The sequence below is a fragment of the Salminus brasiliensis genome, chromosome 17 (genome assembly GCF_030463535.1).
Source record: "Salminus brasiliensis chromosome 17, fSalBra1.hap2, whole genome shotgun sequence".
NCBI lineage: Eukaryota > Metazoa > Chordata > Actinopteri > Characiformes > Bryconidae > Salminus > Salminus brasiliensis.
In genome coordinates, this window is record NC_132894.1 from 15958283 (window position 1) to 16534998 (window position 576716).

The 576716-nt window shown below is 39.4% G+C and overlaps 3 protein-coding genes across 6 annotated transcripts; 1 reads left to right on the plus strand and 2 right to left on the minus strand.

Moving 5' to 3' along the window:
* The first annotated feature begins 37667 nt into the window (after positions 1-37667).
* Positions 37668-94827, plus strand: tbl1xr1a (TBL1X/Y related 1a). Of its 2 annotated transcripts, XM_072659831.1 has the most exons (17): positions 37668-37945; positions 60732-60797; positions 70228-70293; positions 84509-84611; positions 84876-85021; positions 85677-85896; positions 87074-87206; positions 87585-87726; positions 87824-87887; positions 87980-88077; positions 88579-88639; positions 90177-90298; positions 90404-90478; positions 92809-92936; positions 93090-93255; positions 94211-94312; positions 94454-94827. In XM_072659831.1, exons 4-17 carry the CDS (start codon positions 84554-84556, stop codon positions 94478-94480), a joined length of 1542 nt encoding a protein of 513 aa, XP_072515932.1. In that variant the 5' UTR covers positions 37668-37945; positions 60732-60797; positions 70228-70293; positions 84509-84553; the 3' UTR covers positions 94481-94827. The 2 variants fall into 2 exon arrangements, with proteins under 2 accessions (XP_072515932.1, XP_072515933.1); XM_072659832.1 differs by lacking the exon at positions 60732-60797.
* Positions 94828-97036: 2209 nt separating this feature from the next.
* On the minus strand, positions 97037-235550 carry LOC140537673 (uncharacterized). Of its 3 annotated transcripts, none has more exons than XM_072659829.1 (18): positions 235359-235550; positions 230322-230363; positions 229090-229163; positions 227397-227429; positions 227184-227286; positions 208217-208352; positions 197305-197370; positions 186320-186443; positions 153935-154034; positions 152035-152093; positions 151878-151942; positions 141901-142041; positions 133389-133431; positions 103941-104055; positions 101168-101270; positions 100887-100956; positions 100431-100534; positions 97037-99008 (listed from the first exon to the last, which is right to left on the minus strand). In XM_072659829.1, exons 1-18 carry the CDS (start codon positions 235492-235494, stop codon positions 98846-98848), a joined length of 1677 nt encoding a protein of 558 aa, XP_072515930.1. In that variant the 5' UTR covers positions 235495-235550; the 3' UTR covers positions 97037-98845. The 3 variants fall into 3 exon arrangements, with proteins under 3 accessions (XP_072515930.1, XP_072515929.1, XP_072515931.1); XM_072659828.1 differs by having other exon boundaries at positions 227397-227465; XM_072659830.1 differs by lacking the exon at positions 197305-197370 and having other exon boundaries at positions 227397-227465.
* Positions 235551-241690: 6140 nt separating this feature from the next.
* On the minus strand, positions 241691-483338 carry LOC140538535 (inactive N-acetylated-alpha-linked acidic dipeptidase-like protein 2). The gene is made up of 13 exons (XM_072661126.1): positions 482845-483338; positions 425831-426101; positions 419038-419157; positions 408669-408819; positions 369668-369811; positions 353225-353317; positions 351944-352149; positions 343916-344041; positions 322692-322835; positions 296133-296228; positions 262643-262736; positions 249415-249613; positions 241691-241880 (listed from the first exon to the last, which is right to left on the minus strand). The coding sequence occupies exons 1-13, from the start codon at positions 483336-483338 to the stop codon at positions 241691-241693; spliced, it is 2328 nt and encodes a 775-aa protein (XP_072517227.1).
* Between the last annotated feature and the right edge of the window lie 93378 nt (positions 483339-576716).

Genomic DNA, 576716 nt, shown 5'->3' on the forward strand with positions numbered 1-576716 from the left:
TCATATTCCCCGGTGGACCAACTTGTAACAGTTCCAGTCGTTTTGGAGCCTTTTCAGGTCCAAAAATAAATGTCTTTGAAGTCCAGTGTGTTCTGCCTCGCTGTGAATGTGCAGTTTGATCTTCCTTCTATGGTGTATGTTGCAGGCAGGGACAGTGGTGTGCTATCTATGCTGTGCATGTGCATCATTGCATACATCCTGCACACAGAACATTTAGAATCCATCATTCATTCACAATACCCCACCAAAATCAATGACACCGGATTGTTCAGCTCAATTGAAATGTTTGTCTAAGCTTAAATACACTGAGTGAGAATAGGCTCATACAGTGAATAAAGACAAATAGAAATGATTGATCAACCTGAAATCAGAATCAATTCTTTTTGCTTTGTTAGTTCATATTCCTGGTCGTATTAAGCATGATGAATTATTCTATCATGGCAGGAATCTATTTTTTCATACCATCATCAGTATGTCTGTATACAGTATTGCCAGGGGTGGTGTAGCATCAGTTATGCAAGAAGTGCAGATGGTCTTACGGTTATGTGTCTTCTGTACAATCCTAGTCTGAAGTATTTTAAAACCGAGAAACACTCACAGGGTCACAAACTAAGTGGTTAATTTGAAATTAATCGTTCAAATAAATGTTAAACCGTCAGTCTGACAACAGCTGCAAATGTTACACTGTTCTAAACCAAGAGGCTTGTTCTGAACCAGTTAGCCTTAGCTTAGATAGCAGGATAACATTCTGCTCTCCACAGAAGAAATTCCCCCTGGTGTTGGTTCTGTGGCTAGCTCAGTCGGCCTAGTGCAGCTGCTGATGACTAACTGCTGAAAACGTGGTTCTTGACGACTCATCTAAGCCTGGAAAGCTGGCTTATCTAGCAGGCTAAACACCACAACCCAGACCACGTTCCAGCTAACTGAGGCTCAAATCCTACACATTTAGAGGATAAAGCCTCTAAAATATCTCAACAAAGTCGAGTGAATGGTCTTAGCAGTATTTTCGACTGTTTTCAGACACGTTTAGTAGACTGGCTCATCCAGGTTTGCTTGCTCTGCCTTTTACCCTGCATACACACCGCAGTCGACAAAACTGCTCAGCGATCAGTGTCCAGGCAGTCAACGAACCACATGAAAAAAAAATGCCTACCAGTATAAACAAACAAAGCATATATAGGCTATTCCCTAAATGAGATGTCATAAACGCTCCTGTAGGTGTCCCAATACTGTGCTGTATGGGCACTGTCATGTCTGTTTATGGTGCCTATCAGCCTTCGTAATTATTGTATTCATAATTATTGCATTTACTGTCACACTTATGTTTGCACGTTGCACTTTATGTAGTCTTGTGTAGTGTTGTGTTGCTCGATGTTGCACCATGGTCCTGGAGGAACATAGTTTTGCTCCACTGTGTATTTGTACACAGATGATAGAGCAATTAAAGCCTTATGACTTGACATGCATTGCCTTGGAAAAGCGATAAAGCTGGTTCAGAGAAGACAAGAATAGAGCAGGAGGAATGCTCCAAAGTATCAGATCCAAACAGGCTGGCAGGGAGAAATGCTGACAGGATTAGTTTGTAGTATTTTAACTGTCATGATAATGTCACATATAAGATGAAAGCTTTGTCCAGTTTTGTTTTTTGTGCGTATTTTATCACAAGCAGCAGCTTCTCGTTATTGCAAATAAATTTGAAGAGAAAATGACAAAGATGAAAATGCCCAGATTTAGGAAAAAGCTGTCAGACAGGATGAGCATATTATGGTAAAAAAAAGAGAGAGAGAGAGAGAGAGAGAGAGAGACAAAGGATAGTGGGGACACATGTGTCCACCTTGGTTAGGATACTGTGGATGGAGGGCTTGAAGTAGGCCTAACTTGTAGGGCTGTGTATATGGGAGAGAGTAAAATACCTCTAAAACCATGCATACAGACTCTGACCGTGTATGACATTGACTTAGTTATTGATCGGAAACTCAATGCCTTTAGACCTTTCAGAATATTTGGTCCTCTTGGTTTCAAAGAGATGAAACAACAGATATTTTTTCTGTAACTGATTTGTGTGTTCACCTCCTGCTCTCTCTCTCTCTCTCTCTCTAGGAAGTAATTTGAACAATAGTTGTGAAGAAGCAGATACAAACATCAGCCATAACAGCAACACCACCTCCATGTTTCTACACTCACTGTCTATTCTATCAGCTCCACTGATCATATAAGAGCACTGTGTAGTTCTGCAAATATAGACTATAGGCCATCTGTTTCTCTGCATTCTTTATTAGCCTCATTTGTCAATGGTCAAGACCCCAGAAAACCAGCACAGGGCATGTACAATTTGGGTGGTGGTTCATTCTCAGCATTGCAGTGGCACTGGCATGATGGTGGCGTGTTAGTGTGTGTTGTGCTGGAATAAGTGGCTCAGATACAGCAGTGCTGCTGGAGTTTTTAAACACATCAGCTCCACTGCTGAACTGAGAACAGTCCACCAACCAGAAAGATCCAGCCAACAGTGTCCTGTGGGCAGCATCTAGTGACCAGCATCCTGTGAGCACTGATGAAGGACTAGAGGATGGCCAACACAAACTGTGAAGCAACAGATGAGATTACTGTCTTTGACTTTACATTTAAAAGGTGGACCAACTTGGACAGTGAGTGGACACTATGTTGAACACTCCAGCAGCACTGCTACTGAGTCAGTATCACTACAGTGCTGAGAATGACCACTGCCTAAATAATACCTGCTCTGTGGTGGTCCTGTGAGGTCCTGATCCTAGAATGAACAGGGTGAAAAGAGGATTACAAAGTATCCAGAGAAACATATGGACTACAGCCTGTAATTACAGAACTACACAGTGCTCCTATATGGTCAGTGGAGCTGATGTAATGGACAATGATTCTAGAAAAAATGTGGTAGCAGTAAGATAGGGCAAACATTTGTTTTGATGGTGGAATGATCTTTCAATTATTACAACAAATAATTGATCATAATGATTTTAAATCGCTCGATTACCAAATAACTGTTCTACCTATCCGTTCTTAAATGTATTGTGAGGTTGTTTTATATAACTGCGAACCAACAAAGGCATCTAAATGAACCAAATGCAGGATGTGATGTCACAAGATGATTGAGTTGAGCATAGGTGGGCCTCAGTCATAGCAGACCTTCTTCTGTCTGACGCTTTCCTTTAGCGGGGCTATGTCCCATCAACACACTTCTTAGTGTTTCAAAACTAGTCATCATTCAAAGTGCATTCTTTATTGTAGTTGCCTCATTAAAGTAAAGATGTATGGGAGTTAAGATGTAGTCACAGTAAAGTAAAATTGTACAGCTTTAATGTACGTTGTTCAATCCACTGTACACTGTTGTGTGGATCCCGCAGGACCTGCAGACACATTTTGGTTTGATGGCAAGTAAGTCAGTATAAACGCAAAGCGTAAAAATCTCTTTTTTACTTTGTCTGGCCCAAGGGAACCAAATTACTGTGTCTGATCCACACCCTAAGTTGATTAGTCCTCGCACCACCTACATGAAGGCGGGACTTGTTCGTGTTTAAAGCTGTAAAAATCAGTACACTGAATGTGAGAGGACAGTAGAACTAACTTAGAAATGTAGAACTAACCTTGAAATCCTGGCTGGACACCTTTTTTCAGATCCCAAAAAAAGGACAAGAAGGTGTATTGTCACCCTATGTTAAAAAAATCTAGCCTTTCTCCTGGGAATATGCTAGCTGTTGGCTTTTCTCTGCTTTCATGAAGTGCTATGTAGCATTTTCACATTAAAATAGCAGCTTCAAAATCCTTGTGATGTTCCACTGACTTGTAATAAGGAGAGTAGCATCTCTGATCATCTCTCAGCTTGTCCAGAAATGCATGTGTAAAGTGTATCCTTTAGTGGTGGCTCCAAGCGCGATTTACACTTCCAGCTTGCAGGGGGAGCCCAGAATTCTAGCAAAATACTGCAGTACGTCTTTAAAAAAAAAAAACAGTGTTTACAATGTAGCACATTTATATATAAATATATATATAAAAAGAATGACCTTTACTGTTGTTATGCTTGCACACTTGTACAGTACAACAAAATTCTCTTTGCAAATCTCAGCTTTGAAGGCCAGGGTCAGAGCGCATGGTCAGTCAATGCGCCTCTGGATAACAGAGGGTTAAGTGCCTTCCTCAAGGGCACACAACCCTGTGATCAATAACCCTGTGGAGTCATTCATCCACACAGATTTATTTATTAATAAATATGTTTACTACTTTGCATAGACTGAGCTGCACTTTGCATACTGCTGTCATTTTTAGATGGTCTTAAATTACAGTACACTGCATTTCCCCTTCATTTTATCTGCAAAATAGAATCGGATAAAAGTTATTTCTCTTCATACAATCTTATCTGTGATCTCACTAAAAGGCAAGCAAGTTGCAATGGGGAAAAAAAGGAGGTCGCCTCTTTTAATCTTGCATCAGGCCACAGGAAATTTGGCACATTTTACTTCGTTCCACCCATTCCTTTTGTCAGGCAGAAATGTCCAGAAACTATGTCGAAACACAACAAAAGTCTCTGAAGGAGGAAATCTCAACTCAGCCGTTAGCATCTGGTCCCTGTCCTGAGAATATGTTCAGACTGTGGGTTTATAAAAGAGTGTTCTGCCATTTCTAGCAATCACACATTGGGAACTAGTCACAAATATTCAGAGAGTATTTGCGTATATTCAAAAGCAACCTAGCATCTAGATTTTATTAGTTCCCTCAATTTCCTCCTGTTTATGAATCATAAAAAGGCATAATTCATTTATTTGACCATTTTCCAACCTCTGTTTATCTCTTAGACACAAAGAAGTGGGTTTGGTAACTGTGTTTTAATTCTGTACAACACTATACGTCCATGTGCCATCCAGTAATTGCATTCAGCTACTTTCAGTTGCCCCCACTGCTGACACAGATGTGCAAATGCACACACACACACGCAACTTGTCTAATGCTTGTGGAGAAGTATTGCCAATAGAATAGGACTCTCTGGAGCAGATAAGCATGAACCTATTGTCACTATGTCTAATGCCAGGTGTGGGTTTGAGAGGTGAGTTGTAGGATGGTGTTGGGGAGTTGGAAATTAGGTTGGTTGATGACCATCCAACATCCTGACCACACTAATACATTCTCTAGAATTTGATGAAGTAAAAAGCCTTCCAGTAGAGACAGTAGAGACAATTACTCAATTAAGCAGTAATTATGAGCAGGTGCCCCAATACTTTTATTCATATAGTGTATATAAATGTCCTCTGTTCTGATTGGCTGCACTGTAGCCCACAGCTACCTCACTCAAAAGCAGCCAGGGCTGAACCAGGGCTGCTACTGTTGGCTGAATAGACATATATATGGGGGGGGGGGTGTTATACCTAATTTAGTCATATCCAATCCCCCAAGTTTCCCTCTGTCACACAATGCTACCAGTTCTAAAATGGGTTGAGCAGTATTGCACTGCTCAACACCCTTGGAGGAGAATGGTAACCGCTAATTCTGCTACGTCAACTAACAGACGCCTGTGCTGGCATCACGCTGAGTGATGAAGGGAGAAGGAGGACCCTCCTACCCGTCCAGAGAGAGCTCAAGATCAATTATGCTGTCTGGGACTCCCGGCCTTGTATGGCTGTGGCATCACAAGAGATCCAATTTACAACCTTTTTCAGTCGCCCATATGTTCCCTTTAATCTGCGCCTGCATGTTTCTTCAGTGTGACGTTGTTCTGTAAATGTGACATCACCAGAAACATCCCCTGAACTACAAGTAAACAAAAAACCTCATTGACTGCTTCCCTCATCCATCCTTACAATCAACCAAAGAGACAAGAGACAAAAATCCCCTTGTGTGGACAGTGTAAGAATGTGAGGATGGCTTCATGCTGTACTGGAGTGTAATTAGGTGGAAATGCAGTGACCTCAGGGCGGAAAAAGAAGGCTACGACCATTGCAGACCCAATTTTCCTTCTCCCCAGGCTTCTGTTCCCTCTCCACTCAGCGGGAAGACATCTCGCCTGCCTAATCTCTCACTGCCCCAGAGTGCACTCAACATGTCTGCCAGTGTTTCTCGCCCTGCCTCCGATTCCCTCTCCACAGCGCTCTGCTTGACTGGGCTGCATATGATTGCTGTAGTCTAGTCTATAGAGGCCTAACAGAGCATTTTGTCACGCAGGGTGAACAGACACTTTCCAAAACATGGGCATTTCCTTGAAAAAGGATATTAAGAATTAAAGCGGGTTTAGATATGGGGGCTGAAAGTTGATGGCTTGTCTGGATGCTTGGAAATGTGGGTGATCAATTTATGATTTACATTTGTTAAAAAGGTTAGACCCTGGAATCCGTACTTTTTAAATAGATGGTAGTGGCTTGTCTTACCAGAACACGCTGGCCTGATGCTAGATCAAAGGAAATGAACTCTGGGCTCTGGAGTGGTACAGCCAATGACTGTAGAAAACCCATTTGGTAGACCGACCCTTTATAACAGACCTAGCATCTCAGAACGCCTTCAGTGAACTTGCAGTGCAGCCTAAAGGACCAGAAGGAGAGCAGATTTTTCCACTGAACACCCAGTTTGACCAGTAAGTGTTATCAATACTTTCAATAGTGTAGTTCATGGATCATCCATTTGGGGATGGGTGGAGCTACACATCGAACTGCAACCAGCTAGCAGAGCTGCTGTTCACCATTCATTTTTGAGAGAGCTGTCCATGCTTTTCTCTGTCTCTGGGTCTATCTTTGAGAGATGATATGTGGGATCCCAGCAATGCTGCAGCGATTAATGGCTGGGATTCCATGAGTCTTGCTTTTTTTTTTTGGAGTTGATCAGAATTGTCCTTCCTCTTTCTCGTCACTCAGCATGATGCTAGCCAGTGTAAGAAAGTTGGCAGTTAGTGTTCTCCACCAAGCAAACAGTGAACACACACATACACACCAGTGAAACACACACAGTGGACAGTGAGCACACATGCCCGGAGGGGTGGGCAGCTGGCTCTATCTTTGCAGCGGCACCTGGGAAGCAGAGAGAGTGAAGGGCCTTGCTCAAGGGCCCAACAGTAGCAGCTTGCCGAACCCGGGTATCAAACCCACAACCTGTCTGGCAACCACATGGAATAGCATAGCAACCACTTAGCAACACTATAGCAACCAACAAGCAACATCACATAGATCGTCTTGAACACCACAGCAACCACATAGCAACAGCTGATCAGCTGCCTGAAGGTAGAAACCACTTAGGCTGCACAAACATAATCTTTCCTTCAGGAAATGCACTTTTCTAGTTAAATGTAAGCACATCCCCCCAGAGCACGCAGAAAACACACTGCTTGGAGAATGGCTTCAGTGTTGTTTGCAAGGGTCGTATTGCATAAGTGAAATGATAAACAGTGCAGTCACACTTAACAGAAGAAGGTCCACTCGCTTCCCCCTATTTCCACTTTGGTAGGATAAATCCGTCGTGACCCTTAGATCTCGCCATCAGAGTTTCTACCTCTTCCCCCAAGAGAACACATTATGAGGTTATGTTCTTACCTTGGGCAGCAATAATATAGAGACATCACAGCGAGAGCGCAAAAAATATGGCTTTAATTATCTTGCATTAACCCTGCCTTAGTTCCCAGCTAATTGAATGCAGATGCCAAAATAGAATGCTGAAATGTGGGCTACACTAGACCCCCCAACACAAAGAATCACGCCTGATTTCCCTCTCATGTGTTCCCAGCACTGAAAACATGCCAGTAGTGTGCAGTAGTGAGCAAAACAACAAGGCCAAAACACCCAGGTTTCTCCTCAGTGTTCATTACTGACAACACCTACCTGATTTCTAGGTCTTCTCTTTTCTGGTGTTGTTTAGCGGTTTCTACAGCACCAGATGGTTGATATGGTGTTATTAAGTGGTTGTTGCTTTGTGGTTGCCAGGTGCTTATTAGATAGTTGCTATGGTGTCTGAGGCAGTTGCTACGTTGCCAGGTGGTTGCTTGTGGTACCCCATGTGGTTGGTTCTGTGTTACTAGTGTGTTTGTATCACTGTGTAATAATCCATCAGTAACAGCCAACCAACAGGAGATTGCAATGGTGGCGCTTAGTGGTTGCTAGGTGCTTGTTAGATTGTTAGTTGCTATGATATCTTAATTATCGTAGTTGCTCAAGTATTGCCAAGTGGTTGCTGTGGTACCCCATGTGGTTGGTTGGGTGTTACTAGTGTATGTGTGCATATAGACATAAGAAGGATGCATAAACTTTTGCGCCCCGGTAATATCTATTGGGACAAAATTATGGATCAAAAAGCTGTACACAAGGTTTAACTGCACCTTATCTGGAGTTGGAACATGGTCCTTCTAACTCCAAAAATCCAACAGATAATTATATCAATATAATTGTGCATAGCTTTGCCTTAAAAACAAGAAGTGAAAAAACAAGTGTGTGCATTGTGATGGGGATTAAATCCTTATATTTTTTCTGATTGTTTTCCTGTAAATCTCTCCATTATGGCAGACCATACCGTCTCTGGAAATAATTGCTTGTTTTACACCTTGAAATAAAGAGCAGCACGGAAAAGACTAGACAGGTTAGCTTGTGGCTAGCACTTAGTGAATCAAATTATGACTTATGTGAACCTTTACACCTATAACAATTACCATGTGGTATTGTGCACGTCTTTAAATCACCCCTAGGCTAGCAATTTGCTTTCATCCAGCTTTTGGTAGCTAGAACTTTGATAACCATTAGGGTTGGACTGTATCCACTTTATTCATCCCGTTAAACCGTCTCAAAATAATACCTGACCAAATGCAACGTTCAGTTTGCTCACAGGGTGTCGAAGTGAACACTGTGCTATTTTAAAACCGTCAATTCAACAAATGTTAAACCATCATTCTGACAATTCCAAATGTTAATCTGCTCTGAATCGATAAGCTAGCCTTAGTTGCAGCTGACTAACTGGTGAGCTTCCGACACAAGCGACTGGTGTTGGGAGTGACAGTAGGGTGAAATGAGACCGGTTCTGCTGTGTTTGGACTCGTAGCCAGCTATCTAGGCTTAGATAAGCTACCTACCAGGCTAAACACCCCAGCAAAGACAGGGTTTTAGATAACTCTGGCTCTAATGACACATTTAGAGGTTAAAGCTTCATTACTGAGATCACAAAGTCAAGTAAATGGTCTTAGGATTGTTTTTGACTGTTCTGCATTGAATAGACTGGCTTATTCAGGCTTCCTTGCCCTGTCTTTCTGTTCTTAGAGCATGACATCATCAATCAGTAAGCTCCCCAAGCACCCCCATGCTGTGGTCCTCGTGCACGTGGGGGGATTTGCTGGTTTGGCCGTGAACTAGATAGACATGTCGTAATTTCGAAATACCATCCCCATTTTGAGATCTTGTCAACATTTTTAAATGCAGCGGTGTATGGTACTGCCGTTACACCGCCCAGGTTAACATTACAATGGTCAGAAATACTTTAGCTGCAATTTGCAACTTGGTGTGATTCAGTGACATGAGGCGAAGTGACATAATGGCGGTGACAGGGCCCTCCAAAAAAAATCCAGGCCTGCAAAGTGAGGTACAGTATATTGTGTAATAATACAGTGCACTGTGCCTTGGTTGCGACACAGGGCTATCATCTTTACCTTACCCTCTGGGCTTTTCAAACATTAAAGGCACTTACAAAGCCTCCCCCTACCCCCAGCTAGGGTAATCAGATCACATCTCTCTGCTCCTCACCACTGCTTACAGACCCTTCATAAACACAGTCAGTCCATCTATCAGGATGGTGCAGACATGGCCTGAGGGTGCACTCTCCCAGCTCCAAGACTAGAGTATATTCTAGCCATGTAGAATATGAAGATACTGAGGAACACACATCCTCAGTGCTTGCATACATCAACTACTGCACTAACAACATGAACGTAAAGAAAAAAACACATTCTGGTCTTCTCCAACAAGAAGGTCTGGATGAACTTAGAGGTCTGGAAACTGCAGAGAACACGGCATGCAGCCTACAGGTCTGGTGATAAGGTAGCATACAGTGTCTCCAGGGCCAACTATTAAGCCTGAAAACAGCTAAAACAGCTCGCAGGCAGAAAACTGAAGACTACTTGGCCAGCAATAGGATTTTTGCAAGCACCCAGTCCCTTGTCAACACAGCTTTCTTCCACCACACAAGCTGAAGAGTCTGAGTTGGTAGAAAGAGTCTCGGGTTTCCAGTTCCTGGGTGTTCAGATTTTAGAGGATTCATCATGGACTGACATAACCACAGCACTAGCAGAAAAGACACTACAACAGCACTACTTTTTGAGGTCCCACAATAAAGTCAACCTCAGCACTGACCTGCTAGTGACCTTCTACCACTGCAGTATTCAAAGCATCCTGACTTACTGCAGCTTAACTAGGTACACTAACTGTACCACCATGGAGAGACCTGGCATGCAAGCATTGGGCAGCCACCTCAGCAGCCGGGGAACAATTGGGTCTGAATGTTGAGGCAAGAGAAAGCACCGTTCCTTTCCTTCCCACCAGCCCAAGAGTGACTGAACTAGTGACCTTTGACAGGGAGGTCAATTCCCTAACCTTTAGTGACCCAAAATGCCCCTGCCAACACCTCTTAATTCTCTTGCCCTCTGTACGACGCTACAGGGGCATTAGGGCCACACTGCCAGACTGAGGCAGAGCAATAATCCCTGAACACTGAAGATCCAGATATGTACCACCGTTCTGGACACCCACATACTACACCATTGTCCACCAGTCCACCAGAGATTCTTCGAGTCAAGCAGCCGAGAGTGATTTATACAGGCCTGGCTGATCTTTCCGTTTAGACCTATTAGCTATTTGTTGTGCATTTAGTGTTTAGTTTGACTATTTATTCATTTAAATCTAAGATTTATTTATATTTTATGAGAAATATCACCTATAAAAACATAAAATACATGCTGCTGTCTGTCTTAATGTTCCACAAATCCATATGGCAGTCCGACATTATCTGTCGATAATTAAAATAGTACGCAATCTTTTATAACAGGTAGCTATTACTACTTTTTAAATGCTTAAAAATATGTCCCCAGTTGGGAAAACAAACAATGGATGTTGATTATATCCTTAGTTTACTGACCGCAGCTGTAAGACTAGACTACTACCTTACACCCAAGAACTGTGCTCAAGTCTGCTCAACGGAGTGAACACATGCCCATATGAGACGCAGTACCTTTTTTACTTATTTTTATGTAAGTTATTTATTATTTATGTAGCTTGGCAGGTCACACTGTATCTCATTGTATTTGTAACTTGACAATGAGGCATTCGTATTCCTTTTACCTGGGGCCTTGCTGTTCGCAGTGGTCGGATACGCGCAACCGGAACGCACTCCTTCCTGCACGTTAAGACCCTGCGGAGTCTATCATGTCGAATGGAGGTGCTGGCTTGCTAGCACATACCTTTCCTATTAGTTTATGCCCGTATGACACATGAAACCTGGGGTATATTTTTGTCCTGTTGTGTATCCTACCTTGCAAAGCAGGGTAGCAGTCTCGTCCATCTATTATTCATGCCATGGCAGTGCATGGAACAAAAGGCACGTTGCTTTTGAGGTCACATCGTGTTGCACCGCAAGCAATGGCACGGGATGGGATATCAAGCACATTGACAGTATGTGGCAGGCAGCTGGCTGTCTGATTTGGCTTTGGTCAATCAAGGAGATACTCTCTCTAGCTATCCTAACTCCCCCCCTTTTTTTTTTTTTTTTTATCTGGCCTTTCATGCCTGACTAATTTGCTTTTGTCTATGGCTTTCACCGCTGCTTGCCACTGATAATTCTTGAGAGAAGCCACTGATATGTGAAAGACTGTCAGGACATATCGGATGCCCTCGCATAACAACCCAGCTAAAAAAGAAACTGCTCTGCTCGGCTCTGCTCTGCTCTGCATGCGCTCGTTTCTTTCACACTCTCAGAACAGAACTGTATAAATCAAGCGGAGCAAAGCACGCCGGGATCGTCCGGCTCTCTGCTTTAGATCAGCGCAAGTGTAGACAGGTGGGGGAACAATGATGACATGCCTACTAAATCTTATGTTTATCTGTTCTGAGTACTGCCGGTGACCGATGTTAGACATAGCGGAATAGGGAAGAGGAAGACACTGGAATGAGCAGGCGTGTGACGTCTAATATTTCTTCAGTGGTAGGCCCCAAACTCTCTGCTCTGGCCCTAACTGTTGATTCTGGACTGAAGTCATTTTTCCAACGGAGACAGGGAGGAAAAAGCAGAACTGACAAATCGCATTCTAATGTCTCTCGCTTTCTTGTATCTACAAGGCTCGTACACTTGTAATACACTAACTCAAGGAATTGCAGATTGCTTGTAATAAGCACCAGGCCCCACATACATGGTTTTCTATTTATCCAGAGGACAGAAAGCTAATAAACCAAATGTCAGACTGTACACAACGCTCAGGTGTGTTTGTTTATTGCTTATACAGTCTGGCATTGTAGCACGTTGGGTTCCACGCTGACACAATACATGTGTTTCTTTCTTTGCCGCAGTGTGGCATGTTCTTCAGCATTGATTACAGAACAGTCCTGCTCACTCTCCTACCCCTTCCTTCGTTCCTTCCTGTGCCTGTCTTTTGTCCACAGGCGGACAGAAATCCTTGCTTTGGAACTAAAAGCACTTGCATCACGATTTTCTTTTTTTTTTTTTTAACTGAGAGCCACATAGGAGCTTACACGCTCTCAGCTCAGGCTAAACTAGGTCAATGCAGAAGTGCCATCTGCAGAGACTTTAGTTCACAGATATATTGAGCCGTGGCTCATGAGTCTGCTGTTAAGAAGTAAAATGAAGGGCGGATGTTTGGTCTGAGAACTCTTATGTTATCATTATTGATAGGAGTGTATGAACCCGGGCATGCTCTACCCATTCCAACCTGAGCCGTCCTCATCTCCCACCCCCATAAAAGAATCAATCTTCTTCAGCGTGTTGTTATTAAGCATGTTGTTATGTTGTCATAATTACAACATAAATATGTAATTATTATCTTGTTAGTGTGAGATAATAGGTTGCAAAAAACGGCATATGTCGCAATTATGACATGGGACATCTTGTAATTATGAGAAAGTGGCTTGTAATTATGAGATACTGTGTCATTGTGTCGCTCCAGATAACTAGGTTAGGAATAAAGTAGCATCTAAGACGACTGGTTTTTACATCTATATGAACTCCTAAAAATACCATATATGCCCCTCGGTGACGCGAAGATTTCACTGTGATTTCACTTCATACAACAACACTGGAATGATTTTTCCATGTAGATCCGCCGTTTATTCCCGACAACGAACACAAAGCACACTTCTAAAATCTCTTCATCTTTATCTTTCAGAGAGAACAAGCATCTAATTATGCTACACACATACTCTAGAGATTTAACTCGGTATCACAATGGCGCTAAGTCAGATCGAGCATCAACCTCCTGTGTCTGAGGGGTGTGATGGTGTTGGCATCTTACCCTGAAATGCGGTGCTGCTGCATTTAGTTTCTTGAGCATGAGATTATAAACCTGCAAACACTGAGAATTCACTGTCCTATGGTTCTTTGGAACGAGCTCTTGTGAGCTAGCTGGCTTTGTCGGATGCAGTTTAAGTGCTATATTCCATATATTCATATGTTTCTCTGAAGGAGGTTCACCCGAGGATTTACTATACGCAGTGATTAAAATGTCCTCCGTTCATCAAGTCTGTCACTCAAACAGTTCAGCGCATTACACAGATTTACATCATTTACATCCCTGTAATGTCGCTAATTCTGAGACCAACCTCAAACGCTCTTCGCGTGTAATAAATATTATTTTGAACAAAAATCGCTTCCAATGGTACGTCCTGTTAACTCTGTGTGTTTGTTTGCCCACAGCAATACAGGGAACCGACCGGCTTTCTCCATGTGCTTTTAAGTAAACAGACTGAGATGTGGGGTGGGGGGAGCTGAAGTAAAGGGGTGTTGTGGCCCCACCAGGGTTTTCCCAGGCAACTAATACACAAGTGCTGATGCCATTGCCTGGAGCCTGGTGTTACAAAGATGGCTGCAGAGTAAACAGACTTGCGTACCGTCTGAAGGTACCGGCCAACTTCTTCGGGTTGAGTCAAAAAGGAGATCTAGCCAATTTGTTAGATCTTGCTATCACGTAGTAGTACGAAATCGATGTCATTATTCTGGCATATGTCATATTTCTGCAGTAATATGTCATAGTAAGTCATATGTTCTGGTGATAACAATAAATGTATAAATTACACAGGATTGGTGGTGAACTTCCCCTCTCAGTTATGGGATTAGTAATTTCTTCCTCCATACCCCCTCATCCAAAACTCTCCTACAACATTGGTTTTATTGTGAACTCACAAAGAAGAACTATGTTTATTGCAATATATTTTTTTATGCATACACGTTTGTCATTTCTGCCATGTCTCCAGTCTCAAATCTGCAGTCAAAAAGACCATATTCAAATTCATTCCAAACTCAAAAGAGGCAGAGTTCATCCGAGGTTCTTTCTCCAGCTTGGATATACAAATACTGAGAAAGTCAGATCATTCAGCCATGAAATTAATTACACCCCCATCCCCACCACCCCAGCGTGCACAGCACAATTGCGAGTAGATGTTGTAATCTGAAGACCTAATTTTAACCCCGCTGGCCTGTGGATAGTGTTGCAACAGACGTTGCGTGGTGTGTCCTGTCGGTCATTCTTACTTAATACAAAGTGTGATGTTAAAAACGTTCATTTCTTATGGAAACATAGACGTTTCTCATGCAGAATACATTTTCGAAGTGAGAACAAAACCTTGTATCTCCATTTAAACTACATTTGATGCAGTGGAGGCTCAGTGGTTAGAGTGCTGATTTGTCATTCGCAGGGTTGTGGGTTTGTTCAGTGGCAGGTCTAAGCCGCCACTGGCACTTGGACCCTTTTCCCCATTTCAGTTCTCCAGGGGTGTAACATGGCTGATGCTGCGGTCTTAGAAGTATTTTCTGCTTCGGCTTCTGACAATCCAAGAACTTCCAAACACATTCAATGATATTGAGGTATGGAGTCTGATATTGAGTCTGAGTCTGCAAGTTTTTTTGGCACATAGATCATGTCCAATTTTCTCCAAAATATCTTCTAACCGCTACTTAATCCCACATTTATTAATCTGTTATTAATCCTTATGCAAAGAAACTGTAACAGTTTGATTTAGCATATCTTGTGGAGTCCCTCTCGGTTCTAGTTTAGGGCCTATGACACTGATGTTAATTAAAGGGTGGTCTCTGGCTTTTTCCCAGCATCCAGGAGACTTCAGAAGATGTTGAACATCTTGTCTGGTGGTGTTCTGTAAGGCATGGAATGCAGATATTTTCAGTCCTTTCTTTACCTTTAGTTTTGTCTCTGGTAAGTGAATGGTGCTCACTGAGGTTCAGGATTGAGGATTGACGCTGTCAAGAAGATCTGAAAAACTCCACCGCTGCTTCAGCTGTAGGTTCCTACTTGCTGCAAGGTGAAGTGCTGTCCACTGAGATTGGAGGCATTTGATGGGATTTGATGGGAGTTAGATGCTTGAACGCACTTCAGAATTCATTCTGCTGCTGCTGCTGTTGCCAGTCATCTCCTCAATAAAGACTGCACCACCATGTTTTACATTTAGCTTCATCTCAGAAAGCTACAGGCTTGACTACAGTATGTACATCTTAGCAAACTGCAATCTGGCCTTTCTGTTTGTGAGGCTAACCGGTAGAGTGATTTGCATCTTGTGGCTGACCTTCTGACCTTCTGAGGTCATGTTGGTGGGTTCTTTTATGTATACTAATCTTTGACATATCTGCATCTACTGTTCTTCAAACAAGGGTTTTCTTATAGTAGTGAAATTACTGTTTAGGCAGACTGTGGTTTCCAATGGTCTACCAAGGCATTTTTGTCGCCACGTTCACTGGCCCCTTTCTTACTTCTTGGCATAACATCCCCAAACTGTTTATCTTTGACACTAATGTTTTTACATCTAGACCGACTCAACTCTAGACCTTTGGCTAGCCCTCATAGACATGAATTAACAATGCAATGACACATACCTGGCCAAGAAACAACTGAGCATCCAATTGTCTCCGGTCCTCTAAACTAAGAGCTATGGTTCCTACACAGTTCACCCAATGTAAAATCAATAAACCCCAGGTTAAAGCGAAGGTTTTTCAGTACTTTTTTAATTCCATGTCCAAATATATCTGTCACTGTCCATTTACTTACAGTTGCATTCTTGATTCCAGTCTGGATTGTTTAACTAGCACAATTAAGGTGAACAAATGGATTGGGTAAAACACCAGTGGTAAAGGTCCAGTCTTAAATTGTTTGCACTAGGCAGTTCACATCAGCTTGTGTGCATGCTCTCTCTCTCTATCTCTCTCTCTCCCCGCCCCCTCCCCCCCCCCCTCTCTCTCTCCAGAGGGAGTCTTACCTCATTACTGGCCTGCTTTGGCAGTCTGCCAGCAGCGCACTCCCTTTCAATCTTCCTCCTCCAACTCCATCCTGGTGGGCAGGGATGGAGACTGACCCTCTGCCCTTTTCTGGGCTGATGGGATCAGGGGAAATAAAAGGTGCCCCCACTCCCTCCCTCCCTCCCAGTACTTTCATTCATACACCAACTGTATCAGCAGCACTGCTACTTTCCCTTCTCACTCTTCTGTACCCTGCGTAGGATGCAGTTTTTACAGGTTCGTAGACGGTACGCTTTGTTTGCAAAGAAGGGCTTCATATATGTCCACGCTGATGTTGACATTCAGTGTGTTGCAACATAAGACCAAGCTCTGTAGGGTTTCCTTTATTTACGGTCCCTCCTCCGACTCGCTTCCTTTAGTGTGTGGTGTAGTGCTTTGACATGCAAAACCAAATTCCTTCTCACAGTCAACCACCCCTTGCTGTCAGCACTGCAAAAAAAAAAAAAAAAAAACTCTCAATGCAATAAGAAACAGTTGTGTAATGAGTCAGAGTCTTCTGTTGGTCATGTTTTTCCCATTGCCAGTTCAGTGGTAAAGTCGAGTCTGAAATATACTCATATACTTAAAAATAAAGGTGCTTCTAATGGGTCTTTGAGGGATGAGATTAGAACCAGACACTTCTATAAAGAACTATGTTTGTAATAGAGATGCATGAGTGTGAAGAATCATCTAATGGTTCTTCTAAAGCATATCGCAAAGAAACATAAATAAATATATTATTTTTAAGAGTGTAGTGAATATATTGGTATTGCAGCTTTCTAACACTGTAATATTTGTTATGGAGTGAATTTATATCCATTATGGGTCCACCTGTCAGCCCCTCGGTATCACGCCCTCCCCCGGGGCGATTCTGAGCTGCCGCCCACAGGCTCACAGAAGGACTTTTGTTGTGTTTCCGTTGAAGTTTGATTCAATGATTCGGTTCATTGTTCTGTTCATGTTCATGTGTTTGGTTCAGTTAATTTGTCGTCTCACATGTTCCTGGTTTTGTTGATTACGTCATGTCTTGTTTAGTTAATGTGCTTCACCTGAGACAGGGGGTACTTAAGGAGCTTGGCTACAGAGCTCCTCGCCGAGAATTGTAGGTTCAGTGCCTCAAGGTAGCCCGAGAAGCTCGTGACTCAGATTCTGGTTTGTTTAGGCCAGTTTGGTTCACAGTTTAGGTCCTCTAGTGGACCTTGCTTCTATCGTTGGGTTTTGTAAGGCGCTTTCCCTCGCTCCCTGGATATATCCGTGACTCTCGCTCCAGCTAGACGACCCTCTTCGACATCGCGTCTTCAGGTTTGGTCGGCGTAGTCGTTTATGGTTCAGCGGCTGGTTCCCCAGCTCTCTCCCCCCAGTTTGGTGTAGTCTCTGCAAGGTTCACGCGTGTCCTTAGTTTTCCCTGTAGACTACTTGCATTGGATCCATCTCTGCAAGTGTTTATTCTTCGGTGTCTGACCTAACCAGCTATGAGACCACCTTATTTTCCATGCCATCTTTAATAACTTTGTGTTAGAAATTAAGGTACATCCGCTGGTCTATTGAAGGATTAAAATACCAGCAATAATAAACACACAATTAGCAGCACATTATGCTCAATTAGAAGGTGTCACAATAATTGGAAGAACATGAGAATTCCACGTGAACAACAGTGTCATGAACACAAAACCAGAACATCCTTACCCAGCTCAGTTCTCAAGTACCAGGTGCTTGTGAGGTAGCTCTTAGGTTAGCTCTGAGGCCTCACAAGCACCCAGCGATTGTTTCATAATTAAATTTCCCTATTCACAAAATGGTAAGAGCAGACGTACAGGCATACCAGTGGGGGATATAAGCTATATGGTGTCCCACAACACTCCAATCGTTTTGTGTTGAGTTCGGAAGCTAGTTAGCTCTAAATAGCGCCAAATAATGTTAAATAGCCTGTTGATATGGTGGGTTGGCATAGTTAGCTACTTAATAATCAGTGTCCACAACAGTAGCCGACTTCAGACTGCATTCACTTTGAATATAGTATGACCATAAACCATTTGATACAAAATTAGCGGAAAGTGGGCGTGGCAAAATAAGGTGATAATGGATGAGTTTATATTTTCAATATTTAATATTGAAAGAAATTTTACAGTTTTTAACACGAAGATTAGCTTCTAACATTATACTTTTGCAAAACTAACACAAAGGTCCAGGCAAGTATGATACTGTGGTGTATGGCAAGATTCTGTAGGACCTTTTTTCTTTGCTTACATAACATTATGACCCATCAAAGCAATTAATTCTGCAAGACCTTTTTCAGCTATTTGTGCAACAGTAGCTCTTCTGTGGGATCAGAACAGGCGGGCTAGTCTTCGCTGCCCACAGGGCCCATGACCCTGCCACCAGTTCCTCGATTGTTCTTCCTTGGACCACTTTGGTAGGTAATAACCATTGCATACCAAGAACAGCTCACAAGACCTGCAACTTTGCAGACAATTTAAGCTTCACAATTTGGTTAAAGACAAAGTGGCTCTCATCCTTACTCTTGCCTGTGTTTCCTGCGCCCAACACATCAACACATCAACTCCTTGACCACAGGTGCTACTGTAACAAGACAATCAGTGTTACTTCACTGCATGTCCAAAAGTGCTTGACCGATGTACAGTATATATGTCACTGGGCACAGACTCCACCCCTGGGCACAGTTAATTAATTAACTGCTTTTCATAGTGAATGGCCATTCTTAACGAAATTCATCAGTTGAGAGTTCTGAGGCCGAGGACAATGCTGTTCTTCATTTAACAATAAATGGAAAGTTCAGGTTTTCTTTTATCTCTTAATATAATTTTTTTAGGTGGCAAGATCAGTGATGGAAACCTAAGCAAATAGTCTAATTCAGCCTGGTTGTGTTGTCATGCCAACCAAATGCCCAATGAAAGCACCAGAAATAGAACCATTGTCAGCCTCTCCTTTAGCGCCATTATTTGTCTTTCTAGGTATTTTCTCAGACTAGCAAACAACCATTCCCAACTGAATTATTCCAACTGAACATACTTGTCAGTTCCCTTGGAAACTGGATACTGATAAAAAGGTACAGTACTGTGTACAAGACAGTCCTCAGAGACTACCTTTCATTTATTTTCATATCCAGTCACTTAATGGCCATTAAGTGCTAATATCAAAAGCAGAAAACATCAATTGAACAGAAAATGCATCTCTATAAGCCTCACTAATAAGCCTCAGTCATGTTAAATGTGTCCGTATTTAGTGTGTCCACCTTGTACCTTTTGTTAGTTGTCAGTTCTTCTACAGAAATCGTCAGGGAGCTTTTCCCACACCTTCTCAGACCTGAACTGGAGCATTTTCTGCTTCAAACCATCCAAGTAATCCTAAGGTCTGGGATGGTGAAACTGTACTAAGACACTGGGGTAGTGAGACTAAACTAAACTATGATCTGGACATCAAGGCCACATACATATTTGCATATCACAGATAGCCAGTTCGAAAAATATCGGCCTCATTGTTTCTTTTAGGTCAAAACAGTGTAAATGCGTACAATTACGTCTTTCCCCCTCATGCATTTTTCATGATCCCTTTATGGTCAGCGTGACACTAATCTGTTTTTCTCTCTCTATAACCCAACACTATTCTTTAGCATGACACCTCCATCTCACACACCTTTGCGGTGGGCTTTGAAGAGCGATTAGCAATTTGATCAAAGAGGTGGGAAAAGGCCGCAACACTGCAGCAACTCTCATTGGCCTCATTGAAAAGATGGAAGGGGGGGGGGCTTTTCCCTTGCCAGCAAAGGAGCAAAGGATTAAATATACCCCTAAACAGGTGTTCCAGAGAGTCTGCTCTGGGGCCTCTTGATATATTAGTCTCTCCAGCTAAGGCTAGGCTAAAGGGATAAGAATCCTTTGCCTGCTGCTGGACTAAGAAAACAATCCTGAGGACTGGAATGTAGAGTCCCGCTGTGGCTAATTGATTGGAATTCTGTCGACCATGTGTGTGTCTACCTTGGGCTGGGAGAAATAAGCCATGTTAAATCACATTCATGTGCAGTGGCGGCTCTGGGCTTTGTAGTAAGCACAACACAAAGTACTGTATGCTGGCAGAGAGGGTGAGGGTCTTTCATGCCCATGGGATTTTTAAACGGTGTGGTTGGTTAAAAAAAAAAAAAAAAAAAAAAAACACAAGCAGAATCTGCTTTGCTCATTTTAAATAAAAAAATAATAATTTCAGATGAATTGTCAGAAACATCTAGCGGCACGGCTGAGAGATGCTGAACAGAACTTTTCGGGTCTAATTGCTTTTCCTATTCTTCTCTTTTCGAATCATCCCGAGAATCAGTCTGTACTTGCAATATTTATAACAAAGACCTTCGCTATTAGCTGCAGCTGTTGGTGAGAAACATTCATGAAAAAAAAACAGATGAAAGTCGTGGTATTTTAATTTTGACACAACTACCCGCCATGACAAAGCAATATGCATGCATGTTTATCAGTTGTGATATTTCAAAACACATTTTGAAAGCAACATTTCATATCTATAGTTAATTTAAAGCCCCTGTCCACTGATTTTTAATATATACAATTTTTGAATGCCTCAGATATGCCACAGAATAAGCATTTTCCAATGTTCTATTCAATATGCAGGGAGGCTATTATACACTGAGGTGTATTATTCAGTAACTACAGGGACTTCTGTATAGATCTGTGGGGCTATTCTTTGCTAATAGAAGTTTGTAATAACACTTTCGGCACCCGTCGGCGGTCCGTAGGCTTTTTAAGGGGTTAATGCAGTTCAATCACAGTTTAATGCTTTAAAGCATTGCTAGCTGCCGCCACTCAGAACTGCGAGGGTGTATCACAGAATGACTGACAGTGGCTTCAAAATGGCAATGTAAACAAGCAAGTGTTGCAAAAGACAAAAAATATATATATATAAAGTGCTGGCTAACTGTGCAGACAAGATCAGATGTGGTGGTGACACTTCATGACTCGTGATTCATGTGTTTGCTGGATCTGACTGATGTAAAATGTTTGCTGTGAGCTAGTTTTGCAGAATGAAGCTGACGTTCCACCTTAAAACAGCATAGCTGTTACATTCTGCCTCCTGCAAGTTCTGCACCATTTAAGGCGGAAGGGAAAATTCCAGTAGGAAGCTGGAGGGTAACTCCTGCCTCCTCAGTGCAGCCATGTTTATTTACATAAATCACCACCATCTGAATGGAAAGGAAGGAATGTCACACCGAGGTTATGAGACAAGCTGATTACATTGTCATAAGCATTGTTTTAGTGAATAATGAGGGAACTTCATCACAGGAGTGTATGTTGAGCATGCGGCCTAAACTAGCACTCGGAGCTGAAGCTAGCCCATTAAAATGAGTTTAAAATAGTATATGGGGCTTAAACAAGCAAATATGTGGCCTGTATGACCAGCAAACTTTGCCCAGATTAACACAGGTGTTGCTGTGTTTTACAGTAATGATGCGTGCTTGGAGAAGCAGGTTAGATGAACCATGGTCCTTTGGCCAATCTGATGTCAGATGGGCAAAATTTAGTCCCACCCAACTTAAATCCAACAGAAACCAACAAAAGTGTTTTGCCAGTTGATGGTAAATCCAGCACTAACAAAAAAGATAATAAATAAAAGGGACCATGAAAATGAGTAGACAGGCCTTTAAAGCTACATGGGACATCTAATCAGGTCTAATCTAAGGTCAGGTTGTTGAGATTGAGGAACATGGTATCAGAAAAGAGCTACTGAAGCATTTACATTTATGGCATTAAGCTGATGCTCTTATCCAGAGCAACTTACAAAGTTACTCGTATTACAGATGTGGGCCAATGTAGTGTTAGGAATCCTGCCCAAGGACTCTTATTAGTGTAGCGCAGCACAGTCACCCAGACTGGGAATCGAACCCTACATCTCCCACATGGTGTAATAGCTCACTGGCAGATAGTGGTGTTATCTGTTGCGCCACACCAACCACCCTAACCCTAACCTTACCTAACCCTAACCCTAACCCTAACCCTAACTCTAATCTACCCCTAACCCTAACCTAATCCTGAACCCACACTGAACCAATATCCTTAAAGCTCTGTAAATCCTGCTCAACAGCTCTACACAGAGCAGTTCAGACCCAGAAACTTTGGAATTGACTCTAATTCTGATTCCAAAATTAAGACATACAAAGTATGTTAATATAATGGGAGCACTAATTTCTTCTTTATTTGACTTTTTGACTTTGTGTTACAGTTAAGAATTGAAGAGGTCAGTCTTACCCACTAAAAAATGACCTTGGCCAGTAGAATGTGCTGGAGTCCATCATGTGTCCATTTAGCCCACACAGTGTGAGCTTCTGGTTAAAAAGGCTAATAAATGTGGTTGTAAAAATCATGGCTGGTGCATAACTAATGCTTAAAGTACTATCAGTAAGGACTGATGACATGATCAATGGTGTGGATGATAAAACAATTAAAAACAGATGAAGGCTACATGATCAGATTGATTGTATGACCTTTTGACCTCACAAAAGAAAAGATTAGCTTTAACTAACAGTGTCTAGCTAAATCGGACCCGAGTCTCCTCTGGTGCTTTATTGTGAGACATTTTTGAGACAACTTGCACATTATACTTTGTGTTTCACTTTGTTTTATATATTTCCTTGGTCAAATATTAACATGCTGCTTATTTTAAATACCTTTTTGACCAATGAACACAACTCAAACAGCAGTCTGAGTCTCACTGAACTGGAGCTGTGCTGTTGCTTCATGCTTGGAGCTGAAAGCTTAAACCAGTGTAATGATTACAGCTGAAGGTAAAACCCCAGCACACAGCATGAAGTATGTTTTTTAGCCAAGTTATATAAACCATAAAAGAAGCCTAATAAAAGTAGCCTTTTCTTGTCAAAAACTCCTGTTTTTGTCCTCTTTGAGCTCTCTACGTGGATTCCAATACGCTCAGCACGTGCACCAGGTCAGGGGAAGGTTTAAATACTTAGGAACTACTCTTTTTGGTTAGTAGTTGGTAATGAAGTCACAAACTTCTCTTGTTGTTGGTCAAGTAATGTCACATTGACTTCACTTGACCACGTTTTTTCACAACTGTAACCCGTCCAGTGTACATTACAAACAGCTTAATTAGTTTAATAGTAAAACTAGGTATGTTCTACAAAGGTCATTGAGGGACACCAGGGTCCATACATACACTATATGGACAAAAGTACTGGGACACCTACTAATTCCTTGTTTCTTCTGAAATCAAGGGAATTAAAAAAGAGCTTATCCTGCTTTTGTTGAAGTAACTGTCTTTACCATCCAAGGAAAGCTTTTTACTAGATTTTTGGAGAATTGCTGTGAGGAGTTGATTGCATTCGGCAACAAGAGCATTAATGAGGTCAGGATGTTGGATGATCACCACCCCACCTCATCCCCAACTCACCCCAAAAGCATTGGATGGAGCACCGTCATTCCAGGAAACACAATGCTGGGGACTGTATACCCCTCTAGTCTATGCCTGGCATTAGGTATGGTGCCAATAGGTTCATGTTTATCTGAATTCCTAAATTATAAATGCAGATCCAAAGGTTATTGTAAAAGCAGTTGTTCTGTATGGAACAATAACAGCTTATAGGAACATTTCCATGCCTAAATGGTTCTGGTTATAGGTGTCCATAGGTTCAATATGTTATATTATATATATTGGTTCTATATGAAACCAGCTTGTTAGCCACATTAGCCTCTGGGGTCCAGCACAACATTAAAGACCCAATCTTCAGACACACAGGGATAGATAATTGACTTAGTCATTGGGCACAGTGACCAGAGACCTCTGACTGCCAGAAGCCTAAAGGTAGTTAAAAAATAATTGGGACAGATGATTGTAAGTCTAAACACTGATTTTGTTTAGGTGCTGTGTGACGGCGCGTAGAGGACCTCAAGATGCTTGAGGCCAGGAGTTTAGCAAGACCATGTACTGTCTTTGCAGACACCAAGCAAGGCAAAACTGCTTGAGGAAGGCCCTTAACCCTTTCTGCTCCCCGTGTGTCGCACATGTGCTCACTGTCCACTATGTGTGTTTGCTCATTAGTGTGTATGTGTGTGTTTACTGCACAGATGGGTTAAAGGCGGAGGCCAAAGTCTCCACACTATTCTTTCCAACATAAACAGTGAATGTCTTTGTTTTCATCCCAGTATGCAGCCACAACTATACATCCAAATTTGCATCCAAATTTCCTACTACACACTAATACACTAAAGGTGCACGTATTTGTCACTGTACACTGTACAGCGAAATGTGTCCTCCGCATTTAACCCATCTGTGGTAGTGAGCACACACCCAGAGCGGTGGGCAGCCAACTCCAGCACCCAGGGAGCAGAGAGGGTAAAGGACCTTGCTCAAGGGCCCAACAGTGGCAGCTTGCCGAGCCCGGGAATCGAACCCACAAACCTGTTATCAATAGCCCGGCGCTCTAATCTGAATCTAAACTGATCTAAACTGCCCAAATGCAAATTGGGCAGGTTAGTACACACATTGCTTGGTTGCCAAATCCATCGAAAACATACTCCAAAAACAAGTAAGCATCACACCTTTATCTACACTACACACTTCATACTCAAACAACTAGCTAGTATTACTAATTATAACGCAACTAGGACACACCCCAGCACGCCATGTATTTGGTGATGTCATGTGCTAATGTGACCCTGGTACAGTGATAGCTGCTGTATATAGGTCTGAATATCATATGACATACTGTATATGTGACTGAAATGGATCCCTACCCCCTCATTATAGCATTGCACTATGAAGGGATGAATGCTTTAGGGAATAAATAGCAATAGAAGTGCATGAATCAATACAGACAGGTTGCTTAAATGAGGCTGAAGTTGACTTCTTATTCATTGTCTTCATCTTATGCTGCCTTCCATTTGAATTGGGATGTCGAAAAACATTTCAGTTCCAAGTAGGAAATTTCAACTGTGACGCCCCCGCGAGTCGGATTTTCTACTCTGAAAGTCTCGGAATGTCACCAACCCCAAATTTAACAGTAGTATTATACAGTTTCTTAGCACTTCTATCTATTTGTGTCTCATTAAACCAGTCATACACAAAGTACTGTCCAGCTTCAATCTGTGGATGTTTGGGTGCGCAAAAAACTAGCAATGCTAACCTGGGTCATAAAAAAGGGTGGGACAGATTTTGATATCGTCAGATTTAGATTCGTCATGAAACACTGGTAAAAGATTGTGAAACCAGTTGCAGAAACTGTTTTTTTTAATGTTTGGAAATAGTTTACAGTTATCGGAATGTTGAACTGGAACACAGTCAACTCAGGTGTGATGTCATTTCCAGCTTCCGACTTCCGACTTTCAAGGTAAATGGAACGCAGCATTAGTCATGGGCGTTTTGAAAAGAGGAAGAGAAAATGCTGCACATTTCATTTCTATGGCTGCAGTCATCTGCAATTACCAGTCAGTGTTTTTGCTGTATGATGAGCAGCATTGGGGTCTTTAATTGTACAGAGCTCCTGACAGTCTTAGAGTTACGTTTTCAGGAACAAGACAAAGAGATTTATGATGTTATGATCTATGGTATTCACTACAGCTTACAATCGGATTGTAGAAGATTCAGTGCCCTCAAACCTTTGTGGAATTCCATGTTACTCAATTGTGCCCTAAAACACACAGAGGCATCCACTCCGGTCATAGCCCTTGATTGGTATCACTCTATACAAACTGTATATGCTACTATAATAAACAGCTGTGTTTTGATGCATTCCAAACAAATGCAAGCATAACGAAACAAGCTGTAGTGTACTGCATTAACCAGTTACCAAAACTCAAAAAGGGGGCCCATCCTCATCTGGTCAAAACTACTAATGAATTATTGATGAAATTCACAAAACCAAAATCATAAGACTGTTCTGCTCAGGTGTGCTGATATAATCATGAGAATATAACTAATATAATCATAGTAGTGATGTAAAAAACTGGTGGTAATAGTAGAAATAAGAGTAGCAAATAGTTTGATAGTTAGAGTCCAAGTGAGCTTCAATGTAGTCGGTAATGGAGGATGTGCAACTTGGGTAGCTGGTCTAAAGCTGGTAGCAGGAGAGCCTGACTGTCAGTCTTCCATCGGTGTCAGGGCGGACAAGTGGGCAGTCATTAACTCGGGAAAAAGGTAAAGAGATGAAATTAGTTCTGTGTGGATTTGTGGAGTACAGAGAATGTGAACCAGAAGAGAGCCAGAAGGTAACACAGACATGTGAGCACCCTGAAACACTGGCATCCATCCATATAAGGTGTCTGGGTCATGTCTACCCTTCAACAGTGCAGCAGTATCCAGAGTGGCTTGCAATTAATTATAATCTAGGTTATGTTAATTGTCCAACACTACTGACCCATGGGCCCATTAGCATTAGCATGTCGACTAATTCATTTTATAGTAAACTGTATGTGTTTCATGACATTTATTGATGCTAAAACTTAAATATAGAAAAAATAACCTTTTATTAAAATGCATTGACCATGCTAATTGTGCTAATTCTATAGGTAGCAGGTTAGCCTGTTATTCAAATATATAACGTACATTAGCCATTTACTGAATTAAACATAGTGCCCTTTCAATCATTTCCTTTGCCCCTTATCCTTTAATCTACACACACTTTAATGTGAAATTCCTATTTTAAGAAGAAGAATCATCAAATACAACCACTTTACATCAGTGTGTATCCGGGGTTTATAAACAACACCCCTGATCTATCCTAAAAATGTTAATCACATACAAAATAGAGGAACAAAAATGTTAAGTTAAGCAGTGCCATAACCGTTAGGCCGAATGAGACTTTTGTTAACTTTGTAGCTATATAATTAACACTCGTCCAAACTGACGAGATTTTGGTGGAGCAGCAAACAAGGCTGGTCAGTCAAACCTGGATTAGCATTAACTTGTTAGAAGCTGCGGTGGGCTTGACTTGTGCTAAGCCAGTTAGACCATGTGGGATGAGTGTCTCTAATTTTCTTGCCTTTTCAAACATGGTTGCCAGGATCTGATGAACTTCGACCTGGGAATACAATTGCTTTTTGTTCTCTTAGATCTGCCACTGTGTGTACTCACTACTTCCCCTTGGCAATGAGCCTGACGACGTCTTTAGAATATACTCAGATGTGGTTGGTAAACTTAACCTTAGTGACCTTTTATCATCCAGTTCGCAACTCAAGCCATACAAGGGTATAGTATACAAAGCCACGAAGCCTTCAGCACAACATACCATGCTCGCTGGATTGTTCTTCTGACTGAATGCGACTGCGGCCGCCACCAAATTGATCTGTCTCTGCTAGGAACACATCAGATCTCTATTCTAACTAACGTGTGAGTTGAGGAGTTGGGGACCATGACCTCATTAAGGCTCTTGACTCTGAACGCAATCATACGCTAGCAGAAAGCCTTCTCTGGACACTGGAGCAGGACAACCCCCCCTTGACTTCAGAAAAAACAATGAATGAGCAGGTGTCCCAAAACTTTTGTCCATATAGCGTAGTAGTGCAGTTTCGTAAGAAAGTGTGCTTGTACACGCTGCATTCTACCTACTGCTTACAGTTCCTTTACAACTGGCTGCTCCGACACCCAGAGGCACCGGGCCTGCCGTGGGATTATGAGACCTGTCAAACTGATACCACATGTGACCATGTGAAGGTCAGGAACCAGGGGAGTCACACCAAACAATGCTCCACACACTGCTGCCACACAGAAATGCACGCTGCTGAACAACAGCTTTTAATTGCTGCCATTCGAACGTCGTTTTCCAGTGATATTTGCATCTCAAACTACGAGGCTCCATTTTATTAGGAGACAGTGGCTATGAAAGCAGCAGTGTAATATACAAACCAATGATGATGTCAGCTTGTTATTGACTTTCCAAGTCTGAATGACTGAGCAAAGGATAGGGGGTGGGGTGGAATCTATCTATTGCAGGGAATGACCAGCCAGGCAAAAATGAGTTTACAAGCCAGCGTGGGGGAGGGGTGGGATCCTGCAGTGTCTCATAGCTCCAGACATAAGCTCTAGCTGCAGCCCTTCCACAGTTTACGACGTTCGCTCTCCTTTTTCCCAGAGATCGCACAGCTAGAATGGCCAGGAGTGCCACTCGAGTGAGAAACACAGCCTAGGAACAATGTGTTCCTGTCTTAGCTGTGGAAGTACTTCAGTGCGCAGGTGGGGGGTGGGGGGGTGGTGGTATGAAAGCAGGAAGATGATGTGCGTAGTTTGAAGGGTGTTGTGGTTCAGTGGATAATGATGGGGAAAATGGGTTTGAAAAATTGCGAATTACGTGTATTCCTTCAACAGGAAATGCCTCTCTGTGTCTGCCAAAACCACACAGGCCCTGAGTCAGACGGTGGAAAAACAGCAGGGCTGGAAAGGATTTTCTGCTTCTGCCCTTCCCCCACCCACCGCACATGGTCCAACTGATAGTGCTCAGTGAAATCTGCAAAACATTACACCTCGCAGACGGAAGTTACAAGCGATGCGGACGTAGCGCTCACTGCAACACTGTCTAAAAATGGTGGCAGGGTTTCAGAATGCTATTTTTACATTCGAGAGTTAGGTTGCAGCCATTCTGAAGGACTCCATCCATCGGTGTCATTGTCTGAACGTATCCCAGCATTCCAGCAGACGGGGTGGCACGTCCGAGTCATTAAAAACTGGAACGACGTGTGAAAATGAAGGAATAACTGCCAACCGAACAGGTTCATTCAGTGATCGCGGTTCAGCAGACCCTTCATGGCTGTGATATACTTCACACCATGTTTACTTAATGCTATTATTAATTGTTTTTTAGTGTAATACTTTATCAGTAGATCAATTTTTCGTTGTTTTGCTAGTATTATAGGGTGTGTGTAATCACATAGACAAAGAACTACATGCCTAATGTTCGTTAAATGATTGGGGTTCAGCTAAATTTTGCTATTTAAAGCAACAGTATGTAGTATTTTTACCTTAAAATAACATCTGCAAAATTGTCGTAAATCAGTGTTGCTGCTGTTACTTCGGGCTTGGGGCGCTGTTAACTGCAGTACGTAACTCTGGAGAAGCGTGCAGGATATCGCTTGCAAGAACTGCGAAATGCGGCGTAACCCAAGTCATATTTGTTTAAATTGCAGTGATGTTACCGTACCACGTCAGGTCACATGCTTCTTTCACCTCCAGTCGAAACGATTCTGTGTTTCTTAGATCATCCAGAAAAACGTGTCCTTACGTTGTGGCTGCCCTACTGTAGGGGGAGCTCAGGAGCAAGAAATGCCAATTTGCCATAGTGTTGCTTTAATGGTATTAGTGATGTTTTTCCGTATTACAATACATGTATAGTTATTATTGTTGTAGTGCTCAGAGGTGTCACTTCCTACACCAGAGCAGTGTATGCTGCTAATAACTTCTTACATTTGATCCTACAGAGTTTCAAAGCAGATGTTTCTTTCCCAACATGCAAAACTAGTTGCACATATTAATTATCTGGTGGTTTTAATTTATTTTATCATTTTCATCACTTTATTTCTACCATCAGTGGTGGTAAAATGTGTCACATCCTTCAGATACACAGATAGACATATGAAGTGATCAGAAACAGAAATTAGTTTCACCATTGACAGACAAAAAGATCGAAGCAGTCCACATAATTAGAAGACAGATCATATGTAATAATTCAAAGTGCTTTGTTTAATAGTACATACATACTCTGAAGCATACAGCTCTATGCGAAAGTGCTATGCAGTAACAGTTACTCCAACAAAAGCAGGATAAACTCTTTTTTGAATACCCTTGACTTCAGAAGAAACAAATAATGAGCAGGTGTCCCAATACTTTTGTCCATATAGTGTATTTATTGAAAGGTGTTTGCTTACATTGGTAATTCCATTCACGGTAGACTTAGACTTTTGGAACCTACTGCATAATGTCTTCAATGGGCCGATAACATAAACATAAACAAACATTCATGCTGTAAAATTCAAACACAAACACTACACTATATGGCCAAAAGTATTGGGACACCTGCTCATTCTTTGTTTCTTCTGAAGTCCAGGATATGTAAAAAAAAAAAAAAAAAAAAAAAGAAAAGAAAAAAAGAATTGATCTTGCTTTTGTTGGAGTAACTGTCTCTACTGTCCAAGAAAGTCTTTCTTTTAGATTTTGGAGCATTGCTGTGAAGATTTGATTGCATTCAGTGACATAAGCATTCAGGATGAAAGTCAGAAGTTAGATGGTTACCACCTCACCTTACCCCCATATCCCCATAACTCATCCCAAAAGTGTTGGATGGGGCACCATTATTGCAAAGTGTAATTATAGTTCCACTGCTCCACATCTTAATGCTGTGAAGCTTTATACCCCTCTAGCCCACGTCTGGCATTAGGCATGGTGCCAACAGGTTTATCAGCTCCAGCACAAGTCCCATACTTCTCTACAGGGACTAGAAAAGCTGTGTTGTGGTCATTTTCCCAGTGCATAAGGATCTTGCACAGTGGTGTATGTATACAGCAGTGCAATATATAAGCTCATAAAGATACAGACCAGCAGCTTCAGGTAATGTTCACATCAACCATCAGAACTGGAAAAAAGCAATAGCCAGGGATAGCCAGGCTGGTTCGACCTAACAAGAAGGCTGCAGACGTTTCTGGTGAGCAGAAAAGAATCTCTTGCACAACACGTTGAACCTTGAGACGGATGGGCTACAACAGCAGAAGACCAAAATCTCAAATTTCACTTCTGTCAGCCAAGAACATAAAGCTGAGGCTGCAGTGGCCACAGGCTCACCAACGGTTCCAACGGCATGAATCAATACATGGACCTAACCTGCCTTGTATCAACAGGCTAGTGGAGGTGGTGTAATGGTGTGGTCGATGTTTTCTTGGCACAGTGTGGACCCATTAATACCAATTAGTCATTGCCTGAAAGTCACAGCCTAGAGTATTGTTGCTGACTATGTGCATCCCTTCATGACCTCAAATTACCTTATCTTCTAATGGCTACATCCAGCATGATAATGCACCATGTAACAAAGAAAAGTCATTTCCAGCTGATTTCATGAAAATAAGACAGTCGGTTCAGTGTTCTTCAGTGGCCTTCCCAGTAACTGGATCTGAACTCCAATGTGGTAGAACTGGAGATTTCTCCAGTCTTTTTGAAAGTGCTCCTGAAAAATATGCAATCAAGTCAAAATGGACCACAATCCCAAAGGAACATTTCCAATAGCTTATGGAATCCATGTCTTGAAGAACGAAAGCTGTTATATGGTATAAAGTTCCCTAACCAGTGACATGCAGCTCAGTGAGGGTATATGTACAGTACATGTCTATGTATATGTAGAAGCTGTGATTAGATTAGCACAGAAGGACAAAACACTTTGTGCTGCAGAAGTTTGCCGAAGCCGTATTCTCTCGGTGGTGCCCTAACCCCTGTGTTGTGTACTGATTTCGTCTCTGCTGCTAATTCCCTGCTGCTTCTTCAGACTAAAGCTCGCACTCTGCCCTGCGAGCCACCATTCACAGGCTTTGTTTTCGAAACCTCGCAGAGGAGTGTCTTTTGTGCCAATCGTCAAACAATTGCTCCTCATCCTGCCTGCCTCCTTTTCTCCTCTTTTGAATGTGGTATCTATCTGTGTCCCTGGCGTGAAATGCCAGATGGCTGTCTCGGCCTGAGTATTCAGGATTTCAGATGCAGCTTTGTGTCATTTCAGTCGCTCGGCTCTTAGTCATAGGAGATAGCGTGAATGACATTCTCAAACTAATTCATTTCAATTGTACACAAACGATTTATTCTCATATAAGACTTTGCTTACGTATTCAGTGATGTATAGTTATGTCTGTTTTATATGGAGGTAAATAAATAAATAAATAAATAAATAAAGAGCTCCGTACATGTCTAAATAAATGGAAATGTTGTTGATGTGAAAAGATGTTGGTGAATCACATTTCTTTTTCAATTCAAATCATTTATTGTCATGTTAAACAGCATTGTGCGAGCGTATTGGTATTTCTTGCTACATTGTACATAAGGCTGTTTAGCACAGACGTAAAGGTGAGTGGAAATCTGAGGTGCATAATAAAAAAAAACCTGTAGTTAAAATACAAAGTAAACACAATAAACTAAAACACACAATATATACACATTAATATAACGATGGAAGGATCTATAAGCTATGTATTGGTCATTTAGCAGATCCTATGAGCTGGTCAGATCACATGATCTATATTTTGCTAGTTGCTGTAGTGTTGTGCAAAGCCACCAGATGCTGCATTTCTTTAGTCAGCTGCTGGATGGCAATGCGGACCTCACTCATGGATGCAGAAACTCATTGAAGCCAGTGTAGAAATCCGCTTTGTCGATAGTGTGTTGTGTTTTGTTTTGTTTTTTTACTTAAACCTAAGTCGTTATAAATGGGGACCAGCTATTGGTTGAAATATGAATGGGAGTTCTTGTAATGCTCACCTTTCCTTTTCCCAACTTTCATCAAAATGTCAATGCCAATCAGCTTGCTGGGAACACTGCAAGCGAAGGAACTACCTTCTAACGTGAAGATCAGTGCAAGCACACAAGCCAGAACAGTCACATTTTTGTACAAACGATTTATGAGCTTTTTGTCAAATTTCATCAGTAATTTTAATTTAGTTTTTGAAACTGTAATCCAAACTGAAGTTTAAAATATATTGGTCTCTGCCCATTCATAGAGATAGACGTCTGGTCCCGTATGACTGGAAATACTCGTCCGATGACATTGCAAAGATGGCCACAGGGTGAACAAACTTGCAGAGTGAAAAGGACTTAGAATGTGTAAAACATGCCTACTGGAGAAAGCAGAGTAAAGACTTTTAACACCACTAACCGGATGCTCCTCTCACGAGTACATCACTCAGCCCAGTACAGTGAGTATCTGTAAGAGTGCAGTTCTGCACAGATCTTTATCGGCTCTCTCAGCTCGTTCGAAGTTCGACAGCATTTTAAACAAGGTTGATCTTAGGTTGAAGTACATGTTATTTTCAGATAGAATGCAGGGAACATTCCAAAAGCCCTGCATGGTGACGCATTACCAAGTAATGCCTGGAACAGTTCATGTTTGGCATTCAGATTTAGCCCACTCTCGACTAGTATCACAGAATTTATGAAGCTGGACATTTTTGAAGGTCTTATGTGCATTGCCAAAAGCAGTTTCCCTCAAGCTACTTCTCTGGGCTCTGGCAATCAGTCACAAAATTTACAGGGACTGGCAAATTCTTCCATGGAAATGTCCTTCGCTAACAAAATGTCAGTCTCCACAAAACAGAGCTTGACTGGTCTTTGTGTGCCAGAAAGGAGCTGATAGTAAAATGAATGTGTAGGCAAATCAGTAGTCAGCACCTCACAGACAGCTCGGTCAAGTCTGAAAAAGAAAAAAAAAAGTATAGAATATTGACTATTTGGCTAATTCAGTGATGGCCAGTTTCATAATGCACAAATTTAAATAAATACCTACATACCTACGTATGCCTTACTGAATGTGTGGGCTGCCATGCTAGCAACTCTTGGTTGGGTTAAAATTGCCCATGGAATAAATCTATTTGTACACCTGGCTCTAGGCAAAAATTCAGAAGTTTTTGAAACACCAGGGTGCCGGGAATCATCAGAGCTGTTTTTAGAGTCAAACATTTTCTTTCCTACCATAACAAACTGCATTTCTGAGCTCTTTTCCCGGGCTCTTTGCACAGTGTTTTCTGTCTATGACACTCTGGAGGTGTTGGTTGAGGGGAAGTGAAACATGATCTTATTGGTTAATGTTGAGAAATCATCAATCGTGAATTTAATGGTCGATTCCAATTCTTCTATTACTAGACTTTTTAGGGCCTGCTTTTGTTAGCATTTTTAAACATTATGCTCATGCTGTGTAGCACATTTCCTCTACTTTCTATTTGTCAAGGTCTCAATAGATTTGCTCTTTGAAGCAGCACTAAGGAAAATGTGTGTTTCTTGCACCTAGTCTCCCCTACAGTTGGGACATGGAAGTGTAATTCAGGCTTTGAACCACCACTAAAGAACAGGCTTTTCTGGATGAGCTGAGAGATACAGAACCGTCAGTGAAAGTGAAGGAAACGTCACACAGTTCATCACAGAGTACTATCCTGCCCGCTTCCCAAAGGTTACACAGCCTACTGCAGAAGGCATGGAGCATGCTGGGCATGGAGTAGCAGTGACAACAACACTTTTCTGGGGCAGAATGAGTCTTTTTTGAAATAATAAAAAAAAGACAAATAATTAGAGTTTTCGAGTTTTAATTTTGTGGGGGGTTCCTGGTAGTCAACACAGGGCTGACTACCTATAGCTTTACCAGACACTGGTAGCCATCAAAAAGGTTGGATATTTGACCACTCTTCCTGGAATAATTGGTTGGAAATTTGTTGGTTTCCTGGCACAGACCTGACTTTTTAAGAGCTTTTTGTCCACATATTTTGTATAAGGTTCAGATCTGAACTTCAGAAAGGCCCATTTGAGACCTGTTATGTTGTCAGCCTACTTTATCTATTTCACAACCGTCTTTACATTGGGTTTGGAATCATTGGCCAGTTGGAACACCCAATTGCGTCCAGGTTTCAAACATCTAGCTTCGTGGTTATGCTGAAGAACTGCAATGTACCAGTTTCCAAACAGCCCTGAAGCATGGTGCTACCACCACCACCAAGCTTGTCCATTGATTTCTTGGATGGCAGCCTCTTAGTCCATGGCAATGTAGAACTTGCTTGACTGCAGACCGTGACACTGGGGTTCTATCAAATTCCAGTGAATAGCAGAACTGTACCTTGGTTGTTCCTGGGTTGCTACTGGCAATCATAATTTCCTATCAGCTAAGTGTGACAGTTGAGGTCTTCTTTCAGACCTTGGCAAATTGGCTACACCTCCCAATAACTTGATGAACTGGTGATCTTGGAATGTGCAGTTGTTTAGAAATGGCTCCTTCATGCCTTGTTCAAAGCTACAATCATCCTTCTCAGTTCTGCACTGAGCTCGCTGGACATTCCCATTGTACCCATGTGCTGGTCAATCCAGTGAGTGCTGCCAAACAAACCCTTTTAAGCTACTGGCTGTAGTCAATCATGATCACTGACAGGAAATGGTCTTTTGCCAGGGCATGTTAAAAGACTTTTAGGAAATTTCAGCACCACTGAGCTAATAATTTAAGTGGGTGTATGTACATTTGAACCCTGTATATATCATTTTGTAATTTTAAACTTCTGGTTGTTGTTAGATTACAGGTGAGTAAGGTGGTCTAATAAGGAGATGAGTGCTGGGTACCCTCATTGTGAGACATTTGGACATCTTACCCCTCCAGCAACTTACGGGATTTCCCTGCATATTGATAGTGGCTTCCTGGCACCTGGAAATTACATACAAACATCCTGGAAATCTGAATTCTTTGTTTCAGGCTCACTCGTACCCTTTCTGGGTGCCCTTTTGAGTGTGGGACAGACATAGTCAGACATAGAGTGTGACACAGAGGACATTCTGATTGGTCTCTCTTTTTGTGCAATAGACCTATCATTGAAAAATATCACCATATTCTGTGGGCGGGATTTACAGTCGACCGCTCTCATTCATTGTGCATCGGTTCAGTTTAGCGTCCTGCAGCTCCGTAACAGAGTGTTCAAAATAGAAAATAACACATGACCCCTTCTTATAGGGTCACAATAATGACAGTGTTGCTGTCCTTTTTTACAACACTGACTTTTCTATTGCCCATGACGGTAAAAAAAAGCATAGCTGTTAGCATAGCGAATGTCTTTCGTGATGAGAAAAAGTTTACTTTAATTTTATTTACTTCAACTTATATTATTATACTTTATTTATTTCGTATATATTTTTTATTTTTATTATTATTTATTAATTTCTTTTTTGTTATCTTTATCTATTGGTGAATGGAGGGACAGCAAAGTAAGAATTTCATTGTACAGCGTAACTGTCTGTTTCTGCTGTGCATATGACAATAAAACTCTTGAATCTTGAATCTTGAATGAGCGTGGTGAACTCCTTGTAAACACAGTGAAGTGTGAAGAGCTACCGAGGGTGCACTGAGCTACCCAACGTGGTTTACAGGATAGACCAAATCACAAAAGTATGACATATGAAAGAATAATAAATATACAACTTATATATGTGTATACGGGTGTTAGTGTTTGTGTGGGCCATGGTTGGGTTGATGGGCGATGGTTTTATTTAGGGATGGGGATGTCTGGATATTGGTGTGCAAAGAATGCCTCTTAGCCAATCACATTGCAAGTTTGAACGTTTACTTTCATTTCTGTATAATTAGTAAAATTTCATGTGGGCAAGGGGGAAGCTACTATCTGTAGTCAATCATGATCACTGACGGAAGCAAAGGGTCTTTTTTTGGCCATGGCATGTTAAAAGCCTCTTAGCCAATCACATTGCAAGTTGGAACGTTTACATTCGTTTCTGTATAATTAGTCAAATTTCATGTGGGCAAGGGGGAAGCTACTATCTGTAGTCAATCATGATCACTGACGGAAGCAAAGGGTCTTATTTTGGCCATGGCATGTTAAAAGCCTCTTAGCCAATCACATTGCAAGTTGGAACGTTTACATTCGTTTCTGTATAATTAGTCAAATTTCATGTGGGCAAGGGGGAAGCTACTATCTGTAGTCAATCATGATCACTGACGGGAAGCAAAGGGTCTTTTTTTGGCCATGGCATGTAAAAGGACTCTTAGCCAATCACATTGCAAGTTGGAACGTTTACTTTCTTTTCTGTATAATGAGTAAAAAAATTTTTTTAACATTTTAAAATTAATATCAGAAAAAATATACAGGTCTCATTACCACAGAATATTAGTTTTTTAGTAATAAATAATTGTTAATAATTGTTCATAATAAGCTGATTCAGAGCAGACATTTTTAAATGAAACTAAACACACTGCAGTGTCCTCATTCAGGTTGTATGTTAACCCCTTACCTGTAAAAACCCCTTATTTAAAATGTTATACGCGACGTGCCTTATTTAGGTGATTAAGTTGAGAAATGTACGACAAACGGCAGCCGGTGTGTTTTGACGTCTGCGTTATGGCTTCGGTTTTCAACAAAGCTGCAGAACTCAACCGCCCAGGCCTCCCCCCATTTTCGCCTGGAAAGTCACCTCTCCAGTGTTTGAGTGTCTGAAGCCGTTGGCTGGTCCTGAACCGTTTGGCTTTCTCCACTAGCAAACAGCCCCACAATGTACTCATTCGCTCTTAAATATGTTTTTTAAGGGTTTTTAGTCCTATCTGCGCCGATGTAAACCGGACCGGACGGTCGTTTGGGAATTTAACTCGCTCTCCGACGCCTCAGAGCGGGCTTATAACGCTCTGCTGCGGCTCTGTTTTAAAAAATAGTCGAGGAGGAGGAAATTCCACACAGGCAGCACAGCACAGAAGGCTCCCCTTGTGTTGATCCGGATATTTAAAGTAAGTGTTTTTTTCTGCCGTTTCTTCGTTATATCGGGCACAGGACGTCGCCGGCATGTTTAAAAGACCGTCGAAGGGATTTATAACGATATACGACCATTTATTGTTTGACAAGGGTATTTCTTAGCTAGCTGATAGGACCGGGTGGGGGATGGGCAGAGAGAGAGAGCGCGAGCGAGAGAGAATGTGTGTGTGTGTGTGTGTGTGTACGTACACACACACACACACACACACACACACTGTGCGTGTTTTGTGAATGTGTGCGTGTGTATGTAAATGCAGGAATCTTGCTATGCTTATATAATACTGTTATTATGGTAGTGCTATATGTTGTGTACATGCATATATACACACACACACACACACATTAAACACATGCTTTCATATTTTCCTGTTATATTTTTTTTAATTGTAATTTGAACGTAAGTATTTATTTATTTAATTAAGCAATTAATTAATCAATCAATCAATTAATTAATGATGGATTGATTGATTGCCTGATTGCCTACTGTACCACATCAACCTCCTGGTTGCTCTGTATGTATCACCTCTAGCACCGGTAGCACATCATCAAGTACCTTCATATTGACCCCCACCCCCCCAAGCCCCCAAGCCCCCAAGCTAGAAGGGGCTGCCAGCTTGGTCATGGGACATAGTTAAGCTGATGGCCGAAATCATTTTTAAGAGTGGAGAACACACACACACACACACACACACACGCACACATGCACGTCCCGAGCTTCTATTCCCAATTCCAGACCATTTGTTGGGCAGTTCTTGTGCAAGGCCATGTTCACATGACAGCAGTGAAGCTGTGGAGTAACTCCAGCCTGTGGTGGGGGAGGGGAGCCCAACTCCCAGTCAGAGCTGCTCTCCCCAGACTGCCAGTGTCTTTACAGTGCAGCAGGTCTCAAACAAATCTGACCACCACTGTGAACTTTCGGGTGGGTTTCTGCCACTGTTTCTGCTGTAGGTTTCTCCTTTGGACCTCAAGGGCCAGGCTGTAGCTTTTGGCTTGGTGTGGGGGAGGGGAGCGCGTGTTATGTCAGTGGCCTAGATCTGCTCGGGTTCGAAACCTCCAGTGCTTGAAACGTGGTTTAAACGGTGAAGTCTCTCTGGATGCCGAGCGTGCCGTCCTTCCTCCGTATCGCGTGTTTGTCTGTCTGATCTCAGGAATAACCAACCGGAATGGTTTGCAAAAGCCTGATGTGAAGATAACTGCATTGACACCGTGTGAATCTCGATTTCCCCATTTTTCAGCAGCTAATGCTTTGTCTTAAGTCGCTGCCTGTCTCTGTTCTCTGGTAGAGTGGCACGGTTATGTAACTGGTGCTTGACGGTGGATTGATGCAAGATGTGGGGGATGGTACGGATGAAATCTAGAGCCAGGCTTCCCCTCCTTTACCTCCTCCAGCAGACAGACAGTGCTCCAGTGGACGGGAATTTATTTGGTTTTCCGTGTGGAATGTAAGGCTGGACGGGTTTGTTGTACAGTGTCGTGCTGGAGGGTTGACCCTGTTTCGCTCTAAGGCCTCAAGGTTGCGAGGCAGAGATAAGATGGCCAGATGGTCGCTCGGTTTCAGTAGTCTGTGCTTTTCTGAACTACACCAAGATTTTTTTTTATGCACAGGTCATCAGATAAAGTAGTTTAAGCTGACTTGCTGTTTCTAATTTATTGTGCAAATTGATCCATTGTCTCTAAACTAGGTTGCCGACTACTTGCTTGTAGTGAGGCTTTTTCAGTTGTGGGGACGAACTTTTTTGGCTCTTACATTTGAGGATGCTATCATTTGTTATTGTTTAGACGGGGGTTCCCAGAGTGCGACATGATGGCCCACGTGGATATCTGATTTGGCTTGCCAGAAAGTTACCCTTTTGTCACCACCCCCTCCCCATGAGAGATCAAGCATACTATTATTACTTTATATAATGTTTTTTTTTATTTCTGTACAGTATTGTAGATGTTTTAGGAAATACATAATTACAAATATATCTCTTTAATTGATGTGTGACACTTGAGAGTGCAAGTTTACCTGGGTGTGTAAAAAAAAAAAAAAAAAAAAACACAGTACTGAAATATACTCAACTGAGTCAGTCCACATGCGTCTTCCCCCTTTTAAAGTGATGCTTCTGTATCTTTAAGCTTGTCCAGAAATGTATGTGTATAGTGGCTCAAAAAGTGAATTAAGCTAACCGACTGTAGGAGGAGCCCAGAAACAAGAAACATCAATTTTTGTATAATGTAGCTTTCACTCGACTGTGATCTTGTCCATGTGAAGCTTTGTTTTAAAAATTTTGTACCAACTTTTTCTGGTACAGATTGAGTTAAATGTGTGTGAGACATTGGATTAAGGAGGCCTGCTTTTTGAACAAGATTAAGACGATCTTCAGAGCTTCAGCTGGGCTGTGTATTTAGGTCTATTTTGGCTGTTACGCACAATGTTGGCCCTAGATATCAGATATCTATACTGAGCTGGCATGCTCACGCCAGTGTTTTAGAGTTGATTTGCAATCTTATGTGGACATATATTTTCTAAAATGTTGCAAGAGCCAAAGACAAAAAGCTAAATATTCACAGGTGTGAGACATGTGGTCAGGCTATGCTAATCGCACTGTGGTGTTTGCATGATCATAGCTTATTTAGACTATCTGTCTGAGATGGACTAAGAATTAACCATTGACGTGCATGTAAACATGGTGGGTTTGCTGGTATTTCTGTGTGTTTACTGTGGTTTTAGTGTCAGCTATTCAGCATACTGAGCTACGTCCTCTAAGGCTGCGTTCACACAGCAGGTAAAAGTGGCTCAAATCTAAAATGTTTTACTCAATACGTGGCTCATATTTGCAAAAATGCATTAACACATATAAGACGATGTGAACGACCAAAGGATGCAGTTGTATTTTGGACACGTTTATGAATGTAGCCTAAGATCACGCAGCAGTTGTTCTGGTGTGCCGGGTGAGATTGGATTTATAGAGTTAACTCAATTTACAGTGTGTTTAGATGATGTCAAAGTATTTTGTAATATTGGCGCTTTTTATTTCGCATTATAAAAGTAACTATTTTTCGAACATTCGATGATCAGTGGCATTAAAGTTTGTCACAGCACTAGTATACTTTTGCCTTTTTTGGCCCTCGGCCCATCACCATCGTTGTACTTTGAACCTCCAAAGTTTGGGTACGTTTGCTTTTGGCACTTTGGCCAGGCTGACTAAGTTCAGAACTTAAAATATATATGCCTGTGCAGATGTGTCCGTTTCTGAAAAGCAATTCATGTAGCTCTTACATGCCGTTTCAGCCAGGGCACCTCACCTTGACTACGTTAACTTGGAGTGACTAAGTTTTTCCACCTACCCCACTGGCAGGCCTGTGTTCACTAGTGGCAACAAAGTCATCTGTAATGTTTCCTCTAACACCAGGGCATGTGTGAAGCTTTTCTGAGGGCTCTGCTTGTGACTAGCTCTTCCTTCAATGTCCTGATTTCTGTGGTGAATGTGTGATGTTGACAGGCCTTTGTCATGTCATGTACTTACAGTAAACTCTGAATCGGAATTCTGTCTTGAAAATGGGGAAGCTTTAATATGTAGATGTTGAAGGTGTACTAAATTAAACGGCCAAATAGTAGAACTGCCTGTGAATAATGCTTTCTCTGTTAATGAACTTGGGTTGAGTGTTGTTAAACGTATTGCATTTGGGAGGGTACTATCCCATTTTTGTTTTTCATAGAGCACGAGTCATGTTATAAGGCACTTAGATTTAGGGATATCCTTATCTTTTACCCTGGTTCTTTTAATATTCCTGAAATATGCTAATTACTACAATGATATGGCTTTCAGTTACATTAAAAATCTGACAGCGATTTAGCTGTTACATGGGATTTATGTGGCTAGTGTCTGGTTTTTGCATTTGTTGGAAGTTTAACTAAGTATTGGAATAGTCTCAGTTAATGTTACTAAAACCAACGCTTATTTTATCTACCTTAAAATATGGTAGAATTGTATGAAAATACATATACATGAGGTGTTTCTTGGTAGTAGTAGGGCGGTAGAAATATTGTATCATGATATTCAAAGACAATACACTATTTATTGTATACTAGTATACGCAAATTCTTAAGAACCGCTATTCAGATACTTAGATTTCAACTGTCCTTGTTAGCACTAGGTGCTGGCATCGGCTAAGCTGATGTCCAGGCCTGGCAAACCAATGCTCTGTTGTGCAGGGGTGATTTGTTAAAGACACAAATATGAGGGGGGTTTAAGTCAGCTGACACTAGCAAAGTAAGTGCTCGCAGCACAGTGAGCTCTACTCTACCCCAATTAGCACTAGGTGTTGGCACTAGCCGACTAACAGCTCCAGCCAACAAGGAGCAAGTTCCAATCTGACAAACTGATGGTTATCATTAAAGTGGCAGCTGCAGCCTGTAAGGTAAAGGTCACGTGACTAACAAATGGAAGACACAATGCTTACATGCAGTACTTCGTCAGTGAATTTGAATTTGCAAGTAAGGAACAGTCCGGTTTTGGATATGTTTCATTCGTTGTCAGACTAAAGCTAAATGGAAGGCAAGAGAGTTTCCGCAGGTAGTAATACCTGATCGTCGGATTCCTACTTGGACTAGGGTACTGCTCAGTCATGAACTTGGCCGACAGCTAGGAATTCTGATACATTTTTTACCATCTATAACAGTTTTGCCGTTGCATGTAGCGGTTAACCTTGCTTATTGGAACTAAAAGATGTCGCAAAGTGGTTGGCATGGTTGTTATGATGATGACACGTGACTAAGCTAGTACGCCAGTCCTGCTCCACTCAGTAATGCTTAAACAGACACGTTTTCGATCAAATTGTCAGTTAATGCAAACATTTAAATAAATAAATTAAAATGTATTACAGTTCTCTGCAAAAAGGATGTGTTTTTAAATAGGGTGTATACAGGTATACAGTATACTGGAACTCATTTTAGCCTAGATTTATGAACACTTGGGAATAAACCAAGTTTTCATTTCGATTGCCTAATCAGAACGGTGTGCATCACTGGATACTCCAAGCTGTACAGTATTTGGGTGTTACTACATATTGCACATATAGGCACCACTGTCTTGCTGTCCCTCAGCTCAGTGATGTTTATCATACTAGCTACAGTTCACACAGTACAGTTCACCCACCCCCCCCCAATGAAGGATCTTATAATGCAGTGTAGTCCAATACTACATTTAATCCCTGTCTGAGAATCTGACTCCGTGTATTTACTATTGGAGCTTTTTAATGATGCTCTCAACCTCTTGATGTAATTAGTGTTTAGACTGTAATTAGTCACGATCTTAATGTCATGCACAACCCAAAGCCAAAGTTGCCCATTGCTGTGGACTGCTTGCTGGCTCTCATGCTGTCAGTTGCATTTTTATTCAAGAATAGGTTGGCGCTAAAGTTAGCTATAGATATGACATTATAAGAGTGAATCACAACACCATCAGATCTACATCATTTTCCCTGACCCCATGTTGAGGATCTGAAATATTTTCTTTAGCTTTGCACTAAAGAAAAATGATAATTAGATTCACATTGCTTAATCTATTACTACAGTCATATTTGTATTCCCTTTATATTCGAAAATGAAGGCGTCCGTTTCAAATTATGTAGCCGTCAGTGCCCACATACTTGTAGGCATACTTCGTGTGGGTTGTTCAAGTTCAAAGTTTTATCGAAGCAGTCGGGACGGCAGCCTACTTTCCTGCACCGTGTTGGACCCGGCGAAGTAGGTTGTGTGCTGGTTGTATGCAAATCCAACTGTTATTTATATATAGATTGCGATTTGTGGTGTAAAGGTACACAAAACTCACTATTTGATACAAGTTTGGTACCAAAGAACTAGGCTAATTTGACAATTTGCAGGTTGGTTTGGCTGTATGTTGGTGAGGTTGCCAGTCTGCGGCAAAGCTGGCTTGCATGTATATTCAGTGGCGAATGGGAGGAAAATGTACATGGGACAAAACATTCTGGCTTTGGAGTTCTGTCTCCCACAGAACGTGATAGTGATTTTTCAAAAGTCCCATTCCTTTATGTCATCAAGAAATTCAGCTTGGACCCCGAATTCTTATATGGACATGGTGCCGACAATATACAGTGGCTGCATAACTTCATTGGCCTGTACCTGCAAAGCAGAACGACGCCCAAAATCTGTTGGGTGGTTGACTACATGTGAAGTGAGGAAGAAATGAGTATAAATGAGGACATTTGAACAGCTTTAAAACCTTGATCATAATGTATGCCTTGTCTCCTATATGTTGTAACGTTGCGGAAAGCTCATGATGGGATATTCAAAAACAAAAACCTCCAATAGCTGCAGCCTACCATTTAACTAATGTGCTTTGTCAGTCAACATCCGTATCAGCAGTTAATCAAACAGTGGTTAACTATTAACATGACAAGTTTGTAAGCCCTTTAATCATGTCTTTAGCCTGAGCCCGTCAGCAGCGAGGTTAATAGCACATTTGGGGAGAATGGTAAAGAAGCAGTGGTTGTAGAACTGCTGTGATATTGAAGGAGACAATTTTACTGCATGATGTATGTATCTATGAGTGTCAGAGATAGCTGAAAGTGAAAGTGAATGAGTTCTTATGTTACAATGGGAATTTCTGCCCAAACTGTCTAATCTGTGCTAGCTAGACCTAGTTCATGGGGCAGATAATGCACTTAGGCTATACTATTGAACCCCACATGAGGCCACAAATCACACAGTTCCCCAAATAAATCAGTATTTCTATTTTTATAGTATGATGTTGAACAAAGACAATTTAACTGTGAAATAATGTATTGTTTAGTCCCAGTAAATGATTATGTAGTCCTGTTTTCACTTGGGTTACTTTATTATCCCTCTAGGGTGCATTTATACTTGTAGTTCTATTTCTATTGTCTGGACTGAGGCATATTTCTGGTTTGTTAGTGTTAACACGCTCATATTAGACCTAGAACCAAAAGTCAGTTGGATACAACATGTGATTGTGTAGATTTTGATAACGTACAGGAGCTAAATGTGCGTGTAACTACCATAATATCCAAGAAATCATTACTCGGGGATCAGTCAGTCAACTGAGAGCAAGTCGAGCAATTGAGAAGGTAGTTGGTTTATTATGAAGCACACCAAAGCTTACAAAAATGAGCATAGGTTACATTTTAAGTAATAATGGCAATTAAATCTATTTTTATGTTCTAGCAGAGAAATCTGGCGCACTTGCTAAAAGAAAGTTTAAGTGACAACATGCGCTGTGGTTTACTGAAGCAAGCTGAAGTTGAGAGGCTGAGGCAGACGGGGTGGTAAGTTAGGCTAGCAATAAGGATCTAAAGGTCTAAAGTATGGAGGTGTTTTTATAGGAGTCCTTACAAACTCAAAAGCAAGCTCTGTATGCAAGAATTCGCTCTTTGTTAGGCAGCCATTCTCCAGTTATCTGGGCAGATTTACTGCAGGCAGTGAGTTTATTTGCAGGCTAATTCAGAATAGATATTCTGTATATCTCTGCTGGGCTCGTCATAACACGGGCAAGTTGGACCACACATCTACAGGCCCAGCTGATCTTTCGGTTTAGACCTATTAGCTATTCGTTGAGCAGGAAAAGAGACAGAAGGCAAACATTTGCTTTTTCGTCGTAATTAAAACGCTTGTAGAGGATGAGAAATGATTAGAGTTTAGATGTTTAGAGCGGGTGACGTCGCCAGTTTCTGCCAGGCCTACAATTTTTCTTGAAGTCTAAAAATGATTAAAATATTGGCTCATTTCTTTTGTTCATTTAGTTTGAGAAATGTATGTTTGCTGTCTGTCTTGATATTTCATATATTGGTAAGTCTGCAGTCTTTTATTGTATGCAGCGTCTCTTATGTAGCATCAGGTACAGCCCTACGTTTTGTACACGTTGTACTCTGACCTGAAACAGCTTGTAGATTTTTTTTTTTTGGTTAGGTCTCGTATAGTTCTACAGCAGTCTACCATGAGGTACAAAAAGGGCAGCCTACTAATTGTATTATACACTACATTAAGGACCGATTGCAGGCCAGGATTGATTCCAGGGTGGTAATGCAGATTTGTTTCCCAGTGTTTCTCACTTATATCTGTAAGTGAAGTTTCGTTCCACGCAACAGCTAGGAATTCTTAGCTGTAGACTTGTAGTCTTTGGTTCTTTGTAAAATTCTCATTTCTCTCTTCTGTTCCTTCACACCCAAACAAAAGCCCAGCAGGTTCCCTCCCCCACAGCAGTATTCACATACTTTTAGTGGTGTTGTGTGTAACCTAGAGGTCAAGTTCAGAGAGGAGAATTGTTGTAGTGCTGAGTGCATTGCCATTAGTAATAGGCTACCCCCCCCTTAAGGTAGTTGTTTGGGGTATAGGAAACACTTAAAAAAGACAGCCCCTTTCATTAGGAAACACTTAAAAAAGGCAGCAAAGTCCATAATTCAGTTAACATGTCATTTAATAGTATGGCCTTGGCATAACACATTTCATTATTGCCAACTTATTAGCCTGCCACCCATCACCACTAAGTGGGCTCATTACAGGAATATAGTTTACTGCAGCTTCCTGCTGAGTAGAAGGCCCAGATTTATACAGCAGAAAAGGACAGTGAATAATAATAATTAAAAAAAAAGTACAGTGACTAAGTGTTAACTAATGGAGGACCGAAAATCAAATGCTTCTGGTCTCTACAAGCTGTAGAGAAGCTCAAATTAAGATCGCTTCTCTGAAGTAGTCAAGCACATGGTGACAAGGTGTTGAAAGGTATTCAATTGTCAGGTGGGAATTTCCGAGCCACACTTTGCTGACATTTTAAGGTTTTGTCTAAAATGTAAGCTGCACACCAACTGGTATCAACTTGATGAAGGATATTGGTTTCAGGATTCAACTGTTGGGAAACGTTTGTATGGGTGTATTGGTATCGATGCTTCGATTTGAAGGTTGAATAAAACCGATATTTGAAGATTTGCGTTATTGCACTCTGTGAGACCGATGCTGGGCTATCACGCTTAATGTCTGCTTAACTAATTATCATTATTAACTTTTCAGATTTATAGTAATGCTAAGTGTCTGAATTTTCTTCTCTTTACATTTTTATTCTGTAACCCTGCAAATAAATGTTAGATTCCCGTATAATGCTGCTGATCACTATGTTGGAAAGTAGAGCTGATGAAGGACTGTTTAAAGTTTAAACAGCTTTTATCCCCTGTTCAAACAGGTTGCTTAGTTTTACAGAACATTAATAAGCCAAAAGGTTACAGTAGAGGTCGTTTTCTATGTTTTCCTGAAGTGAATTCTCAACCTTAAGGTTGGTGATGAGGCTAATAGTTCAGATAGACTGAGGAATTCTGTGCACTTGAATTTGGAAATGTACTGCGTGGTGTTGCCGAAGTTCTGTAGCAGATGCTTTCATGCAAACCAGATCAGCATCTGATCCGAGCCTCTTAATGGTGACTATCGGCCAATGCCGATTTCGATCAGGTCTTTGTTTCTGTAAATAATACAGCGTCACAATGTAGGTACGCTGTGCTAATCCACACTTGTAAACAGCAGTAAAATCACGATTTTTAGTACCGGCTTCTGTAATCAGACTCAATTCTAATCTGATCTACTTTGTTTGGAGCAACGTTTTAAACTGTTTTACACTCTATAGTGTTTAATATCTAATAGTAAAGTCTGACTGACCCACCTGACCATTTAGCTCCCAGTTCCTTTACAACTCTGCAGTCACATCACTTAGGCTGTGTGTGTGTGTGTGTGCGCATTAGCATTAGCCTCCTCCTCGGCTCTGAATGCACCGTTTAGAGCTGGTTTAGAACCCGAGAAAGGAGCGTGGTTCTCTCGCTGCTAGAACAGAGCATTTCTGGCATAGTATGGTTTCCTAACCAGATGGAATTCAGGAGTAGGAACGTTAGATCTTCCCAAATGGATCTAATGGGATAATATATCGTCGTTGCAGAACTACAACAAACTGGGTGGTTTTTGGCAGCATGGACAAAAACCAGCAGAAAATAGACCACCCAACACCCTCTTTACCTACTGCTCTCTCATTTACAGCGAGGCTCTGCTTTTTCCTCTTTCCCAAACTTTCCGTTCCACCTTAAATAATGCAGCAGCTACGCTCTGCTGTTGTCATAGACTCTTTGAAACTGCAGCACTATTTAAGGTGGAATGCAGAATTTGCCTAAGAAGCTGACTTTCAGTTTATATAAAGCTCTGTTTAGTTTTCCTCACCGAAATAAGGTCTCAGATGAACTCTGTCTGGGGTAGCTTTCCGAAAGATTAGACAGAGGACACCAGATGACACTCTGAAACAGCAAAGCTAAGGATCGGAAGTGGATCGGAAGTGGATCCCTTTTAGCATGGAAGTGGATCGTAAGCCGATACCCGTTCCGTTAAAAATGCTTGGATCGGCCACCGATCCCGAGTCACTGGATCAGATCGGGACATCCCTAATAACTGATTTTTGTTTTAAATTGTTGGGTGAACTGATCCTCCATTTAATCCCATGTTTATTGTACCCAACGGATGACCTTTTTTCTAAAATAAATAAATAAATAAATAAAAAATATAAAATAAATAAAATAATCAGCTGTTGCGCTGCACTGGTTAAATGCAGGAGCTGCAGGCGGATAAATTGCTGGTATATGGCATGGTCTGCTTTTAGGTTTCAGACATCAGCATGTCTGAAACACAAAGCATGTACGTCTCTTGTACACCCAGTAAAATGGGCTGTTGACCTATTAAAAGATGGCACGACTACGACAATGAAGACAAAGGTTGCACTTAATAATAAGGGAGACATGAGAGTACTGAACTTTCATAACAATGCACGAAATGTCAAGAATTCCAATATTCCATGCAAATTACAGTTTAATATAAATCCTTGTCTTAGGCAGTGATATGTTTTAAATTGAATTTCTGTTAATTAATAGAACATAAGCTGTTCTGTAGCTGTCAGAGCTTGACTGGTATTTAAGGCTACAGGCTGTGATTATTCTATGCATAATAAGAAAAAAATGTATTTAGCGCTGGCCGCTGATGGGCTCACATTAGATTAGATGACGAAGATGAAGTTATGATGTTAATAGCAGGGTGCTTGAGCGTTAAGGTTCAGTATGTATGTACAGTGTTATGTGTTTGTGAACCTTGATCTTCCTAGAGCTTCCGGTAGGTCATCTTGACCCTCGACTGAGATAACCATGCTCTTAAAGCAGTTTCATTAGGATCTGTGTTCCAGGGCTGTGCTTGCAGACGTATTTTCATATTCGAGGTTCAGCTAGAGTTCATAAACTGGTAACATTGTGACATTAAAGTAGGACTGAAGGGTCGGGCTGTGTATTGGCAAGAACCATACGATACGGATCATGGTAAAAGGGTTATGATTCAATATATTGCAATATATTGTGATTCGGTAAGCAAGAACAAATTTAATTGATTGAAAAACTTCATCTGCATTAAATCTGAATAAAAGAAAAGTTGGAATCTGAAGAATGCGTTCTAGTCGTCTGTGTTTAAACACTACTGAAAATGAATCACTGTCTGCCACCAATCTTTACATGTAAACCATTCATGACAAATCAGTACTGTGATACAGTGTTGCAAAACATATCAAAATACTTTGATATCAATATTTTCTTACACTCATACTGGAGGGATACTATTCTAGATAAATACCTGAATTTTGGATAAAGTACAGCAGATGCTAATAAGAACTTTATTTAATTAATTTATTATTTTTTTAGTAATTACTTCTGGCTAGCATCAGAGAAGTTATCCTAGTTACCAGTAACCACCAGAGCCAGTTGTGCTTTCTGTTGAAAGTGGGCAATATGACTATTTTATCATTGTTGTGATTACGTTTTATTTTGATAAACTATATGCTTTTCTTTCAATAGGCACAGTTGGAGGTGTTTAATGGGAAGTAGTATAGTAGCACATTTTTAATTAAGATTTTTAACCACAGTTTTGGTTTGGTTTCAGTACACGCCTACTCTCTCATATCTTAAGATGACCTGAGTGTATTTTCCGCCCCAAAAATTAGGTCGAACGTAGACCGGTGTTTCAAAGCAGGAGCCCACAGACTAGAGCTTCATGTGCGGGAAGTTAGACGCCACCTCACACTTTAAACTAAAATGAATAGATGAAAAAAAAAAACTAGAACCCAGGCCCGATAACCTTGATTCCTCAGCAGTAGCAGTGTATAGGATTCTTTGAAGAGGGGGTTGGTTGTTTTACTCACATATATAAGTATCCCTGTGCCTCCCCCTCCTGTTTCAGTAGGATATAATGGCAGTTTGAACGCAACACGATCCGCTGTCTGAACGTACCCTCAGTCACATCCTTAACAACGTGTGCTTGGCAACGCATCCATGGCAGTCTGCTCGTGTTTACATGCTCATGTTTTGGAGGAACGAAGTGTACTACAGTATTCCATAGTTTGGAAATCTTCCCACGATGTAATGGAGCCAAAACGCTGACCTCTTGAACGGCGAAAAGTACTCGCTACTTCTAGTGTTGTCTTGCTGAGAAGTGTCCTAAAGTCGACTTGGGCCAAAATGTCCACTAAACATGGCTGAGCAGAAGGTAGCTTTCATAGCTGATCCCCTGTCATCAGGCAGACACGCTCAGGGAGAGTTAGGAATTAATTTGTGATGAGAATCGGAGAATTGAGCTGAAGACCTCGAGCCACCTGACCTGGCCCTGGTGATGAGCTCAGACGACACCTGCATCAGTAATTTGTTGACATCCTGTGTTGCAGCTGCTTTTCCCGTAGAGGTTTTCCCTGGAACAGTGAGAAACCCTTTCTACTCCTCTGTATACACACACACACACACACACACATTCACATGCTCCTTCATTGTCTAAAAAGGAGTTGCCTGTCCTAGCACATCTGTGCATAAATAAACTTGAAAGATCTGTACTTTTCTTATGGACGCAATACTCTGTGCCACAGCGTCACCGTCTGATTAAAAACCTTGTATCTCCATTTTAGCTGGGTTTTTTTTTTTATCCCACTCCCCCTTCCCTTTTTTGACTTGATGTGTATCTGGCTGTCTGCTTCTGCCAATTTCATGATGAATGGACCAATGGCCACGCTGCAGAATTACTTGGGGGTGCTAGTCTCATCTGTTTTATCTGCACAGTCCCAGTCCAGTAACTGTGTGTCTGGGCTACCCAGCATGGTGGAAATAACCCAACAAAGTGACCCAATAGGCTCAACTCTGCAAACTGGTTCATATTTTCCACCTTAATGCTGTCACCGGAGTACTGAAATGTGATCATTTGAATGTAAACACTGTAATCTGTTTTTGACATTGGGCCTCTGTCCATGTGGCTTTCTGTAGTGACTGATGTGATGTGCTGTTCCCAACACTGCAGCTTTTGCACAGTAAATTTGCACACCACTGGTGAACTTCCGTGTTGTAGTAAATATTTGCTGGTGTAGTTTTCTAAGCACTGCAAAAAAAAAATCCCTCATGAAGATAAACGGTCTGAATTAAACTCCATAAAAAAAAGGCCGTTTGCAGATGGTTGGCCTGTAGCCGTAGCTGAGCCCAGTCTGTGTTTCCAGAGGTTCAGAGCAGAACAGAAAATGAGCAAGAACACTAAAAACAGATTTTAACTCCGTGCTCACCGCTGGACAACTGTAGTCATGAAAATAGGCACGTCTCTTGGCCTTGGAGAAGAAAAGGCAGCAGTCAGTGGTAAATTAGTGTTCGCAGTGACTAATTGTGCATCACTGTTTCGCACCGAGTGTTGCTTTGCAGGAGTAAGTGCACACAATGTGTTTTGAAGTGGCGCTTTCTCAATGATTTTAAATGATGTGGTGATGACTGATTTTGATCTCCATTTTTGGGCAAGTGTTGATTGAAGGAGTCTGTTAAAATGATGCTAAATTACTTATAGGGCCGTAATGTTGACAATTATAAAAAAAAACAAAAAAAACAACATTATTAAATTTGGATTTGAAAATGTTCGATAACGAAAACGTTAAAAGTTTAATGATCCGATATATATATATATATATACTTTATTTTTTTTGGGGGGGTGGGGGTGGGCTTAGTACACTTAGTCACAAGTACTGACATTCTAATCTGTTTTGTACTGGCAGGAAGTGATGAAGCATCGCTACGCCAACATATACTGTTCTCCTGCCGCTTTCGGCGGTGCACTTGCATTGTTGTCCACCATATTTATTTATATTTTTTCCATCTTGTGTCCTATGTAGTGTTCTACGCTCATGGACCGACCGGTTCTAAGTATGCATTGTTGACTTTTGAGTATACCCAACTTTGACCCTTTGATCTATACCACATACTACATTCTCAAAACCTAGTTAGGTTATAAATTGGTGCAGAAAGTTGTAACCAGGCTCTTGTTTTCTTGTTGTGTAAACCATTCTGTGAATAGACTGGTAAGTGAATGGGATCTATAGGCTGTGTCTCTGTGAGGGCATGAGAGCTCAGAAGATGAGAATTGCTGCTTCAGCGAGGTGTCTGTATTGAGCAGGCAGCGGAAGCTTTAAGGTATGGAGCTCTAGCCTCCTTACAACTTGCCTTATTTTTAGCCAGCACTGGAGGCGACTGTGCAGGCTTTCCGTAGTCTCAGCATGTTTTCCTAGCTTTGTGATGTTTTGGGATCATGAGGTTACATATAATGAAGGCATTATGGATGGTTTGCATGATTTTATTTTTTTTGTGCATTTTGCATTTTGTTTGGGCAGTGTAGATCTGACATACACTGATTTTGACTTTTGTCATGCTTGTGATGTTTGGTTCCGCATTACGCTCACCCATCTTCACACACAGGCAACCAACCATAGTACATGTTGTTTCATATGCTCAAATCTGAGCAGATAATCCGCATGAACATTTTATTGATGTAGTTTCATGTTTGTCATATTGGTTAGGAGCAAACTGTCACCTGATTGGAGTGTGTTCGTTTGAATGTGCTAACGATCTGAAAAATGCTGCGTTAAATAACCAAATGTCAATATTAGCAGTGCCGTCAGTAATGATAATAGCTAAAAACAGTAACTAAACAAAAATAGCGAACTTTGAAAACAGTTATGATTAATGTCTGTGGAAATCTGTGTACTAAAGTGATATATATATATATATATATATATTTATATATATATATATATATATTTATTTATATTAATTTATTTCATACTTATATTCACATACTTAATATAAGTGCACAGTGATAAACAAATACTGCTAGTGTGCTTATGCAGTATTCTACTGATACTGTAAAGAACTAATAACTAAATATGAATTCAATGCATTTCTTACCTTCAGCAGCAGAATCTCTCGTATACTGCAACAATGTGTTGTAGGACAATAATGCAGAAATCCAAAATATTATTCCTTAATTATGTTCTGCCTGTAAGGTCAGCCATTAGCCCATGAGATGCTGAATGCTTTCTTTTTATTGGCTCACCACCAAAATGCCTGCATACTTTATACACTTATATTCTATATATATTTTTTTAATTATTTATTTATTTAATAATTACCATAGTACAAGTTGTTTCATATGCTCAAATCTGAGCAGATAATCCGCATGAACATTTTATTGATGTAGTTTCATGTTTGTCATATTGGTTAGGAGCAAACTGTCACCTGATTGGAGTGTGTTCGTTTGAATGTGCTAACGATCTGAAAAATGCTGCGTTAAATAACCAAATGTCAATATTAGCAGTGCCGTCAGTAATGATAATAGCTAAAAACAGTAACTAAACAAAAATAGCGAACTTTGAAAACAGTTATGATTAATGTCTGTGGAAATCTGTGTACTAAAGTGATATATATATATATATATATATTTATATATATATATATATATATTTATTTATATTAATTTATTTCATACTTATATTCACATACTTAATATAAGTGCACAGTGATAAACAAATACTGCTAGTGTGCTTATGCAGTATTCTACTGATACTGTAAAGAACTAATAACTAAATATGAATTCAATGCATTTCTTACCTTCAGCAGCAGAATCTCTCGTATACTGCAACAATGTGTTGTAGGACAATAATGCAGAAATCCAAAATATTATTCCTTAATTATGTTCTGCCTGTAAGGTCAGCCATTAGCCCATGAGATGCTGAATGCTTTCTTTTTATTGGCTCACCACCAAAATGCCTGCATACTTTATACACTTATATTCTATATATATTTTTTAAATTATTTATTTATTTAATAATTACTCTTTGGGTGTAACTGGGACCTTGAGATCTCAATTTTGTTCCACCCCATGTACCACGTGACGCGAATGACGACAAAGTCTCCTTCAATCCTTGAAAACTAAATAAACTTGGGCATATAAATTGCAAATGACATAACATTGCAATAGTATAATTCTATATTTTTCACCGGAAGTTAAAAATCCCCTGCTTGTTTTGATGTCCTACAATGTCATGAATCAGATTTTCTTCCCAAGTGATCTGATGGGCTTTGATGAGGAAGGAACCAAGGAGTCAGTACTTAAAAGTTTCTTGTGGTCTACAAAAGCAGAAAATAAATAAATGAGTGTTTTCATGATCTGATCATGAGTCTGCTTTTTGGTATTTTATATTATTATTATTATTATTGTTGTTTTTCCATCTCTGTAACTGTTTTGTGATGTTTTCGTATGCCTAGAGGACCATTCCTGGACATACTTGGAATGTTCTGTTGTAATTGTTCTGGATGGCATGTGATCTTACGTGTACTTTTAATGTCCGGTCTAGTGATTGTAATGTTCGGCTTATAAAGGCATCAATAAAGTTTGCTGGGTCCAGCGAAGCCAGAGAATGAAATATTGCCCAACTGAAAGAGATTGTTTAGATGCTATATCTAAAAAAAAGTCTTAACTCTAAATGCAGTAGCCTTGAGCGCCCTCGAGGCAGCTTTGGTCAAAATATATTTTGTGCCTGCCTAACATTACAAACCGTAGTGAGTTAAACACAAACCACAGTTTGTCTTTAAAGGGTAGATATGCAGACCATGGTGCATTAGGAGTAAACGTATTGAGCATAATCTCTCTTTACAATCGCACACTATCATGTCCTGGAATTTTTATGTAGGCCGGCCACATTTCCTATTTTTCCTTCATGCATATCAGCATGGCTGCTCGCTCGGAGGATAAAACAATGGGATTCTGTGAGCAGATTCTGTAAACACGAATCTATTTCTGTCTCATCTCTTTCCAACTGCCAGCAGCTACCCTGAGCTAATCCAAATGGCCCAGTTTCTCAGTAAACAAAGTATTAATTACTGTGATGTGTGATTCAGGTTGTCCTGTTGAGATCGACTTGAGCCTGAAATTCCCCCCCCTGCACGTAATAATCAGGGATTACGAGTGTCTGCTTATAGATGGCGTCTAAACATAGACTTTGCGACTAAGGATTAGCTTTAGTAATGGAGACTAAAGTGTTCAGTGCAAAACCACAATGGATTGTAATTTTTTTCTTCTTTTTTTCTTTTTGGTAGTTTGACATTCCAAAGCTGGTTTTCTGAAACTCCAAAAATGCCTGACCCAAGGCGCTGGTGTGGTGGAGTGGAATGCGTTCTGTACTGTTAAAAGTTTAATGTTAATTGTTCCTTAGGCTTGTGCCTAAAGGGTGAGCGTATGTATTGCTCAGAGAGAAAAAGAGGGAGAGAAAATAAGTTTGCTTTATTTATTATGGGTGTAATTTTCATGCTTTAAAAGACATTTCAAAGGCATTGCGTCTCGTGCTTTAGCTTTATACATATTCAAAAATGCCAGCATGCTGTATGTTTATAAATGCATTTATGTACGTAGGACTTTCAATTAACATCTGCTCTGCAATCAGGACGGAGTTCATGAGACCAGCGGAGAGTAGCAGTACATGTACTCAGATATTGATATTATTTAATAATATGCAAGTAATGCTGTGAACTTCAGCATGGAAATGCTCTGCTAAATGTTAAAGGGTGCGCTTTTTTTTCTTTCACACACAAGCTGCATCTGTCTGCATTATTTAAAGAAACACATTCAAACACAACAGCATTCAAGTCATTGTAATTAGCAAGAATTAGCACCTCCATCACCACTACTTCGGGCTCGGCACATTGCTAACTCGGTAAAGCAAGCAGGAAAACGCTTGCGAGAACTGCATAATGTTACATAACCAGCCTCTAACATTACTCTTCCATGTCAGTCTACATACTTCTTTCACTTTCAGTGACTGTTCTGTATTTCTGTATTTCAGATTTTCCAGTAGTGCATGTCCTTTAGTGGTGGCTCAAAGTGTGAATTCTGACAGTGTGACTGCAGAGGGCGCACTGGAGAAACAAATACCAATTGTCGCCAAATGCTTCTTTAACACAAAGAAACAGCCTTAAATTGGCGGGAGCTCACAAATGGCAAAAAATTATAATAGTTTTTGCATTAACAAACTAACATGTTGGTATGTTGTACACCGGGGAGAAAACATCTTGTGTAGCAGTCATTTACACCTTAAGACTATTGAGATCCAGTCGTTTCCGTTCACATGAAGCCATTTCCTTCTTAAATCTGTCCCACTTGCCCATCCAGCACTAAACCAGCTGCACCAGTAACTACTTTTAATCCATTGAATCACTTTCAGGCTTTTACCAGAGGGCAGGGATGGATTGTACACTTAATACACACATGGTGTTTTTGCATTTTTAGCAGACGCTGTTATCCATATTGATTTAGAACATTAGGTAAGTGGCATGTGATGCCATGTAAACTAATAATTCTCCATCGCTCTCCCACTGCGAAGCAGAAGTAAAAGATCAAGTGGCTGAAACAGATGAGTAGCACTATCACGCTCACATGAGATGCTTCATAAAAATTATTCTGAACATCGTTTGTCTAAATTTGCATTATCACCCAAGCCTAGCGTGACGTTTCTCCAGCATAGGCCCCGATCAGCATGCAGTCCTCTTTGGTGCGCATCAGTTAAAAACAAGAAATGCATGTGAGTCCGCAAGAGCTCGAAAAGGTTGGAGAGAAAAATAGATCAGCTTGTTCCGAAGGTAGGTGCCAAATTACTAGTTTGGCAATATTTTCGGCTTCCAATGGAGCCGTAGTGGTTACGAGTGGTAACGTCAGGTGAGTATAGCATGGAGAGTCGCACAGTAGACGCCGATCAGCCATAACGATTAAAAAAAAATGCCTGCGCAGTATTGAGATACGCCAAAACTGCTACGCTGACATGCAAACTCACACACTGTTCGCCCAGTAGGTGCCATTTGAGCCAGGTGATCTCTATTCATTTTGGATGAGACTACATCAGACGCGACAATGCCACATGTAAGCTAGGCCGCATTAATACTTTAACACGAGTTTATAGTTTCTCCCTCTTTCCGGCTCGCTCAGAATTTTGTCGTTGGCTAGTTTATTATCTAGTATCTAAACCTCTGGGATATATGAAGACTATACCCCAGCAGAGGCATAGGGCATGGCCTGTATTTACAGCGGTGGTGTAAAAGTGAATTACACTTCCCAACTGTAAGGGGACACCTCAGGAGCACAAAATACCAATTCTTGCATATCAGAGTTTAATTGTCAAGTCAAGTGTCAAGTCAAGTGGGTTTTGTCATTTCAACTACATACAGAGTACACAGTGAAACAAAACAACGTTCCTCCAGGATCATGGTGCAACATAGACAGTGCATACAAGACACAAGTGCAACACAAACAAACAAACAGAGTAAAAAGTAACGCTGAGCACCCTGTATCTTTAGGTTTACTGTCTTTTCTATGTGTTTCTCAGCCCTGTTATCTACTCTGAATTTGAGTATTTGAGCAAAGAAAAGCCCCCCCCCCCAGATTCCCTTAACCTGCTCCTAACACTGTTTAACTGCAGTTATCTGTGGGAGGAGGGGGTGGGGGGTATGGATTCTGTTACCTGAGCAGACTTCACACATGCTTTATGTTGTAATGTTTTACTTGTGGTGATCAGTGTGCAATGTGAGTGTAAAGCATTTATTTATTTATTTATTTGTTTGTTTGTTTGTTTACCCTTCCTAACCTTCCCCTTTCCCTTACACCTTTGCTGCTGGTCTCCAATGACCCAATTAAACCTGCTCTCTTATTCCATTCAGCCCCTCACCAAGCTCTCCACAGAGCTGCTAAAAGGGTGCGAGTCAAGGTCCTGCAAAGGGCAGCTCGGTAGTGAAAGTGTCGAGGGTGTGAAAAGAATATGCCGTAATCATAGGCTAGCCCGAAACTAAAGCCGGCTAGCCCGGCAGTTAAATGTCCAATATGTTCTCTCTCTCTTACTTCAGTGATCAGGGCTAAAGAGCAGCTGAGCAGTACGTTTGGTCAGTGTGGCTGAAATTTCAGAAGGCGTGAGTCTATTGTATTACTGAAGCGTATGTAGTGTATAGGTTAGGGCTCAGATCAGACTTTTTTTTTTTTTTTTTTTTTTAATAAGTTTTAAAAGTTTTCGCGACAGGAAATTACTTCTGCATGAATATTATAACCACTTCCTTCCACGCACAGCTGGAATTGTAGCTCCAGACTGGTTTCGCGGATGACTGGGGAAATTGTCGTCAAATGAAGTCCCCCGTTCGCATGTGATCGTTCCGTCTGCCTGTCTACGGTGTAATCCAGTGTGGCTCGGAACATATCCTGCATGGCCAATTTAGAAGTCCACTTATGTGGTCATGTATAACAGTGTATGTTCTCCTTCTAATTCCTCTATATTGAAAAATAAATTGGGCCCTATTCAGCATGTACAGTTTGGATTGGGGGTGGCGGGGGTGGTGCAGAGAATGGAGGTTTATTGTATGTGCTGTGACCTCGAGCCATTTCCCAGCGCTAATGGTTTCTCAAAGGCGATGGTTTAGGAACCACATTTGGAAGTCGTTTTTTAAATCTGTGGCCTGTGCTGGGTGAGTTTAGTTCGAGGCACGTTATCGTTATCGAGCGTTATTCGTCCTTGTTCTTCTGTAACAATAGTGAAGCTTCTTCAGCAGAGCTTATTTGCATGGGATTTGCACTGTGAATCACTGACACTGCTGCTGAGAGTCTTTGTTCATTGTGTGGATGCGGGTACTGTACAGACAAATTATAGCCTTTTTTGCAGCCGTAAATAAACAAATTCGGAATGTTTTGCAGGAGTAATGAGTAATGGTGGTTTCTCAGTACTGTGACGAGCTGATAATACGAGACTTATCACAATACAGGGGTTACGATTTAGATATTTTAATATTGCAGTATTGTAAGTAAGACATTGTGGTGTTTTTAATCATGAAAGATGAGAATAACTGTCATGGTATCTCAAACTTTGCATTGGAGTGTAAAAATCTAATGGCTGAAACAGGCTGGATATTAAACTGTTTTGTGCTCTTTGTGCTCTTTGTGCTCTCAGATATACGGCCTTCTCCTTTAAACATGTGTGATTTGAGCCGCAGACAGCTGGAACACTGGCTGTGCTGTGATGTTTAGCCTGAAAGCCCCTCCCAACACCGGGCACTAGTTTTTATTTGCCAGTGATCGTATCAGTTAGTCAGCAGCAGCTACACTGAGCGGTCTGATAGCGGTCTGTATCAGTTCTATCTGACTAGCGTAGCGAGTGGGCTACAGATCCAAAACCACAGAAAAGACCCTTACCTTTAGTTTTCTGTCCATCCAGCTCCGGTCGCTCGATCGGAGTTATTCTCGTCTAAACGTTTGTCAGACAGAATCACGAGTGCTCTGTATTGAACAGAATGTTCTCATGTTAACTAAGCTAAGACTTACCAGCTTCACTCACCTGATTTAAAGTAGAAGTTTAACATTTGCAATTGTCAGATGGATCATTTCATATTTATTGAGCAATTTAATTTAAGATTGTGCAGAGTGTTCACTTGGTCTATGACCCTGTAGAACCATTTGCAGTACTTGAACAGCTTACGCTGCTTCTTGCCCTTGGTAATACTGTAGAGTGAGGTAATATTATCAGACAGTATGATGGTATATAAAGGTGGGAACCACCCCACCCTAATGCAAACTACTAATTTAAAATGGTTACTGTGTTTGAACATCGATACAGTATTGATAAACACAATGCGAGATGCATGTATATTTTTTACACCCCTACTCTGTACTATAGTTTTTTTTTTCGAGGCAACAAAAATGCACTAGGCAGTTTTATCTTAATGTAATATTCATTTTTGATATTTTTATTGTAATGTTTAAAAAGAATTTCTGGAATACTATATGGATATAATGATTACAGAAATTCGTATTTCATTCAGTACCATATACTGGTCTCTTAAATTAAAAATAAGGAGACCAAATAATTTTTGTTTGGAAATGCTTCTAATTGAAGTATATTAGAGCAGTATTTTACAAGAATACACTCTCCCCAAGTTAATATATGCTTAAGAGGAATGTTCTTTTCATTGCTGCTATTGAGGTAAAGGGGACGTGGCGGGATGGTCTAAGAGAACGTATAGTAAGCACAGGCCTCACTGTTGGCTTGTTTAGTATTTTTCATATATATATGTATGTATACGTGTGTGTGTGTGTGTGTGTGTGTGTATATATATATATAAGCCATACAGTTCGTATTGGCCATTCAGTGTGCTGTATTGTTACATTCCCAGTAATGTTAAATCAAGAGCAAAATGACTCCACATGGTCAAAGATTCGTTTTCAGGCCCAAATTTAATGCAGCACCAATATGTCTCCAATTTAAACCACGTCTAGGCTCGTATTACAACAGGATATGCTCCATAACGCGTCCCTTTCCAGAAGACTGTGTTTTAATGGGGATTTTTGTATGCTCTTATTATTTCCAGACTGAAGAGAGACTACCCAGCAGTGTAAGGTTAAAGACTGACATCCCAACACGACCTGATCACATGGTAAGCTGAGATAAGCCCTTAAATCATCCTCAGACAACATGGGCAAGTATTTGTTTTGGTCAGCATCAAGCACCCATCAGTCATGCATGGGCCCCTCCGGCCTGCAATAATCCTGGAGGAGCAATCGCAATGACATTTCCATGGATGGGTTATACAATCTAAAAATTATTTGCCGTGTGTTTGAATACTGAAATATTATTTCCTGCCCTGCTGTCAGTTCTTTCATCAGATATTGTTCCAAAGACTGTTGTCATAGTAACAGCGGGCGATAGCGAGGATCACAGCTCGTCTCGAGGCTAAGCACTGTTGGGCCACGCTCTGCTACAGTACATGATGGGAGACATCATCAATGTGCTGAAAGTGAAGCAGTAGGATTCAAGGGCCGCTTTATGGTTCGTCACAACGCTACTTGTTGTGTTCTGGGGTTGATCCTTTGAATCTGCACGGATACAACATTGATACTGTAGGCTTAATTACACTGAAGCCTCCTGCAACCACATATAAAGGGTCTTGGCTCAAGAGTGCATTTGCAAATTTGCACCTGTAGTCCCAGAGCACGCTGCGAGCACAGAGTTCATTTGTTTGCCAAGTCCACTCTGGGTGTTCTGACTCAAAAACTAGGTGGGATAAAGTTTTCTAGACTGGAAAGCCTCTTTAAATAATGGCTTGACCAGTTACTGGTAAGAAAGTTGATATCGTCATTTGAGTTTTGTTACCGCCATGAACCCATGTTGGAACTTTGGCTCAGCGCCAGTACTGTATATTGCTAATGCAGATATGTAAACATTCATAACATGATAATTGGGACTATCTGGATTATTCTGGATTAAAATGATATATATTGTGATTGCATAAATGTAAACACAGAACTATCTGCGCTGCCATTCAATCATCAATCATGACAACACCTGCAAATGTTCAGCTGCAGAATTAGGAGATGGAGGCTGCTTAGCATTAGTTTTAGGACAGAGAACTGCGATGCTTGTTCTGTTGCCCTCTCGCTAAGCCAGTTTTTACTTGGCTAGCTTGGCTGCAGATTCGCTGAGAAACCATTTGGGAAGACTCTGTGCTGCTGCTGTTGACTAGCCGTTGATCTACCGACACAAGGGTTGACGATAAAAACTTGGGTCTGAGAGAGGGAAGTCTAGTGACTAGCGTTGAGTGTATTTGAAAAAGCCGAAATGAGGCCGGTTCTGCCATGTTTGGACTTCTAGACAACTCTCTAAGCTTCGATAAGTTAGCCAGCAGGCTAAACAGCACTGCACAGACCATGTTACAGCTAAGTGAGACTTAACACACCCAGGATAAAGCCTCATCAGAGAGCACAAAGTCGAGCGAGTGGTTTTAGGAGTGTTTTCAGACACATTTAGTAAACTGGCTTATCCAGGTTTTCTTGCTCTCCCTTTAGCTAGTTTAAATAGACAAAAAATTTAAAGATTACCTCTAATCTTAGACACTACTTACCACAAGTCAATATGGAGACCATAGTACTCTCGGAAGAGGTGGGTCTTCAGTCTGCAGTCTTCAGTTTGAAGACGGTGAGCGACTCTGCCGTTCGGACGCCCAGGGGAAGTTCGCCAGGACAGAAAAAAGCCTGGACGCTTGTCTTCCGTAGATTTTAAGGGATGGCGGGTCGAGCAGAGGCGTACTTGAAGCTCGAAGGGCTCTTGAATTTTGAAATACTGTCAATCTTTTTAAATACTGCGGTGAACTGTATTACCATTATACCACCCAACTTGAATATAGATTGACTCCTGAAAAACCTTCAAACTGTGATGTAGAGTCACTTTGGACTTTGGTGGCTGACCCGGGAACCGTCATAGCTGGAATATAGAAACACTAATATATATATATATATATATATATATATATATATATATATATATATATATATATATATATATATTATTTATTTATTTAGTTTCAGCGTTTCAGAGGCATGTGGAGGAGTCAGTTTTGGCCACTGGGAAAGCCCACGATACAGAATAGTAGAAAACCAAAGCTAGTTTGCGCCAGCGTACTTTCACACACACGCTCCCAATGTATAATCACTTCTCAGATAATAGTAATTTGATGGTTGAAGAATGCAAAACAGGAATCTTCCTGCTTCTGTTGGGTGGTCACTCCCTGATGTGCATATGATTAGGCCTATCATGTGGCTGCTTTGTGTCTGAAGCAGCTTCTCTGTGAACAATGGAGCTGCGTGTTTGATCCATCCAGAGGAAGTCTAGCTGTCTGCAGCAGGTGTTCTGGCAGTTGTTAACGAACACCTCCTGCACCTTGATACTGGTGGGGGAGGGGAGCGCTACAGTATGCTCGGTCTCTCTCCACAGTGCAGTGAGGGAAAGACTAGACCTGCAAGAGCAAGGCTCTCATCCCCCTCACTGAACTGCCGTTTCTGAGCTCACAGTGGTGTGTGTAGGTGGAATGCTTAACTGCTCTTTGATAAGAAACGGTGACATCCGATTTCCTTTTTCTTGGTTTTGCTCTGAAGCTTTGTGTAAAGTTATTTATTTATTTATTTTTTTAGTGTATTCTAAACCCAATAGGTTGAGCAACAGATGATGTTGCTCTTTCCATATAGTCAGAAACCGTGTGAAGAGGGGTAGAGGGGTTTAAAAAAACAAATTATAATAATAAAAAAAAAAAATAAAAAAAAAAATAATATATATTTATATATATATATATATATATATATATATATATATATATATATATATATATATATATATATAACCACTCTACACATCAGTTTCTGACAACAGTAATTTTTTTAAATTTATTTATTTAAAAAAAAACAAAAAAAAAAACACCACTCTACATACCGGTTTCTGACGTGTGTGTACCGGTGTGTAGAGGGGTTTAACATTTTCTATATAGAATTTTATATATATATATATATATATATATATATATATATATATATATATATATATATATATATATATACAGTCATGCCCGAAAGTATTCATACCCCTGTCAAAGTTTGACTTAAATTTACTTTTATTTAACCAGAAGTTATATTTTTACCTTGAAACGACACAGGCATCTCCCAGGAGATAACACGATGATGTACAAGAGGCATCATTGTGGGAAAAAGTATTTCTCAGCTTTTATACACATTTGAACAAAAAGTGGCATGTCCAAAATTATTCATACCCTTTGAAAACTGTCACAGTATATGGGAAAATCCAAAGTTCTATACCATTCCAAATAGTCCAAGCTGTTTTAAAGCATCCTAATTACCCTGATTCATTGGGAACAGCTGTTTTAATCAACTCAACAGGAGAAAAACAGCAGCTCTCTGCAGTTGGTTTGTGGACTGTCATGGCTAAGACAAAGGAGCTCACTAAGGACCTGCGGCTGTGCATTGTGGCCGCTCACAAGTCAGGAAAGGGCTATAAAGCCATATCAAAATGTTTTCAAGTTCCAGTGGCTACAGTGCAAAGTATTATTAAAAAATACAAGAAGTTCCGCACTGTGGAAAATCTCAGAAGATGTGGTCGGAAGCCAAAAGTGACACCTGTGCTGGCCAGGAGAATAGTGAGAGAGGTGAAGAAAAATCCAAGGATCACCACCAAGGCCATCCTGGTGAATCTGGACTCTGCTGGTGGCGACATCTCAAGGCAGACAGTTCAACGGACACTGCACACTGCTGGGTTCCACGGACGCAGGCCAAGGAGGACACCACTTCTCCAGAAAAGGCACACAAAAGCCCGCTTGACCTTTGCAAATGCTCATCTGGACAAAGAAGAAGACTTCTGGTGTTCTGTTTTATGGTCAGATAAAACAAAAATTGAATTGTTTGGCCACAATGATGTGTGCACCATTTGGCGTAAAAAAGGAGAAGCCTTCAACCCTAAGAACACCATCCCCACTGTCAAACATGGTGGTGGGAACCTAATGTTTTGGGGGTGTTTTTCAGCCAATGGACCAGGGAACTTGATCGCAGTAAATGGCACCATGAAAAAAGAGCAATACATCAAGATTCTCAACAACAACATCAGGCAGTCTGCAGAGAAACTTGGCCTTGGGAACCGGTGGACATTTCAGCACGACAACGACCCAAAACACACAGCCAAAGTGGTGAAGAAATGGTTAGCAGACAAAAACTTTAATGTTTTGCAGTGGCCCAGCCAGAGTCCTGACTTGAATCCAATTGAGAATCTGTGGAGGGAGCTAAAGATCAGGGTGATGGCAAGGAGACCCTCGAACCTCAAAGAGTTGGAGCTCATCACTAAAGATGAATGGGCAAAAATACCAGTGGAGACATGCAAAAAGCTGGTCAGCAATTACAGGAAGCGTTTGATTGCTGTAATAGCCAATAAAGGCTTTTCTATTAATTATTGAGAAGGGTATGAATAATTTTGGACATGCCACTTTTTGTTCAAATGTGTATAAAAGCTGAGAAATATTTTTTCCCACAATGATGCCTCTTGTACATCATCGTGTTATCTCCTGGGAGATGCCTGTGTCGTTTCCAGGCAAAAATATAATTTCTGGTTAAATAAAAGTAAATTTAAGTCAAACTTTGACAGGGGTATGAATACTTTCGGGCATGACTATATATATATATATATATATATATATATATATATATATATATATATATATATATATATATATATATATATATATATATACACATATACACACATTTGTGATTAACATGGTAATATTTTACAAACATAAAAGAAGCTATAGGTTCATTGTTGGTCGTCTTACCAAGGAAAGTGTGAATTTTGAAGTAGACTGTCAGGTCTTGCTTAAAAAACTGTATGTAATATACTGTAAATGTTAAATTATAGCTGGGCAATATGACGGTATTATATTGTATCATGATGCACAATATGCTTTTCAAAGCACATCGAGGTTCTCGTCAATGCTCAAATGATCAACCGTGTAATTACACTGGTTTAATTGGATGTTGTGCAACGGATGTTAAATAAAAATCCCTGTACTCAGTATGGCAGAACATCTGGACCAATATCGCCATCTAGTAATTTTATTTTAGTTATTTTTTTATTTTTTTAAGAAAGCTGCTGTGTGAACCCAACAAATTGGGCGAATCAAAGAAAGTGAAGTTCAGCGACTAATGTTTGGGGTGCAGGAAGCTTAAATAAAACCTGTTCTGAGGGGTTGGATGTGAAGTTTGTCAGCTAATCCGATGTTGGCCTAGCTTGCCAGCTACACATCCAAGCAATTCCGTAGTACAGTATTGAATCTGATTCACTGCTTCACTTCTGTAGATGCTTGAAAACTTGAGGGCAGAGTCAGTTTACAGGTAGTAGAGAGGGAACCCAAAATTCAGGTTCCTGTAGTGTGTGTGCAGCTGTAGCCGGTTAAGCTTAGTGCGCTTAGTTTAGTTAGCAGGCACGCTATGTGCCACGCTCCAGAGTAGGTGTTTTTTTTTTTTTTTTTTTTTTTTTTTTTTTTTTTTTGCATAATTAAATGGTTTAGATGTAAGCACAGTCATTCAGAGTAATTTAATGTGAAATGGACTGTTCTAGAGAAACATACCAGTTCAGAATTGTCCACCATCTGAAGAATTTAATGCCTGTAAATTGCCTCATTCCTGAGTCATTGTTTTACAGTAATTTTGCAACAGGATTTATTGGCCTATAAAAATGCGTGGTGCAGAAATATTTAAAAAATGTTGGAATCTTGAGTACTTTGTCTTGAATTACTATTTTCTAATAAGTTTGTTTATTCGCTGAAGGAATGAATATGCTTATATGGCCTGCATTTCCTTTGCCTGAGTCGGAGAGGGCAAGCCCATTTACAGTCCAGAGTGCTCAGCGAAGAAGGGCTTTGAAGCACTTTTTGAATGAAGTCGATTCAGGTGGTTCAGGAGTGTGGCCCATGGCAATTCACATCCGCTTACTGCATACACAAGCAGCGCTGAGATTTTATCAGGGAAATGGGGAGCATTCTGGGACATCTATGAAGAGGGTGAAAACATTTGCTATTTAAAGAAAGAAAAAAAAGGATGGTAAATCTCTTTTCCTCACTTCCTCACACCAAAGAAAATCCTTCCTAAGAATCTCAGCTACTCATTAAATACTAACTGTGGAAAAAACAGGAAGGCAATGTATCCTACTTAGCAGGTGCAGCCTCACAAAGAGGCTTCAGAGACACAGGAGAGATGGTTTTGTGAGCTGCCCATATAAAGGAAGTGGCTTTTATCCCAGCATATCTGTCTTCAAGCTCCTCTGCTGTAGACAAGAGACTATTGAGATTAGCCAAAATCTTCTGTCTCGCTGCCATTTCAGTGCAGGTATTTCGCTCTCCCGAGCAAAGCAGTCCATTTGTTTTACAGTATGTATTCGGAGGCAGGGACTGTGGGGTATGTTGTGGTCTGGATAGGCAATCCCATGATTTAAGTGCAAGTAGACGTAGTTGGGAACGCTCTTTCCCGTCAATAGAAATGTAAGTCCTGGTGTACCAGCATTGGTGGCATACTGTTTTTATGTGGTAGTGACTTCAGCCAAAAATGTAGGGCTGTAGGCCAACGTTTTGAATGACAGCATTGGGTCCCTGACTAAGATGAAGTGGGTCTTGCAAACAAATAGCTAGTATCTGAAAAGGTATTCTGTCCCCTCCAACAGTTAGGAGTTTGCACGTACCTGTGCACGTCCCTTCTAAGAACCCAGTAGATATCCGGCATATGTTTGCTCTTCCTTCAGACTTGACTTTGTTCAGGCTTATATTCTAACAGGCCGGACAAGCACACGACTCTAAGCAAGTAGCATGACTAATATGACTCAAAATGTTTATCAAAATTGTGATAAAGGTCGTTATATGGATACAAGTGAGCGTATCGTAGAAATCGCCAGTGCTTACAGATCTCTGACCAATTGCTGTTTTAATTAGTGCTAGTGCTGTTTAATTTGATGAAATTCTGCAGATTTTGAATGTAAATCGCTGTAGTCAATATGGGAGAGTATTTGAATAGCAGTTTAAGAATCTGCTGCAACTGATGCATTTTGTCTGCATATTAAAATATAGGGGGTAATAAATGATCTTTAAATATCATGATTTAATCATTTTCTAATATCGCCCACCCCTAGTATCAGTCATCTGATATCGCCATGAGATAAGGGTGGGCGATATGGCGTACATGTATCATGATACTTCCTAACTTTATTTATTTATTTATTTATTATTATTTTTAAACAATGTGTCATGATCATTATTGATATCTGATCAATGCAGATGAACATTTCACACACTGCTAAATCCACAAATTCTACTACTACACTGGCTGGCATCACACGGAGTAGGAGGAGAAAGGGCCTTCCTACCCAACCAAAGAGAGCAGGGCCAGTTTTGCTGTTAGACTTCCACCCACAGATGGCTGTGGCATTAATGAGGATCAGACTTGTGATCTTCTGATGACTAGGCCGTTGTTCAGACTACTGTGCCACTCTGGAGCCTTACTTGTAAAACTTGTGTACTGGTCTTATTATAGCAACAATTTATGTAGCATTTTTATCTGAATTAGCAGCTTCAATATCATGCTGATGCTCCGCTGACTGTAATACGAAGGATAACGTCTCGGTTGTTGCTATTCTGGACTCGGTATACTGCTGACTGCACTATGTAGCTTTGGTGAAGCGGGAAGGACAACACCGCGTAACCTTTGTATTCTATTACAGAGTCCTGTAATTTTACCTTATTGCATCAGCCACATACTTTTTTCACTTTCAGTGACCGTTCTGTATCATTCAGCTTGTCCAGAAATTAAATCGACTTTTGACCTGCATGATGACTAGTGATTGCAATTACTAGCACCTTCATTTAGATACCCGTGAAGGAGTTTCTGTGCGCACACCTGCTGTGTCTTTGCAGAGCATGGTTATCTGGGACAATCAGGTCTTGACAGTTTTATTCATACATTCCTTTTAGCCTATGAAATACAGACATGCGGAGAGTGACCTACAAATAGACTTTGTATTGTCAAGGCTTATAAAAATGCTAAGTGATTACGCAAGTCACCCTTAACTGATTTCAGCACAGGAAGTGCTGCATCAGATAATTCCAGAATTTATGTAAAACATGAGGAAGAGGGTCGTTACGCTATCTGTGACGAGGGAGCTCTGGTATTCAAGCTTGCCAGCATATCGGCCACTCGACTAGTGAAGTCACGTGACCCGATACTTCAGTGCCAAGTTGATACCAAAATGCTGAAATCTAGACGCTGCTTGTATGTTGGTGTACTGAAGGTACTCGAACTACGTCTCAAAACGTCTACGTCTTTTTTAATATTATATCACACTTTACTACCCAAAGGCTCAATTTCACTGTTGCTGGAGGGAAGGGGGGGTGGGGTAAAATACTTGACTTTAGTTCATGTTGAAATACTTCTTGTAGTTCTTGAGATCCGAATCTTCTCTTCACAGTTAAAACAGAGACTTGGTCCAGTGTCTAGCTTTGCTACAAGGTGTTGTGATAAGAGCCTCCTGTCACACGTGTGCTGTTGGCTCTCAGAGACTTGTCTTCTGAGTTAGGCAGGCCAGTTTTCTATGGTTTTCAAGGGCCTTTTGGTGGTGTAGGAAACTGTACTTGCAGCACACAGCTTTATTTATCATTTCTCTAAAGGGAAACTCTACACTTTTAAAAGTTCTAATGGTCTGTCTGTGTTTGTGTTAATTGCCGTTTTCCAGTCATTACGATGGCAATTCAGTTGTGCAGCGTTGTCTGCTCTGAGTAAGCAATCAGTAACATTTTTCGAACATCTGAATTGTTTGCATTAATTATCTAAGCTTCATTTACTGCCATTGCTACAGAGCAGCTGTAAACCGATGCCTTCCAAAAAAAAAGAAACCTTTTGATTCATACAGGTTACATTTAGTTATTTTCACCCTACTAGCAGTTTACTGCTTACCTTCGTACCATTTGAGGTCACTGGACTTGAAATGTCAATAAAAGCTGGCAAATTGGGGATGTTCTAAGAGATTTGATATAGTGATATAATGGCTGTATGTTTTGTTGCTACTTGTAACCCAGCAAAATAAACCGGCTTGCACCTTTTGCCTTGTGGACTTGCCTAATAAGTGTTTTGTGGCGTTTTCCAGTAAACAGCTCGACTCGCTGTTTCTGCTACCCACCGAAAATAACCTAACCTGTGTAGTAAACGTTCCTAGAGGCGGTCTTCCGCTTAGATTATAGGTTTAACTTAAATGCAGTATATGAAATGCGGTCTGGTTTTGAAATAGCATATGTCTTCAAGTTTAGTCTGTCCTTGTGTTTCTCTTTACAAGGAAAACCAAAAAAAAGCAGCTGCGTTGAGTCCTGACCGAGCTAAAAGTGAGCTACTCAAGGGCCGCTGGCTTTCTGTCTGTATATGAAGCTCTGGAACTAAAAGTCTGCATTGCACAAATGTTCTGCAAAATTTTGCTAAATTCAACCTTTTCTGTTGTTATTGCAGGTGCTGAGACACTTGGACTGGACCCTTCTAAAACATTTGCATTGTGGAAAAAGAGTTGATACTGTGGTAAGTAGAAACGAGTGTTGTGCCTGTACTTCAAGGCCTTCCGTATTGATAATGGAGCACCCACTCTTTATTGTGTGACTCTGCGTTCGATTTTCTCGCCGGCAGCAGCAGCAATATATTTTGCATTTTGAAAAAGGATAAACGATGGCAGAGACTCTGTTTGAAGAACAGATCAATACTCCTGTAAGATTGTGTTTGGTGGTGTTTACTCCCTCCACTCTAGCCGATGGCACGTTGATCATTCCTCGCTGCCTCTGCAAAGGAAGGGGATTTTGTTGGAAGTTGTGTAAACAAACTGAAAAAACATCAGTGAAATGGAACTTGAACCTGATTTGGATTTATTTCATCTGATAACTGTAAAGTAAAGCTGTAAATGTTACTAGAAAATTACAGCGACGTTTGTTTCAGCTTCATTGGTTAGTAATGTTATGCAGAACAGGATGTAAAGGAAACTCTGTTTGAAGTTTAATCTCAACTAGTGATGTATTATCTGCTGAGACATATGTGCTTGTATAATGTTTTTCTGAATGAATGATACTTTGGTCCCTTTTTTTTTTTTTTTTTTTTTTTGCACTGTTTCATTTATTGTCACTAGTGAATGGCTTTCCAAACTCCCAATTGCAACTGGAGGTGGAGAGAGTTTAAGCCCCACTAATGCCATAGCTATCCATGGCTGCGAGTCAAAGTCTCTCTGGGTGGATCGAGTGACCCATCCAGCTTTTTTAGGTCCGATACGATACATAAACTTTGCATATCGGTCGATACCATTGCTGAATTAATAAACTTTATTCCTCACCATGTGGGAGAGAAATAAGGCATCAGGATTGACTTCAACATTACTTTATGTAATATAACAAATTAACACATAGACATAAATGTACTAAATTGCTGTTTGTCATTTATTTCCGTACATTCAGTGCAGTCTCACACCAACAAATTAAAGCGAAAGGATAGGTTCCATGGATCGGCTTAATTATCCGATACCCGATCCAGCTAATTTTGTTAATATTGGGACTGATACCTGATCCTAATATCGGATCGGTGCATCCCTACTGCCCTCTCCACCAATCGTTCAGTGTGATGCTAGCCAGTACAGACGTCCGTTTACTGACATAACAGAATTGGCGGTTAGTAGAAAAGTGTTCTCCTCCAAGCGTGTTAAGCTGTCCAGTTGCATTGTGTTGACACACAAACGGGTAGAAACGATGGAAGTATATGCTGGCTTTATCCTCTCAGCGCTGGTAACGTTGTGTGTGTGTGTGTGTGAGATGGGGATGACCTAGCTTGCGGGGGAAATGGGATGACTACACTGTTCAAGCGAATTATTTACATAGTGGATAAGAGTCCTTGGGAAGGAATTCTGTCAAATATGTCCATAGTTCTCTGATTTAAGGAAGGTTGGTTTATGTTTTATTTATTTTATTTATTTATTTATTTATTTATTTTTATTTTTCATAAGTTATTATTGATTTCAGTATCGGGTTGATGTTATTGGTGCAGCCCTAGTATTAATTCTGTGGACTCAAGTGCGTCTTTGTTTGTAGCTACCGCATGGAAAGCGCTTCAACTGTGCTACACAGCTCTGACAAGCACCGCTAGCAGGACAGCCAGGGAATAGATCCATGGTAACAGTGTTTGGCAGTCAGGAATATGAGGTCACCCGCGGATAACCTGTAACCGAGGCCTTCAGGCTGCACTTTGGTTATCTGTTCCCTCACATTATGCAAGCTGGCTTCCAGGCTCCATAGAATGCTTAATGTACATGGTTGATTTAAACACTGATTTCTGACTAATCATAACTGTTGTTGAAATGACCATCTATCCTAATATGCCTCTTCAGTTCCAAATGAAAAAGAACCTGACAGCCTTTATAAGCACAGACCCTGCGTAAGCCGACCTTGAATATGTTACTCATTAGTTATTTGTCTTATGTGTGAAGGCAGAATGTGGGTGGAGGGGATTCCTGAAATTGTTCACTTGGCTTGTCTGCAGATGAGGAATGATAAGAGCTGACTGCTGGAGATTGAAGCTAATTTGTCATTGATTATTCCCTCGCTACAGCTGTGAAGTGGTCGTCTTTCTTTGCCTGTCCAGTCAGCATTGGAGGGGGATGGGAAGGGGAGTGTGTGTGTGTGTGTGTGTGTGTGTGTGTGTGTGTGTGTGTGTGTGTGTGTGTGTTGTGTTTTTTTTTTTTTTGTTTGTTTGTTTTGTTTGTTTTTATTGTATTTTGGGGACAGATTATTGCAGCAGTTGATGTGATGAGGTCATAGGTTCGTTTGTGAATCGCTTGGCAACTTCAGATGGACATAATAATTTTACAATAAATATGTTTCCTTATTTCCTTTTTTTTTATCAAGTTATCAAATAAATAACTGTTAGGTAGTGCTTAAAATAAAGTCCTGGTAAAGGCTGAAGAAACGGCTTTGTAGATTTTAATAGGTAAAAGGGGAAGAAATTGGTGAAGCATTAGATTAACATTAAGTTTAATAATGTTAATTATTCATCTTTAATTTGGAATGGAAGCTGCTAGGCTAATGTTGCTAACAAATACTGGACTTATATGGTCACCGATCTTATCTCTGTAAATAGACGCCTAAAAAAAAGGCCTCAATTACTTAAGGCAATAAGTAAATAAAAAAATGTATTATCTTTTTAAGAAAATAAAATTTCTAATTTTTGAAGAAAGCATTGGTGACAGTCTGAGTCTAGTGTTTAGTTGCCATGTTAGCCTAGCATCTTTCCTTTGCAAACTAAAAAAAAACCCACATCTGATACCAAACATGTCTGATGATAGACTGCATCTGGGTAAGCAATAATTTTTAGCATTGTTTGGCTGAACTATCCCTTTAATAATGTTTTCAGGTGTAGTTAAAAAAATGCATTGAATCATTTCTTTTTTTTTCAAAAACTTGTAAGGTGAATCAAATCATTGTGAAGCCAGAGATTTACATCCCTAATACCAGAGAGAGGAAAGCTGTGGCATGATTTGCATTGAAAGCAGGAAAGTATCCGTGGTTCTGCGCTCATATTCCATTCTCTCCGCGTCCACACTCCTGATAAGCTGATTAGCAAAGTGAAGCGTCTGAGCGAATGGAGTATTATTATTATGATTGTTTTTGCACATCATCAATGATTCACATGTCGTTTCTATGCACTGCTCAGAAGTTTACACTTGATCTTTTGGGGCCTAACAGTGAATTAAGCCAGTCAGGATTTGGTTGGGGTTGCAGGGTTTCAGACTGTGAAGCATAATGTACGTCTTGGATCCTTTGCCATTGTGCTTTGTTTGACTTTGTTCTCCCTTTGTTGTTGGCCTTACTGCATTCATTCATTCCCCTCTTGTAAGAAACCTCTGGAGCTCTCCCATCCAAAAGTGAGGGTGAAAAGTGTTGTCCATCTTTCCATTCTGTCTCAAAGCAATTCAGCCATGTCAGACTTCTACAGAGAATAACCTCCCATTCTTCTGGCCTCCTGAGCGTTAGAGTGGTGATGTGACTGCCTTTCCCTTGATCCTTCTTCCACCCTACAGGAGGAAAAATACTCTGACAGCTGACAGAACAAGTGGCAATGACCCACTCTGACATATGATTTATTTATAAGTTGAAATAAATTGCAGCCACTCCGTATATCAAGGGACTTAAAATTCCAGTAGCTGATAATATTATTCTTAAAATGTTTATATTTCTGTTTAATATATTCCTGTGGTTTTAGTTAAAAAAGCTTTACAAACTGATACAACTATCAACAATTTATTGTGACTTTCTATTCTAAGTGTGCACTTTCATAAACTAGCCCTGGGCTGATATTATTGAATAGAGACATAATAATAATATATTAAGTGACCGTATTATGCAAATCATGCAGCTTTTTCCCATTTTATGTCATGATTTAAAAAAACAAACAAACATTTATTTAGTTAGCTTTTCAGCTTTTTATGTATCATTCTCTTTGTACAATTATTTTAACCTATGGCATGAAGACCACTTAGAAAGAGGCCATAGATTTTGGTGAAGAGCGCTGAGATTCATGCAAATAAAGTTTTTGTCTGTGCAAAATATTGTCATTATAAAATGTTATTGTGTTAATGTTATGTTCATTCTTATTGAATGCAATGTATTATATGAGTGAGCTCTCGGGAAAGACTCAAAGACTTTGGAACGTCGGAATATTGCTTATTCTAGTAAACTCTGTGAAGGATAACCATTTGTCTGCTATAAGCTTATTATGTATTATGTTATGAGCTCAAACTGGAAAAAACTCTTCAGGAACTGTTTGTGCTTCTGGTGTCTGTTAATTACCCTACTGGTGAAGGATATATTTTGCATATACTGGTGGTTTTGTGTTCAAATTTAGCAGTTCAACATTTGTTGCTGTCACACTGTTAAAGAGGAGGCCCATTGTGTACGTGTTCTCAGTGGGATAACTAGGTTTTCATACTGTTGGTCATATAAATAGCAAGTTTTCTGATTACAGTATTGCCGCGATTTGAACTTGCAGGATCGCCATATGTTTGACAGTAGCAACAAAACTGCAGGTGGTCAATCAGCTGGTATTAAATTGCACAACTGATGTATTCATTAGGATGCGTTTTAGAATTCCTCGTCCTGAATATTTTCGGCCTAATGCCTAGGTGCAAGTCAGTTAACAGTTGTTCTTTGTTAACGTTGTAGGAAGTGTCCCATCTACTATATGAGAAACCTTTCCAAGCAGTTTGAAATTCCTTGTGGTGCACCATCACAGTAGTGAGCCCATTCCCATATTATTATTCATTTCCCCCTGAAATTCACACTCTTAGCTCAGCTAGGCTTTCAGTGCAGGATTTGCCTTTATTACATAATTCCGTAGCACTTCGTAGTTCCAAAAAATTACAAATAAATAAATAAATAAATTCAAAGTTATCTGGCATAGACCTGTATTACACATGTGTACACAGATGAGGAGGCAGCTTAGTCTACACACACCAGTAGTAAGGTGCTAATGCTTTTCTAAGCTGTAAGGTAGCTACCTAGCTAGCCGATACGAGGCCAGTCCTTTGTTGCATCATTCTCGTAGAGTTCATAGAAAAATATATTCATGCATATTTCATCACAGTTTCCATTTACGATATGAAATAGCTTAGACCTTCTTTATGTGCTGGCCATGGAAATGTTTTGCCTATGTTTTATGTTCTGCTGAACGTTTCTGCGGTAGATTTCCACATGAGCACACATGGAGAGGGAGAGAGAGAGTATTGATGTGGTTCTACTTGCCATGTATTATAATACATAATGTGAATTTTAATGTAATGATAAATCATGGCTGTGGTGCTGCATCATCGGCTCAAATGCTAATAAAACTGATTAATAATTGGTTGGTTTTGTTATTTCTCAGGAAGGTTCTGCTGTGGTGGTTGTTGTTGTTGTGGTGGTGGAGCCAGTTTGTTTTCTGCTGTGGATCCCCTTATGTTGAACACTTGCTTATTTAGTTAACCGTAAAGTTTCATGTGTCACGTCTTGCATGCAAAACATCAGTTCACTGCAAAGCAGTAGGTCCTGCGTCTGCTTCCAAGGTGTGTGTCTGTATAAGCCTCTGCGCTGGTCGTCTGAATAATTTTTTTTATTTTTATATATAAAAGTTTCTGCACCCGTGATGAAATTATGTGCATTGTTTTTGGTGCTCAGTCAAAAAAACAGCACATCCTGTACAGAGTGCACTTGTTAATGTATATTTAAGTTACTGTTTAACGTGACTGGATCGTTTCAGAGAGCACAGTTCCGCTGCTCCAAAGCTCAATTCTTGGGGGCGGGGGCTCTAGTCCTCGCCTGGCATTAGGCACAATATGTTAATAATAACCAATAGGTTAATGTTTATCTGCACCAGAGAGTCCTAATCTTTTGGCAAAACTTCTCTACAGTAACTAGACATTTGCAGTAGTACCTAAATGCATTCATTAGAAGGGATGTCCTCAAACATTTGGACATATTTTGTTTCTACCGGTCTTTAAAGTCAGCAGAAAGATGCCATATTCAAGACCACAGATTTGAAGAATAGGTCTATCCATGATTTTGCATATGATGTTACATTACATACTAAATGTATGAAGAAATAAATATTTAATATTTTCATTTTTCTTTATTAATATATAATTACAATCCACATTTTATAAATGTATATGTCTGCTTCAGCCTTGGCTAATATATACCTGAAAAATATCTGACCTAAATTTCCATTCCCAGAATGGCACTTCAATGAGACTTTTGTTTTCCTGCAGAACCATTTTGGTAACACAGATTTGTGAGCATGAAGGGACCTTCTCTTGATGTAAAGGTTCTTCACATTCCCACATGTCTGTTACAAATGGTTATCACGGTCACTGCGTCGTCACGTCCGACTCTTAATAGAAGAGTTATCGAACTTCCGACTTTTTTTTGTTTGTTTTGTTTCGTTTTTTTTTTTCATCTTCCCTCACATACCTTAAATGGCACATGATGAGTGTAGTTTTACAGCTGGAGCTGAACTTTTTCAAACTGGATGGAGTGAATACTCTGGTAAGTGTGTTGGATTTGATGTATTGGTGCATTGAGGAAAGGCCAGGAGCCTCAACCATTGACTGCAACACGATCAGAAGCTGTTTAGCATTGACGTAAAGGTGTGAGAATGGGCTGTAGAATCCAAAAAGGTGGTTTTGTATGGAATCATTTAACAGTTGCTGTTTATTTACATCAGCCTAAATGTATAAAAGTCCATTTTTAAAATTTTTGAAAACTTGTTGTAGTTCATGTTCATATTTTGCTTAGTGTGTTGTTTTTTTTTTTATTTATTTTTTTTTTATGCTTTTGGAAAAACATTCTGCAGATTTGATGGCAATAAGCCGTGTGCTGAGAGGGCGCTTTAGGTACTTGACCTAAACAGAAAGGCGTCCTCATAACGTTACCCCCTTTGTTGGTTGGTTGGTTGGTTGGTTGGTTGGTTGGTTGGTTGTTTTGCTTTTTTTCTCAGTGAGCAGGGATTTAGAGTTCAGTGACTAGGAGCAGAAAAGGATTTGTAGATTCATGATAAAAGACACCCAAGCTAATGACCTGACACACCTAGAATGTACTTTTTAACAAGCCTTCCCCTAGGGGGACGAAGCTGCCTTCATTTTTGTCCGAGCTCTACGGAAAACGTTGACCTCCGCGAGGCCAGTAGGACACTTGAAGCGTAACACAAGCAGAGGGGGAGAAATCCATTTATGCCTCCGCCGTGTAATATTCCCTCCATGGTCAAATTGGCACTGATGGATCCAAAGCCCAAAGTAGGTCAGGCGAGGTGACACATTAATCTCTGCGGTCCTGTATTTTTTTTTTTTTTTTTTTGGAGGTGGGTGTTTTGCCCCCCCTTTGTTCCTCTTCGGTGAGTGGAGTGTGTTGCATCACAAGCAGTTTACCGCCATATCCTCCTTAATCCGTTGTGACAGTGTCTGCTAGCATGTGGCATGTAATAAGCACTGCTCATTGTTCTCCAGCTGGATTGATCAGGCCGTCTTGCCTTTGAACTCGGCCTAATTGTCAGACGCTGCGGGGGGATGTGGGCCATATGCCCACGTTGCCAAAGGAAACTGCTGGAGATTGCAGGTGACAATTGCTTGGAAAAGCAAGAAGTAGACACAGCTATTACACTTTTTTGCCACCTTTTCCTGCCTTGCGAAGTTTTTTTTTATTTTTATTTTTATTTCTCCCTTTAAACACCAGAGTCCATGCAATGGTCCACGCAAGAAGCGCCACAAATCGTCATAGTCTTGCGAAATATTTAGGTCGCTGGAGTACAAGGCTCTCAAATTGCGCAGCGAGTCCTTGAGATGCTTGTGTGGGCAAAGTTCATTGTTGTGAAGGGAGCTGTGTGAAAAGCTTTGCGTTTACAGACTGGCGTAAACTCGTATTACACAAAGGTGTGATCAGCCTCATAACCCGGCCAAGGGTTAATCTGTGTGTGTTTGTGTGTGTATTTTTTTTTTTTTTTTTTTTTTTTTTTTTTTGATGAAACTATTTGTACTGTCGATTGCAGTGATTTTGCTTTGCTTTAACTATGTGGCTTAATGTGTAATACAGCCATGCAATTTAATTTATGCTAATATGCCAATTAGTAATACAGTAAAATTAGCCAATCTAAACGTCAGTCCAGAATGTAACACTGCCTTGTGTTTTTAAAATGGCTATATATATAATTAGGTAAAAATTAGTTTTATAGTATGAATTAGGTGTAACGGTATGCATGTAATAATTTGCATTGTAATGTATTCCTAATGTAATGGTCCTAAAAATGTAGTGTTTTACCTTATTTTTGTTTTATTATTTTTACTTCAAATTTACTGTACTGGGCAGACTGTTATATTCTTTGGATTTATAATAAAAACAAAAAATCACCAAGTGTAAAACCTTGCGACATCACCCGCTTTGAAACAGTTTCTCATCTTCTACAGGCTTAGTAGGCAACTGTGTTTTTCATTGACTATAAATAAATCTCAGACGTAAACAATTAAATAATCAAAAGAAATTAAATGAAATCTGCCCAGATAATTGGAGAATGGCCGCCTACAGCAGCTTATCCGTTTCAAGTGGTTTGCCGTGTTCAGTGTTTTTGAATGATGAGTAAATTCTTTCACACAGAGCTTGCTTTTGGGATTGTTAGAATTCTCCTTCAAAATTGCCTCCATACTTCAGACCTTTTCTGTAAGATTGTTCTAGCTAGCTTAACTTACCACCACCTCGGCCTTAGCTTCAAACATTTTTTTTTTTTTTTATTGCTCTGGTCCAGTGGGGTGTCTCACACAACTCTCAGACAATTGGCTTTATGCTCGGCTGTTGGAGTTACTGTGGTTGTTAAACCCTTCCACAATTTTAATGATATCACTCAGTTGATGGTGGATTATCTAGGAGGAAAGAAATTTCACTAACTGACATGGTGTAAAGGTGGCATCCTATGCCAGTACAGCACTGGAATTTAGTGAGCTGTTTAGAATGACCCATTCTTTCACAAATGTTTGGAAATGCAGACCGTCTGCCTGCCTGGGGGCTTGATTGTATTCACTTGTGGCAATGGGACTGAATGAAACACCTGAATTTAATGATTCAGTGAAGACTTGTGTCCCAATACTATTGTCCTTGTAGTGTACCTTGGGGGGGGGCTATACAGTATTACCTCATATTGAACCATGATGTCCAAACCGTGGCGCAAACCTCGAGTTCTCGTACTGTTCGACCCCTATCATAAACACTGTGATTAGATTATGACTGATTTCATGTTTCCTTATTTTGTGTACAGTGTCTACTCACTCATTCCTCTCGCTTTGTACAAGCTGCTAAAGCCAGTTTACAACCAGAAACCGAGAACTTTTCTGCAATAGTTTTGCTTTCAACCAACTGAAAAATGTGGCACTATGTATTTTTGGTGCTTGAGGGAACAGCAGGACACAATGTGCATGCTCACATTTTGTGAAGTATGAAACTTTTCATATTTGCTTAGTAGTAGTTCCACATTGCACACATTTTTGGTGACTTTGCTGGCTTTTAAAAGCACAACTTTCTGCTACAGGCTGTGGAGACTGTCCTCTATGACAATGGAGCAGTGCAGAGATCCGAACTTTACGGTGCTTAGTGTAGCCGGTACCAGATATATTAAAATAATATAAAAATATGCTTGGATCCTGTAATGGTCTGTAACGCTTTTTAGTATTTGCAGTATTGATGAACGCTACCATTCTATTCCATAAAATAGTGCCGTCGCAGTGGAAGAAATGCACTTGCACTTGATCCTTTTGTAATAATTCTAGGCAGGGAATAATTCCAGGCGGTGTAAATGTTGCCTGTTAAGTGAAGGAAACCAACATGGAGAAGCTATTAGCCTTCATCACTGCTTCAGGCTGTGGATAATCTCAGTTTGTGGCACCTCCATGACTACAGCGCAGTGCAAAAAAAAAAAAAACCCTGATAATTCTGAAGAAAAATAGAAAGGGCTGTTTAATTAATAAGTGCTGTTGCAAAATGATCATAGCTCCAAAGCGTGTGTTGAAAATGGTTTCATTTGTAACTTACAGGCAGGGCAGGTAAGTGCTCCTTCTTTTTGCTTTAATAATTGCATGTTTTACAAGCTGAATAACACTAATAGGCAGAAATACATTTTACTACTGAAATACACCTTATTACTTTTTTCGGAGATGCTAACTCCATACGCGTGGCCGCTTTGTAGTTTTACAAGCTTAGCTGCTCATTGACGAAGCCGATGGGTTTATGAACTTTACTGAGGCAGACTTTAAATGTCATCTAACACCATGTTAAGTTTTTGGAAAAGAGAGTGATATTTCCGATGCACTTCCCCTGCCATAAACGTGGATCGGGTAACTAATTATTCTATTATTACCTCTATTATTCTTCTGTACTGTCCTGTACCTGTTTCTAAAACCTCCCCTTTAGGTCAAAATAATAGTCCTGCATATACCAGTGTTTCACCGTTACGCAAGCTGGCCTGTCTGATTATACAATGAAGATTAACTTGCACTCTGAGCTCCAAAAACAACTAGATGATGGCTGCTGTAGGACTGGGAATGCGTCACAATATTTGCGTTCCAAAGAGCAGTTTGTGACCTTTTTTTGTGAAGCAGTTCTTTTGAAATCTCTCTCGCCATGCAATGCAGACGAAAAGGTCTTTTTTTTTTTTTTTTTTGTGGCTAGTTTTGCGACCAACACAGAGAAGGGAATTTCCCCACCTATCATGTCCGTGCTGAAGCCTCTGAGTGGCAAATGCCTGGATTTCCCTGCTCTACTTAAGAGAGGCTAGGTGGTCCTGCAGCACGTGGGTAATTTATTGAAAGGGAGCACTCCTCCTGGCCGTTGATCCAACAGCTCGATAATATAGATGAGCACTCTGCACTGTTGCAGAGATTTAATTTGGCTACGCCATGAGATAAAACGCATTGATTTAAAAGTTGCTGTTCAGCTTGAGTTCTGTTGTCTGATTGGCTGCCGTAGTAGTATTGCTATCTGATTGGCTGCGTTTTGTTTTTGCATGCGAAATACGGAAATGGGAACAGCAACCATCCAAAACGCTGGTTATTCTCCCTGTAAAATCTACTTGATTAATTTTGTTTTTCCTTTAATTCTTGATTGTTTTTTTTTGTATTATAGATTTTTGTTTTTGCTAACTGTAAAACATACATAAACTACAGTAAAACATAAGATGTAGAATGCATTATTTTTTTAGGAATTTGCTTAATGCAGTGACTGCAAGAGCAGGCTGACGAAGGCTAAAAGCCAGCACACACCAGACACGCCATGGCACACAGCTCATAAAAACTAGATAAGGGTTCACACATGGGTGTTCAGCACAGTTCAGCACTCAGCTATTAGCACTCAAAGTATTTACCTGCATCATTAAAAGAGAGGAAACCCACATCAGTAGAATCTCACAAATGATGATGATGATATTGCACTGCATCTTTAAAGCAGCCCTATGGAAAAATTTCACGCTCCTGGGCTCCCCCTACAGTCGGGTCATGTAATTTGCGCTTTGAGCAACACTAAAAGACACATTTGTCTGGATAAGCTAAGACATAAAGAGCAGTCACTGAAAGTAAATGAATGACAGTGGCACTATTCTCCCGGTCAGTGGAGTTTTTTTTTTTTTTTTTTTTTTTTTTTTTTTTGGAGGTTGTTATTTTAAGGTGAAAATGCTACATAGTGTTGCTTTAATATTACTGGTTATTTACCTCAATCAGCTAGTAACCTATGTGTCTTTTACTGGTGAGAGGCCGCTCTGATCAGGGTTCCTATAAAGAATGGATGTATCCAGATGTAATGAGGACTAGTGTGCAAAATGTGCAAGTATGTTCAGAAAGCCTGTAATAACCAGTGTTACCACAGTACTTCTGTGTTTATATGTGGAAACTGTTTTTATGTCTGCAAAAAAGTTCAGTCCATGATGAAGGCGTAGAGCCCTAATCATTGAGCCAGCCACAGAAGCTTTCTTTTTTTCTGAATCGGTGCAACCTGATGTTTCAGAATTTTACGAGTTGATTAGGCTAATTATGCTTACAGGAGAAGGTGTTTTTCACAAACAGCTCAAGTTGAGGTTTCAGTCTGCTGCAGAGAAGGAAGGCGACAGAAAAGGGAGAGGTGTTTCATCGCCACAGCTGTTCCCTCCCAAAATAGCAGAAAACCTCACCACCCAAAAATGCCCATGATGTAGAAATGATCGCTTCTGTGTCTTTACTGGAATTCAAGAGAGAAGAAGAGAAAACGCTTTTGTTTGCAAACAAACCGCATCCTTCAGTGGTGGGTTGAGGACCTTTTTCCAGCGGTTTTCTTTATATGAATGAGTGAGCTGTAATTATGGTAATTAGGAGTGTATTGATTCACAGATTTATGACACATTAATACCAGTTTTGCTTCAGCTTTAGGGTAGGGCGGTATAACGGTAATACAGTATACTGCGGTATTTAAAAATGAGGATGTTATTTAAAAATGACTACATGTCTGATGGGTCAGATAAGCTTATTCCCCCATGTTCATTTAAAAGAGCCACAGGGTGGGGGCGCTGTGGGAGCTCACTGACTGGTGACGTCACACTCTGAAAACCTAGATTTGCCTTTCTGTTCCTCCCAATACCAGTCGCTCGACTTGGCTCTCAGACACAAGCTTTTCTTCTCATCTCTTGTGCCGGGAGCTCAGCAGCTAAACTGAGCTGTCTGATGCTTGGTGGAGCTGTAGCTGAGCTAGCTCAAAATTGAAGCACCTTGTGCTGTAACTCTGCCCATCCATAAAATAATTCAATGACAAATCAGTCCATTTTCCATCTCCAGTGTCTAATTCCAACAGGTACTTGTCCCTGTGCTAACCTTTCTGTTCAGTAAAGGTGCACGTATTTGTCACTATACCATGTACAGTGAAATGTGTCCTCCGCATTTGACCCATCTGTGGTAGTGAACATGAACACACACACACACACACAAATACACACACACACACTTGAGAACTAGGGGCAGTGAGCACACGCACACCCATAGCGGTGGGGAGCCAACTCCAGCGCCCTAGGAGCAGAGAGGGTAAAGGGCCTTGCTCAAGGGCTCAACAGTGGCAGTTTGCTGAGCCCGGGTATCGAACCCACCACTCGGTCATCGATAGCTCTAACTGCTGAGCCACCACTGTCCCTGTTAGATGGAGTAGCTGTGAGCTGTCGGGCAACTATGTAGTTAATCATACTGTTATTTATCATGTCTGTTGGTTGCATTAACAGACACTCTGTACAAGACCTTTACAGGTTTTTCGATAAGTCTGACATTGGCGTAAAATAGCCAATGTGATCGGAATTGGTTACTAGCCAACCAGCCGATGTTGGCATAGTTATACATGCTGGAGTCTGTAGTATTTGTCTCTCGTCCTTTTAGGCTAATCTCTAAACTCAATATAGGCGTTCTGACCATGTCGGTCTCCGTCGCCGGTCTCTACTGGACTGTCTTCGTTGGCAAATTTAACGTCACTGACAATTTTGGCTTCGTTTCAATAAAACAGAAGGTAATTGATCCACAGCGTTCATGTTTTCTACATTGTTTGATTAAAGCAGTTAATCTCTGTCAGATATCAGCATTTCAGCTAGCTTATACAGCTCCCAGTGTTCTGTACTTAAGTACAGGTGATATTTGCTTTTATGCAATATTTAGATGAACATAGGACCCTATTAACAATGGAAATAGAACTTTACTGCATCACGGGTCCGAATGTGATCCACTGCAGTGGGCTGGGTCAAAGGAATTCTGTAGTTTTATTAATCGACACCCTGGCAATGGACACCAGCTAAATGTGAGCGAGTTCAGCAGGAGAGCCAAACATTTTCAAGTAACTCTGTGTCAAAAATAAACTCCTAGCTGTGGTCATGAGTTTGCCTTCTGTGGCGATTTTGATGCAACAGCGCCACCAGTTTGTAATGGCGACTTGTGGACGTGCAGCTTGTTATTGTGCTATGCAAGAGGGAAAGGAGTGCACTATCCACTTTTACACCCTGGCAGCAGTGTACATGATCATGTCTCTGTTGGCAGGGGGAGCTGATAACCCAGTTTAACAGCACGGAAGGCTTTTTATACACCCTGCGATTCTGTGAATCCCCTGAGCAGAAGAGCCTCATCTGCATTCTTTACTTTGCTCAATGTCATTACTGTTATTGACTGCCATGCTGAGTGTGTGTCTCTCTCTCTTTCTCTCTTCGGCAGGCCTGTGTCCTGTGTGCTGACCTCATGGTGTAAGCAGGTGTAAAGATGAGCATAAGCAGTGATGAGGTCAACTTTCTGGTGTACAGATACCTACAGGAGTCAGGTAGGTTTACATCCTCACAAAAGGCTCACAGACAATTAGTTAAAGAGACAAAGCGCACCATCCAAACCACCCCCTTAATTATTAATCTGACCATTTCTGATTTTTGAGATCTTTGTGTAAATGAATCAGATTTGCATTATTAACAGCCCTCAGCATTGATCTGTAATCAGAAACACTCCATCAGGGCGTTGTCGCACTGCCACGAGAGTAAGGCTGTCCCTGTAAGAGCCTTACACTGATGTGTTTGTTGTCCCTCGCTGGCAGGGTTTTCCCATTCAGCCTTTACGTTTGGCATAGAGAGCCATATCAGCCAGTCCAACATCAACGGAGCCCTAGTGCCCCCTGCTGCCCTCATCTCCATCATCCAGAAGGGCCTGCAGTATGTGGAGGCAGAAGTCAGCATCAACGAGGTAAGACTGAACTCCGCATGTTCAGCAGAATAATTACTTGCTGTTGTGGTTATTACTTACTTGGGGACACATCAAATGTTGCCCAATTTCGAATGCAGTCTGCATAATCGGGAAATAAGAAGAAGGTGTTTGTGTGAGAAGCAATGAATGGTCTTCGCAGGACTAGCTATAGGACTGTTGCCTTCTTGGTCAAATATATATTATATTGTTTATTGTTATTATGAATTAATGAGTTAAATACATGATTAAATATATTTTAATACTAGTATTAAATGATCATTCTTTCATTCTTTATCTGCCAGATTTTCCTTCATACAATCAATCTAAACTGTAGTTAGCTCAAATATCAACATCACCATTTAATAAACTACAAACGCAAATACTTTAAGTGCCACTTGAACATATTGTCATGTGATCTGCTCTGTTGTAGAGGGTATAATGCACTTCATGCACTGTCTAGAAAATGTCAGTTTAATTTTTCAGCCAAATAAATGTAAAGAACCACTAGGTGTTGGCAGTGTTATGTCGGTTGCCATTATAAACAATATAATATTCATGTTATATTTTAATAAATAAGATGTTAGATGTGTGCCCAGGTGGTAATTGTCTCTTGTCTGAGGGTTACCAAAGGCTGACGTTTTGCTCTCGTCTGCAGGATGGCACTCTATTTGACGGCCGGCCGATTGAGTCTCTGTCACTGATCGACGCCGTGATGCCAGATGTGGTACAGACGCGGCAACAGGCATACAGAGACAAACTGGCCCAGCAGCAGGCCGCTGCAGCGCCCCCTGCCACCAGCGCCAACATGCAGGGCAATGCCAAAAATGGAGAGAACACCGCCAATGGAGAGGAGAATGGTGCACATGCCTTACCTAGTGAGCCTGACTCTAAACACTGTGTTCTTTTTTGTTTGTTTGTTTGTTTTCTGTTACTAGATTAACAGAGCTGAACTGAAATGAATGCATTTACTGTGCAGTTTATTACGCTGTGCTAATGTTGGTTAGGTCCTCCCTTTGCTCTCTCAATTCCTTTGAGATTCTAGTCAGTGCATCTCTTCCGTTCTACCACAACCCAAACGTGTTCCACTGAATTTAGGTCTGGTGACTGGGAAGGCAACTCCAAACTGTCCACCAGCCTGGTTGGGTCCATGGATTCATGCTGCCACCCTACCACCTGTGTGCCTGAACAAAAAATGGGATCCCTACGGTCTAGTTTTGATGAGGCTGTGCCCACTCCAGCCTCAGCTTTCTGTTCTTGGCTGACAGATATGGGACCTAATGTGGTCTTTCTCCCATCAGTGTTTGACATGTTGTGATCTAAGATGCTTTTCTGCTCACCACACTTGTACAGAGTGGGTATCGAAGTTATTAGCCTTCCTGTCAGCTCAAACCAGTCTGGCAATTCTGTTGACCCCTCTTTTCAGTCTTTACTTAGACTGTTATAAAAAAAATCTCAGGAGATCAGCATTTACAGAAAAACACAAAGCACCTTGTCTGACTCCCAACAATCATGTCACGCTCTAAAAATCAGTGAGATCACATTTTCCACCATTATGACTGTTGATGTGAACATTACCTGAAGCTGCTGGACTGCATATTTTTTATAAATGGCACGGCTGCCACACAGTTGGCTGATTAGATAATTGAGTGAATAGAGTGCTTGGTGAGTGTATAATCTTATTTGTGCTGTCACCTGAATGTTTATTTAACCTCAAGTATTAAATGTAATTATTTGGGTGTGTTATATCCTATAACACATTTATTTTTTTATTTATTTGCACAGTTATTTTTAAGTGATGGATGTAAGGGATCAAATCCCGGGCCTTTTGGCAAGTCCTGGGCTGTTAAGAGATTAAACGCAGTAAAATGCGCTCCAGGATGCTGTGTAAATAAATCTGGACCAAAAGGCATCTTATCTCTTTGAATAATGTGGTTGATTTAGTAAGTTGAACTATAGCATGTCTGGAGATCATTTAGCCTTGTGCGCGCATAGTGATGAATCTCCTTCCATGTATGTCTAATTGCCCCCCTGGGTGTGTTGTGCTCTGTGCAGATAACCATGCAGACATGATGGAGGTGGATGGGGATGTGGAGATCCCTCAGAATAAAGCCATGGTACTGCGGGGCCATGAGTCCGAGGTGTTCATCTGTGCTTGGAACCCTGTCAGTGACCTGCTCGCTTCTGGGTCAGTCTCACCAACTGCTCCCCTCACTCGTCCTTTATGTTCTGCCCTGCTCTAGTTCACGGTCACTGCCTAGCCAACTGTTCATGTACTGTTCAAACGCTCAGAATATAAATAAGAAGGGTAAAATTAAAAGTATAAAAAGGGTTTTTTCTTTTTTTTTTTGTCTGAAGATATTGAATATTCTGTACAACAATTTTATATTATAAATCTATTTATGATGCTGTAAGCCTTAAGTTTAAACTCCTAACATCCTGCTTATTGTTTGAAACCAGCAGCGTTGGATATTTGGATAGTTTTCTACATCTAGCCGCAAATCTTGAATGGTAGTCTATGTTGTAAATAGTGTGCTAACTTCGTTATCCTGTCCTCATGTTCTAGGTCTGGGGACTCCACTGCTCGTATATGGAACTTAAGTGAGAACAGTACCAGCAGCTCCACACAGCTTGTGCTCAGGCACTGTATACGAGAAGGCGGCCAGGACGTCCCCAGCAACAAAGACGTTACGTCATTAGACTGGAATGTAAGTCCTGCTCGCACCATGCAGCTGTTTTCTCCTTTTGTTCCTGTCTCTCTGGTGACTTGTGTCAGCTTGACACGTCTGTTATTTTATTTCACAGAGTGAGGGTACATTATTAGCCACAGGCTCTTATGATGGTTTTGCCAGAATATGGACTAAAGACGGTAAGTGCATTTTTATTCTGCTTCTCTGAAATACACACAGTTTGTGTTTGGTGTCTAGTTTTTCTTTGATACTCAGGTAATGTCTGTTGCAGGTAATCTTGCCAGTACCCTGGGTCAGCATAAAGGTCCTATATTTGCATTGAAATGGAACAAAAAAGGAAACTTCATCCTTAGTGCTGGTGTAGATAAGGTATGTATTGTTGTTTATTTGCTGAAATTATTCTGGAAGTGTAATAAGTAAGTAGTTTAGCGGATTAAGGCGCTGCGACTATGAGGATCCCGAGGATCACTGTATCGGATCCCGGGTCATGCTGCCTGCCATCAGCAGCCAGAGCCCGAGAGCACACAATTGGTCTTAATCTCTCCGGCTTGGTAGATGGCTCTCTTTCTCCCCACGTCACTTCAGTGTGATGCTGGCTGTATGCTAGTCGATGTATCAGAGCCTGTATGCTAGCCAATGTATCAGAGCTGGGTACGTGGTGACCCTGTATTGGCGGCAGTTAAAAAACAAAAAAGAGAGACGGTGGCTGGTTGCATACATGTGAGACATCTCTGAAGAGTTGAAGAGTACTAACAAGTGGATTAAGTAATAATCTACAACCGGGGAGGGAAAATTAGGGAAAAGTAAAAAAAAAAAGAAAGAAAAAAAGAAATTAGTTTGAAATGCATTGTATTTATATGTCTGTTACAGACAACAATTATTTGGGATGCTCATACAGGAGAGGCCAAGCAGCAGTTCCCCTTCCATTCAGGTACGTTTCTGTTTTCAGATCAGACACAGCTGGTCAAAAGAGGCAATGGAAAAACAATGGTATGAGCTGATATGGGAATTGTAAACCTGTACTGATAGTTCTGATAGCTTTTATGTACATCTGATGCAGTTATGAATGCTACATCCGCCTGGATTGCTGTTACAGAACAATTAGAGATTTGGAGAGGGTTACAAATAAAGTACAGTTAATGAGGCTTAGGTGATTTAGGCCTAGTGTCACCTAGTGTTGGGTGGTATTCACTTTTTTCCCCATAAGGTCTTAAAATATTATTATGTAATATTACTGGGGTGGGGGGCAGATGGTTTTACATTTACATAGCTTCTGCTCCACGTCATTGCTTTATTGTAAAACTGAAAAATGAACAAAGCTCACAGGGTAAAAACTAAGTGGATAAGCTTAATATCATATTTGTCATTTAATAAGCGTTAAATTCTCAGTCTGAGCTGCAAATACTGAGTATCAGACTGCCCACAGCAGCTACTCTGCTGACTAACTACCGAGCTACAGACACAGGTGTTGACGAGTGAAGTTGAATAACTGTTGAGTAACAGAACTGGACTCGTAGGCTTAGTGCTAGATAAGTTAGCCAGCAGGCAAACACCACAGCACAGACTGTATTCCAGCTAACTGAGGTTCAAATCACACACGCTTAGAGGATAAAGCAGCATACCTGAGAGCGCAGAGTCGAGGGAATGGTCTTAGGAGAGTTTTCGACTCTCTTTAGGCACGTTTGATGCTTGATCTTTCTTTCAAACAAACTCGTGCTATTAAGTCACAGCTACAGTGGGCTTGATTTTTTTTTTTCCTCCCCCACCTGTTTTCAGAGCATTACTTCACCAATCAGTGAACAACCACCGCGCCCCCACCCTGTGGCTCTATTAAGTGCACATGGGGGAAGGAGTTTAATTGGCCGTAGATGAACACAGTAGAGAAAGATATCTGACACTTCAGATGTTGTAGTTTTAAAATATCGTTCTTATCGTCAATCCTTTTTAAATATAAGATAAACACTTGTTTGTTTTTGCTGCTTCTGTATCGTAAACTAACATTTCTTAAGCGGAAAATGGCAGCAACTTAAGCCAGTCGCAGCAATAATGTTTCAGGGTACCACTGGGAAGCAATCATCCAGCCTTACTAAGATTTGGCAATTTATTTATTTATTTAAATTTTTTTTTTAATTATTTGGGTTTTCTTCAGACAGGCTATCTAACGTTAACCTAGGTGGCTAGCTACACTAGAAGCAGAATGGCTAAAGTGCAAAGGAAAAAGAAATTCCGCATAAAGAGATGCCATTCCTGCTCTCAGAACATGTGAACAGAATTGGATTAGCAAGAAAGCACAGTGCTGAAGTGATGATGCAGGGCTTAATGTTTTTATCTGGAGGTGACACAGATATACCTGACAGGAGAGAGCTGTCCTTGCGCTAAGGTAGCCTCGGGTGAATAAAGCCATGTGGAAAAACAAAAATTCACTAACTCCCTCTGCCCTCCTCTCTCTCTCCCTCTCTCTCTTTCAGCTCCTGCTCTGGATGTGGACTGGCAGAGCAACAACACCTTCGCCTCCTGCAGCACGGACATGTGCATTCATGTGTGCAAACTGGGCCAGGACAGACCCATCAAGACATTCCAAGGACACACAGTAAGCCCTGTCTGCCGGATGTATGCCTGCATGCTGCTCCCGCTGGCTGCGTTTTGCCAAATGGATGTGTGCTAAGCCTTGTGTTGTTTCCCCTCACTCCTCTAGAATGAAGTAAATGCAATCAAATGGGATCCGACTGGTAACCTGCTGGCATCCTGTTCTGATGACATGACGCTGAAGGTGAGGCCAAGTGTTGGCTCATAAAAAGTGCTGACTTGTACTGACTTGTGAACAGTTGCCAATAACTGATACGAATAAAGTATGTGCAAACAATACAGCTTGTCCCATAGATCACGGTTCACTGAAAGAGGTGGAGAGGCTAGTTGTAACAATTTATTCAGTGAGTCAAATGTTTTCCAATACATAAAAAATATAAATAATGTAAAGAGGCTGTGAAAAGGCTCCTAAGAAGGAGGTTAAAGTAATATGTGTGAATTCTGAGACACGTGTACGTAACTGGGTAATCAAAAAAGCTTATTACAGCAAAAGAAAAGTCTTCTGTATTCATTTCTGAGAAGTGTCTGTCTAAACATGGTCAGGAATCGCAGATGATGTTGCTATGAGGATATAAGCCGATGGCCGAAAGCATGTTTTTCTTGGACGCGTTACAGTATTACTGTTAGACTGTGCTCCACCCTCCCAATATTCCTACTGTACTGCCTGTTACAGAAAGAGCTTTCCTACCACAGTTCTGTACCCATAGTAAGAGATGGTTCTCCCTAAAAAGGCACATCTCCAAGATGGAATGTTAGAAACATGGGTTAAATGTGCAAGATGGTATCGATGATCTGCATAAATGACCAGTTATTTGGACGATAAATCAAATTTCAGCCCAGTTGTGGCAACACCAATGGAAGTACCTTTTTTCTTGTACATTTCAGTTTAGTTTCAGTTTTGAGTTGAGGTGAGTTTATGTATTTATTTATTTATTTGGAACATCACTAGGTATGTAACTGTCCAAACCACTGTGTGACCTGAAGTGTGAACGTTCTGTACATAGTTGGTCAAAGTTCAGTGCGAGTTTGGTACAGCATGCAGGAAGCAACGCAAACCTTGTTTCAAACAGGCCGCTGTGCAAGTTACTACTGTCGTATGTTCCCCTGTTGTGGGGTAGCAGGTGCAGCCTAAACGTCAGCATGTACGATATGGTTCCGCGCACACCACCTCCAACTGTCGAAGAACGGCGGCACACCCTCCTCATTTCATCCACCAGGGTTTTTAATGGCTTAAAAGAAGTTGGGAAAAGGACAGACTTTTGGTGCGGCACTTTGATCGTTTTCAGTCTTTTACTGCAAATAGAGCAGCAGTGAGAGACAGAGAATAGAAGAAATGAAAAACCAACGTTTGTGAGGGAGAGAATTTACGGCTGTATTCATTCACTGTGTAAATGCTTCATCCATAACTTACTGCAGCGTATATTCTGCGTCTGCGTGCACTGAAGTGTTGACCGTACCGCGGCAGATCGGCTTTGAATACATGTACTGTCACCCCCCATCACCATTTTTAACCAGTTTCATTGAGGGTATAATGATGAAAGCTGCTGTGAGAAGTAGGTCTTTGACAAGGGAGGATAAGCCACAAAACTGTTGGTTGAGATGAAGTGCGTTTTGGAGCAATACTTGTTCCCTGTACCTGTACTGACAGGAGCAAGAATGCATTAGAGCAACATACTCGCACAGCCTTATTGATGCCCTTGTCTTTATATGTATCTGTACAAACGCATCTTCTTACTCAAAGTACTGTTCATGTAGCACTTACCATCATGTCAGTGATGGATTATTCCTGTTTAGTATTACATTCAGCACTGCCCCAATTCTCTTTTTTACCAAACAGCTTTTTATGAAAACGGTTTTGTCAGGAACCATCTGTTGAAATGTTCTGTAGGAAAAGTAGCCCTTCTGTGGCATCTCTCCAAGTAGGCATTGTATCGACGTTCAAAAATTATAGCAAGTAACTTGCAAGTAAATCTGCAGTGCAATAAATGAATAAATGAATGCTTGGAAGACAAACTTTAATTTTAAGCAGTTGCTTGTGCCTTAACATGAGCTGGCTTCAGGAAGACTGAAGATTATTAGATCTGTTTCTCGACTGACATGATGGCACATTGTCCAAAAATACCTGATGCTTAACACAGACTCCTCATCCTGCACTGCATCCGATGCTTCTCTGCATTAGCTTCTCTGAAGAGGCAGATTTTTAACACATTTCCTTCAGCTCTTTTTTAAATAATTAAACACCTTCAGACGTATTCCTGTGTTTTGCCAGAGTGTTGCTGCCTCTTAATGCCACAAACACCTTCAACCCCACTTTAATTTTGGCCTCTGCAGTTTACCAATTATGTTTGTCAATTCTTCCAGTTACTCAAATGTCAAAGCTATGTAATAACTCTGCTATGAAGTGCAGGCATAAAGCAGGAGTGCCGAAAAACGACAACTTTGTGTAGGTGTACAAAGATTTTTTGCATTTGTATCTGAAGTGATCTTTTTTTGTGTGTTTGTGTGTTCTTTTAGATCTGGAGTATGAAGCAGGACACATGTGTTCATGACTTGCAAGCTCACAGCAAAGAAATATACACTATCAAATGGAGCCCAACCGGTCCTGGCACCAACAATCCCAATGCCAATCTTATGCTTGCCAGGTAGAGCTTACACTGCATATTGTTTATGTTGAGGATTGTTTTACACGCAAGCTGAATGAACACTGAATGATGATGATGATGATGATGATGATTACTGCGTCCTACTACCACTATTAATTTGTAATTAATTATTTATTTATTTTCGTTCTGTAGCGCATCCTTTGACTCCACTGTTCGGCTATGGGATGTAGACAGAGGCATCTGCATTCACACGTTAACCAAACATCAGGAGCCAGTGTACAGCGTGGCCTTCAGTCCTGATGGCCGCCATCTGGCCAGCGGCTCCTTTGACAAGTGTGTACACATCTGGAACACACAGGTAAGCACTTCTCTCATCAACCCTGCACAGCCAAAACGAGACAGGCTAGTCTATTTAGCAAACGTAATGAATCTAATCAAAAAAAAGGAGAAAATTCCAGCAAAGTGGCCTAATGCAAACTGTGTGAAGTGATTCTGAGGCTCTGTGACCACATCCGTCTCTCACTGGATGGATGTTTCAACAAATGAACGCAGTTGCCTGTTAGAAAGACATCATCTGTCATGATCTGTCATCATTCTTTTTTTGCGCACTGATGCGTGTGTTAGGAGTTTGGTGTACGGGATGTGCTAGAGCAGTTTAATAAGAACACTTTTAACATTAGAGGGTCTACTGTTTAATATATCTTACTGTGGGTGTGGTTAACAAGTGACCATAATGGCTAGCTTATACTTGGTTACAAATCCTAAGTCTAACAGTAAACATGCTATAATATATGTTAATGAGGCCAATCTGTTGATGTAGGTTGACCTTTCTCACTACAATTCTCCAATAACGGTCAGAGGTTTTGTTCAGATACCCAGCAGTGTACCAGCAACAAGCTGGTACAAGGTGGGCTCATTGCAATAGAACCAGTGGCCTATTATGCTTATTAATACTGGTTTAGATGTTGGTGGGTTGCTGCTGCTGTTATCTGTTCAGATGTGAATCCCATTTTTGCATTATCTCAATGGAGCATTTTAACCTCTAAATTGAGCATTGTGAAGGACATCTTTGACTGAATTGGATCACAGTTAACTCACTGGGTGGCCAAGTGCGTCAAGCTCATTGTTTAGGTGTTGTGTTTCTAAAGCTGGCTGTGATAATGAAGGTGTGAGAGCTGATGATATACTCAGAGAATGACGGAGGAGCAAAAGCAGACAATAGTCAATTCCAGAAATCATTCATTGCCTCTGTTGGATGTTGGAATTAGGGCTTGATGACAGGATTTACTTTTTTTTTTATTTTGTTTCCACAGACTGGTGCTTTAGTTCATAGCTACAGGGGAACAGGGGGCATTTTCGAGGTTTGCTGGAATGCAGCTGGTGACAAAGTGGGGGCAAGTGCATCGGATGGCTCTGTAAGTACTCACTTGTTTATTTATTTATTTATTTATTTTTTTAAAAGGCACGTTTCTAAGATGGAATGTAGACATGGGTTAAATGTGTGAGACGTCAATGATCTGCATAAATGACTTTTTTGTTTTGGTTTGTTTTTTTAGGTTTGTGTATTAGATCTGAGGAAATAACGCTGCTTGTTGGAAGCCATGGACCGACTATGAATGTGTACATAGCCAAAATGACTGTCCCTGCCCCATGTACTGCTACAATCCCTATTGTACCATGGCCAGCCACTACAGACAGAAAAACAAGCACCCTGACGCCCAGACCAAGCAGAGTGGAAGTGATTCCAACCAGAGACATAAAAGGGACTTTTGTAAGTAACACCAGTGGAGGAAAAAATAGAAAAGACGACGACGAAGAAGAAGAAGAGGAAGAAGAAAAAAAGGACTGGTATATTTACCAAATTTGGAAGATATTTTACTATTTGTTCTTCAAACCAATCTCATGAAATAAACAAGCGAAAAGATTTTAATCTTTGTTGTTAGTTCCATTTCAGTGTGCACACATATCTGCTTTTTCCTTTCGTTTTTCTTTCTCTCAACTTTGTGTTTCCACTTCTCTCTTTCTTTCTTTCTTTCTTTCTTTCTCTTTCTCGTGCCCTCAACACATTTTTTTAAAGGTCACAGCTGCATGAAATAATGACTCATCTTTCTCTCTTTTTTACACCGAATACAGTTATTTAAAGTCTTTTGGTACTCTACATTTTGTGGTTCAAGAAAGACAAAAAAAAAAAAAAAAAAAAAAAAAAATAGAAACGAGGGGTCTTGAAAGCGTTCAACTTTTCTTTGTTCTTCAGTTGTAGCTGCTTTGGTTAAACTGTTCAAGTCTGACTGCAGTCTTTTTAAGGTTTGGTTGTCGTTTTTTCGAAGAAGGCATAACAGTCTGCTGAAACTAAAATCCATACCTAAATGATAGGGCCGCACATTTTAAAGGGATGCACAGTGCATTGTTGCGTTTGGTTTTGTGCAGTATTGTTGCAGCAACACAATGTTAACTGTAGACAGTTGACTGCTGTAGCTACTACTTAGACGTTTACTGTATTGCATTAAGAGCAGGCTTACCTTTCCAAAAAATGTATTTCTTGTTTATTAAAAAAAAAAAAAAAAAAGGAAAAAAAAACATGCTGGACAGAACAATCGGAAGCTCACGCTGGGCAACTATCGGCCCATCCTTAGTTGAGTATCCAGAGGCGAAGGGAAGACTTGCTTTAAGTTTCACAATGTGTTTCTGTTCACTGGTTTCTTCAAACGATATGAAGTAAATTGCCTGTTTCTGTTTTTCTGCTGTTGTCCTCAGCGTTTTAGTGCAAATTCACACCGATCCCACTTAGGCTCGCATATTTACTTTCAAACAAGAAAATCTGACTTAATGCCTGCTTTTTAATCTGTATTCTTATCCACGTCTGTTCCTCAAAACATTGCTTGCTTAACAAGCGAACCAAGTCCTCCGTCGTCCTCCTCAAACATGATAGTCGCTTCACACACAAGATCTGCTTTGTTCAATTAGAGTTGTCTGAAGGCTCCCCCTGCTCATCTCAACATTTTAGCATGTCATTGGTAACAATTGACTTTACAAGGCAGTAGTAATCGCCTGCTCTTGCCTTCTTCTGTCTGCTGCATTTACATTTCGGAGGATGTTTTTCTGCGACACATCAATTACTTATTTCAATACTGAATTTTTCCATATGCCCTATATATATATATATATATACCCCCAAACAATGCTGGCAAAAGCCTAGCAGTTTGTATGGCATTCATTTAGAGGTATTTTCCAGCTACATGTGAAATGCAGCCAGCTCGTGAAAAGTAGCAGAAATAACTAAACGCATCGTCTCTCTTCAAAGGTAAACCTGAAGCTTAAGGCAAGTCTAAGTACTGGGTGGGAGATTTTAGTTCATGGGTACAATTTATTTTATATATTTTTTACATTTAATTTTGGATCAGTTTATGCAATGAAAACCCAACACAACGTTCAGCAGGCTCAACTTTGCTTCTTTTGCAGATTATAACTTTAATACAAAGATACTTCAATTCCCCATCGATTGGAAATCTACACTAACTACAAAGATCTTCAGTACGTCCGACTGACCGCAGAATTGGCAATTAAGGCATTTAAGAGCCTCAATCTACTCGTGCCCTCCTATATTGGCCCCAAGTGAAAACTGTCTCCGTTTTTAAAGCCTTCTGAATGAATGGTTTCATTTTAGACTATCGCTTGAGTATATAAACGTATGTTTTATACAGAGTGTAGTACTTAGAGACCTGTATCGTCTACTTTAAGTAGACTTTACCATCTGAACACTATTTATTACCGTCAGTTAGTTTTCTCTTTCTCCATAATCTGCTCTCCCAGTGTCTGCTTGCCCACCTTTTTTCATTTTGTCACTATCAAAATTCTCATATTATAGTGTGTTCCCATTTCCCCCACCTCTTGACTTTTTGTACTCTTTTAGTACTTTTGTAATTCATATTTCTTTGTAGCTATAAAAAATAATAATAATAAAAAAAGTGAAAAAATGGTTACCGGAAAACTTGGACCGTGTACAGTACTGAACCCAGTTGGAGTATACTGGGTTGGAAATGTTATCAGCAGTGCCCGCTCCCACCCTCTGTCCACCCCCCCCCTCTCCAAGTCAAACAGATCTTTTGGTTGCTAACCCAACCCCCCCATGCCCCCCCCCCTGCACCTTGCATTGCATTGATTTGTTGTCATTTAAATCAGTCCAAAATAAAACTATATTTTGATATTACCACAAGTGTTATCCTCGCCTCATTTGTGATGCTGAGCAAAATGGATAAATGGTATGAACTTTACACCGTGACATTTTAATAGAGCTATGAGTCAGGGTGGTGGTGTGTGTGTGTTTTTTTTTTTTTTTTTTTTTTTTTTAACATTCTGGTGTTTAATAAATGTTATAAATATTCCATAATTAGAAATTCAGTACAAAATGAAACTGCAGCCAAGCAAGGGTACATCAGAAGAATGATATGCAGCGATTCTGCTTAAGCTGTAGACGAGATCGCCACAAATTCACAATTATTTGATATTATTCATAAATAATCACTGATATCTTGAACAATATGTAACGATAGGTGTTATATTGAACACTTTTTCTGGTCATACCCCCTTTACATTGTTATGTATTGGCAATATCTAATTTTATCGAAACCTGAATCCCTCCTTGCAGTGCCTGTAGTGACATAATGCTAACTGCTATACAGTTCTAGAGTCTGTACTACATCCATTATGAAAAATTGGTCAGAAAAATTAACCAAATCTTCTTGATTATATAAATGTCATCATTTTAAAACATGCTATTGTATTTATGGCAACAAAAACTACTGTGCAAAAACATGCAATTTTCATATGCTGTGCTGCAGGTGGTGGGAGGGAAAGTAAGCATGCATGTAAGTACAATTCTAATTTTATAACTTGAATGTAGTGATGTAATAATTTCTTTATTCGTGATAGGTGTGTAAATCTCTGACCGACTGCAATATGGCTCATTCAATCATGTGGCATAAAATCTCAAAGTTCACTACAACTCAAACTGCGCTCTGTTCCCCAAAAGCATCTTCTCACACTAAATACTTTAAAGTCATTAAAGCAGCATTATGCAAGACCTGTCCTTTTGTGTCTCTGGGCTCCTCCTACAGTCAGGAAGTGTAATTCATCTTTATGCCGCTGTCGTAAATAAAAATCACGCTTTGAGCACCCTCTTGTGGACAGCAAGTGACAGTGAAAGAAGCATGTGGACTGACCAGGAAAGAGTCATGTTACAGGACTGTGAACAAATGTCATTGTACCCTCACCATCATTTTTGAAGCTGTTATTTTAAAGTAAAAATTCTACATAATGATGCTTTAAATGGTTGAAGAAACTCTATCAGATTAAATACCTAAGTACCAGTTTTGATGATCTTAATCTAGGATGCTTTTGGGACACTGAGCCCACATAAATACTGAGCCCACTGATAAATAAATGGAGTTAATTAATTATTTTTGCCAAAATATTGATTCATTAATTGTATTAATTTATTATTTTATATATATATATTTTTTACCATAGCTGCTAGTCTTCCCACATCTGAATAAATCCACTAACTAGCAATTGATGTTCATTTGCTAGCGTCTTACTGAATGATCTGCCAGCAAAGAATGACTGAAGCTTCCAGTCTCCTGACAATAATATTGACCATTATAATAATTGATTATAATCGATTCTAACATTCCAACATTAATGCAGGTGAATCCTCACCTCCCGATATATTTTATATACCCCTGATCTGGAATCCATATCCGATGCAGTGCAGTTCAGTTCAGTTCAGTTGGTTTGGCACGTGACTCTGGCTCAGCAGGTTTGGAAGAAACCATTCATCCCTGAGGACTCTCAGCAGCAGAGGCTGTAGAACATCTCCCACTACTTGACATGCAGTGCTGGGGTCTCTTTGGACTGAACTTCACCGTTCCCCTCAGTCCCCTCCGTGGCTCTCACAGCAGAGATGTGTTGGCGTGTGGGAAAAGAGACAGGCTCTTTGATATGTCCAGCAGGCTCTGGGTAATGTCATAAGCCACCGCGAAGAGGAAGTAGACTGGCAGCAGCCAGTGGAGCCTGAAGAGTCTCTCTCCCGCTGGCAGAGGCACTGTCAAACATCTGTAAGCGGAACAGAGCATGCATGTAGAAAAGAATGCATGGTAAGCAGGGGTGAAATGTAGAAGTCAGAGACTCGCCCTTGTGTATTTGACTCCAGTAAAAGCGGCCGTTTAAGTTCAAGTTCTTCCAACAAAAGAGAACATCTTTTAAAATAAATCTCCTAAAATATCAGATGTTTACTGAGTCCATCTGTTGTTACTGTATTTCAGTTTTTCCATACTTCCGAAGTTCAATCTTATACATTGGAGCATGTTTTGCTTCTCACCAGCCAAGTAATCTCAAACACATCCAATGATGTTGAGGTCTGGACCCAGGTGATCAGTTCATCGTTCTGAGGTCACCCCAGCCGTCACTTAATCTTCTCACAGAACAGAAATATGAGGCTTGAATGAACCCCCCCCCCCACACGCATTCAGTTCTTTTTCAAAATGGAGATTTCCCAACCCTCAGGTTTTCTAAATATTTAAGGAGATACATTAAGACACCACAAAGAAGGTTTCATTGCAAACTACTATGCAAGTCAGGCAATTAAGTCTAAATAGAGCATTATATAATATCAACCAGCACTGTTCCCAGTGGACCCCACACACACACCTAAACTCCTCACACATTCAGGAAATAAAGGTCCCTTAATGTTACAAAACAATGTGCAATATTTTTCCACCCCCCACCCCTCCCATGTGTCAATTTGCAATTATCTGTAAATAATCAAGAAAAAATAGTTTTTTTTTTCTCAGAGTTTTTAATTCTATTATTTATATTGTGTGTATATAGTGGTAATTGATCTACTTTTTGCATCTGAATGTCTTGCTGGGACTAATAAAGGATTATCTTATCTTATCTATCTGTAATAAAACTGTAGTTGCATTTATTCATATATCAAAATTGTTTTATGTAGTTTACTGTATAAGCAATTAGGAGGTATTTGAGCCATATTGAGAATTCAGCCTAAAAAACGATGCTGTATTGCAACGTCTGTGTTTTCATAAACTTCATAAAGCTTCAAAAAGGAGTTTTCAAAAACCTCCACCATGGACAGCGTTTTCGGCCAAAACTAAGACAAAAACCTCAGTTTTATAAAAACTATCTGGGGATGTGAGGACGGGGCCTCAGTGATGAAAGCTGTGCTTTTTTAAGGGCTTTTTATCTGACAGGGACAGTTTTGTGTAGCATACCATGTCATAAATAGTTAATTCAACTCCAGTTTAACATTTTACAACTCATTTTTAACTGCATATATCTCTGTATCTCCTGAAAAATTATTCCATTTGAGTTAAAGTCAGTTTGATCGGGAGCTGTAGTTGAAGAGTCTCTGATGTTTACACTTTATGACTTTTGGTACTTTTTGTTTGTTTTGACTTTGTTTATTTGCAATCTACCCCCACCCCCCCTTACTGAGAATGCTTAAACAAAGATACTCACTTATGTGGGTCTGATCTGGAGGCTCGCAGCATGAGAAATATGAAAAAGCCCACTTCGGTGTTTAAGGAGAAGGAAACAACCTTGTCAAGCATGATGACGAATCCCTGGGGGAAAGGAGAGTGGAATTACAGATAATGAAGCACATTCTCACAGAACTACGGCACTGCACGACTCTGGAGATCCTCTGGAACAGTCATGTGTTGGTAAATCTATTCTAGCGGTAGTTCCAGCGCTCGCTTGCTTTTCAAAGTTAAATGGAAGGTTGGCTGTGCTTGCTACATCATGCACGAGTTCCAGCTGAATTTGGAAACGGGCAGCAAAAGAGACAAACAGAGGAAGGAGAGACATTGCACCAATTTCCTTTAACACATATATTTATATGTAACTTCTCAGCAGTTCATCTGCAGCCATCATTAAAATGTCCACCGTCATCAAGCCTCACAAATTATCACTGACCTTTGGATCACACGCAGACACGAGGAAAATGATCCCGAACGCCAGGAAGGACACGAAGCCACTGGTGGCACTGATGAGAGAGAGAGGAAAACAGACAGATTATAGGATTACAAGAAAGGTGTTGATCAAAGTGGTTGTTTCAGAGCAGTAAAAACTGTTGGCAGTATAAAAGGTAAGCCATGTGCTGAGTGTGTGAGCTGTAACGATCAGAAAGGCTGGAGCAAATGGTCCGTGAAATGATCTCCTGCTGATTTGAATTCAGATTGCTGAAGAGAGTTTACCTTCTTGCAGAGCAGCTCTGGAAGGTTTGGGGTAATGTCCTCGCTTGAATTCTCACAAGCCACCCTGCATTGGTCCTCCAGTGCGCGTTCACAAGGCCATCGACTGCAAGCACACAATTCAATTAGAACTGTAATTGAAGAAATTTTGGCTTCGGCTACGGATGATGATGCAATGATTGGAAACGGTTTGGCAGTTTAAGTTTTGAAGGGTTCATTACTGAAGCTGCGGGACAGTTCAGCTGATTTTTTTTTTTTTTTTTTAATAAATCTAGTAATGATATTCATACCATCTCCTTTAAAAGAGAGATTACATTAGTAAAGGTAGCCTGGGGAAAAGACATTGAAGTTTTGTAGAGAAAAAAAAGGTAGACAGAGAGCTCAGCCATTTTTACTTATCCATTTGACATGCTGCCATTGCTAATTCGGTCAAACCAAACCTATTCCCACTGCCAAATACCCTGCTCTATCCCAGTAACCGTTAACAAGAAGGGGGACTGCCCTCACTCAGATGTTGATTAATTGATTAACACTGCCATATGCTATTCATTGTAATGTGCTACAAAGGCCATTCCAATCCATATCCTGGTGAGCCGTCCACTGTACATAATTCATGATGACATTCTCCGGCGAGAGCTCCGTTGGACTGGGCCCAGAAACAGACTGGAGCTTCTCTGACAAATGCAGCAGGCAGTCGGAGAGCCAGCGGCCGTTTGAGTCAGCAGTGGACCAAGGTGAACTCGGAATGTGAATCGCATGGAGGGTGACAGGGGTCCGCGGAATGGGACTGGGGATGATGCTACTGCCTGATAGGCTGCTCAGGGTAAAACCGGGCTAACAGGAGGCCATCTCTTGTTTACTTGGGGATTTGATGACAAGGGAGAGCTGTTTACCTTCCAGACGCTTTCTCTCAGGTAGATGCTGGACTATACGTTAAACTGCTACTCCTAATCAGCCTGATCTAACTAAGAGGTAGTAAACACGGCCTCCGTAGCTAATCCAACATAAAATAATCATTTCATAATGTAGGAGCATCATCGGTGTGTCCTGGGCAAAAACATGGGCACCTCACAGAGACCTCAGAACATCCCCCTTGGCAGAAATCCCAGTTTGCAAATGCTTTCTGTAGCAGCTAGAAGTACTTCAGTTCTTTTAGTTGGAACTTCTCCCACTTTTCTTTGGAGAAGGCCTCTAGCCCTGAGGTATTCTTGGGTCGCCTAAGAAATGCAGCTTGGTGTATCCACTATTTTTCTTTATTACTACTACGATTAGCGCACTGTGAAGCCATTCCAAAAGCTTCAATTTGTCTAGGTCCATTTTGGGCTCTGGTTTGGATCATTATCCATCTTCTTTGACTTTCACATCGAAGATTTGGTGGAACCCCATCTGCCCAGACATTTTGTAGCATACCTCAAACGTGCCTAAAGCCTAATGTCATGAGCTAGAGGGGTATAAAGAACTCTTGCTGTGGAACTGTGTTCTCTGGAATGATGGCGCTCCATCCAATACTTTTGGGATGAGTTGAAGATGGGGTGGGGTGGTGATCATCCAACATTCTGACCTCAGTAATGCTCTTGTTGCTGAATGCAATCAGATCCTCACAGCAATGCTCTAAAATTTTGTACAAATCTTTCCCAGTTACTCCAGCAAAAAAAAAGCAGGATAAACTTTTTAATATCCTTGATTTCGCAGGAAACAATGAATGAGCAGGTGTCCCAGTACTTTTGTCCATATAGTGGATGTATGTATATTTAGGAATTTGTAATGTCTACATATATTATATAAAAAAGGAACACCAGGCTTTTGGGAAATTGCAGGGGCTATGTTTACATTTTATTTATTGAAGGACCAAAGATATCCAACATGATATCCATCATCACTGTGTGAAAAAGTTATTGCCCTCTAAATTTGATCATGTTTTGCATGACCCCAACAGCACCTTTTGGCAATGTTGTGGAGGAAATTAAGCCAGCTGTTCTTTGAGGAACTGCTGTAGCTCAGATACACTGGACTGACTCTCCTCTGCTATACTGGACTTTGACTACATCACCTCAATGTATGTTTTCAGCAATTCAGATGTGGATTGGTTTGGTCACCCTGATCATGATTCAGCTTCAGTTTGTAGACAGGAAACAGACAGAATACTTAGGAACTCTGAAAATGGATGAGAACTGAATGGTTCCCTCACAGAAAACTGAGGCTAGAGATACCTGAAGTGCCACTGGACCTTCTTAGGGGACATTTATTGACCTCCTGGATGAGCTGGCATTTTGGAAGTCCAACGACTCCTGGGAAGACTGACCAATGTTCTCATGGATTCCTAATTTTATATAATGTCTTGCTCTGGTTCGATGACGTCCTAGAACCCTTCCCTGATTTATTTCAATGGCTCTTTTTTTCCAAAGCTCTTCTAGATTGTCTTTAAATCATGCTGCAGTCTGCTTGTTAAGAACTTCAATTGAGTTTGGATAATCTGTTGCTCAAGCCCATAAATAACCTGGAACCTTTCTTCCTTAAATAAATGAAATAATGAAATAGATTGTTTTTGTATAATGATCACCAAAACTATACACTGCAATGAGCTAAAAGTATTATCAGAACAGTGTGAGCCCTCCTGTGGCCTTGATGATCATATGTTCATAATGTCTTCTGATTGCCTGTGTATAAATATGAAAACTTAACACTCAAGACAGACTGACGAACAGAAATAGTTTAAAAAAAATCATGTATCCATGTTTCTTTTCACAAAAACATGGAAAATGCAGGACACACATACTTGTATGCTTCATTGCGGAGCCCATAACAAGGAAGGACACGGTTATACTGATGGTGATGAAAATCTGGATCAACTCCGCCACCCATGAGAAGCGGCTGTACCTTTGAGTGATAATCTGCGGAAACAGAAGCAACCGGGAATTTATTCACATCGTTTAAATCCCCAGAAAATCAGAAACAGAACGGTGCACACATTGCAGGCATACACAAGTTTTTGAAGCATTACATATACATCTGTGTATACCTTTCAGGTAACTGAGTTTATAACTACAGCGGAAATGCAATTTCTGCTGAATATGATTATGTTCTAATGAACTTTTAAATCTAAATAAATGAATATAAAACACAAAGCCTAAATAAACACACTTTGGCTTCGCTACGGGGCTACACTCTCTCCCCAGTGATATGAAAGAGCTCTGGTATGCCTCAGGAGTAGAGGTGTAATACCCTGCAGGTGCCACTAGAGGACAGTCAGCGCCTTCGTGAAGAAATCTGGCACTGAACAGTACTCTATGGGAAAGTGCACACACAAGTGTTTGCCTGTGCACTTTGCCATTTGCTCATAATGATCTGTTTACATGAAGGTGCACATGAGTGAAAACAAAAGGAGATCGGGGGAGGATCGTCATAAGCACCTCTGTGTACACTTTGGGAGTAAATATTGATTTCTGACTTGCGGATGAGTTAGACCAGTAACTATGAGCAACCTAGCTTGGCAAGAGTTGGGCCTCTGTCTACGGCGTAATTCCTGTTTTCTAGCATTGCTGCTTCTGACACAGGTCGGACGGACCAAACCGGGGTTACAGGACAATTCAGTATCATTAAAATTCAAAACTTATGCATAGACTAGTGCTGGGTGATTCATAGATCATCTTTACAGGCTTCTGGTAAACGTGATACTGAAGCAGATCACGGAAGTACACAGTGCTTTGGTTTGTGCTTCCGTTTGGCTCAGTGGTTAAAGCCCTGGGTAACTGATCACAGGGTTGTAGGTTTGATTCCCAGAATTGGAATATAAGCTGCCACTGGTGGACTCTTGAGTAAGGCACTTAAAACCCTCTCTGCTTCAGGGACGGGGCACCGTAGCAAGGCTGATCCTGCGCTCTGACCCTGGCTTCCTAAGCTGGGATATGTGATGTTGTGCTGCACAGGAATGACACACGCAAATTCAGCTACTTCTTCACTTCTACACTAAGGCCTCCATGCTGTTACTCTGTTTGGCCAATAATTAACATTAACAGCTGCTTTGTGACCCATTTTCCACACATCCAACAAAACATCTACTGCACTGTACCACCTCTTCTCAATCTATGAATCCTGTTGCACACCCTACAGGTATTTATAGCCCGATCATCCTTGTACAACGCCATACACAGGAGCCTAAAGTTACTACCACCTTAAACACTACAGACTACTAGTGATAAACTTTGGAACCAGTCCACAACACATGGCATCATTGACAACAACTAGTGCCATGTGTTGTATCAGGACATTGTCAGCTGTTTCTCAGAGATTGATATACTTCCAGAACTTTAAGGAGAACAGTATGAGGTTTTGTATGAATGCAATACAATTTTGCGTGTTTATCTGTATAAGATTACATTAGCAGTGTTACACACTTTGCATCATGGCTAAAATATCAACAGTACATGCACGCTTACATGCCATTACCTACCAAGATTTACAGAAAATTATAGCATTTTATGATTGCTTATTTCCAGGTTGTGTGGAGTCCCTGTAAACGCATGGTAATATTTGCCTGACAGTTAGTTTGTGAACTCAGTCACTGTAAATGAAGCAATGTGTTCACTTTGTAAGCTGAATGAAGCTGACAGGCAGGAATGTGATATGAGGGAATTGAAAGGTCCGTTTCACATGGCAGACATTCTAACTTTGCGTCCTCGCTCGGCAATAATCACGTAGCGTTGATCCAAAAAACAAAACCCAAAAAAGATAGCGAGGTAGCACACTTTTAAATGTATGTTATCTTATTATACAAAAACCCTTTCTAATGAATGCATTCAGCTACTTTAAAATACACCCATTGCTGACACACACAGCTTGTCTAGTCCCTGAAGAGAAGTACTATCAATAGAATAGGACTAAACATAAACCCATTGGCACCATGCCTAATGCCAGGTGAGGGCTAGAGAGGTATGAAGCCCACCCAGCATTGAGCTGTGGAGCAGTTGATTAAATGGTGTTCCTTGGAATGATGGTTGGTGCTCCAGCCAATACTTTTGGGCTGAGCTGGGGAGTTGGGGATGAGGTGGGGGTGGTGATGTTCTAGTAGAAGTCTAGTAGAAATCCAATGAATGAGCAGGTGTCCCAATACTTTTGAAAAATGAGATATTTATACGCAGTCAGAGTTCAAAGAAGAACATAAATACTATTGGCTCAAAACAAGACTAGTAAGAGTCTAAAAGCTCTCTTTCCAGCGTCCCCCGCTCTGTTATCCAAGAAATGGCTCACAATGGAAGAAACAAAGTGAAAGGGGGGAAAAAAGCACCTGAAGCCAGAGCCAGTCTATCTGATGTGGAGAATCAGATTAATATTAAAGGAGCCCCCTGCTCTTTCTTCACCTTGCCTTGGGTTGGGGGGAGAGAGAGAAGAGAAAGAGAGAGACTGAAACTCTCCTTGGGGTTACATGCGCTGGAAAGGTGAAGTCTTAAAGGCCACTGCTTACTCCAGGGACAGATCGTTTTGGCATTTTGGGCTAAAACAAAAATTGTGTCGCGACGACGGAGGAGCAGTGCTGATCTTTTAAAAACGCCCCAGGCTCTGGGCACAAGAAGTTCAACCATGAACCCCTACATCAGATGAGGAGGGTTAAATAAAAAAAATAATACAAAAAAACAGTTCTCATGAAAAACATTCCAACTGGAGTGGTCTCATGAAAGCCTGTCTCGATGCGTGTGCAATATGTGGTGTAAAAAGCGGGATCTTTGCATTGGGTTTCCGCCTGCGTGTGCAGCGTCTGTGATCTCCACAGGCCTGACAGTTCTGAGTCATATCTGACATTTCAATCTTTCATGGCTGTCTCAACCTGGCAAATCAACCCTTGGCTCTTTTCATATGCCCCCCCAACCATCCACCTGCCCTCCCCCACCTCTTTCTCTCTCTCTCTCTCTCTCTCCATATGTGTTTTTCACATTTCTGCAGCTAGATTGGTTTTACTGTTCCCGCCATTCTCCCAGTCTGTCGCTGCATTCTGCTTTGTAATTACTGGTCAGAGGTATAAAGTAAAGGATCCATAGCCAGTGGGCACATCTACACAGCACAGGAAAATGCTTTCACGTCATACAAAGACATCTTTGTCTTTTTGAAAGTTCACCATTAAACATTTGGCATCTCCTATAATAGGGCTGTAACTACCTATTAAATATAATTACGATCAAATATTCTTTTAAAACACATCTAGAAAAGATCCAAATAGTTTCCATGTGACCATTAAAAACCTTTACATTTGTATTTGATTATTTTTGCAGTGTTATTATGTTATTATAAAAATGTTATAACTATTATATATATATTATATTCAAATCCTCAAGTCATGCTACCTGCCACCAGCAGCCGGAGCCTGAGAGAGCACAATTAGTCTCTCTCTCTCTGGGTATGTAGATGGCTTTCTCTTTGGCTCTCTCTTGTTTTCTGGAAGCACATGGTTTCATAAAAACTGATCCATCCATCCTTCCATCCACCCACCCATTCACATCACCGACCCCCTCACACCCACCCACCCACCTACCTACCTACCTTCACATCAAACCTTCTACATAACATTGACATAACTATGCCATAAACGTGTCATGGCAGTAAGAGACCACTGCAGCGCCTCAGCACTGGGACATCTGCAGTGACCACCCATGACATAAACCACTGCTTTTACAACGTCTGCACACACCATTCCACAGGCACAGCAGAGGCGCGTTTCGAGGGGGCCACGCTGGTCCACAACAAAGAGGAATGGAATGGATCGGAGTGCCAAAAGTCCTCGGAGAGAAGACTGAACGGCTGACTGCCCCTAAATTAGATCACAAATTCTCTTGCTCACGGCACTGTCTCACTGCTGGCCCCCGAGGCAAAGGACTGTGCAGATTATTGTTTAATATCCTGCTTCTATTCAGCCCTGCACTGAACCCTCTTACACCCAGGAATTCAAGTCCATTTACAGCAGAATAAAAAGAGCCGTGTGCGAATCAAAACTTGAGATATCAAAACAAGTGACAGGAGAAAGAGAGCTGTAAGGCTGCTATTAGACTAATGTATTTCAAGGTCTAATCCCCATTCAGTTACACAGTTGGTAGGCATGAGCAAGCAAAACAATTTAGGCCAAAGTTGTAAAGGTTTCTTGTCGTATTACGTCCTTACACCTTTGATATCATCACAGCTTGATTTGTCACAGCCATGTTTGAAGGGCTGTGGTCATGTATTTTAAATGAATCTTACAAATTCTATGTATTTACTGAAATGGTCTTCATCTACACCTAAATAGTGTATAATAACAGGTCATTTATAATAAGCCACTGTTTGCAAGACTTCCTAGTTAACATTTAGTGCAGTATTTGGATGTAATGTGTAGTAAACATGGGTAGAAAGTAGCCTATCATTGCTATCAGTGTCTATCATTGCTATGTCCCAAATTATTATGGTGCCCTGAGATATGGGGGACTATGTACAGTGTTGCAATTTCAGCAATCAAAATAAAGTCTGGAATGTCTGGAATACGTCTTAAACTCCAGGACTAGAGGGGCAGGGAAAAATGTGTCGATGTCCCAACTATTACGGAGGCAAATGTATAACAAATCTCTTCCTGACTACTTCTTTACCAACAAGGTCATTTTTCAGTGAAGGGCAAGACTTCTTGTAAAGCAAACTGCCATGTTGAGTATATACAACCCATCCTATTCATATTTCTAAAGCGTTTGCTTCCCTTCTAATAAAAGTAGAGGCTTCACCTGTTCCATGGTACCTCAGGAACCTATGTTGACAAGGGAGAAGACAGTTCCGTAGTTAGGCTGTAATGGAATAGGCTGTAATGCTCAATGTGGAATAATAATCAGATCACACATTTTCCGTTTTGACATCATATGTTGTGCTATTCTCAAGAGAGAAAGAAGGATATTGGATGAAGCAAAAAGCCTTAGATAAGGGCTGCTTGTGCCAAAGGAGGATGTAGGCCCAGGTCATGCTGCTTGCCATCAGCAGCCGGAGTCAGAGAGAGCACAATTGGCCTTACATTCCTAGTGTGGTCAGCACAGGTGTCTGTTAGCTGCTGTATCAGAGCTAGGGAGCCGCACTGGCTACCTAGCGATGCTGCAATCTGTGGCACTTCGAAATGAGAGTCTGGCTCGTGTCGAAGGAGACATGTGCTAGTCTTTCCCTTCCTAGTCTTGGGGGCACTGCAAGTCATAAGGGGAGTTCACCCAAACAGGGATTAATCCCTGAATGAGCATAAGTTTAGGAAGGTAGTAAAAAGGGTTTGTTTTACAGTACTCATTGGACTGACCAACACAGTCTAATGGAAAATGCAGTGCAGTGCAGATCTGAGAGAGACGTTTGTAGACTTATACATCAGGAATGTCTTGAAGCCATTTCTAAACAACTGCTGATTTCAAGATCAAGAACTGTATGTAAGTACAACTTATTGGGAGGTGTGGCCATTTTGCCAAGGTCTGGAGGTAGACCCACAATATCACTCTCAGCTAAGACGAAATTGGTTCAGATGGTCAAGATCAACGTAAGAACCACCGAGTGTCATTGTTTGCAGTCAGGCACGTTTTACAGATAGAAGTCCCAGCACAGAAAGCAACACCTTCAAGCTTGACTTCAGTTGCAGCTGATTACATGGACAAAGAAAATTGCTCAGGAATTGTGGAATAATGGAATAATGACAACAGAGGGTTACCTCAGAATTCTTCAGCCTAACCTCAAACCACTAGCTAGCTGACTGAAATTGGATCCCAACCACATATCAAAGGTTGTTGAGAAATGGATAAAGCAGGCTTCTGGAAGCTTTTGGAATGGCCTTTCCAAAGTCCTGACCTCAGCCCTATCAAAAATATGTGGACTGTGCTAAAAAGTCAGGTCTGTGCCAGGATACAAAAAAATACACAGATTCTGAAAAGAATAGTGGTCACATATCCAACCAGACTTCTGCCAGAGTTGCCAGAATTCTGCCACAAGCTAGAAGAGAGAAAATGCTTTTTTGTCCTCACTATTGTGTCAACTCATGTCAGAATTCAATGTCATTTATTATGTCCTCATTTGAAATAGGTGACTTTAAGGTGACTTTAAGGCTAGTTTAATATTCTGCCAAAATAGAAATGTATACAGTAGATGAGATTTAATAATAGCCATCAGCTGTAGGATATAGTTATTTGGAGACCTTGCTTGAATCAAAAGAGCCCGCATTAGGCATGCAGCCATGTAGTTTTTGGAGTACTGCTAATATCCATATGCTAATAAGCCAAATGCAAGGAAATGTACTGAGACTTATGTAAATCAGACATGTCAAGATCCGCATTGTAAAAGAATTAAGTTACAGGCAATTTGTGCCTCTGTCTAAAGCGGGGAAACCTTTGAACCTCACACTCAGAATGAACGCAACACTTCCCAATCACACATCTGGGAAGTTTCCAAATAAATTAGCATTCCGAAGCCTCTCATCTCAGCTCTGGAGGGAAGGGTATTTATATCCATGTTGCTGCATTTTTTGAAAATGTAACTTTGAGGTACACTGTCTCAGACGAGCAATGTAAAATAGTGGGCAGCGTATAAATAGAAACACAAGTGCCAAGTACACTTCACTAGTGCTAAGAGATTAGAGGCTGGTAGCTTGTACAGGAGTGCATGTGACACCTATGCATTCTATTGAAGTTCTCCTGGCGCTAACTTTGTCGGGGAAGAAACTTTGAAAGTGAGATGTGTTTTCCTGCTTCCCCAAATACAACAAATGGGCTTTTCTATCTCTATAGCTGAAACTGAGGGGTTTCTGGAGGCAGAGCTTAAGCCAATATCTTTTTTTCATCCGCCTCCTTTTTCATTTTTCATCCTCTCCTGATGAAAGACTGCTAGGTCTTCTTTGACTGAAACCTCCTATTTGCTCAAAAGCGGTACATCAGACCCACTCCCTAAGTCTTCCTATCTCACTTTTGTCACTTTTGACACCAGTCAAACTGATGACGAGCAACTGCGGCTGCCCTCGACACGCTGCAAACTGTCTGAGGAATAATAAGAACGGAGAGCAGAAAAATGGAGGATTTAGGTAAAAAGCTGCACCTACTGAAGTTCCTCTACCTTTCTTGCAGTTTTTTTTTTGCCATCAGTGGGGGAAGTTCCTGTTTTTAGCTCTGTGATGTTCTAGCAGGGCAAAGCCCAGGAGGGTTAAGGTACAATATGTCAGGATCTCTGTGACAAATGGCAATATAGATGAAATTAAGAAGCTACTGCTATTTCTATCACATGGCCCATTTCTGCCGTGCAGCACAGGTCTCAGGGCTGCAGACAAGGATTCCACTGCTGACAAGTTCGAGTATCTTTAAACAAACACTAACTAGCTGGCTTTAATATGTTTTCTCCTTGACTAAAGAATACAATTATTTTCTCAAACTTAAGAAAAAAATCGACTATGTTGTAACAAAACAACAAAAACAAAAAACACACTCAACTGTAATATTTCCATATCCTGTAATTATTTCAAAAATAGTTTTAAATTATTCAAACCTAGCATGAAAATGTGAGCTGGTAGACCACCACAACTGTCCCTTTCAGATACAAAGCTCAACAAATTCAAGCTTTTATCTTTGAGAGATAAGAGAAAATCAAGCTCCACTCTTGATTCAGATCTGAAGAATCCACAGGTGTTTCTACTTCTCCCTCCACTGTGAAAGGATACTTAGCGCTGTGGATCTGAAAGGACGTGGAGATGATCATGAAGCCCTACTGAGTAAAGCAAACACACACACACACAAAAAAATATAATTCGCAAATGAAACAAAGAAGCAGCTTGTGTTCTCAGAACAATGCACTGAGCAGACCTCAACATCATTAAAAGTGTTTGGGATGACATGGATAGTAGACTGAACTTTGAAGGAAAAAGATTTCTCTAGAAAAAGTAAAAAGGAGTCTCCTGAAAACATTACAAACTGAAATAAAGGTATAGGGTGAACTCATGAAATACTGAAATATCTGATATTATATTCAGTTGTTAAAGTTTATGCTTAATTATCTATGAATTTCTACTTTTTCCCACCCTGGACGATGAAAAAAAAAAGAATAATTTGTACTATATACTAGTATAGTTGACTATATAGTATGGTATTAAACACATTCAAAAACTTCCATGAATGAAAAATCTGATTTTAATAGCTTGTATTAATAGCTTGAAAACAAAAATAGACCATCAGCAGACCTTGGCTGGGCAGAGGATGTTTGATTGATGTGACCCTGGGGTCAAAGCAAGATCATCATTATGTTAAACAAACAAGAGTGGCGTGAAAGCCAATAGCCTCCACACTGATGTAACGATCCACTCAGGAAGGGGCTCATATTTAAACAAATGTATACATTAGAAAGTTTAAGAGGTCATAAGCTCTACAACCGTGCTCTGCATAATGTTTTCACTGTTAATACAACCTCAGTCTTGTTTCATCATTAATTCATATTATCTTTTAATTGCTTAAAAAGTTTTTTTTTTTTATCTAACACTGCATTCTAAATGCTCCTGCACCTACATTATTAAAATGAGCACTTAGCACACTAGTACTAGTTATAGTAACAAGGCTAAAACGTTATTTCAGCACAAACACAGTATATGTAAAGAGGTGTTCTACCTTGTCATGGCCAAGTTTTGTGTTGCATGATTGTTTTTATTTAAGTAATTATAAGAATATTTATTATTTAACTAAATATGATTTAAAACCAATGAATACAAATTTTTCCACTGGGGCAGGGGAAGCCAGGGTCCCCAATAAACTGATGGGGAAAGGCTGTAAAAACAGAGGACTGACTGCAGATTCCCAGAAAGGGAAAAAATGGTAGCCTATGGAACACCTTTTAGAGTTGGTGCTAAAAGGTGTTCCATAGGCTACCATTTTTTCCCTTATTGGGAGTCTGGAATTAGTCCTTTGTTTTTTTCTTATTCAAACACAGAGCTCTAGGGGGCACTACTGAGGATCTTTTCTGCCATCAGTCAGATTTCATAACAGAGGCTTTAAAGCAGCATTACGCAAGAATATGCAACAGGCTGAGAACACTGCAAGAGAAAGAAGCATGTGGAGTAACACGGCAGGATTTTACACAGTGTTACACACTCTCTCATAAGTGATCTCTGGATGCTTCACCAGAATTGCAGTTAGCAGCAGGCCAAGCCTAGAGTAGCAACGTCAGAGAGGCTATTCTCCCTACTACACTTCTATGGTGCATGAACACTGATTCTGAAGCAGTTTTTTATGGTGAGCGGGGGCTATTTTGATGTGTTGAGCTATTAAACAGTTCCACACATTTATATACAATGTCATATCAATACGCATGTGCAAATTTTAATTTATAAGTAGCAAAAGTGAAAGAAGAAAATTATTACAATTTGTTGGTAATGTGAATACAGAGAGGTTAAGCACCAGTGCATTACATTTGTATTTGCTTAGAAAACTAATATAAGAATCAAAAATACATCAAAAATTGTAGGTATGTATGTATGTGATGTTTTCCAAGCCTTTCCTCATGGAGGACCAGTATTATTTGTAGTGATCCCATATTACCGCTCTGACTGTGGGGTGTCAGGCATGTAACTCAGTGCATGAAATACGAGAGGGAAATATATACAGACTCAACGTGGAAAAACAAAGGACGGCCTCTGTAGACATGCAAACCTGCTGATGTTTCTCCAGCAGCTGCCAAACAACAACAGAGTATCAGGATCAGCTCCTGAGAGTGAGGAGTGCTTTCCATGAAGAGGAACAGGAATAGCATTCCACATTACAGCATAATGCTAAACAGCAGCCTCATCCCCAAAGCCTGCAGCACTGCCTGAATAATTGATGCGGTACTGGGAATGTCAAGAGCCGGCAGAAACCTTTACATATGTAGTGATCAATGGCTCAGACTCCTGGCCCTGACATAAGCTTTTATCATGTTTACACTGACAGTCTCCATGTCTAATGTTATTTTATACGGCACTGCAGTATCATCTGTTTCACCGGGTGTTTTAAAGTTATGGAGCTGCTGCAAAGTGGGGTCTATTCTAGGCCATCTACTGGACCAAACAAATATTATGGGTATCCTGTTTACACCTGGCATTAACATGCATGTTGGGAGATCCAAACACAAGGGGCAGGCCAAAAGCATAAGCATAGTATATCCCCAACATTTTGAAGGCATCTCTTGTGAGCATTTATGATTGGATTTCCATCCATTACCACACAGATTTATAATGCCATCCTCTGGCTGCATTTGTTTTGAGACCAAAATGAGAGACAAAGCTCATGTTTCAGAACGGGCTATTTCAATCGTGTGGTCTGCTTGTGAACTTATAAGTGAACGGGAGAGGAGACACAAAGAAAGTGCTCTGATTGCTACTGGAGATTGTTATGGCTGTGCAGCAGAAGTGCATATTGGTGGGAAAAGGACATGCTTGGGACATCCACTGATAAACAGTAGCTCAGAAATTTTTGAATGTGATGTCACACATTTAATATACGCTGTGAGTGCTGTTAAAGCAGCAACAGAACTTCAGGAACCCAGTGTGTCATCAGCAGTCATCCATGGATTTTACGTAAACAGTAAGCCATCTTCAGCGGTTGTGATCCCTCTGGCTTAAGCTATAGGCATCAGAAAAAAGCCTGGGCGCTTATCTTCTATGGATCTTAAGGGATGGCGGGTCGAGCCGAGCTGTACTTGAACCTCTGAGGACTCTTGGTGCGTATCAGCTTTTGACCATTGCCATCAAGTACGAAGGGGCAGGTCCGTTCTGGGCTTTGTAGGCCAGCATCAGGGTTTTGAATCTAATGCGGAAAGCAGCTACAGGAAGCCAGTGAAGAGAACGCAGCAGTGGAGTGACATGGCTGAATTTAGAAACGTTGAAGACGACCCGTGCCGCTGCATTCTGGATAAGTTGCAGGGGCCTGATGGTGCGCAGAGGGAGACCAGCCAGAAAAGAGCTGCAGTAGTCAAGTCTTGAAGTGACGAGAGTCTGAACAAGCACCTGGGCGGCCTCTCTAGAGAGGAAGGGTTGAATTCTCCGGATGTTGTACAGAAGGAATCTGCAGGACTTCCGTAACTGCAGGAGTTACGTTTGCAACATGACTTGAGAACGATAACTGATCATCCATGACTAAACCAAGGCTTTCTGCTTCTGTAGATGGTAATGATGTAATGATGCAACACTTGCTAGCTAGCTATCTACTGAGACACTGGCATACTACTAGTGAGTTTTTAGGATTGTAATGGAGACTAAGATAATACAGTGGTCATTGTAATTTTTATATATCTTTACTAAAGGAGAAAATACTTTGTGGGTTACTTTGGTTCCTTGCTAGCCATCTTGTCGGTCATGACATTCTTAGTTTATTAGCTTCTTATAACACTTTGATTGGAGTGTAGCCTTGACACTTTGCCCAAAGCCCTTGATCACAAGGAGCATCAGGACACCCTACACCTAGACGTGAAATCCTATTGAAATTATTGGTATCTTACATTAGGCACAGACTTCAGGAAATGGACGTAGGAGTAGTAGACGGCCCAGTACTGAAGAATCTATGGAAATGAGGCATCTTGTTTGGCTGGTGCAACAGCCATCAGAATTGGTATTATTCATTAGGCAAGGTTGCTTCATTTGGAGAGCATACAATTTCCCAACATAACTGTTGTAAAGCAGCTTTAGAGAAATAAAGTAATAAGACAAGGGAGCAACAAAACAAAAAAAAACATTGCTGACATGGATGCTTCTCTGGTTACTGTAGCATTCATGATTACAAAGCATCCCTGAGGCGCATTTTAGCCCATTCACACAGGTACTTAGTGCTGGCCACATTGGATCACTCAAGAAATGCTAATGCAAGGTGAGAAAAGGGTCCAAGAGCCTGTTTACACCTGGCATTAACATGCGTTTTTGGTGATTGCATCACATTCGGATCTGACCACATAAAAAGCCAGCTGTAGGACACACAGGACACACACACAGGACACACTGTGATCAGATTACGATCAGACACCACATTTGGAGGTGTTCAGAGACGTATCTCGTCCACATGTAATACAAGTGTAAGCAGAATGGAATGGGATACTCGGATACAGGCTGAAATACATCTCACAAAAAAAATGTTAATTATTACTGTGGTTCTTGGCTTCTCTCATTTTTGCTGTGTGTGTGTGTCAGAGCTATTACAGGAATGTGAAAACCACCTGTTGTTCCACTGCACAGTAGAACCCCCACTATTCCTTTAAACTGTCGGTATCTCCCGAAGGCGGACCACCTTGACACAAAGCCGTTGTTTACAGGAAATTATGAGCGTGTTTAGTTTTATGCAGGAAAATAAAAACAGGGCTTATCTGGTCACACTTCCCTTTGACTGAGGTTGTACATGTTGGTTGGGACTTAAGACTGATATTTGCACATTTCACTGTTTATAATACTCCAAAGAAGTATGCTTTCAAATGCATTACTCTGCCAGTTTGTTTGAGTTTGGAATACACTTGTAAGCGTAAGCTGGAAGGGCGAAGGCCAGCGACCACATCTTTCAGCACTGCCGCTAACAATGTCATTGAAAACAAGAGGACGCTAACAAACACACATATAGGATAGCATGAGGGGAGACTGAGAGATTGGGAGACCTCCTAATCCAATATGACAATTACTCAGTTATGCCACTCTGGAGCCATGTTGCTATACACTTACCTCCAAACTGTCTGTAAATGTCCTGTGCAACACTGTAAAAATACACTGCAAACATAGATGTAGTGTATTTATTAGCTATGCAGATGTTCATAGACCTGAAGGAATGGTATGGAGTTGAGGAATAATATAGTGAGGCCTATGGGTTAGACTTGGGAAAGGAGATACAAGATCCATTCCCAGGCCTAATTTGATAAACTGTACATGAACTAAGTAAATATAGGCTATTGTGTAGACTGGACATACTTTCCAGTGTACGTGACAGGGATGTTAATGGGTCAAGCTGTGTCTGCACATAGACCATGTATATTAAACAATGGTGGGGGCTGATTTATATCCCTTATGGATAAGATGTGGACATCCTGCATATGGGAACAATACAACAACATATGACGTGTAGGAGGGTATAAAACGTGAGGTGTTCCTCTGTCTATGGAGAGAGAGCAGAGGGGCACCCTGAATTGGCGGGCTCTCTCCAAACTGTACTTTTGATTGGAATAAAATGTTTAATTGTTGCAACTGAAAGACGGTGGTCACGAATCTCCTTTCCAAGTCCAAGTACACCTCATAGATGCTACGAAAGGTTGAACGATGCCATAGAAGAACCACTTTTGGTCCCATAAAGAACCATGTTTGTAACAGAGATGCTCGTCTCCCTCACATATCTCTTTTGCAAAATTGTTCTTTATGGAACCGAAAGTGCTTCTTTTATGTAGCACCTCGATATATTTTATCATTTAGAATGTATGCATTATAGAAGCATGTGCTATAAAACTATCAGTTCCCATCACGAGTCATGAGGTACTTTCTGCCCTGCACATATTTTATCTGCTTCCAACACCCGTAATCCAGACAGTTAATTAAGACGAAGTTGGTGTGTTACAGCAGGAAAACATAAAAAAATGTCCAGGAGGTACTCCAGGACAAGGTTGGGAACCTGTGAGTGACAAATACCTCGGCTTGTTGTTGGCTGGCAGTGTATGACAGTATGCTGCACCGACAGGGGAGTTATGCTTCTTAAAAAACCTGTGCTAAATAATACTCGAGAAAATGACAGCTATACTTTTGAGCTATTCACAAGCAGTACACATCCATAGGCTGTATGTGAAAGGCCATGCCCCTATCAATACAGACACAACTGCAGAGTCTAATAGCTTTACAAACTGCACTATAATTGCCATATTAAGTTTATGAATAGTACGGTTTATTGTAAGAATGGTCTAACTGGTTTAGGAATGCTAAATTACTTAAGTTGATTCTGTTGACTTTGTTTTTTTTTAAGATTATTTAGATTATACCTACAACCAGGTAGAATAATTAAATAAATAAATGACAAGTGCTCTGATGGTTTGGACGTACAGGTACACGTATTTCCTAGAAACAATCTAATTTGTTTATGTCCTCGATTTTGCCGCATCAGCAAGTCCGTCAAGAAAATAAACACGAGAGTTAACAGCTCCCCATGTTCCAACATGGCCATTGTTCACTCATTATTCATGTCCTCTGCCTCTCTGTTTCAATCTCTGTAATGACGCACACAAGATTCCTGTCCTCCTTTAAGTTTTCTGCTACTGTAATGTATTCTCCACCACTGAGATCAGCTTTGGGGAATCTGATTGAGGCATGTATCTACATAATCTCTGTCCATACAGACTTTGCTTCAAGCAGACAAGCTGTGCAAATGACAAAGTCGTCTAAGTAACTCAGTCATGCTGCATGTAGCCGTGAACTGAAGGATTTCTATTAAAAGCTATTTTAATCAGATCAGATTTTGCCTACCTGCACGTCCCCAAAAGAAGAGTTGGGGGGCGGCCACCAGTCATTTATCCTTAAATAGCGTTTTGCACAAAGTCTATGACTGAACACGAGTCATTACTGTGCAGTCAGACTGAAGACATTGAGCATGCATCCACCAGAGACTCTACAGCTTCAGCAGTGATCAATGCAAAGCACATTTCTACTCTGGGTTCAAATGTGTTGGTCCATGTGCTGCATTTTAACCCTTTGCCCACAAGTTTCAGAGAGTGCACAGTTGTTGCCTTGGTTAATAAAGTGTGAAGTCTTTTCTTTAAACAAAAAAACAAAACAAAAAAAAACAAAACAAACAAACAAAACAAAAACAAACAAACAAAAAAAATATATACACACACATATACATATATATATTATATATATAAATAACATAAATATAATATAAATATAAATAATATATAAATAATAATAATATATAAGTAATATAAATAATAATACAGTGCTACCCTGCAAGTCTCTGAGGTATTATGCAGTATTTTGCATGCCTTCCATACATCCTACTTTCACTACTGCAGGGTTTTGATCTTTTTCTTTGGAAAGTGAACATGGCACACCTTTAAAGCCCAGGGAACCGCCAATAACCTTTGAAGGAGTTTTATTAAAGGAGGTCTTCTATTTTCCCTACAACATTATCATGATGTTGTGTGACCACTACTTCAATGCTGGATGGTTTAGTCCAGCTACAGAACGCTTAGGGAATAATGACAAACCTCTTAAAGCTCAGCTCATGGTAAGGATCCACATAACAAATGACACATTTTGCAAGGAACACTCCTTCAAAGTGGATCCAGCCCGTCCTTGACTGAACTGAGCTGAATAGTGCTGACTCACTGCAGGCCTGCTTCAAAAGGCTGGAGAAGCAAGGATACACATTTGAATAAGGAGGAACCAACATTCTCTCGCAGGAGCAAAGGACTTCAAAGTTATCTCGTCTTCACTTTCAAGTTTTTTAGATGAGGAGAAGGGTGGGGCACCCTGATTGCCAGCCAGGATGGAACATTTCCCATCTGAATGTGAATAAATAACATAAAAAAGACATTTGAACTTTGAATTTGAAGTCTTCATTACTGTGTATCAATAGACATTTTCAGTTTGGGGACTCACTATACAACGGAAATTCCTAAAATATTTACAAGGCCAATTGGAAACTAAGTTGAAAAACTGCAGTTTGGATTTAGGCCCAAATTCACATCAAATACCGCTACAAAAGTAACAGCAGAAGGAGAGAAGTACTTGATTTATAAAAAAAGATGCTAAAATAAATGGTCAAAGATCAGCTTTAGCAGCTATTCAGACAGGAAGCAAAACAGAGGGTAGTGTCATATATCAGAGTGATATATACACATATATCCAAGCCTAATGACAACAACTAAAGCTTGGGAGGGAGATCATGCCAGAAGGTCCTCCTCCTTCCAACCTAAGTTTTATGAAAATCCATCTCCATGTTCTATGTCTTGTGATGATGGTGATGCTTTTGCACCCCATCATCACCTCATCACCTCCTCATTCCTCAGTCCAACCTCTGTTGAAAAAGAGGTCTGGCCTTCTAGCTCACAGCAGGGGTCGCTCAGGACACAAGCTCTCAGAGAGCCTGCAAATGCCTATTAAATAGGCTGAGGAGTAGGAAAGTTCATGACCATCAAATTAGGAGACTTGAATACCTCGATAACTTGTGGGGGAGTGTTGGTTAAGGTGTGGAGAAAAAAAATAATAATTAAACCACCCACCAAATAAGAGTGTGGACAGCAGCGGCGAATGTGTGAGAAGCAATTAATTTCATTAAGAAAATAAAGCATTAAGAAAGAAAATGTGATAAAGTGGAGTGAGGAAGTCATCACAAAAATAACAGTTATCAGTGCATTATGAATGCTACATGAGCTAGCCGAGTTAAGTACAAATCTGAACTAGCCTCTTTCAGACTGTCCTGCCTTCGACCGACCACTTGTAGTAAATAAAACCCAAGCAATTAGAAAAACGTCTGATTGCTGGAGGTGGCACTGGCATGGGACCATGGTCTGACAAAGGCTAGATATCCCTGAAGCAATACATGTAGTGACAAAACACAGACCAGCTTACCTGCTGTAGTAAACAGTAACCCAGTGCTATTATAAAATATATGGAATCAATGCTGAAGGACAAAAAAGCTGTAAAAAATATAAAAAAATGAATTCCATAGTCAACCGCAAACTCTTCATACCGTGTTGCTATAAAGTTAGGCCTGTCTTCAATCTTCACTCTAATAATGATTTATTTTCTTCCTACAACAATGTTGAATTCGGAACATTTTCCTTGGGAAATAACTTTTCCAGCGCCGATCAATGCCCACTATTGATTTTTCCTTCTCTCTCCACAAAAGCAGCACCTTCCAAAATGTGCCCCTTTTCTTTTCTAGCTTAGTATTACTACAGCTTTCACCTTATCTGACTTTCTGAGTGCTCAAGTATTGTCATATTGATATCCAGTCTCACACCAGTGTCCCCTCATATTTCATCTCCAAGAGTGTCCATTCACATTTCCTCCTCTTGTCATCCAAACCCAATAATAAGCACACAGGTCAGGTCTCGCGAAGATCAATCCATTTCGTCTGACAACTCCACCTATCTCTCTCAGGACTCTGCCATTCGATGCTACCCCTGAATAATGAATGGGTCTCAGCTGTTTTAACTTGTGCTCAAATGGTTCTGACAGATATCGACCCAGAATAATACAGAGAGAGAATGCCTAATACAACTTGATTGGCAGGCCCAGGCTTTCTGTCGCTCTCAAGTTCTTCACTGCGTGCACGATGTTTCGAGATGGAGAGGAAAGAAACAAAAAAAGCAGCAATGTTGTGATATTTTATACATCATATATAACACATACATCTATGATTTTACTGATCCTGCAGTTCAACTATCACTTGCATTTTTTAAAAATATCTCTTGATTACTACAGCATGCCTTCGCAGTTGTACTTCTGCACATAGCTCACTGGATGCTGACGACTTCCAGTTCAAAGCTTAATTTATTTAATCCCACATTTTCCCCAGGTACGAGTACACAAATTGTACTGCTTTTGCAGCCCAATTACACTAAATCCATTAATTACAGGCCTGCAATGATCCAATACGTGTCTAGCAAAAACAGTGACTGCTTTGTTATTAAATTTAATTAATTTGATATTAAAAATATTTCTAGTTGTTCACTAAACAGATTGTTTTAATGAAATGTTCTTTAATGGAACTAACCCTAGGCGTTTAAGCAGTTCAACTGACTCGTAGTAGGGCAGTCTGATCACCTAGTGAAAATGGCGTTGTTATTGCCATGTAAATAGACTTATTGCTTCTTTCAGAGGAAGCGTATTCTCTACCGGCGAAGAAAGGACTGTAGGCGTCTCCTTACAGAGTGAGTGCCAACCCAACGCTACTACAACTAAGAAAAAACTACAAAAAATGTCAAATGTAATATAAATATCTTAATGTACTCCTAAACCTAGTCTTAACCTACATCTTAATCTACACCTCACTCTAGACCTACACCTACACTTAGTCTACCCCTGCACATAACCCCACTCTGCACCTTAACCTACACCTAAACTTGATCTACACCTACACTTAACCTAAAACTAATCTTTAACTAACCATAACCGATACATCTTAATCTACACCTAAACCTAACTTTAACCTATACACCTTAATCTACACATCCTTCTAGACCTACACCTAGCCTAAACTTAATCTACACCTACACCTACACTTAATCTATACCATAATCTATATATCATTATATACACCTACACCTAACCTTAATCTACATCTTAATCTACGTATAAACCTAATCCTTAACTAACCATACCGACACATCTTAGTCTACATGTAAACCTAACCTTAACCTATACACCTTAATTTACACCTCCTTCTAGACCTACGCCTAGTCTAAACTTAATCTACACCTACACCTAAACTCAATTTACACCTTAATCTATACATCATTATGTACACCTAAATCTAATCTTAATCTACATTGTAATCTACACCTAAACCTAACCTTAACCTATACACCTTAATCTACACCTCCTTCTAGACCTACACCTAACCTAAACTTAATCTACACCTACACCTAAACCTAACATATACATCTTAATCTATACATCATTATATACACCTACACCTAACCTTAATCTACACCTAAACCTAATCTTTAATGAACCATACCGACACATCTTAATCTACACCTAAACCTAACCTTAATCTACATCATAATCTACACCTAAACCTAACATATACACCTTAATCTACACCTAGACCTAATCTTTAGCTAACCATAATCTATACAATTTAAGATACACCTTAACTTAACCTTAACTTAACCTTAACCTACAAGAACAGCAGTGCAGTGAAAGTTTACATTCTGACCATGAGCCATGCAATTAAACACTTGCTGAGCTGCTGAATGTTTTCCTCTGAGCCCAAATAATTACAATTTTCTGCACAGTTTAAATCAAAAGTGATTCCAAGCAGTGCTAAAGCATCACAATGACATGCGCCGATCATTACCAATCATCTCGCTGGTTCTGGTTAAGCAGACACAGAGATGGATGATGGGGAAAGAGGAGAGCCAGTACAAAAAACAAACAAAAAAAAAGAAACAAGACACTTGGTTGTTACTAGAGGCTAATGCAATTTCCTATTAGTGTCCATTATGAAATTGGGAGGAGGGCAAATTAACTTCATTTTTTCTAAACTGAAGGAACATCCTCTTCATTGGATCTTCATTGCGGATAATAGCATGTCATTTCGAACAAGTGTATTCATCAGCGAACATGGTGGTCTGGGCGAGGACACCATGCAATTAGCAGCTGGTTTTACACTGCAGAGTCCATTACAAAACTAGTGAAATTTTCACATATCCAGTTGCAAATTGAATAAAGCATGATTTTTAATGCATCTTGCCAAAGGAGCTAGAACTAGTTAGCAAGCTGGTATTTTATTTTGTTGGTCAGATTTCATTCCAGACGGGCTGGCTAGGGCTGGAGAGGGATTGGAGAGAGTGTAAAAGCATCTCGTATGTTTTCTTTAAGCTTTTTGTGTTTCAAAGCAGTTTAAACATTTGTCTTTAAATTTTCTTTAATGACTTTCTGTAATGGCACTCTAAGAGCTGGACAAATACATGTTGTAGACTGCAACGCTAACCAATGAGGAAGACGTATGGTGTATCTAACTGCTGTACACACCTGAAAAAAACTGCTCTGTGTCCGTGATAACCATGAGCTGCTTTCTAGCACTACACTGACCTCCAAGCGACCATTAGAGGTGAGTAAGCATAGATAAAACTGCAAATGCCTTTATTTTTGGGCAAAATTTGGCAATTTTGATAATGCGAGCAATTAATGTACATAGATTTAGTTCCACATTAATACCGAAACACCAACCACCCTTGGTCAGACGTACAAACCCTCAAACACGCATTTGTTATTAGCCCTCTAGGTAACTTGTCAGCTAGGAAGATACATCATAACTTGTTTATTAGTAAGCATTTGCTTTTTCTGAACTACACTTCTATAGCTCTCACAGCATGGTTAAGAAAGGCCATAGCAGTCAAATGTAATGAGTCTGTATTAGAATTGCAAATTTCAACTGCTTTAAAGCTCATTTGGGTCTGTAAAATCAGATTAGATCTTATTTAGTCTGTGTAAAAAAGAAAACAGACCATTAATATAGCCCTTATAATATAGAATATATAATATAGCCACATAGCACATAATATATGTACCATAATTTAGCGCTAAATAAGATAGTAGTAGTAGAATGTAGTAAACTGTGCTAAACTGTAAAATTTGCTTTGCTTTGTTTTGTTCAAAGAATTTGAATTATTCTGTTTGCTACCTTTGTCAACCGGAGATGGGATAGAACAAATCTTTAGGAACTGAACACATTTAACACCACGAGTGAATAAAAGAAACTATCAATTTACAATCCGTGTGTGGAACAATTTTTAATCCTGAATTCAAAATAAAAAATGAAAAAAAAAAAAATAATGCATGCATACATACAACTGACATACCAAACAGCCCTCTCCCTGGCACCCTGTTTAATTTACCCACCCTCTTTTTGGTGGGTAAATTGCCTCAAAGGCTGGCGTTATGGAAAAAATGTAGAAATTCAACACATCACACTTAAAACAGTTAATCAGAGTAAACAGACTATGTATGTTAGCTGCCTGTTAAGTGCTCAAAGGTTTGTAGGGATGGTTCGGTATATAAACAACTTTATTGCAAGGCTTTGTCCTTGATGTCTTGATTGAAAGCAGTTGGGTGAAAGGATAGTGGTTCGTTATCACATTTTGATCAGTGGTTTAATGAAGTTGCTCTCAAAGTCGGGACACTTGCAACTGCTGTGGCTGCTACTTGCAACTGCTGAGTTTCAAGCATATTTGTTGCAGGAGGCCTTAGCATACGCAACACAAGTGAAATTTAGCTTCATGCAGGATTTAAGAAGCTGAAGTTGCATGAAGGTTTCACCAAGTAAAGCCAGCCTAAGAAATGTATCATTGCATACAGTTTCTTGAGGCAGTAGAGTGGTAAGGCTGCAAGACAAGGTACAAACTGCAGTACCAATCTCAAGGCGATCCACTTGATTGATATGCTATACATTAAGATAGGTTACTGCAGGTGGCGACAAGCAGTTGGCTGCTTCTCTCTTCCTTACCCCAGTTTCTTCAGAAAGGGGTGAGTTACAACTGTCAATCACGTCACGTCTCACTAGTGAGCACTGTCACTAAATCTCCAAGGATTCTGCAGGAGAGTGTATGAAGTATGCCCCCCCTCACTCTCACACACACACACAACTGTCTCTGTAGTGAATAATGTAGAGAGCTGGCATGAAAGAACAAGGGAGTGGAAGCAGGCTAATTACAAGCTCAAAACACAGCCGTGTAGCTCTGCGCTTACAATATCTCAGAGTGCCCCATCCCAGAGGAAGCCCTTCACTCTCTCTGTCAATCATCTGCCTATAATGCACCCCATTTCTGCCCTCCATGCTCTACAGCTCTCTGCGGACTGGGGAGAAACAGGTTTGGCCGAGGTGATATCGGGTGCTGCTGAGGGGATATGGGGTGTTGGAGAGGTTCGCACCCTGCTGACAGAATGAGGACGCCACACAGGGTCTCTTTAGGCACTTTACTGCAGCACATGAGCCTGTTCTATTAGCATTACCGCTCAGAGGAAAGCTGGTGGAGCAAGGCAATGGGATTTACACAGATGTGCTGAAGAGATCCTCTTGGCAACTTATGTATCTAATATCTAAAAATGTAATATTAGATGGAGAATGGCCTGATTTTTCCAGACTCATATACAGTGGCATGAAAAAGTGTCTAATCCTTGTCTGAATTTTCATATCTGTACTTGTGTGAGGGAGTGGGAGAGACATTTTATAGAATTCAATGTGTGGAAAGGTGTTTACCCCCTGACTCTCCAGGGTTAGTTACACCTTCCTTAGCTGCAATAACTGCAACCCTTTATATAGTTGTTCATTAGTGTCTCACAGTGCTGCAGAGGGATTCTGGCCCTGAACTGTTTTAGCTCAGAGACATCTGCAGGCCTTTGAGCATGAACTGCGCATGCTCACAACATATGATTTAGGCTGGAACATCAATGGAGTCATTATATTCTCTTGCCATCCAAGCCAAGAACTTTTTTGGAGACCTCTCTTTTTAATAACGTAGATGCTTAACATGTGAAGAGCTCAATTTCAAATTGAGTTACGATGTTACACATACAATGTAAAACACTCTTATACTGAGAGAAATGGTGAAAGTTATTTGGGAATTATGTTAGCAAGCCTTAACAGGAGTCAAAAAGCAAGTGTTAATATCAACTTGCCAATAAGCATAGTTGCCATGCTGCAAGCTCCCTTTAGCCTTGGTCATTTTTTGTTAATTGTGTCTTTCACTTTATTACACTGAATGTTGCTAGCACCCTCATTTACGACGGGAAACTGTACGAGGCGATTAACAAGCCGGAAACTGCACGTCCAAAGGCTGCGTTTATTGTTGGTGACTTTAACAAAGCAAATCTAAGGGAAGTATCTTGTGCAGCATGCTGTAAACACACACTTTGGACCACTGCTACACCACCTACCGGGAGGCGTACAAAGCCTGCCCCTGATCTTCGTACGGCAAATTGGATCACTCCGTAAAATCCGACTCCTGCCCACCTTTAGACAGAAGCTCAAACGGAAGCCGCACACCATCAGGGAGGTTCATTACTGGTCGGACCAATCAGACTCTATGCTCAAGAAATGTTTTGATGACATGGAATAGGAGATGTTTTGTGATCCATGGAATAACATTGATGAGACTCAGTCACAGATTCATCAGGAAATGCATAGAGGATGTTGTGCTCACAAAGACAGTTTTGTTGTTTTTGTTCCGTGCTTAACACCAGTGCTGTACTTCCAGAAGAGCTAAACTGCCTTTACAAGGTAAATCACTCCTTCTGAAGAGAGAGCCCCCTCCACTCACCCTCCGTCTTCATAGCTGATATGCTCAGACCCTTTAAGCGAGTCAACATCTGCAAATCTGCTGGCTCAGATGGCATACAGGGGTTTGGCAGAGGGCTTAAAGCATGTGCCGATCAGTTTGGCATATTTCTATCAGTATAAAGGGGAAGGGGGGCAGGACTAATGTTATGCATACATCCATATTCAAATGGCTGGACTTTTAATAAATCAATTTTCATTTTTAGAAGTCGTAAATATAGGGGTTTATTTTGTTGTGCCTGCAACAGATGATGTAAATGTTCTGTTTTAATTGTACAAATCTGCTTAGTACATGAATACAGCTTTTTATCAACATTTTAACATACAAATTAAGAAAAATAAAAAAAGTCAAACATTTGTTGCGTATGGATGTAAAAATGGTGCTAATGTTAAACAGAACAACACAAGGCACATATTAAGGAACTCCTTGTTTCTGTAATGAAAAATTTATTGCATGGAAACATCAAGATATAGTATGCCATTTTACGTATCACTATACCACTTTCTCTAATAATTGCGGATGATGGCAAATGAATTACTGCATGGAAGCAAAATTGCTTTTGTGTATAAAATATACTCTCATCAACTAATTTCACAAAATAATAATCATGAAATTGTAAAACATTTCAGACAGACTGAATTTTGTACAATTTAACCAGGAGCCATATGTGCAGAACTACCTCCTGCATGAACATATCTGTTTTTAAAAGATCCTAATCTCCCAATTACCCTTGAAGACTGCTGACCAAATCCTCAGATTATCCTCAGAATTTCAGCAGGCTAATGAATAATATTAAAAAATTTGCAACTCACACAAAACAGAAAACAGCAGGAGCAGTACCAATATCTAAGAACTGCAATGCAACGGCTGCTCAGCCAGTAGGTGAAGGTAGGACACGTTTGTAATCAGAAGCTGAAACAGAGGCTGTCCTCACCAGGGTTCCTCGTAACGCAGCGCAACTCTGCTTGCTGGAGCATGAAGGTTTGCACTTAGTGCACTGCAAGTGCCACAGGCACGGTCGAGGTGATGGAGTTACAAAACCTGCCGGAACATGGCATGGTGCTGGCAGCCCAGATGTGGTCGAGTAAAAAGGAACAATATTTACTAACTGGAGTGAGGAGCGCCCTGCAAAGCCGCTTCGCTCCTGAGGCTCAGCGCTACCATTAAGCGCAATACCCTGGTGTATCTGCCCTGCGTGAAATATTCAGCGCATTTTGGTTTCATTTATTCATTTCTAACCAGCACGCTGCACGCTCCGATGTGTGTTTTGAGTACAGTCGCCATTAGTGTCGCCATTCTTTAAATGGCAGAGGTCCGAGTGAATGACGGCTGCTTTGGTACTTAAGCAGCTGCTCTGTGAAAAAGCAGACATGTAGGATAACATCAAAGTTATGCTAATAAATGCGTTTAGGGGTGTGTGTGTGTGGGGGGGGTGGTAGAAGTGCCACAGTGCAAAGTGCAGCAAAGCATCGAGTTGCTGGCTGAGCCTCGCCGTTGCTATGGCGATGAACATTAGATCCACGCTGGCAGCCCGTTGAGAGAGAGAGAGAAAGTGGCAAGGGTAAATGCTGGGATCCTTGTATGCTAATAGCATGGAATGGACATATTAAGCCCCATTACAAGGTTGGGAAGGCTCAAGCAAGCCAACAGCAACACGCAGACGCAAGAGTGCGCTTGAAAATATTTGGTCATACATAATTCATGTGTGACTCATCCAAACCCCCAACTCACCCCCACCCCCCCACCCCCCCCTGCCTCTGAGCCGATTTCCTGAGCTCAGGCCACGGGCACGGGACAGAAAAAGAACGATTCTTCACACTTGAATTGCCATAGTGCTGCCAAACATTGTTCACATGAGAGGGGTTACTCCTAAAGGCTAAAGTGTTATCATTAGTCTGGCATATTACTGAAAAGCAAGTTGTTATAGCTTTTCTCCCCTCTTGTTCTTGCAATTTCAGCAATGCTGGGCTTTTTCCCCCACAGCATGTGAGAGAGTGTGTGTAAAATAGTAATAATAGAACAAATACAAGTAACATTCATAGTATGAATGAAACACTACTGTGTTTACAGTGTGTCCACAGCTGTCCTCATGGGAGTCTGGTATTATTTATAGTTATCATCCAACACCTGGTTTGGTAAATCAGTACTTAATGATGTTAAATCAGGTGAGCTGGTGATGGAAGATAACAAATCCATGTGCTGGCTGGGGGCGTCCAGGAGACATCTGGAACCAAGCTTTGTTCTTCACTGCCCAATGAAAAACATGCATCGCCAAAATAATGACTTTCAGAAGAGGGCAAACGTGTCCTTAACTTTGAATGGAAGTCAAAGTAAAATAAGAGTTTACTACATGAAATTAAATTCAATTAAATTACATTTAGAGCATTTCTATTGGTCTGATCATCCAAAATGATTTACACACTGGACAGAGCAGGGTCCAAACAATGGAGTAAACTAAAAACCTACAAACATAATGACTTTATTGTATGTACTGTATATGTTACAGATAGCGTAATAGCTTTGACAGGTATTGGGTGAGGAGGAGAAAAAAAATGTGAATACAGTAACAAATCTAAATCTGAAGTGCTTCAATAGTTCAACAATTTAAGGTAAGGGCTTCGTCATTTAAAAAAAAGAATTATCAGAGTCTTTCGATATTCAGAAGTTTTAATATCAGTACTCCTGTAGGTAAAATGTAGGGCTGCCCCCTGAAAGTGGACGAGTCAGAAAGTTGACGAATCATCAGAGACCCAGCAGTCTAGGAGTTTCTTTGTGTCAAGCAGTCGAGAATTGGGGACCATAAAAATATTCTTTATTCTGGCAGGGCTATCTGGCGCTCTTACTAAAAGAAAATCTATTTGACAACCTGCACTGGTGGTTCAATGAGGCAAGGTGAAGCTGAGAAGCTGACAAAGTTTCTTTAGGTCTAAATTATGGAGGCATTTTTGAAGGAGAATCCTAACAAACAATCCTAAAAGCAAGCTCTGTGTGCAAGAATTCACTCATCATTCAACAACACTGAACACAGCAAACCACTTGAAACTGTTAAGTTGCTGCAGGCAGCCATTCTCCAATTATCTGGGCAGATTTACTGCAGGCAGTGAGTTTATTTACAGGCTAATTCAGAATATATGTTCTGTATATCTCTGCTGGACTCGTCATAACACAAGACAGTAAGACCACACATCTGCCTTGTGATTCATACAACTATTTGCTATTTGTTGAGCAGAAAAGAAACATTTGCTTCTTGATCTTAAATATATATCAGAATCTAAATCACAAGTGTTCTGTGTGATTATTTATTCATTTACATCTCAGACTGATTTATATTTAATGAAAAATACAGTGGCCTAATAAGTCTGCAGGAGACAAGAAATTATTATTTAAAAGCGTGTGATGCTGCAAATGTCTGTTGGGCCTACCATTTTTCTCTTCATCTAAACATGAACTCAAACCCAAACTAAATGAACAAAAGAAATGAGTTAAGATTTGCATTAATAAAGAACTAGAAAAATTAGAAAAATAAATTAAATAAGCAATAAGATCTTACTTTAAAAGTAAAATGCATGCTGCTGTCTGTCTCAATATTCCACAAATCCATATGGCAGCCCAACATTATATAAAAATAGACTGAATGATCTTTCATCAGGGTACAGCCCTAGAAAAATGCTATTCTGCCATGTCTGGTTTATACCCTTTGATGATTTTCCTGTGCTACAGCATATACCCATAATGCATTTCACTCAGACTTTTTGTTTGCACAAAGTACTCTACAATGCCAAAGTGCAAAAAAAAAAAAATCAAGATGTTTTACTCAATGAAAATACAAATTAACCTCCCACCACCCCAGTGTTAATACAGGGCATTACCACCGTTGCTAGCAATTACATCAGTGAGTCATTTTCAGTGAAGCACATCTACCTAATAGACACTGACATTTTACTAAATTATATAGCAGAACATCATAAACATAGCAGAATAAAGCATAAAGATTTGCCCTTTGCTTGCAAATTACATGTACATTACACCTAACGTAAACAACTCTCTCCAAGTCACCTCATTTCTTAACTGGAATAAAAATCCCCTGTGTGCACTTCAGGTGTTTCACATGATTTCATAAACACACCTGTGTGTATTTATAAGGAGCTCACCCACCTTTCAATGGGGGAAACACCACACTATGAAGAGCTAGGAACAGTCCAAGAAGCCCCAAGACAACACTCTTTGAAATACCAGTGTAAAGATTAGCTGTGTAACATTGCATTGTGATAATTGTCATAATGCAAATATTCAACAATGTGCACTGTGGACAACAGATATTCTTTTAAGAATTCAAGCAAAAATACACAAGAAAGAGTGCCACAGCGTGAAATACTGAACTTACTGTACTTACTGTGAGACTGTCATATTCAAATGATCCATTGTACCTTAAATGGATTAGCAGATCATGCTCCCTCTGATTGGCTTATTTAAATCCGTATCTCAAACCACACAATGTATCTTACCTACCTACCTAGCTTGCAGCAAGTTTGATGGGTATTGCTCATTCGTAAACCCACAGTGTCTGTGCTTAGTGTACTTATGTGAGGTTTGGGACGTGTCAACTACCAGAAGCTTCCGATTAGTTGTAATTTTCATTAGTGATACGACTGTAACGAGTGGAATATTGTAAAGGCACAAACATCAAATACGATGACTAATATGTTTTCAAAATGAGTTATTATTATGAATAATTAATAATAATAATTGATAATTGCATAACTGGCACTCTCAAACGTCTCTCAGTCCATCACCTTACGGGGTCGGAACTAAGTGCGGTTCAATATATACGGTATGTAATGCAATTGCATTGTGTGAACACTAACATTTGCAAACAACCCATTCCTGCACATTTAGGTGCACATGTGCTACACTCCTCCCATCTGTAGTCTCATTAGTAGACTGTGCAGAGGCATGGATGCAGTCATCATTTTTCCTCATTAAATACTGTGATAACATTGAATCATGAACCCAGTTTCCCAGGAGTGTATCGCTACACCTACTCTACACAGAAAGGTGCATCATTGAGAAAATTAGTAGAACAGCAACTTTTCTGTTCCAACTAAATCTGCCCAAAACTGGCTGTCCTCCAAAACAGTGTCCAGAGTAGGAGTGCGCTTGCATGGGAGGTCATCATGTCATCACCTATGGCAACTATAAAGGAGTTACGATCCCCGGTGAGAGAGAAATGAGAGAAACTGAGACCAAAATAGCATTCCCACTCCAAATGTCAGGCAGAAGCTTGGAAAAACTAATTATTTGCATAATTCCTTTATGCACAGAAAACATAGCTACATATATTGCTTCATATACTCATTCTGCACAGTGTGACCAAAGCCAACCAAGCAACTTTGAACAAGCAAGTGAGTATACAGGAATATCCTTTAGACGTCATTCGCCTTTTAGTGTCACTCTATCTAAAACCCACTCTCAATAGTTTGAATTCCTGTCTGAATATGTGGTTGCTGAGGAACAGAACACTGAATGCTGACCCTGAGGCAGCACTGTGGATATGCTACACCGACAGTATTACTGCTGTTTCCTTTCATCACTATTGATGTGATTCGTTTAACCAGTGCAAGGGCCTTCACGTCCCAACATGTTTGAGAACACTGTTAAAGACTTTTTCTTAATGTCGTAAAGTCTTAAAGTAGAAGAAAAAACAGTAAATGAAAACCTGCAGCAATCCACAAGAGCACCGTGACTGGGAGACCCTCATCATCTTCCAATAGGAAGAATAGTCCAATAGTCCAGAAGCCCTCATTGAGGCAAAGCCACAGTGGTGTGGTTTAAAACGAAGAAAGTTCAAGTCATGGAGTCCTGGTTAAATAATAGGCCTTGCTGCTACCAATCTGTTCAATGACTTGATTATTGTTTGTACATAGAGTTTGGAACAACAAAACCCGGAGTAAACTACTATTCTCACTGATGACCATCTTTACAAGTGCCTAGATTACAGTTTTGGAAAAATACTAAAAAAAAAAAAAAAGTGCTTCTCTGCACACATTTGGATCCTAATCTAAAATTCACTAAAAGCACTAACAGACGGTATAGCAGCAGAATAACAACAACAGTCTCTTAATGTAATAGCATTCCACCTACGATAAACACAATAGTCACCTGTTGGAATGGAAGGGTGTGCAAGAATTACGCAAAAGAAGACAAAAACTGGTAAGAAAGTGACACTTACCTTTGTTAGAGGTATTGTTGCAATCTCGCCTGCCTTTTCAGAGCTGTGGGGGAGGGAAAAAACACACTTTTTTACCTGCACCAATAACAATTACATGTAGCAAACTAGATCATTTCAAATTTCCATACCGAAAAAGATTATACATATAAACCTATATATATATATATATATATATATATATATATATATATATATATATATATATATATAAGGAGAGATGGTCCTCTTTTCCACTCGTCACACTGACAAATACTCTTCTAAAATGATCTAAAGCCCAACGGCAAGGTCAAAAGGTTTGCGCATGTAGAACACTGAACAAATTTTCTACATGCTTCCCCTGAAAACTTTTCTAGGTTTGGTCCACAGGGTAAAATGTACCTCCGATCTTTCATACAGGCCTCCCTCAGGGAATCTGTGGACTGATTCCCCATTCCTTTTCCATTCAGCTGCGTTTTATAAAGTCACTGCTTTCGGCTCTTCAGCTTTATCTTTTTGTCTCTGCAGCCATAAGACTGTTGAGAAGACTTGTTCAGAGCTATTAATCTGCTTTCGGAGAGGGAACACCTACTGCAGAATTTGGGTACAGGCCAATTTAAAATCACTGGAGAGATTATATGTGGAGGACAAATTGGGAAAGCATTTGTCTAAATACATCATGAACTATAAAAGACAGACTGAATTTAACTTCTTTGGCAACCTCTGAAAATCATTTGGCAGAGAGTAGTGCATGAGGCAAGGTGCATGAGGCGCCTAAGAGAAGGACCCTCTTTATCATCGCTACGTTTCAGTCTGAACCAAAGGCCACACTTAAGCTGTCTATTACAGCACTTCATTCTATTATAGTGTCAAGATTGCAATGTTATAATCGCTGAGTATTCATTAGTATTTTAAACATGCTGTGAAATATTCAATGCGGCCCAAAAGAGGCCACATTGAAAATCAGGAAGTTTATCCACAAAAAATAATACAAATAAAAAAATAAACAACGGGATATTTAAGATTTTTATATAAGTAAAATTAAGCCGTATTCAAGAATCTGAACTAATTCGAAGTCACTATTCAGATAAAAGCTGACAGTAACAGTAACTACATTAGTCTTTCTCCAAAAAAAGTCTTTTATCTTTTAAAAGATAATCTTTCTAATCTAGAGCCTTTTCCCTCAGACTTGGGGAGTCCATACCAGATTGAATGCGAGCACTCATTAAAATAATAGACGGACATACCAAAAACGTTTCACCCTAATTGTTATGCTGACAACATAGTCGACTTTAAAACTCTAACTAACTGAACTAACTGTCCAATGTATCAATTCACGTCTTTAACTGCAATTGTTTGTGAAACTAACGGTTTCAAATTGAATACAAGAAAAAAAGATCTATATTTCCAACAATAAGAAATCTTGTTCATAAATAGATGAATCAGTCAAGGACTAGGGTTGATGCCAGCGCCTACAAGGAGAAGTATTGAGTAGTACTGCTATTTCAGCTGGACTGAAAGAGAAAGCATAAAGGGATTTTAAAAGGAAGTGTCAGGGCTCAACATTCCATCGAATATACACAGATCCATACACTGAGAGCATATCAAGTGGCAAAGTCAAAGCTGAAAGTAAAAAGCGTCTGAGAATAAACGCCCCGCGCCTGCCTTTAAATACGCCTCTGTCTAAGTACTAAAGCCAGTCCGCAGTCATGCTCAACTACCGTCTTCTCTTTAAAATATTTAACTAGGGGCTTTTGGAAGAGAGGCAGGTAATGCAGTGGAAATGACATTCTCCATGACTCCCTGTGACTCCGGCACAAATGAATTTCTCTTGGCTTTAATTATTTCTTTCTCTGAACGCCCCTGGAGCCTTCCTCTCCGTAGCCCGTGGATTGTGTGAAATGTTCCGCGTCTGACCTCCAATTTCCAAAATGTTCCACAGCTTTGCTAGGAAATTGGATGCCCCACATTTCCCATCAAGCCCCGGTGCCTTTCGTAGCTTCGTCCCTGGGTCTTTGTCAAGAAATTCGGTGGCGGCAGGCGAAGAACCATACGGTGCGCGGCACACATTTGAATGCGGCCATCAATGAGCCGCAGAAATAAAACAATAATTCTAATGATGGAGCTCAGCTTTTCTGGAGAACAGAGAGATAAGGCAGAGCTAAGCACCTCAGTTCTAGTCATTAAACAAAACTGCGCTCTTACTTACTGACTTACTGACTGGCTAGCATTGAGACCTGAGAGCGAGATCCTGCTGGTGTAGGCTCATGCCAGTTTCCTCCCTTTCAATGATGCACCCGAAGTGCCGTAAGTGCCAACAGCAGGGTGATCCAGGGGTGATCTAGGTCAATTTGAACAGATTAAATTATATTGTAAATAATATTGTTATTGCTTTTTGACCTCTATTATTTATATTGTGTATATATTGGTAATTGCATCTGAGTGTCTTGCTATCTCTTTTCTGCGTGACACTGAGAATTTCCTCACTGTGGGACTAATAAAGGACTATCTCATCTTATGCTTTTTCAAGCGCAACCCAGTTTGTGTTCCTGTCCACTAGTCCGCATTTACCCCACTGCTATAAAGACACCACAAACTCACATCTGACTTTCCACAGCCGCCAGAAGCTTAGAATATGAAATGATTATTTCACACCAACTGTCCGCAACATCGTCCTTAATCAGAAGACCCTGGTTAACATTGCCGGCTACACCCTGCTGATTGATTTAGAAGGTAATTTTCTATCAATTCATTTTTGAACTGATTAATTACGTGTAATTGAGTAATCATTACAGCTGCACAGAGCGCATTAATGACTGATCACAAGGAGCTCTTGGAAAGTCCAGCACGTATCGAATGGCTTCGCATAAGGCATTTGGTGCGTATCACCAGCTTGGGGAGACAATTTGGATTTGGATGTGGCTATGTAATCCCTCTAAATCCCTTAGTAAAGGTGAGTCAATCTCTCTAAACACAACTGCCCAGCGGGGCTGCTATTCCTCATTAGTGAGCTACAGGCAGGGTGCTGAGAGAGCGAGAGCGTGTGAGAGAGAGAGAGACGGAGAGACGGAGAGGCGGAGAGCGAGAGAGTTATCATCTGTCGTTGGGACACATGGTCACGGACTGAGGTAGGAGCGCACTGTCAAAACAAGTGGCAGACGAACACTCAACACCCAGCCCTACACAGCAAACAACGTCAACAAGCCCCATCAAACAATACCTTCTTACATCCTCAAACCGAATCCAGCCAATAGCTATCATACCTGCTTTAAATATCAATACCTGCTAGCAAATAATCAATACTGACTGACATGGAGAGCATGCTTCGAGCAGGTGGATAGAACATCCAGCGATATTAGAAGGGGATTATCTGACACTCATTTACCGTTGTCCTTAGGTGCAGTAATATCTTATTTAAACTGCAGGGGACACTGTTGCTCTGTGCAAAAGAATCCTGAACGGTCCAGCCTTCTCCCCCCTCCCCTCCTTCTCTCATAACCATGGACGACACCTGTCGCTATCAAGAAAACATGCACATATTCAAAAATCAGGATCGTGCAGGCAGACATCTAAATCAAACAACTGTCAAAATATTGACATGAGAATCTGTTTCATTTTGCATATAAAAGAAAAAAGAGTTTTTGTGGTTTGTATTAAAAAAAAAGCATCCAAGTGTCATTCAGGTTCGAGAGCTCGTTTTCAATTTTCTCATTTGAAGATGTGTTTTTTAAATTTGATTGATGCATCATTTGAAACAGACAGCATCTGAATATGATGGTTAATTATTCCCCTGACACGGCTTAACTCCCATACCCAATCTGAAAATAATCAGGGGGTGAATATAAAAATTACAAGACAGACTGGCTGAGTTATTTTTTGTCTTTTTTTTTTCCTCTTATTTTTTTTTGTGTTCTAATGCTTAAGTCGACTTACACGGGATTAATCAGGCCGATGTCAGAAAAGCCTTATATAAAAGATTGATATTACATCAAAGAGGGTAGAACTAGAGATATTCGGAGACAGTCAAATGCAATCATTTTATTCCACTCCGCTATTAATATTCATGTTACCCAACCAATCCTTTAGGACTACCCTGGATTTTTCAGGGGGGAAAAAAAATCTGATCTTAAAACAGTATTCATGTCTTGTCTTAGACTGCGGAAGCCTAAGGGAGGAGCTGGCATTCATAGACTGTTTCCCATTTTCACATGGGGTAGGGTTGATTTAAGGGTCTGGCTGTTTCAATGCAGATTGTTTGAGGATTCTGTGCTACAGCGATGACAGTGCTCCAGGAACAAGTGTGGCTCTGGACATACTGAATGGCAACTGCATGGCAATACACCATGTGAATGGGTCTAGCTTGCTAAAATAAACTCACAGTGAGAAACTTTTACATTTATTTACATTTACGTTTATGGCATTTATCAGACACTCTGATCCAGAGCGACTTACACGGTTACTTGTATTACAGAGGTAGGCCAATGCAGTGTTAGGAGTCTTGCCCAAGGATAACATGGGCTAAACCACATTGGATACAACAGTCACTATATGAGGTATTTTAGGGTGATAAACACTCCTATAGGTAACATACAACTTCAGCTAAATCCTCAAATTGAGCTAATTATCACTACATTTAGTGGAGGAATTTAAAAGCACTAATATTTTTATTATTATATAGTGATTGCATAAATATTCATCCCTAAAGTGACTGACCTAATTCAACAAAGGTCCAGGCAATTGGTGCTAATAGTCTCACAACCAGTGAAATGGAGATCACAGTGAATGCACCTTCAGGGTTACCGAACATCCCCTGAAGTTCAGTTGGGTCCGTCATTAAGAAATGGAAGGAACATGGCACATGTGTAAATCTGCTTAGAGCAGGCCGTCCTGACACTAACTGAGTGACCATGCAAGAAGGAGACTAGTGAGGGAGGTCAGTAAGACATCTATGACTACTCTGAAATAGTTCAACTGATGCTGCCACCACCATGCTTCATAGCGGGGATGATGTTTGTGATGATGTGCAGTGTTTGCCGTCCACCAAGCACAGCGTATAGTTTGATGAGATGATGAGAAGTCTCTTTAGATCAAAGAACCAATTTCCAATTGACCTCAAACTGTCCCACTTGAACTGCCTCTGGGTGAACTGCAGTCGAGACTACATTTTCTTTGCCACTCTCCGTTAAAGCTTTGACTAGTGAAGAACCAGGGCAACAGTTGTCTCTCCTATGTCAGCTGCACAAGCTTTTAGCCATAGGTGTCTTCAGAGTAGTCATAGGTGTCTTGGCGGCCTCCCTCATTAGTCTCCTTCTTGCCCGGCCACCCATGTGTGAGGATGGCCTGCTCAAGGCAGATTTCCACATGTGCCATATTTTTTTTTAATCCATCCCCTGACTTAAACTCTTCAATGACCATTTCTCAGAGCTGGATTGACCAGGAATACTGATGAACCAGTGACTGGACATTCCAAATGGAAGACCAGATCTCCATTTCACTAATTGTGAATAATAGTAATAGTACTACACCAACTAACTAGACCAGTCACATTTAAAGTAGGCGAAAAATGATGCAATCATTTTTATTAATTTTGTTTAAGGGTAAATTCTTGCATATTGACCATGTGAGGTTTGTTGCAAGACGAATGAGATTTGTTTCTTGAACCAGGCATATCCATACTGGTTGCCACAGTAACGACACGTGTGAGTACACTGAGAATGGAGAACTGGTCAACATTAATGAGCTTAGATGTTGATGTTTACTGTTACTTAATGACTATAATTAACTAACAACAATCACGCTTTATTTCCAAACACCACTTGTTCTCAACTACAACACAAACGGAATATGGCATGGACCCGGTTTATCAGTGGATAAAGTGAACTAACAGGCTAATGGGATCTTCCAATAATATTCACAGACAGAATTTAAGCTCACATCTTTATCACATCCTTTAATTACAAAAAAAACTTACAAAACAATTTATTTGGATCTGACTAGTTTGACTTACATGTCTAGAGTTTTGAAGCAGATTTGAAATCATATTCAAATTCATATTGAATTCAGTTAAAGAAAATTTAACCTTTCAACACAGCTCCCAATGCATCTGTACAATATCTATGAGGTATCAGTGCTGCAAAGGTAGAGGTGGCCAATATGACAATATTTTCTCATATTTTCATATATGTTCATAATATGCTTTTGAGGATATGGTCAGTGCTTAAAGACGTTTTTGGGACAATAGGTCCTGAATACTAGATTTTTTTTTTTCACTAGATTTTAACATTATTTCATTAAATCATTATAAGTACCACTGGAAACAAAAGAACATTCAGGGAGTATCGTGCTAGTGTCCCTTTCAATCATAGTTTGTGTACCAGTCTTTATGCTGCCAGCCAGTTATTCTGATTAAAATTATTTATAGCTGAAAGCATTTGAAATTTCAGGAAGTTAGTAGACATTAGTAAATAGTATTAGTTCTGAAACTGCTGAACCTCAAGTAAAATCAAGATAAATAAAATAAAATATCATGTAAAGCTTACAGAGCTGTTTCTGAATTAATATGGAGTCTGTTTAAAGATCCCCCCCCCCCACCACTAGTTTCATATTAGCATTACTAGCTTCAACATGCTTTGACAGATCACTCAACTGAGTTGACAATACCTTATGTTCACAAAGTGTGGACATCTTACAGAGTCAGTACTTTTTCAGTTCAGATTGTCTATGCTGTTTAGAACGGAGTACTGTGAGAAGCACTTCAAAAGCTTCAGTTTGTGTCTCTTCGTGGTGGTTTTGAGGTATGTTCTAAATAATTTCCCTGCTGTAGAAGCCGTGCATTTTCAGCTTCAGCCTTTTAACAGATGGTTTGACATTTGCATCCAGGATTTGCCATTTGTTTGTGGAAATCATTCTCCTTTTCACACATGCACTACTGCCAATGCCACTGGCAGCAACACAATCCCAAAACACTGTGACGGATTCACCACCACGCTTCACAGTTGGCAAGAGGTTCCATTTTCATAAAAATGTAGCTTCTTTTTTTACAGCACTTCTTGCTAATACTCAGCACAGCACTTGGTACCTGGTACTTTGTATTGTGTCACCCATTGGGGTAAACTGATACTACTATTTGCCAATACTATACAATGCCATTGATTGATATTTTAGAAGTAAAAACTGTAGAATGTGTCACTAACATTTCTAAATAAACAAAATGTACATTTTGAAAATCTGATTTCTGAATCTGAGACAAGCCTACTTTTGCCGTACTGCCATTGACTGCATAGAATCATCAATGGAATTTCAACAATAGGGGGTTTGGGACCAACATATATGCTCTTCATTCTGAAAATGTGCTGTGGTATAAAATGACCCCGCCTGGTAAAAGACTCAAGCCTTGTGCTCTGAGCCTTAAGATGTAGACCACAGATTTACTAGTTTTTAGATGTGAAGGGCCAAAGACCTCATCACGCCACAGTATAGATGTTGGCTGAGGTTGTCGGCCGGCTCAGTAGCGATGTTAATAGTATATCACAGTATGTCTTCGCACCACTTGCCTTTACAATAACAATATTTTTAAGCAAGGAGACCCAACTTCAGCTAACCTAAGATTATATCTCCTCCCGGCAGCAAAAAACTGAGTCGTCAGACTGTCAGTACAAGAAAATGTCTCTTTTAGGCAAAGAGGCAGTCCTTGTGCACGCAGTCAATCAGTCAGCCAGTTAGTACGCAAAACTGTCTTTTCAAAAACACTATTAACATTTCAAAATATTCAAAAACAGTCCATAGATGGAAACTATGCAGCAAACACAGCTATGTTTTAAGTAGTCTTTCAGTCCAGACTGAATTTCTGAATGAACACATTAACACATAAATATCTTAAAGGTCCAGTAATAGACAAAGCAAAGCTTAAAAAAAGGAACTATGGCAGTCATCGCAGGTGTCACGAGTGCACCCCAAGAAGAAAGAATAAATTACAGGATAAAACGTAGGCTGCGATTGCATATGTTTGAAAAATGTGACAAGGAATTTCATCAATACGCACAACCTTGACTGCTAGCAAATGTTAGAGCCAACACTGGCTCCAATAAACCTTTTCAAAGTCTGACAGTTTGGAGTTGCTCTTTATTGCACGTTGTTTTATTGAGCTATAACATTCACAACAGAAGGAAGGAACAAAAATAAGATTCCTCGGCTGCCTAACCTTTCGGATCCGATACCTAGAATAGTTACAAGCTCCATCATCTCCTCTTTCCTCAACTTTCGGTGGATGTTTCACTTATTTCCGCAGGAATCTACCGCATATTTCATCAACGGTTCTAGCGCTGTGTGCTGAGTGATTGAGAGAAAGGAAATGGAGCGAGTGGCCTATTTCAGACAGCATTAGGCACCTAATCAATGCCAACCATAGGCAAGACATGAAAGAGAAGCCATGACACATCCGGCCCACTTTATACTGAGGGAGACTGGGGAAGGTGTGTGCACACAATGTGCTCGCTGTCCGTGTGTATGTGCAGGGAGAGAGCGTGTGTACACTTACTTCTCCAGGGAGATGTTGGAGTAGATAAATGTGTGTGTCGGTAGAGTGGTCTCCATCCGGGCCGCGCTGGTATTTAAGGGCCTCTCCTCCAGGACGGACTCGACAGCCATCTGGGGAACAATCTCTAACACTGCCCAACACCTGTACGAGAGAGCGAGGGAGAGGGAGAAAGAGAATGAGAGAGAGAACAAGAGAGAGAGAGAGAGAGAGAGAGAGAGAGAGAGAGAGAGAGAGAGAGAGAGAACAAAAGACAAATTCTCTCGCTCTCTCTCGTGTTTCACAGGGGATCTGTAGCTCTCTCCAAGACTGGAGACTATTCCCTGTGAAGAGCGAAGAGATAATGAATAAAACAAATGAATAAACACTGTAAAGTTGTTCCAGAAACTCTGCTTAATGAACACGAGATGTGATTATTTCCCTTGTGTGGGGGTAAATATAGTACATGATTTATACAATAAGGCATTAAGAGCTTCTACACCTGCTTAATACCTCCTGATTAATCTCGGCTCTCAGAACAGTGCGTTTTCATAATGCTCAGTTTTCAGTTTTGTCTCTTTTCAGGTTCTAAACACTAAGTGTGAGGTCGGGACACTGCTTAAATTAGCAATCGGGTTCAAATTAATATGTACAGGACGACTGCCTTGGCGCCTTGGTAATATGCAGTAATTGGCGAAACATCTGGCGATTAGGAACTTTCACTTAATGCCAACAATCTACGGTCCTGCACAGTCCTTCCTCCCCCCCCCCCCTCCAACTACTATAAAGAGCAACCAATGCAATGCAAGTCAGGTACACGAACAAGTACATGGTGGAGAGAAATTATGTCCCTGCAGGACCATGGTGCAACATGCCTTGAATGTACAAACACAGAACTAGAACGGAGGTAGAAGAGTACAGTACTTCTGTAATACCGAAGAAATTTATCCTGGCAGTGTGCAAGTAGATGCAGGGTGGGAGAATCAACAGAGATGTGTGTCTGAGTGTTTGTGGGTGAGTGTAAGAGCAGTGAGAAGGGTAGGGATGGGCAGTATAAGGGTTATACTGGATACTGCGATATTTTATATGTTGATGGTAGCTCAAAATGGGGAGGTGTTTGTCTGATGTGTCAGATTTCTGTTCTGTCTGTCTGGTACATGGCCAAATAAGCCCATTCCCCCATGTGCATTTAAGAGAGCAACAGGGTGAGGGGCGCTGAGGGAGCTTACTGATTGGTGATGTTACAGGTGGTGTCAGGAAAGAAAAAAAGCAGTCTGAAGCAATGAAGCAATGAAGCAGTCTACTAAATGTGCCTGAAAACAGAGGACAACATTGCTAAGACCATTCAGTCGACTTTATGCTCTCAGATATGGCAATAAAATAATACTATATATATAATAATACAATATAAAAATAGTGATATTCAAGTATCCTCAGTCCTCAGACCCTTCTACCTAGCTGGTCCTCATTGTTGATGTAAAGTCAGAGACAGAAGCTCATCTGTGCTTCTCATCTTCTAGTCCTTTATCAGTGGTCACGGGACGCTACCCACAGGACACTTTTGGCTGGATAATTCTGGCTGGTGGACTATTCTCAGTCCAGCGGTGACACTGAGGTGTTTAAAAACTCCAGCAGCACTGCTGTGTCTGATCCACCTGGACCAGTACAACACAAACTACTAGCACAAATACTAACTAAAATACTAACACACCACCACCATGTCCGTGTCACTGCATTGCTGAGATTCACCCACTACCCAAATAATACCTGCTCTGTGGTGGTCCTGTGGGGTCCTGACCAAGATGTACATATGTATCAGAGACACACCTGCTCCTTGTATTCTATATGCTTTGGATTGCTGAGGCAACCAGCTATTGTATGCCTACACTCTCAGGATCAGGCATTTAACCAGCATAGAACACTATAGCTGATGACAGGGAGTTTTGTTTTATGCCTTTCCAGACACTGTCATCTTTTGGTTGTGAGAAACAAGTGTATGTGTGTGTGTGTGTGTGTGTGTGTGTGTGTTTTTCGGTGGGGTGGGGGGGGGGGTAAGGGGTATAAGAGTTGACTTTGGTTTGTGTTGTTATTATTCTTGGAGGACAGACGCGCTGTCAGTGCCGCCATGCTCCTGCGGCTTACATAATCACAGTCCAGTGGTCAAAGAGAAGTCATTATCATAGGACACAAGTGGCTCTGTTCGCAGCTCATGTGCAGAGCAGGAGCCGGTGCGGCAGACAGCTCCTCTTTAGCCCCGGTACCTGGGTGTTCCGTACAAAAGAGGATTATTCTCAGACCTGTTCCTCTCCCGCTATCTCAGGGTGAAAATTCCAGAGAAAGAAAGAAAGAAAATGGGTCAATGCCAGGCATCAGCATGCAGCTGCAGCATATTAATGACAAAGTCGGCCTGTGACGGATGAGATCGCCCCACAAGGGCTCTCTCTTTGTCTCTCTTTCTCTCTCTCCCTCTCTCTCCATCTTTGCTACTACTACTCTCACCATCACCTCTTTCTTGGTTACGTCCACTGTCTACTCTCTCTTGGTCTCAGCTACTTCCACTTCCTTCTCTCTCTCGTTTTCGACTACTTCCACTTCCCTCTCTCTCTGCCTCTCTCTAGGCTACTTCTGCTTCCTTCTATAATTCTCTCTTGGTTACTTCCACTTCCTTCTCTCTCTCTGTCTCGGCTATCTCTACTTCCTTTTTACTCGCTCTTGGCTACTTCCACTTCCACCTCTTTCTTGGTTACGTCCACTTCCTACTCTCTCTCGGTCTCAGCTACTTCCACTTCCTCTTCTTTCTTGGTCTTGGCTACTTCCGCTTCCTTCTCTCTCTCCCTCTCTCTAGTCTGCTTCTGCTTCCTTCTATCATTCTCTCTCTTGGCTACTTGCACTTCCTTCTTTCTCTCGGACTAAGCTACTTCCACTTCTATCTCTCTTCGCCTCGGTCTGAGCTACTTCCACTTCTATCTCTCTTCGCCTCGGCTACTTCCACTTCCTTTTCACTCGCCCTTGGCTACTTCCACTTCCTCCTTTCTCTTGGTCTCGGCTATTTCCAGTTCATTCTCGCTCCCTCTCTCTTGGCTACTTCCACTTCCATCTCCCTCTCTCTGTCTCTTTCTCTCTCTCTTGCTCTCTCTTGGCCACTTTAATTCCTTCTTGCTCTCTCTCTTATCCACTTCCTTCTCTCTCTACTATGTCTACTTCCATTTCCTTCTCTTTCTTTCTCCTCCTCTGCTGCTTCTATTTCAATTTCTCTCCACCTCCCTCTCTCTCAGTTTCTGCCTGCTTTTCGCCCTCTGCCAGTTTTCTTTCTGTCTTGGCTAATTCCACTTCCTTCTCCCACTTGGCTACTTCCGCTTCCTTCTCTTTCTCAGTCCTGGCTACTTCCACCTCCTCCTCTCTCTCGGTCTCGGCTACTTCCACCTCCTTCTTGCTCTCTCTCGGATACTTCCGCTTTGTTCTCTCTCTACTACGTCTACTTCCATTGCCTTCTCTCTCTTTCTCTACTACTTCTGCCTCCTTTTTCTTTTCTTTTCTTTTTGATTTTTCTTCTTGTACTTATCTCCCAATTTCCTTTCTCTCTGCTACTTCCATTTCCTTTTCTTTCTCTCTCTCGTCCTCTGCTACTTCTACTTTAATTTCTCTCCACCTCCCTCTCTCATTCTTATGCTCTCCATTTCTCTCTCAGTCGACGGCACCATCTCTCTCTCTCTCTCTCTCTCTCTCTCTCTCTTTCCCTCTCTCTCTCCTACTCTCCCGTAGCAGTATCCTCTCTCCTCACTTTTTTTCTATTTCAGTTTTCTCTGAACCTACACCTGCACTCTCACTCAGTCTGACTCTGGCAGGCTAAAGAAATAAATAAATAAGGCTTGGCGGTGTTGGAAGTGAGCTGAGAGAAGCATTGGGAGCAGTTCAGAAGGGACCTTGCTCTGACTGCAGAGAATCATGGCAGACAGTATAAGCCGGGGTAGCCAATGCGCTTTCGCAGGACTTCAATCCTACAGCCTTTATGGGACTAAACTGCCTGTGTGCAGAGTTCAAGGATGGGGTCGGGCCACGAATCAATAGCGCACAGCGGTCTGAAATAAACTCCTAAACAGGAGCTGGACCAGGAGGGATCAGTAAACTGGTGGAGGTATAACTGTTGGGGAAGATGGATGGATAGCACTTGTGTGCGACGGGAAGATGGGGCAAATGCAAACCAGATATCTGAACTTCAACAGAGTATTCCAAGGTGTGGAAACCTCTCATAATAAAAAAGCATTATATCCAGCAGCTGTCACGATGATAAATGGGAAAATAACCGGTTAAGCCTGCTGCTACAAATATTGCCTTTCTTTAATCAAGCATCTGGAATAAAGGAGCAATATGAATACGTTGGGAATATAATGACATTTTCCACACGTGTAGGAGTCAATTTAAATACCTTCCGGGCTACAGTGGGCCTCAGAACGTCCGTGAGCCATACTGAGATGAAGTGGCCGGGTGTATTCTTAGCAATGCATTGATTAGTAAATAGCCTGCAGACCAGGGTTCGCGGATTGTGGCTGTACTTGGCTTTAGAAAAGAAAGGCCTCTTTTTAACAGAGTAGCACAAAGAGTAGCACGGTGAAAGGGCTCCTGAGTCATGCAGAAGCACAAAGTGAGCTGGAAACAAAAGCAAGCTGGAGTAGGCAATAGAACGCCATGTTAGCCAGAGGAGAAAAATAATAATATACTGAAAGCAAAAGTGCTAGAGCTGAAAGGGTAAGAACGTATGAGGTAAACTCCTTCTGAAAGGCATGGTTTCAATGAAGCCCAGAAGAAACTGGTGCGGAGCTCAGTGGAGAAGCTGAGGTCTTCGACACGTGGTAATTGACCAGCTTTGTGACAGCTGAGGGACAGATAAGAGAAACAACGCCAGAATCTCTCAGCTGTCCTTCAGGTAGCATCAGAGTGCTAACGTTAACAGCGTAGCTGTACCCTGGGAGGCTATCCAAACAGCTTACCTCCACGAAAGTAGGAAAATGATTCCCAGCCCTGTGTATTCTAATGCGCGGTAATAGCCGAAGCAATGTCGTTCAGCCATCTTATTCTGCCATCATGCCTTCCAGTCTCTGGGTTTATGGCACTCCTCAAAGGATGATGTGTCACCGGTTGATGGCTTCGGGCTTGTTTAGAAGACTCCCTTGTTTGATAAACAGGGTTGCGTGACGAGTTCGTCCGCTCAGACTGCGGCGGAGGGTAGGGGTCTCATTCTGGTGACAAATATGGCATGGCGGGAGTCGCCTGCAATAGCTCATCAGCGGCAGTCAGCTCAGCCGGAGTCCTGCAGTGATCAATGTGCAGCCGGCGCTGGGCCGCACGGCCATTAATGATGCAGCCGCGGGGCCGGCTCCAGCGCTGCCACTTGCTCACTGATGACTCAATTACAGTCGGCGCAGGACAGCGTCCACCTAAAGCAAACCGAATCAAAACCACAGGGCATTAGCCACGTCGTTTGTCTGAGCGCTCCCCTCGCTTGGCGGATGACAAAGGAACGAGGACGCTAAATGACAAAACGGCGCCACAGAGAGAGCAGTCGGACGCGGGCTGACCCGAGTGGGAGACTGGAGCATGCATATGGCCAGACTGCTGACTGGACTGACGGATCTTCTACAAGACCACTGGCTTGTACTACGTTGTTACGTGTCTGATCTGACAGCAAGGAAAAGATCCAGCACCACTTGTTACCAAGAGAAACTGATGTAAGTGCTAGTAACTAATGGAAAGCAAAGGTCCTCTGAGTAGTCTGTAAAAGACAGGGGAAACAAGCACACGCAGACTTCCAAACCAGCACAGGCACTGGTGAGGCGGAAAATGAGGAGAGGCATCGTAATTAGTTTTTAAATTCAGGTGGGCTATTTTGGTGAGGGGGAAATAAGGAGGTCTAGGTCTGTGTTATGACAATGAATGTGCTACACAAAACCAATAATTCTGCACAAACAGTGGCAGGTAATGTCACCTTCAGTCGGGGCTGTAATTAGAGTGTGACCATGGCAAGGAGAGAGGTGGAAGGAGGGGGTGCACGGAGGGGGCGAGAGAGACATAGCAAGAGGGAGAAGAAGGAACGATATGAGCAAACTCAGAAACTGTTGGCAGCAGAGAGACAAAAAAGGAAGGTCCTCTCACTTTAACCTGTAATTTTAATACATTTGTTCAATTAAAACTGAGTTTATTGAGTTGTGTTTCAATTGAAAAAAAAGCATTTTTATTAAAAGACTAAAAGAAATTATTAAATTGGGTTGTTATTGTAATAAATTAGGTTATTTTAATCATTTATTAGCCAGAATTTCTTGAAACACCTGTTCTTTTTTGTAAGGAGAACAAGGACACTTGCTTCTGCTGGTTTATTTAGTTAGTCTGACTCTTTCAGCAAGTTTACATTCAGCAAGTTTAATTAGTTACATGAAGTGTGCTTTGTGGAAAAGGCCCTCTGGGTCTAGCCTAACATCGATTTTCAATTAAAACAGAAAACACTCATTTTAACAGTGATTAAACACACTGTTACAACTAATAGAGCCAACCCTGGATAATAGAACAACTCGAAAATATGTGCTATTGTCCAGATTCCACATAATCCACACACAGCGTACTACAGGAAAAGCACACAGTGTGTTAACCAGCCTAGCACGGTCTGTAAAAATGGATGCCATTTAAATCCATAAATGTGTTGAGTCACTACATGCTGAAATTTACCACAACCCCAAGACACAACAGATCCACCCACATGCATCACAGCGGGCAAGGTGTTTTTTTCCAGGAGTGAAAAAAAAAAGGACTTTTGGGGTCCCGGGTGGTCCAGCGGACTAAGGAGCTATCACTGTGATCAGAGCTTTGTATTCTGATCACTCTGCTAGCCATTGCCATCCCTAGCCATCTCTAGGGTGGGTAGATGGTGCTTCCCTCCAGGCGTGTTGGGTGCCTGGTGTCATCGCATCGGCGTCAGTTTGAAAAAGAGGTGTGGCTGGCTGTGCACGTGTGTTGGTCTCGCCCTCACTAGTGTCAGGGGTGTTGCGCGTGATGGATGGGGGAGGGAGAGAGTACGTACGGGTTGGGTAATTTGCGATCTAAATTGGGGAAAAAACGTATATATATATATATATATATATATATATATATATATATATATATATATTTTTTTTTTTTTTTTTTTTTTTTTTTTTTTTTTTTTTTTTTCATTTTTTTATGGACTTTTGCATGGGGCACATTAATGATTTTGTTTGCTACGAAAACACTTTTTTAGCCAGAAAGGCTGTGTTTACTATGCCTCAAAGACAAGAAAAAAAGCAAAAAATACGGCCCACTGTTCAAAATCAATTGAAGAAAGGCACGGCTTTGCAAAATTAACCCCTAGAAATATTACACAGTCATATCACAATATTATGTGCATTCCTGGTCTGGAATGAACTCAGCCCATCAGCTCCACTGGCCATACAGGAGCACTATGCACTGTGTAGTTCTGTAATTACAGACTATAGTCCATCTGTTTCTCTGCATACTTGATTAGCCTCCTTTCACCCTGTTCTTCATTGGTCAGGACCCCACAGGACTGACCACCACAGAGCAGATCTAATTTGGGTGGTACTGCAGTAACAATGACATGGTGGTGGGAGAGTGTTTAAACACTGTGTCCACTTAATTAGACCCTCCTACCTAATTGGTCCACCTTGTAGATATAGAAAAGTCAGAGATAGAAGCTCATCTGCTGTGGTACAGTTTGTGTTGGTCATCCTCTAGTCCTTCCTCAGTGATCACAGGACACTGTTGGCTGGATATTTTCTGGTGGGTGGACTGTTCTCAGTACAGCAGTGAAGCTGATCATTCTCTGTGGTGGTTCTGTGGGGTCCTGACCACTGAAGAACAGGGTGCAAGGAGGCTAATCTAGTAAGCAGAGAAACAGAAAGATGGACTAGAGTCTGTAATTACAGAACTACACAGTGCTCCTATATAGTCAGATGATGGAGCTGATAGAATGGGGTTGTCATAATATTCTGATATAACTGTGTGTATATGTAAGGCTGAATAACGACCATGATCTGCTGCACAACGGCCTCCGCAAACTGCGGCAGATATAGAGGCAGATGTTGTCAAATTGCCTCGTGATTTGAAGCATGTACAGAATCATTGGGGAGCATGAATAGGAAAAGGAAAAGGGCTATTCATTAGGGACATACGTTATGAGCAGAAAAAGTAACAGAACATTTAATAAACGCGGTTCCCACATTCCTGGACCAGATTTATTTGTTAATCCGTTCGTGGATATGCTTCAGTAGATTTCAAGTGAAAAAAAAAGCGTTTGGGTTCTCGTCCCACTGGAGGCAACACTACGTTTTGGGGTGATAATTACATTTCAAAATTATGAGTCAAAAAAAGGGAGAAATGAAAAAAAAATTGCCTAGCGAGCCGACGAGTCGGCCAAGTGCCCTTCGGAAGGGTGCCAATAAAGCAACTCTGAACACTGTGTACTTCCCAATGGTGATCAATCAAATGTGCATGGCTTGTTTTGGTTGTCTGCTGCTTATATAAGAAGAAAGTACAGCCCATTCTCTCTATAGTTTCACTCCATCAGGCATGCACATAAGGACATCCTGATACTGGTCCATTTAGTGGCACCCGCAACCAAACACTTACTGCTTTTATGTGTCAAATCAAATTCATTGTCAGCGTAAAAGCAGAGCACGGAGCACGGGACAAAGCCAAAATTATACTCCCATGCAAACCACATGAACAAAGTAATTTAGACGAACAACCCCACATTTTGCCCATTCTTCCCTCGGTATGAGCTCGAGTAAGCCAGGCTCACTGTATTTGTTTAGAGACAAACACTATGTTCATGTGATGCGCTGATTTATGGTGTGGGGGTGGCAGTGCTGAAAGCACATCTCCTGCTATTCTGATTAACTTCCTTCGTCGCTAAAAGACCAGATGCAACCTATTTGCGAGATGCAAATGAGCTAGGCTGAAAGCTGCCACCCGCTGAAAGAAGTGAAGGTGGCTGACAGCGGATATAAAACTTCATTGTTGCCCGGAGTTACAATATAGGCGTTTTAGAATGGCTGGCCAGAAATGATTGTGAGTAGAGTTCAATAAGGAAGAGGGAACGGCGCAGGGGTGGAGTTAAATCAAACGGCCGCGTTGGCCGAGGTGAGAGTAAATACGTTTGGATTACATGCGGCAGCAAATCAAATAATGCTCTCTGGCGGTAGTAACTCATGCTAGTGCGGCATAGCCTGCTGAATCAAATGCTCTAATAACCCCGGACCCAATTCATCAGGCCGGCCCTGATGAAATACACCAAAGCAAACGCTGGCTAATATTTCGGCATTAGCCACTTGTAAACAGTGCACTTGCTATATGAATAATACAAAAGGGGGGGCTTTAATTCCCTGGAACATGTACGAACGAAACCAGCTTGAGGCCATGTATTGATACGGCCCTGTCGGCAACAACTCATGTAATCCAGGGTGCTGATGAGGTGTCGGAACGCGTTCAGGGGCTGGGAGAAGAACACAACTGCGGACTAAAATAGCAGAAAATCACAGGAGTGGACAGAAGCCCCCCCAACAGAAGCACGCCCCTGATGGGAGATCTCATCACTTGGCCTACTCTCTTTTCGTTTCATTTGCTCCCCGATAATTGCTTTGGCTCTCTGAAGTAACAAAGTGCTGATTGCTAACTCAATAGCTTCTTTACAAATGATTAGACGGGATGGCAGTTTTTTGGAAAGGCTTTCTCAGGCCGCACTGGACTGAGTGAGAGGAAGAGAGTTTCTGTCTCGCCCTCTCGCCTCCAGTTTAAGCTTTTTTCTGGGTTGGACCAAAAGGGCACTGTGAATATGCTGGCATTTCTCAGACACTTCAGAGAGGCAAGAACTAACATCAAAGCCTTTGATAGCGCCTGAAACAACATGTACATTTAATCTCTTGCTCTTTTGGGACAGGTTCTGTCATGCATAAATACATTAAAGGAATCACGCTTACCATAATACATTCAGAACTGTACATGTAGCAAGGCCTCCCAGTACAACTCTTCTGAACCACATCACCTGTCAAAAAACATGGCAAAGTGGAATTGTTCATCCTGGAAAGCTTCACTTTGAAGTGTCATGCAGAGTTAGTATCATTTAACTGGAGTTACCTGGGTTCTGTTGTGGGAAATTTTGGAAAATAAGAACGGCATCACATTCACAATACCACCTAGACACACAGAGAATACAAAAATATCAGTTAAATAAAGTTTTTACGTATGAAAATGTCTGGGGAATCAGGTCTGAGCATTCTCCGAAGTTGCCCTTTAACACGACACGTGTGCAGCTGGAGATTTTCTGTGTTAGACGCACTACAGGAAAATGCTCTGTGTGGTTTAGGCAAGGGGCGAAGGCTGTGTAGCGCGGGAATGAGGCACGGCAGAATGCATGAAAGGACGCAAAACGTTGCTCTTTTCACACATGGGCTCACTCAGACATTACCTGGGCTTTGTACTAGGGGGCTGGCAGGAAGTGTAAAACTATTTGCTTATACTACATCATTCATTGTGAAAATAGTGCCTTAACACACACACACACACACACACACACACATATATATATATATATATATATATATATATATATATATATATATATATATATATATATATATCATTTTACTCATTACTTATGTCCCCGTGTATTTGGTAGCACATTATGATGACAAACCAGGGATGTACAAATCCTTTTTTAGGGGTTAATCATTCAATACACTCTGCCCAAAATTCAATTGGAGCAGGATTAAGAATGTAGGGCCTGACACGCATGGGCTGGATTGGGTTTGTTAAAGGGTTTGTGGACAGACTTTGATATTCAAACTGTATTAGATACCATTGCATGGCCAAACCATGTTTTTTTCATGTTTTAACACCCATGGTGTGTCATAATAATGTGCTACCAAATACTGTTTTTTATTCAGTATTAAACTAAACTGGTGAGCCGAAAGCAACGATTGTCTTAAACGCTCTGAGATCTGAAAATGCTGACTTTGGCAAAACTTTACTCGCAGCAAATGAAAATCATCAGTAAAAAAAATAAATGAAAAAAATGAAACAGGACCTAGGGATTACAATGGGTACATTACAGCAGATGGCACACAGTGAAAGGTAAGAGCCCTTGTAATTGCAGCTATTCCCAGGAGCCCACTGCAGGATTTTAGACAAATAAACAAAGCTGTGGACCCTTGGATGGCTGCTCCACTTTCCTTAGCGATTCTTTGGAATCTAAATCAGTTCGTAGCCACTAAAAAACATACAAAATCATAATATGGAAATCTTATCCTGTTTAATATCAGTGCGGCAGCCTGTTCCTCACCTCTTGTCAATCTGTTTGAAGGCAGGTCTGACACTCTGCTCTCAATGTAAACAAAGCCTGCTCCCTGACTCTTTAAAAGGAGAAATCCCATTACAATCTGCGAGGTTCCACAGGGGCGCATCCGCGGGCCCCTTCAAATAAGTCTCACAAACTAGCAGCTTTTCCTGCAAAGGTGTCACAGCGGCTCAGGCTGCAAATGAGAGCAGGGCGACGAGCGAGGCTCTGGCGAGCAGATTTTTGTTTGCTCTGTTGACAGGAGTCTCTAGTGACCACTGGGGGAAGGCTGCCTCAGGACCTCACCGCTCTGAGTGTGGCAGCCAATTAACGGGATTAGAAATGGAGAGAGAGAGAGAAAGAGAGAGAGACAGAGAGAGTGTTTCACGGCTCCTTGGCGCACGTCTACATTGTTACAGTGACAGGGTTACGGAGGCACCTCCATTAGCTATTCAGCACACAAGCAGCACTCATCCTAATTAACACTTACAGGAGTGTCTCTACTCCTCTGCCACACAATACCACACACACACACATACAGGACACACACAAGCAAAGGTGTGCCCTTACACACCTGGGGAAGAAAATGAAAACCTTATACAGACATATTCTCACCCGGTAACTTAATTCAGTCACATAATCCCTGCTCCAGTGCAGTAAATTAAAAAAAAGAAAAGAAAAAAAATGAGCAGTGTTTCTTACCAAGAGCTACAGTTCCCATGAGAAAAGGTTTCCCGATCTGGGTGAAGTCATTCGTGGTCTCCTGGTGAACCTCTGAACCCACGAAAAATGTCACCGCCACCTTGGGGCAAACAAATTATCACAGGCTCTGAGCCACAAGTCACAAAGCAAGAGCATCCAGTGTAATTCAGACCACCAATAGATTCTCATTTCAAATGACATTTGCAGGGATATACAAAAGTGCGGAGGGGGAGAAAGCGGGATGACGAATGCCTGGGTGGCCCTGTCCGAGGTTATGGGAAATGCCTCAGAGGAACATGACCAGAAAGTGTTTTAACACAAAATGATAGCTTTTATGTCATGACCACAGAGACAGAGAGATGGGGATGTGCTATAAAGCCTCGGCAAGACATGCAGACTGGAGAGAGTCTGAAGTCCTTGACCTGAATACACACGCATGCTGTAGCTCCCAGCTAGAACCAGACAGGCACACTGCATTAACTCTTTAATCTCTTTCAGATTCGCAGGCCCCAACTGGCAATGGTGGTTTGGTGCATGCATGCTGATGCTGTACATACTACCACAGGTCAGTGTGTAGTATCTGGAGGCGCATTAAGCTGATGACTGTATTTTTGTTAATGTTCTAAATAATAACCATAAGTACCAAATTGTATCTCTCCTCAGGTTGATACACAGAACTTACATCGAGAGAATATGGTGGTGTTGACACCGAAAAAAGCAGCACATCGCCTCCAGGCTTTACTAGTTATAGCAGTACCAGTTGATGCCCGAACCAGGACTCTCACAACCTCTGCTTTTCTGTGCCACTGTCCAGAGAAAAGGTGCTTAAACTCGGCGAGCTGAGAACCACACCGGCTAAAAGCAAATACTAGGCTTTTACCATCTCTTCTCTCAATCACCTAAAAAAACAAGCTGGACTTGGCCAGCTGACTACGAAAATGAAGAAGTCAAGGGAAGGAAAGCCAAACCCAGTGAAGCGAGTATGGCCATCTCTTCAGCTTGCTAAAAGAACATCACACTGAGAGGACAAAACACTATCTGGAGAGTGTTTCTGTTCAGTGTTGAAACTGTGCTATAATATGTGGCTTCTGTGAGCCCACTGTAGTACCGTAAACCAGCCAATTAAAGCAGAACGTATCATTGTTTTTCTCCATAAGCTCTCCGTAATGGGCAAATCAGCATTTTTTTAGTTAGTTCAGTTTTTAAAATCTCTGTATTTCTGTTCATGAAGTTCCTGATCTCTCGGATCGATGTACAATATGTCTCACAATGGTGAAGGTAACGAGTAATATAACCAAGGCCAAAACAAACAAACTAAAACATGGCCTATACTAGAAATTAACACCCAAATCACAAAGGAAGCACAGGAGGCAAACAAACGGAAGCTAAATCCGAACAATAACACCCATAGAAATGATACATACAAGGGAAACCAGCAAGCATGAATCATGGGCATAATGCATAAGCGGAGCAAGAGCACACAGGAACTGGTGCAATGCTGTACGAGGACTTTATAAAGTGAGCGTCCATATAAAAATGAGCTAAAGATAAGGGTAACGAGAAGCAGGCATGAACACTCTGGGGTTGCTGGGGTTGCATTGCCACAAGTGTGGTGTTGGTAAAAGTGGTGGGCTGGCTAAGTGGAACTCATTACAGCGTATGGAGAGATCTCCCTTTGCCTTCTAGTTCCAGATATGGTTACTAAGTAGTTTACCTTAATTGGCACAACTGGTTATCATGTCAACAAACAGTAAAAGCAGCCGCTAAATACAGCCACGATAATAAAGCAACAGTTTAATCACAGGCACCTGTGAAGCCCTGTGTCCAAGCATTAAAGTGAGAGACTATGAATAAAGATAATGTGAGAGAATGTGTACAAAACTGTGGAGTACAGAGGCCAATAAAAAGAAAACATACATATGTCCCATTCATTCTATAACTTCTGATCCACTAACAATAGTTCTTTCCTTCTGCCAGTTCTGTTTACTCGTGAACTGAAGCTGGCTACTGCATGACGAGCCGAATATAGGCATTAGAGGCAACAGCCATGGGTCTGGAGTAGGAGATACTAAAATATAGAGCACAGTCATCATGCGTCATCATGCATTAAAAGCCTTTACATGTAAGCACCTTTATGTCAGTGCCATCAGATATGCACAGAATACCAAAAGCATGTCTTCCCGCTGACAGGATGACACTGCATTAGCCATGTGTTTCAGGGAGAGGTGGGCTCCTTCTGTTGTGTTAACCCCAATTCTCACTTTATGGAAGCTGCTGGAACATATTAGAACCCAGAGGAGCACAGCGTTGAGGCTGCTCTTTATTTGGGGGGGAATGACAGCCCACCTGCGTGGCTGTGCTTGCCGTGTAGCGGTGTCAAAGCTGTGAGTGCGTTAATGGAATTTCTCAGTACCACGTGCCAGCAAGAGGGTGACCTCCAAGATGAATATCAGGCTCCTGTGAAACACCTGGCCTGCCGCTCACTGCTGGCGACACGTGCAGAGACAGGAAATTACTCCTATTGAAGCCCAAAACTCTTCAGTTCTCCTTCTCCCCTAAATCCTAGACGGCCTCCTGCATTAGCTGTAGACGGCAAATGATGCAATATATCACCTCTAGAATGTCTCGCAGGGTCTCAAAGGGTCTGTAATTACACATCTAGAAGTTATGCTCTATGGAAAATTAGAGAATGTAAATGTTAGTCCACATGCAGAAAGGTAGTCTAGGTGATTTATATGGTGCTGCAAAGGTATTTGAAATGGTTGCTAGGTGGCTGTTATGGTCTTGCTACAGAATCCCTGGTGGCTGTAATGGCATCACTGGTGGTTGCGGTGGTGTTGCTAAATGCTTGTTAGGTGGTTACTATAGCGTTGCTTTGGTATCACAGGAAGTTAATATGGTGTTGCAAAGTGGCTGCTTTGGTGTGGCCAAGTGGTTGCTAGGGTATGCCAGGCAGCTTATTTGGTGTTGTTACGGGGTTGCAAGGTGGTTGTTTTGGAGTAGCTAAGGGGTTGATATGGTTGCTAAATAAGTGTGGGATGGGGGTGCTTTAGTGTTGCAAGGTGGTTGCCTGAGTGGTACTGGTGTATTTCCATCATCATTTTGCACAACACTGATTCCTATGGCAAAAACAATCTGTTGCTAGTAACACTGCGCAACCATAATAAAGTGGAGGAAAACAATTTCAGCAGCTCGACGGTTCAGCTCACCTAAGGGTTACGTCATATGCTATATGTTCACACAGCACACAGTTTAGGAGCTCAATGTCTAAATGACTGTATTAAATAGTCTTGCTGGATACACTGTGTTTTTTGCTGAGCGAGTATGCATGCTCAACCCGAGACCAGTTTGTATAAGTAAGATTTTTTTACTTTTACAATCAGATGCAATATATGTTATAAGTTTCAACTTATAACCACTGTACAAAATGCTAAAGTATGGTAGTTACACAAGAAACACCAGATCAATATTGCATTGAGCATGTAGGACACCTGACCTATAGTTAATATGGTATAGTTATAATATGGTACATTATCGTACAGGTGTAGCTTACACTCTTAGTTTGAGAGAGAAAGTGATGACCTAATAGACGTACTCTTGTGTTTTTCTGTGGGACCTAGAGGTTTAATGAGATGTGTGCAAAGACAAACCTCCACCTACTAAATAAAAAAAATAATCAGTTATGTGCTTCGGACAAATGAATTTGGAGTCTTGCCCTGAAACAAACAAACAGAGGGGGCCCAATTGGTCCAGCGGACTAAAGCACTGTCATTATGATCAGAGGATCACTGGTTCGACCCCCCAGAGAGAGCACAATTTGCCCTGCTCTCCCCCGGGTGGGTAGATGGCACTCTCTCCCCATATCATTTGCTGCGATGCAGGTCGTCTCTGGCATTTGATGCAGACTGACGCCTCCAGGTGCGTTGGTTTGCTGTTGAGGTTGCATCAGCGGCGGTTCAAAAAATAAGGGGCTTCGTGTTGGTAACTGGCAATCAAATTGGCCAAATTGGGGAGGAAATGGGGAAAGAAAACTCTGTCTCTTTCCGATAGTAAATGCATGATGCAACTTTGACATTAACTACATTAAGTATGGCAGGAGCTACTTGTAGGCTGAATTTGCAAGAACAGCCTAAACTGATCATATTGGCAATTGTTTCAACTTTAGCTCATTTTTCAGACAGTGGAATAACTGATTTCTTATTGTTTTGAGATCTTTAAAAACACCTTCCCAGAATACTACATTTGCATCTTCAACCTTCTTTCTGAAGGTCTCAGAGAGCTCCTTGGATCCTGCCATGGTGTCCCGCCATCAATCAAGAGCAAACCAAACTAAATTTAAATACGGTTTAAATACGGCAATCTCCTCCAAAATCCTCTCTAACCACGATTAAATCATTGATTTTGTTCAGTGAACATGACTCATTGAACATATTTCTATATCGCTGGACCTTGAAGAAGCCTTTAGCCACGGTTCCCATCATTTTTTTGGTTCCTAGGTTTGTTGGACGTACTTGCTCTCTACACTGTGACAGTATTTCATCATAAACATACAACTAAACAGTTACTATTATTGTTTTGCTGATAAGAATGACAACAGTATATAATTCCATTACATACTTACACACCTTCCTTCACCAAGTTGTGACTGAACCCTCTCTAAATACTCTACTCTGAATGACTCCACTGACTGAATGAAGGTAAAGTTGCAATGATCAGATTCATCTGCTCTGAATTGAGATTGCGCCACAATGCGTGTTTCAAACAGTGCTCTTCCACATGCTCGATGCAATTACACATTTGGGTCTTTAAATCCCCAAATCCCCACAACTTACGAGCTATCGCTTTAAAACTAAGATGCTTTTCAGGAAACTGGGCCCTAATCGGAATCCGTGCGACTGAATATTTAGACACTGTAGAGACTACAGCAACTAACTTGAAAAATATTTCACACAATATCCTGCAGATTTCTGTCTCACAGAGTGGGTCGTACCGTGAAGATGGTACTTTAGGAGGGCAGAGATTCTCCACAAGTAAATATTTTGCTTTTAAAGCCCTGAAGAGAACGACCTGGATTACAGAGAAGAGGGCTTTCATTAGACGCACACAAGCCCCAGAGAACTGAGAAAGAGCCACGAGAAATAAGCAACAATAGTGGCAAAAGAAAAACCCACACCCCCACCCAAGAGTGGCTTTTCACTTCCTCTTAAAAGACTTGGGTGGATTGTGTAATAGAGGCAAAACGATGCCCAGTCTGTGATTAGTCTGCTGCCCACTCACCACAGTGACAAATCTGAACCGAGTGCTAAGAAATGAAGTGTAAAATGACACATTACCAAACAAAGAGAGTGTTCTTTCAAATCCCACAGCTCCACGCAGAGTGTCCATCTACACTATCTGCACTCCATCTTTCTGCCTCATGCCATCACTCTACCCTCACAATTCTCTTGCATGGGTGGGGTTGGGTTGGATGCAGCAATGCAAGTCGAGTTGTCGTCCTGCAGGGCTTAACCCCTGTTTGCTCATGTACCCATCTGCAGCTTCTGTACTTTCTTTCCTCTGGGGAGGAGAGGGAATGCAATTTCCTCAGCAATTTGCCATAGAGGGACGCACACACACAAACACACACACACACACACACACACACAAACACAGAGACACACACAATATGCACAAAAGTGATGCAGGCGGAAAAACAGCACACGCGCTTACCCATGCACATCTTTAGCACTTTCCAAGCAAAGCAAATCCCCTCTAAATGTACAGTGGGAGAAGACTGCGGATGCTTCTATCTCTGCGAATGCACACTGGGGCTGTGGGATGAAGTGAGTGAATCCATTACAATGGTGCTCGAGAAGGCCAAGCGGTACGAGCCGGGCGGAGTGGAGGCCGGCAGACTGATAGGAAGTCTGAGGAAGCTGACGTGCAGAGCAATAGAATCACTCATGGCCCTCACACCTCTGTCCTGCTCCATCCTGCTGCTAACTTGTTATGGAGGGCCACACTGTGATCCCCCTTATACTCCTTCGTACGGAAGTGAAAACATGACACAGGACTTTGTGCTGCTCTTAAGCCCAACAATAAAACACACTCTGACACTGGAGAAAAACACGAACGGGCTGTTTTTCATCTGCAGGCGGGAAACACTCGCGTTACTGCTGGTTGAGCAGGCTGTGGAGGGGATGGGGAATGGCGTTAAATGTATGGCATTAAAAGCTAATTAAAAGTCAATGAAATTCGAATTATAGATTATGATGATTATTATTATTGCTTTACTATTTAACAATAATTACCTAATTACAAAATAGAATCTGTTATCTACTCCAGATGATTACTATAATGCAGTTAATGTCATTTGAACACAATCCGTCGATTTTGAAAACCTAGTCTATTTAAAGTCATATGATTACACTAGAAGGAAATGCAGAATAAGAACTTGCTACGCTGTTGCTATGTGGTTGCTATGGTAGTCTAGGTGATTTATATGGTGTTGCAAAGATATTTGAAATGGTTGCTAGGTGGCTGTTATGGTCATGCTATGGAATCCCTGGTGGCTGTAATGGCAACCTGGTGGTTGCGGTGGTGTTGCTAAATGCTTGTTAGGTGGTTACTGTAGCGTTGCTTGGTATTACAGGCAGTTAATATGGTATTGCTGCTTTGGTGTGGCCAAGTGGTTGCTAGGGTATGCCAGGCAGCTTATTTGGTGTTGTTATGGGGTTGCAAGGTGGTTGTTTTGGAGTAGTTAAGGGGTTGATATGGTTGCTAAATAGGTGTGGGATAGGGGGGCTTTAGTGTTGCAAGGTGATTGCAATGGTATATCAGGTGGTTGCCTGAGTGGTACTAGTGTATTTCCATCATCATCAAAACGATTTCAGCAACTCGACGGTTCAGCTCACCTAAGGGTTACGTCATATGCTATATGTTCACACTGCACACAGTTTAGGAGCTCAATGTCTAAATGACTGTATTAAATTGTCTTGCTGGATACACTGTGTTTTTTGCTGAGCGAGTATGCATGCTCAACCCGAGACCAGTTTGTATAAGTAAGCTTTTTTTACTTTTACAATCAGAGTAATCATAAAACAAGTAAATGCAAGAATATTAGTGAAGATTGGAAAGTAGAAAGTAGAGTATGTGTAGAAAGGGCTTCAAGAAAACCCAAGTATTGATTATGTAACATAATGTTTATAGAAAAAAAAAATACAACAGTGTTATAAAGTTGTACACATGAGCTTGCTGGTAAGGAAAGAGATGGGTTTAGACCTTGAGTTGGTAAGGTGTTCCAGACTGAAGGTCCTCAAATAAAGAGAGCGCTGTGTGCGCTGTATCTATATGTAAAAATAAACAGCAGTTACATTTGTTCAGATGCTCAACCAACCCTGCTCGGCACTAGACATCCAAAAATCCCTTCTTATTGCTCCTACTAATTAGGGAATTTAGCTACTTTAAAGTGCACCCACTGCTGCGTTTAGTTGCAAGCACACAGCTTGTATTACCTCCATAGCATTAGGGATAAATGCTATGCTATCCCACTTCAGACTGGGACACTCTGACTGGGACACTCTGTAGCAGCCACAAATGAGTGTGAGGTCACCATCTACAATGCCAATTGTTGGCTAGAGAGGTAAAAAGCCTCCCAACATTGGGCTGTGGAGTAGTAGAGTAGCAGTCTCTGGAGTGATGGAGCTTATTTCAGTACCTTTGGGATCTAGAATTAATCACTGAACAACTGTACCTAACCTCACTAATGATCTTGTGGATAAATCACAGAAATGTTCCAACATCTATCGTGAAGCCTTCCCAGAAGAGTAGTGTGCGTTACTGTAGAAAAGGAGCAAAAGGCAAAAATTCCCTAATAATAATCTGTTGAATAAGCAGCTGTGTACAAACATTTGGACATTGTTCGAATGTTTCGCAGAAGACAGAACTTTAAACCCACCCAATCGATCTGCTTACAATCCAGCCATAACCATTGTGATTTAGAATCGTAAATATTAAACATGCTCAACTCAATGACCTGTAACCTTTTTCACATGTGAAAGTCTGTTAACCAATGACACTCAAGCTGGACAGAAAACCAAGCCAATGAGACGGCTGAGCTGAACTACCAGCAGATCTTAACAAAGCTCTGAAAAAGCAAAGCTGCAGCGCAGAGCACAATGGGGAACCTAACTGAACGAAGGGTAAAGCCTGAGAGTAGAGAGCAAAGCTGGATAGCAGAGCTGCGCGGAAAGCTGGAGAGCTGAATTTAATGGGGGGGGGGTTTAATGAGTTGACAGTGGCAGAAGCTAGAGAGTTGAATTCTAGCTGGAGGGTGAAGCTGGAGAGTCAAGCTGAATAGAGGGTGAAGCTGGAGAGTTGAGTTGAATGGAGGGAGAGGCCAGAGTGTTGAATTAAATAAAAGGTCAAGCTGGAACACAGAGCTGAAAGGAAGGCGAAGTTGGAGATCTGAATGGAGCGGAGGGGGGAAGCTAAAGAGTTGAGTTGATGGTGGGAGAGGCCAGAGAGTTGAATTTAAAGGAGGGTAAAACTGGAGAGCTGAGCTGAATGGAAGGCAAAGCTGGAGAGCTGAACTGAGTGAATGGGGGGAAAGCTGAAGAGTTGAGCTGACTATGGCAGAAGCGAGAGAGTTGAATTAAATGGAGGATGAAGCTGGAGAGCAGAGATGAATGGAAGGAGAAGCTGGAGAGCTGAATTGAACAAAGGGAGGAAGGCTAAAGAGTGGAGTTGATGGTGAGAGAAGCTATAGAGTTGAATTTAAAGGAGGGCAAAACTGGAGAGCTGAGCTGAATGGAAGGCAAAGCTGGAAAGCTGAATTGAGCGAATGGGGGGAAAGCTGAAGAGTTGAGCTGACTATGGCAGAAGCGAGAGAGTTGAATTAAATGGAGGATGAAGCTGGAGAGCTGAGCTGAATGAAAGGCAAAACTGGAGAGCTTAATTAAGCGAATGGGGGGAAGTGAAAGAGTGGAGTTGACTGTGGGAGAACCCAGAGAGTTTAATTAAATAGGGGGTGAAGCTGGAGAGCTGAGCTGAATGAAAGGCGAAGCTGGAGAGCTGAATTGAACGAAGGGGAAGAGGCTAGAGAGTTGAATAAAATGGAGGGTGAAGCTGGAGAGTTGAGCTAAATAGAGGGTGAAGCTGGAGAGTCCAGCTGAATAGGGCTAAAAAACCTGAATGAGGAGCGGAGCTGAACAGAGAGCTGAGCTGAAAGGAGAACTGACCTGAACAGAAAGCCGAGAGGATACTTGAGAATCCACATGCTTGAAACTTTATTAATAAAGCTGCACTGAAGGCGCTGATTGCTCGTTCCGTTATGGCAGAAGGACGTCAATTACACAAAGCGGTATTGAGTTTATTGCACACAAATCATACATCAGTACGAAAGTCATTATATGCCCATACAGTAACAGCAGAGCCTACACAGGTGAACTATTCGCACTGACGTAAAATGTGAGGCTTGGTGTGACGGAATGATGTCATGATTGAATAACCCTAATTTACCCAGCAAATATACTTGCAATGCAGAGTGTGAAGCCTCTGCGCAAATCTGAAGAACAGTATGCTAAATCTCAAGCCCAGACGGAGCTGCAATGCAAATGGCCTACATTTCAACTTTGAAGGGTGTAGCATTTAGCTTGTGTTGCAAAATGGGACACAAAGAACTCCAAATAAGAGGAAAGTGGTTTACGCCGCTATTCAGCAGAAACTTTTGTTCCTCCAACGCTTCATTCAGCTATTGAGGTTACAGAAAGCGAGCAGTCTCTGCTCATTCCAAGGCTGTAATATCACACACATCCTTAACATTCCAAGGCTGACATTCCAATACCAAGCATATGTGTAAGGGTGAGGAAGGAAGGGTTCTGCAGAAACCCTAAAAAGCTGTGGAAGGTAGAGGAAGGACATCCAAACCAGCAACCCTCCAGACAAACAATAGCTCCTGGTGCCCCACAGCTTACATGAACAGCAATACTTCAGCTCTACCATAATCTGGGTTCTGGTGTGGAGGCCTAACAAAATGAGGCCTTGTAGCACATGACCCTGCTGACAGGTACAATGAGAATGGGTCACTTTCCCCTCCTGACCTCTCCCGCTTCAATATGACCAATGGTCTGCAATTTCCAGTGCTCACAGAGACAGATGTACTAAGCCTTTTGTGCCAGGTTTCAGGTGCAAACAGCCCTAAAACACATGCGTGTTATGTAAGCAAACCTGGTGTATGAGCTGACTTATGAGGAGTTTGTGTGAAATGCTGCACAGGGGTGTATTTGTACTTTTCAGAATAAATAGGGAATATAAAAAGGGAATATTGTTGCCATTCTGCTGCAGTTCACTAAAAAAAAATTTTATATGCTTACTATTTAGACACGTGGCACAAGAACTGGAACAAAATCCTATTTTAGGGGTTCAGTCTTGTCTATACAAGTCTGTTCCCCACAAATAGGGTTGAAATCAAGCACTCACAATGTGACTGAAGTGTTGACTTTCAGCTCTAATTCAAGGGGGTCACAAAAACACTGCATTAACTGTTAAGAATTTCAAGCATTTTATATAGTCCCTCCATTTTCAGAGGCTCAAAAGTAGTTGGACAATCAAGTGAGAAGCTTTTCGTGCCAATTTGTTGGCCTGCTTCTTTGCTATTCCACGATGGCCTAAGTAGACAAGAGGTCAAGAGTTCAATATGTATTAGGTAGAAGTTCTGATAACTCTTAAAATCCGGTCCTGTAGTGAAGGAGGCCATCATTATGCTGAAAAAACTAAAGCAACTTATCAGAGACATATCAGGCGATGATCAAAGGATCGCTGGTTCGAATTCCGGTCATGCTGCTAGCCTTCGGCAGCCGAGGCCCCGAGAGAGCACAACTGGCCTTGCTCTCTCCAGGGTGGGTAGATGGCGCTCTCTCCCCACAGCTCTTTGCTGCGGTGCTGGCCGTCGCTGCCGTCTCCGAGGTGGTGTGCCGAAGCCGCGTATGCGACGCTTTCCTCCAGGCGTGCTGCTTGCCCGGTGATGTTGCATTGGCAGCGGTTCGAAAAAATGAGTGGCTTGACTGTGCATGTGTTGGTCCGCCCTCACTTTTGTTGGGGGCATTGTGTGTGATGGGGGGACAAAGTACGTATGGGTTTGGTAATAGGCATCTACCACAAAGAGATGCCTTCATAAATGTAAATACAGAGGTTTAACATTAAGATAAAGATAAACTACTGGTAGCGCTCAAGAACATAAAGGACAGATAAGACAGCTAGAATCGATCTAAAACATGGAACAAGACTCATTAACTGTACGATACAAATATGTTACGAATATGGAGAAGGAAAGGAAGGGTATATAATTATACCACACCATCTGTCAATGTCCGCTTGATGGAGGCACTTTGCATACCCTGGGCACCATAGCCTGGGCACCAATGGGAACTGGGTCACTGGTGTTTACTGATGATTACGGTTGACAGAAGTAGTAGGATGAATTTAAATATAGAATTTTATTTGTCATCTCATATTCAGTCGAATGCTGCAACATTGATTATATGGACCGCACTTCACTGTACAGATAGATAATGCCCTAAAACATACTGAGAAAGCAACTCAAGAGTTTCTTAAGGCGAAGAAATGGAGCGTTCTTAAATGGCCGAGCCAGTCACCTGACCTCAACCCAAATACTTTTATTACTGAAGACAAAACTGAAGGCAGAAAGACCCACAAACAAGCAGCAAGAAGGCTGCTGCAGTAAAAGCCTGACAAAGCATCTCAAGGGAGGAAACTCAGCATTTGATGATGTCTATGGGTTCCAGACTCAGGCAGTAATTGACTGCACATATATATATATATATATTATAAAATAGGGCAAGCAACTCCAGAATATTCTACCTAGTAGAATTAGACAGTATTACACAGTTCAGCATGTCCAGGCTTCCTATCCCTGGAAATACAGAAATAAAGGAAACACAGTAATGGATGATATTGATTTTAGATTACCTTGAGAATGCAGACAGTGTCATTTTGGGAATGGGACAGCAGCATCTGGAAGCCTGTAGTGGATGAATAAGGTTAAAGCACACTGCTGGTAACAAAGAGTGGAGTCGATATGCTGCCTAAACAGAAGCATTCTACCTCACTTTCCTCATGGCAGACGCAGATGGAATACAGCATTAGTGTGCATTACTCTTGTTTACGTCTGGAGTGCGTGTATTCTACTGGAACAGAGGCGGAGATACTATCGGAGAGAGGAAATGGCAGTTTGCCTGCAGTTCTCTGCTGGCGGACATCTAAGTTCAGCCACTGCTCAGGCGAACAGTAGCAGTGTTTAATTGCCGTGGCTCAAAGCGCTCAGCTCCGAGCTGACAGGGTGACATTTACACGCCTCGCAAGACGTCTTTGATTCCGTGTTTATGAAATGCATGATTAGATGAGATTTTGCTATCTATTGTGTGAAACACACACACATACTCACACACACTCACACCCAACAGCTCCCTCTGATTAGAGAAATATTGCCATCCAGCTGACTCTGGATCCAAGTCTCGGGATGTGTGTTAGGATGACTTACCAGTCAGCCTATGGATTATCATGATGAAATTACAACCCTATAGATCTCCACTGTGTTGTGGAGGTGGAGGAAATATATTTGAGATGCGGAAGCATACAATATATAATAAAATCCAAGGTCAAACCCCTTTAAAGTAACTGACCTAATTCAACAGAGGTCCAGGCAATAAGTGTTAGTAGTCTCACAGTCTCAAGGAATTGTCTGGAATTCCTCAGTATTTCTGGCTACAAATACATCATGAAGACAAATGGTTATTGAAGAGTATGGGTCATTGGATGGATACAAAAAACTCACTGAACAGTTAATTCAATCATTAAGAAATGGAAAGAATATGGCACATCTGTACTATATGAAGTTACTGTGCAAGCAGAAGACACCTATGACTACTCTGGAGGAGACACATTCACTGCACTCTCCATTTCAATCCTAGCACCAACTGCCTGGTCCTTTGGTGCTTTAATTACGGAGGCAAAACAGCTCCAACACCATCGTCAAGTTTGCCAACAACATAACAATGGTGAACAACAGGGAAGAACTGAAGCTCCCTGCAGAGTGGTGCACTGACAACAACCTCTCCCTCAATGTCAGCATTACCAAGGAGCTGGCTGTCGACTTTAGGAAGGGGAGCAGAATGCACACACCCCTGAGCACCCCTGAGGAGACGGCGATGGAGAGAGTGAGCAGCTTCAGGTTCCTCAGTGTCCACATATCTAAAAATCTCATCTGGTCGCTCAACACATCAAAAACATCGCCAGGAAGGGCCAGCAACGCCTACACTTCCCCACATAGCTGAGCAAAGTCAACCCGCCACAACAGCTTCTCAGGAGAGCATCCTGACCAGCTGCATCACTGTCTGATACTGCAGTGCCACTGCAGCTGAACACAAGGCCCTGCGGAGAGTGGTGAAAACTGCCCAGTACATCACTGCAGCTGCCTTCCCACCCATACAGGACCTCTACAACAAGAGATGTCGGATGAAAGCAATCAGCTTCTCCTCTGACTCCACTCAGCCACTCCCTGTTTCAACCTTTCATCTGGAAGAAAGAAGTATAGTAACATCAGAGTACATACTTATTGTCTATGCACCCTGCCTTGTTTTTAGACCTTGCACGATATATGATGATATAATTACATGATGTCCCACATATTCTGCGCCGGAGACCTAACAGTGTGTAGTATACCTCTTCCACTCACAGTCCAATTTGTACGTCCCTCCTACCTTTGAGTTCCACTATAGAGGTGTACAATCGCTGAACAGAAGCCATCTGTTATCATGAACTACATGTCAGCTACTCTCTCCTCAATTCATCATTGCTCAGTTCCTGACCAAAGGGATATTATTTGTGTGATGTCAGTGTCACCACTAGATTAAGAGTGCCAAGAGCTGAGAAAGTGACCACTGATGAAGTGCTACATGGTGGCTAACACAAAAGGGTTTTTGTTTTGTTGACCTCCTGTCCTATTACTGATTCCTGGAAATCTGCTTCATGATAACGGCAGCTGTAAAAAGCCCTATACAAATTATTAATAAAAAATTGATATGATACACACAAGCAATGACACATACTTTTACATACTGCCAAGCACACAACTTCTCTAACTTCTCCAAGTTTAAAATCGATCGTCCTCATATGATTTATCACTGCCCCTAGGACTGCTACTTACCTAAGCTCTTTCTAAGAATCCAGTCAAGGACTTTGATATTGTAAATGCAAATATCTCTGATATTGTGGAGGCAAAAGTTACTCATATGGGGCTTTTTTTTAGCTCCTCCTACTGGGAACGTCTCCAGCTGATTATCATGTACAACCAGGGATGAGCAAAATTATTGGAAAAATATTTGAAACTGAATTATTGAAAATTAATTTTGATTAAAATTAATCAAAATTAATTTTAAAATAAGAGGCCAAATACTCTAACTGCAAGTGTATCAAAACAAACTACTGTATTTTAAAATACTGAGATCAATTACAAAACTTTTTGATCTGTCCCTTCAACAGTACTCTGGAGTCTTTGCCTAACAAGGCATTGTAATACATCTGACAATATCAATATCATATAAAATATTCTGATCTGCCTGTTATCTCCCACATATCCATGTAATCACCCACATAAAAATAGATTTTCAAGTAACCAACAGTTTCTTGTTTAAAAAGTATTATGTCTTATACTAATTCTACCATGGCTTTATTTATGCTACAGACCTTGGTCATTATTTCACCCCCCCCCCTAGGGTAAGTATATTTACAGATCTGCATGAATTACTTAATTCTCTTTTCCCTTACAGGTACAACCCGTGGACCTCCTATCCATTCATTCCCTTTTGCCTCTCTCCGGACAGGTTATGAGGCAAGTCACAACACATACATTTACATTTACATTTAAGGCATTTAGCAGACACTCTTATCCAGAGTGCTTCGCTATTTACTCAAGAATAACCTCAGCTAGTGTGAAGACAGCGAGCGACTCTGCCGTTCGGACACCCAGGGGAAGTTTGATCCACCACTTTGGTGGACAGGACAGAAAAAAGCCTGGACGCTCGTCTTCCGTGGATATTATGGGATGTTGGGTCATGGTGGGTCTTGGTGCAGATCGGCTTTTGACCACTGCCATCATACACACATATTACATGCACACATATAATACCCATCATCTTCACTTAAGTTCTTTATTTTTGATACTTCGTGGGTCGTTTCCACCCCTATTAGATTTGTAATGGCATCTCAGTATAAAGGTAACCATGATTTAAGATGGGTGTAATACTACTGTTCAACACCGCACTGCACATTTTGCATAGTGTTTTAGTTTTCAAGTGTCATAAACTAGGCCCATTATGCAGTAGGCATATGTATACAGTACATAGCATCCCACCCAAGTGAATGGTTTGGGTGCTGCATACCTCCATCCTTCATATTTTATTAATAAAGCTCCACCAAAGGCGTCGATTGGCAAGTGCGGATGAGGGGTCCTGAGGGAGGCATGGTGTGGCAGACTGCTGAGAGCCCAGCGGAGAGCCTGGTCTCCAGACATTGATCTGTTTGGAGTAGGCAGCCTGTATCAGGGGATGACCCACAGCTGCTATACCAGCTTCAGAAGCTGGGGGAAGAAAAAAAAAAAGAAAAAAAAAAAAAGAAAATCGATGGCAGATAAGACGAAAGCATAACACAATGATCTACACTCTTCAGCTGCTTGCAAGTATATAACCAAGCTCAGGCCGAAAATACACACGCATGCCTGCTCAGAAAGGCACCATACTGTACATTCTGCGCTGGTTGCAATCAGCATTTACTGTGACGTCTGGTCCAAAAAAAGAAGAGTCTTAACAATGCTCCTGTTGAGCCTGAATACAGTAGCAAGGTTTATATAGAGCAAGTAACATGCACTGTATGCCACATTATGTGTTTTGCTAACACTGCATTTTTGGCGCACCACAATCTATCAAAGTGCCCACTGCAGTCCCACTGCAGGCTCCATGTTCCAGAAATACCTTTTATAATTCACTTCAATATTCCCATAAACATCTTTATTATTTAATGTTTATCTGCTTTATTGCTTTGGTCGTGGAAACTTAACCTATCTGAGTATGACAGATGGAGGAATTTGGTGCTATGAGCAGAGCCAGAGACCTTAATTCAAGCTTTTTGCAAGTAGATTTGCAAGCCTACAGTTATTTTGCCACTTCGCATTATTCATTATGGAGAATGACATTACACATCGGACAAATTACAGATGACCAAGTTAATTTAGAATTTGCCACTTGACAATTAGCCTTAGATAATGTCATTACGAGGGAAACAGCAGCAGCAACAAACAAACTCATGAGGGCGTCCATTTCCTGACAAGAGTGACGCAAGCAGGACATTAGAGAGAGCGATTTCTGCAAATCAAAACAGAATGGGCCCCAAATCTAATTAATAAACATGTTCTGTACCAAATCAGGATAATCCATCTGAAATGAAAGTCATGGAAGGCTCTCATCAGTCGGACACGACGCCTCAGCAGGACGCGCCGTCTGAAAGGCCAGGACAGAAACATGCCTGGCGATAGCCCCGATATGCCAGCCTATTTTCAGCCCTGCTTTTTCCGAGGCCCCTGTAAAGATTCAATTTACGGCCAAATTCACAAAGAGGTCAGAACTCAGAACAGAGTGCATTATTCATGGTCAGCCAACACCAGCGTCTGGTAATTGTTCATAAGCTCAGTGTCAGCAGCACAGTGACATTTCTGCAGTTTTTACAGCTGCGGCAGGTTTTGGGGATTCGGCCTACTTATTACATTACATATATAAAGGTTGACAGCGCATCATTTGACACAGGACGCTGTCCAATGCAGAAGATAGCAACAGACGATGAGAAATGAGGAACAGTACAGATTAAGTACAAATTGTGCTCGCCGGCTGCCTTAATAGAAAATAGTAAAAAGAAGAAAAAAAACCAAAACAATCTAGCATGTCTCCTTTGCTGGTGTACAGTTATGGACATTAGCCCATGCACCAGTATTTTGGGGAAATTGACCATTATCAATCTAGCAGTGCCACTGACATATGTAAAAAGTCTTGCAGCACTGCTGTGTCTGGTACGTTCATACCAGCAAAACGTACACACTGCCATTTCGGTGTCAGCGCTGTGTTCCAAAAGACCCACCACCTAAACATCACCTGTTCAACAGCGGAGCTGTGGTTAGAAACTGTCAAACTGACCAATGATGTTCAGATGGTGATGAATTGTACATAACAGAAGATGCACTATTGAGTGTTTAAACATCTACAAGGTGGACCTGTCATGGGGAGTATACTTCACAAAGTGGTCAGTGAGTCCGGATGCAACACTGCTGAACATTCTGGAATCAATGTTTTCCATAATATTAAATCAATTTAGCTTCAGAAAACCATATTAAATTACTGTAATATGGCATTCCTATGCAATTTGATAGACAAGCAGCTTGAAATAAAAATGAAGTACTTGGGGAAAAAAAGCTCAGACTAAGAGAATATGATATAAATAGGTACAATAATAGGTATAATAAACTTCCAGAAATCCAGAATGCCTCTATTTTGGAAGACATGAAGGGAGATCACTGAAAATACTGTTAATAGATATACACAGTATAATTAGCATTTAATTACCCAAAATAAAAAGCCTTGAAATACTGCATAAAATATGGAAAATGTTTTGCTGTCTAGTTTATAAGCTTAAAGTCCACATTTATATCCCATATATAATAACAAAATATGATCATATAACACTCAATTTTTAATTTCAACAACAAAAAAATCTGCTATGACTGTGAAAAACATTCTTTCTGATAAGGCACTGAGTGGTTCTGTGTAATTGATGGGGGTTCACACTATTTTTTGAATTTCTCAAACTTAAATTCTGCTTTTTTCTTTAAGATTCACATTTCTCTTCCCACAAAAAGAATGCTGATTCTGTCTCTGAAGATTTATTATGGTGGAAAAACAATAATAAAATACTCCAAGAAATCAAGAAAGGGTAAAATACACCAAGAAATATGTTGAGACTCGACAGCACCCACTAGTTCAGTACTTTTAGCATCGTCCAGGCTCCTTATCCTTGGAAATACAGTAATGGAGGAAACACTGTAAAGGAAGACATTGATTTTAGATTGCCTTGACAACACAGACCGTGTCATTCTGGGGCTGGCACAGTAGCATAGGTAAACCTCTAGCGGATGAATAAGGTTAATGCATACTGCTAGTTACAAAGAGCGGGGTCGATACACTGCCTAACCAGAAGCGTTTGTAATGGCATCTTGTTATGATGAGATGACAACCCTGTAGACCTCCACTATGTTGTTTAGATGGTGCAGAAGTGAGCCATGGCTGATAAAGAAATAAATAAAGGAAACAAAATCACTACCCTGATACACTGAGGGGAATACATTTGAGATCCTGAAGCATACAATGTACAATAACAGCCAAAACAACAAAAATATACCCTAAATAGAACTGTATAATTTTGATTAAGACGGGACATGGCATATTGAAACAATAACTTTCACTTCACTTCACGCAGACTGTATATACATGTTCACATTGCTCCACAGTTTGAAGAGTTCAAATCAAACCAATCTGACATGATTAATGTACACAGACTCCAGACTTTAATTTAAGGGTTTTTGCTTACATTTTGGTTTCACCACGTTAAAATTACAACACTTTTTTCCACAGTCCCACTCATTTCAGGGTACCATAATGTTTGGGACATAGCAATAATAGTTGCAGGCATGTTTAGTACTTTGTTGCATCTCTCTTGCATGCAGTGACTACCTGAAGACTAAAATTTACAGCCATCACCAACGTTCCACACAAGGTCAGACGTTTGCAGAGTTGAAATGAATGAGAGGCTTTAATTAGAGAGTCGTAATCCAAAAGTAAAGTCAAAAAACAGGCATGATCAGTTCCGAAAGGCACAAAATGGTAAATATATTTAAAATGGTAAATATATTATACCTAATGCCTGTTTGTTGTAGTCAAACTGACATTAGGTATAAATCCAGGGAATCAAAACTCAGGCAGAAAGACCAAAGGCCTAGGCAAAAGGCAATGTAGAAAATACAAAGGGTTAAGGTCATACACGAAATACATAAACAAGAAATAACGCTCAGTAAGTCGCCAAAAAGGGATGCAATATTTCACAAGTGTCTATGTCTAAAGCCCGGGCTTAAATACGAAACTAATCAGAGGTACAACAGGGGGTACAGATTAGTATTCAGGTGACTGAGAGTGTGGATGGCTGGTAGGAGTCATATGATCACTCATAGAGTCCCCCATGGAGTCATGACACTTCGTCCAAGCTTGCTACCATAAGTTTTCTCTTCAGCAAATAGAACGCACGCTCAACTGAATTTAAACTGGGTGACTGGCAAGAACTTCAGCAAGTAGAATTTAATTTTTAATAAAAAAATTTAAAAAAAACTCCCAACAATGAAACAACCCCGCTGGGTGCCTTATCAGAAAGAATGTTTCTTACAGGATTTTAGTTCATCTTCTAATCATAGCAGATCTTTTTTTTTATTATGTTTTTCCACTATTACTGTTTATATTATTACGTATGCCAAGAACTTTCCAGATTTTGGGGAGCTGCATCCTTCAGCAAGATATTGATTCCAAAGAGTGGAGTGGAGGCATTTACTTGAAATTAAGTAGATACCACATTCCAATACACCTCAGGTTTCACTGCGCTATCAAAGAAGGCTACCTGTGGCAGCCATACATGTCCAAGCCACTATGATGTGGTATGGTTTGATTTGTGGGTAGGTCCTTTATTTCTCTGTCTTGTCTGTCCACAAGGTTTTTTTTTTTTAATTAATCTGGGCGTTTTGTTTAAGTGGCCTACATCTTGTATGGTAGCCTCTGTATTTCTGTTAAAGAAGTCTTTGGATTGTCTGTGATCTGAGGAAAACTAAGGCAATCCTCAACTGAGGATTTTTCTGAAGATTAGTGAGGATTCTTCATCAGTGGAGCTCTGCCTTGGCCTACCAGTCATTTAGCTATTAATGAGTTGTGCCGATAAAAGTCAAATAAGCTACTCTGAGGCTGGGGGGGAGCTTGGAGACTAAATAAGGCATGCAGCAGCAGCCAAAATCCTTTTTTCCCCCGATGTGAAGCGAAAAGCACATGTAAATGTGAATCAGGACGCATCTAAAATTACCAGATGATCTGAGTTCAGTAAAAAACAGTAGGTAATTTTGTTTGTAATTTTCTCAGAGGATGACAGAGAAAACCACATGTAGGGTCAATTCGGACAGGAAAAAAACTCACACACTCACACACGCCCCTGTAAAAAAGAAAAAAAGAAAATTACCCCAGGACCCCATGCAAATTTAATTCCATCTGAATAGGATCAAACTGAATTTAAACCATGCAAGGACTTACAAACATCCCCATTTTTCCAATACTGAAGATCTGCTGTTTTCTTGGGTGGGGTTTGATAAGAATGTTGAATGTTGGGCTTTGTCCTAGAAGGTCTGGTCGGTGTGCTTTAGCCTTAATATGTCTTCCATTATTGTATTTCCAAGAACAGGGATGCCGTTAAGTATTTGACTTATAAGACATCTCTTTCTACATAGTGAAACTGAAATGTAATACCCTTAAATTTAAGTCTGAAACGTCTACTTTATCACGTCAGATTAGTTTGATCTGAATTTTTAAACTGGTGCATATCAAGAAAATATCTTTGGCACAAACATTATGGAGCGCACTGTATATACAGTATAAAGCGCATGTTTTTGATTTGCCCATCAACAATCACTCTCACTATTAGCAGAAACACCTGCCTTGTACTTCCACTCACCACTCATAGTCCAATCTGTGAGTTCCACCTACTTTTGAGTTCCACTATATATAGAGGTGTACAATCGCTGAACAGAACCCATCTGTTATCATGAACTACATGTCAGCTACTCGCACCCCTATTCATCATTGCTCAGTTTCTGACCACAGGGTCGACCGGATATTATTTGTGTGACGTCAGTGCCACTGCTAGACGGAGAGTGCCAATATCGGTTCTGCGGTCAGAAAGTGACCACTGATGAAGTGCTACAAGGCTTACACAAATTATCACAAATGGTGAACAGATGGCATAATAGTATCTTGTTTTTACACACAAGCAAGAAAGAGGGTTCCAATAATTGCATATAATTATCATCCATGCCTGCTGTTTACTAGTGCTTGAACTGTCCTTCTAATAATCCAGTCAAGGACTTCTAAATTCCTGATTTTGTAAATGCATAATGTTCATGTAGAAGCTTAATGGGATTAATCAGCTCCATCCACTGGAGAGTTCTTCAGGCAAAAGGAACATTCTCGTGCACAACCTTTTCCTAAAGTACAAGCCTACACTGCACTCCACAAGAGTTGTCTGTTAGTCTTGGTCTTGACAAGTTCTGCTCATCATTTCTACAGTGATATTTCACCCATACATCAAGATTTTTCAAGCTTTTTATACCTGCTACAGTAACGATAATTTCCACCCCTACTGGATTTGGAATTGCATCACCAAACTAACTATGTTGTATTTTACAATGCTACAGTGATACAATTTACAGTGGCTCTAGCTTGATAATTGATATTTGAAGGTTAGATGATTACATTCAAGTAATATATTCCTCACCAACCTGTGAAGTGAGAAAGCAGTAAAATGTATTTCTTCTATTGTACCATATTTGTCACATTTAAATGTTTCAGATCATCCAACCAATTTTGATATAGATAGAGACAACACAACAATAACTGGTTGTGCCAACTCTGGCAGTGACAACCGCAATCAATCTTTTGCAACAACTTTTCTTTTACATCGCTGTAGAGGGATTTTAAGGTTTTCAAACAGGAATTGCACATTTAAGGCCCTGCTACCGCATCTCAATGGGATTAAAGTTAGAACTTGACCTCTCCAAAACCTTCATTTTGTTTCTTTTGAGCCATTCAGAGACTTGCTTATGTGCTTCAGATCATTGTCCTGTTGCATAACCCAACTGCACAAGAGCTTTAGATCAGAAACAGACAGGCGAACATTTTCCTATAGTATTTTCTGATAGAGGGCAGAATTCATAGTTCTATTCATTATAACAAATTGCCCAGGTCCTGCAGAAGCAAAGCAGCCCCAGATATTTACACTACCAACACCATGTTGGACTGTTAGTATGCTGTTCTTATGGTAAGAATATTTTCTAGACGTTTTTAGACGTTTGTTTCCAGATGTTTGCCCATGCTCTTTTTTTACCCTATAGGATATGTCTTAGATGTGCTCTTGCCGTAATTTTGGTAAAGCACTTTGATCACAATCACTCCTTGAAAGGTCTGCCACCATTTGTGTCTAATGGTTCACATTGTGGTTTGCTTATTCACTTCTGTATTTGAATCTGTTTAATATGTGGCATCATGTGTTGCTTTCTTAGAAATTCTAGTCTTCTTCACATCGAAAGACAGGCTCCATCTAAGTGATGTTTAGATTTAATAGGTCTGGCAGTAATCATGCCTGGGTATGACCAGTTTTATTGAACACTTTTCCAATAATAGGTCCTCCTTGTGTAAAATTTTTAAAACGGCATCCTCTGATTATCAGCCAAATAGCCAGCAAATCAAGGAGGTCAATTTGAATTGTTAGGTTTTAAATAAACTAATCCTGACAGTTGTAAATGTAAAATGTGTAACAGCACGCTGAAATTCTAATTGCAATAGTGGAGGATGAGGTCATATAATATTTTTATTTGGGGGGGGGGGGGGGGGCGACTCTTAGAGCTGCTTACCACTGACACTGGTTTATAATGCAGCTTCTGAGCTTAAAAGCTTTCTGAGCTTTAAGCATGTATTTTTATATATTTCTAACACTAAGTATATATTTGTACCACAGGTTATGGTTATTTTGCCAAGTAAGCCTTAAGCATTCTGTTCACAAATGTGCCACATGTTTCAGTGGCAGCTTAGAATCAGCTGTATAATATAAAGTGAAGGGCAACACAATACGAGAGAACATAATCACGATGTCTCCATGTGTCTGGCAGTCTTTAAGACTTCTTAGTCATGTAATCATTAGAGAAGTGAAGGCATTAAAGCTCATAATCTTGCTGAGTGAGACACCCAGTCACCCAGCAGTGCACTGCCAAAAGATCTTAGCTTTGTTTCCTGTGCCCCTGACACCATCGTTGACACTAAGAACCAGTAACCTGAAAAAAATCTGAAGCATCCACTTACACACACAGCACACGTACACTCTCTCTCTCTCTCGCATTAATGCCTTTAGGGGTGGCTGAATAAAAATACTGCTATGCCTACATTTAATCATTTAATCTATACCTCAATAAATATTATTATAACACCTACAATTGAACCCAGTATTAACCTCAATTAAAGAACATTGTTGGCTTTTAGTTTTTGCAAATGATATTTGCATTTAAAAACACACCCACACACTCACTGTGTGTACCCCTTTCACTCCAGTTCTTTAAATGCATAATAATAATAATATTAATAATAATAATAATAACAACAACAACAACAATACTAATAATAATGCATAATCTCTATAGAAAAGCATTGAGAATAGTATGTCATGGTATGCTCTGAAGCAGACCTGTGAGCCTTAAGTCACCATGCCTTATACCAAATATCGGCTCAGGGGTTATAAAGCCTCCCGGCTTTGGGCAGTCGAGCAGTTGAACTGCATTCCCTAGAGGGATGGAGCTCAGTCGAATATTTTTTCTCATTTTGTCTCTCATAGTTGAGGTCTACCTATGATGTCAATTACAAGCCTCTCTCATCTTTTTAAGTTTTAAATTCAATTCAGTTCAATTTTAATTTTGCACAATTGGTGACTGACTAAATACTTTTTTTCCCCACTATATATATATATATATATATATATATATATATATATATATATACACACACACAGTGGGGAAAAAAGTATTTAGTCAGTCACCAATTGTGCAAGTTCTCCCACTTAAAAAGATGAGAGAGGCTTGTAATTGACATCATTGAACATCATTGGTTTGCAGAATATGTGCAACTAAATGCATCACAAGTGGCTCTCTGATGACAGGAATGCCAAAAGAATGTCAAGAGTAGCTACTTTAAAGAATGTAGCCACTCATTTTCTAGTTTTGGTTATGCATGATCTTCTATTATCATTGCTAGTCTTTCTCCTGACCATTTTAGCTCACCCTTCCATGAACTGGGTGCGCATTTCATCTAGTTGTCATGCTGGATGATTATTTCAGCATTTTACCTGCAGTTCCAAATTAGGAATTGGGATTTTTTTGGTTTAGTCAAAGTCTCCCAGTGACAAACACAAACATCTGGACCTGTGCACCCTATGGTTCTCATCCTTGAACGTAAGAATGTCTGTGCTATGCTGGGACATAAAGCATGAAGAGAGTGGACAGGTAGAAGTCCTAGCTTGGCATGATTGGGACATTATTAAGACAAAAGAACATTCAACCACGGCATGACTTTTTTTTTTGTTCATTTAGAAACTTAGTTGCAAAGATTCCATCCTTTCATTAGTTTTCTTAAATTCCAAACAAATAACAGTGTGTGTTGTGTGTATATTCCACATCTGAGAGCTACAAACACACACAAGCACACAGGGAAACAACCACAGTCATTGTGCTCCAAAGTCATTTGCATAAAGTGAAATATCTGCCTTGCCACTTGCATCCTCTTCTCAGCATTCCACACGTCAGCGGCAGACTGATTAAAGGCAACAGCAATTCCCACTCAGCCGGCACAAGCAGTCAAAGCAAAGTTAAGCCGAGCACCAGGTAAGCTTGCCCTACAAAACCAGAGGACATCTTTCTCCCCTCATGCGTCCACTGTAAAAATAAACAAAACGAAAAAAAAAGCTTATGCATATTTCAACACAATTTCAGCAGGCAAGCCGAAACCCACCACACCAACGAAATCAAAGCAGGGAGGACCGAACCGAACATCACCTAAGACTGCCCCATAAAGTAAAATATATAGGCCGATGCCGTCCTCGACACCATAGTGGTCCCATCGCAAAACTACACATCATTTTAATGACCGCCGTTAACTGGCCAGACATTGTCTTCAAAATGAAATATATCATGGTCACATTTGAAACAAGGGCCATATGCATTTTTAATGGATCTATATTTCAGATTATGATTCCCTCTCAGGAGTTAAAAGGAGGATCATCCAATCTTAACAATAAATCCCACACTGGCAGTAATTAGGGAGACAGCATCTGACATGCCTCCTCCCCGTTTTCCCTTCTTAATTACTGCCAGCCTGCCTTTTAAGTCATCTGCATATTCTGTTGCAGGCTTGGCAGACGCTCCCACAAACTGTTTCACATTACTGCTGACCCATACAGAACAGAAGCGAGAGGAAGCACCAGGCGGCGAATACAACATGTTAGCCACAGCTAATGTGTGCACGGCACGGAGAGGTGGACGCTGCGCGGTCCTCGGGTGTCGATATATGACATCAAATGGTCAGTGAGTAATGAGAAATCCAAATCATATCCCATAATTAACTAATCTGTATCCCTTCATTCTCTATAATCTCTCTATTATGTCTAATGTCCATTTTGTTTGGACCATGCCATCAGCATATGATTATGCTATGGGAGCAAAATGTATGACAGTAAGAAGCTAGAAGGTCCCAACCTCATTAAAGCAGCAATATGCGAGAATTGCCATTTCTTGCTCCTGGGCTCCCTCTACAGTCAGGAAGTGTAATTCTTGCTTTGAGTCGCTCCTAAATAACATGCTGTTCACATGCATTTCTGGACAAGATGAAAGAAGCAAGAGTAATATTACATCTGGTGGTGGTGAGGGGTGGAAACATTGTCACAGGACATGAGAGGTAGAACAGGACATTTGGAATAGGAGAAGAGCTCCAGGCATGTTCCTTCTTCCCAAACCTTAGTTATTTCATAACTCTATAACCTCTAAAAGTACATAGGGTTGTTTTTCGGAAAATCATTTTTCTTAATTACTTAGTAAACAACCTCCAACACCTATGGTAACACACTGTGACTATATGTTAAAACAGAGGGTGGCTGTATAAGGTAAGACACCTTCATATTGAGATTTATCTAATTTAGCTAACTATGCTACAAATGTTGAAATCAAGTCTTTTACAATAACCTAATGTTGCTCAGTCCTTTTAAATAAAAAAATTAATTATTAATCCCTTATGATGACTCACGATAAAGTTTAGGTCAGGGGACTGTGATGGCCATGGTAAAACCGTAGGCTTGCACCTCTTAATGTAGTCCATGGTGGATTTTGATGTGTGTTTAGGATGATTTTTTTGTGTGGAAAAAAGGTGCTGTTACATCTGATATTGGGTTAATTTGGTTGTTTTAGAGAATATATATTTTTCTTATGCTTGTTTGTTGCATTTTACAAATCCTCACTTCTACTTCTTTTATTAGAATCTGTGGACATTACTACTTTTTAGAATTGGTCATTATTATGCACCAAATGAATAATTGGGTTGATTGGCTGTTACTGAGGTCACATGTAAGGAAAGTCTAGTGTTGTGTATTTCACAGAAATGAGAAGGTTGCCAAAGTTCCAAACCAATTTCCTCAAGGCACATTTTATTGTGGTTCTTAGTCTTAATATTACATTACAGTTTACTTGGTTATGTGCCCTCTTGTCCTAGTAAAGTCAACACTCCCACCAGGTAAATTTTTAATTAGTGCTGTTCCAAGTTAGAAACTTGGACTAAATGTCTCAGTCTTCCATCTGCTAAACCTGTGACAGATTTGGACCTATACACTCTACATTTGTCACTCTACAGTTGGTGTTATGGGGACAATTAGAGGAGGAGTGGGCTAAAATGGATAGGCACTGTCTGGAAACTATCCTGAAAATACTGGTAAGTTTGGGCACCCCGGTCAAAAAAAAAAAAAAAAATCAAGCTTTTTTACTGGCCGTGCGAGGTTATTTTTAAATTTCATCTGTCCACAGAACTTGTTTCCGAAATGCATCAGGATTGTTTAGACGTTCCTTTGAGAAAGCAAGAAAGGCCTTCTTCTGATGACTCTTCCATGAAAGTCATGTGTCAATTGTCAATGTGTCAATGCACAGTAGAACTATTCACTTCCACTCCTGCTTTATTCTGCTTTGGGGCTGCTGCAATTAGTCACCGCAAATGATGATGACAACGCTGAAATTTAAGCTGATACATGGTTTTAACACAATTCTTTTTTATGACTATTTTTTAGGTCTCTAAAACAAGAATTAAGAAACGCTGTTCCTCATTACCACTATGTAACATAAGTTCAGTCGTGTCTAGCTCCAGTCCAGTGGGGCTGCAGCAGAGTCCCACTTGGTTGCGAAAGAGGTTGTTAAAAGTTCAAAGACCCATGACATTGAAAGTATTAGAGTTTTTGAAGGTATACCACAGCAGGATGTGGCACGGTGTATGCGCCATAGCATAGGACCGGCCGCATTGCCCAATGTCAATACCTTGTGCGCCACCGATCCTGCTGACCAAAGGAACAAAGGAATTTTGGGATTGTATAGATAACTGGGTGAAGATCTTCTGTTCTCCAGAGATCACATTATATTTGATATTAGCATTAAATTGTGTACATTCAATTTTTTTGGTGACCCACAACATTATTTTTTCAACAGACCCCAATAAAATCACCTACTGAGCATACACAGTCAAACATCATGGGGCTGGTTAGTTGCCAGTGTTTGTGCCCTTTGGGCTTGAAATGATATAAACCATATGTAATGACATATCTAATGACTTTGACTGTGTCATTACGCGTGTTTTTCTACCATTTTGTGAAGAGAAAACTCTGTTATGAAGTTCTGGTAAGGTAAACACGTCAGGTGCTTGTGAGGCATTAGTCTACGAAGCAAGAGCTTCATAATCAAGCCATTTCTCTGTGTAAGGATGTTCTGGTGTTGGTTTTTCAAAAAAAAACAGTAATAACAGACATATGGAGATTTGGGTAAATGTTTGGTTAAATGTTTGTTATAGACGCTCCTCTTCTTTGGAAGCTGCAGGGGATAGTTAGTGCCATATGGTGTCCCACAACAGTGACATTATAATACAGTTGTAATTTATATCAATGGTTCAGCTGTCGTACCGGAATGGAAGTTCTAACACCAATGTGGAAAAAGAAGTCCCCACCCCACCCTAATATGACTATGACTTCATTGCAAACAACCTATACCCCTAACAAGTCAATAAAGTTTGAGACTTTCATGAGAGTTACTTTCGCTATAAAATAGTACAAAACAATACATTCACTTGCTTAATACATCTTGTTTAAGATGTTGAAAGGAATAGTCCATTTTTAATGTTATGCCTTTTGGAGTTTGGTTCTTCGTCTATTCACTACTCACTAATATTATTTATTTTATTTATATTATTATTACTACTACTAACTAACTACATTGTCACAGAAATTTCAAACAGGGGTTGCCCAAACCTTTGAATTTTACTGCATGTCATGCTTTGTAACCCAATAACAAGCAAAAGTAAAACAAAGCATGTCAGGGTGCCTTTAATGCGCAGGAATGTTCCATTCCAAAATCACCATAATCCAGCAAATATCCTCCTGCCTGAGAGCCGCATTAAATTACAGCCACTTAAACTCCTCATTTGGCGCCAGTCATTTTATGGGTCAGCGTTGCGTTGTGGGTGTCAGAAAAATATGTCACCTGCTGTTAAATGGGGGAGCCAGTCACAGATAAGTTAACAGGGGGGCTGTGCCGGGGGATCCAGGTGGCGTGATTCACAGTGTTGCACGGGAGGGGTCGGCTGTGCTCCATAAAGTCCTGGCTCATAAATGATAACCGCCCAAATTATAGATAAGCATGGGTGCTCTGACTAGGGCTAATACATCATGGAGCGTGATTGATGAGCTCGATTTAGCCGGCTGATGAGACAAAGTTGAAAATTCCTGTCATCCCGCTTGGATGTCCGCTAGTGGGAGGACTGCTCTAGTGCTTAATGAGCAGCTTGCTGTGATCACAGTACAATTCTCAGTTGGACTAAGGGAGAGCTACGGAAGGTTTGTAGTAAAGGCATGATGTGGTAAGGTTATGCCAAGAATGAGCAAAATTGGTACTGCAAACTGTAATGGATACGGTTAGGAAAATATTAGGACACCCCATAAAACCCTGCACATCTGATGTTCATTTTAACAATAATGAGGGATGATGGTAATCAAAATTATATTGAAGAAATGTCTTAAAATCATTAGTAAAATTAATTAACCAAAATGCACTGTTGTCAGGTGTCAAGAGTCTGTAGTGCGATTGACTGCACAGATCCAGAGCTATCCTTTTACAGTCTGCCGAAAGCTGAAGAGAAGAAAAATAAATGGCAGCAACCCATTTATTAACCCAGGCACCAAAACGTGTAGGAGCTCACTGAGTGGTGAAGTCACCCTCTGAAAACAGGTGGGGAAAAAAACAAGCCCACTGTAGTTGCGAATTTAGTGACATGCTAAATTTAAATGAGAGGGAAAGCAAGCAAACTTGGATGAACCAGTCTACTAAATGTGTCTACGTAATTGCTCTCAGATATGAGGTTTTATCCTATAAACGGGTATGATTTGAGCCTCAGTACGTTCCTGGCACATTATGTTGGATTGCTGCTGAGTCCAAATGCCATTAAATTGCAGATAATCCCTTGGTTCATTTCAGGTTTGGCTGTTTTACCTAATAAATGCAGCCATATTGTTTCGCCACTCAGTCTGGCTTTATTGCTACTAGAAATTGCTAAAATTATAATCAGGTGCAGAAGATTAGAACGTGAGTGTAATCACCATGGCATAATCCAAAGAGGCCTTTAGAAAGAAGATTGTAGAGGTACAAAAGTCTGGAAAAGGATTAAAAAAGAGCTCAGAACACTCAGAACATCAGACTGCCTGGAAAATTATTTACAAGCGGAAAAACTGCCAAATTAACCATTCAGTTCTAGCAAATTCAGCCAAAGAACACACCGCATGCGTAAAGACGTCTCCAACAATCCTACAACGCCATCATGAGACCTACAGGTAGCTCCTGCCACAGCTGATGTCCAAGTATAGCATCTAGCATCAGAAATACTCTGCAAGTTTGATTTCTATGGTATCTGTAAAAAAAGAAAACACCTGCACTCACAAAAGGGGGTGTTCTATTTTTTGTCACATGACATATATATTTAATGAGTAGAATGGAGAACATCTGGTCATCTATCTTCATGAGAATTTTGGGGGCAATGTCTGATTTCACCTTGGGAAAACCCAGCGAAAATCATGGAAGCAGTAAATTAGGACAGGTCATCAGGACAGGAAGTTTAGAGATATTAACTAAGAGCTGACCTTTAACTTTCCCTAACAACTAGAACTAGGATGATTAGCTGGGCTAAAAAAGAAAAATAGACTGTGGTAGGCCTGGAATTTGACTTCCTCAGTGATTCACTGCAAAATAAAACATAACAAATAGTTACTTGGATGTCCCATCAGCTTCAGATGTCTGCACTCTGGTTAGCTCTGCCTCCAGGCTACTTCTCAAATAGCTCTGTACTTTCTATGTAGCACATTGTGAGATTTGTGAAATGTTGTCTTCTACACCAAAATAGTGCTCTGTGTGTCGAAGTCGTAGTGAGTCATGACTGATTCTCAGATCACAGATTTGTTAGATATGTGTGTTGTATGAGCGTAGAAAACCTATATTGCGCACTATGTAGAGCATAGGTACTAACAACACAGTTGGCAAACACTTCAAAGTGTAATAGTTAAAAGACAATAGATAGGACAAGGGCAATATGTCCATAAAAGGACAATATGTGCTCACGCTGAGCTGCTGTTCTGCCTTCCATAATAGACCACCATGCCAGGCTATGACCTCAAACTTAGACCTATTTGCTCCTTCTGTTACTGTACGTGCCTGCCTGTCCTTAGGTTGCCAGCTATTCAACACCAAATTCAAAACTGATTCATAAGGCAATTTTAAGCAAGTTTTTTATTCTCTTTTGTGCTGCGGTATCCTAATTTGTAACCCCACAGGAGAAAGAACCAGTGAAACATGTATATTTAAAACAGTGCAGTATTTCTGGTTGCCGTAGCAACCCTGCAGCCTCAAGTCCCTTCTATTTTCCAACCGTTTAATATAGTTTTACCATCACAATATAGTTTTCAGACAATATATGGCTTTTCTTACGCTTAACGCTAGGATTGTGCAGGCGTAAAGTTTTGAGGGGGGTCCCACTCCACCCAAGTTTATGTCAAGTCAAATTTATTTGTATAGCGCTTTTTTACAACTGTTGTTGTCACAAAGCAGCTTTACACAATCAGTAATTAGTAAAAGAGAGAAAAAAGAGCCAAGTAAGGACTTTTAACATCATCAACTCAGACACACATCACTCACCCCAGTAATGTGAGTACCAGAACTCAGCAGAACTAGCAAAAACAGCCAACACAACACACAAAGCAGTCGGTTCGTCTCTATATGACAGTGGTAATACATGACCACACATTTAAAGTGACATCACTCTCAGTGTCTCCTGGTGTCTGGTTTGTCTCCTTTTGTCCCCTTGTTTTGCCAATCCAAAAACAATTGAGTTTTGTGTGTGATCCAATACACTCTTACTGCTGACATAAGAATCTTAAACATTTATCTATCACCATCATCTCCTGTTACATTTGAATGAAACATTTTGACTTGAGACACCCAGGCGTATTGATCAGACTGACACTGTGTTCAGACTCGGGGTTAAAACAGAGATGTTAAGAGCGCACTCTTGGCACACGTTTCTTCATCTTGACAAATCACATGCCAGAAACCATTATTATTTCATAATTGCAGTTCATTATGTCTGTAGTGCCATATCCTTCCCTTCACTTCTGCCTATTAATTTTAGGCCTTCTTTACGGTTCCTACACAGAGTAATGAAACCCTTGCCTCTGTGAGAAAGAATTAACATGATTACGGTGCAGGGCTACAGCTTCAGCTCCAACAAAAACAAGTTTTCCATAAACCAGGTGACAGTGTTTAACTTTTGCCATCACGTCCAAACCCAATGACAATACACAATTAGCATGGTGAATACAACAAAAGGCACTATTTGACATGAATAGGTTTGATGTAAGAAGAAAGTGGTTGTTTGGAAATGATATGAAGCAGAAAGCCTCACTTTAAATGCAATAATAATTGAACCCAAGCATTCTTAGCACTTTTAATAGAACTTCTCGACCTTCTCTTGTGGCGGAAGTGACAAAATGACAGGCAGAAGACATAAGGGCAGGTTTGAAAGTGTCCTAAATGTGTCAGGAAAGCAAAACAGACAGTGTGAGAAAAAGAAAAAGAAATGGGGTCATCTAGAGTCATCAAGCGCTTACCGTAATAATCAACAGGATGCCTTTGAGAAGCGTCAGCAGCGACGTGATTGGCTGAATGATGACCTGGGCCAGAAGAATACCCAATGAGAGCGTCCACGTAAAGACAGGGATAATGTAGATGTGTCTGCAAAAAGATGAAAAAAGACAGACAGTTATGGGACTTCTCCAGTTCCATCTGCATCACAGTTTAAACTAACAGTAAATTACAAGAAAAAGCCACTGCGCCTCACTGTTAGTCACTGACAGCAGAAGCACGATACAATTTCTGTTCTTTACAGCACGCATCTACATAATTTCACACCAACATGCCTCGAACGAAGATGGGCAGGGTTTCTAGGATTTAGACTCGCTAAAACAGCAGGGGGCAGATCATATCTGATAAGAATGACATCTGATCAGCTGAGGGTAATGGAGTAAAATCAGGTCTGTGTAAGTACTTTCCTGCCTTTGGATGACTAGTCTATTCTGTCAGACTATATCTTGAACCCAAACACTGGCGGCAAAACATATTAAAAGCCGTTTTCATCTACTTTTGTTGTTTTCAGTGTAAATAAGTGGAAGTATCATTTACAAGCACAAGATATATATAATAAAATTGGCAATAAAACTTTGATACATTCACCAGCCTCTTCTTTTAGAGACTAGAACCATATGAATGTGTTCTTTTTTAGTGGCTTGTTTAAGTGTAATGACTTCCTGATGTGAGAAAACTATCAATTTCTGCCTCTCTGAAAGACACCAGCTTATTAGTCCTGTGATAGCAATACAAGATCTTTTGAACACAAAGTGTTATTATGGTTAAAATAACAAAAATATAATAGCAAAATAGCAGCTCTTGACTGAATTTTTTCAATCTGATCCCAGCAGTGACACTGACGTGTAAAAACCCTAGTATTGCCACTGTGCCTGATACACCCATACCAGCACCACACGTTAGGCTATGTTCACACAGCAGGTAAAATTGGTCCTTCGTCTTATCTGACAGATGTTTTATTTGTGAACGGCTACACACACACTGAATCTGATCATCTCAGTCTAAGCAGACAGATCTGAACACAGCTACAGGAAGACTTGACTGAAGTGTCCAAGTAAAAGTTAAACGTGGAAAGTTTAGAAGTTTACAGAAACCAAGAATGCGGTCAAATAAAGCACCCTTTTTACAGTGAGCTTGATTGCATTGTCAGTGATAAGTCCAGCTGTCAGCCACTGGAATTCCTTGATAGCTTCTGTAATGCTAGCAAAAATGAAACTAAAACTAAACTAAATGTGAAGTACACAATCAGCAGTTTTACAATCTGTTTAGGAGTATGAATTGATCTGATGAATTAAAAAGCGTGGAAACAGCCAAAAAAAAAACCCATCAGATTTGGTAAAACATCAGATTTGGGCCAGTTTATCTGCTGTGTAAACAGAGCCTTAGTGTCACTGTTGTTCTGAGTGTAGTATACCACTCAATACTACAATAATAGTGGGTCAACAGTGGTCTAATAGGCAAAAACTGACCAATGATGAATGGGATAAAGGGGGGCTGACAATTTTTTTTGACAATATTTGGGCTACAGGCTACAGTGTGGAACTCTACATACCTACATGGTGGAGCAGTTGGACTGGTGGCCAATGCGGTAGTGTTGTGTTTTGGCAATGACCTGGCAATATGATACATATCCCAATACAGGGGTTACGATTCTGTATATCATATCACAATACTGAAGTGTTCTAATATTTTCTAGCACCCCTACAATGAGGTGAGTGGAAATGACAAGGAACAGTAGGTGTGCGTATAATGAAAGTGGACGCTGTAGAGCGTAAATGCACAAAACATTCACAGAAACACATACATCAATTAAACGGCATCTAAAGTAAGGTAATGCAGGTAATTACAATCTAAAAAAGACACCAGCGTTAAGTGTGTGAAAGCAGAGGTTGAATTACATCGAGTCTAAAGGCAAAGCAAACTTATTTATGAAACCAATTCAATAAGTCAACCATATCCCACAGATAAATGGGTGATTTGGTAATGGATTCCGAGGACTGTAAATAATTTTCCAGTGATGAAATAACCTATCGATTTGTGCTCGCGGGGTTCACTTTCAATTCACTGCCCTTGTTCTCCTCCCTTGTCTTGACCTATTTCTGCACAGGCATCTCGCCCGCCTTCTGCTCTTAATGAACCATTCAAGCATTTAAGTCAGACGCAGCCAGCCAACGTGCAAACAGTATTCAGGTTAGGTATTTACTGGGGTGTAACAAAATAAATTACCTTTCCACAGTGATAAGTGCAATTACAATAAATAAATAAATAAATAAACAAACAAACAAACTCCACCGGGGAAAGAATGTGCGATACCCGGCTTGACATTGAACATCTACTGGAGTTCATTCCAGCCTGCAAATGTTCGCCAGAGGCTTTCATGCTCTCCAGTCATCAGCATCCATGCTAACAGTCCCATTTTCCTGCCATTCTGCTAGCCTCCTAAGGGTGCTTATGACTTCCGATTGAATTCCATCTAATTACGGTCGTGTAGAAGCATACAACTTCTTGTATGTTGTACAACCACTGCATGTGTACATATGACCAGGTTACCCGAAGGGAAAAATTCCCTCTGATCAGTATTGGCACTCACTTACCAACGCAAAGTGTACTGCAGCACTTGTCAGACAATTTGTCATCTAATAAACAAGCTGCGTTACAAGACACGGAACTAAACTGGAAGGAAAACACTTTATTTGCGAGGCATACAAGCTTGCAATTTTACCACTCTGCTGCATGTAAATGCACCGTATTTCACAAAGTATAAAAAGGAGCTGTTCTGGAATCTGATCACTGGCTAGTAACTGAACCTAGTAACTAGAAACCGGCACTTATCGGTATCTGCAATAGAGAGCACTGTTAACATGAAGCTTACTGACACCCTACTTTTTTTTTTAACATAAAACATTTTTGTTTGCATACTTTAGTAGTAAAAGGGAGTCATAAACAGCTATTACCATTAAACGGACATTTAATGGGACTTTTACATTGGCACTTTTTGCTTCTATGTGGGATGATTTCTTGATTCTAAACTAAAAGTAGAGTTTAAGCAGCTTGTTTAAAGGCCACACATTGAAGTTTAGTACCTTTTTTTACAAATAGAGACGCGTACTTCAATGTGAAATTGCTGCATAAGCACTTTTTGTTTCTAAACTGGCATGTGAACACCAATTAAAAAGCCATCTGGTCAAGCTTAGCAAGATTATGCTCCACTACTTGCATGTGTTAATTCACTGGGGCAATGTAAAACTTTTCAAATGTGCAGTTCCTCAACCAGTAAATGCTGTTCCTTCAAGCTTATTTCATCTGGTGTAAAAAAGTAAAACCTATATTAAGTAAAACACTATAAATATCAGGACTTATAGCCATACTCGAATACTCAAAATTCAGTATCGGTATGGAAAAAGTGGTATCGGTGCATCCCTACTAATAAGTGTTGCCATGTTTAACTCATGTCCGTTTCCAGCAGATAGAGTATTTTAAGATAGAGTATAATAGCAGGTCTTTGAAAAAGTATGTGATTATTCTGACAAACTATTATTTTAAGAAAATAAAATGCTTCGAAGCATGTTTAATTGTTATTGATTGGATGGAGCTGAAGTTGATTCTTGTGTCGAGTGAATTTGGAAATCGCATGATTTGGTGATTGTTTGAACACTGTGATTTTGACCTGCTGGCAAGTGCGAGCTCTTACAGCAAATGTATGCAGAGCATCAAAGCATAACTGACTTTTCAAAAGTACAAAAGTAACAAGTAGCTCTAGAAACACTAGGATTGTACACCCAGAAGAGTTTCAAGTGAGTGCTTGAACAGTGGTTTAGAGAAGAAAACTATTAGTATTTAGTCAAAGCTAGACTTCCGTCCGTTTGATCAGTGCAAAAAAAAGATATCTAAATTACTAAGGAGTTTAAATAAGGAGTAATTAAAGGCTTGAACAGTATTTAAAAGTGTCCTATAATGGAAAACTAGGACTAGTTAACACTTCTCTCAAAACCTTAAAACGCCTCATTGTGCATAACAAAAACAGAGCCATAAAACACCCAGCCCACTAGTGAAAGCACTGCCAGCCCTTGCCAAAGCTGGTGAAGTGGTAAACTGAATGTGGTGGTTTTGATACTTGTCAGCTTTCTGTGACAATCCTTACCACAATTGTGCATTAGTAACACCGGAGAGCATTCATATCACCTGCAGCTATATCACCACTAGAAGCATTTTGCTATGCGAAACAGACGTGGTGATCAGAGCTTTGCCTGTGTCACGTGTCCCCCTTAAACTCGGCGAGCCAGTAAGCTAAACCTGGGAAATGTGCAGGTGCTAGGTTAAAAGCTAACGCAAGCTCAGGAGAACACTGCATTCCCTGTGGCAGGCAAGCACACAATACTGCACCAATAAGACTCATTGGGCAGGACTCCTAATGCTGCCTGTGTGACACGATTAAAATGTAAGTCGCTCTGGATAAGAGCATGGTCCAAATGCCATAAATGTAAATGCAAAGTGCCATTTAGGGAAGCCCCGCCTGGAAAAATGCCACTTGGGAAAGCACAGCCCAGGGAAGCACCAGGTATGCAGGTATCAACGAAAAGCTAAACCAAGCCAACAGGGTTTAACATCTCTTAATTTTGCTCCGCCCTGAAAGCACAGCAACGTGCAAAAAATAAGTGCAATGTTTTTGGTACAGTAAAACTAAAAAGGCTAGCAAGCTATGTGGAAGCTGTGAAGGCCTATGCAGTGATGGAAACCAGGGCTCTATAAATAAAATTATTTATAAGCCCAACATAAAAGGAAAATCAGTATATTTAATTTATTCTCTGGAAATTGGGAGTTGTATGGGCTTGTATGGGCTAAATGCATCTGGGCATTTAATTCATTCAAATACTTACTATATGGCACCTTTAAATATATAGCTGTTTTTTTTTTACATTATTTAAAATAAGACAAATAAAAAAGAAACAAAAACAGGCATAAGATATTTGATGTTACTGATAAGACGGACAGGATGAACATTCACTGCTAGATCAAAACCCTCATGTGCTATTGACCTGAAGTACATGACAGCTCGGCCAAAAGTCTCTGAAACAGCTGCAATCAAAACCTCACATTTTATTAACAAAGACTTGCCTAGAGGACGCCCCACAGCTTCAACTGCAGCTACAAAAGAATTCTTCACAGAATATCCATAATTAAATTGTGCCTGAATGCATATATGATCATCTGACATCTCATATTCCAGCACACATTGATTCCACCCTTCTGACATTTTTAGATTTCGGCCTCAAAATGCTCCAGAGGACCAAATCTATTTTTACAGGCTTGCCTTTATGACCCGTGGTCCTCCGACTATCAGAAGGTGAAGATCAACTGGCCAATCAATACACCTCATGTAAATGTTCTCACATCCTTTTATAACTTCATTAGTGCGTTTGCTTAGGTGGATTTGGCAGTAATGACCCCCAGCAGGCCTGTAAAAATTGGCTTCTGATAGACTCTGGGATTCTGGGCAGCTGGAAAAAAGTAAAAAGAGGGGCTAGGAAAGGAACGGAGGGAGGAGAGGAAAACTAGAGACAAACACAGATGGAAGTGGTGACGGTGCACATTTGTTTACAGTCTCCCTATTTTCACATGCAGGAGTCAATCACTTTTTATGGTAAAACCCCCTCTCGCTGCTTGCTACAGCAAATGGAAACAGATAATACTAATAAAAATGCAGATCACAAGCCTTACCGTCCCTTTTACACAGCTTTTGCTGCCAGAATGTAGCCATGAAGCCAAGTTTTTGTTTCAAACAAAGAAACAATATTTACTTTAGAAGATCCGGTAGTAAACCCAGAAGATGCCGTAGTCCAGATGTCTGCTCTTGTGTAATTCTAATAGCCTCATGCACCATTTTTGAGAAAGGACATTTAAAAATGTCCACGTCTATATGCAGTCAACACTCACTATCTGGGACTTGACTTCACACAAGTGTTGTCTGTATTTACTACGATGTTCTGGAACAGTTTGGTGAGCCATCCAGGAGATGTTAAAGACCTCTTTAACTAAGTTTATAACACTTGTTGTACATTAAGTAGTGACTATTCATTTATCCCCCCAATTTAGTCATTTCTTATTCCCATCCATTACAAAATTCTACCAGTGGCAGAAGGGTGAAAACTCACACACAGCCAGTCACAAAACTTTTTTAAAACTGCTGCATTCTACCCACCCAAAGTCAGCAATGCTAATTACACTTCTTCAAACTCCCAGAACTGATGCTATCCTGATCATAAGGCTAGCATAGCATGGCTACGAGCGTATTCCTGGGTGATTTGAAAAGTGAAAGGCTTTTAAATTTCTAGATGGGAATGGTGTAGTAAAATGGACACATTTCTAGCTGGACACTTCAATGAAGACGGTACAGATTACATACAGTGGGGAAAAAAAGTATTTAGTCAGTCACCAATTGTGCAAGTTCTCCCACTTAAAAAGATGAGAGAGGCCTGTAATTGACATCATAGCCAAACAGTCACACTCCAAACTCCACTATGGTGAAGACCAAAGAGCTGTCGAAGGACTCTCCAAAAAAAAAAAAAAAACCCTCAAATAAATGATTTATGACATTTTGTTCAGTAAATGCAAAAACTAAAAAACATAAATACCCATCAACCCACATGACCAAACATTACATTGCTTCAAAGGTTATTTAGTAATTTAGTAATGTAGAACCATAACAACTCAAAGCAACATCTGAATATTTAAAAGGTTCTTTGCCTGGTTAAATGGTTCTCTGCTGTGATGGAAGCTGTGTAGATAAATTTGCAAGTGTAGAAGAAGTGTAGAGCTGTAACCAGATACTATATGGCTCAGGTGCCTCAGGTTTACCTGGCTCAGCGGTTAGAGCACCGGGCTATTGATAACAGGGTTGTGGGTTTGATTTCTGGGCTCGGCAAGCTGCCACTGTTGGGCCCTTGAGCAAGGCCCTTTACCCTTTCTGCTCCCTGGGCACTGCAGTTGGCTGCCCACCGCTCTGGGTGTGTGTGTACTCACTGCCCCTAGTTCACTAGTGTGTGAGTGTGTGTTCATGTTCACTACCACAGATGGGTCACATGTGGAGGATGTGCACCTTTACCTTTTTACATGTTGAAAACATAAAACTTCACTAATGTGAAGATCTAAATGTCAACCACAATATTAACATATTAAGAAAATCAATCCTCAATATATATTTAATACTATTGCATTACAAGCTACTAGTCCAAACTGTACCAGCCTACTGTAACTAATAGAGGGTTAAGTCTGAAAAACACTTCACTACATTGATATCATGGCATGGCAAGTGAAGGGAGAACATGTAAACACAATGCCGCCCACATCCCTTTAGACAAACATGAAGAAACAAATCCCTTAAACATCAGCAGGAAAAGAAATCAAGCAAAGGCTTTTGTCTAGTTGGTCCTATTGTCTTAAAAAGCCCTAATCACACAACACTGCCAGTCAAAGAACTATCCTCCTGAAAGCAGACTGACTAAATAGATCATTTCACTTGAAATAAAGCGCTTCACAATTCATACAAGACAGAAGTGCATGGTTGCTTTAGTATTATACCAGGCGAACCAATCTCCCCTTCTCTGTAATAGACTGTATTTTCTGGAAGCAGGCATGATCTCAAGTGGGTGTTTTTTTTTTTTTTTTTTTTGCAGGAAAAGATAAGAGCACTTTAATTAAACAGGAAAGCTGACAAGCCGCAACCTTTGAACTCGAGGGCAAAGAATGCGGCTATAATTTGTGTACTACGGTCACATCCATAAATCACCGGGCTGCTCCAAAAGCCTTCTCAGATCCCAACATTAATGCAGATACTTCTGGATAAGAAACACGTGCATGCCGAAACTCTGGGAAGCCGGGACTTCCACTGTCCCAAAAACAACGCTTGAAAACCGTGTGATCAGCTTAAGGAAAGATGCTGTGTAACATGCTGGATGGTTAAACGTGCAAAAAAATAAAAAATAAATAAAGGAGTGTAGAACAGGTTGCAATTAGAGCTATCCCATAATTGAATTAAGAGAGCGTATGCTGGTCTTGGAAAGGATTCCCGAGTCTGTTTATTCAATTTTCCTGTTTACGTTGTCGGATTCTGGGTTGCATACTGATGTGCATGTGGAATTTGTCTGATCATCCATCATGTCTAAGGAGTGTCTGACGCGTGGGTTCTGATAAAGTGCAGCCGCAACAAAACGCGCATAAGCTTTCATGCATTATTAATAGGATTCCCATCAGTGCTGGGAAAATGATTTTAGAGACACTTCCTTCTGACAGGAAAGTTTGACGAGGGGTGGGGGGAGCCTTAGTCTGACCCATGTCACTGCTGTCTATTCTTTCAAGTTTGGCAAAGCAAAACTATAGCCTTCGTTCAAAAGACTTTCTGAAAAAGCATTGTTTGCAGGGGGGTTTTGTTTTTCCCCGAGACATTATAGAGAAATATGACTGTGCTTTGAAGAGAAAACAGTTACAAGATCACATACCCTATGGGCACGATATAATGAGTGAATTAGCAGTTACCAAATATGCAATTGCATTTGTAACTGCTCTCCAAACCGCTATTCTTGATCTGTTCCTTGGCAGAGCACGCGAGCTCAGAGTTCAAACGCTCTTTTAGAGGATAAACAAAAGCAGCTGCGCATCTTTTTTTTCTTATAACGCCAAATTAAAGGAGCTGAAAAAAAATAATGTAGGCGCAAGTGCGGCCGCAAAACCCTTCCCAATAACTTTTCCTCTCTCACTTATGACATTTGACTTTATCTACCAAATTCGGCATGTATCACGTAGCTTCTTTTTTATCACTTAGAATCAAACAGGCTGTACTCTGCACTGTGCTTTTTAAAAATAGTTTGGCAAAGAGTCAAAATAACTTAAGAAAAACACATGCTGGTTTAGTATAAGAGCATGCATAGACCTCAGTTCAAGAATTAGGTGAAAACTGAAACTACATCAATCATCCTAACAGCTTAACAGCTTTGTAGTGCTGCTCAACTCTTTCGAAATGGCCCACGAATGGCTCGGTCTGATGCGCTGCCACTTTTGCTCGGGGGTCGCAAGTTCAAATCCCCAGCGATGCCGCTTTGTCATCAACAGCCAGAGTCTGAGAGAGCACAAATGGCCGTATTCTCTCCAGGTGGATAGATGGCGCTCTCTCCTCTCATCACTCAAAGCGGTGTCTAACGGCTATTAGCTGGTGCAGTTAAGCTGGGGACCCTGCGCTTTCCTTCAATCGTTTCGGGTGGAAAAGGTGAGGGCTGGCTTTGCATGCATCATATGAGACGTGCTAAGTCCTTATCTTTCAAGGGTCTTGAAAGATTCGTACCCTTCGGAAGGGTTTCAGTAACAAAAGTGTTAATTTGACTTTTCACTAAACTATTCCTTTAAGACCTACATGTTAGAGAGTACTACTCTGATTTGCTGGCTTTATTCAAATATTTCCATATATGGATTGCATGACCTGGGGAGTAAATGGTACATTTAGAAACTTTTGCAATGTTTACATACTACATCAATCTCTTAGCTCTCATCAAATATTTATTCCAAAAAAGTATATATACAGCATATGTCCTTTCTACAGTTGCAGGCACATGTGCAGCTGGATTGGACCTTTCACATCATTTTAAGATCAACTGTATGTAGTAAAACATGTTTATGGACAATTCAATAATGAAGTGTAAAACGGACACTGTACACACATATACCCTGTACAGCAGAGCTGTCAGGAGGAAGATCTCTTTATACTCCTCAATTTGCTATATGTTTGAGGGCTGCCACTAATTTTCTATTGATTCATCTGTTGACTATTTTGCTGATTAATGTAAACTATTCATTTCCCTTCAAAAAATTTTAATTGAGCATTTAAAATTTAGTTCAGATTTTTTTTTTCATATTATTAAAACAAAACAGGCCACACGTGCCCGTCTGTTTGTTCAAGTGTCCTTGTGCCCTATAGTGTGTCCGCAATAGGTATGAACCAGGCTTAACATGCCATTTATCATGTTGTATTACCACGGTCACAGATAGGTATTCTGAGAATGGGGTTCAGAGGTGGCAACGTCTCATTTCAGTGGAGTGTGTATGTGTGTGAAGATAACAGGACAATAATAGAGACTTAAATAACAGTATATATATATAAAGAAATACAATCTTTTTCTATATGTTGATAGAATACAAATTCAGGCCGTACGCTGAAACGGATAATACATTTACACATTTATTGCATTTAAATAAGAAGCATGTTGCATTTTACTGAATGTTAAAAAAAAAGGTGAAGTGCGCAGATTTTATTTTTGGGGGTTCACTCTGTGTTTTTAGGAGGGCTACTGGCTGCACTTTTCCATGGCTGACTATCTATAACCTGGATTTGTTGTAATAAACTGGACCTGTGAAATGAAAGTTTAGCCTGCTTTGTGCTTGCTGCCACACTTTTGTGCTCCATGTTTACACACAGTCACCTGCATGTGCACACACAAAAAAAAACTCATAATAATTAATATAATATATTATATAAATATGATATATATATATATATATATATTAAACTTTTGAGGCTGCTTATCCACATACAGAATGCACATTAGCTTTTGGAGAGATGATGGGCAGAAGATTTGATTTTCTTGTGGAGGTTAAAGAAACTGATAAATGTCTTGGCTTTTATTTCGTTGTGTATTTAAAGATGTATATAAAATTTGTTTTAAAAATGAGTCATAGTGTTCGTACCATATTCAGAATGCAAAATAAACACATCTACTTTTAAAATGTCATTCATTTTCCTTTTTTATTCAACTTTTTTCCCTTTTGTTTCCCGTTTTGCAGCCTCTGAGAACTCCCACTACTCCCACTATAATTATAATTATTACAGTATTACAGTACTATTATAGTATCATATTCTCAATGACTGTTCTCCTTTTGGCCCTTGAGACAAATTGGTATGGCTCACCTGGTATGAAGCAGTGCAGCATAGGCTTCACTCCCAGCCAGAACATAACTGATCCCGATAGACACACTGTGAAAGACAAAAGTACTTTATCAGCTCTCTCCATTTCACTAATTTCATTAATGCATTGACACACTCTGCATATTGTTTATCAGATGGGGATCTAAACGTTCCAAAGGAACTGAGCTTAATTCTTTAATACAATGCTTAACAATGAAAATAAGGAAAATTTTACAAAACTACCATCAAATCAATGGGTTGGTAGCAGGGGTGTAAAAAAATAATGATAAATTGAAGTACTGTGATATGTTTTGCAATACTGTATTGATTCTCTATTGCACAGTATAGTTTACATGCAAGGACTGGTGGCAGACAGTGGTTCACTTTGAGTTGTGTTTAAACCCAGACCACTAAATAGCAATGTTGTACTCTTCAGATCCCATTGTTTCAACTACCATTGAAAATGTGTCTTAATAGTGGTTAGTCCAATCAGACTTACTGAATCCACACAGGTTAAAAGTCCAGTAGTTTTGGAATATACCAGAAAGGTTTAAAGGATCATTAGCATTAAAATTAAAATGTTCCTTTACTCAGATACTAAAATTAAAAAGTATTTTTTTGCAATATAAAAAAATGTAAAAGACTTTCTTACAATACCACAATATATACTGAATTGTTACCCCCAGTATCGTGGTAATACCCAGCCCTAGTGGGTACGTCGGCCCTCGCTCATCTCGAGGCTCGCCAATGTGGGAGTCTGACTGGAGTCTAACTGGCAATTAGTGTTCTCCTCAAAGCACACTGAGCTGTTGTGTTAGTTGCCATTTGAGAAGATGCAGTGCCGGCTTCACATGACTTATTGGAGTCATTGTCTTTAATACGGCAATACCTTGCTAGTGGGTGGATCTGGAGATGACCTAATTAGGAAGAAATTTGGAACCACTAAGTCAGCAAGGTTGGAGACTACACAAGATTAATATCTCAAAAAACACTGATAAGTGCATTGCTAAACTCGCTGGAGAAGAGAGAAACGGAGGAAGCTTTATACATTTTCATCATGGCTACAGCTGCAAAGCCCTGGGCTCAGAGCAGGTAAGTCAGCTAGCTAAATCACACTCAGGACAGTATTGGAACATCTTTAGTGTGTTGTTGCACAGCAGTAGCAGGGAGGATCTGTCATGGTGGCACATCGATCGAAACGCTAAGCCTCCTGAACACAAAGAAGAGAAAATCAATCAGATATGTGTTAGTGAAACCTGTCTGAATGCTGATAACAGGCCCTATACCTGTGAGCAGAGCTGACCCATCTTGTGGAGGAAGAACCCAAATGTTGCCAGTAGTGTACTGGAGGTGTTTGAGCAAAAAGCTTCTGATGCCCTTAGCTCTTTTTTTTATTTATTTTTTTTTGGTATCCCTGGTTGCACTATCTACAGCAGCGTATTGCAGCGTGTTTACTGTTCCGAAAAACGTCAATAAAGGGCCGAACTGGACCACGCGCCATGCAAACAGCGACTCAAGGGCAAGCTCGCTTTTTAAAAGACCTCATTCTGCTGAAAATCTATGCACGGAATGAATCAATGCCAGCCAAAAAAAGTCTCGGAAAGGCTCAAAAGCATAACTTTGAACAAAGAACAAAGACAGACTGCAGTAGCTTATAGAGAAGGGATCTCACATTATGCAAATTCTGTGCTCTAAATAATGCCACCTTTAAAATTAGATCAGCTGATGAATGTGGTCTTTTGATTGGAATTCACTCGACTGGCCGGGGCACTGTTCTACACATGAAGAGGAGGAACCGTTGGTTAGGGCAGTGGTGACATTTCACACATAAATAAAGCCAGACTTCCTGGCGGTCTAGAGGGCATGGCGGGGATTAAAAACCTACTTAGCACTCAGATCCCACAAGGCTCTGCAGAAGGCAGCCCTGCTCTGTCTTTTTTGCTTTCATTAACCTTTTTTGGATTAAAACAAAAGACGAGGGTCCTGAGATGAAAACTCTGTCTTTAACCTGGTCAGGCCAACCAAAGCCGACATTTCACAAGCTCTTAAGCCATCTCTTCTTAAAATATGACGTGTGATCTCATTCACAGTTGAAAAAATATCTGTATATGCTTACAGATACAGCTGTCTTGTGAGTGTTGTGAAGTCAAACAGCATTCATATTTGATTGATCTATTATGAGGTGCAAGAAAACATTCATAAACTGAAGTATTTCCATTTGTTTTGCTAGAAGCTTTGCTGAAAATATTGCAATAAACTAAACAGTAACCCCTGTATCATGATACATACCATATCACCAGGTTCTTGCCAAAATACACAGCCCTACTATCTTTGCTGTGCTGCTTAATTTAACATCTTCAAGACATGAAACCTGGGCCAAACATGGGTAAGCCAAATTAGGACAAGACAACCATGTTCCCCATTTGTGTTGGACACAGATGGAATTTGGTCTCAGCCTTTAACCCATCCGTGCAGTGAACACATGCATAAACACTAGGGATCAAACACACACAGTGATCGTAAGCACACAAGCCCAGAGTGGTTGGCAGCCATCAATGCTGTGCCCGGGGAGCATAGAGGGTTGAGGGTCTTGCTTAAGGGCCCACCAGTGGCAGCTTGCAGAGCCTGGGTGTCAGACCCACAATCATACATAACCCGGTGCTCTAACTGCTGAGCTACCACTGGCCCTGAGGGAAGACCAGCTTAATTTGAACCAAATAGGGGGCCTGGTGCTGGTCCTTCACTCTCTCAGCACATCTGAAATACATGTTAAAGGGTTTGGATAAAAAGCATGCCAATGCGGGGTGTATTTAGGAGAGCAGAGTAGAAATCCAGCTAGCACACCATTTGAGCTGATTGGACATTATCTGGGATTGCCAAACCCTGCCTATATAAGATCTCACAATTGACCGTGCATGTCAGAGCAAATCATGGGGTCAAAGGAATTATCAGCAGACCTCAAAAAAGGATTGTGTCAAGGCATAGATCTGGAGAAGGGTACAGAATTGCTGCAGCTTTACAGGTCCCAAAGAACACAGTGGCCACCGCCATTCGTAAATTAAATACGCTTGGAACCACCAAGACCTGGTCGCCCAGCCAAACTGAGCGATGAGGTAAGCAGGAACCTGATGATCACTCTGACAGAGCTCCGGTGTCTCCTTGTGGAGATGGCAGAATCTATCAGCTATCCAGGCAGCACTCCACACATCACACCTTTATGGTAGAGCGACCAAACGGAAGCCACTCCTTAGTAAAAGGAACATGACAGCACGCTCTGAGTTTGCCAAAAGGCACCTAGAGGACCCTGAAACCATGAGAAACAACATCTGAATGGAAAATTGTAACTTTTTGGCCTGAATACCAAGTGTCACATCTGGAGAAAAAAACAGGCACCGCTCATCACCTGACTTATGCCATGCCTACAGTGAAGCATGGCAGTGGCAGCATCGTGATGTGGGGATGTTTTTCAGCAGCGGGACCAGGGCGACTAGTCCTGATAGAAGGAAAGATGAATGCAGATAAGTACACTTGAAGAAAGCCTGCTTCAGAGTGCTCTGGACCTCAGCCTGGGGCGAAGGTTTACCTTCCAACATGAAAACGACTCAAAGCATGCAGCCAAGACAACAAAGGAGTGGCTTCAGAGAAAGTCTGTGAATGTCCTTGAGTGGCCTAGCCAGAGCCCAGACCTGAATCCAATTTAACATCTGTGGAAGGAGCTGAAAAATGGCTCCCCATCCAACCTGATGAAGCTTGCTTATGGATATGCCAAGAGGAATGTGCAAGAATGTCTAAAAAACGAGTGTGCCAAGCTCGTAGCTTCTTTCCCAAGATGCCTTGAAGCTGTAATTGCTGCCAAAGGTGCATCAACTAAGTGTTAGGCTAAGGGTGTCTACAGATATGCAACCGATAAATAACTTAGTATTGTTTTAGTATAATTTTTGCAATTTTGGTGATTAAATGTTTGAAGCAAAAAATCTATTGTAGCATAAGTTTGTAATGTAATAGAACATGGATAAGGTGAAAATGGTGTGCAGATTTTCCAGTCTGACTGTAATAGTAGGGAAAGGCTTCGTTATTTCATCATCAATTAAGGTGGAGTTACAGATGCAGCAAAACTGAATTTTCAGTCTCTCTGGGTTCCAAAAAGGGTTGTAACAGTAAATGTATTTTTTTAGGCATGAAACGGTTGCTGTTAAAGAAATCACTTGTATTTAAAAATGCAACTACAAGCATGAAACGTAATTCAACAGTTTGTAGATATAAACATAAATAAATAAACAAACTGGCTTAATATTTAATCACTCTTTAAGAGCCAGGATCAAGACAAGCCATGATCAATTTAATATCAACCAATAAAGACGCTGTGTTTTTTTAATAAATGGGCTAATTAGGCTAGCTTAGTCCAATTATGATGTAGATGTATTTGGTATGAAAGAACAAGCCGGTGGGTGGGGTGTAGTTAGAGTAGTTATGAATTTAAATAAATTGTTATTTCTGGTATAAACTTAAACTAAACTAAGAATCGGACACTCTGTAGCATACCAAGAGCCCTTCAAGCTTCAATTTTGTAGTACAGCTCTCACACTCTCTCATACTGGTCACTGAAAGTTCCAACATGGCACCTCATGGCAAAGAACTCTCTGAGGATCTTAAAAGACGAATTGTTGCGCTACATGAAGATGGCCAAGGCTACAAGAAGATTGCCAACACCCTGAAACTGAGCTGCAGCACAGTGGCCAAGACCATCCAGCGTTTTAAAAGAGCAGGGTCCACATAGAACAGACCTCGTGTTGGTCATCCAAAGAAGCTAAGTGCATGTGCTCAGCGTCACATCCAAATGTTGTCTTTGAAAGATAGACACAGAAGTGCTGTCAGCATTGCTGCAAAGATTGAAGGGGTGGGGGGTCAGCCTGTCAGTGCTCAGACCGTCTGCCACACACTACATCAAATTGGTCTGCAAGGCTGTCACCCCAGAAGGAAGCCACAATCAGCTGGATCGGGTATCGGATAATTAGGTCGATTCATGGTACCAATCCATTCATTGAACTCGATTCCCGCACCGCCGGTATTCTAGGCTTCATAACTCAGGATCAGAGTAACCTACAAACACAATACACATATCATAGCAAACAGTAAGATTGCCCAGCATACTTGTTAATTGCCCAGCATACAGCATTAACAGAAAACAGCTCAAATCCACACACACATGGCCTTCAGCAGCCTACTCTGTTTACTGAACATCAATGCCGAGGAGGGGGGAGCTGTGCCAAGGTTCATTTTAGTGACAAATAAATAACAATTCAGTTCATTTTTATCTGTGTTATTCGTAGTTTGTTTTACAAAGTTAGTAAATTAATGTTTTAGACAATCCGACACCTTAAGTCCACATGGTGAGGTGTATGGTTATTTAATTCAACAATGGTATCGGATCGGTATCGGCCGTTACACATCGCTAACAGAAAACATCATTACACATCAGAACAGAAAGTCGGATCTGCGCATCCCTAGTTGCGAGGCAGAGAAACAAGCTGTAGAATCCTTGGCTGAGCAGTGCTACATTCTAGCCGCATATGCTAGTTAGCATATGTGAGATTTTGTTTTACTGCTTCTACTCATGCAGCCATCTGTTTTAGCTTATAATGACAAGAAGATTGCACATTCTCACTGGTGTGAGAGATTTTATGGACAAAGCAATCAGGTGAAGTGAAAAACATTGATAATCTTCATCTACAGTAGCAACTGTCAAGTGGTCAGTAACTACCAAAAGTGGCCCAAGGAAAGAACCTGTGGCTCAAGGGTGAACCTCTTGGCTTATTGATGCGATCCATGAAAGCCCCACCAAGCAACTTACAGAGGTCTTGTGGAGTCCATGCCTCAAATGGTCAGATCTGTGACCAATAGGTGACCTATTCAATATTATTGAATATTACGCAATATAAGGCCGGTAATGTTATGGCTAATCGATGTACATGAATGTGCATTTCTGATTTTGGACTTTGCTCTTATCTAGTAATGGATATAAAATTATTTCAACCAACTGTTCATTAACTGCCTATGAAGGAACTGCAAGCAACCGCCATTCATGTTACACAGCAGCAGCAGACAAAAATTAAAACGTCATTAAAAAAAAAGAATAACAGTAATAAAATGGGCATCCTCAATAATTCCTCCTCAATAGTTTTTTAATATGGTTATGGTTGAGATAATTCTACTCAATACTCTCATTGTACTTTTCAGCAAATTACCATATTTTCACCATCTTTCTCCAGAACAGGTCATGATATTACTAATACCCTCAGTGTACTGAACATTGGAGTAAAATAAATGACACTAGGCAGGTAAAATCAGGTATAATAGAACAGCACAAATTTTCGTTTCGTATCAAGGAAGTCGTATTATGATGTATATATGAGTTAATGTGACTTACATAACATCGCTCATCCTGCGATGTGACTAATGCACATGATGCTGAAATGATATATTGTGCAGTCCTACTTCAAACTGATCTATTTTATATTGCACATTGTTCAGACTAAACGTCAGTTAAATAAAGAAACACAAACAGGACTCAAAATGGGGAGATCCATTTGCAGGGCCGGCCCAAGCCTTTATGGGGCCCTTACTAAAACTAGAAAATTTGACCATATCAGTCCAGTTCTATCAGCACTTCATTGGCTCCCAGTTAAATTCCGTATCGAATACAAAATTCTTCTATTAACATATAAGGCCCTACATGGCCTCGTTCCTGAGTACCTACAGGATCTTATTGTATATTACGAACCATCAAGACTACTTAGATCTCAGGGTGCTGGCCTCTTACTTGTGCCCAACATTCAGAAAACCTCAGCAGGGGGAAGAGCCTTTTCTTATAAAGCCCCCCAACTCTGGAATAACCTTCCAGATAATGTTCAGGACTCAGACACAGTCTTAATCTTTACATCTAAGCTGAAAACTTATATGTTTAGTTTAGCTTCTGGTAATTAATGTTTCTTAGATAAAGATTGCAGGTCCAGGGGTTCGTGGACCCAGGGAATTGTAGTACACTGAGATGCTGGAGCTGTCATCTCGCTGCTTACACGCGATCACTCAGGTTTCTTGACGGTGGAGCAGATAGATGCTGGTGTTCTCAGGGTGCTCCCGTGTCCGTGTTACCTTCTGGCTCTCTCCTCTTAAATAGGCTGTTATAATCAGACCTGCCGGAGTCGTCAGACATACTCTGATGCTGATGCTCAACATTCTCCGCCCTCCATAAAATTCCTCTCAGAACTAACTTTCTCTTTCTCTTTTTACCTTCTCTGAGTAAATGGCCACCCAGTCCAACCTACTGGAAGATTGCTTGCTGAGGTCCCCTCTACCTGCGTCAAACCAGCTGCCACCTACCAGTCCGGCCAGCGGGACTGACTTGACTTGACTTGACTAAGCAGATTTTCATTTGGGGCCCCCCATATCACCACCTTAACACCAAATGCTTCATCATTCCATAGACTACACTGTGTGTGTAACGTACCCACTATCATTAATATTATATGTAATTAGCTTCATTCTGGCTATTGTTTTTTAAACCTTACAGATGTAGTAAACTCACCAATTAATGTTCTAATTAATTTTCAATTTTAAATACAGAATGTCAAGTCAGATTTATTTGTATAGTGCTTTTTACAACTGTTGTCGTCACAAAGCAGCTTTACATAATTAGTAATTAGTAAAAGACAAAAACAAAAAGAAGAAATAACGTAAGACATGAAGGATCAAAGACCCCCAGTGAGCAAGCCAACGGCAACAGTGGCAAGGAAAAACTTAGAGCTGGAGGAAGAAACCTTGGGAGGAATCAAGACTCACAAGGGGGACCCGACCCGACATTATGTGGTGTATATGTGTTCAGTAACATCAGCAGACAAGACACTGCATTTACAGTCAATAAGTTAACCAGTTTCATTTTTTCTTTTGTTTTTAAATATTACAAAATACAGTGCAAAAGTGTGAGGAAGGCACCAATAATCGTCAGGTCCCCTCACTCTAACCACGTCTGCATATTGCACAATTCCCTTTCTCCCTGGGCCAGAAAAACAAAACAAAACAAAATAAGGAAGCAGAAGGTCTAAGGTGGGAGCTGACTTTTTTCTTCATTTTCTTTTAATTTGCCTAGAGCGAGATACGCTGAAGCGTCTGGGCCTTTATCAATCACCCAAGTGGCTTATATCTGCATTTGCCCAACAGTGGCAGCAGCAAAGAGCAGAAACTGATTAACCTAGTATTGGTGTGCCAACTATGAAAATAAATGAATATACCATTACCATGTATTACCATTTTGTTTTATTATTCAATATCATTATTATTATATATTTTTTTATCATGATCTCTTTGCTTTTGGGCCCTAAATGGCTGTGTAATTCGAGTATGCCTTGGGCCGGCTCTGTCCATTTGCTAGCTTTAGAGAGAGACAGGAGAAAAAAAGACACCATGGTGTCTTACAATCCTGAAACCCCCCAGAACACATAGTAACAATCATAAACTCAAACACATAACTGGCCTGAAACTGCTCTTAAGTGGCAGCTTGACTGAGCCTATTGACTTTTGTTTCACAAGAATATGATTGCAGGCCGTTCAGGTGACTGAAAAAGGATACAGGGACTCATCTTCCGCATTGAAGCACTTCCTTTTGTCTTTTTTGCGCAGTAGCTTTGAAATCTAGGACTGCAGGAAATCGGTGGTCTGATCTAAAGTAAAACCTTAAAACTCAGCTGAGTGTACACTTCTGTGGCCAACATGAACATTATATTGTCACTTAAAACTATATATTGAGCCACGTAAAGCATAGTGCCTGAGAGGGTGTTGCTCATTAGAAGTGCACCACTGTGGGAAAGTCACTGAATAGTTCAAAAAGGTGTAAGATTAGCTGACATTAAATGACAGAATATGGCTTACATGTGCAGTCTAAATGCCTGTGGGGGGGACAGACCATTCAGAGCTCCTGTCTGACACATAAGAAGAAAAGGGTAATGTACTTTATGCAGCCGAAGACCTGTGTAAGTTTGAGATCTCTTCTTGATCTGGCCCTACATAAAGTCATAAAAATGTACAGCACCCAAGCTGTCCAGAAATAACAGAAAGACATGAGGTCTCGCACTTTTCTACTGCTTTCATAGTGCTTCTTGCCTGTGGTCATCTCCATCACTCATTTGGAATCTCATTATTCTGAGTAATTATAGTCAGCAAGTTGTTGATAGCATGTGTGGGACAAAAATGGCTAAAGCTCTAAAAGAATTGTAGTGGTATACACACATACATCCTGCTTATTATACAGCCACGGAAAACATTAAGAGACCACCATACATTCTCATCTTCTCTGGTTTTACTATGTATAAGCAATGTGTTCAGGAAAATTTACATTTGCGTTGTATTTTACAAACCATGGACAACATTTCCCCTACGTTCCCAGTAGAAATATTGCTGTTTAGGGCATTTATTTGCAGAATTGACAACAACTACTCAAATAATGCAAAGAAATTATTTTAATTATTATAATGTAAAGAAGTTATTATTAAAATTGAAACAATACAGGACTAATATTTGAACTTTTAGAAATCACTACGGTGAAATAACCTTGACTGCCAATCACAGCTTTCATATCTTGGCAGGCTCTCCACTAGTCTTTTACACTGCTGTTGGGTGACTTTACACCATTCATAGTCTGCAAATTCAGGTAACTCAGCCTTGTTTGATTGTTTGAAATGATTGTTTGAAATGCCTGAAATAAAATCCCTGTCATACATGTAGAGATCGTATTTCATATTCTTTTTTACTTCTGATCCTTATATTTTACACACTCTATCCTTTATTATCTTATTCCATTGTTTAATGTGACCAGACGGTAAGCAAAGCATGTTACTGCTAGTTGTACCATGTATGACTATGTATGTGACAAATCAACCACAGCCCTGTTTTGCTGTTTCTGCCGTTTTTCAGCGATAGAGAGAGGTGAGAGCTGAACTGATCTTGCGACTGGAATGGTGGACAGCTGTGTGTGTGTGTGTGTGTATGTGTGTGTGGGGGGCTAATGATGTCACTGCCACAACTTATCTTCCATTTAAGGAGAATTGAGCTGGGAGGGGCTGCTCGCTCCTCGCTCCGCTCACAGACTGTCAGTCCTAAGATCAGATAACACTGTGCCAAGGTTCAGCACAATTGTTTATTACTTTATATTAATAAATTAATAACAACTCAGCACATTTACGTATATTTGTACATTTGTTATATTTTGTTTTGCAATGTTAATAAAGTAAAGTCTATCCTGAGGCCTTACATGGTGAGGTATACAGTTTATTTATTTAACAACGGTTTCGGATCAGTATCAGGTATTGTATATAACATTATGGATATTCATCTGAATAGATTTTGAGGGAACCAACTAATTTTTTTAAGCCTTTCTAAGCTTTTTTGAAATAACATTCTGGATATTAATATCTGGATATTATCTGGATGTAACCAGCACTCTATAGTTCACCCCACTGTTCAAGGCCTCAACAGTGAAGTTTTATACATTCCATCTGTTATTATCTTATTTTATTGTTTTATGTGAGCAGACAGTAACTAAAGTATTGCACTGTGTTTGTACCACGTACATGACTTCCAATTAGTCCATATAGTAAGTGATTAGCATTACTGCCTATTCATTTCAGAGGGGTTCACTAAGGCCCTACCACTGAGTTGTGCAATTCAAAAGAGTAAGCACACTAAAAAAGTGGAATACTGAGGCATACAAGGCACCTTCTTTCTCTCTTCATGAAATTAGTTTATGTTACATCGCCATTAAATACCTTCCCTTGTGCAGAACCTTCAGTCCACTAAATGTGAGTGACTGTATTATAGTCCAGGTCATGGTACGTTACGCCAGGTGAATGAAAGTGTATCTTACAACTGAGAGAGCAGGACGAGATCGAAGGCCCAGCTGCAGCGTTTGCTCAGGAAGAGCGCGCCCAGCATATGCAGGTTGGGCTGAAGTTCCTCCTGCAGCTTCAGCACTGTGGCATCCTTCTGCAGCAGGCCTGCGTCTGAAAGCACAAGACAACAAGAGCAGCTTGAAATCATGTGGCTTGTCTTTCCTTTTTTCCCCCGGTCTCCTTCCGACAGCCGTTGGTGGTGACAGGTACATTTCAGACAATAAGCGTGCAAAATGGATGGGTCAGGGACCAAAACGTCTCAATCTGGCCTGCACGCACGCCACGGATGAGCAGGGCCATTCCTCAGTCTTGCGCATCACTCTTCATCCAGCGGCGCGGCCACGTCCTCGCATCTGTGCGACATTTTGTGCGGTAAATAATGAATTGGAGGAGAGATAAGCACAACGGATGGGAAGAACACGGCATGGGAAGATGAATATGGACAGTGATAAGAGAGGGAGTTCTATCAGGACAGTGGGAATAATTCATACTCCTGCACTCCCCAACACACTGCAGTGCAGCTGGCTTGAGAAGGCCCTGAGGTATTGAACCTTCAGTCTGGAAACTTTAAGCCCACTTGTGTTAACAGATGTACCTGTGCACAGCTGTGAATGTAGATACGCTACTGTTCAAAGGTTTGCAATATCACCTGTCAAATTAGCTAACCTTTTTTTTTTTTTTAATAATGATGGTAAAAGAGGTGCATATTGAGATATTGCAAACTATACACTATTTCAGTCTTTATAAGTTAGTATTATTTTGGAGTTATTTTGCATGGAACTAGGTTATTTTGGGCTGGAACTAGGGATGCACTGATCTAATATTAGGATCGGACATCGGTGCCGACGTTAACAAAATTAGCTGGATCGGGTATCGGTTAATTAGGCCGATCCACGGGACTGATCCATTCACTGAGCTCAACTCAAATGCTACATGTTGGATCTCTCGGCTTTTTAACTCTGGATCACAATGACCTACAGACATGATCCACATATCATAGCAAACAGCAAGATTTGCCCAATCTAACCAGCACAGTCAACTACAGCTCGATAAAACGAAAAATCCATTATTCCCTGTTCAAATCCCATGGCAGCCACCCAGTGCATGTGTGCAGCTCTGTGCATATGTCCTTCAGTCTCTGCCTCAGTGTAGTGGAGAGATCAGGAGAGATCAGCAGAGCTCGAGAAATGTCCAGGAATAAACAGATCTGTGTTCTTGCATAATATGCAATAAACTGCCTGTAATGACATACATTAGAATTTATGACACTCTATCTGCTCCATCTGCATCTGAGTTCAGCTTCCGAGCGGACGGAACTGGATGTTACCTTGTGAAGCAACAAAAAAGATTAGATTGTCTGATTACAAACAAACAAAAGATTTCCTTTCTTCCTTTCTGTAGATTTATTTGCCTTCCATCATCGTAGTATTTGGTGTCCTGAGTGAGAAACTGAGTTTGTGAAGTCGTATCTTCTAATTTTGCGGTGTAATCAAACGTCTCTTCTCAGCTTACTGCCTGGAGGAACCAGCTCGGTTTACCTCAGAGCAGCACAAGGAGACAAGGAGAGGTGTGGGGGACCTCTCACATGCAAGCACAGGCACACATGCAGGCAGACATGGAGTCCCAAAGGTGTCCGAAATCAACAAATATATATATAGACATCACTGCCACTGCTGTGGGTCTCTTTGCTATCACAGTGTCCAGGCTTTATTCTGTCCCTGGGTGACCGAACGGCAGAGTCGCTCGCTGTCTTCAAACACAAAATGAAGACCCACCTCTTCCGAGAGTACTTGGGCGAATAGTAGAGTACTATGGTCTCCTTATTGGCTTGTGTTTAGTAGTGTCTAAACTTAGAGGTATCTTTGAATTATTAGTCTATTTAAACTAGCTGAGGTTATTCTTGGATAAACAGCGAAGCACTTTTGTAAGTTGCTCTGGATAAGAGCGTCTGCTAAATGCTTTAAATGTAAATGTGCAAATTTTAAATAGTTGAGTAGTTTAAATAGTTTGTACTAGTAGTGCTAAGCCCTGATTAAAGATTTGCTATTTTTCAAAGCATTCTGGGTTTCATTTTGTTAGAAGTTGGTAGTGCAATGGCAGTGTACATGAACAAACGGACAGAAATGAAACAGCTGTATCAGCTGTAGATCACTGCATGTGACGCCTCTGCTGTGTAACCAGCACTCTACTATATAGTTCACCCATTCGTTTACTGCTCAAGGCCTAAACAGTAAACACTTCACCGGAAAGAGGAGGGGGGGGGGCTCATGTTATATGGGAAATATTGGGTAGATGGGCTGGATGAGGAGTGAAAAACAATTCTTAAATTGGCACTGAGAACCAAACTGATTGAAATCTACCTGGAAAATGACAAATGGTGTTTCTCAGAATAATAAATGCCGAGCGTTCCGTATTAGGCACACAATCACCTTTCCGTGAAGATCTCAGGAGAGGAAAAATAAATAAATAATGACGCAAAACAGAAGTTGAAAATAATTCGGTTGACACAAGCGCAATCAATATGTTTATATTTAGGCACGGAGAGATGGTGGCAGATTTTTTCACAAAAGCACTTTATCTGAAAAGCCTTCTAGCTTCATCTACCAAAGCGGAGATAAGGAGCGACGTACAGCAGGCCTGCAGCTTAATTCCTAATGGCACCCTAGTTTGTACCTTTCATTAAAATGACGAATAACTTTCCAAATCACTTGTGTCAGTCAGCCACCAGTCTCTGTAATGATACTTTGGCACAGCAATCAGACTGAATTTTTATATATATATATATATATATATATATATATATATATATATATATATTTCTTTTTTTTACATTAAGACTACTGTACCTCCAATGTAAGAATGACAGGGGAATAGGCGGTGCGAGGAAGAAGGCTACATCATTAATTTCTGAGACGGACCCATCTGCTCGAAAAAAAGGGACAGCCAAGTAATTACGACGACGGGCCACTCGATCTCAACACCTGTCGCAGGATTTCTATCTTTGAGGAGGCGAGACGCAGAGAGAGAGAGAGAGAGAGAGAGAGAGTGAAAGCGGCGAGGACGCGCACGATATAACGCCATGTGCTTCGTTAAGCAGCCTCACAGTGCTGAGGCAGAGGAGGCATAATGATAAGGCTCATCACGGTTTCTAACATGGTCAGAGGTCCGCCCCTCCATTAAAGAACAATTAGAATGGCAGCTGTCCAAGCCTCTCATGTTGGCGGAGGAGGAGCAATCACTTTGAGAGCCTTTCTGACGAACATCTGGACTTGAAGTCGTGGTATTGGTTAGTTATTATTAATCCATATTCAGTCAAACATCCATCCACCTGCAGATCCCTTCATCCTGCGAACCCAGCAGAACATATACTGTAATTTTAACACAGATTATTTGATTATATTCATTCCCATCTTTTTATTTGTGGCTCTTAAATTCAAGGTTTTCTTAATACATAATCAAATATTGCACACCAAAATTATTATTTTAAATAAAATAAGTATAATAAAGTAAAGTAAAGTAAAAGGTCTGGGGAGAAGAAGAAGAGCTTGCAGAAAGCACAGCAAAGCTTGCTGCCAGGTAGTGCCTCACTGAACATTTGTCACTTATGGGTAATTAAAGAAAGAGGTTAAACCAAAGTTTATGCAAACAGACGCCGACCATCACTCTGCTGCCAGAGCCTGGCTGGTAAAGCCTAAACTGCTAAATGAAGACAAACATGACTGGGCTCTTGGCTGTTTGAAAGTAATCCACATTATGAGAATGGTTCAACAACACACACTCACACTCACACAAAATAAATCAACATATGAACCTAATTGAATGATCCCCTATATCCCCATTCACTCTCACAGGAAGAGGAGATTCGGCATAGCTTTGCAATGACACAAGAATCTTGCATCCCCAATACGGAGAAACCCCTTCCAACTTCTAATGGAAGTCCACATGAAAAGATGATGTGATTTTACAGTGTGTCAAAATTTCACCATGAATGGCTCCAAAATGACTTGGATTCATCTCATTTTACACTGACTTTCACTGAAAGCAATGAAGCTTGTTTACGACTCTTGTAAAGTTACCATATTGCAGATATGAGGGAATAATAAGCAAACATAACCCCAATTTTGTGCTCTAAAGGCATTAAAAAAGGAACTATAAATAAGATGTTGATGGTTCTCACTGCCGAATTTTGAAAGCACATCTTAAACAAACGCAACCCAGGTATTTTCTAGGTATTTTGGTTTTGCACAAGCACCTTTTGAATGTTAATCTCTGCCAGTTGCCTCTTGCAGCAACCGCAGAGGGTGAAGGAGAGTGTGTGCTTCCTCTGAGACCCCCTCAGCCAATCAGTGCATGAAGAAAGGAACTAAACTGCATGTTTTGGGGTTAAAAAAGGGTTGTAACCCTAAATGTTACATATCCAGTACTTTCAGTTAGAATACAAACTGCACCATATTCTGTAGCAATTCTTTGTTCAATGTCTTTGGGTTTGTTTTTTCAATAGCAGTTAATGATGTCCAAGTAATGGTTAAATGCACTGAAGAGGAGAAGTGGCACAGAGGTAGGAGACCAAAAAACAAACAAACAAACAAATAAAACAGGGAAAGCTCGAGCAGAATGAGGGGAGAATGACAGGACTAAAAGAGGAGCAGAGGGGAAGAAGTGAAGACAGTGAGAATCCCTCAACACTGGCCTGGAACAGTCCAGACCTGACCTCTAGTTTTTACACCAGGATGTATAACTAAAGCCTCATCCCAAAACATGCAGAGGATTTTAAATGAATAAGAACAAAGAAGTGTGCTATAGCTACTATATGAACACGTAAACACAGTGGTGTGCAGCCTGGATCTCAAGAGGAATTCAAACTAGTGCTACATATGGGACTTATGTGCTGAAGATTTCAGGATTCGTACAATGTGTATTAAATATTCTTTTACTGAGGCACCCCAGACACACAGAAATCAAACGATTTGAGCAGAGAATGTTAGCAAGCTAATAACAAAACAACCAGTGTAATTTTATTACCTGAACCTACACCTTAACCTAAAACGTACTCTAAGCGTAACCCTGAACGTGAAATTCTTATTGTTAAGTACTTTTTTTTAGAAGCTCCATAACAGAGAAAAGCAGAAGGGGTAAACGACAGACTGCGCTCTATGTATTTAGCACAACAGCGCCACAAGTGGACGTAAAATATGAATGATTGTCGTTTTGCAAAGGGTACGAATTTGTATTTTTGTGTATTTTTATGTGTATTTATTATTAATTTATTCATTTCAGACCTATCATATATTTTTGCAAAGTAAAGGCATGTTTAAGTTAAGTTGACTGGCAAACATAAAGTATATTATGTAAAATTACTTTGTATGTGTTTACTTATGGCTAGTTCACTTGCACATGCAGTTCGCTGCAAATGTCATTTTTGGTAAATGTCATTTTTGGGAGTATCAAAAGTGTGATAAACACTTCAATTCAAGCATAAAGAGTTTTGAAGTGACGAGCAGATTTTATTTAAAACAGACATGACTGAGCTGTAACAATTTGCTAGCTAGCGTTGTGATCCTATGTTTGGTCTCGGTGTCAAAATCTGAATTATGGCACTGTGACAACCCTAGTTCCAAATGCAATGTTTTTAGAAATAACAGGATGTTTGTTTGTTTGTTTGTTTAATTATCCATCGTACACCCGTTACTGACATCCTACACAGTTGGACAGTAAGGTTAGATACTTATCCCTCTTGTCTAGCAATAACACTACTGTACTGGGAGATACCGGCAGTGGTGAGCTGTGCTCAAAGGGACAAGGCCGAGAGATGATAAAAGCAGAAACGGCATCAGTTGAAATCGGTGCTATGCCTCTAGCAGAGCGTTTAGAAAGCTTCATTGTGTGTTGTTTTTGTTTTGTTGTATCAGTTACAGGCGTGTAAGGCTAATATGTTCGGAGTGCCATTATAAGGAGATACTGGCACTCACAGAATGTCTCTCAGCCAATCACACTGCAATACTGAAAGTAACCTTGATCTAATAATCTGATTGACTAACCCATAAAACAACCCTTATAACTAAATTCTAGCTAAATTGTTTTAATCTAAATAGGAAGATATATTTTAATGACATCAAAACATGAATATAATTCAAAAGGGGCTGTTTTTATTCTAGCTTATTTTCCCAGAGACAGTAAGACCTGTTGTTTCCAGTAATTCACAGGCTACAGTCACATAAACATTTCTCCATGGTCAACATGTTGACAACCTAGCAGACAATGGAATGGTCCTCAGAGAGATGACATACAATACAGGAAGAAACTGACATTGCCACCATATTACAACAACAGCCAGCACATGAACAGACAACACAGTGAATATCCAGAAAACAGGGCATTAACAGCTCAGAGGTAACTCTATAGCACTTACTGTAAAACTGCAACATACAAAGTTAAAGATGTGTTATTTAATATTCTACCACAGCTCCAATTTCGCAGTTTAAGCCAGAAATGCCACGGGAAGTGTTAACCCAGTGTGGAGTGTGAAAGCTCAGAGCTGATAGCTATTGCCAGTACTGCAAGACCACAACTCTCATTAAAGTGCTCTCAGAAATGAGCCTATTGCATTGGAGCTAATCTAATATTTAGCTAACACAGGCTACTAATAGAACGTATGACTTCTGGACACCGTGGGTCATCAGCGTGACAGATGGCTCTCATATGATGTCACATAAAAATCTTGCAAACAAGACACAGCCCTTTTGCCCAGATGGAGCCCCACAATTAAAAAAAAAAAAAAAAAAAAAATGAACAATTGCTCCACCTTTTCCCAAAACAGGTGCAACACACACCGTGTAAAATGCATACAAAAAGTCATACCAAAAAGAACACGATCACTTTTGAGCACTTGTCACTTCTCGGCTTGGAAGCTGGATGACATTAAGCCTGAAGGGAGAATGTGAAGGGTGTCTAGATACTATGGAGAGACATGACAAATAATCATTGTTGATGCACCCTATGGGAAGACACACTGTCATTGCATCTGCAAAGTCATGTCAAGTCGTCGTCATTTCCAGTCTTTTGTTCGATTTTTTTTTTTGCTTATTTATTATTATGTCCTGTCATGAGAACGACCCCAAAAAGTTAGCGAATAAACTGTTCCTCTGCCTGGATGCAAAAGAAACAAACCAGAGCTAAAGCAGCACTGAATAACAGGACTATTATAAATAGAGATTTAATTAAAAGAAGAAAAGAGGGAAAAAAAAGCCTGCGTGTGCCACTGCAGTATGGTTCCACGGTTCCTACAGATCTAATTCATTTATTCAGTTAATAAGTACTGAATGTACTGGAGAAATGTTCTCTATGAGATGAGAATGAGAATGGTAGTAATTGCTCTCAGTGGCACACACGATGTGTACAAAACTTCAGAGTGCTTTGCTAATATCGTGCTGCATCTCCGTTCACCCTCTTAAAGGGGCCATATCCTACATTTCTCCTACAATTGTCCTTGTGGTCCACTTACGAATGTGTAAGTAGGTTTGTGTGGCTTTATATATGTATTTACACTCATAATTCACTTTTATTTCACCTTTGTCTATCCTCAACCTTTCCAGACATTCTTACAAGCAACATCATGTAGACATTTTACCTTAAAATAACAGGTTTAAAGTCATGCTGATGGAACACTGAATAGTAAGAGCTGGGCAATATTATATAATATGACAATACTTTATCGAAATTGTGATCAATTTTGTTATCGTGATGCACTGTATGCTTTTCTGAGGGTATCATGGACATCGCCAATGCAGTACAGAACATTGACTAATGTGTTATTACATATGTGATGCTATTTAAAACACCAGATGGGTCTACCTCAGCATGCACTCCTGAACTCCCTGTTTTACTCTTCATTTACTTTTCATAACATATCTATCTACTTTTAGTATGGTAACTTAGTTTGCACCTTACTTACCCAGCCATTATGCACATATTTGTATATTTTGTATTTATTGTCTGTCTATTTATTGTCCATGCACCCTGTCTCATGTTTTGTCTATTGTTCTTGTTTTATTGTTTATATCATGTCCTACCTAATCTGCTCCAGAGATTTAGCCTAACAGTGTCTCATTGTACTGTACAAACAACCCTATATTAGTATAATGACAATGTGTTTTATTGAACTGAATTGAATCTAAATCATTGCACTCAGTGGGGGTAGACTATTTGAATAGCAGTTTTTAAGAGACCCTAGTGCTACTTTTTGACTGCATGTCAAAATATTTACTACATTAACTGTGTGTCAGGCATTTTGACCATATCGCCCACCCCTAGTGAATAGCATATCTGTCATTGCCACTCTAGGCCCGGAACGCTGCTAACTGAACTATGTAACTTTGGTGGAGCATGAACGAGACCGCGACAACTGTGTAACAAGTCGTAGCCCAATTCATATGTATATAAGATCTTGTAAAATGACTGTCCCCTGTCAGTTGACATGGTGCTTCTCAACAATGGTGCTTTGTATTTATGGCGGTGGTGTAAAAGTGATTTATACTCTGTAACTGTAGAGGGAGCCAAGTAGCATAGAATACCAATTCTTGCATACCATAAATCTACTTTAAACTAAACAGGCTGTTTACTGTAGCTGGTTTAAAGCCTATGTTGCAGCTTAGAGATAGGGTGAGTCCTCTGTAGAACTCTTAGTCTTATGAGAACTCCTTCTTAGTAGCTTTTTTCTCATACAGGCAAAATATGTCCACATTTGACCCATTCGTGGTGGTGAGCACACATACACCCGGAGCGGTGGGCAGCCAACTGGGTAGCAGAGGGCGCTGGGCCTTGCTCAAGGGCCCAACAGTGGCAGCTTGCCGAGCCAGGGTATCAAACCCACAACCATGTTATCCATAGCCCGGAGCTCTAACCGCATAGCCACCACTGCCCACAGCCTTCTATAAGGTAGCGGCCAAGAAATGCGGCCTACCTCGACTGCAGCCTAGGCTTTGGAACATTGTTCAAAATGACCTCTATTCTGACTGGTGATGGATCCCTATTTACATTTTAGGGCACTAATATAAGTATGGGGGCCATTTTTCTCTCAGCGCCCAAATTGTAAAGTGGAATTCGAACATGCTTTTGAGGGCAGTGTGATCTCCCACAATGCACTACTAATTTACAGTTGAATGTGAAGCTGAATGTGAGCAACAGACTAAGCAACAGACAGTGGAACGAATGGAGCCGATGACATTTGCGCCAATAGGCAAGAGATAGCTATGAGCCACTGGACGGTGTGAATTTTCTGATATTTTTGTAAGTAGTTTGCTAATGGAAGGTTTATGTTTCTCTAAGCAACATGAAGGTCAAAGATTATTCCATGAACAGCACAATGCTTTACTAACTTCCATTTAGAATCCAGTTTATGTACTTAATGAACTAAGTAGTAACCCTAAGTAAGTAGTCCCTTTCTATATAGTGCAAAACTAACACAGGAGTTGGGATCTATTTCGGTCATAGCATAAATGGATCCTCATCCATTCATGTAACTTCAACTTGAAACAGTTCATAATTCAAAATGGGCAGCTTAATTTCCACACAGGGCCGGCATGGACTAGGGAGAGAAAGGCTCTGGAATGTTTACATGGCATGAGTCCTTTCGTTCATGTGATTCAACAAGCTTATTTGATCTCATCCCAAATGTGAAACTTGGACTGACATCTGGTGATTGCATTAAGCTGAATTCTCTGTTAATTAATCCTGGCACGGTGGCACGCCGCATTATCTTGCTGAAAACAGTTTCCTTCTGAAAATAACATTTGCAGATGGGCTCACTGCTGCCACGAAGGGATGCACCTGACTGACAGCGTTCAGATACTCTGTGACAATCAAATGAAGCTCCGCATTTATCAAAAGGCTGAGTGTGTGGCATGAAAAGACACCCCACATCATCACCCATCTGCAATTTTGACACGAGGCATGATGGATGCATAGAGTCATGTGCTTTTTTTCTATACACTCTTCCATGCTTCAGCATTTTTTTTTCCCACCTCTTTAGCATCTAAAGCCACCGTTTCCTCACTTTTTACTGAAAGAAGTGGAACTTGAGGATTTCACTGGCTACCAGATTCGATATATGTGTAGTTGTGCACTTTGGTAAGTCTTTCTGGACCAGCGCTGTACCAGGCTGTCAGTTCACTAACTGTGATCTGTCTCTTCATCTGAACAATCTGTGCCAGTCTCCTTTCACCTTTCAACCAATAAGCCTTTTCGGCCTTCAGTTGGCTGGTTTTTGGGTGGTCAAACATCCCAAATGTAATGTAATGCAGAGCTGCTTGATTTATTGGTGATTCTCTGACTTACGGTTGATGAATGGGAAAATGTAATTACTATTATTGGCCAGGCATTGTAATTAAAGGCACTCAAATGAAAACAAAAAATCTGAGGAATCTTCCTCTGATTCCTTGTCCAGGCAGGCGTATAATCGTCATTTAAACGTTTACAGTTATTGCTATGAGTCTATTGGCTGTGGAAAATCAATGAATAATCAATCTTTTTTAAAACTTTTAATTAATTAAGGGAAGTGCTTCTACATAGTGCCAAAAAACGTATTTTACTTCACATACTTTAACAATAGCGGAACCATTTTCCAGTGCTAAACGTGCAACGGTTTCTCTAACCATTAAATCATCCAAAGAACCATTTAAACATTCCATATATACTTATTGATTTGCCTACAGAACCTGGGTAGAATCGTTTTGAAGGGTGTAGGGTCTGACTGCTTTATTGGTTAACCGATGACACAGGCTGATCCTCCAGACTTAGTTTTGTCAGTTTCTGCACACCAATAATTATAATTCGAGTCAAGCTCTCAATGTCCTGGCGACAGGGGAGCCCAATATGAGGCACCCTCTGTTTAACTGAATCACAACATCACAGGATGACTTGGTAGATCTAAACACAAAACCAACCCCATCATGATACAAATTAACAAACACATGTAACCGAACCTTTAACATGAGAATAATTTTATAGTACACATTTTTGAGTAGGGAGAAATAAGTATTAAGGGCGTCACCAATTTTCTAAGTAAATATATTTCTGAAGGTGCTATTGACATGAAATTCTCACAAGATGTCAGTAACAACCTTGACCTGAGCAATGCATGCGACTACTTTCTCCATACATGAGGTGTATTGAAGCTGTCATCACCAACAAAGGCTTTTGTACGAAGTATTAAATAAATAATACATTTCAGTAAGCATATTCAATCCGTTTCCCTTTGTCATTTCTCATTATTACACATAACTGCATTTGTAGCCATCTATGGTTTGACTTCTTTTCATGTGTGGATTGGAGGGGTTGTTACCGACATCTGGTGAGAATTTCATGTCAATAAAAAAAAAAAGTGCTGTCAACTGCAACATGTTAACAGACAATTCATCTGCAATTGACGTTAAGATTGTTAGGTATACCACACATAATTCAAGGACGTGCTACAATAACAATGTTTTACATCAGTGGCTCACACTCATAACCCAACCTAAGGGGGCTAATATGTCTCATTCCAGGACTCACTGGTTGTGTTTGTCTAGCATGAACTCCTCTAAAGGGTTTTTAGTGTGTAGTACTTTTTAATAGTGTTATACTGTTTTTTTATTCAACAAGTGCAATAACATTGAATCAAACATGCACAGACCTGAACAGCTACATACTGTGGTGGCACAGAAAATAATGTCAATTATTTGCTCCGCATTTATTTCTAACATTCTTTACGAGCCCATTAATATTTCAGTAATATTTTGCTTAAATATGTTCTGATCTATTATATATCAGCTGTGTTTCCCAAAAGGCTCCTAGCACAATCATCAAATTTTAAATAGCAAAGCAAGCATCACATTAAACACCCTCTCTACCATTTAAATACTACTTAATGCTACAACACGTTTGGGAAACTGAGCCTGGGTTGCCAGCCAGCAGTGTTCTGATCACCACTATTTTTAGAATAACAACTGCTGAGAATAACAATTACTTTACTGGGAAATAACCAGTGACTAGATAGAGATGGGACTGTTACATGATTGCTAGCAGCAAGCGTGGCTTTTTTACACAGGCATGCACTGCAAGCACACTCAGGCACTGAATGTATTGTTATTCAATACACTTATTGCACTTTATTATTATTATTATGATTATTATTACTTATTGATGGCTTTTTATTATCATTATGGTTGCGAATTTCAAAGCCATATAATCTTATCCAATGTATATACTTCTTCCATTTTTGCAAATTCTTTCAAATTTGTATCCAATGAATGGGGTGCAAAGGTTTGTGCATCCTTCTAATGTCACGAGGATACAAATACACAAGTCACATCCTACCAACCACATAGGGTACCACCCTTGGCAATCACTCGGGCAATGGTTAGAGCCCCGGGCTACTGATGACAAAATTTTGGGTTTGGGATATCCAGGCTCTGCAAGCCAGAAATATCATATATTCCATTTATAATATCGCTTCCCAACACTATGGCAGCCACCTATGAAAACCTCAGCAACACAATAGCAAGTCTCCCAGATACCACTGCAACCACTTAAGAACACTTTAGCAACCACCTAGGATACCACATCAGTCACCTAGCAAAACCATAACAACTCGGATTCCATAGCAACCACTTTGCAACACTATAGCAACCACCATCATTCTCAATTCTAATCTGAAACACAATCCACTGAACTCAAAATATGATCCACTGACACCAGAAAAATAGAGAAATGCACTAAACTAACTTGCACACAGTGCTTTTGCAGACTTGTTGCCATTTTTTTGGTAGTAACATATGTGTGATGACAGCTTTTTAACACCAAAATAAAAATCCCTTTTCAGTACTGTTTTTATACACCCTCACAAACGTCCACTCACCATTCTGAAGTGTCACACAAGCAGCTACCTGCAGCACAAGAGGAGGAGAACAACAGGGAATATTATTTTCACCGAAAAGCATTCAAACATGAGCCCCCAAAGGTGAAAGGGACGCAGTTCTGCAGAGAGGATGAGCCATCTCTCCTGTTAAACATTTGTTCAGAAAACCAGATCATACATAGAAGCACAAAGATGCAGATCTTTTCAAATAGAACCGAACTCATATGCTGACAAACTTTAGGGTGTAAAGTCTGGTTTGTATGTATTTATACAGCTCCTAGGTTGGGTTTAATTTCTTAGACAGACTACGCTGAAGGTGAAAGAAAGCATGACTCTGGTTATGCAGCGTTATGCAGTTCTTGTGAACGCTGTCCTGTCTGCTTCACCAAAGTTACACTGTGCAGTTAGCAGGACGTTCCCAGCCACAATATACTGGTATTATACATGTTATTATCGGCTTGTAGAATTTTCTGCTCCTTAACATTGGTAATAGTTAAAAAAGCATAACCTAAACTTTTACCTTTTTACACTCACCGCACTTCATGAACCTTTGAATTTAAAATGAAAACCCATATCACTGCCTTCTGGTTAAAAAGCCCAGCAACCTTATAGTTCCTAAATCTCAAAACCCAGTTTCTGAAAGGTGCTTTAATAGTTCATTTACACACAATTCTTTTTCTCCTTCACATTCTCAAGTTTCTAAAAATTCGCAAACTTAATCTCCACTCATTCATCAAGCAGATTAAGCGCACAAAATCAATTCAAGGTGACAACTTTCACCTCGTGAAAATGGCAGTACATAAGGATGGAAAATGAAAATGCACAGAATATCTACAGGATATGTATGATATGACTAAGCCAGTGTGCTTTCAGGGTATGAAGCACAGTAATTCTCAGTGCAGTAATTAATTCTTTTTATCTCTGCAGGTTGTGATTACAAAACGAGCCACACATAGCATGTTCACGCTACCCACTTTCCACATTCCCTTCAAAAAACCGAAAGCCAGGCTGGCAGGTAATTGCTCTGCTTGCAACTAATGTCTCAGTAAATGGTGCGCTTTGCACCAAAAAATAAAATAATAATAATAAAAAAAAAGAATAAAAATTCTAATGCTGTTTGCACAGTCCTTCGGTGATGAATGAAGATCTGCTGTATATCATTTTCTGGAACCCGCACTCACTCTTACAATACTTAGCAGATAGCAGATGCACATTTGCCGCTCAGAGACATCCTTCTTTTTAATAGGCTTCTTATCAAACTCCAACAAGGCGACCCGTGCAGCCAGAGCGTGAACACCTAATTGAATCATAGAATATCGGGGCCATTGCAAAAGATATCTGATGACACTGTCAACCTGGCATATAAATTAAGCGGCGACTCCAACAACAGAAAACAGTGGTCTGCACACACTCGGCGGGCAGTAATAAAGCAAATCTCTGGCATTAAGGTTTTATTTAAAAGTGCATTAATGCAGATAGGTTATCAATTTCAAGGGTTTTACGAGCATAATAGGCTGGGCAGCATGAAAGGCACCTTGATTGTGTGGTGAAGGCGTAAAGCAGTGGAGAACAAGACGGGTTGATGAGGATTTAGAGGGATATATAGAGGGATATATCTGACATTGCAGACAGCATTCAAAGTCTATTCCCTCCCAGTACTGCAGCTTGCAGTGTTTTTGTCAGGGCTGCAGGTACACTCAGTGCCACCTCTTTCTGCGAATACCCGAGTAACACCGACACAGTCTTTAGGTCAGAAATTGTTTACGACACATTTTGTAAATCCATTGGGGTTTTTTTGTGTGTGAGTGTGTTAAATTAGTCGTAAACATATGTCTCGTTTCATATGGGTTCCAGACTACAAGTCTGGAGAGTGAAACAACAATCACAGAGGAGGAAAATAAAATAACGCATTCATGTTGACTCAGCCGTCCTGTTTTTGAATAAAGAGTCGCGCAAATTGCTCATTTGCTATAGTTACACTCACTAGGGAAAAAAATTGCTTATCCGTCCAAAATGATTTCCTTGATGGAATGCTGACTCTTTCACACTTGAAGTCATTCATTAAGCGTAGAGAAGAATATGCTAAGTGGCGCTCTGTTCTGAACGGCATTCTCCCGGTTAATTCAGTACGTGGCTTCAAACCGCATCCAACTGCTGATTTGCAAACTGCGCGGCACTAACAAATGAAGTGCCACGGCCATCATTTCGCCGAACTGTTCTGAAGCAAAGCCATAACAGAAATCCCATTTCCTTGAACAGAAAAGGCACTCTGAAGTTCACGCCGCAAAACAATATGCCGCATTTCAAAGTGACTGTAAGAAGTCTCTGGAAACTTTATGCAATATAATGATGAATTACAAGGGTGTTCTATTTGCGTGCATCCAGACTTGGCAAAGCACGGCGGTGTTAAGCTTTGACGACGCTGTTAACAGCTCATGCAAGTTGCTTTGACAGACTAGAAGCTTTATTTATGGAAACCTCACACCTTGTTACCGCTCAAAGTATTCAGCTGAATGCTAACGATGCATGGCGCCACGGAGTACCTACGATTCCCTGCGTGAGCACCACGTTCGGCTCTGCTCTGCTCTGCACGGACGCCGTGTCCACAGAGCTCGGAGTAGCTGGCGAGTTCTCCCCATGTGGACACACTGCGAGTTGATTTATGGCTGGCAAGCAGGCGCCCAGCACTTTGTATTCAATTAACATGTCAGCACATACAGTCATCCTTAAATATGGACTGCCGGCGAGAGAACTGAGGCGGCGAGCTATGAACCTGTCGAGGTGAATTATTCAGAAATGTGGACACGAGGCATTATTTCGCTGTGAATCAGAATTACGTTGCTGCTGCATTTTTTGCGCAACAACCCAAGGCCGGCTACTGTGCGCGCAAGCCGGGTCAAGAGACGGAAAAAGGGGCAATGTCAAATGTTAGTATGGCGGTAGCGTGAGGGGACAGGAAATGAAGCTGAAACCAACAGAAACGAGTCGTCGCTTTGATGTTCTAGACTCGTTATCTTCCGAGATACACCGAGATCGTCTGGTTGTTTCTAAACAGGCTTTTCCAAAGTCAGTCTGTCAAATTTGACAAACGCAGTTGTGTGTTTTTGTTACAACTGTTGCAAGCGCACTGATCAAAGACAGGGTTGCGCATACACGATCAAACGTTCACTCACCAGAAGTTTAGTCTGTCTTCCAACAATGCCAGACTTTACAAGCGCTCCGTTTAATCTTTCATGTAGTCCTTTTAAAAACGAGGGCATTCGCAGTTAACTCCGCAACCTGGCTTTGACCTTTTTTTAGCTTACAAATTGACTAAACAGGTGTTGAAGCTCCTAGGAGGTAGAACGTACGGGTAGTTCTGCCCAATCCCACTAATTATCATTTTCAGCCTCTCTGCTTCCTTAAGCTCTCCATAAATGATATCTTGCTGTCAAGCTGCACATCAGATGAGTTGGCAGGGCCTTGGAGAGGCTGTCCATTTGTCCAGTGATAGCTGGGATAGCTGTGATGACGTTCACAGACCCCTACCCCCACCATCCAGCCCTCCTTCTGACAGGGTAGCCCTTTCCCTCGGTATCATTCGTCTTCATTAGCTAACTACTCCCTCCGTGGCATGTCAAAAAGACTTAATGCCCCTCCTCCACGGGCCTCGTCCAAGCCCAGTTAGTGCCGTTGCTGGTAAATTTCAGTCGTGCCTCCTGTGCTCCTGTTATAATGCTCCCCTCGGACCTCTTAATGAAATAACAGTACAGTCGCCATCTGCTTCCCCTGTCAGACGTCAAGCTGCCTCGACCGCGACCTGCTACGCCCTCAGATGTTGGTGGAACTTTTCCCCATAACGCAAGACCCATTATGAGCTTTGTAGCCGTGGAGGATGGGGAGAGAAGCAGACAAAACACAAACGCAAATATGTTTTCCTTCAATTAGCGGCTGAGCCGTGTTTACCGCAGAGCCTGGGTCTGTAAACAGAGATGTTTAGCGAATATCTGCACACAGCGAAACATTACACTGACACCAAAGTCAAAGGATTAAGTTCCTTCATTAGGAACTTCAAGACTATCAAATGACCCGTAGATACCCTAACATTTACTTGCCCGATAATGTTATCTCAATACTTTTAATAGTTCAAAGCCTTCCACTGATACTCTGTTGACCGTAAGGTTTAGACACAAATCAAGCCTCTTCAAAGGAAGGCAGCAGATAATCTGGATCTGTGCTCAGCTAAAGCACCCTGCAACAATTAGGAAATTGCTATTAAATTCTGAAGTCGATTTTTATGGAAATGCATAAAAATGCCAGAGGGTCTATAATTGACAGCAAACATTTGCCTCGCTGCAGGCGCAGTCCAGCCACAATTAAGGCACGCAGTGTTGTGGACACCAAGCCCTGATGATCTGTTAATGTCCCAAGCTCAAGGACACAGATTTGGGTTGTGGTCACACTGGTGGCGGAGAGGCACTTCTAAGGATGCTAATGTAAGTTTCCATCAAAGACCACAACAGAAAAACATTATATTGACAAATGAATTGCTGTGAGGATTTGATTGCTTTCAGCGACAAGGTTCAGCATTCAGTGAGGTCAGGATGTTGGATGATCGCCTCTCCTTCTAATCCCCAACTCCCAAGTCATCCTAAAAGTATTGCTGAATGCAATCAAATCCTGACAGCAATGCTTCAAAGTCTAGTAGAAAGTCTTCCCTGGACAGTAGTGGCAGTTGCTCCAAAAAAGCTGGATAAACTCTTTTTTAATATAGAAAGATCAAAATAAAGGGTAAGAGGCAACTGCCTCTACTGTCCAGGTCCAAGACTAGATTCGACTAGATTTTCGACCTCATCCCCCCTCATCAACTCCCCAGCTCATCCAAAAAGTATTGGATTGGACTCAATGCCGGGGAGATTTAGACCCCTCTAGCCCACACCTGGTATTAGGCATGGTGCCAGTAAGCTGTGCGTGTGCATTTGCATATCTGCATCAGCAATAGGTGCACTGAATGCGTTCATTAGAAGAGGTGTCCACAAACATTTGGACATGTAGTGTATGTGTGCTTGTGTTTTCTGACTTGGCCTTATAGTATAATGCTTTATACTGTGTGCGATGCTCTTGGCATGTCTGTCTGACATCTCATCATGGATGGTAGCCCACCACCTGAAGCTAAATCACAACCAGACTGAGTTGCTGCACATCCTTAGAACTATAGGTCCTCGCCGCGATCCTGTCATCTCCTTCGAGTACTCCCTGGTCATTCTGTCCGCAGAAGCATGAAACCTTGGTGTAGTTGTTATTGCCCTCAGCTCATGCTGTCATCGGCCATGCAGGTGTCTCGGGAGGCCGTTCCAGGTGCACCTGCAGTGTTTTCTCAGCGCAAGCCTACTGCAAATATCTACTGGCTGGTCTTTCTAGAAGTGCCATCAGACTAATAACATTCAAAATGCAGACACATGACTGGTCTTTGCTCACGTCCATACTCACAGCTTTATGCTCTATGTAATAGACTTGATTTGGCTATATTGCATTTTCAATTACTCGTTCAAAATGTGTTGTATCTCCTTGTAATTGAGGATTCAGTTCATTACGGAAAAACAGCAACAGCAATTATTAGCAAAAGGTTGAACGGTACAGTTTACATGTACGTGAATAAAAAACAGCACATTACTACAAGTTATAAAGTATTAAGCAAAAAGAGACCCAATAAATGAAGCATAATGCTCATTTATCTGCAGTTTATGCATGTGAACTGGCTATGAACCATAAATGAACAAATGAGTAAATTACAAGCAGGATTTATGAGGTGCTTTGCACACATAAAGACCTCCTAGAGTGAGAATAAAATGATCCCTCCATGCCTCAATGAAAAAATGCGGTCGGTCTCATGTTACTCGGCATTTGCTGGCCTCATACTGGCTTCATATCGGAACTTCATATTGGTATACAGCGTTATTGCTCATGCCTACCTGAAATCATTTCTAAATTCATTGACACAGCAGTGAATGGTGAATGACAGAACAGTATTGTATGATTTAGTAGAACACCGCTGCATTTTCTCAGTGTACCTGCTTCCTCCACATCCTCTACTTCTTCTCCCTCCTCAGTGTCAGCTGCAGAGGGCTCCTCTAGGCTGACGTCCTGCATTAAGATTCGTTCCGTCTCCACGCTCTGCAATAGGCAATGCAGACTCTGTTCAACTACCATTATTATTTTAACTCCAGCTATTACTAATGTATCAAGAAGGCAGAGTTCAGCCGAATAGGTCAGCTTTATCGTACCGTTACTGATTCCATCTGCGCAACACGACATCGCTGCAGCAAATCCACAAACAGGTATATGAGGAGAGCCTGGAGAAAACAAACAAGTCCACTGCAAAAATGATATCTTAGCAATTGAACCCCACTTCAGATGCTTCTTACCACATGAAGTATTTTTTTTTAAGGCTGAACAGACGAACCACCAAGGTTTTATTAACTTACATAAACACATTTGTACTTTAAGTGATTGTATCTACTGAAAATGTCTTCTATTCTATTGGCAGATACTTTTGCATAACTCAAGCAGATAATAGCAGATAATTGTCAGCTTTTGTCAAGAAATATCAAGCAAAAGCATCTGTCAGTGACTTCCAGACATTCAGTTGATAAAATTACTTAGGAAAAAAATACATTATTAATAAGTTTAATAACCTCATATGTAGAAATGAGAAATATTTAGAGTTGATATATTAGATTTAAGAGGATTTCACTTGATAAGATATTACGTTGCCCCAAGGATTCAGTTACCAGCACATGCAATTTAGAGAATTATGCTGTGCTCCATATTCCTTGGAAGTTGGTTGCCAGAGTTGGGAACGAGTTGGCTGTGTTCCAGTTAAACATTCTGATAACTGAACGCCATTTCCAAACCATTCCAAAAAACAGTTAGCTAAGACCTGAGTTTACCACAAGTGGTTTGACAATTATTTTATTATCAGTGATTTTTGCTGAATCTATCCATAATATGTCCCACTTTTTATGTCCCAGGTTAGCACTGTTAGCAATACCATTTGATAACAATGCATTACGCAGTATTTTACACTTCCAAACACCATGGAAACAAGTCCACAGACAAAGGAGGACAGTACTGTGTGTACAACTGATTTAATGAGACACAAATATATACAAGTGCTATAAAATGGTATAACACTAATGCTTTTACTACGGCCAATGTTAGGTGCAGCCATCTTGGATTTTAAACTCAGGTGTTGGTGACGCTCTCCCAACTTTTCAAGCAGGAAATCTGACTTATTGGGGCAAACCAGTTGAAATTTCCTATTTAGACCAACATCAAAAAACAGTTCAAATGGAATACAGCGTTACTTTTTATGCTGAACGACATTTTTAACTGTCCAAATAAAACAAATGTTGACTTAATAGTGCTGAACTGTTAGTAAGGATACAAAATATGTATAAAAAAAAAAAAGAAAGAAAGAAACAAAAAGAAAAATCCGGAAATCCAATAATGTGCTGTCTTTAGTTTCTAATCAAACATTTCCACTTGTTTAGGGACTGATGAAGAATGGATTAAAATGGATTCACCTAAGGCACTTTGGATCCTTATAATTATTTATTTGGGATTACAGGATACATGTGCAAATCTTCACTGTTAATAAAGACATGAACTATTGAGTCAAGAGTGATGTCAAAAACCAGTAGAAAAAACATGGGGATCAAAAACCAGCAAAACACACAGATATATATTGCATAGAAACTAGTTAAAATAGACCGGTGTGTGTTGGAGAAGAGCTTTTAAAGGCAGGTTGATTGTCCCACAGTGTGATCAGGTGTGCTGGGTGGGCATGATGAAAAGCCCACTCCAGTGAGCCTGATCACTGGGCATGAGCTAAATGCTGGCTGGAGGTGTAGATGGGGGCATGATCCTGGCAATCTGAGCTGAGTTAAATCAATAATACTTAATTATTGCTCTTACCTGCATAAAGAAGCCAGTAAGAAAGGAGACCAAGAAGGGTACCAGTCCTGCATGAGCAATCGTGACTGGAAGTCCTGTGAACATCACATCCTGAGTGTCACTTTAGAACTCTCTGCCCTAATCTCAGACCTTACCAGAAAACGTACACAGCGATGATGTACAACTGTGTGACTTGGCAAGGGAAGATCTAAGCATTAAGTCACTTCATAGTGCCAATTTCTCGTTTATGGTGAGAGGAACATATTAGAAGTAGCACTTCAACCGGGACAGAGGGAAGAATGAGAAATGCCTTTTTAGGAACTATTAAATCTTATTGAGAACAGAATAGTTAAATTCACTGCACCATGTAATTGCACTCTCTTATAAATATATATATCTGCTACTGCACAGCTCATAAAACTCGGAATATATCATTAGCAAAAGAGAACACCGTCTTAGTGAAAAGCTCACAGAGACATTTTGTTTAACTTTCTGTCTAATGATAATGTCTGCACACGTAGATTTTATTCTGCCACTACAAGCATTAGGACGGCATATGAATTTCCATTTACGTCAAGTGGTTGATTAAGAAAGCCTAATCATCAGCAATACCTAATCGGCCCAAGTGTATTTTTTTTTTTTTCAATTATTGGTTCCCTTTCAAGGGGTTCACGCCAGTTGCGTCTCCTGATATGATTTGATTTATCATTTAGAGACAGTCTTCTGGAGATGTATGGCCACCGCTGTTAATAAAAACACCTATTCTTTTTTTTTTTTTTTTTTTTTTTTTTTTATAGACTAGAAACTAGAAACTAGAAATTGCGCATTTAAGTTTCCTGAAAAGATTTTTTTCACTTATTTTCACTTAAAGTCAACAACATGGGTCATCTGACCGGTGCCCAAACATTTGCATAAATGTCACAATACAAAATTTAGGTAAGGTTACGCAAATAACAAATAATGAGGTGCTATGCTGCCACAGCAGGGGATCATTTGTACACTAAACCTGATGTGGATTGTTGATTAGGGAAGGGTCAGGCTTTCTCATTTGGCCACTCAACACATGCAGTCACATGCAGTTAGCATGTGAAATGGACCAGCCTTATTTACAAGACTTACTATACCGGTATGTTACCAAACCAAAAAGTTGTATTCTCAGTGACATCAACTCAACCATAAGTACCGTATGTGTAGCTGCTTTAACCACTTTAATGAGGCGGATATGATCATGCTTGTGCTCGATTCCAACTTGCCTAAAATTCCTGTTCCCAGAATTGTTGCAATTGTTAGAAAGTCTGTGGAGAGAGAAAAGAAGGTTCACGTTAATGATGGGTGATAGAAGATTACAACACTTTCATTATCCTTAAAACACAACACAGAATATAAGGATGACTTTTTGAGATATGAGGATATATGAGGATAAATTCACCAGCAAAAATGTGGGCTATATTTAATCAATTAAATGCTAAATGTTTAGGAAAACAATGAGTGGAATGATTTTTGCTAAATTCAATCGTAAAATAATAATAAAAACACAATAATGTTCATTAATTGGCTGACATTTCATCTGCAGTTTATCCAGTGACTTAGCTGGGTGTTTACAGAATTTCTCTAATTTCTCATTTTATGACAAGTCAGTCAATTAGTCATTCAGTGTTTTTAAAGAAATACTGGGTATTAAGATGCAATTTATGACAATGCCAATAACACGTCACCATATTTCCCACCTCTAATACACACACAGCACACTCAAAATTATCACCTCACTGTTCATCACAGCGCTGCCTGGCGCTGCATTCCAATGAAACAAGATGTCAGTAACACTACATATCGACCTACATAAAACCTTCTTAACACAAACTTTTTACATCCGTAACAAGAATTGCTTGATGTGCTAGTACACACCACCAACCAAGACAGTGTCGTTTTATGTGCTGCTGTTGTACAGTGTGAAATCCACACCTGAACAGCATCTGTGGCTCTGAGAGAGCACGAGCGAGAGAGCAAAAGTGCATGTATTCATTTTTCTTCACTTTTTTGTGAACATTGCTCACAATTTATGAAAATTAAGCAGCAAAAACAAGCCATTTTTGTTGTCAGGTCACAAAAAAAAAAAACATTTCCAAATATTCATGTATTGATAGTAGAGCAGGTTAGCCCCTTTCATTTACATTGAAGTCGTAAGGATGCCAAAGTGAACCAAAATACAGGACAGCCAATCTTTTCATTGTCATTCACTTCTGTTGTTTGCTCTTTCACACACATTATTTAGTGTGTATTGTTTGTCTGTAAATAGTAGGTACAATCAAGTGTTGGGCAATATGGTAAAAATATTGCATTACGATATTTAAAGACATTTTCACCATACACAATATTTAGCACAATACCCATGATTGCTGACAAAATGCATCTGTAGCGACAAATTCTTAAAAACTGCTGTTCAAATACTGTCCCGTACTGAACATAGTAATTATTTTGTTATTATGTTCTAAATGTGCTGCAGTTCATCCAGTTAAAAGTGACCAGCTGACCAGTGTTTTTTAAGCACTGATTACATCCTCAATATTGTGTACTGTGTATCACAATAACAAAACTCATCACAATACGATGAAATACCATCATATCGCCCACCTCTAGTACAATCTGCCTCATTTATGAAGCATCTCAGAGGAAAAGTATTGATCTAAGATCACCTGTCATCAGCTGTTTCATTGAATATAGTGAACCTTAACTGATCCCAGATCAGCATTCTTTCTCAGAGACATTTGATAAATATGGGCCATTGTCTGCATATCATCGCTGTCGGACAAAAGCCTATAACCTAATATAAATCTGGCAGTCCCTTATTTATTTATTATTAATTTTCTCTCTTTACTGCTTATTGTTCATATACAGTTTACACTGTACATATGGTTCACTGTCTGTAACTTATATGTACACTGTATACTGCTATAGAACTAGGGAAACACTAATGGCCAGAACTAAATTCCCAGTATGTGTGTGTGTGTCAACATACATGATTTTCATTTCCCAGTCTTAAAGACACAGTAACAAATACAGATGTGTTATTCTCAGGCATAAGAAAGGGCCATGTACAAAATAAATGACAACTGTTTTCAGCCCATAACCCCAGACAAACCTCTTAGGTGGACCAGAAATTGTGAGATGTGGTGCTTTTTTACACAATATGCAAGCCTATAGGAGTAGTATATGAAAGGAGAAATGCTTGTTTTGAAAGCCACACAGCCTTAAGACTACGATTTTTTCTCACCAAACACTGTCTCCTCTGACCTAATTACAAAAATGATGCAGCCCTGCTTTGATGCATATTAATAAGATGTTGCTGATTAGCTGCTGAATGAAAAAAGAGAGCAGCACTCACGAAGGAAAGGAGAAAAGCGAGAACTGGAAATTGACTTTGCTGACACCACAGATAGCATCTGATTTTCCAATTACATTGTAAATGTTTTCGAAGGGATTAATTACAGATGTGCGAGAATGTGAAAGCCGGTGAGAAATCAGCATGTTTTTCCTCCTTGATTTGTCCGAAAAACTGGAGAGAAAAAAAGGCTTCAGATAAAAAGTAAACAGCAGTGAAGAATTTACTGATTTCACTAAAATTTCAGAATTATTTAGCAGAATTATTCATTTTATGAGAAATGTTTTTTTTTTTTTAAGAAGGAATATACCTGAAGTACAGTATTATGCATCACACTGGCGGTATGGTCAGATGTTGAGATTCCATAGCAACTGCGCTACAAAGTAATGTAACTTGGGGTCTGTCTGCTATTTTCTTCAGATCCTTAATAAACAGAATTGATTAACTGACAAAATGCAGTAAATACAGAATATATATATATATATATATATATATATATAGAGAGAGAGAGAGAGAGAGAGAGAGATTGTGTAGCTTACCCTAAAGAAGCCTGTCCTTTGGGAACTCTAAATTACACTCACAGTCAAGATGATTGATGACAATGTGAGCGGAAGCAAAGTAACCATAATGGAGCTTTAATGACACTCATATCAGTTGCTCTGGCAATCTGCCCACTCTAGTGACATCTTTACATAGTTATTTAATTAAGATGCCACCCAACTTTTGCGGAAAAATGCAGTTCCCCCACAAAGCGTTTCCGAATACAGCTCATTAATGGGTGATGGCTTGGCATTCGCGGTATGTGCTCGTGTGATAAGATGGATGAATGAAGCCTTGTGACTCGAGACTTGTGTTATTGGGGTGCTGAATTGATTTCTGAGTATTAAGGATAATGGATATTGACAGCGCAGTGAAAGCTGGACAGAACACTGCACGAATGAGTAGTGAGTTGGTGCAGGCTGAAATGTAGGCCAGAAGCGGAGAAAAGGATAGAGGGTGCAGGTCGGCGTAAGATATGATTGGAACAAACGGCCAAACACCACCGAAAATCAGTAGCTCTGTTCAAATCTTGCTGACTGAAACCCCACTGAAACATGATTTAGATGATGATGACTCAAATCGGAAGGATGCAGTCAAGTAGATGGTGTTGGAAGAACTAATAGAGAAAAAAATTATGTTTTTTTTCTGTGAGGGTAGATCTTTAACCTTTGCTTAGCTTGCTCAGCTACAGATCCACTGAGTGCCAGAGCACATTACAGTACAGCTGCTATTCGGACTACAGCCTGGTACACACTGCAGGATTTTGAATATCGGAGCATATCTCACACAACGCCAAGGGTTTTCACTCGTTGCCATTTTTGCAAATGGGCTATATTTGTATCATTCGTAGTGTGCTCCAGGCTTTGAGATTTGTGCCACACACTTTGCCATGTAGTGGACAGACACAAAAATCAATGCTGAAATGCACTGTATTTCATTGTTAAATATCATAAAACTAATATTGGACTGATACATTTTCTGAATGAAATATTATAATACAGAAAAAAATACATGTTCTATCTCTAAAAGAGGTAATCAACACAATATCTGATTGTAGTGATTGATTGATTTGTGTGTAATTACAAAATTCCACACTGCCTAATTCAGTAAGGTTACCACCCATTTCTGCGGCATCTGTTAGTAAAGTATAAACTGTCTATAATATTAATATTTTAACATAAGGCTTTTTGACCTCTCATAATGACGAGCATGAGTCAGGCCAAAGGGATGTATTTATTTGCTATTAGTTTTATCAGCTATTTCTTTTATTTGAGGTGAAATAATGCAAAAAAAAAAAAAAACATTATACAGTGCTTAGATTAAACAGTGCTTGGAGTCCTTAGTTCAGAATGGCCTTGGTCAACTGCTTGGTCCCCTGATGAAAAATCCAGCCTGGCCAGGTCAATCTGCTGAAGCTGGTCTACCAGCATGAACAAGCATGACAAAAATCAAATGCAACATACATTCTGCTGGTCAGTGTACATGTAAGAGCTGGTTAACCAGCAAGCTTACCAGCATAGGGTATGTTTTCGCCTGTATGACGAGCTTTTCAACTACCCTGACCATTAAAACACAGCTTAGACCATCCAAAAGCAGCTACCAGCAAAAGCTGGTCTTGAGCTGGATTTTTCAGCAGGGTGGTTAAGCCTGATTTTTTAACTTATTTCATTGTTGTTGTTTTTTTGTTTTTAATAAAATCAATGTTTGATTATGTTTATGCAATTCCAATTTGAGATAAATCACTAAAAATGGAAAAATCCACATTAGGAAAATAACAATATGCAAGTTTTAGGTTACTGAAAACTGTGGAAATTGCATTTCTATTTGTAAACACTAATTTAAAAATAAATAATGAACATAAATACAATAAAATGAAGGCATTCATTTCTTGTTTGCAGTAAAGTCACTTCAGCCACTGTATGGATTTATATAATTTCCACCAGCAGCTCAATTGATCTGATTTAATGCAGGACTGTAAATACTGGGCTTCCTCTAGGAAAGCTTTATTAAAGGTTTAAGCTAAAATCCAATGCCTCGTTTGTACTGATGCATGTGATGTGCAGTGTTAGGGCTTGCAGTCGAGTTAAATAGCTAGCTAGGTTTCCACAGTCATTTCGTAGACCTCTGCACACACAGCACTGTCTACACCACCCAGGCAGCACGGAGGAGGGATGGTGGGGCTGAGGATGACGAAATGTCTCTCTTCCTCCTCTATCCATAACAAAGCTACCTGGTTCGACAGCTCGGTTCGGTTCGGTTCGGTTCTCGGGAAGGTGATCATTTGCCGGTGTGTCTCTGTGGGGTGAAGCGTGTACACTGGGCTCAACACCGTATTAGCAGAAGCACAGAGAGCGCCGCCTCCCATACTCACAGCACTGCAGATAAATAAACCTCAGAGTCCAGGGTCTGTCCTGGTTTTTCCGTGCCAGTTTGAAAGACACAGAAGCTGCACTGCTCTCTGTGATGGAACGACTGTCGCAGACCTCCTCCGCAGCAGTCGCCATCATAGTGCTTGTTTTTTTTTAAAGGTCCCCCTGTATGTGTTTCTCCTTCACCTGCGCTTCGAGCATCACTGACAGAAGAGCGCGGCGCCGCGCATGCGCGAGACACGTCACCAGGAGCGAGCGTTGCTATGAAACGGCGTTGTTCTTGAGGGTGGATAGATAAATAAATTAATAAATAAATAAACAAATAAAAATCTTACAGCTAAAGAATAAAAAGTAAAAATGCAAATTCAGATTTAAATAAAGGTATGGGAAGTAAACATGAAATATTTCTCATACATTAACCAAATACTGTGATTATTATTATTAATATTATTATTATTATTATTATTATTATTATTATTATTGTTTTTGTTGTTGTTGTTGCAATTATTATTATTATTATTTCAAAGTGGAATAAAGCATTAAACTTACTAACTTAGTATTAATCTACGCGTTAAAGTCTAGCTTCTTTTTAAAGCTTTTTTCCCAGGAGTGTCTTCAAACCTCAGTTTTTCCATTTTTCAAAACTAATTTGTTCCATTTTCTGAGCGCGTTAAACGCTGCTCTAATACAGCGAATCATAAAGGGTGAACTTTTAATCCCGATTTTAATGAAGCTGCCCAAGTGAACAGTGTCGACGTCGAAATCTTTACTGGTTCCCATTAAAGTTTTGATGTCCTCCCTTGTGCATTATTAAGAAAAGCAAGGGACCTTTTCAGGCATTAAAGCTGAGGATTAAAGGCGTACAGTGTTGTCAGATGGAATAAAAAAAAATAATCCTCTCGTGAATTATCCAGCATCAACAAGTCATTATTATGCGAGCAAGATCAATTATGCCATTAAGCAATAGATTAAGACGATGGAAAGTTTCCTTACAAGGATCCACAGTGGTTCAGTAGGTCATAAATAAGGAAAATATCATTAGTCATTAATCCTTCATTAGTTAAACTTATAGGATGAACCGGACATTGCAACAAAAACAGAACATACATTTTTCTTTTGGCATTATCAGTATTTATTGCTTCAGAATCAGTTCAGAGTAGTAAGGGTAGAAAAATAAGACATGCTGAATTGTGTCCCAAGGAAATTAAAAAAGCCCACTCATGTGTTATTCTGCTTTTTTTATGAGCCAACACCACCAGAAAAGAATGAAGCTTCCTATTTGACCCTGCCTGGCTTAAAAAGTGTCCTCTCTGTTTATTATCTAAAATTCACTGAGGTGCAACACTGAGACCACCAAGTTGACAGCAAGCACACTAAAAAGAATGATTGTGGGACTGGCACTCAAACTGGATGCATTAAGTATTTGACAGCTCCTGTAGCCCTACAGAAACCGCTGTTTCGGTGCACTTGCTGGTTCAACAACATTTGCTCACATATCATGGGATTACATTATCAAAACAGTGCAAGGAACTTTGTGTATCAATCCATTTTGTGTGGAAATAGGCCATTACTATTGCTGTATCAACAGCATGCAAAGCGATTGATTTCGAGCACTTTTACAGTTTAAACAATGTCAAATTAAAAATGGGGTTTCAATTATGCCATAACAGAACTTTACATAAATACTGTACAGTTTAATAAAGATAAAAGGATCTGAATGACTCTAAAACAACATTGACAACGCTCAGTTCAATAACCGGCTAACAGGAACACATTTTGCTTTCATTATTTGCATTCAAATGTATTTACATGAAAGGTTGGGGGAGGTGGGGTGGCAAAGGCAACAGAACAAGCTGTCAGTTCAGTCCACATTAGTGCAAGTTGATGATAGTTTATTACATACAGCAGTTAGAAGGGTTTGCCAGATGCTGTTGCAATGGACGAACTCTTATGAGCAAATTCATATTTCTTCTAAAAGGTTGAAAGATGAACTGCATTAGGTTTACAGTACAATAGAGAAGACAATTCATCGTTACTGCACCGATATGAATGATTTATTAGTATGTCTAGTCTAGACTAGCTATTATGACTGTTTATTTATTCTTTCTGTTTGTTTGCCTTCACTTAAATGACATGCAGAGATCTCATCAGGCACTCTGCTGATGGTGCTGATATCCAGATGGGAAATATCCAAGTATTCACTAATTTGATGATGCTACAGATTGACTTCTTTAAATATTAAATTCAAATTGAATTGAAACTAAATACAAACACAGTTAAATGCACTTTTCTTTTCTTGGCGCTTACATTTCCACAGCAAAAAAACCTGTGTATGTGCATGAAATATACAAGTGTACAACATTGTTTACAAGATCTGGCTCTAAAAGCACATCAGACACGATTGAAGGCACGTTAATAATTTAAAGCTTGTAGTCCAACTGGATTCCCTGAATTGATTTTTCCTAATTGGCCTGTTTATCATCCTTAAAAAGGCAAGTCAAGTATCAAGACAGAAGCAGGTTAGTCTACAGCCACAATTTCTGAACCTAGAGATCCTCCTCAAATGTCACCCAAGCACAGCAATAGTGCAAATTCTAGAAAAACAATAAAAAAGAATATCAAACACAACCATATTCCAACCTTTAAATTGAGCAAACAAAGAGTTTGTTTACACCTTAAATGTGTTTTGTATCCAATTCCTATCTGGACAAGCTTTGGTTAAATTCCAGTTAACATTTTGCACTAACACGCATTACACCACACATGTTCTGATTTGCACAAAGAATACACATATGCTATTTCTGTTTTACCTCCAGGAGATACATACAATACATGGTTTGTGATCTATCACTGCCAGTATATAATTTGTTATCCTATAAAAACAAAGAAGTAAAGAAAGCTGTAAAGAAAGTCTTGCAGCTGCTGTGGTTTCTGCATCACCACTACCGAATATGGGATATCTAAGACTCCGACCACATGTACCCATATGATTTAAAAAAAAAAAAGGATCTTCTTACCGTCTCTAGCAATATTTCTAAAAATCTCACTGCCAACAAAAGAACACAAAAATGTCTCTAAAACACTCAGGTCAGCATGCCAGCCCAGCAGGGGATGCCAACACTTCAAAAGGTTTGATGTGAAATTCACCAAGAAGCAGTGTAATGTCCAAAACAGACATAAATACACATAAATAGAAGCACATGTGTCTAGGGGTTTTTATGTTGCTGTATCGACTCTATCTGTCTCTATCACCTTCATGCTCCTGATCAGACAGAGAAATGGGACTGTTTTGTAGCTTTTTCCAAATGTGAACACAGGATGTCAGGGTGTGATGAAAAAGTAAAAATGAAAAAGTGTAACCTAAAATTCTGTCTGTGTGTGGGCGGAAGCCAAAATGCAGATAAAAAGCTATGTTTAAAAAAATATCCGGACATGGCCCTGAGTTGTCTAGCGGACTCAGGCGCTGCCCCATGCCTGAGAATATCATGCTGCCCACCATCAACAGCCAGAGTCTGAGAAAGCACAAACTAAACTGGGTAGGTTATCTCTCCCAACATCACATCAATGTATGCTGGCTGACATGAGCGTCTGCTAGACGATACATCAGAGCTGGGAACCCAGTGGCATCAGCGGCATTTCTATAAGAGCCCAGCCCCGGCTGGTCGCACATGTATCGGGAGCATTATATGTGAAAGGGGCAGTAACTGGCTATCTAAAACGTGGGATTAAAATTGGGTAAAAAAAAACAAACAAACGCAAAAAACAGATACATGTGGATGGGGTCTAAACATGACAGAGAAGTAGGGTAAACCATATGCCATACAATGCTGGACATTCAATGGACATTCATTTGCGGAAAAGTGCAGCACTTACATTACTGAGCGCAGATTTAGAAAAACATTTCATTTAAACTTCGTCGAGACGTGGTAAAGTCTCTCTGAACACCTCCGAATCGTAACCCAATCTAAAACCTAGTTTTTCATAGTGAAATTCTGAGCGAGGTCTGATCACCATAAAGTTATGTTGATACAAGGTGTAAACAGCATCAAAAAGAATCAGTCCTCTTTAACGTGCAAACTAACACACGCATCACTTCAAAGTAGCAATTAACTTGTTTATGACAGGACTTTAGCTTAAGCATCAAGAAGCAAATGCCTCCAGGAAAGATATCTGATGCTTGCGTATTGCCTGCCCATACATACAAGCTTTGTTTCAAACATGTGCTCAAGCCTAGGCAGGTTCCTCAGAGGATTATAGAGCACAAAAAATAACACCATTTTCACAAGATCAACATAGAATTTGTAATTCGATCTATCAAAGAGCAGAAGAAGAGACAATGTTTAACCCCTTTGATTTGTACCGTTTCTCTTCATTCCACAAGCCTCTGAAACGCGTCTCTCTTGGGAATGTGTTACAGCGCTGGTATTTTCTTTCAAGTCAGGCAGAACTGTACTAGTATTTCTTAAGCTCACACACAGTCATCAATCTTGCCCGTGTTATGAAGCCGTGCTGTACCATGACTGATTGTAAAGCACAGCAAGAATAAAGATGCTGAGCCAGAGCATTCTGCCCAATGTATCGGACTGTTGCCGCTTCTTTTGTTATTTATGTCTACGTGCTTGCTATGAATCTCGCTAATCAGAAAATGCATATGAATTCTTCGTTGACCTTTCCTGAGCTCAAATTCTCAGACTTGAAGAAGACAAACTACTTCAGAACACACACACACTTCTAAAAATAAAGGTTGTTAACTTGAATGTCTGTTTCTAGGAAATAAACCTTTAATTGGCTATGTAGGTTTCTAGGACTAGCTACCACTTTACAACTAGACTACTTGTATTAAGCATTTATGAATGGTTTGCTTAATAAATAGATAATAAACACCTATAATAATAAATAATAAACAACCACTTATGACATAAACACAATGGGCAACTGTGAGTAATCAATCATTTGCCAAACAGAGAGCCCATATTCATCTATACTGTTAAGCCCTAGATCTTGCAAGTTTGCCCTACTTAGTGTTCTCCACCAGTCAACACTGTACTTGTCAGCTTCATCAGAAATGAGATTTTTGCCTATATTAGGTCTAGATAAGGTCTCAGCAGTGTTATTCATCTGGACATTTTCAGTCTTTTACCTGCCATCTCTCGCATGATTGTCACAGGTATTGATGTAGTGCTGCCAGCTATTGATGGTGGTGTGCACCAGACACAAAGGTACTATTGTGTCTATCCCAGAGGTTGAAAAGCATCTTATTTAGGACAGCATAGTTTGGCTTACTACTCACCCCGGTGTGGCATAGTTTGGCTTACTACTCACCCACTTTCGGATGTTAGCAGCTGTCCAACCATCCTTGGTAGCTGTGGTTCTAATCTTAAACCAAATCTTAAATTCCAGATTTTCACATTACCAAATTACAGAGTTTAGGTTTTCCTGCTTGGTTTGATGTCTATTGATTAATGAGTTACAATTCATGTAAGTTAACACTTACAACTTCCAAAAAGAAATTATATATATATATATATATATATATATATATATATATATATATATATATATATATATATATATAAAACAAAACATAGTTGAGTAACATGTTAGTAATCATGCTAAGACAAGGAAATATGAATTTGGTCTCTCTCTTTAGCAAGCGGCAGATCACTGTTGTCTTTTTATTCATTTTCACTGTTGCCCATTGTGCCTACTTAATAATGTTTAAACTCTTTGGGACCTAATTAATGACCATTCATACACTAGTTTCAAACAATTCAGTCTGTGGTACTGAACTTTTACATTATGTGGAAATTCTTCAACCTTTAAAACAGTTCCTCACACTAGTTTATCTAAAATTCTTTAAAGAACCATGCATTGAAAGGTTCTCTAGGGAACTAACAAATGTGAGTAGAATGTGAGAGTAGATTATAATTTATTGAGCGCTGCCAGCCTTGAGACCCATCCCGATTTAGACAGAAAACTACACTAACTCTAGTCTACATCATCCTCACAGTTTGTGCTGGTGCTCTTTTATGTCCTTCTGCCCTCTGGGACCATGTCTACCATCCTCCGCAGGTTATACAGTTTGACTTTCCCCATCTCTGCCATTAATCTTACAGCTGAGATATAAATTTGGACGCCCAACGCCTTCGGGAGTTCTAATATAATCCATATGTTCTTGAGTCCACCCTGCATTTCTCTAGGGTCTCTAGACCATGTGCTACACACTCTATTATCAAGTTAACAACAATGAAAATAAAAACAGTTGTGCTGTTCAAGCCTGAAGAGTTTTCAGTTGCAGTACAGTGCTTTAGTGAGGTGCTTTGTTTCAGCTGGTTCAACGGGAGCTGTCTTCAGGGTCATTCTCAAAGAGTTCAAGTCCACTGTGAATGAGCTTCTCCGCAGAGCTGATGGAGCTGGACACCTGGGATAATGACCGGTTCACATTGCTTCGCTGAGGTTCTTCCTGGGCAGCCTTCAGGATGGCAAAGCCTGATGTTCGTTTATTCAGCCCATAGAGAATATTCCTGTGAATGAAAGGGTCAAGCCAATCAATGTTTTGTATGAATTTAAAGGAATATATTCTATACTCTATAATAAAAAAGCACAGTGACATGTGCTACAGTATGCTGGAGAGATGCATCATTGTTACTAAATGGAAGATATTTATCACAGATCAACACTGAAGCATTCCTTGTTAAGGTGCAGTCACACATATAGAGTCTGGGAGAAACATGAAATAACAGTTCTGCTGTGTCAAAGGACTTTTTTCAGGAGGATATGATCACTCTTATTACTGGAAGAAAAAGTACACTTTTGAACTCACAACCTTCTGGAGAAGATGAGCACACACACACACACACATAGAGTCGTCCACAGAAAATCCTAAGAAAATCAATGGCAGAGTGTCTTCCTCAACCTTGGAGGATTCATGTGTGGTTGAAGCTTGAAGCTGTGGAGCTATTATTTGAACTTTTATAGGGCAAAAATAAGAAGCTTTGGGCCATTTCTTCACGCTTACAGGTCCACACATTGATTTTTGGAGCTTCGCTGTTTTAACTGGCTGCACACAGCTAAGCAGAATAAATGAGGCCATTCTTTATTTGTAAACAGGTTAGAGTTAGGTTTCGTGTGGGACTGTGACCTTGACACTCTGGACTTTATATAAAAATCATACAATTAACTCTCCCTCCTTCAAATCCCAGGTGAAGAAAACTGGTCCAACACGAGCTGCAGCGATTCGACTTCATTCCCTCGCCATCCGTCTCTGCCTCCGTGTTATGATAATGCATTCTAGGCACAGCATGTTAGCACAGGCTGTAACCGAAGCCCCTTTATTGAGAAATCTCCAGGAAATCTGGTAGATATTGATCTCAGCAATCCCTGGTAAGATTTTTTTTATGATTATTTATTTTTTTAATAGAGAAAGAGTTCTCCAACAGAGTAGTCACAAATCGAATCCAACCCCTGTGTTTGTCCACAGCATGATAGGGTAAACATTACTACAGTAGCAGAACTTTCCCCAGGACTCTGGTGGTTGTGTGTTTATGTCAGACTGCTGCTTCACTGGAGGAGTTGTCATTAGTGGTACACAATGAAATCACAATCCTCACCAGATAGTATCAGATACATGTACTGCAATTCAGCAGGAAACAAAGTGCCTGCAAACATTACATCTTACCCCATAGGTGAGGTTAATTGTAACAGGTGGTGGAAAAAGTTGTAATGGTCACTTTAAAAGTCTGGTGAATGGATATAAACACAATTCATGTAATGCTTTACAGCCTGAAGCCCATCAAATAATTGCTAGACAATTTAAAGTCTTTAAAAAACCCTCTGACCAACTGACCTTTGACCCTATGACCAACTGACCAACACTATTTGGTCTAAGTGCACCTAGAATTCAATAATTCAAAGTAAACCAATGTCAGAACTATCAGGATATATGGATTTCTCTCATGGTCTTATAGCTGTAACAATGCATTACAACTAACTCAGCCATGCAGAGAAAAATATTACAGTTACACAATTAAGCTAAGTGTGAATGTCTATTAGGCTCTATTTCATTCTGAGCATGCAAAACACCAACTAATATTAATTGCAGAATTATTAAGGAGTTTTATTTATTTATTTATTTATTTATTATCAGATTTTTTTACCCATTTCCTCCCCAATTTGGACCACCAATTACCCAACCCGTACATACCTCCCCATTGTTGGACAGACCAACACACATCCCCTCCGGCGCGTGCAGAGTCAAGCTGCTCATTTTTCGAACTACAGTGATGCAAAACCACCAGGCAACCAACGCACCTGGAGGGAAGCACCGCATACCCGGCTTCGACGCACCAGCACCCAAAGACGCCGGTGACGGCCAGCACTGCAGCGAAGCGATATGGGGAGAGAACACCATCTACCCACCTTAAAGAGAGCAAGGCCAATTGTGCTTTCTCTGGGCCTTGGCTGACGGTGGCTAGAATGGGATTCGAACCAGCGATCCTCTGATCATAATGGCCGTGCTTTAATCTGCTAAGGCCTAAAAGTCCATATTTTTAAGAAGCAGTCTATAGAGATGCTGTCTATGATATTCTGCATGCTACTTTCGAAAAGTTGACGGCAGTCTAAATGCAGAAGTGCGTTCCAGGTTGTGTCAGCTGTGAGAAATGGTGTATTTCAAATGTGTGACTAGCACAAAACACTTGCATGTATGTGCATGTACCAAGACACTGTTTGCTTGTAAACAAATGTGGAACAACTTGCCAAAGAAACGTATGCCATCTGCAAGCAACTGAAAACTCTATTCCCCTCCACCGTCTCTAGCCTAGTGTATTATGCAGCACCAACCCAATGCATTTAACTGATTAACAAGCTGGCTAAGATGTGCACAAACCACACTGGAAAAATGCAGAGGTCAACGAGATGAGACTAATTGGTAGTTCTGTCCGTACACAAACAGAAATATCTAGCAGCTTTATGCCTTTATTTATTTATTTCGCCCTGTGCTAATTTAATCAAGACCACTCCACAAAAATGTGATTAGCTTCTGATTAGCTCCTGCATGCCACTGTGACAATAGTGGGTGCTTGGTTTTAACTCAGATTAATGTAGCGTCTAATGTCACTGGGCGCCAAAACAAAACCCACAGTGCGAGTGTTGTGGTTCAAGTAGGTCAGAGGTGTGAAGTAGGTCTTCAGTCAGAAGATTGAGTTGTGATTTAGGAACACAAACAGGAGAGATGATCTGAGGTGACTCTGTGCAATGTGCAGCATTCATACACAATTGATGCCACATTACTAAAACATCAAGCTCCATTGTAACTCCAGCTGCACTCCCCTATCAGTCAACCTCAAATCCACATCTGTAATCCCCACTGGCTGTGTGGATCTACCTAAGGACACGGCTGAGCACTGCGGAGCTCAGAGAAGAGTTGCTGCAATGAAAGACACACGGTTCTATTCCTAGAAAGCTGAGCGCATGTTTACTGCTTGATTGTGTATTAGCATTCCAAGCGTTCCGAGGCAATTACCCTCCTAGATTTTCCAAGCCAGCTTGCTACATTTGTCAATGACAAGGTTAAGAAGTGCTTATTGGTGTAAGTACTTTAAAATTTCCAGGCTAGCAGTGCCACTATGTCATTACCTCCTCTCAGCCAAGTGAACATTTATTAATGTCCACATTATTTATATGTGCTTGAGATACAACACCATTTCAAAGTTTATATTCACTGTTTAAAAGTTTGTAATCAATGTATCCAACCAAATGAACCTGATTCTATTGTTAAGTCATATATGGCAATTCAGAAGGCTACACGGCATCAAGAAGGAAGCCAAAAAAGCTACCAAAATGACAATGAATAAATGAATAAAGCAAATAATAGCAATTATTAGAAGTAATTTTATTTTTTTTTCATCATGGACATAATTGGGTTGTTCTATCTGCAGTAGGATAAGTGTACACATACTGAGAACTTACATACTCAGACTAATTCTGTGATGCTGAAAGTTTAGTCATGACTGACTACAGGTAGTAGCTTTTCTATACTTACATAAAAAGGGTTGGTTTGACCAACTGCAAAGTCAGTCCAAGGAGCTCAGTGCATATTTGAGAAGGACGAATTTAGATTTTCACAAGCCACGGGTGTCTCTTGGAGCCAAGACCCAAACGGTCAGCCTCAGCTGAGAGGAACATAGCTTGGATGGTCAGAACCAACCAAAGAACCACCAAGGCACAAGCTGCTGAAACACCATTGTCACTGCCTACAGTCAAACAAATTTCCCATCACCATAAACCAAGAGTCTGCCTTTTCCAAAATTGAGACCTTTCAGCCTGACCTAAGTTTGTAGCTGACAATATAGACAAAAAGAGCTTCTGGAGGATAGTTTTATGGTCAGATAAGATAAATATGTTTGGAGGGGTACATGTGAGGCATTCAACATCAAGAACACTGTAGTATCATATTCTGAGGTTGGTTTTTTATTTAAGTGGATGGAATACTGAAGAAAGGTGACTACATTAGAATGCTTCTGTATAAACTCTAACCATCAGATAGATATGCTTAAAATAGATAATAATTACGGTTGTAAAATGAATAATGCTGGCAATGGCCTTTGGAATGGCCTTCCCAAAGTACTGACCTCAAATATATGGACTGAGCTTAAAAGTGGGGTCTGTACTGAAAAGCCAACCAAATTACTTGAACTCCATTCAGCCAAAACAAATAAATACAAAATCTGCGTCTGGTCAAGGTGCAATTTGTTAGGGAACATTTAATCAAATATTAGGTGTGCTTTTTAGACCCTGTATGTATAATTCTGATCCTTCATAGTTACTTTAAATAAGCTACTCTCAAATGGAAATGCACTAATATTCTACAGTACGGCAAGTAAACAACTGCATATAGATCTATGGTGGAACTTGAGAGATCTATTTTTCCTTTTAAGTGAGCACTTATGTACTTGACCTTCTCCACTTCTGGCATTAAACATTGTGGAGCAATTCCCCAGACACAGAACAAGCCTATCCTGGATTAGGGGGTAACTACAGACAGAAAAACTAATCTCTCATTCACTACCTCTAGCCCCTGCCATCTGGGATAACTGAGCTAATCTAAGCAGTTCAGGTGCACGGTTCAAACACAATAACATTCCATTTATTATCGACTGCAATTACATACAGTTTTAATCTGCACCTGGAAAAACAACACAGTGTATATATCGTATGTGATGTCTAGGACCAGAAGAACTTTAATAAGGAACAAACAAGGCCAGACACATTATCTAATATTTGGAGAACTAGGTCAAAAACACTACACACAAACAGCAAATATGAGAATTCAGGCTCAAGCTCAAAATAAAACAAACTAAATGTACAGTGTATGTTTCAAGTGAGTGTATACAGTACTAGACTACTAGACTAGACTAATTCTAGCTAATAAAAGACAAGTGCGTGCAGTTAGTGTTTCAGTAAGTTGAAATCCCTCTGTCGTTGTTCTTTTATGGGCATCACAATGAAGATTATGTATAGAGTGTGTATGTGCAGGCCCTGACATGAGACATAAGCTGTGCTTTGGTGTAACAAAGCCAGCTTATGCATGGAATTTATACAGTACTGTGCAAACGTCTTAGGCATCTGAGGAAATTATATGTAAAGCTCTTTATCTGGCCAGTTAGCAATTATTTGTTTAAAAATAACATTAGCATCAGAATAAATACAAATGCACAGTACATTGTGTGAGTGTGTCAGCTTACCTATTTCTAAAAGTCTTCAGGAAACCCAGGATTTACAGTTAGCAACCAATCAAACCAAGCTAGCTTACCCAATCAGCCCCTCATTAAAGTGAATCAGGTAAGCTGCTGGTGGAACTGAACTGAAGTCTGACAAGTGGTGTTCTTACTGTATTTTTCTAACACATCAATCTTTCACTGACAACACCAATTCAAATGACAATTTACTGTATTTATGTTTATGGGCAAAAGTTTTGGGATACCTGCTCATTCCCAGTTTCTTCTGAAATCAAGGGTATTAAAAAAGGCACATCCTGCTTTTGTTGGAGTCTCTACTGTCCACTAATTTTGGAGCATTGCTTGATGATCACCACCCCACCTCATCCCCAACTCCCCAAATAATTCCAAAAGTATTGAATGGGACACCAACCATCCATCACCTTTATACCCCTCTAGTCCACGCCTGGCATTAGGCATGGTGCCAGTAGATTCATGTTCATCTGCTTTAGAGAGTCCTATTCTATTGGCCATACTTGTCTTCAGAGATAGACAAGCCAAATGTGCATTTGTACATCTGTGTCATATAGGTGCCACCTAAAGTAGCTGAATATATACATTAGAATGGGTGTCCACAAATATTTGGACATATTATGTAAATTTGTGCCGTTATTTTCTTTGCTGGGGTGGAACATAAATGAGCTGAGGTAATTTAATGTGATTGGGTTTTGAAGGAAACCTGTGAATTTGGCTATTGCTAGCTAGCTGACTAGTTAGTTTTTTTTGCAACTGCAAGTGACAAGTGATAACATGTTGGCTGTGTTCATGGGTTCTAGTTCAACTAGATAAAATCAGCATGAAACTAAATGAACTACTATGAGAATTCCTTTTTCAATTCGAGGTCCACTCAATGTTCTTTCCAGGACATTTGACTTACATTCGATGTGACCACAGTTTAAGATGTTTCCACACTTATTAACATAACAGAAAGAAGCTACATATTTTATTATTATTATTATTACCAATTAACATGATTTAAAATGCCAACTGCCAGAGCATTGCTTAGAACCTTTTGTAATCTTCTGTAAAGTCATAATTTTGGAAATTGTATTTATTTTTTAAAACTTTATTTCTTTAATTTCAAACTTTGTTTCTTATTACGGCAGTGCCGATCTACTACATAACTAAAGCAGTGGACAGTTATAGAATATGATAATCTGATGTGTACATATTCACTGTGAACACTGAGACATTTATAAGTTATAAGGTGAACCTCAGTGTTACAAAGTCATGAGTGGACAAAAATCATACATACATGTATTGATTGAATAATGACTGTTAAATAATGCTGGCTGCCATATAAATGTGTTTTGAAAGCATAGAAGTCAAAGAGGACAAAAAAAATCTAGCTCATTTTACTCTGAGAAAAAAATCCACTATCTTCAGATGAAAGCGAAAATAAGAATGCAAACCTGAGAGTAAGTGGAAAAGAGAGAAAATGAAATATTCAAGGCAAGGCTCTCTCACTGACAGTCTTGTCTGGAGTGAATACATTTGACAGAAATGCAAATTGGCATCTCTGTCTCTGCAGCCTTGAGTAGTCACCCACAATAGACCACAGGGAAGTAATGTCATCATTCATTTTCTAACAAGAACTTGAAAGATCCTGTCTGAGTTGAGAATTAGTTGTGGCAATTTAACAACATGAAGTTAGAAAGAGCCCTTGTCAGCCGTCATAGTGAGCAAGAAATTTCAGAAGAAGAAGAAGAAGAAGAAGAAGAAAGAAAGCCCAAAATGTAATTAAAGTCCAAGAAGTTGTAAATAATCAAAACTTAAGCTCAGCAGAGTGGGCAGATGATGGATGAATGACATGGTTGTCACATTATGATCAAACAAAGAAGTGACTATTTGAAAGCTTTCAGTAGATTGAAGTAAACGTGAACATACAAAAAGTGTTGAAGCCTCTGTGCTGAACTACTGCATGACTACGTGCCCATCAAAATCCTTCAGTGCCATATTGATTCATTTAAAGCGCACCACCATTACATCTCCTCTCTTAAAAAATAACACATTTTATTCAGGTATTGGACAGTTCAGTCAGTCAATTATTGATTATCTAACTACATCTAAGAGTATCAGACATTTCTCCCACGCTTTCTTTCTACCGTTCTCTTTGAAACTTATGTGCCTTTATACATTATACAGAGCGTGGAGGACTGGCATGGTGCGAACACACAGGTACAGAAACTGTGTAATACCGAAGTAAATTTCAGTGTAAGTAACAATCAGTGGGAGTCCGTTACTGAATGTTATCAGCACGTACTCGCTGGCTAGAGCTTACCGTGAAAAGCCCAGAGGAGGGCTTGGAACAAGAAAGCTTTTCTCTAGGTCTCGTAGCACGTCGTTCAGCATGCGCACATGGGAAGGGTCTCGCTCTTTGGGGTCGTTGGCTGGGCGCATGATCTCAGACTGGAAGAAGCTAGAATTGTCTCTCAAAGAGGCTGCAGCGGCCAGGAGATCAGGTCTGCTTAAAGGGTTATCTGTAAAAGAAAGAGAGGTGGGAAACAGTCACTGCAGTATACCGTGTTGTCTTCCAGTGCTGGATGATGTTTTGCCACTACAGGTCCATTAAAAAAGGTTCTCTGTGTGTTCTTAAGTAAAGGCAATGGTTTTATATTGAATCATAATGAAAACAAAACTGAATGCATAGATCTTTGTCTTGTTAAATGGTTCTTTGCATGATATTCTCTTGGTAGATTGGTCCTGTAACAAGTAAGCACCAAAAAGGTTTATATATATATATGAAACATATAAAAACATATAAAACATCAAAATATAAACTGTTTTCCACTTAGAATATTCATTCACATTTAAGACATTTAGCAGACACTCTTATCCAGAGCGATTTACGAAAGTGCTAGATAGATAGACAGACAGATAGATAGATAGATAGATAGACAGACAGATAGATAGATAGATAGATAGATAGATAGATAGATAGATACTTTATTGATTACGAAGGAAATTTAGCCAAAATTGCTGATACAGTACAAATGCATACACACAGCACAGTTCCCATTGAAAAGTACTGCCAATAGAATGGGACAGCTACGCAGACAGACAGACAGACAGACAGACAGATAGATAGATAGATAGATAGATAGATAGATAGATAGATAGATAGATAAACTGACAGATAAATAGATAGATAGATAGATAGATAGATAGATAGATAGATAGATAGATACTTTATTGATTACGAAGGAAATTTAGCCAAAATTGCTGATACAGTACAAATGCATACACACAGCACAGTTCCCATTGAAAAGTACTGCCAATAGAATGGGACAGCTACGCATGAACCTATTGGCACCATACCTTATGCTTGGCATGGTCTATAGGGCTATAAAGCCCTCCAGCATTGATCTGTGGAGCAGTGGAACTGTGTTCTCTGGAAGGGTGGTGCTCCATTCAAAACATTTGGGATGAGTTGGGGAGTTGGGAATGACCTCAATAATGCTCTTGCTGCTGAATACAATCAAATCCTTGTTTAATTCTTTAACAACAGCAGGATAAACTATTTTTAAGAAGATTGATTTCAGAAGAAACAATACATAAGCAGGTATCGCAATACTTTATGTGGAAACAACAACAATAGAATACAGCATTTGATGAAAATAACAACTATTATGCTTTGGGTTGTATGGCACCCAGTGGCACACGATGCGCAGCATGGATAGATGAAAGAATAGATCCCGGAACATCAGCAAATTCTTGAGACACTAAGTCAAGAAACTGAAAGAAAAAACAAAAAAACAAAAAGAAAAACAAACACAGGCTTCTACAACAGAGCAATGATTAGTAACATATCACAGAATCCACCATAAAACAAGCTTAAGCTTTAACATCACTGAAAATCTGTGAATACATCTAAGAACTAGAAGTGTATGTTTCTTATTGTCTCTATATTGCTACTATTACACGTTCCAGCTGCTCTGCTAATGTGATGATAAAACTGTAATTAACAGAAGAAATGTGCTAAAAAGCATAACAAGCATAACAAGCATAAAAAGCATAAGCGTCCTGGCTGCTTATGACCACTCCCACCAGTGATTCAAGCCAGCCTTTTATCCAATTTCTCCCCATCTGCTCGGCTATTAGGCTCTCCGGCACGCCCCTCAGCACTGCACTTCACTTGCTGTTACTGTCAAGCGCTTTGACAGCATAAGTGTAGCCCCCCAAAAAAGTCGACCCAACTAAGTGAAACAGTCGGCTCTCCAAACCGCACTGGCTAATGCTTATTCACCACTTCTCTCTAGGCACCCAAACAATGACAAAGGATCAGCTCACCTTCACAAACCTCAAAACCGACTAACTAACTAACCAACGGTAATTATAGATGCTTGCGTTTTAGCCTTGTTAACCCGGAGAACCAGGAATACAAATGTACACAGGCTGCAAAGCAAAATGAGAAGGCAGAAACCAACAGCTCCTAATCTTCTGCTCGAGAGATTAGCCTTCGGTCGGAATGATTAAATGTATCTGCAAACAAACAGAGAAACAAAGTCGACAATTAATTCCATCTTTGTCTCAGCTAACTGTGTGTTTGTCATTTCTAACTATATTATACACTAATGAGTGTCATGTACGACAAATACAAAAACTGCATTGTAACTGAAATTAATGAAAAAATGTTGTTTGTGCAAAATATCAACAAATGAATTGCTAGAGTGCAGCAGGCTGGCTATTTGAGGACACAAAGACATCCAAATATTAATTTTTACTGACTGCACCAATCCATGCAGCTCATTCGCTTCGGCAGTGTCAGTGAACTGGAGTATAATAATGGCGTTGCTGGCATTAGGCTGGCTCTTTAGTGCAAATACACAGTTGGTTTGGTTGTTTTTCAGTAGCCAGAAATTTCAGGTTCTGTTCTGCTTGAATGTAATTAACCTTGGCTACTGTCAGACACTGTGCTCTATGGTGGGTGGTTCTGCTATGTGTGTGTGTGTGTGTATGTGCATCTGAAAGTGTGAGTGTGCGCGCGAGAGAGAAAGAGAGAGAGACAGAGAGAGGGAGAGCGAGAGAGATATGCCGGCGAGGCCTGGGCACAGTGAGCAGCATGACTGCCAGCCGCTGGAGAATATGTACTCGGTATGACTCTTCGGTGGAGAGAAAGAAAGCGAGGATAAATATAGCAGAGAGAAGCCGTTCCCATCCACAAACTTCCATGTCCCTCTCTTCAGGGAGAGCGGTGCTTATGAAATATGTGGAAGGACTGCTGTAATCTATCACCCATTCTGACATAGAGGGACGTGGAGGGACAGTGGTGCTGGCATGAGCCCAGCAGAGCTTTAGCTTTAACAAATGGAAGACGAAACTTAACACATCACACATGGGCCCGCTGCAAAGCAAAATGTGCGAAAGACCTCCACCAAGGACATGAGGGAGAAAAGAGAGATGCAGAAAGACAAAGCAGTGACAGCCTATGCAGCTGCAAGCGAAAATAAAAAAGGAAAAAAAGGGGCATGCATGTACATGCAAATGTAAGCTTTATTTAAAGCAGCGTTAGAAGAACTGAGTGTGCAAATATCCTTTCATTCTGCAAAGGTACTGCGAAAGGTCCATCTTGCTGGGTACCTTTGCATCTTGGCGCACACCTGTGCTTTCGTATTCACATGCAGCAGTGGTTCTCCATGCACACCATGTCCTGCACATTTCCCTGCCTAAAGGAACAGTCCAGCCTTTTGGTTTAGTTTTTTCCTGGGTCAGTGTTTTTCCTCTGGGGTGTACAAAACATGAAGCGCATGTTTCCGTAACAATACGGACACCTCAATTACCACTCTGAAACCCCATTGGCTTAAAAGACTTGTGGCCGAAGTTACCTACAGCTCTGCCAGCATCTGTAAATTGGCTGCAGCAGGTCTAAAAGTCTGAGAATAAAAGCACTGCTTTGGAAAATACAGCAACGAACAATTAAACCTATAAATAAATAAAAGCTAGAAAAGTGCATTTCCTCAAGGACACTTAAAATGGTTGTACAAATAAAAGGAGATCCCACTAACAGGCTGTTGCTTTTCCAAATGGTTTCAAATTCTGTTGATAGCTGGTGGCTATGGTGTTGCTAAGTGGTTGCTATGGTGGTGTTCAGTAATTGCTACGGTGGTGCAAGGGAATTCCAAAGGAACAACTGCTGCAAAGTGATTGCAATGGTATCCCAGCTGTTGCTAGCTGGTTGTCATGGTGTTGCTAAGTGGTTGATAGGTTGTTGCTGTGTTATCCAAGGCGTTTGCTATGGTGTTGTTAAGTGATTGCTACAGTGTTTCCTAGGTGATTCCTATGCTATCCCAGGTGGCTGCTATAGTGCTGCTAGAGTGTTTCTATGATATTCTAGGTGGTTGCTATGGTGCTGCTAAAAGGGGTTGCTGTGCTATCTCAGGTGATTGCCATGGTGTAAAGTGAACTATTCTGACAAACTGGAAATCAAAGAAAAATATTACCATCAATCAAAGGAAAAAAATATGAATAGAATCATAGCAATGGAAATATTCTCAGCATCTATTAAAAACAAATCTTAAACACCTGTTTAAAAAGACTCATACAGATCATACAGATCACACAGCTATACATATCCCACATATCTGGTGCCTCTACCTAAATGTTCCTGAGTCATACTTATTAACATGAATGCACATGCATGCCTACCCACACTCACACATATACACACAGACACACACACACAAATACTGTGGCAAGGATGCTGCTAATTGATTGTTATGGTGTTGCTCAAAGGGTTGCTGTAGTATCCCAGGTGGTTGATAAAGTGCTGCTAGGTGGTTGTTATGGTATTCCACTGTCTGAGGGTAACTAGTGTATTTGTATCATCATGAGATTTGTAGGGTGCATGAAAAACCCCTGCGTTACAATGGCAAGAAATTCGATACTGGTCAAAACTCTGCATACAAGCGTCAGTTACACAACCAGATTGAACAACCTGGTGTCAATACTTAAAAAAGTAGAGGGGAAAAGCATCAGTTATAACTCACTGTATTCCAGACTTCACAAGATACACATAATGAATGTATAAAAGCCTCTCAGTATAAAGGTTTTCACCTGGACCTATTATTATATGCAAATATTTTCCATAAGATACAAATCCCACTGTAAGGACTTGGTGTTTCAGAACTGTTGTTAAAGACAGTTGGACAGTCTAGTGTTGTTTTAGTAGAGGTAAATAATACTAATAATAGACATATAGAAGGGAATTCAAGTTGCAAGTTATATATGCAGTGAACACAGCGAAGCTTGCATACATGGGTACAGTTGTTTCTATGTCTCATTAATAAGGGCCTTACATCCTCATAAAAAATTGCTGAATTTGCTTATTATACAAACATTTGTATAATAAGCAGTGAGTTGCATATCCATTTATAACCTTAAAACACTGTAAGACATGATCCAGGTGTAGGTATCTGTCCACATGATAGTGCAGTAGTGCTGGGCATTATTACTCCAAATCAATATCACGATGAACTGAAGAATGAAGTGAATGATTATAAAGACTGCTCGAGTTGCTCAATCTTCCATGTCACAAACTGGATGGAGTGGAGTCATGTGACTACACAAGAGGCAGTATGTTTTTAAAGGGGCAGCCCATAAACACACAATGGGGTGAAAGTATTCACAGAATAATAATAATAATAAAAAAATAATGATCTATTAAAATATAATAATAATAATACACGTTTCTATATGTTCAGCTTTGTAGATTTACCAGGACAGATTTATTATGAATTAATTAAGGTGTGAATGAATTAAGGTTTTACCACAGTGGTGTTTACTATACAATGCTATACAAGACCTCTTGTATTACTTTCCCTAAGCAGTTCATATACTTCTTTTAACTTGCTTGTCAACAAATGCCTGTGAAAAGCTGTCCATGAGGGGGAGCTCATGTGATTTGAATTTATGACAGTGGTGATAAAAAAACTGGGAGCGGAGTTGCAAGAAAGACTCTATTTATACAATCTTCAGGAGGGGGAATGAGGTGCATCTGAGCCACATTATAGCAGTTAGGGCCTCCGTCTCAACCAAACCCAAGATGCTTAAGACAATCAAAACACTCCCAGTACAACTGAAACACTGCACAGTTTTAATAATCGCCGTGCAATTAGCAGATTCAAGTAGCCATAGTAAGCTAACAATGGATGCCTGCCACCACTGGGGGCAGCTGTAGCATAAAGGTTAAAGAAAAGTATGGGATCCTAAGGTCACAGAAGGTAACCCTCGACTGCTGTTCCCCTGTGCAAGGCACCCAACCTCCAATTGCTCCCCGGACTGCCTTGTGTGTGTTTACTGTCACAGATGGGTTAAATGTGGTGCTTCAGTTCTACTGTAGTGCTGTAAAGTGTGCCTAATCTTGAATATTTTTTGAAAACATAGTAGAGTTTCATTGTTTTAGCATGAAACTACAGAAACAAGCATCCAATATGAACAATTAAATGACATACATGCCTCATTCAGTTACTATTATATCTCAAATACACATGCCTATGTGGTTTCTGACACCATGTTATACTGTCAGAGTATAAAAACCAGATACAATTCAGGTTTTAAAATGTCTTTTGTTTTTATGCATTTTTAGACACCTTACATCATACTAGAAACTACATCAAGTCTAATACAACTATGGTTTAAGGAAAGGGTGTGATGATGTAAGCATGCAGTTTGCAAATGCTAACTGGTGGCTGTAAGCTTCCATTACTTGCTAGTTACATTAACTTCAGCACAAAAATATACTGGAAAACTGTACAATTGTTTATTTTTGGGTCAGACTCTTGCTCTAAAGTAATAATTCTAGCCACTCTAGCCTTCAAGGGATTCGGACTCTGAGGGCATTCTGTGAATAAGGGCCTCTTGAATTGGAAGTTCTATTTCAATACTTTGCCAGAGGAGCTCGTTTGACTGTACTGAGGTTGTGTGTAGTTTCTGCCAGGCTGAGTTTAGTAATCACCGGAGCGCATCCAGCATACAATATCACATGCAAGCTGAGCGCACATCTAATACTAACAGTGTAAGCTCTGGTGATACTTGACAGACCACACTTGACAGTGTACAGCAGAAAAGAGCACATACGTCAAACTCCAGCAAATTAACGGTAGCCACTGCTGAATGAATAGCCACAGCATGCTGGCAAATTTACCTGGTGGAAGACAAAGGTCTGTATGACATTATTTGGATTGTGCCCTCGAGAGCTACAGTTGCCACTGTAGTGTGAGAAGGTTTTACCACAGTGGTGTTTACTATACAATGCTATACAAGACCTCTTGTATTACTTTCCCTAAGCAGTTCATATACTTCTTTTAACTTACTTGTCAACAAATGCCTGTGAAAAGCTGTCCATGAGGGGGAGCTCATGTGATTTGAATTTATGACAGTGGTGATAAAAAAACTGGGAGCGGAGTTGCAAGAAAGACTCTATTTATACAATCTTCAGGAGGGGGAATGAGGTGCATCTGAGCCACATTATAGCAGTTAGGGCCTCCGTCTCAACCAAACCCAAGATGCTTAAGACAATCAAAACCCTCCCAGTACAACTGAAACACTGTACAGTTTTAATAATCGCCGTGCAATTAGCAGATTTGCAATCACATTAAGTGACCAGGTGCAAACTGGGTCTCAGACTCTGAGGCAACTACCAGGATTCCATTACAATTATATTCTGACTCATATGGTTGTCGGCACCTTTCTAAGTACAGGAAATCATGCTACAAGTATTTTATGGAAACCCAAACTAAGGGTAAAATCACAAACATACTCCTTAAATTATTGCTTATGTAGAGTCTACACAGGAAAAAACACAACGTGTCTTTTTAGCTGAAGATCTCATGCTGCTGCTGCTATTTAAAACACACCAAGCATCGTGTGTGTATGACTTAATTGTGCACAGTTCATTGATCTGCTCATAAATACTACTATTTCATGTACTGTTTCATCAGTTGAAGCAGCAAGCAGTCATATCTGATGTGAGGGGGAGATAGAGAAAGCCCAGCTGCCTGAAATTATTTATCTATCATGCTTCCCATCCCACATATTTATTTTTAACAAAAGCTCTAGTGAATTTAATTCAACCTGGTTGAGGTTGCACGCTAAAAGCATTTGCTCAGCGAGGCACTCATTCCATCTCAATCACTGCATCAGGCAGTATAGACACCTCAGTCTCGGCCACGGAAGCATGACCGCTAGGCGTATAATGAAAAAGGGATTGATGTGAAGTAACTCATGGCAGCGTCAAGGGGCTGTATGATTTAGGAATGATTTTAAGCAACCATCCCATGGCAATTCCTTTGCAGCAAATTGCAGATAACTCTTGAGTATATTAAACTCCTTAAACTGCAGCCTTATTATTCAGGTCTCAATCTTCAAATGATGGTTCTGACAAAATCAGATTTACCCTTCATCCCAAATGGAATCGGTCAGCCAAGACATGACTGGTGTCTGCTGAAGTTTAGCATTTATACAATGGGGGTATGACTATGCTTAGTCACTTCAACCTAAATAAATAGTTCATATGATAACAAGCAATTTAACTGGTTTTACTCAAATTTGAATTTACATTTACGGCATGTAGCATATGCCTTAAACCTTACTATCCAGAGCGATTTACAAAAGTGCTTCACTGTTTACTCAGAAAATACCTTTAGCTAGTTTGTATAGGCTAGAATTCAAAAGATACCTTTTAGCTTGTATACTACTGAATACAAAAGTCAGTATGGAGGCCATAATACTCAACATACACTGCACCTCTTGGAAGAGGTGGGTCATCAGTCAGCATTTGAAGACAGAAAGCGACTTCGGAAACCCATGGAAAGTTCATCCCATCACTTCAATGCCAGGACAGAAAAATGTCTAGATACTTGTCTTCCTGGATCTTAAGGGATAGTGGGATGAGCCGAGCCGTGCTTGAAGCTCTAAGGGCTCTTGGTACAGATGGGGTTGATCAGCTACAGGAAGCCAGTGAAAAGAACGCAGCAGAGGAGTTACTTGGCTGAACTTAGAAACATTGGCGACAGCCTGTACCGCCACGTTTTGGATCAATTGCAAGGGCCAAAGGTGAATGAAACAATCCAAAGTAAAGTTTAGTTCAGATGAACAAATGTGACATTTTAAGCAAATTCAAGCCTCAAAAATACTTTAAAGTATTTGTAATCAGGGATTACAGTGCAGCAACAATGTAGTAAGCTAACAATGGATGCCTGCCACCACTGGGGGCAGCTGTAGCATAAATGTTAAAAAAAAAGTATGGGATCCTAAGGTCACAGAAGGTAACCCTCGACTGCTGTTCCCCTGTGCAAGGCACCCAACCTCCAATTGCTCCCCGGACTGCCTTGTGTGTGTTTACTGTCACAGATGGGTTAAATTTGGTGCTTCAGATCTACTATAGTGCTGTAAAGTGTGCCTAATCTTGAATATTTTTTGAAAACATAGTAGAGTTTCATTGTTTTAGCATGAAACTACAGAAACAAGCATCCAATATGAACAATTAAATGACATACATGCCTCATTCAGTTACTATTATATCTCAAATACACATGCCTATGTGGTTTCTGACACCATGTTATACTGTCAGAGTATAAAAACCAGATACAATTCAGGTTTTAAAATGTCTTTTGTTTTTATGCATTTTTAGACACCTTACATCATACTAGAAACTACATCAAGTCTAATACAAAGGAAAGGGTGTGATGATGTAAGCATGCAGTTTGCAAATGCTAACTGGTGGCTGTAAGCTTCCATTACTTGCTAGTTACATTAACTTCAGCACAAAAATATACTGGAAAACTGTACAATTGTTTATTTTTGGGTCAGACTCTTGCTCTAAAGTAATAATTCTAGCCACTCTAGCCTTCAAGGGATTCGGACTCTGAGGGCATTCTGTGAATAAGGGCCTCTTGAATTGGAAGTTCTATTTCAATACTTTGCCAGAGGAGCTCGTTTGACTGTACTGAGGTTGTGTGTAGTTTCTGCCAGGCTGAGTTTAGTAATCACCGGAGCGCATCCAGCATACAATATCACATGCAAGCTGAGCGCACATCTAATACTAACAGTGTAAGCTCTGGTGATACTTGACAGACCACACTTGACAGTGTACAGCAGAAAAGAGCACATACGTCAAACTCCAGCAAATTAACGGTAGCCACTGCTGAATGAATAGCCACAGCATGCTGGCAAATTTACCTGGTGGAAGACAAAGGTCTGTGTGACATTATTTGGATTGTGCCCTTGAGAGCTACAGTTGCCACTGTAGTGTGAGAAGACATGTCTTAAACTAGTTTCATCTATTTTACAAATCAATCTTTTAGTCTGTGAGGGACAATTGAGCCATTCATCCACCGATCTTCTTATCCACTTCTTCCTGGTGAGGGTCACTGTGGGTCTGGAGCCTACCCGGAATTACTGGCTGCCTGGCAGTGTACCACATACAGTCATTCACTCACACCTAATGGGAAAATTTAGCATGGCCAAATTACTTTTCGTGTGTTTTTGGAAGGCGGGAGGAATCCCATGCAGACACTGGAAGAACACACCACAGAACTCCTTAGAGACGCTTCATAGCCTCACATTTAAGAACCTTACTAACTCAAACACAATTTACATTGTTTTCCACTAAACCAATGAATGATTCATAGGACGTAATAAAAGTTATTTTTATTTTGAGAAACCTTCTCATGCCGATTCCCATGAATAAAATTTCAACGCATTCTTTCTCATGCTTTACACGACTACATAATACTAGCCTCTTGTACTAGTATGAGCTGAGCAGCTGCCGTAGCATCCGTGCATGTCTGCGTGTGCATGTTTGTGTTGTGTGTAGGGGAGGTGATGATATATTAATACCGTACAGTTTTACAGCTTCGCAGGCTGTCTTCATGAGACAGGATTATGTGGCAATTATGCTCCTCACCTGTCCTGCTCCATGTCTGCATGAATATTTAACGTCAGAGGCACACATGGCGGCGGTCTGCGAGGGAGAACGACAGACTCACTCTCTGTTACTCTCTCCACAGAATGAGAGGTGACAGTAACGGATACCTGAGGGCCTCTGCATAATAATTTAATGTTATTGGAAGCAGCAGAAATTCAGCCCCGGCAGTCAGGTCTCTAAAAATGCAGAGGGGCATTCGCAAATGAAAGGCAGGCCAGAGCTCATTAGAACCCTTGGGTTTCTCTTGATGAAGTTGTCTTACAATTTAACGTACACATCACTTTTATTTTATGCCTTTTTTGGCTCAAGCTAATCTAAGACTCCCTGTGCTAAAACGGCTGGGAGCAAAAGGCAATTTGGTCTGATAATCCTGCTCGTTTGGAATGGCGCTGGCTAACAGAAATACCCTCATTTGAATCTCACAAATGCAGAAAACGAAGTTGTATTGCAGCGCCTCAGAAGGTGTGATGGAGCAATCAATAAGCGCCCAAACACATGATCTCCCACTATTTTATCTGCCTGGGGAGACAAGAGGGACTACTGTGGCTTGCAAATACTGCTGCTGTGAGCTATAACCCTACACAACCATCAAAGACACCGAGCATGCACAGGGCTTTGGGCCCTGGCCAGTCCCTATGGCAACTGAGCCGTATTCATAAGTATTGATGATAAAACTCTCCATACGCTTTGCATTCTGGATGAAATCACAAGGCAATGGTGCATAATAGCCATGAACAATGTGTCCGAATTTTAAAAACACAGTTTACACATATTTATCAAGGCTGTTTAAAAAGCATTAAAATGCTTTTCTCTAGTCTAAGTCTAAGCTGTGATTTTTTTGGTTAGCTGCTCACCTTTACAGTAAGAAATGGAGCATGACAGGCACACTTATTTAGGTGCTTTGCCACATATTATTTTTAACATTTGGAATATAGTGAAAAAAGAAAATTACAAGTAAAGTGGCATATATTAATGACTTATTAAAATCAGAAATTTATTTTTGAGTAAATTACTATTCAAACATCATAAATACGATGTACCTTTTGGTCTAGTTCAGCAAACGCAACCTCAGTCATGGGAAAGAGTGCTGACTTAACTCCCTCCACAAGCCACAGAAGGTCACTGCTGAAAAAGCTGTCTGTACAGTCCTTTATCAAAATATATTAATGGAAAGTTGTATGGAAGGGGAAAATGTGGTAGGAAAAGGTGCACATGTGAAAAGGATGACCACAGCCTTGAGAAGACTGTTAAGAAAAGTTGATTCAAGACCTTGGACTGAGGCTGGTGCCATCACATACAGACATCTCCACATCTGGCACAAACTGCCAGATTCCCAATGTCAAGCCACTCCTGAACCAGAAACAACAGAAGCTACAGAAGTCTAACCTGGGCTAAAGAGAAAAAGAACTGGACTGTTGCTCAGTGGTCCAAAGTCCTCTTTTCCAGATGAAAGTAAATGTTGCATTTCGTTTGGAAATCAAGGTTCTAGAGGCTGGACAAAAAAGTAAAGAGGCACAAAATCCAAGGTATCTGAAGTCCAGTATGAAGTTTCCACACTCTGTAATGGTTTGGGGTGCCATGTCATCTGCTGGTGTTGGTGCATTGTGTTTTATCAAGTCTAAAGTCAATGCAGCCGTCTACCAGGAGATTTTAGAGCACTGCATGCTTCCATCTGCTAAAAAGCTTTACGGAGATGCCAATTTCCTTACACAGCAGGACTTAACACCTGCCCACAGTGCCAAAACTGCTACCAAATGGTTTGCTGAAAAATTCTAACTGTCTGAGAGACAGGAAAAAATGAACAAAAAAGAACTTTTTTTCCACAATATACTAATTCTTTGAGATGCACTCGTTTCATAAAATTTATTTCATGTATTCCGGAATTTTTTTGTTAACTACACACAGATGGTTATGGTGCATTTAAGTCATAATAATTATTAGCCTCTGTTTTTTAATATCTTAAATTCCCAGGCTTGCTATGTCTTAAAGACTATTTTAAATCACACATGGTAAACATGTCACTTGCTAGCTGCTGTATACTCAAATTTTTATCATTTTAATTAGTGTAGCCTTTTAACCAGCAGCATACAGCACATTGCACTGCAGCAGTAATTAGGCCCGGGCGATGATTAGATGATGTAATTGCAAATTGGTGATGATCAATGATTGGTGCGATTATTCTTGCTGAAAATCCTGATATTTTAACAAGATGTTTATATTTGTGATGTTTATTTTTGGCCAGCGGTAAAATGAGGTCAACCCACATATGGGAAAACACAAACATGGACAGAAATCACTATTCACTTCACCAGGGATACGTGACTTGTGTGTTTTGTGAAATATCTAGTGCTGTGGCAGGGCTCTGTGTTGCTTCTCTTTATAATGAAGTGACCACAAAGAAAACAATGCTGAGACATTTGTACATTATAGGAATTCTCTGATTAATCAACTGGCAAAGCAGTGGCTTAATTACTGGATCACTACAGTAATCAATACTGACAGCCCTACAACATATAAAACATGCAACTGTAGCAGAACATAAAACGGGAGGTGCAGAACATGTTGAACTAGACAGCTATGTTACCTTTGAGTTTATTCTGAATGTCCAGCGCTATGTCCAAGGGGTAAAATGGAAGGACGGGATCAGTGCTGAGACGGAGGATGGCCTCTGCTGTCATCTAAATCAATAAAAGACAAGAAAAGAACATAATAATGGATGTCTAGCGCTGTTTAAGTTCTGTGACCTTTAAAATGATAAAAGCACATTATTGAGCAAAAATAAATCTTCACCAGACTGGAGTTATTACTGTGGCTTTACTGTACTAGAATTTCACTTTTGTTTAAAGACGGGTCTTGTTTCACAGTAATCAAAGCATGCTCGCGTGCAGTGAATGATTTTTAACTCAAACCACACTAAAATATAACAAAGTTGAAGTTGAATTTTAGACACTCAAATTTCTCATTTCTTAAAAGCACCATGAGTAAGAAATAATTAACAAACATGTCTAGGTTTGTATGGGTCAGTGGTCCAAAGTCCTCTGTTTCCAGATGAAAGTAAATGTTGCATTTTGGAAATCAAGGTTCTAGAGGCTGGAGAAAAAGTGAAGAGGCACAAAATCCAAGGTGTGATAGTTTGGGATGCCATGTCATCTGCTGGTGTTGGTGCAGTCCAAAGTCAATGCAGCCGTCTAACATTTTTCTCCTGTAAGACAGGTACTACACTGGCGGCATTTGGAGGGTTTGGTCCAGTTGTCCTTGCTGTGCCCCTTCATCGATCCCTCCCCGTCCCTTGGGCCCAGGCTCATGCTGTTGGTCAGTTCCAAGGCTCTACTCCAGCACCTGCTGATCACATCCATTTCATTGCAGCACAGCAACATCTGTTACAGGCTATTCCTGGGCCCTGATCTACTAAAGATGTTTAATTCATTCATGCACATATGCAGCACACACATATGCTCTGCATGATATATAGTGTGTGTGTAAGAAGACAGGCAGCCCAATTTATTTGACCATTTGATGTCCCCAGACTTCTGTGGAACTTCTGACCCTTTTCTGCACCTGGGTCAGAGGGATTTGTGTGGGAGGCAGTATAATGTGTATGTGTGTGTGTCTCTCTCTCTCTGTGTGTGTGTGTGTATGGCTCATGGCTCAGAGAGCTGAACCTAGCCAACCCTGTCAGCCCTGAGGCTGGACTACTCTGACCTCCCCTGACAAAACTGAACCTTTCTCAGGCAGTGGAATGGGAGCCCATATCTTTGAAAAGAAAAAAAAAAGCTTTTTCTTGCTTTACTATTCAAACATAACTTTACACATTATTACACTACACATTTTTGTTATTTTATTTGTTGTATTAATAAAATATTGAAACATTTAAACATCTGCTTTACATGTTGTATTGACAGATTCAAGGTTTTTCTTCATGGCAGAAAGCTTTCAATAGTTTTCTTTCTACAAAGCAAGGCTGTATACAGAGCAGTAACTTTTCATGAAAATCTAATCATAATAAAAAAATCTCCTCTTACACATGTTATGGATTTAAAAGTAAGTGTCAGTACTTTTCAGCTGGCGTCAGTGAGTTGCGAGGGATAAATAAAAAAAGAGTAAATTAAGTTATCCTTACTACTCAGCCCATTATATCGGCTACACTGACCACATAGGAGCACTGTGCCGTTCTATAATTACAGACTGTAGTCCATCTGTTTCTCTGCATGCTTTGTTAGCCTCCTTTCAGCCTGTTCTTTAATCAACACATGCAGTGACACTGACAAAGCGGTGGGATGTTAGTGTGTGTTGTGCTGAAATGAGTGGACCAGAGACAGCAGTGCTGCTGGTGTGTTTAAACACTGTGCCCACTCACTCTCCACACTATTAGGCCCCTTCTACTTAGTGGCTCCACCTTGCAGAGCTTTTGCATCTGTTGTGGCACAGTTTGTATTGGTCATCCTCTAGTCCTGCTAGACGCTGTCCACAGGATGCCTTTGGCTTGATATTTCTGGTTGGTGTTTAAACACTGTTTGATCCACTCGTACCACTCGTCTTTCTGAAAGAGATAAAGTTTTGGAGGAAATTTTTTTGGTTGTTAGAAAATGTGATTTAACTTTAGATTGTATTTAGGTCTGTTTTTGCCAGTAGGCTGCTTCGTTGACATCAATTTGACATTTTGTGTTCATGTGTGGATGGAGAGAATTATTAGATGTGCCACAATACCTTTCTAAGTTATAGTCAGCAATATGGAACAGATGTCTGCAATTGACATTGTAATGAAAAAAGAAGTCTCTCAGAGCAAAATACACTGGTGGGGTGGTCGAACTCAGAAGCAGAAGCAGAATGATTTCAAGGAAGGGCAGGATTTTTCCCAAACAGTGAAACTAGTTCACGTTCTGATTCAGCAAGATATTAATATTAATATTTATACACTTAGTCACACTGTGAGGATTGGGGTTGAAATTCTGCAGGACTTTTAGCTAGCACAGTTAAAGCACTGTGTGAACCTGCAGTGTCAAAACAAACAGTGAACATGAACACTTTTCATGAACAGGTTTATTGGGGCTTACAGAGGCTCCATGCAGTTCTGAAAGTTACTTTAGTCAATACGTGGCCCTGTTTTTTATGTGGTTTAAGGAGACATGTGTAGAAGGTTGGAGTAGCGTGTTTAAGGAGACATGTGCAGAAGGTTGGAGGGATGGTGGGTCGAGCCGAGCCATACTTAAAGCTCGAAGGGCTCTTGGTGAGGATCGGCTTTTGACCATTGCCATCAAGTATGGAGAGGCTGGTCCGTTTTTGGCTTTGTAGGCCAGTGTCAGGGTTTTGAATCTGACGCGGGCAGCTACAGGAACCCAGTGAAGGGAACGCAGCAGTGGAGTGACATGGCTGAATTTAGGAAGAACTTTCAAGACATGTATAGATGGTTGGAGTAGCGTGTTTAAGGAGAAGTGTAGAAGGTTGGAGTAGCTTATTTCAGGAGACATGTATAGATGGTTGGAGTAGTACGGTTAAGGAGACATGTGTAGTAGGTTGGAGTAGCTTATTTCAGGAGACATGTATAGATGGTTGGAGTAGTATGGTTCAAGGAGACATGTGTAGAAGGTAGGAGTAGCTTATTTAAGGAGACGTGTAGAAGGTTGGAGTAGCTTATTTAAGGAGACGTGTAGAAGATTGGAGTAGTACGGTTAAGGAGACGTGTAGAAGTTTGGAGTAGCATATTTAAGGAGATGTGTAGAAGGTTGGAGTAGCTTATTTAAGGAGACATGTGTAGAAGGTTGGAGTAGTACGGTTAAGGAGACTCGTAGAAGGTTGAAGTAGCTTATTTAAGGAGACATGTGTAGAAGGTTGGAGTAGTATGTTTCAGGAGACATGTCTAGAAGGTTGGTGCGATGTGTTTCACAAGACTTTCAGGACACATGTATAAAGGGCTGGTGTAGGGTAGGGTTTCAGGAGACATGTGTAGAAGGTTGGTGTAGTGTGTTTCAGGAGGCTTTTGGGAGACATGTGTAGCAGGTCGGACAAGTGTGTTTCTGGAGACATCAAGTTCAAGTTGTACATGTGTAGAAGGCTGGTGTAGGGTGTCCCAGGAGTCTTTCAGGAGGCGTGTAGAAGGTTGATATAGTATGTTTCAGTGGCAAAATGTGAAGAAATCTAATGTAGTGTCTGTAAAGTCCCAGCTTACAACTGCAGGGGAGAGGCACAACTCAAAAAGGTTGAGGACCAATGTCTTACACATAAATCACTCCTTTCACAGAGTATCAACCCAAAGGTATAAAGAAATCCTACCACTCTGTTTCTTTGATCTTGCCAACACTGCTGCTAAAAACAGTGTGCCATTAAGGGAGTATGGTCTACAGATCTTCTTATTTTTTTCTTTGTTTAATGTAGTTGCAATTTTTATGTGACTTACTAATTCACATGCAGTGTAAGTAGGACTACTGTGGGAACCAATAAAAGAGGGAGATTTGAGCATTGATTTGAGCGGAGTGAGTAATAATATCAGCCAGCGTATTCATCACAGCTGCACAGAATAAGCCTGTAATTTCTTATTTATGGCCTTATTTTTGGAACTGCTCTCAGGCTCTTTCTCTTGAGAAGGTGTCAGGAATCACATGACCTGGAATAGGCAATAGGAACACGAGATCGTAACTATGCCAAGTGACAGAACATATAAAGAGACACAATGATTTCTTGACTGGAATGGAAATGCAGGAAATTGCAGAACTGAAATGTGTTCCTAAACGTGCCTTCATCTCCTCGTGTCTGTTGTCATGTCTACAGCTGTGGTGGCAAACAATTTTGGAGATGCATTTGTTGTCTATTGCTGCTGCTTTATCAATGTGAGCAGGGGTTTCATATGTCATGCAGACATGAAAATCAACATAAAATCAACAACAAAAATGACAAAGACCTCCACATTTGCAAAAGCCATCACAGAACAGAGCACAAATGATTCCGGATGCATCATTTCTGCATGGTCACATTCTGAAGCAGTCGTATATTGTCTGTAAAGCAATTCTAGCCTATTAAGATTTAAACGTAATGAATCTTTATACAATTCCTTCAGTTCTCAAGGTTCCTTGCCTACCGGTTCCAGCTGACTTGGCCGTGTGTTATTGTGTATGTGTGTACACTGCTGGCTTTCCAGACCATGGCAGAGCACTGCAGGGCTTTGCAGGAGAATATATTTGAGTATATTAGAGGAGTTAAGGGAGCAGAAGGAACATTCATTAAAGCATCTGGCGCTTATTGACAGCAGAGGGCTCCCTTGGAGAAGCTTAGCCTGGCTGACAGAGTGCTGAATACTAACTCAGCAGCAGATAGAGGCAGAGAAGGAGGGGTTGGAGGGGGGGGGGGTAGAAACAGACAGACTCAGGCTTAAGCTGGGCTCAAGTATGCTGAGGGGGCTTGTCTCTCCTGCTGCATTATCTTTTTCTGGGGTCACTGCTTAGAATGGCTCTGTTGAATGCATGGTGGAATGAGCTGCAGGAAGGGGTCTGGACATGTAGATGCTGGATGTGTTGATGTCTGGATGTTTTATGCATTGGACTTTGGACTAGCTGGATAGTTTCAATGTATGAAGCAGAACTGGCTGGGAGTAAAGAACAAACGACAAACCTAAACCATCACGATCCCCCACATTGTAATCTGCCTGGTGCAAATGCTTCTTCTGCTATGGCACAGAGTCAAATATGCAGAAAGGCATCTTTTCTAATTTGTCTTGGGTGAGTGTGAATGGGAATTGTGCACAAAAGTACATGCACAGAATGCATCTTTTGAAAGCTGTCTTCAGCGCGGCCTAATGCATATGAAGAGTGCATTCAATCCCGTCCTAATGCATTTGAAGGACATATGCACTTTTGAGTGCATATTCAAGCACCCTGAATGGAATGAATAAGTCTTTTAGCACAACAATGCCGCTTTCAGATCATTCTATGTGTTTTCTATGTGTTTTTATTTGAAGAATATAGCATTGCATAGATAGGGCTCAGCTGCATAACAGACTTTATGGTACAGTCGCACTTAGGCTAGAGATGCTTCTTACTAGTCACAGTAAGTTATTCAACAGAAGTAAACGGATAAGCAACTGATTTCTCTGACCCAAAAGGCACTCCCAAGATCGTCTTTCTGAAAAGAGTACGGTGTAAAGCCAGGATCTTTCTGATGCATTTTTTCCCCCCGATTGAAATGCATGGGCTGTATTTTAACCGCACCCCCACCCCTCCACACACATACACACAACCCCCTTCACACACAGACACATCAAAGCCGTCTTTGTGGCTTCTGATTTTGCAAGTGGCCTATTTAGTCTACTGATGGATCTGTACCATTCAGCAGAGCCACACCAAGATGAAAGACTACAAATTACATTAATTAGGCTTTCGCAAAGTGTCCCTAATCAGTGAACTCAAGGTAACACTGTCACCAAAGCAACAGTGCACTAAGTTTTAGGTGAATGTTGAATAAAAGTAGAACAAAAAAAAGGAAAAAAGGGGTGCTAGTTTCTCAACAGGTTCCTAAGACAAATGAAAAACATCTTAAAAACCAAGTGTGCTTCCTTTCATTTTCAGATATCTGATATTGTCGATTGTCCTCCAAAGAAATAAAAAAAAAAAAATTCAGCACACTGACTGAAAGAAGAAAATATATCTGCAAGCATTTGTCTTTGTGGGAGTTGATCAAAAGAAAAACCTGCATGAAATTATAATTAACTGAGAATGACAAAAAAACAGAAAAGAAAGTCTTTAATTCCCTAAACAACCAACAAAAACGACAGATGCTTTTCAGCTAGCATTTGCTGATGTGTCATCAGAATTAAAATCCATTAAAAGGAATCCAGTCAAGTTACTGAGAGAGTCTGACTGTTCTGAGCAGAAGTTTTACTAGGCAGAAGCTTTCAGAGAAGTTTGGTTTTAAAGATGTATATTTATTTACTGTTTAAGTACATAGTAAACAAGTTGATACTCTAACTTCCCATACATTCAGTTCTTTATTTAAGAAGGTCTGTAGATTTTACCCTAATAAATACATTAATTAACCTTTATTACATTTTTACGGCCACAGTTTTATACATCATTTGGAACCAGTTTCCTAGACAGGTTAAGGCTAAGGCTAGACTAAAACAATTCCCAATGGTAATGCCTAGTATCAACTATGCACAGAATTGTTGAAACCTAATCTTTCATTGTAGCTGTTCATGATAAGGAGGTACAGATCATTAAAAAAAATGAAGCTACAATTCATAAATGTTGTAAATAAATGCTTAATGAAAAATGTCACATTTAAAAATGATTAAGCATTTATTTAATATCTTGATACACAGTAAAAAAATGGTCTGTTCAATCTAATAAAAATAATAATAATTATTAAGTCTAGTAGTAACACAGAATTGAACTGGCTTTATTCAACTCAAATGCATACTTTAAATAAATAAATATTTTATTTTAAGGATTTACTGAAGCTCAATAAACCAAGTTCAATGGCTTTTTAGCACTCAAACTAATTCTTAGGCTAAACAAATGAACCACTCTTATTTTTTATAAAAATATATAATAACTAAAAAAGAGGACCTCTAAAATTTAATTTTGATGTTATAATATATATTAACATATTTCATGTTCATACTTTTATGAAGACATTCTATTATACAGCATTAAGGAAACTGCATTTATAATGCTTTTATTATTTGAACATCACTGAGTAAATAGTTAATGGTAAATGGTAGCATTTGTTAATGTGTAAGTAGCAATATTTACTTGCATAAGAAACAAAATGACCTCTCGTTAACAAACTAGCCTATTCGACAATGATTAAAACCCCCTGAAAATGCCAAAAGTGTCAGAAAGTGTCAAAGTCTTGCTGTGCTGTGCTCTAGTCTGCGAATTCTATGTTTACTCATATTACTTATCTGAAAGTTTCCCTGCATAATTGGCTGTGAAATATCTATACACTGAGAACAAGTCAGGCCTAAGGGCAGCTGTAAATGTTCACTGTACTAAAACAAAATGCAATGATGCCCACTTACATTTCCTTTTAGCCTTCCTTCGAGCTACACCAGGCTGTAAGTATTATGGCATTGCATGGTAATTGTCACTAATGAGCAGTGGCCCTGTGATCTGTGCAGTTGGATAATTAGTGGGTAAAGAAAGCACATTACCAATGTTTTAACCACTGTTTAATTCAGTCAATCCAAAAACAAGGCAGTGGAGCTGCCATTTCAGGTTGACTGACAGGCCATGTAGCCAATTCACCACTGCAAAAAGTGAAACGGCATAAAGTTAAATTATATTGAACGCTGCAAAGAATGTGAAATACAAACACAGGATATAAGGCAACTGTGGTCGAGTGTATTATTTAATGACAAGCATCTGGTGGATGCAGGGACTAATTAAGCTATCCATTATAAAGTTTTCCTAACTTACAAGCCCACAGTTTTACACCTGGTATAGGCATGTTTCTTCTATTATTAAACACTAATTAAGGTACTGCATATACTTTCTGACAGAGCAGGCGTTCAATTAGTTTGGTCCGATTGAAATCCACACTTTATATTACATCCATATACAACAGCGACTTGTGGCTATAGCACATTTAAAACTGGTGTGCTTACAGGTAGACAACACACCAGTGGGGCATTACATAAATACTGCTGATGAGAGAACAGCCTTGTTATGCAACAAATCTCATTCACGTCTGCAGCTATTGTGTAATTGCCTTATAATCTGACAATAAAAACTAAAACAAACAAATAATTAGGCACCCAGGACCAGTGCTGGATGGATATTTAAAGGCCAGCTCGACAAACCAACTGGCAAATATCATGCGTTTTCGAGAATCTCCTGCAGAAACATCTGCTGTATGCTTTAAAGCCGGGAGAGCACAGAATTTGGTTGGATGCCAGAACTGCTATCAGACTTCTCTTTCTGCCGCCTGCTTCAGAGAGGAGGCTGGTATTAAAGGGATCAAATGCACTTTATGGTTTTCTGTGAAACATATGGTCCAGTGACAAATTCTGAGCATGTCACAGGACGGGAAAGGCGATGTGCACACCGTCTGCAGGCGCAGAGAGTGCGTTGTGCTGCCAAAAAGCATGCCAGTACTAATACCTCAAAATCTGGAAGAAAAATGGCTGTTTTTCACAAAACAAGTTCTGCTTCACTAAAGCTTTGGAGGACAATCACAGCAAAGCAAACCTCAAATAATGAAAATGCAGACTACACAGCGACCAAGTGCAAGATGTTCTTTTGCTGACCGGGTTTTTGGTGCCAATGCTGCCTACTCTGATGATGATAGAGACACTGTGGGCAAAAAAAAAATTTAAAACTGTTTAATAAACATAACCGATGATCCCAGCAGTCCTGGACACCATTTGAGAAATCATAAGACAACAACAACAACAAAAACACACCTCCCTTTGGGCTGCTAATCATATGTACCACATTAGTTTGCTCTCATGTTACACTAAGACCAGAAATCCTCATCCAGTCACTGTCCAGAGATCACAATGCCAATGATGTGATTTCACCTGTCTAGTCTCACCTATTGTCTAAACCCACTAATGGTGCAGAAGTTTTTTGTCATTCAAAAATAAAACAAACGAGTAAAAGTGATTATAATTAGCTTCTTTTTATTGTTGCACAGGCAAGAGTGGGAGGGTGATAGCCAGAACATAGTCTGAGATACACAAAATCAGCCACCGTCTATTTTCGAAATGTCAGAAATGCAACATCACTGGACAGCTTAGCACACTTGGAACTGCCAAATTCTTGCCCATTTAGATTGAGAAAGGCAAATTATGCTTTCTTGGATTGCCCAATAAAAAAGGGCAACGCTTAGACAGTTGCACCACTCAGGGGATGTTGACAGCTCAGTGGCCAAAAGAAAAAACAGATTTTTTGACTTTTTTGACTTTTCCCAAAACATACTGAGCCTATTAAATCAGAACAGTCTTGCAATATGAAAAGTTGCATGTTGGATTCTTGGTTTCTTTTTAAGACTCTGACCTCAGATTTTACCAGCAAGTCTACTCTGGTTTTCAAAGGCAGCTTTTATAAACTCTCTCTAATCAAAAAATAATCAAAAGGAAAAAAGACTTGCCTTCAATTAGTATACAATGCGACTACCAGTCTGCTTATGAGCACCAAAGAAAAAGAGACCCCATTACCCATTTTAGCCTTTCTCTACGGACTTCCTGTTCATTACAGGATCCAATTTCAGATTCTTTTATTTGTTGTTAAAGCTTTTAATGGGGTGTGCCTTTCTAATGTGGACTTGCTCAACCCTCACTCTGCTCCAAGGTCTCATAGGTCCTTCTTTTTTATGCATCTGCATTTTGTCATTACTGATTAGTTTTTATTTTATCTGTATGTTAGCTGTTTTTATCAGGTTTTGATCTTTCATATATTCAAATTTTCAGTCATATGTCAATGTTAAAATACCCCTCATCAAATTACATTCTGCTGATTTCCCTTGTGAAAAATAGTACAGAGAGTGCACAGCTACTTATTGTAATGTGCAATGTAATGCTGAATTTCACTAAATAAAACCTAATATATGCCATGTTTAAAGTACTTTTGGGATCTTGTTAGAACTTATTTTCACTTTAATGATGTAATTTGACAAGGTGTAACTTTTTAAGGACAATTTGTCACAGTTGGTCACTGCTGGGTTCGACCTGTTCAAGCCGTTCAGTTGACCAGTAGTATGCTTGTTGCAGAATGACAGTATAGAGCAAGTGTGGTGCATCAGATTCAAATAACATTACAACAAAAAAGCTTCATTTGCAAGCATTCAAACTACAAAGCTGTAAACAGCAGAGAGTGTTATTAAACACTACGACAAGTTATCAAAAATAGCCATGCAATGGTACCAATTGACAAATCAGCTGGGTTGTTGTGCTAAGTTCATTTTTAATGACTAAAGTATTCCCTGAGATGCCTTACAGCTAGAATACGTCCAAGTTTAGACTGGGATACATCTTCTAACAAGTTCAATTTAAGCCCCATTTCACTTAATTATGAATGTATATAGTTCTTTCCTAATTGTTTTTTATAGGACTTCAAAAACACTTCAGGGTCCGCAGCCAAAAAAGACTAACAAAAAGAAGAAGATGGAGGAAAGAAAACGAGAGATTCACTGCATGAGGAAAAAGACGATTTTCCCGCTTCAAAGAGTTTCCATGCTCAGAAATTATTCATACACCATAAAGGGTAGAAAAAAAAACCCACTGATCGTTAAGTCTCATCAAAGTATAAGGTACACAAATATGTGGTGCACTGTTAAAATGAAAATAACACTGGGGTAGGGAAAAAAATGGAGGAAGAGGATAAAAAAAAGCACAATATGAAGGCCAAGTGAGGTTTCCTGTGAAATAGTTGTAAACATGGCTGAAGCTTGGCTGTCAACAGGAATAAGCTTAATATGCAGACAACTGTTGAGGCCCTCAAGCTAAACGTGTATGGCTAACACTATTATGCAGTTTTTGTACTGCTACCTATCCTTAATGATGAAATGTCATCCTATATTCTTTCTATACTCCATCAGTTTCAGAAGGTGTCATGCACAGCATTTTAACAGTATTGTTTTGATAAGAATGCACAACAAAAGTGTGATTGCATGGATTTTATTTTGGAAAAAGGCTAGGCACTGAATCCACCCAGGCTTAAAGTCCTACAATATTTAAAGGCTCTGAAAAACCTGGCCAAAACTGGGTTTTTTTATTGGGACATCTGCTTCCAGCCTGATCCAGACTCCCTGGTACCTTTAGGCTACTTTAAATCATTGGCAGATAATCAGCTCATTGAGGTTTGCGAATGGCTTTTATAATGGCTTTTTCAATAAGTAAGAAGTGTACCAAATGGAGGGGCGAATCAGTGGCTGGACAGAGAGTATTCATCATGGTCAAATCAGTCCATGCAAGAGGGTGATATTCACCATTTTTTTTCATTTTTTTCAACATCTGTATTTTTTATTTTGAAAACAGGGAGAACACATACCGGGCTGTTATTGACTGAACATGCATCAAGCATGAATAATTCATCACAGCATGTGTCTGCTGCTAAAGTGCAAAAGGAAACTATTTTCTCTCATATCGTTTTGAGTTATTAACCTTTGATCAATACAAGCGGTGCTGCTAGAAATATTGATGAGTGAGGCGATACAGAAAAAAAACAACTTGATTGTCAAGGGATTCCCAAATAAAGCAGAAGACAAAGTCAAGCCTGCAAAGACATGGGGAAAAAATGTGTCCTAAAAAAAAAAGTGGCAGGGTAGCTCCCACATGTCATCTTGTCGAGATTTTAAGTTTTCAATTTTTCAACAGTGGAGCAGAAGGCTTTTTAATCAGCAGCAGTGATGGATGAGCTGGGAGGCTTCGCCACGCTTGGGACAAACGAGCGAAAGCGAGCGAGGGATGCCCAGACAGCCTCCGATCTGCGGACAAATTTTACTCCTCCATTACAATGCGTGTCAGACAGGCCTGTGTCAGCTCTCATACAATGAGACGCCAGTTGGGCTAGCCAGGTGATAAAGGACCACGTCGGAGAGTCCGCCATCAAAACACTGAGTTAAACCCCAGAGTGTCAGGGAAAATTACTCCATGACACCTCGTCATGTTATGGGGAACGGGGCAGGCTGAAAGGACTGCACCACTTCACTAGTCACGCAGAGTCTTGCTTGAAGATATAAAGGGCATTTTAGTTGTTTGGTCTGTTCGATGCTTTAAACTGTGATGGCTCCTTACACTGGCTGATAGGATGCAGTGGTCCTCTAAGCTACCTCATCAAGACGACCTAATGTTTATTTATCTTTTATTTGTAGATTCCCACACACTAGCTAGGTCACATGATGCTAGGTCACATGATGCATGATGCAGCACTGGAAAGGTGAAGAATAATGTACACTTCCCATGAGATACAGGAAGCTATTCACTGACACTAACAAAACGTTGCAAAAATGGCTGAAGAACACTGGGTGAATGTTTGCTTCACCTACAAATAAGGAGGCCATATTCTAAACATCTACACATCATGTACATGTGAGGAACATTTAACTTGCTTTCAAGCTCAAAAAATGATAAGGCTTAGGTGCTACCTAGGACTAACCACAATACTTTCTTGCTAAATGATCAAAATAACCATTATATTGTCCCTTCCCAGCCACCAAAGAGATCTTCCCTTGTTCACATTATTTGCTGCAACTTAGAAATAGATATATGCTATATTGAGCATGAACCAACTTAAAGGGACGGTCCATAAGTTTTGGGAATTTGGGGATTTAGAGACCTCTCTGGTGAGAATGTGTAATTGCACCTATAATGTTAAGGGGTAATTTTAAACATGCAACATGATGAGGCCTCCTTTTAGAGCAGATGTATCTGATCATTGCAAGTTTACATTCATTGAGTAGGTTGAGTCATTCAGAGTGGAGTATTCAAAGCTCAGTCAAAACTTGGAGAAGGAAATGTCTTCAGAGGGTGAGAGAATTATATAGCTACAGGTGTCATTCTTATCACTGTTTAAATGCAGATACCTACAGGAAAAACATACAATCACAATAGTAACTTTTTTTTAGATGAATGTAAAAACACTTGACTTTTAATGTTAATGTAAATGTAACCTTATTAAATTGTATTCTGTGGTTTTGAGTATATTGTTTTGTTCATTTATGATGATATACTCTTACAATGTAAAGAGCAATCACATCTTACAAACATAGAAAACTAAAAATGAGGACAAGTGGGACTGAAGGCTTTTTTTGAGGTACAACAATATGTAAATAATCCTTGAGCAATAAATACAAAACTGGAGTACAGCTTTCCAGTCCAGTAGCTATATAAAGCATTCTCTCAGTCAGGTGTCTATTTATCTGATTAGGAGGTTGTATAGGTTGTGTTTACAAAACAACAGAAAGGATAGAACCTGAAGTTGTCTGAGAATAGTGACTAGTTCAGTTTCTATACAGATAGCTAATCCAACAGTACTATAAACACTGTAACGCAGGTACACAAAATCCACAGCAATGATAGCCAGACTACCTTTAGTAGCTAGAAACACAAAAATATCTTACATATTTAATATCGAACATATCCATGTTCGCAGTAGTTCTTGTATCAGTGCCATTGGCCCTTCCATAGTATAGTGTATAGTTCACACCACACAACTTTATGATTTTCCGCTTGCCATCAGGTTTCGACTCAATCGCCGCAAAAATCGCCTCTAGATCTCTATGTGTGAATTGTTCAAAGGTGGGACTCGCCCGGCTTGCCGATTACTCGCTGAGTTAAAAAAAATATCTAGCATGCTAAATATCTGCACTTGTCGGCAAGTCAAAATCCTGTAGTGTATAAAAGTATCAAGACCAGGTTCTGACTGGCAGTGAGTGCATCGGGTCTTATCATGCATCTACATGTGTGTGGTGCAGGGGCGTAATATAGTTTCTATCAGAACACATTGGTAGACACTCTACCATAATACCTACATTTACACTGCAAAAATGTATGTACTCTATTTATTTACTTCTATCTCTCTTTGCATCCCAACTCACTCCTTCACCCATATTCCTTTCTCTTTTTTTTGTTTTGTTTTAACGAATTTAACCCCTTGTGCTTCTGCAGACATTCACATCCATGTTTCTCGGAATAAAACAAAAACCCTTTCTCACAGACAGTAATTTCCTGGAATGGTCGTGTAATATGTGACCTGCTGTCATTGAACAGTTGTGTAGTGTGCAAACCCTACAGCGACCTGATTCCTCAAGTCCTGTAGTCCAACAAATGATGCCGGGTCCTCTTTCAGAGGCTGAAAGGTGAAAGGTGCACGTATTTGTCACTGTACAGTGTACAGCGAAATGTGTCCTCCGCATTTAACCCATCTGGTAGTGAACACACACTCACACACACACGTGTTAGGGGCAGTGAGTACAGACACACACCCAGAGCGGTGGGCAACCAACTCCAGCGCCCGGGGAGCAGAGAGGGTAAAGGGCCTTGCTCAAGGGCCCAACAGTGGCAGCTTGCCGAGCCCGGGAATCGAACCCACAACCCTGTTATCGATATCCCGGTGCTCTAACCGCTAACAGGGTTGTGCAGGCAATGCAAGTACTCCTGAGAAAAAATTATACAATTTCTTATGATATGATACTACTGCTTTTAATTGAAAAGAAAAATGACTGCAGCTTTAATGAAAATTCTTAATAAAATATTAAATAATATACCATTGTGTGACTCAGCATTCTTTGGTAATCATTATTTGTTTTTTATATCTAATTTTGAAAAAAAAAAAAATTGTGACTGAAATCACATGCATTTGTGACCTGCTTTTGGTATGAGTTACCCTATGTACCCAAATGTAACATGCATGCTAATAGCGCAACATTAAGCATGTTATTTATTATGCGATTTTGTGAATGATGTGATGCTTCCAGTTCAATTAGATCAGCTCTCTCTTCCGAATCTGGGATTATCATCTTTGAAGCTTCACCATTTTTGGCAATTATACTGTCCTATTGGCCCATTGCTATATGCAGGTTAGAAATAAGAACAGAAGAATAAAAAGCAGAGAGCAAAACTCAGTATGACTGCCTTTTATTCTTTTAGTAAATGGTAAAAGCATCCTGAGGTGTCTTACACATTCACTTCATTTGGCAGGTGGAGTATTGCTTTAAAAGTTAGTAGGAAAATGCAAAAGCACAGTCAAGTGTGAAATTCACAATCAAACCTTTTGTGTTTCAGCCTTTTCAGGGTAGCCCTGACAAAGGAACCGATAAATGACAATTAAGGGAGGAAGTCTGCCAGAGCACTCCTGTCCCATATTAATAGGTAGTTAATACGAGAGTGAGATGGACTGGCTCTGTCCTTAACTAAGCCTGTCTGGGAGACGACTGCTGGCTGAAAAAGGTTGTGAATAATGAAAGCTGAGGATGACTTGTGCACACAAAGTAAATGATGTAAAAGAAACTCCAAATAAGGTAGGTATTAACAGTGCAAACCCACCGACTATGGCCTGTGTAGCCTGTATAGCACATGTCAAAAGTAATCCAGAGAACAACTGTGACAGAGCAGGATTAGTAGGAAGAGATAATAATGACCAGTGGTCTGAGAACTTCAGACAGGCAACTAAGTAATGGTTCTCACCCGATAACATCCTACGGCCTTTCTGTCGTTGAGGCAGGAATTTAACCCAAATTGCTCCAAGGGCCCATTTCCCATCTGGATAAGCCTATCTGCTAAGTGCACACATCCACAAGTGCCTTTTTAGAGTTTACAAGTAGTGAAGATGCGATAACAGCATTTCTGAGTAAAAATGACTACGTCTGCTGCTTAAATCTGCTTTTCTCCATTAGTGTGACTTATTCTGGTTTTCATGAGAAACATCACCGAAAATAAATAATGTAAATAAATAATAAAGGACTATGTGAGAACATACTGTCTGTATATGCCATCATATTTTATCTTTTCAGAGTTTGTACAGGGTTATGACAGATTTCAATTTTTATAGATTCAAAGAAATTCAAAAATGAAACTCTCTACAATAAAAATGGAATATAGGTTAAGGACACCTGAGCCAATTTAATCTTGTTTTAGTTATGTCAGCAAACTCGTTTTACAACAGCTGAATTTCATCCAAGTCCATATGGAGCAGTAGATTGGACAAATTATATGCTGGAATTACCTCCTGTTCTCTTTGTTACCCTCTCTTTCCATCATTTTGCATTTAGTTATGCAGTTAAATGCTCCTGCAATCGGTTGCCCATGTTTCTCAATAATAAACTAATAGATAATATGTGACCTTTATTTAAAGTTGTTGGCTGAAACTGCTTTACAGATGAATAATAAGTAGGTGAATGTTTTCAGAGTTTTATTTACATTGAGAGACAGAGAGGCACGTCACAGCCATGCTTAATGTAAGATCTATTGTTAAGACTGTATCTACTGTAAGAATGTATCTACTGTTAATATCTAGCATAAATGTGGATGTCTCAACAGCCACATAACATTTAAAAAATATATTTTTAAATTTTTCAAATACGAATTGGTACGACTATCTTGCATTTTAAGCGGTTAGCCTTTGTAGCCTTGTTGGTTAGCCTTGTTTTTTGTAATCATTCACAGGGGTTAACCACAATAAAAATGTCTGGGTCTTGTGTATAGCAAAATTTTAGCTGTGACCAGCTAAGCAGACAAGCTTTGAAGACAAAACAATATTTGTAGCAGCAAGTATTTTTATCTTTAATAAAGGTCTTATTATGATTTTCTGGACATTTTCCAGTAATTTACTCTTTGAAAGAAGGGAGAGCAGCAACCAACATTTCTACAAATTCTATGGCTCTGTGTGTGCTATGTTTTCCTGGAATAACTGTGTATGTTTCAACCATATGCTGATCAAGAAAATCGGGTGCACATAGAAGGACTGCTGCCATTATATGGTGGGACAGTGACTACAGAAATTAAATATCTTATTCTGTGGGTATTTCTCACATGTTTAACAGAGAATTTCCTAAAAACTCAAAAACAACCCCTGGATTTACCTGGAAGAATTCTTCAAGGATTCTTTAGTAAAAGCAATGGTTCCATCTAGAACTCAAAATAACTATCTGCCACTCTAAAACGGTCTTTTACACTGGTGAAAAAACATTTTGTAGATGGTTGTATTGAATCTTTTTCATAATTTCACTATGATTGGATTATTGTGGTATGATGCAAAATACAACACATTATATTTAACATTATTCTATGGATAGATAAATAACATCTTCTATATTAAGTCTATAAATTATATTGATAAAAAGCAAAAAGTTCAACAGCAGACTGCCTCATGTCTAAATATGGGCTTCTCCGGTTGTACTTCACATCTCTTTATCCATGCTTTCTAGTTTTAGTCCTTCTGTCCCAATGGGACAGAGGCACATCTGCTGCACACACCTCACACAGCAACGGCGGGACGATGCCAGAGAGAATCACCACAGCTAACCCTCCCTCAGACTGAGGAATCAACATGGCACTTTGTCTTCTGTGATTAAATCTACTCTGTTAGCTTTGACACATCCTCAGCAGCAGAGTACGTTTTTAAGGTATTAACGAGCAGGCTTCCTGACTAGCGGACCAAGTTCTGTTCTCCTAACTTTAAGAACCTGCAGAGAGAAAGTGGCAAGAGGGAAGCATAGAGTAATAGAAAACTAACTGCAAGGAAGAAGATTTACAAGCATCTAATGAAGTCCGCAAGAAAAAGAATCTACATATACTGCTAATTTCAGCATTTTCTGTCCACCAGCTGTCTTCATTGTATGCTTTAATTAAAGTCCACTTCAGAAAGCTTTTACTTGGTCAGATATGTCAAAAGCTATCTATTTGCACAAGTAATTATAGTGAAATTAGTGATCTCTTATCACGCCAGACCTAATATTACAGAAAAGAACGTTACCAGCCAATTCTTCTCCATCCCACTGATGAGTTCATGGTAACACAATTGGAATGAGCAGAAGGGCCTTTTAGGCACTAAAAGACTAAAACATTAAAAACCTAAATGAGGGGTAACTTCAACAATGGCAAGCTAAAATTCCCGAGGCAGCAGCAGCAGCAGCAGCAGAGACAGACTCTCAACAATGTTATTCACGTTCCATTTTGAATATGAATTCAGTGCAGTCTCCACTATTCTGGACAGAAAAAGTGTCTCCGTGTTTTTTGCCAAAGTACAGAAGGGCTCTGGTCAAGCTCCGGTCACCGCCTGTTCAAACTGCCTCTATTTCATGTTGAGTCATTTTTGAGAGTCAAACACAATAATTTCTGATGTAATTCCTGAGTTTAAGCAGCACTTTCATTTTTAAAATGTGGTCTGTCCCAGCAATAGCTAGTATAGTATATCATCACTGATATATCAGAGCTGATGGCATTCATAATATGCATACATAAATATATACATGGTTACCGGTTAACCCCTTAAACAGCCCATGGCCCGCACGAGGGCTGAAAGTGTTAAGTCTATTACTAATGAATAGCCCATTAGTTTGTACAGAAGTGCCTGTAGTTTCTGAATAATACACCTTAGTGTGTATTAAGGTTTTCTGTGTCTTTGGGATTAAATACTGCATCGGTTATCAAATACTCCTACTGACTTCGTTCAACTGTTTGGCCCCACAGTATATTGGGGAACCTCTTAAACCCTACAACCCATCAAGTTTACTGAATTTGCAGGATGATGGCCTTCTGTCAGGTCCTTGCTTTAAAAGAATCAATGCTCTTAAAAGAAAACCCAACCCTTGCTGTTCTGTCACACAGTGTTTAAATCTAGATTAAAAACATACCTTTTTGCTCAAGCTTTTTGCCTAAGCTTTCTTGATCTGATGGAGTTTGTCCTTGCCACTGTTGCCACTGGCTTGCTCAAAAGAGGCTGGCACCCAGATCTCTGTAAAGCTGCTTTCTGACAGCAGTCGTTATAAAAAAGTGCTATATAAAAAAATTGAAAAGAATTGAATTGAATTTAAGGGTTTTTGACCTGAAGGGAACAGTCAGATCCTGAAGTTTTGATAAAACCAGGAAAAACGTGCAAGCATAAGGATTAGAGAGATTTTGACAAGAGTCACATTGTGATGGCTAGACGACTGGTTCAGAATCTCCAAAACATCAGGCAGTTCTTGCAGGGATTTTATGGTATGCAGTGGTCAGTACCTACCAAAAGTGGGTCAAGTGGGTTTTATTGTCATTTCAACTACATACAGAGTACACAGTAAAACGAAACAACGTTCCTCCAGGACCATGGTGCAACATAGACAGTGCATACAAAACACAAGTGCACAAGTGCGGACAGACAACACAACACAGTACAGACAGAAAAAGTGGTCCAAGTAAGGACAATTTCTGTGATCCATGTAGGCCCCACCCCACAACATATAGATCTGCTGCTAAGGTCTTGTTGAGACCAACAGAACTGTTGTGACATCACAATGGGAACCCAGTCTATATTAGGCAGGTGGTACTAATGTTACGGCTGTGTTTAGATAGATCTGGAAAACCACTGAAGACAACTAAAAACACATAACACAACCTTGGCTCCTTCACAATCCCTAGTCATGCTAAAAATCTATTCAAGTCAAGAACATCCGAGGAGGTAGATGAAACGCTTACAAAGTCTACAACCAAGAGACACCTTTATGAACGTAAATACAGATGGCATCTCACACTCATACTTCATAACCTGTTCCTACATTAGCTATAGCTCTTCATTAGCTATCTGTCTAGTTATTTGTGTTTTGTTATTTGTTTGTTTGTTTGTGCTGTGCGGGTCGACCTAAGGCAGATGGGTTCTGCCAAGGCTCGGACTGAGTCTTGGTTTCTACCAAGGTTTCTTCCTCTTAGTATGAGGAGGTTTTTTCTTGCCACTGTCGCTACTACCTTCATTGTGGTGCTTGCTCATAAGAGGCATGGTCCTGGATCTCTGTAAAGCGCTTTGTGACAACATTTGTTGTCAAAGGCGCTGCATAAATACATTTCGAATTGAATTGAATACTTCAAGATGCAAAGCACTGAGAACACTGACAACAAAAAGATTAGATTAGACTGATGTAAAACATAAAACATGCCCAGTCTGGGAAAAAGTGAAGAGATGAAACCAAACTTAACTGAAGTATGGAGATTAAGATCAAGATCAAGACAAACATAGTGTAGACAATATTATGGCATGGGCATGTGTGAGTGCTAACTGTGAGTATTGTATTGTATTGTATTGAATTTGTATTGAATCTGAAGTGTATAGAGGTACATGCTGTAAAACTGATAGGATGGTGCTTGACAGTACATATGGATAATGATCCAAAACATACTACCAAAGCAACCCAATAATAATTATTTTAGCTTGTCCACTTATTTTTAAGTCAAAAGAGGGCTGTAATTTCTAAACAGTTGATGAAATATTTTTGCTAAAGCTGAAAGTCTTTAATTTAATCACATCTTGATTGCTTCATTTCAGATCCACTGTGGTGGTACACGGCGGCAACATTACAGGCAAGCAAAGAGTTCAGCTTATTGTCAAGCTTTTTTGGACAATAATGTACAATGAATTTTATGATGGCCTCTATGCTGTAAATTCTATAAAGAACCGACTGACACATTTGTCTCAAGCAAGCTAAAAAGGTTGGACTTCATAGAAATTAGCTGTTATTAAAGTATATTGAATGTCAAGGGGATGATGTAGGGTTGTGCTATATGGTAATATGCTTCTATTTCTTCATTTACAGTTCATAGCACATGTTTTATATACTCTTCAACCTAGAGATATGTTCTTCCCCTAAAAATCCGTTTAAATACATTAAGGGTTAGTTTCCTAGACATGGATTAAGCATAGTCCAGGACTTTAGAGCATTCTGAATGAAGATTCAGCGAAAAATATAGTTCTGGGCTTAGTCTATCTGAGAAGCAACCCCTAGTTGAGCTGTTTTCACACTAAACATGGTATTTACATTGAAACCTGGAAGGCCAGCTTGGGTTAACAACTGCTTCCATGCTAAACCTTTTATGATAGGTCAGGATAGGTGTTTAGACTGGTTTTGTACAGCCTGATGTTGGAGGGAACTACCAGGCGCACCCACTGCTCTTCTACTAGCTGCGCCAAGACTCGGCCTGACAACAGTTTAACTTTATTTGACCCTGTGAGTCTGCCATGGCGGACTCAGTTTACCACTGTGCTTTCTGCATCTGTTCATTTTCAACAGCTTTAGGGCAACGGCCTCCACCCTCCTCCTATACAGCTAAATTCCTGGAGGTTTTAGTTAAATCTAAGACTATTTTCAGACTGCCAGCCCAAATCTGATTTTTTGAGTATAAACATTGTATTGAGATTGATTTTTGGTAGTCTGGAAAGGTGGTTCGAAATACTTTGTACAAATGTCTGGATGCTCTGGATGCTCAGATCGGATTTCCACGTGTTGTTTTGAATCACTCACAACACATCAAACAACGACCACGTCAAACACTGAGTGACGGAAATGCAGGGATCAAAGAACAGTGCCACAGTATGTTACTGGCGCCTTTGTTGGTACCACATCAACCCATGTCTGGATACGCAAATCTGATTACTTATAAATAACAGTGTGGACAGTCATCTCACCAGATCTCAAATCTGATTTGCCTGCAGTCTGAACATAGCCTAACACAGTCATTCAGTCAATAAAGAACTTCTAAAGGCAGTTATTAATTGGATCAGTTGAGGGTGAATAGAGTTGGATCCAAAGTCTGTGTGAACATCCAGAAGTAGGGTTGGAGATCACTGTTCTGGAATGACAACGTTTTGTATTTCCATTCAAATCAAATGTGAAATAATAAATGATTTCAACTGTAAATTAAAAAGTACAGTAATATCCTGACATATTTAGGTTACAAGAATGTTGTGTGGTTGTAAATTACAGTACCAGCGCTGCAAATTAACAGTACTATACTGGACACAACTGCTAATTAATGACTGTAATTACATGTGAATTGCTTTTTTTTTTACTGTGTAATTCACAACATTTTAGAGTCCTTGTCATGAGTGTCTAGAGTCTTTGGTTTATGGTGGGTGCCCGCATACAAGTGTCTGTACAAAGAATCCAGTGATGAATGTATCCAATGAACGGGCTCTTATCTCGAGCGTGGGAATGTATTCAATTTTAGACATTTCAAAGACAATTCAGAGAGCACTTAGCAAATGCACTTAAAATAACACAATGACAAGACAGCCAGACAGTTAGGTAGTGTTAGCATGATTGAGTTGCAACAAGGTTACATCTACCGTGCAGAGGCGGTCGCCAGGTCCTCAGCTCAGTGTTAGCAGAGCGTCCAGACAATTCAACTACCTTTTACCTCCTCCCAGCTAGTGTCACTCTACCTGTCGGGATCCTGCAGCCGTTCCCTACTGTCTGACACTTTACACAGGCTGCCATGGTATCCCCCCACCACCACCTGCAGCAGCCTGTCTCCAGGTCCTGACAGCTCCTCTCGTCTTTCTAGCAACAGCCATTCTGCTTTTCCTGGCCGGATGGTTCCCAAGGTGAGCAAGGCATTGAGGGGCTGGCAGGTTCATTTAAAAAGCATCTCTCTGTTAGATGACTCCATCTCACCTATCGTCCCAGAAGCAGTGCCACCCCCCTGCTCTCACTTCTGCTCTTCTCAGTGTGCATGCCCCACAGTTGATGTGCTCCTTGATATGAATGCCTGACTAAGAAGTCTAAAAACTTCCCACTCCTTCTATTTTTGCATGTATGTCACATTTCAATGTTTTTGATCACCCAAATCATTTGAATTTAAGATGAAAACAATAAGTAAACACAAAATGCAGCTTTTAAAGGAATTTCACATTTATTAAAGACAAAGGTTTATTCAAGATCTATATCCCCTGTGTCAAGAAGCTACTAAATCATCTAGTTGACCAAATTCAGTTGCCAAATGGATTCAATTTTACTAGCCCTGATTACAAAGCATAATTACTGCCAGACCAGCTGAATCTAAATATGGATTAAATAGACGCTGTCTGGCAATGTGAAGCAGACTAGGTCTCTAACAGCAGCACATAATGCCACATTCTTAACAGATTCAAATACAGATGTAAAACAAAGCAATTACAATCGAGCAGCCCAGACAGGGTTCCAAAGCAATTGTTAAGGCTGTGCAAAACACAGTTAGAGCCATTATTCACAAACAGTAACACTGGAAGTGGCAAGCCTACCACAATTTCACCAAGAGTGCACCAATGACTCCTCCGGGAAGTCACAAAAGTACTCAAAACTTCCTTCAGGATCAATAAAGTGTCTGTCTGTCTGTCTGTCTGTCTGTCTATCTATCTATCTATCTATCTATCTATCTATCTATCTGAAGACTTGCAGGCCTCACTGGCCTCAGGTCTCTCATTTGCCAAAAAACATCACACCAACAGTCAAACATGGTGCTTGTGGTGTGATGATCTGGGGCTGCTTTGCTTCTGCAGGACACAGACAACTCATTGATGAAACCATGAATTCTGCTCTCTATCAGAAAATCTCTAAAGGAGAATGTCTGCCTGTCAGTTCCACACCTAAAGCTCAAGCGCAGCTGGGTTATGCAGCAGGACAATTTCCCAGAGCATACAAGCAAGTCCACCTCTGAATTGCTTAAAGAAACAAAATGACGGTTTTGGAGTGGCCAATTTAAGTGGCCAATTTAAAGTTCCGTAGCAAGACCTTAAAAGGGCAGTTTTTGATTGAAATTCGTCCAATGTAGCTGAATTAAAACAATTTTTCAAGGAAGAGTGTGTCATAATTCCGCCACAGTGATGTTAACAACTCACCGCAAACATCTGAAGTTGTCACTGTCAAGAGTGGCACAAGCAGTTGTTAACTTTAGGAGGCAATACATTTTTCACACTTATTAATAATTGTAATAGAATGATCATTTCCATTTGCTATTATGTTTTTATTTATTTTATATTAAAATGAGCTGAATGGTCTGAAACACATACATGTGACAAATATAGAAGAAAATATGGCAAAAATGGAAGAAATTGTGAATAGGGCACATTCTTTTGTCAGCACTGTACAGACGTTTAACCTAAATTGTGTGGTAAACTTGATATAAATGAAAGTAAATGAAAAGTTATTTAGTTCAATGTAGATATCAATGCAGGGAAACATACATAATGCATCTAAAATGTGCAACACCAACATTTATATTATGACTTCCCTGCTGTTTATCTCTGCTATTTATCTTCGGGAAATGTGACAAATGACGGTCATATTTACAATTGACAACTGATGATAATTTTATTCAATAAAGCTTTGTTTATTAAACTATTAGAGTTGTAGGTATGAAATAGTCCTATTTCCTGTGTGTCTTGTTTAGAAAGCAGTGCAGGCTGAAAACCTCTTTAAAACATTAGCATGAAAAGGCAGATATGCTTTCAAACAGATTGTTTTTGCAGCTTAATTTCCATATGTAGATTAGAGTGAACTCTATGTTTTGAAAATGTATCAATGCTTATATCACATCAAGCTCTTCTATTTCAGAAAGACAAGGACAATACTGGTAATAAACTTTTTTTTTTAATTCAAAGGCCCCCTACACTGAGCCCTGAAAGTGGATGCTATTAAATCATTGGCATTAGGGCTTGAGCAGTGTCCATCTGCAGTAGCCTGACTTTGTTTTAGTCTAAAATATATGGCCTCATGGCCTATCGGATGATCCCCACTGACACGCAATTTTACAACTGAAAGGAAAACCATCAGAACCATCAGACAGTAGCCAAAGCTTTGCTGAGCATCTGTGTAACAGCATCAGCTGTTTTAGAGCCTTTCCAAAATGGAAATATCAAGCACTTGAAACGAGGCACAGTACCAGCATAATAAGACATAACCTTAAATAAAGATAGCAGCTACAATGCTCAAAACTACATCATGAAAACACCTTAAAATTTGACTCTCAAATCAAAAGCCTTAGTGTCTGTAAATGTGCTACACAGCCCAGAAGCGCTGGCATTCTCCATAGGGACGCAAGCTGGTGGTGGTGATCGAGTGCATGCGCATGTGTTTGTCGTTTGTATGGTCGATGCCAACCCGCAGAGCAGTCTTGAGGGGAGCCAACTCAAACACACCTTGTACTCTAAGAAGGCAGTCTTGCTGGGCTGAGTGCTACCTCTCCCCAGCTGCGGCCCGAAAAGCCCGGTGAAAAATGAGTGCGGGAACTGGAAAGTCTGGGCGACGAGTCCCCTGGTACCAGCAGCCTGAAGAAAAGCTAAAACGGCCTGCGGCTCAAGTCATCAGAGACCTGGAGGAACGGCTAAGCCTGACTCCTATAGAACTCTAGCATCAGCTCTGGGATTTCATTTGTGTAGCCGGTGGAGCTGGGGGAGCAGCACGTAACACATTCTCATCTCCTATCAATTTATCTTTATCTTACCCCATTTCAGACAGTGGCTTGGGGCCACTTGTATGTACAGTAAGATGTATATGCAATCTATATCTAGATAATGAAGTCGTAGTGTGTGATATTAGCCATTATTAGTTAGACGAAAACAATCCTCCAGTGCACAGGGCATTTCTCGATGTTAATGTTGCATCTCATCCACACCGACTAAGAATTGGATTATGGTTACCCTTGATGAGTTATTACTGAATAATGTCCAGGAACACTGGCATCAGTTGGTAAATAGAGCACATTTGCACAAGGCACAATTGCGAATAAACTATATGCACAAGGCTGTAGTATTGTGCACAGGGGAAATATGTTTATATTTATGGCGAATGACATTCATGTTAGAGCTATGAATCATACATGTGCAGCTGCTTCTGATGCATTGTCCCTGGGTGATTTTAGCCTCCATGACATAGCAGCGTACATGATCTCTGTTTTGAAAAAAAAAAAAGGAACCATATCACATCATGTAAATCAGCCAGCGGTCATTTATTGTTTATTGATTTTACACTTTTGACCAAATGGCTCTCCTCCCATTAATGGTGGGAATTATATTATAGTTATATTATAAAAGCTACTATCGCTATTGTAAGATATTGCAAAAATGGGAAATATTTGTTGTGGTGTGCAAAACAAAAATCATGTTAAATATAAGAACGTTTAAACAAGGTAAAAGAAAATAAAGAAAATGAAAGGATGAATGAAAGAACCTTTCAGTGTCTTCCCAGCTCTTACTCCCAACTTTCCCCACTATCAAAATAAGCTTATCTCTCAAAGTCTGCACATCCGGACCTTCCTCCAGCCTGAACCTCGCTATGTTTTCTAACCTAGGAATTTATAACACGCCATTCGCCACTACACACTCAGTTATGGTGTGTGGTGTGTGCTGTGGATATGTGTGGTTGATGTACAAACATCGTCATTTCTTTGGCATACATTTTTCTGGCAAAAATTCCAAGGCAAATATATCATGTTAAATATGTCATGGTAAATATATCATATTTGTGGTACATTATGGTACATATACAAACATACATATAACTATAACTTAAATAATGATTATATTTATGATTCTGTAATACCCAGATCTCTTACACTATGATATTGTTCCAATATATGGATTTTACCTAATATTGCTGTAGATATTTTGAGAAATCAAACCTGTATCACCCCCTTGCTACTTGTAACACAGTGTCATGTTGAAGCACATTGTGTAAATAATAAAGTGAGAGTGAGCAACGTTAAAAGTTAAAAGCTAAATATATTATTTGCAGTCCGGAATAATGTTAGATTCGTTTAGCAAAGCAAACATCACACTCCATTTGGATCTGACACGTACTGTAACTTCTCTCTTTTGAACGAAAAGGGGTTGGTGTAGTTTTGAAGGTTTCACACACTGTCCCCACACCCTTTTCACAGAGCATTTCTGGATGTCATTTAGTGTATACCCACAGGACCACTGGACCTGTCCCACAGAAACACAATCCTGCTGCTTCTAAATAACTCCATTCTGTATGTGTGTGTGTGTTTGTGTGTGTGTGTGTCTCTGAGCTCTCACTCTCCTTTCTTTTTGCTATTCATAAAAGTTTCTCAGCCTCTCTGCCCACTACTGAAAAAATGTGATGTTTTGACACTTACAATTCTGCTCATTGAATTCCAAATGAAACCAAAGCTTCTTTTTTTCCCTCAAAATCTTCCCACTGACCAACTCACAGGTGAGCTGAATGCACTGCTGTACAATGACTAAGTGTACGAGGACAACCTGTGAAAGGACATGTTGGTGGTCAGTCTATCCAATGCCATGTTTGTTACTGGTCAGGGTTGCTTAATAGCACAGCTGTGCTCTTTTTTACAGAGTCTGAAGTGTGTGGTATAATATACCCTTGACTGCTCCAAGGAGCTTTAAGGCCATTCATATTTTTGGCCTCCATGATTTCTTAGATCGTCACTGGTGGAGTGTTTAGAAAAGCTCCTTGTAACACCACACCCCAGTTTTATTTTGTCAAGCTTTTGAGTGCTGCTCCCTCCGTCTAAACATGCAAGCCGTCCTTCTGAAAACAAAGCATAGGTAGTATGAAAAATGGGCTGTCAGGGCCTAGCCTTTAGCCGAGCAATCAGTGTCTGCACAAGACAAGAGGGGCAAGTGCTGGACTTTAATAAAGTGACTCAGCAGAGCTGCAGCCACTGGCACCTGCTGGCCTCCAGACCATTACCATCCACTCACACGCACACACATTAGAGCTTAAAATCTCCATCTGAACTCAATGGGAGCAGACTACTTGCACTGACTACTCAAATATTTGTCGGGCTGGGGTCAAGTTCACATTTTTTTTACATGCAGGTTTCTCGGAATCATAGTCTCTTACCCTGCTCTTACTGTACTGTAAAAATTCTACATAAAAATCTGAATGACTATTTGTATCAAATTGATTGAGTGAAAAGTCTTAAAGTCAGAGCAATAAGATTTTTATTGAACCTATATAAACAGTCCTTTCATAAAAGCAAGATGATAAACTTAACGAACACTAAGATAAACTTAACGAACTAATAAGTTCATTCAAGGTTTGAATCATGTTGAACTAAATGGACAAAAACTGAAAGCTAATACTCCACAAATCAAACTAATATTATACAAATACCAAAAAACCTGCATTAAATTACCAAATGATGTCTGAGCCCCAGCATTTCATTCATGCCAATAACATTAATTTATGCAAGATGCCCAGTACTTCATCTGCTAAATGTCACATATAGAGAATATACACATTCATACTCAATCTATAAAGAATATTATGACTACTTACATAATAGTAGGAATAACCACCCTTGGTTTGGATAGCACTTGTGAGACACTGTGGTATAAACTGTATTAGGTGATGGAAGGTGTTCATTATAGAAGTTAATTGGTCCACAGTGTCGAGTTGATTGCTCTGTACCACTTGCCGAAGTTGTCATTTCCCTCTGGCACCACTATTGTGAGATTTTCAGTACACCTTCGCTTCGGCGGCTCTAGAACATCCCACACATTTACAGTCATATTAAAATCTTAAGACCACTCCTGGTTTGAAATGAACTCAGCCCAGGATGTCACAGATGCCATGTGACAGGGTTTGCTACTCGTAAAAATAAGCTAGCACACCAGTCAGTTGTAGCAAAGTGAAAAACAATCGCCATGAGCAATAGACGCGATTTGACTGATTTGTCTAAAAGGGCAAGGGCAAGGAAAATCCACTGAAAAATGGAAGAGGAGAGTGAAGAAAAAAAGAAATGAATATGGAGTGAAATGTAATACATTTTTTAAAGGAAAAAAAAGGAAAACACTTGTGGTAATCTCCTAATATTTCTATGGCACGATCCTCTATGACTTTGTACCATATCCAGGCAATTGTTTCTCAAGATTCAGCCTGACTGTGTTTTTTGTACCATAACTATATTTAGTGTAAGTATTTTGTAGAGCAAGCAAGTCTAAAGCACAGCTCTCACAGCTGTGTTAGAGTTACAACTAACAGACCCCCAATAAAACAATGAAAAGTCCAGCCCTTATAGCCATTCATAAAAGATTTAGCAAAAGCTGTCCAACTGCTTTTGAGCATTTCTGTGTGCTGATACTCTTCCTTCCTGTTTGTATGCATTTTAAACCATTTTTTAATATTGAGGCACTCCTGGTATTGAAAGTTATGACCACCAAGTCCCATGAAAATACATTATGTGAGCAAACTGTTACCCAGGCCAAAAACTTTTTTTTTATTGTTCATTAATTCACTGATTAATACATTTGTTGACGTGATAATTAAACCTTAGTTTTGGAGAACTGATGCTTGACAGACGTTTTTTTCTTTTGTTATGATCTTATCATGTCTGTTATTGTCACTAAAAGCTAACTTGATGGATGATAATACTTGAAATGTAGGGTTTTGAAATGTAGGGCTTTATCTGCGGGTGGCTTTAGACATTTGAGTTTGAACCAAAATTTCAGGCTTGATTAAAGCTCTAACACACTGACAAAGACAAACACACACAGGCCTGTTTGTGTGAAAGCTCTTCATACATCTCAGTATTATCCAACCGCTTTATCCACATAGATCATCCACATAGCAGTTTGACACATTTGATCCAGAAATATGATCATCTATTCTGAAGATGAATAGTAATCTGAGACAATTATACTCTGGAGTTGAATAAGAGTTCAGGCTAGGAGCTGCTGTCTGCTTTGCATAAAAATGACGAGTTTAGAAGTCACAGCCATGCATGGCGCATATATTATATTATACCTCAGTAAACTGGGAAGAATTACAACACAACACACCACACACACACACACACACACACAAACACAGACACACATACACAGACAGACACTCTAGGACTGAACAATACATGGGGGGAAAAGTCACATTGTGATATTTTAGATTTTTGTAATAAATAAAACAAAAAAAGAACCAAACATTAACCCAGATCAATCTTTGACAGATATAAGCTCACACAGGTTTCTATACACAAATTATTATAGCACGTTTTTTTACTCTGCTCTAAAGAGGCAAAAAAGAGGATGTACACACTCCAGATTGTCACTTTTAGTGAACCAAGCTTTCTTAAAACCCTCACAGTCACCCCTGTGAGTATAAGAAGCTTGAGCCTGTATTTAGCTGACGGGTCAGTTTCCTCCTTTGCTACTAAGCATCCCAAGGATTTTGGTCTGTGTGTGTGTGTGTGTGTGTGTGTCAGATTTTTCTTTTGGATTTTTTTTGGACAGCATCTTGATTTTAAAAGAATACCAGAGAAAACTAGGGCCAGCTTACTATGCCAAGACCAATGTCCTTAAATTCTAAAGTGATTTTATACAAGAGCCACAATTCAGTCATTTTAACTAAAAAGTTAAACCATTCCTTTTTGCTAAAATGAATTATGGGAATAGTCAGTTTCAGGGATATGCATTGAAACTTCTTTATACATGTAAGTACTTACATGTGATGTCAGGCCACCCTTTGCAGCTATAACAGCGTTAACTCTTCTGGCAAGGCTTTCCACAAGGTTTAGGGGTGTGTTAATGGGAATTGTTGACCATTCTTCCAGAAGTGCAGACACCCAAAGGTGTTCTATCAAGTTAAGGTTAGGACTCTGTGTAGGCCAGTAAAGTTCTTCTACACCAGACTTGCTCATCCATGTCTTTATGGACCTTGCTTTGTGCACTGGAGCGCAGTCATGTCGGAACAGGAAGGGGCTATTCCCAAACTGTTTCCGCAACGTTGGGAGCATGAAATTGAGCAAACCCTCCTTTTAATGGAAATAATTGGCCAAACCCTACTCCTGAAAAACAACCCCACACCATAACCCCCCCTCCACCAAACTTAGTAACATTATCCTGGCAAACCCAGACTTGTCTATCAGATTGCCAGACGGAGAAGCATGATTCGTCACTCCAGGAACACAGCTCCACTGCTCTAGAGTCCACTGGTGGCATGCTTTACACCATGCATATGATGGTTTGCATTGCACTTCGTGATGTTAGGCTTGGATGCAGCTGCTCAGCCATAGAAACCATTCTATGAAGCTGTTCACACTGTTCTTGAGCTAATCGTAAGGCCACATGACATTTGGAGGTCTGTAGCGATTGACTCTTGGCAACCTCTGCCAATGCTGAGTTGTTGCTGTTCCCAATCACTTCCACTTTGTTATAATACCACTGACAGTTGACTGTGGAATATTTAGTAGTGAGGAAATCTAAATCTAAACTCTAAATAATACAGATGTTAATGACCCAGTGTCCTGCCAAGGTATAAAAAGACACAGTTTGTGTGTGTGGATAGTGGTTTTGATTTCCTACGACTAATGCTCTTGAAGACCCTCTACCCCAGTTAAAACATAATAGCTTGGTCTCAAACCTAAGTCTGAATCTTGGCCTCATTCATACTGATAAAAAAAGCATTTTACCATGTGTTTATGTTCATGTGTGGGGGCGAGTTATGCTCACTCCTAATGACTACTGTTTCTAGAGTAACACTGTGGTTTATGGGTTATGCTTCACTGAGAGGGAGAAACACAGAGCATTTCTTTTAAACCTCTATTCTAAAGTGAGGGATTTCACACAGTGTTTAAAAACACAGCAAAAAGAGAAAGAACAAAAACCCAAGCTGGAAAAAGCAAGGAACAGAAAGCGCTTTATACATCTCAGTGTTATTCAACCACTTTAACCACATAGATCATCCACATATCAGTTTGACACGTTTGATCCAGAAATATGATCATCTATTCTGAAGATGAATGGTAGTCTCAGACAATTATACTCTAGTTGTGAGGAAGAGTTCAGGCTAAGAGCTGCTGTCTGCCTTGCATAAAAATGACGAGTTTAGAAGTCACAGCCATGCCTGGCGCATATATTATATTATACCTGAGTAAACTGGGAAGAATTACAAGATTCAACTTTGAGCAGCAGCAGGCTAAATAACTTATCAGTGCTACAACACACACACATACACATACTTCTATCAAACTATTCCCAAAGAGAACCAATTACCACACTAGCAAAGGAAAGAGTGAGATTATAGGGGAGAATTAAAGCAAAAAATATATATATAAAAAAATCTGTTTTAGGCTGCATGATATGGATAAAACACTATTTTGCTGTTATACTGCTACATTAGGCAATTACAATATAATCCACCTTAAAATATACACAAAGCTCTGATGTGATGTAGATTGGCCTGATTTTTTTATCTACAAATTGTTTATAATTCTTAGATCATGTGATTTTATCTACACACCCAAAAACATCTGTGACTATGATACTGAATGTTGCATTAACCTAATCCTTTAACAGGCATTGTAACCGTACGGTAGACCTTTTTTGTGATCAAACTGGTGTAATAAAAACTTGTCAAACTTGCCACCTTTGGCTGTTTGGCCTTATTCCCCTCATTGAACAGACTGTGTAAGGCTAATTATGTCCACTGGGGTGTAATGTCATGCTGCAGCCCTTCAGCTATGTACTTCAGGTTACATGAAAAATATCAAACGTCATGTCCTACACCCACTAGCAACTGTATTTTTATTAAATGGCAGAAATGTGATAATAAAATATCGCTATAGAATATGATGCAGAGTTGCCAAACTAGTGTAAACAGACCTGGATGCTAACATTAGCACTGCACACTGCACATACTGCCAATTTCCTTAGCATTATCGTATTTCCAATCTCAAAGCTATTTATTTTTTATAATATACAATAATATATGAGCTACTATTACTTATTATTTCTGTCATAACTATTACAGCTGAGCCTCACTGAGTGGCTGTGTTGAATAGCTATAGCTACAGCTATTTAGGTAGACAACTATAAATATTACATTTTCACATAGATGAGTTCTATTTCATGTTCTATTTAGCACTGTGAACTTGAATGTTTTCTAGTTCTGTTGTATTACAGCGACTCTTCAGTACTACTACACAGTAAACTACACCTAACTGGCCTAACAGTTAGGTGTAAGAGACACTGTAATACAGCAGAACTAGAAAACAAGTTCACAGGGCTAAACAGAACATGAAATAGAACTGGGCAAGTCAACCATCTGGTTTTCTTGCATATATGCTTTCTAAATGGGCCATTTAAGAAATAAAAAAAACTAAAAAGCTAAAGGAAGATCCATGGACACAATTTTACATATAATTATATGTTCATTATATCATCATTGGGCAAAGTACAAGCTATAAGGTTCTGTAATGGTCACATATGGTACTTTTTAAAGGAATTTGAATGGGATAGTATTGATTATTGTGCATAATTCAGCAGATGAAAATAATTTGTACATTTTCGTCCAAGTATTTTTCTCATGATGCTCACTAATGGTACCAATGAAAACTTCTGTGATTGTTTACAGACTTGTCTGAATATCACACATTTCTGAGATGCATATCTGAGATTTCTGAGATGAGTACTGTGATATTAGTATAGCTGATGTCATGATAATGATGAATGCTTGACATACTGTGCAGAACACACACCCACACACACACAACCACCTCCCATGGTTATAAAGTTGTTATGCTCTTGAGCTAAACTGAACTTTCCAACTATGTGGATAATTGTCGATATCCTTCACCCAAGAACAAACTAATAAAAAAAGAGAATGTGAGGAACAAATTAATAATTGCTGAGGTGCTGGAGTTTTGAGACAGAATATGAACGTACCTTAGCAACCGTCTCGTGGAGTCTGAAGGAAGGATCCAAGGTCTCCGCTAACAATGACTCAGAGGGGAAAAAAGCCTCAGAGAGGAAGCGGGCTCTCTAGATTTAAAACAGAAAAAGAAATATGGGGAGAAAAACACATGAGCCTTTCAAAATATGACTGATCGCCTTTCCAACCATGCTACCACAAAGACAACATCTTCTATTACCATAATGGGCATTTGAAATGTGCTTCTCAGAGCAGTAACACCTTTAAGCACCTCATTTCAGCACCACACTCCCTTTTCCTCTCAAAGCGTCACCTGAACAGCACCTACAGTCATAAGAGGGATCATTATGATGTATCATTGCCATTTCGAGGGCCACAGAAACCCAGCAGATATGTACTTCCCAGCCCAAGCAATACAAACTCGTAAATATGAATGCTTCAGTGTCCCGAGCGTCATCTAGCCTTGAAAAGCCTCCTCTGATCCAAAAGTTTAACAGTATTAACCTCCTGTTTTCTACCAGGAGGCACCTTCCAGAATGAAAGGAGGTTTTAGAAGGTTTTGACATGAGTGAGTCACAAAAGCCATGAGTCACCAGTCTGAATAAAGAAAAGATATCCCTGTTTATACCCCTATTTTTATGGTCTTTTATTTTCTATTTTATCCCCTCCCTCGGGTTGTCTGTTACCTATATTTCTGAAATACAGAACAATGTATTGTTGCTGTCATGCAAAACCCTCTCCATTTTTGCTGTTTTTGACTTTCTGACATACTTTACATTGTATCAAAGTTGCCTGATGAAAGGACCAATAGAAATACTTAAAAATGACTTGGAATATTTTTTACATTGACTTTCATTAAAGTTAAAAAGGTTTTTTCTTCCTCCTGTGAAGCTGTTTCAGAGAACGTTACAACAGTAACAATATGCTTTTTCTTCCACACAATCATGCTTGTATTTATATAATGTTAGGATGTGGTGTTTTACACACCGGCCAGCCAACACAAATCTTCACAAATCTGCAGTGGTATCTGGGATATATTAAAGAGCAGGTACAGTCAGTTATTGTAGTCGATGTGTTAAAAGCAGGGAAATTAGCAAGCATCAGGATCTAAGCCACTTTGACTGGGTCAGAGCATCTTTGAAACATCAGGCAGGTCTTGTTTTTTTCTGGTATGTAGTGGTCAGGTGGTCAGTACCTACCAAAAGTACTCTGGATAACTGGTGACAGGGTGATGGGCACCTAAGGCTCATTAATGTGATCCATGGAGGCCCCACCTTAACAGGGATGAGGCTCTGCTGCTAACATCTTGGTGCCAGATATCACAGGACACCTCTCTCAAGTCTTGTGGAGCCTCAAATGGTCAGATTTGCTGTGGCAGCACACGAGGGAGCTACTTAATTTTACTCTAAAATATATATATATATATATATATATATATATATAAAACACTCTGCAGAATGTTCCGGTGGCATCTCTTCTACCCTAATCTTTTTATTTGTAATTTTGACTTACAGCTCCACTGTCCTCAAATGCATAACTGGCCCATAAAATGACAATGTATTGTTTGTTTGTTCTTTATATTGTTGCTATCATGCAAAAATCTTGTTTCTTCAAAATGGTAACTTTAGGAAATAAACTTCAACTTGGAATGAAAATCAAATATATTTGCAAAGAAACTGAATTAAATTATGTCAAAAAGTGAAAAACGTGTGACAGTGACAATATATATTTTACTGTTCAATTTTTTATACTACTAAATGCTTAATGCCAAGATCAATATTTTGCATTTCCCAGATGTCTAAGGCTGTTGTAAGTTGCTAAATATGTAAAGAGTGAAACCCTTTTTTGGCACTTTGAGTTGCTATAATTCAGTGTAAAACCTTTGCCTTTACTAAAGAACCCTTCAAGAACTATTTTTAAAAGTGTACTTATAACTCATACTCAAGAGCTTGTGGGATTGATTGGTACTGTCCAATATTCAGACCAAATATGCGATTGGCAATTGTATGGAAGCTGAACCTGAAAACCTGAAAACCTACGTGCGTGGATATAATGTTTGTCTGGCATTTTTTTCTGTCACTGTGTTTTTATCTGTCTCAAACTAACGTGCCTCTTGGGGAAAAGCAGAGTAAACATTTAACGCTTAATCTGATACCACTATCAACAGTCCATCACTTAGCCCAGTACATCAGTGAGTATCAGTGAGTAGCGATACTGAGCGCCACAGTGCAGCTCTGCACAAAAACCCATGGGCTCTTACAGCTAGTGTTTGGAGTTTGACAGTGTTTTAAATGTAACTGATTCCAAAAAACAAAGGACATTTTATCTTGAGAGACAGTGCACCCAACAAAAGCACTGCCCGATGGCGCAATGCAAACTATGATCGGTAATTATATCGGCCCCAAAACTGATCGGTCCTTCTCTATCATATACTTAATTCATCTTTTAGTAAACCTCTAGAGACCTTCATTTTTTTTGCCTTTTCTAGTGTCATGCCAAACAGTTAACACTTAACAGTTTCCTATTAAGCATTTTATAAAAACATGTTTGCCCCCTCAAAGACCCTTGAAAAAACCCAAACCCTTGAATGACCCAGAGGGAACCAAAAACACATCAGTGTGATTGGCATTTCATGTAGTTATTAGAAGAAGATATTTACACCCAATTCTCTTGTGTGAAAAAGTCATTACCCTCTTCCTTTCAATAGCTGGTGACACTCCCCTTAGCAACAATAACTGCTACCAAACACTTTCTGTAGTTGTTAATTAGTCTCTCACAATGCTGTGGAGGAATTCTGGCCCATGCCTTCTTGCAGAACTGCTTCAGCTCAGGGACATTTTTAGACGTTCGAGCATGAACTGTATGGCACAATATTTCAATAGGGTTCAAGTCGGGAAGTTTTTTACCTTTACCTTTTCCATTTTTAACCATTGCCAGGTAGACTTGTTTGTGTGATTTGGATCAATGTCTTGTTGCAAGGCCCAACTGCACTATAGCTTCAGCTCATAGACAAGACATTCTCTGAAAGATTTCAGAATTCAGACAGGGGCAAACCCCTTTTCACAGCACTGTAGGCAAAATAAAGTTCAACTTCATCAATAAACATTAAAGTTCAATTCATAGGACTGACCCAGAAACCCCTGCACATTTAAAAAAAGCTAACTATCCAGTATCTTTGTTACTGTGGTATAGATAAAATGTCATTCTACCATATATATAAATGTTGAGTAGAAACTGCTAAAAGTACATGGATCCATAGCATCAAAACTGAGCATCCATCTGGCGTAAATGGATTGTTGACTTTATCTTATCTTTATTATCTTTTTTTTTTCCAACCAAGCTTCTTTAATATGACATTTCTCAATTTTGATTGTTGTGTTGAGAATGGCCTCTGCCCTTACCACACCTGAACCACCAGCAGTATTAGCTAGGTGTTGTTTGACAAAAAATGTTTGACAGCAACACAAACCAGGAGCCAAAAGACAATATGTTTTGAAAAGACATCCTAGGGTTTGGCACGAGTTAAAAAGGCAAGGGTGCCACGAGACACCCACCAAATGATGTGTTTTTCCCCCTCACACCCCTTCCCTCCCTCCCTCCCCCTATCCCTTTCTCCCCCCTCTTCCTTTGTACTGGCCATGCAGAGTGGGACAACAAAGACAGATCCGCATAGAAGATTAGAAGCATTAGATGCAGCGCCACACTGCCCACACCACTCTTCATCTCTCTGAAAAACAGACCTTGATGTTTTTGAAGCACAATGGCTCGCCAGGGACCATTACTCAAACATTTGTGAGGAGCCATCTTGCATCGCTTGATACATATGATCTCAGACAAACAAATGGCAGCAGAGGACATTTTCCATAATAATCCCTTTACTGTAATAATACTCTTATGGCAGTCTGATTGTTCATCAAAAGTCATTTTCCACAAAAGTGTGTCCCCCCTTATGGAGCTGTTCAGTTACAGGAGTGCTGAAACCAGGCTCTTCATGGGCCAATTTGAATAAAACTCCATTACTCGACTGAGATCTGAGAGCAGACCAAAAGCCCTCAAGATGGCTTGTGAGGAAAATGGCCTAATCTCCTGACCTAGGTGAAGTGTGCCTGGGACTGTGCGCTGAGGTTGCTCAGGGCTTCATCCTTGGCCCAGTCGACCTGTCTGTATCCCTGCGCTAAACTTCTGGGGACCATGGGGCTTTAAAGAGTATTGGATTCTGTTGCGTGCTGATGCAGAACCAGCTTTATTGTCATCAGATCTCAGAACAGTATGACAGGGCAATTGCTGCCAACATATACAGGGCTTACCAAGAAATGACTGCTATAAGCTTATGTATTCTGACAGCTGGTCCTCACTGCACAGCTGCAGCTACACAAACACCCAGCAAAAACTGCTCCAATTTAATCTTCAGACAAACAAACGGCATGTTATTGCTGGAGTGGCCAATCCATGGCCAAATCTCCAACAAGCAATTAAAATCCAACAGCCGAACATTATCATTTAGAGTCGTAATAAAACATGTGCTTTGTAATATTGAGTGCTGCTGAGCAAAAAGGATGCTAAAATGTACTCATTTATAAGTCTAACAACATTGTTATATATAAGGATTAAATGAAGACTATAAATAGGGTAACTTTTACTAAATCAGAAGGATCCCTGATCCCACATATACCCGACAAAAATAAGAATGCTGGGGCTCTGAGTGGCTCAGCAGTCTAATGCACTACTACTATGGCCCAGGGGTCATTAGCTGGAATCATGAGCCATGCTGCTTTGGCATCAGCGGCCGAAGTTCAAGAGAGCACAATTGGCTTGACTCTCCCTTGGGGTGTGTAGATGGCGCTCTCACCCCTCATCACTCTTAAGCGATGTTGGCTGGCACAGGTGTCTGTTAGGTGGTGCGGCGGAGCTGGGGGCCCAATGCTTTCCTTTGAGAGCGCTGGCTGCTTGGCGATGACGCACCGGCGGCAGTTCCGTTAATGAAAGGTGTGAGTGTAAATATCGACATAACAGGTTTCTAACTGGTTCTATTATACCCATTAATTTGTATAAAACCTTTACACCATACGTTACCTCGCTCTGCATGTAACTGTCTACTTTGAACAGAATACAATTATATGTGTTTTAGGCCGAAACTTACAGACAACTCAGGCAATGTATTAGTTACCATTTAAATGAATTACTGTGATGCAGATTTTAGAGCTACTAAACTTCCTTATGCCTGGTTTCTATCCCCATTAATGTTTTACATCAAACCACTTAACTCCTAATGACACACTATGAGGATTTTCTTTACTAACTGATAAAAACCTCCTTTAGATTCTTCGGGGAACTAAAAGTAAATCTTCTTTGGCATTGCCCCAAGAACCCTTTTTGGCTCCAAGAATCCTTCCTGGCCATCTGTAAAGTACCAAAAGCATATGTACTTAATAGCCATGGCTGAGGTCAGATAGCACAAGCTGAGCTGTGTTTAACTTGATTGTACTCTCCATTTGAGACAGCTGCCAGGGATCTGCAGCAGGCAAATGGCTTACACTTCACTCAGGGATGAGCATTCTTCGCTCGCTTGCAATACATCCTCTGAAATAGACATGCAGAGCACTTAACACACACATAAAACATATTAGTGCTTGTGAGGCTGCAGGCTGTGGGGTGCCAGAGCTCACCAGAGGGGGTGCTACGCCATGTGCGTAGAGTGGGACAGGGCCAAGCAGCCAGTTGGAGCTGTTGGCGGATAGCAGCAGCATGGCGAAATAATCACGGTCTCGCTGTCACGGCGAGCGGGACACACACTGTTTATGTAAGCTGGAAAATGAGGCTTTGAATGGAGTAATCAGCGTGAGGCTATATATCAGCCTGCTCCAAAAAGTCTGGCTTTGAAGCGCGGGACAGCATGCTCGGAGCTGTTCAGCTCAACATCATCTCCCAGCAACCAGAACTAATGTTCTATTGTTGGCAACAAGCAGTATGAATATTCATCCACAATGAGAGAGCAATAAGCAGAGGTGCTAAACAGTGTGGAGGGCTGAGGGAGGGGAACCGGGGGGGGGGGGGGGGATCAGCTGTCACTTTATGCAGCTATCAGTAATTTCATCAACCACACACCTCAAAGGAAAAAAAAAGATCCATTAAATTACTGATTTAGCTGTTCAAGGGCAAAAAGAAAACGGCTTCTCCTGAAATCTAGCACACTGCACAACTTCCTAAATGGTTCTTGCTTGCAGTTAAAGGATAAGCATTTAATATGGAACAGTATCTTAAAATGATGTGATTCTTTACACTGTAACAATGTTCAAATTTCCAGAACCTTACAAAATTTACAGAATCTTCTACAAGCCAAAAATAGTTTTACAATACAAATACATCTTATTTGGAGTCAAATACATCTCATGTAGAGTCAAATGAAAGGTTTCAGCACAACAAATGACGTTTGTGATGTGTTTATAAGACATTAACAGAAAAAAATATAAAGTTATGCAAGCTCACACATTTGTAGAACAATTTTGAAAGAATTGTTTGCCAGATTTGAAAAAAAAAAAAAGATAAATAAATGATTTTTCTCATTTTGGAATTTGTATCTCAAACTACAATGGGCAACAACTGTAAAAGTTATGTTATTTTATTTATCTTACACAAAGATACTGTTTAAACATTCTAGGCAGTGAAATAAATTAATGTATTTTTTATCTTTTTTACCTGAAAGAACAGTATTAAGGCCATTATGTTTTCAGTACCGTTATTGATGTGTTAGTTAGAAGAACACTGGTTTGCTTGCTGACTTCTCTGTGCTCTTCAGCCACTGTATGGATTTGTTGTTTCAGCAGAAGCTCACCTGATTTCATTTAATGCAGGATTGATTAGATAAACCAGGCATTAGATGGGAACTGTAAATACTCAACTTCCTCAAGGAAAGGTTTGTCAATGGTCAAGCAAACGCACATGCAAAATCCCAATGAATTGATGTGATTATTGGAATTTATTGCAATGGTAGTGATGTTTTTGAACAAATAAGCAGAGAAATTAAGCTTCATGTATTATTTAACTTTTGTTAAGTAATACATTTTATTTTTCCAATAGTCAGATTTGGCATGGACGAGTGAGTGAATGGGTGTATGGATGGATGGATGGATGGATCTTAATTTTGTCGAACACAAAATGGTAAATTTCGTCTTGTGTAAGTGGTGATATTTTCCTTTCCATTTTATGTTAAGATGTTTTTTGTTATATGCTAACAAAAAGCATGTAAATATATCCCCTAGTTTCTTCTAAATACTGTTATATCTTAGTTTTTTGGCTTACCTTTATTATATTAAAATATACTTAAACTATGTACACAATTAATGACAGCTGACAAGTGACTCTAAATGCCAATAGACCAAACTTACAAAGGCAAATAGCAAGCAAAATCAACATAACAAGCCTAAAACATGCTGCATGATGAAAAGGACTGAGGAATTTATGCTCATCAAAGAGCAATTATCATTGGTACTTCGTGATTAACACAGACATAAATGGAGACATTAAGCCTTCTGGAGAGGTACGTTCCTGCACGTTTCTCCTCCAACACAAATCTAACACATTCAGCTAATCAAGAACTTCTAAAGGCAATCATTAGATGAATCAGGTGGGGGTCAATTAGAGTTGGAGCGAAAGTCTGCAAGAAGTTACATCTCCATACGGAGGGTTGGTAACCATTGTGTTTACATCTACTGTTACTCGTCAGGGGTGTTAATTGCTGGTTTGTGATGACAGAATAATTAAACAATGGCTAAGGTGTGATTAAATTACTGTATATGTTACCATATAGTTAAAACCCAAGGATATTTTTCTAACGGGCTCCCTTTGGAGACCAAGTAAACATCTGGGTTTGTTGATATTTGCTGCGTTGGTGTGCTTTGGACTCTTGAGCCAAGATAGCTGGCTTACAGGCTCAGATGTTGTAGAAGATTAGAAGATTTTTTATGTGCTCAGTCAAGTATGTCAGACTGGGACTGGAACATCTCAATTCTGCAAGATGATAGAAAAATGGTTGGGTAACAATGATCAAAACTCTACAGATGGGTCTGTTCTAACCAGGCCTGGTGGGTTTAAGTGAGCAATTAGGGGGAGATGCTGAGATGAGCTGAGTTAATGATCTCTTTGAATTCCCCTCTAATCTACACCCAGCAGAATTTATCTGATCAATCAGCAGGAAGCCATAGAGGAACTGAGGTGGGCGGCCATTCTGTCTGCTTTTTTAGACCCGGGCAGGGAAGACTGATCAATTAAGGCTGCGAGAGCTGTATGTATTTCCATTTCATTGCTTTGGGATTTCCCAACTAAGGTGAGCTTATTGAGTAAGGCTCTTTGGAATAGGGCACAGAAGACTTTATTATAATAAAGTAATTTAGATGACTTTATTAAAAAAAAATAAAGGGCTTTTACTAGAAGGATTGTGCTGACCAATGTGCTCAGTTTAGCATTATCCATTGCAAAAAGAGCAGCATTTGTCTGAAATGCCACAATTCTAGAGGACACGTCATTGTGCTCATCGGGGCTACAGTGGCTCAGTAAATTACTAATACCTGGGTTTGCTGAGCTGCCACTGTTGGGTCCTTGAGAAAGGCCCTTAACCCTCTCTGCTGCCTGAGTGATGCAGCAAAGGGTGACCACCACTCTGGGCCTGTGTGCTCACTGTTTCACTGTTAGTAGAGTGAACATGGGTGTTCATTGCACAGATGAGTTAAAGGTGGAGGTCGAATTCTGTGTCCAACACAAAAGGGTGAATGTCTTTGTCTTGTGTGAGTGGTGATATTTACATTTATGTTTTATGTTAAGTTTGTAATGTCTGTATGCTGACTATGACATTATTTAATTGAATGCATTAATTAATGTATGCTGACTACAACATTATTTAATTTAATGCATTAATTAATGTAAGTTTCTACAAATGGTTTTTAAATTTGCATCCTCGTTCCAGTTCCTATCATCTAGGTATGCTGCTACAGCATGATGCTACCAAAGACAGGGCAAAACCTTAGAAAGTTGCACCTGTGCTGTAGATTGTCAAGTAAATAGAATAACTAAGGCATACATGCATTTTGTGAGATTTGAATCCAGAAGGCAGAGTTAATCCAGGAGTATCTGGGAGGCACAAAAACCAAATGAGGTCCATTTGGGACACCAGTCCTTCAGGTCATTTCAAGCCTGTAGCTTTTAAAGATAAACATGCCAACGCGATTACCATCGAGCCTGTAGCTTTTTCTCTCTGCAGATGTGGAGAGAGTAGTTGGATTGGGAAATATCTAGCTCAGCTCTCAGCTTTCAGCTCTCAGACTAAGAAGATGCTGGCTATGCCTAACTTGAGAGGGTTGAGAGGGCTGTGGTCAGCAGGGATGAGCAGATCAATACTGAAGTATTGATATTTCTGATTCTGACTTTTTCTTTCATGAATTGGTCCTTGAATGAACATACACTTTTATAGCTTCAATTATTTTCAGGAGAATTCCCTTCAGTTTTTCAAAGTAAACTGGCAGGAGATTTTTACCACTTAAGTTTAGAATCTCACCATCCAAGAAATTCAATCCAAATGTTCAGTGATGCTAAGGTCTGGACTCTGAGACAGTCAGTATATTACTCAGAAAATACAAGCCGCTTTAGCAGTTTGGCAAATGTTAATTTCTTTTCTCAGTAAGGGGTTCTTGATCATTGTACATACATTGTTTTAGACTCACAGAGTTAAGCTTTCTTTTTACTGTAAAATGACAAAGAGAAACACCTTTAGATGTTTTCTGATCTGAAGCAAGAGCAGAGCTTTTCTCCTGCCCAAGAGCAAAGCTTTAATTACTGTAAATAGCAAGTGTTTTCTTTAACCACTAATCGGAAATTTTAACTTGAATGGACAACCTGACAATTTTTTTTTAGAAATCAAGCTTACAGGAAAATATTAATAGCAGATGTTGTTTACAAGTGTGTCAATAATTGATCAATTCAGACATCCGTATTGGAAACAGCAAATAATTGCAGGGAATCGTAAATGCTGCACACTCCTACCACTCCTCATACACACAGGAGTGAACGCTCTGCTGTAATGACAGATCATATAGAGTTATTTCAGTCCACTAAATAGCTGGGCCTTTGGATGTGTTTTTCATGTAGTTCAGAAGCTTTCCGATGTCCACACTTACTGGGTTTCACTATAAAAATGACAAGGATGTGATTTAGTGAATTTAGTGATTTTTCAAATTTTAAATGTTATGTTACTTTTTAATATAAGTATGGCATTCATTCTAGTTCCTGAGGGCCTGACCAATGGGCACTGGAAATTAGTACATTGGACATTAGCCCTGGCACTACTTATTTTCAGTTTTTTGAGCTTACTATCCCATCAATTCTACTTTTGCAGTGGAAGAAAAACCTAATTGTGTGTAATTAACCAGCTTAAGCTTTTGAAATTCCATGTGAGCTTCAATACAGTGGGAGGCTTTATAGAAGATTAATAAACATTAACCCGTGAGCTAATGAAGATCATAAACAATACATAAACAGTACTCATTAAATCAGTAATTCTTATTGTAAAATAAAGAATCACAGAGTCCGCTCCCTGAACTAAATAATGGCAATGCATGGTGAGATGTCAAAATGCATTCAACATTACAATGGAAATCTCACAAGCCCCCTTCTTTTAGTTCCTGGCTCACAGACATGATGTTCTTTCCAAAGATGGAAAAAAGTAAGCATACTTTGCGTGGATCAACAGACAAATTTACTACTTATTGGAAAACCTTTATGGAATATTTAAAATCTCTGTCAGACCTCCCCACATAGTAATTATTATAGGAATCACAAATGACTGCTACATACTAAGGTTTATAAATATAAGGTAGCTTCAGGATAAAAAACAGTAAATCTACCATGTCATTTCTTTTACAAATTGTATATGTTGTATTTCTGTATTTTCAGCTCTGTATATATATATATATATATATATATATATATATATATATATATATATATAGAAAATGTAGGTTTAAATACTTTTGTGACTGTATACTCATCTCTTAAAATGTCACTTCCAGTTGGTGTAACGGGTGTTTGTTCATTGTAAATTGTAAAATGTAACAAACAAAATGCACTCAATATGACATGTTGCAAATGTTAGGGTCCAGAGCTTCTAAGTAGTTCACAAGTAAACTCACAAGCCAACTCCAGTTTAAGCCGTAAACACAGATATTATACGATATGTGTATAAAATGTGAAATGTGAAAAAAAGAGTCACTTTTCCCTCTTAGTACATACGCATTTAAGATATGGTTGCATCAAATACTGGAGGTTGGAGAAATTAGAAGTGTGACTGTACATACTAGTTAAATTTTTTTTTCCAACATTTTTCCAACCAAGTATATATTTGTGGCAGTGTCAGTTTAACTCTACAGTTATATGAATACTTAGTTAGTCTCAGAAACCAGACTGAATGTTGGAGGGATGCTGGTCGGCACAAGTGTCTGCTAGCTGGGTACCCAGCAACTATTTCCGAACGCACTGTTTGCCCGGAGATGTTGAAATGGCAGCAGTTTGAAAAGAAACAGTGGCTGGTTGTGCACGTGTCAGGCCTTAAAAATCCCACAAAAACAAACAACAAAAAAAGCATTCAAACATGTCTGACAGGCAGTGCGAATCGCCAAGAACACAGACAGCTCCCAAACTATTATTAATTAATTATTATTAATTATATGATTGTAACAGGTGTCTTTGTCTTGCCCTTGTGCTTTCCCTTCCTAGTCTGTGTCTCTGTTTTTCCCTGCCATGTGCACATCAGCACATGGCTCTGTTAATGTTTGTTTCTGGCCTCCACCTTAGCCACACCTAGTGATTAGTGTTCCCACCTGTGTCTTCTTTGTATCCATGCCATCTTGTTAGTCTTAGGTGTTGCTTGTTGGTCCTTGTACCCCTTTGTTTTAGCTTTCCTTTGTCTGGTCTTGTGCATGTTCATGTGTTTCTGTGTTCATGTCAGTTTGAGGTTTGTTAACTTGGCCTGTTTGCTTGTTCCTTTAGTTAGTAGTACAGTGTTTCTATCTTTAGTTAAGTTTTAGTGTTTGTTGTCTTTGAATCTTGTTCACTTCATTCGGTATTGTGTTCAAGAAATCCTGCGCGTATGTTCACCTTACCGTGACAATTATCATTATATGAGTGCCATAAAACTTAAGAGGGCGATAGTATTGTTTATCACATTATATTATTTCTGCCATAATATAAGGTCCAAAAATAAAAAAGCCATTTCCAATGACTTAGTAAACGATAGAGCCATTTTTTTGTTTTTGGGGGACTATATAAAAAACCCTATTGAGTTTTTATAGAATCATTTTACAACATTTGTTTAAAGTTGTTTTGGTTCTATGTAAGGTATAGCCATTGTTTTTTTTTTTTTGTTTTTTTTTTACTAATGAACCTTTAAAGAATCCTATTTGTTCAAAAGTGATGATGTCTATTTGCAAATCGTTTTTTTTTTTTGTTACACATGAGGATTGTCTCTCTTCATTCTTGCAAAAGTGTAGTTATTTTTGCCTTTTGCCACTCGTGTTTTGCCTTTTTTGGCACCATAAACCTGTCATCTCACATCAGCATCAAAATGCTGCAAGAAGTGACTCCATTTGTGGAGCAATATATGTATCAGTTTACGCTCTTTTAGCTTTCAGAGCTCCTCCAGTGTTTTATTGTGACACATACTGCATTGATGTTCAGTGTTATTACTTCCCGAGGTCTCTTAGTAAAATTACAGTAGAATATTCCACTGGGAAAGAACTTCAGAAAGTCAACATAGTCTCCAGACCCCCTTTTCTGTTGAGGCCACTGTTTCACTGCATCTTCTAAACCCTGTACCTCACAGCAAAGCTGCTATGTAGTCCAGTGTGCATTTTGCGTAATAACTGGATGTTAGTGTCAGACACACTGTAAATTGTGTTTTGTGACCGCATTTACATTGAGCCTCATCACTGTCTATTTCTTCTTGCAACAGTGTAGCGATTTTGCCTTCTGCCACATGTGATTGTCTTCTTTGGCACCATAAACCTGTCAGCATCAAAATGTTGCAAGAAGTGACTCTATTTGTGGAGCAATGTATGTATCAGTGGCGCAGTGTATGCACTCACTTGAACAGGCCAATATCAGGCCAATAATTGGGCCAGGCTTAGCTCGACTACAACATTAATCGAACTATGACAATTGAACCATGCTGTTTACATGATCTTAGCTTAATTAGACCATCGGTCTTAGTCAGACTAATATTGAACCAATCTCAGAGTGCATGCAAACAGAGTCAATAGGAGCAACCCTAAAACCACTGGTTCCTAATCTCGGTATTGGGGGCCGCATACTGTGCACATTTTCAAGCACTTTCCCTCACCTAGACTACTTGATTCAGCTCAGTACCCAATGAACAAGCTTGTTGTGTGTGTTAAGGTGTTTTAGAGTAGGGAAAGATTGGGAACCTTGGAGCTAGACAGAGGCACAGACCTTTAGGACATGCTGAAAGAATATTTGCCAAAAGAATAACATTATTGTAGCTTCCAGAACTCCCCCAGTGTTTTATTGTGACACATTCTGCACAGATGCTCTGTATTATTGCTTCCGGTTTAGTAGAAACACAGTAGAATATTCTGATGGGAAAGAAAGCCAAGTCCTATATGCATTTAGTGTAATTAGCTAGCTACAGATTTAGCAGACTGAATGTTAAATGTGAGTGTATTTTGTACATTTATATACACCTGGTCTGGAAGGTACAGTTAAATTTAACAGTAACAGTGGTGGCGCTGTGTTTGTTTGCATTCAGTATTCTCCTATTTTAACACTGTTTTCAAAAGGTAGAGGTTAATCCCTCATTCCATTTCCCCAGTGTATTCATTTCCCCACTGGAACACGGCCTTCCTGGCTGCACATGGGCCCAATTTATAGCAGAAGAAAATGAAACAAATATGTTTTCAGATGAGAGGATTTTCAATCTTATGGAAAGTGCTGCATCTACTTGACAGTCCTCTGAGACATGTGAGCCATAAAACAAGGGACTAAAACAAGACAGGAGAGTTCATTGCTGTTTATGTGCAGTCAGGCATGCTGTGGATAGCTTTGTTTTGCCACACATCTGAGGACTTTACTGAGGGCTCGGTTTAAAAAGTTAAAAAAGCTGTGCTTCTTTACCTATGTATACATCACTGCCTGAAATTCATAGGTAAATTGAACAGTAACAGTGGTGAAGTTGCTTTGGTGTGCATTCCTATTTTAGTATTATCCTTTTTAACACTGTTTTCAAAAGGTAGAGGTTAATCCTTTATTCCATTTCCCCAGTGTATTCATTTCCCCACTGGAACACGGCCTTCCTAGCTGCACATGGGCCCAATTTATAGCAGAAGAAAATGAAACAAATATGTTTTCAGATGAGGGGATTTTCAATCTTTTGGAAAGAGCTGCATCTACTTCACAGTCCTTTGAGACATGTAAGCCATAAAACAAGGAGAGTTCATTGCTGCTTATATGCAGTCAGGCATGCTGTGGATAGCTGTGTCAAATCTCAGGACTTAATGAGGGGTCGGTCCAAATTCAAGTTTAAGCATTGGGACATTTCTGATGCTTAAATCATGTGTTTTGTAACATGCTATGACCTTTGGTGAAGTGAGATATTAAGCAGCTTCTACTGAGAAAATTATGCTATTTTTGATTGGTCTTCGAGTAAACATTAATCATTCTAAACAGTAACAGTTTTTGTTAATCTGGAAATGAAAGGCCGTGACCTTCATTTGACTCAGTTCCTCGATGTCCATCAATAGATTCAGTGATGAATTTACAACAACCAAGGGTGTCTTCAATAGGTAGCCCATTAGCATGTCTGCTTAAAGAGAACAGTGATGTATTTGGACCAGGTCCTAACATGACAGCAAACTAAGCTGTGATGTTCACTACAGCAAGCTTTGATTGTGGTTTATATCTATAAATCTGCACAGCTGGACACTTATATGCATATGGAAAAAAATTCCAGAATATAATACCATGAATCTTTTGTAGTTTTTTTTTTATCATTCTTTTACAAATGTATGCAAATAATGTTTTTTTTTAATAATACACACAAGTACACTCAACACTTAAATATTTTAAGACTGTACTAGTCTTTACTGAAACCAAAAAGGGTTCTCTATGGTATGGAAAAAAGGTTGTATAAAGTATCATCTACAAGAGCTTTTCCTTGTGTCTGAGAATCATTTAACTAAACAAAGAACCACTTAAGCTATGGGTGGAGAGCCTCTGGCTGAATGTAGTCCTCAACTTACTTAAATGGCATGCCAGATATTTACTACATTTCTCTGGCTATAAGTTTAGGCTTTATGGAATTATTAGCTGCATCTTTCTGGTGTCAAGTAGGTCTATTTGGCAAAACCGCACTGCAAATATATTTTATTGATGTAAAAAGGAAGCAAATATGTTTACTTTGTAGGTAAACAGTAACTTTACTGAGGCAAGTTATGTGATAAAGCAACTGATCACAAAAATCCTGAGACTTAAATCTAAATCTGAGATGCCTAACCACAAGTAAAGACAAACTAAGTGGGGTAACAAATGGTGCACCTGTTATGGTGGGCTCACATAAAGAGTTGGTGGCACAATTACATTTTTTGTCTCAAGCTGAGCTATTTATTTATACGTCCCTGTTATCATTCACCAAGAAAATCTTGGCTCTCAGTCACTGCATATGAAAGAAGTTAGCATACCTGCTGTTTCTTGCATCAACTTCATTAAAGGTAGAAAACTGAACAGCCTGTTCAAGTGCATTTTTTAAGCCTGGAAGCATTACTACTCTGACGTATGTTAACTTAGCAGGGCAAACATGCTAAAAAGCCTGCATTAACTCACGGGTGCTGTCAAAAGTTGCATTGAAATGAAAAAGAAAAGTGTGGAAGAACTGTGATTTGGCGTTCCTATCGGACATCTCAAGCTTAATTGCTACATTTGTTTATCTACAGATTTCTAGATGTGAAAGCAAAATAAACTGATCTATACATTATTGCCATGCAGCTAGAATTCACTGAACTTCTGAATAAGTGTCAGCTAAAGGTCAGGCACAGCAACATGGATCTTCCACAGTTCTACAAACTAAACTATTAAACTACTAATGAATTTCTGAAGTTGAAGAAACTAGAATTGCACTGAAGATGGCAACACAGTTTGCAACCATTTATCGCTATTTTGTGCTATTTTTCTAAAAGCTGCTTAAACTTAAAACTAACCAAAATGAACCTGGTGCATGTTGCCGATGCCATTTCCACCAGATATTCCACATCTGGTCAAGAGCAAACATTATTTACTCTTGCGTATGGCTGTGGTATACTGTGCCCCTGGAGTTTGGATAGTTCTATACTGAATCACTATTTAACAGATATTTATAGCAATAAAGCAATAAAAGGTGATGAGTGATTACTCATTTACCGAAACTAAGTAACTCTTGCATTCCAAGTTCTTGTTCTTTATCTGTATTGAAAATATTAAATTGGTAAACACTGTTCCATTGACAAACACTATTGAACTAAAACTACTGGTGTGTTTAAAGTTCTGACAATATTAATAGATATGCACCACTATTAATTACTGTGTGAACTTGTAGTTCCTTGAAATTGGTAAAGGCAGCAGTTAAAATTTAAGATGCGGTCATGATGAACTTAAGCAGCACATTTCTGAGCCTCGAATCTGTTGAGCTGTCAGGAGCGACAGCGAATGTAACAGAGCTTAGTATACACCTGTACATTTCACATCCTAATCAGGAAATTACCACAACATGGGGTCACTTTGATGTGTGAGAGCCAGATGGCAAGATTTAGCTGTTTTGCGATGGTCCTTGCTCAACTGTCAATTCAGTGCAGCAGAGCTGCGCAAGGAGCCGCCATATGATGCCAAGACATCACAGATTTCTGGCTACCAGCTGTAGCAACTTCGTAATGCTAATTTGATTAGTTTTGCGTACACTGGAGGAACATCTCTGACCTCAAAACCTGAATACATTGTCAGTTCATGGTCAGCAAACTCACGTTTTTCCAGGTTAACTCTGGAGGGGGTGTTTGTGTGTGGGGGTGTTGTCACTCTTGAGGCCTGCCAGTGACAGATCTGAGAACATTTGAGCACCTGTTTAAGTTGGTGATTAGTTCTGACCCACAGTCAGAGGGATGTAGACTGAGACGGTGAATAGCCATCTGGCAAGGGAGAGAGTTGGTAGAAAAACCTAAAGCATGCCAAGGAAGCCCCTCTCATCTGACACAACACATTAGGCTGGAGCCTGTGATGCAAGAAACAAGCTGGGTTTTGTGTGCACCAACTATTTGGGGGAAAATGGAAAGTTAACTAATAAATGGACTTTGTAGCAAATTCGTAAATTCGTATTTTTTCTGCCATTTATTGCCCTCAGCTTGCTTATTAGGGGTCTGGATGTAAATATTTGTAAATCAACACTGTGTATTGTCCAAAGTGGTAATTCCATCCCTTGGATATGGTACTGTGCGAAAGTCTAAAAGGCATCTAAGGAACAGATAGGAAAAGCTATTGTTTGGGAAGTTATTCCGTTTGAATAATGTCCATATATAATTTTTTAGAAGTGATTCAAAATGTGGAGACTTCATTAGCCCTTCATTAGCCCTTCATTAGCCCTTCAACTGAGTAGTAGTTTTAAACTGACTAACACTATCAATTTTAAATCGGTTTATTATGAAGTTCCAAAGAAACTTATAGGTTTAACGTCATGTCAATGCTTCTAACATACTAATGGGCAGAGAAGTACATTTATATGGACAAAAGTATTGGGACATCTAGACATCTAGACTACAGGGGCTTTTATGACATAGACATTAATATGAAGTTGGTTTTCCATTTGCGGCTCTAACAGCTTCTACTCTTCTGGGAAGGTTTGCTACAATATTATTAAGTGTGTCTGTGGGAAGTTTTGCCCAGTCATCTAAAATATAATTTGTGATATCATATATTGGACAAGCAGGCCAGACTTGCGATCTCCATTCTAGATCATCCAAAAAGTGGTTTGGTGGAGGGCTCTGTATGGTCGAATCAAGTTCTTCCATGCAAGCTCACTCAACCATGCCTTTATGGGCCTTGCTTAGTATACAAAAGAAAAGATACCTTCCGCCAAAGTTGGAAGCATCAATTCTCTAAAATGTCATGGTATGCTGACGCATTAAGATTTCTCTTCAATGAAATTATGGGGCCTACGAGGCCAATCCCTACAAAAAACTACTCATAGCATTATGCCTCCCCCACCAAACTTGGTTGCTATCACACTGCAGTTAGAAATTTCATGAACAGACTTTTTCAAATTCAGTGTGTGTAAATGCAGACTGAAGGGCAAGGCGCTTGCTTTTTATACACCTCTAGGAATGTGTATATATATATATATATATATATATATATATATATATATATATATATATATATATATATATATATATATATATTCATTAGCCCTTTATATATTCATTAGCTTGATTCAACCATACAGAGCCCTGAACTCAACACCATCAAACATCTTTTTGGATGAACTAGAATTGAGATCGCAAGCCTGGCCTGCTTGTCCAATATGGCCTGCTTGTATATATGTGTGTGTGTGTGTGTGTGTGTGTGTTTATTTATAATACTAAAAAAGGGGTTCTTTGCTTTTTTAAACCCTTTTAGTGCTATATGGAAACATTTTAAAAGGTTCTATTACGAGCCATCTACATAAAGAATGAAGAATCAATTTTGAAGAATCATTTTTCAGGTAAAAACCCAGTAAAAACAGTCAGATGATTCTTTGTCAAGGTTCTAAATAAAACATAGCTATGCCTTTACTGAAAAGCCCTTAAAAACACGTGTATTTTGTACAGCAAAATAAACCTGCTGAATGTCTCTGTATTGTAATAACTCTGTGTACTGTACTGTAATAAATAATGTGTGTATGAAGATAAGTGCAGTTTTTTGCAAATAACTATGGGCCGTTGCTTGTTTGACTTGTTGAATATCATATGACTGTTTCATGAATCAGACATGCATCATTCTCAGTAGAAATGAGTGTGCTTATTTCTACACAGTTTTCATAAATAACGCTCACTGTTTGTTCTAATATTGCTACACTCAGAAAATCAAATTGAAGTTTTATTAACTAAATTCACCATACATCATTCAGATGTGCTCTGTTAGGTACTTATGCTAAAACACATTTACACAAAATTACACACACACACACACATATTCTAACCCTCCCCCAAAACTCACACCCTCTCACACAGTTCAACTATTAGTCCAACAACACTGCGAAAGAAGCAAAGGGGGGGAAAACTGCATATTGCTGAAAGCCTGGAAGCCAGAGTGTCATTTTGAATCCACTGGCTGAGAGAGGAAGGCTCCTGGAGCTGTTTGATGCTGGCAAGAGGAGAGAAGGGGAGGCTGTTCCCCAACATGCAGCCTCCCTCTGCTCTAATGCAGCCTGATGGGTCGAATGCCAGGAAAAGGTTACTTTCACAGTTTAAGGCACACCAGTATTGCACGGTGGATGCTTAGCCAGGCATGCGTGCTGGATGAGACAGATGCACAAACCAGCACGCAGGAAGTGTCACCACAACACATGACGAGAGCCAGAGAGAGAGAGAGAGAGAGAGAGAGAGAGAGAGAGAGAGAGAGTGAGAGAGATTTAAACATGCTTAGGCCATTCGTTTAAAAACTTCTGTCTTGCATAGCAAATGGAGTGAAGCTCCCCTACCTCCAAATAAAACCCCAACAGTGCAGTGAAAGAAAGCACTGTGTACATTTTTCTTCTACAAAATCTCCTTCTGAATCAGCAAATCAGCATTCTTCCCTAGTGAAACTCGTCGCAGACCGAATCCATTTGTTGTTGATGGTGTGTGCGATAGTAAATAAGTGCTACAAAAGATCAGACAGCGATCAGAGCGTTCGCGCCCAGCTCCATTTCTTTGTGTTCAGGAGGCACAATAAATGCCTAAGAGATAAAGGTATCATGTGAACAGTGCTTTTAAGATAAAGATCATCCGTGATGGAGCAACAGTACCCAGAGGCCACTATCTGTGTATACAGATCGGCTCCGGTGTTTCACACCTCTCCGTTTTAGAGGCACAACACGGGCCAAAGAGAGTTCATCTTTATTCCATAAAAAGCCTTACTGCACTTCTGGGGGCAGGGTAAACCATCCCGTTTACGATAGGAGAGCATGCAAGTTACTTCGGAGTATCAAGCACTATCAATTTGGGATGGGATTGGATTCAACTTTATCGTCCCTAAAAAAAAGTACAAGCCACTGAAATGCGGTTAGCAACCAACCACAAGTGCAAAGTAGTTAACATACAAACAAAGTGCAAAATTGATGTGCAAATGAGCATAATGCAGTATAATGTATAACTGAGCAGGTATGGAATAAAGAATATGCACAAATGAAACATATGTGATCACATGTCTACACAACAATGTGCAATCTAGGTGGGAATTACCAGAGGATTTAGTAGGCGGGACAACTAGTCATCTCTGATCGCCCGTCGGTTAATACAATCAACAGCTCTTCTTCTTCACCTCGACAAACAGAAAGGCCCATTGCAACCGCAACAGCCAAAAACCTATTTAAAGTTCACTTTCCACAAGAAGTAGTAAAATGCTAAGCTGTGAGTTGTACTCTAGAGTAGTTCTGAAAGAAGTAGTTCTGTGAGAAATTGCTCCATGGCATTGTAAGACACTAATTAATAAGAGAAACTGCTGTTATTTCTGCTAAGAGGGTGTAAACAGATATTGTAAGAAAGGAGGAAATCACTTTTCACACAGGAGGACTGTGTGCTGTTTTATCTCTTTATAAATACACAAAATGTATCATATTGGTTTTTGTTCCCCCAGTGTTCCTTTTGTACATTATTAGGTTTTGGGAATAGGGCCCTATCTTACATCCTGTGCAAGGTGCATCGCACTGCTCTTCGCTATCTTACCCCAGCCAACAGTCTATTTACACACCTTTCACCTGCATCGTTTAAATAGCAACAGTGCTTGCCATTATATCTATACCGATGGTCTCGAAATGAGGCGTGTTCAAGCAAATGTCTGGCATATTGGTATTATGGCAACATCCTAGGCAGATATCAACAGTCAGACGTTCATCTGGGCAGTTAATTTTTTCAACCTCCGTTTTGCACCATTAAAATAGCAATCCAACAAAGTCAGACTGCACCTGGCTCTTAAAGGGAGTGGCAACTGACACGCAAAATGGTTTATAGCACGTTACACCCAAAACACACCCATGATTAATTAAGAGACTTAGTACATGCCTTTTGTACATGTCTTTATGATGGCAAAGACACACCCTACACACCCTGGCACGCCCTAAATCAAGCTGTGCGGTGCCCGATTCGCGGCTCGCCAAAAGCTCTCCAAGGGCCATTATGTCATTCATTATTTGAAATGTTCACAAGTTCAGAATAGAGATGAACCGATTAGAGATTTTGGGGTCGATAGCGACCGTCAGTCGTCTTTCGGCTCGAACGGCCGATCCCCATTACCGATCGAAGGCAGGGCTAGATCCCATATTAACATTTCCAGGCAAATTTGAAAATTCAGCATTGTGCAAAAGCTTTTTGTCATGTTGCGTGCACTGTTGCTAAAAATAAAATGTACTTTACTTTTTGGAATCAATCACATTTAAAACGCTGTCCAAGTCCAAACACCAGCTGCGAGAGCCCATAAATTCCCATGCTGAGCTGCACTGTGGAGGTCAGAGTGGAAACACAACAAAAAATGGCTGCGTATTTAGCGCTAAAAACTTGCTCACTGTTTCTGCTGCAGTTTTGGTGGAGGTATGATGCAGTCTGCACTGTTTGCTGTTTTGTATGGTTAGTGGCATTTGCTAGTTCTGCTGTGCTCTACAGAAACTCACTGTACATTGCTGAATGATATAATCTTAAGGTGGGGTCTTTAAAGAAAGGTCTTTTCTGTGCTTCCATCTACTTTTACACATTCATCAAATATACGAGTTTGAGTGAGAAAAGGTAAAAACAACAACAACAACAAAAAAACCCCAACAACAAGGCAGCCTGACAAATGCTGTACAATTCTGGCTTTAATTGGGTTCTGCAGCTTGGAACCCTGAAGCCGCCTTATCCTGGCAACTGAACAAAGAACTGCAGCGTCCTGTGACTGAAGAGCCTCGTGCAGACCTGCAGATTTATAACTCACAAATACGATCTGATGGGATAAGTTACATCGGCCAATCGCCAAACAGATATTTTGGCTGAATTTCAGTTGATACTGACACATAGACGATCAATTTGCCATCTCTAATTCAGGGATTGAATCACTTTCCAACGCACTGTACATCGAATCCTCCCACTCCCCTACTGCAGTGGTTCTCAAAACAGCCTCCTTTTTAGATGCTCCATGGTATTGCATTGGCTTGCTCAGAACTGAGGGAAAACGTACATAGTTTATTCTTATGATTACAATGAGTTCCTGGCATCCTCCATTTGAGCACACCTTTTCTAGATCTTTAGAAAAAGTCAAAAAGCTAATCAGGCAAATGTCAGCTACCAATGAAAATGACCAGTCCAGTGTTTCATACTGTCTTTTCTTCTTTTGGGCAGCAAATTACTAACAAATAAAAGAGGTAGACAGCTTGAGAGAGCTGTGTTAGCCCAGCACTTTTCTGTGGTTAGAGATACTAGGCTAGACACCTGAAGTTGCCTGAAGTTTACATTATGTATAGATTATAACTACTACTTTTTGCTAAGTACATTTTATTCTAGTTAAAGTCTAACCATTGGTTAAAATCTGTCCACATAGATCATATTTGCTTTAACATTTACCTGATACATTTAGGCCTTAGGTTTTTCTTCATTCCAATATTTCAATCTATCTATTTTCCAGTCTTTAGCATTAATGTTAACCTGCCCTTTTGGGAAGAGTGAGATAATACACTCATACAGCTACACACTACATGGAAAGTAATAATGAAAAAGACCTACAAACATAGACATTCAATGTGTCATGATAACCTTTATGCATATTTATTAAGGAATTCTGACTGTCATTATCTGTCTCCGCTGCTGCCACTGCAAAAGACAAGATGAGTAGGCCTTTAGATGTTGTATTACATTATTATATTATTAGATTATTTCACATCAGTCCTGGAGCTGTGTTGGATATTAGAGAGAGAAAAAATACTTTTGCAGTGAAAGGTGCTTGTGGCATTCAACTGCATTCCACAACAAAGTAATGCTTAGGTAAGGGTTTTATCCCAGCCATGTTTGAGAACCACTGTCCTATTCTGCACCTTAAGGACATTTACACTGTTTGTACTCTGAGGGGTGTAAAAAAATATACCTGTATATATCTATATAAATACAGTCCCGCAGTGGCACTGGATGCAACTGAATGCATGAATGCTGAAGTAGCTGAATGCATTTATCAAAAATGGTGTCCACAAACATTTGGACATGATAAGTGCCTATTTCAGATTCTCCTAGTGCTGCAGCTGTAGCCCTAGGATGGTCATAATTGAAGTCTAAACTTTGCTAAAATTTTACCCACCAGAGACAAATGAAACCTCCATCGCCCAAACCCCTCCGGCAGCAACCAATGCCACCCACTAATTACGATTTTCTAGGAAAAACACTGCTGTGATATTTTATGGCTATTTTGCATTACATTCATTAACACATCCCTTAGAATCTCGTGTTGCTTTCAAGCAGCTCTTCCCTTGCTGCAGAAAGCATCTCCCCTCCTTCCGCATATGCTCTGCCTCAGTAGAACGAATGAGTGTGACCTCGTTAAGCCTGTCTTTCCGTCATCACTCCTGCGCGGCCCTGTGTTCCTCCCTCGACCCCCCGTGCACGCCTGTACCTGTCATCTTGTACACTCCATCCATCCTTTCCACATAATTAAACCTTGTTGTCTAGTCAAAGTGCCCCTTCCAATGCACCTCTTTACTTCCGCGCTATTGCCTGACGTTTGGGAGGGCACGCTGGCTGGTTTCACGAGCATTATGGCCATTCTGCATAGAGCTGAGGCCGCCTTAATGGCTGGCACTGAGACGTGGGCGCTGAAGCTCAGTGCAGCCGGGATATGCTAAGATGTGTTGCTTAAAAAACAGCACCGCGTTGATTAAAAGAGCGAGCAACAGACTCCAGATGCTTTCTGAATGAGACTGGGTCTTGGGGTATGAGTGTTTTAGCAGGCTAAATTGCCCCAGTGGTATACCAAAACTGATGAAACTGTAAACTGAGGATCCTGGGGTTCAGTGTGGAAGGAAAAACAGATAGTCGAGCTGCACAATATTTATAATTTGTTTATCAATGCGATGCTGGCCTTTGCAATACTGATAATGAATAATGCAAATAGCGGCAACACAAAAATAAGTTCTTTAACAAACAGTTTATCTGTTTCTGTGTGTTTTTAAATCAGTGCATTCATGGGATACAAAACATGAACAATGTTGTTCAAAAATAATACCAACAAATCCTTGTTTTAATATGACAAGAGGTTAACTTGTGTGTTTTATTTAACGTTTTCAAAGCAAACCTGTTAAAAATGGATAATTTTGATAATTTTACAAATTTAGGTACCAAAATAGACTAAATATACGAAAATTCTACACATCCATTAGAATTAAGTAAAGCTGTTACATTCTGTTTGTTATTGTTAAAAATGATAACAAAAAAAGTAAAAATTTGTGAAAAAAGTGAAACTCCTTATAACTTTAATAGGTAGAAGGATTAAGGATTTGTTTTTATGGCATCACAATAATAGTGAATTTGAAAGGAGAATTTAGTTTTGCATGATATGAACCCTATAATAGTGCGCAAACTTGGTAAATTATGATCATTTTGGTATTTTTAGTGCATTAACAGATCCCTAGCTTAAGCCGTACACCACCTGTACCACCAGGCTGAACTACAGTCTCATGCAAAAGTTGGGGCACCCTTTACCAAATGCCATATTAGTTCATATAGTTCTTTATGTACTAAGTCTCTTAATTATTCATGTTTTGTGTGTAATGTACAATAAACCAATCAGAGTGGCACTTGCTGTTCCCTTTAAGAGCCAGGTGCGGTCTGACTTTGGTGGATTGCTAATTCAGTGGTGCAAAGTGGGGGTGTACGTACATTGGACACGCGCCTGTGTTGACAATTCATTGCCAAGATAGCAAAAACAGATTGTTTTCAGTCAGTGGCACACCTTGTGGGTAGGGGTGTAATGGTACATCTATTCGTACTGAACTGTCACTGTACAGACAACACAATTTGGTGCATGCTGACCTTCTGACATTTTCCACAAGGACAGTGTGACTGCGTTGTTGGACAACTGTAGAGTATTTGGTTTTTGAAAACACCTCAAATATGCTAACATTTGCATTTCACTGCTGAATTCACAAATTCATAACTTTTGTTTACCATAACAACCGCAGTTTTGGAGAACAGTTACTCTTTAAATAGTTGCTTAGGAGAGTCCATGTTTGATGAATGTTTGTGCAAGATTTGATGAGGACTTTTGATTACGCTGACAGTTCCTCCTTTTAGTTGGTGATCAAAAAATGAATAAATTGCAACAATTAGTGTGAAATTTATCCATGCGTGCACAAACTTTTGTATAGGACTGTACACCATAGGCTCAGGTGCTGTATATTTTGTTGATAGAATCAGTGGATGAATCTCAAACAGCTCCTTATTTAACAGCAAACCACACCACTGTTGCTGCCAATACCAGTGATAGTAGCAACATTAGCACTTAAATGCTACACAAGCAATTTAAGTGTATGGGTACGTAATTATGATTTATGTAGGTATAGATTTATGAATGTGCATGTGTTCATTAATTTGATTTATGGTATTTATCTTATGTTTCTTTCTAAGCTTTATTGTGTTGATGTACCAACAGAGGTGTGAGGATGGGTGGATGAGAGGGAGCGAGATGGGAGAGCATATATTTGCATCCATGTCACCTATGTGCATCTTGATTTCTGTTAAATATTAATAATGAAACATTAATACTGTGTAGGTCCCCCTTGTGCCACTACAACAGATCTGACCATTCAGAGCATGTACTCCACAAGACCTGTGAGTCCTGTGGTATCTGGCATCAAGACGTTAGCAGCAGATCCTAAAAGTCCTGTAAGTTGTGAGGTGGCACCTCCATGGATCACACCACAGCGCCACAACAGTGTCTCACAAAATATGATATGATTTACTAAATCTGACTGTTTTTATTGATCTCTTTGCACAACTAGATTCCCATTCAATTCCACAGTTCCACAGATCTACCTGCATCCAGGAGTTCATTTCACAGCTCCTGGTGACTGGAACTGAGACTCGTTTTAAACAAATTAACATTTTGGCCTCTTTCAGAATTGGAAACTGTAATGAGAACAGTGACCTTGACTGACAATTCCCATGTCTGATTTCAAACCTGATTATCATCTGCTTTTGTGGATTGTTTCTTTGCAAAATAGATGGGAAGATTTCATTAAACTCTTATCAGCTGAGAGTGTAACTGGATGGTGAGAATCCTCTAAAGCGAATAGATGTGTGTGCGTGTACCTCGGCGGGATTGGCTGAGAAGGCAAACTCCAGCACCGGAACAGCGAGATGACTGGTGAAGAAGTCCATGACCACAGGGGACTGTAGTGAGCTGACATTAAAGTCCGGACAGTCTCTAGGTTCAATGCAGTTCTTTACCTGTTTCTGCAACGTAAAATGCATACCATTAACATCAAAATCATTTATGTGAAAAAGCTTTTAATTTCCAAATGTGTCTGTGAGTATGGAGCATGCACTTAATAATGAATACTAATAGATACATATAAATAAGAATAAATATCAAGGCAAGTAAACAGCTTTAGGACATCAGAACAACATACTTTGTAGAATTCTCTCATCATTTGCCTTCACATTTGCACTGCATTACTGTACATACTGAATTCTGTGGCTACAACAGTAATTAGAACTGATATTCAGCTTTCTGCTAAAAAAAAGAACAGCTAAATCTAGAGCTGGAGGCTGTGTTGTACTCTGGGGTGCTTCATCAGAGGTTGTGGGAATATTTCTTATGATCTAACATTTCTTAAAGTGAGAAAAGTGGCTGTGGTTTAAGATGAAGTATTTTTCACTAAAGTCTTACACATAAATATGATTACAGTTGCAGTCTCTGGTGGTGAGACAAGTGCAAGTGAGGACGAGGTAGACCCTAAGTGCGTCTGTGCAGAAGTATTCAATGCTAAATACACAATAATAGTATTAATAAAAACAAGCAATATAACGGACTTTGTTTGGCCATTGCGGTAGTTTGTTCTACTAATGTAATTGATGTTAATGACTTTTGTATTTTTATCTGTATGAATTCATAAACTGGGTGCAAATGTGTCAAGCTAATGAGCAAAAAAATACATGTCACCAAGAACTCTTTTTATAAAAAACAAAACAAAAAAAAAAACTTCCTACCAGTGCACCAGTTTACCATGCCTCATTAAAAGCCATCTAACTTCAGCTAATACAAAAAAGAAAGTGAAAAACTAACAAAAAAAGCAAAAGCACAATAAACACCACTTTGGCATTATAGTGAAATAACCTTCACTGCTTAATAATTAAACCTATTAAAATGTGAACAGACATAAATCTGGCATCAGCAACAATGGATGGTCTGGTTTCTGTTTCCCAGCAACAAAACATGCTCTTGCCGATTTGCATTTCAAGATCAAGAAAAGGCTGAATAAGAACAGTGATGACATCACAATCTCCACTTGATTTTTCAGAAGAAATTTAACAACAACACACAGCACTTTTTACACCACTTTATACAATTGGCAATGAGGGCTATTTTTAATATTCTAGGAATACTACATTAATTTATTCAGTATAAAGAATCCTATAGAATCAGAAGCTGACTTAACATCACATCTTTCCTCAAATTTACATCTGCTCATACACTATTTCTCTAGTAAAGTACTTATCCACTTATCCAACAATTTGTGTTCACATTAAGTGACATTTAAGCCTTTAGATGAGTCAAGTTCAAAGTTCTGTTCTCATTTAGCACTGGTAATCCAGCTACACTAATTAGGGAAGAATTTAACCCAATTTTGAATGACTAATTATTTTAGACTTTATGTATTTTCCTTATATGTTGCATTGCAACCTGGACTTACAATCAGAGTTTAACTGAAAATTGGTGCTTGTATAAATTTAGTCCAAAAGGCATGCGGGAGAAGGTACGCTGGGCAATTGAGACAAAATCAGACATCAAAGAAAATGCTCTGTATGCGCAACACCCAATACCCAACAACTCCCATCACCCCGAGAACACCATCGCCACAGTAAAGCATGGTGGTGGCAGCATCATGCTGTGGAAATATTTTTCATCGTGAGGGACCGGGAAACTGGTCAAGGTTGAAGGAACAATGGATGGAGAAATTCTTGAGGAAAATGTCTTGGACGGGCCTAGTCAAATCCCAGACCTTAGTCCAATTGAGAATCTGTGGTATGAAACCCATCCAACTTGGATGGAGCAGTTTTGCCTTAAAGAATGGGCAAAAATCCCAGTCGATAGATAGACTATTGACTGACTTTGGGGGAGTAAATAGTTATGCATGCTCAAATTTTCTGTTTTTTTTTTATTTTTTTTATTTCTTGTTTGTTTCACAAAATAAAATATTTTACATATTTAAAGTGGCATGTATGTTGCATAGATCAAATGGTACTTTGTTTGCTAGTTCTTAAGAATGTTTAATAATTACAGAACAAAATTCTTTCCAAAACCGTAACTATAGTACTACTTGAACTTTCTTGCAAATTAATGAGTAACCTGACTTACTCGTTTAGTAATAGTTTTAGTAATTAGTTTTAATTATTGAGCGTTATGAAGCTTTTTGCTTCAGATACACGATTTTACATGACAGCGTCAATATACACTGTATATTGTATATATTATAGTTTTGCTACTACTGAGTAGTATTTACTTAGTATATTATATAGTATTGCGTTCTACAATTAGAAAACACATTATGAGCTATTGTGCTAATACTTATTTCTGCTGTTTCCTATGATTTATCAAAGTGAAATCTCTCTGTATTTATCAAATCAAATTATACACTTTGTGAATTGTTACATCCCAATACCATGTAAGTATGTCAGCCTTCATTTTAGCCCGATCAGACACATTTTGTCCTTGAGCCATCAATTTGTGTAAACAAGTTATAGTCCAGTCTGCTATAATTGGTTTATTTGGCCATTTATCAGATCCAAACGATATGCAACACATGTTCATCCTTATGCTCTTTTCTTGCACCATGTGTGGGTTACAATTGCACTGCGTGTCTTTATTCTTTCTGAAAGAGTGGACCACTTTATCTCTGGAAGCTGCTAATGCTATTAAATTAAAAATTAGCCACAGAATCCTGAGGTGGAATGTGACAGGAGAAGGCAGTAGAAAGAAGCAGAATACCTAACTTCACCACACTGATGCTTTCTCCCTGCAAGGAGAATCAATATTTAATTTCTTCTTCGACTATGATAACAAGAGAGCAAAAAATCATTGTTTATGTATTTGAGCCGGAGTTACTCCGCGGTAGTGAGAATGCAGGAGATTGGCACAGAGCTCTGGCAGATGAGGGTGATCACCCATGCTGAACAGAGCTTTTCAGTTGCTGCTTCTGTAACTGTCCAAACAACGCAGGCTGAAAAAGAGCACTGGCAAATGAGCTGCCTTTCACCCTGCGGTCTGCCGTGCCTCCTAACCATCACGTTTATTAGGGATGGGAAGAGTCAGTAAGAAGAGTGACTAACCACTGACTATGCAACAACACCATACGTTTGTAGAGGCACCCGAACAGCTCCTCCTGCTAACAGATTCTGGCTCAAAAAACACACATTAAACAAAACCTAAAAGAACTGGCAAATCACTGAATCAAACTGTTATCTCATTCACAATGCGCTGGCGAGTGAAATGACATTGCATTGTGGAGATAATTCATTCTCAGAGAAGGTGACCTTTGGAAATTACATTTGCAGGAAAGTGGGATTGAAACAGTGCATGCATAAAAAAAAAGACAAGGTCGGAAAAAAAAGGTATGAATAAGTCAGACGTTATTTGAGAAAATAGACATGGGGTGCCTACATGCATAATATGGAAAGCTCTGAGAATAGCTAGGTAGTGGTGCGATAGGGCCTTGTAAATTGAGAACCTGACATCATGGCCCTGCTTCTTTGTTTAATGCAACTATTTTATTCGGAATAATGGCGATAAAAACTAATCCCAAAGCAGGAAGACAGTTTAAGCTGGTGTCTTGAAAGTGTTCTACAATGCATCACAGTGAGGACAATATCCTCCCACTGTGCATCTGTGCTTCAATAATAACAATGTGAGGACGTGAGACTAAAACAGATATCACTGGTTGTAAATGAAATTCATGCCGTAATTGCTGGCTTTTAGTGTGCTTTCAAGCAGACAGAGCAATCCTATTTATGAAATTTAAGCACTGTCCACTTTATCTTTATTTTGACTGATGCAGACCAATACAGCAACACAGCATATGTTAAACCTTAGCCATATTTGACACTTGACTTGAATTTGAATGTAGGACTTGACAGATCTGTCACAGATCAGTAGACCCAACCCCTTCTCACAGACCAAGCATCTCACTGAGCTTGCAGCGCAGCCTAAAGGACGAGAAGCAAAGCGGATTGTCCAGTAAATATAAAGTTGCAACAGTACAAAACTACAAATTTACATTTTCTATCAAATGACAGTGCCGGAGCTTGGCTCTGTTTGCCACTGAGATGAATCAAGGCTATCAGCGGCCAGTTTAACCCCCGATCTGCTGCTGTAAGCGATTCAGTACACACAGATGGAAACAATCATTTAAAAAAATAAATAACGCTGTCCAAGGCCAAATTCCAAATGGAGGCCAGCATGTCTAACTACACTTATGTTGGCTGGCTGGCTAACAGCTAATTAGATCACATTGGCCATTTTATGCTACCATCAGACTTAACAGAAAAAAACTGCAAAGGACTTTGAACAGAGTGTCTGTTAATGCAACCAACAGCACAACACGACTTGATAAATAACAGTATGATGAACTACATTGGTGCTCGACAGCATGATTAGCACTCAGCTATTCCATTGAACAGAAAGGTCTTGCAGACGGACTGTTCCAGTCAAGGTCGTCAATCACTCCACTTGTAGGTGTAACCTACCCTCTTATGATATAGCAGAATAAAGTTTAAAAACTTATTAGAGACTGGAGATGAAAAGACAGTTGGAATGAGATGGAAAATGGGCTGTTTTTCAGAGGCACTTGACCTGTAGTGGCTTTACTTTTGAGAGACGTTATGCTTTCCATGCTTTTTACAGTCATTGGTTTAAACTTACAATAATTTAGCCCAGCATAATTGTATGTGGTCATACAAATGTAATAGATCTGAATCATTTCATGAACACTGTCCTAAAATGAAAACAAATCTGAGTTCTCGGTTATCAAATTAAATGAACTCAAGTCAAAACCAGAAACACAAACTCTAAAATGATATCATTATTGTAATACCAAGCTGACAAGAACTCCTGGCAATGTACAGCAACATGGTTTTGTGTTCTTGCTTACCAGTTTGGCATGTATAACAGCATGGGTAGCTGCTAACTTTCCAAAGAAAAAATGTCTGTTATGTCTCTCAAGAAATATAAAGAAGATCTCATTTCATTAATGAAAGATCACTGATTTCTGATTTTCTTTTCTCTTAAAGCCCTCTTAGGAGAAAAGAGTAGATCAGCATGAGCACTTAACTGTCTGGAAGTTCTGGAAACAGATGAAAGAAACATGAAGACTTTTTCTCCTCTGACAGACAGCAGCACTGAAGTGAAGAAGAAGAAAAGAGCTATAAAAGAAATAATGAGTTCTTGCACTTTTCTGATGTGAACATTATTCAGCTGAGACTGAGGTGAGATCAGTCAGACCAAAAAGAGTTAAGCCACCTGTGAGATATTTTGAAACTAAGGAAAGAAGAAAACTAAGGATGCACCGATCCGATACTAACAAAATGAGCTAGATTGGGTATCGGATAATTAGGCCCATCCACAGGACTGATCCATTCACTGAACCCAATTCTCGCACCGACAGAATTCAGGGTTTCATAACTCTGGATCTGAGTAGAGTATGATACACATATCATAGCAAACACGTCACTTTTTTTGCAGAGAGGATGGACAGGCAGGAGATCTCACACGCACAGGCACACATACAGGCAGATATGGCCGAACACTATTTGAAATCTCAGAAGTGTCCAAAATCAGCAGATGTTTTTTTCATTAAATATTAGTCAATTCCAGATTTTGGTCTCACAGACTTTCAGAAGAAAAGTCCAACACAATTATTAATTTTAGTGACAAAAAAAGACAGTTCAGTTCATTTATATCTGTGTTCATTTGTTATAGTTTGTTTTACAAAGTTAGTAAAGTAATGTTTAAGTCAATCCTGATGCCTTAAGTCTCTCCCACATGGTGAGGTATATGTATTAATAATTCAACAATAGCATTGTATTGGTATCGGGTATCGGACGATTCACAAAGTTTATGTATCGGAAAAAGTTGGATTGGTGCATCCCTAGAAGGTTGTTTTTATTAGAAGCTGAATTACTAAACTTGTTGATTTCTAACATGACTAAACTAAACTGTAGAATATTTTTCATTCAGGCTTATAACTGTCTTGGTAAAACACAGATCTATCAAAATCCTCCAAAAATCGCAATTTTCCTCAGGTGTTAGATGTTTGTGTTAATTATAATAAGTACATAATAATGTTTATCGGCAAGATTTTTACAGATGCTGAAAATGCGAGGAACCATAATATCTGCCAATTACCATTTGATACATCGTTCAGGTCCGGATACCAAACTGTATCTGTTGGTGGAGACAGGGCCAGATCACAGCGTAAATAAAATGCTTAAGTAAACAAGTCTAGAATGAGCCCAGAGAGGCTGCTAATTTGTCAGCGAAGGGGGTGTCAAAGCGTAAGAGGACGCTGACTGAGAACTAATTGATTGCCAGCCGAGGTGGCACAGCATACTCTGGAAGATTACGCTTGAGTGTCTGCGTTTTTCACTTCCGCATGGCTTCCGCTGTGGGAGAACTGCTTGCTCTTCTCTCATCTCCTCTGCAGGGACCAATGAGCTTACACACGGCTTGATCAGTGATTTGGGAGGCCTCCACGTTCACGTAGGACTTTTATAATTGATAACTGTGAATAGCTGAGGCTGGGATGCATTATTTAGCCCCGAGGTCTCTCACATGAAACTGAGGCCAATGTATGTCAGCTCGATTCAGCCCTTATTAAAATAAATGGAAGCAATTCAGTCTCTGTGACAGGCACTACATGAGTGATGCATCTCAATATATGGGGCACGGGAGAGGCCCGGGTTACATAAAGGGAGGGCTTCTGCGTCGCATCTGCGGGGAAAGACCTGATTTGCCCTGATTTAAGTCGATATAGACATCCCCTGGTGCAGATTTAAAGTTAACTGCATCTTGATTGGTTGGAGTGGTTCATACATCGCGCACATGATCAAAATGAATATGAATATTGAATATTCAGACTTGGCTATATGAAATGTCTTGGCTTTCAGCACTGGATATTGCTTGGGTGGAACATGCTTTGCATTTCTTTCATCTGAGTTTCCTCTCATTCAAAACAAGACATGAAACAGCGAATGACAGAAAAAAGCAAACACCACAGTTTACAACAGAATCAAGTGACAATGCAACTTGACACTGTAACAAAGATCCGAGATTGCATGCAAAGGACGTCTTGCTGCTCAGACTGCCAAATTCTGTCACTAATGACTTCTAATTAGTGCATCACAGCGTATGCACAAAACATGCATTATCTGGATGAAATGCTTGAGGGGAAAAAGGGGTTTAATCTGCAGAGCAGTACATGATTTTATCAAGCTGCGGATCTGGCAGGGCCTTTTGAAGGGGATGAGTGACAAGGCCTCCATGGAGTAGGATGAGGAGTTGCAGCTCAGCAGACAGTTCGAGACAGTCAGAACCACAGACCTAAGAAATGACCTGGATCAAAATCCCCTGCATGCATACATGCATTGTAATCTGTAAGAGAGAGTGGGAAACAATGTATGTTTTATAGTTTAAACCAAATATTGGTAAAATTATTTAAGCAAGATTAACATTTGATTTGTACAATCAACCAACATGTGCCATATGCTATGAATGAAAATGTGAAATTTGGTAGCACAGTGGTTCTTTGTAGATGGTAATAATACACTCTTAACCTAACCCTGGTCCTAGTCCTATTCTTAACTTCATCCCAAAACCTAACCCTAACCCTAGTCCTATTCTTAACCTCATTCCAAAACCTAACCCTAACCCTAACCCTGGCCCTAGTCCTATTCTTAAACTCATCCCAAAACCTATCCCTAACCCTAACCCTATCCCTAGTCCTATTCTTAACCTCATCCCAAAACCTAACCCTAACCCTGGTCCTAGTCCTATTCTTAACCTCATCCCAAAACCTATTCCTGATTCTAACCCTATCCCTAGTCCTATTCTTAACTTTAACCCAAAACCTAACTCTAACCCTCATCCTGGTCCTAGTCCTATTCTTAACCTCATCACAAAACCTAACCCTAACCCTAACACTGGCCCTAGTTCTATTCTTAAACTCATCCCAAAACCTATCCCTAATCCTAACCCTATCCCTAGTTCTATTCTTAACCTCATCCCAAAACCTAACACTAACCCTGGCCCTAGCACTATTCTTAACCTCATCCCAAAACCTGACCCTAACCCTCATCCTGGCCTCTTAATCTCAACCTAGTCAAGTTAAGCTCCAGTTCTAGATTGGTATCAGCAGCAGATCTATGACAGCTGATTAAGCATGAGAATGTTAGTTGATCAGTGATTTCTCAGGTGAACATCTACAGAGCTGAACATGGGCTGTCCAAATAAAGTGAAAAACAGTAAGTCTCTTAAGTCTCTTAATCCACTGAATGTTCAGATGCTGCTACATGAGTGAAATGTTGTTGACATGTTACTGAGAGTCTGGTGAGTGTTTACTCATTCTAAAAAAGGACCACAAGGAAGTGTCACCAAACATTGTTTTCAGCACCAACCATTTATGATCAATTTATTTGAAAATAAATATACCTTTGAAATATACCATATATTCAAATATAGACAATACAAATGGTTTAAATTCACATGAAACCATCCTGTGTGTCTACACTAAATACCAAACAATCTTGTGTTTTCATGAAATAAACCCCTGTCTACTTCATTATATATACCAATGATGCTGGAACATCTAAAAAATGTAAAAACATCTGACTGAAACAGCGGATTACACCAGCATGGATTCCATGTTCATTTAAAATGGTCTAAATTGGTCTGGTGCTTGGTCTGTTTTGTTTGTTGTATGTTGTTTCATGGCTGCTGGCTTTTTTTTAGATGATGGAATAAACTAAAAATGTATTTAATTATGGCAGTTTGGATGTTATGATATGAAATGTTACCACCCAACCCTGTTCACAGTGAATTCAGTTTACCTACATAAACTGAAGTATTACACTCAGTCTATTTTATTTACATGTTTTGGTTAAAACTGCTGACAAAATGACCAAATAATGAGCATCTCTGAATTGAAATGGTGGGAAATGAACTGCTGTCATTGTTTTTTTGTTCTAAGAATACTTCACTGTAACACTTTTATTTTGCATTTTTCATTAAATAAATCTGTTACATTTTACACCATGTAGGTTTGTGCCTTGTTTTTCTCTACATGTCTTTGTCTGAACATGTAATGGACTGTATGCTAGATCTCAGATGCACCCTACAACATAACCTAGCATCTCTCAACATCAATAGATCTGAGGTTTCACTATGGGCACTGTCACTCCTGAAAATCTAAGCACCTGAAATAAGAGAGGAATGCAGGAATACTGGAATACCGAACATTCTTCCTGAAGCATCTGAAGAAATTCAACCAGTCGCATGCATAGAAGATCCAGTACAAAACATTGTACATCATTCTCAAGAGCTGAGTCCATTCTTACCTCATCCATAATCTCCATCCATCCTCCACCTCACATAAATGAACTGCAGCGCATAATCAAGACTGAAAAAAGGATCATTTGTCATAATCTGCCAATGCTTCAGAACATTTACAACAGCAGAGTCAAGAAGCACGCTAACCCCTCTCATCAGGGACATTACATCTTCCACCCACTTTCCTTTGGTGGAAGGTTCAGGGCTATGAAAGGCAGTACAAATAGACCCCTAGAGTTGTAAAGCTCATAAACTGTAATGGAAACTACAACTATGCTTTAAAACAAACTTTGAAACATCCCCTTACTGTGGCCCACAACTCCAGCATGTGCCATAATGCTTCTTGCACAAATGAACCACTGTTTATACGGTTCTGTAATTTACTGTTAGTAACAGTTTATTCAGATGCTGTACATATTCACATATTCAACTCTTTTGACATTAGCCCTTTTATATCTACTCTCTAGTCTCTCGTGCTATTTCTTTATTTATTTAGACCAGTCTGCCTTGAAAAACCCTTGTGGAAGAATGGGTTGTTCTAAAGAGCTCAATGAATTCCAGCATGGTACTGTAATAGGATACCAAGGTCAGCAAACATTTTCCCCTCCTACATTTTCCACAACCGTGAATGGTTTAATTGAAAAGTGCAAGTGTTTAGGAACCACAGCCACTCCAGGTTTTGTTACAGAGCAGGGTCGCTGAGTGCTGAGGTACATAGTACATAAAAGTCTCCAGTGCTCTGCTCACTCAATAACTGCAGAGTTTCAAACCTGTTGTTAGAGCTGCAAAGGGCGTGACTCACTTCATAATCATGCCTATGGATTTAGAATGGGATGTCATAAAAGTGTTCCAATAAATGTCCATACAGTGTATGTGTGTGTTTGTGTGCACATGTGCACCTATGTATGCATCACTATGGTCAATTCTTCATAGATAATAGAATACTCTTCACAGCCAATGTGGTTCAATTCTGGTCAGGATTGCGAATAAATGTTGGCAAGATGAATTTTCAGGAGAAATGTTGTTAAAGTGTGAGCAGAGTCAAACCTGAGCTTCTCCCTTGATTAAAAATTATAATTTTGGGTTATATGGTAATATGCAAAGATGCTCTGTGACTGTAAAAGAGGAGGGAATTTGAGCTAGAAGGATAAAAGGAAAGAGAAGAACCACAAGAAAATTTTATTACACTTCATGTACATCAGCATACATTTTCAAGGTTTTGATATGACCTAGAATGTCATAGTATATCAAAGAATAAGTGTCATACGCAGACTAATTAAACCCCATTCAGACAGAATTAGTTTGACACAGCGGGGACACAATGTAATTTTACTACAGGAAAAATAAAATATATCAGTAATTCTCACGGGACAGGAAATCTCTGCATGAATGCCTGAAGGGAGAGTGGTTACTCGATTTATGCACTGCTGTCACCTCCAGGAAAACATGATAATCAGTCTTATAACCCGCTTATAATAGTAATAATGAAATTTTAGGCCTAACTAGCAGCTACATTTACATTTGCCTAGCAGCTATATTACATGTGCATAACATGTTTGTAGGCTATTGGCTACTGTACACAATGACTTGCCCAAAGCCTCTAGAAGCATTGTGCCTGTGAGAAGTCCTTTGGTTGGTTTTCTAGATTTGACTAAGGTTTGCCCCAAACTTGAACAACCCAATGTATCTGTGCCATGCACAACGAACCAAAATGCCTCCCTGTGTGCCTCTAAACGTGAGAAAAAACATGAAAGGACATAATGTGGAATCTTTACTGATGCAGGTGTATAAAAATGACAGGACTGGACTAAACTCACTAGGGGACTCTGGTAATAGCTTGGTTACATTACCCCACCTTCCCATGTAAAACCAATTCTGTTCAAATAGTAGTCCATGTAGTCCAAATTTCTGTCCAAAATGCATGTAGATACATTAGAAAGAAATTATGTTATATATATATATATATATAATAAATAATAATAAATAATAATAAAAACATAAACCTGAAACAATCTGTTGAAAATATAACAATTTTGAACAAGAACAAGAGGTTCATGATTCAATTGTGTGTTCAGACATGGAGCACAAATCTTCTATTAAAAGCACAAACTGTTATAATGTAGACCCAACAGAATACTGCACACTAACAAGGCCAATTGTGTTTATTTTCAGAACAAGTACGAACACTTAAAGCTTAAAGTGCACATAAAATGAATGTGAACTATTGTTTAATCTCACAGGCCTGTTTTTTGTATTATTATTTATTTTTCAGGTCTATTTGCTTGGAGTGTGAGGAGGCCTTGAAGATGCTCGTGCCGAGGGACTTGTGCACTGTCAAATTACCAGCTTCAATGGTTCATTTAAATGGGTGGTTTAGCTCAACTATGGTAATTCTCTTGTCATTTGGTTCTAAGGAGCAGTATATTTATGTAATACTATTGTTGTACAGTACTATACAGTAATAGGGCACTGTTATTATAACTGGAATGGCATGTAAATACAATGTGGAACACTGCAGTATGTTTAAGAACGAGTTATTATAGAGGTAGGTGTTTGTGTGCTTGTTTTTGTCAGGTTGATGTGCTATTGTACAAATAGGACAAACTTACATACGGGGTCAAAAAAGTATACTCTGTTGAATTCCATTTTGACTTTCTGAACTCTCTGAACAGAAACAACACTCTAGACTGTTCAAAGTGTTTCAAAGTTCGATACCACTTATGTGATCTAGATATTCTCATTCAAAAACATTTCAAGTCTTTCTAAACTTCCTTCTTTGCAATTGACCTTGTGTTGATCAATGACAAAAAAAGAAATTGTTGTAAAAAAAAGTGTTTGACAGGTCAATGTAAAGAATTACAAACCACTGCTTCTTTTCTTGTTGGAGAAAAAATGAAGTATGTACTTAACAGCACAGTCATTTTTGCTTTTCTTTAATTTCATAGATTGAAATTGTACAGAATGAGCTTCATGTACCAAAAATCATGGCCTTAGAAATTGAATTCCAAAGGTCTCATGCATACACATAGCCAAAACATCTGAGGTTAAGCAGTGTCCATTCACTGAAAACTCAACAAGAAGTGTTCTCTATGTTGTGAGTCAGGGGCTGTATCCACCACATTACCTCATGGAATAGCAGAGAAGATAAGAGGCCGTCCGTGGACATTAGGTGGCTCAATGTTAACAACACATCAAACCCTCGTAAAGGCTTGAGCTCAGAGACGATTTGTCTTGACAAATGTGTGAATCGCTTCCAATCTAAAATCTCTACAACTGAGCTAGGCCTTGATAAACACGTTGTGAATGCTTGTATACTGTCCTGTATTTCCTTTTAATCAGACCTGACTTATTCTGAAAGGATTACATGTTGCACGGTTTTATTCCTAAATTGATTCTGCATCTGAAAACAATCATCCTGTCATGTCTTATATAGGTCAGTTTTATGCGGCCTAATATGAGCAAGCGAGAGGACTGAGGAGGAGCTCAAAGTGAAGCTCAACACATTAGACAGAAATATGCAATGATCCTGTACACTGTACATGACATATGTACAGTAATCAAGGTCCTAAGCAGTGCATGCATACGAACTGTGCAGGGCTACATGAATTATCATGTTTCTTTTTTATCAGTTTATGAGTTTTAGATATGAGCACACTGTTATGGGCCACAATGAAAGAACAGTTAAATTACAGGTCTTTAAAGGTATTTAAAAGGTAGGTCCAGACTGAAAACGCTGCTAATATGCTACATGCTGCTCTGACAGAATTCGTTGTGAAGAAATGCTCCTCACTGTCCTCTAATGATGCAAGTGGCTACTTGTGCAATGTACAGATGTGACGTGCTTAGTTCCGATGGTGAAGTCATATTAGGAATTAAGACACATAGCATAGCTTTTAACATAGCTCGCTAGGTGATACCTCAGTTAATTCCAGATATGGCCATGGTGTGAATGTGTTTATGCCCTAAATAGAACGAGTCGTATTCACCAATATCTTTCCTAGAATTTTCTTAAATTTGTTCTTGAGAAAAGTTCTAACAAAAAGTCTACATCAGATTCATGTAGTGTTTTTAAACCGCAGAGTTTTTCAGAGCTTTGCTCTTATAATAAAGGATCCCATTGCCCTTGTACATTGAAGAAATCCCAAAAAATCTTCCTACAAACAATTTCTTTTTGAGACTGGTTGGTGAATAAGATCCACTGAGTCTAAAGTATATTTTACAGGCAAAACACACTGCTGTTGATAACAGTACTAGTGATATCAGTAAGGTTAGCGCTGGAGATCAAGCAATGCTTTTTAAAAGACAATACAGATGTGATGTATAATGTGTATAATTCAATAAAAAGTTTCTGCTTTTGAGGGAAGGTTTTCTACTGGAACTTTGCTGTGAGGATTTGATTGTATTCAACCACAAAAGCATTGGGCATGGTGACTTTAGGCTTTGTCTGCCACTTCAGAGTCTCATTCTTTTGACAGTGCTTTTTTCAGAAGATATACAAGCTACTTGTGTCCATTTAAACACATGTGGACATTGAAGTAGCCCAGTTCGCTCACCAAAAATGGTGTCCTCAAGTTTTTGGGGACATAGTGTGTGTGTGTGTGTGTGTGTGTTAATCCAGCAAAACTACAAAGATAAAATGTAATTTATTTTTCTCTTCTACAGTGTGTGCAGTTGCAAGAATCAATATTGTAAAGCATATGGAAGCCTTAAAGGTTTTGAACACTCCGGTAACACTTTACTTTAAGGAACACATGTCAGGAGTTTATTAAAGTCTGGCTCTTTGTTCAATAAAACCCAAATATTATATAATACCCACAGCCAATCTGTAACACAAGGGATGAGGCAGGCTTTTCAGGGGAAATCCAACTCACAGAGTCACAGAGTCAACAGACCCCAGGAATAAAAGAAGACCAACAGGAAAAGTAAAGAAAAAAAAAACAGCTCTGCAGACACAAATGCTCTCTACTTGTCTAATACAAGACTGTAATTTGATAATTACAATCAAATAAATAATGTATTAAGGCAGCATTGTGTAGTTTTATATTTATAAGTTGACCCTAAGGTCAGAAAGTCCAAAGGAACATCCTATCCAATGTAGGAGTTTGCTTTTTTCTAGTGCAATATGTTACAATATTACACAGCTTTCTTCCATGTACATACCTAATATATTTACTGGGGGGACCCAGGACAAGGAACAGAGGTTTCCCCCTAGAATTTTTTTTTCTATTTCCCATAAGATATCTTTTCAGTATCTCTGCAATTTGGGGCATGGCCAAAAAGTAAGACTTGCAATGTCCATTTTGCATTAAGAACATGAAGATGGATTTCTATTTCTATTTTCTATTTAGATAGATAAAGAGGGGATATGTGTACTCTATGTAATACCTTAAGTTGTAAAGCTTTCTCCCTATTACATATTGTTTATGTATATAATCATACACCCTGTGATTTCTATCCCTAGCTCCCTCTCCCATGTTAGTCTTAGTCTCTCAGTACTGACACAAGAGTAAGATGTCAGGATGGCATAAAAAGTGCTCATTGATGTAGCCCCCACCCCCCCACCCCCCCAAGCAGAACACAAATGCTTTTTAAAGTCCTGTATTTGAAAATAACAAAAAAGGTCTCTTTTGGATATATTAAATCTCTCTGAGTCCCAGTGTTTAAATCCCAAGTACAGAATACCTGGTAGGAAATCAGGATTCTCAGCAATTGGAGTGCAAATAAAGGTCAGTCTGCTTCTCCGTTCAATATTTTGTACTGTTTTTCACTCTCTTACTGTATTGACTGTATCTGGGTTATTATAGTATTCTTTAATAGCATTTAGGGTACTTATAAAGAACAGATTTTTAAAGGACATGTTAACTGAGATGCTTCAATATACAACCATATAAAGAAGACATCAGACACCCAATCCGCTATATAATGCAGGATATATCTGGGAGGTCTAGGCCCCATTCATTGCTTGATTATAGTGAAAATGATCGCTTAATTAAGGGTCTTCATTTAATTTCAAATAAAAGAGCAAAACCAGCTATTTAATTTTTTTTATTGTTTTATGAGTGAATAAAATGGTAATAATTTGGATTATGTAAAGTAGGTGAGGGAGAACATTCATCTTCAGGAGTGAAATTCAGCCTTACCAAGACAATGTAAGATCTTGTTTAATCTGATAATGGGTCAGAATTTGCAGTTTATGTCTGCTCAAATTTTGGTGTAATCAGTTGTTTGGATTAGGTGAGGGACTAAAACAGCATATAAGGTCATTTTATGCAATTTGTTACCCACCGCTAATCCACATAATGCAAGGTTCTGTCTGATGACCTCAGCTAACGGTTCAATCACTATTGAAACCAGTAGGGGTGACAATTAACACCTTGTCTGTTACCTATTCAAATAAAAAAAAATCAGACCTATAACCTTCTCTCAAGGCTAATGCCAGCAGATCATTGTATAGCACTTTCACCCATTTGATGAAACTGTCACCTAAGAACTGAGTTGTTTACCTGTGTAAAATATAAGGTCATTTTACATGGCCAAAGGCCTTTTCCAAATCTAACGATATCACTAGGTCATCGAGTGACTGCTTTTGACATACCTAAATAATATTCAGCCATCTTCTAATCTTATTTAAAGAGTTACAGCCTGTAGATGAAGCCAGTGCTATCACCTTTAATCATGGAAGGTAAAAGGTCTTCCAAGCATTTGGCCAGAATTAAACATGAAAGTGACCTATAAGAGGCAGAGTCATCGGGATGCTTCCTAATTACTAACCTTAATTGTGCAGATTTGGCAGGTTATTAATATTAACATGTCATTTCATTTCATACTAACAGGAAGTGATGAAATTCTGCGATGCCAACATATGCCATTCTCGTCCTTCATAAAAAAAAAAAAAAGAAAACGTATATGAGTAGCCTACTCCTTTTCTGTTTCGCATTGCATTTTGGGACAACAGTGTCCATCATGGATTTTTGCATGTACTCATCTTTAACACATTTACTTATAGCACATATTCAAAAACTATTATTATTGTTGTATTACTAATTAGCATGCAATTGGGACATACCCAGAGACTTCTCAAAGTGTGTGGTGAGTGGGAGGAGCCAGAACTATGAGAGTCCAATCTGAGTCTCCCCAGAGAGAGATTGCGAGACATTGTGACACAAACTAAACAAGTTTCCAAAGTTTTTTGAGAAAGTGCTGGCGGGTGATAAGCCTAACATACAACAACACAGCTTTCAAAGTCAAACAGCAGCTTTCTATATAATGACACCTGAGGTTTTCTTACTCAAGACAGAGAATTTTTGAAGAGGTGAAAGAAAGCTAGCATTGTTTCTCCGTTTAGTCGTAGCATTGAGCAATCTTCAATCGGATTCAGTTTAAAATACACCAGGAGGCACATGCGTTGTTACAACGCTACCCAATTAAACCATGAAAAGTCTCTCAATTTATTTTGGATGCGCTGCTCCATAATCCCCAAAGAAGTATCTGTTTTATTATAATTGGTTCCAAAGCACTCATTCGAAACATCACTGCAGTGGCATCTCTATTTTGAAGACAGCTGCAAAGTGAGATAAGTGGAAAATATTACCAGTGTAGCACGAGTGTGATTTATAGAGTGGTTAAAATTAAAATTTCTTTAGACTGTGGAGGCTACCTGATGCCTCTCAAAGTTGTCTTCAAAAGATACACAGCATGATTGGAACAATCTGAAGAGTCGATAAGATCTGCACATCCAATTAAGACTGGCAGGAATAAAAAAGAAGCGAAGAAACAAAAGGGTTCAACATACAAAGGCACAAATTGCTATGACAGCCTTCCACAAATGTTTGGTTCAAGTGCAAAGTCTACGGGATGCTATATATATATATATATATATATATATATATATATATATTTATTTATTTATATATATAACTGAAAAGGCTAGAACAAATTACATTTGTTTTTATTTTTTAAGTATTTAGCTTGTAGTTTATTGCTTGTGGTTTATTAATATAAGACAGCTAGCTATAGCTGCTGGACTATGAGCTGCCACTTTGCACGTAAAGACATTGAATATGTTTGCCAAAATGCTCTGACAATGAAAAGGAATCACCAACAATGTTATTTTTGTGTTTCATATTATAATTTCCAGTGTGTTTTTTAATATTACCCTGACAAAATGCATACGTGTGAAGCAAAGAACAAATACTACATAACTGTTGTTTTCTTCAGTTCATTAGAATGTCTGAACCCTTTAGGGCAATAAAATTCAAAAAGACTTGTGTACCTTTTACTAGTCAAATGCTCAAATCGCTCATGCTCATTGGGCTGGCATGTTTGGGCCCTAAACTTACTTAATATATTTTGTCCATGGAACTTTCAACAGCTGGTATACATGGAGCCAAGGCTAGGGTAGTCAATTCAAGTCCAGGGTTTTATTTCCAATGGATGTAGAGGGCAGGAGTCAGAAAAAGAGAGTAGGGTTGATGGTGGAATAGAGGTTTTTGCAGGTGCAGACGTTATTCTGTATTTATAGGGTCAGTCCTCTTTGTTCACCAATAAAACAATTGTTGACCAAAAGAATTGTGGAGAAAATATGACGGTGTGAATTTCTAGCATTACTCTATAGTCCCTATTTTAGCATTCTTTAGGCGAACTGTCAATCTGCAGCTTGATTTAGGGTGTGTCAGTGTGTCTTTGCTATCATAACAACAAGAAAAGTAAGCCTTTTGGGGCTCGAAATACGCAAAAGGCATGTACTGAGTACTTTAATTATTCATGGGTGTGTTTCGAGCGTTATGTGCAATAAACCAATCAGTGTGTAACTTGCCACTCCCCTTAAGAGCCAGGTGCGTTCTGACTTTGGCAGATTGCTATTTCATTGGCATATTGCACACAGTGGTGGAGTGCCTCGCCTCTAGAATAATGCTATTTTATTTTGTATTCTGCCTGTGACAATTCACTGCCAAGATAGCAATGTACGTCTGACTGTTGACGTCTACCTAGATTGTTTTCAGTTTTCTGTTGCCAAGATAGTAACATGCCGAAAATTGACCTGAACACCATGCCCATCGACGTAGATATATTTGCAAACTCCGTTGCTATTTAAACAACGCAGACGAAAGGCGTGAAAATTGACTGTTGACGGTGTGTAAGATAGCAATGAGCATCGTAACGATCCTTGTGCAGGGTGTAAGATAGGGCTCTATATGCCACCAGTTTAATGACCAGTCTTTGGTGAACTTTGTGAGCCACTCTTAAATCAGTCCACATTCACGTCATGTGACAGCAGGAAACAATCTCTGCCCCTGGAGAGCTGCACTACAGTGCAAAAGATGCTTTCTTTGTCCAACTTTGTATTTTGAGAGGAGGCATTTGAAGATGATGAAGTGCAACAATAAATATGGAATAGGGTCTGCCCTTGAATATCTTCTCTCTCATTCTGACTGATCTTCTGTTGATAGAGCATCTACACCTCCGGGCTGGCTCCGAATGAAGCTGTCATTGAAAAGGAGAACGCATGTAGAACAGTGCGACCCAAATTACAGGCTGAGCACAAGGACATGATAAACTAAAGGCTGAACGTTATCTGCTTTCTTTTATGTACGACAGAATACATCAAGAGGTGGCTCTTCTATCGGCCTCACTTCATTTAAGGTATTTGAAGTCCTTTTTTTCTTTCTTGCAAAACTTTGTCTTCAGACTTCTGCTTTCTCCAATGAAATCAAACACCTCGTCACACAGAATTCAAGAAGGAGAGGAAATAATTATGTCTGTGAGCTAAAACCAGTTTTGGCTTTGAAGCTGAGCTTTTGCGAGAGATAGTTACATCATGCCGGAGTGGGTCAGGACCCTCTTTATTACACTAAAATGTCACAGGTGGACTGGCATTTAGGTTAATAAAGAGGATTATTGCTTGCATGGAAATAATAGGGCATCCTGTCATTAGAACACAGCCTTTGACCTCCTCTGAACTAGGCAATGCTTATGCTGTGCTGGCTTATTAGGGAAGGAATACATTGGCAGTATTTGAATAAGTTAACCTTTTCACCAACTTCTAAGCCACCAGATGTGATTATACAGGATAGCAGGCTGCTGTAATATGAAAAGAAACCCAGAGAGGGATGGTCAGCCACACACACACACACAACCATTAGAGTACCAATTTGAAATAGCACCACTTATATGTCAGGAATGGTTTAGAGAAAAAACGAAAATAACTGCAGCAGGTATTTTCTGTTTCTGTTTCAAAAAAACACAATTATGACTATTAACAATTAAATAACATTAGCATGTGTCAGAAGATATTCATAGTAAAACAAAAATAACAATGAACAAATATTTCCGGGTTAAAAAAATCTTTCTCAAACATGAATTATCAATAGACGTCAATAGACCATACATGTATAACCTCACCAAGCTGACTCACCAATTAATTTAATGTTGATATTCATGGCACTGATTTTTTTTATTATTATAATAATATTATTATTATATACTTAATTAAATAATGCACACATGATCAACATGATCACACACATGATCAACACATGCCTTTCACCCTCTCTGAACTAGGCAATGCTTATGCTGTGCTGGCTTATTAGAGCAGGAATACATTGGCAGTATTTGAATAAGTTAACCTTTTCACCATGATCAACCACTTTAACATGTTCTGAAGAGATTAAGACACCCAACATGCATTAGTCTAACATTCATAACAAAAGTATTCATCCCTTGAATGATATTTCCATTTTAATGCTTTTATAGATGAACTCATGATCAATATAATTTTAAAATATTTATTCTTTTTTTAACAATAATTTACAAAGTCTAAGTGAAAAAAGATTTCCACTAAATGTCAATAAAATAAAAAATATATCATGTAAAATAAGTGATTGCATAAATATTCGCCCCCTTTAATTCAAAGAGCTCAAGGTAACTGGTGTTAGTGGTCACATAGTAATTGGCAAAGTGCAGTAAATGTGTACTGTAGTAAAAAGACACCTGTCTGGAAGTACACCAAATACATAAATACACCACAAAGACAAAAGACCACTCAATGCAACACTCAATGAAAAAAGGTTATTGAAGAGTACCAAAAATCATTTTTTGTGAACATCTGGAGTTCAGTTAATTCTGAACATGGCGTATGTGTCAATCTGTTTGAAGCAGCCATCCTCACAAACTAAGTGACCATGCAAGAAGGAGACTAGTGAGGGAGGCCACCAAGACACCTATGACTACTCTGAAGGAGTTAAACTGATGCTACCACCACCATGTCCACCAAACATAACATCCAGTCTGATGGCCAAAAAGTTACATTTTAGTCCCATCAGACAAAAGAACCTTCATCCAGTTGACCACATGACTTTAAGTGAACTGTAAAGAGATTTATAAGATTATTTGCTTCTCTCACAAAGCTTTTAACTGGTGAAGAACATAGGCAACAGTTCTCATATGCAGCTTTTCTCCCATCTCAGCTGTGGAAGATTTGATTTCCTTCAGGTTAGTCAGAGGTGTCCTGGTGGCGTGACTTAGCGCACAGTCATTAAACTTGTAATTACATTGCACTGGTGAACATGCACTGAACTTTCAATATTTCCCCATATATTTCCATATACACTGCACCTAAATATACTACAAACTGCTTTTCTTATCAATGTAACCTTTTCAGTAATTTCGCTATCTCCCTCCCTCCCCAGAGCATGCCATGAGGTGTGTTGAGTTTTACCTTGCGGATGTCTGAAGCCAGCTGCTGTAGAGAGGGTGATGCTGTGGACTGGGGTCCTCGTGGTCTTACTGGACTGTGCAGGCTGACATAGGCCACTGCCCTGCTCTCCAAAACTAGTCTGTTCTCCTGGAAGCACATCAGACCATATTAGTGAATAGTTGCCATATGAGATGAACATGTTGCTCATTACATATTTCTAATAATTTTGTTTCTAATAATTAATTTCCAATAATTTCTAATAATTTCATATAGCAACATTTTTATACATAATTTTTAATGGTATATGGCTGTTACTGTAGAATCATCTACAACTGTTGGGCTGGTTGAACCAGTTCTATGTAAGTTAAATGCTTTGGATGCTTTGGACAGTTTTTTACAGTTTAGGTTAGTTGCTATGTAACTGTTTACACACTGTTAAATCAAAACCAGCTGCATCACACAACCTAGTTTATTACTTAGTAGCTTAGTAGTTACTATATATCTACACCTTCCCCACAGCAGGTGTAAGTGCTGACTACAAAGAGGACAAAACACAAGCTGAATATGTTAACTGCTATGGGTGCTTTTTTGTTCATGATAACACATAATTTTCAGTTCTAATCACGACTCTAAACTGTTGGATAGATAAAATCATGGTCAATATAATTTTAGTTTTCTTTTTCATTTACAAACTCTTTAAAGTCACAATGAAAATGATTTCAATTAAATATCAATTCAATACAAATACAGCATGTACAATAAAGTAATCACAGTTTACACTGCAAATATAAAGTAACATCCACAGTTCAAGCTTAAAAACTCAAAAACTGCCAGACTGATGCTCCAGTTGTGTTGGTTGGTCAAAAACCATTGTTGCATGTTTGGGTAAATATTAAACAATAACCAAACACATAATGGTCAATATTCAGTTCCCTAGTTCTGTTTAACTTTAACACCATTAACATTATACTGGATATTTGTCCATGAAAGTCAGCACAAGCTGCCATCACATTTTTATTGCAGTGAGTAAGTCTGAACTTGCTATCCTCATGTCATATGAACAGTGTTTAGCCTGTGTGTGCAGATTAGTTAGTTGTTTCTAGCTAAAAAAGGGCTTACTGATTGGTGGTGCAACTGATTTTTCCTGAAAAAAAGGCATTGCTTGTGACAAGCTGCAAAAATTGCCTCACAGCTTTGAGCATGGCAACTGGGAATCTCTTCCATTATCGTTCCATGCGTGTCTGTGCTCGCTAGGCAAAACAACCTATTATACTACAGTTAGTTTGTCTATGTTTACATTATATGCCTCATTAATCAGCTCTGATATTTTGCTTAGATCAGATTTGGCTATCTTGATGGTTCACATGTACGTGACTTGTATCTGTCTGTAATGTGAACAATCCTGTCCCTGAAATGGAACAGTTTGCTGAAATGATTTGTTTTCCCACATATCAAACAAATGTCCAATTTCTTCATCCCTCCACTGACTGCTGTACCTATCCTCCACTGCTGTTTTGCCATGTTGCCAGTGCTAGCTGATGACGGGCTTGTGTATAGGCAAAAAGACACATGAAAACCAATCTGACCATAAATGTTGCATGCTCTTGAGTCAGATACGTATCTGATCTAAGACTACACAAGAAGTGACTTGAATTGAATTTGAAAAAAAAAAAATCTGATATGGGTCACATTAACCCTTTAAGCAGCCAGTGACCGACCAGCGGGCCAAAAGTGTTATTTTTATTATCAAAGAACTGCTGCATAGGTTAGTACTGATGTCATTGTAGTTACTGAATAATACACCTTAGTGTGTAATAAGCCTTGCTGCATTAAGGGGTAGACCCCTTTAAACACACACAAATAGAAGTATTTGAATAACAATGGTGTCAGCCCCTCGGTATTGCGCCCTCCCCCGGGGCGATTCCGAGCCGCCGCCCACAAGCTCACATAGGGACTTTTGTTGTGTTTCCGTTCATGTTTGATTCTCTGTATCAGTTTAGTGGTTTGATTCATGCTCAGGTGATTGGTTCAGTTCGTTTGTATTCACACGTGTTCCTAGTTTTACTAAGTTTATCAGGTCTTGTTTACGTAATGTGTTTCACTTGAGACGGGGTACTTAAGGAGCTCGGACTCTGAGCTCTTTGCAGAGAATTGGATTGTTAGTTTAGAACCTCAAGGTAGCCCGAGAGGTTCGGTACACGGATCACGGTTTGTTTAGGCCAGCTTTGGTTCTTAGTTCAGGTCCTCGAGCGGGCCATCGGCCGATCTTCAGATTTAGCGAGGCACTTTCGCTCGCTCCCTGGTTATATCCTTGACTCTCGCTCCTGATAGGTGTCCCTCTTCTACGACGCATCTTCAGGTTTGGTCGGCCTAGCCATTTATGGTTCAGCGGCTCATTCCTCAGCCCTCTTCCCCCAGTTTTGAGTAGCCTCTGTGCGGTTCATGCGCATCCTTAGCATTCCCCTTAGTCTCCCCAGGCTTGGTCTGGAGGTTTTGTTAGTATTTTCCCTGTTTCCCTATCCTGCTCACCCAGCTCAGCTCCCAGAGCCCCCCCAGTCTCAGGTGTGCTTAGTCTTCGCCCTTTTGGTTGTCAAGTGTACAGTGCTTTCCTGTTTAAGCCCTTTAGTTGCTGCTTTACTTGCTTTCGTTTGTTCTGTGGATTTTTCCCTTTTTTGTGTTATTAAAAGTACTTGCATTGGACCCATCTCTGCGAGTCTTCATCCCTCGGTGTCTGGCCTAACCAGCCATAACAAATGGTTTATTCTCTAGCAAGACTCACATAATTTTATTCAAGATTGGACATTTGTCTGCGCTTGAAAAGACATTTGGTGTAAGGCTGAAATTAGACAGAAATTCGGATGTGAGTCACTTTAGCCTTTGTGTAGCCTTTGTGATTAGCTAAGAGCTATTCTATGAGTATACTTTACTATAAAGGCACACCAAACTCCGCATCGATCTACCCTACTCTGCTGTAACCTAGCAACAACCTGGAAGCTGTTAAAAAGTAAATGCGTAACCATTAATAAGTACAACCATAAGCCATGGGTAACAAGAATATCGGAAAAAAAAAATTATAATTAAACTTATAATGAATTACTATCCTACCAACAAGCAAAATAACTGAGAGGCATGAATGTACAATATCTTGTTAATCAGTTTTAGGGCCTTAGTTGTCTAAAAATCGAACAATTTTCAGAACTGTGGTATAATCACAATAATACACAAGACGTCATGGTATATTGTGAATACTGGCATGGGTGTGCTGCAGTTCAGACAATTCGTTTGCCGCTTACCCCATAGTTATACAGTGTGTGCAGAATGATTAGGCAAGTTGTTTTTGAGAGAATTCTTTTTATTATTGAACAACAACTATGTTCTCAATCAACCCAAAAGACTCATAAGTTGGAGTGGGTTTTTTTTTAGATTTGGCTTTCTTAGGAGGATATCTGTTTGTGCAGGTAACTATTACTGTGCAGAATTATTAGGTATCTTAATAAAAAACAAATATATACCCATCTCACTTGTTTATTTTCACTAGGTAAACCAATATAACAAAATTTAGAAATAAACATTTCTGACATTCAAAAACAAAACCAAAAACAAATCAGTGACCAATATAGCCACCTTTCTTTACGATGACACTCAAAAGCCTTCCATCCATAGATCTGTCAGTTGCTTGATCTGTTTATGATCAACATTGCGTGCAGCAGACACCACAGCCTCCCAGACACTGTTCAGAGAGGTGTAATGTTTTCCCTTCCTTTAGATCTCACATTTTATGAGGGACCACAGGTTCTCTATGGGGTTCAGATCAGGTGAACAAGGGGGCCATGTCATCATTTTGTCTTCTTTTAGACCCTTACTGGCCAGCCACGCTGTGGAGTATTTGAATGCATGTGATGGAGCATTGTCCTGCATGAAAATCATGTTTTTCTTGAACGATACCGACTTCTTTCTGTACCACTGCTTGAAGAAGGTGTCTTCCAGAAACTGGCAGTAGGTCTGGGAGTTGAGCTTCACTCCATCCTCAACCCGAAAAGGTCCCACAAGTTCATCTTTGATGATACCAGCCCATACCAGTACCCCACCTCCACCTTGCTGGCGTCTGAGTCGGAGTGGAGCTCTCTACCCTTTACTGATTCAGCCTCGGGCCCATCTATCTGGCCCATCAAGAGTCACTCGCATTTCATCAGTCCATAAAACCTTAGAAAAATCAGTCTTAAGATATTTCTTGGCCCAGTCTTGACATTTTATCTTATGTTTCTTGTTCAAAGGTGGTCGTTTTTCAGCCTTCCTTACCTTGGCCATGTCCCTGAGTATCGCACACTTTGTGCTTTGATACTCCAGTAACGTTGCAGCTCTGAAATATGGCAAAACTGGTGGCAAATGGCATCTTGGCAGCTTCACGCTTGATTTTCCTCAATTCATGGGCAGTTATTTTGCGCCTTTTTTTTTTTTTTAAACGTTTCTTGCGACCCTGTTGGCTATTTGCCATGAAACGCTTGATTGTTCAGTGATCACGCTTCAAAAGTTTGGCAATTTTAAGACTGCTGCATCCCTCTGCAAGACATCTCTCAATTTTTTACTTTTCAGTCTGTCAAATCTCTCTTCTGACCCATTTTGCCAAAGGAAAGGAAGTTGGCTAATAATTAAGCACACCTTATATAGGCTGTTGATGTCATTAGACCACACCACTTCTCATTACAGAGATGCACATCACCTGATTTACTTGATTGGTAGTTGGCTTTCAAGCCTATAGAGCTTGGAGTAGGACAACAGGTATAAAAAGGATGATGTGATCAAAAATACTCATTGGCCTAATAATTCTGCACACAGTGTATACAAAATAGTCAGAGACATACACAGGTCAGTAAAAGGTCAGTGCAAGGAAACGGAACGGCTACAACAATAATCTAAAAAGTATTATTTATATTATTATTATATAATTATCAGCTTTTAGTGTCTTGATGACAAAAGGAACAAAAGACAGGAGCAATGATTATAATAATACATATAATATAATTATATATGCCAACCTAACGGCATAACAATATATGATCAGGTAGACTAATAATTTATAGTCATAGGCAACTTTTTTGCAGAATTATTGTGGAATTGCTCTGGGGAAACTTATTTTTTGTGTCTGCTGCACCTACTTTTTAAGAAGTATTGTTTCCTCAACTCCTCCTGCCATCATTAACTGGATCCACCAACTCATCACTTACAAATTAAGACCTGTCAGTTGCTTAGCATATTGTGAAAGTAAAGAAATATGAAATATATGAAAGAAAGAAATAAGTAAAAAAAAAAAGTTATAAACAGTGGCACCTGGAAAGCTCCAACTTTACATGCTGAAACATTTAACTGTGCCCAGAGTGGACATCCAATTACTCCGGGGCTCCAATTTTAATTAGTTAAAGGGGACAAGGGCAAAGTCTCTAAATGTATCACAAACAAGATGTTAGGTGAAAGGGGGGTTAAATGTCCCTCCCTACAGTGCTTGAGTACCCTCATCCCAGTATCAGAAGAAGGAAATTGCCCTCTTAGCATACAAACTGTCTCAGCAATACATGTGCATGAATAGCAAACAAGCCAATCGCCCCAAGCTACTCCAAAACAGTGGATTGCCTGTGCCTGCGTAAGCCAATTTAATGCTTAATATGAGGTCAAGTGTGTTTACCCATTTGTTGTGTGTGTTTTGCTGCCTTGATTACCGAAGGAAGGAAGAAAGTAAATTGTACAGGCTGTCCTCGAGACTTCAAGCCACAGAACACTAGACAACGGGGAAAAATATTGCTCACGAACATAACTAGCAAACCATGCAAAATTAAATCAGACAGATGGAGGACAGTGGCAGTGTGTCATGCTTAATGTGATTGTTCTGGCAGGTAGTGGTTCTTCTTCATTCTAAAAGAGCTTTTAGTATCAGTGATCAATGCTGAGAAGTTTTATTCTAATGATGACGATGATAATGACGATGTGATTACCGTTCGAAAGTCTGGAATCAATGTTTTCAATAATAAATAACTGATGTCGCTGCTGATGGATTTTGTCACTCTCACCAAAATTTCCAATTTTGCTGTTTTCACTTTTTGACATCATTTATTTCTGGTGGGTGTCCTTTATATTGTATCAAAATGGCATGAGCAATAGCTCAACCAATAGACCAATAGAAATAGGCCAAATTGACTTAGAACACAATATTTTTACATTGACGTAGAGTTATTTATTTGGAATACTTCCGCCTGACAACCAAATAGGCAGTATTTTTAAAGCAATGGTTTCTGGCTAAATAATACATACAGATTGAAATGGAAGAAACCAGCATCATCATGGCAGAATGGTCAAAAGCCGATCCGCACCAAGAGCCCTTGGAGCTTCAAGTACAGTTCGGCTCGACCCGCCATCCCTAAAAATCCACGAAAGACAGGCATCCAGGATTGGCACCAAAGTGATGGAACGAGCTTCCCCTGGGTGTCCGAATGGCAGAGTCGCTCGCTGTCTTCAAATGTAGACTGAAGACCCACCTCTTCTGAGAACACTTGGGCGAATAGTAGAGTGGTCTTCTTTTGTAAGTCGCTCTGAATAAAAGTGTCTGCTAAATGCCTTGTAAATGTAATGTAATGAAAGAAAAAACATACATTTTAAAAGGTTCTTTGAGAAATGCTATGGCAGAACCATTTGGTAAAGAATCTTCACATTAAACCGAAGTATTTTAACGGTTCTTCACACTCACTGACCCCTTCTACAAGCACTGTTCTTTACGAAACCAAGTTTTCATTTAACATAGTAAGGTCTTTATGCACTATATGTGGTTTCTTCTGATGTACTCGAACCTTTCACCTGCTCTGGCTTTACCAGCTTTCAGGCTTTATATAAAAACAAATATGAATGGTTTTGATTTAGTAACGGGTCAACTTCAAATTAGTAAACTCTTGCATTACAACTAGCATACGCCATTAAAAGAGAAATACACTGTGTGGTAAAACAACAAACACTTGAAATGAAAACCATGTTTCAAAGCTTGGAGTTTTTGTGCAACTATGTTACTTAATATATCACCAGAACAAATTAGTAAAACATTTTATGTCAGAATATTACTGAAATTAATTAGTCTATTTCTACTGGAGGCAAAAACTGCATGCAACACATCAAAATACAGAAGAAACAAGCATTGTTGCTAACAATTTTACTGTTGCACTACTGTAGTGGCATAGGTATTTTTCCTTCTTTCATCAGGGTGTGTTATTGTGCTTGTTGAGTAAAATAACAATTTTGTAAATTTTATTTCATACTTAATGTAGGAGACTTAATATCTGTTGTGATTTTTAAGCTTTGCATGTTCTTTCATACACAGGTTTCCCAAAATATAATAAAATAAAAAACAAAGTTTCAGGTACTTAATAAATTAATTGCACAAGCTAGAGGTGTTGTTCAGTGTGTATTTATTTTATTACCATTTCTCTGTTTGTGCACCCAGTAAGTCACAATTGAAAAGTGATAAAGAAAGTGGTTAACTAGTGCCACAAGAGTGTGCTACTTTGTAGGTCATGGCTCACCATTCAGTTATGTAATACTGTGTATATTGATATGTTTGAATATGTTATTATGCTTTTTCTTAACAGAGACCATCAAATGAATACGGTGCTGGACTCTCTAAAATAGGTGATAGGTTCAGTCTGGAATGGGTCGGATCTGAATTCAGCTTGCTCAGCCACACATTAAACTTTACCAGCTGCGTATTTCATTAGAACTAAAGTGGCTCCCAAGTGGTGTAGCTGCAAAGTTGTGCCCTGTTGTCCAGAAATTGCTATAGTTTAAGAGAGCAGAACTGGCCATCCTTAATTGGATGTGTTGCTGCACTGTATGTGAAACACCAAATGAGAAAAATACTCATATTGCTCAAATATGGCAGTACAGGTGCATCATGTCTATTGCAACTGTATTCATATGTATGTTTATACACTGTATCAGTCTATTGTGATACATATTGTGTATCATGAAAATGTCTTTAAATATCGCTATGTTTAGAACTAGGTCAAACATTACCTCCCCCCATTCAAAGGAGCCGATGTTGCCCACTGCCGATCCTCCCCACGAGCAGAAGACGATGGTACGGTCCGGCTGCCAACCCGCTCGAACCTGAGCTGTCATGGAGTCTACGATTTGAGTCACGACTGCAGCGCTGCCACTCCAGTCTGCCACAGTGCCCTCATACCAGCTGCTGTGATGACTGCCAACCAGCACGTATCGATCTGCATGGTGGGAGCCGGACCAAGGACATACAGTCAGAACCAAATACACATTAATACATACACACAGCCAGACAAAAAGCCATCTGAATGCACATGCAAACACCCTACACACACATGCAAACACACACACACACACACACATACTGAAAGCAAAGCCAAACAAAAGCTAGAACTTTTTGAGAACGTAGCTGCAGGCTATGAGCTTCGCTGAGGCCAGCTATGGTGAACTTTACAGTGGATTGCGTTTGAGTGATAGCCAAGAGGCAGAAAAATAATAAACTTGACAGGTGTTTGAACAAAGTGCAGGGGGTGAGAAATATTTTAACCCACACATACTAAGGTGTGGTGGAGAAGACTTCAGGGAACTTATTAGAATCTTGGCGAATCAATATATAAGAACAACAAGCCAAATTAAAAGCAAACATTTGCTGGAAAGTCATCGGACAAGGAGACTAACTTTCGGATCATATTTCAAAACAGGCCAGCCAGTTATGACATAGTAAAAAGGGGTACGGTAAATCTTGGAAGTAATTTCATACAGGCTTTTAACTTACGGAGGAGGGGGAAGATTAAAGACCTCCATTGCATCAGAGAAAATGACTAAATCATTCAGAGAGGGCAAATGCTGGTCAGTAATTAAATGGCTATTTTCAGCAGCCAAGTGGACGTTTTCAACAGTGTTTGGACTGTTTGTTTTAAGAGCCGTTCATCATGGCATGAAAAGAAAAAGAAAAGCCTGCCTCAGCACTTAAATATACCCAGTACAGCATCTCCCTTTTCTTTCTGCATGAGCCTCAAAGAAAATGTACAGGACTCCTTTAAACTGCACCTTTGTCATTTGTAATCTGCCGTAATGGACGCACACAATACAGTGACATAACGCTAGATAATGCCTGTATGCATGCGTTCAATACTTCATTAACAATATATAGATGTAGATCACTGAAAGGTCTTCTTAAATATTATCATTTTCTATTAGTACGGTTTGTTAATGGTGCAGTAAATTAGCTCTAGATTTCAGTTCCTATTAACATTTATGTGTTTCATTTAACATACAATATATATAATTTCACACCTGGATTAATCTTCCCTTTCAGGTACCCGACGACATTATGCACTTTTTCATAGGATGCCTGAGATCCAACGGTCAGATTTACAATCTTCCGTCCTAAAACACAGAGAGAGATTACAGTTAGTTATACACACAGAATTTTTGACACATGTAAATAAAGCTGTAAAAATGGTTCTTAAGAGTTAAGAATAAGAATAACCACCTTTAGCTCCCGCAATAACGTTTTTACTAATACCATTTTTTACTAATACCACTTTTTAACAAATACCATGCCCATACCACGGCCTAGACCACAGGACAAAACTTTGGTCTGACCAAAAGAGGTGGTCTCAGTCCGGATCAACCGATTCATGCTCAGTTCAGCTTGATTGCAGTGTGAAAACACTTTTTTTGGACCAATTACAATTGTTTAATATATTTATATATAATATATTTATATATATTTATATATGTTTATAATATATTTAGCAGAGACAAACTGTGAAACATATTTTTGTCATTGGTGCAATATGAGTTTCTATGACAGTACTAAGGTCTATGATGAAAGAACAGATTACACATGCACAGCTCAAACTGGAGTTATGCAATAACCGAATTTTGGGAGGAGGAAGGAACATGCCTGAAGCCCTATGTCCTCCCTCTAACTCAGTCATATCTCGCAGGCCTAGCGCAACTTATCAGGGGGGTCCGGCCTTCTTTAGCTTTCTAAACTCCAGCCTGGTTCCACCACCTTTTACAGTCTTCTCCCATTACATTATCATATTGTCGTTGACACATTGACAAGTCATTTTGGAGCATTTCTATTGGTCAATTCATCATGAAGATTTAAGTCATGTCAAAAAGTCAAAGACAGAAATACTAAATCTGGTCTATCCCTAATGATTAGCCTGTAAAAATGCTTTTAAAATGTTTAAATGCTGATGTAACATATCTAGCATCTCAAACTCTGCAGCGCACTCACAGAGCTCCTGCTCCCCTAAGTAAATTGCAAGTATATTGCACCATTCACTATAACAATGAATTATTTTTCGGCTTTGTAATTATGTTTAAAAGCTTAAAAGAGAGGTTAGACGACTTGCTGCACATCTGACCTTTGACACCCTTTTTTTTTCATAATTTATTGCCCATGATATCATTATAGTGGTATCTAACTGCTTTACCTGGCAATACAGTTTATATCCATATTGTGCAGCCCTAATCTGTGGAATTTGGCACGACAGCCACACAAAGACAGAAAAAGTGGAAAGACAGGGAAGCAGCGAGAGGGAAAGAGAAAGAAAGAGAGAGAGAATGAGAAAGAGAAAGGGGCACATTGGTAAAGCCACAGGAGGCTTGTATACCTGGTGGAGGTCATTTATTTTGGAAACTCACCCCATTGATTGCCAGGCCTATCCCCAGTAACACTCAAATGAATCCACTTCAGGTTTAAGCACACAGAACCCAAGCAGCTCTCACACACAGCCTCTCTTAAAGTTAATGCAAAAGCAAATGAAACTCATACCTGTCCCCCCCACCACACACACACCACAAGTGTGAGCTAAGCCAGCAAATACATCAGGGAAATGAAGAGCAGCTATAAAATACTGAGATTATTGTTGCTCCTATCTCAAGACCTTGCCAGTTACACACAGGAGAGCGTGGAGGCGAGCATTAATCTGGCTCATATTTCAACAGATGAAAGCAGGCCTGTCACAATAAATCGATTACCCTTGATTACATGGCTACCATAAAAAAAAAAAAAAAAAAAAAAAAAACTAAATTTGAATTGTCAGTTTTTTTAGTCAATTTGCATGAAAATCTTGTATATTTGTATTTCTCCTACTGGTCTCTAGTGAGAAACAATTCGGAATGGACAAATTGAAAGAAGAAGAGACAATTTCTGTCTAAGTACATATACATGGTTCAGCCATAACGTTAAAATGCTAAAAACTAATATTGTGTAGGTCTCCCTCATATTGCCAAAATAGCTTTGACCTTTCAAGGCACACCTCTGATAGTGTCTTGTGGTATCTGGCACCAAGGCGTTGGTAGCAGATCCTTTAAGTTGTGAGGTGAGGTCTTCATGAATCATAAATAATGAATCTTGGATGCCCATGATTCTGTCACATGATTGGATCACCGGTTGCCCTTTCTTAAAGCACTTTTGGTAAGCACTGACCACTGCACTGACCACTGCCAGGAATACCCAACAATACCTGCCTTGTGTTTCGGAGATGGTCTGACATCACAATTTGGGCCTTTGGGCCCAAACTTATGCTTCCTTATTTTTCCAGCTTTTAACACATTAACTTTAAAGAAGGACTGAAGTTCACTTCTATGTGATGACTGGAAAAATTGTGGAGAAATCCGGAAGCAAATCTTTCTTCTTCAATTGACAGATATCCAAGATCAGCAGTTTCAGTTAGGTGCCTAAACATTTGCTTAATGCCATGAGTATGAACTCTCTCAAATCAGGGATTTATTTGTCACCATTGTAAGTGGTACTTGCCATGTCACTGAAGTGGTACACTAAAACATACCCAAAACATCTTAAATGCCTTTAGTAATGAAACATTTGTGCTCTATTCCTTTATATTTTGCAGTATTTTGTTTATGTTGCATTGCCTGTATACACCAACCTTTCATTTATGTACGTAGCACAAAAAGTGAGGGGATATGAAAAGGTACAAACATGCCTCTTTCTCCTGTAAGTGAAAGTAGCATACTATTAAGTACTTCAAGATAATTGGACCTTATGTACTGTACAGTACATTTGCATTGTGTTGTACCTTAGTAAACTGAAGTGGATGTGTGTAGTAACTTTCAACGTATTTTCCAGTATATGGGTGCCCAGAACCCAAAAGGAATCCCAGAATTATCCAATACCTTTTTTGGATAAAGTGATTTATTATGCAGTGTAAATGAAGTGTGCTTCTGGTTTGAAGAAATCTATGTGTTGTGTATGCAAAATGATCTCTTTTTATATCATTTTATCACTTTTTGAAAACTAAATTCTTCTCAATACAGTTGTTGTTTTATATTTATTGCATGTTTAAGTGTTTTAAGGTGCTTTCACTTTTATGGTCCGGATCTTCAAACTTTTCAGTTTGCTCCGAACCAAAATGGCAGGTGTGAAAGGTGCCTCATACCACGGCCCAGACCACAGGACAAAACTTTGGTCTGACCAAAAGAGGTGGTCTCAGTCCAGATCAACCGATTCATGCTCAGTTCAGCTTGTTTGCAGTGTGAAAACATGATATTGTCAGCCATTAAACAGTTGAAGAAGACAAAGAACCGGAAAAGAGGTAAAAATGAGTCACAGGAGCTCACAGGACCGATTATAACTGTCAGCCCACACACAGGATGGCGACGGGAAATAGGTTTATCGTGCATCTTTAATGCTCTCGTTAAATTGCAACGTGAAACTCTAACTAATGTAAAATATACATAATATAACAGAAACATGAACCATGGGCCAGACTTTCAGGTGTAAAAAAAAAAGGCCCACTCTTTTTAAGCACTTATTGTATTGTTGAATATCTGATTCCTTTAGTCTAATAAATTTGTATTGTTCAGCTTTTATTTTACTAGATTACTTGAACAATTGTCCAAATCAGCAGATTACTCCACATCTAACATGATTCATAGTGAGAGTCACAGATAAAAGTAACACTTTTGTGTGAGATTACTGAATGGATTGGGGAGGAGGTGGTTGCAAACAGAATGCTGGCAGACAGGATGCATGCTCTCTCCAGGTTTAGGGTGAAGGCAGAATTGAAAATTCCTTTTCAAGAGAGCCCCCGGATCGCAGGCAGATGTGCTGGCCTTGGGGTGCAGCATGCAGACGCTGACTTTTTTATTAGCTGCGTGCTAGGTGAATATCAGAGGGAAATAAAGATGAAGCTGGCAGAGAGGATGCGTGCGCCACTGCACACACCGATGCTGCTGATGACACCAGCTGAGCAGGCTGGGTCTGCTTTACTGAAAGAGGGCTTTTCCACTCACTAGGAGTGATTTAATTTGAGCTAAGACAGCAGTGGTCTCCACACAGCATCCAAACCCTATTTATCACTTCGACAACAGTGCAAACAACATTGAGTAAGCAGCTGTAAGTACAGTCAATGTCCAAAAGTTTATGGATGTTCCTTCTAACACAAAACCAGTTAATACAGTTAGTTTGAGGTGCCATTGAAAGGCTTTCAATTGCAGTGGTTAGTGCCTGCCAAAAGTCGTCCAAAAAGGGACAACCGGTGAACTGGAGACAGGGTCACGAGCGCTCAAGGCTCATTAATGTGATCCATGAAGGTCCCACCACGCAACTTAGAGGAGTTAAATCTGCTGTTAATGTCTTGATGCAACAGGACACCTTTAGAAGTCTTGTGGGGTCCATGCCTCAATAGGTGAGAGCTGTTCTGGCGGCACTAGGGGGAACTACATAATATCAGGCAGGTGGTTTAAATGTTATGGCAGATCAGTGTAGTTTTAAATTAAAAAGAGAAAACAGATCTAACAACCAAAAATAGGGGTGGAAATGCAATAATCTCCTAGCGCTGGGTGAGCCTCCACTGTTTAATGGCTTGAGCCAGCAAATGAAAGCCATTAGTCCGTAAATCAGAGGTCAGTCAGTTGCCTGGTTGTGTTCTGGTTCCCGCATGGTTTATTAGCAGGAATGGAGGGAAACAGTGAGCGTGACACCCACTGCGGCCCGAGCTACCTGCTCCCTGCAATCGATACCATTATAATTAAAGGGGTTTCGATAAAGCTATTCCATGCAGCTTCTTCGCTCGAGTGCAGTAATTGCACAGGCAATTTATTATACTTATGGCATTCATCTGGGAGGCTTGGGGAGTTGAGCCGATGTGGCAGGGAGCAGACATTCGCAGAAAATACCAATTCGTTTGGGCCTTTCTCCCTTCGATTGCTTTTCTCTACGGTGAATAAGTGTGAGATGAAACCTGGCTGGCTGATGCATGGTGGCACAACACCAGAAAAGAAGGAGAAAAAAAAATCCTTCACAGTAATGAATGAACCCAAACATATTCACATGTGACTGCATATGGCAGCACAGCAGATGCTGACAATGGCATGAACAGTATGTTGCCAGGCTTTTAAACAATGGCGTTACAGTGCGAAAGTGATGCGTCTATTGAGAGCAGCTCTGATAGGCCCTTGCACTCTGGAGTCATCTTCATGGCAGGGAGAGATCGGGTATGATTTGAGCACATGGGAGCAATATAGTGGGCCTTAATTGAAAAGGAATTAAAAGAGAAGGCGCAGACAGATGGAAACAAATGATTTGAAACCTCTGGAGTGGTCAGTGCTTGGCCCAATCAATAGAGCACAGATTACTAGCTCCTCAGTGTTTGATCCGGCTAATGGAACACGGGTGCAGACTCGGTTCTGGACTGCGGCAGGTCATGGTTGAAAGCTGCAGAGCTGAGCTAGGGCAGGGGGGGCTGGGTGGGTATTACAGACACCAGGGACAGTGCCCAGTTGGAACACGATCGATGGTGCTCATGTCACCGGTGCAGGTATTTCGTTTGTATTGATTGTTGGACACATGACTGGTGACAGGTGATGTCATGAACCAGCCACTGTTGCAGTCAGTAGATCTGAGTCACTTACCTCTGCACTCAGACAGAGGCACACACACTTGCATTACCCATCTTTGAGTTTTTCCTAGTTTTTAGTTTATAGATTTCTTTAGGTTTAAGAATATTTTGCCTATACCTACATAATTGTATGGAATAGTTAGGGCACCCCTGGGCTAATTACATATTGTACACATTTTTTTTAACACAAATTACTCAAACTAAAAACTTTAAAAAAGGAATTCCGGCATGGGGAACACTAGGACACAACCTCCCAGTTGTAAAGACTCCAAAATGAATATGTTAAACCTTAACTGACTCAGTACGACTGGTTTGGCAGGTCAAGGATCGTCTGCGGAAACTGTCAGCTGAGGAGAGTTCAAGAGAGCAATCCAATTTCTTAAACTCCAAACCTTGTGCTGATGCTCAACAACCATGGGCACCTGTAAGCAGCTGGCTGAGAATCTGAAAATAAAGCTAACCGATACCTACAGGCAGGAAAATGCTATAAAAAAAATATCAAAGCTCTTCCAGCCTGCAATTTCCACTGTCTTAAATGTCATTAAGGACTGACAGGTAAGGAAAACTGTGGAAGTGAAGGTAAGAACAAGAAAACTCAGAGAGAACTTCTTATAAGGTGGGCAGAATGGCCAAGCAAAACGCCTATATGATGGTTAAGAGCTAGGAAGGTCTAGTCAACACGGGAGTAGTGGTGAAAAGTCATTTTTAAAAAAAATGTCCCTTGGTTGAAAAAAAAAAAATTCTGGAAATATGTCAATTCAGTGTTGTCTGATTTCCTGGAAATTTAATATAATTATGACTCGTGTTTGTGTCTCCTGCATGACAACACCAATATAGGGTTAAATGTTATACAGAGTAAACTACTGTTTTCTGGATTTACTGCAGCTAAAAAAGCAATCCTACAAAACTGGATTACCCCTGGACTTTGCTTGGAATTGTTTTGGGCAGTTAATTTACTTAACATAGCAAAACTTGTATGTATGGCTGTGCGACTTAACTATGCTAAGCACATGACCGTTGAAACAGGGCAAATGTTTGTGTTACTTATTTTGGATTTCCTGCAAGGTATATGAATGACCATTTATGACCAAAACACAAGCCAATGACCAAACGAGCAAAGCTCACTAAATAAACTCAAAAATCCCATAAACAGGCCAAATCTACAAACCGTGAACTGCCATGGCCATAAATGCACCAGGACCATCTTCTCACATACATGCACAAACCCAGACAAGGGACAACTGAAACAAAGGGGTACTTATACAGACACTAGCAAGAGACTCACGAGGAACACCTGGGACTAACAAGGGGGCGTGTCTACAAAGGAGACACTGGTGGAAACACTAATGGGCAGGTGTGGCTAGGGCAGACAAGACACAAACAGAGCCATGTGCTTGGGAGCAAAAAACAAACAAAGGCAGACATGACAACAGGGGCAGGCATGACAATGACACACTGCATGCTACTCTGGGCAATAAATAGCTCTAAAAAATTCATTTTAGGCCAAGACTGTGCCTCAAAACTTCAGTTAAAAAATGTCTTAAGCATCATATAGTGTATGTATAACTATTTCATGTAACTCCTCCCTTTGATGTAGCTTTCAGAGGCATTAAACTTTCCAGATATCTGGTTTCTAGCACAACCACTTTGAACAATTCAGACTCTAATTAGTGAAATTCGTCTTTAAATAAAAAATATTTTGCAGCAAATGGAAGGTTTTTTCCCTGTTATTATTTCAACCTATTACATTTTGCTCTAAAAACGACACACACATGCACATATAAAAAATATTCAAGCAAACAAACAAACATAAACCCATGCAAACCCTGAGTTCCAAATAAGCACACTCACACCCAAAACAACAAGTGCTTGACTCATAATCACCCCAATACCTGCTGTCTTTAACTTCTTCATTGGAACTTTGGCAGGGGATTTGCCTTAAAGCCCATTTCCTTTCATTTTGTCGCAGGAGCCGAAAATCCTTAACTGTCTATCAAGCTAAGAAGGCTGCAGTGCAGCACTGGCAGGATCTCCAGGGTGACGATGCAATGATAAGAGGGGATTTTCACTCAATAGCAGGAATTAGAGCTTAATAACCCTCTTTAAAACCTGCCGCAGATGCTTCCTGGCACACATGCACAGCCAGAAGAGGGCCTCCATGAACTGCAGCAATACCAATCAGCCATAACATTAAAACCATCAGCCTAATATTGTGTAGGTCCCCCTCCCGCTGCCAGACCTCTGTAGGTATCCTGTGGGATCTGGCGCCAAGATGTTGAGAGGTGGAGCCTCTATGGATTGCTCTGAGGAGTTCCCTGTAGTCAGTTCACTTATTGCCACTTTTTGTACCAGGAACATCGAACGAGACCTGCTGTTTTGGGTATGCTCTTACCTAATCATCTAGCCATCACAATTTGGCCCTTGTCAAAGTCACACAGATCATTATTCTCGCCCATGTTTCCTGCTTCCATCCCATAAACTTCAGTAATAGACTTCTGACTTATTGCTGAAGATGTACAATCATGTCAAAGTTCTTTATTAAGAAATATAGCCATACCAATATTTCATCTTCTTTCAAACAATATCAATAATTCTATCTGTAACTGCACCTTTTTTAAAAACAATAAAAATATGACTTTATCTGAAAAAAAGATTACAATCCTAATGCATAAAGATTATGTCCTTACTAAAAAAATTCCCCTTTGGAAATGACACATTTCCTATTATCATTAACCAGTATATGACGTTGACTGGGAGAATGTTTTTCCTACTCCTCCATGCAGTATTCTTTCAGATGTGTGATGTTTAAGGGGTTTCTTGCATGCATAGCCCCTTTTAAATCACACCACAGCATCTCAATAGGATTGAGCTTTAGACCTCCTTAACTCTCCATTTCTTTATTTGGCTCAGTGTCTTCTTGCATGGTTTTAGGCAGATGGCCTTATAACACCTCTTCAAGCACTCTGACACAATAAAGAAATCATGGTGGATTCTATGATGGAGAGCTTTCCAGCCAGGCCTTGCTGCAGCAAAGCAGCCCCGAAGACATTTCCACCTCCATTCTTTACAGTTGATATGGGTTATGGGTGCTTAAATGCTGTGTCTCCATGTAAAATATTCTTATTTTATTATTTTTTTTCTTTTAAAATCTTTTTAAATGACTTCCCAGGTTTTACATGCATTTACAACATTTTTTCTGAACTAAATGTCTGAGGTTTAAATAAAAAAGGTCTCATTCAAAATCCCCTCTAATGCTGTTCTAATCACCTGCAGCTAATATTAGACATTTTAAGCAGTAATAAAGGTGGACATTAAGTTTTTTCTTCACATGAAAATGCATTTCTAATTACATTTAGCAAAGTATTTCAAACCAAATTTCTTCAGTTGTATTTTAGTTATATTCCTGCATCTCTCAATATAACCTTTGACAGGTGCCATCGATGTTTCTCACTTCACTCGGTTTCAATGGCATCACTGACTGGTGTATATGTGTGTGTTTGAATATGTGTGAAGGGCAAAGGAGAGAGTTTTTTGGTAGTTTTTCATGTGTGTATTAGTAAGTATGCTGAAGTTAGTATCCTTCTGCTTGCATATCCGCTGGTGTGCATTTGTGAGCATTCCGCACAGGCTGAATGAGGATACACATTGAGGATCTGACACCTGCTATTTCATGATAACCGCACAGAGGGTCCAAGGCTGTGTGCTGGGAGACTGCCATGGCAACACATCCACCCCACAGCACAACACATTCCGCGAGAAAAGATGCTTGTGTTTGGTTTTAGAGAGTGGTTTGATGTTATAGTCAGATTTTCTTTACAGTGGTGGAAACCGAGGTCGGCATGTAATTGCGTTACGAAATGACCACTGAACCTCCACATGGACAAGTTTTTTTTGGGGGGAACTATTTTGCCTTACCCCACCCAACATGTACATTCCCACCATGAAGGGATGTTTTAGGCCCCAGACACCATTTTTTAAACATCTGTTTTTTTTCAGTGCTTTTAAAGCTTTTAATTTTTATAATCACCAATGACTGACTCACTATGTTTCTCTAGAATGAATCTTTTTTAACATGCAAAGATGATCAAGGTTCTAGACTTTATATTTGTTATTTATTTATATTTTATATTGATCCATTCATCTGGAATGTTCAAGCATCAAGTCCAGCACAAATTCCATTTTAGTCTAAATGGCCTAAACAGGATAATGCTGATGGGGTGCTGGTCTGGTTTGCAAATATATTGTTAATACCCAACATGTACTGCACCTCTCCACCATGAAGAGGTTTTAAAAAGGGCATGTTTTAGGCCTCAGATACTAGTCTATTCACAACCATATTTTAAATATCTGTCTTTTCAGTGCTTTTAAAGGTTTTAATTCCTATAATCACCAAAGACTGACTCACTATGTTTCTCTAGAATGGATCATCAAATCATTGTGTTTTGTGCTTTCCTGACACCTGACCTGTTTATTTATGCAGGGAATATGAAGAAGGTGGCATTTGCCTTAATCTGTAGTACCTTGTCAATAAAGAAGAACCACTGAATCACCATTTGACAGGGTTGGGAGGGTTATTTTAAAAATTCATTCTGTTACGGATTACTGATTACCTGTTCAAAAATGTAATTGTATCATCATCATTCTGTAATGTAATCTGATTATTTTCTGTTACTTCTGTTACATTTTGTTATGCTTTTTTGGGATCACTTTACTTAGATGCTCCCCTGACATTCAACTAACATTAAAGGCTATGTGCACTCTGCATTTTACCCATCTGTGGTAGTACACACACACACACACACACACACACACACACACACACACACACACACACAAGTGAAATAGGGGCAGTGAGCACACACACACCCAGAGCGGTGGGCAGCCAAATCCAGCACCCAGGGAGCAAAGAGGGTGAATGGCCTTTTTCAAGGGCCCAACACTGGCAGCTTGCCCTGCCCAGGTATCGAACCCCAACCCTGCCATCAATAGCCCAGAGCTCTAAGTGCATGGTTGCCCAGAGCCATTATTAATTGACTTTTAAAGTCAGGTTTTAAAGTTAAGGTTAGGAAGATTAGAATTCTGAGAATTTTCCCACTGCGGGACTAATAAAGGATTATCTTATTAGGGTTAGGTTGATTCAAGGGTAAGGGTAAGGTAATGGTCACATGCAGAGTTGCATTCAAAAGACAACCATTTACAGTTGGGTTGCATTTAATACATATTTGGTTGAATGTTAGTCACATCAATCCATCCTGTGCGTCTGCACAAAGGAGCATCGTTTCCTCATCAAACTAATCTTCTGTCTAATTAACACTCCTATTGGTCCATTCATCTGAAATGTTCAAGCATCCAACTGAAAGAAAGAACAAATTAGTCCAGCACAAATTCCACAAAGTCTAAATGATCTAATCAGGATAATGCTGGTGGTGCTGGTCTGGTTTTCAGCTGTTGTAAATGTCTTGTCTCATCTGCAAGGATATATAAGATTTAGTTTAAGCTATTGAACTATTAATGCTATTAGTACTAAATTATTACACAGAGACACCTTCATACTCAATTAGCAACAGAAAGAAAATTTTAGACAACATTACATCCAGCAGTCAGCTAATCACAAAGTCAGCGAACTGGTCAGCGCCTTCATTCATTCAACGTTGATTTCTTACCTTCAAATGTTTCTTTAAATACAAAATGAGCCTTTTGAAGCTCAGAGAATATTTACTGCTGGGAAACAAAATTTACATGAGACAGTAATATTCACTGTCCATTCCTTTTCACTTAAAAAAAAAGGTTATTTTGAATTTTCCATTCAGTGGACACTGCATTTTTAAGCTTAAGATTATACACAGTGCCTCCATGTCCCCAGTCAACTGAATACTGATTGTTATCACCTGTGACTGCTCTATAGTTTAGTATATAAGCCTGTGTATTAGTTCAGGCTAGTTGCGAAGTATTGTATCCTTATTCTGATGAACTACTGAACATTATTTTAGGATTGTTTATTCTTGCCTTTGTATCTTCGACCTTGTTTTTGCCTTGCCTGTTGGACCTGCCTTTCCAGTACGTTTTTGACTTGGATTTAGACCTACTACCTGTTTTTGTGACTATGAATTTGCTTTGACCATTATAATGTGTTCCTTTTCTCTGATTATTATCTTTTGCCTTACGGAAGTGATCATTGCCTGTTTTGTGACTATGAATATGGGTGACATTACACAGGGGAGTTGCTGTTAGCACTTAAGTAGCTCTGTGTGATTCATTAAGAAACATGTAAGTCACAGTGAACCATATCAAATGAACCTGCTAATAATCACCCTATTTTTAAAATGTACCTGTAATTTAATTACGTCCTTTTTGGTAAATGCAGTTGAAGGAATACAGTTACTGCTTTGTATCCTGATTACATAACGTCAAGGACACCTCAGTCGTGTCCAGTTCAGGAGATGGTAAACTTTATAAGGCCACTTTTCTTACCTTCAGGTAATGGCTGCTTGTCATGCTGGCTAGGCGAGACAAGGGAACACTCGCAGGGACAGAGCAATGCAGAGAAACAGTCTTTAATGACAAAACCAAAATGACCAAACACAAACAAAACGAGGCAGCAAAGTACAGGGTCCAATAAACAGAAACAGAAAACAAACAGGTGACAACTGAAACGGGGATAAACCTGGCAAACCACCTGAGGCTGGAAAGCAGTCCGGGAGCAAAGCGAGAGGGGACAAATCAAACGGGGGGGGAGGAAGGCTAGAACGCAACAGAACCAACGAAACTAACAAACCAAAAACCTCACCCCAAAACCGCGCTCGTCAGGCGCCGATGAACTTACTCGACTCAGGTGCAAGGGAACCGGACGCCAAATCACCCGACCAACCGGTGAACCAGACAGCGAACTCCTGAACGTGAAACCGCTCCGATAGAGCATATACTACTTGAACTTGTAGACCTCCCTAGAAGTCTCCAGAACATGAAGCCAACCTTACAGCTTGGCATCGCAAGAGTAATTCTCGGCGCCGAGGCATCTGCGTTTGTTCCCTTTGTACCCCAGCACTCAGGTGAAACAAATCGGACATAAACATAAAACATGGTGCCTTACTGCGACCGCTGTCAACATAAAAGTCCTTAGTGAGAAAACCAACGGGAGGAACAGAAAGTACGTGAACATTGAAATCAACCCAACATTGACTGAAAAGTCCCAAGGAGCCTGTGGACCACGGCCCGAAGCCGCCCCTGGGGGGGTGCGGCGCCGCAGGGCTGACACTGCTCACTTCTTTCTTTCTTTCAGTTTTTTCTTTATCATACTCACACTGCAAAAGACTGTCATTTGTTAACAAGCCTTCTGAATTTAATATACACTTTGTGAGTGTTTTGATAAATCAAGGCATGCACATAAATCAACAATTGTAAAACACTGTTTTTGAAAGAATGTCGGTCAACTTCAAGCAAGTAATTCTCCACTGTATTTTTCATTTACTTCAATACATTGTAATTGCCATAAAGCAATAACAACGTAATATAGTATTCAATCCATTTTACACACCCCCACTCACACTGAATGACATCTCAACAGCAATGGCAACAAGCTCTAAATCCCAGCATTTACCTTAACAGATCTTTTTCTATCAACAAAAATCCTGATCCAATCAAGGCTGATCGAGGTCTTTTCACAGTAACTCCATCATGACAAATTGTGTTAAGATAGCTGATCAAAATCAGTGGCAGACCACTAGGGTTAGAGCCACCAAATAAGTGTTGTACTCTCCATACATTTTTCATTGCCAGAAACACTGTTCCATTTGAACAATGACCTTTCACTGTGGGCTTGCCCATTTCAATTCAATTATAATGCTATGAATGCCACTCTCAATCAGTCATCTTTATTGAGTTAGAAACACATGTGGCAGCACTGGTGACCATTCCTTGTTAAATGTGACCTCTTACAGAGCTTGCTACAGGCGAAATCTGTAATGTAGTTGACTAACCACACACTCAAATATTCAATTAAGCCTCCTAAGTAGTCATTCCAGCAGTCTTTGCCGAGTGACACATGCAATAATCGTGGACTCAGGCAGCCCCGAATGAGTGGCCAGACAGTAATGTGAAGAGCCTCTGCGATCCAGAGTGAAGGAACTTTAGTCAAAAATGTAAATAAGGATGCTTCTCATTTGCCTGGCCCTTAAAGTGAAAGAGTTGTTTCCACGTAAAGTTGTTTTTATGATGTTAAGTTGTACCCATCACTGACAGCACATGTTTAATCCCTGTATTGCCATTTGAACAAGGCTTATTTATCATGGCCCAACAGAAATCCACATTGACCTGCAACCACTGATGAAGACTAGATGATGGCAAACTCAAACTGTGCAGCAACAGATGAGCTTCTGTCTCTGACTTTACATCTACAAGGTGGACCAGCTAGGTAGGATGGTCTAACAGAGTGCACAGTAAGTGGACACAATGTTTAAAAACTTCAGTAGCACTATGATCCATTCGTACCAGAACACACACACACACACTAACACACTGCCACCATGTCAGTTTCACTGCAGTGCTGAGAATGACCACCTTAATAATACCTGACCATTAAAGAACAGGGTGAAAGGAGGCGAACAAAGTATGCAGAGAAACAGATGGATCCTATGTGATACGTGGAGCTGATGGGCCATAGTTTTTCTTCCTGTTTTTTGAATTATATAACTTATAAATAAAAGAATGGAAATATATTGCAATCACTTGGAGGTTTAGGTTAAGGTAATTACCGGCCAATCCCGCCAGGTGGTATCTGCAATACCACCAAATACAAAAAACAATAAAAGCAATAATTTAGAAAACAAATAAAATGAGTTATTTATGTGCAAAATCCTGTTGCATTCATGCTGTGATTATTTACTGATTCGAATTCTGTGCAATATGGAAATATTTATTTATTTACTGTGAATTATATGTTCACAGTAATAACCTTTATAACTGTGTTTAGTTATTTGTAGGGCTCAAGAATTATATTTATTGTATATTTGCAAGGTTGGTTCTGAAGCTGTGGATGGTCTGGTGCAGAGTCTCCAGAGTTTAGTGGTCAGTGTATGACCACAAAGACCTGACAACAGAAAACAATTTTTAATTTTATTTATTTATTCAGTTTGTTATCCATATTCAACGGCTACTTAGTTCATTTTTACCTCAAGGGCCTTTTAGGTCCTTTTTTAGACCCTCTGTGGTCAGTGGGTACTGGAACCACTGGCCCAGTCTGTAATCCATCCCTTTTCAGTGAATCAGATGCTAATGTATACTCTGATAAATACTATAATAAATAATCACTTGGGACTGTTACTGCTAATCCAGAAATGAAATAAAGACATTTAAATATATTATATGCATTGTACAGTATATCTGTTTTGGCATATACAGAATACTTGTCTCTTCAGATTTCTGGGATGCTGAATAATACTGATGCTGTACATGTAGAGCATACTATCTGCCTATGTCAGATCAGTTAAATCAAGCATCATGGCCGGACCTGTCTCCGTTGTGACAACTAGAGAGTGAGAGCATCTCTGGAAACAGCCACATACCACTGTCTCCTGGACAGTTGTGCCACTTAAAACCATCATCTTTTCCTCTAAAAGCTGACTCTTATAGTGACACAGAAATTTCATGAAAAAAGACAACTAAACCATTAAAATGTCTGTATTGAAACTTCACAGGACATGCACACCATTCTGTGGCATGTATTTTTTTTGTTTTGTTTTGTGATTATATGTGTGTGTGTGTGGAAAAATGCTAACGGTCATATTTCATGTAAAATGAAAGGTAAAAAAAGGTGTATTATGCATTGGATGCCAATAGGTGGAGTAAGGTTGAAATGTCACCATAACATCTTTCATCTGGGACAATGGAGGTTTAGGTGTGACAGGATTTGGACACTCCCTGCAGCTGAACCACATAAAACGCACCATATCAAGTTTTTCTACTGAAGTTGAGTTTCAAACACATCGATTTCCAATTGCCAACTTTAGTATTTGGCTAATCCCTCACTGAAGTCAGCTAAACTTGCAACTGCATGCAACATCTGGTCCATCACTGTACTCAGAGTCTTTCTGCGATTGATCTCAAGATCTGAAGCCACGGCCAGACCTTAGTCTTCAACCCACATATAATATTAAATTTAACCATAAAGCTTTTTTTCAGATACTGTGATGCTACAGAACACAGTTTGGGTTTATTTGCATGATTTTACTCAATACATATACACACATGTATCTGTTACACTGTTCATATCATCATGTTTCAGTCTTTGTTTTAGTTTGGTTATGTATACACTACATTGCTGCTGTCTTTTAACTAATTGTTTTAATAAACTGCAGTTAAATCATTCAGATTTTGAGAAAATTACTTTTGTTTTTTATGATGTTTCCTTGGTGTTAACTCATTTTGACACAATATTTCTGTTGGACTGGTATCCCACTTATTATTGCTATTATTAACAACAACAACAGCACCTCGCATCCCACAGTGACATTGTCACAACAAAACTAGTTCATATTATAGGCTCACTCAATTGTGCATTTACAAAGTAACTGCTACACCTGCTACTGCTTTTAAAATTGTATAAATACACAGCACATAGCATAGATTTGTTTGTTTTATTTTTCAGTTAAAGAATTTTAAGGAGCTCAGCTGGTCTAAACAACCACAGCCAAACATGTCTATGGACATATTTATTCAGTGGAGAACTGCACAGATTTAGAGCTGGATCTTTTGGAGTCCTGAGCCCATTTTGGGGTCAATTCAATATATAAAGGTTAAGGCAATGTGTTAAGGGTCAGCAGTGAGGTGTTGATGACAATGTAGTTAGCCTGAGGCTTACCTGAGGCTGGTGTCATGGCCAGAGGAATGCAGGGTCGCCCATAGCCCATGACAGTGGCAGACAGCAGCTCTTTGGCTAGGTAGGCAGAGATTGGCTGAACCAGCAGTGACGTCAAATTGCTACGGTCCTCCCTGAAACTGCCAGCTGAGTGAGGAGTAAAACAAATATTGCAGCTTAATGTCTGTGATTGAAATGTCAGCCTTGTGCCTGCTCTGAACAACAAAACCTCAGAAGAGACATGTAGATGCCAATTTCCCTCTCGTAACCCCACCACCATCATTTGCTTTGATTGCCTCAAACATTCCAAGTACGTTCAGGACAGGAGACTCTTAACGCAGCACGAAAAGAGCAAGCCAATTACGCCAATCTAGAGGCTCTCCTCTTGGTTAATGCCTCCACTGCAACTCAGCCAGCGACTCCATTCATGTGGCCAAACATGTATTTAAGGCAAACAGCTCTGGCTTGAAGTGTGCATGGCAGGCAGGCATGCGCTTTCTGTGAAATGAGCTGAGATCAGAGGGGCGAGTAAGGTGGCTATAATCCACACTAAATCAGGCAGAGAAGAGGCCAGAGACCATGAAGAGAGGTGGCCGGCATCTCCGATTGCACCACAGCCCCCCGCTCACTGTGGCTCACGGCTGCTGCACTAATAGGCTGGAGGATTTTAGGTCTGAAGTCATAGCGCTAGCAAAAACCAATGGGGATTTCAGGTGGGTGCAATGCTCCATTGATTCAGCCTCATTAAAACGGAGGAATGGTGAGCCTAATCCCACTTTAGGAACAAATTTATTTAGGGAGCTTCAATTTTCCAGCAGCACTCCTGCGCCTGTGTAATGGCTCCACAATGGCACCACTAACAATCAGGAGAGCAGGGGGACTCGGCAACCACTCGATTACCTTCCCCTGATAAACTTATTGCAGACAAAAGATTATTAAACACTAGAAAGAAAGTGAGGCAGCAGTGGCACTCAGGATAGGCTGAGACTTCCCTCACCTGCAGAAGAAATGAAATGTGACCACAGGGTCTTTTGTAGTAGTGTTGTGAAGAAATTCTACTTTCAAGTCAAGTCAAGTGGGTTTATTGTCATTTCAACTACATACAGAGTACACAGTGAAACGAAACAACGTTCCTCCCGGACCATGGTGCAACATAGACAGTGCATACAAAACACAAGTGCAACACAAACAAACAAGTGCGGACAGACAACACAGTACAGACAGAGGATAATAAATAATGACTGTAGTGTGCAAGTTGTGCAATGTGCGATAAATAAAGTCCAGTGAGGTAGTAAAGTTATCAGTGCAAATGCTTGTGCAAAAAATGCTTCCCATGTTACCTGGGATAAATGGTTGGAAAGAGAGAAAGAGGGAGAGAGAGAGAGAGAGAGGGAGAGTGTAAGATATCAGTACTTTTGAAGTTGTAGAGGACTATGAACAATGAAACCTCATGTAACAGCCTTAAACTGCTATACATCATTATTAAATGCATAGTTAGGTGTGTCTGATTTGGCATTGGCATTGGTTTGCTTAAAATAAACCATACAACCAAATACAGAATACAGAACTCATCAAATGAGATGTTAAAGCCCATTACAATATCCTTCATATAAACATGACATGTTTTATATATATGTATACATCAATACACTAATATTAATGTGTTTGTGTGTATTAAAGTTTTTGCTGTTGTATAAAGGCAGCAATTAATTTGAGGGTGTAAATTTCACCGTACCTATCGTCTTAGAAAACAATGGTAGAATTTGACCTCCCATACTACTCAGACTACAATATCATGTGACAGAAAAAACAAAACATACAGTACATGAAACCTTTGATCTCAGTTATGACTGAGTAAAATGTTTCAAAACATTCTAAAAATCATCCCATTAGACTTTGTGTTGCTGTATGACATTTGTTTACATCTTTTGTTCACAAATATGTGTTACATTTAAACATTTAAGCCTTGGCTACCCTACAGGACTTTTTAAGTCGAAACAAATTATAAAATGACTGGGTCTTTCACGCCCATGCTGATTTTTACAAAAATGTCGCAACACTAAACGACTAGGGATCACACATTACACAACCCATAAACCTGCTGAATCCGAAACCGAACACACCACATGCTTGCCCCCATTACTTAGGAGATGCAGGCTTGCACCACCATATAAAAATGTATCTTTTTAACATAGTTAAACATTAATTTGGACTTTTTTTACGAAATAAAACTGAAGAAATGTCTTTTCCAAATAACTTAATTACTAAATATTATTAATTAAAATAATTGACAGAAAAACTTGGACGCCTCACACACTTATTGCTACCTGCCTAAATGTATTTATTTTTGTATGTATGTATCTTTTATTACTACTTAAAACACTAGCTTTAGCATTAGCTGCAGATGATTAGAGCATCATTATAGGGAATTTTATTTAAACCTAAGACATTTAGTTTGGTTTGCTTTTGATTGGATTTAGTTTTTTTTTAGTTTTTTTTTAACTGGCCATGTTGGCAGTTGTTTTACAAAAATAATTGTTATAATTAATATTTTTTATTTAAAAATGTATTTCTTTAGTTTTATGAGTTCAGACATATTTTCTCCATTTCCCAATATTGTTCAAATGAAGATCAAATATCCATATGTTTAAATACATTCAACAAGACAAAGGTTTTCATGGGATATCCTAATTATTTTAAATGTCTACATAAACCACACACATCAAAGATATTAAAAACCATAATCTTTTTGTCATTGTGTTGCTTGGCAACCACTGCCTGCTGATACTACAGTACACTGTTTAGCAGAAGAACTGTGGATTGTCATTATTAATAATAAATGATTTACTGAACAATGATATACTTCATTATAATGTATTTGTTGTGAGATTCTAAAACATAGCATGACCTTCAGAGATCTATAGTAGCAGTAATGTGACCAGAACGAACGTGCAGCTAATTACAGCTAAACGAAAAGAAGTTTGAAACTGAAACAGATGCGCAGTTAAACATAGACAGAATTGATTTTGGGATGAAGCAAAGTGAAAAATTGTCCTGGTTTAAATCTGTGAAGACACATCTACAGCAGAGAAGCACACTTCCTCCCTCAAATCTTCCACCAGTCAGCTGAGGGTACTTTTATTTCTCAAGATTCTGAAAGTATAAACAAGGACATGGCCAGTAGCTCTTATCTTGCGGTATCCAATTAGTTCTGCATCTTGCACAACTAGAAACAAACACTGGAGTTATAAAAAAAAAGTGCACTGTCTCCTGAAACATTCTCACCACAGCACTAGCCTTGGAGTGCTACAGCCTCAGAAAAAAGATGGACTCGCCCTTGGCAGACCTTACAATCAGAGCGAGGCAGTGCTGCGGCTTGTTGACAGGCCAGAGGCAGGAGTAAAGCTGACATAGTGGTCTGTGGCACTAGAGTGTGTGAAGGGAATGGGACGGTCTGCTTTCTATTACGGCTCTACCTCTCCTTTATAATGGCAGAATAGGGGTTCTAATTTTCTCTGTCTCAAACACACACACACACACACACACACACACACACACACACGCACGTAAAAACACAAGTTAAGAGGTCATCAATATGTCTCATAAGTGTGAAATACTGTATATAGTCACAGTCATAACAAAACCTTGTATTCCTTGTCTCTAAAACCTGTAATTTTATAGGAGGAGGATTTAAGATTTTATGCCAAGTAAATTTGGACCATTTATGTTAGTCCACTCATCATGAAATGTCCACACAATGCAAAGGGCAAAGGGACAATTAACTATTAAAAAACTATTAACCTTCACCTGAGTAACAAACAAGACGCTTGTTAACTGTTGACTATGGCTGCAAGCAACATAAAGTTTTTTCAACAAAGATCATAAAGATTATTCAATAAAAATTATAATGATTTCTAATTTATGGGTGTGATTATGTGTGTATATACATCAATATTCCACAAAAACTGTCTCAACCAGTCATTTTATTAAATGTAATTTAATAACAATGACTGTAGAAAGACTGGAGCACTCTCAAAAGTGTAGCCACCACATATCTAGCGCCTCTGCTGGCTGGTTACAGCATGACGTGTAGCTTCACCCTATACCAATCTGGTTCAGTGAAATCAGGCCATTTTTCCTTATTCAAACCTTATTCTACTATATCGTAAGAAGGTGGAAGACTGGAAGAGACCTTTTCTACAAGGCCTTTCTGTTAACATGGAGTAGCTGTGAGCTGTCAGGCAACCAACTAGTTAATCATACTGTTATTTATCACGTCATGTTGGGCTGTTGGTTGCATTAACAGACACTCTGTACAAAGTCCTTTAGGGTTTATCCGCTAAGTCTGATGTTAGTGTAAAATGGCCAGTGTGATCTAATTAGCTGTTAGCCAGCCAGCTAACATTAGTGTGGTTAGACATGCTGGACTCGTGCTGGATGCTGGCTCTGGCAGTAGGCGTGTCTGGTTCCGCCTCTGGTCTCTTCTGCACAGACTCTGGTTACAAATCTGACAACGTGGCAGACAACAAGGCTTCATTTCTGTAGAACGGAAGGGGATGGAACCATGGCGTCCAGGTTTTCTACAGTCATTGTTTATTAACAATGCTAAGCTGTTAGGAAACATTAAGTTACTCATTAAATAATCTCTGACCATTATGCTGCTTGGCAATCATAGCCTACTACTAATGAACTACACTGCTGTGTGGAATAATTTATTGTGTTTATTGTGACAAATAAATAACCTATGAACCTCATTAAAACATAGCTTTTAAAAATTGCACTTCACATAGTCAGGACCATTTAGTTCAGAAAAGCTACAAAAACACACAGCCACAGACATGCATATGTGCATACACACACAGACACACCAAGCCAATCTCTAAGTGAGAATGATTCATGTTCTTTGTGAAGTACATACACACTATCTTACCTCCTCATCTCCTGTGGACGGACGTGCACAGCATGCAACCGTTACTCTAATCTGAGTCAAATCCCGTTCACTCTCTATGAGTGAGAGACTCTCAGAAAGGCATATTTGAAGACATGAGTAAATAGCACTGGCAATGATTCAGATGTTATAGCCCATAACTGGAACATGAGGTCCAAATGTATGGATATTGACATAGTGTCAAAAAGCTATAGGCTTTTAAAACTAGGCACTTAACCTCACAGCTTATTCTAGCAGTGCTGCAAAAGGACATCTAGAAAACCATCTCTCTCACTTGTTACCCAAGCAACAAGTCTTCGTAAAGATCACGGTTGCCCAAGGCTCTTCTATGATTTAGAATCAATACTGATTATGTAAGTGATGATCAAGTGAAAATGCAGATGCACCATTCTGCATGTTAAGTCCTACAGAGTCCCTATTTATAAAACAGATCACATCTGAGCCACATTTGAAGCCACTATAAAAGAAAGAAATTAGCTGTTCATTACAGTGATTATAATGAGTGTAAAGCATTACATAAAGCTAAGCATGAAACAAAAAATAAATACTATACCGCATGGCCTCAAATGGTGTATTGCTTTTATCAATTAGCAATAAAAAAAAGAGTATATGGACTGCATGATCAGGACTACAGATTTTCCTTAATTAAAGTGTTAAATATTACAATGACAGTATAAGAAATACAGAGATTTTTAACTAATAGGTCATGATTGTGCAAAGTGCACATTAAAATAAAATATCAGTAGCTCTTACAAGCACATTCTGTACACTGCAAGTATCTTAAAGAACAGTCAGCATTCTTTGACCAACAGAGCCTTGGGGTTGTTTTGTTTGCTTACTTGTTTGATGTCTTTGTTGTATTTGTTCTTTGATGTATTTATCGCATCATTTATCAAATATGGTGGAGGCACTGTCACGGCATTGGGAATGTACGACTGCCAATGGCTGGGTCACTGGTGTTTATTGATAATGTGACTGCTGATGGAAGTAGTACAATGAATCATGAAGTGTACAGAGCTATGCTTTTAGCTCAGATTCAGTGAAATGCTGCAAGTGATAGGACAGCGCCTCATAATACAATGCAGATAGAAAATGACACAAAACAGACCGCGAAAGCAACCCAAAAGCTTCTCCAGGCAAGTAAATGGAATGATTTTAACTGCTCAAGTCAGTCAACTGATTTCGACCCAGTTGAGCTTGATTTTCACTTACTGAAGACAAAACTGAAAGTAAAAAGATCCACAACCAAGCAGCAACTGAAGGCAGCTGCAGTAAAGGGAGGAGAATCAGCACTTGTCACTGACTGCAAAGAATCTGCAACCAACAATTAAAAATAGTCCTTTTATTTATAATTATGTTAGTTTATCCAATTGCTTTTTGAGAAACTATGGAAAAATTACTGTAATTCCCCAATCATAAATGCAATATTATTGTACAATCCTCTCAAACATTAATAATAAAAAAAGTATTGTTCACTGAATACTTCAACTTTAATTAATCAATTAGGACTTTTGTGCTCATCATGAAATTGTCTCTAGCTGCTATGTTGCTTGGCAACCACACTCTATTTTGTCTATTATTAATAATCGTTAAACATATTCAACATTGTTTTTATCACCCTATAATAATAATCCATAATTGTAGTACACACATAAGGTAAATATACTCCATGTAGTGTGCAACAACACCCCATAGCCATAAAAAAAAATAATTACTGTAAAGCACAGCCTGTCGCTCATTGCCATGTTTTCTCTCCTTATGCTGAAAGTGACACAGAATCCCTGAGGACTCCTTGTCTCCATTTTTCTATTCCTGCAGAAATATGTGCTCGTAGATCTCACGTCAAGCAGATTGTGTATCAAAATATACTTTTGCTCTTGCTATGGTGCTACGACCAATCTGCACCATTTTAGTAAGTGTGCACTCCACCATGAGTCATCCTCTAAACTAAAGCCACCACAGAGTCAGGTCGGGATCGGGAAGAAAAGTGCACTCTTAAAGCGATGGCAAAGCGACAACACTACCGATAAGTAAACCCCTACCAGGTAGAATGAAAGTAAGCTGCCAGCCCAGCTTTTAATGGGGAACGGCACTGCATTTCACACAGAGGAGCTCAGGAGCTGACATGCGTAAAGACACTCTCTCATGAGCGGTACGACACGCATATGGCGGGGCCATATGTGCCAGGTTTGGACTACAACCACTCATGAGGTTTGCAAACTAACTTCCCTCTCATTAAACATGCCTGCAGCATCAGCATATCGGTGCTATGATCAGTACTTAAAGACGTTGATTGCTTTGGCCTGCTTCCAGTGAAATGCAAGGCAGTACATTTTGTGAAGCGTTTGGTTGACAGGCTGTCTAACCTTTTTGCCTGTACTTAATTTCAGCACGTTTGTTCCTTATATCTTTATTATTTCCCTGACAACTAGTTGCTAAGCAACATCAATGTTGTTGTTTTATTCTAGAATAGCTTTTTTTGGTGGGAAAAAAGTTTTCTAGGCAGCCAATCATGTGGCTGATATGAATATATCAGCCATCAATATATGGATTGAATATTTCTATAACTGCTGATCTGGACTTTTCAGCATAGCAGTCAGAATGATGTAATAAAGAAAAATAAATGCAGTAAGCAGCAGTTCTGCGGACAGAAACACCTTGTCAATGAGAGAGGTCAGACTGGTCGAGTTGACAGAAAGACTACAGTAACTCAGATAACCTCTCTGTCAAGTTAAGTCAAGTCAGATTTATTTGTATAGTGCTTTTTACAACTGTTGTCGTCACAAAGCAGCTTTACATAATTAGTGATTAATAAAAGACAGAGACAAAAAAAATAACGTAAGACATGAAGGATCAAAGACCCCCAGTGAGCAAGCCAACGGCGACAGTGGCAAAGAAAAACTCCCTCAGAGCTGGAGGAAGAAACCTTGGGAAGAACCAAGACTCACAAGGAGGACCCGGCCCATCCTCCTCTGATCAGAACTATTTAAACATTAATGATAAAAATGACCAAACCAGATACAACAGATAGTTAATAATGGTGATATTAATAGTGGCAGATAGTTACGAGTCCATTTAAGTTTTAGCATGGTCATTAAACAGGTAGCAGTGGTAGGAGGGTGTGCCGCTGGTCTGGTATGGGTGTTGGTGGTTGGGGGGCCTGATGGTCGGACTGGTAGGTGGCAGCTGGTCTGACGCAGGTAGAGGGTATGTATAGAGGGTATGTGAGTGTGTATAGTTGTGGCTAGCAGAAAGGAATCTCAGAATGCATAACAAGTCAAACTTTAATATGGACGGGCTGCAAACACAGAAGACTACATCAGGTTCCACAGAGTGTTCTTAGTAACCTGCAGAAGATCTATTCCTCACTATGCTTCCTTTTTTAATCTGTTCTGTCCATGCTAAGCTTTTCTAGAAGTACAAGTTCATAGAGGATTGAATCTCAACTCTGTGTAGAGAGTAGTTACATAAATCATGACAACAGACTAACAAAACAGAATAAATGCTGGCATAAGCAGCCGTTTAAGGAGCTGTAACTACTAGCAGGCTAGTTAAGACAGCGGGTAAAAGATATATTTTCTTTAATAAATTCACATATTATGGTTTCCAGGTGGTGCAACTGTCTAAGCATCGCCCCTATTACTCTCTATAATTGCAAGTTTATTTCTCAGTGATGTCATGGCCAACCATGGGTCAGAGAGTCCAACAGAATGTCAGCTTCACTCTCTCTAGGCCGATGCCATTCCTCCACCCACATCACTCAGCACAATAACAGTGGTCCCATTTTGGCTGATGTAACAGAACTGGCACTTAGCACTCTCCTCTAAGCACCAGCGCTAGTAATAGTTCAAAAAAGAAATGTGGTGACTGTCTTTATGTGACTTCATGGTGCATGCACCATGTGATAGAGGCAGTCCTATCTAGCGGGTGGGAACTGGCAATGACTAAACTGGGGTGAAAATTGGTTAAAAAAAATCCCACATGGCCAAAACAAATGAATAATGAAAAATAATGAACCCAGCAAAATCCAGCAAACATCCTTCTGTTGTATTTTCTTGTCAATTAATCTAGAGAAATTGTTGAGATATTGAGATGTTTCATGAAGCTTGTTTGATGAAGTTGTATTCAAATTTCCCAGTATACAGCCCGCCTAAGAAATACGGGATAATTTTAAGCCCCCGGTGATACAGCAGTGGTCAATAAACTTTGAATTGAAAGATGACCATTTGACTCACTCTACGATTATCAGGACAACAGACTTATCAGTATTTTATTGGACGAAGGCCAGAGAGACCCCTCGCAGTCTAGTCTCTCCCCCTTGGTGTCACAAATTGAATTTCGCCCATAATGGCTCATGACACAGTTCAGATTCCATCTACTTGGCTCAGCCTTTTCACCTGGGGGGTTCAGGAGCCTGGTAACTACCACTTCAGAATACAGATTGCATTCAAAACATTACTTTTGTGCGTAGGTTAAAGTAAACACTTCAAATGTTAAGCACATTTTGCCATTGCTTTACAAAACACCTACACACTAGCCAAACTCATACTAACAGGCCCTAGTATAATTCATGCAAATGGATTTTTTTGGAAAGTGCAGTATTGCAAAGTGTGACCTTTTATTTCCATAAGAACAACGGCATAAGCTTTTCTTAGAAATTATTCCTGAGTCTCTCTTTGATATGAAGTGTTTTTATAATTTGCTTACCTCACTTGCTTTCATGTGCTAAATCTAAGAGCAGACAGCCTTGGATTTGTTCTCAACAGCTTCAAATACGCACTTAAAAACCCTGATCCATTACCAACACTACATAAAAGGAGACGTTCAGAAAGCTGAATGGCATAATGTAATAACAGGTATACGAAACTCTATATAAAAATACTTGGAAACATCCTTCACCGATATTGAATACAATCCTGCTAGAACTGCTCTTCTCCGTTTTGTTTCATAAGATGAAAAATGATTAATGGAAATGAATGTTTTTTTTTCCTTTTAATGATTCTCAGAATAACGCCTGGGAACAAATGCATGAATATGGCAGCGACAATATTCGATGTAACAGAATATGACAGGATAATAAAGTTTTCACCAGGCAAAGCGGGTGGAAGGACAGAGTGTGTGTGTGTGTAGGTCACACTGAAGGGGCCGACTTTCCAAGGCTGTTCACTAAAGTGAGAATTGCTTCAATCGATATGGCCAACGAGTGCCGTGATAAGCCTTTCATTAGCTGGGAGTAATGGAGGACACCTGAACACCACTTGAGTTTGTACTGTTCTGCTGGCCTATCGCGTCATACACTTACACACACACGTTCCACTCGTTCTCCTTCTGGCTCTGTCCCTGGACGAAAGTGGACTGGTGGTTAAAGGAACAACACCAGAAAAGGCACAATTTGACAATTTGCCAGTGTAAGTCAAACATCTGAACATTTAAAAGAAAGACTTTTGTGATATTTACTATTGTCAACACTTTTGTTTAAGACATTGACTTCCAATGTATTATGTACACCACCCTTGAATCTACACCCATTAAATATGTCATCAGATACACTTACAACAAACTGTCATAGTTACAAATATTGTATATTTGCACTTATTTAAGAAAATGCACCACTTCTCTTGGAAATTTGTGTCATGGCATGCTAGGCCAGACCAAGATGGGATAAATAGTCACAGAGATGGAGATCTAAGCAAGAGGGTTTATTCAACAAAAACAAACACAAACACCAAGAGTATGAACCAGCAGCTAGACCAAACGGCAAGGCCGACCTAACCTGAAACGTCAGGTTGTTGAGGCTTGTTGAGGCTCCTTAAGTACCCCCAGTCCCAGGTGAAACACATGAACCATCAAAACTGAATCATGAACTGATACACGTGAGGAGAACCAAACACATGAACCAAATGAAAACGAACATGACTCGATACACTGAACCAAACACATGACCGAAAACGAGGCGGAAGTTCTTATTTGAGGCCTGTGAATGGCGGCTCGGAATCGCCCCAGGGGAGGGCGCGATACCGGGGGCTGACAATTTGTTACAGTTACAAATGCTTTGAATGTTTATTTATTTTGTATATAACTGGACTTTATTGTGACTATGTAATTGGATTTCAACAAAAATGTTTCATATGATACTTCTTTAATTTGTATTTATAAAAAATAAAATTATACATATATACATATATATAAAACAGAAATCACATTTTCAACCAGTGTAACTGGAGAAAAGCTGACTCAATCTGAATCAATCAGTTTGAGTCTGAACATGGGGAAAAGAAAGAACAGCTAAGAATTCGACTCACAAAACAAATTCAAGATGACCTGCTGACACAAGGCATAACAATTTCAACTCGCACTATCCATCGCTATCCATTTTTTAAAATTGTTCCAGAGAATAGTCAACTATTTAAACAATGTCTTCACATAAAAAGATATTTTGAAGATCCATTTCAGTTGAGGGATGAATTAGAGATGGGATACAGTCAGTCATCATATGCTTACAAAGTACATGTGTATAGGGCTGGTGTACCCAATAAAATAGCCAGTGAGTGATGGGTATATGCTAAGTGTATTTAATAAACAGCAAAATAAGAAGACAAAAAATATGCAGAGTTAAAACTCTTCCATTTTAGATTAAGCAGCCATGTTTTGTAGGGATGACAGCTTCACACATGCCTGGCGTTCACTCAAGGCATTCACTTATGAGAAGCCTCCTGGGATGCTTTTCTAACAGCCTTGAAGAAGTTCCACATATGTTGCACAATTGCTGGCAGCTGAAAATTGCTTGTTAGGGGGACATTTAAAAATCTGTACAGTACTGTACAAATCTGCACAGCAAGATACATCTGAGAAAATGATGTGGAAAGCTACTTGTGTGGGCAATAACTATTGATTTTGCATTAGCATAGATTCAAAGAACCTTGTGATAGATTAACCATGTCTAAAGCTTATATATATATATATATATATATATATATATATATATATATATATATATATATATATATATATATATATATATATTAATGTTTACTTGTATTCATTCTAATGTTATTGTTATGTGGAAATTGGATTGCCACTTACGCTGCCTTACAAACTCTGGTCTGCACCAATCAAGTGGACAGAGACAGCCTGAGCAGGTGGGTCTTCTAAACGAAGCAAATGTAGATGAGGGATGATGAGTCTCTGTGCTGTGCAAAACTAGCCATCATTAGAAGTGCATTAATTAGTGTATTTGCCTCAGTAAAGTAAAGACGTGTGCAAGTTGGGAGGCAGCCACAGTAACATTCGATTTTATAGCTCATACGCTCTTCCGTGGCAGTAAACAAATGAACACATGTACATTAGCAAACATGTGGTTCAATAAACTAGGTGTAAGGGCCCACTAGTTTCTCACTAGTTATTGGGTGGAGCACAAAAGACCTGCAGACACAAGGGGATTGTGTCTGCAGGGCTTTTGTGATCCATCCAATAACTAGGTGTAAGGGTCCACTAGTTTCTCACTAGTTATTGGGTGGATCACAAAAGCCCTGCAGTCACAATCCCCTTGCGCATAGCTCTACTTGCAGCCTTCTGTCACCTTTTTGTCCTCTAATCTTGGTTCAATTGCAAATATGTCAGTATTAAGGAAAAGCAAACCATCGTTTTTGTTTTCTTGCATGGTCCAGACCAAGGGAACCAAACTATAAAACCCACCCTTACTGTCTTTAATTACTATTTTCGCAAATCAGTTTTGAGCATTTCTATTACTATTCTTAATGTAACTTAATGTAAACAGACATTCAAACAGGTGTGTCTGTTTCTAAAAATGATTTCATAATGTAATGTACACATATTTCCTGTGTCTGAATGTATGAATGTGGCATGATTTTACTAAACAGGGGAATCAAAACATGTAATGTGTACAGTTTAATGTGACAACAGCCATCAGAACAATAAGAAAAGGAAGGTTTAATGTGCTTTAGTTTACACCGACTGACATGAAAAAAGCACAATTACTTCAGTGTTTGACAATGAAAGATAACATTTACTCTGCAAAAGGTGTCTAAACTAATCAGACTAATTAGCACACTCATCTCCACACTATGCAGACTAAAAAAGTTCCTCCACAAACTGTTCTTTCTTCTTTAATACCATCTCAGGTGCATATCAAGCACTAAAGCGCTGACACTTTAGCCTACTTTCCATGACTTCAGGCTTTCTACTTTCAGCACTACATACATACAACCTCTGCACTAAGAAATACATACAAAATGTCTTAATAAAATGTTTTGTAAACATGGTCAGTTGTGCTGTGCTAGTTAACATATATAAAGACCACTTAGCTAGGTAGCAGAAGGAAGACCTGAAACTGAATTTGTAACAAAACAAAACTGAGAGAAATGTTCTGCCATCAAGCTGAAATGGATATTTTGATTCTGCTGGGTTCGACTGCACCCATGAAATTTCATTTTTTAAATTGTCAAATGACTGTCTGTTTTTTAAGCTGTAAGTTTGTTGTAGAGGCCCTTAATTGTAGGTGAGTGAACCGTTAGCGGCACATGAGTGTAGCATTAGTAGTTATGCAGAAGTGTTTTTTATTGGTATTTATTAGAATTAGAATTCTCTCCAAACAGTCCCTGTTGAGATGCAACAGAAGATCACTTATATGATCACTGAGGAAAAACATAATTGAGGTAGATGTACATGAAGTGTAGTTGGTGTTTTTCAATGGTGATTAAACGTAAAAAAAAAAAATAGTAATAATAAGCAAAGCACTAATTATGCCCCATCAGGGGCCCACCAGTTCTTAGAAATGCCAGCAGAACAAGAGACATCATGATTATCTCAATATATCCCACTGTATTTGTATGAGCTCCTATTAAGTGTTGACTTTTAGACAGCTAAAGACTCAGCTATTACCTATCTCAAAGCAAATAATGCACAGGGGAGCCATAATCAGTCCATGTGGCCAGGCACAACTTACTTAAAGCAATGAATTAAAGCTAACAGGCAACTTGGTAGAGTCAGGAAGGGCTACCAGTCAAAGATATGCATAAATGAACACCAAAAAATTCAGCTTTGATTTGTCTTTAATTATAGGCTGGAAGAACCAAGGTGCTCTACCTGCCCCTTTGGATTCTTACCATAATCTCCCTATGAATAGCGAGGAGGTGTGTGTGAAAAATGGCCGAGGAGGGAGATTAGGACGAGCAGAGGAAGAGGGCTGGCTGCACTAATGTGTGCTTCCTGGGTTAAACAGAGACAGGAGCCAAGCGACACACGCTGGCTTCATATTAGCCTCATTACCCGAGTGTCTCACAAGTGCAATTTGGGCCTGCAACTATACTCGAAGCCACCACCCCCTGGGCATATAATGGCTAGCCAGCGTGATGAATAGAAAAGGCTTGCACGCACCCAGCCCCTCTGAAGAGAAAAGGGGGAGGAATACATTGCTGTTCCGAGTGTGATCAAAGCAAGGCCAAGGACTCTGCATTAAAATTAATAGGGCTGGTTCCCGAGCATTAGACTGGAGGTGCTCAAGTGAGACCACCATTGCACAAACAGAGCATAAGCAAGAGACGGGCTAGAGCACAGTTACACGGCAGTGTTTGTGGCCTGCAGTTCTGAAAGCAGTCTTTGACAGTACATCATTCTCTGAGTCTGAGGGTGGCTGTTCTAACTGATGCACGAAGCTACACAGCGCAGACGGCCCAGGCCAGACCAAGGCAACAGTCAGTGGAAAAAGAGATAATGAAGAGAGCCTTGAAATAGAATGACTCCCATTGGTACCATAAGGTGTCGGTGCAGTAGATTAAATATACACACATTATATGGACAAAAGTATTGAGACACCTGCTCATTGATCGTTCAGTTAGTTTGTATAAATTAAGCACATAAAGCTCACTTTCTGATTCTTTCTCTCTGTTACTGCATTATATTATAGGACACACATGCATGGGAAATTCATTTGTAGACCCAATTCTGCATAGTGTCGCAGAAGTCTTTGTGTTTTTAATAGATTCATACTACATAAAACTGAAATTGGACAGGAGTAAACCTTTACACCTAGCCGTCAGTCAGTATAGTCAGTAATGTTGTGCTAGTACAGCTTTGCTGAAATAGTGAATCTCATTAAGAGGAAGCAACAGATTTGTCCAGATAATATATAATGAGACATCCTGGACTGATTTATTAAAAGTAACTTTTCTTAAAGTGATTGTTTTATAGTATATTTAATGTTTTCCAGTCTGACTCAATCCATTCTGACCATTTAGCTCCCAGCTCCTTTAAAACACTGCAGTCAAATTACCTTGATTGTGTAGTGGCACACACTGGACAACTATCCATTGTTGTTTGTCAACTACTGATGTGAAATAACTGTTTTATAGTCAGGTAAATGTACCAGGAATGGGTTTCTAAAGCATGTGTGGTAGCGGTTCTGAATGTGCTTTTCAGTGCTGGTTTAAAAGCAAAGAATGGTATGCGGTTCTCCCGCTGGTAGAACAGACCATTTCCACAATAGTTTTATAAAGTTTCAGATATTATGTTAAGTTTTCATGTCCCACTGTTAAATAGTTCCACACTGCAGACTCTTTTATTTACTTTAAGGTAAAGTAAGGAACGTCTTTAAAACTGTGTGTAAAACAAAGACTTGTTACTGGATTGGGACTAAAATAGCAGATACCCCGATCCATTAAAATATGCCTGGATCAGTCCTCAGATGGATCTCAGATCGAGACATTCCCAGATTTATATACAATCTGAACAAAAATATGAATATGAATATACAAACTGAACATAAACTGTATGGAAAGACCCAAAATTACATAATAAATTATAATATAATAAAAGGGTCACATCTATAATATCCAAGCTTATAACTGCACCTTCTTATTTTATCACTGAATCACACTCATTCTGATTTGACACATCAGTCCCATGCTCAGCAACTATGAAATAGTTTTAGGAACCTACTCCAGTCAAATGAGTTGTTGCTGTTATGATTATTCCAGAGTTGTCTGCAAGCAGATACACAATAACAATAAGAGAAATAGATGGTTGGTAGTGGTTCCAACAATTTCCTGACCATCTTTAAAGATTCATGGAACATTTTTAAATGACCAGTTTCAGAAATCAACTGTTCCAGACATCTGGCAAAATCAGGTGTCCCAGAAAGCATAGCTTACAGAGAGAAGGGAGTCTAGAGAATGATGTTTATGTCTTCTGAGGCTCTCTCCCAAGGTGTCAACAGAACACCTCCACTGACAGCGAGGTGTAAAGTGACTGACATTTGGGGAAAGGAGAGACAGAGAACAGAGGACTTGTCCTTCTTTGCCTTTCCATATAATTCATAGCTGCTCAACTCATATACCCCATTCAAGTCTTTTGCCATCAATGCATGCTTTTAAAGCCCCTGTCTACTCATTTTCATGATTCTCTTCTTTTCTCAATAGTTTTTGAGGTGGATTTACTATGAACTGGCAGAGAAAAAATATACTCTTCTGTAAAGAGATTTTTATTAGTTTTCTTCTGTTGGAAGTTAAGCAGGACTTGATTTGGTATATCTAACATCAGATCAGCCAAAGAACCAACATGTTCACGTCACCTAGCTCAATAAAGAGATATGTTCAGTAACTTTACCTTAACAGTAACCTTCTGCCTTTATTTTACCACTCAATTCCACTCAAGCCCTGAACCAGTTGCATTGCATTGTAAAGGTTGATTAAAAAAAAAAAAAAAAAAAAACGCTAGAGAAACTTAACTGAACTGATGGTGATGACAAAAAACATGGTATCCTTCAACAATATGAATTCACATTAATTATTAAATAATATGAAGTTCTGTCAGAAGTGTCTTTCAATGAATACATATTCACTATTCTACTAATGTTTAGCTATTACAATGGGTGGAATATAGGATATTCCATATTTTCCTATAAAAAAGGAAGCCCTAAAAATAATGCCAGCCCATGGTCAGTGGAATGTACTGTCATGAGTTAATTTTCTCAATGTCCACCACCTATGGCACTGGTGCAACAAACAAGATATTGATTTTAATTAAAGTCACTGAATACTCAGACATATCTGTTTATGCCCAGCTGTTTATGTTTATGTTTATGTTTATGACATTGCATTCTGTGTTAGCTGTCTTTATGGGACATGGAGGAAGCACATGCTAGCCTTCACCCTCCTTTGCATTGGAAGAAATTGGGTGATGGGGGCCGCCTAGACAGTTAATGGGACTTGTAAATGACTAAAGTGGGGAGACAACTGTGAATGTGTTAAAAAGACTGAGTGGCAAATTAATCCACACACAGCCAGCCATGCAACAGCTATTCTAGTAATTCCATGGCAATGTGTGCTGCTGTTGGTTGTGTGACAGTGTGAGGCATTGATCAGTCCTTTTTTAGTGGCAATACGTGTTATACTTTTGTCACATTTTTAACACCAGAAAAAAATAAAACGTGTGAAATGCTGGATCTGTGTGATTTACCCTGTAAGTAATTACTTCTTAATTAACACTTTACCTTAAATCCAACTTTGACCTGTGAGCTGTTTACAGTTTCCAATTTTAAACAGAATCAGTGATTTGTTGGTGGGGTTTTTAACAATGGCAATAAAGCTAAGAAACTTTAGTATTGACTAGTTTTATAGTTTCCAGCCCTGGTGGAGACCCACCTGCACTATATCTGCTGCTCTTTGGCTAAAAAAGGACCTATTCATTAGCTAGTGCTATGGATCAGGCACTGTGAAAACTGCGCAATGTTGGTGGATTAGAATGCAGCTACAACTGTAGTTGTTGCTATGAAAGAATGATATTCAGGAATACAGGTGTATGCACAGTTCTCTGCCACGGCATTTAAACTGTAACCGCACAGCATGCTGGCCATCTGGAGATGGGCTGGCTGTGGAATGTCTGTTCATGCCCAGGACACTTGCTATGGCATCAAGGATGTTTAAAGTTACATTGTTTTTTAATTGCCCTTTATTGTGTTTTGAGGCTAGAGTGTCAGAGTAGCAGCAGACCTGGGGAACAGCAAATGCTTATTTAATGATAATTGCATTTTAATGACAGCTTAATGGCACTCTCCGTCCCCATATAGTCACTGGGAGGAGTCGCACAAAATACATTGATCACATGGCTGTCTTCCTTAAAAGCCAACATTTACAAGCAGACATTTTGGGCTAAAGAAAAGGAAAGATTGCTGGTTTCCACAGTTGTTGAAATATACAAGATTGCACGTTCAGAAGTGTGTACATTCATAACTGTATAGTCCAAATCCCCTCCGATTCATAGGCATTGAAAATTGAGAGGTTTAGGAGTACTCATAGGTTCAAGAAGTTATCTTTTTTATACTTTTTTTGCCAAATCATAATAGGTAGACAAAGCACTAACAAGAGCTTGCTATTTTGTGTTTATCTTGGGATTATTTGGTTCTCCCCAAGGGTGATCTGAAGTGGATGAAGTAAGCAAATTATAAAACTAACGCTTATGTGTGTTATTTCTCCTGAGATCCCCTGAGTTTTGAGATCAATTTGCCTGCAGGAGAGCTGAGAGCTCACCTCACCTTCTTTTTGTGTACAAGTTGTGTTACATAAAAGATGACTCAGGTGAGAAATCAATAAAAGTGCACAATTAAGGTGATTAATGAGTAGAGAGTAGAACCTCTGCAGATCAAAACATCACAGTTCCATTGCCCTAAAGTATGCTGCAGTGTGTGAATGTGTGTGTGTTTGTGTGTGTGTGGGGGGGGGGGGGGGGGGTGTGTGCTAGTGATAAGTAGGCATGCAACCAAATATATTCCAAAGTACAAATAATGTGTTCTAAACAGATGCAAATACGTCACCTGCATTGGTTTCATGTGCATTCGAATAGTTAGAAACTCACTCTGTCATCACTGGTTTGTTCCAGTTGAATGACTTAAACACTTCCATACCAAGCTCCATAATAAACACAAACAAACAAGGGATGTAGCTACAGGTAGGTCTAGACTTTTCCATTACATGTATATTCCCCCCATATTTTTGCCTTTTTAAAAAAACCCAACAACATCCAATTAAAAAAAAACAACAAAAAAAAAAACATACAAGTAAACTCCAAAGCAAAATATGCTGTATTTAATTTATCATGACCACAAAGGTTCCTCACATCTCTACCTCCACAGCAGTGTTTATACAATGTTAACAGCACCACATGCCATTACTGGTACTGTAACACTGTGCTCTTAAACCACTTCTGCAATGAGGAACAGAAAGATGCTTAGTTCGTCAGCTCCAACATGAAATGTTTGGCCCCTTCAATCCAATCTGCATCCAGACCCACCTCAAAATGAAATTCTTGCTACAAACCTGCCCCATAATTCACAAAATAACATTCACTGACTGTGTCTTATGTCTTATGTATTTCCTTCTCAGCAGAGCATGGCTGAAGCCTATGTGTCACAGCCTTATTGTAAGTTTTAATTTCTTATTTTAACACTTACCAAGTATCAGAAACCTCAAAACTAAGTACATCTGATAAAACACTTGATAAATAAATAATCAGGCAAAACAAAATACAAATAAAAAACACAATACCCCCCCCCCCTCATTATTTAGGCCAAATTTTCAAATTTTGAGCACTAAACACAGGCCTGTCTTGTTTTTTTTATTTAATAACAAGTTATAAAAGGTGCAGAAACTGTGCATCTTTCACCTAAAGAAGTGGCTGCAGTGTACCTTTACGTACACAAAAATACTGTACATTTTTCTTTTTTTCTGAAAGTGAAGTGTATAGTTTCGCTCACACACATATTGTACATACTTCTGACATCAGACAGACCATTAAAACCACCTGCCTAATATGTCCCCATCACCCTGTAAGTTGTGAGGTGGGGCCTCCGTGCATCACATCAATGAGCCTTGGTTACCTATGTCCATGCTGCTGGTTCATTGGTTCGATCGTCCTTCCTTGTAGCACTATTGGTAGGAACTGACCACTACATAATGGGAAGACCCCCCACAAGACCTGCAAAACAGCTCCAGAACTGGCTGTTGACTTTTGCTGCCTAATATATCCACCTCAGATGTCACTGTAACCAGATAATCAATGATACTCACTTTACTTTTTAGTGGTTTTAATGTTGTGGCTATTGATATACATGCACACATGCATAATATATAAGGCTTTGATCAATTACTTTTATTCAGAAGGTTCTAACACACAAGAATGTGTTAAGACATCACCTGAGAGCTTTGAGGTTCAAGTTGTATTCAACTAGGGCCATGGATCCTATTTATAGATGCTGTGAAAACACACACACACACACACACACACACACACACACACACACTAACTTTACCTTCCTCGTCAAGGCTCGGCTGTCAGACATGTGTAAATCCTGCAGCTATGCTGCAGCTCTAATCTCCACTGGCTCCTCATGCTAACAGACAAATGGATTCCGGACCGGAGGGCTTTACAGAGAGGCATAACAGTAAATTCTTTTCTGCTAAAATTATTCCCCATTTGCAGAGGGTAAACTGCGGCCATGTCTCACAGGAAATACAGCAGGGCCTGGGGGGAACGCGGGTGGGCCGCCAGAGAAGCAGCTAGACAGTGGCTCCAGAGAACGGGGCTTGAATATACAGTTGGTAAGTAACATTAAACATAAGTAGTAGAGCAAGCACCACCCTCCTTTACACTTCTGCTCATAAATCTGGCTAAAGGACCGGAGGAAAACAGTGCATAGAGTGTGGGCTACCTAGATTTAAAGCACCGGTTAATGAATCATGATGTGAAGTGCTGCATATGTGTGTGCACATGTGTGTATGTGTGTACGGATGAATAATCTGTGTGCTATATCCAGGACGTGAACGCATGGCCAGGTGCTATTTCCAGTCTGCATTCTAATGATGGTGATTTCAATTTGCTCCACTTCTTGGCGCAACGAGAGTCAACATATAGCCATCTGAGGAAGGCCCCCATCCTGAGCAGGTTGCTGAACAGCAGGGGGGCCTAAGCAATGACAAACAAACTGGGGCTTCCTAGTGCAGATGAGACTGGAGCGAGTCCCTTCCCAGCCAAGCCGGGAATAGGCCTGACCTTCTTGGAGCAGGGGTGATAACTCACGGCCTTCAGGGTGACTGCCACTATTTCCCCTCATCAAATGCAGAGTTGGATGCCAGAAAGCTCAAGACATCCACTGTGTGTGTTTGTATGTTTATGTGTGTCTGTGTGTGTGTGTGTGTGTGCATAATTGCAAGAGCTGATCCGTAGCTAAGCAAATTTTGTTGACACAGTGGTAGAATTAAAATGTTTATTTTACATGATTGCATTTCAGCCAACTAAAGATAGTTACAGCCAAAGCACATATTACTGAATGTTTTAAATCTCTCTCATTAACACTGTATTACAGCAAAGCGTCTATTTCTGCTCCTTAGTCTACTTGGTTATACTTGGTTGGTACTTGGTACTTATTAACTGTTTATTTAGTGACATATTACAAATAAATAATTATCACAAATACAGTAACAAAAAAGTAATTTTATACTTATATAATATAATTTTATATGAGTAACCTTGTAAGTCGCTCTGGATAAGAACATCAGCTAAATGCCATAAATGTAAATGTACTTATAACTCAGCAGCTGTCTAACTATGAGTTTTAACTACTGAATTAAAACCTTACAACCTTGAGTTAGGAACACCAAATAACTAATTATTCTCAAGTTATCCGATCCAGACGTCCCAATCCAGTTTCAAGTCTTTGGTTTAATCACAGTGTTCAGAGCGCCACCTAGAGTCCTCAAGGCACCATTACCGGACATTATTGTTAGCAGGCAGCAGTGTGGACGTTCTCAGAAGTCTCAGAGTCAGAGTCTGCAGTGTGGAACTATTTTACAGTGGAAAATGAAAACAGTAATATCTGAAACTTTGTACAACTATTGCTGAAATGCTCTGGTTTACCAGCGGGAGAACTCCATGTCTTTCTTTGCTTTGAAACTATCACTGAGGAGCGCATTTAGAACATACTGGAGGCTAACACTAATGCTAATACACACCCGCTACAGAAACCTAACCAATCCTTACTGTAGACCAGTTGTTTCACAACAGTAGTTGACAAACAACAACAAATATCAGTCCAGAGTGAGTAGTACACATCTCTAGTTATTACATATAAGGTTTAGAGCATTGCAAAATTTTATTAAAAGTATGTCAGTAAATAAGTGGTCATAAACAAACTAATAGACTAAAATTGTCATGAACAAACAACAAGACAATGCCTACGTTGCTATTTATTGGTAGATATAGAACATAGATACAAGACAAGCATCCAAACAGCAGAGTCACTTGCTGTTTACAAACGCCATGTTAAATCAGTATTTAAATCAGCACTAATATATCACTTATTATAGGCTTACAATTGTGCTCGTGTCTTACTTAGTTTGTTTGATATTCAGGCAAAGTGTAAGTATTCAGATGCTTGCTAGGTACCCATACTGACTTTTGTATTAAACAGCATGTAAGCTTGAGATATATATTTGATTATAGCCCATACAAACCAGTTATATGGACGTATACTTTCTGAGTAAGCACGTTTCAAAGTCGCTCAGGATAAGAGCCAGTGCTAAATGCCTTAAATGTTAATGTGAAAACATGAATAAATAAAACAGTTTACATACTTTAATGACAATAACTGGCCTATAGTAGACAAATATGTCCTAAGCTATTACACACACAGTTTATCATCAACAACATATAGAACACAGCTAAAATATTTTATCCTCCCTGTGAAACTATGTATGTGTGGCTAGGGCAGTAACAGGCGGGCTACTCATGGTTTTCTTCCATGAGTAGTTATACATTTTCTTTTCATGGGGTTAATTTTTTTTGTACAACCATAAATGCTGCAGCAATTACTTCAGGTGGTGCAATAGTGCCATAGTGGTGTGCCATTTAAGATGGAACAGATCATTTAAACAAGGAGCCGGTGAATAGGATTAATTCACAACCTTAATTCCGTTCCTTGTGATGTTTCTAGTAATGCTTGGTTCCTTGCAATGCATAGGTTTTCCCAGCAGGTGTTTGGGTGCAGAGCAGTACAAAAACAATATGTCTGTTTTGACCAAAGTTTGTGAATGCAAACGTCCCCACGTCCCCACGTCCCCATATTGTTATCTATCTACAAAATTAAATGTGTCTCTATTATAGCCAATTCATTGAGTTTTTACTCAATGTTCTTATCTGTTTGCAAACTAGCTAACAACACTAAAACTTACATTACGGAGTCAGCTGCTTTAGTAAAAAGCACAAATAGTGAGTGTGAATAAGTCAAAGACACATGCATAACCTTAGTCCTTGCACCTTACTCTATATATTCAATGTATTTTTTCATCAATTACATCAGTGGTCGCCAGAGATCGCTCCTTAGTAAGTTAATGTCAGTTAAAAAGTTGCACAGTGTTGCTCATGCTCAATATCTCTCCCAAACTGTAGATGGATAATCAAATTTCTTTAAAAGAGGCAGAAGCTCAGAAGGTCAGTCAGATGAGAAGATTCTGCTAGTTCAAGCCTCAAGGTCCTGCAAATCTGAATTTAATCAAATTTAGTGTTTTACTTAACATAGGCAAGAAGAGGCAGAGAAAGAAGCTGAAGGACACTACAGCCAAGGGAGCAAGTCTGATTAGGTCCCAGTCTAGAATCTTTGAAAAAAAAGTACCTTTGGTTGGTATGTGTATAATGGAAGTTGATGAAGACAACAGTGATGCCACTGATTGTTATTTTTATAGTCAAGATACACAGCCATACTTACTGGCAAACAGGGTTAAACATAAATATCAAATACAAGGATGTGATTTAAAATCTCTTTCAAAACATAGTTAATAGATCATGACTACAAAATCAGCTGCTGAGAAAACGAAAGTTAAAGGAGTCTCTAAATGCCCAATGGGCAAGGTATTTGGAATTGACAAAGAGAGAGTGTGAATTTGTTTAATAGGGGCAAAGTATACACCAAAAGCTTTTAGCTTTTGGGATATACTTTGACCCTATTAAACAAATTCACACTCTCTGTTTGTCAATTCAGGCCATGCATGCAATTCATAAAAAAATAATCTGTAGCAGTACACAGAAGCAAATGGAAGAGTACACAAGGTTCAAATACTTGTCAGTCTGTGCACATAGCAAAGTTGTTAGTGAGGACACTTTACAGTGCAAATACGATGATAGCTAATGTAATTTCATTAACTTGAAGCCCACAGTGTTACTTCAGCAACAGTGTTATCAAATTCAAACAAAGGCCTGGAGGAGCCTGAAGCATTTCCATAATTTTGTTGACCAAGCGCTTCGCTTCTGTCTGGTGTTCAATGTACCCTCTGTTTTATTTGCATGTCTGGAATGCCGGTCACGTGGCAGCAATTTTCAGGCAATTTTCAACCTGAATGCATCCCAAATGCTCAGTAGTCTAAGGGCCGGAGCCTCTGAGAGTTTCTCTTTGATTCAGGAGAAAATAATGCAGCAAAATCAACTCCAAAATTCAGCTGACTTGAAAATCAATCGGCAGCTTAAAAAATTGAAGCAAGCCTCCAGTCAAAGCAATCACAACACTTATCTTCCAAACAAAGTGCTCATATGAACTGACATAATATTTGGCATTAATTCTAGTTGTCCTTTAATAATTAAGCTACTGTTTGTTGAGAAGCAATACATCTTCTCTGCGAAAGCTGCCTGACAGTTTTCAAACCAGGGTCTCAGACAAGTTAATATTCAGGTCTTAGGCTTCTCTTTTTTAGCCTTGTGTTAATGCTAGGTATAGTCAGGGAATCAAAAGGATCACACTTGATATAGGAAGAGAAAGATAACAGGTCAGGTAGCTCTGATTGTAAACAATTCATTATAGCACCAATAAAAAATCAACAAAAGGATTCTGAGGTTCAGAACTTTTTAATGACTACTTTCCTCTGTCTTGCACTGTCTATGAATTTGAGGGGATGCAGCCCATCTACACTTTAAACTAAATCAAGGGCACTGCTTTGTTGCTCTATTAATTATAAATTGTACCTTTAATTAGACTCTTCCATGGTTGCCAGTGTTTCATGTGTTTCTAACTCCTCCTTTAACACAACGAGACATTAACAAGTAGCACTAATGTAAAAGCAGATGAAGGTATGAGTCATTAAATTGGCTTGTGTTGCAAATAATTAAGCAACAATAAACCAACACCTTCTCATAACAAATCTTTTGATATAATCAGAACAAGCAAGCCAATAAATGAGCGGCTTGATGTTAAACACTTTGGCTAGGTGCGGATAATCAAATATCAAACACCTCTTGGAGCGTAGGCCATGTGTTCAACATGCGAGGCCTTTGATGGAATTGCGTTGAGCCGTGCCTGTAATATAATGTATCGTTTGCACGCTAATCCACTCACATCTGGAGGAAGTATTAGTGAAGCAATGCCAAAGCTTTTAAAAGCTTTAACCCTAATGCATTATGCAACTCAAACCAATGCAAATGCCGTGCACAGCCGCGTCTTAGTAACCCTAAATATAATTGGCAATTAGGCATAATGAGGCCAAGCAACTCAGCTGTGTAAAAAGAAACAGGCCTGGTGCCTGCATCCTGCTGAATTTATGCCTCCTTACAGATAACCTTGACACAGGACTCTTTATGTGGGCCGGCACAAGTTTGGCCTTGCATGAGTTATTATTTACGTGGATTGACTTTGACCAGTGTATCTAGGGCCCGCTCAAAAATCATTCTTGGCTAGAGATGAGAGAAGCGAGTGGGGCTAGAGAGAGATAGAGAGAGAGAGAGAGAGAGAGAGAGTGAGAGAGAAAGAGAAGCAGACTGTGGAGAGCCCCAGAGGAGAAGTCAGTGCAAGGGGAGAGATGAGACATATTGTGATGACTGTGAGTGACATTGCACGGAGGACAACTCGCTCTCGGATAGCAGTGGCAGGCATTTGTTCATTAAAGTCTCCAGCATGGGTCCCACAGCTATGGCGTTATTTAAATAAATATGCAAATGACTAAATTTCTATTCAAAGGCTTCTTTTGACTTCAACAAGGTTTCTAAATAACCCAGGGGACACGATTCTTTCCATGTGAATAGACCCACCTGTCAGCGACTTGAAATTAACATGTAAAAATTGCTTGAAGTTGTGCACACATTCGCAGCTATCTCTCCCTCAGATACGCAAAAGGGAAGGCAGGAGGGGCGGAGGCAGCCTTGCTTTAAAGGTTAATGCAATTATGCAATCCGAAAAATCCCCCTCGAAACATTGGCAGCGACTAATAAAGGAAGCAGAGAATGAAATGGTTCCATTTTTGTCCTGGAGCAGTTCCTGACTCATTTGCCGAACCAGAAAGAGGCAAGATTTATCCAAAATAAGACAATAAACGAAACAGAAGCTCAAGGAACAGAAAAGGAAATAGCACGTATTCCAGAGCTATATGTCTCCTTGCACTAACTAAAGAAATAATGCTCTTTTTTTATCCACAGAGAAGCGGAGACTTGCTTAAGTGTATGTTGCTATGGACGCTGCAGCTTTTGTCACCTTTGGCCTTGATTTCTCTCACAGGTCGCCAGCTCATGTGCAAATACTGCCTGAAATGATTTTCAACCACTGCCTCATTTTACAGAAACAGATGCATTCAAGCTGAGTGGTCTATGTATAATTTTGGTCCTTTAACTTGCATCACATGGAAAGTGGAAAATGCAAAAAGCTGTCTAATTGCGAACAGCAGGCCTCTATATAGCATTAGAATACAAAATAAATAATCAAATGATGGTTCCTTCTTTGCTTAACAGATCTTGGCAGAAATGTCTGGTTCTTCTCCACAAATGTATACGCGTTCTCAGCGGGACAGCGGCAGCTTTCTTCGTTCAGCAGGGAACTATGCAGCAACATGTTTTAAAAGCTTTCAGCTTTGATTTAGCATCATCTGTCCCAGCAGGCAATGTGACAGAACAACACTGCGAGTATTTCAAATTAAAACTCATCAAACAGTGCTACTTGTACCGTATGCCCAATAATTAAAGCAGAATAGAAGCGAGCGGCGCCGTAGTGACACACACCATGTGCAGAGAGTGACTGCTAAATACAGCATGTGGAATAGAGGTCACAGCAATGTCAGCCCTCTGTCTTCATCAGAAAGCACTTATTTAAATATGCTATGAACTACAGGTGTGCGGCAAAATCATGAATGTTAAATTAACACCTGGTCTCGAGGGTATGCTCTATGCTTACACTGGTCCCCTCTGTGCATGGTACACGTTAATTTAACATGAGTGATCTGGCTGCGAGTGTCTCTTTTTTCTTTGATTTATTTATGTCCAGTGATACAGATGCCTGAAACTGAAGCTTTGAAAATCAAGACCGAAATCTTAAGAAAGCTTATGTCGGTCGCTAATCTAGCATGGCCAACTGTGTGCTTTAAAATGTAAGCTAAAAGCTGAATGACATAAACAGCCACACAACATTACATACAGAGTGCAACAATAAGCTACACAGTGAATTTACCCAGATAAAATATGAATTAGTTGCAAGTGTAATGTAATCTAATATAATATACAATGATACACTTAGCAAACTATTAAGTTTTACCTAGCATTTGTTTAGCTAGTTTGTTAGCTAGTTAACATTAGAGAGAGAGAGAGAGAGAGAGAGAGAGATATTTTAAGTTTAAGTTTGGATCTTCAGGGAAATACCTCAGACTTATCTAAGCACCTCAAAGACAGATCTGTATACAGAATTCAAGGTGAGCAAGTTTTGTCAAAATGTTCAGAACCTTTTCAATGAAATCCTTGTTTCTTGGACAGTATCTCACTTGTTGCCGATCACTCGCTTCATTATCTCGCATGGATCAAGGCCAGAAACTATTAATTCATGGGAGTAGGCAATTCAGTCTGTGGAATCTCTGCTGCTTTCATCTTAGATGTTTTTTGCTTTGCACTTGATCATTTTTTTTCCCCTTCAGCTTATTTATTTACTATTTATTTGCACACTGTGACCCCGTTTAATGTTTTACTCATTTTCTTTTTCTAGCTATGTATTTTTATTTTTTGGCAATGATTGATTCATTCTCATTTCATACAATATATTGAAATATTACCTGAAATATTGCCATTATTGTTTGTGAATTGCTTTCAGAAAGGTAAAAATAAGCTTGTTTAGGCTAAACTGCAATAAATCATAAGCAGTGATGTAATAGTAAAAAAAAAATCATATAGGTATCAAAAATGTATTTTTAAAGAGGCGGCCCATTTTTTGTTTAAATTGAAAGTAGCAAAATATTGTAATAAATGTTGTCAGTTTGTGGGTGCGATCATTCCTGCAACGTCTAAATATCATTTATTAACATATCATTCTAAAACAAGTGGTTTTGCGAGTATTTTTTAATGCTAATGTTAAATACAGAGCCTCTGATAGAGGATCCGGCACCTTTCGCTGGTTACCTGAGCAACCACAGAGCTGCTAATGGCACTGATTTAAGTAGAATGCCAACAACAAGAGCTTTTGAAGTACTGTGAGATATCAGAATGAGATAAGAGAGCGTGACAGTCTTTGTTGATACAAGGACAGATATTGGCTTGAGTCACTTTTTAAAGGTGGAGTGAGCTTTGTGACCTGAAAGGATTTAGACATGATGACAAGTTGTATGTTTTATGACAAGCTACTTAAACAGTTAATCAGGCTATTATTGCTGTGGCAATACAGTGCAGTTGTATCACTGTATAGCAACTTAGGCGGTTAGCTTGCTAACATTGCTTTTTGCTTTTTTTTACTGATACTAGACTCATGCTAACCAGCGGCACCCTTATAGCCAGGGTTTTATCTATTAGTCAATGAATGTGACAATTTGTATTTTTTTTCACAATTTAAATATGTACATATTTACAATGTATTTACATTAGCCTGCATTAAACATTAACAATACAACTAAACTAGTAAATAAAAAGCCTTTGTTTTGTGCTCCCAAGCACATCGCTTTGTTTGTGTCTTGCCTGCCATAGCCACGCCTGTCTGTTAGTGCTTCCACCGGTGTCTACTCTTTGGCCACGCCCCCTTGTTAGTCCCAGGTGTTCCTTGTGGTTCCCTTGTTAGCGTCTGTATAAGTACCCCTTTGTTTCAGTCATCCCTTGTCTGGTCTTGTGGTTGTGTGAATGTGAAAATATTCCACATCGGTTCAGGGTTTGTATATTTGGCCTGTTTATGTAAGTCTTGTGTTCTTTATTTTGCTAACCTTTGTGCTTGTTTGGTTTCTGTTTTCTTGTCTTGTATTAAAACATTATCCTGCGAGTATGTCCGCCTCTGTCTCGTGACAAACCGTGACAACAGCAAGAGTATGTATCGGTATTCAAGTCATCTAAAACCTAAATACAATTATTATGCTGCTAAGAATGAGAACCGCGTGTGTGTATATATATATAGAAGTTGTATGAGAAATATATATATATATATATATATATATATATATATATATATTTCTCATACAACTCCTGAAAAGATTTCCTTCACCAAGTTTTGACTGAGCTTTCTCTAAATACTCCACTCTAAACAACTCCACTGACTGAATGAACATAAAGATGCAATGATCAGATTAATCTGTCTTTAAGTTCCCAAATACCCCAAACTTACAGACTACACTTCAAAAAGTTATGTAAATGGCATTTAGCATGTTGTGTGCAGTAACCTCTGTGGCTTTCTTAAAGGTTATATGCCAGTGCTGGATACCGACTGGTTACCATTGTGACATGCTGTGCCACAATAACATATATTGTAACACAGTATTGTTTGTTCAAAATACCTGAAGGCTGCAGTTGGGCACTGCAATAAAAATGCAATGCCACCAGAATGTTGTTTTGCTTGAAATTAGTTTTTTGGTTATATTATGTCATATTATGTTATGTTATGTTCTACTTACTCAAAGAGAATATTACATTTGACTAAAGACCCTTGATGGAAAAAAGGAACAGAAAGTGTTTGTGTTAAAATACATTTAATTAAATAAATGCATTTTTGCCATTGTATTGAAATTGGTTTTGTGAATCATGGAACTGACGAAAAGAAAGAAAGAAAAGAACCTTTTAGGTACTACATAGAGTCATGTTTTTAAAAGAGTATTCTTTATATAATCATATACAAGAGGCTCTTTCACAAACAGAACCATGTCCCGACTGCAATCTACACACCACTATAAGATATATACTATATAATTATCTTAATATAGTGAGTTAGATGGCAGATTAGTATCCAAAATATTAACATACTAACTTTACAATAACCTACAAGTTCTCCTGCTGTCGTCGCCACTGCACTTACACTTTTATCTCTACTACATACTCCATACTCAAAAACTAGCAAGTAGTTGTCATTATAATGTAATTGGGACTCTCCTCTGAGGAGGCTGTGCTTGGCCTCTCCCATTATTGAGAAATTGGAAGGTTTATTCCAGCCCTGGCCCTGCCATAGACTCTTGCCACACTAACCACATACACCTGCTGTGTATCTTTAATCCATTAAAATGCTTAAATAGTATAATAGCTTTATAAAAGTGTTTTTTTGTTGTTTTTTATCATATATTTGTCTACACTGCTGTTACCTGCCTGTTTTCTGACCGCTGTCTGTTGTTTAGGTGATGAGTACTGGATTACCCTTAATAAAATCACCCTGTATACATTGCCTGCCTCACCCTAAGAATTACACTTTGAGTAGCCATGGTTCTATTTATTGTGTAACCATTGCTTTTACTAAATAACTTGTGCTATGACACCAGTGGTAGCTAGCAGGTGAAATGATAAACATTTACACAGAGTGTGAAAGAGCCTGAATGGTCTACCTACCTTATATCCTTGCCCAAATGTGCAGAGTGCATTAAAAAACTCTACACACACACAGCGGAAAGATAATGAGCTGAGTTTATAAGAATGCTAGTTACAGCACCACTAAATAAAGGGCAAAAAAAGAAAGACAGAAGTAGACAAGGCTTCAAAGAAAAAGAGGTTGGCTACCAGAGTGAACATCTGTGTGGCCTGCAAACACTGGAAAACTCTGAGTTAAAAGGTTGAAAAACGAGGACAAGGTTGCTGTTGGACAGGTAATTCTCTGAATAGTTTGGTTGGGAAATTTATGTTTGTTTATGTAGCCAATATAACTTGCATTATGTATTAGCTGTAGCTACATAATAAATTAGTCCAATAGTAAAGTTAAAGCTAAGCTGTAGATGTAAGCTAGCTAGCTATGTTTATGTTGTATGTGACCTGTGAGTTAATGTTGACGATGACTGCATTGTAGTTTCCTGCATTGTAGGAAGTGTGGTGTGATGGGACTTATGTTAGTCTGTGTTGGCTTTAAACAGGGATTTTTACAAATGTAAGATGATATAGCTAGCTAGCTATCTTATTTGTGTTTATTAGTAGTTATGAAAAAGATTATTTAACTTCCTCACCTAAGAAGCACTGATTTACCAGACTGCCACGGCCCCCTCGATTCCACATCCCTCCACACCACTACGTGTCAGGTTGTTAATGTTCATAAAGGAGAGCTTATTTACTAACTAGCTTACTGGTTTCTGCAATATCACCTACTCCAGCTTTGAGCCTTGAATTGCTGTATACCAGAGTAAAGAAACAATAACTGTTACCAAACACAGGCAAAGTGCAAACAGAATATTAAATGCAGAAGAGGTTAATTCTTTGAATTAACTCACATACACATCTATTTTTACAAAAAAAGCTCTGTGGAGTGCATGTATTCAACATCGTTTGTCTTTTATTGGCACCCAGCACAATTTCTACAGAGCAAAAATTAAGCATACAAGCACAAGCATCTCCTGTCTGAAGGGTAGCTCATGTTTTGGCTTATTTTTGTAATGTGAGACGCCCTGATCCACACTATGGTTTGTAAAGAAATCACCACACGACAAGGCTTTGACCTCTGCTACTCTGCACCTTGACTCGAAACCCAGACTGCCAAAAGTTGCTATCATTGTCATGCAAAACAAACGTGAAGACAATATTCCAGCAGGTTGAATAATTCATGCTCCCATGGATAGCCGTTCAGCTTTCAGTGAGTGTACTGTGCTCTTTTCTCTTCAAATGCCTGACACAGGGCTTTTACTAGAGAGGGAGCAGGCATGCAACATCTGCTAAGACATCTGTTTGCCGCTTCCACCGTGCACTGGACTCCATTGCCTGCTGTAGGCCCGTGCTATCATTCCAGTAATGACACGTCCCAGTGATCTTGCGCTGCAGCGTGCCAGGGTCAACCAGGGCACCTCTGAGGTCTACTGTCATGGGTGACCGTGTTAAATACAGCAGGCTGACCTTCAGCACCACGGGCAGCAGCAGTGGCATGCACACCAGAGTGACTTTCACTGCTACACACTGTTACTGTAGACTATAAATCACTGAAGGTTATAAACTTAAGTAGTATAAAAATAGACAAAATGTATTTACGGAGCTACAAGTTCAAAGCCTACATGTCAATTTACTGTCACTGCTGGAGATGTAAAAAACAACTGCCAGATTCACCTTAAATTCAAATTAAATCAAGTCAAGTCAAGTCAAGAAGTGGAAAATGCAAGGGATTGTGTGAGAGCAACGAGAAACATACACACATAATACGCAATCAGCCTTACCTGTTCCACAACTGAAATATTAATTATTATTTATTCATTTTTTGTTACAGGTTAAAACCTCACTTTTTTACCTCACTAGTTTACTATTTTGTGGATCAAATTACATTTTGTGTGATTCCATTCACTGTTTCAAGATTTATATAAAGCAAAAACAAATAATCTGAATGTTCTGTGTTTTCTACATTTTTTTCAAAATGCTTGTGACAATGAGAGGAATCATTTAGCCAGCTAGAATATGCATTTTCCAATTAAGCATGTGCTAACTCTGTTGTAAACTATGCATTTTTCATTGGCTATGTCATAGCTTTATGTTACTGATTCGCACACAGTAACTTGTGTAAGGGTGTTACACAAGTTTGTAAGGGTGTGGACACGTACTTGTCCAAACAAACACAACTTCTAGGTCTAATAGCTAACTAAACCTATTATTCAAAACATATTATGATTACATACAATCTATGTTTTTATGTTGGGGTGTGAACATGCTTTTCTGTACACTGTTTTCTGAGTGCAATCTCAGAAATAATTCTGCCGTGTTTGTTATGCAGTGATAGAAAACACAGAACTGCTTAGAAACTGTAGATTTGGCAGATAACCTTCTTGTGAACAAATATTTTTACCTTGGGTAATGTAGATGTATGTGTGTTGTACATTTTTTGACTCTTTTGGGTGCAACAGGTTAAAAATAAGACCCTATTGTTTTGGCACTAGTCAAATAAATTCTGTGAAATGCAACCATTCTTAAAGCGCACATCAGCTATTAAAATACTTGAATGAGTCACACACTCTAATCCAATGAGTGTAGGTTTCATTTCCAAAATATAATGCAATTACAGCAATGATACTTTATGTAGCGATGAAAGATGGGGATGTTATTGACAGACTCATAACTGGTACTCACACTTTCATGACTCATGACATCAGCCAGGAAAAGCATACCATATTGTGGTAAATAAATAATACCTGCAGATCTCTATCTGTAGGTTTAGCACAAAGTTAGCACACCCCACACATTACTGCTATTTTTTGATTATATTTTTTCATGGGACAACTTTATAGAAATGAAAGTTGGATATAAGTTAGAGTAGTCAGTGTATAGCTTGTATAGCAGTATATATTTGCAAATAGCTGGCAAGACAAGTGAGTACACCTCACAGTGAACATGTCCAAAGTATGCCCACTGTGTCAATTTTTTTGTGTGACCATCATTATTATTTAGCACTGCCTTAACCCTCGTGGGCATGGAATTCACCAGAGCGGCACAGGTTGTTACTGAAATCCTCTTCCACCCTCAGTGCTGATATCACAGAGCTGGTGGATGTTAGACACCTTGAGCTCCTCCACCTTCCGTTAGAGGATGTCCCACAGGTGCTCAATTGGGTTTCGGTCTGGAGACATACCTGGCCTGTCCATCACCTTTACATTCAGCTTCCTCAGCAAGGCGGTTGTCATCTTGGAGGTGTGTTTGGGGTCATATAAGTTGGAAAACGGCCATGCGGCCTAGTTTCCTAAGGGAAGAGATCATGCTCTGCCTCTGAATGTTACATTCCAGGTTGGAATTCATGCTTCCCTCAGTTGCTACCACCACCATGCTTGACTGTAGGTACTCCTCAGCAGGGCGCTGCCACACCATTTGGACACCAACTGAGCTAAACAAGTTTATCTTGGTCTCATCAGACCATGGGACATGTTGCTCTTGGACTGCTTGTCTTCAGCAAACTGTTTGCGGTCTTGTGTGTCAGCTTTAGAAGAGGCTTGCTTCTTGGACGATGGCCATGGAGGCCGTGTTGATGCAGTGTGTGGCATATGGTCTGAGCACTGCCTCAACCTCTGCAGCAATGCAGGCAGCACTCATGCGTCTCATTTTTGAGACCAACCTCTGGATATGGCACTGAACACATGGAGTCAACATCTTTGGTTGACCTTGGCGAGGCCTGTTTTGAGTGGAAGTATCCTGAAAAAATGCTGTATGGCCTTGGCCACTGTGCTGTAGCTCAGTTTGAGGGTGTTGCCAATCTTCTCATAGCCTAGGACATCTTTGTGGAGAGCAACAGTTCTATTTCTCCCATCCTCAGATATATCTTTGACGTGAGGTGCCATGTTGAATATCCAGTGGCCAGTTTGAGAGAATTATACTTAAAGCACCAAATTTAACAGCCCTGCTCCCTATTCACATCTGGGACCTTGTTACTCTAACTAGTCACATGATACCAGAGAGAAACCAAGACACAATTGGGCACAATTTGGGCATGTTCACTGTGAGGTATACTCAGTTGTGTTGATGGCTATTTGGACATTAATGGCTGTGTGTTGAGTTATTTTCAGAAGCCAGTAAATCTATACTGCTATACAAGCTGCACACTGACTACTTTATATTATAAGTTATAAGTTATATAAGTTATATATAAGTTATATTATCTAAGTCTTCTTTCTATAGAGTTGTCCCATGAAAGGATATTATCAAGTATTTGCAGAAATGTGAGGGGTGTACTCACTTTTGTGAGATATGCAAAGGTGTCAAAAATAGTCACATGTGTAGATCCTAAGGTTTAAAAGGTTTCAAAACTACTTAAAAAGTAGAAGAGTAAAAGTAATGTAAGGAAAACAAAGGCTTAAAAAAAAGCTTAGGACGTGCAACAGGGGCCTATATTGCACTACCCAACCTCCCAAAAAATAACATTTTTCTAAAAGCTATAATGGCTATAATGTTAAAACTTAAACTTAAATGTTAATGTTGAAAAATGTTGGAATGCACTTGACTACCTGTTTCAGCTGCAGATCTGCCCATTGAAAATGAATGCATTTTAGTAATATCAAATATATTAAAGTAAATAGTTGCCTGTAAGTATTGTGATGGTGCAAAAAGTTCAGAGGCATGTTATCAATAACCTTTACTGGAACGTGAATGTGGGGCTTATTGAGGACATTTCACTCGAGTTCTCTTGAGTCTCTTCCACGGACATCTTCACACTAGGCTAAATACGTCTGCTATGTCCTTGCTGGAGTGTGATGTGTCATGTGCAGGTGTGATGGATTGCTTACAAACCAATAGGGTGTCAGAATGGAATATGTTCCTACTCCTCATCCAACCACAATCAAATTCACACTTTCCGTATGGCACGATTTATGTGGATGTTTTTTTTTTTTTTTTTTTGGGGGGGGGGGGGGGGGGTATTTTAAAATGTAAGGAGTAGAAAGTACAGATAATTGTGTGAAAATGTAAAGTGTAGAAGTAAAAAGTAAAAAAAAAGTAAAAAGTATAAATAGTCAATCATTTCTACTTAATTAAGGTAATGTATAAAGTATTTGTTGTTACTTGACACCTCTGGAGATATGCTGGGATACATAACCCAGCAGAATGTTGGGGTAACATAAAGTAATGGTTTTGATTGCAGTATGGGTAAGAATATCAACTGTAAATGTTGTGATTCATACCCTGTCCAGTAGGTGTGTGTAAAATTGTGTGCATTTAACCATTATTAATAACATACACCCTGGTGCAGAATAAACACATGCTGTGGAAGTTCCAGGTAAAGTGAATGTTCCCAGAATCAGGAAACCCCAGATTTAGAGAGTTTTCACATTCGGATCACCTCACTAGAATGTTCCCCTACTTCAAAACTCTGGCGAAAGTGATGCTAGTAAATCTAGCCTCCATTGTAGCAGCAGAGCGTGGGTTTAGCCTTTAGAACAAAATTATAAAAACCATTAGAAGTCGCCTGTCTTAAGCAAAGTTGATTATGCACAATGAGTGCAACATCCATCTTCTCTGTCTATGAATCTGTACTTCCTGTATATTAATTATCACTAAGAAAAGAAAATGACTGGTAATAATATAGATGACATAATTTTAAACTCCCATCCATAGTAACTAAACATCTTACGCAACGTCTGCTCCAGACTTAACTAGAACAAACATGAAGTGACTGTGAACATCTCCATCTGCCATATAGAGGAGCATTTATACAAGTTCTGGGTAGGGTGAGGTTTGTGCTGGTTTTCTCTCTAGCTCTGTGTGTTTAATGCAACTTCATTCCAGAGGCTGATGAAATAGCACAAAGTCAAATTTGAAAATAATGAGGCGCCACCTGCTGAGTAGCCACCTGAGAGCAACAAACAGGAGATCAGGCCAGTGTGCAAATAACAACACAAACAAGTGTGTACCACAATAACAAACCTCTGAAAACGTCCAACTGAACGGTACAATTGGATTACAGTGGAGAGAACACTCTGATAAAGACAGCGTATTTGTTGCTGACACAAGATGCAAACTCCAAATCCACTTAGGAAAACTCACACTTTTAAATAAGGGTAAGCTGCAGATGTGTGTAACTAACACCTCTCAGTGAGAACATAAGCACAAGAGTGAGAGCTATTTAGAGGAATTCATAGTGGAGTTATATTATCAGCCGTCTTACGACTTCTGCGTGGTTGGTGTTTTTTTGAGAGAACATATTAACATATTTAAGAAAATACTTTGCATAATGCATAGTAAATGAGGTTTTGTTAAATGGAGATATTATCATGATAAAATATGTCTGTCTACAATAGGTCTTGTGACAATATTGTAGACTGTAAATAATAATATCTGCAAGCTGCCCATACCCATACAGACCTAAGTACATAACTGGTCTTGTTTAATTGGACGTGAAAAATTATAAAAAAGTTGAATACTAGGGTTGTGCTTTGACACCAGAATCAGTTTTGGTAAATAACTGCTTTAAAAAAGTGTCTAGATATGAACAACATTTTAAACCAGTATTTGATGACATATGAATTGTGTTCAGGGCCAGCAGAATGCTGAGATAAAGGTTTGTGAATGTTTACATTGCCCAAAGCCCATGTTAATAAGAGAGGTGAAGGTGGACGGAGAGAATAGTTAAATAGAACAGAACTGTCTGCTTTTTTTTTGGAAAACTGACAATTTTACTCTCCAGTCATTCAGTCATTCCTAATTCCCACCCCTTACATAGGACTTCCAATATCACACACAACTACCAGTAATTGAAGGCTGAAGTCTAGCATTTGCTTCCTGCAATTACATGGATCGAGCCACTGCATCTTTTCGAACTGTGAAGCTGTCATTGGACAGCTGAACACACTTGCAGGAGAGCTTTATCTGCCGGTTCGGCCACGTCAGCTAACAGATGATGCACTAGCTAGCATCCTACTGAGTGATGAGGGGAAAAGAATGGTCCTTCCCTCCTAGTCACCCAGAGAGAGCACAGTCAGTTACGTTCTTTTAGGTAAGTATATAAAAAGATACATAAACACCATTTCAAATTGAAATGTCCATAAATTCCTCCACTGCATTGCTGATGGGCAGCAAGAGTTTTCTACTTGCACATTTCTCAGGAAAATCAAACAGTCCTTCAACTGACATCAACTGTGACAAGAGCTATCTGTAGGTCCTGTGATGACATTTTAAGATTGTTGAAGACTTTCTTTTCGGTCCTAGTGGTCTGTCCTTGGGCTGAATTTGATAGGACTGGCCTAACCTGGCTACGCTGGCAGTTGTAAAATGGACAGAACGGCTGATTTCTAAGAGTTCTAAGATCTTGTAAAATTTCTTCTCAGACTCATCTGCATCTACAGTCTTCATTCTGAAGGCTTTAATAAGCTGCCATGATGATCCCATTCACTTCAATGTTCAAAAGCAAACCAAACTAAGGTTTGAATAAGACAATCTCTTCAAGCATTCCTCTCTAACCATGTTCTAATTATCTGCAGCTAATGGGTGCACCTGATTCTAATTTGAAGCATTTTATCTATGCTGTTAAAAGTATAAGTTCCTTTAAACTTAGGTTAGGTTAGAAATTCAATTTGAAAATGTGGAACCTCAGAAAAAAAGGAACCCTCAAAGCATCTTAAGAGGTTCCTCCACAGTTTCAAACTTAAGAACTTAAGTGTACCTCAAGGAACATATACTTAAAATATACATAAAAATGTGGAGGTGAACTTTCTATTAATTACATTTTTCAAAGGACCAAAGGAAATTTTTTCAGTATTTTTGCAATATTAACTCCATATCATAATATTATTTAAATAAAGATCAAATGTTCATCTTTTAAAAAAGGACAAAGGTTGAATGGGGTATCCTAATTTGTTTCTGTAGTCTGAAAAAGTCTGAACATACTGAACACCCCTATCTCAAGCCTGATAATGCAAAGAAGTAAAGACTAGACTATATTGTACCTTTCTCTTTTTATTGCTCTCTCTCATTTCCCTCCTAACACTCCCTCTTTACACTTGTCTAATCAAGCAGTCTGATACCTTGGAGACTGCGCCTGCATTAGACTTTCAGATTGCGCTTGGTTTGCCTGGCTGACTAAGGCACAGAAGTGGGAAGGGAACTGAGGCATATAATAAAGTCCTAAGAAGAGAGTTTTTTTTTGTCAGAGAAAAGTGGGGTTAAGAGGGCCTAGTGCTTCTCACTGATGGGGTCTGTACTCACCAGTGCTGGGGTAGTCTGGAGTGGAGGGGTCTCCTCCTGGGTTTAAAGTCACACCAAAGGCTTTCTGCCATGTGTTCTGCTCTGCAATTACATCACAGGGGTCCACATAGAGGAGAGAACCCCCAAAGCCCGCCGCAGCCAAAAGGGAAAGCTGTGAAGACAAAAGCAGGGCATTGTGTATTGATGCACACTATGAAAAGATAAACAACACAAATTGTCCTTAAAGGGGAATTTCACTGAATTTTCTACATTCTTGCAGAAGTATTTATCTGATTCTTCAGGAATGGGTCTGGAGCCTACCTAGAATGGTGCCAGTCCATCACAGGATACCACACACACCCATTCAGTCACACTTTGGGGCAATTTAGCATAGCTATTCTGCTAATATGTTTCTTTTTGGAAGGTCAGAGAAAACCCATGTGGACATGGGTGGACCACACCAAGCTTCACCGACAGAGACCAGAAAATGGAGTGAAACTATTCCAGCACCGCCGGTATCCTGGGCTTAGGATCATACTTAGGATCAGACTAACCTTTATACATGATACACATATCATAGCAAACATCATGAACTTGACCTGCCCTCAACTGTCCTTTGCTGTTAGCGAGTAATCCACTAAAATCTACACACATTGCCTTTAGCAGCCTGCTCTGTTTACTCAAGAGCAGTACAGGGAGGAGTGGTGCGAAATACCCAAAATACCAGTACATCCCCGGTCACCATTTATAATAGCCACAACTTTGCTGTTTCTGATATTTTTCAGTGATAGAGAGAAATGAAAGCTGAATTGTTCAGTTGGAAACTTCCTCCTGTAATGGGGAAAAGGTAATGATGTCACTGGCACAGCTAGTCTTCCATTTAAGCAGAATCCAGAAGGGAGGAGCTGCTTGCTCCTTTTTATTCTCATAAAATTCTGAATAAAAGTCCTGAGCCCAAACAACACTGTGGTGAGGTCAAGGACAACTATTCATTTTAGTGACAAATAAACAGCATTTCAGTTCATTTCTATTTGTGTTCATCATAGTTTATTTTCTGAAATTAGTAAGGCAATGTTTAAGTCAATTCTGATGTCTTTTTTTGGGTTGTGGTTTTGGCATCTATAGCCTGAACTGAAGGCCTTGATTTCATGGTTATGGTTCACCACTGAGTTTAGGTGATAAAGGTAAAATAGAGGTCATTTGGTCTTGCAGTGCCCTCTTCATGAATGCCATGATCGTATAAAAATCTATGTTTCAGGCCAAAATCTTTGTTGTACTGTGGTGTATTCATTGGTTATGCAGATGTTCATAGGCCTGAGGGAATGGTATGGACTTGAGGAATGATATGATGAGGCCCATGGGATAGACTTGGAAAGGAGAGTGGGATCCGTTCCCAGACCGAATGTGGGAAACTGTACATGAACTGAACGACCATAAGATGTTGAGTAGATTGGACATACTTTTGGGTGTACGTAACTGAGATGTTAATGGGTCTAGATGTGTCTGCAGCACGTAGACCACGTAAGTAATGGTGGGGGCTAATGATTATTCCTTATGGATGAAATGCATATGGGAACAGTCCAACAGCATATGACGTATAGTAGGGTACAAAACATAAGATATTCCTTTGTCAGGGAGAGAGAATTGGCAGACTCTCTCCACACTGTACTTTTGATTGGAATAAAATGTTTCATTGTTACAACTGAAAGATGGTGGACACAAGTCTCCTTTCAAAAGAAGTCCAACCCTCCTCCGAAGAAAAAGAACCACGACAGTACCTCGTATATTTTATTAAACATATCAGGCATCTGGTCCCTATCACCAATGCTGTGAAGAATTCCGACTTGATGCATTTCACATTAAACTACTGTGGATGATTTTGTTTACATCTCAATGCATAACAATCAGTGCTATTCCCCTTTGACTGGTGTCTTGTTAAGGACATTTTCAGTGCAACCTGTGTTAACACGTCTGTGTGTCCAGTCGCAGATAGCACGTTTTGTTTTTGCATGTTTGACAAAATAGGTCCTAACACAAAAGGTGAGCTGCTAATTAGCACATCTCTTTTTTGAGAATGTGCCAGCAACAATGCGCACACTGGGAAACATTCAGCCCAGCACACACACACACATTACACCGTTTTCACAAACCTGAGGGTGGAGCTGTAACACAGATGTGTGCTGATGTGGATGTCATTTCGACACGGCAGTTCAAAGAAAAATGCGGATGCCGAAATGGTTGACGGAGAGCAGATTTTCATTAATGTGGGTTAAACCTGAGGTCATCTCTGACACTTGATCCATACATGGGTGAGAAGGAAGTGAAAATATTTATAGAAAAGAGTCTCCTCTGGAGCATTGTGTGTGTGTGTGTGTGTGTGTGTGGTTGAAGAGCACTGTGAGGCAGGCCCCTTGAATGAAAGTGACAGCCCCATGCAAACACAGGCTGTACACCTAATGCATTCATACACACACACAGTATTTAACACATCTCAGTGTATGAGGTACACAGTCCTAGAGGGATGCTTGCGTAACTGGGCCAAATCTTAGTTTTGCACTCAAACGCATAAATTCACAGAAACTCTATATCAAACAGAGCTCCAACGCATAACACGCCTTCACTCTGTCTGTCACTGCCACTAATCAATCACTGATACCTATGTGAGAAAAAAAAGGTGACTAAGGACAATATGATACAATATTATTAATGAATTTATTAATTTATGAAATCATGGCTTGTTCTGGTTGAAAATTCTGATTGCCTGAGCCACATTAATGATAATAATTATGAGTTTAGACATAACACTCTGCCTAATGCCACGGTTAACAATACCCCTTAACCCTGGATCAATCACTGTAATGCACAGCCCCTCATGGCTTATTACTTTCCATAAAGGAATGGCTTGGCATTGCTTTTCACTTACCTGCAGATGTAGTCAATCAGCCATGACATGTTTTTGATGTCCAAATTTTGCTTCTACAGTTTCAAACTGGATCTACAATGCTAATGATGCTACCAAGCACTAGAAGTGGATCGTTACCAAGACCTTTTATGTAAATACTTGCCCACATACTTTTTAAGATTGTGCAGCCTTGTCAGGTCAAGCCATAAGGCTTGATTTGTCATTTCAACCGTATACAAGTACACAGTGGAGCGAAATAACGTTCCTCCAGGACCATGGGGCAACATAAAGCAACAATTAACAACACTTCACAGAGTAGCTGAACACAGGAGAGGGTCATTTTAGGCAGGTGTTCCAACTCCAGCACAGAATCTATCTCTCCTTGACATTCAGATGTGCATGATGTGTTGCACAGAAAACGTTTTTAATTGCACAGATTATAAAATACCAAATTTAATGCATTAAGATGGTTTTAAAAGAGCTTGTAGTAGTCTTGTCATTTACCTTGTGGAAGCCAGTTATTTAGTTCAATTCATTGTTAAATAATCACATTTGCCTTGAACATCCAGTAAGTCATGTCAATGCCATAGCTAATGGAGTGGGTGAGGCGCACATGTATAGCGTCAGGTCATATATGCTAGTGTGTTTGTATAATGCTTCAATGGATTACGACTGTATTATTCACGTTTAAAAGCACCTGGCATGATAAGGCACCATGACCTCTGTCCCAGCGATATAGATAAATGGACTAGTGAGAGCGAGAGTGAGTAAAATCGGCATTGAACATTTGCAATAGAGGATGGGAGGTCCTTTCACGGATAGCGAACAACACCTTATGGGTATTTATGTAGCGTCTCTAAGCCACAGACAATATTGTCATGGTTCACAACCCTCATGCTAAATGCCAACAAGCGCTAACACCTTGTCTTTCAAACAAAAATGGAAGAGCACAATTAAGCACACAGCACTTGACATTTACTTACAAACTCCACAGCACACAGCCAGTCACTGAGAGAGCAGTCTAATAATATGAGCAAATGCAGTATTTGGTATTCAAGTGAAATCTAATATCTTCTAATCAAGATATAAAAGATTAGAAAATACTGTTTGTTTTCTGGTATAATGTGTACTAATACAGGAATACAGTTGTGATCGAAATGATTCAACTCCCATTAGGTTTAGTAGCAAAATTTACAAAGTTCAGGTGCTTACGATAAACCAATAATAAAAAAAAACCTATGTATATAGCTCCACATAACTAATAGAACAAGTGTTTTCTCCATAATTCAACATAATATGCCATATCTAATGACTACTGCACTTTCATAATTATTTAACCTTTTTATGAAATGTGCCTGTAGTACTTCGTGGATCCTCTTTTTTGCTGTTATGACCAGCTGCAACTGCTAGACATATGTGCATTGCTAGACACCAGCTTTTGGTAGCGTTTCTAGCTTCCTCATGGGTAGTGGCCTCCAGTTCACTCATATTCTTGGCTCCAGACATACCGCTGATCCATAGACCCATCGATCCACAGAAAGGAATTCAAAACCCCCCAGGCTTATTTATATGCTTTTGAGCCGATTGAGCGGACTTTTCTTGTGCTTTTGGGTCAGTAGGTGTATATCATGGTGTATGGGCATGGAGCATTATTGTGTAAGCTGAATCCTCAGTGTCTGCTGCCACCAAGGGCCCTATCTTATACCCTGTGCAAGGCTTGTTCTGATGCTCAATGCTATCTTAAACCCCTGCATTGTTTAAATAGCAACGGTACTTGCGAATATATCTACGCCGATGGGCGTGGGGGTCTCAAAATGAGGTGTGTTTAGGTAAATATCTGGCCTTTTGCTATGTTGGCAATGGAAAACACAGGTGCGCCACTGACTGAAAACAACCTAGGCAGATGTCAATAGTTAGACTCTTGTTGCTATCTTGGCAGTGAATTGTCAACACAGGCGCGTACACCCCGCTTTGCGCCATTGAAACAGCAATCCACCAAAGTCAGACTGCACCTGGCTCTTAAAAGGAAATGGCAAGTGACATGCTAATTGGCATGTTATGCCCAAAACACACTTATGATTAATTAAGAGATCTAGTACATGCCTTTTGTGTGCTGTCATTATCACTGTGCGGTGCTGGACGATGGCTCACCTAAAGATCGCTAAAATAGGGCCGCAAATCTTTTTGCTGTCACTTGAGAGATTTTGACCACTTGCCTCCTTAGGAATCTGGTGGTCAGCCAGTGAAAGCTTCCTCTCTCTGCCCAGGTAGTGTAGCCAGTGTTCCTTGAAACTTTGAACAATCAATCAAATGCAACAAACAACAAACCCCTAGCCAGTTTTTGATGTGTTTTAGATCAAGCACACCTGATGCAACTAATGAAGTCCCTGATTTACCAGCTGATTTGCAAATGAGTACTCTTACGAGGGATATAGGCTTATAGAACTGTAGCTAACCTTCTTGGACATGGACAGGAGAGAAAATTTATGGAGGATTGCAATGAAGAATTGTTCATGGCTAAATAACCTCAACTTCCAAACAATTCCAAGCTGACCTGCAGACACAAAATACACTTGTTTTTATTTGTGTTATTTTCTGAACTGTATGGAATTGAAAATCTCAAAATAAACAAAGAAAAATGGTCATTTTACTATCTTTAAAAAATAAGAAAAAATAATTTAGTAGAAAGTGGGGGCAGAGACAAAGAATAATGATATGGGGATTGTGGTGGAGAAACGGAAAAAGAGATGATGTGAGTGCACTGTAAATTGTTGTTCTTAACAGCTGGAACAACAGAATCTGTTGTTCAACAAATAATTGCTTGAAGCCGTATTGCTTGAAAACAGTAAGTGTACATCCCTATAGTGTATTGAGTCACACTAATATTACTTATTTAGCATGGATCTACAAAAATTAGATACTATGCAAATGCGACTTCATTAAACAGGCCACTACCTGCTCTGCTCAAACTGCTAATAATGTTGTATGGCACTGTACAGTAGCATGTCAAGACATCTTCAGGAATATGTCCAAAACAGTATGTGATAGAAAAACTGATTAATTTACATGTTGTTTTCTCAACAACTTTGAATGGAAACCCAACTTATTCTTAACCCTGGTCCCACCAGTGAGATTGGCAGTGGCTGGTCCCTGGCTGGAACGTTTGGAGTACAGCGTTCTTTTTCGAACGTGATGCAACAATCAGATTTATTTCCACTAGTTACTACCCCCAACATACAGCGCATCCCTAAAACACAGCAACACCTTCCTTTTGGTAGTTATACCTGGTAGTTGAATTTCCCCACTGTTGGACTAATCTTATCTTATCAAATGGCCAATGAGTGTAGTGAGTACCTAATAATCAGGTAATTCAAAGTAATATGATCTGAACTTGCAGTATCTATATTCTTATTCTACAAGAATAAATGTGACCAGTGTTGTTTTTCTCTAGTCAGTAAATTCAGTTCTACAAGCTGATAAGTATCATCATTTTCCGACTGACTGTCTAAGGCAGAGCAGTCAAAAAGCTTGATCCTTATGGACTACGGGACTAAGCATCCAGTTTAATGGAAATCGATACACTTTCCCAAACAAATGCTGCCTAAGAGGGCCAGGCCATGTTAGAATTCAAAGCAGGAGCAAAGAGTGCGGAGTCAATACTGCAACAATAACTACACTTACCTTGTTAAAGCATTAAATGGATGTGCACTAACAAAGCATTTTATTTAAACCAGCTAGTTATAACCAGTACATACATCAATTCAGATTTCAAGGTCTTGTTAATAAAAGAATTTGCTATTGGAATACATGTAATCACTTAATGTAAATATAGAAATCATTTGCTCAAATTGATCAGAGACTTTTCTGTAGAATTCATTGACCTCGCTGAAAGTGAAATTTCATACAGTCACCTGTGCAAGCAGTGTTAAAGGAACTTTGAACTCCTTGGGGAGCTTTCTTAATTTAAAACTGTGGAGGAACCTCTTAGGATACTTTGAGGAACCTTTAAGGAACCTTTTTCTTCTAAAAATCTTATCTTGATGGTTCATCAAAGCATCTTAAGAGGTTCCTCCACAGTTCCAAATGGAACTTTACTTAATAAACAATATTGGGAGATGGAGATAATATATAAAAAAATAAAACTATAAAAAACATAAAACTGAAAAACTACATAATTGCATAAACTACATAACTGCATAAAATTGAAAAAACAAATCTGAGGAAATCATGTGTAAAATTTAATGAATAAAAATAAAATGAATAAAAAAGTGAATACAATAAAAAAAGTAAGGACACCCCCACATTTATTACTACTTCAAATGCCTTCAAATGCACATCAGCTGTAGATGATCAGAACATCATTTGAGGGGTTTTGTCTTATGTAAACCTTAGACATTTCATTTGGTTTGCTCCTAAAGTGAGTGTTATTACCATGGTGAAAAAAAGAGTTTTCTAAAGCCTTTAAAAACAAGGTTGTAAATGCAGAGAGTCTAAGAATGGACTCAGCAAACCACAAAATGCGTAGACGTCTTCAACCATACTAAAATGTCATCACAACATCTAGATGCATCTACATCTACATCTACATACAACATCATCTTCTGTAATGTACTTCATATACGAAAATAAAATCCACACCATTTGTGTAACTCTGTCATTATTATTAATAATAATTATTAAGAAGTGTTCCTTTTTTAAAAAAAACTGTATACTGTTTTGCTTACAGGATTGCAATACTTGTAACCCCTACACCATGATGTGTTTTGTATCATTAGGGTCTTGCCCATACACAGCCCCATTGAGTTCTGATATTTTTAGGATTGCAGTTTAAGAGATGCCAAAATAGATGCAATTTATCAGAAAAGCTTAACAATCTTAAAAAAAAATGGTCTTGTTATTTCTGCTGTATCTCTTTTTAATAGGGCATTTGGGCATGTAGTTTTCTAACATTCTGCACTGGAAAAAGTAAAGTACTGAATTAACCTTGATTCTATTCAAATGTGTAGACCAGTGTAATAAAATACATTATAGCAGAACAATTGCTGCTAAAAGTGAGAACTCTGAAAGAGATACAGAGATACAGATGAAGTGTTAATAGTACTTGAAATCTGTAATAGTATTCTTGGAGAAACTATGTACACCTTTGAGTCAAGTGCATTTAAATTATTGCATTTTCAGGATTTTTATGACTTTTGAAAGAATTAATGAATTAATATCGCAAAGTTAGTTGAACATGGGTTTGAGACCATTCCAATCCTTGCTCAATTCACAACTCCCTAAAACTATTGGTAATATACCTAAGTCTTCACAGTTCAGTTCAGATGGCAAATGACCTTTAGTATATCCTTTTGTTTCACTGAATGTAAAGTAATTTTCACTATTAATCTGACTCAGTAGTTATCTTCTATTCATACAATATGCTAAGGGAAGAAATGGAGGCACAGAGAGGAAGAAAACACAATTATTTTTTTTCTAAACTTAATTCTTTTAGAATATTGGAGATGCATTTAAGGGTTCTGCACACAGGGAATGAATCCTATTTAAAAGCGTCAGTGCATAACAACCTAATGAATAGTTGTTCCATTTCCCTCCAGAACTGCTTCATATTCAACTTCTTATAACACAATCACCTTGAAACAAATAAGGCCCAATCTATTGTTGAAGCACAACTGATCAACCTAAAATTTGCTTTCTTCTTAAATTGATTTTTTTTTACCAACACTTACTGCAAACATAACATGTTTTCATAAACATTTGATCACGATTACAAGCAAAAGACGAAGGGTAGCAATTTTCCTGCACTAAATGAGTGCACTTCATACAGCAGTCATTCATTATGGATCATAAGAATTTCATAAATCTCTAGGCTAAACTGAAGCTGCTGTTTACACCAACACTACACCTGACCTTCTCTCAGATCCTCAGTAATTAACGTTATTTGCTGAAAAACACCTGGCTCAGGTTTATGAAATTCGAACACAAGAGCAATAAGTAGATCTGGCAGAGAAAACTAAGGTTATGGGTGCCAAAAGAGAAAAGTTCTGCAATAGAGGCATGCATGCTGATGTACAGTTTGTTTAGTGGCTCCAGAACACCTATAACCATAGTCTAGAAGTTGAAAGATGCAAAGCAAAGCAATACCTGGCTAAAAGTTGTAATGTGTTCTGATTGGATTACCTTGTTTGTTTAGTAAGATAAACAGAAACATGCCCTACATCAATAGTGTGTCTATCATTCATCAATCTGGAGTAGTTTTCCAATGACAGGCTCTACTATTAGTCTACTTCCACAATTTAAAACAAACAACATCCAAGCAAGGCAATGCACATGCAGTATCATGCAAATGTTTGGGCATCGCTGACCATTTCCTTAATTTTCTAAGTTTTAAAAAGTCTATAAATTATTTACAGGAAACAATAAAATGTGAACATTTCTGCACATTTCAGAGCACAGTTTCTGTTTATTTTCAGAATAGACAGAGTTTTTCTATTAGTTTTTCACATGACATATTTGTTTATTTTGCATACTAAATTAAGCTACTAAAAAATGTTCTCAATGTACTGCAGCCAAATTTCAGATATGACATCTGAAATAAACTCAATTTTGCCTATCAATAACTTTAGTGGTTTATCCCATATAAAGACAGCAGGGGAGATGATTAAATTACAATTACAAATATTTTAATCTTTCTCTAATACATGCTTGATAATTATAAGCTTATTTCAAAAACTCATCTGAATTCATCCAGTTTAGCTTTCCAGAATCCCTAAAGAACAAAATGAGTGTGATTGGCAGGAAAAAAATTAACACTGAGAGAAACCAAGATGCAAAACAAGATACTTTCTCTGGGCTGCAACAGCAATTATATGTATTTTGGTTACATCAAATATACCTACATGATTCTATTTTGGCTTCATATGGGCTTTTATCACCTATTGAGATGAATTAAAAACAGTCACTCCTGTGGAAAATGTTAAATGCATTGCATACATGGTATTGCATTTCAGTTCAGAGTCATGCAGAATAAGAGAAGCAAAACGTGTACTGTATTATATTAAATTTTGCCATGTATTCTGCATATCGCTGCATATTTCTTGTATTGCATTTCACTTGTCTCAGTATACCAGCTGCAATAGCTGTGTGTTGTTCACATTTCAAAGTGTATTGTTTTTTTTTTGTTGTTGTGACATGAATTCAGCATTTTACCTTTTAAGATGAAGTCTCATGTTTTTCCAATAAAGGGATCCGGCACAATGAAAACAATATAATAGTATTTTTCATTCTGGCACGCATTCTTCATGTCTTTACTGAAATGCAAGGCTGTGTATACATTGCATTTACCGTTTCTCCACTGAAGTAAACAAGTTCCAGTTTGGTACTAATTCCACTCCATAAATAACATCGCTTTATTTGTACAAAAGATGCACCACCAAAACCACTGACAGCAACAGACATTTCTACAATAGAAATGATTTTCTTTGAACATACCGTGTAGAGTAAAGGTGCTTGTCCAAGCTTCAGTAGAGCTATTTTATTGGTCACATTCCTCTCAGCTCTGATCCGTTGTAAACCTTCAGAACTTCCATACTGTACATCCACCACCTCTGCCTTAAAAAAGCAGAAAAAGATTATTTCAAATGTCAGCTGCACTGAAAACTCTTGTTACATCACCTTCACCATAGCAAGCCTTATCTTTCCATGCAACATTTTAAGAGTTGCCTAAATTTCTATTGGCTAGACACAATAAAAACACAAGGTAATAGTGGAATTTAGAGATGTACTGATTGCAATTTGTTTATATCTATTTGTGATAGATTTTAATTGACGGCAAACACAAATACTAAAACTCTCACAAACAATATAAATACATTTCTTTAATGTAATATTTTCACACAAAGTCCACACAGTACAAACCCTTTTTCATAAGCCAACTAAAAACATACAGCAGTATTTGTATTGGCTTAGGATGAGGATCTCCAGCTTTCTCGCTGCTTGAGCATACATGATTTAACTCACCTATTAATTGGCATGTTTAGGGATCTTAAAGAAGGAAATTAGCAAGACTGTGGTGGGCCCTCGGTTCCCCACCTTTGATTTAGAGCACTTGGTTAGATATCTATGTTTGAAAAAGGGTTGTTATTAGAAATAATAATTCTGGTATTATCAAATGAGAAGACAATGAGTCTTCAATGCCTTCAGTGACATGAGATGTATTGTATGTTTCCTGTGAAGTGGACTAGACAAGAATGCTGAAAACAGATACTGAAAACGCTCAGTTCAAAGGGAAGTGTGTAGGGAGTAGTCAATAAAGGTTTATCACTGCACAGGACATTGACAATAAAGTTTATCCATCATCCATCCGCCTTCAAGTATCTTTAGTGTTACAGCTGGCACGTTATCAGAGCATCACAAGCAATGCAACAATGTAAACCACACAACCACGACACTTGTTAAACCTGTTGAATTTATTCCCACATATTAATACATGGCTGCAGTTAATTAGTTAATAACAAATGAGCATTCAAAGATTGCTGTCAATGTGATGTGCTGTCTTTGACATGATGACATTGCAGGGCATGCAGAATGAAAGTATTTAACCAATTGAGATTGCCAATACCACGTGATTAGTGTGTATGAAATACAAGAGCACTTGCTTAGGGACCCATGGAATGGGATGCTGCTATAGTATTTATAATAAAATAAAATTAATGTTATAAGGGTATAAATGTTTTATAAACACAAATATCCTCTATATTTGTCATCTGTTAGGTGCATTTTATATTCAATAACTAGGGGTGAATGCATTTGTTTAAATGGCTTAAAGGTGTTTTCTTAACAATTTAACATTTTCACTTTCAAAGTAATTCATAGCAGATGAAGTGACAGAAAGTGGTAAAATTATTGATCATGGGATTGCACATTTAGTCTTGATTGTTACTGAACTGAGAAGTTTTTATTGCATAAATTAATGTGATTAAGGCCTTTTAACATAGATTTATCAGTGCCCCACATTTCAAACAAAACAATTCTACAATAAGAACTAAGAGTATGGGCACTCTTATAAGATATGTCTACCATTTCTTCTGAGTGTGATATCTGCATTCTTTCTTTTGGTTTGTTTAGAAGACATCCTGAGGATTTCAGAGTAGTACTTTGCGTGAATTTAATGAACTGGCTTTGAAATTTATTCCAGAAGTCTAAAATGCCAGAAATGCCCCACATTAAGTTAATTGACCATATGAGAGGATAAACATCAGGGGTAAAATTTTTGCAAACCACTTATCACAAACCATATGTGGGATTATGTGGGATTATTTCAGGAATTCTCAACTATTTTATTTCTATTGTGACAGTATTGCAGGCATTCTCACACTGGTCAAATGCTTAGGATCGTTTTGTCATCATCTTAGCCCAAAAACCCATTAACCCGCAAGTTAAAGAATAGTTAACAGGTGTAGCTAAGATGAGGGGAGAGGTGAGAGCTAGAAAATTGACAATGCATCACCTGTACTCTGTTCATTTTCCCAAAAGCCTGAAGGCAAATTAAATGAGATTCCAGACAGGAGAGCACATCCCGTTTGGTTCAGCAGAATTACAAGACCACAGACATGCGAGCTTTATCACCTGTGTCAGAGCTGGCATCATACAAGCATCCTGTCTAACTCTACACTAGAAGCAGATAAATTGGGGAACAATGAGATTTGCGCTGAGAGGCTGTCATTAAGGTAATGAAGTTAACGAGGGCATGCATAACAGAACACTTCGCCGCTGTTCACGAGTCATCTCACACTCACTGCTCCAGTCTTCAGTGCAGGAAGAAATAACAATTGTTTTCTCATCTGCTTGATTGAGGAACAGAAGGAAATACCCACCCAACAATTACACATTATTTTGTGGTGAGTGGTAAATGTCACTACAATTAAGGAGAGCTGTTTGGAGGTAGACAGACAGTGGAAACTTGCCTGCGTAAGACTGATCCTTTAAAACCATTTAACCCTTATGCAATATGTGCTTAACTGCAATGCCGGGATGCAGTGATGAAAAGTGCTGTGGATCACAGCACTGTGCAGGGCAAGTTCAACTTGGAAATGTGGGACTTAAGCACTGTCACATTATTCTTCTTCCAATAATATCTGAATTTGCTCATCAGTATATTCTTTCACCAATGGCATAACCTAACCTTGAAATGAGGTAATCAAGATATAATTGAAGTATAGATTTTTTCATTCAAGGTGTTAGCATAGTAACATAAATATTACACTAACCGTTTAGGGATTACAGCTAATTTTCACAAAGTCCCTTTATTTTCACATACCCAAAGCTAACTGGATCTACTAACATAATTCTTAGGACTATTATTAATACTTGGATGCCAACCCTTTTGACTTAATGTTGAGTTTCCTCCCTTGAGATGCTCTGCTAGGCCTCAGGCTTCAGGTTTATCTTCAGTAAGCATGCTCAATTGGGTTGAGGTCATGCGACAAATATTTCTTTGCCTTAAGAAGCTCTTTGGTTGCTTTAATGTTTTGTTTTGGGTCTTTATCCATCTGTACTGTGAAGTGCTGTCCTATTAGTTGTACAGAATTGGACTGAATCTGAGGAGAAAGTATAGCAGTATACACTTAAGAATTCATCCTGCCACTTCCTGCTATTGATCTAGCAGCCACATAGTCAGTAAACACTATTGGCAGCCATGCACATGCCATAGCAATGCCTCCATCATGTTTAACAGATGATGTGGTACGCTTTGTATCATGATTCCTCCCTTTCTTTCTACATACTCAATGCATATTCTGTTTCATCTGCCTAAATAATCTTGTTCCAGAACTGGGCATGTTGTTAAAAAGCACATGTTCTCGCAGTCTAATCTGTCCTTTCTGTTCTTGTGTATCAAGAAGGTTTTGCATCTTGATGTAAAACCTCTACATTAAGTTTTTCATGACATATTTCTGAATGGTAAATATAATAGTTCTGTTCAACCCCTTAAACTAAATCTGAAAGTCTGCACTTCAGTCAAATTTTGATTTCTTTCAGGAGGCTTGCTTTCAATATTTCTGCAGAGAGATTGTCTACATCTTCAAACACGTTGTGTCTTTTCTACTTCTCACAATTCAAGTGAGACATTCCAGTCCCAAACACATTCAGTGATGTTAAAGTCTGGACTCTGGAATGGTCAGTTCATTGTTCCAGCAGCTTCTTTGTTTGACTTGCAATTCTTTTGTCTTCTCAGTAAGGGCTTCCTGGTCAGCTACCGAAACACATTGTAGACAGAAACACTTGTAGATTGTTTTAGATCTGAGGTATGAAGTTTGCTTTTTATCTGAAAGCAACTATATTTTCAGCTATTTCATTCAATATCCTGTGCACATTCAAGTATACAATTGAGCAATGTTGAGGCAAAGTGAACAATTGAAGCATATAATTAGAGTTAAGGAGGGTCTTCTGTGCCTTGCTGTGCTGAACTACTAAATGAATGTAAATGGCTAGTCCCTGTAGTGATGTTCTTTAGTTCTAAGCAGTCCAGAAGGAGGCTATGCTGGAACACAGTCCGCTCTCTAAATGGCTTTTATGCAGCTAACACAACCAGAGACCGTATATTTCTGTCTCAGATTAAACCTCTGTGGGGGCTTCATATATAGAACAGATGGATTCAAACCTCTCAGGCTGGCTTAGTTGAAACAATGGCTAAATAATACGTAATATCAGGCAGACTGAAATTTGATTTTCTATAAATTAAAGGAGAAGACAATGTTGTGCACAATATGAGCTGGTCAGAAACAAAATAGCTAATCCAATATAATGGGAGCCAGAAGATATTGCAAAAAGTTAAGCTTAACTACCAGACATTTCTTTCTCCTTTTGAAATTAAAACCAGTAATTGCATTGTGCCAGCACCCGATCATTGCTAATCTGCTGTGGGAAGAGCGTACAGCTGAGGATATAGCTCATCAAAACTGATTACCCAAGGGAAAGCTCCCCCTCCTCTCCCAAAACACACCCCCACCACTACCACCACCACCTCCTCACACCCCTGATGTATTACTGACCACTGCGAGTGAAGTTAATCCTTGCTGGAAAGAAAGGCAAGCTATTAAATGAAATGCAGTTCAGTCAGGACAGAGAACTCATGCTTTGTATTGCACAGCGTAGCTCAGTTATTTGTGAAGGTGGGCAAATAAATCCAAGTGACAAACAATAAAATACTGTGACTGGGTTTATATAAAGTCCAGTGGAACTGCTCAGAGTCAGTCATTTCAGAGATTTATTTAATTTATAAAACAAAATTGGTAGCAAATAAGCCATTAGTACATTAATTATAAGCATACATAAGTGGCATAATGCTATTAGAGGTATTGCAGACAGCTAATGTGTACATGAGCTTTTTAATAAACGCTCATGTTTATCAACTATAAGTCTAAAGGGTCTGCATGGCAAACACAAAACTGGCCCTCACTGGAAGTGTAGTGTTGTGACTAAAATTTCAGGCCGGTAATGGAACATAAAGTCGTTTCATCATGAGGAGAAGACAGAGCCGCTATAATTTGTATTTGAGTAAATGTAGTGAATTCTCAATGCCTCGCCTGTTTCAATTACACTAATGTGTTCCATCTCTGACTCGTATTTAGAACTCAGATTAAACTTTTTAATTTGTTGCTCCTTTGATGAGATTCAATTTGCTGCCTCACTGGGGAAAAATAATTTATCCAAATGGCACTTTAGATACTCCTCAGCATTTGATTTCCGTATTGAAATTAGGGAAAAGCGGAAGATGTATGAAGCAGTTCATTCCCATAAACTGCAAAGTTGGCATTCGCATAATACAACAAATAGTCGTTAGCAAAATAGGCTTGTAGACTCAGTTACCTACAGTTAATCATAAGTCATATGGCACAGGCTGTGAAAACGGAATAAAATAAAATAAAATCTGAAAAGAAAAGTCACAGGAAGACATGGACTTCTATAATGAGTTCAAAATAGAACTCATACAAACAGCTTAATGACATCCAGCCCTGGTATCAGTGTACGAGTTACATATCATTACTGTAGAAACAAACCTTGAGAGGGAAAAAATCTTCATTGCTTTCAATGGAAGTCATTTCAATGTGACCAGATTTTATTCTAAGTCATTTTGGAGCTTATCTACTGGTTAATTTCTATGTTTTGACTCATACATTGTCAATTAGCTCAATAGCTGGTAGTGCGATAGCTTTACTTAGCTACGTTTGTGTGTTTGAGATGAACGATGCAAAACTTAAGCCAAAAAGTATGGACACACTGTATATATTATGCTTCATACAGAGGTAAAATAGTCCTAAGACAGAATGTTTTCTGATCTTCATCAAATCTTTATCATTGGACAGAAATAAAAGCACAACTGTTGTGAAGTATTGCATCATTATTACTATATTACAGTTTCTGACAGCAATTCTGCAAGAAGCCGATGGGAGGTAATTTTACGCAATACACTGCAAAAAAAATGTTATTTAAGAAAACATCAGACTTTTCCTTTCATGTTTCATATTTATTGGATGCAAGCATAACCGCGTACATTTGTGTTTTCACCACAAGACATAGTTAATTTTTAATATGTGCAGCATGGCTGGAAGTTGGAGAGTGGACTTAATGTGCGATGCTCAGTGACCTCTTGGAGGCTGCAGGATTCTCTCGCGCCTCTGCACACTGCATTACTATGAGCTCCCCAGGCATTTCATCCATCAAGCGGCCCATATTTGTTTTTTTTTCGTCGCTGATTTTTAGATATTGCAAATGCGGTTTCAATTCGAGGCAGCAGCAGTCAGCGGCCTAAAAAAAGAGAGTGGCTTGGGTGATGGATGACTTTGACCCTTCTTTTGGCGGACGGACTTCAAAGACAGACCGACTCCCGAGCTCAACTTTTTCTTCATTGCATCCCTTAAGGATACTTGTTGTCGGACTTGAAGAGGATAATGGAGATTTTCCTTCAACGCTGCCCGTTTTCTCCGGAGACAGAAAGCACGGCCTCTAAAAATAGCTCTGCTATATATCACACATTGCTGTGATGTGTAAACTGACTCGCATAATGGGTTTGTATTAACCTTCCAACTGGAGGACATATTCAGTGCCTGAGCACTGTGCTTAACTTCTCTCATTTGTTGCACTGTGCCTTCTTGTGAAGAGGAATGAATGGTGGAGGCCATTATATACTACATTACAGTAAATAATTGAGACCCTTCCTGCGTCAGGTTGTTTCGACCTTGTGCTTTATGAAAAGTAAGCGAACAATGCAGTGTTTCTGCTGTACCTCTAGAGTTCCCACGGCTGAGTAGGCTGCGAAGGCAAATCGCTGCTCAGTAGAAGATGATGTATGGCCCCAGGTGTCACAGCTGGCTCCACTGGGCAGGTAACAATGCTTAGTGGTCAGATCAACGATTGTACTGGGGTTGGGGCCAGGGTGGCTGAGGAGGACATCATAACTGGACATCTGGATGTTCTTCAGGCCTAGCTCCTCCCATTTCTGGGCAAGCTGTTTCACTCGATCCTCCTCATCGACAGTGGCTAAAGCATGAAAATCCCTGTAGTTTTGGATAAAGAGAGGAGATATATATCAATATGTGCATCTGTCAGGCTGAGAGCTTCTGATAAAAGCAAAATGGACAAGACAGCTCTTAACAAAGCCCTGATGAATATGTACGAGGCTCATCATCATTAGCTTAATTAGTGCGTTGTTGACTTTAGGTTAACACTGGCATCCCTCAAAGGTATTTACATGGTTTGCTGATGTAAAGATAGCACTCCATGGACTGTAGCAAAGGCGGCTGGGACTAAATTCAAGACGAGGCCTCCACAATTTCAATCCTGGAAAACCTCCGGTTAAATAACTGAGGAAAACGTCAGAGAATGTAACAAATGTAATGTCCCCTGACCAAACAGATACACCATTGAAATAAATAAATAAATAAAACAAAAACAGCAGGGAGGGAGGGAATTATCAACAGGCAGTTTAACATGAGGCAGAGAAATGAGGCGATGATAAGGTGTTATGCAAGTGTGGCATCACTGCTTATGTAGATGATAAACTGCAAGGAGTACTGTAATTTTCAACTTAACATCATTCCCCAGTTTCAAGCTTATTACATTACAAAGACACGCTTTGTTATTTTAGGACAACTAAGTGGCAGCTTCACCACAAAGACTTGCTTAAACCTCCGTTGCAGAATGCTGAAACAGCACAATGGCTGAGTTTATAAACAGCATCGGCATCGGCAGCAAGCAGAATAGTAATTGATGGGTATAAAACCACAGCAGCTCCCATGTAACAGTCACCCACAAAGCATATTGTTATTTGAGTGGCATAGTTGAAAACAACAAAAGATACAGCTTTTGTTAACTCATTCTATTACAGTCTGGGGTTAAGCAATTGGTTCATTAAAAACAATTAATACACTTAAAGCCAGGGCCCTTCAGCACAAAGTCAACATTCCCATGGTCTGTTTGTAGATCTAAGCAGAAATACAATTGTTCATATCAGATTTCAGGCCTTGAGATGCAGTCCTGAACCTACACATAAGCATATGCAGCAGCGTCATATCAAAATACAGTCATAGCTAGTGGCTATGTATGAGTTGCTGCACTCACAAGCCATAAACCCTTTCCCAGCCAACATGCTCATGTGCTCGCATGAGTTCAAGGTGGAAATGAGCTCTAAATGGGTTTGGGCATACGTTTTTACTGGGACCCAGTTGGGCTACCCATATAGGCCCCACATGGACATGTTAGCTGGGTTATCTTTATGAGTTATTAAGCGTACATTAATTGTGACTGAAATTAGCTTTGACAGTCTTTTACTGACCTGAGATGTGTTAATTCATCATAATTACTGGTTAACATGCACCCTAAGTGAACAATAGCACATTTTCTTCATTTAACATCAATGAAGAATTGTGTATTTGTTCCTTTTTGTTCCAACTGATTTGAATGAGTAAGACCTGGTGTACTTACTTGATACAAACCTCTATTATAAAAGAATAGCCCCTCGGAGGCCACAACACTCTGTAGTTACTGAATAATACACCTTAGGCTTGGAATGTTAAGGGGTAGAATGCAATCAAATGCCCCAATCCAGCAATGTTCCAAAATATAGAGTAAAACTTTCCCTAAAGACTAGAGCCGTAGCAGCAGTGGGAGCATGGGTCTAAAAACATGCAGCATGCACACTTAGGTACTATAGAAAAAAATCCCCTTCCCTTCTAACATTTTCACATCAAATCTAATTCTCACCACAAGACAGGGTGGCAGAATCTTTCCTTTCTCTTTTGTATTTTATCATTTATAATTACTGATGGCTCCCAAGGACATGCTGCTGTTCTTGCTTTAAAGCAATAAAACGAATGAATAAAATTCAGCAGCTTGCAAACCTTTCAAAAGCCTTTCAAAGAGACTTCTAATGTTTTAATGCTGCCAAGGCAATGGGAACCTTGACAGAACCGTTCAATTCAATTGAGTTTTATTCATGGGTGGGTTTATTAGACACACCACCAGTAAACAGCAGTCAGTCTGGGTCTTTTTCTCAAAAAGAGCCACATTGCTGCTTCAAAACTAAAATTACTTTCCCAGTGTTTCACTTCAGGTAATGAATGATGGTACTGTCCCATGTTAACAATCTATACCTGCTCTTACCTCTTTCCAAGGCAAAAAGCTATTCTTTTGGATCTACCCATTTAAAGTCAATGTGACACAAATGTTCTTTCCCAACATGCATTTCTAAGTAAAACAAGATGTTTTGGTGGGAATTCATTGTGCATGGAATCGAATTTTATCCACTTTATCCATTTTATGATCCACATCATACCTTGATGCTAATCTGAGGTCAGTCAGCACTGTGAAAAAACAGAAAAACAGAACTTGAAGTTGCTTCAATTGCTTCAACTGACTAACTACTAAATAATGTTGGTAAATTCTGGCCTCACTGTATAACCTGTGTTGTAGTGAAACCCTATTTGAGGCCAGGCTAACTACTATACAATAGTTTACCTGTTGAATTGTTAGTTGAACATGGTCTACAGAGCAGTTCTGTAGGGGGTTTCATCTTCTGTTAAGATTCTAATCCATCTGATGTTGGATTATTATATTAGGGTGGGTAATATGGGTGTGCAATACAACCTCTTTGAGTAAAACTCACATTTCTTCCAGTTGGCTCCTGGCACCATCTACTTGCGTATTGGGTGTGTCCCTAAACCTTTACTCATGTTCGGTGTTTAGTCATTCCCCCTAGGCTACCTTCTCTTAGGTATACATGTATGTCTTATATAATAGTACTCATTGTCTGGCCTCAGGCTGTAAGAATAAGTTATAATTTTCTGTGTTGGTCAGTGTGGCTCTATGCTGAATGAGTAGAGCTGGTCACTCTTGGATTACCAAAAGATTATACTGTCAGTTTTTAGACAGACAGTTAGTATCAGTCAATTAAAGAATGAATATTTCTTAGAGTTCTGAGTTGTTTATTGTGATGTCATAATGGGACCAATGTATCCAAGAATTCTGAATGGTTTATTGTGATGTCATAATGGGACCAATGTATCCAAGAGTTCTGTGTGGTTTATTTTGATGCCATAATGGCACCAATGTATCCAAGAGTTCTGAGTGATGGTCAAAATATACATTTCTCACAGACAGTTACCAAAGCAGGGATCAAAACAAACCACAACCCAGATGCACTGATGCACTGCTGGCAGTGTCACAGTGCTGCCCAACACACATTTTACAGAATCTAAGTTAGGCCAACTAAAAACAATTTTAGGCACCTTAGGTCACTTAAGAATTTGGTGAGACTTTTTTCACAGTGCATATGTAAGATAAATGATCTGAACACAAAATGATATGCTGGCACTACTCAAAACCCAAAACTCTAGTGAAGGAAGTGGCAGTGCAGTTTTCTTAACTACATTTTTACAATGTGGTAGGAAATTCTTTCCCTATATATTTTTTTTTATTTTATCCTTTGAACACACAAAATAAAGCTGTTTGTCTTTTATGTCCAAGTAGATTAATTAGTTGATGTGAACACAATGTAGCAACTTAGACATTCTCACAATGGCAGCATGGATTTGGAGGTAAAAATAGTTTCTTTTTAGAAGAATGGGCTTTGAAGTGCACATACTTTTAAGATGATATATGGCCTTTGAAATCATTAAAATGATGAATTATACATGCAATTCCACTATTATGAGTCATGTTTAATTTCCAGTAAAATCTTATTATGGGGAGGTATCGCCACATTTTCTTTTACATTTATCTTTGCCTTTACTCTTTTTGATCGCTGCAGAGAACAACCAATGCAGATTGACTCATCAACCCATGGTTAATACTCCAGTGAGATATTTACACTGATGTACATCGACTCTAAAGTACAAAAGTCTTCACTATCACATTGTGCTACTTGTTCAATGCAAATACATTGCACACATGGTCTGAAATGAACCAAAGCTAAAGATAACAAAGCTGGCACAGAAACTACAAAAAACGACCCCATAATTAAGTCGCAGCGTCTACAGGCAGAGAATGATTGAAACATGAAGTGGTGTTTTGATTACAAAACCTAGAATCAATTCTGTGGGAAAACTCTAAAGAACTCTGGAGAAATCTGAGAACACTTCTTCTCCACCATATCAAACAGCAATTAGAGCAAGATATAACCCACCCAGGAAAAAACGTGTTGATAAGACGACTTTGCATAATGTCTTTACAATGTAAAAGGTGAAAAGCCACCTAGACTTGAAAAGCATATCCCTCAACGTTTAAATAAAATGTGCTGCACAGGGTGGTGGTCCTTTATTGTTGCAAGAGCAGTCATCAAAAGCAATTGTTTCCTGCCTCTCTTTCTTTTCCAAGATGTCAATATATTACAAGCAGCGGCAATTATGTTCAGAAAGACTAGGTTGGGATTGTACAAGATGCTTCATCAAATTATTTTCATATGTTTTTGGGCTACACTAAGGGTCCAGTGGTCCGAAAAGACTTCCACTGTTGGCTAAATATGGACCAAAATACAGCCAACCAGAGGTAGGGTGACCTATGGGTGGGAGTGCAAACATCAACTGCTGAGGTACTGCTACTGTTTATGTCATGTTAAATGTATTTAATTGATTAAAGCATTTCTAAAAACTGATGTATCATCTAATTACAAGGTTGGAAAATAGCAAATAAATACTTAAAAATTAGTGTTTGATGAATAGAAACATCAAATTCTGATGCTAATCACTTAACAAAGAAAAAGTAATGAGGTGCTAACACATTTTTCACTTCATAATCACTGTGCCCGAGTCACTACAGTGGACACTGGGTCCATTCCAGGTTGTCAAAGCCGTACTTCCCCTCTGAGCAGAAACCGAAAGCCGGGGGGAGACTATTGTGGGAGGTGGTGGAGCCGAAAGTAATGGCAGTACAAACGTTAGAAGAAATGCCTCGGCAGAGTCCGCAAGCCATGGGGTGCCACTCTCAACAGCTTGCCTTGGTGATTGATGCCTGCTCCTGGGCATGGGGAAGAGCCGCCACTCTCCACACAAGCCCAGCTCTGCGGCTGCTGCCGGTGGCTAGGGCCAAGAGCAACCAGTGACTTCCAGAATGGCGCGGTCTTCATTCGGAGGGCCATCTGTTGCTGAGACTGATACAGATATCACACTAAAGGATCCCTCTGAGGATGAAAAGCAAACATTTTCACACAGGAAAACCTGTCTCGAAGCATTTATGAGAGGATTTGGCTGTCTGTGTTTCAGAGTGATTATCCTATCAAAAGTGGATGTGCTGTAGTAGTGTCAAACTATTTCATGCTTGGTGAAAGTCTTTGTTAGAATAAGTACTTTGGAGCTGTGCTATTGTAAGTGCTATTCTCTCCCTCTCTTTCTTTTTCTTCAGTGAATGTGAGAGAGAAAGTGGGTCGAAGTCCTAGCCCCCTCGACTGACATTTAAGTGAGTTAATTAAATGCAGTTGAGTGGAGCTGATTGACAGCTGGTGTATCCTTCTTCTCAGCAAAGGTGGTCACCAGGGGTTGCTTAGGCAGAGGCTATGACACTTGACAGAGGCTGTCTGGGTGGCTATTGAACTGTGGCAGAATGCTATTATGGATGATAATACCGGCTGCAATGAACTGCTCTATATAAAAGTACTCTGCCCTTACTTTCCCTATGGGTCTCTGAAGAGGCCCGCAGTGTTTAAGTGCAGACAAAAGGAAAGATGAGAGATATCCACAGAATCCTTCATTCCACATAAAATGCTTGACCTACTTGTCCTTCAGCTGCTAAAGGAGTAAATGCTGCACAGACGTGTATTTAAAATGTATTGAATCATAACCTCAGAACGGGATAAATTAATTAAACTTACTTTCACATGCCAAATAAGACTATCCTTATCTGCAGATATCCACACTGATATTTGCTAGAACATATAAACTGTGAAACTCTGCAGTACAGAAGGACAAATAACTCTAAAAGCTTCACCTACCACCACCTTTTTTTTAATGATGGCTCTCTGCTTTACCGCAGACAAAAAGGCGGCATTCATGTAAAAGCACACTCTTTTTAGAGTGAATGTAAACACAGACAATTAATTGTGCAGTTCATTGCTTTTACATTCAATTATACCTGGCAACTATTTATTTTGTAAGCTCATTGGTGCACTGGAGTGTCACTGGATATGGAGAAGTTACAGGTGGTCACTTAAATGGCACCAATTATTGTTCAAATGAAGCTGATTATCACTCTTGCACTAAATGTATTAAGACAGTAGGTGGTCTAGGGCAAATGCACAATTTGCACAATATGGAAAAAAAAAAAAAAAAAAAAAAACAGCTCTAGACTTTGAGGCACCCCACCCCCTTAAACTCTGTAATATTCCCCAAGGTAAACGTGATGAACTATACTAAATTACTAAATAAAATGAACAACAAAAGCATGTACAATTGTTTTTAGTGTTCAGCCAGTGGGTATTGCATTTCACATGAACTTAACTGTGAAATTGTTTTATACAAATGTCAGAAATAGTAAAGTGTAAGCTGTGCAAGTTACTACGTGTTAAAACATGAACACAAAACCAATTGAACAATCGGGTACTTTGCTTTTGCATGCAACAAAAATGTTGTATTGCACTTGCCCCCTTTAAATGCCTAGCACCTGATGACACTCACACTAAGAGACTTTTTCACATGTAAGATCTCTGAAAGAGAAAACCCAATCTCAAAAATGCTTGTTTAGGGTTAGTAACTGGAATTTTGCCACATACAAAATGTATGGAACATGAGAGTCACTACATACATACATACATACATGCACTAATGGTGCTTTAGAACACAGTAGTACACTGTAACAAGTGATTCGTCCCTTCAACTAGAAACAATTACCTTATGTGGTAACAAGCAAATTAACTTGGTTTATTCAACTCAAATAAATACCTTGATTAAACCAGTATTTGATTCAAAGCATTTATTTAAGTAAAAAAAAAAAAAAAAAAACATTTAAATTGCTGATTACACCCTGAAGTCTTTTTTTTAGAACAGACAAAGCACTTTTTACAGTGCAAACCGACAGGGCTTTGGGGGGGTGGGGGGGTAGGGGGTAAAGTAATGTGTTTGTATTTTGTAAACAAAAAAAGACAACATCATGTACACCATGGTACACCAAGAAATAGCCCATTAATTTTGGACCATTTCTATTGGTCCATTCATCTTGATTTTTTCTTTAATATATATAATATAAGGATCCAGAACTGAATTCAAATTGTGTCAAAAAGTGAAAAATTACAAAGATAGAGATAAAAGTTTTCATGTGACAGCAACTATATATTGGATCATGTGCATGTCTGTGTTATTAGTATTGTGAGAACCAAGTTGTTGTAGCACAGCTTAACACAAAGACTTAAAGTTGCAGGTTTGACAGGTCAAGTAGCAGTAAGAAAGTCACTGCTAAGATGGCAAAATATGACTAGAACTACTAAAAAAATGGGGTAGTTCTAAGACGTTTGATTGTACATTTGCTGGGATTAGCAAATTAGCAAAGACTGTTTTTTTTTTTTTTCATCCACAGCTGGTAGGAATTAATTATCACAGTCTGTTTTTTGCTTTCTCGCTGATTTTAATCTGCAGTCCCTATATTCACTCTTATTGGCTTAACTAAAGGAAGTCATTTTTATGATTAGACATGATTTGAGCTATTGTTGAAGCAGATACTGCAAAACACTGCAGAGAAATTAAATCATGCTGAGTAATGTGGCTAATACATTAACATACCTGTGCCACAGCTCTTTTTGTTCAGAGTGATTATTTTATTATTTATTTTATGTTGCAGATCATAATTAGTGCTTCTGCTCTTATCAATAAAGCTTACACTTAGTGGGTGGAAGGCTCTAAGTTTTTACTTGATGCCCTATGTGGATCTCTTCATACATCATCTTGAATCCATCTTAAATCAGTGACATTGTGCTTTATAACTAGTGATAATCAATCCACATAATCAATAAGTAATTAATACTCATTTACTCTTTTCACTGAGCCATGACCTTGAGGCCCTTGACAATAGCCTATTCTGCCAATAGCTGGTTCCAGCCTTGCATATAGTAATTCCATTGCTATATATATTGACATACCCTTATTTCTAGATAAAGAAGAAAACACGAGTGCATTGATGTGAACTGGTTACAAATGGTGACCTTAATCATGTTTGACAGATCACATACTGTTAACTTTCAATAAAAGCCAATGTACAAAGAGTCCATTCATTTTGGACCATTTCTTTAGGCACATTCATCATGGTTTTTTTTATATAATATAAGGAACAACAATTGAATTCAAATATTGTGAAAAGTGAAAAATTACAGTGAAAAAAAAATGAAAGAAATGTGACAGCAACAATATATTGGACCAGGTCTTTTGCCCATTGCACATGTCTATGATATTTGTATTGTGAACACAGATGCAAAATAACTCTGTTACTGACCTATTGGTCAGTAACAATGTCTTAAAGTAATAATACTAATAATAATACTACTACTAATAATAATAATAAAGCCCATGGTTATTTTTATTATTTATTTTTATCTGCATACACATTACTAATGTCAGAGACATGCACAATGTGCAAAATTGCCCATGATTTTTATACTGTGTACTTATCTTATCCAGTATATTGTTGCTTGTCACATTAAACCTTGTAGCTTGGCAATTTTGGGCATTTTAATCATTTAAATCCAGATGTTATTTCTTATGTTGTATTACATTTCACTAATTAGTCTGTATCTACTTTAAATAATGATGCGTATCTTCTATGTGACTAATATGTAACGTATGTCATTTGAGGCAAGGAATTGTTCTTGCATGTAGGCCTTTAAAACAACTGAGTAGCTCAATGCTACATCCCCTGACGCAAGTGACCTACAGTATATATGTTGTGAAATGGAATAGAACCATTCTACGGAAACCTTAGGAAACCTCAGATAAATATTTTTCAACTTCTATGTCTGGGCAAGAAACAAAATGCAATGCAACAGAGCTAAGGGATTTTCAATCCGCCATACACCACAGTCTAAAATATCTAGTCACGTCGTACGCACTACCTCAAACGCAGAGATAAAAATACAGAGGCAGAGAGAACCATGCACACTCTGACGTCAAAGCAGTCAGAGAAAAACAATAGAAAGGAGGCGAACTTCTCATGAACTCCTCAGGAACGAGATAAAAGCCGGCGTTTGCCTTGCGAGACGGCGGCCTTAACGCAGTGCCTGACAGTGGGAAAGACATCTGCATAGGTAATGCAAAGCGATGCCTAAGTGTGCCTGTGATCACCTTGCCTTCACTGAGTGGATCCATCCAATTTGGAAGTGGAGACATATTACAGGGTTTATAGTGATAAAGAAAGGCTTGGGGGGGTTGGGGGCGCTCAGGAAGGTGTTTGGCAGGCGTGTTAGATAATGACAGCTAAGGCTTCCTGAAAGAAGCAAGAGAATAAAAAGAAAGGGTGAAATGATTTGGTGAGTGGTGTTTAGCTTTGGGAGTGGTACAGTTGATTAAGCTATTCTTTAACAATGTAGTCTCAATGCTACCTTCACAACTGACACGTTGCGCTTTCCCTTTAAAGCTATAAACAGATCCCTAGATCTAAATCTAAACCTCAGCAATTGTAGGATGAATTGTCAAACAAAAGTTATTATTTCTGAACAAATCTTTCAGGATTGGGGAAGAGAATGTAGGTGTGAAGAATATGGCAAAATATATCTATAAATCTATCAATCAATCAATCTATCTATAAATCTATCTAATCTTTCTATCTATTTATCTATATATGATTATATATATATTATTATTATATTATATATATATATATATATATATATATATATATATATATATAGCTTTTAAAGTTTTACCATTGCCCCTGATAACTTCTGTGTACTGTGAGGGTTTCTAGTAGGTGTGAGTTGGGCATAACCCCACAAATTTCGTTTTGTGCTTAACAATGTTTAACATTTTTTTTTTGGTACAGACAATCTACACATCTATTTTACAAATTAAAAATGCATGAGTGAATATGTTACAACTGCCCCTGGTAGGGTAGGGTAGGTTTAAAGGTAACATGGGACTAGTTGCAACACTAGTTTTCATTAAAAAGTCAGATCAATTGATAAAAGCAGGGTTATTGCAATACAATTCTGTTGTTTGAAACAAATGAGCTTCCTCATTTATTTATATACACATATTCCATCTGAATATATCATTATAAATATAAAATATCTGCATCAATATGGATTTGATTTGTGAACAAAAGACTAAACATGACACATATATTTTTGACCACAAAGTAAACCGAAAGTTTTTATAGCAGATTTTAATAAACAAACATGGACTATTTGAATGTATATGGTGTGGATGGGGACTTTCACCAATCACTTTTTTCACACCTGTGCTTTTCAGTGCAGCTGTTTTTACCCTTTATGCGTTTCATTTGAGCAATTGTGAATACAGTAATCGTCTTTGGATGCAAAGGCTACTAATACAACCACACCAAAAAGAGTCGTTTGTGGTGAGGCCGTGATCTGACCTCGATCTGACCCGACTATAGCTCCCATAGTCAGTTGTTAACCTGGTTTGTTGCCCAGATAATTATTATAACTATACACAACATTGCTATTGCTCCATGTTAAATTTCAGAGAAATATGCACTAATCCAGAACATCTTTCTGCATTTACATTCTTTCTCCTGCCCCAGATGGGCCTGACCAATAAGCAAAGAGAGTTTAAAGTTGTTTATCATGTGGTTTGTTGTGACACATTTTGGTGTGCTTGCTTTTTTTCCTGTGTACAAACTAACCAATGCCTTAAATGTAAATGTAAATGATACTGAAAATGGAAATGAAACTAACCCCACTACTTTAGTCTGGCTAGCTCTTACTATAAGTTGTTCACAAACTTTAAAGCAGTGCTTCATTACAAACACCAAGATGGAAAATAAGCAATATTGGTATGAATAAAAAAATATGATTTAGAACAATCACGTTTTGTAAAATATAAACTGTCATGCATTACGTTACTTCATTACTGTAATAAAATATTCATAAATGTAAATGTAATCCTATTACTATAACGGGTTACTCTGTCCTGTCTTGTACACTGATAATGTCAAAACTAGGGAGGCTCTGAAATCCGATATCATTGTTTTTCATGTCCATATCTGCTAGTGATGATTCACATAGAAACTGAAATGAACTCCTGGTACTGGTTACTGGTTACACATGCAGTAAAAAGTACATCATGCAAGTATCCTCTTGCAGTAGGCCTACATCCCCTAAACACTCTGTTCTTCTGGAATATATAAAATAAATATATATTATCAAATAGTGGTATTGGAATATCAGTCAATTTTAGAAATCTGTCCAATGTCCGATGGGTTTCTGATATCACTGGTCATAACAACATAGAGGCCTACAGCTACAGGTAACTCTTCTTTCAAAAAAAGGGGCTATGCAACAAACCAATATTGACACAAATTTCACCTAGCAAAAAAGCCCCAAATCTTTTTGTCAGTGTTCTCTAGAAACTAGCCCCCTTGCCAGTGTGTTGCTGAGAAAAAAAACATCTTATCTATTCATGAGGTAAGCCAGTTTTTTCCATTCATCTGGAGTGCCTTGGCAAGCTGAGGTAGCGAGGGAATACAAAAAAAGAAGAGGCAGATTAAAGAGATAAAAAAAGACATCTACCTTTCTCAACTGAAGATAAACCCGCGTAAACATCTTGACACACAAGTGGGAGTGAAACAGGGGATGAGAAAAAGAAAGGGGGGGATATATCATGTTAAAATGAGCGTGTGAGAATACACATATAACATATAGAGACACACAGACAGAGGGAGTCACGCACTGGCAGACAGTGAAATGAAGAGATAAAGCTTGTCTACGCCAAACATAATATATAGGCCTCTTCAACAAAACCCACCAGAGACTCAAGTCTCTCACGGCAGCTGATGCATGATGGTTCGTTGTTTACTCTTCCGTAATCTTCTCTGACTTTTTCTTAAGTGAGATACCAGCCATTAAATGTTTATTAATTCGCTAAACCAAGACACAAGCCAGGAGGCCTATTTGTTTTATCATTGGTTATTAAAGATTCATTTCTATATGTATTATTAATCTTTTTCATTTTTCTTTGACCTTTCTTTAGAGGTCAATTTCCACCTTTTGCAAGGTCTACTATATAGGGTTTCATACAGCTGAGAATATCAGAATTATGACATGGATGCGAACACACAGTATCCTAGTACAATGCCTAATAAACAAAAGTACTATAGCCAGTACCAATACCAATTAAACACAGAGCAAAATTCAAACCTTTACATCTTCATTAACATCTGTGATCTGAGATTTACATCCCAATTAAATCTGCCTACTATACTTCAGCAGCACTTAAACCATTTAAAGCAAATGCAAAATATGAATAATGCTTTATCTAGAATATGTAGACTACTTACAAGGAGGTCAGATTATTGTTGCTCAATAAAATTCCTCACCTGTTTGTTTTAGATCTTTCAGTGTCTCTGTCTATTCAAGTCAAGTCAAGTCAGATTTATAAGGAAAAACTCCCTCAGAGCTGGAGGAAGAAACCTTGGGAGGAACCAAGAAACCATCTATACTGCTCTGATCATAACCATAATATATGAATCATGGTGTAGATAGTTAATAGTGGTGATATTAATAGTGGCAGATAGTTAAGAGTCCATTTAGGTTTTAACATGGTCATTAAACAGGTAGCAGTGGTAGGAGGGTGTGCCGGTGGTCTGGTATGGGTGATGGTGGGTGGTGGGCCTGCTGGTCGGACTGGTAGGTGGCAGCTGATCTGACGCAGGTAGAGGGGACCTCAGCGGGCAATCTTCCAGCAGGTCAGGCTGGGTGGACATTTATTCGGAGAAGGTAAAAAAATGGGGACTTGAGTCAGGACTTGGACTCAAGCTACACTTGGGTCAAATGTTGAATATTGGGTCAAGAAATTCACAAAATGTTAGAAGATTAAGGAACATTACAGAACGGCCAATCTTAGAGTAAACCCTAGATGCAAAGTCTTTCATTCCACGTGACTTTGTCTGTCAACTTTGCTATGAGTTAGGGAAAACAGGGTTAAGGTTTTGAGGGCATTGCACTATGGGTTCTGTAGTGAATTTAACTGCAATGGCAAATGTAAATTACTGAATTACTTCATAAATATTGCAGTGCACCTCTTTGCGAAAAAGAAAGTGTCAAAAACAGCGGCAAGAAGTCACCAAGTTAAATTTGCTCTGGTCTAGGAGCTAGGAATGGAAGAAGCCCCTCTCAGTCATCCCAACCACAGTCTGAAAGCAGAAATCAGGAAAGGTAACGGCAGTAATTATTGTAATTATTCTGATTATGCTGCAGCTCGCAGTGGCGTCAGGCTTGATACAGCTTTAAACATAATGGGCTTCACTGCTCAAAAACCTTCAGCTTGAAGGACAGAACAAAGCACTTGATGCAGTAAATCCAGGGTTTAAAACAAAAGAAGAAAATTTTGAAATAGTTTAGCTGAAGTATTTTAGTAAGTTACAGATAATGTTCATTTCAAGTGTCCACCAGCTTAATTAGCTAGCATTATTATCATACAAATGAAGATTTTTCAATAAAAAAATCTGTTATTTGACAGTTGTGTCAAACCATACAGGTTTTAGTATGGGTGCACTTCTGTACAATACAATGCCAGCAGCTAACAACAAGACTTCCCTGAAAGACTCAAGCGTAATCCAGAGGCTCGAGACAACATAAAATGATGGACAGAATACAATGTTAACATAGTGTGGCAGTAGAGAGGTGAGGTTGCCATTAGAGCCCAAGACCTGGGCAGGGTTAAAGCTCATTTATGTTCAACAGTAAATTTGGATACGGATATAAACAGAACCTTTTTGTCTCTGTGTTTATTTGTATGTTTTTGTGCATGTTCTGTGAAAGCTTATGTATACAGCCGGAACTGAAATTTATGGGGGTAGTGTAGCAAATAGTTCAAGTGGGACAAGATAACTATCATATGGACATGACGGAAAAGAAACTTTGGCAGAAAAGAACCTTATGGCAGAACAATTTTTATGCCATGCATAGCTGTTTATACCGCTGCCTCTTTCATATTTTATGTAGTACATTGCAAACTCCTCCACCATCACCATGTTTGTTGTAGTCAGAAATGTTTGCTCTTTATTTTGTTTGCAGCAATTATAAGTAAATATATTTATCCTGTCAAAAACAGAAGTAAACAAACCAAAAAAAATGTATATTTTGCTTTCTACCAAAACCACTTGATCAGAAATACTGGCGCACTTACGAGCTTCATAAGTCATAAGTATGAATGTCAGAGGTGGACTGGAAGGCAGCACAATTCTCTGCTCTGTACTTGTGTTCTTGTCCCTGGGTGAGGTCTTGGTCCGTCTGGGTTATCAAGGATGCACCAGGAGGTGACTTGTGTGGACTTGCGACAGCCAAACAGTGTTTTGTACCAGTCTCAGTGCAGTAATGGCTGAGGAGAAGACTCATGGCCATTATAATGGCAGAAATCCTACTGTTGTGTCACAAAATTAAGTTTTACGATTTTTTTGGTGAGAACATACTTATTTAGACTTGTAGTCCAATTATTAAGATAAAGCCTACATGAATATCTGCTCAGATGTTTTTAGGGATGTGAGGTCCCTCTAGAGGGTACCAAACTGCAAGTAGACTACTGTCCAAATTGGCAAGTCAGAATTTGACATACTTTGATGTACTAAGTGGGAAGAAAGGAGCTGATCAGGTCTAAAATAATTTGCAGAAATAACGTATAAGTAATAATGCAAGTGCAACAGCGATGGCAGCAGAAGAATGACATATGTTGGCATAGCAATGCTTCATTGTTTCATCATGGCATAATAAAACATTAACATTTTGTGTACTAATCTGCCAAACTCACACAATATGTATATACCCGCTAGGATCATTCAATTTAATTCAACTTTATTGCCAATGATTCTAATACAGGGTTGTACAGTACAAAAACACTTTTAGCCTCTGTATGCAATAGACAAAACACGAAACATAGACAATAATGTTCGTTAAACACACAAAATACAGCAATAACAGGCAAAAAATATTGCACATTAGTGGGAGAGGTAGCCAGCTGCTGCCATCGCCAGGCACTGCCGAAAGTAAGTGTGTTAGTGTGTATCACGCAACTGGGACGCACCCCAAAAGACCAGACACTAAAATGAAGAGACTTGGAGTGCGTCAAGACACTGTAGGCTATTTTCAGTTTAATCTTTGGTTTTGTTTCATGTTACAATTGAATAAATTCAGCATTTTGCACCTGCGTTGCTTTGTGTGTGTGTATGTGTCCAAGGTTAATTAAGGCTTCCCAGACAGTATCCTCACCCCAGTCACAATAATGTTAGCTTATTTTAATAAGTAATTGTGTTTTTTAAATACATTGTATAACAGCCATCTAGTAATTTGCTAGCTGTGTACAGACAAAGTGTGAGAAACTCAGCCTTCTTGCTCAATGGCAACATGAAGTAAATAAACTAAATCCAGTGCATTGCTTCTTATAGGGTACTGGCAGTAGATACCCACCCTGCTTTTGTAAAGCAATGCTGTACTGACCGAAGCAAAATGGCATGGCCTCAACATGCAGTACCCTGTACTCCCATAATATGCTCCCAAGCACTTGGCAGAGTCCATTTGTCAATGAGATGTGGCCTTCTTATCAACTATCAGGAATGCCCCACACCACTTTTCTGAGTAGTGCTTAAAGGACAGCCTGTAAACTGGCATCCAGACAAGGCTGTGTGTAAGGGGAGAGAGTGTTAAGGTCTTTGATCCAAGGATTACTGTTGCTATTGCCCTTCAGCCAAGCTTTGGCTCTCTGGCCTGCCTTGCTCTTGCTCTCTCTCTCCTGTCCTTTACTGTTTGTTACTCTATCACTCACTCCCTGAGAAAAATATTTTATTAAATAAATTAAAATAACTAAATGTAATTATTCAATACATGACACCAGTCTGGAACTGATTTTTTACTGGACTAGGTTGAGATTAAGGGGCTAGGGTGAGGGTTAGGATTAGGTTTTGGGTTGAGATTAAGGTTGGAGTTAGAGTTAGGATGATGATTAGGCTTAGGTTTTGTATTGAGTCTAATGTTAGGATTAGGACCAGGGTTAGGGTTAGGTTTGAGGTCAGGGCTGTTATACACCTGTTGATGTCTGGAACTGAATCTTTACTGGATTAGGTTAAGATTAAGGGCTAGGGTGAGTGTTAGGATTAGGTTTTGGGTTGAGAGTAAGGTTAGAGTTAGAGTCAGGATGATGATTAGGCTTAGATTTTAGATGGAGGCTAACGTTAGGATTAGGGCCAGGATGAGGTTAATGTTAGAATCAGGACCAGGGTTAAGGTTAGGTTTTGGGTTGAGGTTAAGGTTAGATTTAGGGTCAAGATGATGGTAAAGGTTAGGTTTGAGGTCAGGGCTGTTATAAACCTGCTGCTGACACCAGTCTGGAACTGAATCTTTACTGGATTAGGTTAATATTGAGGGCTAGGGTGAGTGTTAGGATTAGGTTTTGGGTTGAGTCTTAGATTAGAGTTAGGGCCAGGATGATGATTAGGCTAAGGTTTTGGATTGAGGCCAAGGTTAGGATTAGAGCCAGGATGAGGTTAATGTTAGAATCAGGACCAGGGTTAGGGTTAGGTTTTGGGTTGAGGTTAAGGTTAGATTTAGGGTCAAGATGATGGTTAAGGTTAGATTTAAGTTCAGGGCTGTTATAAACCAGCTGCTGACACCAGTCTTGAACTGAATCTTTACTGGATTTGGAGATTAAGGGGCTAGGTTGATGGTTAGGATTAGGTTTTGGGTTGAGGTCAACATTAGGAGCAGGGCCAGGATGAGGTTAAGGTATTAGATTAGGACCAGGGTTAGGGTTAGGTTTTGGATAAGGCTGGGTTAGCTTTTACTCAGTGAAAGTAAAATATTAAGTCCACTTGATGTAGCATATCAGTGATAAATCTATGCCATGTTAACAAATCATCAACAGAACACATTCACTATATTTACCAGTACAGTGTATTCAAATGCTTCACTGCTGATACTACACTGATATTTTGCTCATGCATCATTAAAAGGATTGCATGTTGGATTACTGCACCCTGTAGTATTAAAAAAGTAAGCTTGCCATACACAACAGCGAACAGTCAGCAAGATGTATGCACTCACTTTACTAGATCCAGATTTTTAAACAGTACCTTTGGAAAAGACTTGCCCAATCCTAAGCATGATGTACAGCCTTATGTCTGCTGTTATCCTTTTGTACATTTACATTTACATTTACATTTACATTTACATTTACGGCATTTAGCAGACGCTCTTATCCAGAGCGACTTACAAAGTGCTTTGCTATTTACCCAAGAAAACCATCGCTAGTTAGAATAGGCTAATAATTCAAAAGATACCTCCAAGCTTAGACATTACTAAACACAATACAATAAGGCGACCATAGAACTATTCGTCCAAGTACTCTCTGAAGAGGTGGGTCTTCAGTCTGCGTTTGAAGACAGCGAGTGACTCGGCCGTTCGGACATCCAGGGGCAGCTCGTTCCACCACTTTGGTGCCAGGACAGAAAAAAGCCTGGACGCTTGTCTTCCGCGTACATTATTGTGCATTATTGTGCGTTTATTAGTCACAGATCCCATCATTGAGGCTCATGATCTGCAGGATTGTTTATAGCTATGCAATTGATTTTGATATGATTACTGAAAACAGTGCCATGGCGCTTGTATAATATGTGTGTGAGAGAGTGTGTAACTGAAATACAGTAGTTTGTAGCCTGTGTGCATTTTACATTAATCCTAGGTAGAATCCTAGCCAGTGGAGCCCACTGTTGAAGATCAGAGAGGGAAGACTGGTCTGCTAGCCTAAGACAAAAAATGTTTGTAACACACATGTCTGCTTCAGCTTTTGTGCTTTATGTTCTGCAGAATAAATGCTCCCAATATTCCTCTTGAGATGCTTGACGTCACATGTTACAAGGTAATATCACCCGTACTGGGCTGGTATGCTCACATCAGTGTTTTCAAGCTGTTTTTGTATTCATGCGTCAATGGAGAGATTTTTGAAAACACAAAGGACAAAGCCTCCTGTATGATCATTCTGAATATGATTTTATTTTATAGATATGTGATTTTAACTGACAAACTGCAAGTGAAACAGTCTGCTGTTAGTTATCAAGGACCTGTTAAGCCCTTAACAAAGCCCCGTTAACCCCTTTATTGAGTAACTGTAGGAAGTAACATACTTCTGTGAACTGGTGGGGCTGGGCCATTCCTTGGTAATAGAAGTTAGTAATAGGACTTTTTGCCTGCCAATGGTCCATAGGCTTTTAAGAGGTTAAGAAGGCATATGTTCAGATATAGAACTTGGCTTGAACATATGAAATAAACATGTAAGAATATGGAACCCTAAGTTTTTTTCATAAGAAACATCAATGAAAGAGCAAGTTACTGAGAGGACATGAACAGTCAGGAGACTCACAATATTCAGGCCTCTTTAAAGTTTCATGCAACTAATGCAGGCTAAGATGGTTGAATCCTAAAGGATGGCTTGACTTACAACATACAAGATGTAGGATGAAGGATGAGAGAAAAAAAAAAAGATCAATAGCAAAAAAGCACTCATGATGATGTTTTATGTGTAGAGAGGGTTCCTTTCTTTGCTGCCATGTTCACTTAAAGCCACACTATGTAGCATTTTTACCTTAAAATGAACAACAAAAATCGAAATCATTTTGCTCTATTGACTGTTATAGTGAGAACTGCACCCCCTCCGATGCTACTCCAGACACGGCACACTGTATCTTAGGTGATAAGAACTTTGAACTTTGTACACCCATTCATATGTGTGTACAACTATTACTATTATTGTTCTGTAAATTCCAACATGATCCTACATAGAAATGTCCATAGGTACAACCTGTCTGTTATGTACACTATAAAAGAGAAATTGATGGAGCAGCATCAATAAGTAATGATTCCTCATTTTACTACATTTGTGGTTAGATGTAGAATAAAAGATAAGGCTAGGTCTAACTTTAAAAGACTAAGGTATCGGTTAAGGTTCGTTAAGATTAAGTTTAGATGTACATAAGGTGTATAGGTTATGGTTAGGTAAAAGCTAGATTTAGGTGTAGATCAAGGTGTATGTTAAGGTTAGATTTAGGTGGTTGGTGTGGCGCAACAGATAAAACCACTGCCAGTGAGCTACCACACCATGTGGGAGACTGGGGTTTGATTCCCAGTCTGGGTGGCTATGCTGCGCTACACCAATAAGGGTCCTTGGGCAAGACTCCTAACATTACATTGGCCTGCCTCTTTAATACCAGTAACCATGTAAGTCGCTCTGGATAAGAGCGTCAGCTAAATATTGTAAATGGTAGGTGTAGATTAAGGTATAGGTTAAGGTTAGGTTAATATTGGGTTTAGGTATAGATCAGGGTGTAGGATAAGGTTAGGTTTAGGTGTAGATTAAGGTATAGGTTAAAGTTAGGTAAAGACTAGGTTTAAGTGTAGAATATGGTGTAGGTGAAGGTTCGGTAAGATTAGATTTAGGTGTAGATTAAGGTGTGCGTTAAGGTTATGTAAAGATTAGGTTATGGTGTAGATTAAGGTGTGCATTAAGGTTAGGTAAAGATTAGGTTTAGGTGTAGATTAAGGTTAGGTGTAGTTGTAGATTAAGCTATATAGTTTAGGATTAGGTTAATGTTAGATTTAGATGTAGATTAAAGTGTAGGATAAAGTTAGGTTTAGGTGTAGATAAAGGTATAGGTTAAGGTTAGGTTAATATTGGGTTTAGGTATAGATCAGGGTGTAGGTTAAGGTTAGGTTTAGGTGTACAATAAGGTATAGGTTAAAGTAAGGTAATGACTAGGTTTAGGTGTAGAATTTGGTGTAGGTGAAGGTTCGGTAAGATTAGATTTAGGTGTAGATTAAGGTATAGGTTAAGGTTAGGTAAAGATTAGGTTTAGGTGTACATTAAGGTGTAGATTAAAGTTAGGTGTAGTTGTAGATTAAGGTGTATAGGTTAAGATTAGGGTAATATTAGATTAAGATGCAGATTACAGTGCAGGTTAAAGTCAGGTTTAGGTGTAGATTAAGGTATAAATTAAGGTTAGGTTAATACTGGGTTCAGATGTAGATTAAAGTGTAGGTTAAGGTTAGGTTTGGGTGTAGATTAAGGTATAGGTTAAAGTTAGGTAAAGATTAGGTTTAGGCATAGATTAGGGTGTAGGTTAAGGTTAGTTTTTGCTTGGTCACATTAAAGTTGGGTTTGACAAGTCGAGTTTCAGTTGTGAGTCAATTTTTCTGTTGTGTGTTGGCTCTAAGGGGAGTCACCTGTAATCTCATTCTTTGTCGCTAGGTCACGTTACTTCTGAACATAGCAACTGGTCATTTTACAAGACCATAAGAAATGACCAATGTGAGTGTTTTCACTAGAAAATCAGGCTGATAAAATCACACTACATATAATGTGAAAATGTGCACATTTAGAAGTTATTAGAAGAAAGAGTTTCTTACTACTACTGTCCCATGTCTACCTTGGAGTTAGGAACCATGTACAATTAACCATCTAAAAAGAGGTTTTTATTATTACACAAAATTTATCGTCATTTGCTGTCACTTTGTAGCCACTTAGCTTTGCCTCCTTGTATAAGACCTGTGACATGGCAATGTTTTTGTCCCTACAAATAAGGGCAGTGGTGGTTAAGTGGTTAGAGCATTGGGTTATCGATAGCATAGTTACCTGTTTGATACCCAGGTCTGCTAAACTGCTGCTGTTGGGCCTCTGGGCAGGATCTTAATCCTCTCTCCTCCAGGGGCACCAATGCATGGTTGACCTTGCGCCTTGCAACTGTCTGGCTTTTTATTCAAAAACCTTTCACCGTGTTTTTTACTGCATGGATGGGTGTTAAAATCGATGTGTTTATTGCTAAATCATCACAATATCTAGCAGATTTTTCTGTTACTAGTAAAACCAATAGTATCTATTACATTCTTTCCTGTGTCAGAAACTTCTCAAAGTCTGCATAACTAAGCTAAAGGGCTGATGTAACATCTTAGCTCAGCACTCCTGCTCTGAGACGAATTATGAATACAAGTCCAGAGCACACACTCTCACACTGATGCTCTGTATTCAAAACAGTGACCACCTCTCACTATCCCAGCCACAGCTCTCCATACTGTGCAGCAATGATCAATGAAACAAAAGCCTACACACGCTGTAACTTCCGAGTACTAATTGCTATTATAAATCAATGGTTGCAGGAGCATAAGCTACCTGTACAGTGAGCCTTCTTGGCTGCACCTGTGTTTATCTCGATGTGAATCATGTAATCAGCTTAAATCTAGAACAACCTTCACAGTAAATTTGTTCTATAATGAGTTCAAACCTGCAGGACAGGAGAGCAACTGTTTCACTTGCTGAAGAGAAAAATGAAGCACTTCCTTCCAAAACTGTTTCAACACGTACTGGAGAAAAAAGAAGATCAGAGGGGTGCTGAGAAAGATGCTACTGCACGCTTATTACCGTTCAATCTTCTAACACTCAAAGGACTGCTCTGATGGCTGCAGTGGAGCAGCATTGATGTAACTCTGCTTAATTACTGTACTTTTGTAACTTTTTAAATATGTTCTGCTCCACTCAAGACCAAGTTCTAGCACTGACCCATTTTGAAACACTTCCTGTAAAAAGGAAATTAAGAAAGGTGTGTTTTTTTTTTGTTGTTTTTTTTTTCACAGAGAAATTTAATTAGTCCAAAAAACCATTAAAGGATACAAAGGAGGCAGTGTAGAAATACAAATGATAAATTCAACATCGTTTGGACTATTGCTGAAGGTTATAATGACTCAAAATCCTAACCTTTATCTTATCCCTATTGAGATGTGCAATAAATAAATGATTGGGCAAATGGAAGACAGGCAGGCAGACAGATAGATAGACAGACAGACAGATGACATAGCTTACAAGCTACTGGTGGCTGGGTTACCTTTAGCTCACTAGTTAGCCTTTGCTTGGGAAATTTCTCTGGCTAGAACAGATTAAAAGATTCTAGGGATGCTATGAATAGTCAACGAAATCAATGATGTTGACACTGGAAAGATGCTGACACATTATTTTAACATTTTTGTTTGCCAGCTATCTTAGAATTTCCAGTGAATACATGGCTAAAAGAAAATGTTAAGGCTAGAATCTGGGCTATAATATTGATAGACAGTGCCAGTTTGTGTATTTATGCGCTTTAGGCTTGTTGGGATGTAAACCATCAAATTATTTTATTTTGTTCATTATGTTACACATGCCTTTATTTAGGGAATGCCACACATACACTACCTCACATATACTTTGATGTGTGGTACTAATAACAAAGTCCTTATAGGCAACTGACTTGGCAGTCATCTTTGCGCTGCCGCCGGGCAGTTATTTCCAGTCACACAAGACCAGGCTTTGATCTTTATGAATGGAATGAGACCAGAATAATGGAAACTGAAGGTCAAATTACTGACAAAACCTGGCAAAAGCATCGTATATAGTTTGTAGCGTTCGACTTAATAATGAACAAAAGAATGATTTTTTAGCTTGTTCTGGCCTCTGCGCTTGCACAGATTTCCACATTGAGGGGGTTTTCTTTACACGAACATCGACCCTCCCCTGCTCACAGCGTAACCAGCAGGCTGATTGGCTCAATTTGCTAAAAGGTGGGACTTTTTCTGTAAACAGATGCCTTGTTGAGCGTTACGACAACTCACATTCAAATTTCAACCAATGCTACTGATATAGTTTATTTCATGCTGCATTATACAAAGGCAGTGTTTTTGGTTTTTTGGTTGCAGGGAAGGGCTGGTGATGTTATCCGGGTGCAAAAAGCTAACCATACCAGACCCCACTACAATGTCTTTAAGTAGATAACTGCACTCTGTGCCAACTAGACACTGTGAGGACCCAGAAAAGACAGTAAAACTATCTAATAAGACTAAAATAATAATGAATAAACATCCTGTTCTTGTTACAGCTATGCTATGCTAGACTAGGCTATGCCATTGTTTTTTACAAACCCACCATAAAAGGGCATTCTGTGGCTAAAGAACTAGATTGTAAATAGCCCAGCCAACTCATTCACATGGGGCTCACATGGGTGGGCTAGGTGGGCATGGGCAGTGGGTTTGTACATGTGTTGTTACTGGGACCCAGATGGGCTTCTCAAATGGCCTCCATCATTACAGCCCGCATTAATCTCACATGGGTGCCCTCTAAACCCCATGTGCCAGTGTGCAACCCAGATGGATATACCTGAATGGAGCCAATATTGAACTAGTTTAGTGCAGTATAGTTTAGTTAACAACAAAAGCAAGAATTTTATCTCAACTTTTTGGTCAAGAATAACAACTCTGCTGAAAGAAGCTCTTGACCAGCCTAGGGTATGTTTTTGAGTTGTATGGTTTTGCTGGTCTACAAGCTAAACAAAGCTAAACAACCAGTATGACCAAGCTGAACCCTACAAGCATAGGTATATTTCCCCACAGTTGAGCAGGTTTTTAACCACCTTGACCATCAAACCCAGCTTAGACCATCCAAAACCGGCTACCAACAAAAGCTGGTCTTGAGATGGATGTTTTTTTATATATAGAAGCAAAAACATGCATACATTACATCAACAGCAGTCAGCAGGAGTTATCATCAACAAACAACCCAGATCCACAAATAGTTAATAATTAGGCTAGTTATTTATGTAGCAGACTGATGATCTGATAAAGACTGTCACTGTCTCCTCAAGGTAACTTCACACATGCTGATTATTGGAACGTGGAATTTTACTGGGTCTGCAGTTGGCAGCGGTGTTGGATTAGGGCTGAGCTAAATTCTGCTGGAAGAGTAACTTCAGGGTTTTGTACCTCGGTCTTGAGAGTTTTTTTTTCTCCAATGTCATCAGTGATGTATGGACTGGCTGGAGTGAAAGCATTAGAGATCAGTCTTGTTGCTGCAACATCTTACAACAAACCACCAATGTTTTCTGCAGTTATTTTCCCAATATTTACTGATAACCCACAGGGGAAAAAGAAGTTCAAGTACCTGCTTAATCATTGGGTCGACGCCTCAGAGATCTTAACAGGACCTGGAGAAAACCATTATAAATTCATGTGGCTATATTTCCAGGAAGAAGCTGAGGGGTGAGGGGGTTATGGGGGGGGTGCTCTGCAGGTTCTTGCTGCATGTTTGTGGGCTGGAGGCAGGAGCTGGTGAAAGGCGGCTGATTGATGGCCTCAGAGCAGCAGCCCGGTGTGCTATGCCCTGGGGAGCTGGCTGTAAACACACAGCCTCAGCCTAGCAATGCGTCTGAGTCTCTGACACATGCCTCCCTCTCTCGCTCACTCGCTCCCTAACTCTCACTCTGAGTTCCGCCTCGCATACAGAGTGTGGGCCCTCAACCCCATTGCACGCTCATGCACTAATATGCAGCTTTGAGGACCTATGGCCTCGGTGGGAGGGAGTAAATGATACTGGTGCGTGTGGTGATGTGTGCACACGTGTGTCGTGAGCAATGGAGAATGCATTAGGGATCTGTTTGAATACAAAAAGGGATTAGGGCTTCCGTAAGGCCATTAGCACTTCAAAATCAGAGGACGCTACCGCCACAGCACGTCGCAGTGTAAACACGCAATGTCGGTGGAGATTAGCAGGCAGGTAAAGGCGGCTGAAGGCAGGCGGAGCTGAAACGTGTGCATATTCGACGGATGCCGCTTATCACAACCTCACACATTCTGCCAGGCCGTGTCACTCGCGAGTAAGTATCTTTAGGAAAAAAAGACACATATATAGACTGCACACAGTACCGCTTTTTTTAACAGAAGGTAAAATGAGATTATATTCTTAGAGCTGTGGGTGAAGGCTGCAGAATGGGAAAAGGCACAGGCTTTTGCTTGGTAAGCAGTGGCAGCAGAAGCATAGAGGCTCCCATGCTCCACAGCTGCCCTGCTGCACACAGCTGTTCCCCCTGGGGCCTTCCACAGAGGAGGTGAGACTCCAATAAAATCCCTGTGTGTGTGTGTGTGTGTGCCTTATATAAACATTTAAGGAATGAATCACTTCTTCTATGGACTGGCAGTCTCGGTGGACATGATTCAGTCCTACAAATCAACAGAGAGGCAAAAGGAAAGGAGTCCCAAAGCATCAGTGAAGCATCAGTGGTTTTGATCAATCATTTTAAAATGTATTTGAGAACCTTTTTTTTAATACAAGAAGCCTATGCATGTCTTCTACTGTGGCAGGCATAGATTCCCTGCTTTTAAAAAGCATTACAGTTATTTAAATTTTAAGCAAAATTACTTGTATTTCCATTTTCCAACAGTTTGAAGCAAAACGTTGGGCACCCTGCATGGTCAGTACTAAGTGATAGTTAGTAGATGCTTTTTTTTTTGTTTGTTTGTTGATTTTTGCTCATTCTCCATTGTAAAAGGCTTCTATTGTATGAGATTCCTGGACCATATTGCATGCACTGCTCTCTGGAGGTGTATACACTGATTTTCGATGATGTTTTCGATGATGTTCTTTTATCACCATGTTTACTTCCTGAGTTTGCTGGTGTTTCATGCATCCCTTCTACCAGTGAAATATACCCCCCCCCCTTTGCCACTGGCTGCAACACAAGCTCAAAGCAGGTTTTATCCGCCCTGTGCAGTTGGACAGATGTTCTTTTCATGTTCTTTTTCTCCAAACATACCCTAGCTCACTGTGACAAAAAAGTTATATTTTAACTTTATCACTTCACTTCACTTGTGTTCAAAATGCACCGAGCTTGCTCAGATTCTGATACTGAATTGTTTGGTGAGAAAATGTTTTCTTCTGATGACTCTGTTATGACTCATATTTGTGCAGGTGTCACTGCACAGTTGGATAGTGCACCACTACTTCAGAGTTTGGTAAATCTTTCTAAAGGTCTCTTACAGTCAAACAAAGGTTTTGATTAGCCTTTCTAGCAATCCTATGAGAAGTTGTTTTGGGATGTTTACTTGGTCCTTCCAGACCTCAACTTGCATCCAGCATTCCTGTTAACTGAAATTTCCGAATTACATTATGACCTAAGAAAACAGCTGTTGGAAAAGGTTTAGTATTCTCTTATAGTCTTCTCCTACATTTCATTAAATAAGGTCTAAAATCTTGGTACATTTTTTTTAGTGCTCCACGGGCAGGCTAATTGTACCAATTCTATGTTGTTGGAATCAAACTATCCAAACTATCTAAATACTTAAACAAAAGCAATACATTTTTTAAATTATTTATTGTTTCTAATATAGATAATGCATGAGATTTTATAAAATGCTCAAATCCCTAAGTACTAAGTTCCTAAGTAATTTTGTGGAATTGCTACATAATTGTAAATGGAAAACTCATCCATACCTATGTATTTTTACACTTTTTAAGCCTGGTTGGCTACATTTTCACGTGTTCTTAGATTCATTCAAGTAATCTCACATGGAGAATTTTCTCCCATTGACATGACTGATAAACTCAAACATGTTCAGTAAAATCATGATTAATTGTATACACTACATGCTTCAAAAGTCCATTTAAATAAATATCTACAACTTTTTAAAAATAATCAAATGTTTTTCTGAACATAATTTTTAAATAAATTACTGATAGAATCGTGTTCAACTAATAACAGTAGTAATGACATTCAACTAACATTTAACTGCATGTAAATGACTGTCTGTTAAATGTAATCCTACACATAAGCCTAGCCCTATTCTTAACTTTATCCTTGAATCAACCATAAATCCTGACCCTAAGGGTTAGGGTAAGGATTAGGTTTAGGGTTCCATTCATTAGGCAATCATTTAATTTAACTTAAAGTTCAGTTAAATTTAATACATATTCAGTAGATGTTAGTTAAATGTCAGGTGAGGCATCTATAACTGACCATCTAAGCAGAGTGTTTGCTAAATGTGTAAATGTGTGCAAACTTGTTTATTAATTTTTCTTAAAAGCCAATCAAATATATAATGATTATTACCTTTCTAAAGAATAAATGAATGAGTTATTATTTGTAAATTATAATCATTATCATACTTAATATTTAATTAGTTATGCAATTACTTACCCTGACTCTGATTTGCATTCCAGACAACTCATTTTGCACTCCAGGGGTTAACTTTTTTATTACTGTTTGGAAGTAAAGGTGAGTGTATATATCATTTAAAACACTTATGCAAATGTTCTTCTAACCTATGCAAAATGCATTTGTTACTAGAACTTTTATTATGTTTACATTTTGTAATGCATAAATCAATGTGCTGCTTTTAAACGAAGCATTAAAGAGGTCACTGCTGTGGCTTGTTATGTGTTGGTCCATGAGTGGTCAGTGCTGTGCCTTCTGGGAGCCTGTTCAAGAGTTGTAGTGTATTAATCAATGTCATCATCAAGGAGAAGCAATTAAAACTCGGGGTTAGAAAAGGTAACTGCATAGCCCAGATGCAGGAGAAAGAGAGATAGAGAGAGAGAGCAAGAGAAAGACATACCCTGGAATATTAGTTTTCAGGCTGCCAGCAAAAAGGCAGTCAACTGTGTCCAAGAAAGCTGAGTTTAGCCTTGGCCTCGAGCCTTTATACTGTGTTCAAAACGCTGTTCTATGTTAAAGGTCTCCTCAGCTGCAATAATGTTACATCAGCAAAAGCAGAAACATCTTACAGACTTTACACAAGGACACACTTGTGTTTGTTTTCCCATAATTATGTAGCCAGGGCCAGTAGACGGTGAGATTGTTGCAACACTCTGCCTCTGAGTTCATGGTCTATCTAGTCAGAAGAGTGTGCACTAATGAAGCTAGAAATGATAACCCCATTCACTTCTGTCCCCCATTTGCCCTCTTTAGATCCAGTCCTCTACCCACTTATAGACAAGAGCAAATCTGCAGCCAGGCCTACACTCTCCAGTCAACCCTCCATTCTACAGAGATCAAGGTCATTGGCTCTCCCAAAACAAGGGCGAAAGGAAAACGAGTGTAATAAGAGGTAACAATGTGGGCTCATACGACACATGCAGCAAGCTGCACAGCAGGACTTCTCTTTAGATGAAGTGGAACAAAAACACAACCACATCATTTTGCTCCATGCCAATAATCAAAAAGGAAAAGGAAATACAGAGAGCTTTTAAAACTCATAGAAACTTGAGGACCCTTCTTGGTATGGGTGGAGATCCAGAAACAGGGCTCTGATTGGAGGGTTTACCATTTCAGACGTGTGCCCATTTCATCTTTTTTTTTTTTTCTGTACTGCCTTGAGAGTAAGGCAGCATAAATAATTGAAGAAATGCCTAAATACTGAACATCACTTCAGGCTTAATTTCATTATTTAGGACTCTAAAACATCCCAATTCCCTGACAAATAGATTAATGCTCCAGTCATTCCATGTCTACTACTAAATCAGTGGGACTTCACAGCAATAGGGTTGACTGTAGAAGAGAAGATACCTACTAAAATCTGATTTCTTCACAGAGACAGCTGAGTTACTGGCCCCTAATTGCTCATGCTTATTATTATAGTACATACTGAACTGGCAAACATGAATACAAACATAGCAAAGCAAATGTCAGCAAAGCACTGTTTAAAGGTGACATATTACACCCTTTTGTAATGTAATGTCTGTGACACACATTAGTCAAAATACTAGGATCAAGCACAGACCCCCTTTTCACCCCGCCTAAACAGCCCTATTGACTGTTAACCCCACTCCTCACCCTTTTCCATTACTGCTCAACAAATTCTGCACAAATTCTTATATGTTTATTCTCATTTGTCCCTGATTTCACTTGCTAGCTAACATTTACTTCACCTTGAGTTCACATACACTCTCAAAAAAAAAAAGCACTCCACGACGATATAGACATGCAGAAGATTATTATTATGGGAGCAACGTGTTAAATGTCATGCTTTCTTTCTTAGGCAGCAAAACACGTCTTGTCTTATTTATATATATATGAACAAGCACTAAAAATTATAGTTTTCTTTGTGGTTACCTCACTTCAGGAGTCCAAACCAAAAACTTGTTTTTATTATATCATTGTGGACTTGATGTTACATTCCATTGCAGTTACAGGAGCACAATCAGAACATCCACTGGCTTCAGGTATCTTAAGTGTACTCTCCAAGTTCAAGTGGCCACATGCAGAGAGCTGGGAAAGGACCCTGTTGTAAGATCCTCACTGAGATCCTGTTGGCATGTACTATATGACAATATGATACTGTTATTGTGCCAAATTACATCACAGCATGTGTATTTTAAGAGATAATGAAATGTCTTATAAAATAAATAGACAAGCTAAGTAATTACTCAAATACACTTGCACAGTACAGTGAAATTCTTCTCATTACATATCTCATCTTAGAAAGTTCAGAAGATGGCCTTTAGTATCTGTTCTTGTGGCAAACGTTAGTCTTTTTTGTTCCCTCCTTGCACACCTCCAATGAAAATCAAACTTGTACACTCTCTTTCTGATGATAGGTGCCGCAATTTGACACCATCTGTGGCATAAGCTACCTGTTGGTCCAGTGATGACATTGTAGAATTGTTGGAAACCTCTGTACACATCTTGCGGTCTGGACTTGGGTGACCTGCTCTATGCTATTCATCAGACTCCCAAACGTGTCTGTGTTTTATTAACAGAGTCACCCTTCATAATGCATGGCACACACCATTCTGGGTTTTAAAAAATGTCACAAACAGCTCCAGAAGAAAGCTCCTCGCCTTCTATGGAAGCGTATTCTTATATCTGAGGTTTCAAGGAGCACACACAATCTGTACCTCGTCTAAAGTCGCGGCAGTAAGGAGCACAGGCGTGTACGCGAGCTGACTTTAAACCCGGAGAGTGCAGACACCTAGAACGCCACTTCAGGAGTGAGATAGGCCCTTAACAGAGATGAGGAAATCTCAGGTATCAGTTCTAGTTGACTTGAGATGGTGCAGTTCACATGTGTACATGAAAGTGTGTGTGTGTAACTGATGGAAAGTGCACCAAGGAAAGGGAAAGACAGATAGAGGGACAGAGGGAACACACAGAGCAAAGTGCACTCGACATGAGGATATCAAAATAACTCCTCAATACGAAGCCCCCCTCTCTCACCGCGTCTCTCTCTCTTTCTCTCTCTCTCTCTGAGTGCGCAATCAGGCTCGCTCTCACAGTAAATACAGTAACAACACCAGGAGGGAGATACTACTCTCTATGGCTCACTCTTTATCTTAGCAGTATTGCTAGGGTGTGCGTGAGACAGCGTACCTCTGCACAAAACGCTACACACACTCAACATCCAGTGGGGTTAAAAGTGCACTACAGCAGCATTTTGCCAAAGCAAGCAATACTTATGAAACAGGAGTTATTCCCTGCTTTGAATAAACCAGAAAACCGAACCTATATCAGTGCACTTCATGGGAAAACCACTCTAAAACTCCCTGCTTGCACTCAGTACAGTGCCCTCTAGTGATTGCTTTTGTTTAGGGGGGGATAAAATGGTCCAGCTTGCAGTCAAAGGTGCAGGAAGTGATCTTATTTGCCATTTGGTCTGTCAGTCATATCACCAAGCACTCTGCAAGTGTTTTGTCTTGCTTGTTTTAAGATAAACTGTGGCCATTTGCATAAAAAAGTACATCGTGGCCTTAGCTTTCAAGTGAAAGTAAAAAAAGGACCTATTCCCTATATTTCTGTTGTATTTTATTTTTTTTCCTCATATTACAATTTTTTTTTTATATGACCAACCTCTCATGTAAAAATGACCTCTTTTTAGACTCTTTTTAGCCCATAAAATGGCACAATTACTGTGCCTTTAAGATGCATACTTATACGAACTCTTCTCTAAATGGATGTTCTGTATTGTTCCCTATTCCAAAATGCAGTCAGGACATCAACAATTCTTATAGCTTCACCTTAAGTGAGTAGAATGTAACTAATGGTGGCTGAATAAGTGGATGAAGTGAAAATGCAGTGCTTGAAGTGGGCTGGTACTGGCACTTCTCACAAAAGTAATGGTCCTTTTATCATACTTCAAGCACTGTGTCAATGTACTGGCATTTGCAATATCACAAATACAGTAGACTCATTTCACATAGACTCATTTTTGCATTATTTCCCATATATGGGCTGTACAGACCAGGACCATTTCCATTAAATGGGCTTTTTAAGTATAGCCTGAGATCCACACTTTTTAGTATGGTAAACGTTTTAGTAAACTGATTTCAAGAAGAACTGATCTTAGATCAGCATAAGGGGCCATCATCTTGAGCAAGACGTGAGGAAAAACCTGACCTAAATATTTGTGTCATAAATAAATGAAATGTAAAAGACAAAACAGAACCTAATAAAAACTCCATGATATCTAGATGTTCAGATAAACATTAGGAGGCGTCCATTTCTTTGCATTCAAAGTCGAAATTATAAGGCTAAAAGATTAAACACAGGACACATCAGATACAACAGTGTCTGTCACTAATTAGGAAACGTGACCGTGCCCTCATCAGTCGTCTTAATGAACCCTCGACAATGTGCGTTTCACATGCAAACAAAACATCAAATTACTCCTTCAGCAGCTCTGAGTGGGGCCTAATTAGCCAAGGCTTGCGGTTCCACGAAAGGCACTTTAATAAAGATGAGTAGGAAAAGCACCCTGCCATGAGACACTTCTCTGATGGTAAATAAACAGTATTTGCCACATACCTGAGATTTCATCTGAGTGTAGTAGACACTCCAGAGTCTAATGAGCTACCTGTGGCAGAGGCAGGCTGGGGGTGTTGTGTGGATGATGCAAAAAGACTTGTGCTGGTGACTAATTTACTGAGTATTTCACTTTGCAAGTCTAGACTTTAAGCCTATGTGGAATTATCTAAATGAATTGTTTAAAATGGCAGTTGTACTTAACAGAAATTGAGCATACTCTCACCCACATATGGTAAATACACACATGCACCATGTACAAATGTACACACTCAAACACATATGCGTGTGGTGTACACAGACGAACCTAAACATTAAGACCACCAGACTAATCTGCTGATTATCATTGAAGTGCCACTAAAACAGTTCACTCTGCAAGACCTATGAAGGTGTCCTGTGGTATCTGGCACTAAGACGTTAGCATCAGATCCTTTATCTCCTGTCGGTTAAGAGGTAGAGCCGCCATGAATCTGACGCAGATCCAGTGCATTCCACAGGCGATCTTCTTCCATTGCTCCAAGGTTCAGTCCAGACACTTGTGAGCCTATTCTGGTGATGGTGGACAGGGGTTAGCATGGGCACTCTGATTGGTCTGGGTATGGTGCATTGTGTTGTAACCATCACTAAATGATCTGAGACTTGAGCCTCAGTAGTTTATCTGTCGGTTCTGTCCAGATCGGATAGCCTTCATTGCCCTCGTATATTGATGGGTCCGTAACACCCTTTTGCAGGTTTTTGATGTGTCCCTCCACAGACTGTTGTTGGTAGTTACACATCACAGCTGACCAGGAGCACCCCAAAAGCTTTGCCGTCCTAGATCTGATCCAGTTGTATGGCCATAACAATACAGTCCTTGGAAAAGTCGCTTAGGTCTTCAGACCTGTCCAATTCTCCTGCATCCAACATGTCGACTATAAAACTGTTCATTTACTGTCTAACGCACATCCCAGACCTTGACATGTGCTGCTGCAATGGGATAATCAATGTTATTTGCTTCATCCAGGGCACATCAGTGTACATCCAAACATACATTGATTATGACTTAAAAGCCACATTTCCCACTCCTTTATATTACACCTAATAACACTGGTTTGATGTTATAATGCATTCTTTCGTGTTAAATGGCTTCCTCTTTATTTAGCACATCTCTGACCAGACTAAATGACTAGGGAAAATGCTTTGTGTAATTGAAATGGATGGATAAAAACACTATTGTTATACTTAGTATTGATGCACTAAAGACTTGTAACATGGTAATTGCAATCCAATTTGACCGACAGCGGCTGTGGTTGTCACTGAAAATAACTACAATCAAGCCATCTCCTTTTGTATTAAACATTGGCAGGGGAGCCGAAAAGGCTTTCATGGGTGTCAAATGTGAGTGAGGGTGCTTTAAAGGGTAAAAAAAAATGTTGTAGAAGCAGGGTAAAAATGCTCTTGTCCAACCTTTTCACTACATATCACAAGCCAAAGATACTTGTAAAACCATATACACTGTAAAACATGAATATATACATATATATATATATATATATATATATATATATATATATATATATATATATATATATATATATAATGTTTTACAGTGTATATGGTTTTACAAGTATCTTTGGCTTGTATATATTCAAACACACAGTTTGTTTAGCTTTCATGAGGATGACAACGAAGAGTACAGGCCCTGTTCACACCTGACATTAACATGCGTCTCGACAAAACGCATAGTCGTTCACAAACTTTCATTTTAAATGTGTCTCCTGTGACCACTTCTGATTGAATTTCTTACATAATTTTGACTGAAGGAGATGCATGTCACGCATTAATGTATGAATATAATAATAATAATAATAATAATAATAATAATAATAAGAGTATCACCTTTATCCTTTAGTTCGTTTGTAATTGTGACGTTCTCAGCTGACCTATGTATTTTCCGGTTTAGGGCAGTGACATGGTTGATGCGGGCAGGTCTTTGCTATCGGTGAAGCATTGAGGCGCTTTGGTGTTCACACTTCAAGAATAGTGTCGTCATATGCATCTCTGACCACCTCCAAATGCAGTTTGAGTGATTGGGTTACAATGTGTGAGATGCATTGTACCCCATTCATATCTGTACCAATCGGGACCAATAATTAAACCTATTAAAATGTGATAATTCTATTATCCGCTCTTCCACTTTCTGATCAAAAAAGCTCTTTTAGGGAACCATATTTATTTATATACAGAGATTGTATGTGTTTAGATTGCAAAGCTACTAAATTGTTTTTGCATCATTTCACCATATTTTTAGTTACAAGTAGCTGCTTAATGTTAGATTGAACCCCATGTATGGAATTTACACTCAAATTACTGTTTGTGTTCAGAAGTGTTCAGAATTGGTTGATACTAGAAAGCAAGTGTACATTTTCAGTAGATAAAATATTAATCTTGCTTAAATACTTTTAACATTTTTTTAACAAAAACAAAATGCCTAAATGCTTAGATTGTTCCCTGCTCTATTATTTGAAGTTAAATGAACAATGAACACATGCAAGGCCAGTCAGGATTGCTTATGTTACTTGAGTTAAAACATTTATTTTTCAGTGTGCAGAGATAATGCATCACAAATTAAAGAGATTTTTCAAACCAGTGCTATGGGAGGGGGATCTCCCAGGTGCAAATGAGCTGACCTGAAGTATGCTGGCTAGGCTCAGTGGTCCAGCAATGGAGAATGTGACAAGCCAGTGAAGCGGCTTACACTAAGAGAACATAAAGAATGTACATGCAATCTGTTAGATCCTAGAGGCATCCCAGCAGAGCACGGCTCTCTCCACTAGAGGCAAGCACAGCCCACTCTTCCGGGCAACGGAGCAATAGGAGCGTGGTAAATAAGAGAAAAGTATTAGGTATAAAAAACTTCAAAGTGGTTCTGCACTTCAATAATGCATCCCTGCTCTTTTTGGAGCAGCTTTACCCAGTTTATTAAGACTACCACTGAACTCTTCAACTCTCTGAGGATAGCTGAGAGGGGCAGTGGGATTTTTCTTTTGGGCTGACCTTTGACCGCTTGGGCCCTGGCGGACGGTAATCCCTGAGAGGTTAATCAGAAGAGTGCTGAAGATCTAATGAGTTACTCCCTGGAGGCCTACACCTCCCAGTTGCCCAATTAGCCCTCAAAGGCCGATCTAACAGTGAGCTACTGTGCAAAAGGGCAATTAGACTGAGACACTGTGTCTACCTGTTGGAGGTGATGTGTAAGTGTTCGGGGACCAAACATAAACAAGTCGTTCAGCACCAGCCATAACAAAGGTACGCCAAACATTATGAAGACCAGAGCTTCAATAGAGGTCTAAGTGTTGATCCTTTCATCAGGATATCACAAGTGATGCCATAGCTGCCCATGGCCAGGATTCCAAGAGAGCGTAATTGGCCTCACTCTCTTAGGTGGATAAGATGCTCCGGTCCAGCCTCCTTGAGCTCACAACTCAGAATAAGGCTAGCCAATGCAGGTGTCTGTTAGTTGATGTAATATAATCAGACAGTTAGTTTCTGATTATATTAGACCCAATACTTTATATACAATAAAGTTGCATTAGTGACAATTCGATAAGATGCACTCGCTGGTTTTACATGCCTTAAAGGATGCATGTGCTATCCTTTACCTACCCAGCTTGGCAGCATAGTATGTAATGGAAAAATCTAGCTAGCGGGCAAAATAGGACATCATTAAAAGTGAATATTTTTCTGACTAATATTAATATTTGCAACCAAAGAAAATGTCATACTGCCTTATGTAAGGAAGCTGAAGCTTGGCCATCATTGGACCTTCCAACAAGACAATTCCCAAGTCAGTCCTCCAAATTTTGGTTTTAGAAGAAAGTCATCTGGAGTGGCCATCAGAGTTTCCTGACTTGAAGAAGGTGGTTGCAGTAGGAAACCCATGAATATCAGTGGAGGCCAAAGACCGTGAGAAATGGGCTAAGATTCCTCAGGAACACTGCCAGAAGCTGGTGCCTGGCTATGCATCCCATTTGCAGCAGAAGGGAGCTCTACTAAGTCCTAAAGATGCTTGTTATAAAGGGGTTGAATAATTCTTAGACTGCAGTAGTCATTAGAATGGGCATTTTGTGTTGAATGTGTTGAGCTATTAAACTGTTCTTGTTTAATTGGTTTATTGAAAGTTACTCAACCTAATTTGCAAACGAAGATGCAACTGTAAAATGTAAAATGTGACAGACAGAAAAAAACATAAAATGTGACAGACAGAATTTCTCTGCCTATATTTGGGTTTGGAAAACAAAATATCAGGCCTGATTAAAGCTCCAGTCAAGAGAAGCAAAAGTGTTCACTAGGGCTAAGTGTATGGCCGTTTTTGTGAGTTTTGTGTGGAAGAGGAAAATCAAAAATGAAATTCATCAGTGTTAAGAGGCTGCTGTGAACATGCTGAGGCTTGTTTGCTCGAGTGCTGACTTTAATCACTGTGCCCCTGAACAAATGTGAGCAGTTGTGCTGTAGTTTCAGGGAGTGTTCTGTGCAAGTCACCTGCAGCGGACGTCGCTTACACTCAGCTGTGTGCCAGCCCTCGGGTGTGACCTTTGCTTGACGCCTGTCTGTCTTGTCAAGTCGAAGTAGTGTTAGAGGAAAGGGGCAATGCGTGGCTTGACCTGACAGGGGTTCAGGCAAGTCAGTAAGTTTGTGTGTGTGTAACACTTGGAAAATCTAAAATTGACATGAAAACATTAGCCTGTTACTTTGCCAGGAAAAATCTGCCAAAGGTCCCAATTTCCAGCAGATCGTTGATGTCACTCAAATCAAATCTTCATTTTTGCATTTTACTTTTTGACATAATATGAATCTGACAGTTGTTTTTTTTTGTTGTGTAAAATTTGACGAGGAAGGGACCAATAGAAAAGCTCCAGAATTTTATGGACTGACGTCCGTTGAAGGCAGAAAGGTGTTTTCCATCTCCTGTAAAATTGCCAGCCTTTTTAGCTCTTTTACCGGTAGCAAATCAACATTTTGCATAACATCATGGTCTATTAAAAGGGGGATTCCCCCAATTTTTCACAATTTCTGCATAATTCAATGGCTGGAATGTAAAAAAAAAATTCAAGTCAATCAGGAATGTCTTAAAAGTGTCTTTTAAGTTGTATATGTAAAATTGATGATAATGGTGAAATAGTGGACAATCTGCCTTGCATGCAAATCTCTATGATGAACAACATTTAGAAAATCTATTGTATATCAATGCCTCAGGTAGCAGACAGTATATTCACAACCATAATAACTGTATGACGCATCTTGTATAGGCATTCCATACAGTGGAATTCCACTTTTCTCTGCTATGCATTTTTGCTTGGTTTACTCATTCAGTTGGTTGTAAGTCAGAGAGTTATCTTGACAATTTTGAAAAGGTTCAGGGAGACTTAGCGTTAATTATTAATTTTGCATTCTAACACAATCCTTAACACCTCGTGAGTGTTAAGAATGTTTTGCTAGTGCAAATTGCTTCCACATTCCCTCCTTTACACCTTATTTATCAGAGGACAGAGACAGGGTGTTTTGTTACCAGTGCTTCAGCGCAGTACGAACTGTCCAAATAGTCATCTGAGCACAACAGTACACAATCATGACTGCCATTACATAAACTCTAATGTTTCCTTTACTCAAACATCATGCTCTCTCTCTCTCTTTCCCTCTCTCCTTCTCCCACATTTTTTCACGTAAGCAGACACCTGCATAAACAGATGTTTTACTGATAGGGGAATTGGTGGGCTTCCAAAAAGTTACATGTTCTTCCTACAGACATACAGTTACTCATGGACAATTAAGATATGCATATGGAGAGAGTGTAAGTTTACCGGAAAACTAGATAATTGGATTTTCCTGTAAAGTCGTAAGCCTAGAGCACACTACCCAGATTGACAGATTTTCCAGTCGAAGCGATGTCCCGGCCGAGAGGTGGATCTAAGTGATGAGTCAATCCTAAACCTACCATCAAGCTCCCAAGCTAATCAGTGGCCCTGCAGTACATTCAAACATGTTTGATTTTTTTACGACTGAAACTATGACTCCATTAAGATGACCTGGTACACAACCCGTGAGTACATGTACTTTAGGCATTTGCAGCCTACTTAAAAAATGGCAAAGAGTGTAAACCCTTGCTGTGTGCCATCACTCCAGAAATGGAAGCTACACTGGCAGACACACCAGTGTTAATACAGTTGAATTTTGGCGCTTTCCTGAACATATAAAAGCACTGAGGACAAGGGCAGCCAGGTGCACAGTTGCCACGTTGCTCAGATATAGGAGACATCGCGTTAATTGTGAAATTTTAACTAATATGATTTTCTAAATCCTGTAGTGTGCGCTTAGTAATGACACATGTATCTGTGGAATCCTGATGTTAGGTGCGATTGTGCTCAGATTTTCAAATATGTACAGGATTTTTTAAATACCAGACTAAGGATCATTAAGCAAGTGGTTGCTTGGTGTTGGCAGATGGTATAGTTGTATTTTAGGCTGTTGCTAAGGTATGGCTAAGCCATTTTCATGTTATTCCCGGCGCTTGCAAAAGGCCTCTGTGTATTTCTTGTGAATACAGTGTTTGTCTGTCTTGGGAAAACAAAATGACATAATTGCAGAGAAAATGAACAACCACAGACGTGGCATGAAGGCTTCACCTGTCATCTGTCATGTTACGCACTCTGAGCACAAACCCATCATGCGACAAGGCATGTGATTGGTCGGTGCTAAATAATGCAGCACTTTACATAATGCCATAGCACCACCAGCAATACTGGAGCCCTCCTACGCGACGCTGCAGAGAATTTGTGAAGGTTGATTCGACTTACAAGCTTCCAAGGTATTCCAAGGAGAGTATTCCAAGGCCTTAAGGAGTTGCTAGAGTATCCCAGATCTTGGATAGGGTGTTGCTTGGTGGTTACTATTGCATTTCTGATAGTGGTTAGGGAGCTGCTTGGTGGTTGCTGTGGTATTCCAGCTTGTTGTAAGAATGTGGGTAGATGGTTGATATGTGGTTGTTGAGACGTTACTGTCTTAAGTGGTTTTTAGGTTGTTGCTTGGTGGTTACAGCGCTATCCCAGTTGGTCTGCTTTGGTATATTACTGGATAAGGTGTTGGGGAAAACATTATAAAAAAAAGCATATTATTCTTAATTAGATTGAGAATTTGGTGTCTATATCTTTGAAACTAATAATAATAATAATAATAATAATAATAATAATGGCAATGCAATATCATAACCATAAAATCAATAATAAATAAATCAGCTTGAAAGTCATTGAGTTGCAAATTTCAAAGCCTGGAAGCAAAAAAGAAAGAGGTGTGCTGAAGAAAACTACAGCAAGGTAAAATTAATTTAATATGAAGGTCAAGAGGGGGAAGAGATAACTTCATGATGTTGAAAACATTATATTGTTATCGCAGTGCTGTATTCTCTTCCCTCCACATTATCTTGCATCTGTGACCATGGCTAAATAAAGTGGTGAGTTCCTTGATGACATTGCCTCTGGGCTTAGCTCGGTAGACAATTCTTATCTGCACATGGCATATCTGATTTCTGTATTTTTGGCCAGTGAAAAAATAACAAAAAGCAGACAAGACAGGAACAGAGCAGCGGGAAAAAGATACTGACGCTATGCTTTACCCTTTAGTGCTTTCAGATACGTGTCTTTCACTGGTGCTCTTCATACAATTGTACTTTCCACTGCTATTCACTGCTCTATACACTCAACCTGACAACGTATAAGGTTTTAAAGCATGGATATAAAGCACAATGGAATGCTTGCAGTGTCTGAGCTAGGGGTGGAGGGAAAAATCATGTTTTTCCTTCCACCTTTACTGTGATGCTAAGAGCAGAAAAACCCCACTGTAACATTTGCTCATTCATAAATGTGGCTCACCAGCAGTTTTTTGCAGTTTTTTTCTGGTCCTTTAAAATCTGGCACTACTGCACTTTTTCTATCATTTGCATGCACAATTAACGATTCATAAACCACACACATCCTGCAAGATTAAATGCTGAGTATTTCCCAACAACTGAACTTTGCTCAGCCTATCAGAAAAAACACAGAAATTGATAGACTAAGGAAAGATTAAAGAATTAATGCCATCAACTTAGAGCAAACATACAGTTTGTGCATGTTAGAAACTAATGTAATAAAAAAGAAGTGATGGTAATGGTGGTAATAATAACCACATTACATCTACATTTACACTTAAGGCATTTAGCAGATGCTCTTATCCAGAGCAACTTACAAAAGTGCTTTGCTATTTACCCAAGAAAAACCTCCATCAAGCCATCAAGTACGGAGGGGCTGGTCCGTTTTTGGCTTTGTAGGCCAGCGTCAAGGTATTGAATTTGATGCGGGAAGCAGCTACAGGAAGCCAATGAAGAGAGCGCAGCAGTGAAGTGACATGGCTGAACTTAGAAACATTGAAGACGACCCGTGCTGCTGCATTCTGGATAAGCTGCAGGTGCCTGATGGTGCACAAAGGCAGACCAGCCAGAAGAGAGTTGCAGTAGTCAAGTCTTGAAGTGACGAGAGACTGAACGAGCACCTGGGCGGCCTCTCTAAAGAAGAAGGGTCGAAGGGTCAGGTATGTGCACAAGCACTGAAAAAGTGAGTTTTCCATCATATGTGCTTCAGCTAATTCCCGTCATCATGTTAAGAATAATGTGACATGTAAGGTGTTTACAAAAAGTATAACTAAATAATTATATTTGACAAATCTGAAACCATCTATTTTTCTGTCTCTAAGCACCAACAGTGACAGGTACCAAAAATCAAAAAACTCAACCCTACTGATCATAGAGAAGCTAAGCGGCCCTTGCATTGCGACACTTTTGCATTGCATCACTTTTAAACATTTTTAATAGGGTTGTGCAAAACATTGCTCAGAAATCTGCCCTAAAGTTTCCAACCTTTGCTCTACGCGCTTTATCCCAGTATAAAGCAAACTGGTCTGCTCAGAATGTCTCTCTGATGATGTCTGAGCTGAATTAGGGTTATACTTCCTTCACACCCACGTAGCTGCTGCCCCCACAGGGGACGATGCTATTTTAAGCACTGAACTTCTTCAAATTGTAATCTTCCTTTGGAATGGATCAGTGGGGTAGCAGGCAGGATGAGCCGCGACATGCAGGAGGCTCTGGCTCCCGCTTCGCTCAAAAAAACCAAACGAAGTCACCCTGTGAAACCCAGAGCAAGCAATTAAAGTTAAGGGAATGTGTGTGGAATGTGTGAAGCATTGTGAGTCAGCAGACAGGAGGCTCCTGACATGTAACACAAACAGTGATTAAGCAGAGTATTACCAAAGTGACTCTCTCTCTCGAGGTCGTTTGCGTTGTTAGGTTGGTGCGTGTCACGTGAGGTATGACTCTTTGTGCGGTGCCACACACACAAAAAAGTGCTATATTTCATCCAGTCCCCTACTGCTCCCTGCACCCGCCACGACCCTGCACACATGCTCCATCAGCACTGTGCAGATCCAGACTCAACTCTAACTCTATAACCATTATTATCACAGCATATGAGCTGCAATATCTTTTGTGTGAATTGCTAAATATTCATCAAATATTCGCTTCTTCATTTTTGAAATAGGCCAGAATTGTGAAGAAGATAAAGCCCCTGTTTAAGCAGATAGGAATCCCAGATCCCACAATACAAATAAACATGATAGTTGTCATGGCGGGTTAGGCCAGACACAGAGGGATGAACACTCGCAGAGATGGTGCAAGTAATTTATTAAACAAAACTAGACCAACAAAAGGGGGCAAGTGAGACAAAAAAGGCAGCATCTACAGGGCATAAACATGAACACAGTGATCAACAAAACCAGAACATGGCAAACAAGAGGGTAAAAACAAACAGACCTGAGACCGGGGGTTTAGCTGGGGAACCAGGTACTAGGCAAGAGTGGCTAGGCCGACCCAACCTGGAACTGCCGTGTGGCAGAGGGTCGCCCAGCTGGACCCTCTAAAGTGAGCGAACCTCACTGGAAGCTCGAACCTCCAGGTGGATTGCTATCAAACGACGGAGTCGAGCTGAAGCTGGCCTAAACACTATGTGGAAACAGATAGGAACCTCTCAGGCAACCTTAAAGTTCCTTAACCATAAACCATATAATTCTCGGCGTCGAACTGAGCGTTAACGCCCCTTAAGTACCCCCAGCCTCAGGTGCAACACATTAACTAAACAAAAACGTGATAAACCTGAACAGAACACATTAACATGAATCAAGACACTGAACCGAACACGCATGACATAAATGAACATGAACCGAGTCTTAGAATCTAATAGAATAGAATTCTATGAACCTGTGGGCGGCGGCTCGGCATCGCCCTGGGGGAGGGCACGACACAGAGGGGCTGACAATAGTCATGATAATACTCTACTGATTTGTGATATATTGGGTATTGCACCATATTATGCTTTATGACTCTTGTTATTTCTCTATTTACTCCTTAATTTAGACATTTGCTGGCCTATCTGCTTACCTCGCCCCCCCCATGTCACACAATGCTACCAAAACAAGGAGGATTAAGGCTAGCATATTCCTTCTCGGAATGACGAAAAACTAGTCACAGCTGCTTTTAACACTGCCTAGAAAGCAGCATGATTGGACAGCTGAACATGTCAATTTAGTTTTGTCAGCTTACAGGCACCCACACTTGTATAACACTGAATGATGGTGAAGGAGGGAGGGTCATCTAATGAAAGCGAGGCTAATGTGACGGGAGGAAGGCGGAGTGGCCGTTTCGCCCGCCAGTTTGTGCTGGGAGCCCATTCCCTGATTGAAGACAACCACAGCTTGTTAGGAATGAGCAGCTTCCCAGCAGCTTAAAAAAGCTCAGCTCTTGCCGGCACAGCTAAGCAGTGAAAGCCAGTGGAGAGGTTGCGGATTGCAACAACACAGAGCAGGTACATTGATGATACATCCCGTGTGTGCCCTGAGGACCTGGAAGATGGCAGTGATAGCTCGCTCCCGGCCCTGGTCGAACCTCCCTGCCACCCAAGGCCACCCGTGGCCCTTGACAGGGTGCATCCCGGTCTTTCCGCCCTCCCTGTATCCCTCTCATCTAGTCCCTGTGCCTTTTGTCTCTTTCCCTCTGTCTCTCTCACTCCCTGTGGCTGAGGTAACACTAGATTCACTGGGGTTGTTGGCACACTGCCCCCTCTCCATTTGTCCAGGGACCATGCCTGTTGCTGTGCCCATACATGTTGCCTCTGGCCCCAGGCCAGAGTTGCAGTGGGTTGGGAGGGCGCCCTGAGGTGCGTGTAGCTACAATGAAAGCTGAGCACTTCCCATGGCTGGAGTGGCCTGCCATTGTAGCGCCGCTATGTGCCCTGGAGGGCATTGCTGCGTGTCCTGGAGGGCACACTGGAATTGGCGCTATTCTCAACAGGGTCACTCTGTGTCCCTGAGGGCACGCTATAGCTGCTACCTGCCTCATCAGTGCATGATTTTTTTAATCTAGCAAAGTTTACAAATTGTGGACTGTGGTATCCAGCTGCTCCTACCACTGACAGGAACCTTTGAAGCATCTTTTGACTAAGAAAACAATGGGCCATATTCATGAAAATTCACAGACACACAGTATTTAAGTGCTCAGCACACTGCTGTCATTTTAAAATTGCATTTTCTTTACCCATCAACATTTTTTACAATATTAACATAATGTCAGAAATTACAATAAATGCAATTCATTTTGACAAAGAAAAAACAAATATGAAAAAAAACATCCAACAAAACATAATGTTGCTTGTGCACATATGTTTGGGTATATGGTCATTATTGTCGCCATTACTTTCAATATTTTACCATCTCTACATTGCTTATATTAGTCACATTATATTATATCAGCACACCTGAGCAGTAGAACAGTCTGGATGGTACAGTGACTTTTATCAATCATTTTTAAATAGTTCAGACCAGAGGAGGATGGGTTCCCCTTGTGAGTCTTGTCTTGGTTTTTCTCAAAGTTTCTTCCTCAAGCCCTGAGGGCATTTTTCTTTGCCACTGTCGCCTTTGCCTTTGTCACTGGGTTTATTTTTACGTTTTGTCCTCTTACTGCTTTGTGACAATGCCAGTTGTAAAAAGTGCTGTACAAACAAATTTACTTCAAATTTGTGGGTCCACTAACTGTTTAGTCTAAAAGCATGGGGTTCAACACAATGGGTTTGCCCCAATTGTACACTAATTGGTAATAAGGTTTTGAGTATGTAGTATGTATGTAGTATGTAATATAGATGTTAAAGTTGAGTATAGTTCAACATCCACAATTTGTACCTTTTAAATGTGTTAAATGTGTGTTTTAATGGATACTATTTTCCCACAAGCAATTTGGAAATGGCAATGAAGGAGCCACATGAAATAAACACTCTTCAGACTGTTAGTAACACATCAACCTATGAATTTTTACTGAAGACAGCTGAAAATGTAGCTGTTTTTCACTTTATTTGTCCAAATTCAGAGCTGTAGATGTTCAACTGAAAAATCACTGACGATCTGAAAGATTTAATACAGACATTAGAATTATACCATCCCCTATCTGAGCATCTACATCCATGACTTGAGAAATACCTTAGTGCTTAACGCATACTGACATTCACAAGGTAAATAATATTACTTTCCTTAGGTTATGTGATCTGGGTAGAACAGTGGGTTATGTAGACATATCGCTCAATTACCATTCAATTTAACCTCAAAGTTGATTGTTGGCTGGGGTTTATGTGTACATGTACAAATATATAATAAGTAAAGAAATAAAACTTTACCCCAAACAGGTCTAAACAGAGCATAATATGCAGCTTATATTAGCTTATATATATTAGGCAAAAGCAGTCTTTTGGTTTTAAGCGCATATATACATTCACAGGATAAAAAGTAAACAAACCTTAGCTTATGTAGCCTGGGTAAGCTAATAGGTTATTTAGACACCACAAAATATGTAGAAAAGGAGGCCTAAACACATAATATCTTTATACCTTAACAGAATAAATATCTATATATATTAACCTTAGTTTAAGATTGAAAGTGGGCTTTAATAACTTGTAGATTTTGGATATACATAAAACTGCTTCAAACTAGCTTAAACTGGCTTTAATATTTTATTGAAATATTATAGATGTCCCTTCCTGAAAGATTATATGCATGGTGACATATACAAACAGTCCGTATAGTCGACAGCTAAAATGTGTCTGGTATTCAAGGCACAATCACTCTGTCCAGCTGCATATGCATTCAATACCACTGGGCTAAAACTGCTGAAGTGAAGCTGCTGGCATTAAAGTGAAGGTCTGTGGGTCTGCAGTCAGACACTTCTCCTAAAATGAGCATTTTTGAGGAGTATATGACAGGCTAAAACAAATCACATTAAAGTGGTATTGGTTGTTTACTTCTTACTGCTTATTCAAATCACACAGGGGACTATTAAACATAAATAGGAGTATTAAGTTAAAAAGCTCTTTATTAAGAAAAGATAATGATGTTTTTTTTAAAAAATACTTGTAAAAGTACATTATCATCCTTTGACTATATCACCCCTGTATTACTGCTGTGCTTCTTGACTTAGAGCATGACTTAAATGTGAAAATAATCACACAATTATTCAAAGAGTAAAAACAAAAGTAATAAGAAAAGCACTGACCCTCCAATACTGGTCAACCCCAAAACTGTCACAATAAGTGATAAATTACTCTTTTATGTTTCAACACCCTTACATGATTACTGCTTTTACATCTCACACTGCTTGTTAACACTCGGACCCTTCCACACATATATAATTATACACATAATTATACACATAATTAACAAATTTTTTTTTCCCCTAGCAACAACAAGGCAGGTCGCTTGAATCATGTCATTGGCAAACGTCCTTCCTTTCTCTTCGAGTCTTATCTAAGTGATGCTCTCCTTATGCTCAGGGGAATGGCTTCCCTTACTCTGGCCTGTGTTATCTTTTTTCATTTATTGGTTGATAGAAAAATAGGTCTTTTTAGATAGCCCCTGTCCTTTTCTGGAGGCAGGGACTGGTTCTGGGTAAGGCCAAAGGGCACCACCACTGGATATGCCATCAAGAGTGAGCTGAGGTTTGTCCATTCTCACAAGAATCAACAAAGAACCAAAAGGCTTTTCTTGGCTACATTCAACACCAAGATAAAGATCTTCACTTCGCAGCCTGCCTGAAAGGAGATCCAGCAGGGCAAGTGAGAATGTCAAAACCACAATAGGAAGCTGCAGTCTATCTGTGTGCTTGGATTTCAGTCAGTATTTGAGTACAGAAGGAGACTTCGACATCCTGTTTTCCAGGAGGTAACGCTGAACGGAGACGTGCAACTCAGATTATTAGATGTCCGACGTAACACTCGGTTATTAATATTGATTCCCAGGCTGTGGATATCAATTCTGTTCCACTGCTATTGATTGTGGTGTGCATATCCTAATGATGGAACTAAGCCTTGGGAGAGCAGCATGATGCCGACTCAGCAGACTGCTGCAGCAGGAAACACTAGTGTGACAATGAGAAATTTGTTTATGTTTAAACAAGAGAGCAGCACAATACAACTTACACGTCTTACACACATACATAAACATTAATATACACACCTGAATGAACAACAACTCACACAACAACAACAACAGTCATTTATAATGACTCTGGATGACCCTGATACCTCTGAGGTTTTATGGAAGTATCTTGAACTACGAACAGGGCTCAACGAGGACCGTAGCGACCCTCCTCTTAGTCATTCCTGGTGTTTTGGAATTGTTACCATTGCATAGCCACAACTCATATATTGTGGGACTAATTTTCGGCAGAAGGAATTTACCATATTATAGAATATTTAGTATGAAATTAAGTTCTTATTTTCTTATTTAGTTTCTTTTTTTTTGTAAAAACTGTTGTGTACATGCAATAGAACATGAAAGGGAGTGTGTTTTCGTGAATAAAATCATGGCTGCTAAATAACACACTCCCTCTTGTGTTCTTTTGCTTAAATATATACACTATCGAGACAAAGGTATTGCTACAACTGCTCAAGCATTGCTTCTTCTGAAATTAAGGGTATTCAAAGTTTATCCAGCTTTCGTTAAAGTAACTGTCTCGTCACTGACCAGGAAAGGCTTTCTACTAGATTTCTAAAGCAAGGCTGTGAGGATTCAATTGCATTGCATGACATATGTGGGCATTAGTGAGGTCAGGATGACCGCACCCCACATCATCCTCAACTCATCCTCAGCTCCCTAATTAAATCCCAGAAGAACTGGATGGAGCACCATCATTGCAGAGAACACAGTTCCACTGCTCCACAGCTCAATGCCGGGGGGCTTTAAATTAAATTCATGCCTGGCATTAGGCATGGTGCCAAAAGGTTTATGTTTATGTGCTATTAGAGTCCTATTCGATTAGGAGTACTTTTCTACAGGGACTAGACAAGCTGTGTGTGTGCATTTGCACATCTGCAATGGGTGCAACTTGAAGTAACTGAATGCATTCATTAGAACTCCATTTGGACAAGTATTATTTGATATGTATGGCCTGGACTGAAAGCCTAGGTTTTATAGTCCCGGTTTGTCACTGTCCATATATATCTTTAATACTGTGCAAATATTTACATTTTTCAGTTTTGACATCATCAACTTAAAGTCTTCCTTTACATTGTAGCAAGAGTGTGTTTTGAAATTGTGTGTTTTGAAACCTTATTGACTTTAATTTTAAGTTAATGATATGCAGTAACACACACATATACACACACATACACATATACATATACTCACCAAGCACTTTTGTAGGAGCACTGTACTAAAACTGGTCAGAGCCACATTTTGCTCTCAGCCTCAATTCTTCATGGCATGACTCCTTTTAGATTCTGGTTTGGGTTGACATGATTGCGATTTTTCAGATGTGCTTTCATGCTGCAAATCTCCCATTCTACCACAAAAGTAAACCCTAAAAGTGTTCTATTTCATTTCATTCTATTGGATTCAGATATGGTGACTGGTAAGGCCACAGAAGAACACTGAACTCACTGTCATGTTCATGAAACCAGATGAGTTTTGCTTTGTGGCATGATCATGCTGGAAGTAGCCATTAGAAGATGGTAAATTGTGGTCAGGAAGAAAGGCAGTTCAATGGGAAATAATGTATTTCTATTCATTTCTATTTTTCAAATGGCCGATTTAAATTATATCAAAAAGAAAAAAATTAGCAGAAATTCAGATACAGGGTTTTTGGGTGACAGTGACTATACGCTGTATATACAGTGCAAATATCCACACTTCTTCTTACATTCTGTGTTCTTTCATTTTGTGCATTTTCCCCAGAACTGCTTTCGGTTGCAGTCCCATCACTGACATGGGTGTCATATAATAATAGGTTTGTTCTGTCTGCAGAATGCAAAAGGGTGACACCCAGTTGTGTCATTATTCAATTCCCAAGAAGGCATGCACCCATTGAAAGGGTGCATGCTGAAGCATGTCTTAAATTTAGTTGCAATATTCCCCGAACAATACAGAGCTTTGTTTATTCAAAGGCATTCGATCATAATGTCATATCTGTTATGGAATACATTATTGCACAAGCTCTCCACTCACATGCCTGAATAAGAAGAATTCCTTATTTTTCAGACCAAGGAAGGCATTTTGTCTCACTCCAGGGAAAGTCGACAGTGCAGAGAGAATTTCATCACTGTAGTGCCGAATGTAAGGACAATACTATTCCACCATATGCTGTAGGAGAGGGTTAACACATATAAACATCCACACTCATTGACTCTAATAGTAAACACCCAAGAAATGCTTATGCCAAACACAGCCATTTACTGCACTGTGCATGTTAACATTAAAGCCATGCATGTTTTTTTTTATATATCCACTGCTTTGACCTAGTGAGAGAGTTGTGTCAAGACTGCTCCCCATGACTCTCGATGACATAATTATTTCTAAACACAGTATTTAGTCAGTCATCTTTCCTGTAGTGTCTCTGATTGGCACCCTACCAGCAAGGTTAATATGGCTTGAGTTGATGATTAATAGAAAATCGTGTATATAAATTCAATTTGGCACAGGTCCAAAACACACTATCATAGTAGATTAGGCTCTACCCTCTACAGGATTAAGGTCTTCCCACAAGAGAGAGATCAATTATTATATTAATAGAGTCCCTACTGCTCAAAAACCTCCAACGGAAAACGATCAAAACAGGAATATGATTATCAAATGAAATAAATCACAGATCAGTCGTGATATTAAAAAACCCTGTCTGATATTGTGTAGTTAACCCTCGCACCAGCAAAGCAGAATCACCTCTGTGAGTGTCCTGGAGTCTGGCACAAAGATGTTGTAAGCAGATCCTCATAGAAATTCTGAAGTGGGGCCTCCAGGGATCACATTTATAAGCCTTGGGCGCACATGACCCTTGAACTGGTTCACTGGTTGTCCTACTTTGGACCACTTATTCCTGGGATTCCTTGCTCATTTTCTTGTTCTTGCCTGATACAACACATCACAGTCAACTTGAAGCTGACTGTTCTCGTGCTGCCTAATAAATGTATCTCACTTCTTGACAGGTGCCATTGTAACGAGACATTATTTCTCACTTCATCTCTCAGTGGTTGTATGTTATGGCTGATGTGTATATATATATATATATATATATATATATATATATATATATATATATATATATATATATATATATATATATCAGCCATAAGGCATCAGTTCAACTTCTGGAGGTTAGACGTAAGATATGTACCTACTCTAACACTCTTGGGTATGTTTCCCCTAGTGTCAAGGCTAACCAGAACCAAATAAAAATATATAACACCCCAACAAATTAATAAATGTTAAAAATCAATTATGAATTACCTTTAACTGGTTGAAATCAATATAAATGAAGGTCACTACCACACTAATAAAAAAAGTCAATATCTTGACTAATAGTCTGAACACACTCACCACTACAAAAAGTGAACCTCTACTTCATGTCAGAAGCTTCAGCTATCAGTTGCACAGCATGAACTATCATCAGTTTTAGATTTTTCCAACAAATATACATTGAGGATTGGTTTCCCGGACATGGATTAAACCTAGTCTTGTACTGGATTTTCCTTTCAGTTGAGAATTTTCTTCCAGAATGATGTGTCCAGAAAACTGACCCATGCTATGCAATGCAATGCTTATCTCTTGCGTCAGATTGAATTGCTATTTATTATTGTGATTTGGCTGTAATGTTATTTAGTGTATTATATTGAATTTGAGATGTAATCAGTGCTATAATTTAAAAGTCAATAAAAAACATGGATATTATTAAAAGTTGTAAATGTATATGTGTATATAAATGGACTAGCACACACACATAAACTCACAAGATAGCCTCTATGAAAATAATACAGCCCCTAGTAAAAAAAAGTGTTGTAAAAAAAAGTAAGGCCACATCTCTTCTGCACATACACTTCTGCACATTCTAAAGCATATTACTTTACTAGCTTCAAACAAACTAGCTTTACATGCTTCAAAAAGCATGCAGTTTGCGAAAGTTAAAATTTAAAATTCACATAAAAAATTAAATACAAAATTTTTAAAAAGCATATTAAAATGTTCTGTTTTATTTTTAAAAATATTTAAAATAAATAAAAATTGTACTCTTCAAACTTTTTTTTAATAGATGACTTTTGTGGAAGACTTGATGTTTAGCTAGAAACAAAATCATTTGATGAGAGATCCTCAAACATTTGTATTAGACTACAGTGTACAGCGGAATGGCAAATTTCTGTTACTGTGAATAGCTAAGACAGATACCTGGAATTCAAAAAGGGCGTGCATTTAAAGATGCTACTTTAATAAAAGATTTAATATTAATATTAAGCTTGTACATGTTAAGCAAAGTTAGCTTTCATGTCTAAGTAACCTGTTATATCTTTTCACTTACAACAGTTTCAAAATATAAAAGAAAAGCAAACCTGCATGGTCAGTCCTTAGTAAAACTCCCTTTTATCATAAATTGTAAACTTCTTTGTAGCCAGTCTTTTCATTTTTGTTTGGGTTTTGTATCTGTTTATTTGTTGCAAAAGTCTTCTATCATGCACGGCTCTTTTGAGATTTAGCCACAGATTTTTAGACCATGTTTATGTGTGAGGGCAAAACCTTCAGACTCTTGAGGTAGTCTGTTGTGGATTTTGAGGTGATTAGGATCATCATCCCTCTGTAGAAGCCTTTTTCATTTCATTCTCAGCTTTTGAACAGGCTGTGTAATAATAATATTAAAATTAATAAAATTGTCAATACTTCATGCTGATCTTGTCATGACAGGCTCATTGAAATGCTCATCTACAGACAAAATTAGTGTAGTGCCCTAGTCAGTGTTGGTATATATTTATTTAATATTTGATACATGTAATATTTATTATTATATTTTCTCACCCTGGATACATTAGCATTAAAATTAAACTGCCATGGACAGAAAGCCTAAGACTTTAACATGTTCTGTCCTCATGTAGGTCAACTCACTATATGTTTCATAAATGCTATTAAAATGTCAGGATTCGGACAAGACTTTTGAAAAGCTGATTTGGAAACTAACAGAGTTGGGGTAATAAATGTCTGTTAGTATTTTACATGTAATAATTAAAAAAAATTCTTATGCCCTCCTAATGCTTCCAAAAAAATCTTCTGTCTGCACATTTAATGCCACTGCACTGACCCCCAACCACAAACAGTCCAGCAGCATCATGTACAAATCATCCCCTCCTCTCTGTGAATACACCATGATGTCACTACAGACGAGTCTCTGTCTTTGTCTCCACCAGCAGTCTGTGCCATCACTCTGCCATTAGCTTTAATGGCTGGACCGGTCATTACACAGGATGACCTGCACATCAAGGGCCCCATCACTGTCTTCTCTATGGGACAAGCTCATGGCTCAGTGTCCCCAGCATGCCGCCACAGAATGGGGTATGCCATCATGTCCAGGTGCAGTGGCTGTTTAATAGAGTCCTCCCACTGCGTGCACACCACTCTGACCTTGAGATTCAGTATTTAAATGGTACAGGATAAAGAATGCGCACAGAGCACCCCACTGTATCAATTACGTCCCCATAATTAAGAGTGAGTGTTTGAGGGAGATAAAGAATACCATTAGAGAGGCCCAAACAGTGGGAAACACAATTCCTCTTCTAGGGATTTTGGGCTAATCCCATTTTACTGGAACTGTTCTTCACCCGCACATTCTTTGAAGTGTAAATGGGAACAGAATCTAAGAAATAAACACAGCGGCAAGCCAAAGAAACATCAAGACCTCTGCAGAAGAGGCAATTCATGGCAAAACAATGGAGTTAGGGAAAATAGGACAATGAATTCTGTACATCTGCAAATATGCAGAATAACATGGAGTATCCTTACTTTAAAATTGTTGCATGAAGAATTAAAGACCTACCATGCAGCCCAGATAGGTGACTACTCCTACACTCAGTGTCAATTTTAAGAGTGAATGAATGCATTGGCCTCTGAGTGGCCAGAGAAATTTTACCCAAAATGATAAAAAAAAACCTATACATAACATTTACATTGGATAAATGGGTCAACAGAATTTTTTTTTTAAACACATAGCATAGAGATAGACTAGCGAGGACAAAAAGAAGGCAGTGCTCAATGCATTGTTAATATACACCCCACCATATGTAAAAGTGCAGGCACTTTATGAAGCTTCAATTGGCTTCTTATTCAAATCTTGTACTCCACCATAAACACCCTAAACTGCACTTAAACTTGCCTGTGTACACCACCTATATATATATATGTATGTATATATTCTATATATATCAACGTTCATTCTATTTAAATATCAGCATTCATTCTATATATCAATGTTTATTCTATATATATAACAGCGTTCATTCTATATATATATATCAATGTTCATTCTATATACATCAGCGTTGTATATTTGGATATTTGGATACTTGGATATTTATTTTTAACCCTTGTATGCAATTGCTTTGTAGTCAGTTACTGCCTGAAGTCTAAAACTCATGTATATCAAATGCTTTTTAGACATTTTTTGCAGTTGCTGGTTGTTTGTAGGCCTTTCTGCCTTCACGTTTTGAGTGAAAAGCATGTACTGGTGGGTTGAAGTCAAGTGATTAACTTGATCATTTAAGAATATTTATTTGCCTTGAGATCAGCAGTGAAATCATAAATGAAAACCCACCATACATAGCCATACATGCCCATGCAATACATGATGTTAACAGATGATGTTGTATTGCTTTGGTTCATGTACTCTTTTCTGTGTTCCTTCCCCATACCTGTTTTACCTGTCAAAATAATCTTATTCCAGAACCAGGTAGGTTTGAGATCTGATACCCAGGTCTGCTGAGCTGCCACTGTTGGGCCCTTGGGCAAGACCCTTAACCCTCTCTGTTCAAAGGATTCTGCAGCAGGGCTGCCCCTGCACTCTGACCCCAGTGTTCTCAGCCTGGAAATGCTAAATGTTTTTGTTTTTTGTTTTTTTTTCCAGGGCTACTTCAGGCATGTATGATCACTTGTTTAGTAGTGTGTATATGTGTGCGTTCACTTCATGGATGGGTTCTTCTTCTAGGCCTTTTGATGTCGTTTTGTTTATCAGTGTATTCCTTCTTTTTATGAATGTACCAAATTGATTTGGCCACTATTAAAGTTTGATGGTCTAATGATGGTCTCCTTCACTTGCTTTGCCACCTTTACTATTTTGAGAGTTTCCATGAACAGCAACCAAATGCAAATTCTTGGAATCCGCTCCAGATCGTTTATTTCTGAATCTGTCATGAAATAATAAGGGGACAGGCCACACCTGGCCATCAAACTGCTTGTCAATTGTCCATGTACTTTTGGGACTGTGAATAGGGCACCAGTTAACCACTTATCTACTTAATTCCTAACCATTTTCCTAAATGGTTAATTGAATACTTTTACATTATAGTTTTGTAATATGTCACTTGTCTCAGGTTGATTTCTTCATTTCAAATCCACTGTGCTGACGTGAAGTAGAAGAAATACAAAAATTGTGTCACTGTCCAAATACTTTTGGTCCCTACTGTAGGAATTTCTGGAAATGGATGCACATAAAAGAGACTAGCATCCCACTAAGACTTCACTCTGATGTTGATTAATGTTACATCATTTGCAGATGCATCTACCTGCAGTTGAGTGAGTTGAAGCATTCAAGGAGACCTGTATAGAAAACAAGAGAAAAGAAAAGCTGCAGCAGGCCAAACCAGAGCTGAAGTGTCCTGAATTAGTTCTAATGAGGTTATTAGCATGTGCATTGAACCAGTTAGGGGTAGGTCTTCAAAGCCTTTTTCAATCTCCATCCAAGCATCTCAGACAGGCTGGAGAGGCCTCAGCTTAATGTACGAGATGAGGAGATTTAGCCCTATCCCGAGACACACGGTCTCATTTCGCCAGCACCCTCATTTTCTCTAAATCCCTCCATCACGCCTCAGTGTGACTTATTCCCACAAGCATGCCATTTCCCACAATAGACTGTACCATTTCCGCTGCGCCGACAGAGTAAATAATGCAATTATCTTTGTAAATATTCTTATTTCCGCAAGCTGAGACGACGCACATGGCAGGCAGGCGGAGACACTGCTCGAATAAGCGATCAAAATGTTTTGACTTCATGCCTTTACAGCCTTTTGCAGCCTTTGCCCGTTACGATATTGCCTGTTTTTTTTCCTTCCTTCTCCTCCACAAAAAGACCTGAGCTGTGCTGTTGGCACTGCAGCGTGAAAAATAAATGTGACAAAATAAATAATGAATTGACAATACCAAAAAGACTGTTGTGGGAGTCAGATTGTCTCACTTCAGTGGAAACTGAACTGCGAGTTATCTTCCTGACACAAATACACATGCTTTCCATGATCCCTGGCTCCAAAACAATGTCTAGCCACTTGAGGCTTGTCTACATTTAATTTTAACTTTAGTACCTGCTTGAGACTTCAGACTGCCTGTCAGCCACCGCACAGCTGGGAGCACAAAGCACTCGGCAGGCATCGCCACTAGTGGGGATAGGCGATGCTGTGCTTTGGCTGCAGGACTATCTTTGTTAGACGCGAGCAGGTCCCACAGAGCCTGTCCTCGGAAAAGCTGCATCTGCTTCAGTGGGACAGCTTCCTTTGGCAGGCCGGAATGCCCTTAAAGCTACTGCAAGTGTGTTTCCTTCATTCAGCTCTGATGCTTGTTAGAAAGGCGCTTGTTGCTAATTAAGAAGTCATGTAGTTCTAGAAAGCCTCCAACTTTAATGAGATGATTAACATGTTGGGAAGAATTTCCTACACGTGACATAAGTAGATTAGAATGTGTACATTATTTAATATATCCTCCCTCATAATTACAATATATCAGCACAATGTTGTTTTTCAGTTTACATCCCATTGGTCATATTTGTGTTAATGAAATACAGTATATCGTCACTGTCAAGTAAAAACCTCTGAAAAAAATCTCCAAAATGACAACTTTACGGGAGAATGAAAAATCATTTGTCCCCCCATAATGAAATTTTGACGGCCAGAATCAAATTATGCCAAAAAGTGAAAAAAATTCAAAAATGGAGATATGAGACTTTGGCATGACATATGATATGGTATGGTGATCACGTGGAAATGGCACATTTAAAATGTGCACATAATAATTGTGTTTTGGCCATTTAGTAAATTTGGAATAACTGTCAGCAATGTTTAAAGACAACTGTTAATTGGTTCATGCTTGTATCTGTAAACTCCTGCATGATTATCAAATAAAAAACAATGTTGGTCATTTCGTTTGAGGGATGTTTCTCTTTTTGTGTTTCCACTGTTAAATTTGAGCTGGGCAGAAAAATATTATAAGACACCGACATCAAGTGATTCCTCAAAACCATCAGGATTTGGGCAGTCGTGTCTGACAGACTACCAGTGACTACCAGCCTTAAACTGAGCAAAACTCAATGTAACACACAGCTTTAATTTAAAGGTGGATCTGCAGTGTAAAAGCAGATACACACAAATTAAAATAGGCTTTGGAGAGCAGTTTATTGACAGATCTGTTCCTTTTCTCATTTTCTCTGACGGGATGGGCAGAGTTGGTTAGTAAAGAAAGTACAGATAAAAGTCAAGTTCTTTCATAGTTTGCATAGTTTGTTGACTAGTCTTAACCAACACATGCTACCTTTGCTTGAATGGTTTGATGATTCATAGCTACCCAGCCGTTGCAAATAATGATGGTGTGATATCATAACTTAATTGCTATTCGTATCATTCACCAGATAACAAAGTTACTGTATTTCCTCCCAGGTAAATGCAATTTTAACCAGAGTAAGCTAATATCTCCCACAGATAGACACAGGTGCAACCTTGGTTGGAAGAAACCCTAAAAGCATTGTGTATGAATTTCATGTTCTACACCCCCTAACATTGACATTTTTGTCGAATGGCAGCAACGCCACAATAAAATATATCTCTGTGATACCCCAGAAACTGTATATGACCACTGAGTCATGTTGAAAGGTTAGGGTAAACAGAGTTGGAGGCTATCATCAGTTTAGCATTAACATTGCACAAGATCATATTACCAATTTCATTGCTAGACTGTATTGTATGTGTCATTCAGATCTGCATATCTTTACAGCCTTTTACTCTTTACAGAATAAGATATGTGCTTGTAATACTCATTATTCTGTCATAACTATCATAGCTGAGCCTCATTAAATAGCTATAGCTCCAGCTCTATAGGTAGGTAGACAGTTATAAACATTACACTTTACTCTAACATGTATATGAGGCTCTAGTCTTATTGTATTAGAGTGATGTAACTGGTGTAACATGCATGCCTAAAATTACCTTAACTGGGCAAGTCAACCATCTGGTTGACTTATGTATCTGCTTTCTAAATGAGAAACACAATTTATTCAATTTCTAAATTAAACACAATTGTACCCTCTAATAATGTGTGTGACTGTTAAAGGGTTGATGCAGTTGGTGTGTAGATAAATAGATTTTTGACCTTTGTAGTGCTTGGATCTTCTCTGCAGTGATGCTCTGTAGGACCCTTTCCAGCAGGTCTGTGCTCGCACTGGGCCTGGCCGACTGTTTCTCCTTGCTGTGGGTGTACAGACCAATGAGCAGTCCCAGAAAGAACACTCCTGCCCCAGCCAGCAGGTATTTGGCTATGCATGTCCCGCTCCTCTTCTGCCCCTTGGACACGGTCCTGCTGAAATGGGAGACATAGTTCGGGTCCTCCTGCAGACGTTCAAACCGGCCGTGGGGGGACACGGAAGGCTGAATGGGTTCCAGGTCTGGGTCCATGGCCCCACTGGACGAGGTATCCATGGGACGGTGCTCTGCACACTCCAGCTGGAAGTGGTCCAGGCCTGGCTCCTCCAGCTCCTTTTCCATCTCCCATTCCATATCCATAGAGGCCAACTGAAGTCCTTCACTCTCAAGGTCCTGAGAGATCACGGAGCTGCCGCGGCTGGCGCACACTTTTCTATACGCCATGCGCTTAGCTGCACAGACAAACAGATGGGGAAAAAGACAGATTTATAATGCAATTAAAACAGGACATGAAAGAAACGCACCATAAAATAACAAATAAACAGGGACTCAGTTGGCCATCACTGTAGTAAAATCCAGTTGATTTCATCATAACAGACAAAAAGTCTGTGCCAATTAGCAAACAAAAAGCCTATTCGAATATTACCTTCATAATCTGCATGGGAAAATGTCCTGGCTGCAAAAAAGGAGGTCATCTGCAGGATATGTAAAAGCACATAAATGCTTAGAAATAAAGTTGTGAAGCATGGTTCTTTGAGTGAAACCATAGAATAGGTTCTTTATGGAATCTAAAGTGGTTATTCTATTGCACCTTTTGAAGCACCTTCTTTTTAAGTCTACACCAAGGTGAATAAAATAACAGTGACCTGGTAGAATAGCTAATATCACTTGGTAAACTTTACTAAAGAGACTTTGGCTGCTTTTTTGATTGGCCAGTATCTCTTTCACTATTCTATTGAAAGCATTCTCAGGGCAGGCAGTAAGGGGCGAACTGGTTCACTGTTGCTGCTAAAAAAGATCATTAAGGGTGATGACTTGGTGGGATCAAATTCATAAAAAGGGAGCCCAGTGTCAAAAGGATACCATCAAATTTAACTAGCCTGTTTAAAGACATGGCCATCAAACTCAAAACAGCCCAATCGATAATAGCAAAACTCCAAACTGCCCACAAATTTGACAGTGAACAAAGGCCATTACTCATTCAAATCTGGCTCCAGAGGAGATTCACCCTAAAACACAGCTGCTTTTAAAGCTCACAGTTGCGGCCAAAGTGGGGAAAAACCCTTTTAACCCTAAGAGCAACACTTATAATAAAACATTCATTTAAGCTCAGAATAAATCCCCTGATTAAATGAAATGACTTTTTTTGTCTAAAACATCACTATTCCACACACACACACACACACACACACACACACACACACACATATATAGCAGGCAGCAGATACTAGCATTTTCCATTACATTTCACGCATTTCACTTCAAACATATATCCTTATCCGTCTTTTTCATATAAACCATTGCAGTCAGACCAGCATTTCCTTATGGCTGTTTTATGGGAAGGACAAAATATGATTCCTTTTTCTTTTTTCCCCTATATTTAAATGGGAGGTGCTAAACACAGGAGAGAAATGGAGATGGCGCTGGTGCACTTATTCGCATCAATCTTCCATGGCCCACAGAACTCTTTTTTTTTTATTTCAGTCTGAAGTACAGAGAAGAGACCCTAATTCACAAGCTGCCCCCCCCACACACCATCCCACCTCCACAAAGATATGGGTTGTGAAAGTTTCAGGGCAGTACTGACCCTCCTCTCCCATTTCTGTTCTCCTCTCCTCTCTCATCACTCGCTCAGGTAGAGATGAGACTCGACTCTTGCCATTGCAGAGCGACAGCTGACATTCAATCACCAGAAACGTCAGCAATTTAACGCCTTTCAGCTCCCCAACAGAGCCATCAATTAAAGGCCAATGGAATATACCATCTTTGACTTTTCCCCCTGACATTGATTTGACAGTGACACCAGAAGGGGAATACGGCTAGAATGTGTTCAGTCAGCCAAAGCTAAATCTGAATATCAATCGTCCGGCCCCCCAGAGAACACATTTATATTAGTAATTAATGCATGCCGCACTCTTCCACTGGGGTGTTTGCAGGGGCACAGCAGTGTTTCGTAACAGTTATAAGTCAATGCACCTTAATGTGGAATACCAGTATGGCCACTGGGCAATACCAATCTGATATGTGTGCTTTCAAATGTAATACACAATTTAGTCAGGATATGCTGCAGGCAAATGAATTCTACAGTAAAATCACTTCAGTTTTAATATGTGCAGAATGCAACATTATGTACTGTTTAGTCTTTTAGTCATTCGTATTTTAATATTTTAGTGTTTACTATTGGTTAGGATCCTATTTCTGCTCCCCAGTGATTTGGCTAACAGTTACCTTAAAATGTTGCAGAGAAATGATTGCCTTTTGTGCATAATGGTAAACATACTGAGGTGATGGCTCTTCTTTGTTCCATGTAATATTCATTTGAAATAACAATTTTATAGTGTGGTGTATACACTATGGCTGAACCTTAAATGGCTCCCTATTCCCTGTACAGTGCTCCACATACACTCAGGAAGGCAGTACTAATGCTGGGTAGGTTCTCCTTTTGCTCTCAAAACAGCCTCACAATTCATCATGGCATGAACTCCACAATATATTTAAAACATTCCTTTAACATTCTGGTCCATGTTCACATGATTGCATCGTGCAATTCCTGCAGGTTTTCAGGAGCACTTTCATGCTGCAAAAACATCCAAAAGGTATAATATTGGATTCAAAATCAGTGAGACTGGGATGCCCACTGAAGAACCTTTTTATGACAAATTACTTTTGCTTTTTGACTTCATGGCATGGTTTGCTTTGTGACATGGTGCATTATCATGCTGGTATTAGCCAGTAGGCGATGGGCTTATTGTGGCCATAATAAAATGCACAAAGGCTGTGGCAATCAAGTGTCAATTGATTAGTATTTGGGCCCAATGTGTGCCAAGAAAACATTACACTAACACCAACTCCACAATCCAGGGCTGTTTGACTCAAGGCAGGTTGGGTCCACCTTCTGTGTGCCTTAGCAGAAATTTTGAGATTTATCAGATCAGGCTATGTTTTTCTGTTCTTGGCTGACAGAAGTGGAACCTGACATGGTCTTCTGTTACTGTAGCCCATCTACGTTGAGGTTTGACATGTTCTACGTCTACGTCGAGGTTTGACATGTTGTGAACTCTACATTCTGAGATGCTTTTCCGCTTATCGCAGTTGTACAGAGTGGATATCTGAGTAACCATAGTCTTTCTCTCAGTTCACACCAGTCTGACCATTCTCTGTCAATCTCTCCCATCAACAAGACATTTCAGACTGTAAAACTGTTGCTCACCAGATGTTTTTGTGTACTGTATTGCGTTATTCTGAGGTAACTTTCTAGAGACTGTCATGCATAAAAACCCCAGAAGATTAGCATTTTAAAAATACTTAAATCAGTAATCCCAAAAATCGTATCACACTCTAAATCACTGCGATCACATTGTTTTCTCCAGTCTGATAGTTGATGTGAACATTACCTGAACTGCTTTCCTGTATTTGCATGGTTTGCATGTGTTGTACTGCTGCCACATGGTGATTGACTGATTTAAATTCTACATCTTAATTATGCAATAAAATGTTAAATATGAAGTCATGCAACCTGTGACTGAAAATAAACAGCTTCCAATTAGACGTGCAGCTGCTATCAAAATTATTCAATCCCCATTGCAGTTTCTTTTAGCTTTTTGTAATAAACCAATCGAACAAGAATAATTAAAATAGTTTAACACTAATAGATCAAGTGCTTTCTCCAAATTGGAGAATGCATGATAAGCCTCTTTAGTAGTCAGTAAGTAGAGCACCCTTTTGCTGTTGTGACCTGCTGCAAATGTGGTGTATAGCCAGACACCAGTTTTTAGCAGCGTTCCTAAATAAATTAGGAACGCTGGCCAACAGATAAAAATAACAAATGTAAAATATTTGCAAACAATATTATCTTTCTAAACAAGCACTTATGTGTTAAACAACATGGCATGTTGTTTAGCTTTTGTAAATGCTGTACTAAGGCAACACTACAGGGCTTCACAGTTATGTAGTCATTACCCACAGGCTACATTCTCTTAGGTATGCAGTTGTATTTTCTGTAATGGTTGACTGCCTGGCCTTGTTGAACAGCCGAATCAGTTTAAACAAGCAAATCTAAGTTGGGTAAACATGACTACCAATGCATTTGTTGATATAACCAAAACAAATCATCATGTTGCTTTAAAATTTTTAGTTTTCTCAAAGAGAATTTATTTTTTACAGTGTTGACTTTGAGTTATGTTTAGGATCATTGTTCTGTTGGAAAGTCTAATGATGCCCAAGAAAATATCATGCCTTCTGAGAGAAAGCTGAAGCTTTGATATCATTGGACCTTCCAACAGGATAATTATCCCAAGCATACCTTAAAGTCCACCAAGTCAGAAGAAGTCCTGGAAGATTCTGGAGTGGTCAGCACAATTCTCTGACTTCATATTGGCTTTGAAGTAGATGGTTGCAGTACACAAACTCTTGAATAGTAGTGCATTAATAAATATATTAATCTTAGTAGGCCATTGCACATGAGGAACAGACTTAGATTCCTCAAGAATAGAGCCAGAAGCTGATGTCTGGATATGCATCACATTTGCAGCTCATAACAGCAAATAAGTGCTCCACTACGCACTTGTCATGAAGGAGTTGAATAATTCTGAGACTGCAGTTGTCATTAAAAATGACATTTTGTGTTAAATTTGGAGAAGAGCTATTCATTTTTCTTATTTGATTGGTTTATTGCAAATAACTGAAAGTTTGTACATTTTGCTAATAAACCTAATTTGCAGTAGGGTCTGATTAATTATGATTGCAACTGTGTATATTTCTACCTATTTTGGTGTAGAGACCATTATTTCATGACCTGAGTAGGAAGCCATTTGGGATTCAGTCTCTGATTCTTTCAATTGTGAATGCACGGTCAAACATTGCTGGTAGTAAGCAGTAGGAAATTAGGCTCAGGCTTCACACATTGAAACACTTTGCCACCATGTTTTCAACTCTTCATTTTCCTTCACAAAATAATTACACACTGCACACATTTAAACTACTTGCTAACTTCTAAAATGCCACTCGCTGGTGGAGGTTGTGTTCATTTATGGTGCCTCAACTACTGTCACATAATTGGAATGAAAAAAAAAAAAAGAATCTGAGATGGATCAGGCTTAATGCATCAGGCCTGATCCTTATCCACTGGATTGGACTGAGATCAGGGATGGATTACTGACAGATTATCGACACTGGGGCAAGTGCCCTGGGGCACCTGATTGCCAAGGGCCTTTGGGGAACCTCCAAAGATGCTTGTGCCCACTGTAAGCAGCCAGCATGTTCAATGGCATGTATCATGCTTTTCTTAGTAGACAGGTGAAAGTGTAGGGGAAATTAAGTATAATATTCTAATATTTAAAGTTATTTAGGCTACAAAATAAGAAATATTTTTTGGATTGGTATGTATTTTTACATTTTCTTACAGGCAGTGCTTGAAGTATATACATGTTGGCATGAGTATTAGTTGGTATCAGCAAATCAAGTAATACATTCTAAAATTCTACAGTCAATAAAAGACCTCAGAACATACATTTATTTCCTCAAATCTTTGCAAAACCTTTCATGTCATTTCTGTAAATAACAAGAAGGCACCTAAAGAATTAGTTGTATTTCATTTACTAACTAAAGACTTTTTGAAAATTTTTAGATGAAATAAACATTCAACAGACTCTCAGTAACATATCAACCACATATCAGATCAGCTGTAGCAGCATTTTACCATTCAGTAGATTATCAAGAGACTTTTACTGAAGATGTCTACTGAAATCAGCTGTTCCCTTTATTTGGAGAGTCCCACTTCAGATCTGTTGGTGTTCACCTGAAAAAATCACTGACCATCTCAATATCCTCAACCAGCTGTTATAGACACTCTGCACTGGAACATAACTGGATTAGGCTGAGTTAAGGGGCCAGGATCAGGGTTAGGATTAGGTTTTTGGTTGAGGTTAAGGTTAGGATGAGGACCGGGGTTACTACTTAATGTCAGTAATGCATTAACAGCACACCTTTACGATATTTACCAATATTTAATGTATTAAAATGCTTCACTACTGTTAATTTACTGATATGCTGTTGATATGTTACTGATACTGTGGTAAGAGTTTATGAATCATCTACAAAGAACCACTCAAAATAAAGTGTTGCCCAACAGGAATTGTGAGCGTAATGTGTTTCACATGCACATGCACACAAAGTAGAGATGGATTCTGGCAGGAGATCTGAAAAACCCTGTTCCAGAACTGGGCAAGATTCTGAAGATGTTTTCTATTAGTCTAATCTGGCCTTCCTGTTCTTGAGTGATTTTCCAGTGATTTGCATCTTGGAGTAAGAGTTGATTTGATCCCTTCTAAAACTTCTGATATGATAGGTGATATTGATGATGATATTTTTTAATTATTATAATTTCAGCCTTATATAGGCCTCATTCACTTACATTGACACCTCTTTGGACCATATATTGAGAGTTCCCACAAACAGCTACCAAATGCAAATGAAACACTTGGAAACTACTCCAGACCTTTAAGTTACTTAAACTGTCATGCAATTATGAGGTAACAGGCCACACCTGGCCATGAAAGGGCTTATCAGTCAATTGCCCCATTACTTTTGAGCCTGTGAAAATGGAGGGACTCCACAAATTACTGCAATTACTAAATGCTTAATGGTTAATGCTCAAAGTAGAGTTGAAAGTCTTTTTCTGTCAAATTGCAGTGATGGTATTACCACAATAGCATTACTGAACCTGTTTAATGTCATGCTGTACAGATTTACCAAATGTCACATGTCTAGACAAGACTTTAGAATATTGTGTAAATAATATAATATTCTACTTTTTACAATGTACTGTAAGTTCATATGATTGACACATGTGACCAGACACAGATGCTATTATATCAAACAACAAATTCTCTGTATCATAGATACTATCAAGGTTGCCTTCATTTTTATTTATTAAACAGGGACAAAATGAATGTGGTAGTGTGACCCAGAGCAGCAGTGACTACCATCTGACTACACCAGAAGATTAGAAATAAATGAATTTCCTCATGTTAGATGTTCATTCTAACGTAAAACAAGCAACTAAAGCAATATCAGTGCTTTATCAGCAGGACGTATGCCAACACCAGTAAATACAGGGAACCTTAACAAGCCAACTGATAAATTGGACGAGGGCTATTTAAAGCAATTGGGGAGCATAGTGCAAAGAAATGTTCTCTCAGCACAATCACACTTTGATCACCAATGTCTGTCTGTCCATGCAAGCTTCCTACAGTGCTAATGTGCACGGCTAAAGAGAGGCAATTACAACGTATAGCAAGGAAAAACGCCAGTTCTTGCTTTTTCTTTCCTTTCTCTTTGTTTTCTTCTTGCCTTGGTGGTGTAGAAAAGGAGAAAAACAAATGAAAAAGGGGAGAGAGTAGATATTTCCAAGTTCTGTCCCACTTACCTATCATCAGGTCTGACATGACCTTGTCAGTTGCCTTAGTTAGACAGTATGAAACCAGCTGTCAATCACTCCAACAGGGGCACATACAGTATCACACAAAGCCTAAGATAACACAGCTCGGAGAGAAGGTATGGCACTGTGGATCTAATAAGAACAGAAATTGTCTGTCTTCAAAAAAGACCTTGGCCTAACAAATGGATCTGGTTAAAAGTGTTTCAATGGCAAAGGATGTTATGGAGGAAGATCAAACTGAGGACAGTGTTTAGGCATCTAAAACTATGGAAAGATGCAGCCTTACTTAACTAACTTTTACTTTTGCGGTATATTTGCTGTATAAAGGACCAATTACAATAGAAATGTATGGAAATGCAAGTGCATAGGGTGTAAGCACATTATTGAAGCTGAACAGGTGGTCTGGGCACATGCTAAAGAACATATTTTCAGCATTCTTGTACATACAGAAATGACATGTGTCTGAATAATAAAATATGCACATTGGGCCTTATTCACCAACAGTTATTTTTTAAAAATGCCTTTTAAAAAACAAGATTCACGAATATTTACTTATTTAGATTTTTTTTTCTGTTTACAGGAACAATAGGATAAGAACAAATGAAACAACATTCTTAGAAAGCTATTGGTAAATAAGCATTGTGATGGTTTTCTGCAGCACACTGTACTGACTGACCTGTACTGTAGGCATATTCTTTAGATCTAGTATGTGTTCCCATTAATACTATATATATATTTTTTTACATTAACATGATAACATGATACCTTTTCCATTCATAAACATTATGTATTGCATCGGTTGAATATCTCTGCTGTATTGGGATCCCATAAATACTGGCTGATAGGGCTGATATCAGCTTAACCAAGGTGATTTTCACATTTAAATAACCAGAATATGGAGAAATGTCAAGCAGAACATGTTTGGTGGAAATCAACTGAATCATAAGCAAGTTAAGGTTCATATAATCGTAAGAACTTGTCATATGTTAATACATGTGCATTTGTTTACAAATCGATCTTGACAGATTGCTGTGAATGAGCACAGCTGTCAATGTGTATACAGCGTGTGTTTGTGGCCACAGTCCACAAGGAAACACTCTCAAAATCTGTACTAAACTCATGAAAAAGCCTACTATTAATTGCAAAACCTCTGTAGATGAATATGATATGCTTGTTGGGGGAACTTCAAACATTTATTTCACACTGTAGGCACTTCTGAGTTTTAAGAACTAGGGTCACTTCTGAGCTCACATTACATGCATATTGGTGAAACGTTCTTGTCAGTATCCAGCAAGTGCACAGCCTATAAATCTGATGAAATTCAAAATATCTTTGATAAGGGATAAAGCAGGGTTTTATTTGGGATCTTTGTAAATGCAGTGCAGCTGAGCCATGCTTCATTAAAAGGGCATCTTGAAAGACCAAAATGCCATTCTTATCTGACTGCTTTGAGCCCTGCCGTGGATTCCATGTTTAATTCTGAGAATAGATGTGAGGAATATATGTTAAGAGTGTGGTTCTCCATAGCAGCTATGTGGTTTCACAATGTCCTCAGTGAAAGATGCTTCATTTGTGCATTTTGATCGATATGTGGAGGTGAAAGAGATACCAGCACGATGAAGACAGATCTGATTCAAAAGATGAATCACCTGTTGCTGAAACAGATCAACTGAAGCAACAGATCAATGACTTGCATCCATTACGTTCAGTTTGAAAGGAAAGAACCAGACAGAGAGTCAGAGCACACATTCGTTCCAATGGCTCTAAAGCAGAATCAGGGTTATTGAGGCTATCTATCATGTTAAACTGCAATGAGAGATATTGCGTCCATTTGTACTGGCTGAAATGCGGGGTCTGACACATTCGATAAAAAGACAGGCAACACAGCTTGTACCACCTAAAAGAGATTAAGGCCGCTGCTCAGATCATTATGGCTGGAATTAGACTAACAATCGTTCATTTAAATTCTGAGAAATGCATGGGGAGAGGATTTGTGCCCTACTATGAGAAACTGTGGGGAACTAATGGCCACAGCTGAACAACACACCAGTGCTCAACAGTGCTTTGATTTCTTTTTCTGCCATTTTCTCACATAAAGATACAAATCTGAAAGCTAAACAGCCTTTGGATTTCTTCATTATGAGACAGAAAGCAAAAGCTTAGATGCATATCAGAGCTTTTGCTGAATTCCATCTGCAGTGCCAGACAAAAAAGAGAGTTCCTGAGTGTAAGGTGATCAGACATTAGGGTGATCAGAAAAAAAAAAAAAAACTTACCTGCAATCAAGCTTTCATTTACTGCACTAAATACTAATGTTCCAACAGCACGCCTCTGATTTGTCAAACTGATCTCTGGTGACTCATCAGAAAGTTGGTGGATAACTCGGCAGGAACATCAGAAATCGCTCAGCGAGTCCTCACACAGCAATCAGCAGATGCTTCGTGTTTCATTAGAGCACTCATTTGGTGTGCAGCTCTGCTTACAGCTAGGAATACTCCATTTTTGATGTAGCACGCTTTATGCCATACTAGTTAAAATGGGAATGCATTAACAGCACCCTTTCATGTTTGGCTAATTACAGAAGTTAAAACAATCATTTAAATGAATGAAGATATGATTAATCGCACCATCCTTCCAGTAGACATCACAAGCGATGACATCCAAAAGCCATTCATAGCAGCTGTCCAGTTATCGGGTGAAAGAAAAAACAAAGTTCTTCACAATAATAGACTGACCCATCTGTGCAAAGCCACAGCTAATCAGAACAAACGAACCATACAAAAATCCTTTTTTTTTTTTTCATTCAGGGTTGTTTTTATTTATTGGATTATTATAGTATCCCTATGAAATAATACTTACCATGTAATTAAGTATTTTAAGAATAGTTTCTCAGATACTTAAAACCTTTGCACTGTGTAAATTGTCATTTTTATATAAAACCTCATAACACTTTTTTCTACACTATTTAAAAATGCTCATTTTGCCTAAACATTAATGGGGAAAAATTACATACCGTTACTTTCATGCAAAAAAAAACTTTCTACATTTCATGGCATTTCATGTTTTGATGGAATTTCAATCTGGTCTTTATATTGTGTCTAATAGAATAGAATAGAAATGCTCAAAAATGACTATAATAAAACTTTTTTACTTTGACTTCCATTGAAAGTAAGGTAGTTTTCACCCTCTCCTTTGCTATTTTGGACAAAAAAGGTTTTTGTGTGACAGTAACAATATTTTTTGCAAACACAGACCATGCCCTTAATATATGGTCACAGAACAAACTAGATTAGTGTTAGAGGAAAGAAAAAATCTCTGAGAACTTGTCATGGCGTTGTCATTCCACTTTCATCTAGAGGGTCGGACTTCCTCATGATAAATAGAGGTGGTACCGAGAGTTACAGTGCCTATAAAAAGTATTCACCTTGGATGTTTTCCCCTTTTATTGCTTTTATAAATGTAATGTCAATTAAATAAAAACATGATTCTATAAATATTCACCCCCTTTAAAGTACCTGACCTAAATCAACAGAGGTCCAAGCAGTTGGTGCCAGTAGTCTCACAATTAGTGAAATGGTAATCACCTGCAGTGAATGTATCTCAAGTGACTGTAGTATAAATATACCTGTCTGGAAGGTCCAGGCACTGGTTTATCAGTATTCCCGACTACAAATCCACTAAAGAAGACTAAAGAACACTACACACAACTCTGAGAAAAGGTTATTGAAGAGTATTATTCAAGCCCTGGAGTTCAGTTCCATCCATTATTAGGAAATGAAAGGAATATGGCACATGTAAATCTGCCTAGCACCGGCTGTCCTCACAAATTCAGTGACAGAAGAGCATGAAGGAGACTAGTGAAGGAGGTCACATTTGACTACTCCGAAGGAGTTAAAAGCTCTAGCAGCTTAGATGGGAGAGACTATGCATACAACAACTGTTGCCCGGGTTCTTCACCAGTCAAAGTTTTAAAGCAGTGTGGCAAAAATTAAATCTCTACAGTTCTCCCAAAGGCATTTGGTGGAGCTTTGGGCCATCAGACTAGACTAATGTTTCTTAACTCTTGTCCTAAAGGTACCCTGCTTTGAACATTTATTGCTTTCCCTTCTCCCAATACACCTGATTCCACTAATCAGTTAATTAACAAAGTTGCAGTGGGAGTGTTACAGCAGGGATACCACCAAAATAAGCAGGACAGAGTGCCTTTAGGACCAGGCAGACACCAAACACTGCACATCACCACAAACCATCCATCCCCATTGTGAAGCATAATTGTGGCAGCATACTCCTTCAGTGTAGTCATAGGTGTGTTAGTGGCCTTCTTCACTAGTCTCCTTATTGCATGATCAAGGCAGAGGTGTACAAAACCTATTTTATGGAAAACACAGGAAAAATATGGAGATTTATAAAAAGTTTGATAGGAAGGTGGATGATAATCAGGCATGGTACTTTATGTAATTTTATAATAAATAAATGAATACTACCAAGTTACATAGCTTTTTCAAATGTAATTTTGTACAATATGTATTTAACAAGATTGCTAGCTAAACTAAAAAAATAAAGGCCCTACAAAGGGTTCTTTGAGCAGTCCCATAGAAGAACCACTTTTGGTTTCATAAAGAACCATTGTAACAGAGATGTAGCCTTGGCATCAATAGAAAGTTTATTTGGACCTTTTAACTCACACATCTCTATTACAAACATGGTTCTTTATGGAAGCAAAAGTGGTTCTTCTATGGCATCACTCAAAGAACTATTTATGGCACCTTCATTTTTTAGGAATGTGCTTGCTGAGAAGTTCTTCGAACTGAGTAACTTTATGATCATGGCTGAAGGAAGTATATATCATAGCATAGCAATTGTTATTTGCACTTGTACAATAACCTCTATATGCAACTTCCTGATGACCGTTTAACATGTAACTTGTCATCCTTGCATAAACCACACAGGTAAATTGAATGCTAATACAAACATAACTTCGGGCACCATTTAATCAGTTTTAAAGGTTTGAGCAATGATCCCCATGAGGATACCATATGCTACTCACTTTACTCCACTGGGTTCACAGTTAATCAAGGCAATGCACTAATTGGAAATCAGCCTGGGGCGAGTTTCCCAAAGGTACATTAGTAATTTAATTGTTTGAGATTGTGATCAAACAATACTTTCTCCGGGATGCTGTTAAAACTAAAATGCTACAATCCTCTGCGAAACTCCCAAAGCACGGTTCTGCTGACGATACGTCTGTTCACTGCATCATTCCAGTGGCCACTCATTTTCATAACATCATAACATTATCATCATCCAAGGCTTAAGAAATCTAAAGCATGAGACTTTAGCAAACCTGCAAACACTGTAATCATTTCTATATTATTTAAAAAAAGCAGTAATTCTATGCCCTACATTCCCTGGTTGCTTCGGCTCCGAACCTTTCTTTTTGGGGAAAGTCACTTGCAACCAAGGAGAGTGCATCTAAATATAGTTTGGCTCGCTAGTGTTCTGCTATACACAGATCAGTCATTATCACCCAATGCTGTCACAAATAGAATGTCACCTTCAGGTGTAAATGAGGTCTTCCCCATCTGTGACACTCTGATAGATCGCTATAATGCCTGTCATGGCTGTCAACACAAGCAGCAAAACCTGAAATAATGAATGGTCCATTTGATCGAGCTCTGTTTTCTATGCTTTACTTGAAGACCCCGTTAAATGTTTATTGTGATAATTATTTAACAAAATGACATGTGAATGAATGAATGATTGAACGAAACAAAAAAAAGTCCTGAATAAATAATAAATAATGACCTTACCAAACCGGTTTAAGAAGCCACTGCTCTGTGTTTTATAGTTTATTGCAAGCAAAACACCGGCTTAGAAAAATTAAAACTGGAGGTGGGCCAATCAGTGTTTCTGGGGTTCCAATTATGATCGCCAGTTGCCTTTTTAGCACGATCGACCAGTAGTCGATACAGATCGAGGGCGGAGCTGGATGCTACATTAACCTTTCCAGGCAAACTTGGTAATTCATCATCGAGCAGGGCTTTATGCATAGTAAAACTTGTACTTTGCTTTTTGGAATCAAACACATTCAAAATGCTGTGGAACTGCAAGCACTAGCTGTGAGAGCTGGTACTGATCAAATGTGGTCTGCACAGCTTGCTAGCTTTTTTGTATTGTTAGCAGTCTTTGTTAGCTCTGCTGTGTCCTGATACTCACTGTACTGGGTTGAGTGATGTACTCTCAGTGTGTATCAGGTCAGTCTGATTAGAAAAGTATTAGGTATTAAGTCAGTCTAATTAGAAAAGTAATCAATACATCGATACATAGCCGATCTATGCTTCTATCTAATGAAAATAGTGCTGCATATTTGATTGTCATTGAAATATATATTAATTATTGCAACATTTAAATCAGAAATGTTGTGATTTTGTCTTTCTCCCTTTGCCTTCCTCCTCTTTGCTGTTTCTTTGCTTTGCTGTGCAAAGCAGTTCAGAATGTCCTCATAACAGTAAACCCATAAACAGAGTTTAATTCTTCGGCACATTTTAACTTTGCATATTTTATGGCCCTATACATTAAAAATGGTAGAACTCCCAAAGTTGTCAGGCAAGTGAGTCATAGTCAGGCTGGAGTGCAAATGCTTTCAGCCGGCACTTCTTTGAAGAGACTTAACTGGGTACTTATATTTAGTCATGGTGCTCTTAAATATGCTCAGGCCCATTTGGCAATCTGAAGAGGCTGGTGTCCCTAGCCATCTGGACGCTCCGCCTCACCCCCCACCCTAGCTTTCTTCCCAGCCTGTGTTCCAAACTGGTGCGTTTCAATCCACTCTGGTGCTCCAGCTACCTGGCAGCCTCCCCCCACACAGAGCGCTCGCCAACAGATGGCTCTGCAGCAGGTAATAATGACCCAAGACAAACTCTTAAATTGATTATGCCTTTGTGAGGTCATACATGCAAAGAACCAGCCTTACAGAAGGAGGTTAAATATATGCCTGTATCCGATATATGGGGGAGATGATAAGTTTTATGTCCCTGTATGTATTTTCTACTATTCCCACAATAACAATATGATCTCATGATACACCTTAACAGTGGCCACTAGATGTTATCACGCCACTAAGAACTCTGGTGTATCAATTTGGGAAATGTAGTGGATTAAGTAAAACTGCTGTCGTAATGGTAGTTATGTTGTCTATCTTGCCCCCTTCCTCCCCCTCCTTATCCTCTCTCTTTCACTGCCATACTCGATTCTCTTTCTTTCATGCACTGCTCTCGTTGCAAGTGAAACATCAAGTTTTGTCTGACATTCTGGCCTGTTTTCAACTTTCTTCAACCTAGAAAATCATGGTGGACTAGACAAGGATTGTGTGTTGGCGTTGTTCAACAGGTTTAGGGTATGTGTGCAGAAACATATCAAACAAAAGGCTTTACACCTCAAAGCGTGTTAATATAACAGATTTATTTAAGCAGTCTGCAGGTAATGATGAGAACCCCGGACTACACACTTGACAGCAAATCCCTAGGTGTTTTGTTGTAGCCAGTCCACCCCTGAGAGTGAAGGACTAGGATCAGTGGTATTCTTAAAGCTTCCAAAAGCAAAAGGATCCACTACTCCAAAAAATATAAAGCGTCTAACTATTCCATAACAGCCATATTGTACATAATTGGTCTGTGGCTCATGTCTGTGTGTGTATGTACTTGTGAAGTGTCCAAAAAACAATTAATAAAACCAGTTCTGAAAATTAATTCATGATTTTGGCCATATTTGGTACTGACTGTTTTTTTTTTTTTGTCATCACATCAGAACATGTCAAATGTATTTAATCTCAGTGCTCCTCTGAGTAATTCGACAAAGACAGTTCATGGTTGCCACTACAACCATGCTGCCTGACAATTTCACACTATTTCTAATTGCCATCACTAAAACGTCTGTTCAATATCTCAAAGTATGGAGAAATGTATGTTTTGCAATACTGTATAATGCAGTACTGATCAATACTGCAGTACTGTTTCAGGCATACAGTGGCTCATTTTGTCTTGTGTTTAAATCCCTGCTTGCTGAATGGCAGTGGCTCTGTCTTCAGATCCCACTGTTTGATTGTATAAAAAGTGAACATTTATTTTAAATTTTATGCATATGATGGTGTTTTTTAATACTATGACAGTTCACGACTGTACAGCATCGCAATACATCACAATATATTGAATTGCAACCATTGTATTGTGATACCTCTGTGTATACTGTATACGTATTATAAGTTCTTGCCAATACACTCACTTCCTGTGGCAAAGTAGCACAGCCACTTTAACATAGGGGTAATATGGGTGACTAAAACATGAGCCCTTAACAGAGCTCTTGGCATTTACACTGGCAGGGGCCACCCTCAGGGCAAAGCCTCCCTTCACCCCCAAGTGCGACTAGTGTTAAATACTTTTTTTAATCTATAAGACCTGTGGCTCTGCAGGGTAGGATAGTGGTCCTAAATGCATTGTTGAAATGATGCCCTACAGTTATTTTTTAAAATCACCTTTGTGATGGGCTGAAGAGAATGCTGCTGAGTTGTGTGTTTGCTGCTGGTATCAATAAAGAGCCATTCAGCCTTAAATGGCCTATTGAAACATTGCTGGATTGATGAACACCTGGATATGCTATGCTGAATCATCCATCCTGGCCTGTATAAAGACAAACAAAGTGAACGCCATCTTTTAAGATATACAACAAACAGTTAAGATGCAGAGGTGGAGTTTTGGGTGTGTTAAAAATATTATGAAGATGATTCATATATGTGTGTTATTCCAGTAATTCTACAACCTGCCAAGGTATTGTGCAGACTCCTAACAAAACTAAATGGTCGAATTTCATGAATAGAAGCCCAGTGCCCCAAATAATTCTCTCAACACTTAGTTGCTGCCTCTGAATAGTGATTTTAACCTTTGAACTCTTTATTTGTGGCCAAACTTTGTGGAGGATGTTTTTAGACAATGTTTTTGTACATTATGCACACAAATTACACAGGGTTCAGGACTGTTAAAAACAGAAGTCAGCCTTAAATTTTGTCATGTTAGGATTTTCTTACTTTTGATCTAAATATTGTCTCACTCTTAATGTAATAATATCTACCTAAAAAGTGTGTTAAATGTGTTAAAACAGGATGAGGCCTTTGTTAAATGCTGGAGATAATCTACTGTTCTCCTGAAGGTAGTATTTATTTAATATCTTTCATTCACATAATTCTGAAATCTGCTTTTGAATAACGTTTACCCTATTGCTAAGAGGTTATGTTTTCACCTTTCATTGCTCTATCTTTTATTATGCTGGTGCCTTTAAACATATTCAATACATACATGTAGCACATGTTGTGTATGTTTAGCATATTATACATGTAGACCTTTTTCAGGCATTTGAGGGAATTTTTTGGTTTATATATATGTGTCATGCATTAGGCATTTTGTTAGGATAAGTATTGGTGAGAAAAGTCTATTCATTATTGGAATATGACAATGAGCAATCATTTATTATTGTAATGAACACACTTTCTGTATGTTCAGGGAATAGATTGTGGCTGACTTTTTACTCGCTAGTGTTATTTGTACTCACCAATGACTGATCATGACTGCAAAGATTATTCCCTAACTGTCAACCTACTAATAAAATCCCCACTGACACTGCCTTTGTAGTTAAATAACTACTCATTGTCTGTCTCCGGACTCACCTAACCATTCACAGCTAACCAAGACAAAACACAATGTACATAACATTAACACCACTGACAGGTAAAGTGAATAATATTGATCATCTTGTTACAATGGCACTTTGTCTAGGGGTGGGACATGTGAGGCAGCATATACATAGTCAGTTTTTAAAGTTGATGCGTTGGGAGAAGGTAAAATGAGCATGTGGAAAGGTCCCATTTTCACATTTACCACCTACCTATTGTCCTCTTTCAGAATGACAATGTGCCAAAATTGTTCAGGAACTAAAGAATCTAATGCTGCTAATGTGTTGTGGTGAGATAGTACAGAACACTGTCTGAGGTCTTGAGATGTTCCTGAGGGGGGTTCACAAGGGGGACCTATACACTATTAGCCTTTTAAAGAATTTACAACTTTTAAAGCTTTTAAAACTATCAAACAATTATTTAAGATTGAAATGTTTTTTTGACCTTCTGAACCTTCTAAAATCATCAAATTATTTTAAAGACATAATATATGTTGTTTGTATTAAATTCTCAATACTCTCTAAACTCTATATAACTCTTACCCCATTCTTAACATTATAAGAATAACCCTTATTCAAAAGTGCTTTACTATGCACGTTAATATATCATGGGATGCAAAGCTGGAATTCACTTCTGTATCTCATTCTTTTAACCAGAAGCGTGGGCTAGTCCCTTGTCTGAAAACATAACTGAGAAAATAACAATTAATAATTGCAATTTCGCACAATATGGGGTTCACTGAGCACTCAGGCAAAGGAATAATTGTCAACCTTGAATTGAAGTCTTCAAAAAGAACCTTGAAATGGGTTGGAAATGGCAGAACAAGCGCCGAAAGGTGAAGGCCAGCCACTAGTGTAGGCACAGTGGACTGAAGAGAGCAATCAGTGCCTCCCGACCACCATTACACTAACAAACAACCCTGCTGCTGGACCTGTTCCCCACTTATGGCCTCAACAATCTCCAACCTAGCACCAGTCCTCCACCATGGCTGTTTCAACACATCAGGACAGCCTGCCGGCCCCTCCTCCTATTCTCTACATTGAGATTGGAAGCCCACATGCAGGGGACTGCCAGGCACAGAGGACTGAGAAGGGCAATCAATGCCTCCTGACCACCATTACACTAACAAACGACCCCGCTGCTGGACTTGTGCTCCACTTAAAGCCTCAACAATCTCTGGCTTAGCATCAGTCCTCCAACCTGGCTATTTTAATACATTAAAACAACCTATTGGCCCCGCCTCCTATTCTCTACTCTTAGATTGGAGGCCCACATACAGCGTGACGCCAGTTAAGATAAATAAAGGCGGCTGGCATTTTCCTTGTAAGAAGCATCCATAAGACCTGGAAGCATAACAAGGCTGCATTACCAAACTGCTACAAATAACCACAACCCTGGGACTGCACTGTGGGGACAGCACTTCCCTTCTTTGTCACTCTTTTCCACTTTCCGCTGTTCAGCGCTCTCAGAGCTCCTTACAAACAGAAGTGTCACTGTGGGCAGCCATATTTTAGGTCGCTAAAACACGTCTTTAATCTCTGCAGAGAGTCCCTCCATCCTGGGAGCCATAATTTGAAGCCCTGGTGTCAGAGGCAGCGAGGGTTGACAGCTCCTCGCTAGGAAGGGGGGGGGGGGGGGGGGGGGGGGGCGAATCATTTAGAAAAATCTATATTCTCTATCCATTCTTTTTGCTGCTGAAATGAGGCATGTTCCAAAGTGGCTACACCTGGCCTGTGTGAGTGCCCTCTCAGCAAATAATCCCTCTCAAGTGCTATCTGTTCACAGACCCAACCATTGGCTATTTATCTTCCAGCAAGGGAAATGCCTGTCATAGCTGCAACAAAATGACTCCCTGTCCTTTTCCCCTATAGACACACACTGTTAAATTCAAATCAGCCAGGCAAATTAAAATCAGATCAAAAAATGTGGCCCAAGAAGACGACCGGTCTAGACAAGTACTGCAGATACAGCTCTTCAGTAGAAGCAACTAGCAAGCACATCTGAGCTCTTTGTAAACGAGACAAATCTTTTTGGAGAAAATGTACTCACTACTTGGCTTCATTCCTCAGCAAAGGGATGTTTTTCTTATCTGCTCTCTTTTTTTTCCCTTCTCTGGGTTAGCTTTGAAATTCAGCAGCAGAGGTCACCTCAGGAGGCCTTTGCCTTCTAAGCAGCATGTGTGAGTACTGAAAAAAAGATTTCTGAAATGCTCCTCTCTAAAACACACACACATAAAAAAGCCCCCCCCCACTCAACTGCCTTGGCGAGACTATCGTTTACACACTAAAGAAAGTGGTGAGGCACTGTTTCTGCCCCATTAATTAATTGTGACAAATACTAATTTGTCGCATTTTCTTAATTCTCCCAGGTTTAAAAGCTGTGCAGGGTTTGTGATGAGCACATGCTGGGCAAATGAAAGTCGACAGTGGGGATGCATAACAGTAAATGGGGCTCCACTGACCATGCCTTTATTTAGATGTTCGTAATGAAATAGTCACCTCCTCGCGTGTGATAGATTTCAACCACCTCACACCATTAATCATCTACTGTGGAAGTGGGTAAATGAAATTAGCACATAAAAAAGTTCACTTCAGAATGAACTGCTTGCAATAACAAACTGATCGCATGTTTAGAGGGAGTTCAAATCAGGTTTAATTGATGAACAAATTAATGAACATTTGAGCACACTCATCAGCGGCACTTAACTGCTACATGCCTTTTCAGTAATTAGGGACTAAACTGTAATTAATGTGGCAACAATAAACATTGGTTGCTATATGTGGTACTTATATCCAGTTGTTAAGTGGTGATAGTTTCTGCAGCATTCTGATGAATTCATTGAACATTATATATACTGATGATCATGGAGACAGAAGAAAGGCAAATTCAGTTGGTTCACAGTTTTTACATGGATAATAACAAATGTCTATGCAATAAAAAATGTCTTGGGACCACAATATGTTCTCACAATGTGCCCAAAGAAACTGGCTAAAGGACCCCTTATAAAATGTATGCAGTCATTAAGCACAGGATTTACAAGATGTAGCAAAACAGGGGTCAAAAATATTAGCAAATTCCCCAAACCTATAGTGACTATTAGAGAGAGGAAGAAAGCAATTGGATATGTATCGGTATCGGACGATATTTCTCTAATGACCCGACCCTGAGAGCCGATCAGACCACATTTGCGAGTTAAGGATTACAGGAGCTCTGCGTGAGGCCCCTCTGTCACAGGACACTGCAGTTCCTTGTTCGACCTCTAGATGAGACTGATTGTTTTACCGTATCTGACTCAGACTCATATATTCGTACACAGCAGAACTAACAAACACCACTAAACACATAAAACAGCAAACAGTGCAGACCACATTTAACCATGACCAAAAATATAGCAGCAACAATCAGAAAGCTAAAGGAACCACGTCTAGTTTTTTAGCTCTAGATAAACAGCCCTTTTCAGCTGTGTTTCCAGCTCTACACAGAAATTCACAGAAATTCTCAGCAAGTGCTTGGAGTTCCACAGCATTTTAAATGTGGTTGATTCCAAAAAGTAAAGTACATTTAATCTCAAAGGACACTGCACAGAACATTACAGAAGCTCTGCACGATGATGCATTACCAAGTGATGCATAGAAAGGTTAATGTGGCCTCCAGCACTACTGAACGGTCTAGTAGCTATATTCCTATGTTGTAAGAGCCAGAAATGACTTGTAAATTTGCTATGAAAAGCTTATAGATATTCATAAAACATTGCTCATAGCCTACTCTTTCATAACCTACATAAACTTTCTTGAAGCTTTGAAACTGTTTTTGTCTGAAGTCCTTTAAATGGAAACTAAGAGATAAGAGATACTAGTCTTCACTTTGTCTCGGAAAGTATTCAGCACTGTTGTAATTTTAATCTTACTTAAAACTATGGACTTTGTGGAAATCATGAAATATTAATTTCTTCAAAGCTGATAATAATAATCAATAATTTGGCTGCATTGAGACATAGTTAGTTCTGCATCTTCTTACACATCATCCATGGTAGTAATCACCCCATGAAAAATCAACAAAAAAATTGCAGGCATTGATTGACCTATTTTTGACAAGCAAATAATGATGTTTTTGACAAAAAAATATATATGTTTTTTAATGGTTTCTTCATATTTTCATAGATTAATATACTGGTTTTACTTGAAGCAGAACTGGTCTTTGAACAGTTCTCAACTCCAAGCTTGCTTTGCTGGCTTACACTGGTCCAGAGCTTAAAGTGGGCAGGTCCTCAACAGTGCAAAGTGCCAGCACCCTGCTTTCTGTGACCTCAGTTTTCTCTTTTTACCCCTTCCAAAGCAGGTTTTCTGAACAATTTTCACAGCAAAGACTGTGATCAAAGTAATCTTTACTAAACTTCCTAAATGGCTTGCGTGCTGTTAGACTTTCTTACAGTTAGTTTATCTTCTTGTTTCTCTGGTCTGTTCTTTCTTCCTTTTAGCAGCTAGCCTAAATGGGGTACTAAATGAGCCTTTGCACCTCTTACAATGTGTGACAAGTGCTATAAAAGACCCTTGTCACACATTGGAAGCTTAGATATAGGTATATAAGAGCGAGTAGAGCGTTTATTTAAACCAAAAAATAAAACATGGAAAATATGCCATGGAAAAACACACGCTATTGCAAAGGTAGACACAGAAGTACACAAGACTAGATCAGAAACACATGGGACAGATGACAAGAGGGGAGGGCTATGAATGACACACAGGTGGCACAATACTGATAATGAGTTGGGGCTAGCATGGACACATACTGTAAATCAAAACATAAACAATGAAGCACATAGGCAGGATGCAGAAAGGCAAGTCTGAGCGAACGCACAGCTCCTGAGCTGCGAAACAGAACTGGGACATGGACAAGAGACGGGACTTGGGCATAGGCAGGAGACTGGACAGGATACAGAAACAATGATTGGACAGGACACAGGACAAGCACATGGACAGGGTTCTGGACATAAGACTGGGCGGGCACCTTGATAGAAGTCTGGACACAGGATGGGACAGAATGGACAGAATGGGAAACTGGACAGGTGACTAGGGGGCCAAAAGGGCTGGACAAAAGACAGGACAAGCACAAGAATAGGGACTACCGCAAGGGACAGGAACAGGACAGGGGACTGAAGACTGGACACTTACAGGAAGCTTCACAAATGGTAAAGTGGGTAAGGTCCAGGTAGGAGATCACACCTACCTGGTAATTCCAGTGCTTCCAATATTTCTACCAATTCCCATTAGACTTCCATGTATTGTGAAATCCTCCATCAAATGCACATGCATGAGGAAGAGAAGTGTATTTTACCATTTTTCCATGCATGTGATCCATTTCCATAAATAACACGGACATACTGTGTGTCTGATTTGTGTCTAAAATGGTTGTAAAAGGCTTAAAACACTAGGCCGCTGTTCGTCCATCACTTACCACATCATCAGATTATTCTGGTAAAGGAAATTCTCTGACAATATTATTTTATTTATATATATATATATATATATATATATATATATATATATATATATATATATATATATATATATATATAGAATACATTGTTTATAAATATTTAATACATTTTTATTGAATGTTATTTTCCTAAGAATCATTTTTAACTATTGAAATAACTGCTTTACACCATAATTTCAGATCCAGAGCCATTGTGTTTACAAACACTTCCTCTACCAATGAATTGTGCACACTGAGAAGGAACCTTACTCTTTAATTTCATGGCTCCTTAACTTTCATACAGTTCATTTTGCCCATGCCTCACCATATTCCCACCTATTGTGTGCAGTTTATCAAGAAGTGATGAGAAGTTGAGGCTAGAGAAGGATAAAAGCAACAAGTTAATCTACTGAACCACACAAGAATGACAGGGCATGGATGTTTGAATATGCATTTATATAACAACAGAGACTCTGAGAATAAAACAAAATGCCTACTTCATTTAGAAGACGGCAATGAAAAGAACTGAACTGCCGTGAAGAAGGGGAAAACAGCCATTGGAACTCAGGGCGTATGCTTTAGCCTATGTTTTAGCCTATGTAAACTACTTCTCACATTTAATGCAGTAACCACTTAGCATTTATTCTCCTCTAAATTAAAAATTCCCCACAGATTGCTTAGTTTATTTGCAATCATTTTAAACACAATTGAAACAAAGGCACAACAACATAACTGAGTACAGTTTTACAGGCCACAAACAATAAAAGCACAAATGCCTTAAAGCCTTTCACAGCAGCACAAGTAAACTATCTAAGACTGGAAAAAACTAATAACCAATAAATAAAAAATTATGGACCAATAAAGAAAATGCATATATTATTTTTCTTTAATATATTTTACTACAACATGTATATGTGAGGTTATATGTTTTAAAAGTATGTTTTCCTGCCATTCCTGTAGTAGATTTCCTGCAATCACTGTTTGAACATAAACTGTCAAAGATAAATGCTAATACCCTTCAGCATACACTAAGCTAAAACTTACATATTCAACAAGAACCAATGGAAAATGTGGAAATTATAGTGGTGTAATCTATTTAGACTCTGAGCTCTAGGTCCAAAACAAAATTGTGGACTTAATTAATCTATGGTATTTATTAACCGACCATGGCATTTTTTGATGTATTGGCTGTTATTGATGTATTGAATTTCATGGTAAAAACCATGGACGAGTGTACAAAATGTCATTTTCCATGTTGAAAAGTCATTGACATTTGGTCAATGCTCAGTACACTGGTCATGAACAGTGCGCTGAAACTGAATTATGAGTGAGTAAAAAAAAAAAAAGGAAAAAAGGTCAGTTTCATTCAGTCTTTCTCTCTCATGGTGTAGCATGGATGGATGTTTCAGCATAATTTGAATTGCTTCATAGGCGTCTACAGCCAGATGTCCAACCAAAAGGTCTTAAGACATCAATTCTTATTTATTTAAGAAACAAAAGTTTCTTAGGAATAATTTCAAGAACATGGTATTCTTGAAGGAGCCTTAAGGAGCCTTAATGATAGTCTCATATTTATATTAGATTGTAATGGCAGACAAGGCAAGCCTCCGAGATTGCAACTTCTAATGAGTTTTACAAAGTATAATAGTTTGGATCAGGAGGAAAATCCACAAAGGCCTCTCAGCGCTAATCTTCTCACCCTACCGGATCATACAATTCTACAACAATACAGACTCCCAAGGAATTCTATTATGTTTCTAACAACCTTTTTAACAAGTTAGCTACAGAGAATAGCAGAACAAGGATCACTGTTCCCTGTAGTATTACAAACGCTGGTCACACTAAGATTAAGCTGTAAAATGTAACATGACATCGAAAGCCTATATGACAAATAACTTATAGACCAAAGCTTAAAAATGTGTTTTTTTTTCTTTTTAAGAATTGCTTTTAAGAACATTGGGTGTCATTCGCCAATATCTTTTTAAACTGTGTTCTTGAGAAAACAAAACAAAAAGTCTATATCAGATTTCTGATGTGTTTTCAAATTACAGAACTGTTGGCAGATACCCTCTTTAACAATGGATCCCATTGTTCTAGTCAATAGAACAAATTCCAAATAAGAAAGCATTGGTGAATGTCAGAATCTTCGTGAAAACTGCATGTAGATTTTATAAATACATTTCTTCTTAAGAACTATTTGTGATTTTTTTTAGTGCTTGTCTTATAATTGTTTTTTATTCTTTAGGTTGTTGTCATGAATCCATCAATTTTTGGGAGATTCAGGAAATACTACATAACTTTTCAAATCCAGTGTAATATAATTTAGAGTTGGGCAGTAAAAAGTCAAAATGATGATGCATCTCCATATGGGGTTGGAATTTCAAAATGATGACATGTCTAATGTGTCAAATTTCTGTTTTGTGTCTATCTACTACACACCCAAAATATAACCACAGGGTGGGGTCGCTGTGGGAGCTCACTGATCGGTGATGTGCTGTTCTGAAAACAGGCCCACAAGTAATTTGTGCTGATTTTGAGTAGAAGGAAAAACAGGAAAACCTAGATGAAGTCACTCGGCTTTATTCTCTCAGACGTTTATTATTTTATTATTATTATTATTATTATTATTATTATTATTATTGTTAATATTTTTGTTAGTTAGTCAAATACAGCTGCCCTGAGCTATCTGATACTGAGCTAGCTAAGCAAAGGCTAGCTTTAGAGTAGGCTACACAACCAACACCACAGGAAAAAAAAATATTTCAGCTTTCTGTTTTTCCAACAGAAGTCGCACAATCTGAGTAATTCTTATCTAAACGTTTATAAGTTAAGAATGTTCAAATGTTCATTCAGAATGTTAGCATGCCAACTAAGCTAGCTATGGCTAGCCAGCTTCCCTCTCATGATTTGCAGGAGTTTAACATTTGTAACTGTCAGGCTGTCCATTTAACATTTCTTGGGTGATTGATTTAAATGTGTACACAACATTCACTTGGTTTGTTACCCTGTAAGTAAACTAGACTTTGCATTTGAGCATTTTTCAACTCTAAAGTAACGCAGGGTGAGATTGTATGGAAGCCACATAAACGTATAACTATCTGAGCTACTTGCGCAGCTAGTGTGGTAATGAAAAAAGTGCATACTGCACAACCCTAATTTAATGGGCCCTATTTTAGCGATCTTTAGGCAAGCTGCCAATTGCACACTGCACAGCTTCATTTAGGGTGTCAGTGTGTCTTTGCTATCATACCCACGGCAAAGGTACGGCATTTACTAAGTCTCTTAATTAATCATGGGTGGGATTTGGGCATAAACCATTCAGCGTGTCACTTGCCAGGTGTGGTCTGACTTTGGCGGATTGCTATTTCAGTGACGCATCACGGATGGTCTGGGAAGGCTTGCTGAAGCGTGGAGCGCCTCACCTCTAGAATAATGTTATTTTATTTTGTTTCTTGTTTATTGTAGCTGTAAGTTTGCATAGCTGCCAGCTGGCACATGCTATGGATTTGTGCACCGTGTCCATGAGTGCGGGAAAAGCGGGGGTGTGTACACACTGGGCACGCAGTTCACTGCCAAGATAGCAATGAACGTCTGACTATTGACGTCTGGCTAGGTTGTTTTCGGTCCCACTTGTGTTTTCCGTTGGCACGATAGCAATACGGCAGAAATTTACCTGAAAACACCTTATTTCAAGACCACCACGCAAGCACCTTTTCTTTTTTTAACAACATAGGCGGAAGGTGTGAAAATAGACTGTTGACGGGGTGTAAGATAGCAATGAGCAATGATCATTACAAGGTGCAAGATAGGGCCCATGGTCTCAAATTCTTCATGACGTATAATGAATGCTAAGACCTATCATGCATTCAAAGTGCTGAGAATGCTATGCTATACTGTTACATACAGTTTCCAAATATATAATGGAAATAGGATGGGCTCACACTATATGCATGGGAATGGGAGGAAACGCTATATTAGTCCATGTTCTGCTGAAAAAAGAAACCTACCCGAAGTATATTACTGGAGGTAATCTACATTCCTCAAAGGGGCCACGTTGAGAGAGGAAGGATAAATAAAGTGGTTTTGCTATCACCAGGCAGCAATTTTTTGTACCTTGAATTAGGTCAGTGAGAGGGACCTGTTCTGGGTGAAGCAGCAGTGCAAGTTTTGCCTGCAGGGGTTTGCTGTGGATAAGGCACTATATACTGTACTGTAACGCTAAATTCTGAGAGCAGATTGCCATCTGTGGAGTAGAAATGAGGAAAGTGGGACGCAATAGTGACATTATAAAACTGGATAAAGTGGCCATAGTAGGCGTTTGGAGTTATATACCAACAGCTGGGGTCTTAGTGCTACTTCAACAGGGGCTTATAGTGACAGAGATCAAAATGCTACAACACTTGTAGCATAATGTAATAATATGTTCATTGTATACATCTGATAATTCACTGCTCTGATGATGAAAAAAGGAAAATAAAACATTTATTTGGTCTTCTTATCTAGTTGTGTGTCTAGGACATTTTTCCAAAGCCCTTTACACACACACATACACACAATACAGTGTAGATCTACTAGCCCCCTACTGCTGCAGAAGGGCAGATAAAATCTTAAAGTCCAATATCTTATTTCCCAGAGCTGGCTACGGCATGTACATGACATTTAACACTGATAAGCCTAGCATTACATTTTATGGGGACAAAAAAAGTAGCCTAACGGGCTTATATTACAGTTCACGCCCTGTAACATCACGGCCATCAAACCCATGTTGTTAAACACACATCAACAGTGCTCCGATTTATTACCAATCAAGCATGAATATCTCGCCGCTCCTGTGCTAGTGATTTAAATATTGCCCTTATTAACTTTATGGACAAAAGTAATTGCTTGCGTGATAAGACTTTGCTGATGCATGCAAAAAATGAACTTCTGGTGCACATGGGGAATTTCTAATGGCAAACAATCAATTAACAAGCCAGGGGGGATGAGAGGAGCACTGGGAGATGACAAGGTGTCTGAATAAGGCTCTATCTCTCTTTCTTTCTCTCTCTCTCTCTCTCTCTCTCTCATATATTCACACTTCTCCCCTTCAGCTAATCCAATCCGTCAGTTGTTCTGAATGTGAAAAGTTGCAAAGAATAATTCAATACGGAAAACTGAGATAAGAAATTATATGCAAGAAGCTTGAGGGGAAAGGAAATAATACACCTACACCTATAGTATAGTATTTTCAGAGGTATTTGAACAGTGCATCTTTATAATGTTAAATGTAAAATCTACAAAGGTTATGGGATATTTTGTATATATATGTTCTGCATATTAAAAGAAACTGTGATCTAAATATAGCAGTTCACTTAGAAAATCATAAACAGATTTGTCAGAAATGATAACAGCATAACAATCAAAAAGATTTTTTTAACAGAATTTCTTAGTATTTATTTTTTTTATGCTTTTGCTTTAATAACAGCCTGCACTCAAAGACTCCAAAAGCTTCTGATGAGTAGATTAAATCCACCTGAGAGTCCTCTGAACTTGAGCTTCAGTGGAAAAGATAAGACTGGTCTTTTTGTACAAAGGCTTAAAAATGGTCACTGTCACACATTTCCTTGCATTTAAGCATTTACCTACAATCAGTATAAATGTTTTAACTGATTCCTCATTTGGTTTACCATAACTCTTTCTTGTTTGTATTATTTTAATCACATTTTAATCACATTATGAAACTTTTCAGTGTGGTCTCAGACTTTTTAACCCACTGTTGAAACCAAAGAGATTGGTTTCAACATTTCTAAATAATTTCTGGTCCTATTACGAACCCTTTTTGTGCTAACAAGCTCTTACTTTTTTATGTGCCCGTATTTTACATTCAACCTGACATGGCAACACTTAGGCCTAATTGTAGATGAAAGTGGCAGGAGAGAGAGACCGACTAAAGTAAAAAAGAAATAAGTAAATAATGGAATGGTTGATAAATGACACTACTGCTATCTGTGATCTACCCCCCCCCCCTTCCCAATCTTCAGTTCTTTTTTTATTTTATTTTAAGTGCACTCAGTTCTCCCACTGGCTTCCCCATAATTTGAACACTGACATCCGGTTCTCCATACTCAGGTCTGATAATCATTCAGCAACATGTTGGAGAAAGTGCACTGATAAGCTGATAAATGGAGTGTATGTCAGTCATTGTTTGGGTGTTTGCAGGGATTTTATTTACTAGAGGCACAAGTGCACAGTGGAATGAGGCTGATGAACAGGACTGCTTTCCCCAGTAAATCAAGCAGAGGAGTCAGAGTCAAAAGAACAGAAACAGAAGGATCATTAAATCAATTAGGGTCACAGGGTCACAGTCTCGACATCAGATGGTAAATGTAACAAATCCATGCTTTATTTTTGCAGTGGCCATCAATTCTTTCAGCAGACAGTTTGAAGCATTTCTGAGCTTTCTAACATATGTACATTCTACAGTTGTGCTAACAAATCCATTACCCTGACGTAGTTTTGCTTCTCAAAGATTTTGACTGATTCTTTGTTGTTGTTGTTGTTGTTGTTGTTTACGAAGTAAACGCAAACAGGATTCTTTGAACAGCTAAACTGTTTAAACAGAGGAGTATCCAAGATGTTACAATTGAGGCAGTAATCACGCATCACAAAAAAGAGGCTTTGAACTGAGAGTATGATAGACAGAGAGGAATGTAGTTCAGGCGTATAATATGCTTTGAGGTGAAACAGCAACAAAAAGACCAACAGTCTGGAGACAAAAGTAATCCATCCTCAAATCAATGTAAGATGTCAGTAAAGGGAGGAGAGAGGAAAGCATTAATGAAGTCTCCCAGGAAGAAGGCATTTGATGGGATGGATGATATCTTAGCTAGCTTTAATATTTTAGTCCACAGATAAGGAACCTGTCATCTCTCACTTCCTGCCTTCCAGCAGCTGTTGCCATGACAATAGGAAATGACTCTACTGTATGTGTGCCTTTCACAAATATCAGCTAAATGGTGACTGACAATGTCTATGACATTAAAAATATGGGGGGACCAAGACAGGAATACATATCTGAGCATGTTATGAACTATCATAACATGCAAAACAACTCATGACATACAGTGTGTAGTTGCCAGTTCCAGGAAGGGTTGGGAGGGTTACTTTAAAATATATTCTGTTACAGATTACCTGATTACCATTTAAAAATGTATTTGCAACTGAATCCAAAGGGTTACTGTACGTATGTAACATGATCTGATTAATTCTGCTACATTATATGTATAGTAAGTGTGTAAAAAATATTGATTGTGATTCACGCCCTTGTATCACAATATTGTGTTTTGCATTACTGTTTTGATTCTCAAGAACACAGTCATTTTTTATAAACAGTTATAATCAGTGTTTCATTTTGTACTGTATTGAAACCCTAATCCTGATGTTTTATGTTTATAAAATCAAAACTGTGACGAAACAATGAATGAGCAGGTGTCCCAATACTTTTGTCCAAATAGTATAAACTAATCCATCCAGATGGTATCACTTTAACTTTAAATGTTAACAAAACAAAGGCACTCTATTGTACTGTATGGAATAGTATATATGTATGCTAATGCCCTATGATCTTGTGTTTGGAAAGGGCCAATTCATTTAACTACATTGACTGATGACAAGACTGAGGACTGATGTCCTTCTTGGCCCAGATCTTTAAAATATATATATATATATATATATATATATATATATATATATATATATATATATATATATATATTATTGATTTCCCTATATATATATATACAGCATTTATATATATATATATATATATATATATATATATATATATATATATATATATATATATATATATGATCTAAACAGGAATTACATAGGATAAATAACATAAAGCTTCTGTACTTTTTATTTGTTAATTATTTTTTTTTACAAATAAATTACTTGTATGTTTGCTTGATTTGTTTGTTTGCCTGTTTGTTTATTGTCTTACTCTCTCCCCTCTCTTTTCCCCTGTGCTCTTTTATGGACACGGCTATTGTCTCTATTTTTCTGAAGGATGAGCTGTCTTGTGAAAAAAGATATCATAATTAGCAGAATGCTCGTTCTTCATGATGCGTTATCATGCTACCACAATGCATTGGTTCAACAGTGATTTTGCAGCACAATATCACAGTGTTTCAATGTACAGTTACGCTCATACTGACTAAGCATACATACAAACAAACAGACAAACAGTACAGCATTTGCTAACTCCTAAGTACCATCGTATAAAAACTCTGCTGTCTCTGGATCAATCAAATGCATTAGCAAATAAAGACTTTAGAGATATTATAAGCTTAATCCTACTGCTCACAGTCTGTATCCACCCTCTCCCCTGCTGACTTCGTCCTCTAGGGTCTCTGGATCTTGTTCTGCTGAGCCTCTTCCAATGATGACTTCTCCCCTTCGCTTAAGCATCTCGGTTAATGAGTTCACAGATCAAAACTGCTTTCTCTCAGGAGGCCGAGGCTACACAGACTCTACGGATCACAGAGAACAATGGTCCCTTCCCCACGCAGCCATAGATAACACAATCTATACTGTACTGCTTCGTATAGGAAGTCCCTAGCACTTTAAATTTTATTACCCTTCTGCGGTTCGCTGCACCATGGACCTAAGCTTGATCAGGGCGCTTTAATCGCACTGTTATTTTATTTTATTTTTTCGCTTGCCGACTCGCTGGATTCCATTTCTTCATTTCTGGCGGCAATGTAATTATTGCAAAATCTCACAAAGAATCAATCCTCTTCCCCAGCTAAGTCTATTGTGCTGATAGAGAAAGTTCTGACAAAGGGTGAAATTAAGGGTAGCAAAAAAAAACAAACAACAAAAACAAAACAGAGAGAGAGAGAGAGAGAGAGAGAGAGAGAGAGAGAGAGAGAGAGATTCATTCACTACTTAGCCCATGCCATCTCTGTGCTAGCTAAGAAAAATCCCTTGTTGCATCTATACATCCCGGATAAAGAATTTCTCAGAGTCGCAGATTTGTGTTCGGCAAAGTGCTGTATTGATCACAAGATACTTTCCTCATCTAGCCTATTGTGCCAATGCCGCTGTGATTCAGTACAGGGCCCAAGCAAGCAACTCTCACAGGTGGAAAATACAAGCACACTACTCAGGCGAACACAAGAGGAAAACATAACAGCCCTCTCACACAGAGGAACATACATCAAGCAAAGTATTCACACATACACACACACATACACACACTGAAAAATAAAATAGAGTATTCTCTCACAGGGGAAATATAACAGCTGCTGAATATCTCACTGTTTCTTATAGAGTGAGTCACAATACAGCATTTTACATTGTATCGTTCAATACCTCAGTCAATACCTCAATATCTCAATTCGATTAGCACAGACAATGAACAATACATTTAACACACCGGAGCAAACACTCATTTTCCAGCAGCATATGGAAGTGTTGGCACACCCCAAAGGGACATGCATTTCTGGACAAGCTGAAAGACACAAAACCGTCTCTTGCGGCGAAATTAGCATGTGGGCTGACACCATGTTACAGGATTTTGCCTGAATATGGCTCAGGTTGCAGTTCGGGGTGGCAACAATAGAGACAAATATTCTTAAGTCAGTGGAGCATGACAATGATTGTGAAGCTGTTATTTTAAGGTAAAAAAGTTGACAATTTAATTTTGCTGCTTTAATATTGCTTATATTCATAAGGTATATGACCAAAATGAGAAAACATGAAAAATAGCTTCTTCTTTACATCAAAATCAGGAGTAAAGTACATTTCTAGTAAACATATTTTATAATTTACATTTAAGGCAGTTAGCAGATGCTCTTATCCAGACAAAAGTGCTTCTCTGTTTACTCAGAAAATATCCTTAGTTTGTATCGGCTAGGATCCAAAAGATCCCTCTATGCTTAGATACTACCAAATATAAAAGTCAGTATAGAGACCATAAAACTCAACATACACTGCACTCTTAGGTGCTCTTGGAAGAGATGGGTCTTCAGTCTGTGTTTAAAGACAGCAAGCAACTCTGCTGTTTGGACACCCAGGAGAAGTTCGTTCCACCACTTTGGTGCCAGGACAGAGAAAAGTCTGGATGTTTGTCTTCCGTGGATCTAAAGGGTTGGCAGGTCGAGCCGAGCCATACTCGAAGCACACAGGGCTCTTGATACACATCAGCTTAAGCCCATTGTCATCAAGTACGGAGGGGCTGGTCCATTCAGATATAATATTATGTAAAGGAATGTAAAGGAACTAGGAATGGCTATGAACATGGCTATGTGTGCTCTTTGAGGAACTAGGGACTAATGCTGTGTTCCACTGCACTCAGAAGTAAGATATTTCCAAACTGTCACTCTAAGTTCACCTCTAATCTAAGTTTGTTCCACTCCTCCTACTCATGGAAACGTACTATTTGGCGCCATGGCCATTAATGATTATATAATTCTTTCTGCTAAGGTACGTTTAGTCACTTTTTTTTTTTAATGTGGGCAGTAGCATCCTTTGCAGCCTTACATTCATCATAATCCTGAGCATCAAAAATGATTTTTTCATACTGTCATACCATCAGAAAATATTTCAGTGGTATAAAGTATTACCGCGGACAGGGAGTAGCAAAAGCTGTGCAAATAGCACAGATAGTCCTGCTTTTATCGGACTTCCATACAGTCTCATGCTGTGTATGTGTACGATCAAATACAAAGTATACACAATTAAAGACAAAGGGTCACAGACTAAGGAAACACAGCATTAGCTTAGTTAGCACAAAAACAAGCTACTTATCAACTCTTAAATGAGAATGACCCAGATTGAGCAACTGCTGTTGAAAGGACAGAAAGCTGAGACTAATGCTGAGCCTCATGCCTAACAGCAGCTAATGGTATTAGGAGTGTTTTTGACTGTTTTCAGGTACATTTTGCAGACTGGTTCTTTCAGATTTGCTTGCTCTCCCTTTCAATCGAACTTGCAACTTTTTCCCCACCTGTTTTCATCATCAATCAGTGAGCTCCCACAGCACCCCCACCTCATACCTCTATTAAATGCATATAAATAATAAGCTACTTTGGCCATGCACTAGACACAGAACAGAAATTTGGCACATTTTGAAACAGCGTCCTCATTTGGAGATACTGTAATAATTTTTATATATAGCCCAACCCTACACGTGGCGCAGATGATCAGATCTGTCATCACAGTCCTATGGCTAACACAAGTTCTTGTAGTTACTGAATAATACACCTTTATGTGTAATAAGCCTTAAGTTAAGGGGTTAAACCAGTATCAGGTAAATAATTCTAAGGCACTGACCCTGAAGACGGCATTGGCTGCAAGATTCACCTTCAATTTTGGACACAACTGTTGTATTTGGTGCAATGGACTGCAGTATTTGATGGCAACCATGACAGAGGCTTTAGATTAGTCAGTCTAGTATTGGAGAAGATAATACCTTGGAATAGTTTTCAGTCCTTTGCTTTTTCAAATGTGCTACTAGAGAACTATTCAAATATTAGATGGTCTCCATTCAGTGAATACTAAGTAGTGACATCATTCAGGCTTGGCATTCCACACTCAAGCAGATAAGTAGAGAAAACTCATTTACATCTAAACTGTGCTTCTCCCTTCTGCCATCACATCCTACTCTTTCCGCATGTATCTCTGGGTGTCTGCGTGCAGCTATCTTTATATTTTATCGCCGCCATCATAATTTCACAGTAAGAAAGTGACACACTCATTGTGTGTGGGAGTGCGGTTATAAATGTTTGAGTTTATTTGTGTCCAAGCCTGCATGTGAAGACAAGCTACATAGTAAAACAGTAACAATATTGGCACTCCTCACTTTATTTGTCCCCACGGGGGCAGTAAGAGAGTCCATTTAACAGAATGATTGTGCCTAATTATGGAAATACTCAGGTTTGCATGACTTTTCCTAATATTTTCCGGTCCGTCTTCTAATGATACAGTCCTAATGACTTCATTAGTCTCCTATGAGGGACATAGAGAGTACATGCCAGATGTTCTTTGACACATGACTAAACAGCATCTGCTCTGCCTTTAAGTTCAGTTTGACTTCAACTGCTTCAAGATACAAATGCCTGCATACAAAGTCTCCCCTTAACACTCCAGTGCTTATTACACACTAAGGTGTATTATTCAGTAAATACAGAGACTTCTGTACAAATTGGTGGGCCTATGCTGTGGTAATAAAAGTTTGTAAAAACACTTGCAGGCCGACAGCGACCCATAGGCTTTTTTAAGGGGTTCAGATTGACAGGTTTTAGTTTGATTAAAATGAACCCTGGTGCAATTGCTCTGTTAGGGTAGTTTATTTGAGTTTTATTTGAGCATGTGAGAACACTGCCATGAGAACCCGGATGCATCCATATAAGGCCATAGTTTGCTTCCAGGGGGGAACTGTGGATTCCTCTCTGCAGACCTGTTTATTATTGCTTTACTGATGTTTTGACATGTGTGGCTCCAAATTTGTAATTATGAAACTGATACTTTTAACTTTAAGACATGGTTGAGATCCTTTAAAAATACAAAATACATGTGAAAAGTCTTGATATGCACATATATGACCTTATACATCAAGTATAAATATAACCAGTAACACTGGTTTTAACAAGGGTAGTTAGTTTCACAAGGTTGTAACTTGCTGAAACTAACCTTGTGTCATGGTGAAGCAAGTGTAAAGTGTGGCCTCTTGGGGTAGACTTGGTGAATTATAATTTGACAGATAAAACCTAAATAAAACCCACAAGCTCAGTTCAGGCACCAATGTACAACATGGTTTACACAATTTGTTGGACGTTATCACAGTTATTATCATAAAATCTACACAATTGATTGTGTAGAGATCCATGAGATCCACGATAATTGAGTTACACCCTATGGTTCTGTGCAAAGGTTATCAGTGGTTGCAGTTTAGTGGCTGCTTGGACAAAAAGGAAAGCACACTTTTTCCTTCTAAATTTCAATGCATAGGGAGGTTATGATATTAGCTTGATATTAGCATTGCGAATTGTTCTATGAATACACTATTTTCCATTTGCATTGTTACTCTGTCTGTCAAATGTGGTTCAACGTACACTCTTGAGTGTACTGTTCAAGGACTCCTTATCTGGTTCCCTTTGGAAATGATTGCTCAGCAAATAATATTGAGCCTCCCTCTTCTTCCTTGTGGACCAGCTGCTTTAGCAGGTATTGCCTTGTGATCCCTTTATTTGGACGAAAATTAAGAGATGACATTGCTCTAGGAAAGGTAAAGGATATATCGATGGACAAAAGAAGACCTTCATCACCAATCACTGCTAGGTAAAGGGAAATACAAAACACAAAGCCCCCAAGGACAGGGTCAATAAAAGAAGAAAGCTGAAACTGCAGTTATACATTCAAAAGAGGAATGTAATGTGAAGAAACACAGTAAAAATGTACAGCATACAGGCAAATGCATTCATAAGATACAACGGTAAAACTTACAAGATTTAAGGGATTGAGTAAAAACAAATGAATTATGCCTCAATCAGTAACAGCAAAACTGTTTATCTTGTTCCCGAAACCTATGTAGCAAACCTTTTATTTCAGATTTGTCTGCATTGTGCGTTGTGGCCTTCTGTTTTTATAGTCATTCTACTCAATGTGGTGATGTGCATTGATGGCTGGAAATCTCCTCCCATTACTCAAAGCCATCCAACACTCAATTAACAGTCCATTTGCATTCTGGCAGCGCTCCGCTCCTGGCACTTGACAAATACCTCTTTTCCTTCTCTGCCAGTCAATCATGAATCATCCTCTCATCTGCATCACGGCAGCCAGACCTCCACTGGGAGAGGCAGACGCCTTCCTTTCAACAACAGTTCCTCCTGTAAAGCTTAACCTTCACAAACAAAACCAAGCTCATGCATCACTTACTGCGATTAGCCCAGTCCTAGCCACTGTCCTAGAAGTCGAAGTCAAAAGAGACACACAAAGGTGGTGCAGTTAAGGAGAATGTCTCTGGGTCACGAGCACTATCAGTAGATTTACCTGTAGTTAATTTAAAGACATTAATAGAAATATTAGCTTTGTTTATTACTCTTAGTAACTGAGTTAAACAGTTTAAATAAGTAGGTTGGTCTAAGGTGTCCCAATCAATTGTTAGAACAGTACCTTAAGCTACCAGTGCTGGACCAATGATGGAATGCATGAAGTCATCCAGCCACATAGTGCCGCTAATGCAATTTCAAAGGACAACGGACAACGTTTGGAGAACACTTACCCCAACAGATGTTTACAAAGGCTAGCAGGCTGGTTTCTTGCACACATTTTAGTAACATTACAACATCATGAACCGCTGCTGTGTTGTGTTTGGCAGAGACAAGGGCAGGTCAGACATTCCATTTCCCAAAATAATAAACTCATCTAAATCTGAACACGAGAATAGGATATTCATTTGCATGTACAATAATGGTCATGGCCAACATATCCAACAAAGGCAAGAAAAAGTGGACAATAACATTTGAGAGTAACTGTCTGGAGACTGGGGTTGGAGCAGGAACTGGAGGAGATGGATGTGCACGAACTGGCTTGGTGCACTAGGCAAGGCAGGTTCAAGCAGTAGTAAGGGTTTGGTGGTATAGGCTAATGTCGTATGGGCCAATGGCACAGAGAGCAGTGGTGACACATAGAAACATCACAGAAGCATTGACCAGGGATAGGCAGAAGGATTGTAAAATCTGTGACCGGCCATGATTGAGTGTTCTTAGCTTATTCAGTAAGGAAGCTGAGCTTCTCTCTCCTCCTTCTGCAAGGCCACAGCCCATGTACTTCCCATGAGTCAGGATACTATGGAGGCCACTTCAGTTTCCACTGTACCTGAAATAAAAGGAGCACTGTAGAAGAACTCCACCACATAAATAGGGAATAAATAAATAAATAATAAATATATTATAAATAAATCATTGTTCTGAGTAGGGGAAGCAATCTAGGAGCTCAGGCAGAGAACAGAAGGTTCAAAAATAAGACTGAACAGTTCTGGACTTCAGTGTTGTACAGCGTCTATCTGGACTTTAGAAGGTTACACACAGGACTGAAAGGACTGGAATTAGTGTCTTTGTAATGGGCAAAAGGTACTTTTTTATTTCTAACTGTCCTCATCATGTTTTAAGAAATGACTTGGAATTGTGATATCTGATCAAAGGTAGAAGGACATCACAAATAAAGCAAAAAATGTAAACGGTATGTCAAAAAACACATTATCTCTTCCCTTCGGAAGTTCTAAACCAATCACACACATCCATTTATATATTTGCTAAGTTGTAAATTTTTCATCAGGTTATCTGCTATAGCCTGGATGCAGCCAGGTGGAAAGCCCATGAGACTCTACAACAACTGCAATTGTCTGAGATACTTGAGTGTTTCTCTCCAGCCTTCTTTCTCCATTCCAGACATGATGCGGAAACAAAAAATGTATATCCATCAACCACAGAGTCTATTTCAGCCTGCAAAACACCTGAATATTCACACAGGAAGTTAAGCTAGATCCCTAAAAGTCTTTAAAAGCTTCTTCTAAAAGTGCTTCGGCCTGGGTAATGGCATTCGAAAAAAGCATATAGACGGATATGGCTTCCAAAGAGCTCCAGGAAACTAAAAAATTAAACAGGGCTACTAAGCCTGTAGATCTAAGAAACTTGCTGCCCACATGCTGCAGTATCTGTTAATTACTATGCATACTCGGCCCAACATCTGTTTACAGAAAATTCCGAGGTAAAGTTTTCTGTTGTGCGTGTTGTGTTGGTGGAGCACTAAAGAACTCTCTTCGTGACACCGAGTAAATTACTTACATTAATCATTCAGGGTCATTACTGGTTTGTAAAGGGAAAATCAAAACAAACTCTTTATTTCAATACCACCCACTTTCACAGGGACTGTCCATAAATTAACTTTTAATCGCAAAAGGAATTGCAATTTAAGTAAAATAACTGAGTAGATTTGATGTGGTTCTACAGCATTAATAACTTAGTTCCCACATAGCAAAACCTGCACTGTGCCATGCAGGAAGGACAAGCAATTGTGTGTTTATGTTAATGCATAATGCTTGCTGAGTTAGCTTATTTGCTTAGAATACCTACTGCATACATCCTTAATTGCACCATCCAGGGGGGCAGCTGCCTTCTGGACGACCGCTGCCAACATTTTCTGATATGCAAACTAAGGACAGGGCACAATATGTATACACTGGAGATATAGCACAGTGAAATAATAAGCTTTTTTATACTGTGTCTTTGGGAATACAGTCCATTTCCTCAGCATTGCCAGTAATGTTCCAATCTATGAAAACAGTGAATTATGGATTAGGTAAATTTAAACATGTTTCTCCATAAATCTGGCAGGCTGGAATATCTGTATATCTAATTTATATATATAATAATTTGTCTATATTTGTCCATATGTATTATTTCACTTATTTGTTTGTTTGTAAACAAGAGCAGTGAAAAGTATTATACTAATTTCCTCCATTTTTACACCTATCATAATAAATAATTATAGATTCGGGTTCAGTTCAACATAAGACTCAATGATCATGAGGAAACACAGCAGTTTTTAAATAACGGTTTCACTTATTGAAGAAAAAACATTTAGCACACTTTAAGCACTCAAGAAAAAGCCCATAGTGCTCATTAACAACCCATTAGATCATTCTGCAGAATTTTCTAGTCGAAAGCAATATTCCATGTTTCCATAATGGCAAGTATCTCACATCAACCTACCGCCACCATGCTTAGCAGATCATTGAACATTAAAGAAGCAATAGTTGATTTTCGTACTAACTCAAGGTCCACACATCTATATTTGTCTATATTTACACTAATCTCCTGTTAGTCTCTATGAGACACTCTTCAGCTCCCCATTTCTCCACGTCCATCTACTTCGGTTTGACTAACGCACATGGAGAATGCAGCCCAACAGTGTGCTGCCCAAAAACTTGCTAAATGACAGTTAATATTGGAAGTGTTTTTTTTGTTTGTTTTGTTTTGTTTAACTTAGTTAGCAGTGGTGTTTACCTCATAGTTCTCTTACCATCTCTCCCGTCTCTCACTTTTACCCAGTCTTTCTAATACTGGAATTTTGACCACTGAACTTATTTGTAGAAAGCAGGCCTAACATTTCTTAGATATACTTTTAACTGCCTTTGCACATCAGAATCACACAAATGTTACTTGGTGAGGCAAGGAATCCCTGAGGATCTAGCTGTACTGTTGCTTAACGATTACTCCAATGTAAGTCCAACAGGAAAAACAAAGGAAGATATGGCTTGCTGGTTTAACTTTGGCTAAAAAAATATTATTGCAAAGGTGGTTTCTTCCCACATAATCAAAGTCTTTTACACTGGCTATTTCGACTGCATGGCATAGTCATGTTGAACTGGCCACAGCTAGGATCCCTAAAGCTTAAACATCTATAGATGAAGGATGGTGAGGGATTTTTCTTAACATTTTCTTTGACTGTGCATTATTGTGACAAAAAACTGCTAAATTAACAGTATATATATATATATATATATATATATATATATATATATATATATATAGTTTGTTTGTTTGTTTTATTACAAATATATTCCTCCACTGCAATCACATCTTAGCTGGGTCTTAGTATGACCAATGTTTCAGAATCGCTTACTTTGTCTATCAAATGACTATCAATCTTGCAGGTAGCAAATTTTGCAAGGTAATTTCTTTCAGGGAAGTATGCTGTACGGTTTTCTGAATGAGACTGGAGTTTGTAACCAATTAATGTAAGCCATGTTTTGCCAGTTTGACAAGCTATATCAACTAAACAAATGAAAAGAATGACATTACAAAGCCATACATGGTACCAAGGTAAATAAACTCAGTTACCAAGTAATTTCATAATGTTACAAAGGAACAACCCTACCTTCAAAGATTGTAAATCTGTTCCCTGTCATATTCCAGGCCATGGGAAAACAGATTTTCTTTTTGTTTCAGACAATCCCCCTGGTAGCAGCCCAGCAGACTCTGAATGATTTTTCACATTACTTCAATATCGGTGTCAACACCATTTTCAGGGGGGCATATTGATTGTAGTCATGTTTTGCACAAATAGGAGGAAATGAGCACTGATTTATGCTCTCAATGGAGCATTTCCTCAGCCTCAGAATTACTGAGCAAGCTAACAGCTACTGTAACCAAAATGCAATGCCTTTCTTAAAGACTTTCTTAAACGGTTTGTCTCACCCCCAGCAAAACAAAACCATAACCCACAAAGAGACAGACTGATTTATGATGGCCATAGTAAAAAATGGGTCTTATGTTTCTAAAAAAGTTATGGTTTGAGGAAATTGATTAATGGATATAAAATGATACATCCATATAAGTATACTTTATTATGCCAAACAATCACTGGTGAAAATTTATTGAGTAACTACAGGAGAAATTATTGTTTACACAGAGATAGTTAACTTTTCTCCTCATAAATGAAATGATCATTTACAAACTTTAATATTGTTAATATGCAAGAACAGAGTATATCAGGTTTCAGTCCTGTATATATTGATAGATTGACTTATGCATTGAATACACCATGTTGGTAAACTATAAATGTACAAAATAGGCTAATAGGGGTCCCACTAAAGTTCTTGGCAAAGAAGAAAGAGCAAAAACAACATACTTCAGATAACTGATTAATAAAAAAGAACAAAGAGGAACACAAAATTAAACAAATCAGCTTAGTTAAAAATGCTGTAGTGTCAAGAAATAGGGCAGAGAGAGCCAACACCAATGTCACAAGCCGCAACGTCCCACTACAATAAAACTCTACTAATGAACACAAACCAGTTTAGAAGGGAGAAGACTCGAATTTTAATCGCCATTCCTAAACACTCAATATGGTGCCTCTCACCCAGAGGTCTGTGATTAAGTGGGTAAACTAAATTCAGTATTGATGAATCTTCATGCATGCGGATATCAATCTTTGCCATGTGCAAATCAGCCCCATAGTGCCGTTTTGATGGCTCCATGAGCTGGATTATAATGCGTCTCCATATGGCCAGGCTTTGAGACACGCTTGTGCTGACGAGTTGGTGGAAGCGCAAGAGGTGGGAGTAACAGCATGATTTGGAATATGTCAAGGAAGATTGGTTTCGGGTGCTAATTACTGTGCTTAAGGGTGCATGCAACATCCGGTGGGATTCGGCTCCGCATGAAAGCATTGCCCCTCTCTGAATTAACCCATGATGAGCATGACAGGAAAACAGGCAGGGCAGTATTAGACGGATTTGCAGAGTCTTTTAAAGATCTATCCAGCACCAGGTCAGCTTTTTTTGCTTAAACTTACAGAACACAAATATGCAAGAGCTTATTTTAACCTTCTTAGCATTCTTTGAGGCATTTTTATCCCTCAATGGATTGATGCTAAAGCATAGTATCTAAAGAAAATGACATAGAGGCCGCTGATGGGTAATTTAAGGGAGACAAAAACCTTCTTTATCTTTGCCATTTTTTTACATTGTCAAAATTTCATGATGAATAGACAAGTAGACGAAAGAATTGATTTTTTTAGCATCCTTTGACTCCCGTTGAAAGTTAAGAAGGTTTTTCCTTCTCCTTTAAACGTTTTTAAATGACAGTGACGATATTTTAATGATGTGTAACAGGTTTACTGGAGATCAACTGGTGAAAGAGGTCAGAAATTCGTATTAACCTGTCAAATTCCCCTATCAACAGATACACATGCAGTTACACACTTAGACAGCCTTCAGTATCTCCACCACAGCAGGAAGACTCCTTTCTCCCACTGTTTCAGTCCTCTCCGTCTCTTGTAGCACGTCATTAAGTCACTGTGAAGGCTGTGGCATGCCAGCGTGCCCTAACTGGGGGGCACATGCAGCACACTGCAGTCTACAGGGGCTGGTGAGGGAGAAAAGCTACAGGGCTAACACGCCACATGCTTCCAGCTCTCGTCACTGTCAACAGCACAGACGCCACTCCAGTCATATGACAGGATTAGGGATAATGCCGCCAGAAGATGTAAGGCTGATGTAGTTTTGTGGCGGGCCGTCAAACAGGAGCTTACAGCGGGGCGGTGGAGCGGCTCAAGTTGAAGAGGAAGGAAACCATGGGGGGTGGAAAAGAGAATCAATTTGCCACCATGAATGGTGATTTTTTTTTTCTCACAGCTGTTGTGGTGACCTCTGCGGAGACTTCCCCGAAGAACTCTGGCAGACGGAGCACACAACGTAGCCCCTGAATGGTGGGCCCAAGTCCCCTCAAGCCCTGAAAGGCAATCCGTCATCCTCAGACTAGTGTAATTCCAGAAAACACACAGCCTGACAACTAAACATGGCAATCCAAGTGCTTCCTCCCAAACTCAAGCAGTAGTGCTGAGGGAAAACAAGCAGATCCTTTCCAGAGCACTATAATGACTCTACACACCACTGAAGGGCATCTTTAATAATTGCTGATGTTCACATGGAGTATGCAAATGCTCCATGCTGCACCAGCTCAAGCTACCCTTTTCCATGCTAACTTAGATAATGCCAAAGTAGTGCTGAGAAGAGAAAATTATATGAAACTAAAAAAAGCTAAAGGGTCTATATCATGCGAATTTTTTGCTTGCAATCTATCACAGCAGACCTCTTTCACAATCATTGCGTTTGCAAAAAGAGGCTTAATTTTGGGGGATAAAGAGAGGTTTGAAAATTGTTGTGTAAATATGAGTCCGGATTGTTTTTGGTACATAAACCCACACATACATTATAAGAAGACCCCAGGGAAATGAGAACACAAGACAAATGTTGGATATAGATCCTTTAAAGGCACTGCCAAAGCACATCTACATCTACTTTCTTGTGCATTTTGTTTGTTTTGACTGAATAAATGCATGTACCAGAACTTCAATCTTCACGACTCTAGGCACAGAAATTTCAATATTTGCCTCATTTGAAATTAAGCAAAGCAAAGAAATCCATGACAGATAGTTATGCTGAAATACACAGCATTCCGAAACAGACTTGCTAAAGGGCACTGAATCCCACAAGTAAAAGGGCACCAATTATTCACATGCAAGCGAACAACATCCAAGGGGATATTAAAAGGACAGATCCACAGCTACAGAAGTTTGGCAAAGAATTTATTTGATTTTTACAAAACTGAGAGATATAGAAAGCAAACATATAAATATTTGATGATTTTTCTGTTTCTGATGCACTTCCACCCCCCACCCCCTTTGAACTCATGTCCTAGGAGCATTTCTTCTATTCTTAGTGTAAGCACATCAGTCCTATACCATCAGTCAACATAGATGTGTGTGTAAGTGTACTTGGAATAGATGTGAAGTATCATTTAAACCCCAGCTTTAGAGCATACAGAATAAGTTCAGTAATGTCAGTCTCTCCCCCGTGGTCATTCAAGGACAGATAATAAGCCTTCAACATTGATACAGAGAGGAAAATTGCCAGTAAGATGGTCACCAATCCAGGTAAAATGCAGCATTCATTGCGCTAACAGAACGCACATCCCATGACAGACATTGGCCTTGATATTTTATACTGTATTCAAACGTACACTAATATGTCAAAGACAATGTGAGTGATCTTTTAAAATTACACCAATTAAGTGTAAAACCAGACAAAATATCAGTCAAAAAAACAATCTGTAGTGCTAGACAGAACTACACCTGTAACATTTGTGCTACATTATGTCAGACCCACAATACGCCGCCCTCCCCCGGGGTGATATCAGGCCACCACCCACAGGCCCACATAAGGACTTCCGCCTTGTTTCCTGTTCATTTGTGTTTATTCGTGTTCATGTGTTGCACCTGGGACTGGGAGCATTTAAAGAGCTGCCTGACCGCTTCTCTCTGCCGTGAATTGATTCTCCACGTGTCTGTGGCATGTTTATTTTGGCAAGTGATCTGATCTAAAAGATATCTAAGTCTGGTTCTAGAGGTAAGCGTGTTGTGCCGCTTCCAGCTCATGCTCACAAGGCAGCCACGGCCTACACAGGTTGGGCTTGCCCCGTTATCTAGTCAGGCAGCTGGCTCTCCAGCTACCCTGTTTGTTTACACAGAGCGCTACTCTGGTTCTCTGTTCTAGTTACCCCTGTATCCCAAGCTAGGCTTGTGGCATTCATTTGTCCCCCTCCTTAATTTACCTCTTTGTTATATCCTGCTCATCCCTTGTTGTCCCCAGCTCCTCCCAGTCCCAGGTTTGTTGTGTTCGCCACTTTGTTTGTCACCTTCTGTTTAGGTTCCAATTTTGACCCATAGATTGCTACACCCTGTTTGTTCTTAACCTTGTTTTGTACAGCCTTTTGTGTTCAAATAAACACCTTGCTTAGTTCCATCTCTGCGAGTGTTGATCCTGTCTTGTCTGGCCGTACATGCTATGACACATTACAGTTATGCTACACTTTCGGTCTACATTTCTTGATAGTAGCATCTCCTCAACTGAATGTTTTTCCACCATATTCAATTCAATTTTGAATATACCAAGAAAGGATAACACAAGAAAGTTAAAAGGTAAACCAAATGACTGACTTATCTAGTTACTCAGGCAGCTAACTTGCTTACTTTACCATTTAGCATGTTTGTCTGACAGAACTCATTAGCTTCCTTATAGTTTCAAATTGTATTAGTCAAATAGAAGGAAATAAACACCACTAAGGATTCAGCCCCAAAGAGTCTTTCAAAATTGCTCCCACCGTCAACATACACAGTATTGGGCAAAATTATTGTCAAAAGTATTGGGACACCTGCTCATTCATTGTTTTTTTGTTTGTTTGTTTTTTTTCCAAAATCAAGTTCACCCTGCTTTTGTTTGCATTCAAAAACAAGAGTGTTAGTGAGGCCAGGTTGTTGAATGATCACCACCCATCTCATCCACAACTTCTCAACTCGTCCCAAAAGTGTTGGATGGAGTACCAGCATTCCAGAGACCACAGCTGCCCAGCTCTACAGATCAATGATTGGGAGCTTTATACCCCTCTAGACCACACCTGGCATAGACATAGACATAGTGCCAATACGTTCATGTTTATCTGCTTCAGAGAGTACCTACTGTTTTTTGGCCAGCATGCCTTTTTCCAACTATGAAAACTATTTCTGGGTTTCAACAATAACAGCTTGGCTTTTCCAGCAGTTCATCCAATGTTACATTCCTATGTGTTCTGCAGCTCCACGCTTTCTCCAGAGGCTCACAACATTCATAACCAAAATAAACTAAACTAATATATTATAGACAAAACAGCAATGTGTAATTCCCCAGCTGTCAATCAAGATATACTAGGTATAGCACAAACCTGTTTGAGGCAGCTAGCATTCTCCAGCATAGCAGCGACAGGATACCTTCTAGGTTACTTCAGGTTGCAGCATCTGTACTGTGAGCATATTTCAGGCTGCTCCAGCTCATCTGAAAATGCTGTAGACAGGGTCAGCAATTTGCCTGTAATCTAATTGCCCAGCATGTTAAGCCATCACATGAGAGGAGGCCAGCAAACGCCTTGACATGTCAGCCACTACCAATCAAATCATTTAGGTAATGCCTGCCATAACCACAGTACGGCAGGCCTTATCACTAGTCCACGTGTCCCCTTTGCATCTGCCATGCTACCAGCAGCTAAACGAGGCTTGCTGAATGGGAAGCTTACTGCCAGCTTTCTGTGCTGCACTGAATGGAGATTCACAAAGACAAAGGACTGTTTGAGAGCTATTATAGCAACAGACATTATGTTGTAGAGATTAACACGAGAGCTACAAACAAGCTACAATGGCATGTTTTGTGTCAAACGGGCAAGGCTTTTCAGTATATTACTGTAATTATCCTTTGTGTTGGTCATTGATCTGGATAAATGTACTGCCATTTTGAATTAACCATAAATGCCACTTTGGTGGAATAATGAGTGACAGTACGCATCCCGATGACTGAAATCAGCTGATGTATGGTGCTTTTTTTATATTTTTTGATAGAATGGAAATGTACTAAATATATTCATAGAAACATAGTATTATTTCAGAATTGTATTATTTAATTATGCACAAGTTTGAATTAAAGTTTGAAGATCACTGGAATTCTGATTAAAGTATGGTTTTTGTCAGACTTTCTAGGAAACGTTACTGACTTCCATGCATCTATGCTATTTATCTGCATTTAGAAAATATGGCAACAGATAATTATGAGCCATTAGCTCCTCAGTTAGAAAACTAGTCACCTAGCATGTTTAAAGTGGTAGTAGCTTCAGGCTCCTGTAGATGGCATTGCATGATGATGATTGGGCTATAAATAACTGTGGGGAGTGTGATGGGATTCATAGATTGAGAAGAGATGCTAGAGTGCAGTAAATGTCTCATTTAATGTGTGGAAAATAGGTTGCAAAGCAGGTGTTAATGATTGTAAAAAGGAAAGATTGCATTTGGGCGTGCCAAAGACCATAGTGTATAGAATGTAGTTGAAATATTCAAAGGGGTCTACCAGCAGTGGCAGAAATCCCAGTCTACAGTAAGTAAGCAAAGCCCTCTTGCGTGACACTCTGCTCTATATGTTCATGGTATGCAGTTCCCTGCAGAGTATTCTTTCAGAAATTGGTTCCAAAGCACCTGCATTGACTTCTAGAAGCAATTCCTGTCCTGGAAGTGAAGCAATTTTCAGTACTCATTTCATTCGTTACTCCCGCCACTATATCAGAACTTCATGGCAAATAGTTTTGTTTCTAAACAGCCATAATTTAAGAGTACAGATGGTGTGGGTGTATATACAAGCTGTTAAACCCGCTGAGGGTCCCTATCCATCAGTTTTATCTTTCGGCCACAATTCTGACCCGAATAGACTAGGATTTTTGACACTGCTGGTAGACCTGTATGACCGTATGCTTTAATACATCTGCAAATTCAGCTACTTCCTTCACATTATGGCATTTGGTACTTCCAAATGCAATCACTTATTTCTGCAAATCATGAACATCTGCTTTGAAACCCATTTTTCACGCATCACACCTGATTGGTGTCTGACTATGGCGAGTGTGAATGACACACAGGAGGTAGAAGACCTGCCTTTTTTCTTTCAAATCAGCAAGACTGGACTGGATGGGATTAAGCTTTAAAGGTTTACATAAAGCTTGAGTTGAACAGAAAAAAACCCAAATTCATGTATAATTATTCTTTCTATTTCATTCTGTTTATAACACAAATACTGTAGTTTTTGTTTTTATTACAAAAACATGACCTGTGCATGAGTGAGAGTTTACTGTTTACATTTGACTGCTTAATACACTACATTAGGTGGAAAAAACTGTAACTTGCACGACTGTCTTTTTAAAACACATCACAAGAAATCTAGCCTTATGCTTTCAGGGTTTTTTTTTATTGTTTTTTATTTTTGTAGTGTGAGCTGAAATGTGACTTCCATCTACCATTACACTAATTTGCATTCTGTTTGATGACTAATTCTGTTGACAATTTTCAGCAGTTATACTGTGTATAGCCTGATTTTAATGGTTATTGTACCTTTTTATGTCCTTAAGATTAGTATCCGTCTGGTCCTGCTTAAAAGAGAATTGACAGAATTGACCTCCACCCAGTGCACTAAGCTCGAGTAGAAGTTTGCATAGGAAAACACATAAACAAGTAACCACACAAGGCTTCTATGTAAGGTGCTGACATTTCTTAATGAAGAAGCCTACATGCAGGGCCCAGCTTTGTAATCCAATCTCGAGGAGCTTTGCATCTCTGTCCAGGCTGTTATTGACTGTATCGGGGGCCATAAATCATGGGAACGGCACAGTGTACGGCCCAGTAACTCAACTGATGCAGGCACTCACTTTCTGCTTTCAGGGCACTGATGCACTTAAGCGAACATGGCGTCGACGCTATTGTAACCACCACGCACCGGACACACACAAACACACAAAGCTCACAAATACACACTCTTCGCACTCCAATTCAGCCTGATGGACCTGTGGCTGCACGACAGGATGGCAAGGTGCTGTTTACTGGAAGGCACTGACATTTCTTCACATCGCAATCAAACAGGGAACTCAAGCAAGCTAGTCAGACAGGGCTTGACAGTCTTTGCGCCACACTGTGCAGGGTAGAAGGAGCAAGTAACAATGCTTTACACATTTCCAGACTCCACGGCTTACAGAAAAAAAGGGCTGCAGCTTGTGTAGCGTTAAGACTTTTCACCTTTTCTTGCTGGGAGGATGTGGGAACGGCGTAGTCCGACAAAGAGCTGTATGCTAGTGCGAGTGTCAGAGGTTACAAATGAGTAAGGATCTGTCACAAGACATCACTGTCACAGCACAGCTTCCACCACTGTGACATGAACATGCTAAGATGACAGCCAGATGTTTAGACCTGAAGATGTCTTCAGATTACGTGACCAGGGTGACCAACTGTTTTACACTTTGATGTTTTACTATGTAATTCAATAATTCAAGTGCTTAAGTGTTAAATAATTTAAAACATTTTATAATTATGTTATTTCATTCATTTAACATTTACATTCACAGCCTTTAGTAGACTCTAACTACTTTGTCCACAAGAAGTGTATCCATAGCGAGAACACATGGGTTAGAGTCGGAATAACCTTCAGTTTTGACATTATCAGAACAGAGACAGTGCTCATATTAAATAATGTTTTAGCTTTTCAGTGTTGTGCTTATCTTTCTGTTTAGGACACATATTTTATCCCTAAATCTTAAAGAATTATTATTATCTGACAACAATAGGATGCAATTGGAGTGCTTCAATAAAAACTGCATTTAAAAAATCATTGCTTTACGTGATTTGCTGGTTCACTGAGATATCATGCATTTTCCAGGTTCATTTCTTTCCTATTTCCATCATTAATAAATACGTTATACTAAGGATGTCTCGGTATATCAATACTTTGGTCTTCTATAAGTTAACCATACAGCTTAGGTAAGATTAAATTAATAATGTAGTAAAGCTTTTAGTAAATAACTAATGTGACATTCTGAACTAATGTATTTTCTAAAGTAGCCTACTTATTAAAAAAACATTAAACATTACATAAAAATAATAAAAACATGAACCTTTTATAGTGTTTTATTTGTTTAAGACAGTAATCATTAATCATTAATTCTATAGTGACTATAGATGAACTGATATTTTCAGCTTTTTGTTGACTATGAATGTTTTGTAAATGCATTATGATTTCATGTTCTATATTGTGAATGCATTATTCTCCTTCTCTTGGTTTAGTTCAGTGCTTTACTCCTGATGTTATATTAGAACAAATATTCAACAAATATTCTTGCAAATAGTTTTATTTCTAAGCAGCCACAATTTAAGAGTACAGATATGGTGTGGGAGTGTATTTCTCTGAATAGGTATAGAATAATAGAATATATGCAGAATATGTCATTGTTCAACTACAAAAAATGGTTAGTTAGTTGGTTTTCGGCATAAACTGCAGAAAACAGACAAATGCCTGGAGTCAAACTCAGTAAAAGCACTACAACCACTATGTTTTATGTTTTACTGTAAAATGATTCCAAACCACAAACATTAAACCTTCTGAGAACACTCTTCACTGCAGCAGCTTAAGTGATACCTGGGATCAGGTTTGAAATAGTCTCTACCTGATGTGCCTGGATCAACCTAGACCCACTCCAGTGGATACTATTCTACAATACCTCTTATGAGAAAACCCTTTCAAAGCACCAAAATGAAATTCAATTGAAGCATATATGCATCCAAAAGTGTAAGAATATCAGTTGGCATGACCATCCAACCATATATACAGATTACAGAGTCTATTTAAAAAGGATTAAATAGGCATATAATATTTGATTGATGAATTCATGTTTCAAATCATTACAATATTGCATTATGCAAATCTGAAAATTATTTAATGTTATGTGGTACAATCAATACAGTACTTTTATTCAGACATGCTTTCAAGAAAGTGGGTATTATACTATAACATAAAGAAGACCTCAAGTGAGCTTCATCTGATAGCCCTTTTACAAAGTAATGGATAAGCTTTTCAGTTGACCTAAACAGCTGATTGATGTGACTCCACAGAAACTATGGAGATTATTTTTTCCTATTATGATGCTATAATGTCTTCAAAGGATGTCCCAGTTCGACCTAGTGGATCGGGATCAGGGCCCATACAGACATTTATAAAGGGTGGGCTGGCTGATGCCCGCTAGGCACCCTGAACAGACATGATTCTCATCTGCCACAGTGAGGAACTTCTCTTTTTTTAAACACTACCTTAGGCAGCTTATTTTGGTGAGCAAAACAAAACAGAGCTTTAATTTAACTGATAATTTTAGTGGAGTGACGTTACCAGTTGTCAGCAAAACCAGTTGACGGAAGGTGGTTTGTAATTCTGACTTCAATATTCCACCTGAAATTGCAGCAGTTACATTGTGTACTGTAGTCATTGTGCTGCATTGTTAAACATGATGTAGCAACAACAAATGGCACACAGAGTGTGTTAGTCAATTGTGTTAAACTCTTGAGTGTGTTAAACTCTTCATTCTTCCATAAAATGATTTTTTAAATATATTTTTAAAGCGTTTTTGTCAATAATGCCCATTTGAGGAGACATACGCCTGGTCAAAAATTAAACCATCGGGGATATGCTCTGTTCTACCAGCGGGAGAACTATGCTCCTTTGTTTGGTTCTAAACCAGCACTGAACAGCACGTTCAGAACCGAGGAGCAATAGAAAAGAAACTACTACTATACCATCAGATATGCTACTATATATACTTGTTTTTAAATATTTGTTTATTTTCTTTATTTATGAATAAATTTAATAAAATGAATTACTCAATAGACAGCAGAGAGGATCATTGAATGTAACCTGCCATCACTTCAGCAGATCTACACCAGCAGGGTGAGGAAGCGTGCTGGCAAAATTACATCTGACCCCTCAGATCCTGGACACCTCCTCTTCCAGACACTCCCCTCTGGTAGAAGACTGCGGTCCATCAAAACCAGCATAACACGTCATGCTAACAGCTTTTTCCCTAGAGCTGTAATGCTCCTCAACCACAGTGGACACCTCCCACTGTAAACCTCAAAACATACAACTGAACTGTACCAAACCGGACTGAACAGCTATTTGCACTCTGCTATTTGCACTATGACTATTTGCACACCTGTACAGATGTTCTCTTTCTGTAAATATTCAGGTCATCTGTAACTTTCTATATATAATATTTTTCAACTAAATCTGTTTCACATCTCAGCTTCTTCAGCTCTTTATTACCTCTAGTACTTTTTACTTTTTTAATGTATCCCCTCCCCTATTTATTGTTTAGTGTAATTTTCCTTTAGTTTAACACTGTAAATAATCTGTGTTCTGTGTTTTTGTTACTTGTCATACGTGTTGCTCTCACCAAGACAAATTCCTTGTATGTGTAACATACTTGGTGAAATAAAGAGATTCTGATTCTGATTCTGAAAGCATCACTGCCTTGATTCATATCTTTAATGATGCTCTAAAACAAGAGATATTGCAGCCTTTCCTCTTACTATTACTAATTGTGCATACATGCTTGCAAACGGTTTGTCAAAAATAACCCCACCACTCAGAGTTCATTAGAGATATGGTTTCAGTGAGGCCTTGAACAGTGAGACCTTGCGAGTGTCTGTAAGACGCAGGAAAAAAGAGACGCAGCAGACAACAGCATGCTGAAAGCGAGGTTGGAGATTACAGGTAATGAGGGACAACAATAGTGCCTGATTCTTGTTAGTATTACTATGGAGGATCTGAGACAGGGTCAAGTTTCCCTGGCTCATCAGGTAAGTAGCTCTTTGTACCAGAGCAAAGCCTAATCCTCTCCCTTGGAGAGAAAATGTGTCTCCGTGTAGTCTTGCGTGTCCACAAAACCACAGACAAAGACACACATCTCCTCTCCCTATTTCTCTTTCTTTCTCCTCTGACCCTGTTTCACCCTCCCCCAACACACACTTACACTGAAAGTCACCCTCCCATAAGTATAGCTACACTCCAAAAGAGCACAACAGATCGCCATTAAATATTGATATCTCTTATCTGTTGCTTTTACCACAAACTAACCACACCCACACATACACAAACACACACACACCATTTTTCACTACAAAGAACAATTTCTGCTTGTGCTTTGCAAAAAAAAAAGACTGCCACGTAGAGAGTCTAAAAATACAAACTATTTACCCATGCAACAATGAAAAAGCATCTCTAAATAAAGAAGCACCTGCAGAAGCGTTAGCCAATACCCTTGATGCTTTATTCATGACACTTTCACTGTATTTCTTAAAGATATCCAATGTCACGTCTGCTTTGCTTTGGATATCCTATATCTTCAACAAGAAAATTGGATTTAAGAAAAAAAAGAGCTTTTAATATAAACATATTTTCAGGGGCAGACATACTAACACTTTGCGTCATCGCAAGCCCGATTTTGACATTAGAAAGTGACTATTTGGATTTACTAAACAAGTCCAGCTGCTTATTAGCACCCATAATAAAGGAACATCTGTAATTGTGATTTTACCTTAATGCATATGCATTCATGAACGTTTCTCTGTCAAACCCACAAAATACTGGGCAAATATTATTATAATAAAACACCTGCTCATTTCATTAAGGTTGATCAGCTGTAAAAGCTTGGTTTTGGTGCTAACATGGCCACCATTGTTGTTGTTATTAATTTTCCATTGATCCTTTTGTGAATGTCTACCATGTGACATGTACATTAACTTTATGAAGTAGAAAAAAACTAAATCTGTTTAAGCAAAATATTAATATTTTCAGCTACTGTTTCTTAAAGGTGCTCTAAAATGAAAAACTTGGCATATATATATATATATATATTTATATTTATATGTATTTATCTGGCACAGTTCAATAATGAAAGTTTGCTAATTGGAAGTGATATATTGATTATATAGTGATTATATTTTCCTGTGTCCATCTCATAAGCACCACAGATGCTTTGCAAAAAGCTAACACTGTCCAAATTGCTTTAACCATCTTTCCTCTCCAACAGCCAGTCCAAAACAAACTGGACTACCTAAGGAATGAGGAAAGAGAGCCCATGCAGTAGTACATAGCTCTGGTTATCTTTCTTTTTATTGTATTTCAGGTTGTATTTGTGTTTCAGACTGCAATGAGGCAAAAAACTAACAAAAAAACTAAAAACAAAATACTTTTTGATGCATATGCACTTGGCTATATGTTCACATTCTTTAAAGTGTATTAAGAGGACAAATTTTCCACGAATGATGGAAAATTATGGTGTTTTTAACCACCAGGACAAGCTTAGTGAAATTACACAGGCATTTGAACAAAACCTGCACTTTGCAAATTCAGGTTCAGCTAAGTTTTAAAACATAAAGTAAAAGTCACCTATTTTCTACTTTTCTATTAGGCCCGAACATCATATTCGTAAAGTAATGAGTTATGTTGAAATGATCCCACGTCTCAAAGACTAATGTCTCATTTTCATTTTCTTACACTAAATGAGTTTTTTTTCATGGTCAAAACATATGAAAATTAGTCATTATTTTGCCTAATGAGTCACAATGTGAACCAGAAACAGAATAGTCTGAAAGGGTTTTTTTCTGTCCTACCTGGCAGAAATGAGCTTCCGTGCAAAGGAGGGTAAAGCACTGGTCATATATTAAAACAGCATTATGGGAGAAAATAGTTTTTTTTTGCTACTGGGCTCCTCCAACAATTGCAGAATTCATTTTTCACCCCTGCAAAACTGAACATGTTCTGTGTATTATTAAAGAAGCATTATGCAAGAATTGGTATTTTGTGCTACTGGGCTCCCCCTATAGTTGGGGAGTGTAATTTACTTTTACACCACTGCCACAAATACAAATTCTTCTTTGGACAGCTCTATACAGGGCTGTTTAATGTGACTTTATACATTACGATTTTGTTTTGAATTTGTATATAAATAAAACCAGCAATCTGTAGCAGAAAATGTTTTAAAGTAACCCTCCCACCTCTGGTGATATGCCCTTTATCAAACATGTATGAACATGTATATACATGTATAATATACACAATCAGTTATCTGTAACAGAACATATTTAAAAGTAACCCTGCCACCCCTGGTGATATGTCCTTTATAAAACATGTATGAAAGACAGCAAGGATGCTGCTTCATTGACTCAAGAAAACCCATTCTCAGTTATCACCCCATGAGCACTGAGCATTACTGCGTGAAGGTCATTTAGCACATTAATTTCCTTTAACCTACACAAAGTTGGCCCACCTGTTCTGTGTGAAACATATGTTTGGCAGATCTAAGTTACCTTAAGCAACTACTGAACGTTTAATAATGTTAGTATATTAATAGGTGTGTGTGTGTGTGTCAATTCATATGTGCTTAAATAAATGCAACGAGTTCATATGTTAATGTTTAATATTTGATATGTTCAAAATGTTAGCCCTTTAAATATTAATTATTTGGTTAGTGTTGAAAAAAAAGTGTTTTGTTGCCTGAATTTGTTTTTCCATTGTTTTTTAATTAACTTGCAGTGTATGCTCTGTCTAAGCAATATATAGTTATTTATATGTGTATATATATATATATATATATATATATATATATATATATATATATATTGTTTGTTTGTTTGTTTTTTTGTTTGTTTTTTAAACACTAATGACATTAAACTAAGCTATACCTCTGTTGAAATTATGCAATTCCATTATTCCAATACAATATTATTTTTTATCCTTGCCTATACCTTTCAACCTTACCTGCCTATACCTACTATATAAAGGTTTACCTGCCAATCCACATTTTCTTGTTAAATGCCTCAGTATCTTCATCTATAGCCTGCATTGAAGCAGTTTTCTTTTATTGAACATAGCAACAGTGTATCTTACACTAAACATTGCTCTCCTAGCATTTTACACCTGGTTGCTTCTTTTTTATCATAATAATTTATGGCTTGTGGTCCTTCATGTCCCGGACATCTTATATTTATTGTGTGCTATTTTCCCATTTCACTTTTTACTGTATTTTATGCAGTATTTGTCTGTATACACTGTGATTATATATGTAATGGACAATTTGATTTAGAAAATGTGTTTAACAGTTGTAAAACTGTTGATATTAAACGTTAATTTCACAACCCAATACTTAACAGCAAACTCAAAAAAATGACAAGGAGATATTCTAAATTAGTCCTTCATTTCAGTTTAAGCTGCTGTGTGTTTGCCTGTTACACATCCGTTCTAATGAACAATAAGTTTTAATTGGTGTTATGTGCATTGAACCATACAATGTAGAAGGAAAGACGTGGTGTCCGTTGTAATGGGTGCAGGATCTGAAGAGTTAAAAATTGTATACTGCACAGGACCACCTTTTCATAAAGCATCTTAGTGTTAAGTTCCTGAGAGTGCTCAGTGTGAAGTTCCCCTCTAGAACTTTTTCAATGCTTGCCACAGCGTCTTCTAACAAAACAACCCTCCCCAAACCACAACCCCTAGAATGTATAATTAAAATATGAAAAAACCCAGTCATTTGAATATGGGTGCATGCATAACATAAGGCTCCTGTCTTGCTTTAGGCTGATGGGATGCACACAGATGCATCATTTTGATAGCTGACAGTGTTTCCCACAAAACCTGTTAAATGAGGAACCCTCAGAAGAAGACTGTACAAAGGGCTGTTTCAAATCTGAGTTTTTTTCCCGATGCGTATTGAAATCCTGCATACTGCACACATTAAACTGTCTGTGGATTATGGAGAAACTATAAACAGATAGACAGATGGGCAAATGAAGGGAAAGGTAGGGTAGATAGATGTGGTTACACAATTTCAATAAACTAGGAACAATCCCAATAAACTCCATAAGGGGAGTGAAAATATTTCACATTTACAAGCACACGGAAGCTCCAGCGAATGTTAAATCAAAGCCACAACCTCAGCATCTAATTCAGCAGCCATAAATCATCTGTGATGATCTCCTTCTTAATCAACCTAAGCACAAACCACTAATAAAAGATGATAGTGCTACAGTTTTGCAAAGTCAAGGTAAAATATTCCGTCTATGAGGCAAGCCTGGAGAACACTCTGCGTGTCAAATAAAATTTTGTTCCGTGTGGAAATAAAAATAACTCGAACAATAAAGTGATCCGTTCAATCACAAAAGGTATACCATGTTCGCAATAACTTCTTCAGTTTGAACGAACAGTAAATTGCCAGCCACCATATATTCGTGGCAGAAGAAGCACCACAAAGTTTGGAGCATATTCTTCCAGCACAATAACAGCCAATTTCTCCAGCTTGCACATACACAAATGCGCAACCCCCACAAGACTGCGGGGAAAAGCTTAAAAGATGAACCAGACTGAGACACTGAGACATATATACGCACATACCACAAAGCAGGAAAACACAAACACACACACACACAGCCTGTCAAATGTCCCAGAATGAAGCCAGTCTCCTTGCTTTGCACCCTGCACATACCTGCCATTCTGGAGGCCTGGTTGGATGTAACTTTGAAAGCGGCTTTGCCGGCCGTCCCTGTTGCCTAAAAGGGAAGTCACCCAAGCCAAGCCCCAGTAATTACCTCCACAGTTCACCAGAGAGGTCTAATTTCCGTCACCTCCTGACTATTTCAGGCGTGGCGGCCACGTATGATTGATGGTTTATGAAACCTTTTTTTACAGTCCTGACATTTCATCGAAACAAGCCGGGTTCTGAACTTTCCATCTGCTCCTAGCTGCCTCCTCCTGGACCCCCTCCCCCAAAGTCCTCCGCCGTCCTTGAGCCCGGCGCTGCACTTTGATCAGGGCTCTTTAGGGAAAGGCCAGGAACCCGCAAGATTAATGCCTTCCCAGGGTATATCGCAGCCCAACACCAGCCACTTTAATCACTGGCTACAGCTTATTGTCAATGCAGAGCGTGCGTGGGGCTGCTTACAAGCGCAACTGACGCCGATGTCATATTTTTGCACCGCATCCCGCGGGGCACTCCGACTGCGCTGCCACGCCACCACAGGCAGGCCTGATGAAAGAGGGATGAAAGAGAGGAGAGGAGAGGAGAGGAGAGGCTGTTTTATCACGTTAGCCCATCAGGCCAGCCCTCTGTAATTTCATTAAGCAGAACTGCACAAAGATAAAGCTCCACGTGAAGAGATGGATTAAGAGTTGGAGGTGTCTAAACAAACTGCTAGGGACCAAGACTGTGAAGCGCCATGCTGATGCGCAGGGGGCGCTTGCACCATCTTTACATAAGAGCCAGCAGACAGTTCTGAAGGAGAATCCCTTCTGTTGCGCAAACACAGTGCACCAGCAGTTTAAACCAAACCATGAATGTAGCATTTAATTGTTATGGGCTAATCAGAGCTCAGATAAAAGAGTTAGTTTGAGTTAAAAGAGTTAATTTGTGTAAATGATCATTGTAGGCAGGAAAGACCAATGAGCAAATACTGAGTTTTCATCTAAAATTTATTGAGAATACATCAATATCTATGCTGTTGTAACTGCTATGAGAGTTAAAGTGGCGATCATTGGGGTCCAAGCAAGCACTGTATGCAGTTATGGAGCACATAGAGCACAAATGTTTTTAGACTTTAGGCCTTATTTATAATATATGTAGGGTTTTTTTTTTGGGGGGGGGGTGATGGCACTGGGGTTTGCTACAATGGGTTTAGTTTATGAAGTTGTCACCTTTTTTTGTTGCTCAACAGTTTTCATGGCTGACGTAAGTGATAGCATGTCGAACAACAAAATAGATAAGCGCCTAGAACTGGTACTTTCTCTGTGATATAATGTTTCCAAAGACTTTTTCTAATTGGATATGCTGTGTTTATTCCCCCAAGCTTATTCAGAATGCAGTCTGGATTGGTAAGTGCTTATTATTGTTTTTTGGTCAATTAAAATAATAATATTACACGACTGATCAAATAACACATCTAAGAATTTGGCTTTGTTAGATCATGTTCATCCCATATAAATTAAATCAACATCAACTTGCCAGCCACAGATCCAGACATGACAGAATCTTTTGCATTTCGACTTTCTGATACTCCAGCACTAGTCGCTTGTTTTTATTGTTAACACTTGTGTCAGCAGCACAGTAGCTATACTCAGTGGTCTGGAGCCAAGCTTGCTAAGCAAAGATTGTTAGTTTAGCAAGCAGGCCTTTAGCGAACTTTGGCACAGGCCAGGGGAAAAAAATCCTTTGCAACTAACTTGTGTTAACTAAAGAACTTAGTAAACACTTAAGAAACAAACATACCTAGTGCAACCCATTGCAGGCCTCCGGGAATCTGTGTGGAAGAGGTTGGAAAGAATCTTTTTGATTGAATGTAATGTGGCACTTTTCTAACTCCCTGCCCTTGTTTAAGGTTATCATGTCTCATTTAGCTGAAGTCGTAGCTGTAAAGCAATTACATTGCTGAGAAGTGTGGACAGCTAGTAGGCTAACTGCAGAGCTTATGGGTCTGTCTGAAAGCTGTTTAAATGGACTTGGACACTAATTTTTCTAAAATCCAGAAAAAGGACTAGGGTTAGGCGAAGGTCTTATTTTACACATAGCCGAACCTAAGCTCAACTTGAGTGATTAAAAATTCTACAAACCTGCAGATTACTCAATTTAACAATTTCATTCTAAAAATGTTTAGAGACAAAAATACTGGAAATTATTGAAATGGGGGGGGGGGTCAGAAATTACTTCTTTCATCTACTGGAGGATGTATTAGTTGTTCAAATTTGATTTTATTTTATAACACATAGCTTCATTGGACAGTAAAGGAGGTAGATGCATAAATAAACAGCATATATATACTTTCTCCAGAAAACAGCAGCACTGTCATAAAAATCCCAAGCTTGTAATAGTCGCTGTCATAAACCAGGCTTGTTGGAAGCTGATATTTTCTGACATTATAAGAACATCTTAAGGGAAGGTGCAGTGTTTGCCAGCTAAATCAAGGCAAACACAAACTGAGTGGTTCTCTGTCCCCAGGTTTCCAGAGAACACTTCGATTTGGAAAAATAAATGGTGTGTTGTTGATATTGTTCTCATGTTGTGTTTGTGGCCCTTGCTGCCAAGTGGCTCCAGCTGCCAGATTAAACATTGCTTATGTTTGGAGGAAAAGTAAAGGCTCTGTCTGATCCACTTTTTTTTCATACCTTCAAAATATTAACGTGTCATAGGGCCGGGGCAGGGAATAGCTATTCGCAGGTGTCCCTGCGTTTACATCATTGTTTTGCCATCTCGTTCTGCGTTCCTGCATCCTACTTGCTAAGCTAATCATGTTTTAGGTAGCCCAGATCCAATGAGTACCTGTCACGGTTTGTCACTGGAGACATAGGTGGACGTACTTAAGATATTTTAATGCCAGAATAGCAAACACAACAAACAGAAACCCAGCAAGCAAAGCTTACCAAGTAAACACAAGAATCACATGAACAGGCCAAACTGGAAAAGCAAACACAAGCACTTCAACTGCTAAACAGGCCAAGCCAACAAACCGTAAACTGGCATGAACCCAGGACCAGGACCAGGACCAGGACCATTTGCATGGACACACGCACAGGACCAGACAAGGGACGACTGAAACAAAGGGGTGCTTCTACAGACACTAACAAGGGAGTCAGGAGGAACACCTGGGACTAACAAGGGGGTGTGGCTACAGAGGAGACACCGGTGGATGGGCGTGGCCAGGGCAGACAAGACACAAACAGAGCCATGTTAAGAGCCATCCTAATTGTACTTGGGGGAGTGAGCTTTTTTGGCCATTTACTATGTAGGCTCAGAAAGAGACATTTGACACATCAGACACATCATAATTTAATACCACAATATTAACAAACTAATTATCATTATACCACCCAACCAACACCTAGTGTCTGAATATTTTATGCTTACATATTTTTGGCAGATTTATTGGCAGACCAGGCCAATATTTCAATGCTATCCAACTCTAATTTGCTATTACAACAATTGCCTGTCAGTAATGTTTTTAGTATTAGCCTGTGGTATGACTGTTGAGTTTCACTGATAAATGTAATATTTTAAATTAGTTATCTTGAGGTTGTCGCATCCTCATATAATATGTGATAGAATAGCTACACCACACTAAGTGTATGAGGATGGATATTTGATTTGTACTGATATTTAATATTATATTTATTGTACTTCAGAAGCGCAGAACACAGGAGATGTCGAGCTACTGGCCTAAAACGTATTACACTAAATGTGTAATAAATGTCATCTTGAAATAAATGTTATATTTCTCTGTGATGTTAATCCATTTGATAAAACTGTGTGAATTAATATTGTTATTGACATATGGACATGAAATATTGAATATCTGCATTGAACTAGACTAGTATCATATCAGTGCACACTGGCTTTCTTTCAAATCAGTTTTCTTTTATTTTAACTGAGATATGCCCCCTTTATATTGGCAGAGCTTACTAGCATTTGGATCCACATGATTACCAGATCAGGCAAAATCAAGGAAAGTCAATGTCAAATTTGAAGATGATCAATAAACATTTGATAAACAATGTCTGAGCACAACCAAACCTCCAGTCAGAATAATCAGGTGTGATCAGGTTTAAACAATATTTCAAGCTCTGTTCTTTAATAGTAAAAGCACTCCCTCTCCACAAAGTATAGTTATAGAGAAAGAAAGCATCTTACTTTTTAATGTTATTTGATACACATCAATGCTTGATTTGCCTGCAGATAGCATTTAATGTCACATACCCACATTAAAGTAATAAAAGCATATTGCAACATGACACATTTTGGAAGTTAAGGACCCATGTAACAGCCGGCTACAATGAGGTGCCGAGCTGGGCTTTGAGTTTTAGTCCTGCCGCCTTGCCAGAGAGCAGAGAAGGCCAGGTCATGGAATAGCAATGAGCAGCCTGGATATTCTAAGGGTCAGAGTGTGTGCATGTCACTCTTGATAGACTGGAGGGATGATCAGAACCCTGACAGAAGGAGGGAGGGAGAGAAGAGGGTTCCCTAGCGATGAGGAGAATGAAACTGAAATAAATGAAAGTTTCTTAGGGATGGAGAAAGAAGGGCATGAGCAGACAGAGAGAGACGTAAGAGAGAAGTAGAAGTGAGAAAGGAAGGTGAGTTGGCATTAAGTGGCCTTTCTACAGGGCCACTGCAGGCCTGTTGCCAGTGGCTGCCAGTCAAAGAACATGTCTGTTTGTTTGAAGTAGTAATTCTCTTAAATATTGGCGGGTGGAATACATGCTAAAGCTACACAGTATGAACAAAAATGACCTAAGATGTAAAAAAAATGTAAAAAATATGATTATCATTATTATTATTATTTGTCAATGAATCTTGTTTCACAGTAATATTAAAATGAGTGAAATGCAGTGAAGCAGACGCTTAGTGAACTCATGGCCATAGCATTTGATGTGTTACATCTAGAGCTGCAGCACATAATCAATAACATGTGATAAATTATTACAAGAAACTTAGATGAGCATTTCTGCCATGTTTTCTGACAATAACTCAGAATTTTATTTGACTCAATATCTCATAGCATTTTCTATTGAGTTTCATCAAAAGCATTAAAAATACTGAATAAATTAACAAGTCATTGATGAATGTATGCCAAAAATGTCAGATGATGAATCAAATGAATCATCTGAGGATCTTTCATCCTTTTGGAATATCTGAGATGATATCTGATAGCATATATAAAAAAAAAAGGAATATGCTTTATTACACTGGTGGTAATGGGTGATTTGGTGAGTGTAATGTTAAAAAACTGTCTTATGAAATAATAAACTACTTATATACTTATATAATATTAATAAGACAATGAGCAATTGTTTGTGTAAGGACCAATATGCTTCCCAAAAGTATTTGTCAAGGTTTTGTATCTGAGGTCTTGAGGAAGCCTTTGTGATCCATGGGGCACGCCGAGAGCTTATTCATAAATGGTGCACCCAAAAGGCTGTGACCCTCGACTCTAGCATGCTAGCTCAGTATTTAAAAAAAAACATTTATGTGCCAAAAGAAGGCCAAGCGCTGCATAAAAAATGAGCAAAAACAGTGCAGCAGATAAGAAGTAATCTTCGAGGAGAAAAGAGGAGAATGGTAAAAAGCACAGCACAATGGCAAAAGCACTTTGTATCTAAAGTCTGTAACGACCCTAAAAGCACAACAAATAGCATTGTCACTTATTTATGTGTGAACCCTTGAATGCCAAAGTAAGCTGTGCACAGGTGTTTGCCGGAGATAAGACCGGTCCTCCTTCCTGTTTTTTTTTTTTTTTTTTTTTTTTTTAGGGTTCCTGCTTCCAAAAAAAAAAGTGTGTGTGTGTGGGGGGGGGGTGATACATATTTCTCTATCCAGGGTTGTCAATCATTTTGAGTGGATGGTACCATTGTAAGAGGCAGGAGGTGTTTTTTGTCATTTAGAAGTGCTGTCAGTGCAGAAATAAATAAAGAATGGTCAGAAAGGGAGATGCCTGACAGCCGTCTAAATATTTAGGTCAGGGGTTATGGGATTCACCTGAGACCTGCCAGCTCCATCACAGAGGAAAAGGAGAACTCAGGAAGATATAAAAAAAATCCACTTTGAAGAAATAGGGTCAGTTTTTGTTGAGATTCTATGTTGTGCTGTGATTATGCTGCCTTTATTTGGAGGGGACACTGATAACTTGCAGACCACGAGACAAAAAAACAGAGATTCAGTCATGATTGCCAATGAGATCTGACACAATAGCATACTTTCCGTGGGGTTAAACACTGTCGCTGATTCCGATTACAGCACATTGTCATGAGAGCACTAGCAAATCTGGGAGGCTGTCACAAATAATTCATGTATTGTAATTTGTGGTAAATAAATTGGACTTTGTGGTCTGTCACTTGAATACACCCATCTAAAGGCATCATTCCCAGCTGCTCCACAGCACAATGCCAAAGGAGTCTGTCCAATCTGTGCTACTCAAATCAAATATATTTCTGTTCCTTTTAATAACAGCTCAAGTCTCACTACAGTACCAGTGGTTTGGACACAAATCTTCAACTAAAATGATTAAATGATTTAGGTAGAACAGTACAATATTATAGGGCAATGCGTTTTATTGCAAACAATTTAAATATATATATAAAATACATATTAAAATATGATATATTTTCTATTCAAATTTCTAAGTTTTACATACTTCACAAAATAAGATATGGACATGCACAAACCATATACACCTATCTGTGCTTTATTGTCCCCGTCTATGATAAATCATCTATTCATTAAAAAGGGGAAAAATCATTTCTAAAGTTGGGCCCTATTCAAATAGAATGGAATTATAGAATATACTACTAAAAATATATATTAAAATGAAATATAAAATATGAAGCATTGTATAACATTAACATCCTATAAACTGATGATAAAAAAATGGACAAAACAGATAGGTGTTCACCTTCTTCTCAAATCTGCAAATATAGTCTAGAGCTTTCAGGTTATCTGGAGGGTTCTTACTACTAGGGCTATAATGGGAAAAGGCTGCTGTTCCACTTTTAAACGAGCCCTAGAATGTCAAACTGTATTTTGCTGGGCAAAGTTAAATAATTATAGTTCGCAACTGACATATCTCAATCTCAAATACTGTTGTGTATCTGGCATAACCAGAACAGGGCTAAAATGGGCCAATTCTAGTCTTGACACGTTAAATTTAGGGATCAAACATGGACATAATTGGTAGCAAATGGAAATCCGTGCTACGCTAAAAGCTAATGCTAGCTTACACACTTAGCTTTGTAAAGCATTAATGCTTTCTTGAACCATCAAGTCAAGGATTAACGATTACCACCAATGTCATATAAGTATAAGCTTTGAATATGATTGAATCTAAAGACTTTCCATGACAAAAGAAGAGAACACTAATACATTTTTGAGGCACAGCCTGAGCAAAATAAACTAGCTAAATAAACAATCTGTCCTCATTCTGTGTTGAGAAAGATCTTTGCTAGAGGGCATTGTTTAAGACGGTGTGCAAAAGGGTCACCATCCACCTGCACTTTCCTGAGCAGGACACAGATTCTTACAGCGTGACATGTCTTTCCCCTCACGTCCTTCAAAAATCAAGGGTAAATCATTCTCCAGAGCAGGCGGTATGAAAGGAAAAATGAGCAGGGTGGCCCTCATTTCCATTAAATAGCCTCATCTGATTCTAGAAAACAGAAAAATATCTAAAATGATCACCTTCATTTATTTTTTGCCAAGGCCAATGCCTTCTACTCCGCCCTAAATTCCCAGCTTCGTTTAATTTCTGAAGACCACAATCACTGTTCCTCCTTCACCCCTTCCTCATCCATCCTCTTTTGGGCAAGAAATTGCTCATTCTAGTATTATATTTCCTGCCAAAAATGAAGAAGAAAATTCATATGTGAATTATTAACATTAGCTCTTAAAATCAATCAGTCATGCTGTAAAACGTCACCCTGAATGTACATCGAGCGGCCTGACATCCTTCATTTCACAATTTCACAAGCCATTCTGACCATTTTAGGGCTTTAAATAAAACAAAAATCTGATACGCATAGAGGTAATTTCCTGATATACAAGTATCAGTGCTCGTTATTGCGAAAAGTAGGCTAGATAAAGGTGCCAGTTGCATCTTTTTATGAACTTTCTTTTTCAGACTGATACAATGTGCTAGATCTATACAATAGGTGTTGATATTCATATATATTTTTATTTTAATAGCCTTCATAATGGTAAAAATTCATATATAAACAGCAACAGTGATGCTTTTGTCTAGAAAATGTCATGCACATATAAACCGTGGGACAAATATATATTTATATGTATATATCTGTATGTATATATTTGACAATATTACATATTTGGTAACACTTTACAATGTGGTTTCTTATTAATTGGTAATCCTTTGTCCTTCCGTTCATAATTACAGTGGCATGCAAAACTTGGACACCCTTGGTCATAATACTAGAAACATTTAAAGCAAGATCAGTGTATTATTTTTGTTTTGTACAATTTCAGAGTGGAAAAAAGGAAAGGGGCACCACGCAAATGTTTGGGCAGCTGAAGGGATTTGAGCTCGCATGTAACATTTACCAAGGTCCAAAGTTTCCTTAATTAGCATATTAGGGCTATGGCTTGTTTACAATCATCATTACACTTCAAATGTAAACCTATAAATAAAGTTGCTACAAAGGATTTACTGAGCGATGCTATTTAAAGAACTATTTCTGGGTCCATATGGAACTGTTTTTGTTAGTAATGCATGTGTAATAACCTTTAAAATGAATTAGTTTAATAAACTTCTTTTAAAACTTAATTTAAAAGCATCTTCATAAATACTTCTCTTTCACAAAAACAATGATTTATGGGTCTAAAAATGTTTCTTTTATTTTTGTTTAAAACCCTGAATTCTGAAAGCAACTGGCTACCTGAATTCAAAGGTATATAATCTTGCCAAGCTATTCCATATGACTAAGTGACTCTTTTAAATAGACTACTTAATCTGCATAAATGAACAATTCCATTCCCTAAAATTTTAAGACTTTGGGACACATAAGTGCCTAAAGAAAAGTGCATTGAAAATGGGTTACCATAAACAAGGTATTGGAAAGAAATGTGCTGTATGTTGTATATTCATTTAGTTACTTGGCAGGGAAGCAATAGTCCTGGAGACAAAAAAAAACATATAATTTGCGTGTATATTAATGTATTTTATCTTATGTGCGGAATGTTTGAAAATGACTCTTTAGTGCCTGTGTTTGGATGAGAGAAACCCATTTCCTGAAACAGATGTAATTACAGATCAATTAAAAATCTGCCTACGGAGATAATTATATGTTTGAGGAAGGTGTCTTCAAGCAACTGGCAGAATTCAACCAACAGGAGCAAATAAGTGTCATGTTTGGTGAGTTTCAGTAAAAGATAAACCAAACCCGCACAGTCGGAGTAATGTTCAGTCCTGATAACGTTCTAATTTGGGCAACCAAAAAAAAAACAACAACAACAACAAAGAGTGTCACACCTGGCTGTCACACGTGTGGTGTACTGGTGTACAACGCAACAAAAATAAGAGCTTTCTCTGTGTCATTGCAGAACTAGCACCTGCAGTCATGACAACAGCACATCCTCAGTCTGACTTCTCCTTTAACTCCAATACCAATTGCATGATTGTGCATTTCGGCACAGTGTCCTTGAGACTTCCTTGAGTCCATGCTGGATCCATCCCATTATATCACATTTAAACGAGCTCATGGGAGCGCTGTCTTGGAAATGCTGGGCTCTGGCTATGGAGTAAATTACGCAAAATCCTATCATCGGTGTCCTCCACTATTATGCATGCAGTAGTTGATATACTTGGCCTTTCTGAAAGCGGCATCATGAGAACCATGAAAGATGCAAAGGGCTGACCCATTTAGCCCTAACAGAAAGGCACCATCCATTGCTTTGGACAGGATTTCCCAGGGCTCACTCCATAGAGCAATTGCAGGAAAAGCACTCTAATGTACAGTTCACCTAGAAGGGATTTCTTCTTTTAATTCAAATCTAAGGTCTGCATTGTGAGATGTAATTACACACTCCAGAAGTAGCATTCTAGTGCTAGCAATCGACACCAAAACAAAGAGGCTTCCCGAGCTAAAACAGTCAATGTGCTCTGATGATTCTCCACATCTTCCTAAAATATCCAATAATTACTACACAGTCCAATCTTGGAACACTATTATAAAAAGCAACAGGATAAAGTTGATAATTACAGCTCCTTATTCCGTTCTTATTTCACCAGAAGTGCAAGTTCTCCAATAATGAGAGTGATATTAAGGTCTATCCATTTAGATTCCATTCCCTTAGTGGCTGCTTCTTTGGCCGAAATCCCTGACCCTCGCTCTGACAGCCCCACAATCTCCAACCCATCCCAGCTCTATTAGCAATCAAGCATGTCATAGCAGGTACTGCAGTCTGGCCTCGCACACTCATAAATCTACCGTGGAGCTGCAGCAGAGGGAGACTAGGAGGGACTGCCATCTCCTGCATTTCAGCACCCAAGAAAACATCACTGGTGCACATGTAGCATATATGCTCAGTGTCATATTCTGCTATAGATACTACTATAGATACATTCTACAGTATTGAGCATTTGCACACTTATTCTAATTATGTTACATAGTGGGTTTAATGTGTGTTTCATAGACAAGATGGTTTCTTACATTAGTCATTCTCTTCAAAGCTAAATAATAAAAAAGAAGTCAACAAAAGACCAAGATTAATTATTCCCTAATAAAGCAAATGATCAATATTCTGTCTAGAACTGCCTTCTATGAACAGAGAGCTACAGACTGCAATTGTAATGTCTCTGTCAGTATAATGAAAACAAATAAGTGAAGCCTTGTTATGACATGGTTAGGATTAGCCTGCATTATTGTCATTATTTGTATTTCGTTGGCCCATATGAAAGCCTTGATTCATGCAAACAGTTAATAGAACATGTGTGATCGACCAGGGTGCACAGTAAGACTTTCACTAATTGGTCAGAGGCTCATTTATATATTGCCCACTTCTGCAATATCAGTATTGCCAATACCAGCATTGCAGCAGTGCTAAACGATACATTGTGCTGCTCAAGTCAAAAGTCATGTAGGCGGTTAGTTGAGTTCGACTTTTATTGGCTGAAGAAATGTGTGCTCTTCTAAAAAGAGCTTCTGATCTTCATATTGTGCTGCTTAACCTGGCTATCCCTACTATGTGTAGTACTGGCTACCATTAAAATACAACCTGACTGTTGCCTGGTAGGCTAATGTGCATTAGCATGAATTTATAAAGCCATCATTATTCTAAGGGGTGGTTGAGCAGCTTCTTCACCTTGAGATGAGACAATGGCCATTCTGACATGGTAGAATGATTCCATAAGGCTCTGAAAAAAAACGGTGAGGTCTAATTTAGCAAGTGGCAACTACACTATTTTTTATGGAGGTGTGATATTTTAGTAGATTTGCTATTTTTGTCTTTAGCTTACTTATTTTTTACACCTGTTGACATTGGTACACCCTTACTATATGGCCTCAGCTATGCAAAGTACACTGAAACACCAATCATGATGTTCCTAACCTAAATGTACTGCCTTGTGCTGATGCTTGTTTTGTTGTCTTACTCCTCACATACACACATGTGTATATTCTACGTAGGCTAATGCTAACATGCCATATTAATGCATCAATAAAAAATACAAATTGGATTTTGGTATACACAAGGTGTACAGCAGGAAGCCTCAACTGGTCACTTTTTTATTTGTAGTTTTTAGCTTGTCAGCAATGATGTGAATGTGTATGTGAACACTGCACTGATGTAAAGTAGCATAGGGTATTAAACTTTTTCTGTAGAGCAGTGTAGCAAACAATTCCACATTCCATGATCTAACTTCCCATACAAGCAAATACCAAGTTGACAGTGTGTTGTAAGCATTTTGTAACAAAAAAAAATAGACATGTTCATTAAGCTGTAAAAATCGGAATATTTTTCTATACTCAAATAACTAGATCTAAAGAAATAGAAAGAGTTTTTTTTAGTATTGAGCACTGTGGTACTATACTTATAGTATTGTATTGGTATCCTGATATCATGAACTTTGAACCCTAGCGCAAAGTTTAGTTGCTAGCTAGCTCATTTTTCTTGCCACATATGAGGGACTGGCACGTAAAGGGAACAGAGAGTTTATTGTGGTAAAACTAATCAATAAACTGTGAAAAAATGCATTTATTGATTAAATTACAATATTACAATAATAATAGTAATAATGCAAAGAGTTGCTTACATAGTATACACTGTGTACAATTGCTTACTTTCTGTGCACCCAGGCTATAAATTGTCTTTGTTCTTTCATTTGATTAATTTTTGATAATCAAATGTGTGATGATTTGGTTAGAAAAGAGAAAGGGAAAAGGAACCTTCATCTAACCTGGAATAATTTGGCCTCAATTAATATGGATAATAAACTTTTTCCCCAAATTCTCCAAAGTGGATTCTAAAATGTACTCGGACAAGGGTACGGGTTAGGATTTAATTTTGGGTTGAAGTAAAATGATTAGGTATGGGTGCATTTTAGAGTTACTCAAAATACATTTTTCTTGTACTTTCTTGTCTTTATCTAAAGAGAAATTAAGCAGATATCATATTGTTTTAATGAAAGATGACTGCTTTCTTAATTTATTCTCCTAACCCCCTAAATAAAATAATCATCAGCATTTAACTGAAGGGGTTTCTAGACACAAATGAAAAAATGAATATTATTTAGATGAGAATGCTGCTTAGGTTTTACTCTAATTTAAAACAGGACCTAAGCCAGTCTAGGAGAACTGAATGATATTACGAGAAGATCTCACTTACTTCTCTCTGTGTAGGGGAAATTAAGATAATTTTTTATTTGAATTTGCATGTAAAGGTGAATTAACTACGCCATGGTAAACTACAAAGCATCTAAAGTGTACTATACAAATATGCACAGAATCAGAACAGCTTTACAAAAAAGATTTGTGAGGCGAGTGACCCTGAACAACTTCTGAGTGAGAGATACAGGCATGGGTCAAGGCAACCAGTTAGCTGGGTCACTGCGAGTGAGAAGGTAAATTGAATTGCGGCTGATGAACACCTCTCAGCTGGGAGAGGGAAACTTACTATCTGCAATTATATAACTACACAGTGTGTGTGTGTGTGTATGTGTGTGTGTGTGAGGGAGAAAAAGAGAGAGATAGAGAGAGAGATAGAGAGAGAGAGAGAAAGAAAGAGAGAGAGAGAAAGAGAGAGAAAGATAGAGAAAGAAAAAAGAGAGGTGATAATGAACAAACATAGGTCAGAAACAGGAAGCAGGAGCAATACCGGAAAAATAACTTCCTTGACCTTCTATTAAGATACACTTGATCAAGGTCAAGCTGCTCCTTGCCTTCTGTTGAATCACTGAACACTGAATGACTATGACTATTCATCAAAACATCTTGCAGCTACATGCAGACACCCATAGTCAGCAAATGACCTCCCTGCACTGGGCATAAACAGTTTGCGCAGAGTCGGCGCATGAGTCATATTACGTGAGACTCACCGAATGCTGGATGTTTCAACTATTTGGCTATTTGGAGAGAGGAAGAAATGCACCATGTTACAGTCTCTATTTAAATTGGCATTTTTGAATAGTGAGCACGAAGAGGGAGTAAAAAAAAAAAAATAGGAAGAGGATGGCTAAAAGCAGCTTAGCGTTTCTTTTATAGACGAGGGACATCTTGGTGCTCATACACACACTGCTCAAATATCCTTTTGCATTCCCGTTCCACATCTCCTGGCAACTTTTTCTTTTCCCGTTGACAAACTCCATTACAGACTTGACAAATCCATTACAGAGCCATGGAGAGTTTTTTCCTTTTCAAAAAAAAAGAAAGAAAGGAAGAAAAGGCAAGGCGGGTGGGTACATAATTTTTTCTTCTGACTGGTAAAGAAATAGCATAAATAAAGCAGGTGCTCGAGTTGGCATTTTTGAAGCCTAAGGCCGTACGACCTTGTGCAAAGAATTGAGATTAACTTCAACACAGTGTAAAACCAACTAGCACAGTCTCATACAGCCTGCTGGCCCTGCCCTAGTCTCAGCCCTAGTGCCGTATAGGGTCAAAAATACATTATTGCAATTTTGTGGCTATATTCTGATTGCCTGATTGTTCTGTTTTTTTTTTTTTCAGTCCAAACATTGCTTATTGAGCTAAAAGCTAGCTAGTACTTGCAAAATATTTGATGATCTCAGTTACTTTACAGTAAGTGACACACTTTTTTATTGTGCAGGACCACACTAAGCACACACTAAATGCTTCCTTTCTCCAATACTGAACTGAATCAGCAGTACCCTAAATGTATATTTAGGTGTTTTTGTGTTGGAAATGTGGCATTTTTGTTTTATAGAGGTGAAGCTCTGACCTGTTCCACAAAAGCAAGATACATACACCTGAAACAAAGTAGTATAGGGCAGAGTGATGCTCTCTAAAGATTCATAGTTGTAGAGGCTGCCACCTGCTAACTGCTTGCTGTTTATGCCAGTGGTTGGGTGTGGGTGCCTACCCTCTGGGTCAGTCTTGCCATTTTTCTCTCTCTTTCCCATGTATTCAGATGCCTTGTTCTCACTGTTCTGTCCAGATATTGCCAGACCTGGCTCTCCACTACCCTGCAGCTTGCTGAGATGTTGTCCTGCACTGGATCTTCATGCTGATTAATTTTCGTATCACTGCATAGCTGTGCATAGCTGTTTACTTGCATGGACTTTCACATTTCACTCACATTTTCATCATTTATAGCTTGATGTCACATTTGTCATAGCCCTTAATTCACTATTGTTTTCGATTATTTTTTTTATTCTAATTGTTCTGTCATCTGTTGTGCTATCCGGTGTCAACCAGAGGAGGATGGGTTAGTATTAGTAGTCTTGGTTCCTCTCAAGGTTTCTTCCTCTCAATTTGAGGGAGCTTTGCCTTGCCACTGTCACCCTTTGCTTGCTCAAAAAAGGTTTGAATGCAGATCTCAGTAAAGCTGTTTTGTGACAACATTCGTTGTAAAAAGTGCTATATAAATAAAGCTGAATTGAATTGAATCTGAACAACTTTGGCTTTTCTGCTTTGCCCAGACTGCTGTCAAGCACAACTGGGTTGTCTCCTTATGGCCTGATCAGAGAGTGCAGCCTGTTGGAGGCAATGTGAAGCAATGTAAAGTATGAAATGTGCCACTATGATTCAAAAGTGGTGGCAGGAGTCTGGCAAATGTGAGCCCTAATAAAGAGTGAATAAGGACTAAATGTAAATGTGATGGACTGAGATTCCTATTTGGATCTAATGAAAGGGTGATGGCAACCTACTGAGCTCATGGGAAGCACACATCTTGGAGATCTTAATGAAAATGATACTGCTTTCTGCTTCCTCATAATAAACACAGCACATCTAGGCCCCTCTCCTCTTGTGTGTGCTTGACAAGGTGAAACAGGTGGGCAGGACGTGTGTTACACTGGGGTATCCGCTTGCCTTTGTAATCCGGAGGAGCACTGAGCGAGGCTTATCAATGGCCAGTGATAATGAACAAATGCTCCAAGGGCAGATAACAAGGGGCGGCCCACCAGGGCTGAGATACCAGGCCATGGTGATGTGCTCTGTGCTCTTTTGTAATTCAAAAGATCATATTTCAAAAGAAGAAAGGTGGGAGGGAGAGAAAGACAGAGACAGAGGCAGAAAGAGAGAGGACACTGATACGATGTGACAGGGCTTGAGTTATTAGTTCTCCACCACTAACTCAACTGCAGAATTCTGCTCAGACAGTGGGAGGAATGTAGTTCCCTCCTTATCATTGACAGGCCTTACAAAAAAACACTGCATCTCAGGTTTCAGCTCACTGCCCACTGGTCAGACAAGCATGTTCCTACACTGATACCAATGTTGGTTAATACCAACCAACACTGCTTAAAATCTTCTCGAAATCTTCAATTTTCACCCAACTCAAAACTTTTAACTTTTAACTTTTAACTTTTAAAAGCTATTAACTTTAATTTGTACTTAGTTATCATTATTGATTGATTGAAGATCTCTCCAAATATTAAAAATTGTGATGTATGATTGTGATGTAACAGCTAATAGTTGGCATTGTTTAATAAAGAAAGAAAAAAAGCACAATGGAGCATAAGACCAATTAGTCTTAAACAAGACTGATTAGTCTTCCCTCAACATTCAGTGCATCCCTAAAATATAGGACTTTTTCATTCCACCTTAAATTTAAAAAATTGTGCTAAAAGAACACACTCTAGGCGGACTATTATAAGCAGCCAGAACTCATTTGTGAAAGGGTTAAATACCATGATGCTGGCAAATATATCAACCCAGCATTTGATAATTAAATCAATGTTGAAGTGGCACTCATGGAAATGTGTCAGGTTGATGACAAATACAGTTGAAAACACTGTTGGAAGACAAACATTTAGAGAAAGAACCCCTGCTTGGCAATGTGGCAACAATTCAGCAACAGAGTCCTGTATTATTCAATTGTAATCTTTTTTTTCCCCAGAATGTGGATAATTTGGGAGTTAATAACTTTCTTAAAGCTATTAAACTACTGATATTAGACAATGGTTTGTGTTTTTGCTAAATAACTGGCTAAAATATGCTTTAATATTGGCAAAAATAGCAGAGCCGCCTTACATCCAACTGGCGTAGTCTATGCAATGACTATACACTGGTTCTTGTTGTTTACAGCTCTTAATAGTTGCTCTAAATAAATCCTTATGTGATACAAGCATTTGCTTAGTAATCATGCTAAATATCATAGCCATAAAATAATATAGGAACATGATATTACAAATATTTTCTGATTTGGTCAAAAAGTATGCGCTGTGCCTCATTGCACTTTAATCCACAGTCAGTCGCTGTGGCAGTCGGGTGAAAGAAGAGGTGAATATGCTTGTTGAAACTGATCGGGTTTGCACCTTTGACCCGTAGGGCCGAGGCAGAAAGAGCACAGCGTGTTTCGTCAATCTAACAAGTGTGGACAAGGTGACCTGGGTCTTAAACAGCAGAGCCAGGAGACAAAAACACACACGCACATGCACACACACACACACACACACACACACATACTCTCACTCTCACACACACCTCTCCTTCTATTGTCCACTGAGATTAAGCCTCTAGCATTAATGAGCTACCTGGATGGAATGCCAACCTGCAAGAGCGATGCAATAAAGAACGGCTTACACACCTCCACACAGCGGCGCGATGACAGACCACTTCACGCAGCACAAGCCTGCATGACCGCGAGTCCGCAGAGGAACTCTGCTACTCCTTTCAGCCTGTGGCTGACACACCAGCAACAGGCTTCAATTACATGCACATTCAAGAATCTGATGCCAACATAGCACATACAAAAGTCTGGACACCCCTGGTCAAATTGCATGTTTGTTATTATGTATTTGTTAATGTCATGCCATGACTTGCAGTACGTATATATGTTTAACCGTATCCTTAATTTTTGCCAGTACCATCCCAGCGGTGCATGCTCCCACATGTTGCGCTTGCAGAAATGTGCCTAGCAACCATATTCACAATACTGACACAACATAGGGGCATAACACTGGAAAGCTTGTATTCCCTAAAACAATGCTAAAATGTACAAACAGCTAAAAAGCCAGATCTTTCTAAGCCATGTCTTCAAATCTGAATCCAAAATAGAATTTTGAAACATACAAGCATTAAAGTACGATACTATGGACCATTTACTATATGGAAGTGTTCGGTAGTCAATATAACTCAACTGTAAGTGTGTTTTTTCAACTACATCATCTTAGAATTAATTAAATACAAAAACAGTACATGTACAAAGTCACCAATAATAACATGCCATTCATTATAGTTATTAATGTTTGGTTTGCTTTGGATTTCCTTAACTGTATATTGTGCCTGTTTTGGGGGGTTTTTTGTAAATACTTACTTACTTACTTAGCCTAGGGCTGTGTTCAGCATGATGCTCACTGATTCATTTCACAAAAATTTTTGTACTCATGTACTTTTAAAAACCCAGCCCAAATGAATAGCTTTTTATATATTTCCCACAGATGACAAAATGTTTGGACAGTATTGTATACATGTGAAATAGCAAAAATGTATAAAAAGTATAAAATACTTAAAAACAATAAATAAAAAATGCACAGACTGAAGACTATGTTCAGATACTGTAAATGTGGTCAATGATGTCCTAAATAAAAAAGAACATATGTGTACGTGAAAGAGAAAGTGAAATACGGCAGTTCCCCATCTAGTGTCATCCCCCTGTCTAACCTAATGAACGTTATTTAAGACCGCACAGGAGGCTGCCCTGCTAAAGCCATTCAAAACAGACGGCGCTCTGCGTGAGACTAGTGCACAGACCTGCTCTGAACAAGAGCCTGTTGCACCTGTACAACTCCCTGTTCCAACACGGCACAGTGGAGGTGAAGCGCGGTGCTCATTACCAAGAAAGACGTTTGGAAACATAAACATTTACCTTCCAGCAACGAGTTGGGATGATATTCTTGCTTGTCCCCCATTGTACCCACTTGCTCTCTCTCTCTCTCACTCACTCTCTCCCCTCTCTCTCTCTCTCTCTGACACAGCTGACAGGAGAAATGGTTAGCTAATAGGTCCCCATGTAGCACCGTCTTCTCCTTCTCAGATGAAACACTGAAGAGTTTGTTTCTTCTCTGAAGCCGAAAAATTAGCGTGAGCTGCTTCCTGCCTCACCTGGACTCATCTAACCTGTTCTGCGATTGATCGACACCACTTCCTCCTCCCCACTGCACTCCACATGCACCTGTTGAAACCAGACACATAAGTTAGAAAATAATGCAGCACAAAGCCAAATGCCTTGGGGTTTTTTTTTGTATCTTTTTCTGTTCATGAGAATTTAGGAAAAATGAAATTGCTATGTATTATTTTTACATGATATGCCACAATATACCCCACCACTTTCTCACTTCAGGGAGAGGCAGATCTTTTCAGACATTATCTTTGTGTTGGAAGCACAAAGGACAATGAAGACAACATAGCTTATGCAGCTTATTCTGAGAATGTCCCGGCGGTATGACTGACTGAAGTAATTATTTGTTTATCTCTCAAACTTCGCAGTGTAGACAAGTATTGCTGAACAAGCAAAAACAATTATAGGATATTTTCCCAAAAATAAGCTGAGCATATTGGAAACTCTGTTCAATTCCCTTTGCCTGCTCTGGGTAAATGGATAAAATATGGTTGTACAAACACAGAATACAGAAACAGGATTTGTCGGAATATCGCAGATGCACATACACATTAATACACAGCCATGTTTAAAAGTCTACTCTAGCTGTCTATGTAAATGATGACCCCTGGATAAGCTGTTTTGTTTTAATCCATTTCTTGTAATAGACTGACTGTATACCACCCTGTTATGCAGAAACCGATCAACGGTCATAGTCAAATACCATGGTGCCACAGCCTATTTATACGCCATCATTTACCTAAACAGCTAAGGCGGACTTTTTAAGCAACCCACAGCTCGCTCAGCTTTAAATAAATCTTTCATGACTGTGTGCTCTAGTAAATCATGAAAAATCCCTCTGGATATTCTTTGCTGGGCCAAAGGCATAACCATAAATGTGAATTGCAAAGACGGTTATGTGGTCCAGTCCATGTGTGTAGCTGATTAGAGTGCGGCTGAAATAAGAACCGTATTCAACCAAGTTCCAGAGTCTAGACTCTCTACTCGAGAGCAACATGGAAATCTTTTGATGTGCCGAATGCAAATGTGCTTGTCGCGCAAATAAACGGCCAAGCGTGGATGGTTTAACAAGAGGGCCCAGAGAGCTGCTTCGTCTCCTCAGCTTTCCATTAATGAGCAGGCAATGGCAACGGCTTCTCTCCTGTCCCCTCAACTCCACTTTACCAACAGACTCTAGCTCATTCTTGCACTGGAAATTTGGAAGACATCAGACAGAAAGGCTGTGCTAGCACATTATTAACAGGTCCTGAAATGACATACCTGTCTCCTCTCAATTTCATCAATGTGCAAAAAGTAAATCCGCTGAGGATTTGCGGAAACAAGCTGGATATAGGCAGTCTGAATGAATGCTATAATATGCTGTAATACATTCTATCACAAAAATGTTACTTTTAAAAAAGTGTCATGGCGTGCTAGGTCAGACCAAGACGGGACGAACAATCGTAGAGATGGTGGCAAAGCAAGCAGATTTATGAACAAAACCAGAATAAACAGAAAGGGGCAAGTGAGGCAGAACAAGCAGCAAACAGTGAGCAAGGGTGATCAAACAAAACCCAAACGTGACAAACAAAATGGAGAACAACACATAACCTGGACCTGGGAGGAGTCGTGAGCAGAGCGGGGGTAAAGGGGAGATTAACCAAAAAGGGAGCTAGAACAAAACCCTACTGGCAGCACCTGGGCGTTAGAAGGGTATAAAGTAAATGTAACTATGAGCAGGGGAACCAGCCGCAAGACAAAACGGCAAGGCCGACCAAACCTGAAGCGGCAGTGTGCTGCTGCGAGTGTGGGTCAACTTGCTGGGAAGCAAGCAAGCAATTCTGACCGGAAGCTACTGAGCCTCGCTTGACGTGTGTGAGTAGCCGGGAAAACCTACTCCGGAACGAAGGTGAATCGCCTGAGCTGACCTAGACACACCTGAGACCAAAGAGGAACCGCAGAGTGTCCTGAAGGCTCCAATTAGTTAAATTCAGTGCAGAGACTCCTTAAGTACCCCCCAGTCGCAGGTGAAACACATAATCCAACAATGAACAATAACAACAGAACCAAACCACATGTGAACACAAACTAACTGAACCAAACACACATAAACGTAAATGAACATGAACCGATACACTGAATCACACACATGAACATAAATAAACATGAAGTCCTTATTTGAGACTGTGGGTGGTGGCTCGGGATCGCCCCGGGGAAGGTCACGATAACGAGGGCCTGACAAAAAGTAATAATTTTAATTGGAAAATGCTGTTTGCTTAAGTTTGAAAATCTTTACGCCTTTAAGGCCTGTCGGACCACCAGGGCAGTGAACACTGTCTAACAGTGGAAATTTGTAATAGCGACTGACATTATATTATTAAAGTATTTTTATTTTGGCATGAAAATTTAAAAACTTGGTCTACTTAAAGCCCCCAGCCACTACATCCTAACTACGGTGGGCACTCATGTGACCCACTGTCCTCTTTTTTAAAAACAAAAATTACACTGTACTATATAAACTCCATCACCCCTCCCACCTGTTCCCTTTCTCTCCACAAGTCTAGTATAAAACAAGCAAAGTTACCTAGCAATAACTGTTCACTTGGCTTCTATAGTATGGAATTTCAGATGGGTGGGGGACCATATGAATAAGAAGCGGGGGGGGCACTGGCACATTTTTTCCCACTCCTATCACTGATCTGACAGATTGTAAAGCCAAAGGAGAGCTGTGAAAATGAAGAGCAAGGAGCATTCTAAGGAATCCCAGTGAGCACTGTTCGATCAATTGTGAGGAAAGCTGCATCATACCACCTAGGCACTGCCTAGACAACATCGTCAATCAAAACTCAAGAGCAGGAAAGGGTCAGCAATGACTTTGAAGGAGAAGTCAGTGGCTAAGACTGGCATGAAGGTGCAACATGCAACAATATCAAGAGCTCTGCAGACAACTGTGTGGGAGTGTGGCTATAGCTACATAGTTTGCTAGTGGTAAACTTTCACAGTGTTAATTTTACACTGACTGTGTTGATTTAACACTGGCATGTTTGCTGTGTATAAAGACCCCCTTGCCTAGTATCGCAAAACGCATTAGTGTTTTACAATAATGCATCAAAGTAACCCAGCTAAAATGTGGGAGTTTTTGTGTTCAGATAAATGTATAAATAAATGTAGATTTATGGATGCAATTCAAAATGCTATGCCCATTCCTCACCATCCCACCAGCACCATCCAAATAGTGAAGTGTGGTGGTGGCAACTTCATGCTGTGGGGGTGCGTTTCTAGGTGGTTTTATAGGACTAGGTGGTTTGTTAAAACTGAAAAATGAAGGGATAAAATTGTGGTCCATTAGCACCATCTAACCAACAACCAGTAGTACATCTGCCTGGATGATTGGGCAAACAGCCTCACACCTGCTTGATTGCCTATGTTTGATATATTGTATAAAAAAGCTAATGATAAAACAACCAACCACGAGTTTCTGTGTGGTGATGGCTCAATAACAGGTTGCTGGAGTGTGTGAGACTGTATATGAGTGCCTAGGCCTATTGTCGCAGGACCATTGTTCAGAAGCCCTGATGGGAATCTTCAGGTTGACTGAATAGGGGATGCTGTAGTGGTCTCCTGTTACTGCCAGGGCTTTCTTAGTGACAGGGTCTTGGCACTGGCCCACTGGCTGCTTCTTAATGTTGAGATGCACCCGATAATAATGTCATCTACCTACCCCCCACACACACCCCCCACCCCTCCCTGCCTTGTATAACACATACTCATTGAAAAGCAATCAATAGAAGCTAAGAGGCTGAGAGTCTTGCCACTGCAAGCATTTGTATTGCATTGAAAAGAGCACAACAAGAGGATTCACCAAGGCCTAGTAATTATATTTAAGAGCCTACCACAAAAAGGGGATGGAGGGGTGGGGGCAAGAATCTTTTCTTCTTCATCTCATTTCACACTGAGACTCAGATTATAGTAGGCACCAACAAAACATCCCTGTATGTATAATTTGAAGACAGCTTTGTCTCTGTTTCTCAGCATTCTCCCCTCTTGTCCCCTAAGAGCCTTCTTTACTATGACTGTAATTTCTAAAAACTGATGGAAAAAATGAAAAGAAAGAAGCGTAGACAACAAAAGTGCTGTACAGCAAGGGCACACAGTGTTTGGCCACAGGCTGACCTGATTAGCCACGTAGGTTTGACCTAGAAAACAACATACGGTGTGTAAAAAAGCCACAGTAGGGGGCCCTGATCAGTTAAGTGCAAGCAGTAAACCCTAGTTTTAATCCTTCAGTTGAGACAAGAATTATTAGCTTTACGAATCATTAAAACATTAACATATTAATTCACAATATTTTACTAGCTGTATTTAAAGAAGCTACTTTTTTCCTTTGAGTTAGCTATAGTTAGCTAAATTTCATTTTGCACACAGTAAATGTATTTAAATAAACTACAATTTTAATAGAAATGCTAAAATTACTGTGTTCATTTAACACCAACAGTTGTTGGTTGCTGCAAACGGACAAGCCATAATGTTAAAACCACTGGCAGGTTTATTGATTATCTGTATTCATATTAGGCAGTGAGTGAACAGGCAGCTTTTGAAGTTGATGTCTTGGAATCAGGAAAAATGATCAAGTGTTAAAATCTGAGCCACTCAGACAAGAGCCAAATTGTGATGACTAGATGGAGTCATTACCTGGCATAAACAAAATGGAAGGTCTTGTCGAGTGTTACCGGTATTTACTGGTTAGTGCCTACAAAAATCGGGCCTTCAAATTGGCCACATCTGATGTAACACCTGTGAGATGTGCTGGATAAACAAGTCTGATTCATGGAAGCTCTACCTTGCAACTTACAGGACTTGGAAAAAGCCTTGGTGCCAGACCATTTGTCAAACCTTCAGAGGCCTAGACATATATACCTATATGCTGCATTGACCGCTTCAGCCCATTGCAGCCCATTGCAAGACTGGCCTGTAAACAAGTAAACAGGAAAGCTGCCTTTTCTCTGGTCAAAGAGCACAATAACATTTACATTTCCCAGGCAGTTTTGATGAGTTGATTTTATATATATATATATAATAGTAAAAATATAATATAATGTAAATGTTCAGTATAAATAGTATGGGATATAAGTGTAATATAGTGTAAAGTAAGATATAGTAGTAGTACAGCAATATACAGTATAGTACAGCAGTAAACCATATTACATGTATAAGCCTTCAAATTGAATCAAATACAAAACAACATGGTGTAATAAATATTATAATATAATTATAAAATAATAATAGATTAAAGATAATAGAAAGATAGAAAGATAATAAATAGTACATCCAGCAACAATTAAAAAAACAAACCACTGGTCATTTAGTTTTGTTCAGAGCTCACGTTTTTCTCAGTGTGATTACCCTGGTTAAATATAGCTAGAACAATCACCACATAACAAATTAGTTATTACATATCAGTGGTTGACAGACAGCAACGCCTATCAGTGTTTACAACATATACACGTACACACACACACACAATGTGATTTGACTGCAGCGTCTTAGAGGAACTGGTGAGCTGAATGGTCAGGTAGGTCAGTATACATAAATACATATGATGAAATAAATCAGTTTAGAACATCTTATTATGTATACTGGTCATTTTACTAATGTTAATTAATAGCATATCTTACCATCAGTTGTGAGGCTGTATTATTCATAGAAACACACATTTGTGGTATCATCCAACAGTCAGCTTGTGTATCAGATCGGGGGCAAACAAATTTCATGTACAAGAACATTCAAATAACTCAGACCAGCCCTACATTTAATTTATTTTACATTTATATTTATACAAATATATACATTTATATATATTTATATTTGTGTTATATTATTTTAGTAAAGTTTAAGTTATTAATATTTAAATATGAACAAACAAATAGATCATTTTACTTGACAATATGTCTTTTTTATGTAGTGTATGCATTTGTTGTAAAATTAGGCAACAAATTATCGTATTATATTTTATTTTGAATGAAGCATACTTGATAATCTAATGGTAAGGAAAAATTATCCAGTTAGAACTCTTTGTTCTTTTGTTTCTTGTTCAGTTTTAGTTATTCAGCAATTACAATTACACACTTAATTTGGGAAAATGAAGCCAATTAGATTTTAAAAGTTAACAGTGCAAACCTCCAAGGTCAGACGGTTTTACATTTTTATATTCAGCTGGCATGAAGAGCATAGCTGTGTGTGGAAAATCTAATTGCATTTGAGTTAGAAGAGTACAATATTGGGGTCAGACAGCAGCCCTGCAGGGAAAAACTGTTCGGAGTGCTTCAGAAAATTTGTTGCAGACACTTTCTGTATGGTCTACCCACCAAAAAGTCTACTTTTGCGGCAGGAAAAGCATGGTATTCTGCAAGGGTAGGATTTTTTTTTTCTTTGTCAATATGTTGTTGCTGTATCGTAGTGGGTAACAACACCACAATCCACAGCAAACTACACCAAACAAACTTGAACAACTTGACTTCTAACACTACATTTACCTACCTGTGTCACGTAATTTAAACTTAAAGTAAGGAGCTCTGCATAAGAGTGTCAGTTGAATGTTGTAAATGTCTTCCAGTATCTTACTCAACCGGGTTAGTAAAAGTAAGGACTCAAAAATATGCTCAAGTGAAAGTAATCCAAATTTGTACCTACTCCGATTGTGGCATCAACAAGTAACAAAAAATCAAGCAGCATTTCTGTTTCTGACTGTCCCCTAGACATTGTAGCCAGCTGAACTTATTTAAAAACTTTAAAGTTAATCAGATACATCATATCTGAAAACTACAATGTTGTTTCACATAAATTCTGAAAATTACAACTAAGCATGTTGATTTTGTCTATGAGCAACTGTCATATCTATACTCAGTCATCATTATTGTCCCAGAATTTCCAACGTGTTTTAAGTGATAATGCTAATCACTACTGCAGAAGGTTTACTAATGTGGACAGCTTAAGGCCATGAATGTTATGATAATTCTGGAGAGGAAACTTCCATTAAACTGTAACTCTGCCAACACAAAATGTCCCTTTTTTTTTTTTTTTTTTAAAAGGAACCGTTGTTGCCTTTAAGTTGTGATGAAAATATTGTATGTATTAAATCACTACAAATTAACGGCACTACAAAGATGTATTGATCCCACTTTGTATTGATCCAACTTTCTAAGGTTAGGACATTACCTGCTGCCAAAATAAACAACTGAATGTTTTTGCCTCATAATACCAATGCTATTTTCAGAGTAAAATAATTATTACATCATTACAACATTGTAGTTGTTTTTTGGTTAATCTCTGTTTATTACAAGTCTATTTTTGCATACCATGTAGTTTCAGTGCAGAGCTAGAGTTGGCATTCTTTCATTTCCATCACGATAATAATGTTAGTATATTGACATTGCAGCTAGAGCAAGCAAAAAGGGAGACAGAGTGGGTGGGAGTACATCACCCCTGTGGTTACTTATTGCTCTGATGAACATCTTCGATATGACGGCAGATCAAATCAACATTTCAAGACATGTATTAACACTTTTTAACAAATCGGTCCACTTTTTGGATGTGAGATATCACTCATATTTAAAGGCCTTAACAGTGGAGCCCTTACTTCGAACTGTCGAAATGACTGCATGTTTTCTCTTGAAAAGACAGTGAAATCAAATATTTAGACACAGTTAATCTTTGTAGGCTTTTAGCTATTCATCAGGAAAGGAATAGCTTTAGGAATAGGAAAAGTGACTAGAAGTATAACACATATAATATAATAGTATATAATACAACAGACTGGAAAATGTTTGTTTGAATGGGCATTAAACAATACATTGATCACATTGGGGGAAGTAAAGCACTAATTTTAACATTAATCATATCCCATGAATTAAGATTAAAATTTAACAAGCAAGCTCATAATGACTTGTGGCAGGGTGTGAGTTTCACATGTTGAAGTCATGGTATGTTTTGTGCAGAGTCATCATCCTCTTAACTGTGCTTTTGGGATGAGAATTAGAGTAGGTAAGGTAAATCTCCCTCTGTTTTCTCTCTCTCTCTCTAAATTAGAGCTGTTCCTGACAAGAATTGAACAAAAAGTCTCTGTTATCCTTTGTCCTTTATCCTTTACATTCCCTTGTGTGTGCATTCATCTTGTACTGTTAGCATTATTGTTGTTGTTGTTGTTTTTATCACAACTGGGTTAAATTAAGTAGATCTAACTTAAACATGTAACTTGTTTTGCTTCATCTACTTTCATTAGTTAATTAGTCTAGTTAATTACAATGTACTCAAATCACCTGCATTTCCCATACAATTGAATAGACTGGGTGACCTGCCCAGCCAAACTCGCATGTGACTCAGCTTGGAAGAGATACAGATATTTCGGTCTGCTTCACACATACACTTTTGCTGGAATTTATTGGTATTTAAACTGGAAGCCAGAGACGAAATCCTGGTAAGACTGCCCTGCTGAAAACAAAAACAGCCTTAAACTGGTCAAGCTGGTTAAGACCCTTAACCAGCTTAGTTTATGACCAGCATACGGTATATTTTCATTTGTCATTCATAGGTCATCTTAGGCCCTCTGAAGCCAGTTACGAGCAAAAGCTTGTCTTGAAATTTAACAATCTACAAGTCTAATTCCCAAGTAATTATTTTTATTGAGAATAGATTATTCAGAATAAGCTACTCTGAAAGCTACTCTTTTGTGCACCTGATACAGCTATTGTGCAAACGTGTCTCTAAAAAAGTGGAACATTACAGTCTTATTTTTAAAATCAACAGATTCCATGCCGGGAATCTTTTGTCTGATTTGTGTCATTCAGAAATTAACGAGTTGTTGCGGGCATGCTAAAGAAGAAGGTCCTCCTTAACTTGATATTGATGATGAATGTAAAGACATGCATCCAATGTGTGTGAAATGTGTGAACCAGAACCATTATTGATAAAGGTATTAAAGCCACATACCAGATACAAAGCATGAAAAAAGCTTGTGATTATGTTATCTAACATTTGCTAGCACATACACTTTTATATGGTGTGCACTTATATATGAATTTCTAAGCCCGCATTAACAACCAAACACAAAAGTGTAAAAAGTGCAAAAGATTATACATAAAGTGTAATACTTTGCACACCCCTGGTCAAATTGCATAGGTTTTTTGATTTTCTAATTGAAAATGTTTATAACATCTACAGATAACACAATTCTACACATTCTAAAGCATAATTATTTGCTTAGTTTAACATATTTAACAAAAATGTATTTGGTGCGTGCGAAAATCAATATAATTAAATTTAGGGAACATGTCTTAGAATCAAATTAACTGATTAACTTATTGAATTTCATCCTCAATACAATGAAAATGGATGTTTTAACAAACAACAAAAAGCAGTACTGGTTCTCTCAGCCTCTCTCTGCCATTGCACCTTTCTGCCATCTCTTCCCTGGTATCTCACAGAAGACCCCTAGGGTATAGCAGCTTTCTATTTGAGTCACTGGGCCTACTTTTTGTACAATCAGGGGCTTTTTTTTCTGGCCGTTTTTGTCTTTGTTGAAATTAACAGCACAGCAAAAAAGACTCAGGGAATGTAAGCCCTATTTATTTGCAAAAGGAAGTTGAAACACTATGGACTGAATACAATTATTCTGACAAAGATTTGACACAAGCATCTTTCCTCCATCTATTGCTAAAACACGATGGAGAAAAAGAGTTCTGTTTTTTAGTGTGTTGGAACTGCTCGTTTTCACAGGATTCTGGAAAATGCTCCAGTGTGGCAGGAATTTAGAGTAGTATGGGTTTACTTTGTAGTTCTGTAGTGACGGTAAGAGGTAACTTTAAAAGTGGCCTGCCCTGTCACCTAAGTCGTTTTTCCTTCCATCCTCCGCTCACAAGCTGCTTTCACACTCCAATAGGCTGCGTGCCAATGTCTGCAGCATAGAAACCAATATCAAAACCCTCAGAATTAATCACTTCCCTGAGCCTTGGCTTTATAATGAGTCTCAGTGGGAATTGAAAAAATGGTATCAGGTCTTTTGAGTGCTGTTCAACACCATCATTCTCTACACCAGCATGCCAACAATGTCATAGTACTCTCAAATGTAATCAGTAAGGGCCTGTTTTCTGTTGAAATCTTCTACCTTAACTAAACTGTATAGTCAGTAATGATTAGGCTTAGATTAGGCACAATAAAACAATTTTAATTAAGGTGTAGGGTCACTAGCCCACAGAACTGCACAGTTTAGTCATTTCCAATACAATACATTCAGTTTGTGCCTACAATTCAACATTGGTCTAGAGTTTAAGAGGGCTGGTGCATAGTTCTTAGTACCATAATAATATCAATATGTCTTTCTTAGGGATGTTACTATTGATTTCATGAAGATTTGTGTAATCTACCAATTATTGTTAACAAATAATCAAGTCATTAGTTTTTTCAGATGATAAAGATTAAGAAAATCAAAAGAAAGCCATTGGAACAGTCACCCCTACATTCATTTTAATGCCACATGAAAAACAAAAAGATCTAATGCTGCTGTCAGCCGGACAATACATGAACTTCTAAGAGTGCTGCATATTTTTATAGGGCAATGCTTACTACAGATATCTTCGCTTTGCAAGTAATTTGGATATCACTATGATGATTATGATTATTATTTTGTTAGCACTAAGCTAATGGCAGTGTATAGTGACTTCCCACACTGCTTAGCTCTACTAAGCTTGTAATAGTTATCAGTGGAACACTGTTCACTTTATGTTGCAGTTTAACAGTGAATCTTTCATCCTTGACCCAATTAAACAGAATGCTTTACTTTATACATGCTTTTACTTTATATATACACAATTAATCACAGCAAACATTTCATTTTGACTTTATTCACATGCAATTTGTATCTACAAACATACATGTACTTGTAAAATTCTGCTAGTGTGGCTTCCTGTTTTTCAAAGAACAGCAGATTGATGTCGTTTCATGACAGTGTTTATATATTCTATTTTAAATTCTATTTTTAATACTGTATTTAGTTATTGACATTTTTTTGGATTAATTAATTGATGTATTGAACAAATCAACTCTTCAACTGTAAATGTTATCTTTAGTTGGATGCCTTAAAGCATGTCATGCATTGACTGCCAAAATGTGGCATTTTGCACAATTTGCACAGCTTTTACACAAACAGTGTTTAGTAGAAGTGCCAGATGTACCATGTGGTTTCCTTTAAATGGATGGGTCCACATTGAAATCCATTATTTGTTATAGGATTGTGCAGACCCTGCTGTATAGAGGATAAAACAATGCTAACTGTACATTGTAAAATGCTTATATTTGTCTTATATTTATCTATTTTTTATTTTTAATTTGTATTATGTCAAATGCTTTTTTGTTAGTAGAATGATACTGTTCTTACTGTCCGTACTATTATTAATAATAATGCTACCCTCAGGTCACCTTTGGAAATCTCAGCATGCCACTGTTGACATGACACTGTATGAAGGTTAGATGACTCCCTGCTATGATTGGCTGGCTGTCCAGACTGTCCAGCTGCCCAGACAAATCAGCAAGTATCACTATGTTCAGTGTTGTGTATTTTCTGGCAGGTGATATGGAAAAGACATGTTTTCCAGTCCTGTTGACAGATATAAATCTTTAAATGGTTTGTCTCCTCTCTGATATTATCGTGTTTTTTCGTTTGTGAAATGAGCAAGTCTATATTCTCTGGAGTATTTAATAATTCCATCACAGTTTGCATGATTTGCAACATTTGATGTTTTTTTACAGCCCCAGTAGAGAAAAAAGCACTAATTGTGCTGAAACACTGGACAACTTCTGATCAGCCAGACAGATGCATAAACACAACCTTGGTCTCAATGGATCTAGCCATCAAGAGTCCTGCAAAGACGTCTGGACACAGTATAATTTCCTTGTGGAAGTGAGGGGCTCTAGTCTGATTGGTTGTGAATGCGACATGCAAAGAAACAAGGCAGTAACGTGTCATCTGCATTTGTTTGCTTGGCTAAAAGAAATTGATTCACTTAAAACTTGTACTACATTCTTGTTTTTGGCCGATTTCAACCAACTGGAATTGGTTTTTATTCAGAAAAACTGATAGAAGACTAAAAAAGACAGCTGAGGCTGAGGCATGTTATAAATGTGATTAAATAGGGACAATCAGAGAACAGGTACCCTTCTATCCAAGAAACCTCCTGCTTGCTTTGGCCCTCTGACTGATCTACTTTGCTTTTATCTGGCTACAGACTGCCAATTTGTAGTATAAATAAGGACTCAAACCTCTCAACCAACCACAGTCATCCTAAAGTGCCCCGCAGTGAGAAGTATTACAGCAGTAAAATTAGACATTAGCTTTCCTAACTAAACTGTCAACAGTTAGCTCAAAAATTTGGCCAGATTAAAAACACAGCTTATTCATCAGCTTGAATTTTCTTTTTAAAGGTCCAGAAGTAGTTCAAAATTATGACAAACATAAAAATGGATCAGAATCAACTGCTGCAGCATTTAAGTAGAGCATTACATTCGACATAAGCTGACAGTCAAGACAGTATAATGCTTTCATTTGTGATTGAGACATTCAGTGTAAAGCTAAATATTAATATTATATGTTTGACCTAGGCCTTGGTATAAACTATATTTTTGCTGTCCAATAAAAACCCTGCATCTCCAAAATAGCGACTTACCATGAGAAGGTAAGAATGTTATGAACTTTGAATGGAAGTCAATGTAAAATAAGAGGTTATTCTAAGTAATTCAGAGCATTTCTAATGGTCCATTCATCCAGAATTATTTACACAGTGTACAGAGCAGATACAGGGTCCCAACGAGAAATGGAGAAAATGTATTATTCATATAAAAATAGAGATACATGGCTTTTATTGGTAAGGAATGGTACTAATCTTAATAGTGTGGGTTTGGCAGATCCCACACTAATCCAAACAATTTACACAACTAGAATATGAATAGATATTAATAAACTGTGAATGTATGTGGAGAGGAATACACAATAGGAGTAATAAGTGGTGTAAACTTAATAAAAGCTTTAATAGATGCAATATTAATGCTTTTTTAAGTGCTTCAAAAATGTCTTCATTCTATGTTTAACGATACACTATATGGACAAAAGTATTCAATGTTTCTTCCAAAATTAAGCTTATTAGAAGTTGATCCTGCTTATGTACTGCCAGTACTGCCAGTACTGTCCAGGGAAGGCTTTCCACTGTCAAGCCAAGCCATACTTGATGCATGAAGGGGTTATTTTTTTTGTTAATAGAGATGCCCAACACACACCAACCATCAATACACAATTACAACAGTCTCTACTATTTGTGCATCACTTAAACTGTCTGACTTTGGTCATAGGCTTATCTTCACATGTTTAGTCTAGGGGAGAGTATGTGTAATACCTCATTAATACTGGCTGTTATCTATGACCACTGACTTGTAAATGGCAACCAAAATAATCAATCATGAAGAAGTAGTTTGTGATTCATGGTAATGCATTTCTATTAAAAAGCCCCGAGAGAGCATCAGAGCAGTCTTGGATTCCCACCGATCAATACCTGGAGCTTACAGGCCTCTCTGCAGCACTACAAAGATGCATTAACGTACCTTAAGAGAAAGAGAAATAAATAAATATATACTTTTTTTAAAACTTTAAAGTCTTTGTAAAGCAGCAGTCTTTGTAAAACAGCAACAGCTAAAACTGGCCTGTCAATATGAGACATTCTGAATCATTTCACAAACAAACAATAACCAGTGAAATTAAAGATCAATAGCTGGTAACACAGAAATCAAAGCATAAGGTCCAAGCTTGTGTGTGTGTCTGTTCACTGAAACTGTATCACCATAGTTCTAAAGGTGTAGGAACTGCACTTTTGAAAATATGTGAGTATTATGAATGCACTATGAATACTATGAATATACTACTTAAACACACTACTATTTTTGTGCCCACAACTGTTGGTGTCATGGTGTCTCTCATCTAACCTTTGAGCACATCTAGTTGACAGAGCTTAGTCACTGGATATTGGTAGGGACATATCCATTCCTACTCAATTCTATACCTTTGTCTGTGTGTCTGCACATTTGGAAATGTATAATACATAATATATACAGTGAGTCCAAGAAGTATTTGATCCCTTGCTGATTTTCTTCGTTGGCCCACTAATAAAGACATGATCATTCTATACTTTTAATGGTAGATGTATTCTTACATGGAGAGACAGAATATTAAAAAGAAAATCCAGAAAATAAATCTAAGGAATATATATTAATTGATTTGTATTTCATGGAGTGAAATAAGTATTTGATCCCTTAGTATTCATTAGCAGTTCTGGCTTTTACAGACCAGTTAGACACTCCCAATCAACTTGTTACCTGAAGCCACCTGTTCTCACTAATCACTTGTGTGAAAAACACCTGTCCACAGAATCAGACAGATCACACAGATTTCAAGTCTCCAACATGGGTAAAACCAAAGAGCTGTCACAGGACCTCAGAGTCAGAATTGTTGACCTTCACAAAGCTGGAATGGGCTACAAAAAGATTAGTAAGGTGTTGGATGTGAAAGTAACAACTATTGGTGCAATTATCAGAAAGTTTAAAGAGTATAACATGACAATCAACAGACCTCGGCCCGGTGCTCCAAAGAAGATTTCGCCTCGTGGGGTGGCAATGATGCTGAGAACAGTCAGAAATCGTCCTGCAACCACTCGGCAGGAGTTAGCAAATGACCTGAAGGCAGCTGGGACCACAGTTTGCAAGGAAACAATTGGCAACACTTTGCGCAACAATGGATTCACATCCTGCAGTGCCCGAAAGGTACCCCTGCTGAAGAGAGCACATGTGGAGGCGCGCCTCAAGTATGCCAATGATCATTTGAAAGATGAACCAAGTTATTGGGAGAAGGTTTTGTGGTCAGACGAGACCAAAATTGAACTTTTTGGCCTCAACTCCACCCGCCATGTGTGGAGGAAGAAAAATGCTGCCTATGACCCCAAGAACACTGTGCCCACCGTCAAGCATGGAGGTGGAAGCATAATGTTTTGGGGGTGTTTCTCTGCCAAGGGTACAGGGCTACTTCACCGCATCACTGGGAAGATGGATGGAGCCATGTACCGCACAATCCTGAGGGACAACCTCCTCCCCTCTGCCAGGGATCTGAAAATGGGCCGTGGTTGGGTCTTCCAACATGATAACGACCCTAAACATACAGCAAAGGCAACAAAGGATTGGCTCAAGAAAAATCACATTAAGGTCATGGAGTGGCCCAGCCAGTCGCCAGACCTCAATCCGATCGAAAATCTATGGAGGGAGCTGAAGGTCAGAGTTGCCAAGCGACAGCCCACCAACCTTCATGATTTAGAGAGGATCTGCAAAGAAGAGTGGGCCAAAATTCCCCCTGGTGTGTGTGCTAAACTTGTGGTTAACTACAACAAACGTCTCACCGCTGTGCTTGCAAACAAAGGCTTTGCCACTAAGTATTGAGTGTGTTTGGCAAGAGGGATCAAATACTTATTTTCCTCATTGAAATACAAATTAATTAAAATATATTCTTTAAAATTATATTCTGGATTTTTGTCTTGATATTCTGTCTCTCCATGTTAGAATATATCTACCATTAAAAGTGCAGAAGGATAGTGTCTTTATTAGTGGGCAAACAAAGAAAATCAGCAAGGGATCAAATACTTCTTGGACTCACTGTATATATACACATATATACAGTCATGCCCGAAAGTATTCATACCCCTGGCAAAGTTTGACTTAAATTTACTTTTATTTAACCAGAAGTTATATTTTTGCCTTGAAACGACACAGGCATCTCCCAGGAGATAACACGATGATGTACAAGAGGCATCATTGTGGGAAAAAGTATTTCTCAGCTTTTATACACATTTGAACAAAAAGTGGCATGTCCAAAATTATTCATACCCTTTGAAAACTGTCACAGTATATGGGAAAATCCAAAGTTCTATACCATTTCAAATAGTCCAAGCTGTTTTAAAGCATCCTAATTACCCTGATTCATTGGGAACAGCTGTTTTAATCAACTCAACAGGAGAAAAACAGCAGCTCTCTGCAGTTGGTTTGTGGACAGTCATGGCTAAGACAAAGGAGAAGGAGAAGCCTTCAACCCTAAGAACACCATCCCCACTGTCAAACATGGTGGTGGGAACCTAATGTTTTGGGGGTGTTTTTTTTAGCCAATGGACCAGGGAACTTGATCGCAGTAAATGGCACCATGAAAAAAGAGCAATACATCAAGATTCTCAACAACAACATCAGGCAGTCTGCAGAGAAACTTGGCCTTGGGAACCGGTGGACATTTCAGCACGACAACGACCCAAAACACACAGCCAAAGTGGTGAAGAAATGGTTAGCAGACAAAAACATTAATGTTTTGCAGTGGCCCAGCCAGAGTCCTGACTTGAATCCAATTGAGAATCTGTGGAGGGAGCTAAAGATCAGGGTGATGGCAAGGAGACCCTCGAACCTCAAAGAGTTAGAGCTCATCACTAAAGATGAATGGGCAAAAATACCAGTGGAGACATGCAAAAAGCTGGTCAGCAATTACAGGAAGCGTTTGATTGCTGTAATAGCCAATAAAGGCTTTTCTATTAATTATTGAGAAGGGTATGAATAATTTTGGACATGCCACTTTTTGTTCAAATGTGTATAAAAGCTGAGAAATATTTTTTCCCACAATGATGCCTCTTGTACATCATCGTGTTATCTCCTGGGAGATGCCTGTGTCATTTCCAGGCAAAAATGTAATTTCTGGTTAAATAAAAATAAATTTAAGTCAAACTTTGACAGGGGTATGAATACTTTCGGGCATGACTGTATATATATATATATATTACACATATAATACATATTATAATACATAATGAGTCATGACTATTCAAAAATTAAACATGTCTTATGCATGTCTAAATGCAGAAGCAATATATTTGTTCATGTACAGTGGGGAAAAAAGTATTTAGACAGTCATCAATTGTGCAAGTTCTCCCACTTAAAAAGATGAGAGAGGTCTGTAATTGACATCATAGGTAGACCTCAACTATGAGAGACAAAATGAGAAAAAAAAATCAGAAAATCACATTTTCTGATTTTTAAAGAATTTATTTGCAAATAATGGTAAATAAAATAAGTATTTGGTCAATAACAAAAGTTAATCTCAATACTTTGTTATATATCCTTTGTTGGCAATGACGGAGGTCAAACATTCTCTGTAAGTCTTCACAAAGTTGGCACACACCGTTACTGGTATGTTGGCCCATTCCTCCATGCAGATCTCCTCTAGAGCAGTGATGTTTTGGGGCTGTCGGCGGGCAACACAGACTTTTAACTCCCGCCAATGGTTTTCTATGGGGTTGAGATCTGGAGACTGACTAGGCCACTCCAGGACCTTGAAATGCTTCTTACGAAGCCACTCCTTTGTTGCCCTGGCAGTGTGCTTGGGATCATTGTCAAGCTGAAAGACCCAGCCATGTTTCATCTTCAATGCCCTTGCTGATGGAAGGAGGTTTGCACTCAAAATCTCACAATACATGGCCCCATTCATTCTTTCATGTACACGGACCAGTCGTCCTAGTCCCTTTGCAGAGAAACAGCCTCAAAGCATGATGTTGCCACCCCCAACAGTTGGTATGGTGTTTTTTGGATGCAACTCAGCATTCACT

Coding starts and splice junctions, on each gene's coding strand:
- LOC140537673 (XM_072659828.1), bottom strand. CDS start 235,494: ATGATGGCGACTGCTGCGGAGGAGGTCTGCGACAGTCGTTCCATCACA. Junction 197,371..208,216: donor CTCGTCCTGCTCTCTCAGTT/GTAAGATACACT, acceptor TGTCTTTCACAG/TGTGTCTATCGGGATCAGTT. Junction 100,957..101,167: donor CAGAGCTGCTCTGCAAGAAG/GTAAACTCTCTT, acceptor CTCTCTCATCAG/TGCCACCAGTGGCTTCGTGT.
- tbl1xr1a (XM_072659831.1), top strand. CDS start 84,554: ATGAGCATAAGCAGTGATGAGGTCAACTTTCTGGTGTACAGATACCTA. Junction 88,078..88,578: donor TTAGTGCTGGTGTAGATAAG/GTATGTATTGTT, acceptor TGTCTGTTACAG/ACAACAATTATTTGGGATGC. Junction 90,479..92,808: donor CTGATGACATGACGCTGAAG/GTGAGGCCAAGT, acceptor GTGTTCTTTTAG/ATCTGGAGTATGAAGCAGGA.
- LOC140538535 (XM_072661126.1), bottom strand. CDS start 483,338: ATGGCGTATAGAAAAGTGTGCGCCAGCCGCGGCAGCTCCGTGATCTCT. Junction 353,318..369,667: donor GGCCATGACACCAGCCTCAG/GTAAGCCTCAGG, acceptor TCTGTGTTTTAG/GACGGAAGATTGTAAATCTG. Junction 296,229..322,691: donor TCTCAGCCAATCCCGCCGAG/GTACACGCACAC, acceptor TTTTAAATCTAG/AGAGCCCGCTTCCTCTCTGA.